The sequence below is a fragment of the Sciurus vulgaris genome (assembly GCF_902686455.1).
Source record: "Sciurus vulgaris genome assembly, chromosome: 17".
Classification (NCBI taxonomy): domain Eukaryota; kingdom Metazoa; phylum Chordata; class Mammalia; order Rodentia; family Sciuridae; genus Sciurus; species Sciurus vulgaris.
The window spans coordinates 34,041,455-34,556,737 of NC_136478.1; the positions used below are offsets into that span (position 1 = coordinate 34,041,455).

Sequence of the window (515,283 nt, forward strand, 5' to 3'; positions counted from 1 at the left end):
GTTTTGTTTTGGTGCTGGGGATTGACTCCTGGGCAGTTCACCACTGAACCACATTCCCTGCCCTTTTGTTTTTTGAGACAGGGTCTCACTGTGTTGCTGAGGCGGGCCTTGAACTTGTGATTCTCCTGCTTCAGCCTCCAGAGTCACTCCAGATTACAGGAGTACACCACCGCGCCCAGCTCCTGCGTAGTTTTAGATTAGTTATTTAATCTAAATCTGTTTTGGATAACAGTCCTTTATCACATACGTGTTTTGGGTATATTTTCTCCCACTCTGTGGCTGGTCTTCTCAGACTCTCGACAGTGTCTTTCACAGAGCAGAGAAATTTTTAATTGTAATGAAGTTTGGCTTACTAATGATTTCTCCCCTCCCCCCCTTTGGACAGATTTTTTAAAACTTTATAAATTTTTTTTTCAGGAATCATTCCTTCAGCCTTGCTTTCCCGTCAGCAGTGAACGAGAGCTCATGTTGCTGCCCATCCCTCCCAGCATTTGGTGCATCTTTTAAAAAGTGATCACATTTAAAATGTGACCACTGAACCCCAAGGTCATCTGGATTTTTCTCTTATGTTATCTTATAGTTTTGCATTTTCCATTTAGAGCTATGATCCATTTCAAAATGGATTCTTGTGAAGCCTGTAAGGTCTATGTCTAGATTTTTTTTTTTCCTTTTTCTTTCTTTTCTTTTTTTGCATGGGGTTGTCTAGTCGTTCCAGCACTATTTGTTAAAAAGACTATCTTTACTATACCGTATTGCCTTTGCTTCTTTGTCAAAGGCCGTTGACTGTGTGGGTCTATTTCTGGGCTATCTATTCACTTCCATGGATCTCATTTTCTCTTCTTTCACTAATCCCACACTGTCTTCGTTACTGTAGCTTTACAGTAAGTCTCGAAGCTGGGTAGTGTCAGTCCTCTGGCTTTGTTCTTCTCTTTCAGTATGAAGTTGGTTATTCTGGGTCTTTTACCTTTCCAAATAAACTTCAGAATCCAAAAAATACCCCCAAAAAATAACTTTCTAAAGTTTTGATTTGGATGATGTTGAATTTAAAAGTTGGAAGTGTATACCTATAATTGCAGCAACTTGGGAGGCTGAGGCAGGAGGATCGCAAGTTTAAGGCCAGCCTCAGCAACTTAGCAGAAACCTGTCTCAAAAAAAAAAAAAAAAAAAGGTCTGGGGACGTAGCTCAGTGGTAGAGCACACCTGGGCTCAATCCCCAGTACCATAAAAGTAAAATAAAATAAAAGTTGGGAAGAACTGACTGACATCTTGTCAACATTGAGACGTCCTATCCATAAATGTGGAATATCTCTCCATTTTTATAGGCCTTCTTTGATTTCATTCATTAGAGTTTTCTAGTTTTTCCTCAGATAAATTTTATACCTATTTCTTATATTTGTACCTAAATATCTCATTCTTTTGGATGCTAGTGTAAATGGTATTTTTTTTTTTTAGGATTTTTTTTTTCTTATTTTGGGGATTGAACTCAGGGGCATTATACTACTGAGCCTTTTTTAAAAAATTTTTTTTTCTTAAATTTTAAGACAGGATCTCACTAAGTTCCTGAGGACCTTGCTAAGTTGCTAAGGCTGGCCTTGAACTTATGATTCTCCTGCCTCAGCCTCCTGAGCCACTGGCATTTCAGGAGTGTACCACTATACCCAGCTAATGGTATTGTCTTTTAATTCAAATTCAACTTGCTCGTACATAGGAGAGCAACTGACTTTGGTATATTAACCTTGCATCCTGCAACCTTACTATAATCGCTTCTTTGTGTGCTTGTTTGTATAGTCAATTTCTTTGGATTTTCCACAGCCAGAGCAATGAATATATATATATATATATATATATATATATTTTTTTTTTTTTTAATTACACTTTCCTTTGTTCCTAAGATCTCATCTACCTAGTGAGATATTTTGTTGGAGTGTGAGGAGGGGCTGAGAGGAGAGAAAGAACAATCACCCCATGAAAAGGGGCACAATAATTGTAAAACATCTTAATTCGAGATACCTTAAAGTGGGGCTGGGGTTGTGGCTGAGTGGTAGAGCACTTGCCTGCCTAGCCTGTGTGAGGCCCTGGGTTCGATTCTCAGCCCCTCACATAAATAGATTAAATAAAGTTCCCTTGACAACTAATAAGTAAATGAATAAAAAGCGACCTTCAAGTGTCCTGGAAGGAGAATACTCATCGTAAGTCTTTCATTTTCCTACAGGATCAGTGCTCCTTGATCAGCTCCCTAATGCATGGCATGCAGCTGTGTTGGGGCGTCATGGCTCCAGGGTGCCCTGGAGGCAAGACCCAGGCTGTCCAGGGAGCTGCAGCATCCAGGCAGCCCCAGGTTTTTGTGAGACCAAGGCCCCGTGTTCTCGGGTGGGCCCTCGATGGCGTCAGCTCCTCTGGGCCTCTTCCGGGAATCCAGTGCCAGGGGCCTCGGGCTGCAGGCTGCCAGACTGAGGCCGGCACCTTTTTTTCTTTTTTTTTTTCTGAAGTTGGCATAAAATAGCAACTTCAGGCATGAAAGAACCCCAGGTCCCCAAACCCTGAGGACAACAGCGACGCCGCCTTTTGCTGCAGACACCTGCTGTTTTCCCCACAGAGATCTGCTCGCAGCCCTTGATACCCTTTGGAGCACCACCCTTTCCCAGCTCTCAGCCCAAGGGACTGACTTCTTCAGGCTACGGCTCTGGAGGTGATGGCGTGGCGTGGGCCTGGCCCACCAGAATGTTCTGTCAGCTTGCCTGCAGCGATTGGGTTGGCCATGACCCACCCCCACCACCCAGGGCCAATGAAAGTCTTCCTTGGAACTTGTTCTGGAGCCTCCTGGGAGGTGTGCCCCTTCCGGTGGAATTGCCAGATGCTTGGGATGCCATCCTAGAGCTGGACTGGGAGGGGTCCTGCTGAGTGAGGCCACCATGGGGTGGGTGCTGGCAAGAAGCAGCTCCTGATGTGCCTGTTCGAGGCCCTGGGTCCCGGGGTGCTAGAAGGCAGCCCCACTCTGGCATTGTCAGTTACCTGAGCCAGTAATCCCTGCTCATTCTTAATCCAGTTTGAATTAAAAGCAAAAGAGCCTGGACAGACAAACTAAGAACCGCGTAGTCTCCGCGCAGCTGACCTCCTTCCGGAAAGACTAACTCTCAGCCGCTCAGAAGAGAAGGTGTGCACATACCTGGGACCTGATGATATCCCTCCTAGTCCCCAATAAACGCCCCCGGGACTGAGCTGGAAACCCGTCTGTATTAGTCAAGGCTCTCCAGAGGTACAAACGCAATAGAATATATGAAATTCTAAGAGGAGGTTTATTACATTGGTTCATATGATCAGGCGGAATGGTCCCACCATGGCCGTCTGCAGGCTGGAGAGCCAGGGAAACCCGTAGCTGCTCTGTACAAGAAGCCAGAGCCTCAGACGACAGGGACCAGTGACACAGCCCCAGACGGAGACTGAAGGCCTAGAAGCCTCCTGGAGAGCTGCCCGTGCAAGACCTTGTTCAGAGCTTGCAGAATCTGGAGTCTGATGTCCACGAGTGACGGCAGCAGAAAAAGACGTTCGAGAAAGGTTGAGCAGGAACCCGAGTGTCACTCGTTCTCCCACCTCTGCTCCCAGCCAGTGGGACCGGCCTGCCCCCATGGGTCTCCAGGTGGGTCCCCTGGTTTGCTTATCCACCTGCTGGTCTTCTCACAGACACCCAGAAGTATGCTTCACCAATTTTCTAGGCACCCCTCAATCCTGCCAAGTCGAGAACTAAAGCGAGCCGTCCTGTCTGCTGAGCCACGCAGACCCCTGCAGCTCGGCCTTGTGGCGCACTGAACAGCACCTACCTGGGACACAGCCACGCAGGCCCCTGTCTTCAAGAGACTGTGAGTCCTGGGGAGCTGGAGCCCAATCTGGCCCTCCCCCCAACCCTGGCACCCTGCTTGGCACTGACCAGGTGCTCCGTGAACTGAAGGGAAAAAGACATCAGCCCAGTGGGGTACAGGAGCACCTGGAAAGCCAGACCGGGGCAGGCGTGGGATGCAGAGAGCCCTGCAGCTTCCCTGAGCCCCAGCTGCATCGTCCCATGAGCCAGCCCTGGGTGGCAGTAGTGAGCATGCTCTCCACGCTCCCTGGGGCCCTGCCTTAGGCTGCACACTTCCACATACAGCCTCATCTAATCTCTCATCTACTGAATCAGAAAGCCTGCATTATTAGCTCCATTTTACAGATGAGGAAACTGAGGCACAGTGAGGTTAAGTTGCTTGCCCATGCCACATAACTAGTCACTGGAGATGGTTACATCTGAACCCAGAGCCCTAGGTCTTAGCTTGTAGGCTTTGGTCTCTCCAAGGGTGCAGATGTGACTTAGACCAGCCAGAGCTCCAGATGTCCCCGAGACGAAGGCCCTCCTTTCCCAGCTTGTGGCTGGGGCTGGTCCCAGGCAGAGGGCAAGGCAAGGCCATTTCCAGTTTTGAGGCTTCTCATATGGTAATGAAGTAAAGAAGCATCAGATCAAATTTTTGTCACTGTGATGTATTTTGTATAAATGGCTTTAACAGATAAACGTTTTGAACACACAAACACACACAACTGTGTGACCTAACTGTGCCAGGGCAATTAGCATATTTATCTTTAAAAATCAATTTATAGGTCACTGAAGACAGCCTGGGCTGACGGTAGAACACAAGGTTCAAGGTGGGGAATCCCAGCCACGCCTTCAACCCTGCCTGTGACTTGCATGTGACAGCATTTTCAGGGAAGGTCAAAGGAGGACATTTGAGGCTCTTGTCGTTTGGAAGGAAGAACGTACTGCCACCATCAGGGCTGAGGATGGGACCTGGGAGGGGTTGGTTCAGTCCTGCTCCCAGTGCTAGAGTTCCCGCCAGTCAAAGGCTTCCTGAGAACCTCCAGCCACCAGAAGGGGGCAGACTGTGACTTCTGAAGCCCAGACACAATGGTTGGTGAGGAGAAAGGCGGGAGCTGGTGGAGGGGCCAGGCCGCCACCACTGCCAAGAGCACCTCAGGATGAGCTGGACCCCACGGGCTGGGCCTGGCTCTCTGAAAGTCGCCGGTGTGGTCTGGCTCAGAGGATCCCACCCCGACCTCTTATCTGGCGCCCAGCCACCCAGCGGGGCAGCCAGGAATGGCCAGTGGGTCACATGGGGGTCTGGCTGGAGTTCATCTAAAGCCAAAGGACAGGCACACGTCATTACCTGAACTGCGACTTTAACTGGGTGGCAGCAGGGGCTGGTGGAGATTTGGGGTGAGTTTATGGTCCCCTGAGCCACCCCTTGACTTGACCACTGCCCAGGGAATCCTTAAGACCTCAGGAAGCCCCCAGAGCCACCAGATTGCCCTGTGAGGAAGACACAGATGTGGACCTCTGAGGTGGCCATGGACATCCGGCTCCAGGTAGAGGAAAAGGGAGACAGGGTTCCTCCCGCTCAGAAATAGCCTCCCTTTCATGCCCTGAAGTGGGCCCCGCAGCCCACTGGCTGGGCCACGCTGCTCACGGCCACTGCCGTCAGTGCTGGTGCCCGGAGACCCGGAGGGCAGGGTGTGTAAGGAGCTTCCCTGAGTGGATCCTCCAGGGACCTGGTCTTTTGCGGATTCCCGAAGCCCTGACGCAGCCCAGTCCTGGGACAGCTCAGACAAAGAGAATGTTTAAATGACACAAGTTGGACAGGCAGCCAGGAGGAAGGCCAGCTCCCACATGGGCCCTTGAAGGACAAGGGCGAAGCCGGGTGGGAACGGGCCTCACCCTGCTCCCTGGGGCTGCGGGGAGGTCCTGGGCAGCTGGTTGGTCCACATTTCCGCTGCCCTGCTATTGTTCCAGCGCCAAAGTCCCTGACCAGTGCTTGCTCCTAGTGCCCTGGCACCACTCTGGCCTCCTCCACACGCGCCCCACCGTGTCTGCCTCCTGCTCGCTGTCTTTACATGGCTCCCAGGGCCACGTGACAAATCCAGGACTTATCAGAGGCCCTGTGAGGCCTGTCCACCTCTCCAGCCATATGGCCTCCTGCTTCCCACTCCCTCCTCCACGCCGCCAGACACCTGGACTTCGCTCCCACAGCCCTGGGCCGCCTCCGGCCTGTGGCACATGGCTCTGCTCATTCTGCATGGCTTCCCCGCCATACCACCAACTCCTCTCCACCCTCCAAGCTTCAGCCTCACGGTGACTTCTTCCTGACCACCTGGACCCCCCATCCTGGCCCTCTATGCGTTCATATATTCCATCCCTGTGTCACTACTAGTCACGGGCTACCCTCTTCCTGAGCTCCACAGCTCGGCTCAGTGCCAGACACAGAGTAGGTGCTCAACAAGCATGTGTTATCTGAACGCAGGAAGGAAGGAATGAGGGGCTTAGCTAAGTCCTGAGGACATCCTAACTCCAAGGTCACATGGGGCAGCCAGGACGGACCTGAGCCCCCACCGCCCAGGACTCCTCTCTTCCCTCTCTGAAATGCATGCCTTCCTTTACCCCGAGGTCCAGGGCCTCCTGGGCTTGCTTCTGAGCACCCCTCCCCCAGCCCGCCCCCCAAGCCCACCTTCTGTGAAAGTGAAACCCTGGCCCCTCCAGTCCCCTAAACTCACATCTCCTGCCTCTTGGTCAGAGGAAACGGTGTCCCTTATGCTGGACAAGGCCGGGGTCTCTCGGTGAGCCCCCTGGACCCAGCAGGCAACGTCAGGTCCACTAGTCTCCGTCAGACTGGTTCTTTGAGCCACACATGCTCGGACCTGGGGCACCCCCGGAGGAGGGAACAGAGCCCCTGCCTCCCCAGTCCCGGGGACGTTGGTTCCTCATCCTCACCACTTAGGGCAGACTGCTGGATGAAGGTCATGCTTCATGAGAAGGGATTAAAGAATGACGTGCCACTGGCAGAAGCGGGTGGCAGAACCCCCGCAGGCCCCTTTTTGGCTCAGGGGGTCCTCTAGTGACAGCACAGAGGGGAGTTTCCCCCCACAGGAGCCAAAGGGGGGCAGTCACAGGAGGCACCCTGGAGCTAGGATGCCCAGTTCTGGCCCCACCGGCTCCTCGGTGACTCTGGACAAACCATTAAATCAAGACGGCAAGTCCTGTGGCCACAGGGGCCAGTGAGCTCCACATGTCCAGTAGGAAAAACAGGACCTCCACCAGCAGGGCCAGCTCCTGCAGCCCATGGGGCTGGCACGGAAATCAGCAGTCGGTCGTGACAGTTTTCAAGATGATCTTTTTAAAAACTGGGGTGTTATACAAAATTTCCCATTTTATTTTAATTTTCCATTGCCTCACACGTAGTAGGCAAGAATTCTACCACTGAGCCCCAGCCCCTGCCCCAGCCCAAATTTCCCATTTTAAATATTGTCTCAGTTGTTATAACGAACCAACCACGCTGGCAAGGTAAACACGCTGCTTCTCTGTGCCACAGTTGACAGGGCAGCCTCTGAATTAGCTCGTGCAAGGTCCATCTGTAAAATGGGGAGGCTATTTCCTAACCAGAGAGCCACCCACAGCTCTCCTAACCAGTCAGCTCCACCTAGAGACCATGTGTCCCCTGGTTACCACCGACTGGACCAGGGATGGACACCTGGCCCACAGGCACCCAATCCCAGGCTAGTAATGATTTTTGCTGTGACTTGGGCTGAATAGATGTCTCAGGTCACTCCATCCGTACTCTTCAAAGTCCAGTTGAGACGGGGATGTAGCTCAGTGGTAGAGGAGTTGCCTAGCATGTACAAGGCCCCGGGTTCCATCCTCAGTTCCACACGCCGAAAAACAAACCTCCTGGTCTTCCCAAGTCTGAGTAGATCTAAGCTCAGCCAGGCCTGGCTGCATACTCCCATAGTCCCAGCACTTAAGAGGCTGAGGTAGGAGGAGTACTTGAACCTGGAGGTTGGAGGCCAGCCTGGGCAACACAACAAGACTGGTCTCAAAAAATTAATAAATAAGTAAAAGCTGGCACAGTGGCACACACTTGTGATCTCAGCTACTTGGGAGGCTGAGGCAGGAGGATTTCGAGTTTGAGACCAGCATGGGCAACTTAGGGAGACTCTGTCTCAATAAAAGATAAAAAGGGCTAGGGATGTAGCTCAGTTGTGGTGTGCCCCTGGGTTCAGTCCCCAGTACCAAAATAAATATATGAGCTCAGATGATACCTCCTGACCAAGGGCTTCTCTGATCACCCCTGTTTAAAGTGCCCTGGGGGACTGGGATGTTGCGCAGTGGTAGTGTGTGCTTCCATGCACAAGGCCCAGGGTTCAATTCCAAGCACCAAAAATTTTAAAATAAAACAAAGCACCCAGGAAAGATTTCTTTTCTTTTCCATTTTGTTTTCTGGAGTATCTGTAACTCCACAAAGGTGTCCAACACCACATAGACCCTCACCAAATATTTGTTGAAAGAATATTTGCAGGCAAATGGATGAAATTGGAGAATATCATGTTAAGTGAGATAAGCCAATCTCAAAAATCCAAAAGAGGAATGATCTCACTGATAAGCGGATGATGACACTTAATGGGAGGTGGGAGGGGGACGAGAATGGAGGAAGGAGGGACTGTATAGAGGGAAAAGAGAGGTGGGAGGGGTGGGGGGGAAGGAAAAAAATAATGGAATGAATCAAACATCATTACTCTATGTAAATTTATGAATATGCAAATGGTTTGCTGTTACTCCATGTACAAACAGAAACAACATGTATCCCATTTGTTTACAATAAAAATAAATTAAAAAAAAAAAAAGAATCAATGAAACCGGGCAGATGCCTGTAATTCCAGTGACTCAGGAGGCTGAGGCAGGAGGATCCTAAGTTCAAGGTCAGCCTCAGCAACTTAATGAGACCCTGTCTCAAAATAAAAGATAAAAGAGCTGGGGGTGCCACTCAGTGGTAGAGTACCCTTGGCTTTATTTCCCAGTACTGCAAGGAAGGAAGGAAGGAAGGAAGGGAGGGAGGGAGGGAGGGAGGGAGGGAGGACAAATCTGTGAATTCCCACCGGAGTCCGTCTCCCTTGTCACTCCGCGGCCCGTCCCCAAGGCTTGTGTTGGTTTCAGTAGATTAGAGCTCACACTTACCAGCTGTTAGGCAGAGAACATAGGAGGCCACCAGACAGTGTCAAAGGCAGACCTCAGCCCATACTAGCTGCTCGGGACATGTTTGGATGCTTCTGTTTAGGACTTTGCTCTCTTTCAGTGCTGCCTCTCTCCTGCAGATGTTCCCTGTGGGATATTTCAGTGACCCCCCCGGGGCAGAGAGGAGCCCCGTTAGTCATTTGGGAAGCCCTCTGTGCAGTCCTGGCCCCACGCGCTCACCAGGTACTCCACCTCTCTGGATCCCGCATCTGGGTCGGTTCTAGACCTGCTCAAAGAGAGTCAGAGACACGGGTGGTGAGTGTCAGGCTGGAGTCGTGGCTGATAAAGAGATCATGGAGCAGCTGGTTCATATTGTGTGTCATCCAAAGAGCAAATCAATTTTTGACATCAGATAAACTATGACAGGCGTTTTAAGAATGTATTTTACAAGCAACGCACTGTGATGGGAACAGGGCCGGCTGGTGGGTTGAGCCCTCAATGCTGAACCAGGTCAGCGAGGTTCGCCTGGACCCTCTTAGCGACTCCACTGTCTCCATCTCAGCACCACAGTCCTCTGGATGCCCAGACTGGAGGGCGCCTGCAGGCCCTGCTGCTGGCAGCTGGGAAGACTGGCTGGAGAGGGTAACCACCACACCCACGCCGGGCCCAGGCCTGGCTGGAATCCTCCTGGGGAGCTGGGGCCAGTCCCTCAGTCTCTCCTGGACTCTGTCTTTCTTCCTTTGAAATGGGGCTAAACAGACCCACCCACAGGGAGGGTTAAGTCAGGTTGGTGGTTAAAACCTCTTGAAATGAATCTATTATTTAAAACAGGGAAGACTCCACGCAACAAAACTTTACAGCCACGCAAAAGGCTCTGAGACAGCCCGTTTCCTGGCTGCCCTTGGATGCCCGTTCTTTGGGTAAGCTCCCCAGAGACCACTACTCTTAGCAGCTTCCTGAGTGTGTCCCTCCAGAGCAGGTCCCTCCAGAGATGTTCCTCGCACGCACATGCAGATGTGCGCACGCGGCTCTGGACTTGGCTTTTTTCACATGAGCCCCTTAGAGCTTTGCCTCATCAGGTCACAGAGAGGGGCCAGCTTACCGCTCCTCAGCATTTATCCAGAAGAATTCACGTCAGCCTATAGCAATACATGTACACCTGTGTGTAGAGCAGCACAAGCCACAGCAGCCAAACTACGGAACCAACCTCCGTGTCCATCGACGGACGAATGGATTTTATAAAAAATGCACTATATACATACTATGTGTTTTATTCAGCCATAATGAAGAATGAAAGGATGTCATTTGTTAAATGAAATAAGCCAAAATGAGAATGTCAAGGGTCATGTTTTCTCTCCTAAGTGGAAGAGAGGAAAAAGAAAGGTGCATGTGTGGTGTGTGTGTGCGTGTTGGGGTGTCTCCTGAAAATCAAAGGGAGATCAATAGAGGAAAGGGACCAGGGAAGAAGGGAAGGCGAGGGGAAACACTGGGGATGATATTGGCTGAGTTACATTGCATATTGTGTGCACGTACAAATACATAGCAATGATGTATAATTAAAATGCACCAATAAAAAATAGGGAAGGACAAAAAATGCAAATGACCTGGTCCTTTTTCGGTGGCTGCCTTGAATGGCTTCACAGCCGTCCCCTGCTCCATTAGCTAGTCGCCGACCGTCAGGCTTCTGAATGCCCCTAGCCAAGCGTAGCAAGCAGTCGGGTTCATGTGGCAAGCACACTGCAGCAGAGGGAGCACCCCACAAGTGAGTGTGCTGTGTTAGGGACCCGGCGGAAGGGTGGGGTGCCTGGGAGCCGGGTCAACAGTTCAGGACCTGGCTTGCTGACTTTATTCACGAATCTTCTCTGGCCCACACTTTATGCACTTGTCCATGAGTGAGCTGACCTACATACAAACATGAGTTCTACCAGGCTAGGGTCGTAGCTCCAGTACAAGTGCTTGCCTAGCACGTATGCAGTGCTGGGTTCCATTCCCCATTCCCAGCAAATAAAAAAAAACAAAACAGATTTTACAGGTACAGCTCTAAGAACTCTGGCATCACCTTGAATGAAGATACCGCTGGACTCCTAAGGGTGTAAGCTGCAGGGAAAATGGATGGAGGGAGGGATGGATGGGGGCTACTGGACCTAAAAGAACCTCCCCCTCCTCTGAGGTTCTCCTTCCTGTGGAAACTCTTGACAGTGCAGATACCTGGGCAGGGTGCCAGTCTGCAAGGGCTCCCCCAGGGGCTCTGCCCTACCCCCTCCTTTCTTCAGGAGTAGATGCTGCTTTCCCAAGCTGTGGGCCTGTCCCCATCAGCCCAAACTAGGCAATTCCTGGCTCCACCCTGGGCCCCACCCCTTCTGCAGATGATTGACAGTTCATCTGCTCAATGGAGAGCTGCTTGCAGGGGACAGCGTGGCCTTGCCCCATGGGCCCCGTTGGACGAACTACAACAGAACCTGACTCAATGAGACCATCACCACACAAGAGGCCTCGCCACTAAGGACTAGGAGAAAGCTGGACAACTATCGTGGAAAGGCTTTGTGTCCATTAAGAACCAGCAAAAGGCTGGGGTTGTAGCTCAGTGGCAGAGCGCTTGCCTAGCACACGTGAGGCACTGGGTTCGATCCTTAGCACCACATAAAAACAAATAAATAAAATAAAGATTAAATTCTAAAAAAAAAAAAGAAAGAACCAGCAGAGCCGGGCATGGTGGCGCTTGCCTATAATCCCCGCTACTCAGAGGCTGAGACAGGATTACAAATTCCAGGCCAGCCTTGACAATTTAGGGAGGCCCTCGGCAACTTAGCGAGACCCTGTCTCAAAGTTTAAAATGAAAGATTGGAGCCGGTGGCACATGCCTGTAATCCCAGTGGCTTGGGAGGCTGAAGTAGGAGGATCGTGAGTTCAAAGTCAGCCTCAGCTCCTTAGCGAGGCCCTAAGCAACTTAGCAAGACTCTGACTCTAAATAAAATGTTATAAAGGGCTAGAGAGGTGGCTCAGTGGTTAAGCACCCCAGGTTCAATCACTGGTACCAAAACAACAACAACAACAACAAAAAAACAGAAAGGGTTGGAGATGTAGCTCAGTAGTAAAATATTCCTGTGTTCAACCCCCAGTACCTGAAAGAAAGAATGAAAGAAAGAAAAAGGGGGGGGGGGGGAGGAAGAAAGGAAGAAAGAGAGGGAGGAAGGAAGGAAGGAAGGAAGGAAGGAAGGAAGGAAGGAAGGAAGGAAGGAAGGAAGGAAGAAAAGAAAAGGGAAAGAAGGAAGGGCAAATTAGCAGAGGCCTGAGGGTCTTGCTCCGTGATAAAGCACTTGCCTCAGGTGTACAAGGCCCTGGGTTTACCCCAGCACCACAGAAAAGCAACAGAGACCTTGGAGACCTCTTTCAGGGAGTAAAGCTCATGTTTGGGGAACTTGTATTATTTTCATACCTATTTTCTCATTTCATCCAGGGAAGTAGGTAGAGCAAGTATTCTTTCCATTTGACAGACAGGGAAACTGAGTCTCCAAGATTTCATGGAGACATGCTCTCTGTTGCTTGTCCCACGGCCATGCCCACATCTCACACACAGGTATACCCTTCCTGAACCCATTTTGCTTGTCTTTCTTCTTCCCAGGGATATGCTCTTCCTCCTGAGGGGCGATTTTTGACTGATAGGCCATGTGAATTTCTTGCCAAAACCTGATTAAGCGCAGGTCTGAGATGCCGTGTGGATTTGAGAAGTCTGTGGGGGTCTGGTGGTTTTCCTTGCTCTGATAAAGGGAACCGGGCTAGGAATACCCTATTTATTTCTTGCCTTTGATTACTGTTGGCTACATGTGATTTCTGGAACTGCAGTAGCCATCTTGGAGTCACCAGGAGAATCAGCCTAAGGCTCAAGTCCACAGGGTGAGGAAGTGTATCAGTTACCCACAGCCACAATAACACTGCATAAGAAGCAACCCCGTTGCTCCCAGGACTGGACTTGGGTGATGTAGCTTGGCTCAGGTCTGGCCCGCTGGTCTCCTCCTCCGGCAGATGCTGTCGTGATGGTATAGGCATCAAGGACAGTTGCCACGTGCGTGCCCGTTTCAAGCCCTTACCTGCATCCTCATGCTAGCACTGCATGGTCAAAGCACAGCACGTGGCTGAGCCCAGTGTCAGGGGCCAGTGGTGACTCTGCTGGGGATATGGTTAGTGCGATCGCAGAGCACAGGGCATGAATTGAGGGGTGGGGTAAAGACTGGGGCATTGTTCCAATCTACTGTAGAGAACAGGGCAGGAAGATGAAAGGCAGCTTCTTTTGGATGGTTGCTGAATTAACCCAGCCTGGGGGTGGCCTTGGCTTGCTTGTATTTGTTTTTTTTTTTTTTTTTTTTTTTTTTTTTTTTTTTTTGTTATTCAAGAAAAAAAGAGGGGGCTGGGGATATAGCTCAGTTGGTAGAGTGCTTGTCTCACAAGCACAAGGCCCTGGGTTCTAATCCCCAGCACCACAAAAAAAAAAAAAAAAAAAAAAAAAAGAGTTCCCATGTTCAAACCATTGAGAGCTTGGTCTTCTGTTACTTGTAGCCAAAATCACTTACAAGTCAAGATCACCCCCCTGGACAGTAGTGGGTGGAGACCCGGCAGGCCCCTCACACACTCTTGATGTCAGCCTTTTGTACCCAAGACCTTTGCCATTTATCAGAGGACGTGATTTAACCTCCTGCCCTGTCATGCACCGGGTGAGGGAGGAGAGGGGGCCCCTCCTGTTCTGTGGCCCTGGTGGCACATTTGAAGCAGTCCCGCCCTGGGTGTGCTCATAGGGGGAAGGTGTAGGTTCTGAGGAGCCAGTTTTCTCCAGGAGACTGATTACCCCATTGGGAAAAGGGGCCCATAGGATGGCTTTTACCTGGGCCTCAGGGGCTACCACTTACAAACACAGGTTTTCCCAACCATCCTTCCAGTTCTTGTTCATGGGGTTGGGCAGTCTTGGGGACCTAACCCAGAGGCTTTTTGCCATGGACCCACATTCCCAGGCCTTTTTATTTTTTATTTTGAGACAGGGTATTGCTAAATTGCTGAGGCTGGCCTAGAACTTATAATCCTCCTGCTTCAGTCTCCCACGTAGCTGAGATTACAGGCATGCGTCACCAGGCCCAGCCTGTCTTTCCACGCTACAGAGTCAGGACCATCCAGAGCCACTGGTCCATTCCCATGCCTCCACGGAAGCCAAGCTGAACTATGCCAGGCAGATCAACACGCAGTTAGGGTCGTGACTGTGTCCCCCTCCCTCCCAAAGAGCATCTTCCCTTGGACCTCTGCAAACGGAGAACCCAGAAGGATCCAAGGAGGTCCACAGACCGATCACCTTTAGTCACTTTGCTTTCAGTTTATTCATGGGGTTTGCTTGCAAAGTGTGAATCTAATGCTTTGGACTCTCCCCATCTCTCCCCACGTTTGGATGGTGGGAGTGGGTCGAGCGGTCATGTCCTGGAGGAGAGCGTGTGAGCCAGGACGACTACTGATGGCTTCAAGAGGGCAAAGGTCATTTCTCTCTTAGAAAACAAGCCCAGATGCAGGCAGCCCAGGGCGGTAAGACAGGCCACTATCAGTGACCCAGCCTCTTTCTCTTTTCTGCCCTATCAACCACAGTGTTGGCTTTCATCCTCAAGGTCACTACATGGTCTAAGACAGCTGCCAGAGGCCCTGCCATCATGACCAGGATCACAGGAAGGTAGAAAAGACAAAGAGCTAAACAAAAAAAAAAGGCTCCTCCCAGCTCTGTCAGTTCCCACCAGTCCCAGATGTCCCACTCAAGTTACACTTATTTCTCATTGGCTGGGACACAGTCTCTGACTGCAAGGGAAATTCAGAAATGTGCCTTTGATGCCTCAGGGAACAATATGCTCAGCTAAAAATCAAGGCTGGATAACTCCAAAAAGGAAAGAAAGAACAGAGGCTGGGAAGGTAAAGAGCAGCCTCTGCCCTGAGGACTTCAACTCACACCTTAGGTCAGCACATTTATTGGGCACTGTGTTCGTCAGCTTTCCATCGCTGTGACAAAATACCCGAGCAAACCAACTTATAAAGAAGAAAAAGGTTATTTTGTCTCACGGTTTTAGAAGTTTCAGTCCCGGGTTGCTTGGCTCTGTTGCTTTGAGCCTGTAGAGGAAGCGTACAGAGCGCACAATGGAGGAGGGCTGTTCACCTCTGGTGGCCAGGCAGCAAAGAGACAGAGGAAGGGGCCAGTGTCCCCATGTTTCCTTCGGAGGTTAAGACATTGATGATCTAACTTTCTACCAGACCCCAACTCCTAAACATTCAAAAATCAACATTCAAAATCAAACTGCAGCAGACTCCACGAGTACTCCAGGCTCAGGAGTGGACTGTGCCCACAGAGATGGCCAGAACACACTCCAACTCTCGGCACCCGTAGACAATGGAGGGATGGCCAACGTGGCTATTTTTTTTTTTTTTTTCCTGGTACTGGGTATTGAACCCAGTACCCACTGAGCTACATCCTCAACCCACTGCACCCAGCTTAAGATGGCTAGTTTTTAAAAATATTGCCTCCGGGGCTGGGGTTGTGGCTCAGTGGTAGAGCACTTGCCTAGCCTGTGTGAGGCCCTGGGTTCGATTCTCAGCACCACGTATAAACACACGAATAAAAGAAACGTCCATCAACATCTAAAAAAAAAAAAAATACTGCCTACCAAATAAACTCCTAAGTACAAGAGACATTTTGAGTTGCACCTGGTGGCACACACCGGTAAACCCAGCAACTCAGGATGCTGAAGCAGCAGAATGCAAAGTTTGAGGATAGCCTCAGCAACTTAGTGAAATCGTATCTTAAAAAAAAAAAAAAAAAAAAAAAATTTAAAACAGGGCTGGGCATGTAATTCAGTGGCAGAGTTTCCCTGGGCTACATCCTTAAATCCCCAGTGAAACACACACACACACACACACATTCATCTTAGAATTCTCCAATCTTTGAAGAATTCTAAGGTTGGAGGTTTAGCTTGGTGGGGTGGGGGGCACTGGGGATGGAACCCAAGGGCCCTCTACTCTACCACTGAGCTATGTCCCAGCCCTATTTTTATTTATTTATTTATTTATTTATTTATTTATTTATTTATTTATTTATTTATTTATTTATTTATTTTTTGAGGGTGGGTCTTGCTAAGAGGCTAGGACCTCACCTGTAAGAGTCTGGAACCTCCTCAAACGCTTGAAGCTCTGGCAACGCCGGGCCTGCGCCACTTCCCTCGTGCCAGCAGTTGCCTGGGGGAGTGGCCACCCTTTCTAGGGTAGGCCCTCTCCTGTCCACCGTGGTCCCCACCGAGCTCTGTTGCCTCCTTCCACCAGGATACCTGCATGGCCGTGGTGGGCTTTTGAGTCTACAACCTCAAGGACCCCAGTGGACAAATTTCAGCTCTCTCTGTGCGGAGGGCATGCTGAGGCTTCCCACACCAGCTTCGCAGATGTGAACCCGCTAGAAATCGTGCCTCCCAGAGAGCCTAAAGGTTCTGGAAAGCAAAAGCAGGTCACACCCACATTCCTCCTGGACAGCCCGTGCTTGTCGCCTAAAGACAGGAAGATGGCCTTTTTCGGTTTCTTTCTTTGAGCAGGCGTCTCCAGCGTGTGGAGACAGGGGCACGGAGGCAAGCCCCGTGTCGGGCCAAAGGTGGCCCTACCTGCCAGGGGCTGTCTGCGGCTCTCCGGATCCAGCCGGCCCCGGCCCCTGCTTGCCTGATGTTGGAGCAGAGGCCACTCATTAGCGCTCAGCGCCTTCCTTGCAGGCGGCCCCCGGAAACCTTTCTCCCCGAGTCCAGGGCCTGCGAGATCTTGCTGAACCACCCTCCCGTCTCGCCTCAGCGCCTCCGCCTGGCAGAGAAAACCCCAGAGCCCCGGCCAGCGCCAGGAGCGCCTGGCCCTTTCTGGGTGGCCTCCCCTCCTGCCCGGCCCAAGGGCGTCCTGCAGCTATAAATTGAGTAAATTGAAAATGTTACTGAGGGTTGGAGATAAAAGAGAGAGCTGGGTGTCTCCATGAATAAAACATGGGAGGGAGGCCATTTCTTGGAAAAATAGAGAGAATAAATTGCGGCGGATCAATTTTATCTAATTTCTTGGCCCAGCTTCTGACATGCAAATGAATGTGCTCATAATTTATGAGTGAGCTATGGAGATTACCAGAGGGAAGGGATGCTGGAGTTCTGGCGGAGGCGGGTGAGCAGGGCCAAGGATTTAGCAAAAGTCCACTAAGCTTTTTCTCCCTAATACCTTAAGACTGAGAGACCCTCCTGGGGAAGGCAGGAACCAGGCCAGAGTAAATTCTAGATTCCCGTGACTGTCCTTGGGTCCAGGTCTTCTGGTCACCCATTCTCTGGCCATACTGCTGGCCAGCCCTGGCCACAGCAGACATGGCCAGGTCACCAGGCCTTCCCATCCCCCAACCCCCAACCCCTGTTTGGCCAACCAGACTTCCCCTTGACCTTTGGTTTCCAGGCTGAGTCCCTGGCAGGTTCCATCTGAGCCCACCTTCCATGCTCTCAAACCACGTCCCTTTTCCTTAGAGGTGGCACATTGGCCCATTCCTGCCTGGTTCCCTTCGGGCCCAGCAATGACTGTAAAACATCTGAAGTGGTTGTCAACATTTTTAAAAAATGGCAGATTTCTCATGCACTTCATGATCTGCCATCCACTGAAAGAGCAGGACATCTGGTCACCCAGACTTGTGTTTTCATTGGCAACAACTGTCTGGAATCAAAGCAGCCATTGGTCCATTGAGCTCGAGCCCCAATTTGCTGCACACTCCACCTCTCCCTATTGCCTCTCTGACCTAAAGCCAGATGTCAGTTGCTGCTGATTGTTAGGTTGGCGGTGGGCTTAATGGAAACATGAAGTCTCTCTTCCTCTCAGCCCTAACAACATGGGAGAGTTATAGTCAGTGCCTCAAGAGACAGCACATACTTGCCTGGTTTTGGCGGGAATGGTGGGTGAGCACTGTGGTAGGCTGTGGCAGAGCAGTGGTAAGGAGGGGTGCCCCACCTTGTCCTCATGAGTCCCCACAAAGCCCTGCAGAGCTTGAATTTGCAGCTTTCTCCTGGTCCCTCCTCCTTTGTCTTCTTCCAGTTCTCTATTCTGAAACCACTGTGACTCGGAGCTCGGGAACTTGGAGGAGTATATGTACATCTCTGGTCGATGCTCCAATCCTCCCTGTGAGCCACACTTTGGTTGAGGACCTGTTAAGAGTCAGATTTTTGTATCCTTCCAAAATTCATATGTTGAGCCAAGGGTGGTGGTGCACACCTGTAATCCCAGTAACTCCGGGAGGCTGAGGCAGGAGGATCACAAGTTTGAGGCCAGCGTCAGCAACGTATCAAGATCCCCTCCCTTTTTTATTTTTTGGTGCTGATTGAACCCCGGGCCTCTCACACACTAGGCAGGTGCTCTGCCACTGAACTACATCCCCAGCCGCTGTTTCCTTTTTATCATCAAGGACTTAGTCACCTCTTCTTCGTGGCCCCCACCCCAGTCACTCATGACCGTGACTCTGTCTTCATGGAACTTAGTCCCTCTGGAGTCACTTTCTTTCTTCCTTTGATCTCGTGTCGTCTCCCATCCTTAGGAAGGAAGCTCCAGGAGGGCAGAGACTGAATCGCTTGCTGCTGTGACCCCCCAGTCTGCAGAGTGCGTGTTCAGTGATTATGGAGAAGACAAGTGGAAGTGGCAGGTCCAGGTGTCTGGCCCTGAGAGTCTTGGAGAGGAGGGGTCCTGGGAAGGAGCTTCTGTGACACGAGGCATGGCAGAAGGGAGGACCGTGGCACCGCTGCCTCCTTAATATGGGGTCGGGGGGAGGTTGATGACTCGTGCCCACCCCAGGGGGCCCCAGACCTAGGATGACTTGCAAAGGTCCCAGAGTGGCACAGAACCATAAGGACCCTGGTTTAGATCTGAAATGTCCCCAAAAGCTTATATGATGAAAGCACGGTCCCTGATGCAGGGAGACCCAGAGGTGGCACCTCCAGCAAATGACAGGACGTGAGGCCGTAACCTCACCAGTGGATCGATCCGTTTGATGGATTAATAATTTAGATGAACTACTGGGTGGTGAACTACTGGCCAGTGGGGAGTGGTTGGAGGAAGCAGGTCACTAGGGGTGTGGCCTTGGGGACTGTCCCTGGTCGAGTCCCGTCTCTCTGCTTCCCGGATGCCCTGAGCTGAGCAGCTGTCCTCTGCCAGGCCCTCCCGCCATGATGTTCTGCCTCAACTCAGGCCCAAAGGAATGGAGCTGGCCCATCAGGAACTCGGCCTTCTAAATCTGTGAGCCAAAACACACCTTTCCTTCTCTAAGTTGTTCCCGTCAGGCGTTTTGTCACAGTGACAGAAATCTGACTATCATGTCTGTGAGAAGAGGCTGCTGGCAAAGGAGTGGCATCAGCTGAGTGGACTCAGAGTGAGATCCCAGGTGTCCCCTTCATCACTCCCAGGAAATCCTCAGGCCTCTTGGAATGTTAGTGCTGGGAGCGAAACTGAGGCTCGGAGAAGGGAACACTCACCCTGAGTCCCAGGGAGTTCACGTGGACGCAGAGGAGGCTGCTTCAGGTCAGCGTGTACACAGGGCCTCTGGGAACTGAGAAATGCAGGCATTGTCGTTTTTTGAATCTCAAGAGAGTTGAAAACAAATAAAGAAATGCCAAGCTAGTGTTTCAAAAATTTTGAGCTGGGCCAGGTGGCTCACACCTGTAATCCCAGCAGCTCAGGAGGCTGAGGCAGGAGGCTCAAGAGTTCAAAACCAGCCTCAGCAACAGCAAAGGCCCTAAGCAACTCAGTGAGACCCTGCCTCTAAATAAAATACAAAATAAGGCTGGGGATGTGGCTTAGTGGCCAAGTGCCCCTAAATTCAATCTCCAGTACCAAAAAAAAAAAAAAAAAAAAAAAAAAAAAAAAAAAAACTCTATTTTTAACCTTTTGCATTGGAAAAAAATAATTTTTTTTCAGTACAGGGAATTGAAACCAGGGGCACTCTACCACCAAGTTACATCCCTAGCCCTCTTTCTATTTTTTTATTTTCTGAGACAGAGTCCTGCTAAGTTGCCCCGGCTGGTCTTGAACTTGTGATCCTCAACCTTTCCAGTCACTGGGATTATGGGCGTGTGCCACTGTGCCCAGCCAAACTAACACTTTAGTACATTCAAAAATTACCATGCAATGCAATTATTCTCTTCAGAAGATAATCACAGTATTTAACCAAAATGATCCATTCATATGTTCTTCAGGGGTGGTCGGGGTGAACGGCTGCTGTCTTCTTCACTCTCTGCGGCAGGTCTCTGCGGCTGACTGCCTTGGCCCACTGGGAGACGCTCAAAGCCTGATGTTGTGTCAAAGGCCACCCGGCCTCCCTGAGACACAGGGTCAGATAGTCCAGGTGTGTGTCCCACTTGGGGAGAGACTAATCAATCCCTCTGAGAAATAAGAACAGTCCTTTGTATCTCACCTGCCTGATCCGAGACTGGATGTGTGACGTGCTTCGTCCTGGCTGCTAGGTTCATCTGCAGAACTGGGGCCCAACCCAGAGCTCCTGCTGGCTGTGGACCACCCCTCTCCCACAAGCTTACCTTTCAGGAAGATTCAGAACTCTTGGCTAAGAGGACCTATTCCGGGATCCGAAGTATCGCTCAGTGGTAGAGCGCTCATCTATCTCGCGTGAGGCCCTGGGTTCAGTCCCTAGCATCATTAGAAAAAGAAAGAAAGCAAAGAAGGGGGGAAGAAAGAATCTATCCCTTGAAAGCCGAAATGGGATTTTTCTTCCTAAATCCGTTCCTTGGAGGGGAGCCTTCAAAGAGAATTCTTGTAATTTCCCATTACAAAATTTTATGTGCAATTATAAACAATGAACTGTGAGCATTAATTGGGCAGATGGGGAGATTTTCTGTCTTTAAATCACAGACTATTTTAAATCCTTCCAGACCACAAGAAACTGGCCTGAGCAAATGAGCTTCCAGAGGTGGCCCAAGCAGGCCTCGGCCCTGCAGCTCGCCCTGCTGCATCTTGGGATCTGCAGGGACGGAGGTCGCTGCATGCAGCAGAGCCACAGGTCTGCTCCTCGGATGGGCTTGTGTGCTTGAATGATGGCCTTCTCCGTGGGCGGCCTGCCTGGCATGTGGTAGGCCCGACTTCATTCATCCCTCCATCCCTCCACCCATCCCTCCCTCCCTCCATCCATCCATCTTTCCATCCCTCCTTCCATCCATCCCTTCAACCACCCATCCATCCCTTCAACCACCCATCCATCCCTCCCTCCCTCCACCCATCCATCCATCCATTCCTCCATCCATCCATCCCTCCCTCCCTCCACCCATCCATCCATCCATCCCTCCACCCATCCATCCATATTTCCATCCCTCCCTCCATCCATTCATCCATCACTCCCTTCTCCTTCCTTCCCTCACTCCATTCATCCATCCATCTCTCCACCCATCCTTCCACCCATCCCTCCCTCCCTCCACCCATCCATCCCTCCATCCCTGTACCATTCATCATTCATCCATCCCTCCCTCCATCCATCCATTCATCCATCCCTCCATCTCTCCACCCATCCATCCCTCCCTCCCTCCACCCATCCCTCCCTCCTTCTGACCAAGCAGTATTGCTGAGCGCCTGCTACATCTCTGGGCATGCAGATGTGAACAAATCAAACAAAAACCCCTCCTCTGCCACAGCCAGCATTTTAACAAGGGAGATGAAGGCAGTAAATGCAATATATAGAAACATTGTATCGCCTATTAGCAGCAATGAGTGCTGGGGAGAGAAATTAATTAGGAGCCGGTTATGGGACAAGGAGGGGGGAATTGAGGTGGGACTGAGGCTCAATAGGGTGGTGATCTAAGCAGGCCTCCCTGAAAGTGTGACATTTGAGCAAAGGCTTAAAGGAGGCCAGGAAGCAAGCCAGGGGGCTCCAGGGTGAGAGCGTCCCTGGCTGAAGGAAAGAGCAGGAGCACAGGCCCTGCAGGCGCTGAGGAGCCTGGGAGCAGTTGGGCAAGTCCTGTGCACCCTTGTAGGGATGAGGATCGGAGAAATGGGGAGCCATCCAGGGCTTCAAACAGAGCAGTGACATGCGCTGGTCTCGTTTTTTAAAGGGTGTTGAGAAACAGCTGCTCTGTCCACGGTCACACGGTCCTCTGGCTACCTGCAGCTGCTGAGTGCTTGAAATGGGGCTCCTCTCAACTGAGAAGTGCTGGTGTGTCTTTGGACTGGATGTCAAAGACCTATGAGGAAGGCCAGGCCTGGTGGTGCACGCCTGCAACCCCAGCCACCTAGGAGGCTGAGCAGGACGGCAAGTTCAAGGCCAGCCTGAGAATTTAGCAAGAGCCTGTCTCAAAAAGGGCTGGGGATGTGGCTCAGTGACAAAGGACCCTTGAATTCAAACCCAGCACAATAAGAAGAAGGAGGAGGTGGAGGAGGAAAAGGAGGAGGAGGAGGAGGAGGAGGAGAAGGAGGAAGAGGAGAAGGAGGAAGAGGAGGAGCAGAAGGAGGAGGAGCAGAAGGAGGAGGAGGAGAAGGAGGAGAAGGAGGAGGAGGACCAGGAGGAGGAGGACCAGGAGGAGGAGGAGGAAAACAGGATCGTGGTTACAAAAGGTTGGGAAAAGCAGAGGGAACGGGATGTGCGAGGTGCTCCATGGGTGTAAAGTTCCAGTGAGGAGGAGTCAATTCTAGTGTTCCGTGGTGCAGCAGAGTGACTATGGTCACAATCGCATATTATGCATTTCAACGCACAGCTAGAAGAGAGGAGTCTGAATGTTCTCACCACAAAGAAATGACAAGCGTTTGAGGTGACGGATATGCGAATCATCAAAAGTCATCATTTCGCCATGCATATATGATTCAAAACATCACACAGGCCAGGAGCAGCGGCACATGCCTGTGATGCCAGCTACTTGGGAGACCGAGGCAGGAGGAGTGTGAATTCTAGGTGGACCTGGGCAACAAGATCCTACCTCAAAATTTAAAAATAATAGTAATAAAATAAAAAAATAAAGGACAAGAGACGTAGCACAGGGGTAGATCTCTAGTATAATATATGTAATATCATATACAATATATGATATTATAAATATTTATGTTATGTTATATATTAATATGTTATCTATTCATGTCATATAATATATTGATATATTATACATTAATACATATTTATAATATGAATATATATTATTAATAATATATTATATTGGTATAATGTAGTATATATTAATATATGATATATAAAATATATGTTAATATATAATATATTAATATATAACATGTTTATATTATATATTAAAATATTGTATTAATACATAATATATATTTTAGAGAAAGAGAGAGAGAAGGAGAGAGATCAAATGGTATCCCATAAGATGTATACATGCTTGTTTTGCAGTGCTGGGGACAGAACCCAGGGAGGGCCTTGCCCAGGCTAGGTAAGCACCAACCACTGAGCTACATCCCCATACTCAGCTGTGCACGATTTTTACCTATCAGTTAAAAATGAATTTTAAGGGCTGGGGAGATAGCTCAGTTGGTAGAGTGCTTGCCTTGTAAGCCCAAGGCCCTGGGTTCAATCCCCAGCACCACCAAAAAAAAAAAAAAAAAAAGTTAAGGGTCTGGGTAGTAACTCAATGGTAGTGTTGGCTTCTAAGGCTGGAGACCACGGGCTTGATCCCCAGCACCACACACACACACACACACACACACACACACTTCAAATCCTTTATGTGGATCACATTACATGTCGGTGGGACAGCACTGCCACAGAAGCTGGGGACGGAGATGATGACACCTGAGCTGGAGACGAAAGTGTGGAGAATGGTGAGTTCTAGGTGCATCATGAAGCTGGGGTCACAGATGCACGTGGGGGTGCTTCACGGCTGTGTGGAACCAACACTCTGCATGGCCCCCCCTGTGGGGCTGGGTGGGGAGGTTTGTGGAAGGAAGGGGTACAGAAAGTTGGGGTCCTCTCACGGAGGGAGCCTCCTCCCCAGGAAGGCCAGAGAAACCTGTGTGTCCACACGGGGGCAGTGTAAGCCCAGGTCTCGTGTGACAAGTGATTTAATCCAGGGGCCTCTACTTGCTCATCTGTAAAATGGAGGCAGTAAGGCCCAAGCTCCTAGAAAGTTAAGTGAGCAGGTATATACCTACCATTGTCACAGACGCAGGGACTGTGAGTAGGGAGGGCAGGGGGGTGCACTGCCACCCCGACTGTTCTGTGCCACTACAGGAAGTTCCGCAAGAACCTCTGTACTCATCTCTTGCAAGTGTTCAGGCCAAAATGTTGGTCTACACTGCCAGAGAGGAAGGAGGCTCCCAGGACCTGCCAGGGCGCTGCCAGGCCCGGCAGCAGAGGCCTGGAGGCCCAGGCAGAAGAGCGTGGAAGCATCGCCGGTGAGCTGTGACGCCCTTGCAGGGCCGAAGGCAGAGGCAGCACATGGAGGGACGTCCAGAGGCAGGGCTTGGGGAGCCCGCGGCCTAACGGACGCTTGGCATGCTGAAGAAGGCGTGGGCGGAGGGGAGGCTCCGGCGGGGCGGCCCTGGGCGCGGCTCTGCTGCGTGGGTCTCTGCCGGGGGCTGTACCTGGAGAGCTTTCGCTCTCTTTCACCACCAGACCCCTTCCAGTGCAGCCTAGTGCTGAGTCCCGAGCCCAGTGGGTCCAGAATGAACACCAGTGACCTTGAAAACACATCGGATGCGCCAGGCTCAAGGTTATTCAATGCACAGCAGGGAGAACACGGATGCAAACAGGAAGCCGGCCCACTGTGGATTGAATTCTTCACGTCCACATCTGCCCGCTTGTGTCCACCAGCCGCCTCATGGCCCCAGGCCTCCACTGCCTCTCACCCGGACACCCACAGTGGCTTCCTTACTGCTTTCCTTCCCTCCACTCTTGCTGCCTCAGTCCCTTCTTCACAGAGCAGTCTGGGAGTTCTTCAAAATGTAAATCAGGTTTTGCCTTATCCCTGGTTAAAACTTTCTGCAGGCTTCCCTTGCAACCAGAATACAATTCCGCAATGCTCCGCGTGATTTAACCCTGTGTCCCTGGCCAACTTCATGTCTCAACACTCTTGTTCTTTATGCCTTTGTTTTTTTCTTAGAACTCTAGTCACCCAAAGCCTGCCTCAGGGCCTTTGCACTGGCTGCCTGTCCACCTAGAATTCTGCTTCCTTCCTTCTAGGTAGTAGCAATTCATCATTTCTGTCTCAGTGCAGGTGTCTCCACCTCAGAGAGGGCTTCCTGTGTCCCCTAGTTTAAGAGACCCTAAATTACTTCCTATTCTATCACCTGCCCATATTTCACCATTGACCACTTTCGTGTGTATAGGATCTCCCCTGCCAGAGTGTCTGTTCCCTGAAACATTATACGCCTTGTCCACCTTTCCAGGACCTGGAATATAGTAAATGCTCAATAAACGTCTGTCCAGTGAACAAATTGTGCTTATTGGTGCTCATTTTAAGCACTCTGTATGTATTATCTCATTTAATCCTTGTAAAAATTATCTATTGTCACTACTATGGGGATAATAAACTGTAACCATGAGAGCTGACCCTGTAGCTTGTGCTATTAACATTGTGCAGTGTTCTTGCTCAGATCTGGGGTCTGGCCCGGGCTCTGGCAGTAACCCATCCCTTCAAGTGGTCATCTGCCTGCACATCCTGCTCAGTCCTGCTCATATAGAAAGAGGAGAAGTAGAGAGACATCACTTTCCAGTTATCTGACACTTTTCTACCTCCAAAAGCTGGGTGAACACGTGTTGGACTTTAAACCACATTTCTTCATCATCCAAGATACAGATGCAGTCTGACCTTTGGAAGCCGCACATGTGCTTTTCCGTGACAGCAGAGATGGCAGTCAAACCTAAAGAAGTACTTCCTGACTTTAAGTGACAGAGTGCTGCTCTGGGCATGTGGATGTGGTCAAGTTGGAAAGCAGGGCCTGGACCCAGCAAGGTCTCCTGAGTCCAGACATGGATCCTCCATAAGCTCTTGGCTCTTGAGACCCACCTTGGAAAGAGTGAGGCCAGCCAGGGACTAGGTTTCCTGGGACCTGTGTCCTTGTCCTCAGAGCAGCAGGAGCCCAGAGGCCCAGGTCCCACCTGGGGAAAGAAAGAACATTAGCAAACTTTTCCAGACAACTTTCCAGTGGCCTGAGGCGTCCTCTGAGGACGTGGCCTGCCGAGCCTGTGGGCAGGGCCTCCCACGGATGCAGCACCCTGGGGAGGGGGCTGGGGGTGATTGGTGCTGGGCAGCTCCCCGGTGAACAGCTGCTCCCTCAGGGCCCATTCCCAGGAGGGCCCGACCCCGGAGTCTCACTTTCCAGTCCCTTCCCTCAGGGGCCGTTCCCTCCCGGGCTGGGGCCTAGGTTGCGGAGCAGAGGCCACCAAAGACTCAGGGGACCAGGAGAAACTTTGAAGAAAATACGGAGGATCTGGTGCGTCCAGGGCCTGGTTGCCAGGCCCCCCCACTTAGAAGTGGGAACTGCAGTCCCCAGGGGCCTGGGGGAGAGCCTCCTGGGACCACAGGAGGCCTGGGTGGAAAATGAACTATTGCAGAGGCTCGAGCTGCAGAGATCTGCAAGGAGCGGTTTACGGGTGTCTCCTGTTTAGTTGTTGTTAGGGTTTCCAAGGGGAAGAGGGGAGAAGGCCTACTCTCTGCAGATGCTGGCGCCCTGTTCTTGTCTTTTGCTGCATCCCCCTGCTCTTGGCAGCTGCACGAAATGGAATTTCAACAGCCAGCCAGCCAGCACAGATTTACTGAGCGCCACCTCTGTGCTGGGCCCTGGGGGACAGAACTGAACAAGAGGGACAAAGTCAGCCAGGCACCGCGGTGCACACCTGTAATCCCAGCGACTTGGAAGGCTGGGGTGTAGCTCAGTGACAGAGGTGCCTGCCGAGCAGATGTGAGACCCTGGGTTCAATCCCCTGTGCCACAAAAATAAATAAATAAATATAAATAAATTAAATCTCTCCTAAGTTTTTTTGGTGTGTGTGTTTGTTTGTTTTGTTGGTATTTTTGTCCCAGTAAGACAAAGCTGACTCACACATTGGGAATCAGGAGGAGGGAGCTGGGGTATTTGTATGCCATCTCTTGTCACCAATGATTGAGGACTGCTCATAGGGACATTAATTCTGCAGCACTCAGGCCCACCATGTGTGTGAGTAGAGTCAGCTCTGGTGGCTAGGAAGACCTCAGGGAAAGACACGGAGGGCTTGGCAGAGGCAAGTTAGTCCGATGGGATGGGAAGGGGGGTATGGGTGGGGCACCCACAGTGTTACTCAGCAAGTTACCTGGCCCGAGCCTCCACGGCTTCATCTGTAAAACTGGGATAATCAGAACAATCTTGCTCAAAAATAAGGAGACGGTCATTATGGCGTGTCCGCGTAGCCACAGCCACACAGGAGGCTGAGACAAAGAGAATCCCTTTAGCCCAGGAGTCGGAAGCCAGCCTGGTCGACATAAGCAAGACCTCGTCTCAAAAATAAGATGAGGACTGGGGATATGGCTCAGTTAGTAGAGTGCTTGCCTTGTAAGCACAAGGCCCTGAGTTCAATCCCCAGTACCGCAAAAGAAAAAAAAAAAGACGAAATTTAAAAATAAGGCAGAAGCTCTGTGTCGTAGGGTGATTGCAATTTGCCAAGAGAACAGTCATAAAGCTTGCGGCTCAGGGTCAGGCACCCAGCATGCACCACGTTGAACGCATATGGGTGTTTACCGCGTGCTTCAAGGCCCCAGGCCCCAGGGTGAACGTAAGTGACTTGGCTCCAGGGTGAACTTAAGTGACTTGGCCTTGTGCCTGCGGAGCTGAGACTCACGGGGAACCACTCAGTGTTGACAAACGAGACAGGGTCTCAGAAGGGCAGGAGAGGGCGTGAGGCATGGCCACCCCAAAGGAGGCATCTGTCACCCTCAGATGGGTGCCATGTTGGAGACCCCTTCCCTACCCACCCTTGGTCTCTCTCATCAAACCAACGTGGCCGGCATCTGCAAGTTAGGACTGGGCGATGTTTTTGTTTTGCGTGGAGGGATCAAGTGTGAGGAAGCATACACGTCTTGAAACACTACAAGGGTCCCCAGTGCAGGGACATGGTCTCATGTGGCCCAAGGCCAAAGAAGGTAGGCGGGCCAGTGCTTCCATCTCCACTTATCCCTGGAGACAATGGTGGGCAGAGCAACCTGTGTGGAAATGATGATTTTCCTCGCTTCCCCCACCAGCCGTCAGGAAGACCTGGTTGCGATGTCAAATGCGCGGGGATGGACCGCCACTATTTTTTTTTTTTTTTTTTTTTTGTAGCTGGGATTGAGCCCAGAGGCTCTGAACCACTGAGCCACATCCCCAACCCTTTTTATATTTTATTTAGAGACAGGGTCTCACTGAGTTGCTGAGGTTGACTTTAAACTCACTATCCTCCTGCCTCAGCCTCAGAACTGCTGGGATTACAGTGTGCGCCACCGTGCTGGCCTGGAACTCCACTATTGTCACTGATACGATTGGCACTTGTCATAGCCCCAGCACTTGCCATGGTGGGTGTGCCCATCTCAAGGCCTCAGGCGGCCAACCCTTGATTTCTGAGGGGTTTCCTCTGCCCCTTGACTTTGCGCACAAGTTGGACCAGAAGCGGTGAGAGTTTGTGCTCACCGGAAGCAGCCTCCAGTCAGCTGTTACCCCCGGAGTGGGACAACTGGCACCTGCTCTGACTCCCCGTCCCCCCAGCAGAGCAGAGCTACAGTTGCCACAGCTGTCCCCGGGCACTGGCTTACCTCCCCTCTGCCTGCCAAGCCCTTCCTCCCTTCCTCTCCTTGGCAAATTCTTGGATCTGCATCCTGAGCCTACCTGACACTTCCTCCAGCCACCTGTCACTTCTCTAAGTTCACCCAACAGTTTCTCAAACATCCTGTGTTACAGGGCTCAGCCAGGTATACATGACTTGGTATTTTTATTTAGATCAATGTCTTTATTTGCTCACACTTTTTTACCATAGTAAAGTAGACATGACATAAAGTGTGTGTGTGTGTGTGTGTGTGTGTGTGTGTGTGTGTGTGTGTGTGTGAGCGCACGTGTTGCTAGGGAATGAACCCAGGGCCTCATGCATGCTAGGCAAGCACTCTACCACGGAGCTGCAGCCTCAGCCCCTAACCATTATTAAGCACAGCTTCCAGTGATAATAAGTTATGCAAATGTCCCCGCTTCACATCTCCAGAACTTTCCCACCATTCCAAACAGAAGCTCTGTCCTCATTAAATAATAACTTCCCCTTGCCTTCTCCCCACAGCTTCTACTGATATCTGTTCTACTTGGTCCCCGTGAACCTTCCCACTCTAGGTGCCTAACACAAGTGGAATAATGCCATGCTTGTCTTTCTGTGCCTGGCTTATTCCACCTAGGATAAGGTTATCAAGGTGCATCTATGTTATAGCATGCGTCGAAATTTTATTTTTTATGGCTAATATGTACCCAGATTGGGTGTTAACCGATTCATCCATCAGTGACCTTTTGGGTTGGCTCACCTTTTAAATTCAGCCAGGTCCTAAACAATAATGTCTATGAAAACCAAGAACTGGGGATGTAGCTCAGTGGCAGATCACTTGCCTAGAATGCCTGACGCCCTGAGTTGGATCTTTTTTTTTTTTTTTTTTGGTTCTGGCGATTGAGCCCAAGAGTACTTTACCACTTAGCTACACCTCAGCCCTTTTAATGTCTTATCTTGAGACAGGGTCTCCCTAAGTTACTTAGGGCCTCGCTAAGTTGCTGAAGCTGGCCTTGAACTTGTGATTATCTTGCCTCAACCTCCTGAGTCTCTAGGATTATAGGCATGGGCCACCATGCCCAGCCCTGGGTTTGATCTTTAGCACTACAGAAAAGGAAAGCCAAACTAGAGTTGAATGGTAGACTTTGTTTTGGATACTCATTAAAACAAATGTATAACTAACAAAGTAAAAATTTAAAATGTGCCCATACCCCCCTAAAGTGACCCTGTCTGCCACTAGAGTTTCACGTGCCACCTCTGGGCAACAGTCTACAGACTGTGTGCATAGACAGGACAAAAATCAAGACTCATGACTGAGTCTCCAGACCTGACTCGCACCTCGTGCCTTATAAATGCTCAAAATCATTTGCTGGATGGCTCAGGTCTGAAGACTCAGCATCTCTCGTAGCCAGGAAAGTTCAGAGCTGCATTCAACAGTTGGCACAATCCAGGAACTAACCAGCTTATGCTGGGGCTGGAGGTGGTGCCAGGGGCACTTGGGTCTTCACTGTATCATCCCATAGGTGTCTGTGCCCACCCCTTGTCCCCCGCTCTGACCCCTTTGGCACACACCAGCCTGCCTTCTAGCTGCCCGCCCCCTGCCTGCCTTTGTGGCTTTATCTGGGACCTGGGGCCAATGTTGCCACCATGCAGCAGACTGCCAGGGAATTAATGGCGCCTGGAAATAGCTCTTAACCAATGACTGACAGACCCTCCCCTCTCGGGTGATAACTTTGAAGTGAGACGTGTCCTGCAACGGGTCCCAGAGTTCAGCAGCAGGATGGGGCCCCTGCTGCCTTCAGTGGCAGCAAGATCCATAATACGTCTTTTACAGGATCCATAGTACACTTTTATTGACAACTTCTCTCCCCTTGACTTTCCCTCTCCCCTCGGGTACCTCCTGGCACCGAGTAAACAACATACCCTGGGACCCTTATCTCATCCTCTGCTTCTGGAGCAACCCAAACCGAGTCACTGGAGAATGTGAGATTCCAGCTCATTTTTTATACCTAAGAAATCCATTTTTTTCTTTTTGATTGCTTTCAATATAGCAATTTGGGGATGGGGGAGGACCAGACACTGTCTCCTTACAGCAATCTCTTTTCCACAGAGGTTACCCCCAACTGGATGGAGTGTCTCGAAGAAGTAGAACATTGTAATTAACATATGAAATCCTTACTTCTGATATTATTAAATTTGTTACGCTTATACAGGGCAGAACACATTGAAAAGGCAAATTAAAATGTTATGTGTTAATAAGCCTGGATTAAATTGGGCTTTGAGAACCCAGGGAAGTCAAGTCAGTCCCACGTGGATGCTGTGGGGAGTTTTTAAGGAGCCTTCCCTCCCCTTGAAGTTGCCAACACTGAAATTACTCAAGAAGAGGCAGGATCTTAAGAGGACCCCCCCCCCCCCCCCGCCCCGCACCAGGCTCAAAGCATGGATTCGTAAGTGGGTTTCTGTGGAGTGTATGTTTAGAGGTGGGTTTCTCTACACTTCAGTCCCCCGACAGGAACGTGGAAAGAGGAAGAGGAAATTGAGAAAGCTCTTGAAGGTACAGGGAAAAAACAAACCCACTCTCAGCAGAGTAAGCACAATGAACTGGGGCCAGCTATGTGAGGATCCCCTCTCCCCACAAGCTGTAGGTGACTGGTTTCCCAGGATTGGAGAATTTTCCTGAACATTCCTGGTCCAGGCTGAGGGTGTGTTGTTCTTTGTCCATGGAAGGATGGACAATTGGCCCACCCTTCAGGTTCCACATCCACAGATCGGACTGTGGGTAGAAGAGATTTTTAAAAAGAGAAATGCAACCATAAAACATAATCTAAACAAAATTACAGTATAACAACTATTTCCATAGCACTTGTATCGTAATAGGCACTGAAAGTCCTCCAGAGATGGTTGAAAGGACATGGGAGGTGTGCAGAGGTTACGTGCAAACACTGCGCCACGTTGTTTACGGGACTTGAGCACCCAGGGGTTTTGGCAGCCATGCGGGGAGGGGCGGAGGGTGTCCTGGATACTGAAGGAAGACTTTAGCCAGGAGAACTCAGGACAGAAGACAGAGAACTTGGACCACTCCCTCAGCAAAGCCCCCATGACATCCCAGGGGGCTTCACAGTCCTCAAGGTTATTTTCTACTCCCTAAGTTTCTTTCCCCACCTCCCCCTCTCCTGATCTTTCTCCTTTAACCTTCAAACCTTTACACCTATTGTCCAAGGGCCACCTTTACCCAAGACCCCCAAGCCCAACATCCCCCAAGTGGAGACTGCTCTTCCCCTGTGACAGTTCCCTGTCTTAAATCTCATCTAACCTAATATCCAAGCTGGAATCCAAGGATCCATTCTTGACACTGTATTAGTTGACTTTTTGCTGTTACAAATGACCCTACAACTTAAGAGTGGATTAACACAATACTCGGAATCATCGTATACTCGCTGTGGGTCAGGAATCAGAGTGGCTCAGCTGGAGGCTTCTGGATCATGAGGACTGCAACCTCATGAGGTTGCAGTCAGGATGTCGGTCCTGGTCAGGACCGGGGTTGTCTGAAGGTTGGACTGGGGCTGGGGGATTTGCTACTAAGAGGCTCACTCTCATGGGTGTTGGCTGGAGGCCTCAGTTCCTTATTATGCTGATGTCTCCACAGGGCTGCTTGAGTGTCATCATGATATGGCCGCTAGCTTCCTCCAGAGCCAGTGATCTGACAGAGGAGGGGAAGGGAGAGCTAAGATGACGTTTTGTAGTTGTTTGTTTGGTTTTGGTGGTGCTGAGGATGGGACCCAGGGCCTTGCACATGCTAGGCAAGCACACTAACACTGAGCTACACCCCCAGCCCCAACTTGCTATTTTTGTAAAGTTATGAAAGTTATACAATTTTATCGGCAAAAATTTAGAAAATACTGAAGAATAGAAAGTATAGAAAAATGTCTCTAATCCTATCACCTAAATAAATGCTATTTTACAATTTGGGGTGTTTCCATCTAGACATTTGCGTGTGTGTGTGTGTGTGTGTGTGTGTGTGTGTGTGTGTGTGTGTACGGTTGTATTATTTGGAGGTGGGAGGAGTGGTGTTGCTAGAATGTAGTGAGTGCTGAGCTGTGGGCGGGGCCACCGGGAATTGCAGCCTTATCTAGAGGGACTCAGAATACTCAAAAGAGAGAAGGCAGTTGGGGTGGTCTGCAATATTAGGAGTGCCAGAGGGCAGAGGGGCAAAGAGCGAAGGGGGAGGGGCGAACAGAGAGCATCTACTCAGGGGGCTGGGGATACAGCTCAGTTGATAGAGTGCTTGCCTTGCAAGCACAAGGCCCTGGGTTCAATCTGAAGCACCGCAAAACAAACAAACAACAACAACAACAACAAAAAAGCAGAGCAACTGCTCAGGAGGTAAGGACATCTTAAATAAACTGAGGTGCAGGCGTGGTGGTGCAGACTTGTAATCCCCACAATGCCCCCAAAAGACGGCAAGTTCAAGGCCAGCCTCAGCAACTGAGCCAGACCCGGCATCAAAATAAAAAACCAAAAAGGACTGGGAGTATAGCTCAGTGGTAGAGCACCCCTGGGTTCAATTTTCAGTACCAAAATAAAATTTAAAAAAATAAAATGAATTGAGATTATAAGCCGGATGTGGTAGAGCACTTGGCCAGCATGCTTAAGGTTCTTCCCCTGCACCACCAAAGTAAAGAAATAGATAATAAACAAACAAATTGGAATTGTGTTTTTGTACAGTTTGAGTATTTTATTTTAAGCTGGGCTTAAAATATATGTTATAAGAATTCTTGCATTCTATATTTTATATACTATAATATATATGATGAAGCATAATAATATAAATCATAATTTAAGTTGTTATAATTTATATTAATATAAATTAGGGGCTGAAGGTGTAGTTCAGTGGAGGAGCACATGTTTAGCATGAACAAGGCCCTGGGTTCCCTCCCTAGCACCAAAAAATTATATATATATATATATATATATATATATATATACACATACATATATATAACTTATAATATAAATATATGCAAATACATATAAACATATATTATTTATATTATGTATTTATGTATTATTTATGCATTTATATTATGTTCTGTATTTATGTTATTTATATATTTACATTACATATTTATGTATTGTTACATAATATATAAACATTTTATTTATTATACTTTCTATATGTTTTAAAACATTAAATGTATTGTACTATTTAAAAAATTTAAATTGTATATATTTTGTAAGAATGTTCTTCAAGCTAGGCAGTGGCACATGCCTATAATCCCAGCAATGTAGGAGGCTGGAACAAATTCAAGGCCAGCCTCAGCATCTGAGTGAGATTCTCAGCAACTTAGATCCTGTCTTTTAAGAAAATTTTTTTAAAAAGTGGGTGCTGGGCATGTAGCTCAATGGTAGAGCATCCCTGGGTTCAATCTCCAGCAGCAAAATAAAGAAAGAATATTATTCAAATTGAAGAGATTTAACAACTGCAGACCATTCCAAGGACAACACTCACGACTCCCTCATCCCAGCCCATCCTGTCTTCCCCTCCTCATGGTCCTCCCCGGAGCCCCTGTAACAACTGCTGATTTGTCTGCCATCTTTGGCTTGGGCTCCTTCAGTCCACTCTCTGCCCACCTCTGAGGGCTCATTCTGAGACACAGATCTGGTCACGCTATTTTCCTGCAGAAGTCCCCTCGATGGCTCCCTACTGTTCTTGGCCTGAACTCCAGGCTCTTCCATGTGTCTGGCATGGGCCCTGGTCCCCTGCCCCGCTCCAGGGGCAGCTCCAGTCCTCCTCACAGGTACCACGTGGTCCAGCCACACTGGTCTCTGCTGATAGGAGGCAGTGTGATGTAATGGCTGGTGCCTGGATTCAAATCTTAGCTCTCTTGCTTGCCAACTGTCCGACTTTGCACCAGCTCCCCAGGCCTCGGGAGGATGAGTTACTGCCTAAAGAGCCCTTAGAACACGCCTGGCGTGTGCAAGTGCTCCAGGGATACCTCAGATGTCCCATCACTGACAGCTGGACACACGCAGCAGTTCTTCCCATCAGAGCCCTGGAATCTGGGTGGGCCTATGACTGCGTCAGCCAACAGGCAGGGGCAGTCATGCCTGTGACTGCTAAGGCTGGTACAAGGCAGGGCAGAGGCCTCTTCTCCAGGGGAATACATCTCTGAGCCGCCCTGACGGGAAGGAGCCCATGCCACAGTCAGCAGCTGTGGGGGAGGGGCTGGCAGTCCCGTCTCGGGGTCGGCCTGGTCCAGCGCCAGACACAGCAGACTTCAGATAATTTCAGCCTCCAGTTTTCCAAAAGAGACTCCAGTGACTACGGAGCAGAAACAAGCTGTCTCCACTCTGCCCTACCCCAATTCCTGACCTATAGGCTGTTTTTTTAAATTTCTTTTTAGTTGTAGATGGACACAATACCTTTATTTTATTTACTTATTCTTATGGGGTGCTGAGGATGGAAGCCAGTGCCTGACCTGTGCCAGGTAAGCGCTCTGCCACTGAGCCACAACCCCAGCCCCTGACCTGTAGACTCTTAAGAAGACAGTAAGGGCTGGGGATGTAGCTCAGTTGGTAGAGTGCTTGCCTTGCATGCACAAGGCCCTGGGTTCAATCCCCAGCAAGACAATAAGCAAAGACAGTAAAATGGTTCCTCTAAGTTGCTGAGTTGTGGAGTAATTCATCACACAACAACAGATAGCACAGGCACGCAATGCTCCAAACTCTTACACTTTCTTCAAGACCTAGAAGAATGTCACCGCCTCTTCTCTGAAACCTTCCCTGATCCCTGGCAGCTTCCTGTGGGTGGATCTCCAGGGGCCCATTCCTCACCATGTGGATCTGCTGCCTCATCCATTTCTCCCCCGAGACCAGGCAGGCAGAGGGCAGGAGCTGGGTCTCTCTTTATGTCCCAGCTCTGGGGCTGCTTAACATGGTGGGTTACATGTGATGAATCAATGAATGAGTGTGGTCAGTGCTGGCCTGCATGACAGAAAGATCTGGAAGAGATTGACACAGTTTCTACATTGTGTATAGTGAAGAGGAATTCACTTTTGAACAACTTTCCTGAGGAATAAACAATGCGCAATCGACAATACACATTTTGTGACCTACAGTCAACTACATAAGTCAAAGTGAACAATTTATTATATACCTCCACAGAACCATCTACACAATCAAGATGGCGAACCTCTCCATCACCCTGAAATTTTCTTTCTTTCTTTCTTTTTTCTGGTGCTGAGGATTGAACCCAGGGGCACATTACCATTGAGCTACATCCCCAATCCCTTTTTATTTTTTGAGATAGGGTCTTACAAAGTTGCTGAGGGTCTCACTAAATTGTCCAGGCTAGCCTTAAACTTGCCATCCTCCTGCCTCAGCCTCCCAAGTGTCTCGGATAAGAGGTGTGCACCATCATATCCTGCCCAAATGTTTATGTCCCTTATAATTTTACCCTCTGAGCACAAGTAATCACCAATCTGCTGACACTATAAATTAGTTTTCATTTTCTAGAATTGTATATAAACAAAATCCTTTAAAAAAATCTGGCTTCCATTCACTCATAAAAATCTTGAGGTTTGTCCACCCTGCTGCGGTATAGTCGTTATTGGCATCAGATCTGCTATTTTGCTGCCGCCATTATTCTCACTCCCCCACACAATTTTACAACCCAGATTGCTAGCCTGCAAACTTCCTAGTCAGTCATTGGTCCAGGTTGTTAGCCCATGAAATTCCACTACTTAAGTAAGAATGGCTCCCCTGCCATTCTCTCTCTCTCTCTCTCTCTCTCTCTCTCTCTCTCTCTCTCTCTCTCTCTCCCTGCTGGCAGACACTGCCTGTTCACTTAATAAAATCTCTTGCCCGAGTTCCCACATCTGGAGTGGTTTTCTAGGTGCTTTCAGTCAAAATCTATTCCTTTTCACTGCCAAGTAGTATTCCATTGTATAGACATATCACATTATCCTTCATTTTAAAAATAAGGAGACTGAGATTTGGAGAAGTGAAGTGACTTACCCAAGGTCACTTTGCTGAACTTGAACCAAAGCCAATTCTCCTAATTACCACCTGTGCCTTCTCTCTAACTGGGTCATGATGACTTTTTTTTCTCTTTTCTTTCATTCTTTTTCTTTTTTCTCTCTCTTTTTTTTTTTCTGTTTTTCCCGTGCTGGGAGGCAGGATGTCTTTTGCTGTGGTAGGCAGAATAATGGCCCCCCAGAGACATCTATGTCCTAATTCCTAGAGTCTGTAAATATGTTATATAAGGTGGCAAGGGGGAATTAAGGTTGCAGATAAAATTAAGGTTTCTCTAAGATGGCCTTAAGATAAAAAGACGCCCTTGGCATCTTACAGTGGGGAGGGGGCAGTATACCACAAGGGTCCTTTGAAGTAGCAGTGGCAGCAGAAGAGGAGATTGAAGTAAGAGAATTGAAGATGCTGGCTTTGAAAAGGGAGGGAGGGGCCACAAGGCAAGGACTGCAAGTGGCCTTTAGAACCCGGAAAGGGCCAGGAGATGCTCTGGAAAGAAGGAAGGACAGCCAACACAGAGGGTGGGCGAGGGGAGCCCTGTGGGCCGACTTCCCACTTCTGGCCTCCAGGACTGTAAGATAATAAGTCTGTGTTGCTTTAAATCATTAATTTGTGGAAATTCATTACAGCAGCCACAGGAAACTCATACAATGACTTCGACCATTTATTCCAGAAAATATGTCTGAGCCCTAAGAGGACAGCGAGGGGCTACTTGTTATTCAGGGACAGTTGGGGTAAACTGAGCCTATCAATAGGTGTGGCTCTCTGGGCAGAGTGGTCACAGCCCGATTCCCTGCCCTAGGCTCAGTCTCAGGTTCTGGTTAAAATATTCCCAAGGTTGGGGTCTGGTCTCTAGGAGGAGGGAGGCCTCGAAGCTCAGCCTGTGGAGGCTGACAAATCATTCCCTAGTTCTTGGAAGTCCTGGGGTGAACACAAGAGATAGGTTTTTCTCCACCAACTGAGCCCAACAGACCCCAGTCCCAACTGCAGAGGATGCTGGGAATGGGGACATGCTGGCCCAGGGTCAGGGATGCTGTGGATGCTCAGAAAGCAGAGCTGATCAAAGCCCTGAGAGAAGGAGGGCTCGTAGGAGTCCGTAGCGCCGACAGCAAGCGAGAGCGTGCTTAGGGCTTATATAATACAAAAAAGGAAACTGGTTTTCCTTCCTGCAGCCGCAACAGCCAATGCAGAACACCTCTGTGACCGGATGTGGGGGTGGCTTTCCTGCACCCAGCATTTCTCCAGAGACACCCACTGGGTGTCCTGCAGTTCGGTTCAGTTCTGACACCGTCTAGAGGTAAGTTAGATTTCGTAGGTGAAGGGTTCAGTTCCGCAAGGCTGCCCCCACCCCAGTTCAGATGCCACTTGTCAATCTCAGGTTGTCACCTGTACTTCACACCAACTGGCTACAAATTGGGGTTTCCACCACTCCCACTTCAGGTTTGATAACTAAATTAAGATGGCTCAAGGAACTCAGGGAAACTTGCCTCCTGGTTCATTATTTAATAAAGCATATGACAAAGGACATGATGAACAGCGGAGGAAGAAGTTCATCAGGTGGGATGAGGTCTGAACCGGTCCTCAGTGCAGGAGCTTCTGCTCCCGTGGCGCTGGCATGCGTCACCCTCCTGGCATGTGAATGTGTTCACCAACCTGCAAGTACCCCAAGTCCCCAGAGTTCAGGAATTTTTAGGAGGGTTTTATCATGTAGGCATGACTGACTGACTGATTTAGCAGAGTTGGGATTTGAACCCAGGGCCTCACAAATGCTAAGCAAGTGCTCCATGACTGAGCTACGCCCCAGTCCTAGGCTTGATTTATTTTCAACCCAATCTCCAGCCCCTCTTCCCTACTTAGAGGATGGGCGTTGACATGGAAGGTCTTAAGCTTCTAATTATGACTTGATCATTCTGGTGACCAGACCTCATCAAGAAAACTATCAAGAATGTCACCTCATTAGAACAAGACACCACTAACACCTAGGAAATTCCAAGCAATTAGGGACTCTGTGTGGGGAACTGGGAATGAAGACCAAGATGCGTGTGTGTGTGTGTGTGTGTGTGTGTGTGTGTGTGAGAGAGAGTGTGTGTGTGTGTGTGTGAGTGAGTGTGTGTGTGTGAGTGGTGTGTGTGTGTGAGTGAGTGTGTGTGTGTGTGTGTGTGTTTGTGTGTGTTAGACTGAATTCAGGGGGCTCCATCACTGAGCTATACCCATAGCACTTTTTTTTTTATCTTGAGATAGGGTCTTGCTAAGTTACTGAGGCTGGCCTTCAGCTTGGGATCCTTCTGTCTCAGCCTCCAGTCACTAGGATTACAGGGATGCACCACCATGCACAGCTCCAAAATATTTTCTTTAATTATAAATCACAATATCAGCTGGGAGAGGTGGCACCTGCCTGTATTCCCAGCAACTTGGGAGACTGAGGTACGAAGATCCCAAATTCGAGGTTGGCTGTGACAACTTAGTGAGACCCTGACTCATAAAAATAAATATAAAGAGCCACATATGTAACTCGGTGACAAAGTATCCCTGGGTTCACTCCCCAGTTCTATGCAAATAAATAAACACATAAACACATAAATACATAAATCACAATATCACAGTTGGTGGACTTCAAACACAAATCCCTTACGGCAAGATGATGTATAACTCAAAAGATACTGGTATTCCTAGAATTCCATTCAATCTTTAATAATTAGTCCAGTCCATCCTCCTAGCATATGTAAATGTTTCCCAGAACTAGGTCACCAGGTTTGCAGGCTTCCATTTGATCTTGTTAGGTTCCAAAAACAGAAGTGGTCTTGTGAAATGGCTTTGCCTTTCCAGGAACCTGGTGTGATTGACCTAAGAGGGCACATCGGCTCTTGCCCGAAGCCTCTCCAGGTATCCACGGACGTTGAATTTCCTCATCCGATTCCATTCTTTACTCTCAGTGACTCTTTCTCATTCTCTACATTTATGCCCAAACTTTTCCATCTTAGGAAGGACATGAGGTTTGGCCACCATCCCGGTCTAGACTTCAGGCAATAATACCAGCGTGGCCAGTGCCGGTCCCTCAGCTGGCTCCTGTTCTAGGGTCAGTTTACACAGGAGCACAGCTAGCCAGGGGCTATTCGTACCACAGGCAATACAGCTGCACTCGCTGTTTTTTTTTTTCTTTTAATTTTTAAAAAATGTCCTTTTAGATATACATGACAGTGGTGCACTCACTGATAATAATCCCAGCTTGGCCAAAGAAACATCCCGTCCCTCCAGGCCCTTAGGAATTCTGACAAAGTTCCCGGATGCAGGTTCATGCTCAGGGATCATCCAGGTTTGCACTTGGAGTCACAGTCCTGTGACCACTGAATTAGCAAGAAAAAAAGAGAAAAAGAAAAAGAAAAAAAGGTGAGGGAAGAAAGAACAAAAGTGTAGTCCTGAAATTGGGGATGTAGCTCAGTGTAGAGGGCTTGCTGACCCCACATGAGGCCCTGGGTTCCATCCCCAGGGCCAAAAAAGGCACACCAGCATCCTCCTCCCCTGGACTGCGTGTTCCTACCAGAGCAAAGTGGTCAGGTGTATGTGTGAGAAGGTCCCTCTGGGTGTTCCATGGCTGTTCCACAGAAGAGGAGCAAGACTGGAGACCATCTCGGAGGCAAACAGCAGTTTTCAGGAGAGAGTAATGGTGGCCAGCCCTGGGGTGGTGGCAGGTAGGTGGAAAAGAGGAGACGTCTTTGGGAGAAAAAAAGGGGCAGCTGACCCTAGGATGAACCCAGATCTGTCTGTGCTGGCTTCAGGACTTGCCTTCCAGAAGATTCAGGGCCAGCACTGTAGCTGGTGGGGCGCTGGGGCTGGGTATCAGCACCCATTCCTAGGCTGGCCAAACCCAGCTGGGTGTGAGGTGGGAAAAAAGCAAGGCCAAAGAGCCCTCCGCTCCTGAGTGTGTTGGAGAAATCCTTCTACTGTCTTTCTTTCCTTCCGTGCAGAGCTTTTCTTTTCTTTCTCTATTTTTGATGCTGGGGATGGAACTAAGGGCCTCACACCTGCCAGGCCAGAGCTCTACCACTGAGCCACCCTCTTCTCCAGGGAGGCTTAAGAAAGCCCTTCCTGGGCTGGGGAGATAGCTCAGTTGGTAGAGTGCTTGCCTTGCAAGTGTGAGGCCCTGGGTTCGATCCCCAGCACCGCAAACAAAAAAAAAAAAAAAAAAAAGAAAGAAAGCCCTTCCTGAGGCAGAATGGGAGCTGGAGGTAGCTCCACAACCCCATGAGAAATGCTCTTGGTCCATCTCGTGGGAGAAAGTATGATGGGTGGTGTGGAGCTCAGGTGCCCCCCTGGTCCTGGAGACAGGCTTTCTTTATGGAGGCGAGGACTGGGAAATCACCCTGGAAGTGCTGGGCATGAATGTCCATCACAGGGCACGGATGCATGAAGGCCTCTAACCCGTAGGCTTCTTCCTCCTGGAGGTGGCCCTGACAGGGTGCCCAGCCTTCCCTGGCCCTTCACCAACCAGGGCTCTGAGGTGTTGAGAGCCAGGCCTGCAGGGCCAGGGGGCCTCTGGGCAGCTACCCTCTCTCCTCCAGCCTGTTCCTTCTCTGTTCCTGCCACTGTAACAGGAAACCACACTTCCCACCGCTAGGGACCAAATGGTGCCCCTTCCAAATTTCATATTTTGAAGTCCTAACCCCCTATACCTCAGAATGTGACTATATTTGGTGACAGGTCTTTAAAGTTAAGTTAAAAAGAGGCCAACACAGCTTGGACGGTGGGCATTTTTGGCATGTACAAGAGGACAGCTGCCTCCTACTTCCTCCTTGGCCACAAGAGGACAGCTGCCTCCTACTTCCTCCTTGGCCTCCTCGCATCCTCTCCCTCTTCTGGACTAGCTGAGCCAGTCCAGTCCTCTGCCACCTGTACACTAAACCAGGGCCACTCCCCCACACTCCGTTGGGTTGATGCTGCTCAGACACTTCTGCCTCCACTACTGTGTCCGGGTGCCAGATGACCAGGTGACTTTTCATACATTCTGGGGACAGCCAACCCCACTCTCCTCGGCTCCCTCAGGTCTGAAGCGCTACAGTCATACTTTCCCTCCCTTTCCACTTATCCCTCCGCCCCACAGCACAGCCTTTACTAAGGGCAGAACTCGTCACTTCAAAGCCTATTTCCTCCTTCTTTCCATACGTGGCCTTGGGTGCCTCCTGCTCCCAAGCACAGTTTTAAACTCCCCACTATTAGATCAAAGGGAATCTGGGGTTCCAGTTGTTCTATTAGATTCAAGATTCAGAAATTATATACAAAGCAAGTTTATTTTGGGGTTGCGGGGGAAGGTCATGAGGATGGGCCCCACTCCAATAGGACTGGTTTCTTCATAAGAAGAGATCAGGATCTGGTGTGGTGGTGCACGCCTGTAATCCCAGCAGCTAGGGAGGCTGAGGCAGGAGGATTGCAAGTTCAAAGCCAGTATCAGCAAAATTGAGGCTCTAAGCAACTGAGTCAGATCCTGTCTCTAAATAAAATACATAAAAGGGCTGGGGATGTGGCTCAGTAGTTAAATGCCCCTGGGTTCAATTGACAGTACTGAAAAAAGAAGAAAAAGAAGGAGGAGGAGGAGGAGGAGGAGAAGCAGCAGCGAGATCAGGACACAGATACAAACAGAAAAAAGACCACGTGAAGACACAGAGAAAAGGCCAAGGAGAGAGGTCGCTGCAGAAACCAGAGGTCGCTGCAGAAACCAACTGCCAACACTTGATCTCAGACTTACAGCCTGTGGAATTGTGAGAAAGTAAATTTTGATTGTTTAAGTCATCCAATTCAAAAGAAAGAAAGAAAAAGGAAGAAGAAAATAAAAACCCAATCTGTGGTCCTTGTTACAGCAGCTCTAGCAAACTAATACAGCCACCATCACAGCAATAACAACAGCAAACACATGCTGTGAGTTCAGTGTGACAAGCCGATCCATGTGTTGTTGCTCATCATCCTCACTAACTCTGGAAGGTGGGGGCTAGGGACCTTGTTGGCATCAGCCTGGTTCTGCTACCCAGCAGCTGTGTGATCTGGTTAAATTACTTTGCCTCTCTGGGCTTTGGTTTCCTCTTCAATCCCGTGGGACTGGAATAGCACCTACACACCAGTGTGGTTTTATAGAATGATATAAAACATTTAAAGGGTTTAGAGCAACTCCTAGAACTTAATGTTGGTTTTATTATTGATTTATTTGAAGAGAGGTCTGGCCCCAAACTCTTAGGCTCAAGCGATCCTCTTTCAGCCTCCAAAGTAGCTGGGACTACAGATGCACCTGGCTTTAATTTTGGCTATAATTATTCTTCTCATTTTTATAGATGTGAAAATGGAGGATCTGAGAGCTAAATAACTTGCCCAAGGACACACTGATAGCAAGTCAGGATTTGAACCCACACAAGTCGGAGTCCAAATAAACTCAAAGATGCTGCCTCCCTGCGTGCTCCTCAGCTGCCCAGATGCAAAGACCTCTGTGACTCCTAACTATCTGTTTAGTGTCTGCCTCCCCTGTCACTGGAAGCCCTTCCTGGTCCAGCCCAGCTCTGAACACTAGGCTCTGGTCGTGTGCCTGGGACAAGGCTCTCACTGTGTGGCCTCAGGCTGTCCTCAACTCATTTCCTCTTCCAGCGCTCACTGCCGCCCCAGGCGTTGGGTAAGGCAGGGGATGTGACTTGCCCCAGGACACACAGCTGCTAAGGCAGAATAAGGAGGGGGCCCTGCCCTTCCTACAGCCCCGGGTCCTATCCTCCGGCTCGCCTGAACAGGAAGCCTCAGGAGGGAGAAGGATCTTGCCTGGGTCCTGGGCAGGGACCAGAGCCTCTTGCCGCCGGGTGGTCTGGTCTCCTGGGCAGAGGGCTATGCCCCAGCCCCAGATGCTCCTGCAGCGGCTTCTCTGATGGCAGCCAGGCCACACATATCTGAAAACCATTCCATGAGCTCAAGATGCCTGTGAACTGAGTCCCATACAAAAAGAAGGACACCAAGGGACATCTTGGGAGAACTGTGGCCTTTGCTGGATGGCCCTGTGTCCTCGAACCCACAAGGTGTCCTCAATGGCCTCGTCTCTGCCTGGAGAGTGGTGGCTCAGCCCACACATCCTGCATCTGTCTTCCGCAGCCCCTTGTCCCACAGCCAGCTGGTTTATGGTAGAGGTGAGAAAATCCAGACCCACTGTCAGACCCCCACCCACCAAGACCTGAGAGGGGCGTATGGTCCCTCAAGTCACAGACTAAAACAGCAATGGCACCGGGCTGCTCCTCCTGCGCCTGGAGCACCTGAGCTGCTGGTTTGCTGTTTTCAGGGAGCTGGAGGCCATGACAAGGTCCCCCGCTCACAGCCTGACTTGTGCAGACAGCAGACAAGGGCTGGGAGTGTGCCCGGTCACTTTGCCCTGGGTTGATCCCAGCTTGCCACTCGGACACAGGTCCCTGTAATCCGACCCGTGCTGTGTGTGCTTGGGATGGCTCTGACTCTCCACACCCATCTGGTCATCCTGTTCTGGCCCTTTGTCTTTTTTTTTAGTTCTAAAGGGGCACAACGTCTCTCTTTATTTTTATGTGGTGCTGAGGATGGAACTCAGTGCCTCATACGTGCTAGGCAAGCACTCTGCCACTGAGCCACTACCTGTCCCCAGCACTGTGTCTTATCTGGCAACTGTAATAGTTCTCTGGCTGGCTCTGCCCCTTCTCTGCAGCCTGCATGAGTCCTCTGGCCTCAGTTGGTCCTTAACCCCTAAAATCCTGTTCAGCAGTTTTCCATCACTCCTATGATGAATCAAAGCCGAATGGCCCCATGGCCTGTCCAATCTGGCCCCCTCCTCCTGCCCATGCCATGCTGACCCCCGCCCCTCCAATGTGCCACTATCGATCTTGACCCTGTTTCCTGTAGTAACCCCCGGGAGAGCCCTCTGCCCCATGCCAGATGGCCCGTGAGCTGAAACCCATCTGCCACCTCCTCCCCAGTTCAGTTCTCAAGGTCTCTCCCAGTTCTCAACTTCTGCTAAGTCTGTTCTAACCTCAGTTTGCCCTTCTGCAGTATGGGGATGAGAATGAGAATCAGGCTGCCTGTCTTCACTTGGAGATCTGTTTCCTCGAGCTCCACCTGGCTCCCACCTCAAAACAGCTCCTTTTCCTCACCTTGACCCTGATAGCTCCACAGCTACCCCAGTGCCCCACCTGTCAGCACTCAGCTGTGGAAAGCATCTATAGATGCCGACTTGTTCTCTGGGTTCCACTGTTCTCTGGTGAGACTGGCACAGGACTGTGGAAGTCAAGGAGTTGGCTTCAGATGAGTCTGTCCAGCTTGTCACTGGAGGGGGTCCAAAGAAGTCCTGGAGAGGAGGACCTCAACTCAGGACAATGGGATCCTTGATGTATGTGACAGTAAAGAATTCTATCATGTGTCAGACATTGAGGCACAGAGCTCTATCTAGGAAAGCAAGGAGTACATATTCAAGAGAAAATACAAGCCAGGTGCCATGGTGCATGGCCATAATCCCAGCAACTAGTGAGGCTGAGGCAGGAGGATCACAAGTTCGAGGCCAGCCTCAGCAACTTAGCAAGACCTTTCTCAAAACAAAAAATAATAATAGGGGTTGGGGATGTAGTGGTTCAGTGGCCCTGCGTTCAATCCCTGGTATCAAAACAAAAGGGTGTGGGGAGGGGAATAAAGGCTATCTGAAGAGTGAGAAGCACTTCTGAAGTTTGGGGTTCTTCTTTTAAAAGAAACTTGGCGAGAGCAGGCCTGTCAGGTGTGTGGGATGACATCAGTCTGGTGATCACGGATGGTTTATGGTGGTCTGGCAGCTGTAGGGATCCTTAGGTTGACATCTCCATTATCTGATCAATAGATAAGACTGGGAAAGTACCCTACATTATAGGTTTCCTCTGTCCCTTTGCGCAACCTATTCAAAAAATGCATGTGTTAGTGGGCTAATTAACGGTCCACAGGGCAGTTTTCCTAAGCGGGTGAGTTTCCAGTGACTTGAAGATTGTGAGTGAAGATTTGGGAGTGACAGGTCTGGGAGAAAAACTGGCTGGGGAGAGAAGGCATGAGGAACTTTAGGACAGTGCTTTCAGATTAAAGTTACAGTGTCCTCTTCCTTTCTTTTGTTACATTTTTACCTATCTTTTTTGTATTTCTTCTATCCTACCTCAAGCTGACATGTGGAGGCGCCACTCCTACTTCCCTGAGCAGCTCCATCCTAAAATGATTCAGCAGCAGTTGCCTGGGGTCAAAAATGAGCACAGGTCAGAGGGCTAGGAGTCCTGGTTTCTCCCAAGCACCGGTTCTGTGCCTTAACCTGAGCGGTAGGTGTCTAAACAACACTGTGCCCTTCTCTGCTGTGGGTCTCTTCATCTGCGCCAGGAAAGGGAACGAGTCAGGCATCAGTATTGTCTGATGCTCCATGTGTTGAAAATTTAGAAATGCAGATATTGGTATAACATTTAGATTTTCGGTTGCTAGTAACGAATTCAAAATTGTACACAGTACCTCCTGGAGATCAAAGGAAACATGACAGAGCAGACTGGGCCCAGCGGCCCCTGCTTGCTAACTTTGGACTGGAAAGTCTCTGCCTGACATTTAGTGCTGTGGTTTTCTTCAGGGTGACTCATTGGAAATCCCTGGGGATTAAAAACAAGGTTGACTCCCTAGTCCCCCCAAAGTTCCGATGTAATGGCTAAAGCCGGATGTGAACCGGAGGCACCAGACGCAGGCTGCACCCTGGTTGTGTCGTGGACTGGCGAGGAGATGGGCTAAGTTACCTCACACCACTGAGCCTTGTTTCGGCAACGTGACCAGTGGGCTTGGGGGCAGTGCAGGAAGGCCTTTCAGGTAAAGGCCTGGCACAGAAAAGGTGTTCAGTTAATGAAGGGGGAAAGCAATTGGTAGCTCCCTTGGACTTGGTAACTTGAATCTGGTCTTGGAAAACAAGCCCATTTGCTTTCAGGCCTGAAACAACCTCAAGACAGTCCTGAGACAACCCCCAGGATTGGGGGTTGGGAGATATGAATCTGGGTTCTACTTCTGCCTCTGGCCAGCTGTGGAGTCTGGGAGTTTGACAGTTCGATGTTCTCTGCTCTGGGCCTCAGCATCACATACTTTAACAATGCATTGGCCACAGCTCTCTTTTCAATATGAACGCCAAAATTTCACTCCAGACTTATTTGAGGGGGTAGGGAAGTGTGGAGGGGGGCGGGGGTGTTGACCAACTCAACTCAAAGCCTTTATCAGGAGGCTGAGGCAGGAGGGTCACAAGTTCAAAACCAGCCTCAGCAACTTAGAAATGAAAAAAAAAAAAAAAAAGGGGGTGGGGGTCTGGGGATGTGGTGAAGTGGTGAAGTGCTCTTGGATTCAAACCCCTGTACCAAAATCAAAAACAAAAATACAAGCCAAGGGGCTGGGGATGTGGCTCAGTAGTACAGGACTTGCCTAGCAAGCAAGAGGCTTGGGTTCAATCCTAGTACCATCTCCTGACCCCCACCCCAGCCCCTCAAAAAGCAAAAATTACACATTTTTTGGCGTGCAGTGGAGCAAGCTTGTAATCCCAGTGACTTAGGAGACTGAGGCAGGAGGATCACAAGTTCAAGGCCAGCCTCAGCAATTTAACAAGCCCTACCTCAAAATAAAAAGGACTGGGGTGCATTTCAGTGGTAGAGCATCTCTGGGTTCAATCCCAGCACCGCAAAAAGAAAGAAACAAACAAAAAGTGCACTGGCCAGGCTTGTGCCCCGGATAGCGAGCCCTTCAAGGACCTACTGAACTTGCCCAGTGTGTCCTCAGACCCCTGAGAGGAACTCAGGGGCCTGCGGAGTCACCGCCCTGCACTGCGGCAGGGGGCGCCCGACCCAGCGAACCGACCATTGTCTTCCTGGCCCTCAGAGGCGCCTCCTGGGACAGGTCTCCCGGCTCCTCGCCCTGGGAACTACCCTGGACAGCAGTTCCCACCTCTTGCGGGCCAGGTTGCACCCTGACCTTTCCCCGCCCCCCAGTCCCCTCCGGCGCCCAGCCCCTCTCCCGCCCCCTACGCGGTGCCCCAGTCCCTGGTGATCTGCTCCTCCCTCCCTCCCTCCCTCCAGTGACCCTCCCCCACTCCGCCCGCGGGGTGGCTCCTCGGTGGGGGACCGGGAACTCGCATCCCCCGCCCTCTGGCCCGCGCCCGCTCCTCCAACTCAGGGGCTCCGCTGCCCTCTTCCTCCCCACCCCCGCGGCGGCGGCTTCCTCCTCCTCCCACCCCCCGTGGCTCTGGAATTCCTGCTGGAACCTTCACCACCCCCTCCCGCTCGGGCCTGCACCGGGTGTGCAGAAACTACCGCTGGCGTGCAAGGCTGGGCGCGTGTGCACACCCTCCGCACGTGCTTCGCGGGCAGTCGCGGCTGGGTCTGCGCGCACCTCGGGTGGTGCGGCAACGCGCACTCGTGCGTGTTTCTGCATTCCACTGTGTTTATACACCGGTGTATCATTTTTTGTGCACACACACAAGGTGACGCTTGGGGAAACTTTTCTGAAAATCCTGGGCTGGCAGTTTAAATATAAAAAGGCTTTGTTTAATGCCAGAAGTATTTTCCCCTTGTTCCCGGAGTCGCGGAACAGTCACCTGCTTCCCCCGCTCCCTCAAAGACCTGGAGACCAAGGCTTGCATTGGGGGCGGAGTGGGTGGGAAGAGACCCCTGGTTAAGAGCAAGAGATTTTTTCCAAGGCTAGTCCCCATCCCCCAGTCTTCCTCATACCCTCCAGCAAATGGCTTTCCGAGCCCCCCAAACCTCCCTGGTCTCTGTCTCTCTCCAGGCGCTGTTTAACTTCGAATCTTTCCTCCTCGGATATCTGGGAGTGTTAAAATGATGCCAACATCATTCTGGCGGTGGAATCCAAGTTGAAACGTGGCCAGAACGTGGAAGGCTGAGGAGCTAGGGGATGCGGTAGGGGAGGGGGATTTGGACAAAGCAAAGAAATGGAGAGCTAGGGAACAGAGTAGGGTGACCCTTGGGGGCGTGTCCATCTACAATTGCCTGCTTACGCTAAGGGCGATGGCACTTAAGTTTGTTGATGACTGATAAGTTTGTTGGGAGTTTCCTTCCTTTACTGTAGATGTGGTGCCTAGGAGTGTCTGCTAAACAAAGGTGCTAACAAATTTATTACTTCATTTGGGTTTTATAAGCAGAGGGTTAGGATGAGGAATAAAGGCGTACACATTAGATTCTGGTCGGAATCCTGGTCCACTTTTCTAGTACTATCACTACATGTAAATTTCTGCGTTCCTCTTTCCTTCTCTGGAAAGTGGAGCCAATAACGGGTTACACTCCTCCCAGAGTTATTATGAGGATTAAATGAGTTAATTTACATAAGCACCAGAACAATACCTGGCACATCTAAGTGTTGTGTAAGTTTCCTTTTTTATTATTGGCATCATCTGTATTTACATCGCCCTCTCTCCAGCTAAGAATGTTTTATACATTTATGCATTTTTAAATGATTGGGTGGGGGGAGAACACTCTTATTTCAGGATGCATGAAAATTACATGGAATTCAAACTTCAGTGTCCATAAATAAAGTTTTATTGGAACACAGCCACACCCATTTGTGGATGCTTTCATACTAGGAAGGCAGTTAAATCATTTTGATGGAGACCTTATGGACTGAAAAGCCCAAAATATTGGGCTGATTGTTAGAGAAAAAGTTGGCCGAGTCCTGTTGGACAATATCACCTCCATGAGTGCAGGGGGCTTTGCCTGTGTGATTGCTGGTGTATCCCCAGCGCCTGGAGCTGTGCCTGGAACACTATGCATGGCCAGTAAGTATTTGGTGCATGAATGAGTTTGGCCCCAGGCAGAGTCCATAGTGATTCCTGCAGAAGCTCCTTTGGAGATCAGAAGAGGGAATCTGTCCCCTACAACCACCTTCTCAGGGGTGACCAAGAAATCAAATGGCTGCAGGTAAGGAGCAGCTGCTTACTTTAGGTTAGGCACTCACCTGGTTCAGGTGGGCTCCTTTCTGTCGGCCAAACTGCATAAGCAGACCCTAAAGAAGAGCCCACTGGTCACATTGCTCATTGCTATGTGTGTGTCCTCATCCCTTCCCTTCCACTGCGGCAGTCTCGGAGCAGGAGGAGTTTGGAAATGACTTCCCTGACCTTCCTTGGTGGGATGCTCCACGGGATAGATAGCAGGTTTGGGGGATGGACCTTCCGTTCCTGGAGCCCAGGGCTCTCCTTGCCTGATGAGACTCCTTATGGCCTTGTCGAGAAGTTTTACAAGAATCCTGTGAAAGGTTCTTATGAACATGGCTGGGGGGAAAAAAGTCACTCCCCAGATGAGAATAAGCGCAGATCCTGGTATGGGCTCCCTTGCATGCCAGCCTGCTGGGGAGCCAGACCTGGCTGTTGCATAACAAAGTCCAGGGCTTCCAGAAGCTTCTTTTGTCTATCGTTTCCGAAAATTGTGCCCTAGCTCTGGGCTTGATGCTGGTGATATCACCAGGAATACGACAGAGCCCCTCCCAGGTAAAGTCTGAAGTCGTCTAGAACATTCGTAACTATAAGGCACTGAGATAATACAGTCACAGGACTCATCTGTATGATCTCCTCCTTCCCCCCAAAAAGAGATAAGGATACTACCATGCATTTTGCAGAAGAGAAAATACAGACAGTCAAGAACGCATGAAAAGAAACTTGCTACGACTCCTGGTCCAGAAAAATGCAAACAAGAGCCGTGTAGGATGCCGTGATGATGCCCATCAGATCAGCAAAATAAAAATGGGTGATGTTACTTTGGTGACTGTGTAGAAGAGGACACTCTCATACGTGGTCTGTGCACATAGGAATTGCTACCGTTTTAGGAAGAAAAGAAATTTGACAATATATATTAAGGTAGATGAAACCATACTAAACAAAAATCATAGCCTGGTCAGGTGTGGTGGCACACGCCTGTCATCCCAGTGGCTTGGGAGGCTGAGGCAGGAGGGTTGAGAGTTGAAAGCCAGCCTCAGCAAAATCAAGGCACTAACCAACTCAGTGAGACCCTGACTCTAAATAAAATATAAAACAGGGCTGGGGATGTGACTCAGTGGTCAAGTGTCCCTAAATTCAGTACCCAGTACTACCCACCTCTCAAAAAAAATTAGCCTTTTCCAGCAACCACACTCCTGGGACTGATGGATAAATGTACAAGAATACTTATTAGGACTCAGTGGTAGGGCGATTGCCTGGCACGTGTGAAGCCCTGGGTTCGATCCTCAGCACTGCATATAAGTAAATAAATAAAATAAAAGATCCACTGACAACATTTTATTTTTCAGGGCTACAGATCAAACCCAGGGCCTCACACTATGCTAAGCAAGTGTTCCACCACTGAGCCACACTCCCAGCCCAAAAGGCCTTTTGAAGTGACAAAACATGGAAACATTTATACCCAAGAAGAAAGGTTAATTTGTGACACTTTTACACATGCTATTATGCGGCCCTGAAAAAGAGCCGAGTCCTACTATTCCAAGTGCCCTGGAGTGCTTCGCGGCCAGTGCCTCTAAAGCAATGCACCTTTTCACAGTAATACCAGCCCAGCCTCTTTCCTTATTTGTACTTCAGTTTGTATGTGACCTCTGAGCAGGGGATTCCTTCTGCTGTTGACCTTGGAAAGCAGAGTGGGGAAAGAAGGTGAAAAAAAGTAAGTGGCAGGGGAGAGCAAAAGGGTCTACTGCAGAAATGAAAAAGTCTACGCTGCATAATGTTGATGGGAAATTTGTAGCCTAGTGCCTTACATAGGATACTATCGTAAATCAGTAAAAGCAAATTTGCACATGGGCAATGAGAAGCTAGTGACATGGACAAAAGGAAACACTGTTTTAATCTTGGGTGGGTCTGTGAATAATTCTCCTTTTAGATTTCTACAATTTCAATATAGTGTTTCTTACACAGTGTTTAAAAATAAAGACAATTCTTCTCCCCTGTCATTTCCACCAATTAAAAAAAATACATATATATTATATAAAAGTCTTATGGTAACATTATCCCCAGCTGCAAACTGGGCAATTAACTCTATCTGGTGTATGGGAAGGTCAAGGGCTGGAACTGAGTCTTGGAAGACAGACAGGGTGAGATATCCTTCATTATTGGAAGAGCGACTAAAATTGAGCTGGCCAGGGTGTGAGAACGACTGTCTACTGCACCTTCATTTCCACACCCCCTGCTTCTGGGAGGATGAAATTGCATTCTTTTCAATAAGTAGTCATTTCAGTACCTATGCTGTTCTAGGCTTGCTCTAGATCCTGGGGACAGAAGGGTGAATAAGGAGCACAAGATTTCTGTCTTCACAGAGCTTAAGAGCTGGCGGAAAGATAGACATTAGACAAGAACACAAATAAGCCAGTTGTAGCGGCACACACGTCAGGAGAGAAGGGCCTGCAGCCTTCTCTCCTGGAGGTTCAGCACAGCCTGTGCCCTTCAATCTTGCCAAGAGCTTTTATCTCCCAGCTACTCTGGAGGCTGAGGCAGGAGGATCAGAAGTACGAGGACAGCTTGGGAAACTTAGTGAGTCCCTGTCTCAAAGTTTTAAAAAATAGGGCTGGGGCTGTAGCTCAGGGGCAGAGCATGTGTGAGGCACTGGGTTTGAAACTTAGCACCACATAAAAATAAACAAAGTAAAGGCATTCAGTCCATCTACAACTATAACATTTTTTAAAATTAAAAAAAAAAATTATAGGACTGGCAGTGTAGCTCAGTGGTAGAGTGACCCTGGGCTCAATCCCCAGTACTGCAAAAGCAAAACAAACAAAACCAAACCCTCTCCCCAAACCCAAATAAACATGAGATCAAGTAGGTAAGAGGTGATGATTTTGACCATGCCTGGCATTTATGAAGTGGCAGGTGCCCCCCCTTGGCTGTCCCACTCGCACTGGTCAATGTCAAGGTTTGGGGAAAGCAGCAGGCTCTTTCTCACTGACCTTAAAACTTCCAGGACAGTAAGATTTGCTGGCAGCCATATTGTCATTGTGTGGACTCAAAATGAAGTCACCATTAGGGAGTGAGTAGTGGCAGAGTGATGAAGAGCTTGCATCCCTGGTAATATTACTCCAATACCTGAATCCTCTGGAGTCTGAAGCTGGAACCACAATTCTTTTTATTTAAGCCAGATTTTGAAAAATCACTGACAATAGAAAAATTCCTATCTGTAGTTCCTGTCACCCCAGCATGTCTACTTCCAGGTTCCTGAGCCCAGGAGGCACAATGCACTGATCCAGGTGGTCATTCCACTGGGGCGGAAGGCCATTCAGAACGTTTAGAGATGGAAATCGGGGCTGGGGTGCAGCTCAGTGGTAGAGCACTTGCTTAGCAGGTCATGGAGGTGGGAAAGTGAGCTACAACCTGCCTGACATGTTGCCAGTCTGGGTTCCTGATGACACCTCTGAGCATCCCCCTCTCAACTTTCAGATGCCCTGGAGGGCGCCAACAGAACCCTGGAACCCCCGAGGAGCAGACAGAGCCGCTGATCAGCAGGGCCTGCAGCCTTCTCTCCCAGAGGTTCAGCGCAGCCTCCTGGTCCCATCATTCTTGCCAGGAGCTTTGACCTTCCAGTCTCCTTCCCACTGAAGATGCCCCTTCCTTTCAGCATCCAGTATTCTAAGGCAAGCAGTGTTGTAAAAGGGAGGCAGAGCCAGGAGCACATCTATAATCTCAGAGGTTGAAGAAGGAGGATCACAAGTTCAAGACCCTGTTTCGAAATAAAAAATAAAAAGGGCCAGGGATTTAGCTCAGTGGTTAAATGGCCCTCGTTTAATCCCCAGTACCCAAAGGCAAAACCCAAAACAAAATCCTCCTAGAACAAAAAAACAACGAACAAAAAACACACAAAACAAAAACACAGAAGCAGGACTGGGTAAGATAAACAAACAAACAAAAACAACAACAAAAACAGAGTCTTTGGCCTGGGGTAAGTGACTTTGTGAGCTTCATTTCACTCCTGAAAAATGGGGCCCTCCTGGCCTCCCTGCCTGTTCACGATGTGACATTTCAGTCAAGACCCCTGAACTTCCCTCCTGAAGTGCAGCACCTAAACACTGGGGGCTTTTCCAGCCCTGCTGGATACCAGGGCAGCCCCCTTAGCCCTGAAGGAACTTTCTTAATTAGGAGGGGCTTAGGTCTACTTGGAGCAGGTAAAAGGTCCCTAGGATATTTGACTTGAAGCTATGTCTGAGTAAGATTGAAATGATATCAATTCTGTAGCAAAGAAAGTCCCCCAAACAAATGTAAAATTTTATCTTCTATTGGAAGCATATGAATATCTGCTGTATTATTTTCTGCATGTTAAAAATCTTTGGACCAGGGGCTGTGGGTGCAGCTCAGTGGTAAAGCGCTTGCCTAGCACATGTGAGGCACTGGGGTTCGATCCACAGTACCACAAAAAAAAAAAAAAAAAAAAAAAGATAAAATATATAAAGGTATTGTGTCCGTCTACAACTAAAAAAATTAAAAAAAAAAAAAAAATCTTTCGACTTAAAAAACAACACCAAAAGATCAACCCCAAAGGGGTCGTTGGAGATTTGGGGAAGGGATAACCGCCCCCATCACATTGACACCTGATATAATTGTCTGTAGTTCCAGGATACCATCTTTATCTCCATATCTTTCTTTACCTCCACATCTATCTAGCTGTTTATATGTCTATCTAAACATCCATCCACTTAAATCGATACATCAATGCTATGCTTCAGGCAAAGTGTAGAAGCTGGAATTAACTAGCTGGAGAAGGGAAATTTTCCAGCTTTGGAGGGAGATTCACCTGGATTTCAATCCTGGCTCTATCCCTTAAGGGCTGTGTAACTTTGGATCAGGGACATATCAGCCTTTCTGAGCCTCAATTTTATTAGATGTAAAATGGAATGCATAATATCACTGTAGGCATCAACCTAGCCGCGCAGGGAGAGCTCTAGGTAGGACATCAGGTGGGGCACTGGGAGAAAAGTGTGGAAAGGAGGAGGTTGTCCTTCCCCCGCCAGCTCAGGGGATGCTGTCTGTCACCTTACCCACTTCAGAAACAAGGCGAGGTTTCTGTGAAGCGCGGGCCGCTGGAGTTCCGAAGACAGAGGACTAGAAGAGTCTGTTTTTTCCTTCTGTTGGCTTTTTGAGAGCGGTTTGGCGCCCCGCGAGAACAGTCAGCGTCCCCACGGGCCACCGCGGGGAGCCTGGGCCGGGCTGCGCACTGGGCGTGGCGCTGCGGAGCTCCAGGCTGCAGCTGCAGCCCCGCCCCGCGCTCGCAGCCCACGCCCCGGCCCGGCTCCTGCTCGCAGTGCTGGGAGGTCGCTGGTGGCGCCTTGGGCAAGGGGGAAGCCTGGGAGCGGAGATGTTGGGGGCATGGGACTTCGCGATGGGCGCCTTGGGCCAAAGGCTCCCACTTCCTCAGGACCACCCCTACATTTCAGGCACAGCGACGAGGACCCGAGCGCCGAGCTCTTCGGAGGCTGAACCAGACGAACCAGACTCGCTGGACTGGGGAGGTGGCAAACTGTAGGCCTCGGGCTCCTTCTCATTTAAAATCAATTAAAATGCTTAAACTGGTTTTCAACATTTCCCTGCCTCCCTTTGCAGGGGAAGGAGCACCCTTGCCTCCTCCCATCTGGTCAGTTTGGTCCTTGAGTCCAGACAGTTTGTGACCCTAACTTACTTCCTCCCAGGAGAAGAAAGATCTAGAATGTGCCATGAGTCAGGTCCTGGGCTGGGCTATCCAGTGTATCCAAGTGTGTCCCTTGGCTTACCCCCTCCCCCACTGGAAGTTCCACCAGGCAAGGGACCTTTTTGCTTTGCCCAGCTGCATCCCCAGCACCTGGCCCAGGGCCTGTCACAGCAGAGGACAATAAACATTCCTTGGGTGAAGAAAACAAACCTTACATTTACAGATAGTAAGAGGTAATTTTTTTTTTTGTTTGTTTGTTTGTTTGTTTGTTTGTTTGAGCACTGTTCTAAGTCCTTTACCTATTGGCTCATGTGCTTCTCACAGCTGCCCTACAAAGTGGGTACAAGCCTGCCCTCATTTCACAGATAAGGGAACTGAGTCACAGAAAATGAACTTAACTTGCCGGGAGGCAGAGAAGCTGAGAAAGGAATGACATCCCCTCTCATTCAGCAACCCCGGGATGCCAGCCAGGGCTCCTCCTGGACCCCTCTTCCAACATTTCTTTGGTACCTGGTGTTGGATTGAGAGTGTTGGCCTCAAAGATCAGCTCTGCCATTTGTTGGCATTGTGACCTTCAGCAACTCCGTTTCCCCGGACATCAGTTTCCCCACGGGCCTTGTGGGAGGGTGACTGATCTTTCATTCTATGCCCCTGACAAGTCCTTTAGGAATCCTTTCCTTGGCTGGATGGCAGCTCTGCTCCCAGGGGCAGGAGAAGGTTTGGGGTGCAAACAGAAACTTCCTGAATCCTCCCCTCACTCCCACTGTGGCTTTGGCTCTGGGCAGGGGATCCGGGGCCTCTCCCAGTGGGTGCCGGAGGCCAGAGCTGCCTTTGTCTGCCCCAGGAGGCCAGCCAGCCCCTGCCCAGGCCTGGGAGATGGTTTTTTTTTCCCTGTGTGTTGCAGCTGGGACCGTTTATAATAGGAAAAAAAGAGAATGACCAGGCCAGCCGGCTGGAAAATAAAGAGACTTAAAAAGAAAAGGGCTAGGCCTGTTCTTCTCCTGTGGAGGCTTTGGTTAAGCAGAAAGTTTTAGTTCCTTTCTGAAAGGCATTTGGGCTTTTGAAGTCCCCTGCGGGAGCTCCCTCTGGCCCCTGGGAAGCCAGGCCCTGGCATGTCCCAATGTGCATGACCAGGATGGGGCCAGGCCACTCCAAGAAGACAGCAGCAGGCCCTGGGAAATGCGGCACCGGGCTGGGTCCATTGGGGCCTTGAGCCCCACCCCCTCTGCTTCCATCCCAGTGGGGCCCAAGCCCCATAACCTCCCTTTGGTGGCCTTTTGCCTGAATTTCCTCTGCTCCCTCTGGCTTTAAACTCTGGCTGGGTGCCATTTGGGCCAGAGGGTGGTAATAGACTGCTTCTTCATTCAGAGAATCAGAGAGATTTTGCAAACAGGGAGACTGAGGCAGAGAGTGCTTGTTCCAGGCCATTCAAGAACCAAAACATATTGAGTAGTCATTGTCCTGTAAATGTGAACAATATCTACCATTTATGAAGCACTAACAGTGTGGAAGGATGCATTTAATGAATCCAGGGATTCACCTGGCAGATGAAACCAGGTGCTTTGTCTCTCAAGGACACTGCCTTGCTAGGTAGCTCTCTTCTAGTCTCTTTTGGTTCCAGTCCTTGCAAATGAGCCCTTTCCTTGTGCAGCCACCTCTCAGTAAGTTCTCAGCTACATCTGTGACTGATGAAGGAGCACTACCAAAATATATCTAACAGCTGGGCATGGTGGTACACGTCTGTCCAACTACTCAGGAGGCCGAGGCAGGAGGATTGCAAGTTCAAATCCAGTTTCAGCAACTTTCTGAGATCCCGTTTCAAAACCAAAAAATAAAAAGGACTGGAGATGTGGTCTGGTGATAAAGTGCCCTTGGGTTTAAACCCTGGTCCACAAAACAAACAAACAAACAAACAAACAAAGAGAAGGGCTGGGGATGTAGCTCAATGGTAAAGCACTATTTCTGGGTTCATTCAATCACCAGTATTGCAAAAAAAAAAAAAAAAAAGAAAAGAAAAAAATTAACAGCAAGCACCTACTAGGTGCACTGTTGTGTGCTAGACTAGACATGTTGCAGCATTAGCATTAGCCCCTTCTCTGTCCTCCACACAGCAGTGAGCCGGGTCACTGTGGTGCTACCCTCTAGGCACACCCCCATGACCTACTTCCTCCAACTAGGCAACTAGGCCCTACCTCCCAAGTAGTCCATTCAATTAGGTCCACTACCTCCCAGTAGTCCATTCAATTATGTAGATTAATTCACTGATGAAGACAGAACCCCCAAGATCCAATCACTTCCCCAAAGCCCAGCCACTGAACATTGCTGCTTCAGGGACGAAGCATTCAAGACAGGAGCCTTTGGGAAACATTCCAGATCCAAAGTGCAACAGCTGGTTAACCGTAAGGCTGGGATTTAAATTCAGACCTGTCTGTCTCTTTCTGCAATAGGAGCCTCTGTGCTATGTGGTGGCCCCTTTGTCCAGTGCCCACCTCTGACTTTTGGGCACTGCCCTGGCAGCTTCTCCAGTCACCCTCAATCACTGGGCAGGAAGTAGGCACCGTGATGTGATGGGGGTATGTATTAGAATCTAGGCCTCTGTACTGAAAGAGCTTTTGACTTACTTACTTTTGGGTGGCCAAAGCTTTCTACCCATGGACCTCTTGTCCACCAGAAAGCCTTCATGTGATAATGGTTGAATGCACCTATATGGACACCTCCTCATATGCCACCCAGAATGATGGTCTTTCTCTTGATGACAGCACTGCATTCTGAGCAGCTGTAGGGCACAGGGCATGTAAAAGGAGCAGTATGGATCCAGCCCCAATGACCCTATTTCCCTCCTTTCTGCCTGTGAGTTTTGGGTCCCCAAAAGCATTCCATGTATTCAGCTTACGCAGGGACCACACATGCTGGTATTCATCTGACACCTCCCTAGTATTTCTCCTGGGCCTGGAGACAGTGGGATTGGGGGTGCAGGAAAGGGTCATGTACACAGGAAAACAAAAACAGAATTTTTTTTTCTTCCCTAAATGACCTAAGCCAGTTTGGTCCCTTTTGATAGATCCAGATAACAGTGGTCACACCAGAGGTTGGAGATAGGTGCGGTTTTGCTGCTGCCCCACGGCCTCTCTAGCAGGTGATAGTGAAGGCAAATCTCAGACCAAATCTGACACATGGTTTGACCAACATCACACAGACATTCAGCAGCAAAGCGGGGTCATTTTAAGGATTATAACAGGCCCTACCAAGTCATTTCAACAGCACAATGAAGTCCTAGCTCCATTTTTCAGGCTCTCTGCCCCCTCACCCCAGGGTGAAGAGCCATCACATTCCTAGACAGGCTTTTGTGTCCTCAATGGCACCAGCACTCAGAATCCTACTCATGGCTGGCATCAGGACTGCTTGGGGGTCAGCTGTGGTGTGTAGGGGTGTGCAGTATAATCCCATCCTCACCCGTTCATGTAAGATAGGTAGCATCTCTAGACTATGGTTTGTTAAACCGTACCTCAAAGGAGGCCGGTGAAGGTCACCAATGAGGAGCCATTTCTAAATCTAACCACATTTTTTTGTTATCTATTATGATAATTAAATTCATTGGCGACTAGAATAATCTACTGATGACCAAAGGACTTGTGACCAGTCCTGGAATGTGCCACTGCCTGATACAAGTCCCAGAGGTTTTTTGGGCGGCATGCCAGGATGCCTAATCTGTAGCCCCTGCAGTCAAGTTTATAAAACCAGGCATATCTCATTCATTATATTGAATTTTAAAAATTTGTTTTAAAATTAAAGAAAACACTGCTGGGTGTAGTGATTCACACCTGTAATGCCAGCTACATGGGAGGCTGAGGCAGGAGGATTGCAAGTTTGGGGCCAGTCTGGGCAACATAGGGAGTTGCTGTTTCAGAATAAAAGATAAAAAGAATAGGGGATATAGCTCAGTGGTAGAGTGCCCCTAGGTTCAATCCTTAGTACTGGGGGAAAAAATTAAAGCTAATCAGCAACAATGTAACAGAACAAAGCAGTAAGTGAACCAGAGTCAAGCACCGCAGGCCTGAGTGCCTTTGCAAGCCACCAGCCACTGGAGGTGGTCGGGGTGGAGGCTCCTGGGGCCAGGGAAAGGAGTTTCAAGCTTTCTGAGGGTGTGCGTCCACTGGGACCCTCCAAACAAGCTGGTTTCCTTGCTGCCTTGTGGGTGTTCCCTGCAAAGACTGCTGATGCTTGAAGAACTAAATAATTATAATAATGATGATAAAATAGAAATGGCTTTCCCAGCTGAACAGAAACTGGAGAAGACAAGGAGGTTCCCACACCCGACTTATTGTTTTTGGCACCAGGCTCCTGTAGCCCCAGGGAGGCAGATGTCTGGGTCTGCTGCTGGCCTCTATGAATTGTGGTCATGGGGGGGGACAATGGGGTTCTCTGGGGAATTTCAGACGCATCTGCAGGGATTTTCCTCCCCACAATGGTAGGCTGAGAACTAGAAGCCTTACTCTCTTCTGAATCCTTTGGAAACTTCAAGACCAGCTGGGTGCAGTGGTACACATCTGTAATCCCAGTGACTGTGGAGGCTGAGACAGGAGGATTGACAGGAGGTTTGAGGCCAGACTGGGCAATTTAGTGAGATCCTGTCTTAAAATAAAATAAAAAGGGGGATGCAGCTCAGTGGTAGAGCACTTGCCTGACAGATGTAGAGGTCCCAGGTTCAATCCCTAGGACTACAAAAAATGAAAAGATGGAGAGGTAAAAAAATCTTAAGACTAGGAGGTTGAGGCAGGAGGATTGCAAATTTGAAGCCAGCCTCAGCAACTTAGTGAGGATCTGTTTCAAATAAAAAAACAAAAAGGGCTGGGAAGTAGGTCAGTGTTAAAATGCCACTGGCTCAAATGCCAGTCCAAGAAAACAGCAACAACAACAACGATAACAACAACAAAACGACCCTCGAGACCAAGTTCCTGGAAAGAAGCCCTCAATGCTGCGCAGGCATGGGCACACGGGTAAAGAGCAGGCACGCCCCATACCGGTGGGTGGCTGCTGGTCACAGTCATGTGTTGTGCCTGGCTATCAGATTCCACCAGATCGCATGGCCATCGTTCCTTACTGCCCCCAGGACAGGAGTGCCCAGGGAAACTTGGATTCCGCAGATTGATGGATCATTAAAAATGCAGACAAAAACGCACGACGTGGAGGCCCTGGGCTCACTCTCAAGCACCCATGCACAGAAAGCATACTGTCTTCTTGGTAGACCTGAAGCAACAAGCTTCTACAGAGCAAGGGTGGGTCTATCTCAAGGATACACACAATGCAGGAGTGTCTGAATGTAAGGAGGGGATTTACAGTTATGTGATTGGCTCTTTCTATAAATGCCATTGACTTTGGAGGTGGTGAAGGTGAGAGATGGGAAAGGAAGGGAGGGAAGTGAAGGTCTGGTAACAGCTGTCTCGGGACCTCATTCTATGCCAGACAGGCACTGTTTACTCACATGAAATCCTCAGGACAACCCCAGGGTGTCTATGCTATCTGTAATTCCATTTTGGCAGATGGGAAAATGTAACACAGAAAGCCTTGCTTGAGTTCTCCAGCGAGGCAATGAGGAGGATGGATTAGAAAATGGATGGGATTGGCTCCTAAGCTTGGCTATGACAGCCACCTTTGGTCCTCTGCCTGAGCTATGACAACTTCTCACCCAGCTTCCTCTCACCTCAGGCCCGTTGCACATACTGTACACACTATCCTCTTCCTTGACTCGCTCTCATTCTCCTCCTTCATATGTTTGCCAAGTCAACATGTGACCCTCATTTTTTGGCCTCATTTATAACCATTTTTTTTCTTCTTGGGATTTGTTCAAAACTGTGTATAAATCAGTAGTTGCATGATCCTTTATTAAGTTAGCCTCTTCTCCCCCTAGAAAAGAAGCCCCAGCAGGGAAGAGTTGTGATCCGTCTCATTGTTTGCAACCCTCAGTCTGGCACACAGTAGGCACACAATCATAAATAAATGTTGAATAACAAATGGACCGAGGGACTTGTAAATCTTCCTCCCTAAAAATGACTGATTCTCAGAGGCTGATGAGAGTTTTCCCCACAGAGAGTGAGACTTTCAAGTAATAAACCAGTAAGCAAAAGTTGCAAATTTCAGATTGCATATATACTTGCTGTCATTAAAATAAGTGTATATGTGTGTGTGCACATACAAGTGGGGATATGTAGGTGGGGAGAAGGTAGGTGGTCACTTGGTCACTTACTGCAAAGCATCATTTGTGTGTGTGTGTGTGTGTGTGTGTGTGTGTGTGTGTGTGTGTGTGTTTAAACCTGGTACTGGGACTCAAACCAGTTAGGTAGGATGCTCTACCACAGAGCTACATCCCTAGCCTTTTTGTTTTATTTTGAGACAGGGTCTCCCTAAGTTGCCCAGGTTTGCCTTGAACTTATGGTCTCTTGTCTCAGCTTCCCAGGTAACTGGGATTATAGGCATGTACCATTGTGCACAGCTTACAAAGCATCTCTTAAAAGACTCTGGGAACTCTTCAGGATACTAGTTTAGAGATCACAAAAGGAGCTCTACCATAGGATTTTATTTTCTTGTCCTGGTTTTTTTGTTGTTGTTGCTTACCAGACTCTCTTGCATTCTCCAGATTGCTCTGCCTCTTCTTGGAAATTCAGAGAAGCAGCCTCACTTGCTCCATGTTCAGGGACACATTCTCAAGGAGCATTCATTTGGGAGAACGGCAGCACCTTGGCTTTCCCTCCTTCAGGCACGTGAGGACTTTGAAGGAAGATAACTATTTATGTGAGCAAGGTCTTCTTTGTTTTCAAAGTCAATTTGTAATCTCTCTTGCATTTCTGATGTTGGCTTTTGACAGTTTACGTTGGGTTTCTCCAGCCACTTCTCTGAGCAGGGCAGGGGCAGCTAAAGCTTGATCCATCTAAAGCAGATGAAGGTGAGATCAGAAAGGGTCTTTAAAATGTTATTGTTGATGTTATTATTATTATTGGCACTGTGGATTGAACCCAGGGGCACTCTACCACTGAGCTATACACACAGTCCTTTTCATTTTTTTAAAATTTTTGAGATAGGGTCTTGATAAATTGCACAGGCTTGCTTCAAACTTGAGATCTTCCTGCCTCAGCCTCCTCAGTTGCTGGAATAACAGGCATGCACCACCACCTCCGGCCAAAGGAGGGGCCCCAAACCCTGGATTCTTCGCTAGGGGTAGGCTGATGGGTGTAAAATACCTCACCTGAAGATGACCTTTCCGGCACAAAGTCACCAGGTCGGTGAGAAGCAAGGTCCAGGCTTCAACAAATGTCCTTTGAGACCCTTCTGGTACTGATCCTGGCTCAGCAGGGGATAGGTAGTAAGGGGGACACTAACTGGTTTTTTGCAGCTCTGGGATTTTCCCGACAACATTTTTCTGGAAGGAGTTTTAAAATGAAACAGCTTTAAGAGGAAACCGGCGGAATGAGGCAGGAGGAGGTCGAGTTCCCTCCACACCCAGACTAGGGCTGAACAGGGACACAGCATCCAGGTCTGGGGTGGGGGTGGGGTGAGGGTCCAAACGCAAATGTGCCGTGACTGCGGTGCGCCAAGTAACTCGTCCAAAAAACAAAACAAAACAAACAAAAACAAAAAACCCCAAAACTTTGTGTGCTTCTCCAGGACCCTCGTCCTTGAGAAGTAGTTCCAAAAGGTCCTTGGTCGTCCCTGCTCCCCCACCCTCGCGCAATCGCCCCGCGCCCCGCCTCGTCCATTCTGTTACCTCCACCTCCGGCCTCTGAGACTCCCGCAGTTCCCTTAGGGCAGAGACATTGGCACCCCTTCCCGCCGGATGACCCCCCTTCTTTCGTCCAACACGTCCCATCCCTACCTCGCTCCTTTTGTCTGCCCCCTCTCTCCGGGCTGGGCACCATCCGCAGTTTCCATCCCCCCTCTGCCCCCAGTCCTGAGAGCTTGGGCGGGCGAGCTGGGGGTTGTTCTCCGCCCCCTCCCCCTAGGAGAGGGCCCACGACGGGGGCACCCCAGAGCCGAGGCCAATTGCCCCCTCCCCCAGCGTGTGCCATCTGCCGCCTGTCAGCCTCTCTCCGTGGGCCTCGATCCCAGGCGCCGGTGGGGGTGGGAGGGGCGGCTGATTCGGCCCCTCCTTCTGGCTCTTTCCCAGGCGCCTCGCGGACTCTGCCCTCGCCTTGGCCCTTGGCACCCCTTCCCAGCCTAACCCTGGCCATCCCTGGCTGCAGGACGTGGCTCCTCCGGGATGTTGGGACACTCTCGGACTCACGAACTGGGGAGGGCGATGGCCGAGGGTGGCAGTCCTAACTCGGAGAAGGGGAGGCCCTTGGGGCCTAGGTCCTAGTTAGGGGATGACTCTGTCTTCGCCAGTCCGGGGATCCTCACGCTCTGTCTCTGCTGTTAGCGTGTTTGCCTGGGCATTGCGTTTCTTCTGTCACCCGACTGTACCTCGGAGACGGCCTTGGGCGCGCACGCACGGGCCCCACTGCCTAAGGCCTTTCTCCGCATCCGTCGGCCTGCTCTCCCTAGCCGCAGGGGTGCGGGGGTGGCATCTACCTCGGCAATCAGCCCAGCACGGGGTTGGCGAGCAGGGCCCGGCGGGACTGCGAAGCGAGCTGAAGGGGGCGCGGGCCCGGCTGGCGGGCAGGCGGAGGAACTGCGGGGTGCGGGCACCCTGCTTGGGGCGGGCGCCGCTTCTGCGCTGGCCCCAGCGCTGCTCTCGGCGGGCAGCGGGTTTTTCCGTGAAAGGTTGCCCTGGGTAACTCGTCTCCGAGGGGACACAGCCCTCCCCTCTCCAAGTGGCAACTTATCGATCCGCGAGATTGATAACCCCCAGCGCCGCGCCGCGCACCCGCTCCGCTCTCCCGACTCTAGGCGCGCCGGCCCAAGGTGGCGCCACTTGCCTGGGAGGGGGGCGATGTGGGGGCCTCTCCTCAACCCGGGACCTGGCCGCCTGCAGCTGGTGGGGGAAGGGAGGCTTCAAAGTAATGGTTTTGGGGAACCCCCGCGGGAAGACTTTCCCTAAGTATGTGCCCTTCCTGGACCTGCTCCGCGACCCGAGCCTCAACTGGTTCAAGAGCTACAGGGACTTGAAGCGCCCCCTGGTGGCTGGGGCAAAACTTTGTGGAAAGTAGAAACTGGTTTATTTTTTGTAAACCGCGGAGGGAAGGGGTGCTACTTCATTGTGTTGGAGATAAGGTGTTATAGTCATTCCCCGGAAGTGCGCGTCAGGCGCAAGAACCCTACAAATGCGAGTAGGGGCTAGCCCAGTGGTGTAAGAGTTTGTTGGACGTGGGTTATGGGTGGTCTTGGAACACTAACCCATCGACAGAAGTCAACTGAGAGGGAAAAGCTATGTCTGAGGATAAGGCTAGTGCGTGGGGCACAGGAGGCAATGCTAGGGTAGCTAACCAGTTTGCTCCCCCGTTCTCTCAGTTTTTGCAGTTTGTAATGCTAATGCGTCTGAGTGAGCTTGACAGCCCGCGTGGGCCTTCTATTCCCTCCTCCCGCCCCCGGTGCAGCCAGAGCCCGGGCCCCACGAGCCGGTGCGGCGCCCGCGCCCGCGCGGTGCCTGCCACCGCCGCCGCCGTCGCCGCGGTCCGGGTTTTGCGGGCGGCCGGAGCTGTATTTCCAGCGCTGTCCATCGCTCGGTGCTGTTGGCCCTCTCTCCGTCTGATCCGAGCCGGAGCAGTGCGGGGCGCCCCACGGGATCAGAGCGCTCCCCCGCCGGGACTCCGCTCCTCACATCCTCCTGCTGGGACCCGGCTACATTTCCAGCCAAGCCTGGCTTTATTATGTGTCTCTGCAGTGCAGCCCCAGCAGCCGGATCGGGAGGAGGAGAGCCAGCGACCACAAAGAAGACAGGAGCGCGAGGGAGGCTGGCGGGCGGGCCGGCGCCGGCTGGAGCGCGGAGGAGCCGGGGCGCAGCCGCCGCCGCCGCTGCCCGGGAGGACGGGAGCCCGGCCGCCGCCGCCGCCTGCTCGTCCTCCTCCTCCGCCACCGCGGCCGCCGCCTCCCCCCTCTCGGAGCCCCTGGCCCATGGAGGCAGCTAGCGGGGCCGGCGACTTGGCACCGGCCTGGGGATCGGCTGCGCGCCGCGCGCTGAGCACCGCAGCCCGAGGGCAGGCAGCGGCGGCCCGGCGCACGGGCTGAGCGATGCCCGGGGCACGGGCGCGCCTGCCCGCCGCCGCCTGAGCGCCCCCGCTCGCCCCTTCCTCCTCCGGGGGGGCCGGCGCCGGACCGAGCCGAGAGCCAGAGAAGGGGGCGTGAGCCAGGGGCCCCGAGCCGCGGCTTCCGAGCCACTACGGCCGTTTCGAGCCCCCACCCCCAAGTAGGCTGAGTTGAGGTACCCCCTCCCCATCCATCATAATCTCCAAACCGGGCGTTTGGGCATTTTTTTTTTTTTTTGAGCCATTAATATTTATTTATTTTTGTGTGTGTGTGCGGCAGGGGATAATTTGAAGTCCTTTTTTTTTTTTCCTTTTCCGGGGGGTACTGAGCTCCCGCGCTCCCGACCGCCTCCCGGTCTCCTCCCCCCCCTGAGACCCTCTCGACTCCAGCCCTGTTCCCCCTCCTCAGATGGGTTCATTGTGAGCTCCGCAACGGGCTGCGTGGCCGGACGCCTGCAAACTTTGCACAAAAATCCGGCAAGGGGCGGAGGAGGAGGAGAAGGAGGAGGAGGGTGAGGGTGGCGGTGGGGTGGGGGAGGGAGGGAGGGGGCCGCAGGGGCCGGGGGCCGGCGGGGGGTGGGGAGGAGGAGGGGGGCGGCTTTTTTTTTTTTTTTTTTTTTTTTTTTTTTTTTTTGCATAACTCGGCTCGGCCGAGTGGCCTCCGGACTCCCCGCGCCGCTGGGACCGCCGCTGGGACCGGGAGCCCCCGGCTGCCGCATTGCAACAGGCAGGGCCCCGGCGTGCCCCCCGGGCCTCCCCCCGCCCCCGAGCGGCCTCGGCCGGCCCGGGCCGCCCCCCCCAGGGAGGCCGCCCCGGACCTGCGGTCCGCTCCCCGCAGCAGCCGACCCGGCTGCAAAAAAAAAAGTTTCCGAGAGGCAGGCGGAGGAGAAGGGGGAGAAGGGCTGCCCGGAGCGGCGGGGGGCGGCGGGGGGAGCCGGCCGCGGAGGGCGACGGAGCGCCCGGAGCCCCGGACATGTCCAGGCGGAAGCAGGCGAAGCCGCGCTCGGTGAAAGGTGAGCGAGCGAGGCCCGCCGGAGGCGCGAGCGAGCGAGGAGGGAGGGAGCGAGGGAGGAGGGACCGGCGAGCGGGCGGGCGGCCGGGGACCCGCGCGAGCGAGCGGAGAGGAGGTGGAGGAGGCGGCGGAGGAGGCGGAGGCGGAGGAGGAGGAAGAGGAGGGGGAGGAGGAAGCCAGGAGCGGGAGGCGGAGGCGGTGGAGGGGGCTCGCCGTGGACACCCTACCCGCCCGGACCCTCTCCGGGCCCGGCGCCACTGCCAGCCGGGGACCCGGGCCTGGGGTCGCCTACAAGGGTCCCTCGCCGCTCCCTCCTTGCGGGCCCCGGGCCCGCGTGGCCAATCAAGGGGTGCGGGCCCGACTTGGCGGGGATTGCGAATCTCGGTGGCGGCGGGAGGAAGGAAGAGGCGGCGAGGACGGGCGCCCGGGAGGCTGGCAGCTTCGAGGCCGCCCTCGCTGGCCCCCGGCCTCGCTGGCTTTCTCCAGCCCCCTCCTTGTCGCCCCGGGACGTGGAGAGCGGCGGCGCTGCCTTGCGCGCTCAGGCGCGGCGTCCGGGCCCTGGCCACCGGCGCCCCCTCCCCGCCCCCTGCCCAGGCCGCGCTCCCGGCCGGGGCCCCCGCACTTCCTGCCTGCTCCACCGAGTCCAACCGGGCAGGGAGCCTTCGCCAGGAGTTCATTGTCTGCGCCGCGCCGGCGGGACGCAGGTCCCCCTGGGAGCGCTGCGGCCGTCACGAGCGCCCCTCAGCGCAGCGTGCCGGGTACCCCACCCCCGGCACACGAACCCTCAGCACCCAGGCCAGTTACCTGTCCGGAGTCCCCAGGGTGCGCACGTTTGTGAGGAGATATAGATGTCTAGGTACACACACACACACACACACACACACACACACAAATACCCGTTCACCATGCTTTGATTTCTATTTACACCGAAGGCCCCCGGCTCCTGGAGGCTCCTGGAGGCTCCTGGAGGCCCCTGGAGAGCAGAGGCCCTGAGGAGAGGCAATGCGCGGGCCTGAGCTCCTCCCCTGCCCTTTTCCCCTAACAGGCCGCCCTCTCCTGGCCTGGCCTGCTGCTTTGTCCCAATTCCAGTGGGTGCTTAGCCGCCAGGACACACTGGGAGATCACTGAGGAACAGGATGAGAGTGGCTGTGTCTCTGGAGCCTTGAAGTCCTGAGGCCCTTGTCCTCTCCCAACTCCCCTGATGACCTCTGGCTGCAGCCCAGTTCTGCTCTGAAAAGTTCATTTCCTGGAGGCCTGCGCGGGAAGGAGCTGGGGCCCCGCTCTCTTCCTGCCAGTCTTGCTCTTGGCTGGAGTGGTTGGGATTGAATCTGGCAAAGCGGGTGATACACCAGCCACCTTCTTCCTACTGAAGTCCCAGGAAAGCCGGCTGCAGCCGGCCCAAAGAGACGCTCCCTGTCATCTTAGAAGAAAACCAGCTCAGTCCAAACTTTCAGAAGCGGGTCTCACCTCTATTACGCTTTGGGAGAAGTTGGTCTTTCTTCTGCTCCTTGACCTGTGTCTCAATCCGCAGTAGCCTGATCTGTCCTACAGAAATGGGGATTCCAAGGGTGTTCTGATCCAGAGACAAGGAAACCAGAAGAAAGACTTCCAGAAGAAGGAAGAAGGGTCGATGTTTATCTTTGGCTTAATAGAAGAGCACCCACAGCTTTAAGTAACATTTGATTTCTTTTCTTCCCCGGGGCTCATTACTCACTCCTAGAGCCACTTAAGAAGAGATTGGAATTGGAACTTTTAGTTGTAAAAAGAGTTTTCTTTGACTCTGGCAGTTGATTTCAAGTTAAAGTTACATATAGGAGCAGACCTTTTGGAAACATCCAGAGCTTGCTTACCTATAACCTTGTTCCACATCTGCAGATCTCCTTATTTTAGAAGGCAAGCCACAGAAAGGAAAGGTAGAGCAGTTTGCAGTGAGCAGATGGGTGGGTGTTTCAGAATTGCTTGAACCAAATTCTTAAATCATCCAGTGGATCTCAGAAAAAGACTCAAGATTTGGTCTTTAGCCTTTCATGAAATGAGCCTTGAAATGATTTTTAATGAATCTACATGTATATGTGTGTATGTGTAGCCAACAATTCAAGCGAATTGAGGGGGGAAGACAGCTAAGTGGGAAAAGACCAGTGAAGGCATTTTGAGAAGTGTTGTGCATATCAGCCACTCAGTCTTTCTGCAGAACCTTGGTGTCTGAGGCCCCCTGATTCTCCCTGGAGCTTTACATTTTCCAAAAGCAGCAACAACCTTTGTCTCTCACCATTTTGCCTTTTATTCAGTTTACTGGGGTGAATAGGGTGGAGATGTGGCCACTTATCAAGGGAGGAATTAAGAGAGTAGACAATTTGAATAGATAAGAGTTACAGCAGGTGAGGGATTTATTGCTCTTCAAGAACTGCCCCCCTTCTTGCAAGCAATATTCAAAAGTGTGTGCTTAAGTGTGGACAGCTCCACACCAAGTGTTTGAAATGGCAAGGTCCTCACCTTTAAAGATGCTTGAAGGTGCTTCTTAAGGAACAGTAGTGCCTTTTACATTTTATTTTATTTTATTTTGCCTCCACTGCTGTGTGTCAGGGCTAATGTAGAGACATTGTGGACTTTCCCAGCTCTGTGCATTCTGCAGTGGAAGTCGCTTGACGGTAATTCGTAATTGATCTTGGAAATGTGAAAGCCCATAGCAGGAAGGAAAGACAGAAATGTAACAATTTTGAATGGATGCTCAGAAAGTGTGATCTGAAAGCACAGACATTACTGCTTTGAAAATCAAACAGGCTCACCGGGGGCTCACTTCCCATTTGGGGACACAACCTTCCTCTGGAGTGGGGGTCATTTGTCTCCTCAGGATGTTTGTCCTTCTTTGGAAAACCCAGACCATAGGGAGGGAGGACACCTAGCAAATAGGGAAGGGGGCTGGAATAGTAGGGCAGGGGCTGAATAGCCTCATTGGTTTTCAAAAGCCTTGTGATTTTGTTAAAAAAAAGGGAAGAAAAGAAAAACCAACAAATCCATGAATGTTACAAAAGTCGCATTTTCTGACTGATTTTCCTATACTCTTTTCCCCTTTTTGAGTCCTGGTGGTGCCGTGTGGTAGTTGCAATGATTTGTTCCCTTTGATAATTTTGGCCTGATTCTCTAGGCTGTTCTCATCTCGCTCACTGATGTTATTTCGGCTGATGATATCAGGTGGTTTGGTAACGATTACCTCGCACTTCACTCTGTCACTCAATGTTAAGGAGACCTGTCTCCTTTTACCCTATGGCTGGCTTCCTCAGATCCACGCAACAGCGTCTTCATTTCTATGGAAAATGAATACGTCTTTTTCCCAGGCTCAGTTTAAAACTTTTGAATAATTTGTACTACTGTCAATTTTTTCCATCTAGCAACTGCCTGTTAATTACAGTTCTTAATATTAATTAGCACTCAGGCTGTGTCCACTACCCCCCACCCCAACATCCAAAACTACCCCAGTGACTTTTCTCCCCTTCCCTCCCTTTCTTTGTCTTCTCCTGCCAGCTCAGAGCTCCTCCAAAGTCCATCTTATGAATTTGGTAGTCTAGGGACTTGGGAACAGTGTAGTTCGCCATTGCTAGTGTTTCCATGGAAATAATTGAGATGTAATAAATAGAGGCGTTCTGAGGTTACAGGTTTCTTGATTCAGCTGAGACCACATACAAGTGTAAATTGTCGACATTTGTTTGGCTAAATGTACATGATCTTGCAGGAAGGGCAAAACAAATCCTTTGTACCTTCCTTAGCTTTCTATGTGTATTGGGGTAACTGACATTTAATCCTAATATTTAATTCCCCCCCCAATTAAGTTACCTATTCTTAGCTTTGGAAGGGCCTGTTTTATTCTAGAAAGCATCCTTTATGTCTAGTAATTGCTGTTTAGATTCTTACACCTGTTTCCTTGCAAAAACTTAATAAGCAATAAAATAAGATAACTATGTGCCTCTGGCAGGAGAATCCTGCTAAACGTTTAACCATAAGGTGCCGAGTGTGCATTAATAATGAAAGGTGCAAAATGCTGGTGACTTTACAGTCATAAAGTAATTCCATAGAACCCACCAGCCCTGGCAAATGTGGCATGCTACAGCGTGTTAACAGAGGAGGAGGAGGGGGAACCACTCCAGGAGTAAACCGGAGCTCGGCATCTTTGAGTACAGCGTTCCTGGCTGGAGACGGAAGGCTGGGGATCTGGTTCAATCTAATACAAAGTTGCAATAATTGCTATATCGGTAGCCAACTCTTAAGCTGGTGGCTGTGGAATTCTTCCCCTGATGTAGGATTTAATAGTCTGGCAATTAGATGCATTGATTTCTCTTAACTGTTCATTTGGATGTGTAAACGAAAGGAACTCACTACTGAGGCTGGCGGTGCAGATTTGCTGCCTGGCTCTGGAAAAGACTCATTTAGGTGGCAGTGGTGGGAGAGTGTGTTTTCAAGACAGCAATTGGGACCAGCTCCCTCTTCTTTTAACATTTCTTCCCATTTTGCAATGAAATGAAGGGAGCTTGTTGTTCAAACGCTGTTTAAAAAGGCACGACAGCGTTCACTTCTGTCTGAAAAGTAAAAGCAGCCATTGCTGCCTCCGGTGCTTCTAGAGTAACGTCTCTGTCGCAGAGTGACTAGACTCAGTTGCGTGCTTCTGGCATGAGGTCTCTTGGATATCAGAGGTACAGAACACTTTGGGCTCTTCCAGCAGAGTGTCTTTCTCTCTTCCCCTCCTCCTTCACAACACTCCAGGACTTGAAGCAACCTGTACCAGTAGCTCTGTCAAGCCCTGAGTGGGTGTGACCTCCTTTGGGTGTCAAAGCCATCATCTTGGATCCTTTGGAAGGCTGGTGGCTGCATACTTCAGTGGTTCGGAAAGTGTGTAGATTATAAGCTCTCTTGAACATTAGTTCCCCCTTATTTCCTGCTCTGGGACCTGTAGTTTTCCCTAAGTGTCAGGAACTTATGGCATGCAGGCATCTTAACTGTCTTGAAGTAATCTAGTGGTGGATGGCTAGATTTCCTGATGACCCCATCTGTTTTGCAAGGTGGGTGGGTGGGTTTAGGTGTTTGCTTTTCCTGGACCCTGACTGAAGTAAGTCCAGCCTTGTCCATGGTATACCGATGTTTGCAAAGAATATTATCTTGATGTTCTGAAAACATTTGCATAGATGTCAGGGTTTCTTCCTATCTGAGGGAGTACTTATGGTAGTTAACACAGAAGAGTACCTTGGATAACTTTTTTTTTTTTTTAATATATTTTTAGTTGTCAATGGACATTTATTTATTTATTTATATGTGGTGCTGAGAATCTAACCCAGTGCCTCACACATGCTAGGCAAGTGCTCCACCACTGAGCTCCAGCCCCAGCCCTTGGATAACTCTTAATGTCTGGTTATAATAGGTAACCAGGAAAACCTCAATATGCAGTTTCACTAGTTTGTCAATTCCTGTTGGCTTGCAAGGGCATTTTGTGCATAGATATATTAGTCTGTCATCAGAGTAGTTTTGCACCCAAAATGGACTAGCGAAGCTTGGATTGGTTACATATCCCACTTGAAGTTTTCAGCTGGCTGTCAGCTCCCTCAGCCTGCTGTGGGCGCCAGGCAGGGTGAAGAGAGTGGGGGAAATGCGGATGGAAACTTTTGATTCATAGCTTACCTGCCAGGATGGGGTGGCAGCCAGCGACTGGGGTTGTACACTCAGTAAATAAAAATACTTTACTGCTTTCAAGGAGCACCAATTAGCTGATTGCTCCGCGTGGCTGTCTTTAAGGAGAACGCTGTTTTACCTATCTTCTTGTACAAAGGTTTGATTTTTAATGTCTTGTGAAAAGGATTCTCTTTGTCTTGATTGATGTCAGGAATAAAAGCATGATGGTAATATCCCTTTGAAAGCTATTGTATTGTCAGCCCTGCCTGACAGCGGGAGGGCCTCCCAGCGTTATAGATTAGTGCTGTGAAAACACTGACATTTTCTTTGTTACGTTGCTGTTGTTCTACTTGCAAAGTCAATTACACAATGTCGGAGCTCAGTTACCCAGTTGACTTTGGAAGTAGCAATGTCTTTCATTCTCTTCTTAAAGATATAATTTTGTGTTGTTGTTGTTGTTTTGTTTTCTTCTTTTCTTTTTTAACCTGCCTCCCTCCCTCTGGTTACCTCCCCTTCCATGTGCCAGTACCCCCCACCCCCAAGAGTCTGAACGTGTTAGCCAGGCAAACACTCTGGTTTCAGTTGTGACCATCCAAATTCAAAGACTGCCACATCATTATCTCCGAATTCTTCTGCTCATTCACATTTCAGTGGCTTCTTATTGATATAGTGACTTCAGCAGCCAAGATACATAAAAAACCCATCCAACGAGATTATAGTGTTGATAATCTCTTATCAAGTGGGTTGTTCTTTGGATTTGGGGTCACTGAGGTTGGCAAATTCAGAGCTTGCTTTTTTTCCCCTCTCTCTTTCTAGAGCCTGTAACCTGAGCTGAACCAGGTTCCTGGGTAGATGGGACCCTGGCAAGCAGTTTTTTGTTGTAGAAGATGTAAGCCTAAGGCTGGGGCTGTAGAGGTTGGGATTTAGGATCCTGAATGGCCTTTTGTCACTGGTGGGCCGGTTGTCACAGGAGAAGCATGCAGTCTATTCTCCCACTGCAGACGGCAAATCGAGTTATAAGGTGCTCTTCTGAGGTGATTCCATCTGCCTTTTTGGGCCCACTTGGGCTGGGGAAGGCTTTCCATCCCTAAGTGTGAAATCTTGCTACTGAATGGGAGGAGAGCCTTGACTTGCTAAAGCTGAAAATTGTTCCAGCGGATGTTTTCATTTACCTGCCATCTGCCCCATCCCTCCCTTCCCCAGAAAGAAAAACTGAAAGTCCTTAGTTCCCTAACCCAAAGAGGTGGTCACCTGGAGTGGTGGCTTGTGGAAATGTCTCTCTTGCCTGACAGAACAGGGTGTAAGGAGATGCTCTGCCGCTGCCACCACCACCGCAGACTGCAGATGACAGGGATCCATCAGGAAACTCTGTCCGAGGACACTAATTGTGGGCCCCCGAAGTTATTATTATGAACCACCAGACAAGAGCCTGTGTTCGCCAGCAATTTGTCAGGACTAATTTTGTTTTTCTCCAATAATTGAAAATTAATGTCTTGAAGTGAAAGCAGATGTTCATGTCATCTTCTGAATTGGGATATAAAATGGGGCTCTGTGGATGTGCTCACTAATCTCACAGCAATTGCCCTCTCCTGGATAATGGGGGCGCTCGGCCTGTGTCACCTAAGGCCAGGGGTTGGGAGCTGAGAGTGGGGGGCCTGGGTGGCACTCCTTGTGCTCCTTGGGGGTTCCTTTTGGAGGGAGAATGCATCAATAAAAATCTTTTTGTTCGAGCTCTGAAACTTGGAGAGTTCATTGTTGCGGCTGTTCAGTCGCTGGCGACGTATTTGCTGAGATAATTCACAGCATTGTGCTGGGGTAGGTAAAGGGAGCCTTGACTGGGGCAGAGTGCTTCCTGTAGATGCGTCGGGTCCCAGCCCATCACTCCTGCGAGCCGTAAAGCTGCTGAAAATCACAGGTTCCTGGGCCTGGATCCTAGAGACCTCTGCTCACCTGGCTGGTTCTGAGCAGGGGCTTGGAACTCTGCATCCCTCCCAGCACCCTTTTTAAAAAATGGGAATAAAATTGCATAACATAAAATTTACCATCTTAACCATTTTTAAGTGGTATTTAAGTACCTAACAGTGATGTGTAGCCATTACCACCACCAAGTGGTGATGGGTTGGGGAAGGCCATTAGTTTGAGCTTCAGTTTTCCAGGTTAGATGTGAAAAAACTGGAACAGAAGATGAAGCAGGGTCTCAAAAGCTGGTGGTTCTTTTTCTTGTTCCAGTATGAGAGGTGAGTCAGGTCTGCCCACCGCTGAGACTGAGCAGGAGCGTATCCCTGTCAGGGCTGGTGGGGCTGGGGTGCCAGGGGCAAGGAGAGGAGTTTTCGAGTCATCTGGTGGCTGTTCCCAAGATTAGAACATTTTTTCCTCTCTTTGGGGACACCATTCTTCTGGAGACCAAGCCCGGCTGGGTGTGAGCTTCCCTAGTGGCCCTGGTAGGTGAGATCTCTTGTGGCCCCCACGCTTGCCTGCCAGGACCCAGGCAGCACCCCTGGCTCACCCTGCCCTGTGTGCTTAGGCTGGTTTGTCTGTGATGGGGAGAAGGGAGGAAGAGCTGTTATGGAATGGCCACCTAGCTGCCTCGATTTGTGGTCCTTGAGACCCCATCTTGAGCCTGTAGGTCTGGGCTTTGCCTCATGTGGCCTCCTCCTCCTCCTCTGCCTCCTTAAAAGTGCTGCGAGACTTTTTTTCTTCCCCCGATTTTCCTGTAATTGAAATCTGCCCTTTCGTTACCTGGGCATGAATTATTTTTTGCAGTGTTGCCATTCCCCGTCCTGCTGTGAGGTTTATCTCTTCTGTTGATCCTAATTAAATAAAACACACTGTTCACCTAACTCCTGTTGCATCAAATTTTACCTGCCTGAGGGCAGAGTGATGGCCATCTGGGCTTGGTCAGGGAGCAGGGCATTCCTGGGCATGGCAGTGGGGCAGTGGCAGGCAAGGATCTGTGCCCCGCTGGCCTGGGTGCTGGGGACCTTGGAGCCCCAGCAGCATACAGTATATTCCTGCTTCCCGAAGAGGAGATTTAGTTTTGTCCTTAGCTCTGTGGGGCTGTAGGTTTGAATCTGGGAAGGCAGGAGGCCATCACCAGCTCCATGGGCTTCCCAGGAGAGGACAAAGGAGGAGAGCAGGCTGGGAAGCTGGTGGCAGGGAGATGGGAAAAAGGGACAGTCTCCCATCACCTGAGGTGGAGGCTGCAGAGAGTGCTGGGTTCTCTGGGGATCAGTGAGCATTATACATGTTCTCGGTGCCCAGGACAGCCTCTGCAAATGCCCTGCGCCCCTAGGGGGACAGTGGTTAACCGGAGCCCTGGCACATATGTTGGAAGATTCAGGTTTTTACTACTTTTCCCTTTGAATCTCTCAGAATCCTGAAAACCATGGAAAAGGAATCTTGGAGTTCCTTCATTCAGATTGTGTGTGTGTGTGTGTGTGTGTGTGTGTGTGTGTGTGAGAGAGAGAGAGAGAGAGAGAGAGAGATCTCCTTGGTTTCATCCGCCTGGACTTGCACACTTCTGTTCTCAGGGAGCTCGCTCCCTCTATGACACACCTGTGCATTTTAGCTTTAATTTCACATGTCAATCTGCAATCTGTCTCCCACAATTTAGGTGCATTGGTACTGGTTCCACCTTCGGGGCCACAGAGAATAACTCAGATCCCCAGTTCCCAGCGAAACCCTGTTGAGAACTGGCAAATCCTGTCCTGCCTGGCTCACGGGAGAGCTCACTGCCTGGTGCAGGGCAGCCTGGGGGCCTCCAGGACCTCATGTTTGGTGTAGACAAGGATCCAGCCTGTGCTTCTGGATGGCTGTGTTTAAAGAAAGATTTCTTAACTGAATGAGTGAAGGTATAAATTGTTGAGGGAATAAATATGAGTGGGTGAGCACGAGAATGAGTGAGTGAATGGTCAGATCGTGACTAAACCAATTCGCAAGTGAACGTGTGAGCGCATGGGTGTCTTCAGGCCTGAGCAGGACTTGGGTTCACCGCCGACATTACTCTCCTTACTCTCCGTGGGTCTCTTCTGCCCTCCTCATTTCCTTCAGTTTTTTCCCTGCTCAGGAGGTGAGGCCTGCCCCATACCGAGGCTGCCAGCCCTCATGCCCCTTGGAGTTGGGAGTGGCCTGTTGACTCTTGCTTCTCAGCTGCTCTGCGCAGTGAGACTGTAGCTACTGTTTATTGAGGTTTGAAAAACATTTCTTTAAAAATGATAAAAGCGAGATAAGATTTTTATATTACTTTGAAGTAAAACAGAATGTTTGACTCAATAAATTCCCATCCTGCACCTTATGGCCATCCTGCCACAGAGATTTGGGGGTCAGATGGGGCATCCGTAGCTGGCTTGGTGCTGGCCAGTGTTGGGCAGTTCAACCACCACTGAGTGGCCATCAGGACCCTCCTCATCTTTTAGGGAGAGTTTGCCCCAGGACTAACACTGGCAGTGAGGGTTAGGGCTGGGAGAAGGAAGCAGGAGGGAGGAAATGGGCAGTGCTGGCAGGGGAACCTGTCACTCAGAGCTGGGCACAATGGTGCACACCTGTCATCCCAGCAACTCAGGAGTCTGAGGCAGGAGAATTGCAAATTTGAGGCCAGCCTTGGCATTTTAGCGAGACCCTTAGCCATTTAGGTAAATCCTGTATCAAAATAAAAAATAAAAAGGGTTGGGGATGTAGCTAGGTGGTAAAGCACCCCCCCCTGCATTCAATAATGCCCAGTACTGTAAAAACGAACAAACAACTCTGTCTCCAAGGCGTGGGTCAAGATGGCTCTATTTCTCTTGTGGGGGATGGGTGTGAGTTGAGGCAGAGCGTTCCATGATCTTGGGTAAGATAGTTTCCTCTCTGGGTCTCAGTTTCCCCATCAGTGGAATGGGATGGAACCAGTTGGATCAACTACATGTCTTAGGTGGTATGGGGTTTTAATTTCTGGAACACAAGAAGTGGCAAACACAAGCAATGTGGGTTTTAAAATAATGCAGGCTGGAAAGATATCTTTAGGTCTTTTCAAGTTACTTTATCCAGTGATGGGGCCACAATGGATAAATCTGAGTTGGCTGCTGTAGGGCATCCTGCTGTGGACAGCTGGATCCTCTCTTGCTTCCCTAGCCCTTTATAAGGTTTGGGGTGAGAAAGAGATGAGAAGAGGGCTTGACAGTGATGGCTAGCTTTCCAGGTGTCTGAGAGTCAGTCGGTGGTGATGGGCATCTTTGGTCCCAGTTGGTGGTATTCCTGGCTCTTTTGGCTCCAGGGGTTCTGCCAGGTATTGCTGAAGTAGGTTACTTGGGCGCTGCTCTAATCCAGGTGTGACCGGGCTGGACACATGCTCATCCAGAGCCACCAGCCCTGATCCCTGGGGAGGACACTTGGAGGGACAGTCGGGACCTGGCTCTTGGGGCACTAAGGGGCTCTGTCTTCATCCCTTCCCCTGTTCCTCCACAAGATTCTCCCAGCAGCTCTCTGATTTATTTATCACAGTTTCACAGGTGCACAGACTGAGGCACAGAAGTCCCTTGCTCAAGGTCACACCGCTGGAAGTAGTGGAGCTGGGATTTGAGGGCAGGCCGTATCTAGGTCCAGAGCCTGAGTCAGTAACCACCACCTTTATTTATAACTACCTCAGGGGCTGTGAAGGACAGCAGAGCGGCTGGAGCAGTCCCGCCCCTGGGCTGGGTGAGACAGCCATGAATAAAGGCACCTGGGGTGAGCCCTGCTTCCCACCCATCTGTCCATCTGTGGAGTTCTGCCTTTCGGCTGTCCACGTTCCAATCTTAAAAAAAAAAAAAAAAAAAAAAAAAATCCACATCTTAAAAAACCCAGTCCCACTGCTTTCCCAGCAACGAGCGCTATCCTCCTTGGTCGGCCCCTCCCGCCTTTTCAGTGAGGCGGTTACACTAGACCTATGTGTGTGCACCTGGACACCTCAGTTTCAACATAGATGGTGCATGCCACCTGACTACACTGTCTCTCATTTGATATTTTCACGTAGCAAAGAGTATCCAGTCTTGGCTGCACAATTAGTATCATTTTAGGCACTTAAAAAAATAACTTTACCAGACTGCGGCTGTAGCTCAGTGGCAGAGCGTTTGCTTAGCATGTGGCACTGGGCTCGATCCTCAGCACCACATAAAAATAAACCAATAAAATAAAGGCATGCTGTCCACCTACAACTACTGAAAAAAATAACAAACAAACAAGTAAGTAAATAAATAAATAACATGATCTGGGCCCAGCATCTGGAGTGTTTGAGGATGGGGTTCCAGGTCAGTTTTTCTTTGAAAACTTCCTGGGAAACTTGAATATGCAGCCAGGGTTAAGGATTATTAGTGGGGGAATTAGCACCACACATCCCCACGTTACAGCCAGAGGGGCTCTTTAGAGTGGGTGGACCAGAATTATCATTCTTTTCATGGTGTTGAGGGTCAAACCCAGGACCTTCCGAACTGGGGCAAGAACTCTACCACTGAGCTACATCCTCAGCCCTCCAGAGCTCTGGCGGTGACATGTGATTGCCTCCAGTGCTTTGCTGTTGGTGACAGCAGTGCAGTGAGCACCCTCAGGTAGACACTTCTGTGTTCTTTTTGAGTGTTTCTCAGGCTAGACTCCTAGAGGTGGAATTATTGAGTCTAAGGTTATCACTCCAAAAATTTGGTAGATCTTTCCAAGTTGCCTTATGCAAAGGTTGTACCCTTCAACCACAGGACACAGGTCAGGGCATGTTCCTGAGTCCTTGCCCACATAGGATGTTTCTTTTTTCTCTTTGTTTTTGTCATCCCCCCCCCATTCCACCCCACTTTTTTTCTTTTTGCCAATCAGGCAAGCAAGCAATTGCACACGGTTTTTATTTGCACTTCCTTTATTATTATTATTAGCAAAGCTGACCGTTTTTCTTGTTTATAGACCACTTTGAGTTCTCTGGGCAGGCTTGCTGCCCTGGGTAGGGATGTAGACATCTCTTGCCTTCAGCGAGTCTTTCATTCATGTCTCTTCCTCTCTCTCCCTTCCTCCCTTCCATACATCTATTCTTCCATTTAAATTCAGAGCTTCTTATCCAGCTGAGACTTAGCCTGGACTCCCAGGAAAATACTTGAGAATCAAGTGGAAGCCATGTGCTTAGGGAGCCTATGCACTGGGAAGGGTCCCAAGCCTTGACCACTGGACATGTAGCGCACAGGCTTAGGGCTGGGGAAGGGGCGGGGAGATTCTTTTTAACTGGGGGAATCAACTAAAGCATAGGGGATAGCATTTTATTTGGACCTGAAGGGTGGAATCAGACCACCAGGAGAACCTAACATCAAAAGAGCACCTCTTGTATACAGGTGCTGGGCTATGTATTTCACAGGCAGGGTCTCATTTAATCTTGGCACTAATTGACAGCTTAGGTGCTTCAGGCTTTCTTTTTTTAGTTGTGGATGGACCTTTATTTAATTAATTTATTTGTATGTCGGGCTGAGACTGGAACCCAGTGCCTCCCACGTGCTAGGCACGTGCTGCACTACTGAGCCACATCCCCGCCCTCAGACTTTCTTTTTCATGAGCAATAATGGACCTTGGAGAACCCTCTCAATTTGGAGGGTCAGACTTGCCCAGAGAGATGCAAGTCAGATATCCAAGGTCACACAGCGACCTTGTGGCAGAATTGTACCTGGGGAGAAGGGCAAGGATGTGCAAGAGGAGCTTGCTGCTGCCACTGACCCAGGCTAGGGCCTACTCTGGGGACAGCCTGGGACCTCCCTAAGCTGGAGTGTAGGGCAGTTCTGAGCACATCCTTGCTGTGTTACTGGCGAACTCAGTTTGTTTTCCTCCCTCCCAGGGGAAGTGTGAGGATGGCTCAGCGGAGCTCGAGGTTGGTGGCACATGACTCTCATCCCAGGGACTAGGGAGGCTGAAGCAGGAGGATCGCAAGTTCAAAGCCAGCCTCAGCAACTTATCGAGGAGGCCCTACGCAACTCAGCAAGAATAAAAAATAAAAATAAAAAATATAAAGGGTTGGGGATATGGCTCAGTGGTTAAGCACCCCTGAGCTCAATCCATGTTTCCAAATATAAACAGAAATCTTAGGAAAGAAAGAGCTTTGTAAGCTGAGGAAGCTGCATGGAGGAGGGCTGGTTATTTGTTTGGGGTGGGATCCCACTCCAGAGCATCCTGACTCTACCATTCTCTCTCATCTGTACCTTTATTCTCAAAATGCAGCACTGGAGATAATGGGTAGGGAAACAAACAAACAAAAACCCTAAGCTTTTAATCTGTCACCTGCTGGGTGACACCTAGCCTTCTTGGAGATGCCAGGTTGTGCATCCCTCCTCATGTCCATCCTCTCACCCACCAGAGGACTGCTGCCCTTCTCAAGAGCTTCACTGGTCAGGCACAGGGAAAGGGGCAGTGTGGGAGGGCAGGCCTACGCCCCAGAATGGGTTGCAGGAGTCTGTGTGCCTGTGGGTATGCAGACTTGCATGTGTTTGTGCTAGTGTGTTCATGTGCCCTCACGTGTGCATCTACACGTGTGCATGAGTCAGTGCACATGCACATGTGAATGATGCCTGGTTCAGAATCTCAGTACAAGGGCAGAGAGAGTGAACATGGTGAATTTACTTTATATCCATTCATTCAAATAATTGGAGCATCTTCAGTGTGCCAAGCACTGTGCTAGAAAGAAGCAAGTTCTTTCTTCTAAGAATCAGTTATCCATTTATAAAGTTGTGGTCATGAGAGTGGAGAAAAAGTGTTTTCTATGGCCAAATGCATTTGGAAAATGCTGGATTAAACAGTTAAAAAGTTTTTAAGACCTTTAGGGCTTCTCTGAGCCTGTAAAATCCTAATGTGGGATTCTTAGATTTTTCATAGTTTGTGATTTCCAAACTTATTAGATCACTTGTGGAATGCTCTTATCTTGGGCACAGTTTGGGTTTCAAGGCTTTTAGGATTGATATGGTTTATCGGCTGTTCATTTGTTCATTCGTTCAGCCCAAGTGTTTACTGAGCACCTGTTATGTGCCAGGTATGCTCAAGGTGCTGAGGCTCCAAAGGTGAGTGGACAGAACTGTATTCTAGTAGAAGCGAGGGTCCTTTAATCCTGGAAAGCAAATCCTGGAATAGGCAGGAAATGGTGGGGGAGGTTATCTGGTTAGGGCCATCCTGGAGGTGACACTTGAGGACAGGGGAGTTCGTGAGAGGAGCTGGGGACCTGAAAGTCTTTGCAGTTGATGCTTTGGAGAGGCTGGGAGGTTGTGGGGGGCCTGGGGGTTCTCTGAACCTTGCCGCTTGTAGTGGGAGCACCTGCTGCCAACTCAGTCCCCTCTTGTTTTTTCTGGTGCAGTCTAGGAACCAGAGAGAGGCTTCCCCAGGTTCTGAGTCAGTTAATTAGGACTATTGCAGCACCCAGGGTGCTTCTGGGTCCTGATCTTGTCCTAGGAACCTCAGTGGCTTGTCCCTTTTCCCTGCCCCTGGCCTATCTCTATATAACCCTCACGGTGAAAGGACTCGGGATGACCCCTCCCTGGGCCTGCGGGCTGTGCACACACCCGGCCAAGCGCCTTGCCATGCCATGTCCCCAGCGCTTGGCACTGAACTTGCATTCCCCCCCACCCCCATCTGACAGATGGGGAAATGAGGCCAAGAGGCTCCCTAGCCCGTTCCCGCAGAGGCCCGGCCCAGAATCCAACCTTTTTCCAAGCCAGGCTGTGACCCGAGGCTGGTGGTGTGGGGGGAAGCGCCTCCGTCTTGGGGACAACAGTGATTTCTACGGGAGGTGGGACCTGGGGCCACTTGCGACCTCCTGGAGCCTGTGTGCAGAGTTGCCCCGTAGGGTTTGGGTCCTGAGAGATGAGGGGGTAGAGCGGGGATGGGAGGAGGGGGATGGAGAAGCGGTGGGGGAGGGGGAGGGGCGAGGGTTGGAGGGGAAGAGATCCAGGGTGGGGTGGAGGAGGCAGTTGGGTAGGAGTGGCGGGGGCCTGGTGGGATGGGACTGGGGCGGGTAAAGCAGGGGAGGGGGCCTGGGGACTCTTCCCGCCCTACGACCCGGGCGAGCCGGGCCGGCGCTTGGGAACGCGGCCCCTCCTGGGCCCTTGTCTGCCCAGCCCGCGGGGGCGGCCCCGGGACCCCTTTGAGGCCGCCGTCCTGGGAACGCGTCGGGCCGCCCCCCTCGCGGGAGGGCTCCATGGCTGCGGCGCAATAACTCAGGGCCAGGTTTGGGCACAAAGCGGCCGCGGCAGGGGTCTGGCTGGGAAGGCGCAGGCTGCGCCGCTCGCTCGCGCTGGCCGGGTGGGGCCCGGCTTGTTCTGCGCCGCGGGCCGCCCGCCCCTCGGAGTCTGGCGCCCCCAGGACTGCTGAGTCCCGGGCCCCGCGCTGAGGGGCGCCGGCGGCCGCGGCGTCTCCCCCACAGCCGGGTGCCGGCCGGTGGGTGGGCTGACGCCCCCGCTGGCCAGATGTGCGCCTTGGGGGAGCCCTGGGGTCCCTGAGCACTGATTGGCCCTCAGCTCTGGGGCGGGGCTAAAGGAGGGCCGGCGCGGCAGCAAGGGCCTTCTGAGTACGTAATAATAAAAACAAATGCACTTCCCAGGTGCTGCGGACCGTTCTCAGCACTTCATTCACGCTGCACAGTAACAATGAGGAAGGCCATGTTTATCCCCCGTTTTACAGATGAGGAAACTGAGGCACAGGGAGTTTAAAATAAATCGCCCGGTGTACCACAGGTAGGACCAGATAGGATCTGAATGTAGGCCTCTGACTCCAGAACTGAGCTCTCTCTGCAGGGTGTCCAGCCACGTATGGATGGATGGGCTGGGCATCTGGGCTTGGGGGCCGTGTGGAGTGCATTTGCACATGTCCAAGAAATTACAGAAGGTTAGCAAGCACATCGCAGTCATCATTCCGGGTTTGCCATTTAAAATTCATGCACAGGTTCATTCTTGAGTATATCCTCTGGTGGATATTCTGAGTCTGGGTCAGGTCTTTTGCTGTTGTGGGGTCTCTACCTTGGGGGAGCAGACAGTCGATGGGGGTGGGGTATGTGGCAGTGAGACCCCAGTAAAGAGTAAACAGTTCCACCAATAGGTAATTTATTGCTGAGAGACTGCTCTGCTTATCTGACTTAGACAGGGTCCTCCGGGAGGACATTGCAGAGGAGGTGACATGACAGCTGGTGTGGGATGAAGAGAGGTTGCTGCTGAGGAAGGTGGATAGTCCCCTCTGGCTCTGAGCGCCTTCCCCAGGGTTGCCTGGTCCTGCCTGCAACCCATCCCGGAGCGAAGAAGGAAGGAGAAGAAAAGGCTGTGGCCCCTGCCTGTGAGGACCTGAAGGGACAAAATCTGGGGAATTTTGGGCACGGATGTCTGGAAGGGCAGGGACAAGTGCTGACTGGCTCTCCTGAGAGGATTGGAGCACAGATGAAGGAGAAGCAGGGCAGGACAGTGTAGAGTGCCTGGCATGGATGGCACTGAGGGGTGGCCTGTGGTGCGTGCACATAAGGTCTGTCTGGGGAGTCTTCAGGGCAGGCCATCTAGACCTTGAACTTCGATCCTTAAGGTTTGTATAACTTCTGTGAATTGTGTTTCTAGAGGTTCTTGTTGGTACCTCCAAGTACCAGGGAGTAGGTGGTGGGGTCCTTCCTTGTTTGTCAAATGAGGAGGGGAGGGCCACAGAAGCCAGCAGCCTTGTCCCGCTGCACCTGCAGCAGGGCTTGTGACCAGCTATCAGTTGGGATGTTCATTTCTCAGGTCTCTGGATCCCATGGGCAATTTACCAAGGCCTGCCATCCCACCCCCAGTGTTAGGGCTGGAGGTGGAAAGGAGTTGCTGATGTCCCATTACTGTCTCCCAAGTCCCTGGGCCTGGTTTTCTAGACTGAGCTGCCCCTGTCCCCACCCTGGATCTAGCTAGGTCAGTAAGAAAACAGCCTCCTACAGGTGTCCATTGTATCCCTAATTCCATCTGCAATGGTATCCAAATGGGCTTCATTCTGAATTCCCTGTGGGGCTCCAAATACCCATTGCTCTTCTGGACAATGTAGAGGCCTGTGGTGGATTCCCAGGGTCTGAGTTTGTTTTCCCATTTGGACATGCTGGGCGAGGCTGAGCCTGTCCTAGAACTTCTCTGTGCCTCTTGTCCTGCTTTATTTTTCTTAAGAGAGTCCCAAGTCTGCTTTCCTCTGGGGAGCGAGGCTCTACTTGGAACGAAGGGGACAGGACATTTATCTGTGGTGCTTACTGAGATGTACTCTGTGCCAGCTGCTTGCTGGGTGCTTTATGTGCCATTTCTCATGAGTCCTATCAACAGCTCTGTGAGGTTGGTACCATTACGTTCACCTGTCTGCAGCTGAGGCAGCTTTGAGGGTCAGCCTGGGATCCAAGGTCATGCGTACATCGTAGTGGCCTGATACCACCATGTCTGCCTGAATCACTCCCGGGACAGCTTCTACACACCTGGTGAACCACTGTCATCATAACCCCCTCCCCCAGGAACTTGCGGCAGTCTCCGGGACAGACTGGTAAACAGTTAGGAACTCTGAGGCTGGAGACACTGTGTTCCCCCTGAGGACCCAGCTGGTGCCCAGCTCCACCCTACCTGCTACTCTGGGCCTGGGCATGCTCCTGAGGTTCATGTAAGGGAGAAGCAGCATGGACAGGTTGGGGGTGGGAGGATGAGGCCAGGTCCTGGGGCATTTGAGGTGGGCACTGGACTGGGCTCTACCTGCTTCCTGATTTCTTGGCTGCTGGGCCAGCTGGGCCAGCTCCTCTGTTCTGCCAGGTGGAGGTGCTTACCGCTTTTAGGGACTTAGGGTGGAGAGTCCTCTTTTCTATTCTGTCTCCCCGTGCCCCCCCCATCCCCCCAGGAATTCCACTGGCTCATCCTGGACACTTGAATGTGGTTATTGGGGGTGTGTGGCCTTGCTGAGGGATTCAAATCAGGGTCCTGCCCTCTGGGCTTCTTTCTGCCTCCATCCAAACTGCCTTCCGCCCCAGGGCCTGACCCCGCAAGCCTGCATCATCTTCAGTGTCAACATTTCTGCAGAACGGTGGGTGTGTGCCCCTTCCTAAGCCCGCTTTCTCAGGTTGCCCTTCATCTGATTGAGAGGCTCCGCTCCAGTCCTTCTCCCTCCTGAAGTCTAGCTCCCTCCCGGGCACTGGACCCTCTGCATTCTCTGCCCTCCACCCCTCCCTTGCTGGCTTCCTGGAACCCAGGGACCCTGGAGGTTTCTGGACCATATCGAGTTGCCTGGATGGTTGTTTCCTTTTTTTTTTTTTTGGCCATGCTGGGTGGAGGAGCTGGAGCTGGGAGACACGCCCGATGACTGGGTCAGGGCCAGCCTTGGGTGGAGGCTGACCACCAGCCCGTGTCTCCCTGGATCAAACTCTGACCCTCCAGTCCTTTCCTCTGGGGGCCTGGGGCCTGGCTTCCCTTCCAGCTGGGGAGCAGCCCTGTTTGGCATTTCCTGTCTGCCTCCCTTTCATTTTGCAACAGGCTCCCCAGGGGTGCCTCTTGAGGGGGACGAGAGCTCCTCTAACCTTTCTCCCTGGTGATAGGACCTGACTTGGCCTGGCATGGCAACAGTCCCACCGAGCCTGGCCCAGGGTGGGGTTGGGTTAGACCTCTTCTTCCTACCCTTCTCAGAACCCACCTTCTGGCTGGGCAGCTGGGTCCCAGCCAGGCTCCCCTCCAGGTCTGAGCCAGACAGCCATAGTCTGAGATGCTCCTCAGAGACCCCTGGGCTGGGGGCCTGTGGGCCTGTGGGCTCCAGAAGAGGCTGAAGGGTTGGGGATGGGAAAAAGGAAGAACTGGCCTGCTGGGGCAGGAGCCAGGACCAAGGCCTCTCTAGAGTTACTTCTGAGGTGATTTTGAGGACCTCCAAATCCACAGCACCCCTCTGCTGCTCCACCCTGTGCCCCCGCCCACAGCCCCCTGCACACATGGCTTTTCCAGGCATCCTCCCCTGGTCCCCTTCCCTCCGGTGCCTTCTCCAGCTCCTTGGGCCCCTCCCCCAGCGCTCCTGGGCCCCCTCCTTCCTCCTTGACCCACTTTAGTCCCCTGTTGCTGGGGGAGGGGAGTGCACAGCCGGCGGCTCTGATCCTGGCTGCCTCCCCCAGCATCCCTTGGGGCTGGCTCTGGATGGAGCCAGCAGGCTGAGCCGGCCTTGCCCCAGGGACTGGCACACTGCGTGCTCCTAGTGGCAGCCTCCCTGCCCCCTCCATGGACAGACAGTTCTGGACAGCTGCCCCTGCCTGGGCCCTGGGGAGGCCGTGCCAGGACCAGGCTCTGGTTCCCCCAGCCCCAGGGAGCAGTGGCTTCAGAGGTTTCTCCTACCTTCTTGCCAAGCACAGTTCCCAGAGCAGACAGGGGGCAGGGCCAGGTCCCGGCCTCCACCCATCCTTCCCCTAAATATCTGCTGGAGAGCTGAAGCTGGAGTCAAATCCTGTGACTGCTGCTAATCTGTGTGGCTCGGGAAACTCCACCAACCCTTTCTGGGCCTCCTCTGTGTGTGCAGGGAGTGGACCAGATCACTGCCCTGTACCAGCATCACTGGGATCCAGGGATTCTGCTGCTTTGTGTTGAGGATCTCAGTGTCTTGTGGGAATGCACGCCTTCCCATCGGAAGGTGAGGCAACTGAGGCGCAGGAAGGGGAAGGAACGCGCTTTGAGGTCACACACGGGCCGGAGCCCAGGTGACCTGATGGGTGATTTGTCGTCACTCTGCTATTCTCTAATTGATCCTGACACTGGGACAGTAACTCTTCAGGTACTAGGACACGGCCCTCTGAGGACTTGAGGTGCTCCTCCTTGGGTGGGGGGGGCATTCGTTCTTTCCTGCTTGGGTGCCCCCTGCCCTGTGACAGACTGCTGGAAGCTGAGTCCTCAGCCATCCCAGCTGGGGACACCCCCTCCCTCATTCAGAGCCTTAGTCCTGAGGTTCAGGGACCAGACTCCAGCCTGACTGTGCCCCTGAGTGAACATCGCCCCCAGTGCAGGGTGGTTCCCTTCCCAGCGTGCCAACTGCAGGGCCAGGAGCAGACAGGAGTTGCTGCATGCCCTCCTGCCCACGGACCCCTTCGATACCCACTCCCATTCCCAAGCTAATGACAAATGCAGAAAATAGGGTGGGAGGGCCCTGAGCGGCTGTTTAAATTTGGGGCTGCGCTCCCCTGATCTCCACATTGGCTGGTTATTTCCTCCTTGAGCCTTGACATCTGTCCTGCCTCTGGGAACCTTTTCATGTCACCTCATTGTCTTGCTGAATAAAAAAGGGGGTGGGAGGTGGGAGGGGGGCTCTGGGAGCGAAGTCAGGACATCTTTTCTTATTTGCCTAATTTCCTCACTCAAATGTGTCTTTTGATTAAACATTTTCTTAGCGGCTTGGTCAGGGCCAGGCCGGGGTTTCTTTTCATAAACATTGGCAAGTGAGTTTAACAGCCCTGTTTGTATTAGCTGGAGGTTTCATTTGCATAGTGATTGTTCTTATGAAACAAAATAATCACTTGCAGTTTATGAAACTGTATAAATACCGGGGTCTGGAGCTGGGCGGGCGCATGCGCAGCCTTTTCTTCTCCCACATATTTCCATCCTGTTTGGGGAGGAAATTCAGGCTTCAGGAAGAGCCGAGTGCTGAGGGTTTTCTCTGCGGAGCGGTGTTTCCCTGGCTTGGCTCCTGGGCCCGGGGTATTGCCTGGTGGGTGGAGCTCTTGAAGGCAGATCAACCCGCCTCGCTGTACACCCCAGTGCCAATCAGAGCCCGAGGGCCTCCCGGAGGTGCGCGGGAGGGGCGGGGCCCGCCCACCTTTTAGAGGCAGGTTGTAAGCCTGAGGCTGAGCTACACCTGCAGATGTGTTTTGATTGACCTGCGCTATGTGTAAAAAAAAAGAAACCCCTTTGACACATCTGGAGATGTCACAACAAAATTCAGACTTCTGGCTTCTCTCTCTAGTAACCAGTGGGCGGGCCATGGTCCTGCCTGGCCACAATCCTGAGGGTATGGCTGCGCCTATAGGTGGGATGTCTGCTGCTCAAGGCCCTTATTTTCATCCCTGTTTTGCCACTGTGGGACTTGGGGTCCTGCTTGTAGTGGGTCCTTCCAGTTCACCCAGTGTCCTGCAGGCTCATTATTCATTGGGACCCCCTGGCTTCCCTGTTTGGGGCTGTGGTGGTGTCTGCCTCCACATATGGCAGTTGTAGCTTTCTCCTCGAAGTCAGCTCTGGCCCTGTCTCCTTGAGCAGCTTCCCCAGGCCTGCTAGCTCTGCCTCAGTGGCTGTGGGATCCAGGCCCTCCTGATGTCCACATTGGCAGGGGTGGAGATTGGACATGGAGTCACTTGGAGAGATCTCACACTTTCCCCCAGCAGCTTGCTTTTGCTTAGAACGTTCCTGGAGTTTTCCTTAAAGCAGCTCCGTTTAGAGCCTATTGCCCTGAGGACAGACTCCTTATGATGTCAGAGTCTGTGTTTTAGACTCAAGAGTCGTGTGGCCAAGCGCCGTCAGCTGGCTTAGCCTGAATGATGTTTTAGCTGATCCTACACAAGTTTGAAATCTGCTGTCTTGGGTGGTCCCAGAACAGTACCTGTCCATTAAGGGAATGCTTTGACAAAGAGTGAGGTTGGCTTTCTAGCTAAGCAATGGTGCCTGACCCACACCCACAGATGACCCAGCCTTCAGCTTCTGGCCCTCTGATACTTGGTTGCTATTTTGGAGCCTCCACTTTGTGGGAGGAGAAACCAGAAGCAACAAGTAAGCATGTGTGACTGTGGAGTGCTGGCAACTTGCCCACTGTGCAGAGCTCTGCCCCTTAGCTCAGCCTGGGTGCACCCAGGTGTCCCTGGCGTCCCTGCTGTCCCTGGTGTCTTGGGCATCCACTTGGAAAAGCAGCTTCTGTAGGTGCCAACGCGCCTTTAGGCCTTCATTGTGGACAGCCCTGGCTGGGAACCACACCTCTATGCAGAGGTTTCCTGTTACCTTCAGAACAGCTCTAAGAGGTAGTTATGTCATCTCCATTTTATAGAGGGGAAACTAAGACTCTGAAGTCCAAGGTCACATACCTGGGGAATGAATGGAGGGTGCTGGGATTTGAACCCAGGCTGCCTGCCCTGGAGCCTGCCCTCCTAACCCTGATTCATAGGCTTTCAGTTTCTCTAACTATAATTGAAGGGTGAACATCCAACCTTAGGACTGTTGAATATAAAGTGAGCAAAGACAGATTTCACTGTGACCGCTAACCTCTTCTTTTTGGAGAAGGAATGTGGCTTAAGCATTTTGAGGATTCTTTAATTCTTTATACTAGACAGTGTTATTAAGCATAATTTTTCTCTCCTCAACCCCCCATCTTTATGATCTGCACTTTGGCTGCTCAGGATAGGATTTCTAACCCAAGACCTGGAGATTGTGAAATTCCCCTGGGAAGAGGGTTGCATCTCTGACTCGTCTTGGCAGGGAGTGGTGTAGAGGGACCTAAAGGATCTTCTGGAAAGAGGAAGCACAGGCTTCTGGTGGAACTAGCTGACTGACAAGGGATGATGTCAGTTGGGATACTGTAGCCTGCACATCATGCAGTTCAAGTTCAGAACATCTTAAGCAGCAGGGGAAGTCATATATCAATATGTCATGGATGAGAAGTCTGAGGGAGGATGGCTACAGAGTATGGAATTGAGTGGTTCAATACTGTCAGCAGGTGCCTTGGATCTTTATGCTGTCCTGCTCAACATGTTAGCCCTTGACCTCGGATTTGTCTCCCTATGATGAAGAAATAGCTGCTGTGGTGCCAGACATCACATCCTCACACATCAATGTCCAAAGACCAGGAGAGAGAAGTTCCTTTACTCAGGCTTATCTTTAGACGCAGGATACCTTTTCTGAATTGCCTCCACTGTCTCTCCTTTGGGTTTCATCGGTGAGAATGGCATCCCCTGCACATCCTAGAGCAGTCACCGGCCAGGATGTGGAGCGTCACTCTGGCAGCTCTGGAGAGCCCCAGCTCGTATCTACTTTTGCTTGTCTTTCCCTCTGAGGGAAGAGCTCCTCCCCTTTCCCAGCCTCACTGGCTCCTCACCCTGCTGAACTCAGGGCTGCCTCCTCACCAAGGCCTTTTCCAGACCACAGTTCTCTCAAGGTGGACTCTACTCGCGTCTCTCTTTTTTGTCATGCTAGTTATTCTCAGTAGGGATTTATTTGTGTTTACTTGTTTGGAGCTCCTCCTTGCCATATCCTCAGCTCCATCTAGATGGGGACCCTGGGTTTTAGGAGAGAGGGTCAGAGGGGAGGAGAAGGGATTCACCAAGTGCCTGATGGGTCCCAGGCATGTAGGAAGTTCTGCTGCGTGAAGGACCTGCTTCTGTGCAGATCCTGTCCGAGTTCCTTCTCTGCCTCCTCTGCTTGTCTCCCTTTCCTGCGGAGCCCTAACCGCCTCCTGGTTCTTTGAGGAGGAGGAGAACAAACATCTCCATGAGCCCCTGGACCCCTTTTCTCTTTACAGTGACTGGATTGCTGGCAGGGCTTCTCCAAGGGCTGGTTCTGTGGAAAAATCCATCTCTGGAGATAGCATGCGTGGTGGCAAATGGCAGGAGGACTGGGATGGGGGCCTGAGGATGTTGGTTGGCTGGTCCAGTGGCCAATGCCAGTGGGCAGTGTGGACGCAAGGCTGGACGTCTGCATCTGGCCTTGTGCACACGGGTCAGCCACTTTGCCCTCAGGACAGTTCCTCTGCACTACGGGGTCCACCCGTGGTTTTGCACTGCTCTTTCCACCCACCCATCCTCTTAGGATACCAGTGGAGAGGAGGAAACCTGTGGCCGGGCTGGACAGGAAGCCAGCTGGTTGTTGCAGACAACAGGAAGGTGTTAGAGTGGACTGCGGGCCCTTCACGTTTCCAGACGAGTCATCTGAATAACTTTCAGGATTCCTTGACTGGAGTAGTCCCACTGACTGGCAGGGACTTGGGGATCTGGGGATGTACCCAGAGGTGCTACCACATTTGTTGGTGTGGAAATGGGGAGTGGGTAGGAAACAGCAAGCCAGGCCGGGGGTGGCCTTGGAGGGTGAATGGAAGCACAGGTGTCCCAGGGAACAGTCCAGAAGGTGAGTGGAGCCAGGCAGCAAGGGCCTTGAGGCCACAGGCAAGCCCTAGAGTCCTCCCTCATTTGAATCTCAGGCTGCCAGGACCCCGCTTGGTTTAGAGGGCCTAGGTCTTGCCCTGTAAGTAGAGAAAGCGCTCCTGGGTTTCCAGACCTCCCTCAGCTGCTCCTTACTGTGGCCTTCCTGTGTGTGTGCAGGCGGTCCGGAGCGTGCACCCCCGTCCAGGCCTTGCTGGGGGCCCTTTGGGGATCGTGCTGGCCACAGTGCGATCCTCCTGGGCAAAGTGCTGGGTGGTGCGGCTGTGGGTGCCCCAACAGGTCTCTGTCTCCCCAAGTCCCCCCAAATGGAGCCATTGGTGCCAGCGGAGGCGCTCGAGAACTCTGCTGTTGCTTTTAAGGAACTTGCTTATGTCGCCTTTTCTCTTTCAGTGGGAAGTGTCGGTGTGAGTAATTACATATATTTTCCCAAACTCGAACTATGCTTCATTTAAACTTCTATAAACATGTCTCTGTAATTCTAATTAACTGCTCGCATAAAGCCATCAGAAAGTTACACGGGGAAATGCTCACTTGCCAGACTGTTGCCCAAAAGCCAAGGAAAATATTATGTTCTTCCAACAAACAGACTCTTCGGAGTAGACAGTTACCAAGATAAACAGGAGATATCTGAGGACGGCTGAGCCTCCTGGAAGTGGGTCCTTCAGGGTGCTGGCAGGGTGGGTGGCTTGACTGAGTGATAAATGCTCTTCAAGAAAAGTGCCCAGACTTGGAACGTGGGGCCAGGACCCTGGAGACCAGCCGTCTCGCGGTCGGTGGGCAGAAGGCTACTTGGAGTTAGTGCAGTCCAGCCACGGGGCACGAGCCCGTCTTCCCATCGAGCGGTCACGGTCATGGGGTTGGAACGTGGGATCACACCAGGCAAGTGCTCTGCCACCGAGCTACGCCCCAGCCCTCCATCCAGTTCTCTTACAGCAGCTGGGACTGGGGCTACCCGGAAGGTGTGGGACAGAGGCTGGGCCAGGCGGGCGCGGGCCAAGCCTGCTCACTGTGCGCTCCACCGCTCCTGTGCCCTGTCGGACGTCAGAAAGCCCCGCCCTTTTGGACCTGAATTCTGGTGGTGGTCAGTGGTGCGGAGACAGTAAACAAGATAAGGGAGGGACCTGTATATGGTGTGTTAGTGACAGCAGCTGAGGAGGACAACACGGGGGAGAGAGATGAGTGGGGAAGAGGCTGTGGGCCTGGGGAGGCTGGAGGCTGGAGGCAGCAGGCCAGTGGGAGCAGGGGGGATGAGGCCACGCGGCTGACTGGAAGGCGGGGAAATTTAATCAACTCTTATATTACAGGCATCGAGATGCTTCTGATCTGCTTGGCTGTTGTCTTATCTTTTCACAGATTGAATAAGACTTGAAAATGTTGCAACAGAGCTGTGCCTAGTGGTGCATGCCTGTGGTCCCAGCTACTTTGAGGCTGAAGATTGCTTGAGGCCAGGGGTTTAGGGCCAACTTGGGCAACTTAGGGAGACTTTATCTCTAAAAAATGTTGCCATATTTGCTCCATGGTGGATGGGAATAAGACACAAAAATTAGACCAGAGCACACCTGTAATCCCAGTGCTAGGAAAGGAAGCTAGGGGGAAGATAATAAGAAAATCCCTGGCAAGAGGGCATCCAAGGACTACAGTGGTCTTCTTCAGTGGGGGCCAGGGCATTTTTATTTTCTGCTCTCTATTTTTTTTAGGGTACCAGGGATTGAACTCAGGGGCACTTGGTCACTGAGCCCCCAGCCCTATTTTGTATTTTATTTAGAGACAGGGTCTCACTGAGTTGCTTAGTGCCTCATTTTTGCTGAGGTTGGCTTTGAACTTGCGATCCTCCTGCCTCAGCCTCCTGAGCCACTGGGTTTACAGGCGTGCACCACTGCCACCTGGCCAGCCCCTTTCTTAATAAGCAGGAGTTTTTATCATTTGTGAGTTTCTGTGAAACCTTGTCAGCCCTTAGGAAGGGGACACCTGAAACCAGCCGGGTGCCCTAGGGCTGATGGGGTAGGTCTGGATGTGAGGTCACTGTCTACCTGCTTCATTCATTCACTCCCTCACTCATTCATATGGAGGTGAGTTTCCAGCAAGGAGAGTCCCCTGGTCTCCAGTTTCCGGAGGCACCCTGTACAATCTAGATTCCAATTAGCTTAATTGCTTCGTATTCGACTTCTTAGAAATGATTTTTTTCCTGCTGATGGCGGAGGTTCCAGGAATGCCTCCCCCACAGTCTTCCTTCCTGAGTTTTCCAAGCTCTTCTCTTTCAACTTTATTTCCCCAGCACCACCCTTCACTGGGTCCTGTTGGCACTGCCACTACTGCAGTGGTTTACACTGAGTGGCCAAAGTGGGTCAAAAATGATACAAAATATATATAAAGTTTATATGTTGTATGTATAAAATTGCATACATATCCTGGAATAGAGAATTCCTTTTCAAGGTGTGCGTGAGTGTGTATGTTTCAGCAGAGGAACTGGACATGAAATCAACCCTGAGCTCTGACCCTGTCCCTCTTCCTTTTACCATCAACACCAGGTTTTTTTAAAAAGTACTTTTCAACAACCCGAGGAAACAGTTACATCCTGATTGACACACAGGATGTCAGAGCAGCATTCTTGCTGTTAAGTGATCAGGATTTCAGCCAAGGGAATATAATGAAATCCACATAAAAATTTATTTACCTAATGAAAATCCTAGAGTAATGCATAAGTGGTTCTCTGATAATAAAATGCAAATCTAAAACTATAACCAGGAGGACAATAATCTTCATTAAATGTATTGTCTAGAGGAAGCCCATGACATCCACTTAACAGTGATTTGATTTGTTTAGTAATTTCCACGTAATATTTAAACTTTATTCCGAGCCTTAAAAACCCACCCATGAGTTTCTTTCCCATCAGAGAGGAGGGCATGGCGGTGGGTTCTCAGAGTGCTGCAGGGCACCCTCGAAATGTGACCCTGTCCAGAGGTGGGTTCCAGAAGAGAAAGCAAGGGGTCAGCTTTTCTTTCTGGGGTGGGGACACAGAGAAGCTCCTGTTCTGCAGGGAGACAGGGTCAGAGGCCAGGGAAGGCTCAGAGACCTAGGAAGGCCTGTTCATCCCTGAGCCTTGCTGGAGCCCAGGCCTCCCAGCTCCCAGCCCGGCGCTCCTGTCTTCTGGAAGTCCCGCCTGGGCTGCAGATTCGCGGGATGCGCTCCCATCCTTTGGGGCTGTGTAGCACCTCTGTAGCTGTTCCCAAGGCCCCTGACCACCTGGCCACAGGCCCTTCCTTAGGAGTTGGAGGCAGATTGGCAGTGTGTTGGAGGCCAGCAGGTCTGGGCTGGAAACCCGACCTGCCGCCTGTCAGCTGAGGGACAGTGGGTACCATGTTCCACCCTCTGGGAGGCTCAGGTCTTCACCCGCGAGAGGGGGCTCTGACCTCCCCTCCAGGACTCCAGGCGCCAGGAAAAGCTTTCTGTGCAGTGTCCGGCCAGGGGCAGCAGTGCCTGGCTGTGGCTCAGAAGTTTCTCAGGTAGCTTGGAAACATGGGAGGGAAGAATTTGGGCCTGAACATTTTTGCCCAGGTTTGAAATGAATGGTCTTAAGAGCTAGATGAACAAAATGAAAAAGCTTTTTGTGTTTTTAATTTTGACATTCACAAAACCTCAAACAAGGACTTAATCTTATCTCAGAAAATCCCAAATTAAGGATTTGATCTTAACCTGCCATTTATTTGGGATTGTGGGTATGTGTGCATGTGTGTACATACATGCTGTGTGTGTGTGTGTGTGAAATTTTCCTGTCAAACATCATGGTAACCTCACTGGTCAACCCTTTCTTCTCGTTGTCACCACCAACCCCCTGACTCCCGCCTGGATTTCTCCCTTTTGCCCCTGACAAGTTACATTTTTCCCATTTAGAATATTGCAGAGCATTTTGAAAATAGATTAAAATGAAAAGAAGACAACACATCACCTATAATATGAGCCCAGAGTCTCCATCCAAAGGCAGCCAGGGCTGTGGTCAGAACCCAGGCCTGCTCGGGTTCCGGCTTGCAGCACAGCTTGGCCCCGCGGGCTCCCTCCTTGTCCCCCACAAGCCTCAGTTTCCTTGCCTGTCATGCAGCATTAACAGTTTTTCTGCAATTGTGAAGATTAAACAAGATAACGTGTGTAAAGTGCTCAGCAGAGTGTCTGGCACTTAGTCGGCGCTTGATAAATGGGAACGGCTTTGTTGCTGCAGGAGAAAAGGTTGTGCAGAACAGAGGCCCCGTGAAATGGAGAAGAGGCGCTGTCATCCGGGTGGGGATGCCAGGCGGCCGGCAGGCCAGCCAGCCATAATGCCTGAGTTTCCATCCAAGGGCTGGCTCAGGTTACTCCTGGCCCATTAGCAACGCTGGTCAGAGCTTGCAGCCTCTTAAGTTCAAGGTCGATTCCAGGCCTCTTGTCCCCCACACAGGCCTCTCTGCTTTGCCCAGAGTCATTAGTCACTGGATGGCCTGATGAGAGAGTAGGATGACTCAGGGCTGCCTGTCCTGACCCCTGGGCCACACCCAGCACAAGGCCTTGCTGGTGGAGTGTCCATGGTGACAGCAATTCAGAGGGGTTGAGAGGCCCCCTGTACCTGGAAAAGCATTTCAATCCTGATGCTGCAGCTGACTAGCTGGGCCAGTCATTTAACCAGCCTAAGCCTCAGTTTTTCGGTCTATAAAATGGATATGGTAGTATTTCACCATGAGATCAAGTGTGCTTGCTAGACTGCCGTAAGCAATCCTATTATTGTTATCCAGGAAAATTTTCTGGAGAAGGACAGATCCTACCCTTTAAAAGAAGGAAGACATGGACACTTGAGAAGAGGGAGAACAGGGGAGGCACCGGGCTAAGGGGTGCAGACAGAGCAGTGGGAGATTAAAAATGCCAGAAGACCTCAGTTCTCAGCCACAAGGTGGATCTCCCCCTTCTGAGCCAGCTGGGGGCCTTGCAGAGGGCTGTGCATCTGCAGGAGGCAGGATAAAGGGACCGCATCCTCTGCAGCCCACCTAACTTGTCTTTAAGCATCCCTGTGACTGGCTGGAGACGTGGCCCAGCAGCAGAGTGTTTGCCCAGCATCGCACACACGCACAGTCCTGCGGGGGTGACTGAGGCAGCTGACCTTTTAGCCCTGACGTGCCGGCAGGCTCGGGTATCAGGACCGCCCCATCCCCCCATATCGCCCACGCTCTTGCTGGAACTGTCAGTGAGCCAACCACGGTTGTTGGAGCGCTCCTCTCGCAAGTCTTGCCTGCAGTGGGAGAGGAGATGTGGAGGTGATTGAGGCCGAGAAGCCCAACTCAGATGCGTCCTCCAGAGGCCCTTCTGTGGGTCTGTGCAGCAGACCTCATGGCCTTGGAGATGCAGCCTGGGAGGCTGCAGAGGACTGGGGCTGGGGGAGGGTGCAATGAATACCCTGAGGCCTGTGGAGCCCCAAGTGGCCTCCTTCCCTGGGCCTGAGTGACAGCCAGGCGAGACCTTCACACACCCGGGAGCCAGACGGAGGGAAAGAGAGAGCTGCAGAGACAGAGGAGGGGGTGCCAGCCAGGGACAAAGGCAGAGACAGAGAGACAAAGGAAGAGAAATCCCCTCTTGTTACAACCTGTGGTTTAAAGCAAAACGGTGGCCTGCTGCCCCGTGAGGCCTTCAAGTCCATCTGATGCAAGGCCAGGCCCTTTTCTTTGTACACTGCACCTCAAGCCCAGGTGCCACACCGTGTCCTGGGCTCTCTTTTAGGCCGGCAGCTTCCCTGACCCCTGTGCGGAATGAGTTGGAGTCAGAGGCAATCATCTGCTGCCAGATTTGGGAGCAAACATTTTTCTTTCTTGGATTTAAATAATTGCATTGCATCCCCAGTTCTGGTTCTCTTCTAAAGCCAGCCCCAAATGACATTTGGCAGGCTAACGATGGTCTGGCTTTCTCCCCCTCCGCCCTGTGGGGTTTTCTCAGAATATTTTCCTCAATGTCTGGGTAGCTGGCTTTTAAACGAGTTCATTTTTTTCTTTTTTAGTTCAGGTCTCAAATTTTATTAAATTTAAATTTTATTCCATTTCAGGCTATAAAATCTCCAAAAGTGGCTTTGAAAGTGAACAGGTTTTGGCATGCTGAAAAGAGGTTACCTCCAATGCAAATAAAAGAGTCTAGCTTCCGAGGAGAACAAGGCTCTAAGGGTTGGGAAACTGCATGGAGTGGTTAGAGACCATGGCATAGAAATGGTCAGAGACCAATTTAAAAGCACATATATTTTAAATGAAACGTTTTGTGGACATATGGAACCAATAGTTCTGCCAGGAGCTCAATTCTAGGGATCAAGTCTTAAGAACTACACTTCAATCTTACTACCCAAGGTGATTTTCAGCAGACAAATGAAAACTCCTTTTTGCTTCCTAGTCTAAGGGGAATCTTAATACATTTTTAAATTATTTGGCATTTTGAATTAATTTTCTTAGAATGAAACGAGATTCTTAAATTGGGATCTTGTAGGGAAAAGACAGCCAGGTAATTAGTGAGCTGATCTCCTTTTCTGACACATGGATACAAAGGGGGGAGATGAACTCCAACCAAGGTGCACGCAAAATCTATTTTAGAGCAAAAATTTCAAAGTAAGCAACACCATCTGTTCTTTAATTATTTCTCCTTATAAAAAAAAGTCGCTAAATTTATTTGGGTTACTTGATTGGAAAGAAATGTCTTTAATACACTCAGAGCTGAAGCTATTAAAGGCAGATTCTCAGCCCCTGTTTGCTAGGTATCCAGGAACTCAAAATAGTAAAGGCATTTTAGAATCGACTTTCTTTTCCAGCGTGGCTTCCTCTCAGTTAAGCAGGGCATGGCTATCCAGGGCCTGGGGGACAGTCCTCGACTGCTCATGTCTGGGGCAGGGTTCTGGTATTGAATCAGGGGGTCGTGGCAGGATAGTAAAGGAGTGTGGGTCTGATCCCAGAGAGGAGTCAGGCCACTAGATTTCTCTAACCCTCCTGGGGTTCTGTCCAACTGTCCATCAGTCTCTCCCTCCCTCCATCCATCCATCGTTCATCCATCCTCTTCTTCAACAAACATTTCTCAAGGACTTCGATGAGCTGAGCACGGGATTAGGCCCCATCCTTGGGAACTTGCTTTCTGATCACTGGAGACAACATTCCTGAGAAACTCACACGATAGACCGTGATTTCCAAGTTGACATGCTCCAGAGTCTAGTCCAGTGTTGGCCAGGAGAACCTTTACAGTGATGGGAATGTTCTCCATTTGGGCTGTCCAACATGGCAGCCACTTGCCATATGTGGCCATTGAGCATTTGAAATATAACTAGTGTGACTCCTTTTCCTTTTTGAGAGGAGGTCTTTCTGTTACCATCTGGACTTGAACTCCTGAAATCCTTAATCTTCCTACCTCAGCCTCCCAAGTAGCTGGGATTATAGGCGTGGGCCCTGCCTCACCTAGTTTGCTATTTTTAATTTGATTTAACTGTGTTTTTCATTTAAATAGCCACGGGAGGCTAATGGCTACTGTAATGGATAGCGTAGGCCCAACATCAGCATCACCTGGGAACCTGTTAGAAATGCAGTTCTCAGGTCCGCGGATCTGCTGAAGCAGGATCTCTGTGGGTGGAGCCCAGGAATCTGGGTTTCCACAGTCTCTGCAGGTGATTTTTTAGGCAGCTTTGCCTAAAAAGGGTTGGCAGTGGGTGGGATGCTACAGGGTGATTCGGGAGGGCTGGGTGCTGCCAGGAGCAGGTACTGGATTTCAAATGTACAGATGGCTTCTGAGAAGAAGGGACGGCAGAGCTGGGTCCGAGGAGTAAGGAGGTGAAGTGGGCGGGCCTGGTGACTGGGGCCTTAGGGGTGGTGGTCCACTGCTCCCCAGGCCCACTGGTGGGAAGGTCTTGCACATTTGATTTTTTTTTTTTTTTTTTTTTTTTTTTTTTTTGCGGTACTGAGGATCGAACTCAGGGCCTTGTGCTTGCAAGGCAAGCACTCTACCAACTGAGCTATCTCCCCAGCCCAGGTCTTGCACATTTGGTGAACTCAAGAGGCCAGCGTGTTGGAGGAAAGGGGAGTTTGTGAACTGAACGGGACTGGCGGGTAGCAGACCTGGTGCTGCCAGCTCTGTGATCCCAGACTGGGGTCTCGACCTTCCTGGGTCTCCTGTTCTTCACGGATAAGATGGAGATAACCACTCTTGGTATTTGCCCTGGGGTCAAAAGAGAGATGGACTAAAACCGCGTGGACAGAGCTCATGCCTGCAGGGCCCGAGCCAGCGCTGGGCTGGGCCAGAGGCCTGGTGCTCTTGTTCCCCACTGATTTCTCTTTGCTTTCTAGTGACCCCTTCCCCACTTCTCTTCCCGCTAGGGTCCCAGCTCTGCCTGATCACCGTTCTCCCCCACAATGCTCTACCCAGCTCTTGTTCAGGTGAAGGCTCATGGAGGGCTCTGGGGCTCTGTGACCTGAAGACTGGGCTGGGGACAGGGATGCGTGTTCCTCTTCCTGCCCTGCACCTGTTTCCTGGGAAATCCTCTCCAGACCTCTGCTTCTCTTTTATTGCGTTCCTAATCTTGCGTCCCTCTTCCAGAGCCTTGGAAACCAGGACAGGCCAAGAGGATGGACTCTGCTAGTGCAGTTTTAAAATCAGATGTAACCCGATGCCTTCTGGGGGAAGACTTCATAGTAATTTTAGCAGCATCTTTTCTGACGTCTAGACCTAAGATCAGCATTTTAGGGAAAAGTGTTGAGGCAAACTTTCCTCTGCCGGCCTCCCTCTTGTCCTCCCCTCTGCACAGCGAGGACTCTGGGCACCCCCTCCCCCAGAACGTCAGGTGGCCAGAGCCTCAGCGGATCCCAGCTATTTGGCAGCTGAAAGTTTTGTCCCTGGAAGACGCCAGACTTATTTTGAGATGGCAAATGTGGCGGATGCTTCCCGGCTGGCAAGACACCAACTGTCTGATCTCAGCCTTGGGGGCGGTGTTTTGGGGGAATATTGGCAGCTTCTTATCTAAAATAGACACGTGCTTTGCTTCACCCTCTCAGAAGCTTTCGCGGTCCGCTGTGTCCCTGGGTCTCGGGGTGGAGCCTTGAGCACAGTGACGGCTCAGGGTGGTCTAGTGGCTCTTGTTGTTATTATTATCTTTTGTTTTTTCAGGTCCAGAACACTGCCCAGGTCTCTCCTTTAGACAGAGACATTCATAATAAACACTTCGAAATCTTCTTTTGGAAAGAATGTCCAGGGAGAGCACCGTTTGGCTCAAAGGAACGAATAGCGAATGGCAGGATCCGAGCCACCAGGATCAGGCACTGATTTATAGAGAAAGATACTTTCCAAGAACCTCTCATATCATTCTGACTCAGTGCCAAAAAACCGTCCCCAGGACCTACCCTGAAATCCTGAAGGGAGGTTGCAGACTGGTAACCCAAGGAGGGCACCCAGCGCTAGGATCGTTGGTGTTTGATGGTTGCTCAGGATTAAAGTTTGCCTGGAATGAGAGCACAATTATTTACTCGTAAATCTTTTTTAGTTGTAGAAGGACACGATTTAAAAATTTATTTTTTAGTTGTAGAGGGACACGATACCTTTATTTTATTTATTTTTGTGTGAGGATCAAACCCAGTGCCTCACACGTTCGCGACCAGCACTCCACCACCCAGCCCCAGCCCCAGCCTCTGGAGCATGATTTTTAAGATTCAGGAAAGTTTGCACAAAAACTCAGGTTTCTAACTTTCCTGCAGAGTTAGCAGGAGATCCGGCAGCCCCAGACTGCCGCGCAGCAAGGATTGCTGGCTCTGTCCTGCCGGTTTCCATGACTGCCTATTGCAATGAGCCCTCTTTGCCCGTTTCCCTGTTTGGTGCTGGAGGCCTTGAGTGTCGCTGGTACACTAAGGGTTAGATGAGCTGGGGCAGTGCAGCCTGCGCAGGAGTCTGCGTGGAACTTCTGGTCCAGCTCTGCTTCTTGATTGCTGTGTGACTCTGTCCCAGTCACGCCACCTCTCTGTGCTTCAACTTTCTTATCTGTCTGGTGACCAGTAGACTAGATCAGTGGTTTCCCACTGTGCCTAGATGAGCCAGCCAGGGGAAGGCTGAGAGGTGGGCTGCTGAACGCCTTTCCTCCCTTCTCTCCCTTTTGAATTAGGCCTGTGCATCAAATTTCTCCTAGAAAAATAAGTTGACTCCCCTGCCTCTCAAGGGTTGGAGAGCTCTTGGTAACGACCTGTGCTAACTCCATAGCCTATGTGTGTTAGAACAGGAAAGGGACGATCCTTTTATTTATTTATTTATTTTTTTGTGGTAGTGGGGATTGAACCCAGGGGTGCTTTACGGCCGAATTATATCTCCAGCCTCCACCTCCTTTTATTTTTGAGATGAGGTCTTTTATTTGGGGGTGGTATTGGGGATTGAACTCAGGGGCATTCAGCCACAGACACATCCCCAGCCCTACTTTGTATTTTATTTAGAGACAGGGTCTCACTGAGTTGCTTAGTTCCTCGCGTTTGCTGAGGCTGGCTTTGAGCTTATGATCCTCCTGCCTCAGCCTCCCGAGCTGCTGTTATTACAGATATACACCACTGCGCCTGGTGAGACAGGGTCTTGCTAAGTTGCTGAGGCTGGCCTCAAACTTGTGATCCTCTTGCTTCTGTCTCCTGAGTTGCTAGGATTGCAGGTATATGCCGTAGCTTCTGGCACCATAATATTTTAATTGATAAGAATGGTCAGATTTTCTGAGCAGCAAAGGGAGGTTTTCCTCCATTTTACAGTTGAAGAAATCGAAGTTCTGAGAGGTTGAGTAACTTGCCAGAGGTCACACAGCTGACAAGTGGCCAAGAACCTGGGTTTATTTCATTGCAGGTAGTGAGGCCCTAACTACTACGTTCTTCTCCCTTGGGAGGAGGTAGGTGTAAGAGAGGTGCCCTGCTGTGGAGGGGAGGCCAGTGCCCTGGGGAGACTCAGCCACCTCCTGCCCTAGCCCTCCTCCCAGGCCATCGGCACTCCTGGGGAAGTCAGCCTCCCCTGGCTCTCTGCTCACGACCAGGCTTCCCTCCACCACAGCCGTTTTGGGCTGTGCTCCTGGGCTCCTGGTAATCAGAGATCTGGCAGCCAGGCAGAGTTCCTGCACAGCAAGGACCAGGGTGCTACCTGTTTGCACGGGGCGTGTACACTGTGCTCGGATGGGATAGAGAAAGGTGTGCGAGGCCCGTGCAGTGTAAACCCTTTGTGGTTTTTATTTTTTTGCAGGTGTAATAGTGGCTCACCAAACTCTCCAGACTAAATTGTGCAGCTGGACATGTAATTTGGAGGAATCTGGAGAATGGGGGTGTTTTGTAGTTCTCAGGAGCCCGCGTGTCCTGTCTGGGCCTTGGTTCTCCCCCTCGTCCTTGCACACCCCCAGCTCCTGCCCCTTTGCTGGAAAGGGCAAGTGGAACCCTCCCCTTGCCAGGCTCCCTGTGCTGGATGCTTCATCCACCCCCTTCGCCGCTCCTCTTGGAAAAGTGGATGAATCCTCCCATTTTTTATGTGATGTCTGAAAGGGTCAATCTTACACGCTCCGGCAAGGTCCCCCAGCCGCTGAGGCTGGGCTAGTGACTGTGGCCTCGTCTGTCCCAAGCCTGTGTTCCCGATGGCTGGGGGAGCCTGGATCCAGTGTCCGGCTCCTGGCAGTTTGTAGCCAGGCCCGGGGCCCAGCCTTCTGCTTCCTGCGCGCTGCTCTTCCTGAGCGCGTGGGCTCTGCGGGAGGAAGTGGGTGTTCAGTGGGCCCGGCTCCTGTCATCCAGGAAGGAACTGTTTTCTCCCTTCAGCTTCTTCTGGGGCAGCCCATGTGGGTTGGCCCGACTCTCCAAGGCCTTGATGTGAGTGGAGGGGTGTGGCTGTCCGGCCTGCTGAAACGGCCTTTCCCAGGTGACTCCTGGGTGAGACGCGGGTGGGGACGTGCTTGGTCTCAACTACTGTCTTAACAACAGTGCTGCTTTTCTGTCCATCAGGGTTCAGTGTTTGCACATGACTGATGTGAACTCTGAACAACTTAGGCCAGAGAGGGATTTCATGGTAGGAGGAGAGCTGATGGAATGACCTGAAGGAGGAACTAAGGGCTCAGGTGTCTCTGGAGACTGGAGGACCAAGGAATGGACGTCCCTCCAGGGAACTCCACTGTGTGTGAGAGGCGCACGTCCTGGCGTCTCCTGCGTTGCTGGGCTGCAGCACCAGTGCCTGGGGAGAAATGTGCTCTTATTCTGGGTCGGCAGGGAGGGGTCAACTGACAGCCTCGAGGTCCACACAGGGTGGGGGCGGCATTTCTTAGGGCAGCACAGTCAGGATGCTGGTTGTAGAGGTGGGGGCGGAGGCTACCTGGAGGCAGGTACGCCTGCCCAAGCATTATGACTGACCTGGTATATTGTCCTGCCATCTTGGAAAGCTTCAGCAGCCCAGGTTGGGGTTGTAGGATGGGCTGGGGTGAAGTGGATCGTTGCCTATTAGGCAGCTTTGGGCCCTGGGATTGGATTTACCAAGTCATAGCACATTGGACACTCGGTTGGGAGTGTCCTTGGAGGAACCCTAGTTCAGTCTCACCCTCGTACCACAGGGAAATGGGAGTCCAGAGAGGGGAAGAAAGTCTTCAGGGTCCCAGGGCCCAGCAAGGACAGATGTGAGTGAGTGGGCCAAGGTGGAATGCTGTGGCACCCTGGTGACGGGCAGCGGGTTGTAGGGAGAACACACACACACTTTTAAAAGCCTTCGTTGCTAATGAACACATAGGCACAGAATTAAAAACAGCCCTCGCCACCCACCTGCCTTTCCCGGAGGCCACTGTTGTTCCTAGTTTCTGCTGCCTGGTTCTGGACCATTGTATGTACGTCCACACGCGTGAGAGACGCAGACGTTCCCCTGCTGTCCCAGCACTGGGCAGTCTGTCGGGAGTGACCCCACGCCTGCTCCTGCAGCACCACGGCAGTACAGTCTCTCTTCCCTCCCTCCCTCCCTCCCTCCCTCCCTCCCCCCCTCCATCCCTTCCTTCCTTCCTTCCTTCTCTCTTTTCCCCTTTTTCTTTTTGGGTACTGGGTGTGAACCCAGGGCTCACACCTGCTAGGAAAGCACTCTGCCCCATAGCCATGCCCCCAGCCCCTTTTGTTTTTGAGACAGGGCCTCCCTGAGCTGTCCAGGCTGGCCTGGAACTCGCAATCCTCCTGTCTCAGCCTTCCGAGTCCCTGGGGTTACAGGTGTGGGCCACCACGTCCGGTACTTCAGGACTTTATAAGCCAGCTTGTTTTCACTGACACTCGGCACACATGCATGTTCTACTGAAGGCTCCAGGAAGACGGCGTCCACAGAGGAGCCACAGGGGCAGACTCTGCTCCACCCTCTGCCCAAGGACAGTGGCCACACTCCCTTGAATGTTTTAGGTTTGAATTGCTATGTGTTTGTTTTAGTTGCTTTGTGTTTGAAAAGTCAAATTAAACCAAACCGAAACCCAAGCCAAAACAACAACAAAAAACCCGACCGGCGCACCCACTTGAGATTTCCCAGGTAGGATTGCTTGGAATGGCAAGTGTCCTGCTGAGCCCAGGGCTCTGGTTTTGTGACATGCGATTGCCTAGGTTGCCCAAATCCAGTAATGACAGTGGGACAAGCCTGAGGTTCCTGTTGGGGTCATGGCGACCTTGTTTCCTCTTGCTGTCCCTAATCCCAGCCCCACCCTCTTTACTGTCCCTGCAGTCCACCATGCCTGCAGGACACAGACCCCATAGGACAGGTGGGGAAACTGAGGAAAATGCCTCGGCCTCTGCCAGCTGATGTGTCCCAGCCTGTACCAGTAACATGACTGAGCTCGCGCTCTCCCCTGCCACAGCCAGCCAGTGCCAGGTACCTGTAATCAGGTATAACCAGGTGGAGGGGACATGTGGATACCTGGGAGCCAGGACCCGCTGGCCCAGGAACTTGTGTCCGAGTTGGATTTGGGTAGACCTGGGTTTGACTCCTAGCTCTGCCACTTGCTGGCTGTGACCGTGGGCGAGTGTCTGCACCTCTCTGAGGATGTTTCCTGTCTTGTGAAGTGAGAATGGTTAAAGCCCTCACCCTCAGGGTTTCTAGGAGGCTCATGGGTCTGCTGTGTCCAACACCCAGCCCAGTCCTTGGTGGACATGTTCAGTGGCGTCACTCTTGTGGAATTGCCATGGTCGTGCCTCAGGGGCCTGCTCCAGTCCCTAGGCCTGGAGGTGCAGGAGACGGAGGAGAGGAGAGCCGGGACAGGGGTCTGTGCCCCCACCCCGTGGCATCTATCCCACATGAGCAACTGGCTCTCAGCGGGGCGTGGAAAACAGGATCTCTCCCTGGCGGGCTGTGACTGGCCCGCCCTCGGGGCAGCTGCCCCATTCCCAGATCCAGGGTTCCAGGCTGGGTGGCTGAGGCGGGCGGGTCAGGCGGGGCCTGGGCAGCTGACAGAGCCTCCCCAAGGGCTGGGAGGCCAGCTGCAGCCTCCAGCATGCAGAAAGCCAAGTTGTGCTTTAACCCTTCTGCTCCTGGTTGCTCTTTCGAGCCCCTTTGCTTTGGATGGCCTCAGTGGCCCTGTGAGTTTTCATTGGAGGAGGTCTCTAGCGTGCAGTACAGGACTGTACCTGGTCAGGGCGAAGGTTAGCTGATTTAGAATGGGTCCGTAGACATGGTCACGTCTCTGGCCTCCCCTGGAGAAGCCAGGACAGACCTGCTGTGCATCCTCTGGGCGGCAGCTGTGGCCGGGCTGGCCTGGAGTTATTCACGATCTGACTGTCCAGCCTGGCACCCCTGAAATCACCCCTGAAATCACTAACCTCCTCTCCTACCTGATCCTGGGGTCGCCCTAATGGTTCCCCCGTTTGCTTCGCCCTTCCTGGCTGGCAGCCTCACTTCCTCCGCAGGGATCTTCCCTCGTGGTCTCTTCTTGAAACACTCCCATTGTGACTTTCACTGTTTGGTCCCTGCTTGACCCCTCAGGGCTGCATAGCAAGTTCAATTGCTCTTCCATGACAGCCCTTCCTGATGCCGGGCCACAGCTCTGGGGGCCCGTGGGCCTGCTGCCCCCCAGCTGGCAGTGCCTCCTTAGCTTGCCTCCTGAGATGTGATTCAAGACCCTGCAGTCACCATGACCCCCTCCTTGCCACATCCCAGTGGGCCTGCAAGCCTCTCGCAGGGGCTTGTCCAGCACTGGTCAGCGCACCCTGGGAGCTGTGAGGCCCTTGGCCATACCTGGGGTCCCACTTTTGTTAGAAAAGAGGAAACGTAAGTGCCTGGGCAGCATTCAGTGAGACCGCCTCCTGGACTGCCAGGGCACTTCCGAGTGGGGCGTTTGGGTCCTCGTATTTCTCTCCACGTGTGCACCTGTACTTAACCCCCAACCCAGCAACTGGGGGGGCTACAAAAGACAACAAAGCAGAGGGCTTGGGATGAGCTCAAGTCACCCAGTGCATGGGAGGGGGGCGCCTGCTTGGAACCCCAGCCCTGGGGTCTGAGCAGAGAGAAGGAGAAACCGACTGGGTGTCTTCCTCAGAGGGTCTCAGGCCAGGCGTCTCAGCTGAGCAGGACGCTGAAGGATTTATGGAAACCGAGGAGGCAGTTTATTTGTTTATATTTTTGGTACTAGGGATTGAACCCGGAGGTGCTTAACCACTGAGCCACATCACCAGCCCCCTTTTTTTATTTTAAGCCAGGGTCTCTGGAATAAGACAGACATCGTTACCCTATGTACATGTATGATTACACGAATGGTGTGAATCTACATTGTGCACAACCATAGAAATGAAATGATGTACGCCATTTGTGTACAATGAATCAAAATGCAGTCTGTAAAAAATTAAAACAGAAACAACAACAACAAAAAGACAGGGTCTCACTAAGTTGTTTTAGGGCCTTCATAAATTGCTGAGGTTGTCCTTGAACTTGCAATCCTCATGCCTCAGCCGCCTGAGTCACCAGAGTATTAGCATGCACCCCCAGCCTGACCCTCATCCTTTTTTTTTAGTTTTCTTTTTAATATTTATTTATTTGTTCTAATTAGTTACATATGACAGGCAGAAGGCATTTGACACATTATACATAAATGGAGTATAACTTCTCATTCTTCTGGTTGTACATGATGAAGTTACACAGTCACGTAATCATATATGCACTAGGGTAATAATGTCTGATTCATTCTACTATCATTCCTACCCCCATGCCATCTCCCCTCTCTTCACTCGCCCTCTGTCTGTCAAACTACCTCTATTCTACCCCGTTGTGACTTAACATCCACATATCAGAGAAAACATTTGGCCTTTGGTTCTTCCATATAGGCTTATTTCACTTAGCATAATATTCTCTAGTTCCATCCATTAAATGGCAAATGCCATAATTTCATTCTTTGAGGCTGAGTAGTATTTCATTGTGTATATACCACAGTTTATCTATTCATCTGTTAAAGGGCACCTAGGTTGGTTGCATAGTTTAGCTTTTGTAAGTTGAGCTGCTATAAACATTGATGTGGCTGCGTCACTGTAGTATGCTGATTTTAGATCATTAATCCCCAGGATATATAAAGAACTCAAAAAACTTAAAAAACAAATAACCCAGTCAATAAATGGGCAAAGGAACTGGACAGACACTTCACAGAAGAAGAAATAAAATCGATCAACACATATATGAAAAAACGTTCAACATCTCTAGCAATTAGAGACACGCAAATCAAAAACTACACTGAGATTTCATCTCACCCCTGTTAGAATGGCAGTTGTCAAGAATACGAGCAACAATGAGTGTTGGCGAGGATGTGGGGAAAAGGCACACATACATTGCTGGTGGGGCTGCAAGTTAGCGTAACCACTCTGGAGAGCAGTGTGGAGATTCCTCAGAGACTTGGAATGGACCCCACCATTTGATCCTAACATCCCATTCCCAGGTTTGTACCCAAGAGAGCGTTAAAGTCGCTGAAGTACAAGTGGACCCAGCCTTTTTTTTTTTTTTAATATTCTAAAGAGGCCTTTATATATACATTTTTTAAAATTTATTTTATTGGAAAACAATGGATACATAGTTGGTTTCTGATAGGATACATGGAGTAACAGCGTACCATTTGCAGAATCAGACATGTAGCAAAGGATAATGATGTTTGAGTCATTCTGTTATTTTTCCTCCCCCCCACCCTCCCACCCCTCTTTTCCCTCTACACAGTCCCTCCTTCCTCCATTCTCTCGCCCCCCCTCCCACCCCCATTATGTGTCATCATTCGCTTATCAGTGAGATCATTGGTCTTTTGTTTTTTGAGATTGGCTTATCTCACTTAGCATGATATTCTCCAATTTCATCCATTTGCCTGCAAATGCCATAATTTTATTATGATTATTATTATTATTCTTTATAGCTGAGTAATATTCCATTGTATATATTAGCAATAGGGTCTCACTAAGTTGCTGGGACTGGCTTTGAACTTGTGCTCCTCCTGCTTCAATGTCACCGGGATCACAGGAGTGCGACAGCACGCCTGGCTGAGGAGGTCTACTTATGCAGGGTTCTGGGCAGGCATTGTGGATGGCACGGGTCAGACGGGGCCTCCAGCAGGAGGGTGGCATTGGAGGTGATGGGCAGGGCAGTGTTCTCCTGGAGGGCAGGGCTGGGGTGCAGGGGCTGAGCGTCAGGAGCAGGGGCAGAGGACTGGGCCTGGTGGCGGCAGGTCCTGAACACCACAAGGGGCTGATTCTTGTGTGACCTCTATTTGACCTTGCTGAGAAAACAGAGGCACAGAGAGGTCAACCACAAGCCCAGCTAATATGGTTGGCGTTGGAGCCAGGCCTCGCCCTCCAGCCCAGCGCTCTTAGCTGTCAGCGTTCTGGCTGGAGACCTCGCAGGCCAGATACACCTGGAAAGCATCGGTGCAGAAGCACAAGCAAGAATGGAAACCGAGGCGTGCCTGGCCAGAGAGCCGGGTGTCAGGGCAGGTCCCTGGGCTGAGCTCTGTCCTGGAGAGGCCCTCTGGTCTTCCTCCTTGGGTGGGGAGTATGTGAGCAATGGGGACATGCTCTCCCTTCCAGATATTCTCCCTCCTAGGTGAAGGAGCGGGAGGGGTGCTATCTGCCTGGTGACACGCGGGCATCCCTGTCGGAGGATGGCAGTGGGGGCTGGGGAGAGCATGGGTGGGCTTCAGGCTGGGGTCTGTGATGCTCGAGCAGGGCTGGGTCCTGTCAGCTGGATCTGCTACGGTACAGGAGGCTTCCCCTGAGACCCTGCCATGTGTTCTTGGGTGGACGCTCCAGCCCCAGCCCTGGTGTCTTTGTCCCCAGCCTCAGGAACGTGCTTCAGAGGCCACGGGGCTTGGAGCACCACACCAAGCCCATGAGAACAGGGAGCTCTTGTGGCTGTGCGAACCCACCCGCAGGTCCCGCCTCTCCCCGGGGAGCCTGGGCGGCGCCTCGGAGGGACGTGTGGAATGGAGGCTCTGGGCCTCCGGCCTTCTCCCGTAGCCCTCCTCCCTTCTTGAGGGTTCTGTGGTCGGGGGTCCCGAGAGTGGATTGTGGTCACCTAGAACCTGCCTGCAGCCCTGGGCCTCCTCGTTGGGAGGACCGAATGCCGTGCTGGCCGTGAGGAGTGTGGCCCGGCCGGGCGCACCAAGCAGCGCCCCCAGGGTCCCCAGGGCCAGCCCCTGCCAGCCGTGGACCAGATGTGTCCTTTTGGATGGTGGAGGGGGAGCTTCTCTGTGTGGGTGTCCTTGCATGATGTGTGGGCTGCTGTGTTTTGATCGAAGGGAGCCAAACTGATTTTCCTGGCCCATCTCTCCACCATCCAAAGCAGAAAGTTAAATAAACACGGCCAAGTATTATCACAGGACACGAGGAAAATGAACTCGGTCCCCGTGGGCGGCTCACATCTGGCAAGCGTTGGGCCTTTCAGGCCTGTGGGATGAGACAGATGTGGCGGGGTAGGAAGGGCTCCGTGTACCCCCTACCCAGGGACATGCCTCTTTTCAGGGCTCTGCGCCAACCCTGGGGCCTGCGGGGCTGCAGGCTTCAGTCCAGCTGCATCCCTCCCCGGCCCCGGCCCTTCCTGCGGCCTTGCCTCGTGGCCGGGCTTCCTCTGAGCCTTCCTGAGGCTCCCGGGCCCAGCCTGGTGCTGAAAGTACCGCTTAGGAAACTGGCCAGGCCGGCGAGGCGAGCACCTGGGCCTGGTGCGGGAAGCAGCCCCGCTAGCAGGATCGCTGTCCCTTCTGTGGTAGGTGGGCAAGCCATGTGGGGGCACCTGGCCTCCTGCCAGTTTGTCCCCTCCCCCCGCCATCCTCTGCCCAGAGCTGTCCTTGGCTTGTGACACTGGCTCTCACTGAACTTCAGTGGGCTGGACGACTTCCCAGACCCCCATACAGGACAACACCTAGGTGCTCAAGAGGGTGCAGCTTCCCTCCCATGGTTATTTATCAGAGGTGCCCGTGCTTCCTGTGCCCAGAGTTCCCCCAGAGGTGGTGTTTCCACTGGAGGCCCGCAGTGACTCCCGTGGTTGACGGGTGAATTGAAATTTTCTTCTTCCTACGTAGGTGTTTATTACCTATGAGGGACACGTTCCGTGCCATGCTCCTGAGAGCCATTAGGAAGGGCCGTGGCAGCGCAGCCAGCGTGCGATTTCACGAGTAGCACGACTCCGAGGGGAGCAGAAGACAAGGAATCGGAGAAGGGAGCGGGGGCAGAGAGCGCCCTGGAGCCCCCAGAGCAGGGGTGCAGATCCTGGTGACATCTGGGGAATGTTGTCCCCTGGGGTGTCCCTGCCTGCCCTGGGCCTGGGACGTGGGGAGGCCTGGCCACTGCTCAGAGTGTGTGCCAGGCAGGCCCTGCTGCACCCCCGTGGTGGTCATCTCGTGTGGTGACAGCCTGCAGGGTGTCTTGGGAATGCCATGCAAGTTCGGGTGAGGGGACCTGCCTCGGTGGGAGGCAGCTGCCAGGTGGGGAGGCTCTGCTTGGAGGCCCCCCAGGCACGTTCACCACGGTGGGTGGGCAATGGTGCTGAGCGGGGAGCCACACCTGTGCCCATGAAGCACCCCCTCCCGAATCAGACTTGTTGAAAGTACTAACTCCTTAAGCCACCAAGCCTTCCGACTGTCCTCTCCCAGGGACCTCCAAGTGGCATGTCTGTGGAAAGCCTGGGGCTTTGGTAGGAAGAAGGTGAGGAGGGAAGGACGCTGCACTGGGTGGCACAGGGTGCTGGATGCCTAAGGATGACAGGTGGGCATTTTATGTCCTGCATTTTAAACATACACACACACATGCACGCAGGGTTGGGAGAGGAGCAATAGGGGGAGGGGGAGAGAGAAGAAAGGATGAGAGGGAGAGGGAAAGAAAGAGAGGGAGAGAGGGAGAGAGAGGGGAGAGAGGGAGAAGGAAAGAAAGAGAGGGAGAGAGGGAGAAGGAAAGAAAGAGGGAGAGAGGGAGAGAGGAGAGAGAGGGAGAGAGGAGAGAGGAGAAAGAGGGAGAGAGGGACAGGGAAGGAGAGAGAATGTGTGTTCCAAACCAGGTGGAAATGTGTGCACACATGCACAGCGCCCCTGCGTGTGCTCTCTCTGTCTCTCTCTCTCTCTCACACTCTCTCTCACACACACACACACACACACACACACACACACGTGCACACACATCGGTTTCCAGTAAGAGACTCAGTTTCCTCCTGGCTGGTGCTGAGGCGAAGCACATGTGTACCGAGGCACTGGCGTTTATTTACAGTATGTTAGCACAGAGGACAAGTTGTTAGGGGGTCGTAAAAACATATTAGTTTCTACTTTATGGTGCTTTTCTTCCAATGAAAGTGGAAAAAGGAAAGAGTGGGGTTCTGGTCTTTCCCCCTTCTTTCTTCCTGCCACAAACAGCAAAGAGAGGCGGTGGACACCGGTCCTCCACCCTGAGCCCCACCTCCGGGGTCCTGCGTCCTGGCTCCCAACTTCAGGCTCCTCGTGCCCGACCGACTGCTTCTGTCCAGCCCTTCAGTGGGCCGTGGTGGTGGCCCCTCCAAGCACGGCTGTGGTCCCTGCACTGTCTCACCTTTCATCAGAGTCAGACAGCTGGTGGGCGAGAACTCAGTGTTGCCACCAAAACAGGATGCGGAGCCAGACCCCGTCATAAATCCACATTTATATGCACACGTTTCTGGTTAATGAGGCCGTGCAGGGATGACTGTATGAAATGAAATATATATATGAACGTGGAGATTAGCCTCAGGGAGAGCGGGGATTAAACAAGAGGGCAGCCAGGGAGGCCTGGGGCCCTCTGCGTAAAGGCCCAGGCAGGCATTTCCCCAGAAAGGGAATTTTCAGGAAATATTCCAACCCTGAATGGATTTGCTGGGATAGAGAGATAATAATCCTATTTAGTGTGGCCCACTCTATGCGAGACACTAAGCTGAGCTCTTTACCTGGGTCATTTCACTTTGTCTTCAAAATGAATGGGAATTTATTATCCTCACTTTAACTATGGCAATCAAGACTCAGAGAGGTGGGGGTTATTGCTCAGGGTCACACAGCAAGGAAGAGAAGAGTTTGTGGGATCGACGTAGGCTGGCACATCCAAGACTGACCTCTACAGAATGACCTCTGGAGGTTTTGGAAAAGAGTGGTCATTTCAACCCCTACTTTCCCAATCAATTTCTGCTTTTCTGAAAGGGCCGACCAGCCTGGGAAGCTCAGCCAGTCAATTACTGTTTGTTCCACACTGGCCGAGAGAGGCGGGTGCTGTGGTGTGATGCAGGTGATCTTGGAGCTGTGCAGACCCCACTTCCTGTTGCTCATCTAATTTGGACCACTTACACAATTCATTTAGCTTCAGGTTTTTCCAGTTGTAAATGGGTACCTGCTTTTGTAGGACCGTTGGTAGAATTAGGCATGAATTAGGTGAGTAGTGGCTGTTACCAGCGTCTCTGACGTGTGAACTTGTGCCAGTACTGAAGGCAGAAAAGGGGGACATGTAGAGATCTCTTTCTAAAGGGAGAAGGGTTAGGGCTATGGCATCATGGTTTCCTTTTGCCGTGCACCTAGGTTTTGGGCTCTGTTATGGTTTGGATGTGAGGTGACCCCCAAAAGCTCACGTATGAGACAACGCAAGACGGTTCAGAGGAGAAACGATTGGTTTTAACCTTAACCTAATCAGCGAGCTGATCTCTGATGGGATTAATTGTGCGGTGACTGGAGGCAGGCACTTGGGGTGTGGCTGGAGGAGGTGGGCATTGGGGCCGTGGCCAAGGGGTACACATTTTGTATCTGGCAAGGGAGTCTCTCTCTGCTTCCTGATCATCATGTGAGCTGCTTCCCTCCACCACACTCTTCCCACCATGATGTTCAGCCTCACCTTGAGCCCCGAGGAATGGAGCCAGCTGTCTATGGACTTGGGGATTGAACCACTGAGGCACATCCCCAGACCCCCATTTTTTTTTTTTTTTTAAATTTAATTTTGAGACTGGATCTTGCTAAATTGCTTAGGGCCTCACTGAGTTGCTGAGGCTGCCCTTGAATTTGAGATCCTCCTGCCTCAACCACCTAGTTGCTGGGATTACGGGCATGTGCCACCATGCCCAGCTTGCTCAATAATGATTAAAGCAGGAAAAGGTGAAATGTACATTGACGTATGTCCCCAAAGCCTAAATATGGGCAAATTCTCTGTTCTGGAAATCCTGCTTCTGGAAATGAATCCTAAGAAAAACCAGTGACCCGCCTCATGGCCATGTAGGTTTATGTGGCCTTGGGTGGCTCTGTGATGCTCTTACCATCAGGAATAGCTGCGGGTTACCCAGGTACCCAGCAGCAGGTTAAATTAGTCCCGCAGCCTCCTCTGGGGGGACCAGGAGCATCATTAATAATGATGCATCAATCTGTGATTTTGAGGGAAATAGGTTTACTGTTCGTTGCTGACTTGGGTTTCCCAGCAGGATGTGTTCCTTAGTGGTGAGTGTGGTTACAACCTCTGGAAAGTCGAAACTGCATTTACACAGGGAGAAAGTCCTACTTCTAGTTTCTTAATTTCTACTCACTCATGTTTCCCTACATCTACATCCTGGATGGATTACTTATATCAGAAACTTTTATAAAAAGGGAAAAAAAATAAAAGATGCTCATTTTAGGAAATAGTAAGAAAAGGGCAAGACCGAGTGAATTCTGCTTGTGACATCAGACAAAGCCTAGGCAGGGCTGGGGATGGGAGAGGGGGCAACTGGGAGGGGCAGTGAGAGATGGATGCCTGTGGGGTCCTGGGTGGGCTCCGGACCCCAGTTCCCACAGCCTGCTGTCCCTTCCCTTCCTGTTCCTCCCCAGCACAGTTCCTGTATCCCGTGGTGTGCAGATCTTCTCCCAGTGCCAGCTTCCACAGTGTGTGGTTTGCTAATTTGACATTGGCCGTAGCGCAATGTTTACACCATGGGTAGCGGCAGCCACTGCCAGCTGAAGCCCCTTCCCCTCCTCGGGAGCCATCTGTTTGTTACCAGCATGCCACTGTCTCTCATGGCTTTCCACGTCACCCCAAGGAGTTTGTGTGCTTGAGGAGACCCAAAAGATGAAACTCCAGCCCTGGAGCTACTGTACAGAGAACTTAAAGGAATCTTCTGTAAATTTGGATCACAAAGGAAGGGGATGGTGAGTGAGAGTGAGTTAGCCTCTAGTCTGGAGTAGACGGACTACTCAGTCTGTAACTGGACCTTCTGTTTGTTGGAGAGGTAAAACAAAGGGGTCAAGAATCCTGGCCCTGTGGGAATGGGAAAGACAGTGGAAAGAACTGGACAGAACTTTCCTACGTTCACATGTGAATACCCAACCAGTGTAACTCCACATCACGTACAACCACAAGAATGGGAAGTTATACTCCATGTGTGTATGGTATGTCTAATATACTCTATTGTCATCGCTAACTAAAAAGAATAAATACAAATTTTTTAAAAAAGAAAGAAGGAAAGAATGAATGAATTCTGGCCTGAGCCAGGCACTGGTGTGCCCCCATAATCCCAGCAGCTTGGGAGGCTGAGGCAGGAACATCAGAAGTTCAAAGCCAATCTCTAAGCAACTCAGTGAGACCCTTTCTCTAAGTAAAATCTGAAAAAGTGCAGGGGATGTGACTCAGAGGTTAAACACCTCTTGGTTTGATCGCCAGTACCAGAAAAAACCAAAAACCAAAAACCAAAAATGAATCCTGGTCCTGGCTCCAAGCTGTCCTTTCTCCAAGGCCTTTGGCAAATTGCTGAGTCTTGGTTTTTCTCATCTGTAAATTGGGGCTAATAAGTGCATGTAGGGAGGTTTTTTTTTTTTTTGCGGTGCTGGGGATCAAACCCAGGGCCTTGTGCTTGCAAGGCAGGCACTCTACCCACTGAGCCGTCTCCCCAGCCCCGGTAGAAGGTTCTTTAGGTCAGTGGTTCTCTAAGTCCTGCTTCAGAAATACCTAGAGGAAAAATACAGATTCCCGGTCCTGCCCCAGCCGGGTCTGGGATGTGCCCTGAGATTCACCAGCTCCCAGGTGACGCTGGCCTGCGGGCCCGGGGCCCACCTGCTGGGAAGCACTCTTGGGCAGGTGAATGCCCCTCAGGAGTGCACCCCAGTGCTTGGAGCACAGTGAGGGCTCCGTCACCGTGGCTGCTCGTGTGGCGGTGGATAGCCAGGCGCGGGCACCCAGGTTCTAGGCCTGCACTTCGGGGCCCCTGGTGAACCATTTCTCTTCTTTGGGACTGTGTTCCCCCTTCTGTGAAATGGGCCACTGAAGCCCTGACGTTGTGGCAGAGGCTGAGGACACATCTGCGAAAGGCTCAGGGGCTGTGAGCTTCTGGTGCAGGGTGTTGAGAAGGGACGTGAGGGTCCCAGCCATGCTGGCAGCTGTCTCCTTGCCCTGGGGATCAGCTCCAGGGGCCGGCTGTGCGATGACGCTCTCGCCTACGGGGTTCCCCAGCCTGGGCTCCTCTTCCAACAGAGCTGTGAGAAAAAAGACATAGTTTTAATTCTTAAAACTTAGACACCTTAAAGAAAAGAGAAGAAAGCAACAAAGACCCCTCGGCACCTGGCCTGTGCCACCTATGGTCCCCTCTTCCCGTTCCTGATGCCATTTTGCACTCGTGTGTGACCCTTGGTCTCCTTTGCATTTCCTGCTCCCTGGCTGGGCTGGGTGGGGCAGAGAGGGGAGAGTCAGGTGGTCACAGCCCCCTCCTTCCTTCCTTGACCTCCTTGGCCTGTGAGCTGGAGCCGTGCTCCAGACAGCTGTGCTGACTGGGGGCTTCTGGACAATTCTATGGCCCCCAGGGCTTCGTTCCTCACCAGGAATGTCTAAGGACTCCCTCACAGGTGGGCTGGGAGGTTGATGTGGGAGCAGGTGGTTGGGATGCCCACACAGTGCCAGGTACCACTCCAGACCCGGGGAAGGTCACCTCTTCCTGCCGTGTTGGTCACACTCCCGAGCTTGTGTGGAGGGGTGTGTGTGCCGTGCCCAGGTGCTTGAAGGGATGGGAAAGGAAGATCTATGGATCAAGACAGAGAAACTTCTGGCCACACTGGCACATGTCCATAATCCTAGCTACCCAGGAGGCTGAAGTGGGAGGATTCCAAGTTTGGGCCAGTTTGGCAACTTAGTGAAAACCTGTCTCTAAAAAATAAAAAGTAAAAAATTACACAGGGGATGTAGCTCAGGGGTAGAGCACCCCTGGTCTTATTCCCAGTACTGTGCAAAAAATAAAAAAAAAAGAGGAAATCCAGTAGATTTTAATTTTAACACAGTCTGGGGAGCTGCATCTCCAGCCGTGAGAAACAGTATCGGGGTTGATTGGCAATGCCTGCAGGGTGCAGGCTGGGGAGGCTGGGGCAGGTCCGCCATCTGCATCCTGTCCCTGCTCTGGTGAAAAGGAACGGCTTTTCTAGTACTTCCAGGAAATTCATGACCTTCCACATGCAGTCTTATTTCATACACCATCATATCATCTTTTTACTAGGGAGAGTCGAGGAGAGGAGTTGAATCTTGCGGAGTTGCTCTAGATGAGGTTTTACTGGGACTGTGGCTCCTGCTCCTTCTGCAGATATCTTCTCGTCCTTTTGCAGTGTGTTTAGAGGGTGCAGGTGGTGATGGCGGTGGGGGTGAGGGGGATATGAACTGCCTCAGAAGCTGATCCCCTGCCTGTGAACCCCCGAGGGACTCTGTCCCCGCCCTGTGCTGGGGACTGGAAGGCTGTGATGCCGAAGGATCCCTGGCTTTAGCCAGTTCTTGTGCTCAGGGTGGGGTGAATCTCAGTGGGAAACCTGATCTCACTGTTCAAAACTCAGCCCTTCTATCTTTCCAGGCAGAGTGAAACCTCAGCAGCCAGCCAGGACCCTGGGGGCAGCCGGGGAAGCTTGAGTTATCCCAGTAATGTGAGCTGCCATCGATTGCATGCTACCTTCAGCCGAGTGCTTCAGGAGTAGCATCTCATTTAGTCCCCTCCCCAGTCCTGTGAGGTTGGTGCCACGGTTATCCCCATTCTATAGAGAAAACTGAAGGTCAGAGTGGGTCAAGCACAGTGGTTCCCAAGGGGATTGGGTCCAGCCCCACCCATACAAAACACTGCAGATGCTCAAATCCTTTATAGGAAAGTCAAGTATTTGCACTTAACTTGCACACATCCTCCTGTATACTTTAAATCACCTCCAGATTACTTAAAATGCCTAATACAGTGTAAATGCTATGTAAACAGTTGTAATGTGTTGTTTAGGGAATAATGACAAGAAAAAAAAAAAAAAAACTACCCTGTACATGTTCAGCTTGGATGCATTTTTTTTTTCCTTAATATTTTCGGCTGAAGCTACGGATGTGGAATCCGTGGATATTGGAAGGTTGCGGCCTTCGTCCCACCTCTGTGCCTGCAGGGGCACAACTGGGGCTGATCCTGGCACCCCTGTTTCAGGGCCCACTCCCTGAACCCTGCACTGTTAACTTCTCTGCAAATCTCTGACCTAGCTCACCTGTGCAGCTAGATGAGTTCTGCTGGGTGACTTCTGGAAGAGCCGCTGGTCCTGGGTACGGACCAACTTCTGTTTTGGAATTCTTGGACTGTTGCTGGGTGTCTTCCTGTCCTCCCTGTTTTACCAAGAGTAGAGGAAGGAGAGGAAGGGAATCCAGTGGCCCAGTGAGATCTAGGCTTCCAGCCCCTCTGCCTGGGGTTGGCCAGGGAGGCAATTTGTGGAAAATTTCTATCAGTGTTGACTGTCGTAGGTGTTGGTTCTACAGTCAGCATTTAAGGGGAGAGTCAAGAATTATCCAAATTGCCTGCAAAAATCTGGTAGGAATGTGCAGACCTGGTGACCACTCACTGCTTCAGAGGATCTGTGAGTCAGTCCTGCCTCCAATGTTGCACTCTACTGCTTTTGAAAATTTAATTTAAAAAATTTGTTAACATTGTTATTATTTTGCGGAACTAGGATTGAACCCAGGGGCTCTCTACATCTCTAGCCCTTTTGCATTTTTCGTTTTGAGGCAGTCTTGCTAACTTGCCAAGGCTAGCCTTGGACTTGTGATCCTACTGCCTCAGTCTCCTGGGTTGCTGGACTTATAGGCATGGGCCATCGCACCCAACTTAAATTTATTTATTTATCTATTAATTTTTTGTGGTGCTGGGACTTGAAATCAGGGCCTCAAACATGCTAGGCAAGTGCTGTACCACTAAGCTGCATTCCCAGCCCTTAAATTTATTTTACTTTTAAAGCTTGTGATCAGGCAGAAGGATGGAGAGAAGTCATGTTACCTAAGAAATAGATTTCTATAAATAGTAGCCCTGCCTCCTCATTTCGCAGTGCCAAGGGTGGGGGTCATGGGACGAGAAAACGAGTGGGAGCCAGAGGGGCCTGGATTGCCACTGGGTCCACACCTGTGTCCCTGAAGGACAATGCAGGTGGGCTTACCTGTACTGTTTAATTATTCTCTTTTTAACAAACGGTCAGGGCGAATCACGAGCACTAGGTAGAGGTGTCATGATGGAACCCTGTCCTGATTTATGGCTTCTCTATGGGTTCAACTTGGTGCTGAGGGTGCGGGGCTGGGGTCTTGGGTGGTGTTAGCTCTAGAGAGACTTTACTCTGCCCTGTGATAACTCCTCCTACCCCCACCCCAGAACCTCTCCCCACCCAAGAGGAGCTTGGAGAATGTGCATGGGGTCATTGAGTTGGTTTGCACTTGTCCACGGTCATTTTGCCCAGAAGTGTAATGCCATAGAGGGTCTTGGGTTGGGCTGTGCTTTCCAGCATCTTTGTGGAAAGTTGGTGAAAATGTTGGCCATCCTCTTAACAGTGAAGAGGAATAGATTCCCCTTTCTCTGGGCATTCACAGCCCTGCACCAGGACACACTGCTTGGTGGAGCATGGGTTAAATTTCCACTTCCTCTCACCACCTTTGCTTGACTCTTTGAGCAGTGTGCAACCTGCATAGCCATACATGACAAGCCTCCCTGCTTTGTCTCTGTGTGTGTGCGTGTTTCCCCTTTTGGAGCTGGGGATGGAACCCAGGGCTTTGCACATGCTCAGCAAATGCTCTGCCAACGAACTACACCTCATCCCTGTCTGTCCTTTCCATTCTTTGAGTTTGCTTAGTTCTGAGTCAAGATGCTCTTGCTGGACAATGAGGTCTGGGCTCTCAGTGTCCCTTTTACTGGCCTTGGATTTGGCCTGGCCTAGTCAAGGGATTTCCCTAAGGATGAGCTGAGGAGACAGTCCCTTGCCATTGCCTGCCTCACCACCTCCTCCTGGGACCCTCTGCCGCAGGGGTGGTCCCTGAGGCCAGCAAAACGTGAGGTTCCTAAGCTTCAGAAACACCACCGGAGGTGAGCCAGCAGAGGAGACTTCCAGAATCAGACCGTGAGTCCAGTGGGTCTTAAACATGTTTTAGGGCAGAGGATGTTTCTTCCTTTTTCTTCTTCTTCTTTTTTTCTTTTTAAATATTTTTCATTGTAGATGAACACAATACCTTTATTTTGTTTATTTATTTTTATGTGGTGCTGAGGATCGAGCCCATGTGCTAGGCAAGCGTTCTACCACTGAGCCATAGCCCCAGCCCTGGAGGAGGATGTTTCTTGATCTTTGGATGAAAACTATGATCCTTACCCAGAAAAATGCCCATGTGCGCACACACCCAGAAGCTGAGAGCCTGCGCTCGGGCCAGGCAGCTTGTCCTGGTGCGGAGTCTGGAGGAACTTCTGGGCCCTAGCCCGGTCCTGCCGGGGACCTGCTCCAGCCCTTGGACTGGCACCTTCCTTTCTCTCCCGCTCACCTCCTCACCGTCTGCCTTAGGGCTTGTTCCCTGAGCTTTCCTACCTCTGACGACCCAGGTCCTGCCTGGCGTTGACACCCCCCAGCAGGGCCCCTGCCTTGTCCCTCTTTCCTTTTCCCCACCTCAGACCCTCACCCTCGCATTGCGTTCCCCTCTCTGGCTCCATCTTTTCTGCATCTGTGAGGCATTGAGAACCATCCCCCTCCCCTGGTAGAGGGCCCTGCTCTCCAGGCCAGGAGCAAGCGGCTCTAGGCAGGTGTCTTATAGAGACCCACCCAACGCCTTGCTCAGTACCACCGGTGCCTGAGTCTGGAGCCCAGCACATGAGGCCTTGGGGTCTGCCTGGATGTCTTGGGGGTGGTAGGACCTGTCCTGGTGCACAGGGGCGACAGCAGGGGAGACAGTGTTTGGTGGGGCTCACACATTCCCCTGGCTCAGTCAGCCCTCCACAACTTGTGATCCCAGAGCTGAGAGAGGATATGGAGTTCTGCTCTGTCTTGAAGCCCTGGCTGATCCTCAGAATCCTTCTTCGCCCTTCCTGGGACACATTGGTAATAGGCAGAGGTGGTCCTTGGATTGCTGCCACCAGTCGATGCCCTGGGCGGGCCCTCTGACTTCTGTCGGCCCCTTCGTTTCCACTCTTAACGGTTCTGGCCCACACGGTACTGGAAGCCCCTCAGGACACCAGAGATGACAGCATCATCCCCTCTCTCTCTCTTCCCACCCCCTTCTCTTAACAGGATACGTTTGGGTCCTGCCTCTCTTTAGCAGCCCTTGTTCAGCGGCCGCAACTCTGCGCATCGCTTTCCAGGCTTCATGGCTTGGGGAAGTTTTTCAGAGCAGAACTTGGGATGGAGCCCACCCCATCCCTGAACTTCCCTGGTTGCTGGGGCTGAGCCCCGCGGGTGGGAACATCCCCAGGTCCTGCCAGGTGGAGTCTGGGCAGGAACTCTGGCTTGACAGCCGTGCCGCCTTGATGTGGTGGGGAGCAGGGGGATTCTCGTGGTGTGGATACGAACCACTCCCTGCTCCACCGGAACTGATGGTGTGACCAGGATTTTCTGTTAGTATCCGCCCCACCCCAGACTGAGTGGTTATTCTCAAAGCCAGGGTGGGCATGGTCCTCACCTGGGGGCTGGATTGGGTGTACTGCCCTCTGTTCCAGGGGTCCACATGGCCACAGGGCCAGGGGGTGGGGCCATAGCGGTGTGCAGGAGACTGGTGCGTGTGGCTGCGTTACCTGAGACCTGGTACAGAACAGAGCTCAGCCCCTGGCGGGCTCTCTGTCACCAGGGTCCTGTTGCTTCTTTTTTAAGTTGCTTTATTAAATGTTGAGTGCCTGTTGAAGTGTTGGCATGGAGCTGGGTGCTGGGTGGGCAGTGGGAAGGCAGGCAGGTGCCTGCCCTGGTGAGAGCCAGGGAAATGCTTTTGGAGGCTGAGCCGTGTAAGGCTGTGGAGGACTAGGCATGGAGCTGAACTCAGGCCTGGAATTGGGGACAGGAGGCATCTGCTGCCTGGCTGTGTGACCAAGGGCAAATCCAAGCCATTCTGCATCCTCTGAGCTCCTGGTGCCCACCCAGTGCACATTCACACACATGCACTTGGACAGAAGGTACCTGAAGTCTGTACCTGGCCCCAGCAGGGATCTTCTTTGTGAGACCAGAAGCTGAGTTGGGTCCCTTTGAGACAAGGCTCAATGCCATGTCAACAAGGTGACCAGGAAGGTAGGAAGGAAGATATTTGCAAATGTCACAGAAATATGGGACTGAGTGCCACCAGGGGTCTTGAGCTCATGACAGGCTCCAGGGCTGGAGCGTCATTGTGGATCAGCCTCTGCTGTACCCCTATCCCCACGCACTCACACTGGTCCCGGGGACCCTCCCTGTGTGTATGGTTTTGCCTCTGTGTGCCAACACTTGCTTTGTGTACCCGCCTTGTCCCCAAACAGTCTGTGCAGCATCTGATGGGGACGCACTCACCCTGGGCACCAGCTTCTGCTCACATGGTGGCTGCCACACACTCACCTCTCTCTCCCTGTGCACCGGCCTGGTGCTCACCCTTCCCTCCTCACAAATGCCCGTCATGCACAGGGTGGGAGTGTGCATCTGACCTCGGTGCTGCCCAGTCTTATGAATTTATGAATTGAAGAGTTAGAGGTGGAATCTGGGGAAGTTTCCAGAAAGTGCCTGGCTGGTGGGCGTCCCCCTTGGTGTGCTGTGCCAGCAGACCCTGTGCCGGCTGGGTTGCCTCTCAGATGCTCAGCACCTTCATCATGCTGCTGAAGCAGAGTTCCATTTTAGGGATGTTGGGGGCTTGCAGCTTGGTCCCCCTAAGAGTGTCCACTGCCACAGGGGCTCAGGCCACTCTAGCAAGCTCCTGGGCTCCCGATGCAGGTGGGGCCTCCTTTTTTCTGTGCCTGCTGCCTTTGCTGGTCACATCTTGGTTGAAGATCCAGTCCGGACAGCAGAGTCCAGCTGGGGCAGGAAAAGCTCTTTTGTATGGCATGGGATAGCACAGGGCCTTGGGTGGGGGTTTGGCTCTTTCTCTTTCTCATCAACAATGTATAAAGGATGGTGTGTTTATATCCTTGAAAAGCAGAACATGGGCCCAGACTAGCGTCTGAGTGGGGTGGATGCCAGCACTTGTGGGAAAATTCACTCATGCCCAGGCTCGAGGTGGGTGGGCCCCAGGCAGGCCCACGGCTGTGCGGGGATGCCTGCGGGGCTGGGTTGTGCACTGCAGTTGCTTGCCAGGGAGGGCTCCAGGAAGCCTGTCATGGGGTGTCCACAGTCAGCAGGCTTCAGGTCGCTCTCCTCAGCTTCCTATCTCTGCAGACTCTCTGGGGTCCTGGACCCCAGAACAGAGCCTTTTTGCCCCCAAAGAGCTCCAAGTGGTGGGTGTTCTCATATTTTTTTTCTCATTATGACTGATGCCTGATCTCCTCATGGGAAGGGCTTGGCATCTTGGGGACCTCCTCAAGTTCAGTGACTTGGGAGGTCAGACTTCTTAACTGCTGTGGGGGCTGTTTGTCTTGAGGCAGGGTGCACAGAGGACAGAAGGGAAGCAGCTGTTATACATTAGGGCCACAATACCGTGACTGGTGATGCTTAGGATCCATGCGGACCTTGTTGAAGGTGTCCAACAAAATGACAGCATGGTGACCTTACGCGTCGGCAAGTCCCTAAGCAGAAGTGCTGTGTGTGCGCATGTGAAGGGCCCTTATCTTCAGGTGTGGTGTGGTGGTGAGTGTCCCTTCCGCAGCCTCTTTCCTGCAGGGCTTGCTTCTCATCATGTCCAGCCTTATCCGCCCTTGTCTCCGAGGCTTTCTGGTTAGAATCGTCTTAGTGAATAATATCAGTTTGGTCTGACTCGAGGTCCTGATTCTGATTTACAAAGCTGCATAGTCGAAAACCCACCCCAGCTGCAACAGCTAAGAAAAACAATAGCTTTGGTCCCTGCCCAGATCATCTCTGCATTTCATTGTCTTGATTTGGAGTTTCAACTCTCAGGATGCAAACTTGGAAAAGCGAGAACACTTCCTTAGCATTCCTTGGCCTGGTGCTCATTGACGTGGATGATCCCTGTTGCTCACAATTCTGAGGGGTAAAAGAAACACAGTCTGGTTCTGCGAGGCTCTGGGGAAGGGAGTGAGACCTTGGGTAGGTGCCCAAGGGGAGCCGGCTTCAGGACTGCTTGAGCCCCTGCCCCAGGCCCACCTGAGTGCCTAGGCCAGTGTTCCAGCAGATGACAGCCCTGATATTCATGGGGCAGTTGGCTCGTGTGTTCACCAAGCATATTTAACCCTCCCAACAGCCCTATGGCTTAGGTACCATATTATCTCCATTTTTGAGGTGGGAAGACAGAAGCTCATAGGGTGGCGGACTCAGGTTCGTTCAGCTGGAACTTGAACTGGTCTCTGCTTGGAGCCAGAACTCGGGTTCCACCCACAGCCAGCCCGCGTGTTCCCCTGGCTGGTTGGCTGTCCAGCTTGCTGTGTGCCTGCCTTCCCTGTGGAGGGCTGAGGTTGCAGGATTCTGGACGGCATCCTTCCTTTCCTCCTTTATGGTGGTTTCAGAAGCAGCTCTGAACAGGCAGTCTGAGGTTGGAGCCCCAACTGCACGCGCACTCACTCGCTGTGAGGCCCCTGGCGCGTCCCTTCACCTCTGAGAATCTGCTGAGGGCTATACCCGGGAGTGGCCGAGGAGGACGAAGCCCCCAGTCCTCACCCAGGTGGTGCCAGCCTTGGCATCACAGCGCAGAGGAGGAGGGTTTGTGGTCGCTTCAGCCTGCACATGTGTCGAGCTGCAGAGCCCGTTAAATCTGAAAAATACCGTGTGTGCACATTTTTGGCTTAAACAAAGTTCCATTTACAAAGTCTATAACCCAGCTTTAATATTATTACATACCCCAGCCTGGGACTCATTCCAGGACAAGAGTGTTATTATGCTGTTACAGTGTTTCTCCTGTGTTCTAGTGTGTGGCTCCACCAACCTGGTCTTTCTTGCATGCTGGGGTGTGGGGTGGGGGACTCCCCATTCCTGCTCAGCCTGGTTCTGCAGAGCTCAGGGTGGAGAGGGGAGGCCATTTGTTTTCTGATGTCGCCAACTCATGAGCACTGTAGTGCTCAAACCTGTTGGCCGCGGGAGAGCTGGCCTCAGCCTGTCCTGAGGTCTGTCTACAGGTCGTGTCTGTGCATGGGGACTAGTACCCTGCACTTGACTGACCTCTGAGAATGTCTTTATATCTTGGTGGTGGTCTATGTGGCACTTGGTAGGGGGCACTTGCAGGATCAGGGAGCATTCTGAGTCTTTGCTTGATTCCCATGAGTGGCAAGTGGCTTCCTTGGGAGCAGAAGCTGGTTGTAGAGACTGGTGGCCTGGAGCGCTGAGAAAAAGACGCTGATGCTACATCTGGAGATGGTGTTGTGATTGATTAGTGATGTCTGCCAGGGGTGCTGGGAGAGGGGGACCATAACTGACTCGCACTCATTTGCCATTCCTGTCTTATTCTGATCATGTTGTGTCTCTCTGAAATCAACAAAGTCCCCTTTGTAGGATTTGCCACCTCTCCCTTGGTGGTGGACACTCTCTGAGGACCCCCACAAGTGTCCATCTTCCATGCCCTGTGCCCCACCCCTGTGGCTTGTTCATGCAGCCTCCAGACTCACAGGCCCATCTCTGCTCTTTCTTGCAGTTGAAGAGGGGGAGGCCTCGGACTTCTCGCTGGCCTGGGATTCCTCCGTGACAGCAGCAGGTAGGTGCCCAGGGACTGGTGGGGGGTTGCTGGGGGTCTTGTTGGGGTGGGGAGGCTGACCCAGAAACTCAGAAAGCCACCCAGCTGGTGGTGGAAGTGATATTTTTCATGTCACATTCCTGTCTCTGGTCCAGACTACCCCGTGCAACATGATTTTATATTGGTTCCATATGGTCAATAAAATCCATTACATAGGGAGACTAATATGCCCTGCCTTTCCCAAGGGTCGCGTTTCCTTCTTGTGGGCACAGTTCAGATGGGTGGTGAGTCCCCACTGCACAGGCCTGGCAGCTCCCTGTTCTGGGTGCCACTACACATTCATTCCAGTCTTATTGCATAAAAGCCACTTTAATAGGACTTTGAAACTCCAATCTGAATGAGAATTCCTGTCTTTCCCTTCCTGGAGGAGACTGCTTTGCAGTCCTGAGCTTATGCCTCCAGTGGGAGGTACTAGGGGAAGCTCAGACTTGTGGGATGCATGATCATTGTGGGGTATTGGGATAATGTGACATTTGGTGGACTTGGGTTTTCCCCATCAGCTCTTTTCTCAGTTTCCCAGTTGTAAGAAGAGTAAATAATTGAGGATGTTCTAACTGCAAAGTTAACTTTACAGTTACATGGAGTTTGAGACTGGACCTGGCTGTGGGGTCCTTGGGAGCTCTGGATGGGGACCTTGGTGCCCAGCTAGTGCCTCTCATGGCATTGAGGCTCTGATGCCCTGTCTGGCAGGTGCCAGGTTCTCTTTCCTTGTCCTCTTCCCCTGCCTTGGGCCAGGCCTGTTCCAGGATCCTGACCAGCTGATTCTGGTTGCATGGGGGAGTTGAAGCTCGAATCTTAAGAAGCCATCAAGTCCCATCTTAATTATGGAAACTGAGACAAGAAGAGAGTTGCTCAGGGCTGATATTTCCAAAAATGTGGATTTGGGCATCAGGTATAGGAACATGTAGCATCTTAATGGTTACACTTCTGATTTGTGATTTTTATAGACTTCTGTGACTTACGATGATGCCAAGTTCATTTATGTGAAAAAACTAAATTGACAAGAGAGTTTTAAGTAATAGTAATATATAGTCAGCAAAAATGAGCATGATTCACTCATAACTGAAACTTGGGAGTTGATGGCATAGAGGGGGTGCAGAATCGGCCCTGAGTCCAGGTCCCTGGACTTCAGATCCAGTGCTCTTTCCAGCAGGATCTGAATGCTGTTTGGAGGGTCTTCAGGGTCCTGGCTGGTCTGGCTAACCCAGGGACGGGCATTGTTAAGTCTGCAGTTGGTCTGGCCCTTGGTGACGGGGGCCCCCCTCTGTGAGGAGGGGCTAGAATGGTGGGGGTGCCCAGGTTTTAGGGAGGGTTTGAATAGGTCTTGGTGTCAGCACTGGGCAGGTTAGCAGCCTGGGGGAAGGGGTGGTGTGGCCCTCTGTCCTGTCTCCCTGTGAAACTATAAAGCAACAGGTCTCAGATCCAGGCCTCCCCACAGCGGTGGGGTGCATGTGCGCAGGCTTGTGCTGACCTCTGGAGAGGATCCCCTCTGTGCTTTGAGCCCCTGATCTAGGAGGGCACTTGGGCTTGGCCCAGATAAGGGCCCCTCCTGACTGCTTTCCTGGTGGTGCTGGAGGCCATGCAGGTGGTGGGGCAGCAGCGCGGGGCAGGGTGGTGTGGCAGTGGTCGGCGGTGGGTGGCGAGCCCATGCAGGGGAGTCAGGCATCCAGGCCGTGCCCCTAAGCCTGTTAGGCACCTCCTGGTCTTGCAGGAGACAGGGTGATGTCCCCCTGGGGGTCCTGCCTGTCTGCAGGTTGGTGAGTCAGTGTGGGGTGACCAGCCTTGGGGCCTCGCCGGGTTGCCCGGGAGCAGCAGAAGTTGCAGCATTTGCCAGTTTCCAGTCAAGAGCTGAGTGTGCCCCACATGTGTGTGCAGGAGGATACATTTACTCCTTGCAAGTCCCCTCCAGCCTCTGGGGACCCCATAGGCACGGTTCTCTGTGGTGCCAGGCAGCTTTGGATGGTCTGCTCAGTGATGGCCAAAGGGAGGGCAGAGCGCCCCAGGCAGGGGGCAATCCGGAGCCAGGCCACGCTTTGTCCTGTTGCTGTTGGCCTGTTTCTGATGATTTTTTTTTATAGTGTATGCATGTGATAAATTTTGCTTCCCAGTTCTGTTGGACTTGGGCTGTAAAGTCAGCTTGTAGTCCCTGAGCGTGTGCCTGTGAGATGGCCCAAGTCCTGGGTGGCAGGATGAAGTCAGTGTGGGAGGCAGCTCCGGATGTGGGCGATGGCACATATATTGAGCACTTACTTAGCGTGTGCCAGACACGGAGCGAGCACTTTGCCTACGGTGTCCCATTGGATGGTCCTGATGGCTCTGTGAGTTGGGTGCTGTTTCCAGCAGCAGCTCTGTCATTTCTCCCTGGGCTGGTTTAGGGGCGGCCATCTGGTGGGGGACAGGGCCAAAGGCATGGTTGAGGCTGCTTTTGTCTAATACTTTTCATTAAGCTGAGAAAATGTCACTAGGCCACCTCAGAGAGTGGGGGCAAGTGCCAAGGAAGATTATGGGGGACAGAACCTCCCAGCCACCTTTGGCATGGCGACTGAGAGTTGCCATCCTCATTTGGCAGATGACGCGCCTTGAAGGCGTTTGGTATTGTGTCCAGAGTCCCCATCCAGACAGCCATGGAGCAGGGCCTCAAACCCAAGTTCTCCTGCAGCCAGAGCTGGTGGCTTAACATCTGTGCCAGCTGGCATCACGGGGTGGAGCGCTGAGCAGAGACCTGAAGGCGCGGCCTGTGGGAGGCTCTGTGTCAGTTCCCAGTGAAACAGGCTCTGTGGCCACAGCACATGGGTGAATTCTGTTCACCGGGACCTAAGGTGGCCACGACTGAGCACTTATTTGACAGGAGGAGTGGGGAGCGGTGGAGAGTTGGGCAGCCCCTCTCCTGTGGGCTTGTACTTCACCTTCTGCCCCCGTACTGGGGATTGAGACCAGGGGTGCTCTACCACTGAACTGTACCCCTGGTCTCTTCTTATTCGAGTCAGGGTCTTGCTAAATTGCTGAGGCTGGCCTTAAACTTTCAGTCCCCTGCCTCAGGGTCCTGAGTTGCTGGGAGTACCCGTGAGCACCACCTTGCCCAGCGGAGGGTGCACGCTTTCTATGGTGCCCTTGTCCTCGACTTCATCCTCTTTCCCCCGGCTCCGGGTTGGGATGGAGAACTCCAATAAAGAAGCGGAGCACGTGGCATGCCTCTGAGCTCAACCCTGGCCTCCCCCAGCCTCCCCTGCCAGCAGGGACCCCGTGGCCGCTGCCCCCAGGAACAACCTGGCCTGCTCCATCCGTGCCCATGAGCTGGGGCCTGACAGTGATGGAGAGCGAGGTTTTGCCTGGCAAGAAAAGAGCAAAATGATCAGCTCCTGGCAATCTCCTCCAACCTGGAGAGGGGGACCTGGGGCGGCTGGGGGCCTACTGGCTTCTGCCTCTCTGGCGGAGCCAGGGGGAGGAGCTGGAGCCAGGGGGAGGAGCTGGAGCCAGGGGGAGGAGCCGCGCATTCAGGGTCGAGGCCGCGGTGCTGGGAGGTGTGGTGGTAAAACACCACACCTTTACCACCACACCTCCCACTGGATTCTGACTTTTATTGTCCATAAAACACAGTACCTTATGTGGAGCAGTGGTGGCCACTTCTTGTCCTGTTTGAGGCACAGCTGCCTTTGAGCGCCAGGTGGAAGCGCATGGATTCTCTTTTGGGATGCGCGGAATTTTGTGTATGAATTTGCAGGCGTTCCTGAGTTGCCCCAGCTTCATCTGTGTTCCTTGCTGGTCTTAGGTCCCACTCCTTAGGAATGTAGATCCTTTGCAAATGGAAAAACCCCACTAGGGGGTTCCAAGCCCAGAGGCTTCCTGAGGCTGTGACTCAGGGGAGTGGTAGGTTGGGGAGGGATACAGCGCCCCCTTAAAGAGACACCTGCCCCTCAGCTCCCACAGGTTGTCCCACAGGGACTCCTGGGCCTGGAATTGCCCGCTCTTCTCAGTTTTGAAAAGAGAAGCCAGAGAGCTGCGTTTTCACAGGAAATCATCAAATTTCCAACAAAAGAGCAACTCATAGTTTTAGAAGTAGTTTATTGAAATATAACACAAATATCCTACAATTCACTCATTTCAAGGATACAATTCAGTGGCTCTTAGGATGTTCAGAGATGTGTGTGACCATCGCCACAGTCAAATAAGAACATTTTTTAACCCCCAAAGAATCCCTGTACCCCTTAGCTGCCCTCCCCGCGCTCTCTGTTCCCCATCCCCGCCCTTCAGCCTCAGACAACTATTGTCAATCTACTTTCTGCTTTTATTTCTTTGGGGCATATTCATAGGAGTGGAATTGCTGGGTCCTATGTTAAGTCCATATTTAACTTTTTGAGGAACCATCAAACCGTTTTCCACAGCAGCTGTACCATTTTACATTCCCACCAGCAGTGTACGAGGATTCCAGGGTCCCAATATTCTCCTCAGCCTTCCTAGTACGTGGGAAGATATCTCATTTTTGGAGACTGCACACACACACACACACACACACACTTTTGTTTTTTATTTTGAGGCAAGGTCTTGCTGAGTTGCCCAGGTTGGACTCAAACTTGCAATCCTCCTGCCTCAGCCCCTTGAGTTCCTGGGATCACAGGTGTGCGCCGCTGCTCCTGACTCAACTTACATTTTAAGAAAGACATTGCGATGGCAAATTTGTGCCCCACTAATTAGGAGGAGCTGGCCAGAGAGGCTTTACTAAGGGTTCCGCCCCAGCCTCGGAGGCTCCAGACCTCCAGTGCCCTCCACCTGCCCTCCTGCCAGCGTCTGCTCTCTCCCTTTCTCCTGCCCTTCCCAGTCTGTCGTGGTGGCCTGTCTTCCCTTCAGTGTTTCCTCTCTCTTTTCCGAAGCTCTTTGGTGGGTGCCGGGAGAGTATGTGTGATTCTGAGCTCTCGCTGTGGGGTTTGAGGAACCAGCCCAACCCCAAGGAGCTCCACCTCCCCTTCCCCCATCGCTGAAGGTGCTCGTTGTCCTTAACTGTCCAGTCCCTGTCTCTGTGGACTCTCCCATTCCCAGGCTGGGTTCTGGGCCTGGCCAGGTGGCATCTGCCCCATGGCTTCCTCCCAACGTGGCTGCTTGGCAGCTGGGGAGATGCGGAGGGAGGAGTGCTGATCCTCAGCGCCAGGGCTTGTCCCTGCACCGTGACAGACACGCCTGCGCTTTGCGACACTCTCATCAGTTGCTTGCTGATGGCTGGGGATGTGCTGTGGGTATTGCTTCAAACCCTCATGACCCGTCTCCTTGTCCTGTTGAAGGGAAACCAACTCTGCCTCTCCCAAGGGGCTTCTAGCAGCCAGGTCCTCAGCGCTGTCCATGTACAGATGAGAAACTGAGGCACAGAGACGGGACCGACTTGCCTCCAGCTCCCACAGCCAGGAAGAGCCAGCGCAGAGCTGTGAACCCGCAGCTCCTGCCTGAGGTCAGCGGCTGGTCTGTTGGTGGCATGCCTGCTTGTGAGAGTGCTGCCCAGGAGCTTCACTGTGGACCCAGAGACTCGCCGAGAGTCCCCTCTGTGCCCAGGCGCTCCCGTTGGGGGAAGAGCTGGGCTCCAGCTGGTCTTCCGATTTGGCTGCCGGGAAGGAGAGGAAGACCTTGCAGGCAGTTTGCCTGCACAGGCCAGGCCTTCTAACACGGTGGCCCAGGCTGTCTGCGGGGATCCCTGCCACCGTGTCCCCCTCCCTGGTGAGGGGCCTGACCAGGCGGGAGATCAGAGCGGCCTCTGGGTGTCTGTGTTCTGGGGGTCCTTGAGTAGGGAGTGTGGTTGGGTCCCCACTGATGATCCGAGGGAGAGCCTCCTCACCTCCAGGCTTGGCTAGTGAAATAGATGGAAGTGTCAGGCAGACTGGGTGTCTCCCTGTGGGGAGTGAAGGCCACTCCGCTGGCCCCTGCCTGCTGTGGTCCCTTGAGGGCGAGTGTTTGTTATTTCAACTGCTTCACATAAACCCCACCCTCGACCTTGGGCTTTGATGTTCTTGCTGTTCACATCTGTCCCCGCTCCTTTTCTAGCCCCAGACCCTCTACCTGGACGCAGGTCAGAGTAGATGCCATGGTGGGTTCTGGGGTCACCGTCATTAGACCTGAGTGGTGACCTGGTGCCACTGAGCTGTTAGCCTTCGTGGCTGTCCTGGAGGCCCTCGAGTGGCTGGACATTCATTTCTAGCTCTTCTCCCTGCTGGGCACGTGGGCGGTTTTAGGTTTGGCCTGTAGATGACACCCTGGGGGACATCCCTGTGGCTGTCTTCTCCCCTTCGCAGGTCTCTGTGGGGCCCCCAGCATCCTTTACCTTTTCCTTTCAATCTTCAAGTCAAGGCTGGAGAGAATGTCCCCCTTCCCTGCTCCCCACCTTCCCCACAGGGTCCCTCACCTGGAATTCTTGCCCCAGTGACCCTCCTGCACTGGGTTCATCGGGAAGGATGTCCCCCTGTCCCCATGAAACCAGCCTGGAGTCCCCTTGCTACTGATGGTGGCTCCAGGCTGGCTCGGCTGGTGCCATCCACCTTTTGTGCTTGAGCCCAGCCCCTCATCTTCTTGATGAGGACCGGGGGACATTTTAAAGGAGCAGGAAAGTCTCACTAAATAGATGCAGAATTTCCCAGCATTTTAAAGACTTATGAAATGCATTTTTATATGGGGCCAGCTGGGGAGTTTCCCATTAGCTCGGCTGGGGAGTCTGTGGGGAGTTGGGCTAAGTGGAGCCAGGCAGGCTGGGGAGGAAGCCGTGGTGGCCCCGAGCTCACCGGGGGAGCGTGGCGGGCGTGCGCCGGCTGGTCAGCTGTGCAGCCCCCTGGCCTGGGCTGTGCCTTTGTTAGACCTGCTTCCCCCAGCACGGGGGGCCTCAGAAACCTTCAGGTGGTGACTGGAGCTGAGAGGTGGCCACTCTGTTACCATGGTGAGCAGTCCTCGAGGTAGGGCATCTGAGTCAGGTGTGCACATGCATGCAGGCATGTGTGCATGCGCGTGTGTGTGGGTGTGCCCCAGGTGGCTGCAGCCCTGACTCAGACCTCTGGGAGCCCCTGGCTTCGGCGCCCCTCTCTCCTGGTGGTGCTGCATCCCAGGCCTCTAGGAATGACTTGGACCAGCTCTGCAAGGGGAGGTGGCGCTTCCTGCCCACCTTTTCCTCTTGCTCTGGGTGGGCTTTCTGCTCCTTTGGGCTGAGCTCTGGGCTTCCTCTTTGAGGTGCCTGCTATGCACACGTGTCAGAGCCTGTGCATGTGTGTGGCCGTGTGGACCAGCGCTCGCGCGTACTGGTGTCCAGGGTATGACAGGGAGCGCACGACAGTGTCTCTTCTGCCTCCTCCTTTCCTGCTCCTCCAGCCGTGGTCCGTGGCTTCCCTTCCACAGCAAGGGCTGGACTTGCTGGCTCCACTCTTCCCAGATGGCACTGGGGCCACCTCAGCAGCTGCTGTGCTGCTGGACGATTTGGCTCTGAATATGGGGCTGTCCATCCTGAGAAGCCCACTGTGTGCACCTCCTGCCCTGGTGCTGCCAGCGCTTTTGGGGGGACATCAGAAGATGCAATAGCAAGGAGAGGCTGGTCCTTCTTCCTCCAAAGCTCGGGTGTTCTCTGAGGACCAGAAGGAGTCACCCCTGTGCTGTGGGCCCCTCCTTAAGGCCCCCAGGACCCTGGTGGGGGACATCGAAATGTATAGTTCTTTGGTGACTTGAAGTCTGACCAGAAACCAGGGCCACACAGCACACCTGGTGTGGTGTGCTGTGTGGGTGTGGGGGTGGTGATGATGTTCCCCGTGCATTGTGGGTGGTCATTGTCTGTCCTACTCCTCCCGTTTTGCCCAGCCTCACACATCCCAGGGGAGTTGATGCCAGTGTTGCTTCAACTGGAACATGCACGTCAGCACACAGTCTGTGCTTTGGTAGGTCTGGATGCCCCAGACTGATTTCCAGCACTCCGGAGCAGTGCGATGCCGTACTGGCCCACGGTGCTGGCCGGCTCCCCTGGCCTTTGCTCTTGCTCTGTCCTCTGCCAGTGAGTTCCCACCCATCCTTGGACACAGCCTGAGCCACACCTCTTCCAGGAAGCTCCCCATGATTGCTCTGCTGTAGTTCTGGGTCTTCCTTTGTCCCTCAGGGACCAGCCACCCCATCCCCACCCTCATTGCCCTCCACCTGGGTTAGCGTTCCTTCTCTGCATGCCCAGTTCTCTTGCTGCTCTGCTTGCTTCTTAAGGACACTGACCATCCCTGATTCTCTGTCCCCAGAGTCCAGGCCTGGTGTGGCAGGAACCTGGCAAATGTTTGCCAAGATCCAGAACTTCACCCAACCTCTTCGTATTTGCCCTAGGCAGTTTGGGGCCAGATTTTTCTTCACTTTGTTAAGAGCAAACACTGAGTTTGAGCTCTGGGTACCTATTGGCTGTGTGACCTTGAGTAAATTACTTAACCTCTCTGTCCTTCCATTTTGTTGTCAGGAATGGGATGGTAGTCCAGCTTGGGTCACACGACAGAGTGCACTGGGAACACTTAGTCCCGAGGGTGCCACCTGCACTCTGCATTTCTCTTCTTGCTGTTGACAACACAACAAGGGAAGCGTGAGTCAGAGCTCAGCTCTGAGCTCGGATCTGTGTGGGTGACAGAGGGCTCAGTCAAACCCCACTCTGGTCACAGCACCCCATCTTGACTGGCAATCTCCTGGCATGGCCACAGTGGGCAGGACTTTCTCACCTTTGCCCTGACACAGGGTTTGGTTGGAACTGAGACCTCAGGGGACGGTGCTTGCCCATGTGGACCCTGCTTGGTGGGGTGTGGCGTGTTTCCTTTGTGGGAGTCAGAACTGGGCTCGGTGGGAGGTGGGCAGGGTCTACTCTGAAAGGCAGAAGCCCCAAGGCCATCATGTGGTCAGGCTCCTTCCCTGGGTGGGGCTGGACACATGGACCGTGCAGGCATAGGCCGAATGGCCAGGGTTGGCTGACTGCCTGCCTGGCCGATCCTGGCTTCCCAGGAGGCCTCTGCAGGGCCAGCCCTGGGGTGGGCATGGTCAGTGCTGTGTCAGCCAGTGTCCTGCTCTAGGCTATGTGCCTAGGGGGTAGGCTGCAGTCATCTCAACTGACATTACCTGAAATCCCTGCACACTGGGCAGGTGAGTGCGAGCAGGGTAGTGCATGAGTGTGGCCATATGCCATTAAGCTGAACCTGCTAATTCCTGTCTGGCTCAAAGAAATCATTATTTCCCCACGGTGGCAGTTCTTTTTTTTGTCTTTTTCCTTTGTGTGGTTGATTGCTTTAACTGATGGCTGCTGGCCATGCTTGGTAGTAGTAGCACATCAGACTGATACTGAATCTGGTAATACATTTTACTCGTGCCATTTTCCTTCTCAGGACTAAATGCCTTACAAATCCTGAAGCTTGTGGCAGCAGGAATGATGCCTGTTTTGCTTACTGCTCTATCCTCAGTAAATGGCATTGTAGTAACAATGACAATTAGAAAATAGCAACCATCTAGTGAGCATTCGCTCAGTGCTGGGCATGGGCTGTGCACTGACACGCCTACTTTAACCCTGGACGGCCGGGAGTGACCTTGTTCCCATGTCTCAGGGGAACAGTGGAGGTCACAGAGGTAAAGGCACTGGTGGGTGCTCACAGCTCCAGGCGGGTTGTTTGAGTCTAGAGCCCCTTTCTGAGGTTGCTCATTCCCAGTGCCTGGGACCCAGCGGAGGCTTCCAGGGTCTGTGTGGAACGAGGGGCGCTAGGATGCGCTAGGAGACCTAACGAGGTCACTGTAGTGACACACCGCCTGTGAGAAACCCCCAAGGTACAGGGATGAGAGAATACTGATGGGCACACACAACACACGGGCACACACACCCGCCCCACGCGAGCTGGCACACCCCATCATACACATACACACTTACACATACCCGGGGGCATGTGTGCACTCATTCACACACACGTACACATGCACACATACCCTGGGACATGTGTGCACCCACTCACACACACACACACACACACACACACACTCATATCCCAGGGCACATGTGTACCCATTCACATACACACGTACACACTCACACGTACCCCGGGACACGTGTGCATCCATTCACATACACACGTACACACTCACACATATCCTGGGGCACGTGTGTACCCATTCACACACACATACACACTCACACATACCCCAGGGCACATGTGAACCCATTCTCACACACACGTACACACAAATACCCCGGGGCACGTGTGCACCCACTCACACACACGTACACACTCACATGTACCCCAGGACATGTGTGCACTCATTTACATACACATACACACACACACACACCCCAGGGCACATGTGCACCCATTCACATACACATGTACCCCAGGGCATGTGTGCACCCATTCACACATGTACACGCGCACACTTGATTGTGCACAGTTCTCACTGTGGGACCCACACAGAAACCTGCCTCTGGGGCGTCTGCCTGGAAGGCAGGACGGTGCCCTGGGGTCCTCTGCCGGCTCTTTCCTTTCTTTGTTTTTTTTGTTGAATCCTCACGGCCCTAAACGTTCTCTCCATCCACAGGTCCTCAGCCCTGCTGCTGGGCCCGTGCTGGGTCACCCCGTGAGGACTGACCCCCGCACCCATCTGCCTGCCTGCCTGCCTGGTCCGCTCTGGCCCCAGCGCACCCCCACCCCCAACTTGGACATGACTGTGTTTTCCACCCTGCACCTGCTACTTTAAGAGCCCAGGGCCCGGTGGGCTGGTCCCCAGGGTCGAGACTGGGGGAGGCTGGACAGCTGCGGGTTCGGAGGCTTTGTTAGCTCCCATGGCCTCTTGGAGCGGGGGTAATGCTGGGGAAACTGAAACAAAGGCCGACAATGGCCTCCTTCCCTCCCCAGGCGGCCTCAGAGCTGGGCCTGCCTGGGCGGTCTCTGGGGGCCCCTGTTATTTCCTGTGTTGGCTGCAGGGCTCCTGGCCAGGCTGGAATGGGGCAGGAAGCAGGGCAGGGCATCTCCTCCCCACCCGCTGGGCTGGCCAGAGTAGCCGCCGCAGGGAGCTGGGGTTAGCATAGCATTCCCCCTCTGTGTCCCTGCGGCAGGCCTGCGTGGCCCAGCCTGCCCAGCCCAGGTCTGCCCAGGCGTCCTGGGGGAGGGGGCGACCTTCTGTCCCTGCTGACCTCCCTGCTGCAGACCACGTGCTCCCACCATCTGCGCTGAGTCCACGCTGTCACCTGCATCCTTTCCCCGGTTGGCCCCAGCCTTTGTAGCCAGACTGCGGAGCCTTTGTGGCCAGAGGGTCGGTCCCACAGAGTGGAGGACAAGACCAGGCAGGGGGTAGTTCACTGGTTAGTAGAGAATTTGGGGTTGGGCTGGGGGTGAGTTTAGTTTTAGAGTTAGGCTTTAGGTGATAGGCGGGGTGGAGGATCAGGGTGGGTTTAGACAGAGAAGACAGGGCTTGAGGATGCAGGATTTGGAGCAAATAGACCTTGGTTTTCATCCTGGACTTGCTGCCAGGGCGTTGAGCACGGTATTGGCAGGTGTCTGTGCTTCTCTGGTCAGCAGGACACGGTGGGGTCCTGCCCTCCAGGACCCTGTCTCCAGAGTGAGGAGCCAGTGAGCAGATGCACGCGCAGCACCTCCCCGCCCAAACTCGTTTTCTGTGAGAACAACTTGATGCAGCACTGTACCTTCCCAGGGCTCAGTTTGCCCATCTGTAGACTGGGGACGATGAAGCCCCCACCTGTGGCATTTCCAGAAGGACAGCTGGGAGAGTCAATGGCATGTCTTCAGCAGGTGCTTGACACACAGCAGCCCCCAGTAAACTCTCGCCATGGTGATCTTTTAACAGAAAGATAGCAGGTGGCCCGTGCGTCACTGGACTGCTACAATAATAGAAGAAAGGACTAACTTTGTCAGAAACTTGCAGTAAGGGTTGAGCTTCCTGGCAACCTAGGCCAAAAGAGAAAGAGCATAAAGGAAACGCGGCTGCCGCCGAGTTCAGTACTTGGGACAGCCAGCGTTTTCCCGCTCTGCACTGAATGTGGAGGAATTTATTGTGTGGATCCTCATTAGTCATTGAAAAAACAGCAGGCATGATCACAGTTACAGTTTGGCACACGGAACACAATCTTCTTTCCTGGAGATCTTTCTTAAATTGACCCTAGAAAAATGCTCAGGGGCCGGGTGTGGTGGCGCATGCCTGATATCCCAGCCACTCGGGAGGCTGAGGCAAGGGGATCGAAAGTTCAAAGCCAGCCTCAGCAACTTAGCAAGACCCCATTTCAAAATAAAAAAACAAAAAGGGCTGGGTATGCGGCCCAGTGGTAGAGCACCTTGGGTTTAATCCCCAGAACTGCACTCTCCCCACACCAAAAAAAATCTCAGGGCCTAAGTGTCCAGCCCGGCCCTGGGGTCACATGCAACTTGGCCATGAGGGAGCAGGACAGTGACAGGGCTGCCTCAGCCAGGCTGCATCTGGGATTCTGGGTTAGCTGCTCAGATAACGTTTCTAAGTTTTCTGATAAATATGATCAAGTGGCTTTCTTCCAGGCAGGGCCCAGGAGGGCGCTTGCCCTGCTGGCAGGGACTCGGAGTCTTAGGGAGGCCTCTTCAACCTCTTTGACCTCCAGCTGTCCCAGCCTCCTCTTTTGAGATCAGCCTACCTCCAACTCACGGAGTTCTGGAACATAGTTTGGGAAGCCCTGTGTTCATCCCTCACCGTGGAGCTGAAGGGCGGGAGACGCCTCATTCTCTCCTGCCCTGCGCGTAGGCCTGAGGGCCGCGGTGGTAACACGTGCCCTGGCTTACTTGTTACCAGGTTGCTGTGTTCCCTTGTCTTAGGCAAGTGGAATTCAGCCTCCCAGGGGGCCTCTGTCAGGGAGGCAGGCTCAGGGCTGGGACTCCCTGCACAGAGTCCCTCAATGCCCTGTCCTGAGGACCTGGGGGCTGGAAGGCACCCGCACCCACACGCCCTCACGCTCTCTCCCTCTGCCCTCGCCCTGTGTCCAGCTGGAACCCCGTTCTCCCTTTCCCGGCCCCCTCCCCACCCCTGGTGGGCAGCATTGTGGGCCTGGCAGGCCACTTACCCTGGCTGGCCAGCGGCACCCTGTGGCGTTTCCATGGTGAGCTTGCCTCCCCTCCAGGGGCCCTGGGTGGGACTTTCCATCTGGGTGGAAACCTGACCCGCAGGCCCAGCCGGCGGGGAGGGAGGAAATGCCTTCCCCAAATGTGGAGGGAGAAGGAAGCGAGGTGGCCAGCCTGGGATCCAACCCCAGCCCGATTCCTGCCACACCACAGAGCCTGGGGCTCCCCAGGGACTGGGGCTGAGCTGCCAGGGACCCCTTTAGGGAAGACCACGGCAGGCAGGCCACGCACGCACTGTGGGTTCTGCCTGGGAGTGCGCGGGTGTCCCTGCCGCGCGGGTGTCCATGCTGGCATTTTCAGCCCGCTCCCGCAGAGGCCTGGGATCCATCAACAGGGAAGTGACCGACTCAGGATTCAAACTCAACTCTCTGTCTCCAAGGTTTTTGTCACTCTGTCCCTTGCCTCACTCAAGCAGGGACTTCCATAGGCATTACCTCATGGCCTCCTTGCAGAGGCACTTTGACCATAGGTGGGATGATTATTCTTATTTTGCGTATGTGGAAATCAGAGAAGGTAGTGTTTTTGTCCGGTGTCGCACAGCAAGTTCATGGCAGAGCTGCATTAGAGCACCAGTCGCCAGCCACTGCTGACAACAGTATATGAATACTTACAAGTCACTATGACTCTGTCAACTTCTCCCAGTTTAGGTGCACACATTTGCCAACAGACACAGAACTGAAAGGCGGCGGCAGTGGCAGTCAGTGGGGCTGCCTGAGGCGGCCTGCAGGTGGGTAAGGATCTGCTGCTCCTCCACCGGTGTCCTCTGGGTGGGAAGCTGTGTATTCTCGGCCTGCGTTTCCAGCGTGGACGGCCCCATAGCCGCTGTCTGTGTGGCCCACGCCATGGCAGCATATCATAGGGTGGATGGAAGAATTTTCAGGAATAACTTTGTGAGGCCCTTTCCCCTCACGGGCTGACTTTAAAAGCTGGCACTGCATGCCTCCCAAGCTTGGACCCCCCGCAGGATACCAGGGGCGGGCCTGTGTACCTGGAGGGGTCTGTGGACTGGCATGTGGCAGGTGCAATGGTTAACTTTGAGTGTCAGCGTGACCGGCCAAGGGGGTGCCAGGTAGCTGGCCAAGCATCGTTTCGGGTGTGTCTGTCGGGGTATCGTGGAAGTGATTAGCATTAGGCTTGGGGAAGAGGAAAAGTGGAGGGCCCTCGTACACAAGGGTGGGCCTCGTCGTCTGTCGAGGGCCTGACAGAACAAAGGGCAGAGGTGGGATGAATTCGCTCCTGACCGAGCTGGGCCCTCCGGCCTCAGCATTCCTGTTTGGCTTGAGCCTGGACTCACACTGTTGGATCCTTCGGATTTTGGACCTTTGGACTTGAACTTCTCCACTAGCTTTCCTGGGCCTCCAGTTTACAGACAGCAGATGGTGGGCCTTCGGGCTGCCGTGATTGCGTGGATCAAGTCCTCACCACGAGTCTCTTTCATCTGGGTGCTTACCCTGCCGGGTCCCTTTCTTTGGAGAACCCTGGCTGTGGAGCAGGGGTGAGTGTAAGGCATGGCTTAGCCCCAGCACCATCCCCAGCCCTGTCCCCAGGGTCTGACTGGAGCACAGCAAGCAGGGCAAGGCTGGAGAGGCGAGGTGCGGGTGCTCTTCCCCTGGGATGCCTCCTGCTTCTGTCTCGGCCTCACCCTCTGTGGTGAGAGGGCCTCCAGGGCTCATGTCAAGGTCTGGCTGGGAGCTCAGGGAGCTGGGGGTGGCAACCAGCTGGGCGCTAGCCTGCACCTCCAGAGCCCTGTACTTGGGCCGACTCTGTGGCTGACCCGCGGCACCAGCAGCCTTGGGTGGTGTGCGGGGCAGGCTGGCACCAGTGGAGGGAGCCTCAAGCCTGGGATGTCATGAGGCCCAGGACTGGTCTCCTGGGAACCTCTGGCTCTGTTCTCCATCTTGATTCTGCCCCTGTGCCTTTGCTCAGGCTGTGTCCCCTCCTGCAATGCCCTCTGTCCTCCCGCCCAGACACTCTGAAACTTCATGTCCTTCAAGGCTTGGTGCCATCCCTGCCCCTTCTGAAGCCTTTGCGTGTCTCCTGGTGGGAGTGGAGGGTGGCCCTTTCCATGAATGCCCATCCTGCCCTTGGCAGCCTGGATGATCACGTGCTGGCTTAGCCTCTTCCTTAGCTCTTCATCCGCTTCATTTCCCTTCCCACTGTGGACCGTTTCCTTTCCCTCCTCCCTGGTATCTACCATGAGGCTCCAGCTTAGCCTTTATTCACGGAGGGACCATTTCTCAGGATGGTTATCACTAGGAAGTTCTACTTCATGTCTAACCACAACCTCGGTTGCTCCTGGGTGAGCCCCATGCTGTTGTTGCAGGTCCTCTCCTTAATGGGCTGTGAGGTTTGCAAATCTGGATCACCACTGGCATGATCGCCATAGGCCTGTTCACTCATTCTTTAGTTTAATAACACATGTTATTGAGCACCTAGTACATCTCAGGCGGGGCTGTGGAGACAGCTCAGTCGGTACAGTGCTTGCCTTGAATGCACAAGGCCCTGGGTTCGATCCCCAGCACCGCAAAAAAAAAAAAAAAAAAAAAAAAAAAAAAAAAAAATTCTAAGAAGTCATCTTAGGCACCGTTCCATTGGTGAACAGGATGGTCAAAGTACCCCTGTGCAGGGAGCGCCCAGTGTGGTGGGGAGCTGATGTGAGGAAAGGAACGAACAGATTTGCGACATGTTTTCTCTTGGAGGAGAATGGCAGGTGACCAGTGCTGGGTGGCAGGAGCAGGGGCCGTCCATGTGGGGTGGTCAGAGAGGTCTCTGTGTGAGGAGGGGGCGTTGAGCCATGCAGAGCAGCTTTGCAGACCCTCCCCACTGGAGATGGAAGGGCCTGCCCCTGGCTGGAGCAGAACCGGGAGGGCAGAGCTGGAGAGGCGAGTGGGTGAGAGCGGACATCAGGCAGGGGCAGCTCATGCGCACTGAGCTTAGTGGGCTCTGTCTTCTGAGTCTATGGGGAGGTGGGACGGGTTTGTTTGGGCCACAGCATGACGGGTTTTGTCTGGAGGGGGTCCCTCTAGCTGCATGTGGGGAAGAGGTGACCCTGAGATCCAGCAGCCCTCACGTGGGAGGTGCTGGGGGTGCTCTGGGGGTGGACTGAGGTTGGGAGTGGGTCCCATAGAACCTGCTGCACAGTTGTCTTCAAGGCTGGTGGCCCACAGCTGGAGGCTAGAGGGGCACCCACCGAGTTGAGGGTAATGGGCAGCTGGGCACCCAAGATGGACTTGGGGCTGTGGCTGGGCCAGCATGGTGGGAGATTGGGTGATCTGGCGAGGGGGTCAGCTGGGAGCAGGATGTGCTTGGGTGTTGTGGTGTGAGGCTGGCACTGGGCTGGGCTGGGTGCACCTGCCAGGGGTGGGTGAGCCTGGGCAGAGAGCAAGGAGCTGAGGTCCAGGGCCACCAGCCGCAAGGCTGAGGTGGAGCTGCAGACTGGGAAGGTTGGTCTGGGAGGTGGAGGAGGGGCAGGAAAGGATGGGTCCCCAAAATGCAGTGAAGGAGGGAATCAGGGGCAGGTGCGGTGCTTTGCAGACCGGGCCTGTGGCCTCGATGGCGCCAGCTCTGCCTGCAGATGCGGTCGGGGTGCTGGAGAGAGAGCGAACCGGAAGGAGCGCGGAGCCGGATCTGCTAGCGGGACCTTGCGGGGAGCCGTCGGAGCCGGGGCTCGGGGGTTAATGGAATGAACCTTCGTCTGCAGCCGGGCCCATGCGGGGGTGTCAGCGCCGACCCCGTTCCCGGCGCCCGCTCGGGACATGTCCCCACGGCTGGACCAGAGGTGGTGGCTGGGAGCGGCCGGCTGCCGGCGTTGGCGTCCCGCTGTGCGCGAGCCCCCGCGCCGAGATTGCCAGCCTCGCGCAGCCCCGAGCCAGCCCGTGGAAGTGGGCCAGCCGCGCCTCCGTACAGGATTAGAGGGATGTGTAATGGATTAAAGATCAAAAATGTTAATTAAGAAATGGTCTTTTCTAATAAGATGCCTTCAAGGGCACAGGCCTGAAAAGGAGGGGATTTCTCATTTTGGCAACACGGTTTCTGTTGTAATGAAATTGGTTCACAGACAGTGGGGAGGACCCAACGTAAGCCTCGTTTTAAAGACATCTCCATCCAAATTAATTAGCAGTAAAAAACGAAAGGCTGGGCATCAGGTTGGCAGGCAGGCAGTCTGTGGTGCCCTGGCAGGAAGGCTGGGTGGACTTCAGAGACTTTCATCTGTGTCCTGGTGCCCACTGGAATGTCATCCTTAATGGTGTCCCAGGGCATATGCTTTGGGGGCCTGGAGAGTCTGAGCTCTCTGGGATCAAAGGTTGCTAAGATTAACTCATTGGGAACTTGCTGTGTGACTTTTGGCTGTTTTCGCCCTCTCTGATTACTCTAGAAGTTTCTTTTCTCATTCCTGGAACACAGTGAAGTGTCTCCTATCTGACTGCCTGATTTTAAGATCCAAGTGCCCTGAAAACACAAGCAGTTCCTTTTGAGTTGGTGCAGTCATTGCTGAGGGATGGTCTGATATTTATATGCCTGATCCAGCCTCAAGTTTGGGTATGGAGATGCAAGTGAGCAGCCCACTCTTGATTTCTGCTTTCCCTGGTGTCCAGCCCTGGCGTCTCCAGGTGGCTCGTCTTAGGACAGGCTAGACTAATGGGTTGAGAGTCTGCCGGGTTTGTAAGGCTGAATCCCGGCTTGTTCCTACTTGGGACCTTACCTTCATTTCTTGATTTCTCAGTTCTCTGTAAAATGGAGCCAGTTGTCCCTGGTCACAGGTCTGCTCTGAGGGGTGGCCTCTGGAGGGGTGGGGCTCAGCCTGCAGTGCCAGGGACGCGTCTTCCTTGCTGAGATGCAGAGGAATCTGCCAGACGGGACCTCAGTTGGAGGCTGGCAGCCTCCCATGGCTCAGGCTCAGGCCTACCGCCATGTGAGTTCCCTGGGCCCTCCAGGGTGCGGAACCTTGTTTTACCAGAAGCCAAAGCAGAGGGAGTCATTCAGAGCCCGGGACTTCTGAAGGTCACGAGACTCCGCGTGTGGCTGAAGTGTTCATGGCAGGGCGTCTCCCTGCCTCGGGCTTCAGGCGGCTGCTCAGGGAAGCCCCCACTTCTCTCGCCCACCCCCGACTGGTACTGCCTTCTCCTGGGGCCAGAGAGGCCTTACTGGCTGTGCCTGGCTCCCGCTCTGGAGTAGTTTTCTTAAAACATGGAACCGCCCTCCTGGTCTTACTCCGTGACCTTGCCTGGCGCTGCCTCGTGCCTTCTGTGAGCGTCGCGACTTCTGCTTTAGTCTTTCTTGCGTGGCCTGCAATACCTTTCCTCAGCCTTTTACGCCCCACTACTTAAACATTTTGTAAAGAAATTGTGATCAAATAAAAGTAACAAAAATCCATCACCGTGACCCTTTTTTCAGTGGACCGTCCGTGGTGTGAAGTCTGTCTACACCGTCCCTGTACCTCCGCCACCTCCGGTTTCCTTCCGTCTTCCCCACTGAAACCGTTCCCGTTGGGTACTAGCCCCCTTGTCCCAGCTCCTGGAAGCCACTGTTCTTCCTCTCCATCTCTGTGCTTGTGACTGCTCCAGGCACCGTGCGTGTCCTCTGCGTCTGGCTCATTTCCCTCTGCCTGATGTCCTCAGGGCTCCTTTGGGTGGTGGCCTATGTCGGACTCTCCTTCCTCTTAAAGGCTGTCTACTATTCCTTTGCTCCGGCACCCCACATTCTGGTTCTCCGTTTACCTGTCCATGGACCCTGGGTTACTTAAGTTTTTGAGGAACAATCCTGCTTCTCAGTGGCTGCACATTTCCAGGACCTTGGTGTGTTTAGTGTGGTACGCTGGCAGAGGAGGGCCCATGGAGCCTGGCTTTCTCTCGTGGCCTGGAGAGGCCACCAGTGGCAAGAGGCCATGTTCTGGATGACTCTCTGTGTCCAGGCATCAGGATGAGGCTGTGGGCAGCCGTCCCTTGTGGGGCGGGAGGGACTCCATCTTTTCCACACACACGTTCTCTCTGTGGCCTGAGAGGAGGACACCCAGCCTCCTTCCTGTCACTGCTTGGCCACGGGAGTGGGCGACTCTCGGAGGGAGCCCGGCCCCTGCCTCTCCTGGCCCCTCAAGCTGCCGGGCTGCATCAACCACGTGACTTTCTGCACAAGTGGCCTCGTGGGGAGCTGAGTGCTCTGCCTTGTGGAGTCTGGTTGTCAGACGTGGTCCTGGAAGTGCTTCAAGCTCAGACCAGCGGCTGGAAGAGGGTTGGAGAGGAAACGACAGGATGATCTGGTCTGTGGTTTTCTGTCTTCTCTTGGTGGCCCTACCGGGGGAAGAGGCTTGGATGGGAACTGACCTTTAAGAAGCAAAGAGTAAAAGGAAACCTGGAACGCAGCCGTCAGGACGCTCAGCCCACTGCCATACCAGGGATCAAATGGAGCCTGTGGACCTAGGGTTGAGAGGAGCCAGATGCATAGAGAACGTGCCTCTGTGTCCATTTATGTGGTGTCCAGAAAGGGCAGGGTGGGCATCTGTGATGGGGTGGGCAAGGCACTGGCTTTGGAGGAACATCCAGGACCTCTCCGGGAGGCGGGGAATGGGAAAGTCCTGCCGCCCCGCCCACGAGCATACTCCTGTAAAGATTCCTTGTCACCAGCTGGTTTAAGATTTGTGAGTTAGCCAGGTGCGGTGGCACACTCTTCTGTAATCCCAGCGACTCGGGAGGCCGAGGCAGGAGGATAGCAAGTTTGAGGCTAATTAGCCTGGGCAACTCAGTGAGAACCTGACTTAAGATGGAAATAAGAAGCACTGGAGGATGCACCTCAGCGTCCTGGACTCAGACTCCAGCGCTGCAGACGAAGATTTGCGAGTGAGCAAGGGTCACGGAAGGGAACACGGGAAGCTAAACGTCCTCCTTTCCGAGGCGTGGAGATCGTGGACTTGTTGCTCTGTTCATCTCCCTCTCAATTATTAGAACGATATATTCCAAGTCCACATCTTGGGCTGGTGGCCGTGGCTCAGCCAGCCTCTGGCCGCTGTTGAAGTAGAGAAAGAAAGGGCCCTGGGGGGAGAGTCTTTGTGTCCTTTGGATATCCTGAGTGACAACGGTGTTGGGAGGGGGAGGCTGCCCGTCGTGAGTCCCTGACACTTGGAAAGTAACTTCGGAAGCTTTGAGGCCTTTTCAAGCTAGGGAAGTTGCTCTGAGCGAGACGCAGGACTCCCGTCTCTCCTCTTCCTCCTGGCTGGGCCTCCGTTGAATCCCTCCAGTCCCACCGAGTCTCAGCCCTCCTGTCTGAACACAGGGACGTTCGTTCAGCCTTGCAGAGTTGTTAGCGAGCAGGTTTCCCAATGCCCACAGGGCCTTTGTACACTGTGAAGTGCTGGCCACAGGCCTTCTGTGGGACCTCTGGACACTGGGGGTTCCTATAGCCAGGGGTGGGGAGATGGGTGTGCCAGGCTGTGCCCAAGGCAGGGGCCCACTTCCTTCTGTGCCATGCCTGATGTGACGCAGTGCCATGCCTGATGTGACGCAGGTGGGGGGGTTTGGATTTGTAACTTCTCCGACAGCTGTGATTATGAACCTGTGCACCTCCAGGTGTCTGGGCACCACGGGCTGCACCTGCTGGATCTTAACACCTTTGTCGAGTGGGGTTTAAGTAGGGATTTGTTCGTTTGCTCTCTCATTCAAACTCACCTGAACTCGGTGCGCGTGTGCACACACACACCACACACACAGATGGAATTAGGCAGTTGGGGGCTGTGGGGTTGTTACTGCTTTCTCTGTGCCTGACTGGGTGCTAGGGGTTCCCTAGCATGTCACTGCATTCGATCCTCACAGGGACCCCCTGGAGCGGTCATTACTGCTCCCCTTTTTGCTACTCAAGGTGTGGCCCACAGACCGGCATCTTCCTCCTCCCCTGGGAGCCTGGTCGAAATGCAGTCTTTTTAAAAAATTTTTAAAATTTTTTATTGTAAACAAATGGGATACATGTTGTTTTTGTTTGTACATGGAGTAACAGCATACCATTTGTGTAATCATACATTTACATAGGTTTGATTCATTGTTATTTTTTCCTCCCCCCACCCCTCCCACCCCTCCCACCCCTCTTTTCCCTCTATATAGTCCCTCCTTCCTCCATTCTTGTCCCCCTCCAACCCCCCATTATGTGTCATCATCTGCTTATCAGTGAGATCCTTCGTCTTTTGGATTTTTGAGATTGGCTTATCTCACTTGGCATGATATTCTCCAATTTCATCCATTTGCCTGCAAATGCCATAATTTTATCATTCTTTATAGCTGAGTAATATTCCATTGTATATATATACTACAGTTTCTTTATCCATTCATCAATTGAAGGGCATCTAGGTTGGTTCCACAATCTGGCTATTGTGAATTGAGCCGCTATGAACATTGATGTGGCTGTATCTCTGTAGTGTGCTGATTTTAAGTCCTTTGGGTATAGGCCGAGGAGTGGGATAGCTGGGTCAAATGGTGGGTCCATTCCAAGTTTTCTAAGGAATCTCCACACTGCTTTCCAGAGTGGCTGCACTAATTTGCAGCCCCATCAGCAATATATGAGTGTACCTTTTCCCCCACATCCTTTCTAACACCTATTGTTGCTTGTATTCTTGATAATCGCCATTCTAATAGGGGTGAGAATCTTAGTGTAGTTTTGATTTGCAAGAAATGCAGTCTTGAGCCTGACCCAGACCTGCCGTGAGGGACTCTGCCCTTGAATGAGATGCATGGGGGTCCGCGTGCATAGCAGTGCCCCGTGCGGTGGCCATAGGAGCTGTGCGAGCTCAGGTGGGCTTCTTCTGCAGCAGTCCCTCCTGACTGATGATAATGGCCATCTGCATGAAGCTGTTGGCAGTGACAGTCTTCAGTGCTGGCCTTGGCCATCACCTCTCAGGATACTGCACCTGGGAGGCAAAGATCTGTGTGTGTGCGTGTGTGATGAAGGGACGTAGTGGTAATGCAGGACTTGGGGAATTTGGGGACATGACTCTTGCAGGGCAAATGGTCTGTAAAGAGGTCAGTGGGGGTGGGGAGACTGGTCAACCTCAGAGGAGGTGCTGTCCCTAGTGGGACTCTTCACTTTCTTTGAAGAGTCAGCTCCATGTTTCCTCCTCCAAGAAGCCCTCCCTGACTGTCCCTCATGGTCCAAGCCCCTCCTGCTCCCTTCTCACCCTGCTCAGTTTCCGCTCTTGCCCCCACCCCACTCTCTGTGTTTCCGGGCTCCTCACTGAACGGCAAGGTCTTTGACAGCAGGACCCTGTAGGGGTGGTTTTTGGACCTTCATCCATGCATGGCACCATCGAATCTCTCTTCATTCATTTATTTCATACAGATGGATGGGGCCTACTGTGTGCTGGGCCACCTCAGGTGCTGATGGTTTCTAGGGTGTAAGGCAGATGCGGCTCCTGGTCCCTGGAGTGAGCTCTGGAGAGGAGGCTGAGCAGAGGGGCTTCTCCCTCATCTGTTCAGTGAGCATTAGGCACTGGGGTTCAGTGTCGGCAGCACAGAATGACCCCGGTCCTCATGGAGCTTGAACCAGCGGGGCGTCCATGGCCAGGAATCTCTCTATAGAGGACGGGGGTAAAGGGCAGGATGCCCGAAGGATGCCGGTCCCGTCTGGGCAGACGGGCCTCTTCCCATGCTGTTTGAAGGAGGGTGTGGAGTTCACAAAACAGGGCTTTTCCTTCAGCGTGTCGGGCACCCAGCTCCTTCTGGACTCAATATTTGGGTTTGAGGATCTTAACTGCTAAAAGGCGCAGCGGTTAGAGGCAGGAAGGTCTGCGAAAGGCACGCTCGCTTTCAAGCAACCGCACCTGCACAGCGTCCTCCTGACCAGCCCTGACCATCACCGTGTCAGGATCTGTAGCGCCTGGCTTGGACGCTGTCCTTAGGCAGCGTGGTGTCACCCTCCAGCCACTGGCTGCTGTTGGTTTGTGTCCCCTTCAAGCAACATTACAGAAAGCTTTCCTTTTTGTTATTTTTTGAAAACCATTTTATGATGAAATGAAACACACATAAGTTCACTCGTGGAACTTAGTGAATCTTGATACGGTAACACCATTGAAACCACCTCCCGGGTTAGAAATAGAACTTTGCCAGCCGTCCCCGAAGCCCTAGCACAGCCTCGGCCCCCTTCCTCCTCCTAGAAGTAACTGCTGGCCTGACTTCTCTGGGAGCCACTTCTTTGCATCAAGTCCTGTCACCCGCCCTGGCCACTATAATTTAATCTTGGAGTATCTTTCCTGAAGGAATATGAGGCACTGATATTTTGGGGGAAGATGATTATTGTAAAATTCTCTAGCACAAATCCCCAGTGTAGAGGCTTCTGGGGCTCGACTCCTAGCTAAGCTGCTTTCCACCACTGATGGGGGAAGGTGGGCAGCCAGTGCCTGCCACTCAGCAGGTGTCCATCCAGAGTTTAAGCCAGGGAGGTCTTACCGTCCTCCACCGGAGTAGTAAGCAGGGTGATAGCAGCTGGCGTGGAGCAATGGCATGAAGGGAGGAGCTGATGGCCTGCCCTGAGGGCAGGGTTAGCCTGTGGGGAGGGCAGTAGCTGTCCATCTTTCTTTCTCTGACTCTTCATTTGTAACATTTGCCCCTTTGGTGCACTGGGGGAAATTCATCTCCTCACACCTGCCATGCAGGTCGACCTGAGTTGGCTTTGGGGCTGTCCTGGGCGCAAGTGCACAGCATCTTCTAGGCCATTCTTAATCAGAATGGACGGCACGGGGTTGTTTTCTGCTGAGCGGCCCCGCATCACTCTGCCCAAGGGAGATTCAGAAACAGGTGGTCCTGTGTCTGGCTTGGGTCGACTTCCCAAGAGCCTCAATAACCTGCAGAGATGTGTTGAAGTTTAGGAGTTAGGGACCAGGGAGAGCTATGGAGGAGGGCCGGGGTGGTTTTAGGCTGCTGGGTAATTAGACGGTGTTGAACTTTGGCCCCGGCTGCACAGTCCTGGTCATGCAGGGGCTCCTCATCCTGCAGACCCACTTCAAGCAGGTGGGCGAGAGAGCCGAGCCGTCTACTTGACTGGTCTCTGCACAGGAACCTGGCAGTGGTTGTGTGAAATCGTTACAAAGAACTTTCTTCCAGAGGTTCAGAATATAGGGGGAGTGAATGCAGCCACTCGTGCAGTTCGGTGGGCAGAAGGCATCATGAACCCAGGGAATCCTCACTCCAAAACGGAAACTCAAGAAAGCTGAGAGTGAAAATTCTCAGCCTCATTGATTAATGGAGCGTTTATTGAAAGTTTTTTTTTTTTTTTTTTTTTTTTTTAATTTAAATCTTTGGCGTGGATGAGACGGAGGTGTCTGATTTGTTCCCACATTGCACAGTCTAATGGGAAAGGCGTGACTGTCACTGTCCATTGTGGCAAGTGATTTATAAGCAAAACAAAACGCCTAAACAGAAGGCAAGTTGTGTTGCTTTGGAGCCTGGGGCTGTGCAGTAGGTAGGTGGGGTTTCTGTCTTCAGTAGAACTTTGTCCCCTGCGTAGAGCTGGACACCTGTGATCCCAGCTACTCTGGAGGCTAAGGCGGGAGCATCACAAGTTTGAGGCCATCCTGGGCAACTAAGTGGGACTGCCCCCCCAACCCCCGGCCAAAAAAAGTGTCACATGCTATAGAAGAAAGCTCCGGTGTACAGCCACGTGGACGGTTTCAGGCCTGTTCACACCTACTCTCCTGCCTCGACCTCAAACTGCAAAGTCAACACGGGTGTTTCCCCTGCACCCCTGCCTAGCTTGCCGGGGTGGTGGTGATGATCATAACTACCCCCATTCCCTGCTGGCTCTGGGAACAGACTCCAGGAGGGGGTCCTTTTCCAGGTAAGAGCTGGACTGGGTAATGGCATCTATGAGGTCCCTTCCAAGTTGAAGTTTGTCTGGATCCAAACCTAAGGGAAGGGCAGGGACCTTTTGAACTCTGTGTCTTGGGGGCGGGGTGGGAGGTGCAGGGGAGATGACTCTAAAAGATGTCCCAGAGTCTCCATTTTGATAGTCCAGGTGCTCCTTGCCTTGGCCAGCCACAGAAATCGGGGAAAGAAGCCTGATTCCCTACCTCCCCAGTGAGGTCTGTCCTGCAAAGCTGGCCTTCGAGCCCTTGGTGGTCATGTTGCCTGAACTGGGGTGTATATGTTGTCATAGCTACACTTAATGTAATGACAATGCTCTCCAAGAAAAGGCTGCCATTAATGTGGTGGTGAGTTATGCATTCACAACCTTTTAGATCCAAGAGGCTGTGGTCCTGGAGTTGGACAGCCTGGGCTGATGCAGGCTCTCTGCAGGATTTGAACTGTGAGCCCCAGGTCTCCACCATCATAGATGGAGCCTCCTGGGGTCAGAGGAGGCTGTCAGTTCCTTCAGCCTGGACAGTGAAGCCTTGCAGCTGCCTCCGTGGACTCTCACCTGATCTTGCTTAAACACCACATCTGCTCTCCTCCCACCCTCATAAGCCTGCAGGGCTCCCTGTTTCCTCCATCTCAAATTTGGCTTCCACCCTGACCCTGCTGTCATTACTTCTGTCAACCAGGCACTCCCCCTCTTCTTTTCTCACTTCTCCCCTGAGACAGAGACATTCTTAACTGCACTTTGACCCACCCAGTGCCTAGGACAGGGCTGGGCTAGGGCCAGGCATTCCAGCAACACCTGTTGGCTGACGCGTGGGTGCGACGGAATGGAAGTCTGTCTGGGGCTCCTGATGGTCAGCATCCGGGCATTGTGACTCGAGAGTTAAGAGTTACTGGAGAAAACTCAGCTCTAAGATGGCTAATTTTCATTATGATTATCTTTAACCAACTACAATTTACAAAGGGTTCGTGGAAGGAACGAAGCACAAAAGAGCACACCCTCTAAATGGGGTTAATTGGGAGTCTTCCCGATCGCCGGTGCTTCATCAGCAACAGAACTGCACGTAAATAAATCTCATTTCCCTCCAACTCAACCCGTCACAAGCTTAATTACAGCATCCACGATGTGGGCATGTGTGTGTTTTTTTCATTAGCGAAAGAGGGTCATTATTAGCCATGTCTGGAAAGCATGATTATGAAGAGCGTGGTTCCACCCTCCATAGGTGTCCTCAGAGAGCAGAGAGGAACTTTGGTGTGAACTAAAGAGTTTCCAATTAAGGTGGCTTGGAGGAAGCAGGAAGCGGCCACGCAAATTAGAAAAAGATTAGAGAGGAAAGAGCCGGGAGCGGGTTCTGGGAGGCTCGGTTAATTACTGTGTGGAGGAAGAGTTCCTTCTGGGGGCTGGACCCTCTTTTCCCGGCATTGTTATTTGCTTGCCCAGAAGTCTGGGGGCTCTAAGACCCCTCCTGGCGTCCTCGCTTGCCTTCTGGCTCCAGAGAGCTGAAAATGAGACCCGAGCCTGGGGGACAGGGATTGACCGCTTCCAGCCACCTCTTTTAGATGGCTTTTCACACCTCCTCCTCCTCCTGCCAAGGGGGAGGCAGGGGAGAGCACGTTGTCACCTCGAAGATGGAGCACTGGAGGACGTTGCAGTGAGCGCATTGTTCTAGAAATAAATAGCTGAAAAGCCCCAGTCAGAAATTAGTTAACACAAAGGGAGTCGAACCCTACAGGCCGAGTTCCAATTGTCTGCAGGAAGTGCCCTGCCCAGGGGGGCCTTTGAGGGAGGATTGAAGTCCATTCCGCCTGGCACTCTGTGCACAGTGTTGGCAAAAGAAGTTTTTTCTTTCTTCCCGACCTTGCCCCCCAACCCTCCATAATGGCTACGTTCATTAGAGGGAAGAGGATGTGCTCTGTGGTACTAATAAATCTTCACGTGATCCAGAAATCAAGGCGGCTGCCTGCGCTCTGTGCACATGCATCCCAGTTGCTCAGATGCCGTCTGCCCTTGTCCGGCAGCTGTGACAGGAGCTGTCTGCCCCCCAGCTCTGGGTGCTGGGCAGAAAGCAGATGGGCAGCGTTCCAAGGTGGGGAGAAGCTGGAAGCCCCAGCTCCGAATCTCTTCCGGTGCTTAGGGTCCCCAGCATGTGGTCTTCCAGGCTCTGCTTGGATGCTTCCAGGAATGCGGGGCTCAGCTACTCACCAAGCAGCCTGGACCCCAGGGGCAGCCCGGGTGGTCCTGTTTACTGAGCACTTACTGAATGTCAGTAGGTTCGGAATAAATGGGCATCATTGAGACCCTCCTTTGGGCCAGCCACAGCAGTGAAGTCTTGGGGCTTCCTCCGTGACCCAAGCTGTCCTGTCCTGGCGCCTACCTTGGTTTGTGTGTCAGCAGACAATAAATGATAAATGAAATAAGGTTAATCAGATAGGGTCCGGGTCCAGGTCCGGGGCATCGCCCCCCTGCTTGGACAGGAGGTGTCACTAAGCACAGTCTTGGCCAGCCTCCTCTGACCTGGCTCCGTTCAGGCATGCTGACCTTCCCCTTCTTGAGCCCCAGCTTGCTGTGGCCTCAGGGCTCTGCCTTCCACCTGGAATACTCTTCCTCCTCCTTTTCATGCCTGGCTTCCTTTTTGTCATTCAAATGTTTGCTCAAATGTCCCCTCCCCAGAGGCCTCTTTTGGGCAACTGGTGCCCAACTCGCTGTCTTGGGTGCATCCACCATGGGTTCACCGTGGTGTCAGTCCTCAGCCTGACCGTGACCCCCCTGGAGGTTTTCTGAAGGTTGTGTTCCTTCCTGCCGAGTGGATTTTGTTGGTGCTGTTGACTGCCGTGTCCCCAGCCCGCGATACTGCCTGTACGCAATGATTGATTGTCATGAGTGTGGAGTGGGCAAGGACACGTGAGGCACGCCTCCAAGATACCTTGTATGCTCCCCACAACAGCCTCCCATCATAGAGAAGGAGAAACTGAGGTTCAGAGAGGAGGAATAACCCAGGGCCCTGCAGGAATCCACCTCCGGCTTGTCGAGGTCAAGCCAGGCTCAGCCCTCACGATGGGTCAGTGCAAGTTCTGTCCCTTCTTAGCCAACCCCCCAGATGGTTTTGTGCCCTCTGGGCTCCCATGTGCCATCCTCCAGTGCCCTGTAGACAGTTTCCCTGTCCTCCCGCCTTTTGAAGGATGGGATGCTTGGAGAACTATCCCAGGCCATAGTGCTGGGATGCCATCACCGTGGTCAAAGGGAGAACTGGTTCTGGCTCCCCCAGACCCCAACTGTCTGATAGTTGGTACTGGGGCTGGGCAGGCCTCCAGCACATTGTGCAGGTAGGAGATGGCATTTGCAGCTGAGGGGCTCCTCAGGAAGGGCTGCTGAAGGTCCACCAGGTCAGAGCTGGGTGGGCCGAACTTCAGAGCTGGTGGGAGCTGGGGTTCGTGGAAGGAAGCTGTGCATGTGTCAGCCGCCTGTTTCAGATGCCTTCCCGGCTACCTTGCTGCTGCAGCCAACCAAATTCTTGGATCCCTGGGTTAATGAATTAGGTTATGGGTGGGGCATGGTGTTGCCAGCTTTCTTCTCCAGGGACTGGGTTTGGACGTGAACACCTTGACGTCATTCAGGAGTGCCTCCGTGTGGGGAGACATGGGGTCGGGACATGAGCTGCTGTTCTTCTTTTCTCCCTTTTTTGCTGTGAGTCTCGGCCCTCACCCTCTCTGGGGTGTAGGGACTCCTCACCATCTAGCTTGGGTGGTACTTTTATTCTTTCTTCCAGGGCTTGGTCAGTGCTTAGAGGTTCAAAGATTGTGGCTTCATTGCCCCTCTGGGAGGGACAGCCCCAAACCGCACTCCTGTCTGGCACTTGTGGATTGCCACGGCTGGTAGCATTGTGTAAACAGACTGTATATTCTCGGAGCACCAGCATAGTTTTGAATATAGTTCAGTCTTTGAGAAATCAAAACTCTCTTCTGGCTGAGGTCATGGTGGGATTTGGAGCGAGGTCTGACCTCACGGCCTGGTGCCCAGGCTCTTCGTACAGAGCGAGGTACGTCTTGCTAATGTGGCACTCTGATGTTTGAAATGCTTGCCAACGTGAGTTGACCCAGTTGAATGAAAGTATGGAACCTCTCAAACAGTCTTTTATTCATACAATTACTTCCAATCTTGGATTTTCCACGTGTGCCTGGAATGGGGTACTTGGACTGATTTCCAGCTCCTTCTTGAGGGTCTCTCCCACCCTCTTTATTTGGCAGCACTGGGGATGCTCTCTCACTGAGTCATGCAAGCCCCCACCTCCATCCCAAGGTCTTGCTGAGTTGCCTGGGCTGAGAACTTCCTCAGCCTCCCGGGTCACTGGGATTGCAGGTGTGGGCCATTGTGTCTGGTGTCCAGCTGCTTTCCGATTTGGGATCTGCCAGTGTGTCCTGGGTCTCCCATTGTGACTGGCTGTGGACACGTGGGCATCTCTCCTTTCTTGAGATGAACCAATGCCCCATCCCCTCCAGCTTCTCTCTGCTCTTGATCCCCCAGCTCGGCTTCCCCTGCCTTCTTGGTGATGCCCACTTCACCCCCAAGTCACCGTCACATCACCTCTTTTAGTTCTTTCAAAGCTCTGGCGTTCACTTGCAGACGTGATTGTGTTTCTCTGTTGATGTGTCCACTGTCTTTATTCCCCACTAGAGGGTCTGTCTGCCTCCTTTGCTGTTGTCTTTAGACAGTCCTGGCTAGGTACTGGTAAATGCTTTGTGAGCATGTAGATGTGTCCTAAATGCTCCTGCGTCTTCCCTGGACAGGACCTCGAGGCTGGTCCCAAGGCCCTCCTGCCTGTGATTCAGCGCTGGCAGTGAGGAGGAAGTTACTTCCCAGAGGAGTCTGCTTCCCAGAAACATCCAGCCCACTTCCCCAACCTGGACTCCCCCAGGGACAGAAGAATGCAGGGACTTCTTGGAAATCCTCCTGACTTGGCCCCTGGAGGGTGGGGATGACTTGGGTCTCCATGTTTAACTGTTAGTGACGAAACCCAGGAAGCATCTGATTTCTTGCCTGGGAAGGGGAAACCCTCTTTGCTAGTAGAGACTTAACGAGAGAGGAAGCTGCCAATGGAGAATTCCCAGAGTGGGAATTTTCTAAACTTTCCCTGGGATCACTGGGTGTGAGGAAGAGGCCCCACCGTGACTCACCCCTAGCAGAAACATGATGGGTGTGTGCGCACACATGTGCATGAGTGTGCACACGTGTGAGTGACACCCAGAGAGGGGGTGGGGCCACCTGGCACAGTTCTTCCATTCAGGGTCAGCTGTCCAAACTCCCCACCACGTGGCCCTTTGTCCTCTGCATGGATGGAACAGGGAGGGGTGGGCAGAGAGGGCAGCTGAGCACTGCGGACTTTAACAGGCCCTCCCTCGAGGGGATGCTGACGCAGGTGGTCCGATGCACTGCACCTCCAGAGAATCTCATTAACCCCAAGACTCCTGGGGGGACCCTGTTTGCAGAACAAGGAAATCTTTTGGCGATAGCAGAATCCCCGCCCCTCCCCAATTCGTTACTGGCCCCGTTCATATTTAACTAGGAGTTATCGCAGACCCATGCGATTCCCCTCCAGATGAAGCTTTAAAGGCAGACTCTAAAAACCATCCCTGGAAGAGATGACCACAGCACAGGGTCGGGCGGAACAAAGTGTGCAGAGGTTACAAGCCAGCGTGCGGCTCGGGACCCCATTCTTACACAGTGATTGCTGCGTGTGTCCGTAAATGCAGGAGGGGACAGGCGAGATCTTGTTCATCAAAGTGGTCACAGCCCAAACCTCTGGGTGGCGAGATTTCAGGTGATTTGTACTATTTTCTTTCTACTTTTCTGTATGGCTTGTATCTTTGACATCAGTCGCAGTCATCTTTGTAATCAGAAATAACAGTAAAGCTTCATTTTTGTGGGAAAGAAAGACACTGAGACACAGTTCTGGGGAGAAAGCCAGGTGAGACAGGGGCTGGCCTGATGGACGCCTTCATCAGTGCCAAGGTCAGGACATGTGGATGCTTATTGAGAGTGGGGACAAAGCCACCAGTTTGGGTATTTCTGGGCTGACCAGGTCTATGCTGTGTCCCCCCTGGAGGTCCCTGCACCTGGCTCGGCTGAGATATCCCATGGGACCTCACTCCTGCGACCCTGTCTTTAATGGATCTTGGTGCTTGCTGGATGTGCCTCTCGGTGGCACCTTACTGGAGAAGGAAGTGACACTCGGAGGTCACTTCCATCTGCCATGGAGATGGACTGGCAGCAGCTGGACTCTGGAAAGCTGCAGGCTGTGATCATTAGTTTTTATTGTGGCCTGGACTTCTCTGTTTATCCTTTCTGCACGAGAGGGTGACCCAAGAGGGGCTCAGAGTGGTATACTGGGAACAACCCCCTGGTCTCTTGAGGTTAGAACCCCCGCCTGCCATTTTTTGGCTCTGGGCCTTAGTTTCCCCATCGGTAACCTCAGAGGGTGGGTCATTGCAGTGGGTGTCCATCAAGATGCCTCCCCTCCCCCTCCTCCCTGCACATAACAGGGGCTTCATTGGAAAGATTTGCAGAAACTGTTTTGAACTCTGACCCTGGCCACATCTTGCCTGTAGCAAGTGGTCACGTGACGTCACCCGGTGTGATTTCTTAGCAACGGCTGCTTTTGCCTGGCCGGCCGTCAGATGCTCTCCTATGGAGAGGGTTGGAGTGATTTTTCCGTTCGATGTGCACTCATGGAAGGGGTCCAGGAGGCATTTTAGGCAGTACCTGGCTCCTCCTTAAATTAGACTGTTTCCATTCTCATCTCCCCAAAGGTGCTTTCCAGACACAGCTGGGACTCCCAATCTCAGCCTGCCCACAGGAGGAGCAGGAAATCGGCGAGAAGTCAGAGTTGGAGCACTGAATTTTTTTTTAAAGACACAAAGGTAGAAAATCTGCATTTAAAATGCCTAACTTGGTGTTGTCCAGCAAGCGGTCCTGTCTGGGAGGGTCTGCTTTCAGGCATGACCTGGATGACTTTAATTCATCATAGTGCATATTCCTTCATTCAACTGACAAAGAGTTCCTGTACGCCTTCTCTGTGTGAGGTACTATTTTAGGTACTGGGGATTCCACAGTGACAGACAAGTTTCTGCCCTAGGAGACCCAAGTACTTTGGTACCATTTAATTTTTCAAGCCGGAAGCCCTGCCCCTGCTTGGCTCTGTGAGCTGCTCTGCTCCCTTTCCATGGAGCCTTCGCCATCTAAAATTCCATGCTTCCCCTCCGATTCTCTGATTTACACACCATTTGTTCTTTTAAAAATTCTTATCATTTGGAATTTTTCAGTAGCTCAGCCATAGTGTTGATTTAAATGAAATATTTCAGATATAAAAAGGAAATAAGGACCATCCTGGGTGGGCCCTTGGGCCTAAGGAACGTGACACCATGTGCTCACCCAGCAGCCCCCACTTCCTCCCCTCCAGGGCTTGGCATGAATCACTTCTGTGCATGTCCCTCTTCTTGAAATGTGTCTAACTAAATAGTATTGGTAAACATGTTTGTAAACAATATAAATGTCATGTCTTACTAGTACATAGAGCTTATAACTATATGGTTTTATACATACATGTATATGGTTTATCTTTCACAACTTGCTTTTTTTCCCCTCTCAACATTATCTTTGGAAGATTGCTCCATGTTGCTGCAGGTAGCTCTATTTCATTAATTTTAATTGCCTCATGGAGTCCATACATATACCACCATTTATCCTTCTCCTGCTCCTGGAAATGTAGAAGCGTTCTAATTTTTTATTATTATTTTTTTTGTTGGCTATTACAGTTAATTCTGCAGGGAATGTTTTCACTGTGAACTCTTCAGTTTTTTAGTATATAAGCTTCAGTGGAATGCCTGGGTCAAAGGTCATGGTGCTAGTGCCCTCCCCCCCCATTCATCCTTCAGTTCTGTTCTCCCCACTATAGGCTTCATTGTAGGTAACTTCTTTCACAGGGATCTAGAAAATGTCCCTGGGTTGTGTCTGAGTGCTCCCCATGTGAGCCTCACCCAGGGGAGTTGGGAGGGCTGGTTTCCTGAAAGATGGAGACAAGTTGTCCCTGGGAAGGACAGCTGCCAGCCCAGGCCCAGTGTGATGGCCCCCTGCCATTCGGAGGAAGGAGGCCCTTTGCTTCTCCTCCTGAGCTTTCCTAGAAGGAACCTGTCTCTTTGGAAACAGTGACTGAGCAGATTAAAGATGCCTGAGTTTGTGCTTCTCTCTGATCTATGAGGACAAGTCAGCATGTCCTTTTTAGAAATGAGGAAACTGGGGCTGGGGAGATAGCTCAGTTGGTAGAATGCTTGCCTTGCATGCACAAGGCCCTGGGTTCAATCCCCAGCACCACAAAAAAAAAAAAAAAAAAAAAAAAAGAAGAGGAAACTGAGGCTTGATGGGTCTAAGTCGATCCCCTGAGAGGTCTGTGGGACCCGCTGAGCCCAGGAAGGTGCCCCCTGCCTTCACCCCACACTTTCTCTCGCACCTGGAGGCAAGGAGCCTCCTCCGAGGGCGCGGAGAATCAGCCCTGCCATTTTTAAGGTTGGGAGAACAGACCTGGAACAAGAAGGGCAACCTGGCGTCCTGCTCACCTGACACCCTCAACACAACCTGAAGGTGGGTGTTGTTACAGATGGGGAAACTGAGGCTCGGGTGGGGAAGTAACTGGAGACCTGGGAGTTAGGGACAAAGCTCACATAACAATTTAGGCATCTTCTTAGACCCCCTCCACCCGTCCTCATTGTAGGGTCTTTCTCTACCTCTGACAGAGCAGCCATTGCTGCCCAGACCTTCTGTGAGCCGAGGAGCTGGCCACTGGTCCCCATCCCCTCAGCTCCATCCCCGTGGGCTCCCTGTGGAGTGTCCTCTCCTGCCTTTGATGCAAATTCTTGCACTTTGCCGATAATATTCTGGGCTCTTCTTAACTCAAGGGGGTCAGCCGCGAGACATCTCGGCAATTTATAATTCTTGAAAATTCTGTTTGGTGACATGAGTTAGCATTTAATAGACACCCTGCCACCTCCTCTCTCCCTATTGTGACAAGCTCCTGGCAGAATCCTTTTGAGACTCAGGGTAATTGCACCACGCTGCGAAAGGGAAGACCACGTTGCGCTCGAGTGCGTCTCAAAAACGTCTCCACAATAGACAGTCAGGTACGAGTTTGCCGGGCTTCAAGGTAATGACTTAAACTTAATTTGACCCTTGATGAAGGAGCCATGTTTCCGGTCGGACACAGCCTTTCGGTTTGGGCTTGCCTGCCATGTCTTCAATGGCAACACAAATAATTCCTTCATAACAAGTGCCTGTCAGAGGATGTCTGCTGCTGACAGCTAATATAGAATTATTGCCCCTGAATGCATTTCTGTAATTACTTCCCAGAGATCTGTCTTTGTGTTAGAAGACATTTCACACTTTAGTAACATAAGTGTTTTGGGAGAGCACGAGCAATAATTATGAACAGTCTTTCCTTGAAAATAAACCTAAAAAAATTATAAAAGCTAATGCTAAAATTGGTTAGAGTCAGGGAGGAATTTCATTTGAATTTGACTCATGTATATTTATTCCGAGTATAATAACCTTTCCTGTATGGAAACTTTTTTTTTTTTTTTAAACAAAAGCAATAATGATACAAAGAGCCCGCTTTCTAATTTTTGAACCCTACTGAAAGTGAAAACTGATTAAAAGTGACAAGTTGCTCGAGACTGAATAAAGAAGCGTCATCGCGGAGCCCTGATAGGAGACATTTGCGGTAATGGAAAATGAAATGATTCACAGTGTGATCAATAAAAAATTAGCAGCATTTAATAAAAGGTTTCTGCTTCATGTTGACTGAAGCACATCGCGAGCAGTTTGAAATCCGAGTTAAGTGACGGTTTGAGGATGAGCGTGGGGGTGCGGGTGGGGCGTGGGGTGTGCGTGTGCATATAGATCATGCCGATATTGGCCATCACGGGGAGACAGCCAGGCCCCTGGGGTGGGTCTGGAAGCTTCCTGTGTGCTGCCCACTTGACCTCTGACCTGTGGTTAATCCTCCCCAAGCCTCTGGTCCTCTGTGTGTGGGAATGTGTATCCATGCATCCTAGGCCAGCAAGCACAGTTCCCGTCAAAATCTACCCCCACCCCACCCAAGGGGGCCTCGGGCTGCAGACTGGGCTCACTTGTGCTGAAGTCCCTCAGGTATCTACAGCTGAGCGTGTTGTGAGGTCCATTGGCTGAGATTCAGGAAACGTCCCAGAGTGTCTTACAGCCTACTTGGGGGTCTTCAAACACCCTCTTGGGGATGGAGGGGAATCTGCAGAAAGCCAGCAGAACTTAGAAAGTGTTGAGGTTAAGCGCTGGGGACACTCTAGGGTCCCAGGGAGCACATGGACTGGGGTTGGGTGGGAACTGCCTTTTTAGAAACCGAGTGTTTCCCTCAGTAGCGACAGCAGGTGACTAGCTCTTCCTCAGACCAGCTCCCTTTGCTCCAGGCGGCATTTCGAAATTCCCAGGATGCAGCCACACACCAGGCTGTCTCCATGTCGGCAACTGGTTAATTTTTAAAGGCTGTACACGGTCCCTGCTCAGTGGTTGGAGGGGGGGGGGGCTCCTTGCCTCCTAGGGCCACCTGTACGCTAGACAGGAAGGAGGTCTTGGGTTGGGAGGGTCATTGGATGGGAAAAGCAGCTGGCCTCTGGATTACATGAGAGGTCTGGGAGCCGGGACTGGTGACTTCCCTATACCAGATGCTCCCTGAATCCTGGGCTGGTGGGACCAGGACCCTGTTCCTGGCTATATTGCCCTTGTCTCATTCCTCATCAGAGACAAGACCTGTGGCCGGGTCTTTAAAAGGCAGACTGCCTGGCTTGCTCATTCCTTTCACAGATTTTATTGAACACCTGCCTTGTTTCAGGCCCCATGCCGAGGAGCAAGGGAGGAGGATGTGGGGTGAACGAAACCCCTGAGATGTGTCCAGCAAGTCCCCGAGCTCACGTGGGGGGTCCCGACTCACCGCGGGTGAGGACCGTGTGAGTGGGCAAGGAGGAGCTGGCCTGGTGAACTTCTGTACGCTTTCCTGTTTGACGTCGGCGCCGCTTCCTGAAGCACTGCCCTGCGGAACCCGGGGTGGGGATCAGCAGGCGGGAGTGATGCTTCCTTAGTGAGGAGGGCGAGCTCGGAGCTCTGCCCCACCCCACGACAGATCGCTGAGGTCCACTGTTTAAACAGGGCTGCTCCGTGGCCTCTGCCTTCATGTACAGATGGGGCCAACTGAGTCCCGGAGACTGCACTTCCTGGCCCGGCCCAGGCAGCCGTGCTGTGGCCCAGGCACTCTGGGCTCTGTGTGTGCCCGGGCTGTGCTTGTCTTTGACCTTGAGCCAAGCTCCCTCAGCCTGCTACTGGTTCTGGTTTTGGGGAGACACATCCCTCCACTCCCCTCTTTCTCGTTTCCGTGTGAGGCTTTTCTTTCTGCAGCTACCACAAGGGGGTGATTTTCACCCCAGTATCCTTGCTTCAAGTTCTGTGCCAGGACCAGGAGCAATTAGGAGCGTCGGGCTCTGGCTCTGGCCACAAATTAGCTGGATTTATCGAGCTCCCCATGCGGCCCTGACCACCGTCCTCCCGGCCTGCCTCCGGCCCTGCTCTCCGTCTCCCCCTTCTCAGAGATGACACATGACAGCACGAAGAGGGCAGAATGGTCACCGCCTCAGGAGGTCACGAGGAAGTAACAGCATACAATTTTCATGGTTCCAGGGTGGCTTTGTCCAACCGTTCTTCATTACTTCTCGCGGAGAGATCAGTGTTATTAAGACTGTGAGGCTTGGAGGAGCGTCACCGTTAACCACTCACTGGATTTGTGTGTGGGGGGGGTGAGGGCGTTTGGATGGCATCCTTTTCCTCCTTTCCGTCCCCCCTCCTCACCCCCCTTCTCTCGTCTGCCCTCTTGCTCTCCACGCATCCCCGTCCCGTCATGGTTGGGAGCTGGAGGCAGGGGTGCTGTGGGCAGAGGAAGCTGCACCTCCCTTTGCCTTTGTGGGCTGATCTCTTGAACAACCCAGGGTGAGGGCAGAGCCATTTGTTCCTTTATTTCTGGAACGCCCACTGAGAGCTGGGTGCTCGTGACAGATCGTCAGTCTCATCGGGGTAAGGAGCTGAGGTTTGTTCATCCATGCAGAGGTCACCTGGAAAGTGGAGCTCATGTAACCCATGAGCCTGGTAAGACTGTCCTCATGTGCTGGCTGAGGAAACTGAGGCTCAGAAGGGGAAGTCGACAAGGTCATGCAGACGTGGACAGGAACCTAGGTCCTGAATCTTCGAAACAGGGACACTCTTGCCCGGCTAACCTCTCTAATGTAATGGGCCGATGACCCCATGCTTGAGGGGTCCCGCTGGGGAAGTCACCAGCAGACTCTCAACCGGTGGCTCCAGGCTGCTTCTAGCACTCCAGGGTGTACTGTTTGGTGTATGCTGTATTCCTTAAAACTTGAAGTTAACATTTTGAAATCTAGAGATTTTTACATAAAAATAGAGATTTCCTTCTTTAAGAACAAACAGCCGCTGTGGTCTCTCAGGGCATGGCATTTCTACAGGGTGTGGAGTGGTTAGCAGGGGCCACACTCTCTGGGCCTCTGCATCTCCCTCCTGCCCTTAGTCGGCCCCCAAGCCCTTTCCATGCATTTGGATAATTTGTATAATGGGGGGGGCATGGTGAGATTTGGTCTATTCATTATCTAAGTGGCAGCGGGTTCACTCATCCATCTGAGCCTGTTTCGCTCTCTGTGAAATAGGCCTGATGGTAACATCTTCCTTCCTGGGACACAGGTCATGAGACAGAGGGTACAGATGAATCTGTCAGTCTGGTCTGAGGAAGCTGTTGCCATTATGCTGCTAATCATTTTTGGCCTCAGGTTCTAGAATTCCCGATAACTAAAGTGATGTTCTCTGGAAGGTTCTAGTCATTTCCATGGTCAACCTTGGGCCTTGTGGAGAGGATTGTGCCATTCTCAGTTCCTTGTGGCCAGTCAGGAGAGACATCCTCTCGAGGCTTATGATGTGCCCAGGTCAAGTGCAACATCCTAATTGGAAATTCCATCCAGAGAGCCATCTGCATGGGTAGGGGCCAGCAGTACCCCACAGACAACCATCCGGAAGTTGCTTCCCTATTTAAAAAGCTAAATGTAGATGGCATTACGTGTTAAAATATTTGCCTCCAGCTCTTTTGCCAAGAGAACCCCTTAGTCCCAGGGTTAAATGCTACCCCCGTGCCTGCACTACAAATAGCTTAAACCTGAAGATGAACAGTGACTTACTCTCAGAATTTGGGGCCAGCAATGGATGCCCCAGCAGGGTGCCTAATTGGGGTTGAAGGTTCCTTGCCCAGTGTGACCCTGTCCCTCCCACCAGGGTAGGCAGGCTTCTGGAGGAAGTAACTGTGCGTGGAGAGGTTTTCCTCTGTAAACACGGTCCAGGTGGATGTGGGCTTATGGCTCAGCCAGTGCCCAGGTTCTGAGGGTTCTTCTTGCCCCCGGGGATATGTTGGTAGGAAATACACAGGCTGTTAGGATGGAGTATACATTTTCTCTTTTAAAAAAGTGTAAACTCTTTGGAACGGTGGCTCTTCCCGGGCTGTTTTTCCCACAGCTACCGATAGGGGGCGAGCACAGGAGAAGTGGGCTGGTGATTGTGGAGTAAATATTTCCATGCCATCTCCCCCAGCCCAGGCACAGGGCCTGTCTATGCAGACCCAGGTCCTGTTCTTTCAGACTTGTGACATCCTGAAGTCTGCACAGCCTGGAAGGGAACACCTTGGACTCTAACCTAGAGTTTTCTTCTGGCAAAGTGGAGTTTACTTCGGGAGGTGGGTCTGTGTGGATATTTTTGTGCCTTTCAAAGGGGCACGTGCCCTGACTTTCCTCGTCTTCATCCTCAGGAGCTCGCCAGGCCTCCTGGTAGACCTCTCTTGCAGTATGACTTGTCTGTGTCATGATGCTGCATGAATTTGGTTGGATAATAGCAGCAAGTTGCATTATGAGCCAGGTGTCAGGCTTTGTATTTATTACCTCATTAAAATAATTTGACGTGATTAAATGAGTCTCAGAGAGGGTGAGGGACTTGTCCAAGGTCTCCTGTTACTGAACGGTGGAATGTGGGTTTTTCGTGGACAAAAGTCTGTGATTCTTTTCTGTTCTTCGGCTGTCATCCCTACAGTCCCTGGAATGAAAGCCCAGCTGACCGGTGTTAGTGTGGGCTGTTATTTAGTGACCATCTTTATCCCGACGGCTTTGGTCCTGCTGGACCCTATGCCAGTTCTCTGGTGCTTCCTGTATGGTTCAGCTCTCTCATCAGCCTCTGGACATGTCTAGAATTCACCACCAGGTGGTTCCGCTTTCTGCACAGGTGGAAAGCGCGGTCTCCCTTCCGGGTCTGACTGGGAGAAGAAGGGTGAAGTGGGGCAGCCTTCCCAGGACCTGCTGGCTCTCCCAGGCCGCCTCCCCACTTGCCCCTGTCACCATTCCTGGTTCTGGCCCTTCTCCCTGCTGCAGGCACCACCCGCGCCCCTGAAGCCTTCTGCCCCCGCCTTCCCCTGATCTGGCCTGCTCTGGGCTCCTTGAAACCCCCCGAGGCTCTGGCACTTGTTTGTGTGGGGCTTAACTGTGCTTGTCCTGTGACTGGCCGTCCTTTCAGGCATCACTCACCCCCAGTTGGTGCAGTTGGTGGGGATGCTGTCCACCATGATCAGCTCCTGATGGACATGGCAGGCATCAGAGGCTCAGGCAGGAGACCCAGCGTGCTCTAGGTTCTTCGTGGCAGGGGCTGGAGGGAACCAGAGCTATCATTGGAACCCAGATCCCCGACCACCCTGGGACCACGGAGCTCTCCCTCATTGCTTGTACCTCCACTTCAACACCCTTTCCTGCACCTGGTCACTCCTTTGCCACCTTGTATTTAGTAAGTCTCCTTCTGTGCCAGGCTTTGTGTGGGCTTTGAGGGCACCAAGATTAATAGGACCAGGAAACACCCTGTTAGTTAGGGCAAATATGCATGGGTTGTTGCTGGCACACGAAGCGGTTAGTAAACATTTGCAGAGTGAAGGGAGGAAGGAAGGGAAGAGTGGGTGAGCGTATGGGATTATCCGCCCTGGTGTGTCTCACGCTTTTCAAGTTCTGCCCTTGTTTTCTCTATCCTGGGGAGAGGGAAGCTGCTCCTGGCCTCCTGCCTCCACTGTGTGGATAGTCAGCCCTGAGCCTCCAAAGACAGGACCCCCAAAGGTCCTTGGGAGGTTCTCAGGATTCCCAGGGCTCCATGCCTGCTAACTGATTCCCATGGTACCTCCAAGGAGGGGAAGAGGCACCCCCAAGTGAGACTCTCATATAAGAACTGACTGGATCAGGGCCAGAGGGGCACTCACTAATGTTTGTGGCTGAGTCTCTCAGCTGGCCCTCATGACCTGGAGGTAGGAAGTGTCCTGTTCCCAGACCTGGCAGCTTGTGGGCAGCCTGGCTGCCTGGGCCCTCTCCCCTTTCCCCATTTCCCTGGTACTGGACTTGGCCAGCGGTCCTCTATAGCCCTGTCTCCAGCAGGCCCCCTTTGCCTGTAGGCAGCATAGTGGTGAGGTGGGGATATGCAAGCAGAAGACCAGGTTCAGGCCCACCTGTGTCTTTCCTAGTGTGGGCCTTGCAGGTATTCCTGAGGCTTGATTTGTTTCCCCATCTGAAAGTGGAGGTATCCATTGGACCTACCCCATAGGGTTTCTGTGACGATGGAGATGGGGTGATATAGACATAAAATAGTACCTGGAAGCATCACCTTCACCTGCATGGGGAGGCTGGGCCACCTTCTGGCATCCCTGGCAAGGTTGATGCCGACCCTTGCCTCAGGAAGGCATGGGTCCCTTCTCTGGCTGCACAGCCCTTTCTGCAGAGTCCCACTGACTTTCCTCTTACTGTCATCTTGGGTAGAAGCTCTTTCTTCAGGATGGTGGCTTAGCGTGCTGGGAAAATGTGCTTTCTCATGAAAAGCAGTGCTGGCAGAAGGTTTTGGGTTGCCTCTTTGCTCACAGGAAGCCTTCCAAGCTAGCACGTTGGGTTCATGGACTTGGTGGTACAGGGAGTGGTGTTGGGGGTCCACTAATATGGGTGTGCTTTTTTCCTCCTGGTTTCAGGAAGAAGCTGGCAGGTCAGAATAGCCTCATCATCTATTAGGCTGAACCATGGGAGATTGCCAATATCTGACTTTTGTGACCTAAAAAGATGGTGTCTTCATATGGTTCACCTAAGTCTTCCATCTGACAATCAAGGGTGCTGTAAATCCACCTTTCTTCTTGCTCCGATATGTGTGGATATGGAGACCCACTTCTTTGAAACTAATCTATTCACTTAGCCCCAGGTTGGGGGATGGTACTGAGCAGAAGCAGATGCCCCCCACCCCCACAGAGCTTGCAGTCTGGCGGGGAGTGCTCTGGCCAGCTATTGCTGTGTGGCAAACCACCCCGAACTTAGTGGTCTAAAGTGACAGTCTCTTACTGTTTCTTACTGTTCCCTAGACTGACTGGTATTGTTGGCAGTCTCACTTGGTGTTCCTTGTACAGTGATTGGGGTTGCTGACAGCTGAAGACTCATCTGGGCTGGATGTCCAAGGTGGCACACTCCCATGACTGGCAGTTGGTGCTGGAGGCTGGGAGCCCAGCTGGGACTGCCAACTGGAACATCTGTATGTGCTCTCTCCATGTGACTTGCGCTCCTTTTAGTCTGGTAGCTAGGTTCCCAGGGGGAACATCCCAAGAGACCAGGAGACTTCTTCTGACCTAGTCTCAGACACCTTGAACGTCACTTACATTGTGTTTCATTGGTCTAGAGAGTCACCTTGCTGAACAGCCCAGAAGGAAATCGTGGAGGTGAATTAGATCCCTCTTCTTGATGGGAGGCAGGGGTTCACTGCAGAAGAGGTGGGATGGGAAATCTCGGGGTCATCTCTGGAAAATGCAGACTGCCACAGTGAGACAGAGTAAACAAATTAGCCCACAGAAGTATGAGGCCACATGGTGCCCCGTGCACCGACTGCAACGGTGATGGGGAGAGGAAACCCAAGTGCCAGTGGAGCTCAGGCCTGTGGGAATCTGAGTCGGGGGTGGGGGGAAAGTGGAGGAACCCTTTCTGGCAGGGAGCAGGAGTGGTCAGCCCTCGGCAGTTCAAGGAATTGAAAGAGGGTCTGAGTGGCTGTGTAGACAGGGGTAAGGCAGAGAGGGCAGCAGGAGCCTTGTGGGACTTTAGGGGCCACGACAGCCCTCTGCCTCCATGACTATTCCCTAACACTTGGCTCCCCACCATCCCCATTGAATGTCTGCTGTGGGAGATGGTGTGACAGTGTGGTTAAGAGTTAAATGTACCTGGGCTTGAAACCTGGCCCTGCCACCTCCCTTCTGACCTTACCTGTAAAATGGGGACAGTTCATAGGGCTGCCTGGTTGGTTGTGCTTGAGGCGCCCGGGATACAGGGAGCGCTCAGCTGAAGCTGGCTGCTTTGGTGGGGCCTGAGCAAAGGGCTGGACCTGTGCAGGTCGGCCACACGCTGTGAGTTGTCCAGGGTGGGGCTTGAGTCAGGCAGCTAGGGAGGTTTGTCTCCTGGATGGGGAGGCCAGTGATTTCCGCCCTGGTGTGGTTTCCTGTCCCCTGCATGTGGCCTTGAGCGAGAGGGCTCTGATCGGAAATCTGTTTAGCTCGGGCCTTCCCTGAGTGAGTCCTCTGCTGCAGACAGTTCCCTGGAGGACTGGGGGTGTGCTTTCAGGAAGACACTTGCAGCCTCAAGGCCACAACAGAACAGAGATGAGCTGGCCACCTTTTCCCAGCCTGAAGACTTTGCTTTGTTGGCCCCTGGATAACTGGAGGGGCCAGCAGGTCAACTGCAGTTGAGGATCAGGGGTCACTGTGTTGGAGACACCAGGCAGCACCTCGGATGGGGATTTAGACAGGGCCAGGTGCTCTGCCTTTGGGCTCACCTCCTCTGTGCTTGCTTAGGTCACATTTAGCCTCAGGACAGTGACCAGGGAGACCTCTGCAGCTGGACAGGGTGGATGTGGGACAGGCAAGGCCTGTCCTGATGGGGCTGGGTCAAAGGAGTAAGGAAGGTCCAGTCCTTTGGTCCTTAGGGTCTTCCTGCAACTACTGAGGTTGAGCCCAGGAAAGAGGAGACAACAGAGTGCTCCACCCAGGAAGGCTGCCTTCCTGATCTCAGAACTCCTGCGTGCCTGGCCTCAGAGAGCTGGCGTCCCCGGCAGGCGGAAGGTGGACTGCGTGATTAATAGCAGAGTGCATGGCTTCCGTGCCTTTCACAGCTTTGGGCGACCTTGCAGAGCCTCAGTGTTTCCATCTGCAAATGGAAAAATATCTTTCTCCTTTTGATGAAGTTCAAATACCGTTGGGCATAAAAGTGCCGGGCAGATCCTATTCTCCAGGTCCTGAGTTTTTGGTCAGCAGAGGGGCCTTGGGCACTGGGTTGTCAGGGAAGTCCCGTACCTCAGAACTTATGCCGGCCGCTGACTTCTCCCTCTCTGACTGCACCTTCCTGGGGGTTAGGCCGGCTGAGCTTGTGACCCTCTGCCAGCCCAGATGTTGAGGTCCAGGCCTTTGTCTGCCCCGCACAGGCTCTACCTCTGCCCCTTTGCCCTCCTCTCCTCTCCCGGCCCTGTCTGCACAGCCACCCTGCCTTCCCATTAGTAGCCAGCTGTAGGGGAGGTGACAGTTCCTTAAAACAGATTTATACTCTTGGACGACTTTATGGGTTTTTGCCTTATAAAAACCCGAGAGTTGACATTCTGATTTATCTACTCCCGAGTCAACAGGATGTACCAGATTTAAAGAGATCAAATACATTGTAGCGTTTGTGGTTCTAGTTGTGGATTAGATGAACTATTATAGAGAGTGCTGCCAAGTAAATATGGCAGGGGGGGCAGATAATTTAAATATGTCTATTAAATTGTGTGTTAAGTAAAATAGCACAAGCGTGGTGTGGAATATAACATTATCTGGAGAGTCAGTGTAGTAGATAAAGCTGGAATTATGATTCTTTTTAAATTCTCTACAGAATATATTTTTTTTATTATTAAGGGAAGAGACAGTAAACTAGGAATTTCAGGGACGGTGCTTGACTATGTAATCAAGGTTGGGTGATGACTTATAACATCAAAGAGTCCAAATGATGTTTCTCATTTCTTTGGCTTTCTCTTTCTTGCCATTGCCACCCCAGCAGATCAGATTCCCTGAGATAAATATGCTGCCTGGCTTTTAATGGGATTTCTGTATTGCTGGGAGTTGGCTTGTTCTGATAATAAAAGAACCTAAAAATTGTACATCCCTTAATTGGTAAGAAGAGAGATGTTTTGATGGGCCACAAATGGAAACATTGATTTTTACTGCCTCTGCGGCGTGGCTCACCCCGTTCCCCGCCACGGAAGGCAGCAGCTGGCTCTCCGATGAGCTGATTTGTGCTCCCGGGTTCTTGATGTCGGGTGCTTGGAAGCGCGTGTTCTGCGCAGACGGGAGAAATAGAGCCCTTATAACATTATCTGTTTCTAAATTGAAATATTTATAGGATTGTGGTTTCTGCCTTGAATTGAATGTGTTCTTAGTTTTGTCTTTTTTGCTTTGGTGACCTGCTCTTGGGCATTTAAAGGTTGTATGCTAAGCCTTTTTCTGTAACTGCAAGCGATGGGCATGCAGGCATACATGTATCGCCTGCACAGACATGCACACATGGGCATGCACTTCTGCATATGGATTTGCACAAACATATTTATGCACAGTAGAGATCTCTTTGTTTGACTTAACTCAGTGCTGCTAGTTCTGGGATCTGTTTTCCAGGATGAGTGTGTTTGGGAAGAGACAACACACACTTTGATTTTCAAATCTACAGGTGCTTGTATTTTAATGGGCAGTTTTACTCTGCTGGCATTTATTAGGATTATTGATATATTCTATATGTTATAGTTACCGTGGGTTTTTTTTTTTTTTTTTTTGTACTGGGAATTGAACCCAAGGCACTTAACCACTGAGCCATATCCCCAGCCCTTTCGTATATATTTAGAGACAGGGTCTTGCTAAGTTGCTTATTAGGGCCTCAGTAAGTGGCTCAGGCTGGCTTTGAACTCACGATCCTTCTGCCCAAGCTGCTGGGATTACAGATGTGCACTGCTGTACCGAGTGTTAATCACTTGTGTTTACAGATGAGCCACTCACATGCACAGTGCTAAGCACACAGTAGGTATTTTATTTCAAAGAAATCGATCCAATCGTTCTACGCCTGACTCTCACTCTCTAGGCAGCTCTCTGGTCACAGGTGAGAGGTTAGATGTGTCTAAGTTTGCAGTTTGACGCCAGGGTCCTTTAAGCACACGTGCACATCTTTATTCCATAGTCAGAACATCTTTGCCAGGAGCTGAACCAACATGGCCACACTGGGAGGCTTGTGTGGAGGGTGAACACGGCTAAGAGGTCTCCCAGCTCTAAACTGCAAGGTTTGGGGGGAAGCTACAAGTCGAGGTGTGCTAGGAGCAGCTGGTGGGAGCTCTGTAGAGGCTGGAACAGAATTGGTTTTTTAGGACACAAATGCTACAGTGTTTTCACCTCCCTGAGGGGTCATGACCCCCAGCAGCCATGCACGGAGGAAAGATGACAAGTAATCCCCCTAGAAGATTTGTGCCATGAATTAAAGAATCTAGTTGAGAATTATGGCACCACATGCTACAAAAAAACCCCATATATTAATATACTGAGAGGTGTCAAGAATAATGGACCCCGGGAGGTGGAGTAATTAAATGTATCTTAATAAATGCCGGGCAATTCTTTTAAAACCCTTTCCCAAGACCCCGTCAGCTGACATGGACTGTATTCTTCCTGTTGGCAGGAGGCCTAGAAGGAGAGCCGGAGAGTGATCGGAAAACCAGCCGGGCGCTGGAAGACAGGAACAGCGTGACAAGTCAAGAGGAGAGAAATGAGGACGATGAAGACATGGAGGATGAGTCAATTTACACCTGCGATCACTGTCAGCAGGACTTCGAGTCTCTGGCAGACCTGACGGACCACCGGGCCCACCGCTGTCCTGGAGGTAATGCTAAATAGCACCGGGATTCTGACAGGTGGTTACACGGATAATTGGGCATAGCAACAGCTTGAAGCCTCAAGTGAGATTAAAGAATTAATAATGTAATTTTACAGTTAATGTCATTTTATTGTGGTGTCTTGGGTACCCTGTATCCGCCTTTTAAATAAAATTAAAAATAAAAGCAACAGCTTTCCAGCAGACAGGAATTGGGTAGAGACGCCCTGTCCCCTGTCCCTGCTTAACGGTGCTCCGTGGTACTTGGGCCATAGTGGGTGGGTCTGCGCCCCAGATTTTTGGATTTCCTTTTGGAAACCCAGCAATTAAGAGGTTGTTAGTGTAAAGTTAAGCAGCTTAAGTGTGGAACGCTGCATGAAGGAGTGAGCTCGGCGGCAGGGCTTGTGATGGGACAAGGAGGATTTCTAAGCCAAGGAGAGCCTGTGCAGAAAGGGATGCAGTTCTACCTCTGTGCTTGACCTGCTCTACGTAGGAGAAGGGGAGGACCTGACTGTGACCTGTTCTCTGTGTATTTAGTGCTTTGGAGGAGGTGTGGGAGAGCATGTTTCACTAGGAGCCACTTAAGACTCGTGTGTGTATGTGTGTGTGTGTGTGTGTGTGTGTGTGTGTGTGTGTGTGTGTGTGTGTGTGTCTGGGGCAGGTGGGGAACTAAAGAACGTGTGTATTCCTTGCTGTGTGGCTGTCACAGCACAGGGATCACACATTTCTGGGTCCTGAGTTTGCAGAGAGGAATCTGTAGCATCTATGTCCCTTTCACCTATCCTGATGTGTCTTCTTCCATCATGGTTATTAATGAAACCCTTTGGATGCTGGCTTTTGGGTGAGGGCCGAAACCCTCAGGCCAGTATTGTAAAAGGGACCTGTCACCTAATTGGAGGGAAATTTCCTGATAAGGAGTAGCTTGAAACTCAGCCCTCCTGCTCACCCTACTTCTCATGCCATCTTGAAAATTTGGAAAAGCCAAGTGTTTGGGTGGCTACTATGACTTGCCCTCTAGTGACATTAGTATCTGCCCAGCCAGCCCTGGCTAGACCAAGTGAGATATAAAACCCAGCAGACTGAGAGGGCTCTTACCATTTTGAACTTTTTGTTTCTCAGTAATCCAAACTCCATTCATTTGGAATTTGTGATAGTTCAACCAGAGGCAGAGATGATGGTGAATTTATAATCTTAAAATTGGAACTGGAAGATGTTTTTCAGTTCTCCAAATACCAAGGCACCAAGAAAGAAAAGTTCTGCTCCACCAAGATCACAGAGCTACTTGGTGGTCAAGTTAGGACCTTTTCAGGACCCTGGGCTATTGACCCTCATCTTGCTTGAGAAAATAATAGACACTGGTGTGTTTCTTAATTTAACCCAGCATTGAGGTGGAATTTAACCGTAAAAGAATGGAATGTAGTTGCTGATTTTTTTAAAAAACAATCAACTCACTGATCTTCTAATTAAAGGTTATTCTCTTTATTCTCTAAGAGCCAGTGAGACCACTCTATGTGGTCCTGAGAGCCAGCCCGACTCTGCTCAGTAGGTCTCTCTCCGGTCTATGTGGCTCCTGGAGCGAACCTCACCTGCATCACCCCTGCGGCTGTTCTTTCCTCCGGCTCTTCAGAATTGAACTCTTTCTGTGTCTTCCAAGCACACTTTTGAACATGGTAGTGCTTCTAGGTGGAAAAGGGAAACCGGGAGATTTTGGGGCTGCATGTAGTAGGGTCTGTGCATAGGGAATGGTAGTTGATTGTGCTTCTTCCTGGGGTAGGCTTCTCTTCCCAGAGGCAGACTCTTTTCTCAGCAGCTTCCGACTTTGGCTGAAATCCATGGCAGTCCCGTTTGTGCCATCCTTATCGATGCGGTGGTTTCTGCTGATAGTCTTGCCTGCTTCCTAACAGGACCCCACTAACGACCTCCGTGGGGACAGAGGAGCCAGGAATATCCCCAAGCCCTGGAGCATTGGAAGGGAGTCAGAAATTCCTTGAAAGAGTATGAGAAACGACCTCACCTAATAACATCCCTGAGAAATTCATTACTGCCCGGTGAAGGTGTGACCTAGTCTGAAAGAGTCTCCCTGACATGGACCCCGTCATGTGAGGAGTGCTTCCCCCAGGACTTAAGTTCTTAGGATTACCTGAGCCAGGGCGGACTGCTGGGAATTGCGTGTGTGTGACTCCAAACAGTTCCCTTCCAAGGACGCCTCCATGCCCTTCCGGTGTCCCCTCGTGTTCCGTCTTCATCTCAGGGTGTCTCTGAGGCTGTTGTATGTGTTGGGGGTGTGAGTATTGGGGTCTGTCAGACTGAGATGCTCTGATGTCCCATCCAGTCTGAGATAACCGCCTGATAACTTCTGTTTTATACCTTGGGCTTGAGTATAAGATGTTTGAAAACTGGCTTCTGTTTTTATATTGGAACTAATATAAACATGCAGTAGTGAAATCCCAGCAATTCGGGCGGCTGAGGCAGGAGGATCGCAAGTTGGAGGCTAGCCTCAGCAGTGCAGTGTGGCTCTAGGCAACCTGCCAAGACACTGTCTCTAAATAAAATAAATAAATAAATAAAGAGGGCCGGGGATGTGGCTCTGTGGTGAAGCATCTATGGGGGGTGGGGGGAGCAACAGTGGTCCCTCTCACGACAGACCTGTGGTTCGCTGGATGCGACATTGGCCTTTCACAGAGGTTGTTAGCCCTGCTACCTGCTAGACACAGGTAGGGATAATGCAGGTGGACATTGTTGCCCTCCTGAAGCATCCCTTTCAAGGAAAGATGGACACTTGATAGTCCAAAAAGACATATCAGGGAGGGCCATGCTCAACTCAGTCTGGGCAGGCTGTGGGGACCAGCACAGGTTTCTGGGAACAAATGAATCTTATGCTTGGAGGAAGGGTCTGTCTGAAAATAAAATTTTAAAAAATCTGTGCTTTTTTCTTCCCTCACTCAGCAGTTCACCCGGAGCACTCTGTGACTAACCGTGCGGGGATTTCTCCCTGTCAGCACGTCACTTCTGCAGTGGACACCAGTGTGGTGTCTTCTGATTTCACTCAGTTGTGATCCTCTCTACCTGGAATAGCCTTAGCCCACAAGGTGAGGGCTTCTCCCCAAGTCTGCCCCTCTTCACGCTTTAGGTGTGACCTGGCTTCTGATGAATGGGGCTCCTCCCAGCCCCCACCCCCATTTGACTAATTTGCTGGAATGGCTCAGAGGACTCAGGGAAACACCTGCCTTCACTAGTCATTACAAAGGTAGGGCAGGCCCGTGGCGCAGGGTGCGAGCTTCCGGACCACCTGTGGGCAGGCTGCCCTCCAAGGACTGCCGTGCATTCTACTCTCCCGAGCTCTCTGAACCCTGTCCCTCTTTTGGGTTTCTATGGAGGCTTCCCTACACAGCCATGATTGATTGGATTTTTGGCCACTGTTGATCACTGTGATCTTCAGCCCTTCTCTGGCTCCCAGGAGGCTGGAGACCAAATATATATTTCACCATATCATGGTCTGCCAGCTGGGCGGGGTCTTCTGTGCTGTCAGGAATTTGGGGTCTGCCCTTTTAGCTGTGTGCCCTTCCTAGAATGGTGGTCTTGGGTGTGAATGACTCCTGTCCCCTGCAGAGACTGTCACTGCTGGAAGGTGCCCGGAGGTCATCCTTCCGTGCTGTTGGTGTGTAGGAGCAGGACTGTGTGGTGGGCTGGGGTGGTGTGTGTTTATGAGAGGCAATCTGGAATGTAGTGGGCTTTTTTTTTTTTTTTTTTGGGGTGCCTTAGGGTTGAACATCCTGATGGGATTCGTTGCGACGTATTCACACATGCACACAGTACACAATATAAGTTGGCCAGTATCACTCCAAGCACTTCCCCCCTCCCACCCCATCTCCCTACCTACAGTTTTTAAAAATCGCCTGGCTGCTGGATGCGCATGCCTGCAGTCCCAGTGACTCGGGAGGCTGAGGCAGGATCGAGGTACAAAATATTAAAAAGGGCTGGCAATGCGACTCGGTGGTTAAGCGCCTTTGGGTTCCATCCCTGGTACTGAACAAACCACTTGGATGGCAGAGTGACCTCTGGACTCTCTGTGGCCACCTGGGAGGCAGTAGTGGTGGGGGAAGTGCCTGCTTCCCTCAGAACCCAGGAGAGCAGCTGCAAGGTTTGGAGACTTTCTAGGAGGGGAGCTCACTATGGAAGGAGGAACCTCATTCCGGATTCCTAAGAGCTGGGCCTCGATGCGGAAGAGTCCTCATTTCCAGTGGGAGCTGGCAGCCCCCTCTGTCGCTCTGCAGAGGGAAGGGCAGCGCTGGGCCCATAGTTGTCACAGAGTGGACTCCAAGAACTCAGGTACCTCCATCAAGGCGGGCTCCCTCCTCTGTCTCTCTCCCATTTGTGTCTTAGGAAAAACCAACATTTGAAGGTACCAAGCATTGCTGAAATGAAACAAGCAAAAATCATGTCCCCAACCACTGTGTGATTCTTCTTGCTTCCCCCCACCCCCACCCACCGGATAACCAAGGTTGACATGCTTGGAGTTGTGAGCACATGCCATTCGATATTCTGCAGTTGGCACTTAACCTTTTCCAAATGGATTTCCACATTGCTCTTCGGTCTTCTCCATCTTCCTTCCTTCCTTCCTTCCTTCCTTTCCTCCCTCCCTCCCTTCCTCCCTCCCTCCCCCACTCCCTCCCTCTTTTCTCCCTCCCTTCCTTCCTTTCTTTCTTTTTTCCTTCCTTCCTCTTTGGTCTGGGGATTGAACCCAGGGTGTTTTACCACTGAGCTACCTCCCCAGTCTTTTAAATTTTTTTTTTATTTTGAGACAGGGTCTCACTAGGTTGCAGAGGCTGGCCTTGAACTTGTGATCCTCTTACCTCAGTCACATGTGCCATTGTGCCTGACTGTCTTTCAAACAGTAATACTCAGAGAGCAAGCTTGGGTGGCTGGTATGTGTCCCTGTCCTCTAAACATGCCAAATTTGGACTGAGAGCCCATAGGTGGGGGTTTTTGCACAGAGAGATAAGGCTGATGCACTGAGCATGCTGGGCTTGGCTGTGCCTAATGGAGACATTGTTTGTGGGCACCAGGTCAGGAAATGGATTCCGTGGCAGTCTGAATTGCCGAGGATAGAAAGTCCTCGTTAATTCAGGTTCCGCCATCTCAAATAATGTTGGAACAGGGAATAGGCTGACGTTGGTCTTGACACGATTTGTGGCGTTGGCCACACAAATTTGAGCTCAGTAAATGGTTGTAGGGGGTGTTTTTTACCGTCTTCTGGAAACCCGGAGGACTTCAACGACTTCAGAAAGTGTCTCTGGGAACTGCCCCAGGCACCATAGACACAGGTTTGATTTACCCATGGGCTGATTCCAATCTTTTATGTGCTCATTGAAGCTGGTCACCCATGGACCTTTAGTCTGGATTCAGATAGAATGTTTTATCACTTCCTGGTACAAATACCACCTTTTAAGGATAGTCTGTGATTCAGACTGACCGCCACTTTGGCCTAAATTAATGAGGCTGACTGCCCGAGGATGCTGGGTGCTCCACACACGCTGTCACAGTGTTTAGACCCGACTCTTCCAGTGACACTTCTAATTGTGTCCGCAGTGGGCTGTCAGCAGGGGTCTGCGCTGTGCCGGTCCTGGGGTGTGCCCAGTCCCCAGGGCTGAGCAACCTGATGGCTTTTGGAGGTCTGTAGTCTCTTTACTGAAGGATGACTGGCATCTTTGTTGTTGTTGTTGCTGTTACAGGGAGGGCGAGGCCGAGGAGACTCTGTAGAAAGACCGAGGGCTGTAATGCTGGGCTCCGAGCACTTGCCCTGAGGAACAGGAACCGCCTTCAGCTCCAAACTGGAGCTGAGCTTTGGTTTCTTCCCTTCAGCCATTATTCCCAGTTCTAGGACTCAAGCCAGGCTCCTGCTGGGCAGAGAGGGGCAACTGGGAAGCAGGCGAGGTTCCTGCTGCCCTCCAGAGACTGGTGGTCGGTGCTAGGGGCCGATGTGTAAGCAGGTTCTCCCTCCTCCTCACTGTCGTATGGGCTGTAGTTCTTCCATTCTTCATTTAGTTAGTGCTTACTGCATACTGGGCATGTGGTACTCTGCCTGGACCATGACTCTGTAGCCCTTCCTGATTGCTCTCTGCAGCCCCTGTGCCCACACCGCCCACGGCCCTCAGCAGGTTCTTTAATTATTCTGCAGTTTTTTTTTTTTTTTTTTTTTTTTTTAAACCAGGGATTGAACCCAGAGGGGCTTAACCACTGAGCCACATCCCAGGCCTTTTTATTTTTTATTTTGAGACAGGGTTTTGCTAAGTTGCTGAGTCTGCCCTTGAACTTGCAGTCCTCCTGCCTCAGCCTCTCAGGTCACTGGGATTACAGACCTGTGCCACTGTGCCCAGCTCTGCAGTGGTTTTTAATGTGTTTGTTACCATCTCCCTCATGACTGTGGAACTTCGTGAAGACCAGAGCCGTGTCTGCTTTGTTCCCTGTTATGTCCTAGTCCGGCACCGGGCACGCAGTGATGCTTAAGACGTGCTCGTTGAACGAATCTTCTCACGCGGTCTTCACATCGCAGCAGGGAGGCAGTGTTTTGTATGTTCACTCCCAATTTACGCAGTGGTCAACTGAGGCTCAGAGGGTGAGGGAATGTCTCTCAAAGTCACTGAGCTTGTAAGTAAAGGGGAGACTTGAGGTGTGAATGGCTCTCCAGGAGAACACAGGTTGGGGACTGTGAAGGTTCCAAACTAAACTCCAGATGTATCTTTTTTGAATGCTCAACTTAAAAAAAAAAAAAAAAAAAAAAAAAAAAAAGGATTTTGTTCAAATAGCAACAGCAGAAAGTGTGTTCCCCAGGGATTAATTTTGCTGTTCCTCCTTTGCTGCCCCTTAGTGAAACCTGGGACTGAGGCGTGCTCCCAGCCCCTCTCAAAGGCAGACCCTCCTTTTCTGGCAAAGGTGAGATGCTGCTGCGTAAAAAGCCGAGTGGAAAGTTAATTACACCCTGGTTTATTCAGCTGTGGCCAGAGTGACCTGTGGGTCCCAATTACAGGGCTGGGGCTGCGTGAAGGCTGGCACCCTTGCCAGCCTCACTCCTGTCTGTCGGCTGGCCAGCGCCCGCCTTTGTGAGCCAGCGCAGGCCCCCCTTTCTTGCTCCAGCGGTGTGGGAGGTCCTCCCTGCCTTCCTGGCTGGGGGTACCCCTTGTCCTGGCTCCATCCGGGTGATGCAGAGTGGGGCCGGGGCCAGCGCTGGGAGCTGTGCTGCCAAGCACACAGGTGCAGGACGCAGTCTTTCTGCCCGTGGGGCGTGTGCACAATTAATACCCCACACGAAGAGCTGTCCCACAGGCAGAGAGTGTCCAGTTAGAAAGCACGGAGTGAGAGGTGGCCCCATGAGTTAGCACCAAAATCTGCAGAAACCAGGGAGCCAACTCAGTGAGGGCCATTCACATGTATGGAGGGGACGAAGTCAGCCACTGGGGACAAGGAGAAGTCAAATAAAAAGGCAGGCCTTATGCTTAGGTACAAAGATTCAGAGTCATCAAAAGGTCACTTTCCCCTCCATTAACCTAATGTTACCCGGTGGAAATAACTGTAGGGTTTACTTTGAAATGGATAAGTTGTCTAAAGTTTGTAATAAAAAATTGGCATGCAAGGCCAGAAGGAACATTTTGGCAGGGAAGGTGGATGTGTATGGCAGCCAGATCAGTTTGTTCTAGGTGGACCAGGGAAATGGCAGAGGGTCCGGAAGTGGACCCAAGTCCATCTGCAAACTTGGTGTAGGGGAAAGATGTCTTTGCGAATCAGTGTGGGTCAGACAGATAGCTTAGGAATTGGGATCAGGAAGAAGGGGTAGTCTCTGAAAAAAGGAAATTGGATCCCTTCCTCATTCCTGATGCCAAATAAATCCCAAATGGGCCAGAAATCTAAACAGAAAAAGAAAACTTAAAAATACTAAAAGAAAACATAGGAGAGATTTTGAAAATTTCAATTTAATAGAATCAGAGTGAGGAAGGCCTCTCTAAATATAACCCCAAATCCAAGAAGCCATAAAACTGAAGACTAGAACATTCAACTATATATAAAACAAAATCTGCATTGCACCAACTGTAATAAATCAAAGCAATGACACACATCACAAGCAAAAATATGTTCCTTAAAAGTGTAAGGCGTTCCAACAAACACTAAGAAAATAGCCAATAAATCAGTAGGAAAACAGGACAAAGACTGGGTGGAGGCTCAGCCACACCCACTTGGGATGCCTGCCCTGCCCAAGGCCAGTACCCTCTCTGATTGGTTGGTGCCACACTTGTGGTTAGATATTTTGAATATATCCCATGTGCAAAGGACAGAAATGGAGCCAGAAAAAGAAATACTAGTGGGATCTTAAACATTTAAAAAGATTCAGAGCTCCGTTTATAATAAGAAAACTGTCAATTTAAACCACAGGGAAATACCATTTTTAACCTACCAGATTGGCAAAGATCAAAAAGTTTGCCAACCCCTCTTGCTGCTGAAAGTGTATTGCTCCATGTCAGGGTGTGGGGTCTTATTCTCCTGTCTGGCCTCGGGAGAGCCTTGACCTGTGGATAGAACACATAGTAGTTGCTCAATAAATGGTCGTTGATCTTGTCCCCAAGGAGGCTACACCCTCCTGCAAGGTAAAGAGGTGCCTGTGAGGAGGTGGACCATGGAAATGCTTTGGACGCTATGCTTCGGGCTCTGGGCTAGCAAAGTTGAAAGCTCTGGCTGCTGTGTCTGGACAGAGGGGGTCATTTAGAGTGGGCAGAGATGGCTTGTTCCTTCAACAAGTGTTTATTTAAGGAGTCCTGTAACAGGAACTCCTGGGCAGTGGTGATATAGAGACCGTGGTAGAGGTAACTCAGTGCAAAAGGTGTGCACTTCAGGGATTCTTTGGCTTGTGAGAGGAGTGCTCTCCGTGACCTTTAAGTAGCCTTTTTCTCTAGTGCCTTTTTCTTTTTCTTTTTTAAATTTTGTGGTATTGGGGATCAAACTCAGGGCCTTGTGCTTGGCGAGGTAAGCACTCTACCGGCTGAGCTATCTCCCCAGCCCTCTCTAGTGCCTTTAAGAGGTGTTTTAAGATACCGAGAAGTCACTCGCCACAAGTCTCCAGGAAGATGCCAACTGTGTGCACCGGCCAGCTAGGGGTGCTGCCACTTGGGAGGGGTGGGGACAGGCAGGGAGGGGGACTGTGGACACCTTCTCTGAGCTACTTGCCCTCTCACCTGGACTTCCCATCAGCAGGTGCTCCGGAGGACAGCGGCTGCCGTGGACTGCAGTTCTGAGCTGGGCTGGGCTGGGACAGCTGTGCCCTGGGTTCTTGGTGGGAGCGAGTGTGAGTGTGCTGGGGTGCTTGAGTTTCAGTGGCTGACATTTTATGCACCTCCGGTGAATTCTGCAGAACATCCTTCCATTGACTTGATGACATAGAACCAACGCTGCTGCCCCATTGCTGTCCCTGAATGGACATTTCTTCAGTCTCGGATAACAGATCTTGCCGTGTAGAAGGCCAGGGCTGTGGTGGGAAGCAGCCACATTCCTTGTTTTCCATGGGAACATACCACCTGTGTAGGTCTTCAGGTTTCCCGGGCTCCCAACCTCTTGGAGAGAGGTTCTCACTCAGTCCCAACTGGCCACCCTGACCACTTTCTGAATCGTGGAGCTTCCTGGGTCTTTTTCTGGCCCAGAGTGGACCGGGGTGGAGTCCAGGCGCAGTAATGGGTATCATGCGTGTTTCTGCAGCCTCGACCCCTGACCCCCTTAGAGCCTCAGTGAGTAGATTCTGGACATGGCTTAGGGCGGGGGCAGGGCAGCGAGGCAGTCTGGGCTGTCCCTTCTAGGCAGGAACCTGCTTTCCATTACCTTTCCTGGCAGCCACCAAAGCTGCCCTTGGCTTCCTGTTGTTGAGAGCAGGATATGCACCAGGCAGGAGCTCAAGGCCTGACCTAAGCTGACCTCTGGGCCTATTGCATGTGTGTTCCTTGTGTGGTCTGTGTCCAGCCTGCTGTCATCATTTCAGTTTAGAGGTTTCTAGAAGGCAAGTTGTGATACCATACCTACTGTGCCCAGGACTCTGGTGTGTGTGTGTGTGTGTGTTCATTCATTCCTGCCAATGGCGAATGCATACACTAGCTGAAAGATGAAGTCATGATGACCCATTTGGTTACCTGGCACCTAGTAGGTCCTCAGTTAATGTGCTATTTGCATAAAGACTTGACTCAAATTGATAAGCCGCAAAAAGGAGACTCACCAGCTCAACTGGACTCCTGACTTACAGGAGTAAGACTAGCTTTAAACCTAGCCCTCTGGGGCTCCCAAGGACACTGCCCCAAACCTGTCTCTACAGACTCTGTCACCACATAGGTACAGGGGCGTCCCCAGCACCCTAGTGTCCACCCTCCCAACTCAGCAGTGGTGGTAGAGTGAGCACTGTCTTTCTGATGGCCAAGGAGGGAGTCCTGAGGTTGACTCTTAGTGGAGCAGCCAGGATCAGGACCCACCCTGGGCCATCACCGTGGCCAGAGGGGAGCATGCATATTATCAAGGCTCAGGGCTGGGAGAGCCAGGGTAGCTCCATATAGACCCCAGGGTGTGAGCATTGGGGAGATGGGGACCAGGAAGCAGGGACATCTTCAGTAGGTAGAAATTCCATGCAACCAGATGTGCCAGATTTTAATCAACTGCTAGATTGTCCGGTATTGATGATCAAGTCCATTCCTTTGCTTTTGACAGCATCTAGGCAGCTAATCTCAGAACTCTCAGGTCCTTTCCAATTGTAATCTCGACCCTTTTGGACTGCAGAATTATTCCTTCAAGCATAGCCAGGGCCTGCCGGACCAAGCTCCTTAGTGAAGCAGGGCTTGTCCAGGATCACACGGGAGGTAGCGACGCAGCCCGGCAGGGCAGTCTGATAATTCTCAGGAGGCACTGGGCAGCTCCCGTCTGACCGAGAGCTGCTTGCTGGGTGCCTCGCATTGAGCTTGCCATCTTGGAGGTCTCCAGAGCCTCACGCTGTTTGGACTGGAGCGTTGCTTTGCTTCGATCCTTGAATTCTGATAAACTATGTGGGCGCTGTGCGGAAGCTGTGCTTCCACCTGGGCAGCCTACAGAGGCCATGGGCTGGCCTCCTTGACTCTCTGCCTCTTGTTTGGGGAAAAGATATCTGGGATGGGGGTGTGCACCAAGCCCTCCTGGCACCCACCAAAAGCCAGGACTTTAAGGCGTTGTGTCCAGGCCTTGGCCAGGCTGGACAGGACTTAGTCTGGTCCTTGACCTGAGTGACCCCAGCATGCAGTGGTGTGAGAGGCTGCTCTGAATCAGCCTTCTGTGCCACAGCTCCCAAGTACCTTCCTGAGAAACCTGGAGTCACCAAAAAGCCACACCATCCAGCATTAACTAGGGGGGAAGGAGGGATGGAGCTGTGTATTCCAAAACCACAACCATGAGGGTTTCTTTCTTTATATTAAGAATGGGTGGGGGGGGAGAATGACCCCCCCCCCCCGGCCCCACTCCAGTGGTCCAAAACCCAGCACCACCACGCCAGCTGGCCACCTGGTGGAGGTTCATGGGTCCCCTGGCCTGGCTCCCCCCCGGGGTCTCCTCTTTCCCTAGTCCAGCCCTCTCTGCCAGCCTCCTCTCCTGTGGCTTTTCTTCTTGGGATGTAGATGCTAATTTCATATTCTGGTTGGGTATAAAGATCTGAAAATCGTGTTCCCTGAGTTATCAGTCTCCGTTCCTACCAATTTGAGGTTTGAGAAAACTTTTGGAAATGCACGTAGGTGAGATCAGGAATAGCCTCCAACTGGGATTCCCCCACACCCTGTTTTGGGGTGAAAGAATCAAATAGAGTCATTCTGTGGGAGTCCCTTATTACAGCTGGCTGTGGTCTGAATGTTTGTATTCCCCTCAAATTCATATATTGGAATCTAATCCTCAATGTGATGAGATTAAGAAACAGAACCTTTAGGATTAGGTCATGAGTTCTCCAGAACAGTAGGATTAAAGCCCTTATAGAAGGGGCTCTTGTGCATTCCCTAGCCCCATCCCCTAGCCCGTTCCATACAGTGATAAGCACTGTCTATACAGAGTGGACCCTCACCAGACACCAGATCTGCTAATGTCTGGATCTTAGAGTTCCCAACCTCCAGGACTGCCAAATGTTAATGTGTGCTGCTTTTAAATCACTGAGTTTCTGGTATTTTTGTTATAGCTGCCTGAATGGACTAAGACATATGACTCCAGGCACCCAAAGGCACAAGCAAACTTATAAAGGAGAAACCCTTTCCTTAGAACCATACATCCCCAGTCATGTATTCATTCATTCAGCGAACATTTTAAAAGCACCTGCTGTGTGCTAAGAACTATTTTAGGCCCTGGGGGTATGGTAACGACACTAGTTCTTGCAACTTTTATTTTATAACACCTAACTCCTTACTGATGTTAGCCAGGAGATTCTCAAAATAAAATGCCTGTCATGAGCTGGTCAGTTCCTTCTCTCTGTGACGAGGGTGGGTGCTGGCCAAGGCCGCCCCAGCCTTGTGAGCGGAGAGCAAGGAGTCATCTGCAGATGTGTACCATGCTGCACGGGCAGGAGCGGAGAGGAGGTGGGCAGCCCTTTCCTTCCTTGTGCCGTTGGAGAGACTGCAGTTGGAAGGAGTGATTCAGGAGAAGACAGAGGTGGGAGGCCTCCCAGACATGCGTGCAAGTCGGAAGTTAGGGTCACACGGTGTCCATTGTTAGAAAACCAAACCCTGCCCCGCTTAAATTGGATGGGTTTTTAGTGTAGAATTAGCTTCAGATGTGACTGGATCTAGGGACTGGGGTGGAGGCTGCAGGACGCCATCTCTCTCCATCTCCTGGCTCTGATGAATGTTTTGTAGACTTTTGGCTCAGGCCAGGCCAGAGATATTTCCCAGAGGAAACCAGGGTACTATAGCGGAAGGGGAAATGGGTGTTGTTGGGCAGAAGCTGCCCAAAGAGGGAAGAACCAGCATCGTTTTGCTTAGAGCGGCAGGAGGACCCCAATGCAGGTCACATGATCTCAGGGACCCATAAGAGCAAGTTGGCTGGTCACCAGTTCAGAGGACCTGCTCCCTGATGGCCATGGAGAGTGTCAGTGGATGATCTTTACTGCCACCTCTGGGTTAGACACTGATGAAGGGACTGCCCAGAGAAAGCTGTGGTCAAAGCTATATGTCAGCACTGGGGGGACAGAGGTGACTCCCCCACTTTGAAACTCCAAGGGATAGAACCAGGGCCAGTTCTAGAAACCAACAGGAACTTTCGTTCTGGACCATGTGTAAGAAGCAGCTTCTGGGTTGACGGCCGAATGATGGCCAGTAGGGATCGGGGAGTGTGGTGGGGGTGCGGCCCAAGGGATGGATCATGGTTGATTTTTCAGATTCTTTCAGATTCCAAGACCCTGTGATTGGCATCCTTAAAATTACACCCTAACATAGAATAATAAAGAACTTCCAGAAACAAAATGAGAAAGCAACCAAATTTATCTCCCGCCTACTGGGGCTTGAGGTTCAAGGAGTGCAGCCAGCAGGGGGCCGCCCGCAGTGGGTTCCACCGGAGAAGGACCCGGTGTGCGGCAGCGGGACTGGGGGCGGGGCTCCGGGCAGGGAAAGCGCAAGGAAATCTGAGCTTCCACTCTGGCACAGCCCGGCCCGCGCAGCTCCGCTCTCGCTCTGCGTCTTGGCAGTGCGTTTCCGTGCGCCCTGTGCCAGCTCGGGGAGAAAACGTACAGGGGATTATAAAATGCTTCATTTTGTGTTAAACAGTTTTAGTTTGGAGTTGACGGGCTAGAATTTGGCTGCCTTTGGAAATGACATCAGGGCTCTGGGGGGCATTTGGGAAGGCTGAGGCTGGCGAGGCAGCTGTGTCGGGTGTGGGGGTGGCAACTGGCTTGAGGATACCCCCCAAAAGTTTCTCCTGCCATCTGGGATGGGGAAGTCTTGGCCTCGTTGAGTGTTGGGTGAGCATCTAGGTGCTGCCAAGTTATAGGGGTGACAAGGTCACATCTGACGGGCTGGTTTGACCCTCTGAGGGTGACTAGGGGCTGGGTGGTGAGGAGATAGGAGGTGGGAGGCAGGTAACTAGAGGTCAGATGAGGGAGGCTGGGGAGGAGAGATGGTTGGCTTCTGCCTGTGGCCTCCCAGCCTCTTCCCAGTCAGACCCTCAGCTGTTTTCAGGGCAGCTCAGACCTGAGACCCCTCTCCCTTGCACCAAGCCTAACCGCAGACCTGGCCCATTGGCTTTGATCAGCCATGTTTATTTCCATTGCAGGGCCTTTGCACCACCTTTCCCTGCCATCTGGAGTTTCTTTTAGGTTTTCAAATGGGTGGCTCCTTTGTTTCCCTTTGGTTCTCAGATTCATCTTCACCTACTCTTAGATGTTACCTCCCCACAGCTGCTAAAGTTGCTCTCCTTAATTTTCGGTCACATCATCCCATTTGATTTCCTTCACAGCAGTTGTTATTTGAAATTATCTTCATGTTTTGCTTTTGGGTGTTTGTTTCTGCAGTTAGAAGGTGAACCTTCTGAGAGCAGGGCCCTATTCTGTCCTTGTGACTGTATTTGTTTCTGGCCAGAGACATGTAGTAGGTGGACTGACACATAGTAGGTGCTTGGGAAATACGTATTGGATGATGGGTTGGAAGCATCCTGGGTGGTACAGAGTTGTTCCATTTGCCATTCCTTCGGGTAGCTCAAGGACCAGAGAGTCTTCTAGAGCCTGGGCAGTCTCCTCTGACCTGGAGAGGGCTTCCCCCTCAGATTCCAACAAGCCACCCCTCCTTTCCTGTCCCAGGAACTGTTCTTCCCACTTGATCCCTGGGGGCTAGAGGGCAGGGTCTGGGGACCAAACCAGAGTGGGCATTCTGTTCTCCAGTGGACGGGGGACACTTTGCATTCTGGACCTAGGTGTCAGGGACACAGCAGTGCCCTAGGTAGGAGAGACAGATGACGAAGAGATAAACAGGGTGATGCAGGATGACAGCGGGGAACCTGCAGCGAGGACACACATAGGTGGGTGCCTGCACTCCCCGCATCCAGGAGATGCTCTGTAGGTGGTGGGGAGACACTGAGGCTCCCAGGCAGGACTGAGGAGCCCCGGGTGGCATGGCAGGCGACAGGTGAGCTTCAGAAGTGACCACATCCTGCAGGGCCAGTCTCTTCCTCCCTTTACCAAGGCTGATTTGATTTCCCTAGGGAAGGAAGGTGTGGCAGAGGTGTAGGGAGGAGACAGAGCTGGGGTGGACCTGGCTGGGGGCGGTGGGGCACGGGCAAGTTATCAGAGAGACTTTCTTTTCCCAACGGACTGCGCATCTGGTAACGGGCTTTTCTGCTCTGGCTGTCCTCCATGCTGACTCCTCTAAAGCGTTTCATCAGGCGGAGCAAACACCTTGCCAATGTACTACTGAAAACTTGTTTAGCCAGGTGAGGTGACACTGCCTGTAATCCCAGCAGCTCGGGAGGCTGAGGCAGAAGGATCATGAGTTCAAAGCCAGCTTCAGCAACTCAGCAAGGCCTTGAGCAACTCATTGAGACCCTGTCACTAAATAAAATATAAAAAGGGCTGGGGATGTGGCTCAGTGGTTAGGCGCCCCTGGCTCAATCCCTGAGACCAAAAGAAATTGTTGGAAGGATGTCCCTTTAGCCAGGGTTCTCACAGAAACAAATGGCGCTCTCAAACAGGGGAGTGAGGAGCATTTAATAAGGGGCCCATTTATGGAGATGGGCAGGGGTGGGGGTCTGCAAGGGACAGGGGAGCATCTCGGGATCCTGATGGAGTCGGGGTGGGGGGGTTGACCTCCCCCTGGAGGGAGGAGCCATGGGACGGTCGCCCTGTGAGATGCACAAGCCGCAGGGAGAGGGCCTGTGTGGAGAAAGATCGAAACTCCGCCTCCTCCACCCCCCAGTCTCTGACGGACGTGGAGTGGGTGATGAAGCTGGAGGGTGACTCTGGAGGGGCCAGAGGCCAATGTGGTGTGCACCCTCTCTGCTCCTGCCGCTGGGATCCTGCCTAGGAGCGCAAGCTCAGAAGTCCAGTTTGGAGATGAGTTTGTAGGAGGACAAGTTTCCTGTGCAGGTTTGTCTTGGGGGTATTTTTCCTGGCGTTGGTGCTGCATTCAGTTGCCATGGGCTCTGGGCCTCTGCGGGCCTTTCCCCAGGGCTCGATCTGGGGCGACTTGTCGGCAGTTTGGTCTTGCTCTGTTAAGGCCCCAGGACAGCTTTGCACATTTGTCAGACACAATGCATGGCTCTTGGCAGGTGGAGTTGCTCAAATTGAGACCTGAGCTGCCAAAACTTTGTCATTTGCATAAATGGAGACACGCACAGGTTGTCATTCCAATTACGGCCACTGCCTGCTTAGCTACTGGAGAAACTGGCAATGAAAGGCACTCTGTGGCCATCACCCCTGTGGACAATGCGATTCCGTTGGTGGCTTCATGGGGACAATGGCAGCGGAGAAGTCAAGGAAAAGCTGGAAGGTCAAGGATGCTTCTACGGAGCCTTTGTTCATTATGTATTTCCATTGCACGTGATTTCCATGCGCTGACCGAGCTGCTCCGGGACCCCCAGAGGATAAGACAAGGGAACCTGTGCTCTGAGCACCAAAGCTGTTTTTATTTGTGCACAGGGCAAGGTGACGTGGCTGCTGCAGGCTGAGGTTCAGCTGTCCCTGACACACAGAATTGGATATTAAGGCGGAATTAGAAGCTTGAGTCCGAGGAGGTCCCTTGTGGGTGGTGTATTCAGGATGGCATTATGACTTTCCAAACTGCTTTTGCAGAGAGCAGTGGGGGTAGGTGAAGGAGCTGTTTTGGGGGACAACCCGAGGCCCATAAGTAGCCCTGATGGTTGTCTGTAAGTCGACTGTGAATTGTTTCCCCAAATCAAATTCCCTTCCTCTGGTTTCTTTTTTCCCATGCCGCCTTCCCCACTGGACATTCCCAACACTCCCTACTCCTCCTCCACATGAAGCCTAGCCACCTCCCACGGGGCCCATCCACCCGGGTCTTCCTGAGGGGGTGTGGCGCAAAGTCCCTGTGTCCTTCTGAGACTCACACACCAACCTTATATTGTCAGCATTGCTTCCTCTCCAAGCAAGTGACGGATGAACAGATGAGATGTTCGGATGTTATAGGAAAAAAACAAAACAAAACAAAACAAAAAAATAGGCATAATTAAATATCACAGTCATGCATATAGAATAGTTATTCTATATGCAAAAATGTCAAAGATTATAGAGAAGGTTTTTCCCTGTCCCTTGCCCCTCCTCAGGTTAGTTGCTGCCACTGCTTTGGCCTGTGTGCATCAGGACCTTTTCCTAGGAATTTACATCACAACTGAAGGTATTTCACAGGTTCCAGGACAATGTTAACATCTCTGAAAGCGAGGTGCATCTTAGAGCTAGTGGCTTGTCATTGGCTTTAGTTTACAGGGCTCTTTGTTTTTCTTTTTCAGTAGTACATAACATAATGGTATGTTTTACAGTCCATGGTGTCTTACATTCGATGAAAGATAGTGTATGTGTATCCATAGAAACAATGTTGTATTGATTTTTGATTAAAAAATAAATGATACCATATTGGATCTATCGTTCTGCAACTTGCTGTTTTTCACACAGTACTATGCCTCAGAGAGCTTTCCAGGTTGGTGTATAGATCTCCCTATTCTTTATTAACTGCAGCTTGGCCTTGCAGAGTGTGGATGTACCATGGTTTCTGCAGCAGGTCCCCCTGGTGGGAGGCATTTAGGTTGTTTCCCATTGTTTGCTGTAGTAAACGTTCATGTACATGTCTCCCTATAGGAGCGCATTTTTCCATGGTTGATGTAGGGGCATTGTCAGGCCCAACCTTTATTCCATTCTGTTTTCTTCTATTTCATCAGTCCTGCTCCATCCTATCCCTTTTCTTCCCACCTATACTACTCTTCCTTTCCTGTCCCATCCATCCCATCCATCCATCCATTGATCTCATCCCATCCATCCATCCATCCATCCATCCATCCATCCATCCATCCATCCATCCATCCATCCATCTCATCCCATCCATCCATCTCATCTTATCCATCCATCTCATCCATCCCATTCTTTCATCCCATCCATCTATCCATCCATCTCATTCCATCTCACCCCATCCCATTCATCCCATCCATCCCATTCCATTCCATCCATCCATCCAATCCCATCCATCCATCCCATCCATCCTATCCATCCCATCCATCCATCCCATCCATCCTATCCATCCCATCCATCCATCTCATCCCATCCTGTCCCATCTCATCCATCCCATTCCATTCCATCCATCCCATCCAATCCCATCCAATCCATCCCATCCATCCATCCACCCATCCACCCATCCATCCCATCCATCCTATCCATCCCATCCTTCCATCTCATCCCATCCTGTCCCATCCCATCCATCCATTGCATCCCATCCACAGTTGTCACTCAGTACTTACTTGGTATTAGATTCTGTTCCTCGATCAGTTTGGGGGCTCCAGGGGGCTTCAGAAGGGAGTCAGAACCAGCCTCCCAGCAGCTGAGAGAGACAGCCTAAAGTGAAACTCAGATCACATGGGGTGGGCCCTGGGTATTGGTGCAGTTCTAAGGAAAGCACTTCAACCTTCAGCCTGTACTCATTCTGGGTCCTCTCCAGCTTCATTCTCCTCAGGAATAACAAAATTGGGGTTTTTGCACTGCTACATGTCATCCCTTGACCTATGTGGGGATGGGCACCTGTTAGGGTGCCATGGAGGTTCCCCTCTTGTTTATGTACTGGTACTTGTTTATCTACTACTGAGAAAAGGGCTACCCATCAGTCCTGTGGCCCCTGTTGCTCTTGGTGGAGGTGCTGTGTTGTGTCTCACTGTGGTGCAGGAAATATGTGGCCAGGAGATGGAGAGAGCCTTCCTCGTGAATGCTGCAACATTGTGATCTTTGGATTGAAAATGCCCAGAGTGTGTCCTGGAATGGCATCCAGCAGTGCTTCTCAAACTTCTAAGGTGCTTGTGGCTCACTTGGAATCTTGTGAAATTGCAGGTTCTAATGTAGCAGACCTACAGTGATGAGATTCTGCATTTTTTATAAACTCCCAGGGGATGCAGGTACTGCTGGTCTGTGGACCACCCTTTGAGTAGCAAGGAGTTTAGGAGGCAGGGAGAAGCTGGGAAGTGGGCAGGAAGAGTTTTGGTGGGAGCTGGGGTTTTCTGGGGCCAAAGCTGGACTCATCTGGCTTCTTACTTTTCTAGATTATTTCCCTTGGCACTTTTGGCTCATTGCTCCCCAGCAGTCGTTTGCACGTCAAAGGAGAGTTTGTTGGTTATTTCCCACTGATAGATTTGTGCTAGAGTTTCCAACCTCAGGGTGGCATTTAGAGTAGGACAGTTCTTCATTCCTAGGGAGTACCTTGCTTTGTAGAACATTCAGCACCCCTGGCCCTGCCCACTAGATGCCAGTAGCAACCTCCTGGATTATTGCTGCTCTTTGTCCATTGTGACTACTCTAACGCCATGCCTCAGACTGGGTAATTTATAAGCAGCAGAAATTTATCGCTCACAGTTCTGGAGGCTGGGAAGTCCAAGTTCAAGGTGCTAGCAGATTCTGTGTCTGATGAGGGTTCATTCTCGTAGATGGTAACTTCTGCGCAATCTCACATGGTGGAAGGGCAGAAAGGGGCTAATGAGCTCCCTTGGGACTCTCTTATGAGGGCACTAATCCCACCCACCAGGGCTCTGCCACCATGACCTAATCACCTCTCCTAGGCCTCTCAGTATCACCACCTTGGGGGGTGGGTATCACCATATGAACTTTTAGCAGGGCACAAGCTTTCAGACTGTGCTGGTGGCAGTTGAAATAATGCCCCTGATGGGCAGTGCCGCACCAACTGGGCTGAGAGCGATGGGGTCAGACATGGCTCTGGTTAAGGGACCATGGCCTGGCCTCCACAGCTCCGCGGTGGGTAGGAGCTTGATGAAGGTGTGCCTCCTAGAGACAGTGGCACTGTGGCACCAAGGGGAGGCCCATCCTAACCCCGCTTCACCGAAAGCCTTATTTGTGTGTGTGTGCTGCACCCAGCAGGGTGACCAGCCTGACCTCCAGGGTAGCTTTGGGAAGACAGGACTTTAGAGTGACAGCATCTGAAGTTCATGCCTGTTTCCTCAGTTTCCCCAGCACACACAGGCTCCATTTTCTCTTAGAACGATTGCTAAACATTTGGGTTTTAGGCTTTTTTGCTTTTCTGGGCTGAGCTGTTGGAGGGTAAGGCCTGTCTCGCTCCTCCCTGGAGGGTCTGGCACACAGTAGGTGTCTTGCAAATGCTTGCTTAAAGTACGGTTTGAATCCACTAGGGGACTGGGCTGGTTCCAGGAGCTCTGTGATGGCTGCTTTTGTTTCGCTGAAGATCGTGTTTGTAGTGGGAACCGCTCCCCCATCCGTTCATGTAGTTATTAGTCTATTCACTCGTTCAACAAATATTTATTGAGCACCTGCTATGTTCCGGGCCCTGTGCTAAGGCAGGGACACGCTGGTGAATGAGGCAGGCATTGTCTCCACCGTGGAGCTGATGGTGTGCTGGGAACAAACATTAATCCAAGCATCATGCAAGCAGTGGGAAATCACAGCTGCCCTAAGTGCTTCCGGGGAAGGTGCATCCACGGCGCCGAGGGAATGCCGAGCGGGGCCCCTGCATCAGATTTTCGCGTTTGTGAGGGCAGCAGAGGATGGCAGGAGGGCTTCCCTGAGGTGGCGGAGTTGGGGCTGAGAACTTGAGGTGGTACTTAGGACTCCAGCAAGACAGGGCCACTTCCAGAAGGGAAAGAGTTTTTTTGCAAGCATTTTTTTTTTTTAAGCACTAGAGGATAAATTTTTGTTAAGATCTCTTTATACTTCTTTATAGTTTAGAATTCACTCTATTTTGAATTATGAGTAGAGAACATTATGCAGGGCCTTTTAAGAGTCTTGACTCTGGGTTTGATGTGAGTTGGAGAGGAGTAGGTAAAGGCTATAGAGTAGGGTGCTACAGATGGGGGTCATATGCAAAGGTCCTGGGGAAGCGCAAGCAATGCTGCATGTTGGAAGACCGGCTCAGAGGCCAGACTGGAAGGTCCCCAAGGAGTGGTGAGAGGAAGGTGGGGGGTCAGGCTGAGAGGTCATTTGGGGCCTTGAATGCACTGGGCAGGAGCAGGGATTTTATCTTAAGGCTCTTGGGAAGTCATTGGAAGGAGGGGATATGATTGGGTGTGTTTCTGAAACATCACTATAGCTGCTGAGTGGAGAATGGACAGGCCTGGGGACTATCCTGGGGTTTGTTTATGGGTTTTTTGTTTGGTACTGGCAGTCATCACCTGTGACATGAGGCCACAAGTGCCACTGTGTCATCGATGCCCTGGGCCATAGCCCCCCTCTTCCAATTTCTGGACTCCTTTTCTGTTTCTGGGTCAGGCGGAGCTGGCCTTCTTAAGTCAGATGTAGTTAGGAGACCTTTGGGGTGATGTTTAGATTTCCAAGTCACTGTAAATCTCACTAAAGTGACCTATTTTCTTCTAGCTTGCGCTTATATTTTTTATGAATGGATGATAAAAATGTGACAGGGTCATTTGTTGCAATTTCCTTCTGACACCTGGATTTCATGTTCGGTGGCAGCCATCCTGCCCGCAGCTGGAAGCCCTCTTCCAGGTGAGCGAGTGGCCCTGGGCCTGGTGCACACCTGGCTGTTCGTGAAGAGGGGGGCCCTGCGGCAGTGTGTTCTTTCCTGGGGGGCTGGAGGTTCAGAGCCGCACCTGGGGTGGGACTGATTCCGCCGTGTCCCTCTGCTCAGCCGCCACAGTCCCGCCTAGGATGCGAGATGGAAGCACCGTGTCAGATGGGAGCCAGTTGTCCAGAGGCCAGCAGTGGCCTTGCATGGGTTGGCAGGGGTGGCGGTCAGCGCTCTGAGGGAGGCCAGCCTCTGGTGCTCAGGAGATCGCAACTCGCCTCGATTGCTGGGTGGCCTCTTGTGGTCCAGTCTGCCTGTCCTGCTGCTCTCCACCTCACATTGCCCCGACACCTCTGGTGTCCTGGCCCGCGCCACCCTCTGCCTGGTGCACCACCCCAGTTTGCTTCTCAGGCAGAGGCAGACTTCCCGAACTTCCGAGCGGGTGGCCGGCTCCTCCTCTGGGGCTCCCAGGAGGACTTGGGTGTTCCCTTGTTTCTCGAAATGCACTTTGCTTGTTGTTTGCTTGTTTTTGCTCATTTTATAAATTTGCTGTGGAAGATCTGTTAAATAAAGACAAGCCAAAGGCGAAAATAAGATCCGGACCTCATCCAGGGATCCAGAGCAATCATTTTGGCATCCATCCATCCCGATCCGAGCTCTGTGGTCCTTTTGTAGATTGTGAACTGAGAGCCTGTTGTTGAATATCGTCTGCAAGCGTGCCTTTTAAACGTGGTACAGTGTTTGGGTGTAGGGTTTTGCTCAGGTGTGTGTCACAGCCCCCACAGGGAGACTGGACGCTCCCTGCCCAGCCCTGCCCCAGCGGTCCTCTTCATGCTGTGACTCTCGGTGGGCCATGAGAAGGACGGGGGCCTCGACTCTTCTTCTTTGGCATTGGACCACAGGGTTCATGGGATGTACTTGTGGCATGAATGAAGCCTCCTGCTTTCTCAAGGGCTGGGTGGGAGCTGGTGGGTAGGGAGGCCCCTTGGAGGTCATAGCATTGGCGTCTGCTCATTACTGGCTTCTAGGTGAGGAGGGAGCAGGATGGTTCTGGGTGGCCAGGGTTCCGCTGCTGGTGACTTGAGTGGTGGGTGGAACCCTGTGAATGAGAGGTTTCCCGCCTGGCCCACGCTCTGGCAGCCATGTCTGAAGGCGTCCACTGCTCTTGAGGCTTTGCTGCTTCTTTGGGGGTGGAGGGGCTGGTGCATGTGGTCTGCCTGAAATGCTTAGGTGGTAGTGGAGTTCTGTCCCTTGTGATGAGACACAAACCTTTGTACTCCCCCAGACCTGTTGGAACTCAGGAACAACATTTATCCAATGCGAGCATGCATGCGCTTGTTATGTATCAGGCTCCATGTGGGTCCCTGCCCTCACGGAGCTCACATGGCATGGGGCTAGGGAAGGCTGCAGAGGGACCAACCATCCCAGTTTGTCTAGGACTAGCTGAGGGGCTTCCTGGAATGTGGTATTTTCTGTTCTAAAACTGGAAAAGTCTTAGATAAATTGGGGCGAGTTGTTCACCCTTGTCAGACATAAACATAGATTCTTGTCTTTCAAGGAGAGGATGCTTAGTGGGATATTTACCTGGAGGTGTGACTAACCAGAAGGGTCAGTTCTTTTTCCCCCTGTGGTTTTATCTCTGGGCAGGGCATAGCCAAGGTGCTGGACAAAGAGGTCCTCTAGAAAGTAAATCCGTGCAGGGGCTGGGGAGATAGCTCAGTCAGTAGAGTGCTTGCCTGGTAAGAACAAGGCCCTGGGTTCAATCCCCAGCACCCAAAAAATAAATAAATAAATAAATAAATAAATAAATAAATAAATAAATCCGTGCGGCCTGGGTCTCGCTGCTGGTATCAGCCTCTGGGACCAAGAGGATCTCTGGGTCCAGGGCTCCCCAGACCCTCTGCCTGGGGACCTAGTGGATTGTACCTGCTGGGTGGGTTTGGACCGCTCATGCAGTCACTCCTCCGCCACGCATTCACCTTTTCACTCAGCACATGATCCAGTGTGTGCCAGGCACCGTGTTGTGCAGGCAGGTTATGTGCTGAGCACAGGGAGGGCCAGGCTCACAGGCGCTGAGACAGACCAACCTGGGCTGGCCCAGATTGTTGGGGCAGCCTGGGAACTAGCTAACTCCAGAAGGTTCTGAGGCTTCTCACCTAGGTAGCTGGCGGGAAGGAATTCGTTAATTCAGCAAGGCCTGAGCCATCCTGCCTGGCCTCCCCCAAGGGGTGACACCCTGGGGGGCTCCCCTGCAGGGCACTTCTCTAGAGCCTTTGTCCCAGAAGTCTGTGAGGGGCCTGCCTGAGAATGGAATCTTGCACCCTTCTCTTGCAAGAGCCATTTGTCCATTGAAATGCAATTTACTGTTGAAAGGAGGAAAAAGACAAGAAAGGCCCCTGGGGTGAGAGTGTTTCTGGTACCTACCAGCCAGCACCAGAGCAGATGCCCCACATGGCGGTAGAGCCCTGGAGAGCTGTGGGGCTGGGCTCCCGGTAGGCACCCTGCCCGACCCCTGCATCCCTGAGTCTAAATGCTGTTGTCTAACAACAAAAATCAGAAATGATTTTTATTTCTTCACGTGCTCTTAAAAAAAAAAAAAAATTCAACACAGGAAAACCCCAAGCTGACAACATAATAGTGCAGTTCAAAGAGAATAAATTTTTAAAAAGAAGAAAGAAATTTCTAGAGGAGATGTCTTTGTGTGTTCCAGCGGCCATGACGTGTTTAAGCAGGTTGCCTCTCATCCTGGTGTGGGGAAGTCCTAACGGTAAAAACAGAGCCTGGGCAGAAAGAAAAGGCCCAGCATTGGAATGTGGAGCGTGTGCGCGCGTGTGTGTCTGTGTGTTGTGCATGTGTTCCTATCAACACATGTACACATTTATCAAATTACATCTGCTTTTACCTTTAAAATTTTATGAACACGAACATATGGTGCATTATCCTGCCTTGGAGTGTGTGTGTGTGTGTGTGTGTGTATGTGTGCGCGTGCACACGCGCGCGCGTACACAGAGCAGGCCTGCTTGGCACACACTCAGCACGCACACAGGTCTGTGGCCGAGAAACTCTTCGGAGATGAGAGGCTGGGAATGTGTGGGGCTGTGGGTGAGGCGACCTCCCCGGGGTCCCTGGGCTGGCCCTTGGCCCATCAGGCCATAGAGGCGTTTCTATCCATCTTGGCCCCCATCACCTAGGCAGCTAATTCCTCTGAGCCCCTCTGCCTTATTAAAGTCACAGATCACTTTCCTGAGCTTCACGCTGTCAAGACCAGAGAGTCTGAGTTCAAACCCCCTCCCCGCCATCCAGCCTTTCCTTGAGGGCTGGGGGTGGAGGTGAGGGTCCCTCCAGCCACCCCCCCACCCTCAGTTTGATCTGCACGATGCCTTGCAGTGATCAGTGAGGTCGCCTCAAGATTCCTTCAGTAAAGCCCTTGGCAGGGATACAAGGGCCGTCACAGCTGTGCTGCACAAACCAGCTTCCAAAGGCGAGGACTGGGCCGGCCCACTCGAAGTGGCTCCTCGGCGGAGGGGTGCGAGGCTCGCTGCTGGTTTGGAGAATACTTCTCCCGTCCCTGGCTGCCTTGGCCTCCCCTGTTATGAAATATGGATGGTACCGGTTCCAGCGTTCGGAGACTCGCTGGCAGCGCCGAGCGTCTCCAAAGGCCCGCCTTGTGCATGCACCTAAACACTTCACTGAGCAATCTGTCAACATGTCAGCAACACATGTTTTGTAAAAAGCTTCCAGTGGGAGTAATGACTCCCACCAGGACTTCCAAAATGCTTTGAATTCAGCAGATTTCTATTGCGGGCATCCCCTGGGGTGCCTTTTACAATGCCTACATTTCAGAAATTTGAGCCACAGACCCCTGGGGGTTTCCTTTCATAATGCCTCAAAATGTAGGGTTATATTGTTGGAAGTCCCCATGGGGTCTTTATTAATACCTGAATTCTGAGGAACTGGAAATTACACAGGGCACTGCAGGGGCCCAGATCCACACCAGGAAGAAGAGAAAAACTCTGTGGGGAGATTTTTTTTCTTCATGCAAGAGTGAAAGAGAAGAATTTGCTAAAGGACAAAATTGAGTGTGTTTGAGCTTCCTTCATTTAATCTGCCTTCTAGAACGCTACAGTAAAATCTGCAACGGGGAAGGGGGGAAATGACTTTTCTATTTTTAAATCTCACTTTGATATTTTAGGGGCCAGAGTATGTTCTCTTTAAACACCCAGTGTCGAGGGGTATTGTTTAAAAATAAATTATTTTTCTTTTTGGTAATTGAAAACACCTTGGCCATGCCCCTCTCCCGGGTCTCTCCTCTTCCTTAGAGCTGTTAACTCCTGGAGCGCCCCGTCTCATTATCATTAACCGTTTGGGGTCGGCTTGAGATATCGGCCCCGCTGGCTCCCCTCCCCTCCCCTCCCCTCCGCTTCCTTCTCTCCTCTCCCCTCCCTTCTCTCCTCTCTTCTCTCCTCCCCTCTGTGCATTAAAGATGAGAAAATCAACCTTGGAGATGGTCCAATCGCCCGTGCGAACTGGTTTCAAACCCTCGCTGCCAGTTGGGGACATCAGAACAGGGCGCATCGATGCTGCCTGCTACTTTTTTGTCTTTGCAAGCGTTTTGCTGCTGAAGTCTTGAAAATGCAGGACGGCACCTTCCTGTCGCCCCAGCATTCACGCTGATACAGACACAGCCTTGTGCATACACGCACGCGCGTGTCTGATCCCAGCCTCCACCATCGATACTGTTTTGTAAAAGTTATAAGAGTTAAACACATTAAGCGTTGGGGTTAATTTAAGCTGCCTTTTCCCTTCTAAATCTGGCATTCACTTGCTGAAAAGAGGTCTCTTGCTCTATTTCTATTACGGTCTCATTGACTGGGACAGAACATAACATTGAGAGCCTGCTTTTAGCAGCCAAGGCCAAGAAATTCCAAGTTGCTGATAAGACCCTCCTCCCTTCTCCTCCCTCCTTGCCGTTCTCCCTCCCTCCCTCCTGCCTCCTTTCTGCCAGAGTGACTGGATCACACAGGGGACTCTGGAACTCACATTTTCCCCCCTCGGTGAGACTCCCAGACGGTGCTCAACCATCTGTGGTCCCGTGGGCCTGGCAGAGGGGGCTTGAGGAGGGGGGCTTGCCCATCAGGAGCTGGTTGGGTCAGACACTCACAGAGATCCTCTGCACCTACCCTGAGCAGGCTGATTAATTAAGCAATTGCATCATTGATTCAGGGTTTGTGATGTGGTGCCCGGGTGCTGGCTGCTGCGTTCCTGAGCTTTGCTTCCCTCCCCTGGGTTTCAGTCGCAGCTCCCCGCCACCCCCCAGCAGGGTTTTCCTCCTCAGTACCAACACTGGACACTCTGCCAGGAGAGGACTTGCCCCCACCCCTTACCCTTGTCCTCCACTTCCAGCCAAGATGTCTTGGTATCTCCTGGAGTGTCAGGATGGGGTGGGCTTTAGGCCCTGAACAGACCCCCAGGGGCCTTTTCTCTTCCTAGCAGGCCCACTGGCCTCTGCAGGGCCTGGAGGCTGAGAGGTCCAGGAGCCCGAAGGTGCTGATTTGACGTTTTTAGCCAAAGACATTTGTTAAGACCAATTTCCAAGTAGCTTTGGGTTGGAGTGCATTCTGCTTTTTTCTTTTCCTTTTACCCCTCTCCTTCTTTAAAAAAAAAAAAAAAAAAAAAAAAAAAAAAAAAATCCTGGGCCTATTTTTCCTTTTTCTTTCAAAGCAATGAAATAGAACCTGATCCTGGGCCTCCATTCTTGCCATCTTTTTTCCCAAGCCGCCCTCTCCCACCTGACCAAGAAGGCCTGGATTCCCCAGCAGCCTCTGGTTCTCTGAGCATCTCTGGGTCCTCTGAGGACTGCAGATGCCCCAAGGAGGCCAATGTCCCAGCCTGGGGCTTGGACCCCAGAGCTGCTGCTGGGTGAGGGCCACCATTTTCCTGTCCTCCTCTAAGAGACTCATTCCAGGTAAGTTGGGAAGCCTGTCCTGATCTGCCCAGGGCCTCTGATCTCGGGGTCAGCAGGTGGGTGAGCCATCCAGGAAGAAAATGTAACCCACTTTCTAAGAACATAGTCTTTTTTCAAGGGAGACCCAAACCCTGCAGCCAGGACCTCCTAAATGTTCATTGAAGTGTGTGGGGGTGGCATCCTGCAAGACACCCTCTCCCACCCCCCAAAAGAAATGAGCCAAACACAGAGAAAAACAACTAAACACCAAACAATAGACATTCCTTCTCCTGGTGGGTCTAAGAATAAACAATGAAGTCCCTACCTTTGGGAAAGAGGGGATTACAAACTTAGATTCTTCAGAAAACCAGTCCTGTTTGCCAAACTAGATGGCAAATCTCCTTCTCACATTGAAATCCATGTGGTTCCAGAGAAGAAGGGGAGGGGGAGTGGAGTCCTTGAGCCCCAAACAGATGTCCAGTGAGGAGGGCCAGAAAGCCTCCTCGGGGCAGTGATTTATTTTATTTTTTAGATCTATATGTTTTGACCACATTTATTTATTTATTTATTTATTTCCAAAAGGCTATTTTTGGCATCTGCCCGGGCTCCTTTTGTAGCAAAGCCCCCTTTCCTAGAATTTCCTTTCCTTTATTAGAGTTACAGCTCAGCTTTGTGCGGCCCCCCGGGGGAGCCGGCCAGCCGCTGGCAATTTCTCTCAGACACCCAATTACCCCCTGACGTCAGCGCGCCTCGCCCTGCTCCCCTGGGCGCTTGAATTTTTTTCCTTTGTAACACTAATAGCTGGCTAGCTAAGTGCCTGTCGGCTCCTTGGCAGAGGAGTTGATTGTGTTTTCGGCTGGATACTAAATCCAAAAACTATGTAAAAATGTCAATAGGTGAGTGCACATTGATTTTGGTTAGTCACAGTGATATTTGAGCCCCTTTGGGGACTCTGTCTGGGGAAGTATTTTACAAGAAAGATAATATAACAGAAAATTACTGGAGCTCCGTGAGTCTCTGGTGGGTTTCTTAGGGGCCTGCTAAATTGCTGTAGAATCAACAAATGCTTTATTAATCTAAATTTGTGGTTTTGTTCTTTCTTCTCTTCAGAAGGTTGGAGTTTTAATGATGCAGGCGGCTCCGGCAGCCCGGCTGGGCGGCATGGCCTGCACCTTGGCTGACGGGCTGGGGGACCCTGGCTGGTAATGAACTCTCAGAGGGCCTGGGAGCAGGGCGGCTGTGTTCCCAGCCCGCTTCCTGGGGAATGTGGAGCAGGCGCTGGGCCTGCCGCTTGCCAGGCCGAGGTCTGTGTGAGCAGATAAAGTGAGGTGCTGGGGGCCTGGAACAGCTGTGCCGGCCAGGCTGACTGGGGGAGGCTGATAAGAGCCCAGAAGGAGCCCAGGCGGGTAGCATGGCAGCGCCAGAAATCTGACGGGGTATCACGACTGGCAAAGAAAGTTAAACAGGGCCGGATCCGGGGGATGGTTGGCAGACCTGCGGAGAGAGATAATGGTAATTGATGGAATCAAAGTCGCAGTACAGCCTTGTGTTTTCTTGGCAATTAATTCCCCCCCCTCCCCAATTTCTAACCCCCTGGCATTCCTCGAGCCCAGGATGCCCCGTGAGGAGTCTGCACGCTCAGATAATCAGCGCATGCCCTCCTTGCTTTGGGGGGCAGGAGCGAGGGAGATGCATGTGGCCAAGAAAAGACACAATTAGAGACCTGGTTTTTTTTTGTAAATTATTACAAACAAACAAGTCTCAAAAGAAAACCCCACTGAAAAGTTAAGGCCCTGTCACTCCGGGAACTCATCTGATCTTGCTCTGGAAAGGAAGGAGGGAAATCGATGTCTTTGTAAGAGTGCGGGCTGTGCATCTCCTGGCTGGGCAGGACAGTGTGGAGTCAGGGGCCAGCCCCGGCATGCACTCGTGTGCACGGGAACACCACACACACACACACACACACACACACACACACACACACACACACACGATGATGGGGGGCGTGCAAGACAGCATAGTAGGGCGGAAGTTGCTGCCACATGCTATGTGACTGCCTTTGCCCAGTGTCCCATCTACCATTTGTCTCTTGAAAGGCATCCCTTCTGGACAGTGGGCTAACTGGGCTGATTCCCTGCACACAGGTGAGGCTGTCAACTAGTCTTTTGTTGTGTCGCTGACAACGTGCACACACTGGGACACACCTGCTTCAAAACCCGAGTGACCGCACCATTCCAGCCTGGACACTCACCACCCACGGCCTAGCCCTGGCTTGCTGCTTGCTGCTGTGCCCCGGGGAGGCCCCCTGTTGGCTCCAGGGCCTTAAGAAAATTACCCCCCACCCCGAATCCTTTGGAGTTCTCAAAATTAAAATTGGTAGACAGCTAATCTGTGTGTCACTCCAGTGTCACTCCACAAGCCCCCAGATCGCTGGAAATCCTGTAAAGGAAGCACTCAGGAGCAGCTTTCTGGACAATTCTACCTGGTGCTTGGCATTCACTCCAGGATCCTACCTGGTAGGTAATTAATATTTGGGAAGGGGCCCTCCTATTGCCTCCACAAACCAGAGGGACTTTTTAAAAAATCCACCTGCTTGTCCCCTTCTCTCCCGTTCTTGGCTTCCCTTCTTTCTTGAAGGTGCCTCCTTCCTTGCCATCTCTCTGGTGGTTGACATCAATTCTGTACCGGTGACAGAGGAAGCCAGTGGGGCAGGAACTGAGAAGCTTCTGATTTTATCCTGACCATGCATCTGTTCCATCCCACCCTGGCAAGGGGCTGAAATTAGCCTTGCTTGGAAGCTGGGTCCTAAGGGTGGGGAATTCTGGAAGGTCACAGAAAGGTATGGGCCAGCTTTCTGCCCCAAAATGGACTACATTCCTGCACCCGCCCTCCACCAGCTCCCCTGAGCTTTGTCTGCTCAACAGGGTGGGAGGAAAGAGGGTTTGGAAAGGACCCCACCTCCCCAGTGACTTCTGAGCCATCAAAGCCAGGCCGCCCGCCTCCAGGCCCCTCGGCTCCCCCTCCTGAAAGTGCTCTGCAGGCCAGCAGCTGTTTTGGGGCCTGGAGAGCAGAAAGGGGGCTGGTCCTTTGTCCCTTGGAGGAGGCCTCCCGGAGGCCCAGGCCTGCATGGCGGGCAGCCACATTAACCTTCTACCCTGGGTGGGTGGGAGTGGGGCTTGCCTGAGGTCAGGCACATAATGAGGCCAGGTCCCTGGCTGTCCCCTGCCAGGGCTCTGGCAACAAAGGCCCAGTCAGGCTGCACAATGAAGGGGAGGCTGCTGGGTGGGGGCGGGTAGGTGCAGCCACAGCCGGCCTCTGTGGCCCTGGGTTTCCTTCCAGCCCACCACATGCTGAGCACTTCAAAGGGGCAAGTGGAGAGGCCAGTCCAGTCAGGCAGGCCTGGGCCTCCTTCTCCCAAAGCCACCGGAGGTGGAAAAACACCTTGAGAACGTGTGGAATCAAGTTTTTGGCATCTGGCGCCACGGGGAGTCCCTGGTATGGGCTCTTTCCCTGGCAGTCTTGTTTCCCTCTTTGTTTGGAGCTTGAGCTTAAACTTCCCATTACTTAAACTTCCCAGCCTTTCAGATCAATAATGATGATGCCGATGATGCTGCTGATGACAAACATCCCATGTGCATGTTGTCACGTGCCTCTTAGTGATTCCCGCCTGCGTGGTGAGGCTGGGGAGCAGGGATGAGGACCTCTTTCAGGTGACAGGACAGGAGGGAAAGAGTCATTTCCAGATACAGCGCTTGGCTTCTTTCTTCTCATTGTCTCCCAGAGCTCTCACCGGAACACTGAGAGTTGGGCATTTGGTTCCCCTTTTATAGATGAACCCACTAGGATTCTAAGAAGATAGGCAAACTGCCCGCGATCACACGGCTGGCTCCACCATGTGCCAGCTCCGTGATGTTCCCTGTTAGTCAGCTCTCCGCTGCTCCAACCAAAGTATCCGACATCAACGACTTAGAGGAGGAGAGGGTTATTTTGGCTCAGGGTTTTAGTCCCTGGTCATCTGGAAGAGACAAGAGTTGGGGACAAGATACAGTCCCCAAGGGCACACTCGCAAGGACCACTCCATAGTGGGTCCTACTTCTTGTACCTTCCACCACCCCCTGATATTCCATTCAGGTTATGACTCCCTCAGTGGATTAATCCACTGATGAGGTCAGAGCTGCCATGATCTGGTTACTTCCCAAGGGCCCCGACCCTGAACATTGCTGCGCTGGGGACAGAGCCTTCAACACATGAGTCTTTGGGGGCACTTCATAGCCAAACCACAGCAGTGACTGGTTAACTTGCTGAAAGACCTCTGTGCTTCCCTTCCTCGTCTGTGTGATTCCTCCTCTCAGGGTTATGGGGAGGATGCGTGTAAGGGCCTGGAGTCTGGCCCGCAGTAAGTGCTCAGTCAACAGGAGCTGCTGTCTTTGTTCTGAAACGATTCAATCTGGATTCTGGTCCAGACCCTTTAGTCTCCAGAGCCAGTTTTAGTTTTGCTTCACGAACAGGTAAAATAATCCACAGGGCTACTGAGGGGTAATGCATCTGTAGACATGGGGAAAGGAGAAGGTCCAGGGAGGGAGGGACGGGCTCTGGTCACAGGGTGGGCAGGAGTTGGTGCAGGAACCGGAGACTGCTCCTGTCTTCACTAAGTGGAGGGGTGCAGAGGCGTTGGACAAATTTCTCCTCATTTTACTTAATTGTAGAGGCAATGTTCCTTCAGAAACAACTAGACCGTGTTCTGTGTCTTGGAAACGGTCACAGGTGTTTCTCAGGCTTTCCCACCCTTAACCCAAGAAGCTATTTGAGTAAGTTTGGCCATCTTGTCCACTTTCCTGTCACTGTGACCAGGAGAGGTCTGCCTCGGTGAGAACATGTGGGAGTCCTGGCTGGGTGGAGAAGGGAAGGGCTTCCCTTCCTCCTTCAGAGGCCAGCGTGGGTCTTATGTGAGCGGTGTCTGTTGCAGGAGTGGAAGACTCAGGGCACTGGGCACTTAGGAGCCTGCAGGATGTAGAGAGGGAAAGAGGAGCCACACCCTTAGGGCAGCTAGTGCCTGGGTGGTATTGGCAGCCCGGCCAGCAACCCTCCTGAGTCATGGCTGGCTTGGTTGTCCACCTGCTCGTATAAGAAATAAGCAAATGCTATAAAAAGGAGAAGTGGATTTAATGCAGATAGGGGAAACTGGGAGAAGCAGAAGTGATTTCCAGCCTCTGCTTGCACACGGGCAGAGATTGGATGTTTTTGCCACGTAGGCCATGACGTGTTCAGTGCTTGGAGAAGTGGCGGGGGGCACCAGGTGTGTGGAGTTAGGACTCTTTTGTATCCAGTCCTACTGAAAGTGCCCCTAGGATTGAGTGGAACCCTCCAAATCATTTCTAGAAGGAAGACTCGCTGTGTTTTGTTCATTCACTCTTGCACACACATGATTTTTTTTTTTTAAGGTGGGGAGTCACCGTATGCTAGTCATGGTGCTTGGTACTTGGTGTTTCATTCCCTTCCTCCTTTGCCTTCATGGAAGATCTGTGAAGCATGCTCGTTCCCTGTGCTAATATAAGGGTCCGTAGAAATCAGCAGGGCAGAGGGGGAACCTGGTTCAGCAAAGATTGAGGAAGGATGTCAGACACTGCCGTAGGAGGTTTCGTGAGACTTGCGGTGGCCCTGATACTACCGGACATTATGAACTTGACTCGGTCATTGACGTGCTGTGAGCTGTCGCAAGATATGCATGTCACCCCGAGTGATGGCTGTGCTCTGGCATCTTTTGGTTGCAAACGGCTCAGGCTGGCTGAAGAAGAAAGCTTCAGGCCTGGCCAGGTCCTTGGAGCACCTCTCTCTTGTGCTCTTGTCTCCTTTCTTTGTCAGCTTCATCCTCTGCTGGGTGTTTTAGGAGGGCGAGTTAGTCCCCCTGTGGCTCCAGGCGCTTATCCTTGTTGCCCAGGTAAAGCATCTCTTTCCCATAGGGTGAGGAGGTCTCAGGATTCATTTCGATTGGCTCAGATTCATTCTGTATTCATCCCCAAACCAATCACCGTGGCTGGGGGACGCAGTGCTGTCTGTCTAGGCCAGGATACCTGCAGCACACCAGGGAGGGAGACGGTGTTGCTCTGTGGAAGGCAGGGCTGGATGCTGGACAGGCTGAGAGGCCTGGAGCATGTCACCAGTCATGGATGAGCATCCTTCAAACTCTGTTCATGCTTGAGGCAGACTGGAGCCCAACTCCCTGGGTTCTGATCCCAGTTATGCTTCTTGCTGTGTGTGTTGGACAAGTTACTTAGCTTTCCCCACCTCGGTTTCCTCATCTGTAAAATGGAACTAACAATGGTGCCTGCCTCTTAGGATTATTGTGGGAATTAAATGCACTAGTTCAACCTAAAGGGCTTGAACAGCGCCTGGCACGTGATGAGCACTTAAATAAATATGAACTCTTATTATTTTCATTCTTTCACTCATTTATTCATGAACTCTCTGCACTCAGAGAAGCAAGTGAATAAATCATAGTCTCCATCTTTGCAGAACTCACGAGAGAGTCTATAATTAGTTTTCACTCATTTGTTTAAGAAATATTTCTTCAGTACCTACTGTGTGCCAGGAGATGGAGGTAGATAAAGTATCTGTGCTGAGTCTTCATTTCTCATTGAAGCAGGAGGGGTATTTTCTGCACAGAGACTGCCTAAAGAGAACAGGTGTGGAAACGTGTCACAGACCTGAAAGTGGCCTTTTATCTGGCGTGTTGCCAGTGGGTAGGCATCAGCAGTTCCTTCAGGGGTTGTCCACCCCAGGAGTTTATCCCAGCCGCCTCCCTGTGTCCCTTCCTTGAGCCTCCCTTCTGTGTGACTGGTCCCCTTGGCTTCTGAGCTGCCAGCAAGATGGATGAGGTGGCTGCAGGGCTTCCGTGGCATCTGCTGGGGGTAGGGGTCACACTTGGGTTCAGGTGTTGGTCCTTGGTGGGAGCCACGCACCCAGCAGATTGGAGCCCATCCCCCCACCTCACAGCCGCATGGGTCTGAGCCTTAAGTGGTGCTCCTGTGGGGTCTTGGGTTGGGCTCCCCCATGGTCTTTCCTGAGGCAGCCCTTTGGCTCTGCATACCAGGGTGTGCCCTGAGATTCTGCTGGAGAGGAGATGGGGAAGGAGAAAGCCTCTTTTTTTTTTTTCTTTTTCTTTTTCTTTTTTCTTCTTTTCCTTTGCAGTGCTAAGATTGAACCCAGGGGCAGTCTATCACTGAGCTACATCTTCAGACCTTTTAACGTTTTTATTTTGAGACAGGGACTCAGTAAGTTGCCCAGGGTGGCCTTGAACTTGCCATCCTCTCGCTTCGGCCTCCTGAGTCGCTGGATTTACAGGGGTACGCCCAGCTGAGTTCCCCTTTCTAGCTCACAAACAGAGGGTGCTCACCTGTGATGTGTCAGTGAGGGGGCTGCAGGTCAGTTCTGGGGGCACGGTAACCCCACGCCTGGCCTCGGGCCACTCTGGCGCAGTGCTACGTATCAGCACTTACCTGTTGTGGACCCCTTCTCATATACCCCTCCCCTTTTTAATAATATCACACATACATTTATTCATGTATTAAAGTAAACGGCACCTGTGCAGTTGTGCAGCCTCGTCCCCTGTCCCCGTCTAACAGCTCACCTGCATTTACAGGCAGGCTGACCTTTCGCCTTCTGTGCGCTCCAGGTAAAACTGGTGAGAGATGACTGGGGGCAGGTGCAGGACTCCACCCATTTGAAGCGTTCCTGTCTAATCAGCACTTTTGATTGAATAACGAATGAAGTTCATCCACCTGTTCCGACCCAGATCTCCTGGTAAACGTGGCTTCTTAAGGATACAAGTGTCCGTGAGAAGGCTTTGAGACCCATCGGGGCAGGACCAATAGCTGGAGCCACACTGAAGCCCCAGAGCCAGTGACTTGACCCTAGACCTCATCTTTTGATGCCCTCAACGTCTCTCTTAGATGTGTTTTGGAGGGTCCTTTATTTTAGCCTACAAAGAAATTGAGGCTCAGAGATGCTTAGTAACTTGCTCAAGGTCACTGAGGGATGTGACAGGGCCTAGTGGCAAACCTATGGCTGTCTGATCACAGAGCTCCCGAGCCGTTCTGCTCCACAGAGCGAATGTTGGCAGAGAATCAAGCGTCCTTCTGAGGGTGGCTGATTTTCTGTCCACAAATTTGAAACGTCACAGACCAGAAGTTGCCAGGAGGGCAAAGGTCTGATAGACCAAAGAAGATCTTTTTCCTTACTCTTTGTGTCTATTTATTCACGCCAAGTCTTTCTGTGTGGACTATGCCCACTCCACTCTGTAGGGCCCTCTGCCCTGGCCAAATCCTTCCCAGCCAGTGAACACGGCTCCTCTGGTGACCAGAGGCCCAGCTGGAACAGCCGTGAGCCCGTTTCTGAGAGGAGAGCCATCAGTGACCCCATCCGATGCCTGTGCGCCCTGCCGAGGAGGCCCCTTTCCTGTCTCGTGCCTCCTGGGCCTGCACCCCAGGAGACAAGGGTCTGTTTGTTTGTTTGTGGACCCCTGGCCCTTCTCTGGAGCCGTGGCCTCCCTCCTGCCTGCCGTGCTCCACCCGCCTGCCATCTCTGTTTTGGGGTCTCCATCTGCTGTGGTTCCTCTGACCCTGTGCTCACTGGGACGCCTAATTGTGCTGCTGTCATCTGCCCCCCCTGGGAAGTAGGAGGCTTCCCAGAGGCACAGCCTGTCCTGGCATAGATATCTCATTTGCCAATCCCGAGGCAGCAGTACCACACTGCCGCCTCTTCCGGAACCTGTCTGATCTGTACTTTCCCCTGAAAGTACTTGCAGATAGGGGTGGCAGCTCTGAAGAGTCACCGGGGAAATGACATCCTGCCATGAAAAGAAAAGCCTGTGTTGGATCTCAGCAGTCCTGTATTCAAATTCTTCTATGCCCAAAGCCTGCGATCTTTAGCAGTTCACTGTGTGTGGGCCTCAGTTTACCCCTCCATGAAATGGTGCCACCACAGCCTCCCTTGCAGGGCAATAGGTGCTTTAGAGGGATATTGTGTGCCAGTAAGTGGTGGTTCTGTTTCCCCTGACCCAGAAGAAGAGGCCAAATGAGGAGGAAAGGGAGGGGATGGCAGATGGGGCAGGGTGAGGCCGTCTGGGCCACCGTACCTGGGTGGACACGGAAGAGGCACCATAGGCCTTGGCTGTCACCTCTCTGTGGCAGGTTGGGCCTCTATATTGGCGAGTCTTTGAGACTCAGAGGCATGTGGGAGGAAGATCAGCCCTCGTAGCTGTTCCTTGCAGATCCTGGCCTACCTGGATAGCTCTAGTGACTCAGCCTGTCCCTGTCCTCGTCCTTGGTAGAACAATGTGGAGCTGTCAGCAGTGACACACCGTGCTTTTGGGGTCCCCATGCATGCCCCGTGGAGTTTGCTTGCAGCAGTGCTGAGGGACTCCTGACCTCTTCCTGGGCATTTTTGAGTAGTGGAAGGGGTGATAGGTGTTCCCTTCTCACGTACGCTGTAGGCACCCTTGACTCCCTGAAGGCGGGGGTGGGGTGGGCTTTGGATATTTTTGAAACTATTGTGGGAAAACAGCGTTTCCTTGCCCAAATTTGCCCAAATTCTTTATTATGTCTTAGGTCCTAAGCGATGATATTGATGAATAAACAAACATAAATAGAAACAAATCCCTCTGTCTTAGTCTGTTGCTATAATAGAATACCACAGGCTGGGTAATTTATAAACAATAGAGGTTTATTTGGCTCACAGTTCTGGATGCTGGGAAGGTCAAGATTGAGAGCATACATTCCAGTGAGGGCCTTGCTGGGTCATAACGTGGCAGAGGGCATCACATGGGCCAGAGTGTCTGTGAGCAAGAGAAGAAGAAAGGGGAAGATGGCCAAGCTCATTCTTTTATCAGGAACCTACTCCAATGATAACCACATTAATCCGTTCACATGAGTCCATTCACGAGGGTCAAGCCTGCATGACAGAGTCACCTCGTTAAGGTTCCATCTCTCAACACTGTTGGACTGGGGATTAAGTTTCCAACACAAACTTTGGGAGCACACTCTAACAGACCATAGCACCCCATCATCCCTACGCCCAAACCTCCAAACCCTCACTTTCACGCCTGTGTTCCCAAACCAAGAACGCTTGGGGAACCTGGCTTGCCATCCTGGAGAACCCACTGTTCAGCTTGGGCTCAGGCCTGTCTCTGGAGCCTCCTGGAGTCATTCCCAACCAGATGGGACACACAGCTGTAGCACCACCCTAAAAGTTATAGGAAGAATATCTTCCAGCTTCCGGTGTTTTCTGAGCCCCACACCTACCATAGCACCTGCTGGCACAGTGAATTTGTAAGCTTTCCTTAGTGAGTTATTCACTTACGTGAATTGTTGTACTCTCAGAGTTGTACTCTGTTGATTGTGTCTGTGTTTTAAGAGTGTTAGTGTTTAATTATTAAAATCACTCTACATTTAAAATGCGCTACTATTGTGGTCACCTGGCCAAGCATTGTTTTTATTTGTAAATGTACCTGGAATCTCATCTCAGGGCAGGTCACCCTCTAGCCTCCTTTGGCCTCCCTGGCCCGAGCCTCCGTGGACTCCCCTCTGCTGAGCAAGGGATGGGCTCCATGTGTCCTTTCTGTTGAAATGATCTCTTTGGCTCCTCCTCTTAATACAAAAGACCCAAGTCCAGGCCCAGAGTAAGTTATTTGTAATGCATTTTTAGAGTCCATATTGCAATATTAGCCATGACTGTCTGCTGTGTAGAAAAAGGAGGAGTTTGCGTTTGAAGTTTAATCCAGCTTCTACTTAAGCTCAGTCCCTGGGCAATCCTTTTTTCTGCCGCTGAGCTCAAACAGCCGGTTCTCAGGTTTGATCTGCTGCCCCACGGAGCCCTGCCCAATGTGAATTTGAAGAGTTTTTTTCCCCCTCTCAACCAGGGAGACTTGCAAAAAAAAAAAAAAAAGAGAGAGAGAGAGAAAGAAAAAAATGTCACTGTAGTCCTGCCGCATCAGCTCCCATGGTGGGTCCCCGGGTCCCTCCCAGAGCCCCCTCTGGCTGTTTTGGGGAGGCAACTGGACTGGGGGCCTACGGGGATGCAGGCTTTCCCAGGGGTGGCCTTGTCCCTTCCTCCAGGGCTCCGAGGAGCCCCTGTGAGCTCTCTCTGCTGGTGGACGGGAAGCACTGGGGAGTCTGGGAGTCCTGTCTGGCATGTGGGGGGCAGAGAAAAAGGAGGGAAGAAAGGGAGGGAAATGAAAGGCGAGAGTTTGTCGGGAACTGGTGCTGGCGGTGGAAACAGGAGCCGCAGCAGGACAGAGCCTGGTGGCCTTCAAAACTTTCCTTCTCCCCTCTCGCCACACGACTCGGAAGATGCAGGCAGTAATTAAAGGCCCCCCTGTCTCCTCATTTTCTGTGTCCGTGCCTTTGATCTGGCTCATGTCGGGCGACTATTTTCATTGTTCCTGCCTTTCTTTCATTCTTTTTTGATGGCAGAAATGATGATCTTTGATTCCGGAGTCGGAGGTGGGCAGGAGAGTGCTACAGGTCTTACATAATGCAGCTTTCACATCTTATTTTTAAACGCGGCATAATCAGGGCTGGGCAGAGGCCGGGCTCGATTTCCACCCGCGTGCGGGGAGAGGTGGTTGCCGGCCCGCGGCACTGGCCCGGGGTAGGTGGGGACAGGCAGTCCTGGGTGACTGAATGAAAATTACTAGAGGAAGCTCCCCCACCCTTTCTAAATATAACCTGGAGGGAGTTTTTCCTAATTGTTCCCTTATGGTGAGAAATGTGCTGAGCCAGAGCAGGCCAGGCAGGACTCCGCCCGCTCAGCCGGGCTCCTCCTGGCAGCACCCTGGGAGGCCGGCCCGCGGTTTATTAGTGGATGTTAATAAACTATAGGGGACCAGCCACGGGAGGTGGTCTATGAACTGGTGACTCAGGCGGCTGAGGTGCAATGGAAGTGCTCAGCCAGATAGGGGAGGTGGGGGGGGGTAGAGGTGGGTGTCACCGTCAGGTAAGTCCCCGCAGCAGTCACTGCTCGGGCAGAGATGGGAAGGCGAGGTTTTCTGGGTGGGAAGAAGCCTCTGTTCCAGGTCTGTGCTGGGAGATGTGTGGCCAGCGCAGGGACCGCAAACTGTGACGGTGATGGGGGTCATACAGATGAGGCTGGGAGGCCAGGGGCTGGCCAGGCAAGGTGGAGCCACGTCACCTGCCGCTCCCGAGGCCTGCCTTAAGAGGGCTGGGCCTGGTGCTGTCCATGATTCCCGACTTCCAAGGGAAGCTAGAGATTTGGGTCTTTATCAAAAATCCCTTGGAGAGGTGAGAAGGAAGAAACCTCTCTGTGGGAGATAGGAAACCCTGAGCGTAACCGCAGAGCCGGTGACGCGCGCCTCAGGACGGGTGACAAGGGCTGCTGGGCCCTTGGTCCGTGTGTTGCAGCCTCTCTGGGGCACATTTCCAAGGAGGCCACCTCTGACTGGCTGCAGGGACACCTCCAGCTGTGAGTTCCCCTGGACTGGACGGTTTCTGCACACCTTGTATCACCTCCACTGAGTGCCTGGTGTTCATGAGGTGTGACCCCATCCTGCCACCTGGAGGACAGGGCCCCTCTGTGACCTGCCTGCCTTTCCCAGGCTCGAGGGCCAGCATTTCAGGCACTGACTTCTTCCATAGGTATTTATCGAGCACCTACTGGGTGCCACGCTCTGTGCTAAGTGCTGAGCATACACTACTGAGCAAGGCAGGCGTGGATTCTCCTCCCCTGGTGGAGCGTCAGTAGAGAGCTCAGCACATCAACAACCACACGCAGGAATGTGTCACCTAGGCTCTGGGACACCTTCTGCTGTCTGTGGTTAGGCAGTTTTCTCTGGTACAAACCTCATAGAGTGCACTTCCACAAGCCTCCATGGCCTAGGACTCGCTTGATGTGGCCTCGTCGCAGTGAAGGGATGCTGTGAACCCAGATGCACCAGGCTGCTGCCGGGGGACTGTCTTGTGGTGACTTAAAAAAAAAATCAGTATAAGAAGGATACTAGAAAGTAATGACAAAATGGATGAGGAATACGTGAATCAGTGAGAAACAGAGTTATTTGCTGTCGTCATTGAGCATTGTGTCCTGTTCACAAGTGTATGGGCTACACTTCATATGTCTGTTTCCACCTGCATCACCACAAACACCTGGCATGGCGGCTGCCCTGCCGTGAGGTGAGCTTCCCGGCTGAGTTATGATCTTATGGGACCCTGCTGTATCTGTGGTGCACCACTGGTGACACTTCATTTTGCAGTGCAGCTGTTACGGTTTGGATGTGAGGTGTCCCCCAAAAGCTCACAGGTCAGACAATGCAGGAAGGTTCAGCGGAGAAATGATTGGGTGGTAAGAGTCTTAACCCAGTTAGTGAATTAATCTCTAATGGGATTAATTGAAGTGGTGGGGTGTGGCTTGAGGAGGTGGGAATTGGGGTGTGGTTATGGGGTATATATTTTGTATCAGGAGAGTGGGGACACTCTCCCTCTCTGCTTCCTGATGATGCGAGCTGCTTCCCTCTGCCACACTCTTCCACCATGATGTCCAGCCTCACCTCGAGCCCTGAGAAATGGAGCTGGCCTTCTATGGACCAGGACCTCTGAAACTATGAGCCCTCAAATAAACCCTTCCTTTTCTACAGTTGTGCTGGTCAGATCATTTAGCCACAGCAGTGAAATAGCTGACTAATACAGCAGGGCTGCCTGTGGTTAGGGGCGTGAGTGCACCTGAAGGGGACAGGGCCAGGGTGGAGCAGTGGGGCCCTGGGGGTCTTGGCATCAGTGTATTTGCTCACTGTAGGGCTCACTGCTCTGGGGCAGGTGGCCTGGGGCAGGTGGCCTGGGGCAGGTGGCGTGGGCTAGGTGGTGAAGACATGTGGTGCTGGTGTCCTTGCAGGAGATGGAGAACACAGGGCATATTCGAGAGCCTTTGTAGAGGGTAACCTTGGCGCGACTTGGAGATGGATTAAATGTTGGGGACAAGGGCGTGAGGAGTGCCTGGAGATTTTTGGCTTGAGTGTTGGGTGAACAGAGAGGTCTTACCCCTGCTTGTCCTCAGCTACCCTGTGCTTGGCCCCTTGTAGGTGCCCCAATTAGTCTGTGGGGGGACCGGCTTAGTGAGGCCCTGAGCAGTCAGAACACGTTGGAATGAGGGTGCCACTTGACTCTTGAAGAATTTACCCTGGGCCACCTCCTTCCCCAAGGCCAGGCACTGAGAACATCATAGCTGCTACCTTCTGGAGGGAGGCCCACCTGCTGGTCCTTGAACTTGTCTACCTGGCTGGGCTGCCTGTGCCCGCTGGCTGCAGCCCCAGATGGAAGTGGCCTGTCCAGTCTTCTTGCTGGCTTGTAAATCCTCTTGGCCTGCCTGGCTGGGTTGGCATTGATAGTTCACGGGTTCCTGCCTTTCCGGGCTGACGTGAGAAGGCCATATATCTCTGCCCGAAGCACACGGATCTGCTTTGCCTGGTGTGCAGAGCCTGGCGGCCAGCCCTGGGCACTCCCACACTGCCGCCTGTCAGGGCCCTTCATTTATGCCCCACCACCTTTGGCAGATCCCTCTTGCAGCTGGGTTGCAGGGAGTGGGGCGCTGCTTGGTGTGCCAGGAGGAGCCTAGAAATAGCGCAAAGTGTGGGGGAGACCTGGATGGAGGATGGAGGCTCCCAGATGGGTTTCCTATTCTTCATGAACCAGATCGCTGCAGTTGGCCAAGGCAAGTTTCCTAGATTTGCCATTTGCCTGTGTCATGGAGCCACTCACCATCTGACCAGCCCCTGTGGGGCCTCAGCTCCCCTTCCTTCATTTTCACCCCCAGAGCAGGCTTTTCAGGATAGACTGGGCAGGCAGTGGGGAAGCCAAGGTGCCACTCGCAGAGGTGGTTTTTGTCCTGCAGCCTGGGGTCTTTTCATTCCCGCCCTGTTTCTCTCACCACCCAACTTTTGCACGAGGTAATGGTATTGATAGCCTCATGATAGTTTATGAATGTCCCTTTAATTTTCCCCAGGGCCATTTGAGACTCTAAATATCCCTGACACCGGGATGTATTATGATAGTTTTATAACCTGAGGATTCAATAGATGAGTCAAAGACCACACAGTTGAATTTTGAGAAAAAAAACTTCTCCTTATTCAAACGCCCTATTTTCATGGTGTGTATTTCCTCGTGGTACTTGTCCGCATGCATGTAGGTTTATAGGATTATAACGGAGTATCTAATGTAATTTGCTTTTTTTGCCCAGTGACTTTGTAGTCTGAGCCGACTGCACGCTCCGTGGTCCTCATAGCTGCTCTTGATATTCCCTGAGGACCTAGTGTGAGACGCAGATGAAGCTCTGGGTCTCGTGCCTGGCATATTAGGAATACGTAGGAGACCTCTCTTCCTCCTATTTCCTTTTGGGTGCTAGGACCCTAAGGGACTGTTCTCAAAGTGCTTTGTTGCAGAGAGGAAGGAACTCTGAATTTGGGATCAAGAGATCTGAGTTCTAGCCCTAGAATACCACTAAGTAATGGGTAGTGAACTTGGCCCTTTGTCTCCTGGATGTCAGTTTCTCTGTCTAAATGGGAGGGCTGGTGTCACCCACCCTGGACATTCCAAAACTTGGGATTCTAGAAAGAATGTCTTTATAGCAAGTGTGCAAAAATACACTCAGAAGGGCTGGAGGTGTAGCTCAGTGGTAGAGCCCTTGCCTAGCATGCACGAGGCCCTAGGCTGAATTCCTAGCAAGAACGAATATACTTAGATTAAGTATAAGAAGATACTCTCTGTGTTAAGTGTGAGAATGGACTTTATTGAGTTCTGCTCTGTAGGTTTCTACCTTATAATCATTAACGTCTGTCTCCTGCAGCAGAGGTGAGCTGCTTGAAGGGCCACATTAGCCTTGGTTACCACTGAGTGCCCTGGTGGTGGCACGTAGGAGAGCTAAATAAGTATCTGTTGGGTGAAAGGTCAGAGGTCAAAGTTGGTGGCAGACTCCAGGCATCCCTCTGCCACCTGTCCACAAGACGAGGTTTGGTGAGGAATACAGACAGACGGCCAGGGTCAGTCCTTGCTTCTCTGGCCAGTGCAGCCTAGAGAGGGGCCCTGTCTTCAGGGTCAGGCACAGATGGCAAAGCCTCTGGTGCTCCCTTCACCCAAGGCTCCCTTGCCTGTCCTGGTTCCCAGTGGGTGCTGGTGGTGGGAGAGGGGTTGCCTAGCCCCTGCAGTGCAGGAGGCCCGGCACCTGCTCATAGGTGCCAGTAAGGGAACAGATATAATTAGCACCCCAGCAAAATAACTGCCATCAATAGCGAGTCTTCCACCACACACAATATCCCGTTTCATCATTGCAACTGCCCCGTGGTGACTGCGACCATCAATCCCACTGGATAAATGAGGAAACTGAGGTTCAGAGAGGTTTGGTAATTCACTCCAGATCACACAGTGAGGAAGTGGCAGGGCTGGTAGTTGAGCCTGCATGGCCTGCGGAACCGACCCCTACTGCTTCCGTGGGCTCAGCGTCCCCACAGGCCTCCTGTCCTCCTCTCCTCCCATCTCTCAGGCCTTCTCACTGTGCTGGGGGCGACATCCCATCTGTCAGAGGTTCTGTTCTGGCCAGATGCAATGCCCCTCCTGGGAGCCCAGAGCAGGACGGTCACTGCAGAGGGAGGTAAAGGGAATTGGCAGGCCCTGGCCCGCTCCAGACCCTGGCGCTGGAAGCGTGGCCTCCGAGGGTCTGGCAGCCCGTGGCTCGCCCCCGGGGCTGGGCCTTCTGTGCTCAGCCTCCTCCTGAGCAGGTGGAGTGGGGTTTGCCTGGCCAGCCCCAGCGAGCCCCCTCAAGCTCGTCGAATCGCTGGCTCCTTCCTCCTCATGGTCCAGGCAGGGCCTGGAAAATGGGCTGGAAAGGAGAAGCGGGGAGAGAAAGGGACCAGATGAGGGAGACAGAGGAGCCAGAGGTGGACAGAGGAGGGTGGAGGGACAGGAACTGGGACCTAGGACCAGGGAGGGAGAGAGAGGTAGCCGGTGAGAGGGCAGTGGGTGAGGCAGGGGCAGGTGGTGATGATAGGGAGTGGAGGAGGGGTGAGGGAGGCAGAGGGCGCAGGAGGAGGCAGGTGGGCAGAGATGGACGCGGGGCTTATGAGTGGGCATCGTGAGGTACAGAAAGAATTCCGTTGTGTGAAAATTATAACCTCCAGAGGGCATAGACCAACGTGGGCATGCTACAATCTGTGCAGCCTCCAGGAGCCTCAGGCCGTGGGCAGGCCCGGCATGGTGGCCGAGGCTGTGGGCTGGGCACGCTGTCTGGCTTCCCTCCTGGCAGAGGGGGCGCAGTGGCCGTGAGCTTGGCGCTTCACGTTGTGGTGAAGTGCTGGGGTCTGCGGTCTCATTAGCCTCTGCTTTGCTGCACACGCCCTGCCATTTAATCTCTCAGTCCAGGCTTCCCGGGCCAAAGTTTGTAAATCTGCCCTCTTGGCTTTATGGAGTCTGCGTGGACGTGAACTCGACAGGATCAACACACTGGTGTCTTTTCTCCCTTCTCCCCATCCCACGAAGCACTTGATGACCACAGCTCTTTCTCTGCCAGAGTAGCAGGCTGCCGAGAGAGGGTTGGTGTTACACATTTTCCGCTGAAACTCAGGATTGGCTCTGTCTGGGTGCTGGCACTGTTTATAATTAGAGCTGCCGCCGAGGCTCAGGATAAAGGGCACCTTTGGTGTTCAGCCATGTCCCCAAACCCATCCTTCATTTTTCACTTTCTTCCCTATTAGAACGATTCAAAGCCCCCCACGTGGCTCCTCTACTCTGCTTAGCTGAGGCCCAAACTCCTGACCCTCAAGTATGGGGTGAGCCTTTTGGTCTCTTTACTGGAGAATGCTGCTCTCCCAACTTGAGGGGTTCACAGAGCTAAGGGACACAAGATATCTTCCCCCACCTGGCCTTGATCAACACAGACTTGTTGGGCATAAGGCTGTGTTTTTACAAATCGCCGGCGGCTCCTGACCTGTGTCCTGCTGGCAGGTCTGAGGTCCAGAGAGACCCAGGGGGCTTGGGCAATTGGGCTGGCATTCCTTGTCCAGGTCTGCAGTGGCAGCTCTGAACATTTGTAGGTGCATATTGATTTTTTTTTGGTATCTAATGTCAGATCATCTTAATGCTACTTATTCAGTTTTTCTTTCAACAAATAATTGAGACTGGTTTCACCCAAGTGTGTGCTGAGGTACCCCAGGGTGCCCCAGCTCACTCCTCTGCTAAGTGTTTTGGAAATTTCAAGGGAAACCCAGCCACGCTGAGCATCCATTGACTCTCCTGCAAATGCCTCCTTGCTCCAGGCTGGCGACTGTTTCAGCATTAGAGCAGGTTCTGTTCCTTGGGATGACACCTTTCATTGCAAAGCTGGGCTTTTGGTGACTGGCCTGGGCATGTAGCAAAAACTATAGGAAAATCTATATGGAAAAAGAAATGAGGAGAGCAGTCCAATCTGCATGCAAGTTTTGAGAAGCTGTGTGTTATCCACGGGAAGGATGGCATGGTGCCTTGGGGACTGTGAGGAACAGGGACTTTACCTCCGGAGCGCTGGGGAGCCTTGGATGCACTGATGTGAGGCGCCCTGAGCTCGGCTGCTGTGTCTGGGCTAGACTGGACATGGAGGAACGTGCGCTGGTCCCAGGCAGCCAGCCATGGTGGCTTGGAGCGAAGGTGGGGAAAGGGAGCAGAGCAGTTAGGTGGACAGACAGCAGGGTGGATGGCATTCAGGGCTAGTAAGCCCTGTGCAAGGGCCAGGAGGGGGGACATGTGCCTACCAGGTACCTGGCCCCAGGAGCAGGGTGACTTGGAGAATACAGTGGAGGAGCACAGGACTTGGCAGGGGGCATGGCCAGTAAGGACCTTACTCTGCTGTTGTTTTCTCATTGACTTCTGGTCACCAAGATCTTATGGAGTCACTCGTTTACTTGGTCACTGTCACCTTCCTCACCCGCCATCAGCTCCACACGGGAACGGGCCTGGTCTGATTCCATGCTGTTTCCACACTCCCCAGAAGTCCCTGATATGGGGTTCAGAGGGTCCCCACTTTCTCAGTTCTTGGCACCCCTAAGTCAAAAGAGGTAGCCAATAGTTCCCAGAATTAAAGTGTTCAGGCCCACACAACGGGAGTATTTCTGTCCTAACAACTCAATCGCTGCTTGAAATATAAACACGTAAATTCAAAGAAAAATTAACACAATTTCTAGTGGAATGTGTAAAATGCAGAATCTCACCCAGCAGGGCCAGATGGGGCTTGAAACTGCATTTCTAACGACCCCAAGGTAGTGCCCCCGCTGCTGGGCCAAGCCCACCTTCTGAGTGGGTGACTCGCGACCCCTCCGCCTGTGTCTCCACTCCTTCCTAAATGCCCTTCCCTCCCCGTGCCTCTGCTTTCTGCAGAGAGCTTTGCCAGCCCCAGGCAGGAGTGAGAAGGTCATTTGTCCATGTGGTATGGTTTGAGGTCCTCAGCACAGCTGTCTCCATGTCCTTGAACAGAAATCTTGTCACACGCCATCCAGGGCTCTAAGTGGCTGACAGCCTTGTGTGAGTGTCAGGTTTTGGCCAGGAGCACTATAGTATGTTCCTACCCAGGTGGTCTCCGTGACCTGGAGTGGGCTGGGTGTGCTTGCCGGGACAGGATTGCTCCTTCGCTGGCTGGTTTCCACCTAGTTACCTGCCCATGTGAGGTGCTATTTTAGGTCCAGAGCATTGAGAGTCCAGCGGAGCCAGCACCTCTCTGCTTCCTTTCCTGGAACCGGAGCCCGTCAACGGTGATCACTTCCTGTCTCCTGGCTGGATGGCCGCCGCTTTCTTTGCCAGCTCCTGGTCTGGGAATGGGAATTTTCCAGTCACGTGCACAGGCGCACACACAGGTGTATCCACCCCCAGGTAGTGCCTGGCAGAGCTCGGCAGGGCAGGTGGAGGGTCAGGGGGTCATCCGCCCGACCACTTGTCCTCTCCGCCTTGGGGGATTTAGCCTGTGATGATACAGAATTGGGCCTCTGGGCAAGAGCTGGGCTGTTCGTGTTTGCTCAATGCTTCATTGATCGATCGATTCATTTATTTATTCATCCAATCCCGTGTGCAGCAAGTGTTTTTAAGTGTTTATTTACTGACCAGGGCTGATGTTCTGGGCCAGAGGGGCCACGGGAGCTGAAGAAGACTTCCTGGAGGAGGGGGCGCCGTGAGGTGTGTGCGTGTGCCTGTGCCTGTGGGCCTGTGTGTGCACACATGTACAGGTGCATGTGCGCCTTGCACAGGTCTGTGTGTGGAGCGAGTGTGGATGTGGGTGTGTATAGGATACACATGCACGTGTGGCTTGCAGGTGCACACAGATGCATGTCTATAAGTGCAGGGATGTTTGTGTACAGGTGTGTGTGTGCAGCAAGATTGTACAAGCAAAGCTTTGCTGCCAATAATGTCAACTTCGGAGCCCTCCTGGCCTGCAACCGTCCCAGACTGAAGAAGAGGAGCTGCTGTTTGGTAGAGCAGATTTTGTAGCTTGGCTTCGTGTGCGTGTGAGCACTTGGGTGTGTTTTAATTAACTAGAACATTTGCCTGGAAATGAGCAGCGGTGGCAGCCGGCGCAAAGGCAGCTGGAGGGGGCGGGGCTGTGGCAGCCTGCGTTTCAGTGTGCCAGTCGGTCCTGGCTGATGACACTGTGGAAGGGTGGGTGGCAGGCAGCCCTGGTGCTGGTCACTGCCCCAGCAGGAGGGGGATTCTGGGAGTGGTGGACCTCTCTGGAATTCCTAAGACTCCTCTCCACCTAGTCAAAGGTGCTCAGGTTAATGGTCCCAGCACAGAAGTGGGGCTGTGCAGCTCTGACACCATCCAGAGTGGGTTTTGGACCCATGAGCCATACAGAATTGACCGACTTCTCTCTATCCCCTGCTCAGCACCTGGCATGTAATGGGTCCTTGCTACATGTTGTTGCATGAATGAGCCAACGAATGGAGAAAACTGAGACTCAGAGAGGTTAAGTGATGCCTCCAGGGTTACACAGCATGCTAGTAGACTAGTGCCTAGCACAGGGAGACCATGGATCATCTTAGGGTGGACGAACACACACAGCCAGGTGTGTGTGCCTTACCCTCTGCCAAGAAGGCTCTGTCTGTCTGCTGACCATCCTGTCCATGTGGGTGGTGAGCAGGACGTCCCCCAGGATTGCTTGGCGTGGTGTTTTCCCCCATCAAGGGTGATGAAAGGAAGCGGGGGTCTTGACTGGAGGGGAAGGACTGGGATTCCTCCCCTTCCTAAGACAGAGTGGTCCCTGGGAGCTCACAGGCTGTCGAGTTATTAAAGAAAATCTCGCCGTCTAGGCTCCCCTCCTGCCTTCCAGTCTGTTCCAAGGCCTTGGAGCACCTGACACCACAGCCATTCCTTAGTGCCTTGAGGGAGGGGCTTCCTCACCTGGCCTTTGCTCGCTCTTGGTCCCCCACCACCTCGCTGGTGGTTTCCCCTGCCCTCCGGCTCTGTTCACCTCTCCCTCACTTCTCGTGGCCCAGAGGCTGGGCTCTCTGGTTCCACTAGCGACCTCACCTCACTTATGAAGTGGCGACACACTGTGGGCGTATCAGCCAGGAATCACTGCATCTCCTTGGCCAGAATTCCCGACTCCTGGAGCTGGGCTCTGGGCTGCTCTTCTCTCCAGGGCTGGCTGCGGGCTTTGCCCACACATTGCCAATCCTTAGGCACCTGGCCTGCATCAGCAGAGGCCACTGAGGTCTGTTCTCAGCTCCCTCATTCCTGGGCACCTGCTCACAGAGAGAAAGAGCAGGGGATCCCAGGCACCATTTAAACAGCCATATACAGAGTCCCAGTGCCCGTGATAGACCGCCCGTTGTGTCTGTGTCTCCCTGTTTTCTGTCTGTGTGTCACTGGAACAATTTCTGTTTTTAGGATTCCAGAGACCTTTACTTGCTTTGGACCTTGCTATTTTCTCTACGGGCTCCATGGCTTTTTATATTATTTCCATAATTGAGACCCAACACGAGGCCTACCTGTCCCTGGTGTCCCTAATCTCTGGACTGAGCTCTGGGACTGGCAGGGGCTCCTTCTGTGTTTCCCCATGGTCTTCCTTGCCCTCTGCACTTTTCTAGCCCTGATAGAGCATGTGTTGCTAAGGCCAGAGCCCTGGGCTTTTCCCTCTCTACGCACAGAGCCTAGCACGGGTGTGTCCTTGTCACTGTGCACCTGAGTGGATGACTAGCTCAGGATTGCCAGCCCAGGGGAAAAGAAGAGTGTGTGTGTGTGTGTGTGTGTGTGTGTGTGTGTGTGTGTGTGTGCATGCTGGTGTGCATCTGCACGTGTGTGCCTACGCCCAGGTGTGCTTTGGCCCCTCAGCCCAACACTTCCATTTAATTGGTTTTATGAAGAAAGGTGCCTGCTTTAATTTTTAATTAGAAATCAGAGCAGTACGGGAACTGGCCAGCTGTAGCTGGAGGTTGTGCTCATCGCTGGAGTTTTCCTAAACCAGCCCCAAGTCCAGGTGGCCTGGTAGGGCTGGACACCGGCAGTCTTTGTCCTGATGTGGGTGTTTTAGTGCCTGTGAAATTATCCAGTAATTGTTTGGTAATGGAGCGTTAGGATTTTTTGCCTGTGCAGGGCTCTTTCCTGGCAGTTGGAAAAAGTGCCAATGAAGAGAAACTGGAGACCGAGGGGCTGTGGGGTGTCAGCGTCCTTTGGAAGACATGGGGTCCTTGCCCCTCCCTTGTGCGAGTTCCACAGAAACCCTGCTTCTGTCTGATGGGATTTACCTGCAGGCCGTTTCCCCCAGGCTGGGGACGTGGTTAGCATATTTGTTGTGGGTAAAGTGATCTGCACAAACTGTGTCAGGTGGGGAGTAATTACCTGGGCACAGGGGTGGGGTGGCAGGCCTCACCTGCTGGGTGAAACCGTCCCTGGGCTCCACACCCCGCTGGGCTCCACCAAGGGCCCATGTAGGTGGAGGGATGGCATCAAGGTTCCAGTAGCTTCCAGGTGGGCGCCTCCTGGCGGAGGCTGGCTCAAATATCATCCTAGGGCGGGCCTTAGACACTCTTGGGCATCTCCAGATGCTTCAGTCTTTTTACTCAGGAGGCTATTATACCATGGCTCAGTACTTGGTAACCACTTTGGCTGTGGTTTCCATTCGGCTCCATCAGTGACCCTGGGGACATTACTTCTTAACTTCTCTGTACCTCCCTTTCCTCCTCTGGGAGGCAGAAATAGCAAATGGAACCTATCCCTGAGGGTCACCAGGAAGGTGAAAGACACAGTGTAGATCCATAATCCCCATTCACAATTCAGAATTCCAGGAACCCTGAAATCTGTGTGTGTGTGACTCATTTAGTAATAAAATTGGGCCTGAGCTGATGTGCAACTTTTTTTTTTTTCCTCATTCATGACATTGCTGCAGAATTGTCCATAAACTTGATTGCTTCTGGGGTGCCCACAGATACTCAAGAAATGTACTAGATCACCTTTGTCGTGTCTGAGAAAGTCTGATTGTTTCTGGAACACATCTGACTGCCCAGGTTTGGGGTGGGGGCCGTGGCCTGGCGTGTGTAAAGTGGCCCCACACAGGACAAATGTTCATCTCCAGATTCCTGCTCTTTCTTCTCTCTCTCTCTCTCTCTCTCTCTCTCTCTCTCTCTTTCTCTGTTGTGTTGGGGAGGCCCTTCATCTGCTAGTCAGTCGTCCTGGCTTGGCCTATGCACACGGGCGTGCGTGTACCCACCTTTCCTCTTGGCAGGAAGTGGGACACCCTGCACCAGACTGATTTGTTCTTGGGACCTGAGCAAAGGTTAGGGTTCAGCCTGCTCCTGGGGGTTGGCTTCAGAGGTGGCTGCTGCCAGGCTTGCAGTCTCCTGCAAGACCAGGACCAGAAGGGACCCCTGCACGCGGAGCCCCCGGTTCGGGCCAGCCATCCCTCGTTGGAGGACTCTGTAGGGTGCATTCTGACACTGTTTCTCTGTGCCTCCTGGGGACCTGGCACAGCTAATGAGGGCTGCTGGGCCTCCTCGTCACGGGAGTCCCGTTGGCTCTGAACCTCCCGGTGAAGGGGCTGCGGGGTGCGGAGCTGCATGTGCCTGTGACTGAAGGCAATTAGGAAAATTGGAGGTGAACCGCCCTTCATTTATATATTTATTTTGACTCCCCCAACAAGACGTCTCCTTTGAGAGGCTTGCCCCCGGCGACTCGGTCCGACTCCCCCAGGAGAGCTGAGCCGCACTCCGCCGGGCAGTGGCCTGCTCCTGTGCGCTGGGTACGAGTCCATCCACAGCAGCCAGCCTTCAGAAGAGTGCCTCCCGCCCCCTCCAAGGTGCTCTGAGCATCTCAAGCCGGCGTGGGCAGCCAGCTGCATTTCCTGCGCGCGTTTGGGTCGCAGAACACAGCTACCAGGAAAAGCCCTGCTTCCCGTTTCCTGCAGCCTGTGTTGGCACAGAATGAGGACCGCACTCCTCCCTTGGGTTTCCTAGCCTGGGGCTAAGGGGAGCTGGAGTCCCGGCAAACTGAGTCTCAGGGAAGCACCCTCAGTGGAGATGGTGCCGGGGACAAAGGTGAGGCTGGACCAGAGGCAGGACTTCCCGTGCCACCTGCCCCTCAGCACCCAGGCTGGCCTCTGAGCCCACCTGCTGGCAGAGTAAGGCAGGTAGGGGCAGCCCCCTCTGTTGCTCCCAGTCCTTCTAGGGTCGTGGTCCTCAGGACTCCCAGGTCTGGGGAGCCGCGTGTGGGACGTGTGGGACTTGTGCAGATGCAGACTGCTCTCCTTTTGAGGGAACCATTTCTTTTTCTGGCTGTGGCCTGAGGGAGCCTGCACCCATCTCTTCCAGAAGCATGATTTCTGAGGGCTGGGGGCTGGGCAAATATCAGCCAACTGACAGCACCCACCATGTGCTGGGTGCTGCGCTGAGTGACCACATCTCTTTCCCTTTTGAATGTTACCAAGCAGAAGTGTCTGGCTGCAGCAGCAGCTGCCCACACGCTGGGGCCCAGAGCAGAGGTCCAGCCCCAGTGCCTGCCTCCCCTGACTTGGTCTGGCTCCTCTCTCTTGTCCTGTTTGAGGGGGACAGGTGGGATGTGCTTTCCTTCCCTCCCTATCCCAGTCATCCCCAATAATCCCATGTCTTGCTGTGGTACTTTTTTTGCGGGGAAGGGTCCCAGGGACTGAACTCAGGGGCACTCAACCACTGAGGCACATCCCCAGCCCTATGTTGTATTTTATTTAGAGGCAGGGTCTCACTGAGTTGCTTAGAGCCTCTCTTCGGCTGAGGCTGGCTTTGAACTCGTGGTCCCCCTGCCTCAGCCTTCCGAGCCTCTGGGATTACAGGCATGTGCCACTTGCCCAGCTGGCCGTGGTACTTGACAGCTTGCAAAGTGTTCCCAGGGCCGTTTTCCTCCTCTGACCCTTACTGCAGCCCTGCGTAGTAAGTAGAGCCGGATACATGGAAAGGGAGACTCAAAGAAGGGGCAAGATTTGGGTAGGGCCACACAGCCTGTGCTCAGTTCACCCGCCCGGTCAGGCTGCTGTGTGGTAACTGGGTTGGGCTGGGGATACCATCAGCTGTGGTTTTCTTTTAGTTCTCTTCTGAATCCTCATGGTAAAAGAGTGGACTTGAGGCTTTCCCGGAGGTTTCCAGGTCCAGTTCCTTCCTGCCGGGCCCAGATCCCTTAGGGATGGGGTCTGCAATCCATCCTAGCCCCCTGGCTGCGCTCTTACTGCTCTGTCAGGGGCCTGCCAGACTTGGCTCGAGGGTGACCACAGGGAGTTTATGGTCCTGCTGAGTCTGAAAGAAAGGTGCCCCATGTCCCACTCACGGAGTGCGATGGCCTGGGCCTCTAGGGAAGCCTAGATTGAAGACCATGCTTTGCTCCCCAGCCCATCCTCTGTAATTACTAAGGCCTACCAGGGGGGCGAGCAGCCAGGCACTCAGCTAAAGACTTCCCTTCAGTCCTCAAGTTAGGGAGGGAGGCATCCCTTGTTACTCTCTTTATTACACAGTTAAGGTCTGTGGCTCAGAGAGGGAAGATCACATTCCTCAGGTCACACAGCACATATGTGGCAGAACCAAGATTCAAACCTCCACTACCCATCTTTCTTTCCTCATGGGTGGCCTGGTTCTCTTTGGGACTGGGGCTGGGGAGCCTACAGGATGTGGGATCTTCAGGCACTGTTGGGTTAGCAAAGGATCTTTCCCCCCAGACTCTGCTTCTCGTACATTGGCTTCTGCAGGTGGCTTTGGCTCTCCTGTCTGTACCTTGACTGGCCTCTAGGGGTGTCATGGATCAGTGTGGCCCTGCCAACCCAGTGGAGATCCATAAATAGGATGGATCTCAGCCGCCACCATTCCAGTGGGACCTGCTGGGTGGAACGCATGTCCTGGTACCTTTTGTGATGGTCACTCCCCAGTGTCCAGGCATTGATTGGCATTCATGTCAGATCCCAGGAGGGGCTGCCTGGATGAGGGTGGGGTGGGGTAGAGGTCCCCTGGGAGGACTGGAGCCTCACAGACTCACCTTCCACTGGGAGTGAGTTCTGGAACTCCGCAAGCTTGAGCTTCCCAGCCCCACTCCTTGTAGACTTAGTTTCCAAGTCTGTGAAATGGGAAAGGGTCCTTGCCCATCTGCTCCTTAGCACGGGAGTCTGGCATTCAGGACTTGGTGGGCAGCTGGGTAGGAGCAGCTGCCTTGGGAGGGAACACTGCTGGATAGGGCCTGAGCACGCGTGAGCCCAGTTGACCTGTGCACACAGAGTTCCTGCTGCTGGCCACACCACGATTCCTGCCCAGGCTTCTCACCCAGTTTCCTTTTCTTCAATGTGTGATAACAACCTCAGTGTGTTGTTGTAAGAAGTCAGATAGAAGAGTTGTTCAGAAAATGTCAGAATTTTTCTAGAAACTTCTTAACATCATGGTTGGTTACTCCTTCCACCCTGTTTAACTTCTTGTATTTACAGTGGTCCCCCCATTTGCTGTTTAGATTTCTGAGGTTTTAGATACCAGTCTGACATTTTTAAATGGAAAATCCCAGAAGTGAGCAATTCTTCAGTTTCAAATTGCATACTATGCCATTTTAAAGTAGTGTCATGGGCTGGGGAGATAGCTCAGTTGGTAGAGTGCTTGCCTGGCAACCACAAGGTCCTGGGTTCAATCCCCAGCACTGCAAAAGAAAAAAAAAAACACACATATAAAGTAGTGTCATGAAATCTCCTGCCATCTGCTCTGCCCTTCCTGGGAGGTGAATCATTGCTTTGTCCAGGGTATCCACTCTGTCTGTGCTACCCACCTGTTATTCTCTTTGTAGTCATCTTGGTTATCAGATTGATTGTCATGGTATTGCAATTCTTGTATTCAAGGAACCTTTATTTTTCTTTAATAACAACCACAAAGTCTAAGAGTAGTGAAGCTGGCCATTCAGATATGCCAAAGAGAAGCTATAAGGTGCTTCCCTTAAATGAAAAGTTTGAAGTACAATAAGATATTTTGAGAGAGAGCGAGTGAGCACATTTACATATACTTTCCTTATAGTGTCTTACTATAACTATTCTAGTCTTGGCTATTGTTGTGGTTTAGATGTGATGTCCCCCAAAAACTCACGTGTGAGACAATGCAGGAAGGTTCAGAGGAGAAATGGTTCGGTTATAGCTTTAACCTATTCAATGAAGTAATCCCTGATGGAATTAACGAGTGGTAACTGGAGGCAGATGGGGTGTGGCTGGAGGGAGTGGTTCATTGGGGGTGTGGCTGGAGGGAGTGGTTCATTGGGGGTGTGGCTGGAGGGAGTGGTTCATTGGGGGTGTGGCTGGAGGGAGTGGTTCATTGGGGGTGTGACTATGCGGTATATATTTATATCTGGTGAGTGGCGTCTCTCTTTGCTTCCTGATCACCCTGTGACCTGTTTCCCTCTGCCATGATGTTCTGCCTCTCCTTGAACCCCAAGGAATGGAGCCAGCCTTCAGTGGACTGAGGCCTCTGACACCGTGAGCCCTCAAATAAACTTTTCCTCCTGTACAATTGTTTGGGTCGCGTCAGGTTCTTTAGTCACAGCAGCGAAACAGCTGACTAAAACCCTTGTTATCTGTAGTAACTGTGATAACGTTTATCAGTCTACACTGATTTGGGTTTATACCATCCAAGGTTCCAGGCACCCCCTGGGGAGCCTTGGAAGGGACCCCGTGGGTAAGGGGGGTGGAACTAGTGCACTTCCTCTGGGGACCAGGGTTGGGTAAGAAATCGAGAGCTGTTAAACAACTAGCTCCTGTCTGCCGTGCCATGAGCCTGCTGTCTGAGGGTCCTGTCTTGGGCTCCACGCCCCCATGTGTGAGTGGGAAGAACGGCAAACACATTGCCTGAGCTGGGCGCTCTGCAGTGTCTGCACAGCCATCTTGGAGGAAGGGAGGCTCAGCCGGCAGTGGAGCTGGGTTGCAGCCTGGCCTGGCTGACTCCAGGCTGATAAGCCATGGTTGAGCACCATGGGCAGCCCTGGGGAGTGGGGCTTGGCACTGGCCCGTGCTTACCCGACCTCATCCTGCATCTTTCTCCCATGGCCTCCAGCCCCTCCCCTGGCCTTCTGTCCCCCCTCCTCAGTTGCCCTAATGACTTAGCCCAGGTGGCAAGTTGCGTAGAGAAACTACTCCAGGGAAATAAGCATCCTTGCTACCAGCCTGGGCCTCAGGTGTGCACACGGTGGCCCTCCCTGGGGTCTGGTGAGCTGGGCCTCCCTGACTCCAGCTGCTGGCAGGAGCAAGAGGAGCTGCGTGTACTGTGTGCACGTGCGCCTGTGTGCAGCTCCTATAACCGTGCGTGTGTGTGTGGTTGTGCACACATGCGGCTGTGTGTATCTACATGTATGACTGTACAGGCGACTGTGCGTGTCTGCAACTGTGTGTGCGTGTGTATGGGCCCACAGTGCAGGGAGGTGCCCGCGTGTCTGTGCGTGGGTTTCCGCGTGTGATAGAGGCTGGTGTTGAAGACGGGGGGCTTGACTGAGGGGCCCCAGGAAGGTATGGTTGGAGCTCAGGTTACCTCCTCTGCTGGTTAAAACACTCTTTGTAGAACAGAGTTACACACATGTTTAGATAATTAGAACAAAAGCCAAAAGAACAATTCCATTCAAAGGGACGGAGCTGGGAGGCGGGGGCCGCCCAGGATCTGGGGGGCCGCGTCCTGTCTCCCCAGCTCTCTGTGGCCTTCTCTGCGTTTTGATCGCACTATTTAGAAAATCCCTTTGTTGTAGGATAAACTGACATTGGCCTGCTCGTTTATGCTGTGAAGTTTGCTGTGTTCCGGGGCCCACTCGGGACAGCCAGGCCATTAGGAGCTGATTAAATGAGCTAATTTTAATTTGTTCAGTGGTTACAGATGCAGAGACCTTTCCATGCCCTTTTCTCGAGGCTCTATTTATTTATTAATTTTTTTTTCTTTGAAAAGAAAAAGACCTTCAGGTCTCCCTTCTCTCTTCCCATCCTCCCTTAAAAATAAACATATGAAAACATTTTTAACATGAACTTCGGCTGGGAAAAAGAGGGCTTGACTCTGGTTCATGGGATCGGCCTCCGGAGGTGCTGGGGGCCCCTGTGTCTGTGAGTTGGGGGCAGGGAGGCCAGGCATGGGCCACCCACTGTGGCTGAGTGTGCAGAGCCAGACTGAATGGACCGCAGACCCCGGTCTCCCCAGGCCTTTGCGTGTGCCCGCTCTGCGCCCTGGAACTCTGCTCGCGATCCTTGCCTCCGTGCATTGGTTGATCCTTATTCGTGCTGCTGGTTTCAGTGTGGAGGTTGCTTTTTCCAGGAAGCCCCCAGCACCCAGCTGCACCCCCGCGCTCCCACAGCCCTGCCGACTTCTCTGGTCACGGCAAATAGCACAACATATCCAAAGTCTGTCAACCTCTCTCAGCTGTGAGCTCAACCACAAACTGCCTGTGTGGTTTCCCCTGCCTGGTGGGCAAAAACTGACACAACTGTCCCAGTGCATGGATGGACCAACCAGTGGGTGTGGACACCTGCCTCGACCCCACCCTGCTGCATTCCAAGCTCTTGATGTCACAGCCCGCCCGGGTCCCATCAGTTGTGAACCCTCAGCTGGAGTCGTGCCTGCCGGGTCCCAGGCAGCCTCTTCTCCTGGGGAGGGGGCAGGTGGGTCCAGTCCTTCCTCCCTGACGTGGGCTGAGGAGGCAGCCTGGAGGTTTGAAGCCCCCAACACCAGCCTCGTGGGGGTGGGGAGCCCCTGCTTGCCCCGCCCCCTGACCCCAGTCCCGAGGCCCAACTCTGCCAGGGGCCTGACTGGCGTCTGCACAGAGAGAAGCGAAAGAAAGAAAATTGCGCCGTGAGTTGGCTTTTCACAGCCCTTCTGGACTAGCGGGCCTCGGGGGTGCGATGTACCAACCCCAAAGGGTGCTCGGGGCACTGACAGGCTGGCGAGGCAGCAGCCAGGGCCCCCTCCCTTCTCCATTTTGAACTCCACCTTCCGCTCCGGCTGGGGCACCTTTCAGCCAGCGGCGGGGTTTTCCCTGGAGCTGCACAGGGCTCGGCAGGCCAGCGTCCGAGGCCTGGTTTCCATTTGCAGAGAACTGCTTCCCGCAGACGGCACCCCACCCGCCCCACCCAGGGGCCTCGGAGGGGCTGCCCCCACCCTGTGCTGGCAGACAGGCGGTGACCATGAGCCCCTTTGCGTCTCTGTGGTCCTCCCCTTCGCCTCAACCTTGGGCCTGGTGTTGGCAGGGTGCCGGCCCCAGACCCTCCGTCTCTGCAGACTCCCCCGAGCAGGCAGGGGAGGCAGGACTTCCCCGGCGCCCCTGGGGCCTGGGGCCCTCAACTGGGTCAACATCTGGCTGCGTGGCCTGAGCCTTGGCCTCTGTCTTCTCCCTCCCCATCTGCTCCCCCTCCTTCCCCAAGGCCCTTCCTCTCCCCACTAGCTGGATTCCCCGCCAAGCGCCGCAGCGGGAGCAGCACGCCCTCGGCCCATCCTTCCCGGCCGCCGAGGCGGGGCGGGTGGAGATGCGTCCCGTGGCTGAGGTCACCCGTGGGCCAGCGGCAAGCGCCTCTCCAGCCCTCGCCTGCCCCGCTGCCGGTGCAGGGAACCCGGTCTCAGGTTCCAGCCCTCTTGGCAAACTCCGGCTTGCCCGGCCGCCCTGGTGCACAGGGGGGAGGTAAGCAGAGGGGCAGAGTGGTCTGGCCCAGGGGGAGGCTGGGTGAACGACTGGGGTCTGCGCAGGGAGTCCAAGAGGCCCATCAGCGGCTCCGGCCGCCTTGGGAGCAGAATGCTTGCTCCGAGTGGATCAAATCCAGAAGATAGGAGACTTCGTGAAGTGGGAGACAGGCTGCTAAGAGGCCCTGCGACCTGGTGTCAAACTTGTGTCAGGTCCTGTGGCTCGGAGGCAGGGCAGGGCTTCGGGAGCACCCGGTTTCTGGAGCTGGCCACTCTTGGCTTCTCTCCGCACCCACTCTGTGGGTGTGTGAGGAGGGTGAGCCGCCGGCTGCATCCTGGGGTCTGTGTGCCCTTCAAGCTCGGCGCCCCTGAGGGCTTGCTTTCGTCCAGGTCCCTTGGCTCCCAGCCCTCCTGCAACCTCACCGTCTGCCCCACTTCCTGCACCGTGGCTCCTGGCCAGCCGGGAGGCCGCCTGAGTGCTGGCTTCTGGGCCTGACCTTGTCACCCACAAAGCCATCACATCCCAGGCAGCAGTCCCCTCTCTGATCAGAGAAGTGACATGCCAAGAGGACAGCGAGACAGCCTCTGGTCTATTGATCGTTGGACTATGATTCTGGTGGATTCCATGGGGCCTTGCCCGAGGTGCAGTGGGGGGCGCTAAGCCAGTGCCTCTCGTGGCAGGCCACTTGTTCTCCTTGGGAAGGGACTGGTGAGTTTCTTTCTGTTTATGTCGTAACCAGGCTACCGAGATGGCAAACTTGGGTTCTGCAATTACACAGCGTTTCAGAAGCAAATTGATAGGATAACGTGTTATTATTGGCTACTGGGTTAATAGCTATTTTGGCAGAAGTACCAATCCTGCGTGGTGTTGCTGGCACGGTATGAGAATGCACTGTGGGGTGGGAGGAATGGTGGGTGCGTCTTGCACAGAGAAGCAGACCAGAGGACCCCAGAGTCCTCCCTCCCTTGCCAGCACCCGCTTGAGGGACGATCAGTCCTGGTGAGCAGTTGTCGAAATAAAGACCAGAGAGGTTGAGAGACCAGCATCCGGTCACACAGTGAGTCAATTTTAGGTTTGGATTGGGGGTCCCTGTGGGATTTTGGTGTCTCTGAAGGCAGGCAGGACCGAGCTTTTGCTCTGAGTACCTTGTTTGCATCATCTCAGAAAATGTACCATGTTAGCATGCTCTGGCTTCTGGGGCTGGCACCTACGAGTCCCTGCCTCAAACATTCTTCCCTGAGATCCTGCGTTGGCGTGCATCCTTGCTGGCATCAGGTGCCTGCTCCAGGGTGACCCTGTCGAATGTTCAGGGTATCCCCTCCTTCTCCACCCTTTCCTTGCTCCTCATATTTGTAGTGCCACCCAATAAATTGCCATGCATTGATTTATTGCCTCACCCAGAAAGGAAGATTTAGCCTCCCCTCATTACGCTGGAAGCTCTCTGAGGGCAAGGGCCTTGTTTTGTTCCTACCCTGTCTCCAGAGCCTGGAACAGGGCTAGCAGAGGAGGCATTTATTAATATTTGTTGAAGGACTAAATATAAATTGTAATGTCACTTTAACAAATGGCTGCCAGGTAACAGGTGACTCACTGTCTTTTTTTTTTCATTTTTTTCTGTTATTCCTGTCCCTAAGAGATGGTCAGCATTCACTCCCTTAAGGCTCATGACTAGATCATTCCTTTTTCTTTTCTTTCTTTTTTTTTTTTTCCTCCTTGGTACTGGGGATTGAACTCAGGGGTGCTTTACCACTGAGCTATATTCCCAACCCTTTTAATTTTTTATTTTGAGACAGGGTCTTGCTGAGGCTGACCTCGAACTTGTGATCCTCCTGCCTCAGCCTCCCAAGTCAGGGATTACAGGTGTGCATGATGGTACCCAGTGAGATTATTTCTTCTTGCTTGCTGAGAGTTCAGAAGGGAATAGATACCTGCCACTGGAAGAGATCAGACCTCATGGTAGAAGGGATTTAAGTACTGGTGCAGGGTGGACTGGATCCCTGTAGGGCCCTTCTAAGTTTAGGTTTCATGTGGGGGCTCAGTATTAAGGTAGTGAAGCTGACTTTCTTCTTTGCAGGACTTTAGTATGGGGTTGTAAGGGGGTGGTGATTTGAGGGGGTGCTCATGGGAAGGGAAGCTGGGAGCAGGGCACGTGGTTCACCAGAGGCAGGGTCCTGCAGTGACCCTGGGGTCTCCCCAGCAGTCTCCCCGTTTGCCGCCGCTGATCTAGCAACAGCACACAAGGATACGTTTACTGAACATCTCTACGCGCCGGGTGCTGGGCCAGAGTGCTTAACGTGGATTATCTGATTTTATTTAGTTCCAAACCCAACGAGACTAAAGACATTGTCTGCTCACTGTCTTGGTTGAGGCTTTGAGAGGGTCAGTGATATATCCTGGTGGATGCAGTTGTCCAGGGTGGAGTTGAGATTTGAACCGGGTTCTCTGTCTCGGGAGCCTTGATGCACACCTGGTGTCCCTGGAACGCAGCCCCCAAGGGTCAGGTTTTGCTGGGTATGTTCTTCCCTGACTCTGGGGCCAGAGCCTGACACTGAGTAGGTGCTTCCTAAATATTTGAGAATGCCACACGACTGATGGAAGGAGCAGCACCAGGCCTTCCGGAGAGGAGTGGGAGGCACTTGCTTTTGGTGTTGGTCCCTTGGACAGGGCAAGAGACACCCAGGCTGGGCAGTGGGTGACACCCACTTACACTGGACTGGTCTTTCTCCCAGAAGAACTTACCAGGGGCTGTGTGCCCGTGTGTTCTTGTAGAGGGGCGTGTTTATTTGTGGGTGCTGGTTGGTAAGTCTGGGGGTTTCTGGGTTTGGTTGGGATGTCCCAACCTGGTGTGTGGGGAAGACACAGACACCCTGCCCCTCCTGTGGGTGTACTCATGGAGGTAACCACTTGGGGTCTTACCAGAAAGAAAACGCAAGCCCCCACCCCAATCACATTGCTGATCTGTTGGTCTCTCTTTCTTTCTCTATTTTTCAAAAAATATTTTTAGTTGTAGATGGACACAATACCTTTATTTGATTAATTTATTTTTATGTGGTGCTGAGACTCAAACCCAGTGCCTCATGCATGCAAGGCGAGTGCTCTACCACTGAGCTACAGCCCCAGCCCCTGAGTCTGTCTCTTTAAGAGCAGGGAATCTTAGCTTATTATCTTATTAAATCTATCCGTTTGTTCTGCTCTGGTCTGAATAAATAGGAGCCCCCCTCCCCTCCTGGTGTCTCTTTTGTTTTAATGCCATTTCTCCAGGGATTCCGGCTGAGACAGGGTAGCTGGGTTGTTCTTCTGCTCCCACCCTGCATGGAGCCTTGCTCTTCCCCGGGCTCCAAGAGATTTTGTTCAAATAAAAGAATGACAAATGCAGGCCACACTGAAAACTGACTAATTGCCTTCTGCCATCATGCATGAGGGTACAGGACCTTGGCCATGCTGGATGGGCTCCACTGGGGGTGGCCACTCTGGACCAGGCAGTCAGGAGAGGAGTCAAGTTTATTAACAGCTCAGCCTCACCGCACCGCTCCTAGGCCTCTGCCTGCAGCGGCCCTTGGAGGGGCTCTGGTTGCTTCCTTGTGGTTCATTCATTCATTCATTTATTCATTCACTCGTTCACTCCATGCATTTTCTCATTCTTTCATTCAGATAGTCACTTATACCAGAGTAAATACCTTCTGTAGACCAAGCCTGGACTTCACTGTGCTATCCATCCCTCTCCCCATCTGTCCATCCCTCCATCTGTGCCCTAGTTCCTGGGTGTTTCCTGTAGGCCAGGATCCTTCATCCATTCCTCAAGCAGAGAGCTATTGCCAGACACCTGGGGGGGCTCCCAGGGGTCCAGGAATTCGGAATTTACCAAGTCGTCTTCAGGCAGTTCTAAGCCAAGGGTACCTGTGAGGAATCCTTAATAACTTTCTTGGAAGAGGACGAGAAAGTCCAGGTGAAGTGCCATTCAGCTGTGGCGCTGAATGGAGGCACCAGGGGCCTGCGGCTCGTTCACAGCCCCGCGCTCCTTGCTGACCAAAGTGACTGAATGCAGGTTCACGCTCTCACCAGCAGGTCCTGAGGGTCCCCCAGGCCAGCACCGTGATGAGCTGGTAACCCCCTAAGGATGGCGGAGCAGCCTGGGGCCCAGCACTTCCCTCAGGGAGCTGGGCTGGCGGCCTCCCAAGTCCACCTGTGAGGAGAGGGCCAGGACTGCCAGGGTAGGCCTGTGAACCCCCAGCGTCACATGCAGGATCCTGGTCACTTTCCGTCAGTGGTGGCCTTCCTCAGTTTACCCACCTGCCTTTCGTCATTCCACCCAGCCCCTCTTGTGTGTGTGTGTGTGTGTGTGCGCGTGCATGCATGGGGATCCCATAAGTCCAGTGATACGGAAATAACACATCTGTTATGCCGTGATGGGCCAGGGCACTGACTTCTCCTGGCTCCACCAGATTCTGTCATGGGGCGGGTCCTCCCCCCAGACCTTCAGGACCTCAGTTGCCTCATACATACAATGGATAGTGAGCCAGGTAGTCCCAAGGGTCTCTTTCAGCCCGCTTTGACTCAGTTTCCTCATCTGTAAAACGGGCCCTAGCAAAGGGATTATGTGTAGTTTTCACTGCATTGAAACAAGTGAGACATTTAAGACGGATAATATACATATTTAAACATATAACACAAACTTTAAAAAAGCCTGACGCTCAGTCAGTGAGTGCGGTTAGGATGGTGGCGATGTTCAGGCTCATTTGTGCGTGTAGGCCTACTGTGGGCAGAGATGAGGTCCTCAGGAAGCAGAGGGAGGAAGGCAGGGGTGGGATCGGCTCCTAGCAGGGGACAGCAATGCTGGGAGGGCGTCAGGGCCGCCGCCACAGCCTCAATACTGGGACTTCAGTTGCCGCAGCCACATTTGGAGATTGAGTGAGGGGAGAGCCCTGGGGCTCCTCTTTCTCACATGCTCCCAGGCCAGGCTGCTGCCCCCCAGGTCCTTCCTCTGGCCTGGCAAGTTGCTGCCCTCTCCTCCCCACTGTGAGCAGGGCTGGGTGCCTTCAATCTTGGAGGCTTGACGGCTCAGCAGCAAAGCCCACGATGGTAATTTTTCTGGAGGCTGAAACATGAAATCCAGGAAAAATGGAAATTTTCTCTGCTGAGTTGTAGATTTGACTGAGTACAAGGGGTGATGGGGACCACAGAGTGCCTGCGTGCTGGCACCAGCACATCCTTGAGAGCCCCAGGACTTCCCTCCCTCCTTCCCCTCCTCATGCTTCTCCCTGTGGGGCCCAGACCACCTCTTCTCTCCTGCTGGCCTCTGTCCAGGCGTGGTGTTGGGGATGTGGTGGGTACTAAAGGCATGCCCCCAGCCCTGTGACCCAGCATCGAGGGGAACGAACCAAGAGCTGGGCCAGAGCAGGGCTGCCTGTGGGCTTTGGGGGCCACTTTTAGGGATGCAGAGCCTGTTGAGAGGCAGCTTGTGCATTTTAAAAATAATAATGCTCTTAGGTCAGTGGGCATCACAGAGATGCCACGCTGTGATTTGATCAGTGTCATTATTCAGGACTATGCTTGGGGAGGTGGCATTGTTCGGTGATTCAGGGGACCAAACTGAGTGACAGTACTGGGTGCAAATCCTGGTGTGGGCAGAGAGTGGCTGTGGGGCCCCAAGGGAGCGGTTCCGGTGCTCGCCCCCCTGCACGGCACCACCTTGGGTCAGTGCTGCACACAGGCCACTGCACTCTGAGCCTAAGGCAAGCGCTTGGGTGCAAATGGCATGGTGGGGGTGCTTCGAAGCATCAGGAGCAAGGGGCAGGGAAGTGGGAGGGCGATTTGGGGTGCAGTGTTGTAGGCCACTGGGCATGGTTTTACTGGACCTCGCTGCCTGTGGGTCTCTGCAGGAGCCCACTGGCTCCCAACCGCCTTTTAGCAGATTCCCTAGGGGGAGTTAACTCCTTCTGGTCTGGGCCAAGCTTGAGAGACCGGGGAACCTGCAGGTAAGCCCTCGAATTGGGGCATCGAGCCCTGATGTTGACTCACTGCATTTGAGGGGACCCGGAGCTGTGATGTGCGCACCTTGGTCTCTCCATCCCTCAGGGCCTCCTCAGTAAAATGGGCCCACTCCTGTGAGTGTCTCGGGGCTGCTGAGGGCTCCAGGCTCCACGGTGCTGAGGGAGTGTTTTGGGGATAGGGTTTCTCACTCCTTCCAGCTGGTGGAGGGTGAGCTCTGAATTGGCCTCCGATGCCATTTGATTTGGAGCTGCTCTGTGATTCGAGGTCAGAGAGTGTGCACATTGTGTCCATGGAAGTCGGACCCCCCGGCCGAGAAGCATGTTCTCTGGGTCGGTGTCTGGGCTCAAAACATGAGCACAATCCAGGCTTCCCCGCCGGCGTCCCAGCTGGCTGTCCTGTCTGGGCTCTGTGGAAGTTGGCTCCTCGGGAGAATGCTCAGCCTCCCTCCCTCCTGGAGACCTAGTGTCTTGCATCCCACCATGGTGAAGAGCACGGGGCACCTGCATGCAAAGCCCAGTGCTGCCATCTCTGACTTGCAAGACCCTGGGCCTGCTAACACACCTTTGTAAGCCTCAGTTTTGTCATCTGTAAAACGGGACTGGTAATAATAATTGTCAGGTTAGCATGAATATAAAATAGAACATGGAGACCTATAGTAGATGCTCTTTATTATGCGTAGGTGCACTTATCTTTTATATATATGTATATATATGAAAATCTATGGTATATTTATTATTAATCATTCTTCAAAGCCCTCTCTAAGCAGAGTTTTAGGTTAGCAGCACCATGTACTTTTCTCCAACATCTGGTTTTGCAAAACTTACAGTGTGATTTCTTTCCTTTTTTTGTTTTGTGGTACTGGGATTGAATCCAGGCCTGGTGCGTGCTAGGCAAGTGCTCTACCCCGGGCCACATCTTCTGCCCTGCACTGGAACCAGCTGTCTGGTCATGTGCTTGCTTGCTCTTTGAGCCCTCCCTCTGTCCACATCTCTAGCAAGGAAGTCACACAGACCAGCTGGATTTTGTGGAAGAGGCGAGAGGACCAACGCTGTGTAGCTGCTGAGGCCCAGTCCAGTGCTGCCCCGGCCGGGCACGAGACGCTGGGCCATCCACTGGGCTGTGCTGCGCTCTGCCGGGGCCAGCCACACCTGGAGGGCCCCGAGGGAGGCAGCTCTGCTGTTGATGAGACTCATTCTCCCTGGGCCTCCCTTGGGAGCATGGGAGCACCAATCTGCAGAGACCTCCTGACCTGGCACAGACCCCGCCTAGATGCCCTGCCCGTGACCTCCCCCAGCACCTGCCGTGAGCTAAGAGAGCTGTTTGTGGTCTCTGGGGCCAGACCTGAGGGTGGAGGACTGCCAAGGTGGGACTGGGTATGGCGGCAGGTTCCTAGGACAGGCGTCCCCCCCGCTACCCTGCAGCTCCCAGGCCTATAACTGGCACTCTTTTGCATGTCTGCTCCCTGGAGGAGCTGGGACGAGGCTCACCATGACATCCTGACATCACTTCCTCTCCTTCCCCAGGACCCTGGGGACCAGGCTCCCTGGGGTGTAGGCATAGGACTGTCACGGAAGGGTGGGGGCCGGGGGCAGCCTGGACTGTTTGTCCTGCAGAGCTGTAGAAACCCCCTCAGGCATTGTCGTGGGGGTTGGGCCGGGAGCCTGATAACCTGAACCTCATCTGGTCAGTTATGCGGGTCCTGAGACCAGCAGGGTTTGCACTGTAGATGGGGTGCAGGGCTTGAAACAGGAAAGCCTTTGATTCAGGGCAGTGGAGTGAGGAAATGGGGAGGTGCAGCGCTGTGAGAGCTGGAGACTGAATCAGCGAGCAGAAGCCCCTGGCTTCCCTCGTACGCCCTCTTGCACTTGGGGAAAAGGCCGTGCTGGTTTGGGGAAATGGAATTTCAGAGTGTGGGTTCAGCCCCAGAGTGACCTTGAGGTGAATGTCCACCTGCTGTCCTGACCTTTCTAGCTCCACACTCCCTCCCATGGGAGCAGATCCTCCATCATCTTTCTGGGGTCCAAGGTGTATATCTGGGGTTACCATGACTCCTTCACCCAGGCAGGGAGCACGGTGATTCTCTCCCAAACTGGCTGGGGTGGACTCGTGAGGGATGGTGTCCCCTTCCCTCAGTGCCCCAGAGGGCTCTTCAGGGAGTGTGGATGCTCCTGCCAATCACAATGACTTGAGCACTTGTCCCCGGGAATGGGACTCCATGCACATTGTGTAGGGTCATCCCCTCCGTGGGCACTGCTTGCGCAGTTCAGATCTCTGGGTCTTTGGAGAATCTTTCACAGGTTTCCTTGAAATGGGTTCTGCTTACAGACCCAGAAGAAATCACTGGGCCAGCATGAGAGGTCTAGAAGTCGGATCCCGCTGGTGTCTCCTCATGAGCTACTTAATTGCTCAGGCTCCATTGATGGCTCCCTGGTCCTACAGGATGGAGTTTTGGGCTCCTTACTTGGCATCCATGGTCTCCCTGATGGGCTCACGTTGCACCCCATGGTTGCTTGCTCGTGGCTTCAGGAGCTTCTGCTCTTCCAACTTCGCTCCCACCTATCCTTCTCTGTAGGCCTCCGTGGGGAGTTTTGTGAAATTTGAATATGGCGGGTGCCATGATTCACCTAGCATTTCTAAGTTCCTTCTCTTTTCATTCTCAAATGAATTCATTTACTTCATTTTGCAAATAGAAAGCCCATATCACTTGGTGTATGTTGACAGTAAATGAAAAACAAAACCAAAGAAACCCCCACGCTGCAGCCAGAAGCGTTCTGGAAATGTTGAGTTTGGGCTCTTCTCTCCTCTGCGTTGAAAGGGTAGAGAGGAGTGACACCAGAGCCTTTGCTGTTGACCTGACCGAAGGGTTGCACGGGGAATTGAGGGCCACTGACCTTCTCAGCATCAGTGTTATTAAGACCATTTGGCTGTCCCTGAAATTGTCATGTGTTCGAACCATGGTAGGTGCTTCCATGGGTCCGTGGGGATCTTTGTCTTGTCTTCAAAGCCCAGTTTGGTCGCTTCCTGCCTTCCAAGTTGGTACCTTGTCTGTGCTCACCTGTTCCTATTCAGGATTGAGTTTGTTGGCATCCGTTGGCCTTCACCTAGGGGAAGCTCCTTACAAGCTCCTAGGTTAGCATGAGCCCACCTAGGCCCGCACCCTGCAGGGGACCAAGTGGAAGGGCATTCTTGGTAAGCACCACAGCCTGAACCAAGCTGATACTGGACCCCGTGAGGCTTGTTCAGCCACCTCTCTGATGACAGTAGGCCGTTTCAATGACTTTCTGGAGTTGTTCCAGCTAACAGCCATGGAACTCGGGACTCTTGCTGAGTCTCAGTTGTCTGATCTGTGAACCACAGGGATATAGTGCTGGTGGTCACTGTGTAGGATAGAGGCGAGGACTTGGTGAGGGAAAGAGCTTGGTGTTGTTCCTGGCCACAGAGAGGGCTCAGTGTGACTGTCCCAGACCCAATCAGAAGATACAGGGGCACCCCAAGCATTCACATATAAACAGACAGTGTCCTGAGGTCAGGGAGGGGTACCCTTGGTGGCAGAGGAAGCCAGAGAAAGCTTCCTGGAGGCAGTGCCTTAAAGGACGGATGTTTTAGTCAAGCAGAGCAGGGTTGGCGTGCCGAGTTGGTGGAACAGGCCTCCAGAGGTGTTGCCCACTTCCCTCCCTCCCTGCACCTCCAAAGCCTCAGAATGGGATGCAGCTCTGGACACCACATGCCCTTGTCCCTGGAGCTGGCAGAGGGCATGCCTGAACACTCAGAGCTTGCAAGGAATTCCACGCTGCAGCTCCAACTTCTGCAGCTAAGACGGACGCACGGGAGGAACGCTATCCAAACACACCTAATCCCAACCAGAGGATTATTTTCTCACAGAAAAGCTTCACCTATACTTAATAGTTTTAAATTGTTCCGGGTACCAATTAGACTTTTAATTTTGCTGTTCCCTCCGGCGGCTGGAGGATGTGTGTGGTTTGCGTTTAATCAGAGTTGAGGTTTTTTTTTTTTTTTTTTTGGTGGTTCCGGGGGAGGGAAGGAGAGGAGGCGACCGTTTCAGGGTTCCTTCTGGTCCTTCCAGAGCCCATGTAGGGGGAGAGGCACTGGGCGGCTCCAATTTGGGGTTCACTGTGGGACCGTGGGGGACTTCTGCTGAACGCCGAGTCCAAGTCCCTTCGCGGGTGCCTGAGCCAGGTTGGAGCTCCCCCCGCCGCAGCCCTGCCTGGAGAACCCAACGCCGCGTTAAATATACGGATTATCCAAAAATTTCTGCAGCAATAGGGTGAGTTATTATTGATTCACAGAGCACGACAAAACATCACTGCATGAATTAGCAAACAGCTGTTTCTAATTTGAGTTTAGAACGGTACACAGAGGAACTTGTTTCTCTGTTCACTCCTTTCATTTATAATGAATTTTAATCACCGCTACAGGTGAGAAAAATGTAGAAACAAGCTTGTATCTTGTGGAAGAAACAAAGGAGAGACAGATGCTAACAGATTTCCAGCCTGTGATAAAAGGGATGTTTTGGTACACTTTACATGTAATTAGAGCGCAGCTGCTTCCAGTCCCAGGTCCACAAATGCGGCCGCACGTGGGCTCTGCCGCTCTCCAAAGGGAGGGAAGAAAAACAGTGATTCAACCCCGAAAGCATTTTGCTTTCTCTCGAGTCGAGCAGAGCGCCCTTCAAGACAGCCCATGGTGGTGGTGTGACTTCACCAGGCTCAACGAGATGACTTCACAAGGCTCGCTCCCGTGCAGAGGCGAGCAGGGCCAGGGGAGCGTGGGGGAGACCCACGCCAGGAGGCAGACTCGGCTCTGAGCCCCTCCGCCTTCAGGGAGTCCTCCCAGGGCAGAGGGGGCCTGGCGGGCTGGCAGGAGTGGATTGCGGTGCCCCTCTTTAGTGAGTTTGGTCACAGCCAGTCTCCAGCGAGTTGGCGAGTGCTGGCTCCCCTCCGCCCCTTTCCTAGTCTGTTTAATTTCTGCAATAAAACTCGAGCTGGATTGCATTTGCAATATCAGTGCTAAGTAAATTTGTCTAAGGGATGGAGCTGCCTGGCAGGCTGTGTGTTCTGCGAGGTCAGAAGCTTCAAGGGGAAGGTGATGCTTCCTCCTTGTCCTGCATGTCTGGCAGCCCTCAGGGACAGCAGTCCCTGTGGTGCTGGGCAGCAGGGTCCTGGGAGTCTGAGCCTCATCCCCCACCCCCTCATGAGCCTGGGGACCCAAGTCCAAGCCATAGCATGGCTGCTGGTGCTCTGCTTTCTCCATCTGTCACGGGAGTGTAGGGCTGGGTCTCCTGGAAGGCTCCCTTAGGGTCTGATGTCCTGGGAGTGTGACAGCAGGGGCCCTCTGGTCTTTTACCTAGGTCCAATTTCCTTCGTCTTGAGACTCATATGCTGCAGAGGTGACTGGCTGTCCTTAGCTTAGACCCTCTTGAATATCCATCGAGTCTCAGGGAGTTGGGATCTCGCCCCGTCTATGTCCATGCAAACCATCACCCGCCGCCTGCCCCTCTCCTCTCTGCCCGGCGACGACCTTGTGGTTAGCTGGGAGCCAGGAGCAATGCTGATTTTATGCATCATAGGACATTTATCATATACAACACTTTCTAACTATTCACGTATTTCATCTGTCAGATGTCTTGGTAGCTGAGACCATGATTATCCCAATTTTACATGGGAAACTGTGGCAGGTTTCTTCATCTGTAGAACAGAGGGAGGGTACTCCACTCACCCTATGTCACATAGGTGGTGTGCGATGAAACTGGAGGCCTAAGTCTAAATGCTGGCCTCTCAGTCTGTGAACGCAGGTGCCTTTAGGGGCCAGGGCACACGGAATGGGAAGAAAGTCCCCTGGGTCTCGGCATGCAGGTGAATGGATGTCCCTGGTCCAGAAGGGGAGCCAAGGATCAGCTCCACACATCTGTCACCATGCCAGATGCAGAGCCTGTGCCACCTTTGCCTTCTTCTTTAGAAAAAGCAAGAAGTGAGTGTGGATTTAAAAAAAAAAAAAGTTGGAATTTCTGATTTGAAAATGTTGACATTTTTACCAAATTCCTGATAACCTGATGGCCCCCAGATTACCCAGAGGGAAGCCAGCCATGGTGATTCGTGACCTGCAGCTCCAGGTCATCATTTCTCCCAGTCCAGCTGGCTCTGGGCCCTGAGCTGGGAGTCCTTTTGTAGCTTATCCATTTACCATCCTCTTTGTGACCCAACCTCTCTGTTCTGTTTCTTCACCAGTGGGGTGTTCACACAACTTACTGTGCAAAAGTAGCTACTTTTTGAGTGTGGATGAGAGAAAATTTACTTGGATAGAAGGCTGGGTTCTGTTCCAGGATACCTGGGTGTGTGGCACCCAGCTTGCTTGTAATAGTTGGATAAAAACCATAACAAATCTTCCACCACCATGCAGAGTTGCTGCAATTGTCCAGTGTGAAGTGCTGTGTAAAATTTTAGATGCCATTTGGATGCTGGGATTTATGATTGATGATGGTAGTGTAAGTTATTCTAGGACCTCCTTCATTTTCTTTAGCCAATCTTTATCCAGCGCTTAGCAGCATGTGCATACCAACCACCTTGTAAGTTGTTTACTTTTATTATCCCCATCCTATGGATGCAAAATAGGGGGTCTCAGACAGGGGCAGCAACTTGCTCACAGTCACATAGCAGATGGGGGACAGCCCAGTTCAATCCTGAGCAAGCCTGTGCAGGCCCTTACCATGGCTCTGCTGTCCCTCAGTGGTTGAGGTCTTCCTGCACCTGGCTTTGTCTCTTCAAGTTTATGCTGGTTTTGGCTCCCTAGAAGGTTTAGTAAGGGTCTCGATGGCAGCTCGGTACTGTCACATGGCATTTCAGCAGCTCCCAGAGCTGGCCGAAAAAGAGCATGCCTGACCATGGCTTTCAATCTGTTGTGGGGTCTAAGGGCTCTCAGGAGCCGTGTGCCAAGGTACCTTTGAGATGGAACAGAAGTTGGGATCAGGGCCAGCAGGGGAAGTTGGCCCTGTGGACAAGCATGCATTCACCCTCCCCCCAGTGCATGCCAGGCTCTGTCCCTGAAGCTTCCCGCCCTAAGGATATTGTCCCCCTCAAATGGAAAGAACGGTTCCCGCTTTTCCTTGCTGCAGCCTTACGTGGACAGTGATGAGATCCCTGGAGGTGGGGTGGGTGAACCCCAGCTGCTGTTGCCTTTGCTCACAGCATAATTCTAATTCAGGATTTCAGGTGGGACCATGTGAGCGTCTGGCAACCTCCCTGGGCTGCTCAGCCTGCCTCTGAGAAGGCAAGACCCTCCTGCTACTTCGCCCCTGTCCTTTTCCAGGTTGGGTGGGCTTTTGATGTGCTAGAAGCCAAGTCTTTTTCCTTATACTACACCCCCTTTAAGAAAATCAAATGTCTAGATACTGCCATTAAAGTGATTTTCTTTTTCTTTCTCAATATATTTCAAATGAGCCAAAAGTAAACTTTAGATAGTAAGGAAGTGGCAAAGAGGTTAGGCAGATACCAGTACAGGAACCTAGGAATACTGGCTACCTTCTGCAGACCTCAGAGGATGAGGCATATAAAGCAGGTTCATCAAATAAGTCCTGAATGAAAAAAAAAAAAAAAAAACCTAAATGAGGAGAGAGTGGAGAGCTGGAATATCTACTGCCCGATACGTCTAATGCTGTACCCTGGGCAGGCATCACTAATCGAGCACAGACTGTTGGAGTTACAAAGGCGCTTTGAAACTTATTTACCTGATTCTTTCTTTTAAGAGTTGGAGAAGTGAAAGCACAAAGAGGGGATCTACTTGCCTGTGGTTATAACAGGGCCAGAATCTGAACCTAGGCCAGTAGTGATCTCACCCACTGTGGCTCACAGCTCCACCCTCTGGGTTTGAGCTTTTGCCCTGTGAATCATCCTTTTTATTCATTGAAGGTAGCACATGTTTGTAGTTGATAGTTGTGTTAGCCTGTTTTCTGCATGCAGAACTGTGAGTGTATGTTAGAGGTCTTTCATCTTGTACTCTCTCTGTCCTTTTTGGGCTAACCTGGCAGTGTTTCTGCTCATATAAAAATTTCAGGAAACTTGTGGGTCTCCCGTGTATGTCATGGGTATTTGTTCCATTAGACAAGATGCTCCTCTGGAGATACTTTCTAGATAACTCCCTCTCTACCTTTGACTTCTACTGAAGTAGCTCTAGGGAAACACCTGAGTTACCTGGATGCCCTCAGGTTTGGTCTAGGAGACTTTTGAGTCACACCAGTCATGTCTTCAAAGAGTCTTTTGTGTGACTCATTCCTCTGACCTTTTGATTTTCCTGAACTATTAGCAAAACGGATACTCACGCCCTCAGCTTTTTTTCTAGAGTAGGCTTTCCTGAAAATAGTCTTTTTGCAACTTAAGAATTTGCAAAATAATTTATTTTAACAGTTCTTTTTTCCATCAGTCTTTTTTCCTTTTTACTCAAAGTAGTAAGAATAAACCAGGTTGCACTTTCAACATTTTGCTTGAAAATCTCCTAGCTAAATATTCAAGTTTATGATGTTAAGTTTTGCTTTCCATGTTGCCATGGGATGCGATGCCACTGAGCTCTCTGCCACTAAATAACTAGCGTCCCCTTCCTTCAGTTTCTGGCACCAGGTTTCTAATTTCCTGATCACTCTTTACCATAAGAGCCTTTAATGTTCACATGTCTCTTAACAGTCTGTTCTTGCTGATTTAGGTATTTTCTAAGGTTATTTAGGTTTTCCCAAATGTGCTCCTTACTTCCTTCTGGATCTTCACTGACAGTCATTAGCATCCATATTTCTGTTAATCTAGTCAAAACTATTCAGGCTTTTTTTTTTTTTTTTTTTTTTTTTTTAATCATATTCCTTAAAATTCTTCCAGCCTCTGGTCACTGCCTGATTCTACACTATCAGGTCTTTGTTCTGGTAGCACACTACTCCTGGTACCAAGTGCCATATTAGTTTTTTGTTGTTGTTGTTTGTTTGTTTTTCCATTGCTGATGTAACAGAAAATTACCTTCCATTTTCATAGGTCTGAAGTCTGACCCAGACATTGGACCAAAGTCAATGTGTGGGCAGGGCCATATTCCTTTCTGGAGGCTCCGTGGAGGAATTGGGTTTTTTCATCGTTCCAGTTTTTAGAGGCTGCCCATACTCCTTGGCTTATGCTCCCCTCTGTCTTCAAAACTAGCAATTGCTGGTTAGGTTCTTCTCACTTTGCATCACTTTGCCCACCCCCCCCTCCCTTCTGCCACCCTTCTCCACATTTAAGGACCCTTGTCACTACAGTGGGCCCACTCAGATAATCCAGGATCTTCTCTTTAAGGCCAAGTCATTATCAAGTGCAATTCTGTTTTACCATGTAACGTAGTATAGTCACAGGTTCTAGGAGTCAAGATGTGGGCATTTTGGGGAGATCATTTTTCCACCAGCCTCTAAGATGTTTCTGTACAGGCTATTTAAGCAGCTTGCTCTAGCCACCATCCAGCAAGCAAAGGGGCCAGCTGCATTGGTTGGTGCCTCTCATCAGGCCCAGCCTGGCCTGATCATCCACCACTGAGTCACCCCACTTTGGGATAAGCCTTTGCCTCAGTGGCAAATTGTAAACTTGGGACCTTCATCTGGCTAATCCCAGAGGGCCCAGCATTGTATTGGATGGTGGATCTCAAGAAAGAGGGATGCAGTGGGCCTTAAACTGGCACTCGAGTTTGGGAAGGCAGTGTGGCCCAGTGGTTAGCCAGTGCTGTCTCTGTGCTCAGAAGTTGCTTTCTTGGCCGAGGGTGGACCTCAGTGGTAGAGCATGCACTTAGCATGCCAGAGGCCCTGGGTTTAATCCACAGCACCCTCTGCCCCTAAGTTGCTTTTCTTTTTGCAGCTTTAGTGTACATTTATCAAAAAGGAGATGTCAGTAGTATGTGTGTCACAAGAATATTGTGAGAATTGGTTGAGAAAAGGCCTGGCTAAGACCTGGCCTGGAGGACATGTGCTGTAACCAGTAAGTATTGTAATTATTTATTTCAGTCCCGTCTCTGCCCCCAACCTACTGCGTTGCTTCTCTTTCCCCATCAGTGAAATAAGACAGTCATGTTCTGAGCATCCCTTTCTTGCCTGCCCTGCATTGATGTTAGCTTTCCATGCAGGGATGTAATTGAGTAGAGGAGTATTCTGGGGTGGGCACCTGCTGGTGTCTGTGGGTCCCTTGGGCCTAGTTTGAGCCTAGGTTCTGCCTCTGGGGCCTGAGTCCCTGGTGGACATAGAGCCAGTGAAAATGCCCTGCCCAGCCTGGAGCTCTAGCTGGTCTCCTGTATCTTCAGCCGCAGTCTTCAGGCCGCACTGTGCTTTGGGCTTTCCTGGGAGGTGGCCTGGGCTCTGGGGGAGCTCGCATCACTGCTGCTGGGGCCGCTTCAGGAAGGTCCTCAGAGTTTGCCTCGTTCATGTCCCAGAGGCAGTGGCTCAGAGGAGGAAGGCACCTTTCCTATGGCCCTGGCAACACAGCCGTACTGAGGACCAGGGCTCCCAACTCCAGGCCCACGTATCCTGTTAGGTAGGTTGGTTTCCCAGGAGGAGGGCAGGAAGACGCCCCCCTGAGCTGCAACTGCAGGAGGGACACCTGTTGGGGTTCTGACTGCCTCCACAGGAAGCACAGTCTGTGTGTGCCCTGAAGGGGGCTCCAGTCCTGTTGCTGTTGTCACCAGACTCTGGTGAGCACAGATCTGCTCTCCAGGGACTCTCCAGGCTGCTTGGCCACCAGCTGGGTTTGGAGCTGACCTCTCCAGCTGGGGACCCCCTACCTAACCCCAGCACAACTCCACAGTATCTGTCAAGTTTTGCTATCTCTGGATTTGGGAGACTGTCCCTAAAGCCCCATTTCTCAGAGAGGATTACAGCTCCTTTCTTGGAGGAGGAATCTGATAGTTAAAGGCTCTAGTATTGGCAGTCAGAAAATTCAGTCTCCAGTTTTCTCAGAGCCCTGAGGCTAATCCATTCCCACATGCCTCCGCCCATGGCAGACATCACCAGCTGATTTCAGCACTCATTTCTTCCCAGCTCAGAGATGGTCTCAGAGCTCCTCTTAACGCTATACCAATGTCTGTCAGTTTACTTTACCTGTAATTCTCTTCCCTCTCTGGAACTTGGCTTCTCTGTATCAGGTGGGTCTGTATCATCTGTATCATTGGAGTTGATGTTTCCCAAGTCTAGGGTCCCATTTCTCTGATTTGGGGAAAGTCCATAGTGATTCCTGTTTCTGGAGCTCAGGATGAGGGATAGAGGGGAGGCCCTCCCTGGGGCATTATAGAACTTTGTTCTGTGGGAATTTTATTGGTGATTTTCTTTCTCCAAAGAAACAAAAGGTGATTGGCAAAAAAGTCTTTTGGAGCTTTGTGAAGAATTGCCAGGTCTTTCTGTGACTGCCCTGAAGACAATCTGGATGGTTAGAGTATTGCACAAGATGACCTTTTTATACATCTGGAAGGGACTTTGGAGAGCATGAATTCCAGCTTCCCATATGACAGCAGGCAGCTGGGGCCCGGGTCTGCAGATGGACTCTGTGCAATGCCCCTAGCACAGACCATCCTTTGGGGCAGAGCCAAGGCAGGATATACTTGAGTGACCCCCTCGCATAGCATCTGGTACATTTCTGGACACAGGAGTCACTCGAAGACTTGGATAGAAGCTTCCCTCCTGGGATCAGCTCAGCTGCTGTCCTTTCTGGGAGCTGATGGTCATTTAAACATTTAAAATTAATTAATTAATTTTGTGGTACTGGAGATTGAACCAAGGAACATTCTATCACTAAGCTACATCTCTGGCCCATTTTATTTTATTTTGAAACAGGGTCTCATTAAGTTGCCTGTGCTGGTCTTTGAACTTGTGCTTCTCCTGCCTCAGCCTCCTGAGTAGCTGGGATCACAGGGGTGCAGCTCCAGGTCTGACTGATGGTCATTTTTATTCACACGGATGGACTGCCCAACTCAGGAATGTCCTAGACCTGGAACGTCCTGGCTTTAGCTGTTTTTACCTTCCACTCAAGGCAGGGAGCCCTCCTGGTGTTCCTTTTAGGATTGCTTCTTCCTCTTGCATAGCTTTGATGACAGGCTCACTCCTTGCTGGTCTGTGCCCTTCCTTGCAGGAAGGGCCCCTTTGGGCTCACTCCCATGGGTCTGTGGCTAGCCACTGCCCCCTCCTTGGTCTGAGGCCCCCTCCTGCAGCCCCCCCTTGATTCTCTGGCCCAAGGAGCTCTGAGCTGTCTACCTTCCTGGGTGGCTGCTCCTGCTGCTGTGCAGACCAGGTGCATCTGAGGCTGCCGTGGCCGCTGCACCTGCTGCCTTCGCCTTCACGCCTGCCTCTGAGGCACAGTGGTCACCAAGCAGGATCACATGAGTCTGGGACCCACCCTCCCCTTTCTGCTGCTGATGTATTCTGAGGCCCAGCTAATGCTCTTTTTTGTATTTAATTGAATTTTTATCAAAAATCCGCCCCTCTTTTATGCTTGTTTTGGTTCTTTTCCTGCAGCAGACAGCAAAAGCTTCCTTGAACCCATTTCCTACCAGGCCTTTTGGCAGGATTAGTCATTTTTAAATGTCTTTAATCTCCATTTTGAAAGCAATTTTTCGACGTTGCTCGTTATATTTCTTTGATCGTACTCATTCTGGAAGGGAGGGCAAGCTGAGGTTCTGGCATTTGGAACTGTCTCTCCTACTTGATTTTCTTGTGTTGCAGCCCCCTCTCCTCAAAAGAGGGAGCCACCTTAGTGTTGTGGGTGAAAACACCAACCATAAGGACCAAGTGGGTCTACTTCCTGGTTCTGTTGCTAGCTGTGTGGCATTGGATAAATTACTTAGCCTCTCTGTGCTCTGGTTTTCCTCTTCTGTCAGTGAAAATGGTGATAATGGTACCTACCTGTTAAGAAGGTTGAGTTAATGCATGTAGACTCTTAGAATTGCCTGGTACATAGTAAATCTACTTTAGGTATTTACTTGAACGTGAGCAGGTAGCTGCCAAGTGGGACCTTCCTTGAAGGTACTTCTTCCTGAGTTCTGGAACGTTCATGTTGCAGGGAATCTTGGGGGGCCGTCACCTCGCATCCACAGTCCTCGCTCCCCTTTCTGCATGGCTGGAGGGTGAGTGCTGCCTCAGTTGCACATGTGTAGTGTGATGGGGCCGCTGTGGCTTTGAGAAACCGGAACCCTCTTCCCTGCCCACACCCCTGCAGATAAGTCGGGACTTTGGCTCCTGCTCCTCTGCCTGGCTGTCTTCTGGAGCACTTAGCTTCGCGTCCCCAAAACAAAATGCACTTGGAAGGGGTGGGACGGCAGCAGCCAGGGTGGAATGTTATTTGAATAAAAGGCTTTAAACAGGGCAATCTGCGTTTGGGACTTTATATGTCAACATGCCCATTTCCTCTGATTGGGCCTTTTCAACTTAAGGAGCCTTATTTTCATTTCAATTCAGATGATTATAATCTCAGCAGTTGCTCACTTTGTTGCTTCCAGAATAATATGCTTTGCTTTAGTTTTGAAACTTGTTTGCAGAAAAATAAAGCCAACCAGCCAGCCCCGTGGTGGCTCTTGGGTACTCTGGTGCCCGGCAGGTTAAGATTCGCCTTGTCAAGCCCAGTGCTTTAGTGACGGGTGTCAGGCTTTGGATTAAGTCTGGTACTTCTGGGAGATGCAGTCTGGCCAAACTGCTGAAGCATCTGGCTGTGTCTGGGGCCAAGTTATCCACCTCCCTCAGCCTCAGCTTCCCTGTCGCAGAAATGGGATGTTCAATCACATATGATTGTTCGAGTATTAAAAGAAATGTATTGCCTTATATAATAGACATAGTAAGCACAGTACAGGCGCATGGGGCATGCTCGATAAATGTAGCTGCTAAAATTAGCACTAGTGGTACTAATTAGTGCTAATTATTATTATTGGCAAAATAGTGCTTTTGTTTAACAGCTTTATTGAAGTGTAATTTGCACGCATAAAATTCACTTCTTCCAAGCACACCACGCAGTGGCTCTTCAGCGAGGCTGCAGAGCTGTGCGGCCCTCACGGCAGCCTCGGTCGAGAGCATTTCCGTTTTTTCACAAAGACCCCTCTCGCCTGTTTCTCCAGCCTCGGGCAGTTGTGAGTCCGCTTTCTGTCTGTGTGGAGGTGCCTTTTCAGGACTCCCACGTCCTTAGAATAATATTGGTTTTCATGCTGACTTTTCTCACCCACTCCTCAGTGATGCGTTCCTTTTTCCGAACGTGTAAACTGAGTCTGACGGGGTAAGAGGCGTGCCGGGGGTGTGGATGAGTTACCGGAGGAGCCGGAGGGCTTTGGGTACCCTGAGCACCAGGGGCTTGGGGCAGATGAAGCCCGGCAGAGACCCCTGTCCGGGCTTGTCCTGGGGCAAGGCGCCTTTCTGTCCTCACTTGTTGTTGAGGGGCTCCACTGAGCTCTGGTGCCTCTCTGGCCTTGGAATGCCAACCATGGACTGTCCTAGCCTTGCACGTGAGGGAGGACTCAGGGAGGAGAGGAAGACCTTGACCACCTGGAGCCTTCGACACGGGCTGCCTCGCTCTCTTACCTGCGCAGGTGTGGCCTTACTTGATCGTTACCTGGGGAAGCTGGTCCAGACCCGCACTGTGGTCAGGGGCTTGATAGTCCTCGTATTAATCTTGTTGCTGTCCCTCATCATTCCTGGGACTGGGTTATGAGTGCCTCGCTTTCCTCAGCTCTTCAGTGGGAGTGGCCCCGATTCCTGCCCTTGGGGTCTGTGAGAGTGTTCGGCAGGGGCTGGGCCCCCAGGAAGGGTGCAGCAGCAGCTCGAGTGAGCCAAGATGTCCAGAGAGTGAAACGCCAGTTGGGTCTGGCCGGCGGGTGGGGCAGCAGGTCCTTCAGCCATCCTAGCTTCAGCCACCTCCTCCCTTGGGTCCCTTTTGTCTGCACCCTGTGGGGCCCAGCTGGCGAGAGCCAGGGATTAGCAGGCAGGGGCTGGGGCACCTCCCGCCACATCTCATCTAGGAAGCTGGCAGCGCTGCGTCCTTCCCGTCCGAAGGGCCTGTAACATGAGGCCCCCAGGGGGGACGGTACCCTCGCTCAGCTCCGGGAGGGCGTTCCTAGAGGTGCTGGGCTGCAGAGGTGAGGAGGCTGCCGGGAGACTTGGAGCCGGGAGCTCTGGAGAGGAGCATCCTTCCAGGTGGAGCGTTGCCCGCGGTGCCAGCTGGGGTCAGGCGATCTTTGCACGGGTAGAGGGACTGGGTAGGTAGTGGGGTGGTGGGTGTGGCCTAGAGCCACGTGCAGCACCAGCCTGAGGGACCCCCCAGGATTCTCCAGCCAGGCCTTGCTGTCTCTTAAAGTCTTGGGGTTGCCCTGGGACAGCAGGGACCACTGCAGAGAGCCTTGTATGGGGACCCTGTGAGTGTGATAGTGCATGTGAGTACGTGCGTCTAAGGCGAGTGTGTGTATGAGTGTGTGCATGTGTGTTTAAGTTTGTGTGAGTGGTGGTATGAGTGTGTGGGAGTCACAATGTGAGTGGTGAGCACGTGTGACTGTATATTGTGATTGTATGTGTGCGTTGGTGTGTGTGTGTGCAGGGGTGAGGCTTAAGTTTGTGAGCAATGATGTGTGTAAGAGTGATGGTGTGTGTGGCTGTGTATACGTTCAAGTGCAGAGGTGTAGGAGTGGTGTGTAAGGGGTGTGGGTGATTGTGAGTGTGTGTGTGTGTGTGTGTGTGTGTATGCACACGTGTGCGCATGTGCTCGCCTGTGCTGGGCCTGGCCTGGTGGCCCCTTCCCTTCCTGCAGGTCTGGCTTGCCTCTGGGCTGAGACGTCTGAGCTACTTCACTGAGACTTTTTTGAGGACTAAGCTCGGCTGGCTGGCTGGGGCTAGAGAGGCGGGGGCAGTGATTTCTTTCCTCGGGGTTACAAGAGCAAGGTCAGCGCAGCCGAATCTGCGCTTTTGTTTGTCTCTCCCCTGCCCGCAGCAGCCTGCGGTCTGTTTCATTCATTATTAAGTTTTAAATCCACCCGATGAGAAACTTGAGCCTCGGAACTCGCTCCCTGCCCGGGCTGCTCCGCCGGCCCCCGCCGTGCCTTGGGAACTTCACTGGCTGTTTGCTGCATCTGTGTGCCTTTGTTTTCCCAGGAACGGCCAGCCCTTGGGTTTGTTTAGTTTCCCTTGGAGGCTGGATGGGCCAGTGAAGCCTGAGGGTGGCCCCTGTCCCTAGGGAGTCTTTGCTAGGAGAGCCACTTGGTGGAGCTAAGGGTCCGTCTGCTCCGGAACTCTGTGCCCCTCCTTGGCCCTCCAGGGTCTGTTCTGTAATCACGGGCACCATCAAGCCATCTCCCAGGACTGGGTCCGGGAGGACTTGGGGCAAATCCAGGGATGATGTGGAGACAAAGAAATCAGATGCTTTGTGCCGGGAAACCCTCAGGCCATTCCCTAGTGCCCTGGGCTCAAGTCCCCGTCTGAGTGCCGAGTCCAATTCAGGAGTCCTGTGATTTCACACCTCTTGTTTCTTGTCTGTTACCTGAAAAGCAGTTTCTAGCTCTCTGGGTCCCTTCAGCCACAAAGAATGTGGTACAGCTGATATAATAAAGGACATCTTTTTTTTTCCTTGCAAAATTTTACCTGTGTCCCTAAGGACCAGTGGGATTACCCTCCAGGATTGGGGGTTGGGGGGCGGTCGGCACCCAGGTGTTGATCAAGCGATGGGACTTGTCTTCCTTTTGGCCTGTGGGACTGATGGTCTGTGAGGTCATTTCCGGTGACTTTGTCCAGGTTGCCCCTCCTCCCCCCTTCAGGGAAGTGGCTGAGAGGTTCACCTCCGGTGGGGGGTACCACATCCAACCAGGCCCAGGCAGGTGTTGCTGAGGAAAAAGACATTTCCCCTCCATATCCTGCCGCTCCTCTGCAGATGGGAAGGCCCGTGTGTCCACTTGCTTCCGGCCCCCCGGCTCCCCCGGCTCCCCCTGCAGCAGTTGGCCAGCTGCACAGCCTCAGCCCGAGAGCTGTCGAGAAGCTGGCTCTGTCCTTGTTTCCCGGCGGCCTTGGGAATTGCCTCTAATCTCTTCTCTGCCTTCCCCCTGCAGATGGTGATGACGACCCACAACTCTCCTGGGTGGCCTCGTCTCCCTCCAGCAAGGATGTTGCGTCACCCACGCAGATGATCGGAGATGGTTGTGACCTCGGCCTCGGGGAGGAGGAAGGGGGCACGGGCCTGCCATACCCTTGCCAGTTCTGTGACAAGTCCTTCATCCGCCTGAGCTACTTGAAGAGGCACGAGCAGATCCACAGCGACAAGCTGCCGTTCAAGTGCACCTACTGCAGCCGCCTCTTCAAGCACAAGAGGAGCCGAGACCGGCACATCAAGCTGCACACGGGCGACAAGAAGTACCACTGTCACGAGTGCGAGGCGGCCTTCTCCCGCAGCGACCACCTCAAGATCCACCTGAAGACCCACAGCTCTAGCAAGCCCTTCAAGTGCACCGTCTGCAAGCGCGGCTTCTCCTCCACCAGCTCGCTGCAGAGCCACATGCAGGCCCACAAGAAGAACAAGGAGCACCTGACCAAGTCCGAGAAGGAGGCCAAGAAGGACGACTTCATGTGCGACTACTGCGAAGACACCTTCAGCCAGACGGAGGAGCTGGAGAAGCACGTGCTCACGCGCCACCCCCAGCTCTCGGAGAAGGCGGACCTGCAGTGCATCCACTGCCCCGAGGTCTTTGTCGATGAGAACACGCTGCTCGCCCACATCCACCAGTCCCATGCCAACCAGAAACACAAGTGCCCCATGTGCCCTGAGCAGTTCTCTTCCGTCGAGGGTGTCTACTGCCACCTGGACAGCCACCGGCAGCCTGACTCCAGTAACCACAGCGTCAGCCCGGATCCCGTGCTGGGCAGCGTGGCCTCCATGAGCAGCGCCACGCCCGACTCTAGCGCCTCCGTGGAGCGTGGCTCCACCCCGGACTCCACCTTGAAGCCGCTGCGGGGGCAGAAAAAGATGCGGGATGACGGGCAGGGCTGGTCCAAGGTGGTGTACAGCTGCCCCTATTGTTCGAAGCGGGACTTTACCAGCCTGGCTGTGCTAGAGATCCACCTGAAGACCATCCACGCAGATAAGCCCCAGCAGAGCCACACGTGTCAGATCTGCCTGGACTCCATGCCCACCCTCTACAACCTCAACGAGCATGTCCGAAAGCTGCACAAGAGCCACGCCTACCCCGTGATGCAGTTCGGCAACATCTCTGCCTTCCACTGCAACTACTGCCCTGAGATGTTCGCCGACATCAATAGCCTGCAGGAGCACATCCGCGTCTCCCATTGCGGTCCCAATGCCAACCCGCCCGATGGCAATAATGCTTTCTTCTGCAACCAGTGCTCCATGGGCTTCCTCACCGAGTCCTCCCTCACCGAGCACATCCAGCAGGCCCACTGCAGCGTCGGCAGTGCCAAGCTGGAGTCTCCGGTGGTGCAGCCCACACAGTCCTTTATGGAGGTCTACTCCTGCCCCTACTGTACCAACTCCCCCATCTTTGGCTCCATCCTGAAGCTCACCAAGCACATCAAGGAGAACCACAAGAACATTCCGCTGGCACACAGCAAGAAGTCCAAGGCGGAGCAGAGCCCGGTCTCCTCTGATGTCGAGGTGTCTTCCCCAAAGCGGCAGCGGCTTTCAGGGAGTGCCAACTCCATCTCCAATGGCGAGTATCCCTGTAATCAGTGCGACCTCAAGTTCTCCAACTTCGAGAGCTTCCAGACCCACCTGAAGCTGCACCTGGAGCTGCTGCTGAGGAAGCAGGCATGCCCACAGTGCAAAGAGGACTTTGATTCCCAGGAGTCCCTCCTGCAGCATCTGACGGTGCATTACATGACGACTTCGACCCACTACGTGTGTGAGAGCTGCGACAAGCAGTTCTCCTCCGTGGATGACCTGCAGAAGCACCTGCTGGACATGCACACCTTTGTGCTCTACCACTGCACTCTGTGTCAGGAGGTCTTCGACTCCAAGGTGTCCATCCAGGTGCACCTGGCGGTAAAGCACAGCAACGAGAAGAAGATGTACCGCTGCACGGCCTGCAACTGGGACTTCCGCAAGGAGGCCGACCTGCAGGTGCACGTCAAACATAGCCACCTGGGCAACCCGGCCAAGGCCCACAAGTGCATCTTCTGCGGGGAGACCTTTAGCACCGAGGTGGAGCTGCAGTGCCACATCACCACGCACAGCAAGAAGTACAACTGTAAGTTCTGCAGCAAGGCCTTCCACGCCATCATCCTCCTGGAGAAGCACCTGCGGGAAAAGCACTGTGTGTTTGATGCTGCCACTGAGAATGGTACTGCCAATGGGGTGCCCCCTGCGGCCACCAAGAAGGCCGAGCCTGCTGACCTGCAGGGCATGCTGCTTAAAAACCCCGAGGCACCCAACAGCCACGAGGCCAGTGAGGATGACGTGGATGCGTCAGAGCCCATGTACGGCTGCGACATCTGCGGGGCGGCCTATACCATGGAGGTGCTGCTGCAGAACCACCGGCTGCGGGACCACAACATCCGGCCGGGTGAGGATGATGGCTCGCGCAAGAAGGCCGAGTTCATCAAGGGCAGCCACAAGTGCAACGTTTGCTCGCGGACTTTCTTCTCAGAGAATGGGCTACGGGAACACCTGCAGACGCACCGGGGCCCTGCCAAGCACTACATGTGTCCCATCTGTGGCGAGCGCTTCCCCTCGCTGCTGACGCTCACCGAGCACAAGGTGACCCACAGCAAGAGCCTGGACACAGGCACCTGTCGCATCTGTAAGATGCCCCTGCAGAGCGAGGAGGAGTTCATCGAGCACTGCCAGATGCACCCTGACCTGCGCAACTCCCTCACGGGCTTCCGCTGTGTGGTCTGCATGCAGACGGTCACCTCCACCCTTGAGCTCAAGATCCATGGCACCTTCCACATGCAGAAGCTGGCCGGCAGCTCTGCTGCATCCTCCCCCAATGGCCAGGGGCTGCAGAAGCTCTACAAGTGTGCTCTGTGCCTCAAGGAGTTCCGCAGCAAGCAGGACCTGGTGAAGCTTGATGTCAACGGGCTTCCCTATGGCCTGTGTGCCGGCTGCATGGCCCGCAGTGCCAACGGACAGGTGGGTGGCCTGGCCCCACCCGAGCCTGCTGACCGGCCCTGTGCTGGCCTCCGCTGCCCCGAGTGCAGTGTCAAGTTTGAGAGTGCCGAGGACCTGGAGAGCCACATGCAGGTGGATCACCGTGACCTCACGCCAGAGACGAGTGGGCCTCGGAAAGGCACCCAGACATCACCAGTGCCCCGGGTAAGTGCAGCCTGCTGGGCCCCGCCCTCGGCTCCTTGAGGGTCCACTGATCCCTACAGAGACTCTATCCCAAGTGCCATATTTCCTGTATGTTCCCTTGGTCAGCCCAGAGAGGCGGTGCTGCCCGTGGTGGCTAAGCACATATGCTCTGCAGTGTCTGCCACCAGTCTGAATGTACGTTGCCTTTTTCCTTTCCAGCTGTGTGACATGCACACATTGATGATCTCTCTGGGCCTCATTTTTTAAGAGCTCGTCTGTGCAGCAGGAACAGTAATCATCTTGACTTCTAGAATCGTGGTGAGGGGCCAGTGAGTGCAGCGCCTCGTGGTGGCTGCACACATAAGCCCTTCCTAAAGCACGGCTCGAGTCTTTGTGGTTGGTCTGGGTGGACTGCTGGACTTATTTACTGGGTCGTCTTGGGCAAGTCACTTAACTCCTCTAGGCTTTTGATTCTTTTGACAAGTCTTGGAGGGGTCTCACAGGGGTTTAGAACCCAGTACTGGGTTGGGGCTCAGTCACATTTGCGGAAATCCAGCTGTCATGGTTATCAACAATAGCATTGTGACTGTTGGTGCAGTTATGGCGCAAGGAAAGCCCATCAGTAGTGAGGCACTGATTGATTCATCAGCTTTCTGAAGTATCCGTTATGTTTGGAGGTGCCCAGGAGCCAGTGAGAACCAGCAGCGGATCTCACCTTGGGGGCTGATGGACAGGAGGAGCCACAGGCACGTAATAAGTGGCTTTTAGCCAGATGCAGTGGTGTATACCTGTAATCCCAGGCTACTCAGGAGGCTGAGGCAGGAGGATCACAAGATTGAGGCTAACCTGTGCAACTGAGCAAGGCCCTGACTCAAAAAATAAAAGGGACTGGGGCTACAGCTCTGTGGTAGAGCACTTGCCTAACATGTGTGCGGCCCTGAGTTCAATCCTAAGTACCACAAGAAACCCCTGAAAAACAACAACAACAAAAAAAACCCACAAGAGACTTTTAGTGAGGCAGAGGCAAAAGTAGGCCACTGGTAGGTCCACTTGGGCCTGTGTTCAGGGGCAGAGGGCTGCCCAGTGGAGGACATGGAGCCTGCTTGACCCAAGGTTGGCAGAGCACAGGCCCAGGGATTCCTGGATTCCCTTTGAGTCTATGCTGTGTTTTTAGATGGAGGAGGTGCCAAGTAGCTCTCAGGAGTGCCCTTCCCTCAAGGGCTTCTGCTGGCGCCATTGGCAGGGAGGTAGGATTTGGGGAAGAGCCACCTGCCACAGGTGCCTGCTGGAGACAGGGATGTTTGCTGAGGGTGTTTGGCCTCGGGATCAGAACTGTGGCCTGGGGCTCTGGGGTTTGGAGAAGGACAGAGAGAAGGACAGAGAAGGAGGGCTGACGAGACTGAAGGGAGAGTCCTGCAGTGGGAGGGACCACAGAGGCCTCCTGGCCCAGCCCCCTCGTGATGCAGGCAGGCCCAATGAGACCCAGTGAGCCTAAGGGACCTGTCTAAACAAGGGTCCAACAGGACACCCTTCACCTTCCTGAGTGTGGGCGCTGGTGGCTGCTGCCCAGCTCTGTCCCCCTGGGCTCTGCTGGCAGGGCTATCGTGGGTAGTTTTGGGAGTGTTGGGGCCCTGGAGTCAGCTGGCCTGGCTTGTAGTCTCTCTTCCAGTGCCCCGCTGTGATCTGGCCTTTCTGGGCCTCAGTCCTCTCCTGTGAAGCCAGAGGGTAATAGTAATGGTAATTAATAGTGATAGCAATGGTAGTAAAATAGAAGTAGTAATCTTGTCTATTTCCAGAGCCGCTGTCCCCCGGGGGGCACTGGGGGCCATTCTGGCTTAACTGGCATCTGCTCTGATTGGTCAGATACCGTGACCGGCTCCCATGCTGACCTCCGCTTTTGCTGAGGCTGAGTGAGTAAGGACTGGCTGGGCACGTGGGAGGGGCCGCTTGTTATCTTCCTCATTTGTGGTAACAGTCTACACTTACTGGGGTGAAGATGTGCCAAGCACTTATTTATGCCTTACGACACTCATTTTTACAAGTGAGGACACTGAGCCAGAGAACGGTGAGGTCATTTGCCTTGAACTGCAGCTGTTGAGAGGCAGGGAGGAGACTCAGGCAGGCCATGTTGGGTGTACCCTTGTCCTGCAGTCTCCTGAGCAACTCTGGAACCATCCTGGCTGTAAGAGGGGTGCGGCCGACTGGGGCGGGGTCCAGGCTGGTCATGCCTGTGCTCAGGCTGTGGCGCAGTGTGGCTTGGACCCTGACCCCTTCTCCTGGGGACACCTGCATCATCCCTGCCTTTGCTGAGGTTCCCACTGGCCAGAGAGCTGCTTCTGGTGTGGCCAAAGCCTGGGTCTGTTGGAGCCTCCTCATCCCCAGTCTACTCTGGATCTAGGACCAGCACACCACTTTGTGAAAGCCCCTACTATGTGCGAGGGCTGCTTTCCTGGGCACCTACTCTTAGATTGTCTCCATAGCAAACAGTCCTGGAGCCTTGCTGTGGCCTCTGCTTTGGCAGAGGAAATGTAGACTCAGAAGAGTGAAGCCACATAGCTAAGGATGCACAGCTGCACGTGGCAGTGCAGGGACCGAAACCTCATTTCCTGGAGCTTGCAGACCTTCCTTTCCTGCCCTTTCGCCTCCTGAGAGAGGGGCTGAGCTGAAAATCCCATCTCTGCCAGCCCGGAGGCCCAGACAGATGGACCATTTGCAGAAAGGAGCTAGACACAGCGCAGGTACCTCCTCAGCCAAGGCGGCCTCTGGGGCCTGGCCCCCTGCCTGGGCACGCCTGGGGGCAGGGGCCCAGCTGTCTGTTCGCCCACCCCTTCCCTCCCTCAGGACTCTCTCATGTCAGAGCAGACTCTGGGGGCTGCGCAGGGGCTTGGGGGCTGGCAGGCTGGGACCCTCGGGAGTGTATCCATAGCAACTAGCTCTCGGAGGACTGGGTTCCCGTGGGGCCGAGGCTGCTGTCGGCTGGAGCGTGAAGCGTTGAGGTTTCCACCTCCCCCGTTTATGGACGATAACAACATCGCCCCACCTTGAGGCCAGGGTGGGCAGACCCTAGCCCTGCCTGGACTCAGCGGGTTTCAGGGTGCCTCTCTGTACTGGGTGAGGCGGCCTGGGTGCTCCCATACCCTGTTTGACAGCCAGGTTGAAGGACCTCCAGGTTTGGAGGGGGAGATTGGGTCCAGGTCACATCAGCTTTCTGTCACCTAGACCATGACTGTCTGGGGGAGGTCTGTGGCCCTGAGCCAAAAATGTCAGCTAGTGGGCTCCAGACGGAGCCTGGTGCCACGCAGGCCCAGTTTCCCTCCTCGCTGGCGGAGGAATCAGGACTCGTGACACACCTCTTGGAACTCCACTCTCTCCATCCCTAGTGTGCAGCGTGCAGAGGGGCAGGGAAAATTCAGTGTGAGCATTTCCTGCACATAGTAGGTACTTGGTGCATCTGGCACAATGTCCTGGTGACAGAAGCTCAGCAGCTCTAACTATCCCCTTCCTCCCCTTCTCTTTTTGGAGGCCCAGCCATCTGCCCCGCTTCTGTCTCTGCTAACCTTGGGGGTGTATTTCTTTCTGCTCTGAGGCTGCTCAGGGCCATGCAGGGGAGATAGCCCTGGCCACAGGACCAGGACCTCAGCTTTGGTGCTCCTGGGCTGGGCCCCAGGGAAGAGGAAGAGGAGGTGCTTTGAATATGAAGTTCTTCCTCTCTGTAATGATCATCTCCTAGCAGGAGCTGGAGAGGAGGAGGGGTGGACTGTGAGGCAGAGAGAAGGGGAGACAGACCCAGTAGATATTGAGGTAAGGACTAGGGGTCAACCAAGTTCTGAGAGGTCAGTGCTGGTGAGCCTGTGTGTGTGTGTGTGTAAGTGTGACAGTCTGTGTGCCTGGCTGCTAGTGCACTTATGTACTGTCATGACCCATGAGTCTTGGGTGGGTCTGTGCCACCCAGCCAGTAGAAGCTGCTCGTGTGCCTGTGGGTGAGTTTGGGAGTTTGGGTTTCAGGGTTCCAGTGAAAGAGCTGAAGACGTGTGTCTCTAGGAACGCATTTGGACATGTGGACCCCTGCAGCCTTGTGGGACCATGAGGATGCCTGCACTTGTCTAGGCAGGACACATCTTACGCGTGCACATCTGTGGTGCGGGGCGCGGGCTGCTGTCAGAGGTTGTGGGTGTGTCTGTAAAGGTTGAGGGTGTTCATTTGAGCAGAGCCGAGGGTGAGCTTGTGAAAGCATATGTATGTTTGCACATCTGTGTGTCCTTGTGTGGGGGGAGGTCAGGGCAGTGGTTTCTCTGGCCCCTCCCTTGGGAATCCTCTGGGGACAGTTTCCCTAGCAGGAAGGGCCCTGTTATCTGACAGTTCTCTTTTTTGCCATCAAAGAATGGCCACATGGTGCAGGGTCATTTAGGGGGGAGACTCTCTTCCTGCCCGAGCCCCTGGTGATTTATTTTCCAAGACCTGTGAGCCCATTCATTCACAGCTGGATGTCCCTGTTCATGGGCTGCTCCTCACACTGGTCTGGACCAGCCATGGCTGTAGCCTCCAGACACTTCTGCCCCAGCAGATCCATGGCAGGGAAGATGGTCTTCCTCCTGCTGCCAGGCTGTGGCCTCACCCGCCCCTTCCTCCTACCTGCCCAGCAGGGGCTGGGCAGTCCTCAGGCAGCCTCCCCTAGGCTTAGCTGCCTTTTCATTCATTCCCTCGTTCATTCATTCACGCAGCGCCAAGGGCTTGGATGAATGAATGTAAACTCGCCAGGCAGAGAGGGTGGGGCACATGCGAGTGGGCATCAATGGTCATTCATGATAGGTTTCATGGCGTTGGGCAGAGATATGGACTTGGGAGCCAAGTCCCCTCAACAGACCTCATTCCCCTCAGTCTTCCTGCCACCTTTCCATGCTGAGTGCCTGCCTTGGACCCAGTGCTGTGGTCTGTACTGGGGGCACACTGAGCCCCCTGTTCTCCTGAGACACTGGGAAAAGGTCCCTGTTGGCGAGGATCCTGGAGCCCAAGCAGGGACTGTGCCCCAGAGTCCAAAGCTCCCAGCACCATCCATTCATCCATTCATTTATTGGTTCATCAAGGGCTTTCTTAGCATCAGTAAAAATCCTAATAACATTTAAATGATGGCTAGGCACTCACCTGATGAGGTCCTGTGCTAAGGTGTGTGGGGATCCAGGATACTGAAGTCGCCTTTGCATAAATTGTTCTGCACCTCAACAAATTCTTCTTAAGCATCGGTCTGTGCTGGCCAAGGAATTCCAAACACATTCCTGGTCCTTTGGGAACTCAGGGTGCAGTGGGGGAGCAGACAAGTCCATTAGCCATGATACTCGGTGTACTGATACTTGGCTGCTTTTAGCAAAAGCTGGAGGTCTAGGGGGGCCCTGGACTCATTCTGGGTGGGAAGAGAAGGCTTCTTAAAAAAGGTGACTTGGACTGGTCCCAGTGATGGTGCGTTTCCAGTGGGAGAGGCAGCGGAGACACACACTGCAGGTGCCCCTGTGGGAGCCGAGACTGCAGAGCTCACTGGTGGCTCTTGTGAGTGCACAGTTTTGGGTTGGGCCTGGGTCCTTGGCCAAGAAATTGGAAGTCCTAGGGCTGGGGAGATAGCTCAGTTGGTAGAGTGCTTGCCTTGCAAGCACAAGGCCCTGGGTTCGATCCCCAGCACCGCAAAAAAAAAAAAAAAAAAAAAAGAAAAAGAAATCGGAAGTCCTTGTCCCTTTAACAGAGGTGAGAAAGGCACCATAATCCCAGGAGCCAAAGTGGTCTTAAAAAAACCTGGATATTTCGAGTCCTGACACAACTCCTCATTCCTCCAAAAACCTTGTAGCCAGTCTTTCCTCCAGACCGGAGATACCATCTCTGTGCCCAGGGGGCAGGTTTTACAACTAAAGAGGCTTGGTGTTGACAGTAAGATTCATTCACTCTTTATAAATTTTCAAAAAGCTTTGAGAAGCCGGAGTAGCTGGGTATGATGGCACATCCCTATCATCCCACGTGACTCGGGAGGCTGGGACAGGAGGATCTCAAGTTTAAGGCCAGCTTGGGCAACTTGACAAGACCCTATCTCAAAATAAATCAAAGTGGCTGGAGGTGTTGCTCAGTGAAAGAGTGCCCCTGGGTTCAGTCCCCTGGAGTGGGCAGGGTGGGTGCTTTGAAGTGTCTGATGATCTCTTTTTCTTTCCCCACTCCCAAAGGCAGCTGGTAATACCCCTCCCCCCATATAGATCACCTGGAACTAGGTGTGCTCAGGACAGGTGAGGAATTCCCCAGCCAGCCTAGAGCATCAGAGTCCTCAGGAGCAGTGTCCCCTGCTCAGCCACAGGGTTCTTAGGGTGGGTAAAGGCATTGGGAATTCACTGGATGTGTAGAAAGGTATGTGGATGGGTGGGTGTTGTGTATGCAGGTCGACAAACGTGTAGGCAGGAGGTAGGTGAGCGATGTGCAGAGGCTGATGGGCGGGTAGACGAATGGGTGGGTGGCTGGATCCTTGGGTGGGTGTGCTTGTAGACTAGCGGGCGGGTGGATGGATCTGCCTGCCCAAGCAGCCCAGCCTCTCTCAGTTCCTAGAAAGGTTGACGTTGGGTTGCGGCAGTTCCCTCTTTGGTAGAGGAAACGCCCTGAGAACATGGCCTGTGCTCCTTCCCCAGGCTGGTGGAGCTGGGTTCCAAGGGAGGTGGGAAGAGAATGGCTTGAGATCCCTGGACAACCCTCCTGGGAAGTCTTGGGTCAGTGTGTCTGGGAACTTTCGCTTCTGCTTTTGCCTGCCTCCTGACTCTGCTTCCTTTCTTTTGGGTTTCCAAACAGAAAAAGACATACCAGTGCATCAAGTGCCAGATGACCTTCGAGAATGAGAGAGAGATCCAAATCCATGTTGCCAACCACATGATTGGTAAGAGAGCTTTCCTCCCAGCTGCGACAGGGCCACCCATCGGGGTTTGAAATTTGTGGTTCCAATCATCATTTCTCCTGCTTTTAGGCCAAAGGACAGAGTCACTGCTGCTGTTTCCGAGACATTTCAAATGGGAGTAAAAATGTCAAAAGTGGGAGTGCTTTCTCCATCCGAGCCTTCTTATCGCAGCTCCACTCACATTACAATCAAACTTTTGACAATCTCTTCCATTTCCCAGCATAAATTTCCCTCCATTTCTGAAACGAAGTGCTTTCCAGTTGTCAAGCACTCAGGAGCAATTATGCTTCAATTTTGTATGTCATGACATTGAATAGATTTAACTGCTCACATTTCCCCACTCGACGTGGTGAATTCCTCAGGCACGCTGTCAAAACAGACTGCTTACAAAGTTATTCCGGTACTTTTCCTATTCCTCTTCAAGGGGATTTGGACTTTGGAAAATCCAGTCTTTCTAGAAGGGGAGGTTTCAAAGACCCACAGAGCTCCCCTGCTTGGCCCGAGGTACTTTGGGAAGCTGTGTAGTCTTACTGACTGTGGGTGGGTGGGTGTGGGTCCCTTGGGTGTTCTGGTGTGTGAAGAACGTGGGGGTTTGAAAAGCAGGGGCCAGCCCCCAGCTGAGGAGGGTGTGTGTGTTTGGCGTTAGGACCTTTGAGAGCTTCTAGAATTCTGGTATCCTGGGTCTGTCTTGGATGTCTGATCATGGGTATTATTAGTCAGCTTTTCTTGCTTGACCAAAACACCTGACAAGAACAACTTGAGGAAGAAAAGTTGGTTTTGAGCTCACGATTTCAGAGGTTCAGTTCATGGTTGACTGACTCCATCACTCCAGGCCTAAGGTGAGGTGGAACATCATGGCAGAAAGGCATGGTAGAGTAAAATGGCCCACCTCTTGGTGGCCAAGAAGTGGAGAGAGAGTGCTAGGAGCAGTGACAAAGTATAAAATGCCCAAGAAATGCTCCTTGTGACCCATTGCCTCTAGCCACACCCCAAGTGTCTATAGTTATCACTCAGTAATCCATTCAAATGATGAATCTATCAAATGAATTAATCCACTGGCTAGCTTATAGCTCTCAAAATTGAATCACTTCACCTCTGAACAGTCCTGCATAACACAGGAGCTTTTGGGCGATACCTCATTTCCAAATCCTAACGGTCACTGTCTCCAAGACTTCTATTGTGTGAGCAGTGAGCAGTCATAGTTTAAACGGTCACTTTTCCTCTTCTGCCATCTTATCCGTATGGCCTTAACAACAGTCTGTATGGCCTTAACAACATCAGAGGATTGTTTAACAAAACCCTTTACTATGTACCTTCTCAAACCTCCTATACAGTGAATTCTCACTGTCTGATCACACCTGTATAGCCGACACCCAGATCAAGAAAGGAAACTATTCCCAGTATCTCTTGGTCTCCTTAGCACTTTCCCTCACTAATGTCAGGCCATCATGGTCCTGGTGGCTGAAAATGTAGCTTGGTCTCCTTCTTCACCTGAGCAGAATCGCTGCTGCCCTTTGCTGGCTGGTGTCTGGCACCTCTTGCAGTTCATACGACTGCCTCTAGCTGGCGCTCCTGCCCCCTCAGTGCTGTGTCACACCATGGTGTGAACCGGCCCCTGAGGGGCTGCTCTACTCAGGGACCTAAGTAGTGTTCTGCTGTGAACATTGTCGTCTATGTCTGTTGATGAAAGTACTTTTATTGGGAAAGTAGGAATGCATACAAGGGGGGACAGAAGTACTGCAAGGGACTTCTTTAACGAAGGTGCTTGTGGAATGAGTGTGGGTCCCTGGTCCTCGCCAGCTGCACCCCACTCTGCCCTCAGGTTTGGGTGTCTGCATCCCAGCTCACCCCTCATCTGATCAGCCTCTACCTCCAGCGACGTGGAGCTGGTCTCCAGAAGTACTGATCCCCGGTGGCGAGTGTGGCGGGGCTCCCCAGTGGTGAGGGGAGAAGAGCCCAGGAAGGGCAGGTGGGGCCCTGGGAGCTTGGCCTGACAGGGAGATTGGTGGCTTTTTAATTTCTTCTGTCTGAAAGCTCCCTGCTGGAGTATAAGAAGGAAAGCTACCCTGCCAGTCACCGGCTGCTGAGAGCCCTTTCACGGGAGTGTCAGGGAGGTGAAGATGAAGATATCTAAAAATGTTTGCTTTTGTAGCAGGTGGTAATGCGCGCTCCTGTTTGTAAGCAGGAAGGCCGAGAGCCTGGCTAATTGGACCACAGTGATTTCAAAGGTGTTTCCCCCCCTCCCTTCTCTCTTCCACCTTCCTTTTGTGCAGAGTCTGGAAGCTGCGTGTCCTCAGGTGGAAGGCGAGGGGCTTGCTCTTAACTGGAGTTGCGGGAACCTGAAGGGAGGGTTTGATGGGCATTTGGGCCTTTGTGTGAGCTGAAGGCCGGGCTTCCACTGGAAGGAGTCCCATCTGGTGACTGGACAGGAGACCTCACCCATGCCTGTGCCATGTGTTGTGAGCTGGCCTGCTTCTGGGGACACAGGGCAGCTGGAGGACTGAGGAGCCGACAGTACAGAGTGGTTGGTCTTGGAGCCGGAGATTTTGGTCCACGGTGCAGGCCCTTGGTGCTTGGTGCTGATGCCCGTGAGCCAGACCTGGCAATTGTGCAGAACCCCTCCTCCTGCTTGCCCTCCCTCACCCCATCACCCTGACCTTATCAAAGGACACAGGGCCTACTGCATGCCACGGGCTGTGGTGGCCTCTGTGGGCGACATGGTCCCTGCCCTTAGATAAGGATGCTAACAGTTGCTTTATTTAGCACTTTGCCACAGTGCTGGTCTCCCATCTCATACACGGAAACTGGCTTATGGATCTTAAATGACTTACCCAAGTTCTTAGAGCCAGGGAGTAGCAGAGGCAGGGTCTGACATCCGCAAGGCTCTCTCTGTTGTATTTAGAGCCCCTACCAGAGCCTGTAGGAGGAGAGAACCTGGGAATTCCCTGGCAAAGAGGGGAGACAGATGGGCATCCAGGATGGCAGTGATGTTGATGCTCAGTGATCTCTGAATCCAAGGAGGTCTGTGCAAAGGGCCTGGGTGTGGAAGGATGTAAGGAGTTCTTTCTGTAGCAGGACTGTGGCAGAGGGGGCTTTAGCTCAGGAGGAGCCTGGAACCGCGTGCTATTTCCAGGCTGTGAAGGTGGTCTAAACCCTTCTTAGGAGGATTGGGGGGTGAGCAAAGCTCAGAGGCAGAAGCAGAGCAGGACAGGTCCAGAAGTTGTGGGGTCTGACTAGGTGATCCACATGGTAGCATCGTGAAAAGGGTGGGGAGGGTATCCGGGACGAGGTCACAGAGGCCTTGACTACCGAGTGAAGGGGTTCAGGCTTGGACTTCACCCTGTAGGCCAGGGTCCATCCTTGGAGGTCTCTTGGCTGATGTCTTGAAGACATCTTGAAAAATCGGAGGCGGCAGTCAGGGGTCAGCATTCCCAGGAGGCAGATCTGGAGCAGAGAGCTGCACTCCCTGTGGGCAAGGCTCACACCCAGCCCCACCAGCGGCCGCTGTGCTTCAGAGGACCACTGGGCTCATGTGTCCTTCGCCTGTCCCTGTGGTCTCCTGAGTGTGTCACCTTGAGCTGTAATACTAGGGAGCAGCATGGCCTGGACTAAGCTGGTTGCTTTAGGAAGGTTGGTCTGGCTGCAGAGTTGAGGGGACAGATGGGAAGGGCACCCAGGCCTGCCTGATCTAATCCAGGGTGGAGGGAAGGGGCAGGGGTGGGGGAATGGAATGACACCTGACTGCCGCGTGCCTGGGGTGGGAAGGGCGGGACGTGTGCGTGAAGAGAGGTGGACACTGAGGCCTGGTTTGTAGTCAACTCTGCGGTTCCAGTTCAGTCTGTTGGGGCCAGTGTCTCTGTGGACAGCTTCTCTTGTTAAATGACTGGAGCCCAGAGAGACTGCCCTGGAGCTGGACCGGGTAACAGTTCCCCTTAGCAGTACCAAGGGGACTTGCTGGGTGGAAGTGGCACTGTTCAGCTTGGTGGCCTTCTCATAAACTCGGGGCACTTGGGGGTCTGAGGCAGGCCTCCTCAGGGGCCTGGTCTGCTGGAGACCTCCCCTGGGGCCGGTAAACTGGCCTTTTTATAGCGGGGCCCCGGTGTGACTGCAGCCTGGAGACCCGGGAGCTGGGATGACTCAGGGCCGGTCTCCTTGGAAACACTTTCCCGGCACCCCTCTTGCTGCTGCTGGGAGGGAGCCATTTGGATCTGACAGAAAGGCAAGGGTCTGTGGAAATCTTTTCAGCTGTGGGGTCGCCTTTGAAATCCCCCCTCCTCACAGAGAATGAGGCCCCTTCCCGGGGCCTCCCCCAGCTTTTGAAATGGCTTTAGACACCCCTCCCCATTACAGGCACATCAAAAACTTGGACCAGCCCATAGCTCTGTTCTGTGGCCTCCTGCTGGGACAACGTGGCTCCGCCCAGCCATCCCTGCCTACCTTCTCCCACAGCCCCCCAGCCTTCCTGTCCCCCACCTAAGACTCGGGGAAGACGCTCCCCCCTCTGGGCTCTGCAGGAGGCCCCCACCTGAGGAGAGCCTAAGGAGGCTGTGGGGGGCTTGGCTCAGAGGTAGGATGCCCCGCAGGGCTGGGGAGGGAGGAGCCTGTGTCTTCCCACAGGTGGTGACATGTGTGTATAAGCCTGCATACTGGCCCCCTAGAGTACTTGGGACGCCACTCTGGCCTGCACCTGGAGACCCCAGGGTGTCCTGCCTTCCCCTGACTGGCAGAGAACCACTGTCTTTTCTGCGCTTTGGGCATTGGCTGGCGGGTTGGCTGGCTGGGGGTCTGAGAACTTGTCCTTGAGATAACAAATTTGCTAGGTTGGTCTCTAGGCTGACTCAGCATGGGGGCCAGGGAAGGCGAGACTGGGAAAGGATCGTCCTCAGGGAATCTCAATAGGATTTTTTGTCCTTGGACTCTGGTGGGCTGCCAGGCAAGAGCCAGGCCTCTCCCAGTGGGGCATTAGTCACAACCTTTCTTGGTCATGTTGGTCCCTGTCCCTGGGCGTCCCTCACAGGCTGGGCTTTTCTGTCAGGGGCAAAAAAAAAAAAAAAAAAAAAATGGGAGAAAAAAGGGGAATTTGGAGGATCAGCCTCTGGCCCCTTGCTTAGGCCTTTAAAATGCCCCAGCACTGGCCTGTTCCCCTTCCACCTCCCTACCCCATCCTTCCCCTCATGCACCTGGAAGGAGTTGGGGGTATGTATGTGAGAGACAGAGAGATGGAGACAGAGTGGAAGATGTAGGCAAAGATACAGAGAGACAGAGACAGAGAGAGAGACAGCGACACAGAGATACAGAGACAAAGAGAAACATATACAGGCTGAAGAAGAGACAGGGAGTGACCGAGAGAGAGAGCGGGGAAACCCTTTCCTGGAGACGGGGTCCAACTATTCCTTGCAGATCTGGAACCCCTTTCTCACTGCAGCTGGGACCCCGCAGAAGACCCCGCATGATAGAGGACGTGGTGGCTGGTCTAGGGGAAAGATATGGTGGAGATCAGTGTCTCCCCCTCACACCAGGGAGAGACGAAGGCTCTGAAATAGCGGAAGTGAAGAGCAGTAGGAAAGCGGGGCAGGGGGCTCCTGCCTCCTCTCTGCCTGAGCACATGCTGCTGAACGCGCCATGTCGGGCTTTTGATTTCGGTGACACCAGACCCAAACACCTGTCTATCCTTGGTATGTGATAAAAATGTCTCCTGCCCCTGGAGGTCTGTTTCAGGTGCTGGAGTTGGTCTGTCGGAATAACAGGACTGTACAGACAGCCTTTAATCCAACTGCTTTTCCTCCCCCTCCTCCCTCTTCCTTCCCCTCCCCTGTCCCTCACCAAACTTCCAAACTGGGACATAGTCACCCTGCTGAAATCTTGCCAGGTGAGAGAGCTCGCCAAAAGGTCTCAGTTTCCCTGGTTTTGGATCCCACTGGTGCCTTTGAGGAAGCTATTGATTGAGCACTTTGGGCCATGGAGAATCCATCGGTTCTGAATTTTAAAACCTCATTTTTCTGAGTTCTTTTTATATGTGTATGTTATTTTTAAGCAGGAGCAGGGGAGCCTCTGTAATTGGGTTTTTCCCTAACAGGAACCTCGTCACTTCATGTTCCATCAATGTGATTATAATCCTTCAGGGCTGTGAGCCACGGCACGCTAGCCCAGCTGGGGTGGGTGGATGCTAATTTACAAGTTCACTCTAATGTCACGAGCTAAGATATGGGCGCTCGGAGGACAGGCATGCCAGTCAATCTGGGCATGCAGGAAAGCTGCCTGGAGGAAGTGGCACCTAATCAGGGTCTTAGGGTGAGCTGGGAGGGATTCCAGGCAGAGAGAGCAGTATAGCCAGATCCTGCAGAAGAGAGGCCCGGCATGCGGGAGACTGTAGGCAGGTCAGTATTGCTATGAGGTGAGTGAGGTGGGAGTGGCCAGACCGTGAGGCAGAATAGTGAGGGAAATGGGATGCTGCTGAGGAGGGTGTTGGGAGGCTGGCCGGAGAGACATTGAGGAGGTGACATCAGCGGGGTTTGGGAGTTGAGTGGGTCTGGGAGTGGGAGAAGTTAGGAAAGAGGTCTCAGGTGGCTAAGCTTCGTATGATGGATGGGAGATGATACTATTCTGGAAGAGGAGCTGTAGGGGCAAAAAAGACGAAGGTGCTAATGACCATCAGTCTGTCTGGCCAGGCTCACCAAGTTCCAGGTCTTTCTTTCCCCGTCTACACGTGTGAATGCAGTTAACCCTTATGACACCCCGGGAGAGAGGTTCTGTTATCACCCTCCTTTGTATGTGGGGGATTAAAGTGTCGGGTCAGTCTCAGTAAGTTCCAGGGTGGAGATCTGAGCTCAGGCCATGGGACTCAGAACCTGTGCCCTTGAGAGCCCTGTACCCACAGGCTGATCACCGAGTGAGCTCGAGTCCATTTCTGAGCATTGGTGTCTGGCCCACAGTTGGATCCCAGGACAGGGAGCTCAGGAGAAAGGTCTGGGCTGGAGGAGTGGCTCCCGGCTCATCCGGGAGAAGTTGGGGGAGCTAGGAGCGTGTGTCACACGTGCCGAGGCAGCAGAATGTTCCCAGGAATAGCAGCGGGGCCACAGAGCCACAGAGAGCCCTGGGAGGGAGGCTGGGGAGGGTCTGCCTGACCAGGTCATTGTGTCCGGGGCACGAGCAGGTCAGAGCTGGCAAATGGAAGGAAGGGTTGAGGGATAGAGGAGGGCCCAGCAGCGTCCACTGGCCTCTCCAGGCCCCACATTGAAAAGGAGGGTGAGAAGTAGGAGCTGAGGGACCCGGGGGTTCCAGGAGGTCTTCGTACTTTTAAGAGGGAGAGACCCGAGTATGTTTGCAGGCTGAGGAGGGAGAGCCAGCAGGAAGGGGAAGAGGAAGGAGGGAAGTGAGGGCAGGAGAGCACGCAGCACATCCTGGCGGGGCGGGGTTGGACCATCCCGCTTGGACTGGCTCATAGGCATGTCCTCTTCTGGCTCCCACTTCCCCAGGGGCTTGGTGGCCAGTGGTGTTGAACTGACTTTGTTGGTGACCTTTGAGGTCAAGCAGCTGATACACAAGCAGCTTTTCCTGTATTTGTTTCTGGCCAAGATTTATTGGGGCAGTAGAAGACATCAAGGGTTCTGTGGCCAATAGTGGCCCCAGAGCTTGGTCTCCTCTGCCCTGAGCACCTAGGACACATCAGAGCCTCGCTCTAGGCTGTGGACAGCAGCCAGGTCTCCCTTCCTCGTGAGTTCCGGGGCCCAGTGGGGAGATGGTGGCAGGCCTGAAGGAGTCGGCGTGTCTCTCACTGGCTGGTGCGTCTTGAAGGCCTCCTGCCTGCTGCCGTTCTTGCTCATCTACCTGTGGAAATCGAAGCAGGGAGAAGAGGAGAAAGTCCCCAAAGGCACATGGCAGGATGGGAGCTGGGGCTCCAGTCAGAATCCCAGGTCAAGATGGGAGAATTTAAACACTGAATTCCTTTGGGAAGTCACCAGTCTGAGTTTCTCCTGTAGATTTTTATTAAGCACCAACAGTTTGCTCGGTCTTACATAGGTGTCAATGTTAAAGAGAAAGAAAGACACACAGTATTCGGAGCACAGGCTGCTGGCTCCTGGCTGTGCCACTTCATGGCTAAGTCACTCAACCTTTGAATACTTCAGCTCCTCAGCTTTAAAATACCATCATGTTAATAATACAAAGTAGTTCAGGTAGGACTCTTTAAGTAGCAAGTCAAACATCCAACTCTCACTGGCTGAAGCATACAAGAATTTACTATTGGTTGTTGTAACAGAAAAGTGTGGGGATACATTGGGTAGCAGGCATGGCTGGATCCAGTGGCCCCATCAAAGTCTCGTCATCTCTTTTTCTCATCGCTCAGCTCTGCTTTGCTCGTTGTTGCCTTTGTTCCCAGGTGGTCTCCTCTGGTCATAGGCATGTCCTCTTCTGACCTCCAGCAGTGCTAGCAGAGTGGGGCTTTCTTCATCAGCAGCAAAGGTCTAAGAATCAGATTCTCTGGCCTCAGGAGGGGCCTGAAAGCTGCTTATGAACCAATCCTGGTAGCCAATGAGGGGAGCAGCATCACCTGCCCACCCTGGAGCCGGTGCCCTCCAACCATGGCCATGAGGAGAATATGCTAGAGAAGAAGGCAGGCGTCTCTTTCCACAAGAAGGGGGTTGGCACTGACAGTGGATGCTCCGCACGCCCCTGTTGGGGGCTGTTTGGAGGATCAGTGAGCTCAAGTATATTTAAAAGGACTCAGCACACTGCCTGGCACAAAGAAGTTCTCGATGATGTAGATACCAATATTAGTGGCACCAGTTCCCGTGGGGGACTAATGAAAGATTACCATGATAATGGTAATGGGGTCCTTGCCCCAGATGCCATCTCTCAGCCGCTCTCGCGATGCCACAGGGGCCTCCCGAAGGAGGAAGACCGGCCCTCTGCCCCGTCAAGCCTCCAGGTGGACTGGGCCTGCTGGGGAGACCTAGCAGTAGCTCCAATCAAATGGGTTTTTATTTGCTTCCTGATTCATTCAGCATTCATTCTTTCTTGAGCGCCGGGCCCTCAGTGTGCAGGGCACTGACTGTGGATGTCACAGCCAGCAAGACTGTGATCCTGAGCTTAGGGCTGAGCAAAGAGCCGACAAGAGGCAACAAGAAGACAAATGAGAAATCCTGATTATGTCAGAGAGTGACAGGTAGGGGGAAGAAAACAAGGGGCGGGGGGGTCACATCCATGTGTGGGAGTGGAGTAAGATCCGATGGCCGGCAGCAGACTCTCTGGAAGGTGACTTTCAGGCTGAGAACAGAGTTTTATCTGACAGCGTTGTAGATTTCTGTCCAATGCAAGACCATCTAAGACCTGGATGCTATAGCTGCCCCTCGGCATTCCCTTCCCTTAAGGGAGAGTAAGACCAGATGGCAGTGCAAAGGCCGAGGGGCCGGCATGGGAATAATTGGGTGATGCTCCTTGTAAGTTCTGCCCAGCCTCTCTGCCTGCCCTCTGTAATGTGGCACTGCCAACCTGGGCCACCTTAGTCTCCCTGGGTGGTTCTTCGCCCGTCCCCCTGGCTTCTGTCTCCGGGTCTTTCTCTTGCTTCTCCCTGTCTCTGCTCTAGACTCTTCCTGTCCCATCCTTCCCTCTTAAGTTTCCAGATTAGCAACTGAAACTACAGGATGGCTAGTTAAATTTGAATTTCAAATGGGCGAGTGATTTTTTAGTATAAGTACAGCCAGCCTTCTGCATCTTTCCGTTCTGCATGGATGAAACCAACCACAGCTTGATAATATTCAGAGAAATATCTGCATCTGTAATGAACATGCACAGACTTTTTTCTTGTCATCATTCCCAAACACTCGGGTTTAGCAACTATTTACATAGCATTCATGTCGCCTTAGGTACGATAGGTAGAGATGTGTTAAAAGAGATAGGAGAGGTACGGAGATTCTACGCAAATACTGTGCCTTTTTTTTTTTTTTTTTTTTTTTAATAAGGGTTGCTAGCATCTGCGCACTTTGGTATCATGGGGGTCCTGGGTCCAACCCTCTGTGAAGGACAGCTGCATGTCTACAGTGTTACACGGGGCCTATTAAAAATTATTTCTGGTTATATGAAGTTTAAATTTAGTTGGCCATCCCGCATGTACCTGCTCCTCAGGCCAGTTACCTTGTGAAGAGCAATGGTGTCCCTTTCCCTTCTTTTGTAGTCTGTGTGGTCTTTTATTTGCTCCTTTAAGATTTTTAGCTTAAAGAAAATAAACTGTGTGTGTGTATGCATAGGAGTGCATGTGCATGCTCACATGTGTTTCTCTGAACTGACCCCAGGCCCTCGCACGTGCTAGGCAGGTACTCTATCGCCAAGCTACATCCCTGGCCCGAAAATAAGCTTTTTGTTAATTGTATATTCACAGGCAGATTCACAGCAGTCCTCTCTATACTTTACCCAGTTTCCCCAATGGTGACATTTCACAGAGCTAGAACACGGTGTCATAACCAGGATATCGACACTAAGGCCGTCAAGCTGCAGAAGGTTTTCGCCGCCACGGGAATCCCTCCCGTTGCCTTGTGATAGCCACGGCCACTTCCCACCTCACCCAGAGGAGACCACTGACTGCTCTCCCTTTCTACAGCTTTGTCCTTTCCAGAATGTTACATGCTTGGGATTGTATATAAGGTTCCATTACCTTTGGGAGAAATAAGTGCCCAGGAATGCGATTGCTGGGTCTGTCGGACTTCGGAGTTGGTTTGATTTTTTTTTTTTTTTTTTTTTTTAAGAAACCAACACAGTGTTTCCAGAGTCTGTTCTGTTTCCACCAGCCTTGGAGAGAGCTAGTTCTCCACAACCTCGCCAGCACTGGTTTTGTCCCTGTTTTTTATTTTAGCCAATCTGAGAGGTGTGCGGTGGTATCTCGTTGCAGTTTTAATTTGCATTTCCCTGATGACTAATGATGCTGAGACATCTTTCCATGGGCTTATCTGCCATCTGCTCATCCTCCTTGATGAAAGGTTTCTTCGTATATCTTTTGCCCTTTTTCTAATCGGATTGTTTGCTTTTCGACTGCTGAATTTTGAGAGTTCTTGATTTCTTTTAGATACTAGTCCGTTGTAAGTTTTGTGATCTGCAAATATTTTCCTCGTCTCCAGCTTGTCATTTCATCTTAACAGGAGCTTCTGCCGAGTGTCATTCATTTTAAGTTTTTAATTTTTGTGAAGTTCAGATTATCAGTTTTTCCTTTTAAGGGTTATACCTTTGGTGCCAAATTTAAGAACTCTTTGCTAACATCCCAAAGGATTTTCTCCTGTTTTTTTTTTTCCCTAAACATTTTATAGTTTTTACATTTCATGCTTTAGTCCATGATGCATTTTGAGTAAATTTTTAAAGACATTTTTTAAACGTGACAGTAGAATGCATTTATGCATTCTGATAAATCATACCTAAATGGAGTATAATTTCTCATTTTTCTGATTGTACATTCTGTAGGATCACATTGGTGTACATATATGGCTGCATGACTGATGTGATCCTACAGTATGTACAATCAGAAAAATTGAGTAAATTTATAAGGGGTAAGACGTAAGTTGCGGGGTTGAAGTTTTGGGGGTTTTTTTGTTTTTGTTTTCTTTTGCCTACAAATCTCTAGTTGCTCCTGTATCGTCTGTTGAAGAGGTTCTGGGTCCCCCTCTGGATTCTTTTCGCACCTCTGTCAAGTACCATTTTAGCATATTTTTTGTTGGGTCTGTTTTGGGGCCCTATTGATCAGTGTCCATGCCTCTGGCTCTATGACAGTCTCGATTACTGCAGTTATAGAATAAATTGTTGAATCGAGTATACTGGTAGTTCTTTTTTAAGATTGCTTTAGCTATCTCACTTCCTTTATTTTCCATATACATTTTAGAATAATCTTTGTCTATATCTACATAAGTTGTTGCTGTAATTTTGTTATGAATGGTGTTAAATGTGTATATCAGTTTAGGGAGAACTGACGTCTTGACTCTGTAGAGCCTTCCAATTCATTCACGTGGTATATCTCTCCATTTATTTAGATCTTTGATTTCATTGGTCATTATTTTTTGGTTTTTAACATATAGGCTATCTAAATATTTCTTTGCATTTTTGTAGCAATTTAATGGGATGATATGTTAATTCTGGTGCTCATATGTTTAGTGCTACCATAGAGAATCACAGTTGGTTTTTGAATGTGTGTTTTTGTATCCTTGGACTTTGTTCACCTCCCTTAGCTGTATGGGTGTGTGTGTGTGTGTGTGTGTGTGTGTGTGTGTGTGTGTGTGTGTATGTAGATTCTGTAGGATTTTCTGGGTGACAGTCACATGATCTATAAACAGGGAGAGTCTTAAATAGATTTCTTTCCTATCCGTACGCCCTTCATTTCCTTTTCTTGCCTTATTGCTCTAGCTAGTCCTTCTAGTGCCACGTTGAATAAGAGAAGTGACAGTGGAGATTCATGTCTTGTTTCTGATCTTAGGGAGAAAGCATTTAGTCTTTTATAATTAAGTTCAATATCCACTACAGATCTCTTGTGGATAATCTTTATCAAATTCAGGAACTTCCCCTCTATTCCTTTTTTTTTTTTAAATCATAAATAGGTGTTGGATTTTATCCATTTGTTTTTTCCTTACTGTATCTATTGTTGTGATCTTGTCATTTTTCTTCATTAGTCTATTAATGTGATGACTGATTTTCAAATGTTGAACCAGCCTTGTAGCCTTGGCACCCACTATACTTGGGCATGTTGCTAATGTTTTTATATGTTGCTAATTATTTTCACATTCTATTCACTAATATTTTGTGGAGGATTTTGTGTCCATATTTATGAGGAATAGTGGTCCAAAGTTTTCTTCTGTTTTTCTTCTGTCTTTGTCAGGATTGTCCTCCAGGTAGTACTGGTTTTTTAAAATGAATTGAGAAGTGCTCCTTGCCCTTCTATTGTCTGAAAGAAATTGTGTAGAATTGACATCAAGTCTTCTTTCAACCTTCATTAGAATTTACCCAGTGAAACAACCTGGGTCTGGAAATTTCCTTCAGGAAGTTTTAAATTATGAATAATTCAGTTTCCTTACTAGTTATAGGGCATTCAAATTATTTCATATTGTGTGAATTTAGGTAGTTTGTTTTCCATGGAATTAGTTTCTTCTAATCTGCCAAATTTATGTATGTAGCTCTCATAGTATGATCCCTTGTGATCCTTTTGATGTCTACAGGGTCTATCAAAATGGCCTCAATCTCATTCCTAATATTGGTGCTCTGTTTCTTCTCTTTCAGTCTCATTAGAGATTTGTCAATTTTATTGATTCAAATAACTGTTTAACTGATTTTCAGTTTTGTTTTCAATTTCACGATTTTCTATCTGATCTTATTTCTTTCCTTCTTCTTGCTTTACATGTACTTTGCTCATCTTTGTCTAAACCTTTGAGATGGAAGCTGTTGATTTGAGACTTTTCTCTTTTCTAAGCATCTAGTACTATAAATTTCCCTCTTAGCATTGATGTAGCTGTTTCCCATAAATTTAATGTCACAGTTGTGTTTTTATGCTAAAGTATTTAAATTTTTTTCTTGAGCTTGTTTTTTGGTCTCTTATTAGGTAGAAGTATGATATTTGGTTTTCAAGAATTTGGAGGTTTTCCCATAATCCTTCTATCATTAATTTCTAGTTCAATTCCATCATGATTAGAAAAATCACTGTATGATTTCAATACTTTTAAGTAATGTTGACATTTGTTTTATGACCCTTGCTATGGCCTGCCTTAGTATCCATTCCATATTTCACTCTTTTATCATTTTCTTTCTGTCTGGAGAATTTCCTTTGACCATTTAAGGTAGGTCTTCTGGTGACATATTTTTGTAGTTTTCCTTTGTCTAAGGATATCTTGATTTTTTTCTTCATTTTTTTTTTTTTTTGAAAGCATGCCTATAATTTTTACTTAAAAAAAATAAGTGGCAAAATGTGTGCATTCTAGAGTATGACCTTCCCATCACAGTGTATGAACGGTGGTCTGGCTGTGAAGCTCTAACATACTCCACGGCATGGGTGACCACCATCCTCAGTGCCTCAGGTAGAGCTGGGGTCCTTCCACCAATGTGTAAAAATAATAGCAATAAACCTCTGTGACCCCAGAGCAACCTCAGCCATGATGGTGAATGTGTTTTAGGCACTGGGCTTGCTCTGAGGTAGACTCAGTGCTGGTCTCTGAGGTTCTCCAGGTAGTTGTGGAGGATCAACAATTTTCTTCTTCTTCTCCCATCTTGGAAGAGTCTCAAGAGAAGCACTTATATGGATGTATGACTATGGCCAAATGATAGGAGATGAAAGAAGCCCAAGGTCAGCATCTCTCAGCTCCTCAAATTCTGTATCCATAATGGACCTGTAACATTAACACAGGCTATCAGCCCAGACAGCGACCTGACTCCCTTCTGCCCCTTGATCACCACAAAACCTTCGCCCAACTCTCCCAGCACTGCCACCATCTTTAACCCCTCTACAGAAGCTGTTCTCTTTTTCTTCCTCTTTGAAGGATATGTTTGCTAGATATAGCATTCTGTATTGACCATTCTTTACTTTCCACACTTGGAAATTTCGTTCCATTTCCTTCTTGCCTTCATAGTTTCCAATGAAAACATCTGCTGTCTTCCAAATTATTTTCTCACTGAAGATGAGGTGCCATTTTTTTTCTCTAGCTGCTTTCAAAATTTCTAGCTTTTTCCTCTGTTTCATTTTCAGAAATTTGATTATGATGTGTCTTGGTATGGATTCCTTTGGGTTTCTTTCTTTTGTGAGTCACTCAGTTTCTTGCATAGTTTTATATCTCTTGCCAATTTGGGATTTTTTTTTTTTTATCTGTTTTTTTTTTTTTTCCCCAGTACTTTTTTTTCAGCTGTGCTTTTCTTGTGTCCTTCTGGGTATCAGGATCATATGAATGTTATCGTCCTACCAATCTTTGAGACTCTGTTCACTTTTTTGCCCCAATCTATTTGCTCTTTTGGTTCAGTTTGAATCATCTTGATTGTTCTGTTTCTATTCCACTAACTCTTCCCTTCTGCTGTTAAACCTGTTCATTGAGTTTTTCTTTTTCATTAAAAATTACATTTAGGGTTCTATCTTCTATTTCTTTACCAAAGCTATTTCTTTGTTGAGATTTATATTGTTCCATCTGTTTAGAGGATGTTGTAATTGTTTGCTGAAGCTTTTTTTTTTTTTTTTTTGGCAGTACTGGGGATTAAACTCAGGGTCTTGTGCTTGTGAGGCAAGCACTCTACCAACTGAGCTGTATCCCCAGCCCTGTCAAAGCATTTTTATAATGGCTTTTAAAAATTCCTTGTCAGATAATTCTAACAATACTGTCATTTCAATTTTATCATATACTGATTGACTTTTTTCCATTCAATTTGCCATCTTCCTGGTTCTTCGTAGAGTGGGTGATTTATTTCTTTTTGGGTGGTCCTTGGATGGAACCCAGGGCCTCATGCATGCTTAATATGTGCTCTAACAAGGAGTTACACCCCCAGCCCCAGGGATGACCTTTCTTTTTTTTTTTTTTTTTTTTTTTTTGGCAGTGCTAGGGATTGAACACAGGGCCTTGCCAATCAAACTATAGTCCCAGCCCCAGGGATGACTTTTTATTGAAGTCTTTAAATTTTATGTATTATCTAGTGAAATTCTGGGTCTTCTTTAAACCTTCTGTTTCAGCCAATTTCCTCTGACACTGCTTCAGCACAGAGGAGTGCAGATGCCATCTTGCTGCTGCCGGGTACGGGTAGAGTTTCAGGGTGGTCTCCCTACTAGGACCCCACTGATTCCTCTCTGACTGGCAATGGTAGGTAGGAGTGTCTCTTTCCTGCCCCACTTTGACCTCCACTGACAGTAGGAGGGTGGGTAGGGCTCCTTTGCTACAGTGGGTGGGGTGGAAGGCTGGGCTCCCTTTATGGTGTCTGCTGCCACCGTGGGAGGGGCCTTGTTACCGCTCTGCAGGTCTGAACATCTTGGCTCCCTCCTAGGTTTCCCTGACAGTAATTTAATGGGAGTGGGCAGAGGGGTGTTGGGTGCCTCATTAAGCACTGCCAGCGGGGAGTCTGTGTTCCCCATTCAGCCTTAGCTGGAATGAATGGCGGTGGGGCCCACAGTTTTATCCTGGGGAGCTCAGCTAGAGCAGAGCTGTTATAGTCTTTAAGTTTAATGTTTTCCAGGAAAAGCCCTTTCCTGGTCTTTTGGTTAGAGAGGAGGCTTTAGTTGAGGCACTATTTTTTTTTTTTTTCTCTCTTTTTAAATCTTTTGTGGTGTTTTTGAATTGCCAGCTTTTTCAGCTCTAAGTCTGGGACATATGAGGACAAAAACAAGGCCAGGGTCCTCACTGCATGTCAGTTCTTGGATCCTGATGTCCCTGGCTGGTCTGCTTTCTTCTCTCTACTTTTCAGAATCTTCTTACGTTTCTTCCATATGTAATGTCCAGGGTTATTAGTTGTACTTAGCCAGAGGAAAATGGAAAAATATATCCATGAGAATAATCTAGAAGCTAAATTGTCAACAAAGAGCCTCAGGGATATCTGGACAAGTTCATTTTATTCCACAGCAACTTCTGTGTCACCTACTGGATCCTAGGACTTGTCCCATGTCTTGGCTCCACTTGCCCCAACCAGGACCATTTCCGGGCCCCTCCTCCCACTTTCCTCTTCTTTTTCTCCTCCTATGTTTTCTGTGCTGGGATCAAAACCCAGGGCCTCCTGCAATGTTGGCAGGCAGGCACTCTCCTTCTGAGCCCCAGCCCTCCCCACCATCCTCTCTCACATGGTGGAGAATGGCCTGCTGTGCAGGCCTCTGACTCGCCTGCCTGTGCAGTTGCAAACTCAGCCCTGCAGTTCTCAGTATAAAAGTGGACACTCGTGGGACCTCAACCTGCTGCTAGCATGATCTTTTATTTCCTTCCCTCCACTGATCCTTCTCACTCTGACTTTATTCTTCTAGGGGCTAATGAGGCAGATTAGCCAGGGAGGGGTCCTTGGTGACATGTCATGTCGGTGTGCTGTTGGCTTGTGCCAGGAGCTGGGCACATGTGAACCATTCTTGGTAGCAGAGGGCTGAGGGGAGGCCCACTGACCCAGTATGGAGAGCTGTGGTGGCAGAATGAGCTGCCGTGGAGCTGAGGACTGGAAGCCGTTGGGAGAACTGGAAGAGTCCATGGTTCATGGGTGATCGCCATTTTGCCCAACTGGGCATTCCGAGTCGCCGCCTCATTCCACAGGAGGGGTCTCCGGAAGCTGTAGTAGCATCGTATCACTTGGAAAGATTTTGGAAAGTTGTGTCGTTTCTGAGATTGAGAGGCAAATAAAAACATAACAGATTGTTTTTGAAGCATCGAGTGCATATTGTCAACATGAACATATTTCTGGACTTAACAGTTGAACGTGTGAATTAATTATGGACCTATTAAGCAGCAGAATTATTCTTAATTTCTGATGATGGAAACAACCCTGCTGCCCAACCCTTTTTCTTTGGGAAGACAGTTACTCAGGCTGCTCTTTTAAGGTTTTGGGGGCTGGTGGAAATATAAGAAACTAGCACGAATTTGGCTTCCAGAAACCATTTTGGTTTTCATAATCTGCCCCTAGCTTCTTGGTTAGGATTAGATTCCCCTCAAACATGAACATGCACACCCAGCTGCTGGGGAGGCTGAGGCAAGAGAATCGCAAGTTCAAGGCCAGCCTGGGCAACTTTGCAAAACTCTGTGTCAAGATAAAAAATAAAAAAGGGCTGGGGATGGAGCTCAGTGGTAAGCATCCCGGGGTTCAATCCCCACTACTGGGGGGGAAGTTCCCACTGATACTGTGAACCCTTAATGGAATCCAGAGTTGAGGTTCCCGGTCCAGCCTTGGCTCATTTTATCTCCCCACATCTCTGAATTCTGTGGCCTGTTGGCTATAGCGAGCCGCCCTTCACTGTACAGGAGCCCCCCAAGCCCTTCTGAGTGAGGTTTCAATGAAGTATTTCTAATAAGGAGTAGCTTCCTTAAAGAAGAAGGGGAAAAAAATCCTCAGTCACTGCCTGCATGAAGGACTTCGACTCGCCCAGCAGGTGCCTTTAAAATCCATTTTAGTAAGAAAAAAAGATGGAACATCTCACTGCAAAACATTCTGGGGCTTCTGTCTGCAGCATCAGGACCAGAATCTGGTTTCAGATGTCTGTCTGGGCCTCCTCCTCCAGGGCAGCCCCTCCTTCTGGCCAGCACCCCTCCTGGCCGGCACTGCTCCGGTTCAGATGGCCTTTGTGTGGCTCCTGCAACCTCTGCTTCTCTACTCGGAGACTTGGGAAACTTCTGGAATGGCAGGGGTACGGCTCAGCCAGAATCAACAGAGCAGAGAAAAGGCTGTCAGGCGATGTTCTTGTCCCGTTCCTGGTCCGTCCTGGTGGCCTGCGCTCAGTGGTACAGGGTAGATATTTAGTTGGCCTGTCCTAGCACCTCTATGCTGTTTGTTAAACCTGGTGGCCCAGGGTGTACCCTGAGCCCTGCCTGCAGGTCCTCCCGCAGGAGCCTGGGCCCTACATCCACCACCTACAGGTTAACTCGCAGTCCCTTGGGGCCACCACCTGATAGCTAGCGATGATCCAGGTGAGTTGGGACCCTGGCGCAGGGGTTGCTAAACATTTGCATATCAACCGTGCGCGTTACCGTACACTGTATGGTAATTCTCTTCCACACCCTCCTAGCAAGCTTTACCAAGTTCTAACCGCGGGCTTCGCATGCAGCCCCTGCCTCCTTTTAAAGCCAGTTTCTCTCTCTCTTTAAAATTGTTGACACATAAGAATTGTAGCAATTTGTAGGTTTCAAGGCGATGTTTGGATACGTGCATGCATACCTTATCTTGTAATGATCCCCTGGGGTGATGGGCAAATTCATCACTTTAAGTATTTACTATTTCTTTTCAGTGGAGTGATTTAAATTCCTGTGTGCGCTATGTATTGCTCACTGGCGTCAGGCGGGTTCTGGCCCAGTCTCCTTTCTTCTGGAAAGGCCGGCCGGCCGCGACGTTCCTGTGGGAAGTTTATTTCTCTTTTTCCCTGTGCGTTTCCCTCTGTGGATGAGTTCCTTGCACTGCCCTGTTTCCCCTCATTCCTGAGCTGCGCCACACAGCCCGACAGCAGCCCTCCCGCTCCATCCAGCTCCTGCTCATCCTCCTGGCGCCCTCGTGGCAGCAGCCTCGGATTTGCTGGGCTTTTCTTGTCCCCCCTGTTCCTGGGCAGAGGCTGAGAGCAGGCCTTTGTGAGGACTCCGCACCTCCTGTTTTCAGCATGAGGCAGTTTGGAAAGTTCCTGTTAGTTCTTTGTTCCCTGCCCGGTGGCTTCTGTTAAGCTGTGAGCTGAAAACTGACACCTGTCAGTCAACCCTGTCAGCCCTCATTGGCCTTGAAAATGACGATTTTCCAGAATGCCTGGTTTTTTAGCAAGTGAGGTGCAAGTGGAAAAGGTACGTTGGCCCAGTTCAGTCTTCCAGGGTTAATGCAGAACAGAAGGTTTCATTTATTTAAAAATAGTTTTTCCTTCTTCCAAAGGAGAGCAGTCCCTCTCTGGATCAGAGGTGGGTCCAGGGCCTTGGTGGACAAGGGTCTGTTTTGGGAAAGAGGTGGGATAGGCTCTGTTTCAGGGAGAGCTGGTATGCTCTGTGTTAAGAACAGTGTTTGGATGGTCTTGATACTCTGCTGAAGTCAAAGTCAGAGCTGGAAGCTTCTGACTAAATGACTCATTTTACTCATCAGAAGTTGAGGCTCAGAGAGGTACAGATACTTGCCTAAGGACACACAGCTGACCAGAGGCTGGGATGGCAATTCAACCCACCTCATACTCATGTTCTCTCTTTTATCTCCCTCATGAAACACTTGAGTGCACTTTACATGCATGGTCTCAGTCATTCATTTATCAAAGCTCCTAAATTGACCTCTTTTGAGTGAGAGCTTTCCAGGGGAGGGTCCCGGGATTCTGTGCAGTCAGTGTGCATCCTGTCCCCGTACCCCTAGGATTTGGATCCTGAGAGAAGTTTGGGGAATTCTAATCTATACTGTGCCTGCTGCCGATGGGGCCAGGAGCTCAGTGGGAACCTTGGAGCTGGGACGGTGGGAGCCTGGGGGCTCAGACCCAAGGGGAGGACCACTCTGAAACTCTCCCTACCCTCTACAGCAGGGAAGAGCAGTGGACTATTGTGGGCACTGGAGTCCTCGGATCAAGGGAGGCAGCATCCAAGGTCAAAGCGGACACGCCTAACATACCGTCCCCTTCCCTGGGGTCCCAGGCTTGGGTCCTCTTCCTCTTCTGCTGTTGTCCTGCACTGGTCCTGTTCTGCAGGAGCTGGGGAGGTGGGCAGGCAGGTCAGCAACGGGAAAGCCAGCTTTAGCACAGCTGTCAGTGTGGAGGGCGTGGGACCCAGGAACAGGGACACAGATGACTCCTGGTGTTTGGTGGTCGGACATGGCGGGTTGCAGCACAGAGCTCTGGGTCTTGGGGCTGGGAGATCCCGCAGACTGAGGAGCAGAGGGCTGGCTTTGAGCGTGGGAAGCAGGGGGAGGAGCAAGGTTTGAGTGACGTGTCTGCGCTGGAGCTGAGCTGGGGCAGGAGCTGCGCAGATGCCCCTTTTGTGGATCCAGAAGTAGAGGTTTCCATCCCTCCTGAGGTGACGGTGTCTTTAGTATTGACGGAAGCGAGGCCACTAGATCACTGCTCCTCACATGGCAGTGTGGTGATGCACATGTCCCATGCAGGTGCCCCTGGGCCACCTGGATGGGAATGGCCCAGAGTGGGGACACAGGCCAGGGAGCTGTGCTTGGTTCTGCTTCCTCAGTTGGTGCTTTCTGGAAGACTCACGGAGGAGGCCTGGAAGCTGCACGCTGGCCTCCCACCTCACGTCATGACCAGGGCTGGCAGTGGCTATGTCAGGCCTGTCCTGGTGGATGGCCTGGGCAGACAGCCCTCAGGAACGCTGAGCTCCCCACCCACGTGGTGTACCCTCTGTCCCCAATGGCCATGCACACGATTGAGCCGGCAGTGGCCACAGGTGCTTTGCAAGGTCTGCACTGAGGGCCGGTGGTGGGGGACCTGGGTGCCCAGCCCGCAGCTGCTGACGGTGGCCCTGTTTCCTGCCTGCCTGCATGTATCCTATGACCTGCTTTTCGGCGTTCACCCACTGCCGAATCCAGGCAATGTTCTCGCAGCTCACATTCCAGAAAACCCCAGGGCCCTTCGTCTCTGGTGGGCTCCTTACTATCAAAAGCTCCATCCTGCATTAGGACTCGGCTTTGGAGTTTCTGGCACCCCTGTCCCCTTACCCATCCCCAGGGCTTCCTTAGCTCTGCCTCTGTTCCTGGCTAGCCACAGTGGGACAACTTGCAGGATGAGGAAGAAAGGAGGCTGAGTACTTTCTGACATCTTTGTATATATTATTCAGCCACGAGTTCACTCTCCTGATGCAAAATGACAAAGTGAAGGCCTGTGTTAGAATTATCAAGAGTTTAAAGATAGTAACAGCACCATGGAATTCAACCACAGGCAAGGACCTTCTAAATTTGGGCACCTGTGTGGCTATACAGGTCACATGCCCATGGAGCCTGTGTTATATCAAGGCAAGATTCTTTGAGTGGCAGGAACCTCACAGGACTCAGGGCTGCAGAGTAAGGTTGTGCAGGTTGTACACTGCTCACCACTAGGGGACATCATTTCACATTATGCTCTAGATGCTGGCCCTGCTAGAGGTCCTTTCAGGCCGACCTCGGCGGTGGTAGTGATCTTGAACTTCCATGATGGACTCGGGTCCTCTGCCTTCCCCTTTCGTCCTCCCTTTCTCCTTGGCATTTCAGGGACCCGCCTCTCCGCGAAGCCGAATGCCCGGGCACCAGGCGGGCGCTGCTGGGGAAGCTTCCGCTCCGTGCTGCTCACCCGCCGGCGGCTCTGCTGTTAACCTTTGGGGTTTGCTCACAAAATAGAAACTCTCTTTGTAGGTCAGTTTGTCAGTAATTTTGGCAGCCGCGGGGCCACCGAGGGAATGAGGCTTGGTTCCCACTTGTCTCGCTGCTCGGTTTGGAGACTTTTGCGGAGCCCCTCCCCGGGAGGCGCGCTCACCCCTGCCGGAAACGAGAGCCGCTTTTCTCTGACCTGGTTTTGAATCGGCAGGAGCGATTCCTGTAGCTGGAACCGTGCAGCGCGGAGGAGGAATGTGGTCCGCACCCTGTCTGTGGGCCTGGACCTCGCGCAGGAGTCCTCTGCCTGGGCCCTGCTTCCTGGCACGACCCTTGGTGGGGCGGCTGGGTTTGCGCCTGCTCCTCACTGTCCAGCCCACTCTGTGCACCCCGCCTGCACCATGCGCTGCCCTGCGCAGCCCCTCCTGACCGCTCTCCACACGCAGCCTGGCCTGCCCGGCGTGGGCATCCTCTCCTGTGATGCCCGGCCTGTGCCGAGGCAGCACAGAGCCAGGAGAGGAGGAGGAGGGGGAGGAGAAGCGGGCCTCCCAAGACCCTGCCTTCCAGGAGCCGTTTGGGGATGTGCAGCCTGGGTAGGATTGGTTGTCCAAGAGAAGGGCACTCTGGGAGTGGCCTGGAGCAGTCAGGGAGGCCCTCCTGACAGAGGCAGTGATGAGCTGGACCTCACCCCCGCCCCTCCTGTGGTTGTTTTGGGACCTCTAGAGAGTGAGATTGAGAACAGGGCATCTCTGGTCCAGGGCAGGAAGCTGGAAGAACCAAGGCTGGGGTAGCATTATGACTTAGAAATGGAATCCCATCCAAACAATAATTGAGTACCAACTGTATGTAAGACTCAGTGCTAGGACCAGAGTTGATTCAGATCTGGACCAAGACCACAGCAAAATATGAGGTTTATATGAGGATTCTAGAGCCACCAGAGAGGAGAGTAGTGCCAGGGAGGGAGAGGAGGACTCGGGACTTGGTGGGGAGCCTTGGGGAGGCTGCCTTGGTTCCCTTTGCCCTGGGCTTCTGCCTCCCACAGACAGACCCGGAGGGTGCCGGTCTGCTGTCCCTCGGTTCCTGAGTCCTGCCCTTGGGTCCTTACCCCCGAGACTGGGCCCCTACCATCTGGGATCAAGGGAAGCCTGGAAGTCTCCCCTGCCTGCCCACAGCTGCCCTGGACAGAGCCCTGTGCGGTCAGTGACACCTGGGAGCAGACACAGCCCGGTGCCAGCCTGTCTTCCCTGAAGGGCATTGTGGCCTCGAGCAAGTCAACCCCTCCTGCAGCCCAGCTCCGACCATGGAGTGCTGACTTGGTGGAGGAGCATTTGACGGGGGTAACCGGGTTTCTCTCTGACCACTGTTGAGTTTTGATGGGACTGTGGCCGCAGCGATGGTGATCACAGATGTGCCAAGCCCTGTGCCGAGCGCCTGATTCTCACATCAGAGCCCAGAGGGAGGCCCTCATTGCCTCCATTTACCGATGGGGAAATGAATGACCATGGAGGCCAGGTGACCTGTGGAAGGTCTCACTGCCAGCTGGTGTCGGAGCTGGGCCGGCTTGTGCCCAAGCACCGTGCCATGTGTCCTGTGCAGCTTGGGGCCCCTTATGTGTGGAGCATCTATGGAGAGGCACAGAGTTCCCTGGACAGGCTTGTGGTCCTGTACCATCGCCTGGACTCTCGAGTGCCTGAGTGAGCCTCAGACAAGGCTTGTGCCCGTCTCCAAATCCCCGCTGTGTGGAGTCCTGTGGAGCTGCCCAGGGTCACGTCCCCAGTTTTCTTCTTCAGTCTGAAAAACACCATATCAGAGAAATTCACCGACCGTGCATCCTCCCTAGAACCCCCTGGCCCGGGCAACTGAGTATTGGGGGAAATTCGTGAAATGGAGTTCGGAAGCCGCCAGGCCGGCGGGCCCCTTCTGCGCGGGATGATTTATTTCGGCAATGTGGTAGTCATTAGTATCTCTGGTGTCGGAGCCCGAGCGCCTGGCCCGGGCCTGTGGCCGGGGAGCCTTCGGGGCCATTACCAGCTAATGGCTCAGTGTGGGCAAGGAGTCCGGCAGTCAATCTCGCTGCTGGCGGGTCATAAATGTCGGCCGGCTCCCTTCCTGCTGCCCACGAGAGGGGGGCTGTGCTGGCCGTCCCCTGCTGAGCCTGGACTGTGGGGGCCGCGCCTGTCGCTTCTTGACTTGGAAAACAGTTCAAGACCAGGATTTCGCCCGTCTGTCCCACATTTTGGAGATCTGAGGTCAGTTTAGGGGCTCTTGCTGGCTCGGCTTTTGGGGACAGTTCCTGAAGGGCTGCAGGGACTCACCATGTCCTGGTGGGACAGCTGCCCCAAGAGCAGGGTCTTGGCTCTTTCCTAGCTGGCAGTGCTTTCTGTTCATGGGGACTTCACTTACATGCAGTGAAAGGTGCAGCTCTTACTGCCTGGTGGGATCCCTTTTTACGGATGTGTACCCCGCATAGGCAAGCCATCCTTCCCCAGCCCCACCCCACAAAGGGCATCCGTGCTTCCGAATGTCCCCCCATGGCTGAGCTTTGCCTGCTTCTGAATGCTGTCTGTATGGGCTCAGTCTGGAGTCTTCTTTCCAGTTCCTTTAGCTCAACATCTAGTCCGTGAGATCCATGCATGTGGTTTGTATATATGTGGTTTGTTCTGCTTTATTGCACTATATGAATATGCTCAAATTTTTGCATTTTGCCTTTGCTGGAGATTTGGGTAGTTGCTGACTTGGAACTGTGGGGAATAGTGCAGCAAAAGCCATCTCAGTTTCATGTTGTTTATGAGCTGTGGCTCTTAGGTCTTAGGAGCTGCATTTAGATCAGGTTCTACCAGTCATTTGCTGTGTGACCTTATGCAGGTTCCTTAACCTCTCTGAGTCTCTGTTTATACATATGTGAAATGAAGGGGTTAAAGTGTCAAGTGCCCCACACAGTCCTGGGTTGCTCTCATTGATTAGAGCCTTTTTATCAGTGGTTTCACCTGGACACGCACTTCGTGGCTCTGAGAGGCTCCTGGGCAGGTGGAGTAAGGAGGTATGAGTTAGAGGGCTGAGTATGCCAAATATCCAAGCTCTTTTTGGTTGAGGAGTGGGCAAGTCCAGGCCCAGGGGTCCTGTTCTCTGGCTGATGGTGGAGCCTGTTAGACACCTGGAAACCTCAGTGAGAGGGACTCTGGTACCATCATGCTTCCTTAGAACAGTGGACTTGCGCATGCCGGGAATCCTGGGCTCCGAGAACCGCGGAGCCCCGGCTCCTGACGTCAGTGCCCGGGAGAGCCGTGCCGACTCACTGTGCGCCGGAGCATGCGCAGGAGGCTGTCCCAGGATGGTGGCACGCCAACCCACTTGGGAGCGTTCTGCTAGCCACGTTAAGAAAAATAAAAATAAAAAAAGACAAGGAATCAGGCGAAGTCATGCATTTCATCCAATGTATCTAAAATATTAGATTGTGCCATACAATCAACCTAAAAATTATTACTTTTTCTTTTTCTTATATTCTTTGTTTTTTTCCTATGAAACCGTCAACACCTGGGGTGTGTCTGGGTGTCCCAGCACCTCTCAGGGTGGACCTGCCCGGCTTCCAATGCTCAGGAGTCCTCTGTGGCCAGGGCTACCTTGGTGGACAGCAGAGCTCCCTCGCGCGCTGGGCTGCAGATGGAGGCGCACTGAGCCCCGGAGCAGCAGGGGTCCCCTCAGGGAGAGGGGCGGTCTCCTGGGGGCATTGGCAGCGGGCTCACTCTCTGTGCAGTTTGGAAACTGCCCTGGCCACCTCCACGCCTGTTTTGTGCTGCTGCTGGAGTGTCCGGGTCAGGTGAGGCAGTCGCGGGAATCAGGAGACCACCTGGGCCCCGAAACAGCGCAGAGAGGAGCCACAGGGCCACAGGTCTGGCCTTGGCCCCTGCTTCTGTCCCTCGGGGGCAAACAGCTGGGCAGTGCTTCTGGCACATGGTCCTGCCTGCCAGTCCCCCAGGGGTGGGGGTGGGGGCGGGGCAGCGCGCAGCCCTGTGCCCGCCGTCCCCCGCCACCCTCCGGGGCCGTCCTCCCGGCTGAGGCTGTGAAAGCGACTCTCCCTCTCTCCTCCTGCAGCCACAGGGAGATAAAAGCCAGGGCTGTAGGGATGGTAAAGAGGAGCCAAATTATATTTATAATATTAAAGTGAGTGCATTTGTGGCTTGCTGTTCTCCAGGGTTTTTCATAAGTAGAAAAACACAAATTAGCATTTTCCATTTCCATATATTGACTAGAAAAATCGCCTGCTCTCAATTAAGACCTATAGCTTTTGGGATGTATGCAACAATTTTATAAAATATTTACAGCGAGATTTGCATTTTACATGGTGTTACAGTTTTTCTTGTGTTTAGGAGAAAGGGCCTTCCAGAGGCCTTCCAGAGGAAACAGATTCTCTGGCGTGGCGCGGGAAGGAGGCTGCGGGCTGCTGTTTTTCTTGCCTTCTGCACGCTGGCCGTCCAGGGCTGACGTTGGCTCTGGTAATTACCTGAGGCTGATCCACCGTGAGCTATTCCTTAGTCTGTTTGCAATCCCATGCTCCTCTGACAAATCTATTACTTTCCCTTTAAAACTTGCCGGAATGGAGCTGTTTGTGGCTTTGTGTGAGATGGAGAAGGAGAACATTTTTTTTTTTTTTTTTTTTTTCAAAATGTAAAAGCATGCCGTAAAGAACATAGCTATTTCCTGGATAATTTGCAGTTGTATATTTTATGTTAATTTCACCGAAAATACTGCACCCCTGCCAGGGTTAGTAGCAGCTCACTGTGATATGAATAATTTCTAGTGAATCATTTTTTTTCTTCATTTAAGATTTGGCACCTTTTTAAGATTTTAATAATAGCAACAAGGAGGAAGATTTAGAACAAGTGAAACATTAGTGCCAAAGAAATTCACGTTGAGCGCTAATGTAAAATAGCAAGAATAATTACATGGAAAGCAGTTTCCACAGATGTTTTTCCTTGTAATGTAATAACTATTTACTAAACTGTTTATTTTAGGCCTTTGGTTTATAATAAAATATTTATACATTCTCCACTGTAATAAAAAAAATATTGACAAAATACTATAGAGGTTTAAAAAGACAATTGATATTTTTATTTTCTAGGAAGTGAGCACAGTCTAAAACTTCGGGGAATTGGTTCAACAGTGGAGAACTGGGGTTTGAGGTCATTTCCTAGCTTACGGGTTGAGAATTGACTGGACACGGGTGTGTTGCTAGCTTACGCGTGGACACGAATATCGGTGGGTGTTTTATTTCTTGAATAGAATCCTTACCTGTGAACCCTGCCAGCAGAGAGTTGCCGATCCTGATCCCCGAGCCAGGCTGAGCCCCGGGGTGGCTGGCAGGACCTGAGGATGTGAGGGAGAGCTTTTGGGAATTTGAATTTGGGCAGGATCAGGGGTTGGTTGGAGGTCACTCGAGCCCTGGGATTTCTATCAAGGTTCCACTTGGATTTTCAGGTTCCTTCTGCAGCCAGTGAAGTATATCCTGGGACATGGTCCTGGTGCGGGCGTGTCATGTGCGGATCCCCAACTAGAGCAGGGGGTGGCAGGGAAACCCTGACTTTTTGTACAGTCCTCTTTCAGGAGGGAAGAGTGGCAGCAGACTCAGGGGACCCCACCCCAACCCCTGCACCACTCCCAGACCACCCATCAGGGTCTCCTGGAGATTGTCAGCAACAGCCAGAGTTGCAGGGGGAGAGTTTAAGGACAAAAACAGGAAAAGAGGACACCGGGCACGTTCTGACAGCTGGTGGTGCCCTGGCTGCACACCGGCAGCCCCTGACCAAGGTCCCGTTACTGCAGCGACCAGCCTTACTCTACCTTCAGCTTCCCCAGCCCTCTGAGCCCACGTCTGTGCTGTTGCTGAGGGGGTGTCTCTATGCCTGGAAGTGGGTTTCTGGGGTTGCTTGGGCTGCTGCTGTGGCCAGTGTGTGTACTTTGGGGTCCTGGCTCTGCATAGCTGTGAGCCCCTGCCTGGCTCTGCTGTTGATGCGTCCAGGTGTCTCTGTGCCTGTGCGTGTTTGGCTCAGTGCCCTAGGTGTGGTTTCTGCCCCTTTTGTGTGGCCTTTTGTGTTTGGAGGTCCCGATTTGGATCTGTGGCCTGTCACTGTGTTTTGGTACACGTGTGTACGTGTGTCTGGGTATTTCTACCAGTGTGTGTGTTTCCAAGTGTGAATACCAGGCAGCCCCCTCTTTTGGGTGCCTGTGTTTTTGAGTCTGTGTTTGTATCAGTGTGTGTGTGTGATTAGCATCCTGTGTTGTGGACCCAGCCTCTTCCTTGGGAGGTGGGATTCTCTGGCTGAGCTAGCACAGGGGTGTGGCCATCTTTTCCACCAAACTTTCAGACAGAAGAGAGAGGAGGAGGAGAAGAGGTTCCAGAGGGACAGAGCAACGAAAGGAAGTGTGTGATTTTTTAATAAAGAGAGAGACAAGTGGACCTGGGTCTGAGAACACCCAGCACAAACCCTAAGGGGGGAATTTGCCGCTCTTGGTTCTTAATTCAGAAAATGCCTTTGTTCGTGCTGGGGGAGGAGGTTTTGAAGGACTTGTGTAGCTTGTTAGTGATTTTGTTTTTGAGCTCTCTCTGTTCTGGAGAGGCCCCTCCCAAGTAATCTAGGACAACATTTTCTTCTGATCTGCTGGGGGCAGGGAACTGCTTCTGGGGGTCCCCGGGAATTTGGGGGCGAAGAGGTTCATCTCACCGGTAGAGGTCCCTGTCCTCTGAACCCCAGGCAGCGGTCTTGGTTCTCCTCTGGCAGGAAGTATCTCCTGCTCCTCAGCGATCTCTACTCCTTTCCAGGGAGAGAGGGGTGGGTCCTCTTCCCCAGTGACCTCAGGGCGCCTGGAGATCTGAGGCCCTTTTCCCTCCCTGGGCTCAGGCTGAGGCTCAGATTTTCCATTTCATGGAGAGGTCAGGGCACAAAGGGACCAGCCACTTGGTTGAGGACCTAGCCAGGGTAGAGTTTGGGAGCCGGCCTGTGGGAGGTGCTACAACCTCACCAGAAATCTCTGAGGAGGGAAAACCCTCTCCGCCAGACTTTTTGAAGGGAAGGCGCCTGGGAGGCCCGACCTCCAAAGGGACAAGCTGCTTCCACAGCCTTCTGGGGAGGCGGGGTTTGTTAATGGCAAGGCTCTTTTTCTGCTGGTTGGGGATGAATTTAGGGTCAGAGCTGGATTGCTGGGGACAGCCACCGCCACCAGGGGTCCCCCCTTCTCCTCACTCCCCCATGCCACCTTCCCCAGCCTCTCCATCTTGATCAGGCACTTTAAGGAGTCGGTTTGGGGAGGGGGCAAATGACTGATCTGCCTGTTTGACCCTCCCCCCACCACACGAGCCGTGGATCTGCTCTGCTCATCTCTTAAATTCTCACACATCGGCTGGACGTTGGGCATCAGGGCTGGGGACTAGCAGAGTTAAGATGGATCTGCCAGACAGCCGCAGGGGGTAGGGAAGGGGTCTGTGAGCCCTGGGCTTGGGCCACCTCCTGCCTTGTTTTTTGTCTGACTATTCTCTGGTCATGGCCCTCAGCTCCTGGCTGGCATGGGTGAACCTGGTGCTCTTTACAGCAAAGCACAGGCACCTGGAGCTGCTCTGTTCAAATTTGGTTTGCAGGGCTCATGGGTCAGGCCTGGGAAAAGCAGTTCACGCAGTTTACTCCCCCAGGTGACTTCTGCTGGAGAGTTCTGTTTTTCCAGGGAAGCCTGACCAGGAAGGCTTGGTGGAACAGGTCTAAGCTGCAGTTTGGTACTTAATGTGTGGAGCAGAGGGTGATGGCGGGGTGGTTATGATTCTTAATTTTGCTAAATGGTTGTGTTCTTTATAATTTCAGGCAAATCACCCCTCTTTATTTTTTTTTTTTAACAAAAAAAGCTTTTTTTAAAATTTAAATCGAGTAATACATTTTTCTTACAAAAGAAAATATGCTGATAAAGAGAAAGGAGAGAGGAATCAACCTTAATCTCACCTCCCAGGGAAACTGCTGTTCACAATTTGGTGTTTCCCTTTCCCGACTCTGTGTGTTCATACACATGCAAACACCAGTTTTAAAAAAAATTTGGGGTTGGGACTGTAGCTCGGTGGTAGAGTGCTTGCCTCGCACGTGTGAGGCACTGGGTTCCATCCTCGGCACTACATAAAATTAAATAAAGATACTGTGTCCACATGCAACTAAAAATATTTTTTAAAAAATTCATCCATGCTTGATATTTTTATAGGAAGTACACATATCAAAAAATATGTGATAGGGGCTGGGGAGATAGCTCAGTCAGTAGAGTGCTTGCCTTGCAAGCACAAGGCCCTGGGTTCGATCCCCAGCACCCCCCCTCCCCCCCCCCCCCCCCCCCCCCCCGCAAAAAAAAAAAAAAATACGTGATAACTCTACTGATGGCTCCCGCTCGGGCCCTGTAAGCGTGCAGGTATTCCCTGGTCGTGTCCAGGTAGCCCTGGATCATGACACAGCACAGCTGACACCCTGGGAGACCCCCATGTGCCCCTCCAGTCCCACTCCCCAGAGTCACCACCAGCCTGGCTTCTAACAGCAAGGACAGTGGTGCCTGTTTTTGTTCGTGTATACAAGTGGAATCACCATCTCTCTTTGCACACACGTGTTTAGTTTAAATGGAGCCGTCACGCCTGTGCTGTTTCGACACCACGTCCCCTAACCATAGATGGTGGCGGTTTTCTGTGTCAGTCCGCTGCACGTCATGGTTGTCGGGTGCTCGGTGTTCCTTTATATGGAAGTGCCACAGTTGGAATTTCCCATTGGAGCATTTAGGGTTTCACTCCTACAAACCTCTCTGCGTTGAACGTCCGTGATGGGTGACTTTCTGCCTCTTTCTCTGGGGACAGGGTGGCTGGAACGATGGGGAGGCAGGAGGCCCTCACCGGGCCCTGCTGGAGAAGCCCAGGCTGCCGAGTGGAGGATGCTGGCATGGCTTCCGTCTGCCAGCTGGACCTCATCAAGTGCGGGTGTTAATTACTGGGAGGCCCCTGGTTCTGTGAGCAGGCGGGGGACGCTGGGGCTAGCTCGCGAAACAGGGTCACCTTGAAACAGACGCTTCCAGGGGAAGCGACATCCAGGAGAAGACCAGGGGGAAGCGCAGGGCCGGAGTACCGGCTTCCCACCAGCCTCCCTGAAGCCACCCGGTTGCCCTGGAGCCTGTGTCTGGGACGTGCACGGGGTCCGCCGGCCCCTTGTGAGAATGCGTGTGTGCCTTCGTCCCTGGTTTTAATTGGCCTGAGCTGGGAGCACGAATACCCACCTCCGTGGCTAACCCTTTGCAGAAAGCCCTGGACTCTGAGGCAGCTGGTGATGCTCCGCAGCGGGTCTTAAAATGTGGCCCGCGCGAGTGCTGTGGCTCGGGGGTGGAACCGGGGCCGGGACGCGGGCACTGCCTGGCAGTGCCAAATGGGCGGCTGCGCTCCTTGCCTGGGTCAGGAGGCGCTGCCCTGCGGCCCCAGCCAGGTGAGCTCAGGGCCGCAGTCGCTGCAGGGCCAGGTAGGAGGAGAATTAGGTTATTGCATTTCCTCTGTAATTCTTCATCAGGGCCGCCGCCTGGATCTGCTGCCGGAAAATCAATGTGTTCTGACTCCATAATTTCCCAGGTTGCCTTACTCCAAGTACTTTGTGAGAGGGAAGGTGACATCTCTGGTCCCATCTGATGGACCAGAGAGAAATGTGCCCGTGGTCCATACAGATACGTTCATGCATCTCTGTCCACACACCTGCTTTCCTCCCTTCCCCTTCACCCCTGCCCCGAGCCTGCCTCCTCGCCCAGGATTCATTGGAATTTCACAACCTTTGCATGCTTTTGTGAAAACACTCATTTGTGTTTGCGCCAGGCCGCTAATGGCGGACGCCAAGGTCTGCGGCGCCTACCTCTGTTCGGCTCTCGTTATGGCGAGGAATGTGCCGTTAATAATGCATCTATGGAACTCAGCTGTGTGGGAGCCAAGTAATTATCCCACTGTAGCGTTCCCCGCTTCAGTGTCATCACAACTGGGGCTTCATTAAAAGTCCTAACAGAGACGGTGTTGTGTGCTGCAGCCTGTATATATATTTTTTCATTTAAATTATCAGCCTTGCTATGGCTCAGAGGTAATTTGACTTTTTGAAACCGCTGAGCCCCTGTGAATTCCCCTCCCCTTCTCCCTCTCGCTGCTCCACCAGCTGATCAGCCCCAGAAGAACAAAAGGTTTATCTGAAGCTATGAAGCATATATTCACCAGCTTCTGGCGTCTAGATAAAAAAAAAAAAATCAAAGTACTCCATTGAACATGTTAATACTGAGCAAAATGCACACAGCTAGACACTAAACCTTTACAGGGATTTGGGCATTTGAAAAGTGATACCCTGATCAGGTCTTGAGCTGGGTTTCTTAGCCCAGAGTACAGCGATTGGCAAAGGAGGAAGAAATCATGTTTATAAACTAATATGAAAATGAAAGGCTTAAGAGTTCCCCACCTCTTGTCTTAGCTCTTTGTCTGGTTTTTTGGTTGGGCGGGCGGTTGGGAAGCCTGGACAGGGCACATCACAGGGAGGTGGGATTTCCCCTTTGCTGCGGCCTCTGGCTGCTGAGAATTGGAATGTTGAGTAGTAACAGAGGTTTTGATGTTTCTTGGGGACACACTGAGAATGGGGATGGTGTCTCTCGTTTTTGTTTCTCTTGATTCTCTGTGACTCCTTCAGCCTTTGACAGAGGGGAACCTTAGAATGAGGCTCCACACAAGCATATTGCTGGGGGCCTCCTTGAAATCATGCCTTTAGCAGCCTCTTCCTTTGCTGGGGAGAAGGCAACCACCAGAGGAAACTGGGAGTGGTGATCGAGTTCTGCAAATGAATCATTTATCCCGAGACAGCAGATAGGTACTCGTTTGGTGATGTCTGCCACTGGTGGCGTGGTGGTAGCATGGTGGCACTTTCCTTGGACTTGTCTACCAAATTTGCTTACTTGGCTCTAATCAAGAAAGACATTGAAAAGGTATAGAATTTGTTTCTGCTCCCTGGAAGCTTTCAACCTATCTGGGAGGTAGATATAGCTAGAGAAAATGTCTCAAGTTATAAGCAGTCTATGATTAAATACTAGAGTTTAGGTTTCATCAGGAAAGAGAATATGGAAGATGAAGTGGTAAGAGAAGGCTGCAGAAGACATAGCATGTTTGAGTGCTGGTAAGACCAGCTTGGGTGAGTTGGACCTACTTGTGAAACCTAGAAGGGCACAACACAATTTGCCTTTGCTTTGCCCAGATGGAGGGAAAGGGAGGAAAAAAATCCAGTTTGCATTTTATGTGACCTTCATGGGACCTGATGGGAGCTCGGAACTTTGGGGGTGGAGCTTAACCTCCCTGTGTGCAAAACTGGGAGCCAGCTGGGCAGAGGTCTCAGGTGTGCCCAGGGAGAAGGCTGTGCTAAGTGCAATGGTCCAGATACCCTTGGCCTTCTGGTAACTGGCTCCTTTGGTTTGCCAACCCTAGGTGAAAACTCTGAGAGCAGCCCCCTTGCCACAGGGAAGATCTATGGGGTCTCCAGCTCTCTACCCCAGTCCTGGGGAAGTATATTTCCTCTCATGCCTTCTGGTTCTTTCTACCAACCGTGCCAGGCTTTGTGCTGAGTGAGACACCCAAGGTAAATAGCCCCTACCCTAAAGGAATATCCAGTCTGATGGGTACGCAAATTGGCATGAACAAGTTAGGAAGTGATGACCTGCCCTGGTTATGTGTGGATAGGGCAGATGTGGGAAGATAGGGAATAGCCAACAAAGGCTTGAAAAAGGAGGATCATTTGAACTGGGCCCTCTGAAGGATGAATAGGAGTTCACCAGTGGGACTAGAGAAAGATACTTCTTAGGTGGTGAGCACTGCAAAAGTTAGAGGCTTTAAAGAGAGAAGATGTTCTTTGAAACTCTTCTTGTTCGAAGATCCGGATTGATGATTTTGTAATATTTCTGTTGACCACCTCATGAACACTCTTGTTCTTGGTGCATGTCTGATAATCCCGAGCTAGTGATCTGCAGCGCCGGCTGCCTTCTCTGTCCTGTTCGATACCCCTTCTGCCCGCTGGCCATCCAACTCGGTGTGCCCAAGTCTTCAGCTCTCTTTATCACAGTGCTGCTGCTGAGACAGATAAGCGTCCTCTAACCCCCTCTTCCAGCTAGCCAGGTCCTGCTCTGTGCTCCAGGCTCTTTCACCAAGGCACTGCATCCTGGGTCCTTTGCCACTTGCCAAGTGTGAGGTCACAGGCTCTCCTTTCTCTTTACTTTTGTTTTTAAACCACAGGGACTATTTCCAGGGCCTGTGTGTCCTGGTCAGGGTCTCAGGAGCCCGAGGAGGGTGAGGGACTTGGACCTAAAGGAACACACGGAAAAACTGAATATCGACCCCCAATGCGCTAGACACTCTGGGACTCAGCCTCCGGGGTCAGCAGCCTCCACCCATTTCCTGGAAAATAGGTCTTTCTGTCTTTTGAGGACAGTGAGTTTGTGCTTGCGTAAACCATGTTGGAATCCTTTTTGGCTTTTAAGCCTCTGCCAGCACCACTCGTTCCCCATCCAAACCCAGGACGTTGTGCCCTGTGAAGTTACACCCAACAGGAATGAGGTCACCCCTCCTCCAAGGCAGCTGGGGCTGGGGTTTCAGAAAACCAAGTACCTTGTGGCCGCCTCACCATTCAGGACTTGGAGGCAAGCGAGAAAAACCAGCTAAGCTTCTTTCAGCATCGGGGGACCGGCTCAGAGGTCCCAGGTCCTGGTTCTTCCTTGGTTCGGAGCTGGAAAGAAAGAGGCAGAAGAAGTGTTTGAATACTGTGCTGCGAAGGGAACAGTCCTGCAGCGCGGCAGTTTTGATATTAGAGCAGACCTCCTAAGAGATCCCCTGGCTCTGAGCTGTGATCCACACGCCACATTCGCAGACAGCTGGTCGCCCAGCGTGGGCTGCGCCTGCCGCTCGGAGCTGGCACACTGGCGGGGACCAGGTAATGCTCTAATTTCCCTCGTGCAGATGCGGCCAGGAATATCTTAATTTATTGGTGTGCTGGCATGCAAGAGGGAATGCTGCCGTGCAGCCTTGCATAACTATTAGCAAAAAATGGAGCTGATAGGGGCTTGACTTCTCCTAAAGTGGGTTTGAAATAATCATCGCCTTTTGTTGTGTTTGGAAGGGCTTGAACAATTCTTAATTATTTAATTATAGATATGCAAGTAATACACTGGGAATGGCCCTGCCATTCCAGGGATACTGAGCAGAGGAAAATGTTTAGTTACCGGAGGAAAAAAAAAAAAGGTGGTAATTAAATGGAAGTGTCGTTCGTATCACGGCACGCTACTCTGTCAGCGCCGGGCCGGGGAGGGGTCTGCTGGGCCTCACCTTGGGAATTTTTATGTAATAATAATAACATCAACAGTATCACCACCCGCCTCCAGGCGAGGCCTGGACCCTTAGTACAGCTCTTTCTTTGTCATTTGCTTGCATCGTGCCCGGCGAGGGTTCTGGGAGACAGATGTGATTACTCCCATTTGACAGATGAGGATGTTGAGCCTGGAGTCTTGCTTCACTCAGGGTTTGAAGACAAAACTTGAATTTTCCAGATGCCACAGCAGCCTGCACCTTTGCTACCCTGTCACTAGATAGGGGCCGAGCGCTGCTCTGCTTCACAGTGACTTCTCTCTCTCTTCGTAGCCTGGGCCAGCCTCAACAACTTTGGTTCCTGTTTGCCTGGATTGTGTGAGTCGACTCCATGGCACGCTTCTTGTGACGGACACCTTGTGATTATCCCATATAAGCACTCATTGTATTCATATCATTAATTTTGTTTGGGCTATTACATTTGATAGATACATTAAGCATTATATAGTTCTCTTTATACATGAAATTGAACTGCCTTTGAACAGTCAGCCGGCTAATTGCCGGTAATTTGTGTTGCTAACGAGAGGCAGAATTGCAGTATAGCATTAGACTCAACAGTCAGTTAACAAATTTGCCGATTCAGATTGCAAAGCATGCCCTCAGTGGCGGGGCAGAGGCAGGCTGCACCTAATACGGGGACAGGTTTTTTCAAATGCATACAGCTAAATGCCCCCCAATCCTCCCCACCCCCATGCCCCCTGCTCATGGTGACAGTGGCTGGCTGTGCAGGGGCCATGGAATGGCAGTGGGCGAGTCTGGCCTCCTCCTGCAGCTGTGGGGTTGGGGGAAGGTTCTGGCCACTCTTTAGAGAGGCTCTTTTTGCACATGTCCCGGTTGCTCTCTCACCCTCCCCCCATCTGTGTTCTGGGGTGTCCACGTGCTCCTGACCAGAATCGGATTCCTTCTTCATTCAGATGGGCCTTGCTACCCTGAGGGACTCTGGGAGGTGACCTCCACATCCTTTTTGACTGAGGCAGAAGGTAATTGGAAAAGGGGCAGTGGGGGAGAGCCAGTGTCATCTAATCCCTCTGCCTTGAGAAAACCACGCCATGGCTCAGAGAAGCCCTGGGAAGGTACATTCAGCTGATGAAATGAGTGACAGGGTGGGGACCCTGGAGCTGGTACAGATGAAGTGGCTGAAACACCTTTCTTCTGGAACAGCGGAGATCCAAAGAGGAGTCTGTTATGGGCTGAACTGTGTCTCCCCTAATGCCTCCGTCAGGGCCCTAACCCGCCCTGCTACCTCAAAAGGTGCCTAGCTGGAGACACAGGGTCTTCAGAGAGGGACTGAAGTCACACGGGGCCCACCAAGCGGGCCTGGGCCACCCCCACTGGCGTCCTCACAAAAAGTGGATATTTGGACACACAGAGATGGCAGGATGCGCGTGCTCAGAGGACAGATGTGAGGACACTGTGCCATCTGCAAACCAAGGAGAGAGGCCTCCGGAGAAACCAGCCCTGCCAGTGCCTCCACCTTGGACTTCCAGCCTCCGGAACTGTGAGAGGTTCCATGTGTGCTGTTTGGGCCACCCAGTCTTCCCGTGCCACTCTGTTACTGCAGCTCCCGCAGACTCATACTGATGAGGCCCAGTGCTTGGCAATAGCCCAACACTATGGGCCACCGGAAAAGTCCCTGAACACCAAAGCGTGGCAGCCCTCTTAAAGCTTGACAATTTGAGTTTTAGAATCAAGCAAAGGATGCTGCAGGCTCAGGTGGTAGATGCAGCCACTCTGAGTTCATTCCATGGGAGAGACAAGGGAACCTGAGGGTCATACCCACAATTAGCTATAAGGGACACAGGGCTCCTGGGAGAGGGCTCCTCTTTGTTATGGGAATGATCTCCCCTTGCTCCAGCAGACTGCAGCCCTGTTTCCGTGAGAGGGATAGGGGAGGTCTGCATTCCTTCACTGAGTAGAATGGTCTTGGCGCCTACGAACTCATGTTCAAAAAAGAAACAGCCTGAAAGATAGCGCCTGTGGTCACCAGAGGTCATCCTGGCATCTTTCTAGGCCTGACCTCTGCTCAGAGGACAAGCTGTGTCTGAGAGCTCCCAGGCTCAAAGACAAGCTCCCAGGGTCTACCGTCCCCTTGCCCATGACTCCTGTCTCTAATTTCAAAGAATTTCACTTTCTTCTTACTTAGAAAGCAAAGTAGCAGAAATCGTTTGGACAAATTGTGGATGGTTCCAGGGCTGCCGGGCTTGGTCATGGGACGAGCAGCCTAAAGGTGATCGGTATATGCTGTGACACTCACTGGTGCGGTGTCAGTTGACTGTAGTCACCCTGCTGTTACTGGGCATAAATTTGGTGCCATGTCCACCTTGGAGCACACCTTACTCTCTGGGCCGGGGCAGTTGAACTTGATGATAGGCTGATGATTTGTGCATAAACATATGTGAAATATGTATAGAGTGTGCAAGTACTTTTCTAGGTGGTTAATGTATTTACAAAGAAAATTGTGTCATTAGAATAAAATTGACAGGTTTAATGTTTCTGTGCCTAAGTATATATTTGTTTTCAAATAATTTTGACTCCATTGACATTTCAGATAGAGCAGGACTGATGCTGCCCTGTGACCTTTTTCCCCCACTGATGGTTTAATTAGCATAATGATGAGATGCTTTCCTAAAGTCAAATGGCAGCTTATCTGGACAAAGGTCAGTGTCCTGCGTGGCACCCCGATCATGTTTTTTCTTGGTTTTCTTTCCTCCGAGGATGGAAAGCATATGGGTAATAAGAAATCTCAGCAATTCAGGAGGCTGAGGCAGGAGGATCCCAAATTTGAGGCCAGCTTCAGCTAAAGAGTGAGACTCTGTCTCAAAAATTTTAAAAGAAATGGCTAGGGATGTGGCTTAGTGGTAGAGTGACTCAGGGTTCAATTCCCAGGACCATCAACAAAATGAAATTAAATTAAAAAACAAAAAATAAACTATGATGTGAAACTGGCCAGAATGCCTCAAAGACATGACCATTTGTTGCCACCAAGCTGTTTAAGACCAGGCCTTCATTGTGATTATTGTTGGCTAACCCTTTTCCTCCATTTACCAGGCAGGCAAGAACAGAGCGAAGAAAAGGCAGAGCCCAATTTTGAATAGGACACTAAGAGAAGTTCAGCTGTAGAGGGCTTCCGTAATTTCAAATAAATTGCTATGAATTAATAGCTGGCGTTGTTGGAATGGACATTCATACATAGCTAGGGAGAGCGGGTCATGCAGAAAATTGGTGAGACCATCTGTCATAGGGGTGGCACAAGTAAGTTAAGTACGGAAATTCAAAATGCCACTCGTGGGTCCTTTTCATCAACATAGGTGGCTTTATTTATTTATATTCACCAAAAATGTATGCACGTTCATGGAAAAGAAAGATCAAATAACACAGAGGAGTGTAGATCCTCCCTCATCAAGAGCGATGCCTCTCCCAATTTCCATTCCCCAGAAGTCATCTACCACTGTTATTGATGTTTAATTGCCTCCAAAATTTTTCTGTGGCCTATCCACATGTATTAGTCAAATGGGATCAAGTGCATTTGTTACTTTGCCTCCTGCTTGCCTCACTTTTAGCAATGCGTATCTTTCTGTATCAACCCATTGATTTTTGCTCCATTGAAGAATAAAGAGCACGCAGTGTTTTATCACATGACTGCCACCCTCATTTATTTACTTACAACCTTCCTGGCTGGAGTAAAAGCATTTGCAAAGTATAGCAGGAGGCTGGATGCCTTTAGATGCGGGCGAGGGCTTCAAAGAGGAGGTGCCATTTGATTACAGGTTAATTTTTGGGGAGGGTACCAGGGGTTTGAACTCAGGGGCACGCGACCACGGAGCCACATTCCCAGCCCGGTTTGTAGTTTATTAGAGACAGGGGTCCTCGCTGAGTTGATGAGACTGGCCTCCAACTGCAATCCTCCTGCCTCAGTCTCCTGAGCCACTTGGGGATTATACAGGTTTTAAGGAGCGAGTTGGAGTGTGTGAAGCAGCTTTCGCTGATGACAGTGACAGGGAAGGTGGGCAAGGCAGAATGGGCAAAGGAGTAAGATTCCACCAGTGGAAAGAATGGAATAGAGTGAAATCTCCCATGCTCTTTCTTCCTAGAGGGCAAGTAACCGTGTGCAGAAGGAGAAGGGGCCCATTTCCAGCATCCCTCACTCAGTGGGGGTGTTCCGGTGGGCTCCGGGGGCAATATGTGTGCGTTGCAGAGGCGTGGGGCGAAACCCGGGGGGAGCAAATAACCAGATATTTGAAACCAAAGCTCCCCATGTGTCACTTGCAAAACAAGAGACAGAAAGTGAGCGAGAAGGGAAGAACCCACCGGACTTGCTGCTAACCCTGGTTATTGCTGGGGAAATGTTGCCTGGAACCTTTGCCTAGTGACATGTCAGCTCCTGACAGAAAACCAGCTTGGCAGGCCCCGTTTTTTAAGCGGAGCGCCCGTCTGCCAGATCGCATTTGGATTGAGTGGCTGGCATTCCGCAAGCCTCGCTTAATAGGATTGAAAGAAAAGAAATGTTACCTTTTCATCACCCAAGACAACAAAGAGAAACGGGGAAACGAAAATATTATTTCGTTTGAACAAATTACAGGGAGACTCTCTGGGGCGCATTCAGGGAGTTAGATGAGGAAAGCTCTTAAATATCATTCCATCAAACTAAATTTTTAACTACAATTTTTTACAGATAAAATGTGTTGGGAGGATTCAAAGAAGATTAGAGCTCACCTAAGAAACAGTATTCAAATTTTACCAGCTAATGGAGACCCAGAAAAAAAGTGTTAATGCCTATAACTTTCCTCCAAGGGACGGAGATTTCGGTATTCTTATAAAAACACATTGAGCTGATTTCATTTCGGTGTCTCTGCAGACTTCATTCGAGTAATTTCAGTAAGTGTTATAAATGTTATTTTAAGTATTATAATGATAATCCCTACTGACAGTGGAGCGGTGCATCCCAGCTTCCATTACTAAGGTAATGTTTACCTCGGATAGCGCATAATTGTTTGCTTTCTTCACAGTAAACTCTCTGCTCCCAACTGCTTAATCAGCCATGGAAAAGAGAGGAGACTTTGGAATGTTTAATGTTCTTCTGATTACATTAGAAGTGACGGGGGAGCCCGTCGTGGGGGCTGGAGGAGCTGCTTCCACGCTTCCCTCGTTTTTATTGGGCGAGTGTGTGTTTGTGTTTTCGTCCACGTTGTCAGAGGAGGACTGCAGAGGGCGATGGCAATCTCGTGAATCATTTATGGTTATAATATCATGACTCGGGGCGTTCAATCTGCTCAGCTCGTGAACTCGCGGGGCCCCTTTTCCATGCGTGCGTTGGACCCAGCCAGGTCCTGGGCGGTCCTGGGGTGGGTCTGGTGGACTCTCGTATTCTGGTCACAGTCGTGTTTCCACGTGCTCTCGATCCTCAGAGCGCCTGGTAGGTCTCCAAGCCCGCTCTCCACTGCCTGTTCGGTGGAAGCAAGATTTATTAGGCTTTATGAAAGTGTAACTTTTCTACCTCGAATGCAGAGTCCTCAGGGGCCTTTCTGGGGCATTGAATAACATTCGGTTTTCTGGCTTCTTAAGTATCTGAATCCAAATGCGATCAGGAATTAAGAGGGAGCAGGGAAGGTTGATATTCACTGCAGGCTGGAAGAGGTTTGCTTATACTGGTCGTGAGTGCCTGGAGCCTTTCTTTCTCCCTCTGTAATGATAGGAACGTGGGAAAGTTCTGCTTTGAGCTAACTAGTCGCCACTGTTTTTTTTTTTTTTTTTTTTTTTGTGGTGCCAGGGATTGAACTCGGCGCCTCTTGCATGTGAGGCAGGGACTGTGCCACTGAGCTGCACCCCCCACCACCCACTGGCTCTTTAATTCATTCCACAAACGTTTGTTGAGAGACTGCTCTCGCTCCAGCACTTGGCTGAGCCAGGTGATGAGTAAGTGTGTCTTTCCACCTTCCCTTGTAGATGGGCAAGCCAAGACTAAAAGGAAAACAGCAAATATGTAATCACAAATGGACAGACAGGTTATCAGTGCAGGGAGGAGGAGTCAGTTGACATGAGGTTCAAGAAACCCGAAGGAGCCAGCTGGGCGTGAGGCTGGAGAGTGGGGAGTGACCCAGACAATGGCTCTGACGATGGCAGAGGCCAGTGAGGCTGGACAGTGTCGGGTCTCGCTTTAAGGATTTTAAGGCTTGAAGGCAAGAGCACCATCTCCTATTTTAAGTTTATCTGAAGACTGCTCTGGCCCCCGGAGGGGGTGGGGTCACAGGAGAACAAAATGCAAGCTCAGAGTGCTGCGGTGGCCACGGCAGCAGTCGCTGGAGGTAGTGGTCTGTGGCGGTGGCAGTGGGGTGGGAGGCCGCTCAGGATGCACCTGCATGGTGGTGGACGGACTCCTGGTCAAGCCGCATGCCAGGGAGGAGGACGTAGCTGTCGGAACTGCTTTGTGCCACTGCCTTCCCACAGCTGACCCTTATCAGCCCCTCCTTGTGTCCTGTTGCTGGAGGTCCTGCCCTTCCCAGGACTGGCCGGGGTGTCTGACTTCTTCCTCCGTAGACTGGAACGCTTCAGGGTGGTCCCTCAAGAAGGATGGCGGGGGGTCATGCTCTTTGGGAGCCTCGGTTTCCCCAGCTCCTCTTGGGAAGGGACTAGAGGCCCGCTCAGCGCGCAGGGACCCCTCCTTCCCCCTCCCCCACAACCACCAACAGCCCTTCCTCCAGCCACCGCTCCCCAGCTCCCTGAGGTCTGCACTATAATTTAGCTCAAGCCTTTAGTTAAAGACCAGGCCAGTAGGTAGCTGATTTTCCCAGTCCTCAGGGTGGACGCTTGACAGGTTTCGTGCTGGGGACGGGGGAGAAGAGAAAGGAGTGGAGTGACTGATAATTAGAGCATCCGGGGGCCCCAGTCTGGTCCAGTTGGCCCAAGAGGTTCCTCCTCCATGGAGGCCTGGTCACTGGGCTTGTGTACACCTGGCCCTCTGGGAGGTAGGTAGGTTTCCTGCTGATGCTGGGGGTGGGGGATTAATTGCTTGGACAGAATATTCCCAGTGCCCAGCTTCGAGTTGAATTAACGTCCAAGAAAATATCTAATATCCCTCCCCTTTCCCTTGGAGAGGCAACAAGGAGTTGAATCCATCCATCTGTGTCTCTCCCTCTCTGCATCCTGGGCAACCTTCGAGGAATCTAAACCAGAGTTGCCAAACTCAAGGTGGAACGTGAGCCACCCAGGTGGGCCAGGGAGCAGAGGAAGAGGGGGAGTGTGCTTTTGTTTCTCCTGAACACACACACACACCCTCAGTCCTGACCCAAACTAGATGAATATTTTAACACCAGAGCATTTTGCTCAAGCCAGGAGCACACTGCATTCCTGGCAAGGCCAGAGAATGACCTGGAAACCTGAATATTTCAGGGAACAAAAGGTCCTAGTTCTGCCTCCATCCAAGGTTATCTGAAGGCTGCATGGTGTGGGGCTGGGGGGCCGTGGGAGGAGGAAGGAAGGAAGGGTTTCAGTGGCTTCTCGCCTCCCTTCCAGGGCTGCCTGCTGAGGGAACCCTGCCCTGCGCCTTGGCACCAGGCAGCCGCGCGGAGCTACGAGGCCCCAGCCCCCAGCCGCGCACCAGGCGGAGAGGAGCCAGCGAGCAGGAAGAGGGGGAGAGGAGAGGGCGAGAGGCGAGGGGGCTGGGAAATAGAGAAACAAACTCTATTTTCTGCTCGGCTGTGGCGGGAGGGCTCCCGCGGCCCACAAGCTCGCGGAGTGAAGCAATTTCAGACAGGGATGAGTGTCTGTTTTTCCCTGGAGCGGAGGCTAAAAAAACCCCGAAAGCCCTCGGTTTCTCTTCCCTTAATATCCTGTTTTGGAAAGTGCATTTGTGAGAAGGCAAAGGAAATGAAGGCCATCTTTGGCGAACAGAAGAAGCCCTACCCCAGCCTGAGCCAGGGAGCCATGTGGCAGTGGCCACGGTCAAGGTGGAGAGAGGCCGTCTCCAGAACATGGAGACAGAGCGTGTTGCTCAGGGGGGTCCTGGGCAGGTGGCCACTTGTGGACAAAGATTCAGATTTCTCAGAGGATGTTTGCTGGGACCGCTGCCACTTGGGTGGCTTTAAAGGCCTTGGACAGTAGCATGCCCCGCTCCCTGCCCAGAGAGGTGAGGATTTGGGAATTCTGTGACTTAGTCTCTGCTGTTTCCGTCTTTCCTCCAAATGAGGGCGCTGGGCACTGTCCTCTCTACCCTCTCTACCTGCCCACGGTGCCTATGCCTGCCATGTGACCAGGTCATGCAGGTACCGATTGTCTCTGCAACCTGTCACCTGCCCTGGTTCAGAGTGGCTGGTAGCTGAGTGTCTTGTACAGGCTGAACATCCCTAATCCCCAAACCTCAAATCTGAAGTGCTCCAAAATCCAAAACTTTTTGACTGACATTAAGATGCTGAAAGTGAGACATCACATACCTGACCTCATGGTATGGATCAGAGTCAAAATACAGGTGTGCTAGCCAGGTGTGGAGGTACACACTTTTAATCCCAGCTACTCAGGAGGCTGAGGCATAAGGATTTTAAATTGGAGGCCATCCTGGGCAACTTAATGAGAACCTGTCTTAAAATAAAATTAAAAGGGGTGGGGCATAGCTCATTGATGGAGTGCTTACCCAGCATGTGTGAGGCCTTGGGTTCAATCCCCAGTGCTATACACAAACAGAACAAAACGAAAACAGGTTTGCTAAAACTGTCGTACAGAATTACCTTTGGACTATAGGTATATGAAATGTGTAGACTTGGGTCCTGTCCCAGGATATCTCATTAGGTATATGCAAGTATCCCAAAATCCAAAATCTGCAACACTTTAGATCCCTAGCATATTGGTTAAGGGTCGTACAACCTGCACTGGCAGACAGGGACCAGAGGCAGCAGGTCTGTAGAGGCCTCTTGTGCCTGTGTGGGGAGCAGGCTCTACAAAGGCAGCCGCTCTCTCCTGAAGTCAGTGGAGAGCGAGGAAGCCCTTCTCCCTGAGCCCCCAAGGACTGGGGCTGCCAGGGGCCACAGGCCTCAGTCACTTCCTGATGGGTTCTCTTTGTCTACAACCTTCCCAATCCTGGATGCTGGGCTCACATGGCCCTTCCTGCAGTGGGTCTTCCCAGCTGTACTGCTCCAGGTCCGTTGTTGTCTGCACTGGGCAGTTTGACACCAGTCACTTACTGCCTGATGACCTTACTGCCTCTGTCTTGAACATTGTCACATGCATTTGGAACATTTCCTCAGTTAAACCACAGATTTTTTGAGAACAGGGACTTGTCTGACTTCTGACCTGTGCCCCCCACCCCATGTTCTGGATTTAATAAATGCATAGTAAATATGTGCTTAACTACATGTTCTGGATTTAGTAAATGCATACTAAAAATGTGCGTAAGTTACATACAAGATCAGGTAAAGATCTTTCACTTTAATAAAGAATATATAGTCAGCCTTCCGTGGCTGCAGCTTCTGCAGCATACAGTGAAAATAAAATGATAGTGAGAAGAATTGCATCTATACTGAACATGTAGACTTTTCTCTTGTCATTATTCCCTAAACAGTAGTGTTTCTGTTATATTGTTTTATAAGCAACAGAGGATTTAAGCTGTCCAGGAGATGTTCACAGGTTATATGCAAATACTGTGCTATTTAAAGTAAGGAACTTGAGCAACCTTACATCCTCACACACGGGTCCTGGAACCACTCTCCTGAATATACTAATTGACAACTGTATAAAGAATGTATGTATATATACAGACATGCATGTGTGTAGACACACGTATATAATCTCTGCATGAGACCTTGTGAATGAAATGAAATATTGTTATGTTCATATTGCTAACAAAAAAAATTAGAGAAGGAGGCTGCCTTGCTTGAGGTCACATAGCTTGAAAGGGCAGAAGCAGGACTTGAATTCACAACTTTTAACCTTCCTAGAGCAAACTGTATGGCCCAAGTGTGGTCTCTGGAGTCTTCCAATGAGCCTGATTTTCTAACGAGCTGATGACTAGTTAGCTAAGGGTTGACTGTACACCAGGGACTGCCATCGCCTGAGGCCCCTGTCCCAAATCTTGAAGGGGCACTGAGTCTGCAAGCCTGTGAAGAGCATCTGCTTCCCTTTTTTGTCCAGGATTGCATGGTGGTCTCCTTTTTATTGTTCATATATTTAGTTACACTTGAGCAACAGTAGAGGACCCGACTGGCCCAGGGCTCAGGGTTGCAGGCACTGCCCACCCTCTGCTCTTGCTGGTATTCCTACTCCACCGTTTGCCCACCTGGACCCACAAGCTGCCTTAGATGGCAGTGTTCTTTCTTGTCCACTAGTCAGGTGCTGAGGACAGATACCACATCTGTCATTGCTGCATCATCTCACAGTGCCTGTCTTGATACCTCGTAGGTGCCCTATGGTGGCAGCAGGGAAAAATGTGACCACTGAAAGAATTTGCCAGGTTCTAGCACTTTCCTCCACAGAACAAAGGAAAGTTTTTATTCTAAATCTGGGTGTGGAGTTTGAGAAGCAGATGAACAGTTTAGATGAGAATACTGGCCTCTGAAATGGCCCCTTCTATCTTTCTCCTGGGGGATGGTGATGGGCCAGGAGAGAACCAGGGCCATCACCCAAGATCGAGCTTGGGGAAGCCCAGTGTTCCAAGCCTTCACTCAGTCTCTGACCTAACTTTGCTAGGGACCTTTGTCTCCTAGAACCTTCTCCTCAAGGTGTGGTCCAGTGACAAAAGGATGTGCTAGAAATAGAGAATCTCAGGTTGTACCTGCTACTGCTGAATCAAAATCTGTGGTTTTAAAAGGAGCTCCAGGTGATCTGAACGTTCTGAAGTTTTTAGAAGGACTGGCCTAGAAGTCCATTCACCCAGGGAGGTAGAGACAAGCCGCCCATCTCAGCTCCACTTGCTGCCAGCCTGCAATCAGGAGTGTATCTCCTGGGTTAAAGTGGGGATCATGGAAACAGTCGGGCCATCCTCCTTGGGCTGCTGAAAAGGTGTACTGATGTAATAACATACAACATCTGCTCTGAACATAGAGCGCAGCCCAGCCTCCTGAGCGCTGGATAAATGTAACTCACTGAGCTTCAGGAACCCAGAGAGAGCAGGGGCTGTGGGAGTGGGGGGGGGGGGGGGGGGACGACACTGATTTGAGAAGCTAGTTTTGCACTGGGCTTGTTTAGTGGAGCTGAACTCGGGAGCTAAATACCAGCTAGGACTCCCTGTAGAATTATTACACGGAATAGCAGGGAAAGGGGGAGCCAGAGTTAATGCTTGTGATAGCAATTTTTTTTTTTAACATATAAAAAAAAAGTGTTAAAAGCAAGCAAAACCCCTGGTGATCGCAAATGAATTGCCTAAGTTCTCTTAGCATATCCACTTTGCTGAGCGATGCCTGGGTTCACGTGAATGAGTCGCTTTCCTTTCCTAAGGAGGGAGGGCGAGGCTCCTGCGGTGACTCCTGGTTCCGGCTGGCGGCCTGGCGTGGGCCGCAGCCCTGGCTCCGTGTGGGGAAGCCACATCCACGTGGCTAGAAAGGGGGTCTCCGTGGGCAGGCAGGGCATCTGGGCCTCCTGGCAACTTAAATGCCTCCGATTAGCAAGTCGGGCGGGAAGAGGTGCTAAAAAGGATCCTTCCCGCCTCCTCCACTGGCATGTTTTGAAGGGAGTTCAGTTATGAGACTATTAAAATGTTATTTTGATAATTAAGCCCACAGCTGTTCTGAGGGCGGCAGGGGCAGGCGGCGCGCAGGCGGCAGAAGGCACAGTGCTCTCATTGGCTCCTGGAGGGAAGAAGAGCAGGCGCAGAGAGCCGGCCCAGGGAGATGGGTGCAGGACCTGGGCGGAGCTGGCGGCAGGTGGGACCGCCCCTTTCCCTGGCACTGGTTTGCCCGTGGTGCCTGCTGGGGAATGGTTCTAGTGGGTCGCTATCTGGGGCCAGGGAGCTGCTCCCCACGTGTGGATACCTACCAGATTTCCACCCAAACTCTTGTAGCAGCAGATGACAGGGATCCTCAGATGAACCAGTCAGCATCACTGGCAAACTTGTTAGAAAGTTGTCAACCCCAGCCCAAACCTACAGAAGCAGACCCCTGGTAGTGAGGACCGACCCGCCGACTGTGTTTAATAGATTCTCCAACTGATTCTGATGTGCATTCAAGTTTGGCCTTAAAGGCCCCTGGCAAATGGGGTTCAGCTTTCATTGCTCCCTTGGAGGTTCGTCGGGGTGGGCTTCCCACGTGCAGACGTCCCGGTCTAGTCCTATGCCTTCATTTTACTAGATGGCAAAGAGAAGCCCAGAGAGGGAAAGGGACTTGTCTGAGGTCACATGACATGACAGAACCCAAATGGAATCAACTAGATCTCCTGATTCCATATCTTTCTGTTAGGTTATTATTATGAATGTTGAGGAAATAAACCAAAAAGAGGTCCGACGTATATCAACTTGGTATGCATCTTCCAGAATTCTCCATTCACATTCTGCTGGGAGTTATTGCCAACGCTTAGATCCATCCACTCTTTTATAGACCCGTCCATCTGTGCCCGTTACTCGTACCCATCATGCATCTGCCGGCTCCACTGCTCACCTCCACTTTCTGGCTGCCCCTTCCTTTGTCACTGACATTGTCCCTGGGTTCACCTAGTCATCCAAACAGGTAAGCATCCTTCCACTCCCACATCGGCTTTTCCACTTCCAACACCCTCTTCCGCCCAACAAACCTACTACTAGTCACCAACCTTTCCTCTCCTCGCCCATCAGGAGCCCTCAGGTGCCAGGCACTTGATACCATTCTCACCAGGTGAACCTAAGCTCACCTGGCCTTGCCAGCGGCTGCCGTCTCTAAGGTGGGGCTGGAGTCATGACAGCCATCTGCTCAGCCCAACCCTCTGCTGGTAGCAGTCCCCTCCGTGCCTCCCATTGCCAGCCTGCCCTCCACTCGCATTACCAGGGGACCTTGTATCCCCTTCCTCTGTACCACTGTCACCACCTCTGCAAGCACCTTCCACGCTCTTCCTCTGAGCTATTGTATTGACAACTCAACTGGTGTCCCCTGGGCAGCCTCCCCCAACTCACGTGCGGTAATTCACATTCTGCCAGTGTAGCTCTGATCACGTCACTTCTCAAGACTCCAGTGGCTACTCATTGCCTACAGGTTTGTCCCATTGTCTGATTCTCTCCGTGCTTGTCCCAGGCTGCTTATCAAACTTGTGACCCTCAGGTTCCCAGCCAGTGCTCAGCCTCAGTGGGTAATTTGCTGCTTCCAGACTTTCTTTGCACATTCTTTTTTTTTTTTTTTTTTTTTTTTTTTAATTTTTTTAGTTGTTGATGGACCTTAATTTAATTCATGTGTTTATAGGAGGTGCTAAGAATGGAACCCAGTGCCTCACACTGCTAGGCAAGTGCTCTACCACTGAGCCACCCTCCCAGCCACTCTGCACATTCTTCAGCATCCATGAGCTTGCCTCTTGTCTAATACACCTTCACCCTTCTCTCCTCACTCCCTGTTAAAATCCTTCCCATGCCTCATGATCATACTGCACTGCCCTCTCCTTCATCATAAGATCTGTCCTGTCTTCCCTTGGCTCAAGATATGCCCCCTGCCGGATCCTAGTGTGCTCCCTCGCCCCGCCCCTGCTTTCTCTCTCTCTGCCATTTTTTGTTTTGTTTTGTTTTGTTTTTTTGAATACTGGGAATTGAACCCTAGTGGTACTCTCTACTGAGCCCTTGATTTTTATTTGAGATAGGGTCTTGCTAAGTTGCCCGGGCTAGCCTTGAACTTGGGATCCTCCTGCTTTATCTCCCAAGTGGCTGGGATGAGAGGGGGTACCACCATGCCCAGTTCCTGTGTGTCTCTTGTTCTGCCCATCTCATGTTTGGCTCCGGTTTGTGAGACTCCTGCTCACAGCAAATTTGAGTAGCACAAGTCTGTGTCATCTCTGCCATAGGTCCCTGCACAGTGCCTGCTGTAAGTGGGCAAGTTCAGGGGTCAGTGACACGTGTCTGAGAAGTATGCCATGCGTGAGAGACCAGCTAAGGCCTGCCAGGGCTGGCTGTGGGGTTAAAAGGCCTAACTCTTGCTTCATGTGGAACCTTGCACACAGTGGGTGCTCAATACATGCTCCTTGAATGATAAAATTCACCTTCCTCTTAATGTTGTTTCTAATTTAAAAATAAATCTGGGAGTTGGGGATTTAGCTCAGTGGCAGAGTGCTTGCCTAGCACGTGCAAGACCCTGAGTTCGGTCCTCGGCCCTGAAAAAAATAAAAACTAAAAATAAATAAATAAATCCGGGCCGAGTAGAGCAGGAATTGTTAAAAGTGACAAAGTCAGCTTGTCTCCCAGGGTACTAGTCACCTAGGATCACAGCCACCTGCTCCTGGGTGCTGCGTGGATTCTAGGACCTGGGTCCTACTTGTTTCTGAGTCCTCAGTGCCTGGCGTAGAAGCTGGTGTCCTCTCTGGAACCTATTTCACCCCCCAGACCCCTGCTAATGTGGTGGACTTGAAGTGGCCTTCTCAGTGTGTCTCCCCATCACCTTTAGGCAGAGGCTCGGTGCAGCTTGCAGGGCCCCACGTGGTGGTCAGCTCTCCCCAGCAGCCGCGCCTCACTCTGCATTCCAGCCAGGGTGTCTGCACATGCTGTCCCTCCGCCTTGAGCGCTTTCTCCACACTCCACACAAACTTCCTGCCTCAACTTGCCTGGTGTGCTCCTGTGTGTCCAAACCCTGGGGTGCAGTTAGTGGGTAGCGCGAGCATCTAGTTGGTGAGCATCTTTGTCCCCTGTGGAACTGCAGCTCCTGGTCGGCAGGCAGCATTGTGCTCTGCAGCTTTGCATACAGCAAACTTTGGATATTTGTTTTGTGAGTGAATGAGTAACTGGAAAAAAAAAAAAAAAAGATTCAGGGTAGGTTGTTGGTAAACGTGTATTGAACAAACCAACAAAAGGCACCCAGAAGGAGCCTGGCAAGGGCTTGTTGAATAAACATGGGCAAATAGTGGAGGCTCAGCCCCTTGTTGGGAAGCTCTGTCTCACGACTCCTCCGGTGAAGCCCCCTGCAGCCCAGGGAGCTGTCCATCCATCCCCACAGCCTCTTGCTTTTGCCCCATCAGCTCCAGGAGGCAATGCCTCTGCCCCCTGGCAGCCTCTCCCCCACATGCATGTGGGAGCTCCACGTGGGGGTGGGAAGTGGGGCCTGGAGGCCACTGTTGGCGCCGTCATGCTGGGGGTGGGAGGGTGAGGCCAGGGGGTGGCTCTGTGTGAGTAGTGGGCGAAGCCTGCCCTGGCCTCTGTCCCGGCTCTCTACAGCTGTCATTTCCACTCGCATAATCCTTTCAACTCCACAGCCATCGGTCCAGCTCTGATCTGGGAACATCTTCCAGAACATCTGTTTTTTCTCCTCAATCAATACGCTCCCCCAAAGAGGGCCAACTTGCAAAATATTATATATAACAATCAAACATGCTACCTGAATTCAATAAGTGATTTGGTTGGGGAAGAGTTTGTGGTAATTAAGCATCCTGTTTAGGAGCAATCATAGTGAGTTATTTCATTCCTCATTAACAGGCACCTCTCTTGACTCCCTATAAGCTAAAAAAAGAAGAGAGGAGAAAAAAGAATGAATAATAAACTGCACTCAGTGTAAATGAAAATAGCTGATTTACTGAACCATTAAGGGCCCTTGATTTCCAGCTCTTTACTGCTTTTGACCACAGTGAAGTCACTTTACCTCCCTGAGCCTTGACATTCTTATCTGTAAAATGGAATAATAACATGCACCTCACAGATTGCTGTGAGGAGTCAAGTGAGATCATGCATGGGAGAGCCTGATGCCGCTCCAGGCACAAATAGGCCTCTGCCAGAGGGTCACTATGGCATAGAGGAACAGGTAGGCAGCTGGTTAATTTTATATTCCTCTGTTACGGCTAGTAACCAGAAGTCCTGCTCCTACCAGTGAGTTGGAGTGCGTGCAATTGTCTTTGTTCCTGGCATAGTGTGTAAGTTACTGGGAGCAGGGGTGAGGGAGCTTCTCCTCTTTTACCTTTACTTGTTGGTATCCCACAGTCCCTAGCTCATAGCAGGCATGCTCAGATGGGACAGACTCTGACCTCAGGTGACCTGGTTGGCCAGGTCCTGCTTTGGCACTCACCAGCTCTTGACAAGTTGCTGAAGCCTTCGCTACATCAGCTTCCTCCCCTGTAAAGGGGGTGTCGCTGATAAAGACGGACCTCCCAGGGTTGTTGCCCACACACAGTGAGCTCCCAGGGCGTGTCGTCTCTGTGGTCCATTCATTTCAAGGATGGTCCATTTCAGCTGCGTGGACACCAGCTACTGGGGCCGGGGATACACATCCCCGTGTCTACAGTGACAATAGCCACCACTTATCAGGTGCCTGCCGTGGCTCAGTGGAAGGCCCAGAGGGGCACTTAACATTCGTTTCCTGTGACTCTTCCAGCAATCCTACTGTCACTTTCATCTTCCAGGTGAGGAAACCGAGGCTCTTAAAGTGACCCCGCAGAGTTAGAGGGGCAATGAGGAAGCCACAGGGCGAGGGTTTGTTAGGAGAATACCTCCGCGCCTGACCCTTATTGCGCATCTGCTCTGTGCAGACCACTTTCATATCTGAAATCCCGTGGGGTTGTCCACACGTCTGGGAAGGTCTCTGGGAGTGATTCCCATGGGGTAGTCTGACCCTTAGTAACTCTTTTCTCCAGAGTCCGTAAAAGGCTCAGCCAGGTTGAGTGAGATGACAGGGCCAGCTAATCCTGGGGGCCAGGAAACTGGTTTGCAGGCTGCTGTCATCAGGTGGCCTGAAGAAGGGTGACAGTGGCAGAGGTGGATAGTAGTGGGTGGATTCTGGAGAAAGCAAGTTACCCGCCCGTAGGTGTGGGCAGCAGGTACTGCAGGAGTTCCTCAGAGACACAGGTGACCTTGCAGGGACACTGCTCTGGGGAACCTCCTAGAAGATGCTGGTGGGGCCTCATCTAACTCCCAAGTGAGACAGGGGGTCATTTCTGAGAGTGGGACATAGAAAATATTGGTTTGGGGGTTGAAAGGCTCTGTGGACCAGAGGAGGGGGATGGGATGAAGCCCCTGCCCTCCAAGCGCTCCCTGTGTTGGGACAGGAGGCCTGTGGCAGAGTGACCTCCGGCAGCAGCTGTCTCACAAATATGAGTGGGTTGTGTATTTAGTAATCAGGAGGAGTTGGGGGAGAGTGGGCAGCCCCTGTTGGACCCGAAGGACCTGCCTAAGCAGGGAGCATTTATTATTCAGTGCATTTGTTCAGATCACGGCTATTCCAAAGGGAGGGAGAAAGAAACGATGGACAACGAGGAACGAAGTCCTTCAGAGGAAGGAACTCAAGGTTTGAGAGGAATACAGTGATAGACCTTTTTTTGAATTGCAAGGGCCCAAACCCTGCCTCGAATTGGCCTAAGGAACAAAGGGGATGGACTCACTGGTCCTGAAACTGGAGATTCTCAAGGCCCACCTGGATAGCCCTTCAGTGCCTATGATCAGGACCTGGCCTCCCTGTCCAGCCATTGGCCTGCTTTTCTGTATTCCTAGGAAATGTGGCCACCAGCCCCTCCAGGCTCACTTACTTTTAGTTTAGCAACCCCAGGGGCAAAAGAACCTTTTAACCCCAGTTATACTAGAAAACTCTTACGCATGGTTCTGATTGGCCAGGCCTAGCTAGTCACATGACCATCTCTGAACCAATCCCTTAATCCAGAGACAGGGAATACACTGATTGGCCAGGTCTGAGTCACATGCAACTTCAGGGGGTGGGGCCATTCTCTGGTGGAGCATCACTGGGTCATTCTTCTCAGAGAGGAGAATGGATTCTGGCAGGAATTAAAAAGTCCACTTCAGGAGGAGAACAGGGCGTCCCTCCCCTACAGGACATACATAATTTAAACTGGGACCTACAAGTCAAGTGAGATGTCAGGATCAGACCACCCCAAGAGACGTGGGTCCATGGGAAGAGGGGTCTTCTGGGCCAAGAAATGACAAATGCTGGTGGAGACCATGTAGGCAACAGGGGTCCCTCACCCTCTCTTTCCTCTCATCTCATGCACCTCACTTTCCTGCACCTGGACTGGACGTCCCTTCTTGCATCCCTCCCTGCTGGGGCTGGGCTCTTTCCCGTCCTTCCCTTTCCCTGGTGAGTACGTTGTGGGGTGGGAATGGGAGCTTTCGCTCCAGGATGCCTGTGGTCTGAGTCCTGGCTGGCCCACGGCCCGCTGATGAGGATAGCTGGGCTGGCTCTAGCTGGGAGACATTGGGTTTCTTTGAACCCTCCCAGGGGCCTGTCTAGCCTGGCTCTGTCTGGTCAGTGCGTGGTGTTCTCTGGACAGAAACCCGAAGCTCACCCCTGTTTCCGCTTTGAGGACCTATTTGTCAGTCTCATGGGAGCACTGCTGTAGCAGCTTTGGATCTCCCTTTTGTCCCAAGTGGGGGACAGGTTGGTTTGGGAAATGAAAGTTTCAGCTAATGCCCATCCTGGGGTCATCAAGCTAGCTAAAGCCAGGTGAGCCGGGTCAGCACAGCTTCCCAGGTGTGGCAGTCTGGTGGGCGTGGAGCCCCCGCTGCGACTGGCTTCGTGGGCCTTTGCTGAGTCTCCCTTCCTTTCTGGGCCTCCATTTCCTCGTTTGTTGGCACAGAAACATGAATGCTTTCCAAATGCTAAAACCCAAGCCGGAGTGTCGGCCCTATTCCTTCTGTCCCTGGAGTCTCCTACACAGCCCGGGAGATTTCTCTGCGATGACTGCCTTACCTCTCGTTGTCACAGACATGTCACAGCTGGCCTTCTCAGGGCCCCTCTGGCTTCTAGGAGAATCAGTAGTGAGTTTTGTAGACCCACCGCCCCTGCGGAGGTTGCCGCCAGCGCCCACCCTGCGAAGTTCTCCCCGTCGCCTTCCCTGCCTTCCGAGGTGCAGCCCGGCGCTGCTGCCGCCTCCCAGCGCCGGCCATGGAGCCATTAGCCTCACTTCTCACTGGCTGCGCATCAGCACAGTAATCATTTTCAGATTTACAAGCATTAAATATTTTTAATTTAATGCCTTGGTCTCTCTTGTAATTCATGCACTTAATTATATGATAATTACTCAAATGAAAGAGATACAGCTGCTGCCGTATCAATTCTGAGGGAAGACTGGATTTGGAGTTGGGCTGATTTGGGGAGGCGGGCCCACCCCCACCTTGTCCCGCCCCTGCTGATCCTTCTTTCCTCTGGGTGCTACAGTCTGTAACAGCCCCTCCTCCCCAGCCAGTGCCTGGCCTGGCTGGGGCTGGGGTCTAGGTGGTCTGTGCCCATCTGCTCCAGCGGCAGGACGTGGGGCCTACCCAACTAGATGACCAGGCTGCTGCTCTTGCAAACAGAAATGCAATGACAGAGAACAGGGAAGGGGGTTATGGGCCTTCCTCAGTGAGTAGAAGTCAGGAACCTCTCTGTACCTCCACTCCCAGCAGAGGGGGCTGAGAATGCTGTCTGGGGTCCTCTGTGGCAGGTGGAGAAGCCAGGAAGCCCATCTCCTCTATTAATGATGGAGACCTGCAGGGGGAGTCAACTTCTCTTTATCGACAGAAAATGGAGCCAGACCTGCGCCTCTCACCACTGACCCCCCACCGAGGGGTTTGCAAAGATGGACAAGGGAGGGATGGCGTATTGGGTGCTCCTGATGGGCGTGCCCTCCTTGTTCTCTCCAGCCCCCCTTCTGCGCCTCTCTCCATCCATCCACACGCTTTTCTTTTTATTTTCCTACTTTCCTCCTTTTTTTTTTTCTCCTCTTTCCCTATTGACATCTAAAATTGTGTTTAATGCCTGAAGGGTGCCGGCTATTTTGTCAGAACTGTAACTATTAATATTTGGCAAGTATTTCAGCTCCTGCCCTCCCCCGCCGTGTTCGCAGAGCCCCGTCGGGTTTGCTGCCACTGAGTGGACCGACCAGAGACCTTTGCAGCGGATGCACCAGCAGATCTGAGAAGGGGCGGTGCTGCCTCAGGCCAGGCCCTCCCTGGGGCTCCGGTTGGGCAGCCCTCGGGAGGTCTTCCGCAAACCCGAGGCAGCTTTCTGAGGGAGAAAAGCCCCCTCCTCTTACCAAGAATCAAAGAGTAGCCGGAGAGGGCTCCTGGGGTGAAGTCTCTCCGTGGTGCTCTGGCCCCAGCTTGCGAAGAAGCCTTTTAGCTCCCCTTGGGGCAAGAAGCGCATCAGGAGGGTGACATTTCTGTGTCAACCGGAGTGTTCAGGCTTCTGAGAGTTTCCTGACTTTTCTGGTGGGTGGGACCTCCTCCTGGTCCTTGGGAAGACCATGGCCACTCTGGGCCACACCTCCTAGGCACAGCGGAACGGGCAGGGTGTCTCTGCCGAGGTGCATGCTCGCACTGAAAAGGGTTACAGGCGGTTCACCCCGTATGCAGACAATTTCCAGCTAGCTTACAGCAGCTGCGGCGCCGTGCTGATAGATTAAAAGCAGCAACCAGCCCCAGAATGAAGTGTATTAGAACTCCTGCTGGGTGGAGCTGGGGAGAGGCCCACACAGCTGTCATCTAGGCCAAGTTTCCAGCCGAAACCTCAAGAACAGGATGGAACTCTGAGAAAAGTTAGCTTTCTAAACGAGGTGGCCGCTGTTAATCAGGAGGGGGCAGAGGGACCCGTGGAATGCTGGGGATTTAGAGGAGGAGAGGGAGGAGGAGACACATGGGGGTGTCCGCCCAGATCAGGAACTTCTTGTCTCCTGGGCCAGGGAACACAGAAGCTGCTGCAGGTGCACCCCTGGCCGGCACATTATCCTCTCGCCTCCTTTGCTCCAGACAGCTGGTCAGGAGTTGAGCAGATAAGAAGGAAATCCGACTGTTTCCACATTATTTCCAAAGGGAAAGAGTTCCGTACCCCTGCGCATGCCTAGGTCCCCATGCCGACGTGACAGGGTGGGTCTTGGGTTTGGAGGGCTACACAGGTCTACCTTTGTGCAGGAACATTTACCGTAAGAGCTACCTGCTGCCGCGAACCTCACCTTCCCCAGCTGAGCACAGAGGCCCAGCCTTTTTGATTTCAGTTTTGAGGCAAAGGGGTACCTTCTCGTTTTATTGAGAAAGACCATGGCAGGGACCCAACTCTGGCCCCTGAGTCTGACTGGAGATCAGAGACGGGCTACTTTCCATTGTCACAGATGCCACTTGAGAGCCCATCTCAAGCACCCTGGTTCTTAGGAAAAGCAGAATGCCAAGGGAGAAGTCTGGATCTGTTCTTTTTCTTTTTTTGGATATGTCCTGATTTTTGCATAAAGCAAACTGCTTCCCACTGGAAGGGCCAGGTGAGTCTTTGCTGGGGGAAAAAAAAAAAGAAATAAATCCAACTAAACTACCATTATGATTATAAATAGTACAGCATATGGCTGTAATTCACTTGCAGTGGTGTGTGTGGCTCATCTATAGTGAATCCATCCGTTTAACAATTTATTGCATCCCCACTCGGGTAGGCCAGTGGGCCGTCCATCAGCCACGTGTGGGAGCTTGTGGAAGTGACAGATGCACTTGGTTATCCAAGAAACACGAGCCCAGACAAAGAGCTGCTGGTGTGGCATATCACCGAGGACAGGGTCACGTTGGGAAGAGGCCTGCTTTCCAAGGCTGCCGTTCATTTCCTTTGCTTGTGAGGTGGTGGAGGACAAGTGTGGCCCATCCGTGGTGTGGTTTGAGGCTCCGGAGCAGATGTGGGGTGGTGGTTTCTTCCTGATGTGCATCCAGGTTTCAGTGTTTTCTTGGCTTCCTGAACTGGCCTAGCCAGTGGGATGGATGGATGCCCTTGGCAGCTGAGCCCGGGAGGAGGGGTGGTGAGGCAGCGATGCAGGCAGGTGCCATTGGCATGGTCCAGAAGTGTGGTTGGGAGCAGAGCAGACAAATCTCCAGGTTGAGGACCCCACTCTAGGAGGCAGATGACCTTGGGTTGAGTTCCAGCCCTGATGACCACATGACTTTGGGAAGACTTTAATCTCTCCGTGCCCCACTTTCCTTGTCTATAAAACGAGGCTATGATGACACCTGTCTCAGAGAGTCATTGTGAAGTGAGCTAATGTGCAGAATGCTTCCAGCCATGTTGGGCATTGTAAGTATCCAATGGACAAAAATTTTGTCAAATTCTTGTTTAAGAATCATTTGCAAAGAATCCTAGAACCTCCAGGCATAAAGTCTGACCTGAGAATCCATTCACTAATCTCTCCCATAATTCCCAGCTTTCCCTGAATGCCTCTCATTATGGGGAACTCACACCCATCATGCTGCCGTGGCAATCAGTCATCCAGTTTTCTTGGATCTGCTTACAAACTATAGTTCTTTGGTGATTCTCATCTAATAAAAATACTTTCCTGACATCCACTTCAGCGGGCAGAGTCCCAGGAACAGTGAACCACTGCCACCCATTGGGTGCTTATCAGGCCGGGCACTGTGCCAAGCACTTCACATAATACCTCCCATCATTCCATGACCTAAGGTATGGGCATTATTTTACCTCCATTTTACAGATGAAGAAACAGAGGGTCAGAGTGTTGGCTTGTCTGAGGGTCACACAGATCTATGTAGGTGAATCAGCTGGGATCTGACCAGATCAGGCCTGTCTGATGTCAGACTCACATTCTTAACTATTTTTCTTTTCAAACAAACTCAAAACCAACCATTATTTTTTGGTCTTTTCCTTGCAACTTCCCTCTCAACTCCAGCCAGTTCACTTTCCCATGATAGTTTCTTTCCATCCATGTTTTATGTGCACACTTTGGGGAAAATATGTAAGGGCATTACCTTTAGCAAGATGTATATCCAGTTTCTTACAGCCCCATTAAGCTGGTAGGATAAATTCTGTCTGCAGGAGACAGAAACTACTCGCCAATGTTGGATAGTCTCTTAAATTAATAAAAGTAATAATCTGATAAACTAGTTATTGTAATTTATCCTCATAAAGCAGAACTTGTGCCTGAATTGTCAATCGGGTCTCAAACCAGTAGAAAATAGCCAGCAATTACCAGAGGCTCAGCGAGCAGGGCGGCTGCAATCCTGTGGTCTTCAAATTAGGAGAAATAATGAATGCATCCAGAACACATCTATTTCCAGCAAGTATTGCATGGATTATAAAATTTATTATCAATAAAATTATTCATTTGTGCCCTATCCCGCACTTAATGCACCTGAAGTGAGAAATTAGAAGTGTGTTTAATTCTGGGGTTGGAAGAAAATACAAGTGCAGCAAATTTGCAGTAATAGGAGAAAGTTAATGCCTGGACCAAAAAAAAAAAAAAAAAAAAAAAAAAAAGGAATCAATTTAGCTATTGCTTTTATATTTTAGAAGAGCAGGTTGGTTTTTCTTTTTTATGATAAAAGCATACCTATTCACTTAGATCTCTGGGTTTAATATTGCTTTCAGAGAATATTTAAAGAGAAGTTAGGAATTTGGAGACACATGCAAGTGTGAATAGCATGTGCATATAACCTGAGCATGTGTCTCTCTCTCTCTCCATCTGCACACACACAGACGTGGACACAGTGACGTAGGAAGTGTACTAGTGATGGAGTTAGCAAATATTTAACGAGAAGTCATCTGAGAAAAGAAAAGAATTCCAATTTGTAGCGTTTGCCAATTTCAGTGGTGTAAATGCTCCCACTATGACCGATTCCCAGCTCTGGGTATGATTTCACTGAACCTGGTGTTGGAAAGAGAAATGCATGATCAGCTCTCGGGAGTCAGTACAAGCTGGTCCCAGGACTCTGCTACTTTATATCTGCACGCCCTGGTGTGCATAGATGTACACATACTGTATCTGTGGCCTAAGAAAGAAGATGTAAATGCCGTCCATCAGTGTGAGTCCTGAGTGTCACCTGTGTGTTTTTCCCAAGTGTCAACCTCCTTTGGTGAATTTGCACATGGATTTTATTCAAGTAAAGTGCAGCCTTCTCCCCTGGAAACATGGTGACTTGGTTGTCATTAAGTTCCAAGCACAGAAGGGGAAAAAGAAACGAGGGAAAGGTGACGGAAGCCGGGGAAGCCGGGCTTGGCTTCCCCTCGCATTAGCCACACTGGTTTGTCTTCAGTGTACTCTGCGGACCTGCCTCGGTTTTTATCCAGCCATTGTTCTTTTCCCCACCACGTTTGCACACTGTGGCGCGTCTGGGGAATTTCAGCAGTTGGAATATACATGAAAAGAGTTCCGCTCCACTTTCATAAGGTCCCTGGATGGCTCGGACGAGGCCTCCAGGCCCCATGGTAGAGCCGGAATCACATTCATATTCCTTCCCATCCCCGCACACACGATAGTGCGGAGCCCAGACCAATCGAAAACTTGACAGTAAGCCTTTTGATTTTGCGGGGAAACCTTCATCACGCTGCGAGAGGGAAGGGAATATAGCCCAAACTGGACTTCATACTGTGGCAAGCTTGAAATCCCAGCCCAACCGCAGAGCCGGCTGATTGGAATAGTTGGAAACTGTGTCCAGGAATTCGGCTGCAAGAACTTGGCTCACAGCAACTTCTGCCTTTTTGAAAGAAAAATTGTCAACTAGGGGAGCCACTTGGGGCTTGGGTTTAATCTGTCCAGGCAGTAAAGATTCACGGAAACGATTGGCCAAGTTTCCCTAAAATGTTCAGAGCTCCTGCCTATGTGTGGACACCTGGGTGCGGGGAGGGAGCAGGCTTGGGGACTCCGGACGACGGCATTGTCACGGTTGTGGCAGTTGTCACCACCATGGACTCTATTGCTATTTTGCTAATCACCAACCTGCTGCTTGTGAGACAGCAGAGTCAGAGGTGCAAACAAAGCCACCCAGAGCATATGTTCCGCTTGGTACCCCAACCCCAGGCTGCTGTGACAGGGGGGTATTTTTCTGGGTACACTTTTCCCCCTAGCAAAGTCACCATGACTTTTAAGCAGCTGGAGACCAAAGAGAGGCTAGCATTGAAATCATGGACGTTCTCTTGGTAAATCCGCGAGCCGTGGCACCATTTCCGCCTCTCTTGGGAGAATGTCCAATGGGCTCATAACTGGGACAGTGCATTCATTCGACTTCACTCATCTTTGTTTGAAAATGTTAGTGAATTAGTGAAAATGTTAGTGACCTGCTGTGAGATACCCATGAAAAATGCACGGATCTTGGTGCCATTGTCCAGCAACGGACTGATGATTTTAAAACATTTTTTAAAATAGTTATAGATAGCCACCATACCTTTATTTCATTTATTTTTTTTTTTTTTATGCAATGCTGAAGATCGGAACCCAGTGCCTCACTCGTGCTAGGCAAGTGCTCTGCCACTGAGCCACAAGCCCAGCCCCTGACTGATGATTCTGATGTGCACAGATCTCAAAGCATGGGGCTTGGCAGAGATCAACACAGCCAGGGACCTTCACGAACATCGTGGGAGGTATCACTGACAGCCGTTTTCCTTGACAGGGATGTTAAATCCTAATCTTTTAAGTGGGAGGAAATTCATGCTGTTGGGAGAGAGATAAGTCAGGAGATAAGTCCACGGTGTTGAGATAGCATTGGGTTCACCCACTCTATTGGGCCGGGAGAGGGCTGGAGTCATTTCTTTGGAATGGACAGTCTGATGAGGGAGCTCACTGGTCCTCCTAGAAGATAAGGGGAAATTCCTAGTCATCCGACCCCAGGCTGATACCTGCTGCACCTTACCACCCTACCCGCAAGCTCTCATCTGTGTTTCCTTTTGTTTCCCACGCTCTGCCCTGTCCCCCGACCCCTTCCCACTTGGGCTCCCTCCCATCAGGTTTTCTCAGGTAACCTCACACCGTGTGGCCGGCCACTTGAAGTAGGTAGGGAATAACAAATCAGGAAGTGGAAAGAGGCTGGGACTTGAGCTCGGGTGTTGCCCCTTTTCTAGAGCAAGGCCACAGGTGAGTCCGTGGGCCCTCCCTGGGCCTCGGTTTCCCTATTTGTGAGATGGAAAGCAGCCCTCACTGCGAACACACACCCACCTTTCAGGGTGGGGCTTAGCAGCCGAGGGGCCCAGGAGGTGAGGGGAGGTGGAAGGGGCCGTTAGACCTCCAGAATTATCCAGGAATTGCACAGAATCATCCATCCCCCGAACAGCCCGGGCCTGAGGTGGGATCCTGAACTGGGCCCCTCAGACTCCCCAGGGACTCAGGGCTTGCCCCCACTATGTCCCTGCTCCGAGACCCACTTTGTCAGTGGTCATGATGTCACTGTGGGACCTCTCGGAGCAGTACCCCCTTCCTCACTCCCAGATACACCTTGGCTTCCCGATGCTGAGACTCTTCAGGGAAGGGCAGGAACCTAGTAATTTCTCAGCTGGAGAGCGTTGTAAAAATAAGTGTCTTCTGGAGGTTGAAAGGTTGTCAAATACACACTGAGCCTAATTGGGTCCTCAAAATGCGCAGTTCCCGCTGATTTTTCATGGAAAACGTGGATGCGGGATAGGTTTACATGTGCCATTGTGTGAGCGCGTGCGTGTTTATGAATCCCTGGGCAAGACTGGGCAAATGCTAACTTTGGAGCTCTGCAGATCTGGGTATCTGCACATGTGCTGGCTCCTGGGTGGGCCTACTGTTGAGCACAGGCCACTCCTCATGGGGTGGGCCCCTTGGCCCATCTCTAGGCCCGTCGCTCTTTTTTTTGGGGGGGGGGGTCCCAGGGTCTGAACCTAGGGATGCTTAACCACTGAGCCATATCTCCAGCCCTTTTTATTTTTCATTTTGAGAAGAATTTCACTAAGTTGCTGAGGCTGGCCTCAAGCTTGGTGATCCTCCTGCCTCAGCCTCCGGAGTCTCAGGGATTTACAGGATGCACCACCATCACACCAGGTTGTTCTTGTCCTGGATCATCATCTTCACATTGAGAAGTGACCCAGGACTGAGGCAGGAGCCTCTGACTGTCCAGTCCAGAGCAGTCACCCTTTTCTGTGTCGTGGAACCTTCTCCCACACCTCCACAGTGAGCCTGGTGATACTAGTGATGCGCTAGGCATGCTTCTCAAGTGCTTCTTGCAAGTCTGTGAAGCTGGTCCTCTCCCACAGGGGTCCAGGGCACTGCCGGCTCCATCTAGGAGTCCCAGGTTAGGAACACCTGACTGTTGGGCTCAGAATGAACAGTCCTGGCCTCCAATTTACTGCATCAGGACCTCAACCCTGTGGCAGAGCACTGGGTTTGCTCCCTGTGACCAGAACACACCCCTATCCCTGGGGGAAGGCTGTTTCCCTGTCTGAGGACTGGCCCCCTGGAGCCGTCCCTCCTCTGCCTCCCGACCTCAGGTTCCCAGGCCTTGGATTTGACTTCTCAAGGAACTGCAGGGAAGGCCCCTGGCCCAGTCTGTGTGGTGGGGAAGGGCTGGAGCTGAGGGAGGCTGCAGGACAGAATCCTGGGATTGCTGCCTGCCTGGCCCTTTGGAAGGAGGTCTTCCCACTACCGTGGGCTTCCTGGGGGTGGGGTGAGTTTCTGCATCTTGGTGAATCTGTGCTGTGCTTACCGACTGGTCCCCACACGAACTGCCCTGTCACCTTGCTGCTGCAGCTGCCTCGGATTGCTGAATATCCCATTCTCTCCCTGGCCAGCCTCCTGGCTCCCTACCATGCCACTCTGCCACCCGTCGAGCCTGTCTGCCCACGCCAGACCGTGAGGTCAGAGGGTCAGGGCAGGCCCCAGGATCCCCTCACGCCTCCTTTCCCTCTCCCTCCGCCCAGCCCGCAGCCCTCTCCACCGTGGCTGGATTGTTTGTTCAGTCAAGACTGCCGACCCGGGAGGCGGGTGGGCGGGGGCTGCTCGTCTGGCCCCGTCCTCCTGCCAGGCGCTCATTTGTATGCAGAAGGGATTAGGCGGAATTTACCGTGGCCTCACCCTGGGGAGCTGCTCGCGCCCTAGGAATACTCTCCGACGGCGGCGTGCAGTTGGTAGATTAGAACAGCCCCTTCTGCCGCCGCGCACGCCCTGGTCACTCTCCAGGGCCGCCAGCATCGAAATCATTTTCATTATAACCTTTTTGATCATCCAGCCTCAAAGAGGGCCCGCCTTGTGTGACAGCGGGCACCAAAATGGCCCAATTATTTGGAAGAGGAGGGAGCAGCTGAAAACAGTCAGATGCAGGAGACAGGGCACTTGATCGGCCCGCGGCTTTCTTCCTGCCTTCTCCCACCAATATTTTTACAGCTGTTGACATATATTGAGTTACATGTGCCTGGGCTCCATCCCCGCGGTACCGTTTCAAAGATCTGTTCACTATAAAGTGTGCTGTTCTCAAGTAAATGACTGACTTCAAGAAAGCACAGTAGTTTAAATGTTACTATAAATACAGGCGCTAAGACATTTTAATTATAATTTTTGAGTTATACAGTGTTCTGTAAGTACACCAGGCATTTACAAAAGAATTTGTGTGGAGCTTCAAGACACTGTGCTCTCTTGTGGATAAAGCAGTAACTGCAGGTGGCGGGTTCTGCAGCCGTAGTGAGTGGGACTCTTGTTTACTTTTGGCCAGGGGACCCAGGGGGAGGAGGTGGCATCCATGGCAGTCTCAGCTTGGGAGGTTGGAATCACTTCCAGGTGCATTTATTGAGCACCTCTGTGTGTAAAGTACTGAGCGGGTGGGCTGGGGGCTCAGCGATGGTGGGGCAAGATCTCCCTTCATTGTCTTGCCGGGAGGGAGGACAGCCAGCCAATCAACGCAGGAGGAGCTGGAGTGGAACGGTGGGTGAGCGAGCACCCAGAAGGGGCTTCTAACTCTGTTGAGGGGAAAGGGAAGGGCTTCAGAGAGGAGGGGGCACTTCTGAAGGGTGAGGAGAGTTCTTGGGAAGTTTTGGAAATGAACAAAGCCCAGGCCAAAGCTTCAAACCTGAAGGGAATGATCGGAGCAGGCGGCATGGACGACCTGGCCCTCATGCTGTCTCCCCAACCTGCGAATCCTCCACCGCCCGTCTGTGGATTCCAAGGGCAGGAGGAGGGCACTGACCTGGCCGGGCTGGAAAACTCAGGCCTTCGGTGGGTGGGATGGGGATCGTGTCCAGGTAAGATGAGAGGGAAGCCAGTCTGGCTCTCTTGTTACCGTGGTTGTGGAGGGATCTGCCCTTTGGGCTCTTTTCCTGTGCGTGCCCCAGTGGTGAGGCGTCAGGTGAAGGAACAGGAGCCAACCTGGACTGATTTGTGACTGGTCTACCTGACTCCACCCACGTGGCATCCACAGCCACTCTGCAGCCATCCACCCACCTGCCATCCGTCTGTCTGCTCATGCCCGACTACCCAGCCCATCCCGTCCATTCATCCATTGTGTCTCCATCGAGTTTACCATTATCCATCCATTTGCCCATAACTTATTTCTTCTGCTGGCTTATTCATTCATTCATCTACCATTCAACCATACATCAGTCTGTCCATGCATCCATCTATCCATCATTCACCATCTGTTCACCCATATATTATCTACCCATTCATCCATCATCCACCCATGTATCCATCTCTTCTCCCACCTACCCATCCATCCCATCCACTTCATCCATCCATCCGTCCACTTAGTACTTATCCACCCATAAATTTGTTCATCCACCCACTTATTCATTCATTTACCATCTACCTATATATCTATCAGTCCATCTGTCAATCTTCTAAACATTCACCCACCAGATAGCCATCCTTTCACCTACCATCTATCTATTCTTAATCCATGAGATATTAAAGGGCAAGGATTAAAAGCTGAGTTTTTGCAATCATATTTCTGAATTCAATTCTAATGCTTATCACTTACTAGTATTACATCCTTGGGAAAGCTTCTTAGACCATATGTTAACTTTTTTTACGTATAAATGTAAGAAAATAGCAGAGGACAACAGAAGCAGGTTATGAAAATTAAACGAGATACTACATGCAAAGTGCTTAGCACAGTTGCTGACACATAGTAAGGGCTCAGTTAATTCTTGTATGTGTGCTGGGAGATACCATATGCCAGATTCTGCCCTACACAGCTTAAGCAGAATTACTCGGTGCTCCAGGGTTAGACCAAAATGGTTTCTCCTGGGAACAAGTATAGAAATAACTGGGATTGAGTAGCAGGGACCTACTTATAAAGGTATTAGGGACTATTAAGAAATAGCCCATGTGTTTAGTTTTTATTAGTGCTTAGGGGAGAATTTTCAGTCTTACATATCTGCCCATGCTCTGTTTTCAATGTAGGCATGTTTGCTATGCATCCATGAGGTCCATTAAATTTTTAAAAACATTTAATTATGAAATAAGCATATGAAATACTAAAGAAAGTGATACTTCTTGGTGAAGTAGCTCATTCGAGGTCCCAATTTCCATCTTGACAAAGCTCTTAATTTTAAAGTGCTGTTTTTATGGCCTGGACTTACTGCCACTTGCATTCTAATTCATTCATTCTTGGGCTGTTCACTCCCTGCTTTCTTGGCTTTGGTCCTGAACAGCTCATGGGGGATTGCCCTCTCTAGAGGGAAAGAGGCCAAAGTCTTGACACTGGGTTTCTGTGAGCGGGAGAGGTGAGGGTGATCTTTGTCTCTTTTTGTATTTCACAAATTCTTCTGTGATAATCATACAGTGCTCTGATATCATCAGAAAAGTCAACCAAAAGCACTCCAGCAAGATCAGAGCGCCTGGCGTCGTAGAGCTTACAGTCGGGCAGAAGAACCACCACTTAAAATGGCCAAAGTGGTGTCACAGTGTTCTGCTACCCTCTGAAAACTTGGGAACGTTGAGTGGGTGTTATCTGAATGGCTGATGCTGGAAACCCCCTGGGCACCCACCCCTTATGCCCATAGACGTCTCATTCAAAGTGTTAGGGCTGGACCAGGCAGGGAAAGGGTATTCAGCCAAGTGGTTTGGGAGGTAGCTGGGATTTGGACAGCCCTGTCCATAGTCACCCATTGGGGGGTGCCTGGAGCAAGCATTGTCATGGAGGCGGACCATGGAAGGGACACAGGTCTTATTCCTATGCTGTTGTGCTTAGTGTCACTGCCTGGGGTCTCAGGGTGGGGACAGAGGAAGCGCTGAGGCAAACTCCAGCTCCTGGTCCATTGATGGGGAACAGGAAGTCGGAAGCTGTGGCCTGGCCTTTGGGATCTGCAAGGTCAAGAGTCTGAGAGGATGCTCTTCGGGGTACTTCAGCATGGATGTCCTATTCTTGGGCCTTCCAAGTTGGTGTGAGGAAAAAATAAAAAAAACAGGTCTGTTTTCAGTGGGAGGGCACCAAGCCTCGCAAAGGGGTGGACGCTGGAGAGGACATGGGGGCCACTATCTCCATGGCGGGGCTGTTCTGGATGGAACCCTCCCTTGTCCCTTTTGCTGACTGGTATGTGTCTGGGGTGTAGTCACATTCCTTTTGGGGGATCTTCATTACCTGTCACATGGAGAATCATTCCGTCACTTTGTCTTGAAGAAAAAGTGAGGAAAGAGTTTTGCAAACTAGGGAGCTCAGGGAAAGACAGTATTTCAAGAAAATACCTAAAACTCTCAGCTACGAGTTGTTATTAAGAAACACATAAAAATTGTGACATCGTAGTACCAGGGACACTGCTGGGTTTGGAACCCAGCTCATCTGCCTTCAGAGCCTGTGATGTGAATGTGGGTCTTAATGCCTCCCACATCTTGTTGGATTTTTCTTCTAAACTATTTTGATCCTCACAACAATCCCAGGAGAAAATGGGTTCTTCTTAAATAGCCATTTTCTAGCTGAGAACAGACTGGATGCTTCTCCCGCCCACTCCTCTGCGTCCCCGCTTGGAAGCCGGGTTCCAGCACAGAGTGGTCCTGGAGAGGTGGTGGGGGCGTGCTCCTGCATCCCTTCACCTCCTGGGGTCCTGCAGCCCCTGGGGAGCCTGACTGTTTCTCCGCCTGCCTTGCCCCGCGGGGGCCCCAAGGGGAAAAACCCACAAGGCGACTCAGTCACGGGACCCTGCAGGCGGTTTTTGCTTTTTGCTTTCTGCCCTTGCTGAATGACACACTTGCACTTGTCCCTTTGGTTTAGCCGGAAACCGAAAGTGTGTCTTCTCAAATGCAGACTGACGTGCTTCTTTTATAAATTCTTGGGCATTACTATTGATTTTTGGCTGAGGATTTTGAAATCCTATCTCTAGGACTCATGAGATTTCCCTGCTGCAGTAATAATGCATTGTCATTCTTAATATCTCCAGTCTCTGACACAATATTCATATCAAGCTGCCAGGAGTGGGCGTCAGCACAGCCTCAGGGATGGCGCCTGGCAGGGCGGGGCGGCTGCCAGTGCTCAGCCGGCTCCTCCTCCCGCTCCAGCCCGTCTTCTCACCTGGAAACCCTCACCTGGTTCGCCTCCATTTCAAGGAGCCTGAGATGGCATTGCCGAGGCACTGAGTGTAAGAGCAGTTGATTTCTACCTACTTCATTATGCAGCTTTTTCTGGAGCCCAGAGAGGGATAGGAGCTTGTCCTAGGTCACGTAAGAAGTTGACACCCAAAAGCTGGCACCTTGATCTCCTTTGTCCTTCTCTTACCTGGTAGTTCAAGAGGCCAACTCCAGGCCTGCAAGGGCCAGGCATTCACTAACGCAAGTGTGAAACAGCTGCAGGTGGGGCCCCTGTGTCCCAGCAGAGGGCCTGTGCCCTTCCCTCGTGGTCCAGGGGAGACGACCTCGGACAGTCCTAATGTTCTGAGTTTTCAGCAGAAGTCAGAAGGCCACGTCTTAATATGGAATTTCTTGTCTTTTAAGATGTTGACAACTAATCTCCAAGTCTGAGGCTGAGAGTAGTACAGGCCATGCCCTGTGCCCCAGCCAGACCTGGAGGCCACTCAGTTGACCCTTGACTCCCTCCAGTTCAGATCTCCCCACAACGCCACTGTCTCAGCCACAGACCTGAGGGGCTACCACCCTCCCTCCAGGCACCTGGTCTTCAGCCTCCGCACCCCCTCGAACCAGCCATGCTCCAGAGGCCTCCGTGTCCTCCCCTGGAGCTCCTGCCAGGAGCCCTCTGTTCTGAAACACGCTCAGGGCCACCCCATCCTCAGTCCTGGCTTGTCTTTTGTCCTTGCTAAGGTTTGGCCCCAGGATCCACCGGGTTTGTCACTGTGTAGGTTTCTGGTGAGGACGTGTTTCTCTGGTTTGGAATTGATACTGTGTAGACCGTAAAGGGACCATAGAGTAAAGGGGTGTAAGTGTACCCCACAGGAACCTACGTGGTATACTTGTCGGGGACTGGGGGAGTTGTGTTGTGAGATGCTGTTAGTTGTGTTTTGAGATGCAAGCTGCGATGCCCCGCAGCTTGACACAGTAACCAGTGGAGGCTTTTGAAGTTCGTGGGTTGGAAAAAAGTTAGGCCTGGCATTTGAAAACGGTCAAGAAATGCTCTTTTCCTAGACGCAAGATCATTTTGTCAAAACGATAGGAAGTCATGAGCAGGCAGGAGGGTGCGTATCCCAGCAGGAGGTCCTTCGTTTGGGGACCTTCTTGGAAATGGCGTGGGGATCGCTCTTCTCTTTGGGACACAGGATGATAAAGGAGGGTTCCATTCTGGAGAAGCCTGTGCAGATTCTACCTGTGGCCCTGGGGGAATGGCCAACTCCCTCCTCTGTCACTGTCTAGTCTGTGTCTCGTGCCAGGCAGGCAGCTTCTCACAAATTCTGCCATGAAGTCTCCTTCTAGGAGCCAGAAGGAGAGCTCACCCTGGTGAGGGATGCTCATGGGCCAGGCAGGGCATCCCTCCCTCTCAGTATCACTAGGACGCCTGCCAGCAGACTTGGGTACTTGGGGAGTGACTCCAAGAGGAAAGCTGTTGGGTCAGCCCCACCGCCAACATCATTGCTGGAATGATCTGGGAAGTCCTTCTTGCCCTCCTGTCTGCCCCTTGCTCCCGCCTTACATGCCCCTATTCTCTCACAGTGTCATCCTGTGCCACATTATGGCCAGGGACCTGGTGGCCCTGGTATGGTTGGAGGTGGGCACTGAGAAGGCCCAGAGGCTGGGCAGGTGGAGGTTGACAGAAGGCCTGGTGGAAAGAGGCCTGGAGGCCCGGGCTCCGGTGCTGGCTGGGCCACCGGCCTGTGACAGACCCGGAGCCTCCTCTTTCCTTGTGGAAAATGAGGGAGTAGAAACAGCTAGTGTTTTTCCAGTTGTGGGCTGCCACCCATTAGCAAATCGTACAGCCAGCTTAGTCAGCCAGAGCCAGCAACTGAAAAAGGAGAGAGCAGGGCCCAGCGGCAAGGAGCAGGAGGCAGCGGAGGGAATAGAGTGGATGCAGAAAGCAGAGGGAGGACAGGCAGGTGACAAGACCACCCCGCTTAGCCCAGGTGCAGCGTCCTGTGTGCATCTTAGTGTGTGACTCGGTCATGACGATCGTGTTCCTTTTTGAGGTTGCAGTTTTGAACTGTGGGAAAACGGGGTAGGTGGCCTGCAGACATTCTCTGGAGCTCTCTGGTTCCCTGGCCGAGTACATCTGGGGAGAGTCATGCAGTCTCTCCGGGACACGGTTTTCCTGCTCCTACAGGGGGCTGGTGTGAGGCTGTCTCCTTGTGCTCTTCTGTATAGAGAAGGGACAACTGTCATTTTTCTGACCTTCCCAGCCATTCTTGAAAGAGGAGGAGAGAATATGGGGTCCACGGTACCTTAGTATTGAGTCCAGGGAGAGCCCAGCAGGCTGTTGCTGGTCTGAAGGCCTTACCCCTGAGCAGAATCATGTGCCTGCAGGTGAGAGCTCTCTGTGCCCTTTGGCGGGGTGGTCAGGCTGGAGTCGTGCTGCCTCTGGCCTGCAATCCCCACCCATTCCCTCGGTCTCTGTGGCTCCCAGCACCGTCTCTCCTGCCTGCCATACACTGGGCAGAGCGGAGAGCCACTGGGCTCCAGGAATCCACAGCCTGGGTGGAAGATCTGTGATCTTCCACTAACTGAGCGTTTCCTTCTGGTGTGACAGTTTGAGCCTTCGGGACCCGTGGCTCCCCGCACCCCATCGCTCCCGGGACTATTTTTTTTTTTTCTTTTTAAGAACAATGTAAGGTAAGTGCAAAGGTGCGTTAAAAAAGAAAATAGAAGTGAAGAAGAAAAGAAATGAACAAGTTTGTAAAAGAAGCTGCTTGGTCAGCCAGGCACTGCACGCAGTGAACGGGAACTCAGCGGGACACAAGGATCTCCTAGAAGGACGCAGAAGGAGGAGCATGTCCAAGCCTTCCTTTTGGCTGGGGTCAGACGTCGGGATGGCCATGGATGCCAGAGGAGTGGAGAAGGGATCCTACACACTCGGGGAACTTTTCCTGGCCCCTCATTTGCCTGGCTAGAAGCAAGGTCATTGGTTGATGTCTGGGAAAGGCTTTGTGCTTCCGGAAGGGAGGCGGGCTGCCTCTCCCTGCCCCGCCTTCCCGTCTCTCCCCTTCTCCTTCTCCCGAGGTGCAGATGGCCACATTTGCAGGTTAACTGGAACAGCTGGAGATGCATTATTAGTTTCCTGCTGCTCCTTCATATTTGCTTGGATTTTTTTTTTTTTTAACGGCAACATAATTTACAACTAGTACACTGGTGTCAGAACTGGCATGTTCTAAATCCGCATCAGATTTATGTAATGCCGTTGCTTATCAGTGAATGAAGTCATAATTATTGCTTTGTACCATTAAATAGCATAAATATATAAACTGTTATACAAATTGCAGCAAACGTTTCCTCTGGGGAGCTCTAGACCAAATTTTAATGTTATGCATTTGTCTGGGATGGCAGTTTCTATGGTATATAATAATGTTGATAAATTTTACTGTAGCAAGTGACATTTTAAAGCATTAATTTTGGTGCTAAAAAAAAAAGAAAATTCTGAAGAATGCTCAGCCGGAATGGGGAGGTGCTCTGAAGACCAGCTGTGTGAGTTTGGGTGGGGGGATGCCTGCGAGTGCAGCAGGTGACGTGTGGCACCTCCCAGCGCTCCTCTCCACGTGAGATCACCCCTCCTCTCTCCACTCCCCAAGGAAAGCAGCAGATACATTTTCCATGGCAATGATGATAATTAATTTCAAAAAATTCAAATCGATTCATTTCTGCCTTAAATTTGAAGTGTGCAAGGAAAAGTGGAAGGAGCACATAAAAAATGCACAATTGGTGGGGGTGGTCCTCGTTGTAACCTCCTTCCCAATTATGTAAATTCTGTGTGGGGTGAAAAAAATCCCCATCCTAATTAGAGATGCAACACCTGGCCTCAGACGACGTTTCAGATGCCAGGCGTGCGGTTGCATAGCCTCCTAAAGCCATTATCGTCAAGAGCGACTTTTGCAAGAAGCCCCAGGACAGCACATGGCATTTACCTGGTGTGCTCTTTGGAGAGCCAGTAGCCAGGGCGAAGGGCTGGGAGGAGGGCTTCACCTCTGCCTTTAGGAGAAGGCACGGGGCTGGAGATGCTCACCCAGGGTCCACTTGCTACTCTGGAGCTGACCATGAGAGCTGGAGAACCAGACTCGAGCTCTTTGCCCCTCAGAAGACCAGGCCTTAGCTGGTTGGAACATTCTTTGTCACTGGTGCAAGATGCAGGTTTCATTTTCTTCCTTGAGTTCTTGACTTTTTCCTCCAGAGTCCTGAGCATCATGGCTCTTGTTGGTATGGTAATAGTCTTCATTTATCTTTTGGTGTGTGGTGAAATTACACATCCTGGTACCTTTGTGATGGGTGATACCTTATGGGTAATTCTGGTCAGCGAACTGTGAATAGAAGTGGCCTTTGTTGCTTTCAACTGGCACATTTGACAGCCAGGGTGGGCCCTCCAGAGTCCTTGCTTTTCCCTGGGGCATGATGACTGCTAATGTCAAAAATGACATCAGTACCCAAGTATTCTCCCTGAGCAGAGCCCCTACAATGAACATGAGGGGCAAATGAAAGATAAACCTTTGTTGTCTGCAGCCCTTGAGATTTGGGGCTATTTGTTACCATGACATATCCTAACCTATTCTGATTAATAGAGGTTTTTCTTTATTTCCCTCAAATTTTATGATTTTCTGTGGGATGCTGAGAGTGCCAGCTGATTTTTTTTTTTCCTACAGAGGATATCAAGTAGATAAAAATTTTGCTCATTATTGACAGTAAGCATACAAGCTCAGAGAAGTTGAATGACTTCCCTAAGTTCACACAACACACAGATGTCAGGCACGCATGCCTCCCATTTATACATCATGCTCATTCTTCCCTCTTGCTTTGTTTTGAAGTGAATTCTCTGTAACAGGGGTCACAAACTCAACTGCCTTTTAGGGCAATAGAATTGTCAGGGAGTGCATAGAATGTTCTAGAAGCAGTGAAGTTCTGCTTTCTGTCCCCAGTCTATCAGCTTTGGAGCTGACCTCTGTGCCTCCTAATGACATGTCTAGCTTCCGGAGAAATACTTCTTCAGCTTGTACATGTGCTCAGTATGAGAGTCATTTTCCGATGTCTTGCCCTTGAGTTTAAACCTTGAACTTGGTAATGAAGTTCTCACATGCTGCTCATTCCTTTATATCCTCTGACTATCTGATAAAGTCCTTGACACCTAGCATGGGGACTGACTCTTAATGTCCTAGTACCTTATTCCTGAGTGACTTGTGAGTGATCAGATCCCATATCCTTTTACAGATGAGAAGTCTGAGCTCAGAGAGGGGAGCAGCGTACCCAGGCACCCTGTGGATAGTTTCTTAATGGAAGAGATGCTCTTTGGAAGTGGAGGAAGTAACGGTTTAAGTAGATGTAGGGGGTTAAAATGGAATAGAGAATAGCTGGGAGGGAAAGAAGGTTTTGTCCTCTTAAAATACTTGGGCTTTTTTGTTTGTTTAGTCCAAAGACCTTGATTGTGGGCTTCCTATATGCAAAGTACTGGGCGAAGTGCTTGCTCGTTAAAAAATCAGGGTGAAAACATCTTGTGTCCCTGGGTGTGATCATTTGAAACTCCAAGCAGACAGAGTTTAGTTCTCACTGATGTTATGTTTGTACCACCCAGCCCTATGTTTTGCATATAACAGGAATTAAGTATTGAATTGGATCGCCTTTATCCTTCTGCTACCCCTGGTAATTATTAATAACAGTAAGGGGGCTGGGGCTCAGTGGGGGAGCGCTTGCCTAGCATGTGTGAGGCACTGAGTTCGATTCTCACACCACAAAAAATAAATAAAATAAAGGTCCATTGACAACTAAAAAATAAATAAATTTTTATTTATTTAAAAAAAAAATAAATAACAGTAAGGAAGTTAGTGCAGCCCTGGGGTTAAGAGCACAGCTCTGCGGTTGGAAGGCTTGGACTCCTTCACTTACTATGAATTGAGGATAAGACTGTGACAGCCTTGTAGAGGTTTTGTGAGCTGATTCCAGATGTGACATGGTTAGCATAAGCCCTGGTTGTGGTCAGCACACAGTCAGCACTGAGATACACCAGGAGAGCCTGTCATAGCAGTGACTCAGGGGCAGTCCTGGCGGGCATCTGTGCAGCTTGGTTTGGGGTCCAGGACTTTGGCTGAGAATAGGCAAATCCATTGTGCCCACTTCCCACCCAGAACTGCAAAATCTCCACTTAAAGCAACTTTAGGGAGCTGTTTGAACTTGAGCTTTTGCTGCAGCCTGTGTTTGCTTTTCTTGCTCAGACGCGGCGCTGAGCCAGTGGACCTGGTGGTCACCCCGACTGGCACAGGCTCTCATGACGCCCACATGGCTGGGCAGGGTGGACAAGAGGTGGGTGAGGCACCTGTAGCACACACTGACACAGGCTGGGGTTGCCCTTGTCAACTGGCCCCTTTCCTCCCCACTTTCTGACAGGCTGGAGCAGGCTGAAAGGTATTGAAGAAGGAGTGAGTTCCTTCTGCTGTCTCTTGTCACCTTTTGTGTCTTGGTGCTTAGAAACTTAGTGTTCTCATCTGTGAAATGGACTAAGTGGCACCTCTGTCCATCTACCTCCCTGGACTGTGAAAGAGACATGGGGAACATAAAAGTGTTTCACAGGGGCCAGGGGGACAGGCATCTTGGGCTCCTTGATGGGCGCCTGAGACAGTGCACAGGTGAAGAGTCACATTCCCTTCTGGGTCAGCCGTGTTGGTAGAACGCCGTGATCATGGAGTGCGTGAGGTACTGCATGCCTTGTCAGTTTCTCCACCCGCACAATGGGAGTAATCGCTGTGCACAACCCAGTTGTCGTGTTGCTGTGACAACCCAGGGGCTCACGGTGGAAAGCCAGCGTAGTTAGCTTCAGGTCTGATTCGTCATTCACGTTGGATTTGGATTTAAGGAGCACTTATTTGCGTGGGGGAGTGAGTGCTGAGGCCAGGGGCGCCCTGCTCTTCTCCGTGCAAGTCAGCAGCACCCGCGCTGCCCTCTGCACCGGGGTCAGCATCTGCAGGGCGGAGGAAGGCCTGTGCGTCTGGCAAGGCCACTGCTGCATGTCTGCACTGTGGCACACCCTCTGAGACTTCGCCCCGAGAGCGCCCTGCCCGAGCCGCTCATCCTCTCTCTCACTCCCTTGGTGTCCCCTGAGCAACCGCGACACACCAGACAGGTGCTGAAGCAGCCCCGCCCCTCCTAGAGGAAAGTTCTCCCCTCTCCAAGTTGCCTTCGCCCCCATCCCAAATAGTTTATCCACCCCACCCAAGGACCTGATCCCCTCCTGCCTGGTGTTGTGCCAGTGCGTGTATGTGCTGATTTCCCTCCTTACTTAGAGCCGGGTATTTCTCTGGACGTCACTGAAGTAGAGCATACATGCAGGAGATGCTCACATCCCAAGAGTACAGCTTGTGAATTCTCGGAAGCTGATCACATCCGGATCAAGAAGCAGAACCTGATGGCCTCAGCGGCTCCTGTGCCCGCTTCTAGCCTCTCCTCCTCCTGGCTCAAAAGAGCACTGTCCTCACCTTTGTCTGGATTCTCATGGGTCTAAAGAGTCTTTTGGTCACTGGAGGCATTTTAAATCCGGGACATGTGTCTGATTCTTCCCTCTGTCCCCTGGACTGCCTAGCATAGCACCTGGCATTTGTTAAATGAATGAATGAATGAATGGATGGATGGACAGATGGGTGGATGGGTGAGTGGATAGATGGGGAGATGGATGGGTGGGTGACCTAATAATGTACAATTAAGACTAATCATGACATTAATATAACAGTGGCTGACAGTTGTCACTTTCTCTCAGCTCATGCTTAGTGCTTTATAGGCTGCCTTATCTGGTCCCCACAGCAGCCCTGTGGAGTAGGGCTGCATTTTAACAGATCAGGACACTGAGACTAAGAGAGGTCAGTGACTTTTTCAAGGTCAGCTAGCTGGAGATTGGCGGTCACTATGACCTGGGTCTTTGCAGCCAGAGTCTGGAGCTGGCACTTTGTACCTTACTTCCTGCTGGTTTACAGCCCTGGGCAGTCCTTCCTCAGCTGGGCCAGCTGGACATAGACTCAGCAGGCGACAGAGCTGAGCTGTCCTTGGCGGGTGAGCTGCGGGTTCCTGGCTGCCCCCGCCCACCTGCCAGGAGCCCCATTCCTCCCGGGCTGCACCGAGCCTTCTGTGTGCCTCTCCAAAGGACAGGGCATATTTCTTCCCAACCCTCTTAAGACCCAGCCTGCACTGGAGGGCTTCATCATTATGCAAATTAGCTGGATTGAATCTGCTCCCGCAGAGGACTCCGGGGGCTCCGGGGGCGGCAGAAGGACGGAGCTGCCTCCGGAGCGCCGGATTGAGTCTCAGATTAGGCCAGTCCACGGGTGGGGGCCGGGGTAGGGGGTGGGCACGGAGATAGGGCTGGTGCCAGTGATTTGCCACCCTGGGGAGGCCGCTGAGAATGGGGAACAGGGAGAGCCGGCTGGGGCTCAGCGAGCCAGGCTCCCAGCATTGTGGCTGAAGACGGGACGGGATGGAGAGAGACATTCTTTTTGGATTTACTCTTTGTGTATTGAGCCCGTTTATGATTCATCAGTAAGTAAATATCAGCTGAGGGGGTGATTTGTTTCTAACAAGCTTATAAAATACTGGCGTCATTTGTGGGCTTATTGGAGTGCTGATTATAAACGCTCCCCCATGCCCACTCCTCTGTCAAATTAGCATTCAAAATACAAATATTGGATCTTTGGATCACTTTCTGCCATCTCTTTGCAAGCTAGAGGGATGGGCAGGGGCAGCAAGAGGACCCAGCCTCAGATATTTAGAATACACTGAAAGGGGCTCGGGGAGGACCCTTGCTGGGCTCTCCAAATGAGGGGGACACAGGGTCCTCTAAACCCAGCTGGTCCTCTTGCCTGTCTGGTTGCCATGTCTCTTGTGACCCAGCTCTTCCCAGCCACAGAGCCTGTCATCTTCAATCTCGTGGAGGGCACAGATCTGGGCAGGCTGCATCTGGCCTGTGAGCCTTGGAGCTGCTGTCTCCCCTGGGGCCTGGGTCAGAGGCAGTAGCTGCTAAGAATGTCTGAACAGGTTATAGGAACTATCACCTGGCGGCTCCTCACCCACTCCCAACCTCACCTCCATCTCCCCACACCTCTGCTCTGTGGCCAGGAGTTGTATCAGGCACATTCCCCGGGCCTGCAGAGCAAAGCCTGCAACAGTTCCTCCCAGCCCAAGTACAGCACAGTGCCAGCCTGGGAGCGGATGGTGACTCACATCTTTTCAAGGCACCTGGAACTAGAGTTAGCTGAGAGCCCAGCAGGTGCACCCAGGCTCCACAAATCCCCACACCCTTCAACCTAAGCACCAGGCACAGTTATATACCCATTTCACAGATGGGGCCCCAGGAGGTGGCTCCACCCCATCACACAGTGCAGAGCCCACACTTGTGAAGTGGCCTACCCATCCCTCTTGGCAGGTGATGGAACTCAGTCAACATGGCAAGGAGTGGCTTTCCCATGTGCAGGAGGAGACCCAGTAGGGAAGAGAAGACAGGTCTCCGCCCTGGCCTGGCCCAGCAAGGGCTGTCTGAGTGGAGATCGTGCCCGCTGCCTGCGGTCTGTGATCCAAGGAGCTGCAGGCCAAGGGCTGAGCTGGGATGTGAGGGTCTCTGGTCCAACCACCACAAGTTACAGATGGGGAGCCCCTGGCCCAAAGAGGGGGGGAAGCTGTCATCATCACCATTGTCTCACCTGTTAATCAATGGATTTGATTTTTTTTCTAATGAAAAGTTTTTATTCTACTTTATCCCAGAAGCTATCTGTGCTCATTGGAGGAAAACTAGAAAATAGAACCAAGACAGGCTAAGAAAACACACCCTGCCATCCAGGGTGGTCCTTCGCGTGTGTGTCCTTTTAGCAGTATCGTCAGTGAGCAAACGCCAGCACACACAGGAACGCTGCCCCGTCTCTTAGCCAAAACAGTATTGCGTTGAGTACCCACCTGGTTTTATTTATTTCCACTTAATCATGCATGGGGTGAGGAACTTCTGGTTTAAAGTAATTCAGTGTCCTTCAGAGAGAAGATGCTTACCTCTGGTCCACAGGGGCTGGACAGACACTAAATATTGTTTGTCTCCAGAGGACCCCTTTGCATTGGAAACTCCTTACCAAAGCCAGACTGATAGAGTGCCACTGTCCCAGGCACTTGGCAGGCACTGGAAATGCCCAGGCTGTGGGGACCAGAGATGGTAGTCTGTCTTTCCTCTGAGTGTGCTGAGAGTGCTCAGTGCCGAGAGCAGCTTCCCATAAAGGTCCCACCCACCCAGCGGATGGGGAGTGTGCCTTTGGAGGGAACCCGTTGGGAAGATGTGTTGCTACTGGCAGGAAGGGCTCAGCCCCTGGAAAGTCAGGGAGGTGTTCCATGCTGTCAGCTGAGCAGAAGGCCACCCGGGCCCCATTTTCATGCTGGAGTCTGGCCCCACCAGCACATGCACAGTCTCTGTAGAGCTCTTCTTAGCTCTGGACAGGGAGAAGGGACCATCCACCTGGAGCCTGGGGTGGGCAGGGCCAGGTATCAGAGTCACAGATTGGAGACAAGCTCTTGATTTGGAGCTGGAATTCCATGTGCTTTGCCAGGGCCTGGCCTCTGGAGTCCTAGGTTGTCACCAAGGTCTGGTCTGTGTGTGATCAGGCAAGGCATAAGATAAAGGCAAGAAAAATGGGCTGCTTCTTTCTCCGCGAGTCTGAGGTCAGCATCATGGGTGGGATCTGGGGTCTGTGCTGTAACTGGAGGTTTTGCATTGGAACTCACAGAATGTGCTGGACCTGGGGGTGGAATCTGGAGTGGGGGGCTTTCAACAGGGCTCCCCAACTGAGGCCGCGTACAACTCACATGCTGTGCCCGCCGTGTCGGTTGGGAAGGGAGGCGTTATCCTTCCAGATCCAGCCCTTCAGTGATGTCCGGGCTCTGGTTCCTGACAGCAGACCTCTGTGCCTCTGCCTGCCCTCTTGCAGTGGCCCCTGTGTCCTGGGCCCTGGTTCGTGAGGCTGCACGTGGCCTGTAGGGAGGGCTGGGGTACTGGCCCAGCTGGGCTTCCAGGCCCCTGACTCCTGACAGCTCAAGCATTCAGTGTCCCCTACAACTCTGCCACTCCCTGCTCTGGGGTTCTAAATGGCTTGGTTTGGAGATTTTTCAGGTTTTTTTTTGGGTGACAGAGTATGTCCCTTGACTTGGCCTCCCAGTCTCTTTCCTTCTGAACAGATTGGGTATGATCAACAGTGTCTTGCTGGCCTCTGTCACCCCCACCCACACCTCCATGCCTACTGCAGGAGGCCTCGTGCGGTCAATAGTAACCCCGGGAGTGACCGTGATAATAACAGCAGGTGCCATTAAGCCTATGGATCCTCACCACAGTGCGATGAATCTGGGGCTATGAAAACCTCCCTATTTATGTGGATTGAGGCACTCACCCAAGACCCCCAGCTCGTGGGTGGCAGTGGGCAACTTGAACCTGAGCAGTCTGACTCTGTGGCTGTACCTCTGCTCCGCGTGCTGCCTGTGCCACCAGAAAGTAGCAGCTGAATGCAGCAGGTGAGCAGGCAGGGTCTGTGGGCAGCCTCTTGGTTGTGGGGTGGGATTCATCGGGGAGACTCCATCCTGCCCCGTCACCAGACAACCGGCACTCCTGGGGAACTCACAGCAAGCCTCGCCCCTGGGCATGTCGAGCAGCATCTGGAACGTACCTTGTGTCTGTCTGCCCCTATTAGAGACCAGAGAGGTAAAAGAACTGCAGTTTTGTCCTCAGAGAATTTATAGCTAGGATTGTTTGGGTTGCAAGTGACAGAAAGTCAAGCGAGTTTAAGCAAAGAGAATATGTTTCTGGACTTAACCTTTTTATTTCACATAGCTATGGTGAGTTTCAAATGCACCTGGGAGCATTCGTGGCTGGGAAGACAGAGGCAAGGCATGGCAGAGGACTTGACAGAGTGCCTAGCATCAGGAACGAGCAGTCTGAGTGAGGAAGTCCCTGGGGCAGGAGGGCTGGGTGGCTGAACGGAGGGGTATTGGGCAGGTGGGGCCTGGGCTATCTGGTAGAAAAGTGTAGCTCTACACTGGTGAAGGGAGCCACTGCAGGTTCTTGAGCAGGAGAGTGAAATGGTGCCAGAGAGCCTGGCCAGGCGGGGGCTCATCTGGTCAGCGTGCTGGATGGACTGAAGGGGAGAGCCATCAATCAGCAGACAGGGCGGGGGTGGGGGCAGGTTGGAGACAGCAGGTGGAGTACCGGGTGGGGTGTGCGTTCTTTTACAAGATGTCTTTGAAGATGCCTTTTCCAAGAAGGGGGGAGGCTAGATGCCATCCAGAGCTGTTGGAGGGGTGTGGACTCCTGCTGCTCATGTCTCGTCCTGGCTAATGGCAGCTGTCCTGTGTGTTGGGCTGGCTCGGAAACCTGAGGACTGCATGGGGGCTCCTCCACCTGAACCCGGCTCCTCAGTACTTAGCCTGCTTCCCTCTTCCCAGCACACGATGCCTGTCCCCTACCTCTCGGGGTGGGGTGGGTGCCATCAAAGCTGTCAGTGGGCACTACCTCCTTGGGTTGGGAGCATGGTGGGATGGGATCAGCCCAGATCTTAGTCCTGCAAAGCAGTGAAGACACAGCGGGAGCTGGGCTGCCCAGAGGTGGCCCATCCCACCTGTGGTCTCTGGGTGCTGGGCCTGGTGTTTATCCCATGTCCCTTGGAGGAAAGATGTGTTGATGGCAGAGAGGTGAGTGGATGTTAGAGGACAATTTGACCTGAGAAAATCCCCAAGAAGGCCATGTGCCTTGTGACTTTAGGCCTTGCTCTCATTGGCTTTTCAACTGCACTGGAGAAAGAACTCCCCAAGAAGGCTCCATCCTGGCATATCCTTGGAGTCATGTGACTTCTTGAAGGCAGTATCAATTTGAATGTATTCATTTATTCCACTTTGAATTTGAATTTCCATTTTAGCTTCCATTTTCATTTTATTCGGATCCCAAGGAAAAAAGCAAAACAAAAACAAAAAAAACCCGGTTCTTTTTTCTGCTTCTACAGACTGCAGAAGCAGAGCTAAGGGACCATGCAGACCCCTTAGTTGGGCACTGGAAAGGCAAGCCTTTATTTGGTAAACTGTGGGCCTCAGCCAACTCCACTAGATGATCATTCTCTTCCAGCTTTGACCCCCAGCAGGACACCTCTGCTTGCTGACAGTCCTTTGTTTCTCAGGGAGATGCAATAGCAGAGGACACTGGTTGCCTGGTGAGCAGTGGCTCAGGGTAGCCTGGTGCATAGGATACCCCCTTAAGGTTCAGGGAAGTGGCAGGCAGCCACAGCTCCCAGCCAGCCATGAGAGAAAACAGTGGACACTCTACAACATACCGTTTTGCTGAGCTCAAATGTTCAATTAAACCAGGTGGATTACATGCATTTTCGATTTGCAGTGGACTTATTGGATGTAACCTGTCACTGGCAGGGGAGTGTTTGTATTTTGAAGCACACCCGCCACAGTTCAATACTCTTTCAGCTCTGGCCGTGCTATCTTGGTTCCATGACCAGATGTTGAGCAGGTGAGAGCCCCGTGCTCACCCAGCCACGCTGTCCAGGACTTTCTGCCGTGACAGAAATGCCCTGTACCGTCCAACCACCAGCTGCCAGCCACACAGCTGCTGAGTCCTGGAAGAGTGGCTTCTGTGAGAGAGGAACTGAACTTTTAGCTAACTTTAATTAGTTTAAACTTAAATAACCACAGGTGGCAGTAACTACTGTCTTGGACAGTGCCAATCTAGCAGGTGCCTACTGAAAACAAAACAAAACAAAACAAAAAAACCCCACAACCTTTCAATGGAAATCAATCATCATTTTCTAGCCTTGCTTTTTTTTTTTTTTTTCTTTTTCTGTTGAGGAGGGGGGATGCCAGTGTCCAGTTAATGTGTCAAAGAGAACTTCTAGAAAGCAGTGAATTATAGTTTTCAACCCCAGCACCAGCTTTTCTTGCTTTAAGTAGTGGTAACTGCAGGGACAGGGCTGTGTCTTTCCGGGTGGGGAACTTCTGAAAAATGTTGCCTTTGTTACTTTTTGTGTGTTGGTGTGCACGCACATGGATAGCTGTCTGGCTTCTTGATTCAGCTGTTGCTCATTTTTAAAAATGATCTCGGTAGGGACAGAAAATGATGTCAGCAGTAGAGGAAAAACCCTCGGAGCAGGGGTAATTCATGTGTCCCTGGCAGGGTTGGTGACAGTAAGGGTTTTGTAGCCTGCCTATCATGTTAATTGTGCATTAGAGGCCATTAATCTGAGGGTTGTTAAGGTGATGGAATTTTAGGCAATCGCCTTGTTGTAGAAAAATTTAATCTGAGATCAGTGAGCTACTGTCAGTACGTATGTTAAGGAAGAATCCTAGGGGATTCTCAGGGGAGGCTGCAGAATCTTCATCTTCTGAGGCCACTGGTCCTCAGTCTTTGGTAGATGGGGGTTATGGGTGTAAGGATGACTGGGGGTCATTTTCACAGGACACTTAAATTCTGGGAGTCCCAAGTTCTAGAAGCTCAGAGGCAAAGAAGTTCTGTTTTTTTTGTTTTTTGTTTTTTTTTTTTTTTTTAATTAAATTAAACCTTTTTTTGTACAGTACTTGGTATTGAACCCAAATCTCAGAATGCCAGGCAAGCACTCTACCACTGAGATATACCCCCGACTCCAAAGAAGTTCTAAATTGTTTAGAAGTCCAAGAATTCTCTCTTTCGAGTTCTTGGTGGAGGCCACTTTGTTCTCTTGTCTGAGGATTATTTGATGACTTGCTCACTTATTCTCTTTCTGTTAAGTAGCTTGAGAGAGTTACCACTTGTCTCTTGGGGATGTGTTCGGGTCCTCATTTGTGACATTTCTTTTGCCAGTCACCTTGTCCTGAAGCTTAGCTTGCAACCCACTCAGACAGCGTGGGAGGAGGGTGTCTGTCAGATCGCAATAGTTAGCAAGTAGGACCTTCTGGAAAGATGGTTTGTTTTCATTAGCCATCCAGGGCCATCCTCACCACAGGGCGGGGTTCCCTGGCAGTGTGGAATCAGGTGACAGAGCTGGTGGGAGCCTCCACCATTGATCCCAGCCAGGTCGTGCGAGCCTCTGTCTGAGGATTTGGGGCAGTGGGGGCCTTTCTTCAGGCGCCTCCTGCATGGGCAAGTTATGGAGGAAGGGTGGCCAAGGCTGGGGTAGAGGAGGGGAACATGAACCTGAGCCATGACCTCTTCTCCAGTCCTGCTCTGAGCTCCACAAAAATCTACCGAGTCTTAAGAGAGAGGAGCAAGAAGAACCACCAAGAAATATGAAATTTGCTTGCAGGAGCCTCAGAAAGGAAGTAAACTCAAATTCCTACCAGAAGCAACAAGACCAGTGCTGAGCCACAATTGAAGAGAGGGGTTTGGAACCTGGACGTGGGTTTTGTCATTGCAAATATGGGGAAGGGTATAGGGATGGAGGATGGGGACAAGGTTGCCAGAGTCACTTCGGAGATGGAAATGAGACAGGTTGCCTGCTATGGGCCCGGGCTGCATGAGGGCTCTTTAACCTTCACAGCGTGGGGGTGGGAGCAGGAGGGCCCTTGCACCACCAGCCATGTGCCTGGGAAGAAGCAGGATTCCATGGCCCCAGGGACACCCCCAGGACCTGTGTTCCTGGTTGCCAGCATGACGTTGCAGGGTAGAATCATGTCAGAAGAAACAGCAGTCACCCCGCAGCTGCGGTAGCCTGTCATGGGTGTTCTTTGCTTTAGGCTCACTTACTCTTGACGGGTCCCCAGGGGATAAACGACCTCATCTCCATTCCACAGAGGGAGACTGAGGTGTGGACAGAAGGTGTGTGACCCAGAGTCACCCTCTGAATCTATGGTAGAGCCAGGACTGTCCTCCAAGCTGCCTGGGTTTTTCCGCCACTCCCAAAAGGACCCGATCTTGATGGGCCAGGGCACGAGGGGGCAGTCATTTGAGCCGCCCTGTCTGCTGTGATGGGCAGTCTCCAGGGGAGCTTACCCGGAATCATTCTCAGGCTCAACTGACCCTTAGCTAAGATCCGTCTGACGTGGCTCTTGGGAGCAGTCCGTCAATGGAACCATCTGGAGTCTTCAGATTTGAGTTTTGGAGGAGGAGGGAGCAGAGTACTGGTAACTTAGGACAGCAGCATCCTGGAGACGGGCTCCGGCCAGATGGCTGGTCTTACCATGGAAACCCTGGGGTGAGAGTGGGGGTGGCTGAGCCAGTCAGCCCTTCCCAGGGCAAGAGACCAGGAGGGAAGCCTGGCGGGTGGCCTCCCTCTCCCCCTTCCCGCCCCAAGCCCAGTCTCCACACCTTCCCAGGTGTGGAGAGCAGTGCACATCTGCCCACATCCCTGTGAGCCTCTACCCTGGGAACAGGCTTCTGGTGGAGGACAGACTCCCCTGATGCTGGCACCCAGCAGGGCCAACTCAGCTCACCTGAACAGCAGGTGAGAACGGAAAGCAGAGTACCACTGAGGAGGTGGACTTGAATCAGACTCTGGAAGGCGGGACGGTCCAGGGAGGTCCTTCAAGAAGGAAGTCGGGGGCTGCGGGAGGGAGTGACCTTTCCTCCCACTGACACTTACCAAGGTGGAAATAATGGCATTCTTCAGAGGTGAGGAATTGGGTCTGCCCTTTCTCCTGCCAGCTGGTAGGTTCCAGCCCACGTGCGACACCAGCTCGTTGTGGCATGGTTGCTGAAGGGAGGATGTGAGCGGGTACCTAGGTAAATAAGTATAAATAGTGTTCTTTCTGATATGTGACCGGATTATTTTCCAGTTGATTTCAAGCCTTTGCCCCAAGTGGCCCACAGATCAAAAAAAGATAAGGGTCAGTTACAAGGTTGAGCTCATTCTCCGTTGCCATGGCAACTGACCTCAGGCAACCCTCGGAGGACTGCACCCAGCTCCCCAGGTGATATTTTTACTGTCCACGCCATCAATCCCCAGCCTTTCAAAACTCAGACTGCCTAATTGTCAGGGCTCTGTTTTGAAGAGGCTCTGAGTCCCCCATGGGGCCCCAGTTCAGGCTGCCAGAGCTCATTTATAAACCCTCACGAAACACAGGGGACTGTGAGATGGGTCCCTCCTGGTCAGAAAGGCCTGGGAAGGTGCCCCCACAGGGAGGAGGAAGGGCACAGCCCATCCTCCAGGATTAATTAGGAAAACGTGAACTATTTTGGGTGGTGGGGTGTGCCTTCCAGCCGTGGCTGAGTGTTTTAGGGTAGGTGGCGCACCGTGGCGCACCGAGGGGCCCAGGGCCCCCAGCATTGGGGTGGGGGGGGGCCGCGGCGATCCAGGATGGCTTGTGGAAGCATTAGCTGCCTGCCCCAGCAGCCTCTCCTTCCAGAGACCCCCCCACATCATCTTCATCCCAGTTGTGATAACAGGAAATCATCTCCCCACTGTTATTGACGATTTCTTAGTCTCCTATAAAGTGTGGGGAAAAGGCAACTATAGAAAACTTTTGCCTTTTTGGGGCGTCATGACAGGCATTGAGATGCTAGGGGAGTGACTTCTTGGTGACAGGATACCAAGAAGGTCAACACCCCTTGGGCCCGCTTGTGGAGATCAACAGTTCTCTGACTTGCCTGTGAGCCCCAAACACTGGGACACTGGAAACACCGTTCTAATTCCATGGGTCGGAAGCAGTGCCTGAGATTCTGCTTTCCTCACATGCTGCCAGGGGGCTGCTGGGCAGGGGTCCATCTGTGTACACAGGGATGTGCACACTGCAGAGCCACTGGGCCTGGGGTGTTGGGGACCCCAAGGTCAGCCTCCCTGTCCCCACTTGCCTGCTCCCTGGCTTGCCTGCCCTCTGAGGAAGGCCTGTCCCTGTCCCTTTTGACCCAGGTCAACTCCCAGCCAAAATGTCATCCCTTCGCTCCCCCCAGGACAGGCGTGGCTCATTTCCTTGTGGTATTTAATGACAGGTCAATAGATAAGCAGCCTGCCCTGGCTGCCCTGGTATCATTACCAGCGCTCTTCTCTTCTGTCCGGGGGTCTTTGTTCCTTATAGGCAACAAAGGAATCCCCTGTCTGCCTATGTTTCTATTTCCTGTTCTGTGCCTCTCCATAGTTATTTACTGGAATGGTGTCAGGGAGGTCCTTTCCTGGGGTCTCCTCCACACACATCACCTCCTGTCTCATTTGCTTGGTCCACTCTTGGGCCCTCGACTTCTTTTCTTCTTCATCTTGCTCAGTGTGGAGTCCCTGGTTGCTGTGTGCATGTTGGGGCCTGGGGCCTGGGACCTTGGGGGTCTTTACTTGACTGGATGTTCAGGGTGGGCCGTGGGCTCAGCCCCTGGTGCTGGGGATATCAAGTCCGAAGTTTGTTACTGGGGCTGGTAGCAGGGGCTTCAGCCAGGCAGCCTGTACATTCCCAGGCATCACTTCTACTTGCAGAAGTGCTACCACAGGGATGTCGACCCTGAGAGGTCAGATGTGGGGGGAAGTCCCCAGCCCTCCTGCCAGCCCTGAGCTGCTGCTAGCAAGGGACCCGCCGGGCTCACTGTGAAAGCTCTGGGGGTGGCTCCGGCCTTCCCCTTCTCCAGCTCAACTTTTGAATGCTCAAGGAGCACAGGGTAGCTTGCTGGCTCCCAAGCCCCAAGTCCTGTGGCCTTTGACAGTTTCTAAAGCCAGAAAACACTGCTGGCAGGTAACCAGCGTGCCTTGCCCAGCTTTGCTTCATCCCTGGGAGGGGCCCTGCCTCTTGAGGTGTCTGTATCCTCTCTGGTCAGGTGAGCAAGAGTCTCTCTGTCTGCAATGTCAGCAGACCATGGTTCTGTGATGATCCAGAGAGTAAGTTTTGTAGACGAGAACAGGTGTTCTAAGCTATCAGTCCTTGAGAATAGGGGTGACGGTTGGTGTGTGATGGCATTTACCAGTGGAGCTCAGCCCATATTCTAAGCTGTACTAAGTGCTTGACGTTAATTGTTCAGTTTTAATTTACTGAACACCTACTAGTTGCCAGGTCCTGTCCTGCAAATTGGTGGTATAGTAGTGAGCAAAACAACCCTCACAGAGTCTACATTCCTGTGTGTGTGTGTGTGTGTGTATGAGAGAGAGAGAGTTAAATAATCAACTCTAACGTGCCTGGTATTTGTAAATGCCATCAAGAAAATGAAAGGCAGGTAAGGTGCTAGAAAGGATGTGGTAGTCCTGATTTAGCCAAGGGGTTTCCCGAGAAGGAGATCTCACCTCAGCAGACCCCTGAGTGGTGTGAGGGCAGGAGAATGGGGCTGACTGAGAAGAGCGTTCCACTTGTCTGCCTTGCAAAATACTTGTGATGATTCTTCTCGTTTCCTAGTAGAAGCTGAAGCTCAGAGAGGTTAAGTAACTTACCCAAGTTACACAGAGCAAGTAAGCGATGGAACTGGGGCTCAAACCCAAGCCTTTCTGGCTCTGACTTGTACTGAATGGAAGTGGCTAGTTATGCACCCTGTTGACACAAGGCAGCAGCCACCTGTCCCTAGAGGGACATGCCTTAATGATACCACTTCTGAGGCAGCTTCCCGAGTTGGGTCCTTGCTAAGAGAAGATCCAGGCCAGACACAGCAAAATGGCTGGAGCAGGTCACGTTCAGCTCAGTGGAGCCCAAGAACAATGCCCTGTCCACTCCCTCGGCAGCCTGCTGCTCCTCCCTCCCAGGCAGCAAATTATGGCCTCGGAATGTGTGCCCAGGCCTGCCTTTGACATCAGCGGGGCCCACCTGAGCTTCACCTTCAGGATTCTGATAATCAGCCCTCTCTCCTCCTGGCTTCCCCCAAGACCCGTATGGAAATAAGTATGTGTCTGCCAGGGATCAAATGCTTTTGGAGACAAAAGTCGGTGGCGAGGACATTACAGGGAGCTATCATCTCGGCACGATGCTCTTCCACAAAGCCCTCTGCTCCTCTTTCGGGCTGACACAGTTTCAGCCTGAAAGGTTCCAGCAGGCTGACTTGGTTTTAAGCAAAAGCACATCCTATTATTTTTTTGAGAAATGAAGTGTAAAATTAACACTTATTATTCCTGAGCAGAGGAGAAAAGAGAGAGAGAGAGAGAGAGAGAGAGAGAGAGAGATACGCTGGGATTTTCCTACTTGCTGGGTAGATTGTTGAGCAGTTTGGAATTTTTGTTTATTGTTGTTTTTTTAAAATTTATAATAAATCAATAGGTTTCCCCGTGCCAGCCTTGACTTATGGGGAGCAGGAGGCGAGGTCTGAATTTTCAGCAGGTGAAATCTGCGTTTCACTTTACAAATGAGCGGGGCTGCAGAATTCACTTGAGTTGCGTGGGTCTCTCTTATGGATGCCTGTCATGTGCTATTAAAAAGAAAGAAAGAAAAAGAAAGGAGGGAAGCAATCGTGGGTCTTAACTCACAAAATCCTGCAGCCCCCACGCCGGGGCGGAGGGCCTGTGAGCTCCAGACAGCTTTGTCACGCTGCTGCAAGGTGTCCGCCGATCGCCTGCGATCTTATATAATTCAGAGAAGCGATTCTCCGAGGGTGCCGCTGTCTGCGGACCCCGCGCCTTGGGATGCAAGGAGAGGTTGTCAGCGCAGGTGGAGAGAGCGGTGGAGGCGGTGGATCCTGTCAGTATCCGCGGGTTTGCTCGTACTGGGTCACGGGTGCGCAAAGGAGTGTTTGTGACACTAAGTAGGGCAGCCCCTCTCCGCCTCCCCGCCTTCCCCCCAATTTCCTGGATGGTTTTCTAGGCGGAGGTGCACAATAATGGACACCCGAGGGAGTCTCTCGGTCCCCTCCAGTGGGGAGAAGGCCTCCTCCGCTTCTGAAAGATTTGCAAATCAAAAGGTCTCGCTGGAGTAGGAGAGGTTCCCGGATCTGCGGGACCCCCTCAGGCTTTATTATGGTCCCCCGACTTTTACTTGCGGCATGTTTTATTTCTCCTCCTTCCTCCCCAGGTTTGACTCTGAAGCACTTGTGGGGGAAAGAAAAGGGTCCCGAGGCGCCCGGTTGTCTGCTGGGCTCTTGATCTCATTAGCCCGGAACCTCACTTTGACACCAGGTTGGGGCTGTGATTTGCCTAAACCGCAGCCGTTCAGGCCCCGAACCCGTGCGGCTGCAGGGCCGCCTGACCCGGCACATGTTTATGGACGTGGGCGCTGGGCGGAGCTGCCTTTATGAATCAGAGGGGATCAGCTGATGAATTGCTCGGCACTTGGAGAACGGAAAGTGACTGTCAGACATGATTTCTCTGATTTATAAGTTGCAGGAGCCTTCTTTGTCCTCTCGGTGTTTGTATATCAGACAGGCATGTCTCCATTCACAGCCAAGCGGTTAAAGGGCCCGGCTCAGCGGAGAGCAGTAAATCCTCCTCTGCCGTCGGGGCCCTGAAGCCAGCTCTGGCTGGGCAGAGAGGCCTGGCCTGGGCACCTCTCCACCCAGGCTGTTTCCTGAGCCCCTCCTGCAGGTGATGCTTTGGGAGCACCAGGAGCATAAGATCTCAACCTGGCCCTTAGCCAAGTGGTCAGGGTCAGGAAGTCCCACTGGATGTGGTGTCACTGGGTCCATGGAGGACAGTGGTGCAGTGCAGTGGGTGAAGGCAGCCTGGCGGTGGTGTGAGGGGCGGAGGTGGGGACACATGCACATGAGCACAGTTTTGTATCAGGTGACACTTGCTGTTACCTGAGCAAGTGCTCTCCTTCTCTGAACCCATTTTAAATTCCTAGAAATCCCATTATTTCCTAGCAATTGGGGCCATTTCTAAGGTTTCATTTTCAGATAACCCCTGCCTCACTAACATCCAAGAGTTGCCGACATTCTAAGAGGAAGACTACCACAGGGTGGCTTCTCACTCACTCACTCATCCCCCGAACTGCTGCTCTGTGCCCTGCGCTGAGGAGGTTGTTTTGTGCAGGGGCAGGGGGTGTGTCGGGGGTCTTTTGAGGCAGCTCCCCCCACTGGAGGCCATCTCTAATTACGATAGGCGTCTCCCCGTAGGCAGTGGAAGACGTGCGTCAGGCCTTTGTGGTGAGCGCGCCGAGCCCGTTCCCGTGTCCCAAAACTTGTCAATGAATTTCTTTTCTGCTGGTATAAATGGAAGGTCTGTTCGAGTCTCTGCCGGTGCATGTGGCCTAGTTGCAAGGCTCCAGGGGCATGGCAAACACCCGGTAGATTCCAGCCAGTGGGCTACGCGGAGCAGCCCACCTGCACGCGTGTGTCTGTGTGCCTCTGTGGGAGGGAGGATGGGCCGGGGGAGGCCGGCTGTCCCTGCCAGCCTCTGCCAGGGCCTGGGGACCCAGGGACTCACCAGGAGCCTCAGCCCATCTGTGTTTGTGTCTTGCCACTGGCAGAGCCCCTCTGCTCTCTAGTTCTTGCCTTGGAGGGCAAATCTGAGCACCTGGCACCTTTGGTGAGACTGGTTCCCTGGGGCAGTCAGAAGAGGGCTGTGTCCTTGGCTGTCCCAGATAACATTTTTGCCAATACCGTCACACCCAGCAATAAACGCGTATTGAGCACTTGCTGTGTGCTGGGGGCTGCTGTGTGTGTGTTAACTCATTCAATTCCCAAATCAACTAGAAGAGCAAGGCTGCTATTGAGTGTCTCTGCAAAAGGAAACCGAGGCACAGAGAGATTATGTAACTTGCCCAAGATCACCCAGTAAGTGGCCCATGTGATGCTCAAATAGGAACTTCCCCACACCTGCTGCCGACCATGGGGCCACGAGTGCTGGTCCCTCCATTCCTTCACAGCTGTGAGTTGGGGGACTCAGGTGTTCTCATTACATTGAGCATTAACTGATGCCCAGGGCATACCACAGGGAGGAAGAAAAGCCAGGATTTGAACTCATCTCTGCTCCGTTCTGGGCAGAGGTGCCAGACCTTGGCTCTGGGCCTCTGTAACGCTGGCATGACGCAGATGCTCGGCATGCTCTGTTCTCTGGACACCTTTGAGAGAAGGTTTGGGGTCACAGAAGCTCCCAGTTGGGGAGATGGAGCCGAGTTCTGGTCTGAAAGCAGGGTGAGGACTTTGCCCATCATCTGTGATCCACTGTGTAGGCCATCTGTTTCCAAAAGGAGAGAGCAAGAGCCAGCAAGAGAGTATTCTCTTTGTTGCGACATCTTCCAGTGACTGCCGATCACTCACCCTGAAGTCTCCAAGTTCTCTGAGGCTAGCAAAGACCTTCAGTGTGTGCACCTCGGGCCTCACCTGTCCGTGCCCCCCCCACTCCCCCTGCCCTTGAGCCTCAGGCCCACCAGCCCTCTTGCTCCCTCCCAACAGGCCCCACCCCTCCATTAGAGTGTACCCCACTTGCTCCCATCACCCTGGGATGCTCTGTTGTGGGCCAGCCACCCCCCACCAGAATGGGGGCAAAGACATTATCTGTTTAGTTCCTTGAACAACCCCAGCGAAGTTCCTGGCACATAGTTCACATTCAAGAAATATTCAATTGGGTTTCTAAAATCCTGGTTGGACTCCCTTCTCCCTCTGGTACCCCATTCTGGGCCCCTTTCCACCGAGGTGTGGCCTCAGAACCCACACTGTTGAACAGGGCCTGCAACCAGCTGGGGAAATCATGGCCAAGGGCACCTTCAAGAGCCCCCTGGGGTGTGCAGGCCTCTGGGGACCGGGCCGTCAGAGTCAGGATGGATCTGTGTCTGTGGCCTCCACAGCAGGCCTGGTTCTGGGGATGGAGAGGGGCTGGCCCTGGGGCACAGGGCCTCCTGAGCTCCACAGGGGCGTGTCCTGTGGTGGTGCTGACGCTGTGGCTTCTCCTTGCAGAGGAAGGCATCAACCATGAGTGTAAGCTGTGCAACCAGATGTTCGACTCCCCGGCCAAGCTCCTGTGTCACCTCATCGAGCACAGCTTCGAGGGCATGGGCGGCACCTTCAAATGCCCCGTGTGCTTCACAGGTAAGGCACCCATGTGTGCACAGCAGGGAAGCCTGTGAGGAGAGGGATCCCAGCCCGGGCTGCCCCCTCCCCTTTGCCGCAGGCACCCTGGGGGAGCCCCCCATAGTCCCCAGGCCCCCTGCCTTGCCTCCCTCCTGCAGAGCTGACCCACCACCCTACCACTCACACCCTCTGGTGTCCCCTCCAGGGGAGGTTGGGGGATACCTTGCCTCACCCTCTGCACACAGCTGCTTGGAGACCTTGGTCCACCCCACAGCGGCCCGGCTGTTGCCACCTGCCCTTCCTAGCCCCACACTTATCTCCCGGAGCCACTCACTCATCCAGCACCGTGGGGGCTCCCCCATGCACACGATGGCTCCCCCTCCTCCCCAGCTCCCTGTCCCAGCGCATGCTTCCTCCGTGCTCCAGGCTGGAGGGGTCAAGGGCAGCTCTGCTGGCCCAGTCCCCAGCCCCCATCCTGGCTGCCCGCCCGGGTGAGCGGCTGTCCCAGCCTGAGGCGAGTCTCAGGGGCTCTGCCGGCCCCCTGCTGTAGCCCAGATGGCAACCGGTGTGCGTGGGGAGCCTGGCCTTCCCCTGCCTCCCCCGACATCTGCCGTCTGCCACCGCAGGAAGCCCACCCTGGGGAGGGCGCCTGGCGGGAGGGTGTCTCTGAAGCACTCACCTCCCAGACGCACAGCTGCTCAGGGCCCGGGCCGCCTCGGGACGTATGCCACCAGGAAGCCAAGGCTGTGACCCACTCCATGACAGGCCTGGGGAGGGGACCGTGCTGCGCCCCTCTGTGGCTCTCAGGAGTCCTGAAACACCCTGGTGCCTTCTCTCCTCCTCTTGGGAGCCCCTGCTTGGGGGATGCCACAGCAACCAGGCGATAAGGACAGTAACTCATGTTGGGCAGGCAACTTCTCGTGCCAATGTGCTAAGCTTCTTTAATTCAAAGCTCAGCTCTGTCACCTGCAAGCAGTGAGAATTTGGACAAATGTTTAACATTCCTGGTGCCTCTGCTTTCTTGTCTATGAAATGGGGATAGGAGCACTGCCTGCTTTAAGGTCTGTGAGGTGTTCAAAGAGCTCACACATGGAAGATGTCTGGCTGATGAGCAGAGGGGACACATCCATTGGCCTAACTATGTGGTTGGTCATCTTTGAAGTGCTTTATGAGTATTTATTCATTTGATCCTCCCAGTCACCCAGGGAGGTATGTACAATATCATAGTGAACTCCACTTTTTGAATGAGGACATGAAACCCAGAGAGGTTAAGTGACTTGCCCTAGGTTACACAGTCTCTGAGAGGCAGAGCTCAGCTACCCTAGCTCAAATTCCTCTGGGAGGTGCCAGTAATGTTCCCTGGAGCACTGTTTGGCCACTGGCGCCCATGCCTGGGTGAGCCCTACTGGGAGTGGGGTGGGGCAGCTGCCAGGGGTGGCTGGGCTGGTGTCCTGAGTTTGGCCTCTGACGGCCACGTCTGGGCACAGTCTTCGTCCAGGCCAACAAGTTGCAGCAGCACATCTTTGCCGTGCATGGGCAGGAGGACAAGATCTACGACTGCTCGCAGTGCCCACAGAAGTTCTTCTTCCAAACTGAGCTGCAGGTGAGCGCCACCCCCGCTGCACACACCCCCCCCCCCCGGGTTCTTCGCTACCTGTGGGCACCCAGGGTCTTGGGTCCAGTCAAGGGGTGGTGGGCCACCCCTGACTGAGAGCAGCGGGCAGGCTGGCGTGGGTGTGTCCCCGCCTTTGCTGGACCCACATTCTCAGGACAGTCCGACAGCCGCAGGAGGCCAAGGCCCATAGTGACCGTGCTTCCTCCCTGGGGGCTTCTGTTTCCCCACCTTTATCGCATGATGATATTTGACTGGGCTTCAGTTCTGTGACTGGCAGCCAGTGTGGGTGGAGCCAGGAGCTGGGACTGGACTTGGGGACCTTCACCTCTGCCTGGATCAGGATGTCTGATCGACCCCAACTCAGAGGAAGAGGCATCTGCCATATCCTGAGGCTGCTGTGGCCCTCAGGTGGGCACGGGTGGCCATGACCAGTTCCTCAGACCCTCATGTAGAATCTGCAGTAGCTGAGGGGACTTTGGGAGGCTTCCTCCACTGGCACTGCAGCCACCATCCTTGGTGTCCCATGGGGTCCCCTCTTGCCTGTTACTGGTTTTCTGAGGACCGAGATCTGTTCCCAGGTGAAACCACTTTCTCTCCAGTGGTTTTTACAAGAAATTCTTGAGACAGTGGAAGAGGTCACATGCTCACCAGAAACACCACACACGCACACAGCCCGGTGGACAGATAGGCTACACTCACAGCGGGATGCTGCAGCCCCCTCAGACCACACTCCCGTCCACAGGGACCATGCGGGTGAAGGTGGAAGTACCACGCACGGGCACGGACTCATTGGGGCCAGGCGCAGGGTTGGGCAGGCTACAGAAGCATCCTCTGGGTCTCCGGGGCTACAATAATGGCTTATTTGTTGCTCATGTGATGTAAGGGGCAGGTGGCACTCATTCTGTGACCTGGACACACAGAGGGTCCCTGCCCATTCAGGTTGCCATGGTCACCGAGGCAAGGAGAGGAGCGAGGTGGTGACTAGCGGAGCCAGCTCTCCGGGTTTCCAAGGGAAGTGACGCACAGCACCACCTCCCTCGCTGTGGCCACTTGGGCCAGCCATGTGGCCGTGCCCGGCTTCCAAGGGGCCCCCTGCCTGGAAGGGGAGGGGCACCGGCACTCATCAATAGCCCCAGGGACTCCCACACACCATGGGCCCAAAGGGTGTCTCCTAGCAACCACCCTCGCCTACCCATGCCCGTGTGTCAAACCGGGTGACCCTCTGCCCACCCAGGTCACACACGAGGCTGGGCCATGCAGTGCCTGACAGTCACCCATCACTTGGGTGGCAACAGCGGTAGCCACTCCTGGGGTGGGAAGGGTGCAGCTGTGTCCTCTGCTCCACCAGAGCCCCCCCCGCACTGCCAGGCCCAGGCCCACCCCGCCCGCTCGGCTGGCGCAGCCTTCACCCTGGGGACTGAGAACAGGCCCACAAAGCATGCAGAGGGGTCACCACCTACGGTCGGCCATGTCTCCAGCAGGTGGGCCTGGTGCCAGGCCTGGGTTCAGCCTTGATCTCTGACCTGGAAGAGACCCCAGGCAGTTTGCTGGAAAGTCCACTTCTTTTCCTCCTTTGGGCAGCCCCTCTGAGTTCCCAGACATTCTTGTATTGTTTGTGTGACCTTCATTCCATTGTCATATTATGGGACAGAGTTAGGGACCCAATTACGCTAACCCAGGCCCAAAGAATGGGTTCCACTTCCAAAAAGCCATCAGTGAGAGACAGTGACTCCCCCAGCTCCAGGGTCCTCTGCTGTGTCCCCTTGGATCCACACACTGAGGCTGGGCCCCTGGGCTGAGGATACATGAGGGACAGCGGGGACTAGTGCCAGCACCTGGTCTGCATCCTGCTGTCCAGAAGCCTCCTGCCTCCTGTGCTAGCCACGGGCCCTTCCTCAAATGCAGTGCCCTACCCTGCCTGTCTCACCTGCGTGGCCCAGCTACGCATACAGGCCCAGCCCCTCTCCAGCCTGAGCCTTATTACAGCCAACAGGACGGGCCTCTTAAAGCCCGTTAGCACATCTCAATGATGAGTTACGACACTTTGGACTGGCTGGGTCTCTGGGCCTCCTCCGTTGTCCCAGGCACCAAGAGAGGGATGACTGATCTCCTCTTTGTTGGTTCTAAGATTTTTCCCGAGAAGTTTCCCACTCCTGGCTTTCCAGAGCCTCAGCTGCCCGGCGGGGGCATGAAGCTGCATCTCACCCGGGCTCCACCTACCTTGGGTGGGGACAGAGGAATGGTCCCTGTGAGGTGGTGGCTTCCTGGGTCACCCTGTTAACTTTTAAGTCAGATCCTCAAGTGCCGAGAACCTCACTAAATTATAGCCTTAACAAGTCACTATTTTCTGCAATTAATGATTTTAATTACAGACCATTTAAATGGGGAAGTGTTGTAGCAAAGCCAAATCTATGCAAATAATGGCTTTCGTTAAGTAACTTGAATAGCAATTTTCTGGGTTTTGAGAGGAGGGTTTTTGTCTGAGGTTTCATTGTCATTGTGCTGAAGCTCGGGCTGGAAGGTCCTGTTTGGGTGGAAAGGTAAGGGTGACATCTTCCTGGATGGCATGTGAGGGTTTGGGTGGGGCCACAGGAGACAAGGCCCAGCCGGAAGTTCTATTCTTACTGAAGCCTTAACTGACTCTTGTGGCCATATGTCACTTGAGGTCATGTAGGAAGATCCTGGGAAGCTAGTGTTGGTGAGCACAAGGGACTGTGGGCTCAGAGGTCTTGAGAAGATGCACAGCTTTGGATTGAATTCACAAAAGGACCAGAAAATGCTGTTGTGGAGATAAGGGCATTAAGCAGGTTGGACCCTGAGCTGGCTTGTTCTGTCAGACTCCAGTGAGAATGCTTTCCTAGGATGCATTAACAGGTGCACAGTTGCCAGGATGAGGGAGGTGAAAGTCCTGTTTGATTCTGAGTTCAGCTTGTTCTGCCTGGAAGACTGAGATTAATTCAAAGGACTTTGAACAAACCGGGCATTGTTATAACAGTTATTAGGAACATGAGAGGGAACTATGTTGTGCTGCTCATTCACATGAAGCATGTACGTGGCGAGCACACAGTGTGCCCAGCACTAGGTCTAAAACTGAGAAGACAGTGGCGAAAGAGACAAACACATCTGCAGGCCTGTGTTCCACAGGAGTTGCTAGACACTTTGCAATAATGATCAATGACATGAAGAAAATGGGCCAGAGCATGACAGGAGGGAGCTAGGCACCCCTTGATGAGTAGGGTCAGGGAGAGCCACTCTGAGGAGGTGACATTGGAGTTGAGACTCGATATGAGCCAGCAGGGAGTGTAGAGGAGAGCCATGAGTGCAAAGGCCCTGTGGCCAGCATGAGGCAGGGTGTTGCTGAAACACAGCAGTGGGGAGAGGAAGATGGAACCCAGGTCACAGGAAGAAGTTTAGGATATTGAAGGAATTTGGATTTTTTTCCCCATTGTGATGGGAAACCAAGCAGGGGGCAACCACAGGACAGCATTGCTTGTGAGTTTCTTATTAAGTTAAACATGCACTTACTGTGCAGGCCCGCAATCCATTCCTTAGGTGTTTGCCCAAGAGAAAGGAACTCGTGGGAACGCACACGCCTCTAGGCAAGTAACAACAGCAGCTTTATTTGTAGTGGCCCTGCACGGCAAGCCCCCGATTGTCCTCACCTGGTGAATGGGTAACAGGTGTGGTGATGTGGTACATCCCTACCTCAGGCTGCTGCCTGAGAAGCAACCATGGGTACCATAACAACATGGGCAGACTTTAAATGCCAAGGGAAGGAGCCAGATTCACAAGGCTCCATGCTGTACGTTCTCTTGGCTTGACAGTCTACAAGAAAAGAAAAATCGATCAGAGCAGAATAGTTGTCAGGGGCTGTAGGCGGGGGATAAAAGAGGGGAGACTGAACAAGGTTTGTGTGAGCGCCCCACCCCCACTCCTGTCCCCGCAGGTAGGCCGCATCTGAGAGCCCAGCCGCCGGTTGGCCTGTGGGGATTGCTGGGCCTCGGGGACCTCCCAGGAGACCACTCTGGGTGAATGTGGGAGAAGAGGCGGGTGCGTCATGGTGGACCTGCTGGGACAGATGTCTTCAAGCATTTGAGACCCTGCGGGGTCGAGGGACTTCTCAGCCCACCTCAGGAGGCCTAGAGACTCTTGGGAGGAGTCAGAAACAAGGACACAGATCACGGTCTCTGTTAATGGCGGCATAGGCATCGCTCTCTGGAGTCGGCTTGATCCACAAAGGGAATTAAACTGTAGGTGAACAGAGATGGCTTTTGGATGCCAAGAGCAAGAAGTGACATTGAGTTTTTGTCACTTTGAGTTCCCAGGAGCCAAGTGTCACTGAAACAAGACAGTGCCACCCAATCTTCTGGCCCTCTCTGCTCCCATCAACTCTGCTGAGACAGACCCCCTGGTGTTTCTGGGGAGGGTGTACACAGGTAGCCAGAGGACACCCAGGAAGCCCGGGGACGGGCCTCACAGGTGGCGGCCGGGCTTCCGGGCCCCTTCCTCCACTTCTGGCCAGGCCTCTTTCTGTGCACCGTTTGCTTCAGCTGTGCCCCAGGCTTGGGGGAAGGCAGTGCGGAGACTTGATTGGGGTGTAAGACAGCCCAGCAAATGTCAGGGCTGTTGGCCTGTGTTTCCAGCCGCAGGCCTCAGCAGATGAAGGCCTGGGGCCTTGTGGGCCCCTTGCCAGGGGTAAGCCAACCTGAGGGGAGGGGTGGCCTCGGCCCACACAGCCCAGCTGTCTCTGGATCCCAGAGACACTGAGGATGGGCGGCGCCTTCTCTCCCTCCTGAGAACCCCAAATTCTTCCCGTTCTTGGCCACCTGCTCCTCGCCACCCCTGAGGGGACACAGCAGGGAATACGTGGCTAGCCAGCCGTGCAGGGCTGGCTTTGATGGGGGTAAGTCCTTGCAACAGGACAACACCCCATTGTGACCCCATCACGACTTCCTCCACCCCGGGTCTCCACTGTGGGCTAGGTCTGGTCTCAGCACTTTGCAGGAATGGTCTTAGCACAACTGGGAAGCAGGTCCCCTTATCCCGAGGATGGAGACGGACGCTGAGCCTCTGAGAAGGTTAGGTGACTCACTTGAGGTCACAACCAAGTGGCAGAGCTGCGTGCAAAGCCAAATTTGTCTTTGCCACCAAGGCAAACAGAAACCCTCCAAAGTTTAAGTAAATTGCCATTTATATGAGCTAATAGATTTAAATGAGGCCTGCAGTGCTGAACTATAAAAAGCCTTCGTTGTCAGGGGACCCGGAAACTATTTTAGTAGTTGGGCCAAGCAGGTAGCACAGAGGCAGTAACAGGGGATGCAGAAAATGTGCTCCTGGGTGAGCCCAGGTGGAAACGCCACGGGGCCCTTCTGCCGGTTGTCAGGCGCCAGCCCTGCAGAGGAGCCCGAGGGTGGGCTGGGCTCAGGCTGGGCTCAGGGCCACTCACTTCCCAAGGCCCCGTGCTTCCTAGCGCTGCCTCCTTCCAGCCCTTTATGGAAGACCTCATTTGCTTGCTGTGGTGAGGAGGAAGCCTCGACCTAGAGAAAGGTCTCCTTAAAGGTGAAGCTTCTGACGGGCCCTGACTAGTGGGGGAGCCGCCGGGGCACCTCGAGTTCACGGCAGGTGTGCTCCTGCACTTACGTGCACACGCGCGTCCCTCGCCTTGACAGGCCGGGCAGGGGGAGTGGTGGGCCTGCTCCACACCCTGGAAGCTTGACCCCCTCACCGACAAAGCCGGGGGCTGCAGGAAGCGATTCCGCCAGCCGGCCCGCGGCGGCAAAGCGGCCAGCCCAGCATCTAGCGGGCGCGTTTAAAGGATTAGCTCACGCTGTTTGCTTGTATGTGCCTAATCATGCCGCTTCCAGCTAAATGATTACAATTGATTAAAAGCAGAGCTAGGTATTCTAACAAGCAACCCGGAGCCCTTCCGATGGGGCGAGCTGGGCCCTGCCGGGCTGGATCCTGGTACCCAGCCAGGGGCGGTCCCAGCGAGCCAGGGGCGGGGTCTGAGCGCCACTGGATCCCTCCCGGCCCCGCCCCTGAGAACTCTTGGCTCCACCCTTCCCCAGCTTTCATTATCCATCCAACATGCTGGGTACCTACTCTGGGGGACATTGCAGGGCTGGTGACATTGCAGGGCCCTGGGATAGACCTGGGAAATCAACAAGGCCAGCGTTCTTACAGAGCTGACATACTAGGAGAGCACTGCCATGTGTCGGTAAATACATGAACTGGGTAGTTTCAGATTGTGAAATTCTGAAGTAAAACACGGTGTTGTAACAGAGGGGAGGTGGGGTAGAGAGAGAGCATGTATGTGCTGGGGCAGGGGTGAGGGAATATTATGGGTGAAAAATTAGATTGGGCGGTCAGGGAAGCTTTTCAGTTGAGCCCTAAAGAGGAGAAAGAGCCAGTATGGGGAAGAACTGAGGGATCCTCTAGGAAAGGAGCGAGCCAGTGCAAAGGCCCTGAGGCACAGACAGACACGACATGTTCCAGAAACAGAATAAAGGGTAGTGGGACTGGAGTGGGGTTAGTGAGACAGATGGCAGCTGCCTTCCTGCTACATTCTTCTGGGCTAATCTTGCTTCACCTCTTCAGAGGTCATGCTGAAGGCTTCCTGGACATGTGCCCAACTGCTTATCCTGGTGCTGAACACCCTTCCCCTCTGCTTCAGCCCAGTCCAAGTGGCAACTTAATTTCCCATTCATGTGGATTTTGGGAGGTTGAAGGCTCCCTCTGTCATCAATCCATCTATCCACCTGTCTGTTCATCCACCCATTGATCCGTCCGTCCATCCATCCATCCATCCACCTGTCTTTTCATCCATCCCCCTGTGTGTTCTTATTTCTTGAGCTCTTGGAAAGAGAACACAAATAGGGAAAGAAGAAAAAGGAGGAGGGGTGCAATCTCTGGACTCTGGGAACCCGTCTTTCAAACCTCTGGTCCTTGTACAGGCAGTCAAGGAGCCGGCTTCCTGGCCTCTTTGCACTACCACTGTCAGATCCAACGGGATAATTATAACTAATGATAATTAAACAGCGAAAGTGCTGTAGGCACACACTTAGCATTTCACTCTGGCTGCACTTTCCATGAGTAGCCGTGTCTTCTTCCTTCTTGCTTTGGAATGGCCCAGTCCTTGTCACCTCAGAGAGCAGGGCCTCTCCCCAGGGACAGCAAGGACAGTTCCTGGGAGTTAGAACCTATAGCTTGCTCTGGAGCCGGCCGCTCTTGAGGCCAGGAGCCCAGGAGGCTGAGGGCTGGGCAGAGGGCCGTCCTCCCCTGGCAGATGGGTTCAGCTGCCTCTTCTGTTAATGGGATGAGAGCTGCTGCCTTGGGTGGTAGTTCACAGGTGCAAGATGTTTAGACCGTCAGGTTGCTGAGTGTGGTCATGGTGGACTTCCAGCACGATTACTTTGCACTTACTGTCCTCCCCACTGGGGCGGGATGCCAGAGCCCTGCCCTGGCCAGATCCTGCTTCCTGGGGCAGCATGACACGCCCACTCCATGGGGCCCACCGCCTTGGCTTCAAATCCCGGCCTCACTACCAAACAGCTCGGTGACACGAGCAAGTGGTTGACCTTCTCTGGACCTTAGGGCAATGACAGTCCCTTCCTTGTGGAATTTTGGGATTATGAAGGTGATGGTGCTAAAAAAGCCAGGTTTGGTGAGCATCAGCCCATGTTGTCATCGTCAGGGTCATCGTGACCATGGTCCGGGTGTCCGTGGGCTTGCAGTTCATCCAGTTAGCTGGATACACACATGCTCCGTCTCGCTCACAGGCGTGTTCTGAGCACCACCGTGTGCCAGATGTGCGCCGTGGTGGAGACGCAGAGACCTGCGCTCAGCCGCTCACCTCACACGGGGAGGGCCACAGCACACCCACAGGGACACCGTATCCATGATCGTTTCTGGAATCCAGCGTAACACTGTAGTGTTGCATCGCGTCGTATCAGTCACGTAGAGCTGATCCGAAAATCTGAGGAAATCTGAAACTTTGCAAAACTCCAAAAGTTTTTGAGTGCCGACATGACACCTCAGATGGAAAGTTCTGCACCTTGAAACTTTGTTTTATGTAGGAAATCATTTAAAATATCTTATAAAACTACCGTCCAGCCGTGTGCGCAGGGTGTGTATGAAACATCAGTTGGGTGTGTGCACTTGGGTCCCATCCCCAAGCCGTCTCATTATGTCCTTGCTGATATTCCCAGATCCGGAGCACTGCCAGCCCCGCACGTTCTGGGTAACTCAGGCAGTAATTAAACATCAGACCTGCTGCGCACAGCGCGGCCCCGCAGCTGGGCCCCCGGGGCCTGGGTTGGGCCCCCACTCCCTGCAGGTAGCTGTGTTGCTGGCTGAGGTCTGCCTCTCTGAGCACCGGTTTGTCTGCTCTCCAAGGGGGACAAGGCCTTCCCTGCTCTCAGTAAAGTATGACATCACTGTCACCAAATCATCATCATTCCTGCTGCCACCACCTGGACTGGCTGAGTGTCCTTGGCAGGCTGCATGTGTCTGTTTGGGGGCTACATTTGGAGGAAACGAAGGCAGTCACTGATAATGTGCCTTATCGTCAGAGAGCCCAGGACACAGGCCTGAGCTCCTCACCTGAAAGCAGTAAAACTGAGACCGCCCTTCCCAGGTGCTCATGGGATTGGGCCGCCAGGTCTCTCAGGGGGGGTCTCGGGGGCCTTCTGGGAGTGGAATCATTGGCCGGTAGACTGAGGCTCCCCCACCCTTACACAGCGCTGTGGGACAGAGCGTGCACCTGGACAGTCTGGCATGAGTGTGTCCTTAGCCCCAAATGAGGCAGAGGGGGAAGAGACCCCTCAAAGCCCTTGGCAGCCAAGGACAGGCTCTCTCTGGGTGCTGGGCCGGGTGGACAGACCTTGCCTCCCTGAGAGTCCAGTTCCAGAGGGCCACATCAGTACCACACACTGCTCCTGGGGCACAAGGCCGGGCTGCTCTGCACAGCCCTGGATGTGTCACTAGAGAGGAGGTGGGGACATGGGCATCTGGAAGGGTGCCCTTAAGGCAGAAGCCTGTGTCCAACTCTGCTCAGATGCCCTCCTCAGCCTCCGGGGTCAGCCTGCCTGAGCAATGAAGCGTGTTGAGGCCCAGGTGGGGACTGGGGGACCTCCCCCAAAGGCCCGGCTTGGAGCAGAGATGGCACTTGGAATCGGCCTCAGGCTGCCTGTCTGCCCATCAGAGCCTGTCATTCATGCCCTAGGGCAGGGGGCCAACCAACTTTAGAGGGGCACCATGCCATTGCGACAGATGGGCACGGGGGAGCTGCCAGGAGCCTCGAGCCTGCGGCCATTATGTGTGCCTCCAGCCCAGCCCTCGCCAGCGCGGTCCCAGCCGGGACCAAATGCCTTTAGTTTCTTAGTAACGATGACAATACTTGTAACGGTGGGTGCCACGGTGGTTCAGCAGCCACAGAAACGTGTCCTGTGTAAAGCCTCGCCTGCCATCGACAGGGACAAAGAGGACTTCTCGTGTACAGGAAGGACAGGCGCGGGGCCAGAGGGTGTGGATCTCAGTCTTGCTTCTCGCTCTCGGTGGGACCTTGGACGTCTGGCTTTCTTCCTGGGGACTTACCACCCTCACCTGAACGATGGGCCACCAGTACCTTTCTTGGCGGGTGATTGTGGGGAGACAATCGAGGCCGGTGTCCAGCCCCCCAGAGGGGCTGACGGTGGAGAGTAGGTTGGGGGCAGAACTGGGAGGGACAGGCTCAGACACATAGCTGGTAAGTGGCAGAGCTGAGCTGCTTCCCCGGGTGGGGGAGGAAGCCTTTTGCCTCCATTATCTTACCCTCAGGGCAACCCTGTCAAACCAATGCTGTTACTGTCCCCATCTTACAGACAGGGACAGAGGCCCAGCTGGGCCAAGGCTGAGGTGGGATTTGAACCTGGTCAGTCTGCTCTGCAGCCCGAGCATCAGCCGTTGCTGCAGTGTCACACTAGGGTGCAGCTCTCATGTGGTTGGGCCCCTTTCGTCTGGTTTCATCTTGATGATACCCGTTGCCTTCCCCCCTCATCCACAGAGGGGCCTCCTGCTAGGGTGCTGGGCTCTGGCCTGGCTGGGGGTTCTTGGCCCCCACCAGCCAAGAGAAGCGGCCAGGGTGCTCTCGGTGGAAACCTGGATTGCACTCTTTGGTCGAGCAGGAACAATTACTAATGACATTTAGAGAGAAATTAATGATGAGAAATGCAAGTTGGCATTTCAGGAGTGCCCGTCAGCAGCCGCCCGGCAACGCTCACAGGAGAGGCGAGGGCTGGGGGCTGGGCAGGCGGGGGAGACGGAGGCGATGGCAGAAAATTAATTTTGCTGTGTCAATAATGGATGTGGCTGCACTTGCTCTGCTTCTGAAGTTTAGACAGAATCCATCAGGGACTGGCCGGGGTGTGTCCAGTACTGCAGGAGAGTCACTGTGACTGAACCATGGGTGAGGGCAGGTGACAGTTTCAGCGTGGTGTCTTTTTTAGGTGGCACTGAGGGACAGTGGGATGGGGCTATAATAGGGGACAGCTGGGGGAAGGAGGTGGTAGTCTTAGGACTGGGTCAGTTGGGCTAAATCCAAGGGCCACCTCTGATTAGGTGGATGACTTGGCAAGCCCCCTTTCCAAAAAGGCTCAGAAAGAGCCTTAGTTTCTCCATCAGTAAAATGGGACACTTGCTGGTTAAAGAGGACAGCATCTGTGGCTGGTGGACAGGGTCTAGCACTGATCAGCTCTGGGGCCTCAGGGAGTCAGCCTCCTGGGCCTCAGTTTCCTTACCTTATTAATAAAGGCATTTTGAGGATTGAATAGTTCGTGTATAGAAGCACTAAGAACAATGTGTGGCACTTACTAAACTCTAGGTAATGGTTAGCCATTGTAATCACGGGAAAGCTCCCTTTTTTGAAATAGAAACAATCATTTAAAGGTCCACAGGTCAACACCGCCTACCTTGGTCTGCTAGTCTGTGTCAAGATACTTCACAGTTTGCAAGGATCATCTCATGGTACCTCAGTAACCTGGGGCCACTAGAAGTGCTTTTCAGTTGCAGCATTTTACAGACTTGAAATCAGAGGCTGGGGACTGAACATTAGGCAGGCGACCAGCAGTGGGGAGTGGGCTCAGGGTAGGGGTGGGGTGTGCATTCTGTCCATTTGGGCTTGAGTTGTGATCAGGAGAGCGAAGTGGGCCCTGCTCCCCTACTCAGTGACCAGGCCCTCTGCCCAAATCAGAGCTGGTGCACAGCCCCAGAGGGCTGCAGCCCTGGCCCGTGACACTGTCCTGGTCTCCCCGCTTTTGCTTCCAATGCTACTGCATCAGAAAGTGTGGCATGGCCGTGGTCTTGCATGGACAGTGAAGGCAGAGCCCGTGTTGGTGTTGGTTAAGACAGTGTTGTGTTGTGACGTGCTGTAAAACCCTTTTTGTGTGTGGTCTGATTTGAACCTCATATCAAGTCTGCTAGGTAGACATATTAGTCCTACCTTTCAGTTGAGTAAATGGATACTTGAGAGAAGTGACGGGACTAGCAGAGGGTCACAGGGACAGTGTCTGTCAACACCTGATTTGAACTCCAGCCTGTGTTCCCTCCTACCCACACATTTCCCCCACATTCCTTTCTCCCACCATCCCTCCATCCAACCATCCCCTCCCACCCCTCATCCGCCTGTCTGTCCATCCACCCATCTGCCAGCTATTCTCCATCCATCAGCAGCACATCTGTCTCCCCGTCCATCGGTACTGAGCGGGAGCGGGAGCCGAGAGCTGCGTAGCCTTTATGGCTGCTTCCCCGTGTGCTCTTAACCCCGCTGTTGCCCGCACCTCTCCCCACCTTAGCAGGGCGTGCACACACGTGGACGCACCCCTGTTAGTTGAGTGGCGTGGGGGAAGAGATGGTTCTTGGTCTGCCTCAGGGGCACCGGCGGAGTCTGCTGGTGGTGGAAGGGGAGCCATCAGGCAGACCACTTTGTCATGGCGGGCAGGCGTGTGGACAAGGCAGTGTACCCCCGGTGTGGTTGGAGGCTGAGGGGATTCAGAGGACAGGGACGGCATTTCAGGCTGATCCACAATGTTCTTGGGGACCAGCCTCCCACGGGTGGGCAGCCCACCGAGCCCTGCCTCCCTGGGGGGGTGGGCATCAGCCGCTGCCCGTCGCTTTGTGAGACTCCGTCTCTGGACCAGCAAGGGTGCACACCTACGTGTTTCCCGAGAACCGTGGCTATCATTAACTGTAATCGGTCTCAGCTGCAGTTTTGATCACTGGTGCATGCACACAATTCATCACAGCAAATTAGGTCCATCTTCAGAACTTCTGGCCCTGCAGCCTGGGGGCCTGTGAGCAAGGGGGGCTGAGCCGTGTGGGCTCAGGGAGCCATTTGGGGGGATGCTGGGTCGTGTTTTCTGAGGGTGACCACCATCTTCATCAGCGAGGGGAATTTCCAAGAATTTCGAAGACGCAGGAAAGTTTTCCTTTTAACAAAAATTTCTAAGAAAGTAGAATGGATCTGATCAAAAAGTTTTTAGATATCATTTGCAAAACCTAAAAGCACTGGGTTAGTTCAGGGACCTGAACATACGTGTTCTGTATAATTAGTGACCGTGTGACCTAGATTTTCCAGTGCAGCCCTGATTCTCCAGTATTCCATCCCTGCTATTGGCTATTTGTCCTGATTTTCGTTTGGTGAAATGCGCTGCTCTGTGTGGAGCTGGGTTTGCTCGTCACATTTTGATGAATAAGTAGCGAAAATTTTAAAGAACTGCAAAGAGTCAGAAAATTATCAAGGGGGAGAATTCCCTGCCATTTCAGTTACCTCCAAGATGGCAACGTTTTTCACAGGTCCAGGGGAGCCTCGTGCCCACCTTCCTGCCTCCCTCCCACAGAACCAGAGAATGCTCCCACTCTTCTCTCGAGTAGCCACCAGGCCCCTGTCCCCTTGGCTTGCCAGTGACCACAGGTGAGGCCTTTCGGCTGTGTGCTTCAGTGCTCAGGGGCAGGAGCCCCGGACCTCGTAAGGGCCCTCGCTTCCAGGGCCTGGCACCAGAAGCTGTGCCGTTGACCACGGTGGTCAGCTCGGGTGGCACAGAGGAAGCCCCTCCACTTCCTAGAAATGGAGATGGTCTTGGAGCCAGCACGCACTAGTGCTTAGCAGGTGGCACAGTGTCCCCTGGGTGCTGCAGCTGTCACCCAGCCAGGCCATCTTGTTCTGGGCAACTTCAGCTCTGGAGCCAGAGTCATGGGGGTAGTCACCCAGCCGTGGCCCTGAGCCTGGGTTACGGTGTAGAAGGCAACTTTCTCTCCCACCTGACCGCTGACCCTGGAAGATTCTTCCCATTCTGTTTTTATTTGCGTTTCAAAGATATATAACCTAAAATTTCCCATGTTACCCATTTTTTAGTGCACAGGTCAGTGGCACTGACTGCATCCCTGTCATGTGACCATCACCACGGCCCATTTCCAGAACCTCTTCATCTTCCCAGGCGGGAACTCTGTCCCCATCAACACCCCATTCCCATTCCCCTTCTCCCGACCCTGGCAGCCGACATTCTGCCTTCTCTGTGAGTTCAGTTTTTCTAGTTGCTCCGTATAAAAGGAGCCATGCATTATCTGTCCTCTGACTGGCTTATTTTGCCTAGTGTAATGTCCTCAGAGATCTCTCCTACTTGAAGAAAAAAAGAGTCAAACATGGCCTGGCTGGGTGGGGACAGGGGCATCGAGTGGGGGCCACTGTCGTTCTTCCTCTCCTGTCGCTGAGCCAGTCGCTGGAGGCCTTGCTTGACCGCCCAGCTGGCAGCCCGTTTAGAAATACCCCTGGAGTTTTCACAAGCATGCCTCGGAGCCAACACCAGGGTGCCATGGAGGGCTGAGGGGCGACACCTCTGCCTTGGGGTGTGGTGAGGGACAGCTGGCCACGGTGGGTAGATGACAAGGTCTTGGCAAGCTGAGGAAGGTGCTGGAAGAAATCCTCTGCAGGCACAGAGCTACACCATGCCATGTGTGGGCCTCAGACAAGAGGCTCTGGGAAACAGGGCTGCGGGTGGGCACTGGGGCAGCAGGACGGCTGTGGAGGGCAGGGCTGGTGAATTTGGGGAACTGAAGACTGTCACTGAGGCTGGGGGCAGCAAGCGTCCAGCCTCCTGGGGCCTCTGGATCCAGGTCAGGATGTATTCTGGGCGTGGTCAGGACCCAGGAGGGCCCAAGCAGAGACCCTTCTACAGCCCTGCTCCCTTAAGGAGACAACACAGCTGGGCTTCTCACAGGTACTTTGGTTGCTCAGGAATGGGGTCTTCAGAAGGGTCCCAACAGTGGAGAGTCCAACATCAAAATTGTGATAGTCAACCCTGTCACAGCCCTGACAGGACTCTGAGAGAGAGGGAGAGACTGTATGTGTGTGTGATTGTGGGCTGTTGGTGAATGGCTATGGGCATGGGGGTTTATTGGATTATCCAAAAATAAAGAAGAGGAGGGGTGTTCCTGAGTGTGTGGGGGTGCCCATCTGTGTGTGATCGTGAGGTATCAGCGAGGGTGTGAGGGGTGAGGTATTCAAGAGGGGTATCTGTGAGTTTGGGACATGGGATCTGTGAGTGTGTATGTGTTGGGGTCGTGAGCGTGAGCTCTCTGTGAGTGTGGAGTGCCCATGTGACACAGGCCTGCTGAGTTGTGTGGGGGACCTAAGAGGAGTTGCTGCTTCCATAAGGGTCCCAAGAGGCTGCCCTCCATACCCACTCCTTCCTTCTCCCCCTGGGGACACTTTGGAGATGAACCAGAGGACTCTGGAGCCCTTTGGAAGCCAGGAGAGTATAAGGTGGATGATTATCACCATCGAGGTGATAATCCAGAAGGAGAAGCACCAGCCCCTGAGATGCCCATGTGGGGGTCCCGTGTGGCCCCGGGGAAGGTGGGAGGTCTGGTCTCCCTGCATGTGCCTTGATGTCACCAGCTGTGCTCACCCCAGCACACCCCGGACACTCAAGCCAGCTGAGCAGGACACACTCCCCGGGCAGAGTGCCAAGACATGCGGGCAGTTCCGACGTCACCAGAATCTCTCTACGCGCTGTCCTTTTCTTCAGAACTTAACTGTGCCAAGTGCCACCTCCCCTTTCTTCTGATGAGAGCTCTAAATAATACTTTGGCCACCTGCCACCTGAGGACACGGCTCCACGACCTCCTGCCCTGGGATCCCCAGCCCCGGTAGTGTGCTGCCAGGTGTAGGGGCGTCCTGAGGCCCTCGCCCACACCAGAGGCTCAAGCTCTTCACCTGCAGACCCATTTTGATTGACGTGTGAGTGCTTTACACACAGAGGAAGTTTGGTCTTTGAAGAAAAATCTAGATTTCCAGTTTCTTGGCAAAAGCAGAAGCCCTGGCGACCCTGGGCTACCTGCCCACGGGTGACCATCCCCTGGCGCTGACGTGCTCCGCCCCCTTCTCCATGCAGTTTGCATTCTTGAGACTTTCGGTCCTGGCTGTGCCTTGTTGCTCTACACCTGGGCTGGGCTGCTCTTGTGGCAGTGGGACCCCAGCCTGACCGCGGCCTCCAGCCTGAGGCCTGGTTTGAACACACAGCTCCACATGGTTGGAGGAACCCCGCCTGTGCTCATGGATCACCAGGAATTCATCAGCCCTCTTTCCTGACACAAAAATTCCCTGAGAGTTTGGTGCCCAAGCCAATAAGCTGCTTTGGTCTTCCCTGTTTTGATCAAAAGGGCAGATTAGCCCTGAGGTGGGAAGAGAGGCCCTCGTGAGGTGTCAGGAGACCATCCACCAATGTCAGTGTCTCCCCTCTTCCACCCTGGACCCGCCTTGGCTATGTCAGGCTGGAATCGTACCTTCCAGGGGTCTTCCAGGTGGGCCTTCCAGGACTCATGCTCCTTGAGGGCAGGGGAGCAGGTTAATTCATATTTGAGATGAACTGTTGACCTGGGTCCAAGCAGGTGCCTGGCGGTGTGGTTAGTGCAGGCTTCGTAGTGGCCCGTGAGATTGACTGAGCCCGTGCAAGGTCCTCAGAACTGAACCTGGGACACCATTATTGGAACTGTCTATTCCCAGTGCTGAGCCCCGAATTTGTCCCCAGAGTCCTAGCCAGCCACCAGGGATCCCTCTCTGGAAAAACAGCAAGAGCTGCTGTGGCCAAATTAACTCGGGCCCTGGGATGGGTTATGTCCACCCTGTCACTTCAGAGCGGCACTTCTACAAGGAGCTCTGGAAATACTTCATCTCCTTTTCCTTGTGACAACAGACACAAAACTCTCACTTCCCTTGTGCGGCTGTGAAGGTCTCGCCTCCTGCCCCCGATTCTCTGCTCATAAGCAGACCGCCTGGGCCCATTTGCAGGTTGACGTGTGCTTCCCCTGAGTCTGCAGTCCCCTAGGCAAGTAATGTGACTTCCCTTATTTTGTTGGGTGACTCTAAATGGGAGCCTGTTTACAGGTTGGGTTCCTTAATAGAGGCTTCAGTTCCCTCCTAATAATCTATTCTCTGGTGGGTTTTATTTTCAAAATGCAGCAGGACGGAACCTGTCCCTGTGGGATTTTATTGGATTTTTTCCCCCACATTTTATCCCGTGTTTTCATGGGATGTTTGCATCCCACGGTCTGTCTTCTGTGTCCTGGGTGCAGGCGAGAGGGGAGTTCAGAGGGAAGGTGCTCTCCTCCCCGTGGACTTCTTAGGACAAAGAAGCCCAGCCAGCGTTGCTCGGCCCCCTTGGAGAACCTCCAACAGAAGGAGTCTGGGTCCTAGGCTGTTTGGATGTAGCTCCTCCTCATCTGTCCCCCAGGCCACTCTTGGGTCCCTGAATCTGTTCCTGCTCTTGGACCTCCTGGTACAACCAACCCTCCTGCCCCCTAGAAGCTGAATCTCCCTCCAGGCCAGGAGATGCTGGTGCACCCAGACTCTCAGAGACACGGCACTTCCCTGCCTGAGCCTTGTGGCGCTCACTTCCTGCTGCTCTGGAGTGGCAGACGACAGGCTGTCTCCCTGTCTGGAGGCAGAGACAGGAAAACCTCATGCACATCCCTGCACACGGATCAGCTGCTGTTCTTCCTCTGCCTTGTGGAATGCTTCAGGGTTTTGTCCCAGGCCAGTGGGTCAGGGGCCTTACTTTGATGCCAAGGGTGGGTGTCACCGCCGCATGGCCAAATCTTACCCTGCCCTTGGTGTCAATGGCACAATACCTGCTTGCCAGGTGGGGACCTCTGGGGGAAGTGGGGTGCATCCACATTGTAGCCCGGGCCCTGGGAGGGGAGTGGCCGCGTCACCGGGCAGGCATTTGGAGGGAGCCTTGGCCATTGCTCACTCCTAATTTTAATGACGTGCATTAGCTAAATTGTGTTCTGAGTATTCATTCAGGGCTGTTTATGGTGCGCTCTCGAGTGCGCTTACCGTTTGTCAGAAGTGCAAACTAGCGAACATACGAGCCTTTAAGACAGGCCATCTGTTCGTCTTAGACCCTTGGACGATTGTCAAATGCTTCTAAAAATAAGTGCTCACAAGCAGAGAGGGGCTGCCCAGGTGATACACAGCAGAGAGGGGAAGCAGCGCTGCCTGCGTGTGCACCCTCCCCAAAGGGAAAGAGTGCAGTGTGCGTGCCGGGGAGGAGGCTTAGCCAGGGACCAGAGGCCTGGAGCCCAGGGAGACGCAGACCCCGCTGAGTCACCTTTTTGGCTGGAGGCATGAGCTTCTCCCTGTGTCTTGCGTCTCGTGTAACTCCACAGCTCAAATACCTTCGATGGCTCCCCATGGCCCAGATTTAAGGGCAAGCTGCCTCGTCTGGCATCACGGAGCCCCATCAATAAGGCCCCCGCCTTCCTTTCCAGGCTCGTCTCCACAGCACATGCCCTGCGCTTCTGCCAAGCTGAATTATTCATCGCTCCCCCAACATATGCTGCACTTTTCACATTTCACAGGCAGAGCGGTGCCGCGGCGGAGGGGGCTCTGCCGACGGGCCACGGAGGTGCCCATCGGCACTGCCTTCCAGCCGCAGGCCAGAGCCTCTCCACGCCTCAGCCTTCTCATCTGTGCAATGGGGTAACCACGGAGTTCCGCTCCGGACGCTGTCGTGGGACCGGAATAGTGAATACGTGTGAAGCGCGGAGCCTGGCAGGAGGGGCGAGCCCACACTGCACGTTGTGGGTGTCAGTCCCATCTCCAAGCACTTTGTTCAGGTGGTACGTCCTGCCCGGAAAATCCATTCATCTCTTTGTGTGTTCACCAACGCACACGTGTGCGCACACACACACACACACAGTGCAAATCCTAACACAAGCTCTCCTTCAGCTTGCTTCCTTAAGCATCTTCCTATCAGAAGTTGCCTCTCTGTGGTCCTTTTTGTGGAATCCCACCCCCTCCTCCAGCCACAAGCTGGGAAAAGGCCAGGATGCGCCCCACTCTATCTCTGTCTCCCTCAGCCCCCTCTTCTGACTCTTGCACAAGGCCAAGCTCCTTGTTTGTGAAATAAGCAAATAACAGAGGTCAACCACCTCCCTGCTTCACTCCAGCAGGCCTGAGATTTTAGCCTGGTGCATCTGCCTTTGCCCCAGAAACTGGCTCTCTCCATGGCTAAGAGGACTTACTAAGTTTGTGCACTTGGCCCCTGCCCTTGGAGAAAGGCCATTGTAAAGCCATGGTGGCTGGAGCCATCCAGGGAGTGGCCTAGTGGTGGGGGTGGGGAGGAAGGGGGTCTTCCAGAGCCTGCTTCCCATGAGGGAGCGAGAGGAGGTGTGGGGTTCAGGTGAAGGCCTGCTGGGATACAGGGAGAATGGGTCAGTCGGAAGTTCTGGGGGTGAGGGGCTAAGTATTCTTGTGCCCTTAGTCTGCTCTAGGGACTCAAGGGCCAGAGCCAGGCCTCATTCTCCAGGGACAAGTCTTGCTTTCCTGAGCGTTAGACCCTTCAAGGCTACCTCTGCACCCGCTGTGGGAGCACGAGTTCCCCGAGGGGGGCTAGGGTTTCTCCTCCAGGATGCTCTGTGCCCAGCCTCGGACACGACAGACAGGCACTCTGGAGACATCTGTGGACTGGGTGAGTGGGTGAGCACACACCTCCTCCTCCCCTGTGGAGTCTCCCCAGTGGCCCCTCCTCACCAGGTGTCTCGCTTGGTACCAGGAGGCAGGGGAACACAATGACCTGTGGGTCTGATATTCTACCTGGGGGCAGGAGGGGAGGGGTCGTGAGAGTGGGGGCTTCATCGGGTGCCTGCTGCCCAGGAAGAGGACCACCCAAGATTGGGCCATTTCAGGAGCACTCCTCAGGCTTGCCAGCCCTCGGGACAGGCAGGAAGGGGCAAGCTGGTCAGTCCATTAAACGTGGGTACCTCCCAGGGGTCCCAGCGGGGAGCAAGCAGCCCCTCCATCCCAGCCACCTGTCTGGGACACCCTTAGGGAGACCTGTGCAGGACTTCCTTGTGGTCGGGCCTAGGATAAGTTATATGCACATTGTCTCCTGGGTCCAAGGGGCACCTTGGAAGAGGCAGCCCCAATCCCCAGAGGTCAAGGCATCTATTACAAGGCCACATGGCTGGTAAGTGGCAGAGGTAGGATTTGAATTCAGGACTCAACCCAGCCCAGCCCCACTAATGCTTTCTGCCTGCCTTGAAGCCACCCAGGGCAGGGGCTGGGACTTCATAGACATTTTGTCATCAGGGTGTCTGGTGCTCAGGAGGAGCCACTACCAAGGACATCTAAGAATGACCTGCAGCCCACACCTGCATATCCCAGGATGTGCAGAGATGTCTCACTGCTTCATGCTACCATAATGAAGCACCCCCAGTCTTCTCCACTGACACTGGGGTGGGCGGGCATCAAGGGGAGACCAGTTGGGGTCCCTGCCAAAGAGCAAGAAATGGAGCCAAGGCCTGGAGCAGCAGCCCTGTGCTGGGGGGTCCTGCTTCTGCGCTTCCTGGGTCGTGGGGTGTGGAGGTGGGCTGAGGCAGGGCTGTCTCCCTCCCAACAGAGTTGGACCCCAGCTGAACCTCCATGTGGCCCACTCCGCTTGTGTCGGTGCCCCGAATGCCTGGCCCAGTCCCTCTGTGCCCAACTTAGACTCTAGATTGGGTTCAGGATCAGAAACACCTTGCTGCTGAATTCCCAGCAAGGAGCTTGTGGCTGTCACCCGGCAGGGAGTCAATAAAGCTTTGCTGAGTGAATGAACGAAAGAGGGTAAGTGAATTCTGGGCTGGTTCCCTTGAGAGGCTGAGCGTGCGACAGGGAGCCAGCTCCTGAGTCATGATTTCCACAGAGGGCTCCTTTTGTGGGCCTCAGCAGGACCCCATCTAGGCCTGACCCCAACACTGGGAGTGTGCAGAGCTCTGTGCCCACCCGACTACCCCTTGCCTGTCTCTGACTCGTGGCCCTATGAGCCCGGCGGAGGCTCCCAAATCAGGCTCCACCAGAGTCCATAGGAGCACGTGGGCAATTCCCAGCCACAGCTGTGGCCACCACTCCTCCCATCCCCCATCCCCCTGTTTTATTTTCCTCACCTGCTTCTCTGCCCCACACCTGTCTCCCTGGCAGGTGTGGAGGCCAGGCCTCCATCCAGGCTCTTCCCCGTCCTTCCCCCACCCCCACCCCCATGGCGCCGGAAAGTGTTCATCTGCGGGGTCGGTAGCATCTTTAAAAAACGATTTTCTTCTCCAAGGGGCTAAATATAGCAGAGGCATAAACAGAGAAATAGACATTAAGCCAGAACGCCCTTGTGAGGACCATGCCGGGTGGAAGCGCTCTTACAAAGGCCTCCCCGCCACACCTCCAGCCATGGCGAGTTTGTTTAGGATTGTTGAACGGAGCCCATTGGAAGTGGCTCCCCTGGGGCTGCCCAGGGTGCGCATGAGGAGGGAGTGACAAGGGTCCCCACCACCCCCTCTGCCCTTGGAGAGATGGCCCTAGGAGAGCTGACGCCCTCCTCAGCTGAGCACCTGGTCCCCTCTGACACACACGCTGTCTTGGTCCTGCCCAGCCTCCCTAGCCGAGCAGCCATCTGCACCACAGTTGCACAGACGTCTGGGGCCTGTGCATCTCGCCCCTCACGTCAGGCCCCTCAAGGGGTGAACCCAGCTGGAGTCTTTCCCTACCCCTCACTGTGCCCAGCCCAGAGCAGAGCATCCAGCAGGTACTTAATAACACAACGCTCAATGAATTTTGGTGCCCAGTTCCCTTGGGGCATCAAGTTTTGACATTTCCATCTGCTGTGACATCCTGGGCTTTTGTTCTCATTTAAAAAAAAAAAAAAAAAAAAAAAAAAAAAAAAAAAAAACACAAACACACATGTAACTTCAGGGAAGAAATTTTTCCCTTCCATCTTGGAACCATCTTGGAGGAAGCTCTTGAGTCTAACCTGAAAACCACCTGCTGTGGCTCTTTAAGTGAGAAGGGACACTGTTGCTGTCACCTGGGAAGTGGTATTTATTTCCAGTTTCCTAGCCAGTGGTCCTGGGCGTGAGTTTCCACCTTTGGGATTTCTAAGCCAGCAGTTCCCAGCAGAGCCAGTGTGGATGATGTGTCACACTGGCCTTGTGCTTGCCTCATCAACCAGAGGTCCCCAGACACTGCCTTGCCCCCTTTTGGAGATGTGTTGTGCTTGAGGATCTTGTGAAGGTTAAATATGGTGTTTGGTGTTCTGCTGTCTGTGGAGGGAGTCCACACAAGTGGGCACTGTCTGTAGTCTACACTCCCGCCCGCCCTCCAGGTGACCTGTGTGCCAGCACCACCCTGGGCCTGCAGGGCCCCGGCTCATTCCAGTCTCCTGTCTTTGTGCCTGTCTTTGTGCCGTTCCTTCCCTTGCCCTGCACTCTCCACGTTCCGTTCCCCGTGTCTGTGTCCTACCCATAAGCTCCTTCGCTTGCTCACCCTTTCATGAATGCACTCAAAAATATGGACTGCCTTTGTGCCAGGCCCTAGTTAACTTGAGACCAGGAGAAGAGCTGCACCTGGCTCTCTTCCTAATGCCCCCTCTCTTCCTGCTCACAACCTCCCACATATGAAGAAGGACCTGGCTACACCTGATAGGCTCGGCCTCTTTTGGCTCTGTGGGCAGAGTGGGGAGGTGAGATCTCCAGTTTGTCCCTGAGCAGCTGTGTCTGCCATGCTGCCACTGGGCATTGGAGGCCCAGGGGTCCTGTCAGGATTGTGTGCCCAGCATTAGGCTGGGTGCTGTAGGGATGTGAAAGGAAGGGATCTTGGCAGAGGCCAGCCTTGCCCAGGAAAGGAGGGAGGGAGCATGAGGTACCTGGAGGGGACTGTGGGGTGCAGAAGGGATCTGTGTACCCAGAGGACTTGTGAGTGACTTGGTTGGGAGGATCAAGAGAGGAGGTGAAGGGACACAGAAGAAACTTGGAGCTAGAAGGATGGTCTGCACAGGATCAGTGGGCTCCCTGCAGGACTAGCAGGCTGTCCCTGTGTAAGTACAAGGAGAGGTGCCTTGGCTGGAGGGTGGGGGTTCCCATGGAAACCGCCTGCATCCCATCTGTGGCCCCAGACAACCTGCCTTGTGCTCTGGGTCCATTATAACCCCTACCGAGATGCCAGGCCATGCTGCCAGTCTGGGTTTGTGTCTGGTGCTGGTCTGGGGTACCCATCAGGGTGTGGTTGCCTGGTTCAGCTCCTCCTGCACCCCAGCTGGCCGACCTTGGGCTGATGATTTAGTCTCCCTGAGCCTCGATTTTTCTCATCTTATGATGTCGCACCTTGTTGGGCTATTGTGAGGATTGAAAGTGATTCACCTGCAACACAGGTACATAGCACCCATGCCTGCCAAACACCAGCCACGCAACCTGCCCTGATATCCTTGGCACCCAGTGCTGCGAATATCAGCGAGCGTTGCAGCAGGCGTCTGCTCTGTGTGGATGGAGTGCTGGGGGCTGCCTCTCGCCTGGCTGGAGAGGTCAGTGACAGCACCATGGAGGCCACTGCAGTGACTACAGTATGAGGTGGCTGCCACAGGGGACTTGTGCCTACAAGCAGGCACAGTCCCATCTCAGCCCTGGGCTCCCTGCCTCCAGGAGAAGCTGTGGGCATCCTCGTCCACTTCCCAGCCTGACCTGGAGCCCAGGAGAAAGAGGCAGCACCTCTTCTTCCCCCTAGTGGTCAGCGGCAGAGCTGCAGGCCACTGCTCCCAGCCTGTGAGGAGTCGCTGGGCTGGTAGCTGGGGCGCCCAGCCACAGGGGCAGGAGCATCCTTAAGAAGCTTTGCCCTGGATCAGTGGCACCGTGCTGCTCCACACAGGCCACTCCATCTTCTGTGGACTTTGCTCCCTTTCTGCATGGGTCATGAGTTGGAGCCTCACCTGAGGCTTGGATGAATTTGGTCTGGATTTGCAAGCCAGACCACCAAAAAGAAACAAAAAGACTGGGTTCTCAGAGGCCAAATCCCCTCCTCAGCCCCTGGCTGTTGGTTCCTATAAAAACAGATCAACACTGCTGGCCCACTCTGGCTGGCAGGAGGGAGGACGTGCCTTGGACTGTGACGAGTGGGAAGCATTTGGCTCCAGGGTCCCACCTGGCCCTGTGTTCCCAGGTGAATTCAGCCAAACTGCACAACACCCCCCTCTTCTGGCCTGAGAAGTGTCACGTGGCCACATGGGCAGGCTCCCAGAGCCCGGTGGCGAGAGGCTCCTTCCAGGTCCCTTCCTGCTGGGCGACCTGTCCCCTGCCTAGGCTGCAGGCTCCGCAGCCGCCCACTGCCTCTGCATGTCTGTGCCCACTCGGGTGTTTCTTGGCCGGAGAGCTGTGCAGCACATCTGCCGTCTCCCTCTGCTAGGCTCTGAGCAGCCACGGGGAGGATGGAGAAGGGGACGTGGGGGCAGCCTGCAGGCAGTCAGAGATAGCTCCCTCCTTGTCATGAGATGTTTTTAATTCCTGCCACCTCCCCGGCATGTCTCCTTTCCCTCCACATAGCCCATTCCCGTGGTAAGACCTGAATGGCCTTAAAAAAATACAGGGAGCCCAATGTTGGCAGCAACCAGAACCGATCCCCAAGCCCCCGAATCAACGTGCAGTCTTGGCAGCTGCGTCCCCGGAGCACTTTTTCCGTGTTGCATTTTGTTTGGTAATAATCGAGACGCTTTTCGGCGGCTCTCCGCGTCAGGGCCCCGGGTGGGAGGGGCCCGCACGCTCTCCGTTCTTCTGCCCTCACACGCGTCTCCTTTCTTCGCCTTTGCAGAACCACACGATGAGCCAGCACGCACAGTGAGGGACCGCTCGACAGGACACCTCTCCGCAGAAGGCTTGCCGGAGACGCCGTGGGGAGGGCCATTTGAACATTACATCCAATCAAAGTGTCATTTGCAACCCAGATGTAAAACTCTAATGATTTGGCCATGAGGCGCTGCTATTATAAGCAGCTGGAAATGAATATTAATGGCAGAGATTAAAAGTATTCCATGCTCAGTATTTTTTATTGTCCTGCTACAGCTAGTGTGCTTTTAGAGTTTCCGCCGCAGACTACATTTCTAGTGTTAGAGAAACCTGCTTTTTGAGGCTATTGTCCTTTGTTCCTTCATGTATTATATTGATAGTTTTTAAAAAAAAAATGGATTAGTGTGATTTTTTTTCTTTGCTTCTTTATTTTTCTTTCTTGTTTTTCTTTTCCCCCCTTTTGGTTAACTACTTTTTAATTGCAATTCTAGGTAATTGTGCATCGTGATGTGATTGCTTGGCTATTGTCTGAATATTTCCTCTTAATTTTTTAATTAAAGACTAATGCTTTGATTGGATTTGCCAGTTCACCGGACAGTGATTAAAACTATGTAATGAATATAATCGGTTTCAGTGCAACTAGATGGTCTGCTTTTAAATGTGACTTAATCTGACTGCAGTAACTAGTACAGTTCAATAAAGGGAATCCATGCGATTAGCATCCGGCTGCCTGCTTCTCTCCTCCCCAGCCCGGGATGTGCAGGGGCTGTCATCTCCAGTGAGGTGTGTTTCTAGGCGAGTTCCCATGGGCTCACACGTGCCCCTGGGGAGCAGCACACAATAGACCCTGCTTCTTTTGAGAAAGAAGAATGTAGTAACCTAACACAGAGATGGAATGAGCTGGCAGTTGTCACACCAAAGTCAGAAAGGAAACAACCCATAGAGATAAAACACTCTGATTTTCTCACTCCTAATGGGGAAACTGAGGCCCAGGAGCAATGGGCAGTTTTTCCAAGCCCATGCAGCAGGTAGCTCACTTGGCCATGATACTTTCTTGCTTCTCCTTCTCAGGGATGGTTCTCCAGTTGGTGGGCAAATGGTCAACCCTCACCTTGCCAGGGCTCCAGGTAGGACTTGGGTTCTAATTTTGGCCAGGGCCTAGGGAAATGGCAGGGGCATAGGGCAGCTCCCAGTCCTATAAAATCCAGGACTGGGGACTCCAGAGTGGAACTGGGTGAGAGTAGAAGGTTCCCAACTGAGACCTGTCACCAGGACTGGAACTAGAATGAAGCCAGCAAATGCCCCCATGTGAAATTTTGGGAGTTGTTGCCCCCAGGAGCCCATCTGCACCTGCAAGCCCAGAGGAGGAGCGTCTCTCCATTCTGCACCCTGGTGCTGGCCTGTCTCGCCTACTTGTTGCCCTACCGGTGCCCCGGGGGCCCACCCTGCCTCCTGGGCCGCCTGCACATCACCTCCCACATCTCCGTCATGCTGGCGCTTGGCTGACGCACCAATCAGAGGCCAGACCCGCACAGGGAAGCCCTTCCTTGCTAACTTTTCACAAGGGGCAAGGAAATTGGTTATTACCCTCTGCAGAGCGGAAATGAAACAGGCAGACAGATTGCACCTAATTATAATGTAATACTAAGTCACGGGCATGGAATTTGGAGCAATTATACCCATCATCTCGAAGGCTCTCAGATCAAGGGGTTTCTGGTGACCTATAGGAGCTTCCTGCTGCCTCAGGTAACATTCCCACACAGATGGAGCTTGCTATTTTTTCAAAAAGCATTTTCACCTGCAAAGCACAGAGCTGGTCCCTGCTAAGTGTCACCCTTAGAATTCAGGGCTCCTGCTTCCTGAAAGCTGAAGGCGGTGGACTCCAAGTCGCAGCCCCCGGGGGCTTGGCCTTTTGGGGAAGCCCTGGGGGTAGGCGTCAGTGTTCTCCCAAGCCTGCCCAGCTGCAGAGTTAGGCTGCCACACACCCACAGCCAAACCTGCCTGTGAGACAGTGCTGAGACTGTAGATGGGACCCTCCTGTCCTGGGGCTTTTGCCACATCACCAACTCCGGGTGCTCTCCAGCTCTGGATTTATCCTGAACTCCATGGAGCCCAGGTGAGCCCTCAGTAAGTACCAATAGAAGATTTGATTTGACGGTTGGTGGCGTAGGGCTAAATTAGTCACTGCCCCCATTAAAAATACAGCAGGGGGTTTAAGAGCTTTTCACGCCGTGTGGGAATCAGCAGCGAAGCCGGCTGATGCCTTGGGTAAGGAGAGAGGCGGCCTAGGGGACTGCGAGGTAATGAGGTTTATGGCGATGACAAGGCAGCCAGGGAACCCCACCGACTCCCCCTCGCCCTGGCCCCATTGTTCTCTGGCTGGCTCGGCCCCCGCCACTTTAGCTGAGAGCCCCTCATGACTTCAGGCAGGGAGTGGGTCGGCAGGGGGGACACCAGGGCCCTTACTGGGACTTGCATTCTTCAGCGTCAGGTCGTACTGGGGTGGGGGAGTAGTGCAAGGTTATAAATCAGTGCTTTAGGGAGTCCTGCTTCCTTCCAGGCAAATGATTTGAAGCCGGGATGAGCTGTTTCCCTGCTCGGCTCCAACGGGCCTCGGAGGGTCACTGGGAGGCCCGTATGAAATGATGCCTGTCGAAGGGCTGGCAATGAGAAGAACCATCAGTGGCATGGGGGTCGTTTGGAGGACGATGGAGCCAGGCCTCCCACGCAGGAGGGAACCCCTCAGCCTAGAAGGTGCAATGGAATCAGCCACTAATAATTTGGATTTGACTTTGGGGAGAGGGTGTGGTGACTGTGGTCCAATGCTGCTGCATTTGGATGTGCACATTGTCAGTTTCAAGTGACTCTGTGGGTGGAGGAGTTTTGCCCAGGCTGGGAAATGAACCAGGAGTCCTGGGCCATGGTCCCTTGTCATTGGGTACATGCCCAGAACTGCCAGAAGTAGTTGGGTAAGAGTTTTGGTCTCAGTGGAGAAGCTTCCCTGGGGAGAATCTTCTCCAGTTCCCCTTGCCAAAGTCCTTTTAAACTCATGGTAGGTTCAATAGCAAACTCGCCACCTGCTTTTCTGTCCTCCTAAAGTGTGAATTCTTTCAGGTGGGACCTGTACCTCTAAGTGTTCACTAATTAGAAGGAAAACTCCGGTCCCTTCCCTCACCCACTCATCCACCCACCAGCATGCTGCTTTGTGCAAGGCATCCTGGGAGGAAGGCCCTGGGATAGAGAAAAGGTGCCCCAGGACCCCTGCCCTCCTGGAGCTCAGTCACATGACAGCCACCTACCAAGCAAGCCTATAAACGCATAGTGACACCTGGTCACAGTGCTGATAGGGAAATCTGATGCTGTGAGTGGTTAACGGGGGGACCTGTGTGTTAGATGCAGGGGTGCATCTAAGAGGGAGGCCTTACTGAGGAAGTACCCTGAGTTGAGACCTGGAGACTGGATGAACTTGGCAGTTAAGCAGCAGTGGGAAGAGGGCACAGCAAACACAAAAGCCCTGAGCTGGAAGTGAGCTGGAAGTATCCTTAGAAGTCTTTAGTCATTCTGTGTTTCAATTTCAGATGGTTTTATCCAAGCACAGAGAAGTTCAGAGTCTTGTCCAAGGTCACACAGGTCAGGATACAATTGGGTCTCTAACTTGGGTGTCTTGCCCTTCAGTCTTGGGTATTTGGCTCCTTTATTGTTTTTATTATAACAATAAATGATGACGATAAATAAAATGGCATTGGACTGTATAGGAGAGATTTTCCTCCTTTTCCTTAACAAAGTAACTGACATTGAGCCAAACATGGGTTATCTTGAGAGGTGGGAGCAGATTATATATCCAGTCCTTCCTAAAAGCTAGGTGTGACCTTATTGGTTCTATCAATGAGATATGAATAGAGGCATCTATGCAAATTCTGAGGATTCTTTTTTTTAAGTTGTAGATGCACACATGCCTTTATTTTATTCATTTATTTTTATGTGGTGCTGAGGATCAAACCCAGTGCCTCACAGGTGGTAGGCAAGTGCTCTACCACTGAGCTACAGCTCCAGCCCCCTGAATATTATTTTCTTTTTTGCGGGGGGCGGGGGTGCTGGGGATTGAATTCAGGGACACTCAGCCACTGAGCCACATCCCCAGCCCTATTTTGTATTTTATTTAGAGACAGGGTCTCACTGAGTTGCTTAGCACCTTGCTGTTATTGAGGCTGGTTTTGAACTCGAGATCTTCCTGCCTCAGCCTCCCAAGCTGCTGGGATTATAGGTGTGTGCCACCACACCTGGCTCTTGAGGATTATTCTTAAGGAGAGAAATGAGCTCATCCTTCCCTCTTCCTCATGGATGGAAAGTGGAGGCAATATCTGGAGATCCAGAAGCCTGTTTTAAACCATGGGGTAACTTGATTATCCAATTAATCACCCACAGCTTCTGGTTCTTTCCCATCATGGCACCTGTGACCAGCCATTATGTATTTATTGTCATAGGTTGAAACTTGCCTTGAGCGAAGAGAAACACTCTAAAAGCATTGGTCTCCCAGAGGCTTGTTACCTCTCAAAGCAAGTTCACAGAGCTGCCCTTTTACAACTTGCCTTCGGTTTTGGTTCACTCAGGCATGCCAAGAATGACCCTGTGTGGCACTCAGTGTCAGAGAATGAGAGAGAACTCACAGCACTTAGCACACACTGGATGTTTACAATTCCCTCTCCCTCGGTCTCTCTCCAGAGCACCAGGCCACTAAAGTTCACCACAAACAACCCCTTGGCTCTCTCTTCCCTCATGCCTTTGCTAGCGCTCCCCCATCACTGGACGCTCTTCCTTTCTTGTTCACCTAGTTAACACCCACTTTTAGACCCAGCTCAGCTATCTCTCTCTCTCTCTCTCTCTCTCTTTTTTTTTTTTTTTTTTTTGTAGTTGTAGATGGACAGAATGCCTTTATTTTGGTTGTTTATTTTTACGTGGTGCTGAAGATGGAACCCAGTGCCTCACACGTGCTAGGCAAGCACTTTACCATTGAACCGCGACCCCAGCCCCCAGAGAACTAATTCTTGGCCAGAGTAAGATCAGGACAGTGAAGCACTCACCTCTGGAGCAAAATTTAAGGGGACACCAAAAAACACAGTAATTAAGAAAAATAATAAAAATGCATTATTTATAGACTACAACCTGTGGGCTGGCTGCCTTTTGTTGTTGTTGCCTTTGTTTTAAAATAAAATTTTAGTGGAACCAGAGTTGGATTGGTCTGAGGTAAAGTGAAGAAGGGTAGTACAAATGCAGAGCAGGACCTGTGTTTATTTAAACAATTACTATTTTCTTCACCATGAATTTTCTTCTCTTTTCTTCATCATGGATATTTTTGGTGTTAATTCTGATTTTCAAAAATATTGCATGGAAGTATTCTGGTTTTCTTTCTCCTCCTTTTTCTCCTCCTCTTCTTCCTCCGTGTATTCACTTAAATCTTATGCTCAAAGCAAGTGCCTTGCTCATCTCACCCTAGGTCTGTTCGTCCCCAGGCAACCTGCCCTGACCTCTGCAGTTGGGTGCAATGCTGTAGTGGTAAGAGCTCTGGTAATATGTGATACGTACTCTATCACTGAGCACACGCGCACTTTCATACCTGTCTCTCTCTGGGAAAGGCTAGATTACCGCACAGGACAAAAAAGTTTCAAATCCTCAGTGGGTTAACACAACAAAGATTTATTTCTCATATCATATGTCCATCCTGGATCTCCAGGGGCCTTTCTTCATCATAGTCATTTAGAAGTTAGGCTCAGGGCAAACTGTGACGAAGTGCACTACCACTGACTCTTCACATCCCTTCCACCTGTCCCTGACTATATTTAAGGGCAGATTCTGACTCTTAGTGAAGCCCAGTATATCCAGTGACCTGCACAGGAATTGGAGCAGGTAAGTACTTACCAAATCAAGGCAGAAAATGAGTCTGAACGTAAATAAGTGACAATCGAAAAAGCCTAGGGAAGGTTAGTACAGATCTGAAGACAACTGGGAGCTACAAAGGTGGAGTAAGACAAAGCTGGATGCAGTCCTCAGCTCTGCCACTTAGTAGCTGTGTGACCTCAGGCAAGGCGCTTAATTTCTCTGAGCCTCAGTGTTGGCAAAAAGAGTGCCTACCTCACAAAGCTGTGAAACTGAAATGAGGTAAGAACGACTGCCTTAAATAACATCTGGCACTCATTGTGTGCTCGGCGTTATTCTAAGCACTCATTTAATCCACGCACCAACATTATAACGTGTATGCCATGCAGATGAGGAAACCAAGGCGGGAGTGGACAGGCAAATGCCCGGCGCCCTTTCTAACCCCGTTGGCACTGTTCTCAATCCCAACAAGCACTTTAGTAGAATGCATAAGAGGATAACTCCTGAAACTCTCGTCATTGGCGCTGCTTCCAGGTGTTGTTCCACCGAGGCTGCCTTCTCCTGCGGAGACCCGCCAGGACCTGGACCAGGGCCGCAAGGGGCCAGCAGCAGCCGGCAGGAGCCGGGACACCAACAGAGCCGCGGTTCGGCCCGCCCCTCCCTTCCCTGTGCCCTGATTGGCCCACTCGGCGCCGGCCCCGCCCACCGGCGCCTGCAGCGGGCCGCGGGCTGAGCGCGAGCTGCGTGGTGTTCGCTTATTTGTGGAGTTATTAATTACTGAAGGGCGCAAACCGTGCTTCTGTGCATAAAAATATGTTTGAGCAGTTTCTACTTAAACTTTAAAGAGAACGTTAATCAATTTTATTTTAACAAAATGACCTTAAGCAGGGGAAAAAAAATTGGTGTTATTTGCCCAAACAGGCAAATTAATTTCTCTCTCTTGAGAAATCTGAGAAGCTTCCAGAAATAGCTATGCATAATTTACACCCGCCCTGGCCGCTCCTAGTTTTAACGCCAAGTCCAGTCACCGGCCCCACCCAGCCCCAGCAACTGAAAACACGGGTCCTTACAAAGTGCCTGCCTTTGCAGTAGCAAATTTGCACGATCCCCACTTATGACCTTGGAGAGAGGATGCTAAGGTGCAGGGACAGTGTTGTCTCTGTAATGCCGGCCCAGCCTACTTCAAGGTCACTGGGAGAAAGGTTGCTGCTGGGCAATCTGTGCCACCCTCCAAGTCCCTGTCCCCTGAATTTTCATATGCCAAAGGCTACACCCCGCCCCAAGACCCGAGACCAGGTTTCTTATCTGGTAAGGGGTGGGCTTCCAGCCACGTGATCCGTCTTGAGTGTGAGGCTTAGAGGTCAGGGCTGGGGGCTGCTAGGCTGTGGTCAGTTTCCAGTTTGGCCTTTCAATAGCAATGTGACTTGTAGCGGGCCATTGACCTCCCTGGGCCTAGGTATGTTTCTCCATCTGAATATAGAAATCGTGCTATTCCTGCCTCTGTATGGCTCCTGTGAGAACTGAATGAGATGAACAAGAGGTCAGCTTCCAGAGAGCCCAGTTTCCCCTTTTCACCTCTGCTATATCCCTAATACCTAGAACAGCACCACACCACGGTCAGTGCCCGATAAATATTGACTACATGAATAGATGAAAAGTGCTGAATGTAGTACCTGCTTCACCATTATTGCTAAGAGTGTTACCGCACTATTCTAAAATTTTAAAATTCCAAATATAAAAAAGAACATAATGTATAAAATTGTTTTTCAAACTGATTTGCCCATCAGTTACTCTCTTCACCTCCTGGAAAAAAATTTTCCCCTATAATAGGAATTGAATCTACTACCACTAACCAATATTCTTATCTCCTTTTATTTGAGACAGTGTCTTTCCAAGTTGTTCAGGCTGACTTTGAACTTGTGATCCTCCTGTTTCAGCCTTCCAAAAAAGTAACTGAGATTGTAGGTATGTGCCGCCTTGTCTGACCTCCCGGAAGTTCTGATGGGATCAGTGTTCCCTTTGAAATCGTATCTTGCATCTAGCAGGTGCCAAGACATATTTGTTTAATGACTGCAGGAGCCGACCTGGTGAATGAGTGAATGAGATTTCAAAAGAAGGGACTGGATGTGGCGATAGGATAATAGATGACCTGCAATCCAGTCCCAGTCCCTTGTTGCCCTGTGGGTATGTAGACCCAGATTGCCAGATCTTCCAGTTTTTCAAAAGGAAGAAACAGAACTGTATCCCAATTTTTGGTGCTAATAATTACTTTAGAATTTAATTGAAAACAAAACAAAAAACTCACCTGTGTTCCAGTAAACACTTCTGAGGTTAGGCTGAGAGAGGCAGACCCGTCCCCTGGCTGGTGGGTGGAAGTGGCAAATCCCTGTTTCCCTTCTCATCAGATGCCAGTGTCTCAGTCTTCCTCTCTAATCTCACAGCCGTGGAGGCAATTGGAGAGTGATTCTTGGATCTCGGGTGCCTTGGTTTCCTCATCTGCAATATAGGGATAAAAAGTCAAACTCTCTGGAATTATGAGAATTTAATTAGGTAGAGGCACTTAGCAGAGCACCTGGCTGGCACTTGTAAGGTGTGCACACAAACAGGGTGGTCATCCCTCTCCTGCAGATAGACTGAGGGCTCCAGAGGCACCAAGGAAGAGGCCCTTCAAAAAGAGAAGTTGAGTATAACATACCACCTGGAAACCAACTTCTGTCCCTGAACTTCTAAAGGATGGCTCAGCTACTAATTTAGAACTGACACCTTTTAAACAGGGAGGGGAGATTTCAGGGCTCTGTGATAGAAGTCCCTGCATCATAACCCAAACATGGGTTGGGACCTTGCTGTGTGCCTCTTGTGCAGAGCAACAGACACTGGACAGGGAGTTCATTTCTATCACCATTTGCTCATTTAACTTTCAGTATTAGTCAGTTTTCCACCACTGTGACAAAATACCTGAGATAATCAACTTCTAAAGAGGAAGGGTTTATTTTGGTTCATAGTTTCAGTCCATGTTCATTTGGTCTGTTGCTTTGGGACTATGGCATAGACACAGGATAGAGCAAGACTGTCACCTCATAGTGGCCAGGAAGCAAAAAGAGAGAGGAAAGGGGCAGGTCCCGGTATTTCCTTCAAGGGTACATCTCTGGTGACCTACCTTCTGTCCACTAGGCCCCACATCTAAAGGTTTTATCACCTCCCATTAATGCCACAGACTGGGGAGGAGTTTAAGATCCAAACTGTAACAAGCACATTTCTTCCCTACTTTGGACTCAGTTTCCTCATCTGTGAGAGTGTTGAATTAAAGCTGTCCAACCTGAACTTGGCTTTAGAATTTTCTATGCATGTGGGTCTTCCTTGGGGACCTGGGACCAGGCTTGAGGGTAGCTTCTCAATCTGTCAGTGGGGATGAGGATACACGCACCCCAGGCTGTGGAGAGACTATGAGGACATGCTGCACTTGGCAGCACTTTGTGGCAGGCCAAGCTCCCAGGGGATGGTTTTATGAGCTGCTGGTTTTTAAAGCCTCGTAGAAGCAGGGATGAAAATCGGCCCTGAGAATACAGTGAGTAAATCATCCCTGCCTTCTGTCTTTTTAACAAAACAGAGCTCCAGTTGGCCCCCTTGAAGGAGAACCACCTTCCCCAGCAGCCTGAGAACACCAGGCTGGCTCCTGGCTCTACCCTGCCCTCTGGCCACCTTGTTTCTGGGCACAGTGGGTTTGACCCATCTCCTGGCATCTCTGTCTATAATCACATTTCCCCTCTCCTGGGCCCAAACAGATCCTGTTCCTCCTTCGGAGCTCAGTTCGTGCACCACCACCTCCTGAGAGCCCTCCTGATCTCTCCTTGGGCAGTTGCCTGAGTTTTCCCCTCGTCCTGAAACCTCACGGTACCCAGCACAGGGCAAGGCACACTGGAGCTGCTTGGTAAATTCAGAGTTCTGACAGTCCTGGCTAGTTATTCCTCGTTATCTTCATTCTCATGTGCAGTGAGGAAAGCTGGGGCTCAGCTGTACCTTGAGAACACAAACTCATACATGCCTCCACATAATTCTTTTGTCAATATGCCATCCCTTTGTCTTCCTATTAGCATACACATGTTCTTCTAGTGGGGGTGTTTTTCCATCCTGAATCCAGCTTCCTTAATAGTTATAAGTTGTATATAAAGCTGTTTGAGGATGTTGTATATGCAGCTACTTGAAATGACCTACTTCCTAAATGGATAAGCCACGAGAGTCTGTGTTTTTCAAGGAATTGGTTTGTTTCATTCAAGTTGTCAAATTGATGCATGCGGAGTTGTTTATAGTAACCCTGCATTATCAGTTTGATGTCTGTAGGGTCTGTAGTGATATCCCCTGTTCATTCCTGATATTGGTACCTTGTGTCTTCTCTGTCAGTCTTGTTAGCGTCTCGGACTCTTGTCACTCTTTTACCAGTTCAGTGAAATGTAGAAATTGTACCTCACTTTATATCTCTTTGCCCTCACCTATTTATAATTTTCAAGTTGTCTTAAATATTCTACATACTTTTAGAACTATATCAATGTTAAAATTTTTGTTTCAACCATTGAGCATAATTTTGAAAACTCCAGGAGATCAGGAAAATCTGTTGTATTTACCGATATTTTTGCTTACTATGTTCTCATGTTCCAAGATTCCCAATTATATATATATATATATATATATATATATATATATATATATATAATATTTGTGTGTGTGTGTGTGTGTGTGTGTGTGTTTAGAGAACTTTCTTTCCCCATTTTTAAGGTAGCTTGGCTAGTTATAGATTTTCTTAGTTTTTCTGCATTGAGCCTATCTTGATTTCTTCTTTATTCCTGAAGGATATTTTTAATGGATATTTGGTTCTAGGTTGAACCAACTCTTAAAGTCTGCTGTGCCATTTCTTTCTGGTCTTTCTGATTTCTGATGAGAAATTCATTTTTGTTAGAATTATTTTGAATCTTCAAGTTAAGATGGTGTTTCTTTCTTGCTGCTTTTAAGATTTCTCCTTTTTCTTTAGTTTTTAGAACTTTTTCTACGTGTGTCTTGGGCATGGATTTATTTAGGTTTATCCTCTTGGAGATGTGCTTAGTTTCTTAGAACTATAGATTTATGCTAAATTTGGGATGTTTTCATTCAATATTCCTTCACGTACTTCCTTCCCCATTCTTTTCCTCCACTTTTCCAGGATTCTGATGACACCAATGTCAGATTTTTTATTATAGTCCCACAGATCCTTAAGGTTCTATTTATTTTTCCAATTTATTTGTTCTTTTTATTCATATTGGACAAGCCTATCATTCTATTTCCCAGATCACTGGATTCTTCTTGTCACCTGCATCCTGTTTTGAGCTCATTGATTGAGATCTCTATTTTAGTTGATGTATTTTTTCCAGTTCTAAAATGTATACTCGGTTCTTCCTGATACAATCTATTTCTTTGCTGAGATTTTCTTCTTTTTAATTTGTTTCAAGCAGGTTTGTCATTGATTATTAATACTGCTGGTTTAAAAATCTGAATCCTAACATCTATGTTATCTCAGTTTTGCCTTCTGATTGCCTTTTTTCATTCTACTTGATATCTTTCTATTTTATTATGACAAACAATTCTTCATTGAAACTGGTACATTTTGTGTGTCATGTGATGAAACTCTGGATCCTGTTTAAACCTTTGCTACTGGGCTTCCTGTGCTACTGCCTCAGCAGGGACAGTTAGTGGGGGCTCAGTGTGCCTCATCGAAGCCAGGTGGCAGTCAAGTCCATGTGCCTGACTCAGCCTCCGCGGGCACCTGAGGGGGTGTGGTCGGTCCTATTCCAGCTGGGTGGGACTGGGACCCCCAGCTCTGCATGAGGTCTCTACTGATACTTCTCTGACTGGGAAGGGTAGGGTTGCCCAGTTACTGGGTGGGTGGACTTGGTAGCACTGGGCAGGGGCGGAAGTCCTGCTTCTGTGCTAGGCCTTCTCTGACAGCACCCCTCTTGAAGGTGTGGGTACCTCAATACCACTGGAGGAGAGTGGAAGTTCGGGGTCCCTGTCTCCGTGGAGTGGTGCACCTCAGGAGTGAGAACGCCTGCTTCCTAGTGGCCTTCTCAGATCTTCCTGGTGGAGAGCACCGGGCGGCACCGTCATGAACCGATGAGGCTGGAGGCGTAGGGCCTCCTCCATTTCTGTGGTGTTTGGCTGTGGTAGAATAGTTATTCTTTAAGAGTTTTCTCCCTTGCCAGGCTGCTCCTTTATCATTTGGGGGGCAGGTAGCAGACTTTTAGGAACTTTTTTGCCCGTACCCTTTTCAGCTCCAAGTCTGGGACATCTGAAGGAAACAGAAAACCCAGAAGACTCACCATTGTGCTGTTCCTTGGGTCTTGAGGTTCCTGGGCAGTTTGTCCTCTTACGCTTTCAGAAGCCTCTTAGAGGCTGGGAATATAGCTCAGTTGGTAGAGTGCTTGCCTAGCATGCACAAGGCCCTGGGTTCAATTCCCAGTACCACCAAAAAAAAAAAAAAAAAGGAGCCTCTTCAGAATCTTCTCTTTCTTCTGCTCCTTCTCTTTCCCCTCTTCATTTTCTTCTTTATATAATGTCTGAGGTGTTAGATTGAACTTAGCAGGAGAAATAGGAAAAATCTGTCTAATCCATCTTGGTGGAAGTGAAGGTCCCCCCAGATCTTGTTCTTTATAATGGCCACAATGCACTCCTTGAACAAATGAATCATACTTGATTAAAAATGGCCCTGCCATGGACACTTACATTGTTCCAGTCTTTGTGTCATTTGCAACACTGCAATGAATGTCTTTCTACCTAGCTCTTTGGTTCCTCCTGTGAACATGTCATAATTCTGGAAGTTTTTGAGTAAGCGGGGTAGATTTCATTTGGTAAGTTGGTTCTCGGAGTGGAAGCTTTCGGTGGAGAGGAAAGGAGAAGAAAATGGGGCTTGGGAAGTTAGACCGGGCCTGGGAATGTGCTCAGCCCAGCCTCACGTAGACTACCTCTGGGGTCAGTCCATGTCAGAGGTCTCTGGAAAGTCCTCAGCTGGCCTTGATCTGAGCTGGTCCTGCTGTTTTGGAGGTATTGCTTTCTGACTCCTATCTTTCCAGTCTTATTCGTCAAGGTAAGAAGGAGACCAATTTGGGAGAATGTGTACCTTCTCCTCAGCAGCTGATCTTGCCCCTGCAGGGGTGGCCCTGGGAAGGGCTCAGTGATGTCAGGACAGGCCTCTGGTGGGACTTGTTCTTATTGCAGCATGTAACACACTTTATATAGATCATCTCCTTTAGAACTCTACCATGTGGGAGGGCAGGCTCAGAAAGGAGAGTGACTGGTCCAGGGTCACACTGGGAGTAGAAGATGAGAACTTCAGTGTTTCGGTTCCGGAGTCTGTATCCGAATAGGAGTTTGGAGTGCAAAGTAACATTCTGGAAAGGTCCATGTAGAAAATAATGACCGGAAAGAGGACTACGTAGGTCTAGATCTAATTGAGGGCAAAATCATGAAGGAAGAGAGGTATAAAGGAGAGGAAGGAAGAGGAAGAGGTGACCACAAATATCTAGGCACCTGCAAAAACCTCTGCAGAAAGATGGATCTGGCAGTAATTATCTGGAGGTCCGGCAGTTCTCAAGTGGGTCCCTGGGACTATATTGCTATATATTTTACAGCAATGCAATTCTAGAGGACAGTGTTTGTCGGGGCCACTGTTATTGGGAACCTGAAAAATATTATTCATCGGTTAGAGGCCAAACTGCTTTTAGCAGCCATGATAAAGACAGGCACACACGTGGAGAGACACGCCCAGGCCCACACAGTCACACACGCACGCAGCTACCTAGAGCTGTAGATGTGGCTACCCGACTCCTACACACACACACCACAAAAAACATGAGGTGCACACACACACACACACACCACAGACACCCAGGCAGGCCTCCCACCCACAGCAGAGAGATGCGCACATGCATGTGTGTGCACACAGCAGACACAGCCACACCCCGGGCACACACCAGGCAGAGGGTCGTTCATTGCCAACGAGGACACACGGGCACGCAGGGAGGCCGGCCCCACAGACGCGTGCGCACACACCCACGTAGCGGCATATGGAGCAACCCCGCCTCCCCCATGGCTTCCAGGAGGCTCAGCGGGGGTGCAAGCGCCACATCTGACTTTCCTTGTGTTCGTTAGACGCTCGGTGTAATTAAATGTTACATTGAATAATCCAGAGCGGGCTCAGTGGAGGCGGAGGTGGCTGTGGCGGGCTGGGGCAAGGGGCTGAAGGCCTGTGTCTGTGCCACCCTCCTGTGTCCCCCAGGCCCTCCAGCCACCACCTCACCTCAGACTCTGGAGAGGTGTGGGCATAGGGCCACAGGGCACAGGGTGCCCTTAGAACTGCCCCCTTCTACCCGGCTGGCAGAGAGGCGAGAGCCCCAGGTGCCTGGGACACCCAGTCAGGCCTGAGGGAAGACGGCACAGGATGGTGGTCCCCAGGCCACTGGACTGTCCTGGGTCCTACTGGTCACTTGTCTCTCTTCTTGGGGGGGGTTCCTTCTGGGCCTCAGGGACAGAGAAGGGGCATCTGGACATGGTGTAGCCCCTGTGTGCTGCGGAAGCTGCCTGGCTCACCTCCTCTGGGAGGGAGAGGCGAGAAGAGTCTCCATGCCCCCATCTCTGTTTTTCTGAACGGGTGTGGGGCCTGCCTTGGCCTCCATGGTAGGCACCCCGTGTGGCGGTGACAGCCTCCTCTCCAGATGCTTCTTATTAACCGAGTGACCGAGGACAAATCCCTTCACCTCTCTGAACCGCAGTGTCTTTGGGGGTAAAATGGGGGGTGATGCCGATGCTGGCACCACAGGGTCGTTGGAGGGGTAAGACAGACCCTTCAGGCATCCCCGCTCGTCCCCACTGGCCCCCTGCGGCCCAGCATGTAAGCCAGGCCTGGAACGCAGGCTCTTGCCCACAGAGCTGCCCTGATCTACATCTGCTCATCTGCCAAGGTGTGGAGCCAGGGCCCATGGCGCCCAGCGCAGCCTGGGTTCCCTCTCTGAGCCGCAACTGCCTCATCTGAGGAATGGGGTTGATGGTCCCTGTGGCCTGGCAGGGCAGCAAGGACGCCATGGGCCGGAGATCTGATGAAGTGCTGGTCAGACCCCTCTTCGCCGCCTTGTTCACCCCAGGGGACCCCCAGCAGTAAGGCCCCTCCCCTCTCTGTTGCTCCAGGGAGCCCAGAATCAGCACACACACACACACAGCTCGCAGCCCAGCCCAGCCCTTTGATGCCTGGCGGGTGTGCAGGCTGCCCGAGAGCCCAGGGTGACTTCACCATGCCCAGACGCTTTCTGATGTGAATTTTGAAATGAGTGCCAGTCCTCGACATATGCCAGCTGGACAGTGGGTGGGGTGGACTGAGGACAAGTCACCAGGGAGGTGACGTAGCCTCTGCCCACTACGGTTGGGCCACCCTTGGAGAGAATGAGTGGAAAAGAGCTCAGTCCAAATCCTCACCAGAGGTCGGCTCCCATCTGCCACTGTCAGCCTGGCTCCTGAGGTGGCCGAGCCCAGGGCGGGGGCCAACTCTCCTTGTGTGCACACACACCAGCGCACATTCGAAGCTCTGTGTGAGTACCCATGGGCACAGATAGGAGCAAGCACCAAGACACACCCTAGAGGGTCCTGGATTCTCGTGTGCAAACTCAGAGGGGTCAACTCAGGGACGAGGTCAAGGTCACGCATGCCCTTGGAGACACAGATCAGGTTCACTGGACACATAGGACTGTATGCAAGAGAAGCCTAGCACCGAGCTCCCACCGGCTGCTTCAGAGAGACTTGCCACTGTTTCTCTTGTCCCATTTCATCCTATGACTGTCCTGCCACTTCTCCCAGAGGCTAAGTGGCTGCTCAGAGCCTCAGGGTTCCCAGGTAGCCCAGCTAGTGGAGGTCCAGGCCAGAGCATCCTGCAGCATCGCACAAAAGGAGGCCTCCTGGACTCTCTTCCTGGCCTCTGCTGAGGCTGGCTGTGAGGGTGACTGGAGATGGGGTACCTGCAAGAGGAGACAGTGACTTCTGGGAGGATGTTTTAAACATGGCGTGAGCCCTCCCTGCCTCCTGCTCCCCCGGACTCTGAGCTACACAGAGCCAGCTCGTGAATATTCAGGACCCACAGACGCTCTGCTCGCTCCTGTTTCTTCCCCTACTCCTTGTTTTGTGCTGAGTCTTAAGTGAAATTGATCTTTTTTTTTTTTTTTTTTTTTTTTTTTGGGAAAAAGAAATCTGTCTTTTGTTCCCAAGCTCCCCAGGGCCCCTCAGAAGAGGAGGCCCCCTGCCCGGTTTGAGGGGCACGCCTCAGAACCAATCGCTGCTTGGCACAGTTCCCCGAGCGCTGGGCTTGGGCGTGATGCCATGCAAGCAGATGGCCGTGATTGCTGGCAACCCGGAGACCCTGCAGGAGAGTCGCGTATGGGTGTTTACAGCATCCTGGGCCCACCGAGAGCATCAAAATGGTAGACCAAGTGGTGCCCGGTCAGGGCACATTCCTGAAAAAGGAGAAGGAGCCCCTTCTTCTGCCAAGGGGAGCCCTGCCCAGCACCTGGGGCCCAGCTCCCAGCACCCAGCCCTGTGTCACATCCAGGGAGAAGTGGTCCCTTGATTCTGAGGTCGCTGCTCTCCCTGGCCTCTACCTCCTGCCTCTGTGCCTTTGAGCACTGTCCCTGCACCTCCCCAGAGACTCAACCCCTCTGACCTGCTCTTGAAGAGAGCCCTGTGAACCCCTACTGTGTGCTCAAAAATGAGAAGCAAGATAAAGGCCTTCAGAGCCTCTTGCCGTTCCCCCAAAGTCCCCATCAGCTTGTGTTTAGGGCGTGGCGGGATAAAAGCCCATCTCCATTCCCAGGCTGAGTGCCACAAGGGCACATAATAGGTGCTCAATAAATACTGTGGAATGGCTTTAGGGGGCTTTGCCCTAGGTTATCTCTAGATAACCTAGAGATTATAGTCCAGGGTGAATCACTCTCTCCTCCTCTCACCTCTTGCTGTGTGTGTCCTATTCTTTCCTGTGCTGAAGACCTCCTAGGACAGGCACCATGGCCTCTGTCTCCCCAGGGTGCTGACCATAGAGTGGCTGCTTGTTATACCGATCAAGAAGCTAACATGGAAACAAAGTTTTCTCAGGGACCACATAAACACACAGTTCCCAGAGAAGATCAGGAATGCACAACTGACCCTGTCACTCTGCCACCTATCTCTGTGGATGCTTCCCATCCAGGCTTCCTGTCCCTTCTCCTCAGACCACCATAGGTTCTTCATGGTCCACTGCCTCACTTCCTACCTGCTTTCCTTTTCATTCATCAAGGGTATTTATTGAACACCTACTATGTGCCAAGTCCTACCCAGGGACTGAGGATAAAACAGTGACTAAAATACTCCATTTTCATGGAGCTGACATTCTAGTGGCAGGGTGGAGTGGGGTGTAGACAGGGGACATGTGACCAGATGAGCATATTATATGTCAGGAGGAGAAGAGCAAGGAAGACGGACCAAGCAGGACAGGGCTGGGAAGAAATGATGAGGGAGGACAGGGACAGCATCTGCCTGGAGTGGAGATCTGCATGAGATTCGAGCATGGTCACCCAGGAGAAAAGCATTCAAAGTGGAGGGGTAGCTGGTGCCAAGGCTCTGAGTGACCTTTCTGGACCCCAGCTGCTGCAAGAAACTGGGGCCACCTATTCCAACACCCCTTGCTCCAGGCCACAGGAAGGGAAGAGGAGAACCAGGCACAGGTGTGAGAGTAAAAGAGCCTGCTGCTCAGCGCGCGTGGGGTGGTGACAGGGCAGGGTGGGGACTGTGGCAGACATGGAAGGGCTGCGACAGGAAACTGCCTGGAGACCTGGACATGCAGCTTGGAGTGGCCGGGGTGGCTAATATTTCAAGCCAGGCTCAAATCATTATTTTTCAAAATGTATCATCTTCCAATTTTATCTTTGGAAATATAAAAAAGCTGTCAATAATGTTGGAAGTTCTTTTTAAATTTTTTTAAACCCTGCTATGGCCACACCAAACTCAATTATAGATCAGATCTAGCCTGGGAGCAAGCAGTTGGCAGCTTTGGAAACGGCTGTTGTGAGGTCCCTGCTGGCCATGATTCAGACTGGGGGGTTCCATTCCTTGGGAACAGCCAGAAGGGGCCCCGAGGGCATCAGGGTGCGTAGAGGCAGAGCAGAGGGGTTCTTGGTTCTGACAGAGCTGCAGGGGTTTGAAGGCTGGTCCAGACACCCGTCTCCAAGGAGCCTCCTCTCCTAAGCCTGTCCCTGTCAGAGCCAAGGCTGACAGACAGGAGACAGGAGATGTCTCACTCCCAGAGCAGGACCACTGTCTCGCCCACGGGCCTTTATCTGGCCCCTGGCAGGGTCTAGCTGGCAGCTGGATGCAGCCCTGCCTGAGGGTTTGAGGATGGACAGCTTTCTACGGTAGCCCTACTGGGGACACTGGTGCTGAGTATGACCCCGCGGGCCCCAGGCCACCCCCACCACAGCCCCACCTGCTCTTGGCACACTCGGGCGGTGGAGGTTGGAACTTCCCTCGTAGCTCTGAGCAGCTTCATTAGGAATGATTTCCACATTGACACGCGCTCGGGCCTCCCAGTACCTCCGGCTCAAGCCCTCTGCCGAGAGCCCCCATTAATGCTAATGGAAGTCCCATGGCTTGGACAGGGCGCCCTGCTGGAAAGAGGCCTCGGGATGCCCACCCGCAAACATGACCTTTTCCTGTGTAAGAGACAAGATTTCAAAATCAATCAGCCTGCGGGGTCTGCCCATCCCCGCTGCATGGTGATGCTCAAGGAAGCGGCCACGTGCCCCACGACAGGAAGGGGTCAATACCAAGTCCTGGGGAGCTGGCTGGCCAGGCCGGCGTACTTGGGAGGTCACATTCTAGCCCCACCAATGGAGTATGTCTCTGAAAAAGCCACACGGACTGTTCACGATTGCACTTAATCCTTCTACCCCCACCCAGACCCAGGGTGGCCACAAGGGCACCCGTGCCACATGGGGCCAAGTTCCAGACACGCTGCCTGGACTCGTTGCTTCTCACCAGACTGGCACTGTTATTAAACCCATTTCACACGTGGGGAAACTGAGGTTGGAGAGCTTTGCTCAACCTCGCCAGTCAGGCAGCAGGTCGGACTGGGATCTGAACCCGGGAGGCCTCGGTCAGGACCCGTGATGCTGCGAACACTTCTCTCGGCTCTCAGCACACTCGCCAGGCAGTCCTACCTGTGTTGAGGGGTCAGGAGAGTCATATGTGGTTCCTCCTCACCAGAGTCACTGGCCCCGGTAAAAGGATGCCTCAACTGAGTGCAGGGGGACAGAAGCTTGGAGGAAGGAGGGGCAGACCCTGACAGCAGGGGGTGCTCAAGGAGGGCTTCCTGGGGGAGGAGCTCTCTGAACAGAAGGGAAGGTGCCCGGCAGTCCCTGAGTACACCCAGGGGACCGGCGCTTGGGTGCCCACGGGCACGTTGTGCAGAGGCAGGTCCTGGGTGCGTGTACGTGGTTCTGGGGTCTGGTCATGGGCATAATGTCCCTGCTGAGGCTCCGTGGGCAGCAACAGCTGTGGAGAGGGAGGATGCAGATGGAGCTGGAGCGGAGAGCACGGCCCTGCATGTCCCTGGGAACACTGCCCTGCCCGTGAAAGGCGGCATCCTGCAGGCCTCTCTCCGCTTCCAGAGGGGGGGCCGTATTCAGGAATCACTCTGGAGAGGCCTGTGTTGGACGTGGCCTCTCGTCGGCCTGAATGAGTGGTGGCCGTCTTTGCAGTTAAGGTGGATATGACAGGCCCTCTCTGTTTGCCAGCGTCCTCCTCTTCCTCTCCTCGACACCTGTCCCCACCCACATGTCCCACACCTGCCCGCCTTCTGACGGTATTGCTTTTGAGCTCTCTGCTTTAGCAACTTCAGATTCCTCGCAGAAGAGTGACAAGTAAGCCTTGTCAGTGGCCCCTCTTAGGAAAACTCCAGCGTGCAGTTTTGCTAACAACAAATCTGACTCTTTAGCTTAAGAAGAGGTCTCTTCCTGCCAAGGGTGAGTGTGGGGCCTTTATTCCTGTGATAAAAATAGATGGTGCACCTCCTCTTTGTCAGGCCCTGTTGCAGGTGTGGGGATCAACCAACGGGCCGAGCAGTTTAGCAGCTCTGCCCTCCTGGCGCTGGCATCCACCTGGTTCTGGACAGTGAGAGGAGGCACAGAGGGCACAGGGGCAGGGGCCTGCATGGGCAGTCCCCAGGTCCAGCTGTGCTGATGAGCCCACAAGCTCAGTCCTGGTCTAATGTCCTTGCCCCATCAGCTCAGACTCCAAAGTCCAACTGGGTTGGTTCAGTGGGGTTGGGGGAAAGGGCAAGCTAGCAGATCTCTCCTCCAGATGACTCTGGGTCCTCTGGGCACCCTGGGCCCAGGACTGTGTCCATTAGCCACTGAAAGGTTACTGCCAGCCCAGGGCGCTGGGCTGCAGGACTGGGAAGGGGGTGAGTAGAACCACCCAGGGCATAGCCACCAGGGGCCCTTAGAGATGGGGAGTGAGGTTCAGACAGGCAGGCCACACGTGGTAAGGAAAGGATGGATGTGAACCTGTGTCTGCCTGACCCCAAAACCATCCTGCTTTTGCTGGGAGTCCAGACACCTGAGGGTGTGGTTTCCTATATCCTCCACCTTCCTGAACCCCCGCCTGTTCTTCAAGTCCTCCTCTGTGAAGAAGATGGCTTTATTTTGGCCTCATCGAAGCTCCCGTTCCGTTTCTGTTGGCACCACAGACTGGGCACCACACTGGCATTATGCTAACTCGAGGTCCTGTGTGGGGTGAGCTGGCCTCGCAGCCCTAGGATGTCCCTCTAGCTGGGGGCTGTCCAGGGTTGCCCCAAAAGCGGGGGCCATGATGGCACTCAGTGAATGTGGGTAACTCTTGTGGATTAATCAGCTTGATGGGAAGTCAGTGCTGGAGAGGAGCCTGGTCAGGGAACCTATGGGGTCAGTCGCATGTGGCCTCACTGCTTAGCCAGCTCTGGAACCACATCTTTATCTGGGAAATGGAGAACCTCCTTTCTCCCCTGCGTGGTGGCTGCGAGGAGGGGTGAGGGATGAGATTCCCAGTATGGCTTCCTGCACTGTGAGAGGCGTCTTCTCCCAGAGACCTGGAATTAGCATGAGTGGCCAACAGGGCAGGAAGGGAAGAGAGACCTGGCATAGGAGGAAGATTCTTTTATGAAACCAGGCCCAGAGCGGGAGGCTGGGAAGCAGAGTCCCTTGTGGATGCCGGAAATAGAAGAGCCCATGAATTAGTCAGGGCCTTTTGGTTGCAGGTGACCGAAATGCCATCCCAGCTGGCTTCACCCTGGAGGGATTCGGCCCAGCTTACGGGCCAGGAGCATCCCAGACACCATCTGCTTCCCGAGCAGCTCCACACAGCTCAGGTGACCATGCAGGCTCTGCTTCTCTCCTTGTTTGACTCTTCCTTGTCTCTCTTCCTGGACTGGATCTATTTCTTGCAAATGTTTCCCTCAAACTCACAGAGTGGCCACCAGCAGCTCTGGGGCGACATCCTTGCAGGTTCCGAAACACAGAAAATAATAATGGCCTCGCCCAGAGTCCCCAGCAAGAGCTTTGGCTGGACCAGCTCTGCCACAGCCTGTCCTGAACCGCCATGTGTCCATGGGAATTCGACGGACTGACTGGCCGGGACATGTCCCATGGGCTGCCTGGACAGCCCAGACCCTGTGGTCGGAAGTGGGGTGGGGGACCGCGTTGATCATGGGGGTTGCTACCTCTAGACAAAGAGGTGCCCGCCCAGCCATCACCATGGCCAATAGGCCTTAGTTCTCTGGCTGGCTGTGAGTTACCGCCCTCTCCTGGCTGAACTCCTGTTCATCCTTGAAAACCCAGGCCAAGTGCGCGCTGCTGCTGGAAGCCTCCCCGTGACTGCAGCTTCACTTTTCTCCGCCTCTCAGGCGCTGGCAACCCGTGCGGCGCGGTATCGGCCTCTGGGTTATCAAGGCTCCGGCAGACTGAAATCTGCCTGAGGTTAGCCAGGCGTGGGCGCCTGAGCCCCGCACAGCTGAGAAAGGCGAGGGCCCCTGACGGCCAGGAGCTGACGGCTCGGGGCACAGTGTCCTGCTGGCCGTAAGTGGCTCCCGAGCACCCACATCCCCCCAGACCACCTGGTGACCACAATGGATCAGAATAAAAGGCCATGGTCATGCCCCAACACGACAAGCACACCAGCGCCACTCAGAAGGCGAAACCGCCCGGGTGTCCCCTCTCCGGGCTGGAATGTTCCTTGACTAATTGCAGCTGTGGCTCTGCCTCCTTTCCCCTGCCTGCTGGATAAGAAGCATCGAGGTACCTGACCGCCTTTGCTTCCTGACGGCAACCAACCCGGAGGCAAGGCCTGCAACCTCGCTTAACCAAAAGCGCCATCCCGCAAGTCCTGAGGCCTTCATGGGACACTCGCAGGTGTGCGTTCGACCCGCCGCAGTGAGTCAACAAACCCAGCGTGGTTTATCTGCAAGGCGTGGATTTGGAAGTTTCCTCAGAGACTCATGCATTGAAGCCTTTGTCCCCAGCGCAGCGATGTTCAGAGGTGGGGCCCTTGGGAAGCAATTGGATCAGGGGGGCTTCGACCTCATGGGTGGATTGATCCCTTAGTGGACTCATAGCCAATGGCGTTATTGGGAGTGGGGTGCAAACTGTAAGAGGTGAAGCCTCATTGGAGGGAGCAGGTCCCTGGGACGGTGCCGCAAGGGTATATCTTGTCCCAGTCCTTTCCCTTTCCCCTCTCCCTCTCTCCCCTCCTCCCTCTCCTCCTCCCCCCTCCCCCTCCCTCTCCTCCCCCCCCCCCCTTCTCTCTCTCTCTCTCTCTCTCTCTCTCTCTCTCTCTCTCTCTCTCTCTCTCTCTCGCTTTCTGGTGCCTCCCCTACACCCTTCCGCCATGATGTTCTGCCTCACCTCAGGCCCAGAGCAATAAGAGCTGTTCAACCATGGACTGAAACCTCCGAAACCATGAGCCGAAATAAATCTTTCCTCTTCTAAGTTGTTTTCCTCAGGTATTTTGCCACAGCATGCAGAGCTAACACAAGGGATTTGTACAATCCTGAAAAAAAGAAGTGATTGTTCTCATGTCACAGGTAAGGGAACTGAGGTTCAGAGGTTGTCTGAGGTCACACAGCAGGGAAGTGAGGAAGCTGGGATTCCCCAGGGCTTTTTCCATGATGCCTTTTCTTGTTTTACTCGCTCTCTCTGAGTGTGTGTGTGTGTGTGCCCTTGTGTGCAGTTTGTAGTGATCAGTACTACTTGGGGTGTGAGTGACAGAACTCAATTCAAACCAGCCCAAGCACAAACAGTTCGGCTCAAAGGCCCGGTGGTGACAGGTGGGAGCTGGAAGCAGGAACTATACTGCTGGGTCTCAAGCTCTGGCCCCGGGAATTCTGCTGGGCCTCTCCAGTTCCTGTCCTCCTTTTGCCTCCCTCCCCAACATCTGCTGCCAACAGCCCCAGTTCAGCTCCGTTCCACCCCAATTGCACTGTCCTGTGGAGACTCTGCCTGCCCTCGCCTGGGTGGGTGGCAGAGGAGCATCTAAACCAACGCGGAGGCTGGTGGCTGGGGCGCTGGCCAACGAGGGCGCTTGTGGTAACTTCACGAACAATGAGCCGAGGGCGGGGCTCCCTGAAGAGGGAGAGGGACTCCGGGCAGAGGGAATGTCTTGTTTTCCCAGCTGGTCTGGGCGGCCAGCAGGCCGGGACTCTTGTCCTGAGGTCGGAGCTGCTGTCCCTTGAAGGCGAATCCTACTCCTTGTAGGCGATCTCAACCTGGCAGCGCCAGGATCAGCGTGACCCACGGCCTCCAGGGCCTTCGCTCCCTGGGGCTTTTTCCTTCCAAAAAGGACCAGGAGCAAGATGCTCAGAGAAGTGAGCGACTGTCCTCATTAGCTGACCCGTCACTGCCCCAGGTCCCCCTCTACCTCCCCAGCATCCCAGCACTCCCTAGAGTCCAGCTCAGAGGGAGGCCTTCAGGACCCAGCCCGGGAGGGCCAGACAGGGCCCCACAGAGCCCAGCCCCAGTTACGGAGTCCCATGCTCAGGCTGTCCCCGAGGCCCTTCGACCCCCACTGTCCTACTCCCTGTCCTTCTCAAGCCGCCTCTTCTCAGCTTCTCTGCTGGGGACCGGGACCTCCTGGACCAGGTGTGGGCTGGGCTCTGCTGACAGGGCACCTCCCCACACACCTTCCTCTGTCGCTGGTTACAGCGCCACCTACTGGGCTTCCCGAGGCCTCTGAAATGTTTCCCATATCTTTTTCCCTTTGTAATGTTCTGACCCCCCTCCCTTTGGAACCACTTCACAGCCCTGCAGTGAGCTGGCAGGTGTGTCAGCCTGTCCTTGGGTGCGCCACTGTCACCTCATGGCTCTGGGTCCCAGCCTGGGTGTTTGTGCCCTGAGTTCTTTCTCTCCAACCCTGCCCCATGTGGGACATTTCTCAACCCTTCTTGCTCCACCCTGGGGTCTGTGCTGGTAGTGGGGTCCCAAGCATGCAAGGCGGGGGTCCACCTGGCTTGGGGACAGCCTTTGCTCTCTTCCAGCATGTGCCCTTGCCTTCCCTGGAAACTGCCCATGAACCAGGCAGGCTGAGGGAAACACCTTTGCTCGGCTCAGAGGGGAGGAGTGACTAGTTTCATGTCACCACCGTCAACACACACACCCTAAAATACTCCGGGCTCTAGGGAACTCAGGATCAGTTTACCTGACCCATCATTTCTTTGTACTAAATGGATTTATACTAGGGATTCATCCTATTATTATGGTCCCTGCAAATCTTATTATTATCACTGTTTTTTGTTTTTTTTTTTTTTTACTTTGAGCCATTTGAAATTGCCAACATTTGACTCTTTTTGATCCATAAGTGAATTTTGTATGGCTCAGTAATATGTCCATTTTTTTTTAATGTGTGCAGGGACTGAACCCAGAGCTTCGTGCACGTCAGGCAAATGTTTTACCACTGAGTCTCATTAAGTTGTCCAGGCTGGTTTTGAGCTTGCGATACCCCTGCCTCAGCCTCTGGAGCAGCTGGAATTGCAGGTGAGCCCCACGGAGCCCAGCAACACAAAACATAAAACATAATCATCTTTAATTATGTGACACCAGGGCAGTCCACCTGACCCCAGAACTAGAACATCCCCAGCGACTTCCATCTATTCTGCCACCCTCCACCTTCCACGGAGGGGGAATCAAAGGTACAGGGAGACAAGGGAACTTCCTCTGAACACCCAGGCTGTGACAGAGTGCTGAGACCCTGGCATCCAGTCCCCAAGGACTCAGGTTCCTTGCCTGGAACGCCCTGACTTCTAAATCCTTTTCCCTTTCCAGAAACCGGCTCCTGATCTGCACCATCCAGCTGCTCTGACGACAAATCAACTCACCTAACCTTTCACAAGTCTGCAGGCCCAGGACATCCAGGAGAACTTCCAACTGTGGACCCACGCACAGCCGGGTCGGGGCAGACGGAAAACAACGCACCCAACTAAATTATCACTATAAATGGTGAAGTCCAGAAAAGGAGGGAACCAGGGCACCCGTGGGGACAGTGGACAGGGACGGTCTCTGTGGATGTGACATTTAAGCCGCCGTCTCCCTGCAGGTCTCTCGCCCGCCCTACCTGGCCTTTTTGAATCTTGTACTTTTGAGCCGTGCTGACCTCTTGGCCCTTTGCTCAGCCTTGGGTCCAGGGAGGTTTGAGTCACGAGGCTAACAGCTCTCTCACAGCCAGAGCCTTGGAATCCCCGTGCAAAGGCGGCTCGTAGGTTTTGTGAGTCCCATGTGCTCGCGAGCCACCTCCTCAGTTAATCTAGGACTTTTTTAAAGGGGAAAAATCAGATTGGGGACAATTATTTTCCCTGCCTTTACAGAGGTTAGTGCTGTGAAGTGTATCAGGGGCTGGGTCAGTGTCTGCCCTGGGGACCAGGTCTCCTGAAGGCAGGGAAGGCCTGGATCCCAGGGAGGATGGGCCAAGGCAAGACCTCTGTGGAGGCTGTTACCACTGGCAGCAGGCAGGCGGCCATCAGAGTGCTGATCTGGGTGCGTCCAGTGCCTCCTGGGCACAGAGAGGTCCAGGCCTAGAGGGGACCCTGGTGAAGAGAAGACAAAGGGAGGCCGAAGGCCATCAAGGCAATGAGGCCAGTGCCCAGGGGTTGCTACCGTAGCCCCTGGAAGCCCCTGGAGGTGGGCTGAATCATGGTCCCCATTTCACAGGGACTCCGCTGATGGGTACCCCACAGTGGTTCACCCAGGTAGTTGGCCCCAGAGCCTGTGCTCTTAGCCGAGGCCCTTCCCTTCCAAATCCCCAGAGCCGGGGTTACGCGCATGCTCTGCATCCTGTAGCTAGTGAGTGCCTGCCTGGGCCCTGCGACCAGCGCCCAGCCCCTGTCTCTGTGAGGGTCGGGTGCAGTTTGTGCCTCCTAATTCTGAACTGGCTCCTGGCTTCTCCCCATCACTCCCACCTCTTCGTCTTAGCTGTTGTGGTCTTCGTCTCGTTCCTCTGTCCCTGCTTCTCCCTGGCATGTTGTCTCAGCCACTGTCTTTATTCTCCTCTACTCTGTCCCTCTTTGTCTTTACCCATGTCTCCCCCCTCTGTCTCAGTTTCTCTCTGTCTCGTTTACTGTGTGTCTGATTCCTTATTTCCTTCTCTCTCTGGCTCTCTTCCTCTCTCTCTCCTTTCATCTCTCTCTCCCTTTGCCCTCTGCCTTGGTTTCAGGGTCTTCTCTAGTGCACAGTATACCGGTTTCCATTTCCTTCTCTCTCTCTCTTTCTCTCTCTCTCTCTCACCCCAGTTCTCTCCCCGCTTCCTCTAGCCCAGCTTCCTCAGAATGAGCGGTGTTCATGGCAGAACTTTCCATCATAATCTTGCCCTGCGTGAGCTCATATGGCAGGCAGGGACAGGGCCTGGGTCCTTCCAGGATTGGGACGCCTGGGGCTGGTATCAGGGAAGTGCACTTATCACTGACTGCTGGAGGTCTCAGATGAGACCCGAGTCTGTGTGGCCCACGTGAGGGTGGGCTTCTCAGTCTGAAAGTTTATCCTGAAGTAGGGGAACCCGCCACACCTCTTCCCCTGTTCCATCACTGACCCCCAACTGTCCCATGTTCAGCCAGACACATGTGACCTCATACTCCTCCCTGCCTGTGTCCCCTGGGTTTTCCCTGGCCTGCTCCATGGTACCTGGCCAGAGTAGATGCTGTGGGCTCATGGTGGGTGGCATGGGCTGCTCTCTGCATTGAGACGGAACAAACACATCCGCTTTCAAAGCCAGAGGCTGTGCAAACCCTGCTGCCAGGCTGGCCCCTGGGAGGGCCAAGGCTGCTCTGAGGGACTTCCTAGGCCTGGGGCCTGCATTTGCCTTACCTCATGCCCTAGCCTCCCCCTTCTGACTATGTGGCATGACGAAATTATTTTTGAGGCATGTTATTGGGTAAATCCACATGAACGACCTGCTGCAAGCCAGGGGCTCATCTCGCCATCTGTACCTTGGGGGGTCTCAGAATAACAAAGACCCTTCTGAAGACCTTTCCTCGAGGGCAGATCATGTGACTCCGGCCACAGGCCTCTCATTAGGCCAGGTGGCAGTCACCTGGGTGGGTGAAGAATTAATTTTCTCCCCATTTAGGGACAGAAAAGCCCCTCTGTCTCCAGGGGCGAGCAGGTGGGAAGATGGGCACATCGAATTCCTGCCATTCTCTGTGCCTTGAAAGGCTTCCAAGTTTCCTGAGTTTAAAGGGAAAGAAATGAGTTTCAAGTTGGAAAACTTAATGGGTGTCCAGCGTCTCCATGCCGTGCTCCAGCCTCGCGGCCCCGGCAGGGGGGTAACATAAAAGGTGCCCACGGAGGACAGAGGCGCCATCTTGCCCAGGCCCCAGCTGGAGACGGCCCCGCCCTCGCCCACTTTAGAAGCCCCCTTGGAAGCCCCCAGGTAAAACCCCACTTCCTTTATCCCAAGCCTCTTTTTTGAGGATTGGCTGCATTTTTGATCTTAACAAGTTTTTTTTTTTTTTTTTTTTTGTCATCTTTGCCAGGGCTTTTACAATACGATTTCCTTTTATTTTAAAAACGGTAGCTTTCAAGCCTCGTCTCATCTACGATTGTTTCATGTTTGCAGGTTTCTGGAAGGTTTGAGCCGGTCCCTGGGTGGGCAACTTCCATCTGCTCCTTGCTCTGAGCGTCTGCTTGGAAGAGGTGGGGGCCTCAGAGCAGCCGTTCTTTCAACTCCCTCCGACTGGGCCAGCACTGATGGAGAAAGATGCAGGGTCCCCATCCACCAGACCCCTCGGTGTCCCCTCTTCCCACCAGGTAAGATGCCTTGTGGTGGGTGGAGGTACCTGTGACTCAGCCTCCAGCCATGTGACTCAAGTACTTGTATTTTTTAAGCCTCAGTTGCCCCATCTGTACAGTGGGTATGGTAATAGGACTGTAGGGTAAGAGCAATAAGTACTAAATGAGTGGTTATTAGTAGCATAAGTAATAGCACTAGATGACACCTGGCAAGTGCTGGGCACAGTACCTGGCACGGGTGGAGACGTCATAAATAACATCTATTATAGGAGGGTGGACCCTGGGTCTTCCAGGCCTCGAGGAGTGGCTCTTATCTTTCTATCTAACTTTGTCAGCAGCTTACACATACCCCCCAGAGCACCCAGAGCACCAGATTGACTCATTGGGCACCTTTGCACCTTTGCCATTCCTGGTCCCTCTTGTTCAGACCCCAAACTGCTGCCTCATGTTAAAAGACTCTTCCATCCTTCCAGGTTTAGCTCCATGCAACTGCTCCGGGGCATCTTCCTTCGCATCCTCATTGGACCAAACACGTCTGTCTGCTGATCTTCCTTTGGGGCCCAGTCTTCCCCACTTGCAGCTTGCTTGGGCTTAGGTGGGATGGACTCTCTTCCAGACCCCAGGGGCGGAACATGTTCTCCAAAGCTGACCAATCAGAGTAGTTAGTTCCTCTGACCGTGCTATTGGCTCCCAGATGCACACGTGGCCAAAAAGAGACCAGTCAAACCCAGTCACTATCAATCCTGGAACTTCTACTAGAAAAGAGACCCTCGTGGTCATTGACCGTGGGTGAGGAGGCTAGAAGCTGGTTGCTGACAGGAACTATTTGGAGACTCCTGCCCATGAGATGTGGATGAGAGATGAGGGAAAAGAGAAGGTTTTATTCAAATTGCTATATTTTACCTGCCCTGACAACCCCTGGACTTCTCAGTGACATGTACCATACATTCTGCATATGTGTGAACACACACACACATGCCTGTTTTGTCAATCTGCTCGGAGTTGTGTATTTATTCCCTTTTGATAGAAATCGCTCACCATTTGCTGGAGTCTCTGGTGGATCTGAGATTCAAGGCCCTGGAAGCAAGAAGATAGGTAAAATGACCTCCCAAGTCCCCTTCCCAGGTGGGGTTCCAAGTCCAGTTGTTTATAAGAATCACTCTTTGCCTTTTCTTTGGCCTTGCCTGTTAGAGAGGACATGTTGCCTCTTCCTCGTTGGAGCTGAGAAAGGGACATTGCAGGATGAGGAAGCAAAGCCACCTTCCCTTCTGCTCCAGGGGTGAGAGGTTACTCCCCTTGGGCTTTGATATTGTTTTACCTTTTGTTTTCTTGCAGATTTACCTTCCTAATTAGGTTTGGCTCAGGCAAATATATTAGGATTAGTTTGTAATCCTTGAGCTCACAGAGAGCGAGGGTGGTATGGCCTGACAGTGCTGGGATCCAGGAGGAGGTGTTTGCTGGGGAAAATCCAGAGGGCGGTGGATCGTGTGTCTGCACCTTAAAGGAGTTTCAGATGCTTCGTGTGTCTGTTGTTTAATCCACAGCTGCTAATTACTGGGCTGGGGTGTGGCTCCATGGTGGAATGCTGGCCTAGCATGCACAAGGCCCTGGGTTTCATCCCCAGTACATGAAAAAAAAAAAAAAAAAAAAGTTTTGCTTTAAGCTGGACACTGTGGTGCTCACCTGTGATCCCAGTTACTTGGAAGCCTGAAATGAGAAAATTGTGAGTCTGAAGCCCAAAGTGAGACCCTATCTCAAAAGAAAAAAAAATGAATTCTTCGCTCTTTGTGCTAGGTGTTGGAGAAATGGGAATGGAAAGGACAACTTCATAGGCTCCCAGTAGAAAGGAGAGACAGGTAAGTGGGACAAACGAATCTGGTGGTACCAGGTCAACCAGCCTCTGGTCCATTGCCTGGTGCCGGGGAGGTTATGCCTTCATCTGTCATCTTCTTCTCCAGTCTGGCAGGTGAATGAAGTGTACTGGTTTGAATCGCGAATGTCCCCAAAGTCCTGTGTGTTGAAGGCTTGGCTCCCAGACCATGGTGCTAGTGGGAGATTGTGAGACTGTTAGTGGGTGGGGCCCAGTGGAAGGAAGTTAGGTTATTGGGGGTGTGGCCTTGAAGAGGATATCAGGACTTCGGCTCTTTCTTCTCTCTCTTGCTTCTTAGTTGCCCTGAAGTGAACAGGCCCTACTGTACTGTCCCAAAGCAACAGGGCCAAGCAACCATGGACTGAAACCTCTGAAACTGTGAACCAGAGTAAGCCTTTCCTCCTTAATCAGTGGATTTTCCTGGGTATTTGTCACAGTCCAGGAAAGCTGACTAACACAGGCTGTTTGAGGAGAGGTGGTCCACTTGCCCTTTGCCTATGTTTGACTTTCCCCAGACCCAGCTCTTGAGCTGACCACCCACAACATGCCCAGCCTGGCCTCCTGTAGCCCACCTTCCGGGAACAGGGCCAAGGCTGTCAGAGCTAACATCCTCCACTCCCACCACCCACACAGCTGGCAGCCGAGTTCACGGTTCAGACATCCCCTCTCCTTGTAGTGAGGGTCCTTGGGGTCCCTTCCAGCCAGGAGCCACTTCACAAAGCTGTGCAAGAAGAGGACAAGGGTCATTTCCCTTCCCTGGAGACTCTTTGACTCCAGTGCAAATATGTCACCACCTGGGGAGTGTGGGGTGACCTTGGTCAGATCCCCATAGGTGTGACCACCTTCTTCTCCTAACTCTTGTCCACTCACCTGACGCTTGGTGACCAAATCAAGGGCCCTTCCTGAACAGAGAAGACCTGCTGCCCCATGGAGAGAAGCTCACCTTAGCAGGGAGGCACCTGCAGCTTGCAGAGGGCTCCTTCTGAGAGCTCTGCCTGAGTGGGCCCCGGAGCTATAGGCTGAGGCCATGAAGGACTGGCATCCTGGGGACAGCTGAGGGGTCCTACAGATAGAAGGCTGATTTTACTCCAGGGGTTGGTTTACTCACGGCCGTGGGACCAGAGCTTTCTGAGGCAGCCCGAGCTGCTACCACGTTGGGGTGGGGGAGGCACAGGGTGGTGAAGGGCGCCCGGACCTTCGCAAGGTGGAAGGGAGCCTTTGCTGGGGGAAGCTGCCATAAGGAGAGCCCTGGGGCTGCCTGCCCTCCATTTATCTGTAATCATCACCCACAAATGGCCACTGCAGGGCCCTCAGCTCTCCGGAAGGTCGTCTGCCCTGAAATGAAAGCCCAGTCTCCTCGGAGTGGGTCGGAGGCAGGGTGCTGATGGCCCATCTTCCTCCCATCGAGGGGAGTTTACATCTGCTACTCAATTTACATGATGAGTTAAATGGGGTTTAGATGGCACCGCGAGAAGGCATGTCCTCCACCTAACGACTGATAGGCCCATTAGTGGTTTCTGGGCTTGTGCACAGGTACACCACAGGGTGACTCCTTCCTCCTGGTGAGGGACGCCCCTCCTGGGTGCCGCGGAAGCCTCATTCTGGCCACAAGCGGGGCGTGGGTGGCGGCTGCCATGGGGCAGGGGAGGGGGCTATTGCTGCCCTCCCCCATTCTCCCCACCTGCTTCCCCATCCTCAGCTCGGTTAAGTCGCACTCTCTCCAATGCTTTATGTGATGGCAGAGGTGAATCGGCCCTGGAATGCGACTGAGCCCAAGTTCTCACGAGAGAGCCGCCAGGGAAGCTGAAGGTCCCTGGTTGGGAGGAGATTAGGTTCTGCCCTGCTTCCTGCCAAGGTGGGCAGAGTTGAGGATGGAGTGGGCCTCAACCCTGGCTGTGCGCTGCATCTCCTGGGTGACTTTAAACAGACAGAACCTGAGTCCTTCCCAGAGCTCACAGTTTTCTTGGTAAGTTGGGGCCCGGGCACGGGTATCTCTCTCAAGCCCTCAGGTGACCCCGATGTACACCAGGGGTTCATAAGGGTTGAGAACCACAGAAAGTGGCTTTGGATTGAATTGACGTTGCTGCTGATACAACCTCTATCTGCCAGGTCACAGCAGCCTGGGGCCACCAAGAGGCATCGACAGTGATGAAATGTATTTATGTGGTTCTTGCTTTCACTAGATATTTTAGTACTTCCTAGAACCCCCCCCCAAAATGTCACCTGATCAGTGGGAGGACTCTCTAGACATGTAACCTCACAAACACGTCTGCCAGCCACCAAGCACATGTGGAAAGCCTTTCTGTTCTGCTTTGGTACCCTTCAAATACGTCTGCTGCCTGAGGGGTCCCTGGAGGCACCTGGCTCCTGTCCCTGGAGGCCAGTCACAGGTCCTTGGAGCCTCCCCTCGATCCTGTACCTGCTTTTGGCACCATGATGGCTGCTGGACTCACCTTGGGCCCTCCAGATCTGGTGGCCTCAAGTGGGCCACCCTATATGCAGCCCTGCAGCTGCCTCTGAGCACTGGGTCTCTGATGTGGGAGGGTTGACCCTCCTGAGCTGCAGAAGGCTCTCTGCATCTGAGTCCTCCCTGCCTGAGCTACAGTGGGGGAAACGCCCATTCCCTATTTTGCTTCTCTCTGTTAGGAGGCCTCACAGCAATGCTGCTTAGACCTGATGTCTTAAGCGTCCTTTGGGTTTTTGTAGACAACTCTTCTCACTCCCAAGGACTTGGAACAGCCATCTAGGGATGTAGCCACTAGATGAATTGACCTGCTAGACACCACCATCCTGGCCCTCCCTGCCCCATGCTCAGACCTTTGTTATAAATTAAGCTGCTTTGCCTGGCTCTCCCTCTGGGAGACATTCTATTCCATGTGGCTTCTCAAACCCTCATGTTGGTAGACTCTTGGTGACCTGTCCCTTTCCTTCACTCCCTAAGTCTGGGTATGTCCTTTTTTTTTTTTTTTTTTGGTACCAGAGAGTGAAACCAGGGGCACTTAAACACTGACCCACATCCCCAGCCCTCTTGATGTTTTATTTTGAAACAGAGTCTTGCTAAATTGTTTAGGGCCTTGCTAAGTTGCCAAGACAGGCTTTGAACTTGCGATCCTCCTGCCTCCTGAGCTGCTGGAATTACAGATGTGCACCACGATGCCTGGCAAGGGATGTCCTGTTTCCATCAGGAGGTGAAATTTAGGCTCAAACTGTCCCTTCATGGTTCCCAGGGACCTACACACAGTTCTGCCTTTAGGAAGTACTTCCCTCAACTCTCTGCTGCCGGACAGTCTGCAGCTAAGATTAGGCTCTGGGAATCCAGCTTGCCTCACTGCTGTCCCTGCCCCTCCCTCTGCAGGCTCTGTCCATCTCTCCTTCCTCCCATCACCACTGGGCCAACGGCGTGGGCTCACAGGTAGAGATGATCACACCCTGGGAATGAAGAGGAGCCATTGCCTCCCAGCATGCCCTCCTCCTCCATCTCATTGGCTAGAATAGTTCATAGGCCCATCCTTAAGCCAATCACTGGTGAGAGTCATGAGACACCTGTGATTGGTTGACACCAGTGGGCACCATTGAGGCTGGGGAGGGGCCTGAACCGTCATCACCCCAGCATCAGGCAGGCCCTAGTGAGGAGGGCGAATGCCCGTCAATTTCCTCTCTCCGCTTCTGCACGCTTACATTAGTTTCCTGAAGCTAAATTACTGATCTGCTCAGAACAACAGAAATTTATTTACTCACCATTCTGCAGGACAGAAGTCCAAAATTAAGGTGTCTGTGGGGCTGTGCTCCCTCTGAAAACTCCAGGGGATGATCCTGTTCTTGTCTCTTTCAGTTTCTGATGGTTCCAAGTGTCCCTGGCCTGTGGCTACATTGCTCCCATCTTGTCTCTGTGGTCCCATCTCCTCCTCCCCTTCTCTTTGGGCCTTTCCTCTGTGTGGCTCTTAAAGGGACATGTTTCATTGGGCTAAGGACACTCTGGACAATCCAGATGATCTCTGCATCTCAAGATCCTTGATATCACATCTACAAAGACCTATTTTCCAAATAAGGTGACAGCCACAGATTTCAGGGGACAGGAAGTAGACAGATCTTTTTGAGAGCTGCCATTCAACCTACTTCAGTCTTGCTTACCTCTGTTTGCAGAGATTGTTCTTGGTAGTCAAGCAACAAAACACTTGAGCCTCTTACTAAGGGAGACCTCATGAGACTTTGACCAGCAAGACTGCACGCCCTGGTGGTGCAGGACCTGCTCGGAGGCTGAGGAAAGTTGTGCCTGCTTTCGAGTTCACTTCTAGCCCTGTCTCTGGTTCATTTTCCCGGCTGTCCCATTTGGTCTCGACTACCTGAATTTTTCTGTGATTGCAGAATTCTCTCATTGTGCCTTGCCCGACATCTGAGAGCAGCGAGTGGCCTGCCTGGCATTGAAAAGGAAAAAGTTTCTGGAAGACCCACCTGGGGCTAGAAGCCTTGAAGTTGCTGTGGGTCTGGGGCTTGTGAAGGGAAGCTGAGATGGGGGAGGGCTGGAGAGAGGCAGGGGACTGGCCCGGAAGGCCAGAGATGGTCTCCTGAGATCCGGGCTCCTGGGCCAAGGGGTGGGATGATGTGTGTGTGCGCGTGTGAGGACACGTGAGTTGCCCACTGGGAGCAGTTGGGGTCCTGTAGGTCCCCAGCTGGGAAGCCCCCAATGCTGCCTTTCCTATGCCCCCAGGCCTGAAAGCTAGAGGCCCAGGGAGAATAAAACAGTCTGGGCAAAAAGGCTCCAAGGCAGTTCAAAGACACAGAGAGACTGAGGATGAAGTTTTCAAGCCACATCCAAGGGGAGGGCTTTTCATCTGCCTGCCTTTGAATTGGGAATCAAGGCGGGCAAAGTTACTACCAGGTTAAAGTTTAAATGGCACAGAAAGGGGAGACGGGAAGATGAAAGCGCGGCCGTCTGGCCAGGGGAACAAAGCCGGAGCCCAGCCTGGGCACCTGGCCGCAGAGGCGCCGAGTTGTAGCAGTCCCAGCCAGGAGGGGCTGCGCCGCGGCCATTGTTCGGCGGAAGAACGAAAGTAATTGAAAGGAAAGGTTAGCCAAGGAGAGGCGGCCGGCGCGTGTGACTGCCTGCATCGTTAGAAAATAATTTAAAGGGAACAGGCCCATCAAGCAGTTCTCTTATGGAAATGCCGTCATTGAAGAGAAAGGAAGGGGAGGGTGGGGAAGCCTTTTCATTCTTTGAAAAAGAGTCCCCCCCCCCCTCACCAAATACAGACCAGGATATCATTTGAAATTCCATAATTTTGCAAACTTGCTTCATTCTCAAACTGCCTGGGCTGGGGGTCCTTTCTAGGGCTTTGGGGGTTGGGGAGTCCAGAATTTGGGGTCAATAGCATGGCTGCACGCGCACCGGCTTTGCAACCTGAGGTTTCCTGCTTCCCAGGGAAGCCCAGCCCTTGCTTCCTCCCTGGATCTGTCTGCAACTCTGAACTGCCCCAGTGCCTGGCTGCGTGTAGGGCTACCAACTGTGATTTCTGGGGCCTTGGAGACAGAAATTGGTGAGTTCGCCCCAGGGGTACAGGTGTACTTCATAACCATACTTTTCTAGATGAAACTTCTGTGTCCTCAACATCTAACTGTACATCAGAGGAAAACCCTGCTAACGTTAGAATCTTCTGGAGCTAAAACATGTTCAAAATAGTCAACGGTAATGAAGGACCTGTTGAGTGCCAGACAGAATCTAGTGAACAAGGCACAGACTCCCATAGTGTTATTGAGGAGGTGCTCAAGTGAGCAAGCAATAAAAATGCAGACTGATAAGAACTGTGACAGAAGGACAGTTCCTTAATCTGGTCCGTGGGCCATCAGGGAAGGCTGCCTGTAGGCAGTAGCGTTTGAGCTAACTGCAAAGACTGAGAGCTGTGTGTCGGGAAGCTTCCACTTCCAACCAAGTTGGAATAACATGAACGAGATTTACCTTTCTGCCTGAAACCACCAGTTGCTAGGCATTGAACATGAAGAAACAGAGGGCGAAAGCCTGGCGCAGAGTAATCCCAGCAATTCAGGAGCCTGAAGCAGGAGGATCTAAGTCTAAGGCCAGCCTGAGCAACTCAGCAAGACCTATCTCAAAGAAAATCAAAAAAGTCTGGGGATGTGGCTCAGTGGTAAAGTGCCCCTGGGTTCAACCCCCAGTAACCAACACACACACACACACACACACACACACACACACACACACACGCGCGCGCGCTAGCGCACACTGAAGAAATGAAGGGTGGACTTCCTTGAGAGTGGCAGTCAACTGAGGTGAGCCCCAGCCCACTGCGATTGCCCCAGCCCACTCCCTTGAGAGTTTCCAAGCCATGGCACGGGACAGGGGGACCCAGGAAGAAGAATGGTAGGCGACCTGAGTTGAGGAGACAGACCTGATAGTCAGGAGACCAACACTGCTGGAGTACGCAGGAAAGAGGATCTGAGACAGAGAAAGAGAAAAGTAGGCAAGAATACTGGAGAGTCTTCTGGAGGCTCAATCCCTAGCACAGCACCATTGGAAGGAGGTGGAAACTTTAAGAAGTGGAGCCTATTAAGTCTTCGGGTCACTGGGGGTTGAGGAGGGCACCCTCGAAGGGGATTCTGGGACCCCAGTCTCTTCCTGTCTCTTTATCTTTCTTGTCCTTGATATGAGGTGAGCAGATTGGTTCCACTGTGTGCTCCCTACCATGATGTACCACCTCTCCACAGGCCCAAATCAACCATAGACTGAAGCACCCGACCTGTGAGTCAAAATCCATTCTCTTTATAGGTTGGTTATCTCAGGCGTGTATTACAGTCATGGAAGATGACTAACACAAAGGTCTTGCTTCACTAGTGGGCAATAATTAACCTTGGACTGAGCACCACTCTGATCCCACCTAACAAATCTTGAAAATAAAACTCCAAAGGATCAAAATGTTTCCAAGTACTTTAACTGTAGCCAGAACAAAGCTCAAGACTATGTATAGAAACACAAAAAACATCCAGCACCCAAAAGATAAAATTCATTATGTCTGGCATCCATTTACAAATTGTTAGGTGTGCAAAGAAGCAGGGTAATATGACCCCTGAGGAACGGAAAAATCATTCAATCAAAACTGACCTAGAACGGACACAGATGTTAGAATTAGCAGACAAGAACATTAACACAGTTCTTATGACTATATTCCATATGTTTAAGATGTTAATTAGAGACATGGAAAACATGAAAAAGACCCAAATCAAAATATGAAAAATGAAGATTACAAGGTCTGAGGCTGAAAAATACAATGGATGGAATTCACAGGAGATTATGCATCACAGGAGAAAAGATCGGAAAACTTGAAGACATACGATAGAAACTATGCGCTGAAACAAAAGGAGCAAAAAGAATCAAAAGAAAAACAGTCACAAGACAGAATGAGAAGTGGGACTCTCTTCAGCACAGGTACCTGGAGTTTCTTAAAGGGGAGGAGGAAGGAAACACATTGAATAAACAGTGGCCCCAATTTTTCCAATTATGTGAACTATAAATCTCTAGGTCCAAGAAGCTCAATGAACTTCACACACAAGAAAAGAAAGAAAAACCGAAAAAGAAGAAAGAAAATATTAGAGCATTGTCTTTAAGGTAATGAAAAAAACTGAAAAATTGGTAACCCATAATTCTACAGCTAGTGTAAATATTTTTCAAACATGAAGCAAAATACAGATGTTTTAAAACATACAAATGCCTAAGGACTTCATTTTAAATGCAAAGATACAAGTGAGTTCAAAAGTAAAACGCATAAAGTAAGCCATGCAAACAGTAATAAAAAGAAAGTAGAGCTAGGCACAGTGGCACATGCCTGTAATTCCAGTGACTCCAGAGGCTGAGGCAGGAGGATCACAAGTTCAAAGCCAGCCCCAGCAACTTAGTGAGGCCTTGAGCGACTCAGCAAGACCCTGTCTCTAAATAAAATATTAAAAGAGGCTGGGGATGTGGCTCAGTGGTTAAGCGCCTCTGGGTTCAATACCCGGTACCAAAAAAAAAAAAAAAAAAAAAAAATCCCAAAAAACAAAAAACAAAAGTAGACAATGTAGATTTCAGACCAAGGAATATTACTGGAGTAAAAATTCATTTTATAATAATTAAGGGGTCAAGGTGTATTTTTATCCAACTGTTAGAGCTGTATTTTTCAAAATATATGAAAGAAAAACTTAAAAGACTGTAGGGAAAATAGAAAAATCCACATTTATGGTCAGATATTTCAATACCTCTCTCTCAATAATTAATAGACTGTGTAGATAGAAAACCAGTGGGTTAGCTTGTCATTGTTGTGACCAAAACACTTGACACAAACAACTTAAAGGAGGAAAGACTTATTTTGGTTCTCGATTTCAGAGGTTTCAGTTCATGGTTGGCTAGTTCCAAGGCAGAAACATCATGGCGGAAGGGCATGGTGGAGGAAAGCTGCCCAACTCAGGGTAGCCAGGAAGAGGAGGGTGGGGGGAGAAGGGAAGAGGGACCAAGAGACGATAAACCCTCCCAAGGCACACCCCACCCCTGTGACCTACTTCCTCCAAGTATGCCCCATCCTCCAGCAGTCTATTCAGTCATCAGTGGATTAATCCACTGATGAGGTCAGAATCATGATCTAATCACTTCTCTGTGTCCCTGCCTCTGCACACGAGGCTTTGAGATCCAACCAAACCAACCAACCTGACCTAGTTGACATTTATAGAACACTAGACCCAACAGCAGCAGAACAGTCATTCTTCGTAAGTGTGCATGGGACTTTGGCCAAGATACACCACATTCTGGGTCATAAAATGACTCTCAATAAATTTAAAAGAATTAAGTTGTGCAATATGTTCTCTGACCACAATGGAATTAAGTTAAATTAGGAAGGAAGAACAGAAAGTTCTTTGGAAATAGCCCCAAATATTTGGCCACCAAATGACACACTTCTATGTAACTCAGGGGTCAAAGAAGAAATCAAAAGAGTAAAAGAGGAAGTGTTTTTGACGGAGTGAAAATGACCACATATTATGCGGAAATGTGTGGGAGACCTGTAAAACCTGTGGGCACGGGGAAATTGAGAGCTCAAATGCCTGTATTAGAAAGGAGGAAGGGCTGAGGCCAATGGCCTCTTTTTTTTTTTTTAACCTTAAAAAAAAAAAGAAATACCAGAATGAATTAAAGTAAGCAGAATAAGGAAATAAAAAGATCAGGGTGAATCAAACCAAATTTATAGATGTGAAAAGGGTAATGAAGGGATATTACGAATAGCTCTATGTGAATAAATTCAATACCTTAGCTGAAATGGACAAGACCCTTGAAATTCATAAACTGCAAAATCTCATCCAAGAAGAACTGAATACCCCGAATAGACCCATGTTTATTAAAATAATTGAATTTGTAATTAAAACCTTCCCACAGAAACTTGTAAGCCATGTGTCTTCATTTGTGAATACTAGCAAATATTCAAAAATTAAACAATACCAATTCCAAACACACTCTTCCAGAAAACTGAAGAGGAACTATTTCCACCTCTTCCAATGAAGTTGTTACCCTGATAGCAAAATCAAACAAAGGTTTGAGAAGAAAAGAAATTTACACATCAATATTTTTCATAAGGATGGATGCAAAAATTCTAAAAGCAAAACAAACTTTAGGAAATTGACTCCAACAACATAAAGAGGATAATATATCATGACCCGAGGGGGTTTAGCCTTAATGAAAGTAATTCATCATATTCACAGACTTAGGAAAGAAAAAATATGGTCATCTTAACAGACACAGAAAAGGCATTTGATAAAATTCAGTATCTATTCCAGATTAAAAATTAACATTGTACTGAAAGTTCTAGGGAAAAAAATAGGAAATAATATAGGGGAAAGGAAAAAATAATAAATAGAAAAAAAGAAAAGAAAAAAGGTAACAAAATAAAGAAGTAAGAATATTTTTTATTTACAGATAACATGGTTGTCTACATAGGAAATCTGAAAGAATCTATAAAGCAGTCACTAGTACTAAAAAGAATATTTAGCACTGTTGACAGACACATGATTAACATATAGTTGCAAGTGTATGTACGAAGGAGGACCAATCAGAAGCTAAAATTAAAAATGCCATTTACAGTAGCATAAAATATGAAATGCTTAGAAATCAATCTGAGAAAAGATGTGCAAGATCTGTACACTGACAAGTACAAAACATTGCTGAGAGAAGTTAAAGAAGATCTAAATAAAAGGAGATAGGCCTTGCCAATGAGTCAGAGGACTCAATATTTTTAAGATGTCATTTCTTCCCTAATTTATTGATGGGTTCAAAGCAATCCCTATCAAAATTCCTGCAGGTTTTTGGTTGAAGATTCTCGAATTCATTTGGAAATATGAAGTGGATTAAAGTAGCCAAAACTACTTCGAAAAGGACAAAATGGAGGACAAACATTTTCTAAGTTCAAGACCTACAATATAGCCACAGGAATCACGAGGGTGCAGTATTGCTGTGCAGGGGAGGAGAGGGAGGGAACAGAGCAGAGACCACACATGCAAAGGTATGTAGATGCAAAGGTGCTTCAGTGAGAAGAGGTGGTCATGTCAGCAGGTTGCGTTAGAATAATTGGATATCCATGTGCGAGATTAACAAACTCTGATTCATCTGCACCAACAGCACTTAACACAAAAAGAATCATAAACCTCAATGCAAAACAAAAACATTCCTTCGTTTGTCTCTCTGAACTTTAGATTACGTACAGAAAAATGAGAGGAAGTGGGGGGTATGAAAAATGGTGGAATAAGACAGACATCATTGCCCTATGTACATGTATGATTACACGAATGGTGTGAATCTACATGGTGCACAACCATAGCAACGAAAAGTTGTACCCCGTTTGTGTACAATGAATCAAAATGCAGTCTGTAAAAATAAAAATAAATAAATAAATAAAAATAAATAAATACATGAATAAAATAAAGGTCCATCAACAACTAAACGATTTTTTTTGAATAAGAGTCTTAGGGTATGACTGATGTGATCCTACAATATGTATAATCAGAAAAATGAGAAATTATACTCCATTTATGTATGATTTATCAAAAGGCATAAATGCATTCTACTGTTATATACAACTAATTAGAACAAATTAAAAATTTAAAAATAAAAATATATATAAACATTCCTAAAGAAAACATGAGAAAAATCTTTGTGACCATAGATTAGGCAAAAATTTCTTAGAAACACTATTAAAACCAGGGTCTCAAAAAAAAAAAATCAGTTAATTGGACTTGATTAAAATGAAAAATTAATGCTTTTTGCAAGATATCATTAGAGGACTGAAAAGACAAATTACAGAATTTATGAAAATATTTTAATCATATAAAGGATTTGATTCTAGAATACATAAAAAAACTTTCGGAATTCAATAATAAGAAACAAATCAGTCAATAGAAAATGGCAAGTGATTTCAACAGACACTTCACTAAAGAAGATACATGGAAGACCAATAGGCAGAGGAAAGACGCTCAACATCACCTGACCTTTGGGAGTTGCAAATTCACCTTAATAATCATCCATTAGAATTGCTAAAATCCACAAAACAAACCAAGTGTTAAGAACTCTCTTACACTGATGATCTGAAAAAATAGTCCAGAGTTTTCTTAAAATCTAAATATGTATGCCGGGTATAATGGCGCATACCTGTAATCCTGGCAACTTAGGAGGATCCTGAGTTCAAAGCCAGCTTAAGCAATTTAGTGAGGCATCAAGTAACTCAGCCAGACCCCATTTCTAAATAAAATACAAAAAAAGGGTTGGGGATGTGGCTCAGTGGTTGAGTGCCCCTTAGTTCCATCCCTAGTCAAAAAAACCAAAAAACCAAAAAAATAAAACCTAAATATATGCCTGTCATATAATCCAGTCATTTCACTTCTAAGTATTTACCAGGAGAAATGAAAGTACATGTGCATCTAAAATCTTACACCCGAATGCCTATTGCAGCTTTGTTTTTAATAGTAACAGCCTGGCAACAACCCCAAACCCATTAACAGGTGAGTGGGTAGACTATGCACATCCCCACGATGGAATGGTATTTACAAAAGAAAGGAAGGAGCTACTGACCTTCACAACAACATGGATGAATCTCAAAGTAAACACCTATCATATGATTCAAAGAATAGAAAACTCCAGAAACTGCAAAGTAATCTATAGAGACAGAAGGCCCACTTAGTGTTAGTCAGCTTCCCGTAGCAGTGACAGATAACGGAGAAAAATCAACTTAAAAGGAGAGAAGATTTATTTTGCCTCTCACCATTCCAGAGGTTTCAGTTCATGTCCATGGTCACTTGGCTCTGCTGCCTTTGGGGTGGGATGGCACATCATGGCGGAATTGCATGGCAGAGGACACTGCTCACTCCATGGTGACTGGGAAGTAAAGAGGGAGAGGAAGGGGCCAGGATCCCTACGTCCCCTACAAGGGCATTTTCCCAATGACCTACTTCCTCCAACCTCCCAAAGTTTCCACCACTTCCCAGTAGTGCCATGCACTGCAGGCCATGCCTTCAATACATGAGCTTCTACAGGACATTTAAGACCCAAACTATAACAGCCCATCCGTGGTTGTTTGGGACTGGGGACAAGGAATGAGTGGGAGGGATTATAGCATCAGGAGGAAACTGGGAGTGATGAACACGTTCACTACCTTCACTGTGTGATGATTTCACAGATGTACACCAGGTCAAAACTTGTACCCCTTAAGTATGTGCAATTTATTGTGTGTCGATCATATTTCAATAGGCCTGCTTTTTGTTGGGGTGTGTGTGGGTTGCTGGGGATACGAACCCAGGGCCTTGTAGCTTGCAAGGCAAGCACTCTACCGACTGAGCTATCTCCCCAGCCCTCCAGGCCTGCTTTTTAAAAGAGGGAAAAGGTAGTGAGGGAAGAGTGCTCCAGTAGAGATGATGGCCTGGCAAAGGCATGGAGGTGAGAGCCAGCTCACCTCCAAGGTTCTAATGAGGGGTTCTAATGAGGAAGAGAGGTTGGGTGTGGCTGCAGAATGGGGCGTGGCAAGTGTTGGTGGGTGGGGCTAAAAGACAATTTTTGCAATCTGCTTATAATATGTTCTGCATCTTATTAGAGAGTCTCAGAAGTTTTGGAGGGTACCAGGCCTGAATTCTGTTTTTCCTGCTTCTTACAGGCTCCTATACAACTCAACCATCCCATTCAGGTGCTCAAATGAGCTCCATCCTGGAGGCTGGGGCTCAGGATAGTTAGGCAGGACCTGAGGGAAGGAGAAGATGCTGGAGAGGGGGCCTCAGCAATCAGCAAGATGGACCTCCGAGCCTCCCCCCATCCCAGAAGGGTGTCTGCACAGATTCCGGAAGCCAACACACAGAAAAGTCACTTAACAGAGTTGATTTTGCTGAATGAGCTGTCACACGCACATATCTTAGACTGTCCAGCAGGGTTCTCTGCAGCCATTTGAAGGCCAAAGGCTGGGGTGAAAGCAAAGAATTTTAGGACAATTCAGGTTTGGCATGAGAGACGGCAGAAATAGGGACAAAGTCTGTGGGGGAATGAACTCTGGGTCATGGGTTAGCCAGGCGTCTGGTGAACTGGCTTTCCACAGACTGACTTTTGGTCAAACTGATTTCTGCAAATCATTCTTTGAAACCACAAAGCAGTTTTCTGCGTCTCCTGGGAAAACTGGACAAGTGTCAATACCATTTCCCAAAGGAGAACACAGGTCAGTCGCAGCCCGTTGCTGAAACCAGGTGTTGGGTGTTGTCTGGAGCCCACCGAGGCCTGAGCTGTACCCAGGTTGGCTCTGAAGGCGGAGAGGGAACAGAAGGGTGACTCCGGGTCTTCTTTGAGGATATGAGGACAGGAAAAGCCAGCGTACAGCGTGGTCAGCCAAGAGTGTAAGAAGGAACCACAACCCAGGCAGGTAAAGGATGACGTGGGCTGAGGGGAGGAAGATCCAGGGTGTGTGTGTGTGTGTCAGGGGCAGGGGGCTGACAACAGGCCCTTGTGAATATTTCTCTGGGGAGATAGGATTGAACTGGGCTGAATTTAGATTTGGCTCAGGACAGGAAAAGAGGGTAGGGGAAGAGATGAACAGTGGGAAGCATATTCCAGAACATGTCAGTGGCCAACAGAACTTGCTCTGAAATGATCTTTCCTGATATTAAAACCACCCCCTGATACAATGGAATGCAGCCAGCCTGGAGATGTCAGCGTGGTTGAGAGCCAGGACAGTGGGTTTGCATGTCTGTTAGTTTATCTGCTTCCCCTCCATCTTTCTACCATGAGTGTATATTTCTTGTGCATTAAAAAAAAAAAAAATGTTCTAAATCTGCGAGCTAACAAATCTCACCTGTTTCCCTCCCTTGACGGGAAGACCAGCCCTTTCTCAGACAGTAGTCGAAGACAGATCGGTTCTCCCAGGGAATGGAAGCCCAGGGTGTTTGGGCCCCAGCTGTCCAAGGCCTTCCCAGGAGCCTGCATGTTCCTACCAGGCCATAGGTTTGACTGGACGTGAGCCAGGGGTAGGAGGACGCGCTCTGGCTGGCATTGCAAGGTGCCAGGCGCACCTGAGCAGCTGGGCAGGTGTGACAGCTGCCCGGGACCGCATGGAGCTGGCTGTGCCTGTGCACACACCCGTCCCCACCTCGCCTCCCTCCCACACCTCCCTCGTCTCCCGGCTAGCTCAGGTGTGGTGCATCTGCGGCCTGTTGGCAGCTCTCTCGCCCGCAGTGCTAGGGAGCTGTCAGGTTAAAAGCTGGCTTGCTCGATTTGATCCCACATGCGAGCTGTTTTATTTCCCCCTCTCTCCCTTACATGGCTTCGGTGTGCTTTTATAAATATTTCACTAGCCTTGCTAAAGTCTATTTCATCTCTCTCTTAAATTTATTAAATATAAATGTAGCAACAACTCTACCATAAGTCTCTCTTTGCTGTCAAAATCTCATGCTCCTGTGGAAGTAAATATAATTTGCTTTGTTTACCATGGGCAACTTGGCGCCCTGTCTGCTATGTCAATACCTCCCGAGCCCTCCAGTTCTCCCTGCTTTGTTAGTAGGGCCCTGCTCAATCTATGTGTAGGACACGCGGACACAGGGCCTGTTTCGAAGATGGCACAGCAAATAGCTAGTAGGGGCTGTTCTCAGAGACGTGGATGGCAGGGTGTTCCTTGGTCCATTGGTCCCCCAATGGCCCCTGCAATCAGAGAGCGCGGGCGCCTTTCTTGATCACCCAGCCCTGAGCAGCCCTGAGGCCCATCTGGGCAGAGCTTTGCCCCTTGTTTCTCTTTGGAATAGAGGGCCCATCTGTCGCAGCGGGTGACCTGGCCAAAAAAGACACAGACCCCTGTGAAATGATTGAAGGCATTGACACCCCTCCCATCCCGCAGACCCAGAGCCAATAGAACTGGGGGCAAGGCAGGAATTCTGGTCCCCAAAAGCAAGCCACAAGCACCACCCCTAAGCCCCCTGCCACTTCCTTTGTTCTTTGTTAATTGCAAAATAAACACAACCCTGCCCACCGACTGTGGAAAGAGATTTCTGCCAACTGGGGAACCAGCAGGCAGTGGGCAGGGGCTGCCTTCCGTTCTGGCGGGTCTGGCGCCATTTGCCCTCCATTGGCCACGTGTGATTTCCTGGAGGAGGCGGGGCAGCGGGGAATCAGAGTTGGGCATGGGAAGGCCCTAGCTCCGGGCTCACAGGCAGGGACTGGCAGGTCAAGATGGAGGAGACGAGCCGACTTCAACTCTGAAGTCAGCGAGGAGGGTTTCCTGGTCAACAAAGAGCTGGGTGTCTTTCACAAGGAAATGAATTCTCTCCATTTTTATCTCCTTATAAATCAGTCTATCCTGATTTTTTCTACTTTTGGGTCAGGACATTGGTGCAGAAAATATTGCATTTCCTTTGAAAGTAAGAGGCTTGGCCTAGAACCCCCGAGTCCCAAATTCCAGCCCAGAATCTTCTACCAAACTTTGCAGAGATGAGAGCAGGTGTTGATATGGACTCTGGGGACTTGAGATGGGGGATGGTTAAGTGCTTAGAATCAGCTCCTGATGCACCTAGGGATGCAGATGGGTGGTCAAATTTCTCCCGGGCTCCTGGCATTTACAAGGGTTGTGCCCTGTGGTCTCTGAGACCATCCTGCCGATCCAGAGTATTGTGTGGGCATGTGGATTTTCTGCCTCACTTTCCCACTTAGTCACATCAGAGAAGAGAAACTTTATCCTCAGGAGGTTTTGAAAGGAGTATGTTTTGGGGGTGCTGACTGAAACTCTGTGAGGCCCTTTTCCATATTACTTCAATATATTACTTCAATATATTAAATTCTACTCAGCTTATGTTGAATGCCATTGTTTGGTATAATTATTTCACCTAAAAATGTGACAAGGGTTTTAGAATATTGCTTTTGATATGATTAGTAATTTTGATTTGACAGTTTTCTTCTCATATTTTAGTGTCAGTAATCTTTTATGGCTGTCATGCACATGTCAAGTCTACCCCCACCAAAATATTCTGTGGACCCCAGTGCTTATGGGGTAAACCGAGTGAGCCCCTGGTCTGGGATGGAAGATCTTGAGTGAGGAGTTTCAGGGACCGGTGTGGAAAAGAAGCCACTTGCTCTGGAACCCACTTTCCCTGGGGATGTCCCCAGGGAACACACCCCTGAACCCCCCTCCGATCCTCCCCTTCCAGACTGTGTGGGAGGCTGCGAATTCCTGAAGGTAAATGACAGGGGCAGCGGTGGGTGCCCTGTGTCAATCGCATGACAGCTTCCAGGCGTGGGGCTGGAGCTTCCTGTCTCACCGTTGGGAGCGAGGCTATTTCAGGATCTTGCTGCTTCCCTTCTGTTCCAGGGAGGGCAGGAAGGAGGGCGGGCAGTAGGGGGGAAGCGGAGGCCTGAATCTCTGCTTCCACCAGGTGTTTCAGAGGCAAACTTTTTTTTTTTTTTCTTCCTGTTTCTGCTGCCCACTGCTGGTGGAATGGTTTTGTCAAGTTGGCATAACTTTCTTTGATTTGCTTTTCATCCACTTATTTTTGGAATGAAAAAATGAACCCAGTCACATGCTACGCAAGGTCAGGGATGTTGCCATATGAGACAAATCTGCTGGAGTAACATTTACCTTGACTATGTTTGTGACCTTGACCTGTATATCATCAGATTGGCTGGGTCCTGATAATTTAATGTGTTTTGTTTCTTGGGCATTTTAACTGTGGCTTCCCTCTTTCTAGGGCAGTGGGGACAAGGACAGAATGGCATGGTGAATGAAGGCCTCTGTTTGTCTGCCTGTCTTTCTTGCCCTCTCTTTGGCTGAGCACACATGGCTGGATTTGGGTGAGATGAATGTATGAATCAGCTCCATTGTACTTTTGCACAATATTTTTAAGCTATGTCCAATATTCTTGCATCCATCAAACCGTTGTTTTGGTAACTTCCCTGGGAGGTTGGTAGTGATGGAATGGATATCTCTTTTTCTTTCTTTCTTCTTCTTCTTTTTTTTTTTTTTTTTTTTTTTTTTTCTGTACTGGGATCTCAGGGTTGCTCTACCACTGAGCTACAATCCCAGCCCTTTTTATTTTGTATTTTGATGCAGAGACTCATTAAGTTGCAGAGGCTGGCCTCAAACTTGCGATCCTCCTGCCTCAGCTCCCAGGTTGCCTGCATTACAGACATGCACCATTGTGCCTGGCCTGATATCTCTATTTTTTCCACAGGAGGCCATGGAGGCTGAGAGAAGAAAACTCTAGGACTTTAAGTGCATCTCACCCCATTGCAGTGGCTCCCCTGACTACTGCACACTACTTCTTGGCCTGCCTTGGGAAGGGATCCCACGCAACTTTTGGACCCCAAACTGAGACTGCCTCCTAAATGTGGCTCAAGGTACTTGAGTGAGTCAGGACACCAGTTCTCTCTGGGAGGCAATTTTGTCCTTGGAGGCCTTTGGCAGTGTCTAGGAACACATTTCCTTGTCACAACTTGGGGGTTGCTACTGGCATCTAATGAGTAGAGGCTATTAAACACCCTCTAATCTGCAAGATGGGGATCCTCCCCCACAACAAAGAGGTACACGTCTCAGCAGCATGAGGTCCAGAAACTCTGGCTTAGGTTTAGGGAATGAACTCCATGTGGTGAGTACCTAAGTACACATCCACTACTTTATTCCATGCATTCAGACATCAAGGTACAGCAGGTAGCTATTAAGCACCCACTGTATGCATGGTATGCCTCCCCTGCACTAACTCATTGCATCCTCAGGAGACATGGTAAGACAGGTGATTCTCCCATGGGACAGGTGAGAAAGCCAGGGTTGGAGGCTTCTGGAAGGTAGTGTGCAGAACCAGCACAGAAGGGAGACAGGGAATGAGGCCTGGGCAGAGCAGCCAGCCTGTGACACAAGGGCCTTGGTTGATTCCACTCGCAGAGGATCTGAACGGGGGGGCGAGGAACCCGGGTCTTTCTGCCACGTCCCAACATCAGCCACTAGATATGGGCTCTCCCATGGAGGGGGCGCCTGTTTCCAGGGAGCACTTTGGCCCTAGAGTGGGGACGGGCCTTGCCTGGTGTCCACCTTCACCGGGCTCTGATGATGGTAGGGCCTGAGGTCTCCTAACCCAGGGCTTGTAAGTCTCTGGCAGAGTATTAATTAGCATTTTTTATAACTCCCAAAGTCACACACTGGCAGCACCGTATTATACAAAACGTGTATTTTTAGGGTACTTTGAGCATGTTGCTCACATTCTAAAACAAGGAGATTTTACAGAAAATTCTGTTCCTAGTTTCCACTGAAACACGGGGAGAGCCTGCTGCCGAGCCCCATTCCTGCTGCGTGGGGCAGTGATGGTGGCTCACCACCTAGTGCTGGATGGCCGACTGGTGACAGTCATTCACTTGCTCTCTGTGGGCTGCCCCGGGAGCCTGGTTCCTCGGCACTAAATCTTGGGGTCTCCTGCACCAGCGCTGGGTTATGTGCGTCCTGTGACCTCAGGGACCTTCTCTCTCTCTCTCATTTCCCACAGTGGCCTTGGGAGGAAATCTCACGCACCTCGGAGCAAACTTCTCCACGAAAACCAAGAGGAACGAATCCACCCTTTGTTCGGGGGACATCCCGTCCTTCCGGCTGGTGCCGATGCTGCAGGCAGGAGGGCCCCTTCCACCCCAGTCACACTTCTCCCCCCCGGAGTGGGCTTTGGTTTTCCTGGTCTTTGGTTTTCCGTGGGCGACTTCATTGTTAAGAGCCAGCCCGACAATGGGGCGAGGGCGGTGGACAAGTTTCTGAGCGAGCGCGTTTCCGATAGCGCGAGGTAACAGCTTCATTACTCGGTGATGAGTGACCCATATTTCCTAACATGATTTCCCTGCTGTAACTCAAATTGAGTTCATGTTATTCTAATGATATCAGTTGACCTTGAGAATTAGACCAAGAAGCCTGGGGTTATTCTTCCAACTTCCAGTGCAGATTCTTGTGATGTGTTTGGAAACACAATCTGCTCCTCATTGCCCCAAAGTGAGTAGGGGGAAAATAGAAAACAAAGATCCTGACCTGCTCTGATTTTTAGAAAATGCATCTGGGCAATTTCAGACCATGGGAGGCTCCTTCCCTCCTGGTCCTGCTCCCATCTTGGTGCATAGCTGGAATTTTCTCTGCATCCACACACTGTAAGGGAAAGACCTTGGCTTCCTCTGTCCTTGTCTTTTCCCCAGGTTCCTAGAGCCTTTCTGGCCGGAAGGGTCCTCCTGCCCTATCCACCCTGCCAGGACAATCTCCTGAACCAGAGCAGGTACCACCCCACTTCTGGGACCCCCTTACCAGTTCCCATTGCCTGCTGCTGGTAAAGCTAGACTTCTTAGCCTGGCACTCAAGACCCTTGATTCTAACTCACCCGTGTCCCGAGTCCTTCCTGCCAACAGGACCCTGCAATGCTCGGCACAGGACAGCTGGGGGCCTTCCCTACCACCATGCCCCAGCCTCCTCCCCTCCTGACACACCCTGACAGCTCTCTTCTACTTCCTGCCCACACCTCACTGTCCCGTGCTCCCTTCTTCACTTGTCTTTCTGGAGCCCTGACTCTTCTGGACAGGGAGGTCTAGCTCTGAACAAGACGGATCAGGTCTCTGTTCTCAGCAAGCTTCCATTCCAGGGGAGGAAAGAGACACCAACCCAGAAGACAGATTAAACAAAAATAGCAACAAATCTCCACTGGGATAAGCTTTGAAGGACACACAGAGTGTGATGGGTGTGGTGTCCTAGGGGACTTGGAGATGACTCCTTTATTGAGGAGGCCCAGAGAAGTCCCCCTGAAAAAGAGCTGAGACCAGAAGGGCTTGAGTTCCCACCCTATGGAAGAGCTGGGGAGAGGGAGCTCAGCCCCAGCGCTCCAGGGAGGGGAAGGCGTGGGTGTTTAGGACTGGGGCTGAGGACTTGGCAGAGAGCCCTGTGCTGCTGAACAGGGCAGGAGTCCCTGCCCGAACCCAGGGAGGATGGCTGAGTTCAAATTCACCTTGGGTTGCTCGTGACCTAAGCAAGTAGTCTAACTTTTCTGGGCCTCAGTTTTCCTATCTGTAAAATGGAGGGAAGGGATAAGGAGTTGGTGAATTCATATGGGTGAAGTGTTTGAGACTGTGTATATATATATTTGGCCTGTATGACCTGTTTCTTCGAGGTTTTCTTTTTGCTTCTTTTCTCTCTCTCTCTCTCTCTCTCTCTCTCTCTCTTTCTCAGAATAGAATCAAACAAAATAAAGAGCCCCAAGTGGATGGCAGGGAATGTAACTGTTCCTCTTATGTGGAGTCCCAGGCTCGCTCTGGGTGCAGAGCAGGTGGGGGCCCTGCCTGGGGTGTCTCTCCTTTGCACCTTACAGGGGGCACAAAACTGTTAAAAGAAGCCCTGCAATGTGCCCCCTTTTCAGGGGAAACAGCAGAGCCCCGTGGGGAGGAGAGCAGAGCATTTTCTCCAGGCGGGTGGGGAGTGAGTGATAAGCCACCGTACAATGTGGCGTGAGTCTCTGCCCTTGCTGAGCAGGAATGGGAAATTAAGCATTCAGACCTGGAAACCCCACGTCTCCTGAGGATTCTGCTCTTTTGGAAGCCGGCACCTCTTCTAGCACAAAGGAAGAGCAAGCAGCCCAGGGAGAGAGAGAGAGGGAGAGACCACCAGGGACAGAGAGTGAGAAACAGGGAGAGATGACACACAGAGAGAAACCGAGAATAAAAGACCTTGAGACACAGAAGAGACGGGGAAGGGGCAGGGGGTGGAGAACAGTAGAGACAGACGAGACAGACAGACCAAAGGAGCAGGCCAGGGTGAAGAGTCCCTTTGGAGTCCCGTCGCCTCTTACCATTTGCCTGAAACCAAGCGCACGCCACCTTCCAAGGATGTTTGGGGGAAGTTCCTCTTCTGCTGCAGGGCAGCCTCTCCGGTGCCCCGTCCTTGGGAGCCTCACTCCCTCACCGAGCCCCCAGGAGGCACACTTACACTTCTGTCCTCCCGAAACCCAGGACCGTCACCCCCTGCGTCTCCCGCCCTCTCTCTCATCTCTATTTGGAAATGTTTTGTTCCGGTCGGATCCACATGGAGTGGGTGTGGTCTCCTTTGCATTTTTTTTACTTTGGTTATAACAAACAACAGCCTCTGGGTCAGGATTCTTTGCGTTCGCCTCTGCTGCCCGCTTCCCTCCAGTTTGCGACCTGGGTCCTGATGTCTTGGGGCTGAGACTGTCCTCCTAGGTCCGGGTCCACCGGGGCCGGCTCAGCTGCTGCTGATAACATTGCTCTCCCGTTTCAGGCTGCTGGAATGATTGCAGCAGACTTAGCCTGAGGCTGCTTCCATGGGGAGCCCAGACCTGGGCTACCAGGTGAGACTAGGCCAGATGGGAAGAAGCCCATGCTTTATAAGCTGGAATCTTGGAGTCCGCGCTTTCCTCCAGCGTTCTTGAGGTGAGGCGGCCTGGGCCCCTCTGACCCCTAGCCCCCAGGCTGATTCCTGATGCTGGTTGTTATACTGAGGTACAGGGCTTGGATCTCCATCTGTTTCAGAAACGTCAGAGCAGGAGGACATCAGATCACAGCAGCGATGCCCAAGTTGATAAGTCCTCAGGGTATTCTGTGTGCATTTTATTCAACACTTGCCCTAGCCCCTTGCAATTCCCATTTTACAGATGCTGTAACTGACGTTCAGAAGATCACTCGCCAAGTCACTTGCTCTCAGTCTCAAACCTCTGCTCCTAAACAATCCGTATTGTAATGGTTTGTGTTTTCAATGAGGATTTCGTTCCTCAGAGAATATTGGCAGGAAGATTTGGGAACCCCATTTATCCAAGGCTGCACAGTCTCCTGCCAGGCTCATTCTAAATGCCAGACTGGAAATATACATGTATATATAACTCAATATATACACACATACATATTAACTCAGTGCACTGGGCTGGGGGTGTAGCTCGGTGGCAGAGTGCTTGCCTAGCATGCACAAGGCCCTGGGATCAGTCAGATCCTCCGAGTAGGTCAAGCTGCCCAGCCCACTTGGAAAATCAGGACTATGAAGCCCATAAAGTGTCACCCCTCGAGCCTGTGTCTATCCTCTGGGAAGACCCTGGCCTATGTGACAGTCCCTTTTGTGCTCTGAATATCTGTCTACTTTGTCCAAAAGCTTTTTTTTTTTTTTTTTTTCCCAAGAAGATTCTTCTAAGAATCTCTTGACCCTCAAGCCAGCAGTGGGCCTCTGAGGTGGTGGAGGCAACTGGTTTGTGTTTGGAGAGAACTTGAATTCATTTCCTCCTTATTATGCTTTGCGTAGGGTTCAGTGTCCCCCAGCAGGTCCACTGTGATTGGAGGCTTGGTTCCCCGGGTGGTGGTCTCTCAGGTGGTAGAATCTTTAGGAGGTGGGGCCTAGTGGGAGGCCCTTAGGTCTTTGGGGACTTGCTCTTGGAAGGAAGTTCTTCACAGAGGGTTGTTTTAAAAAGAGCAAGCCTGCCCCACCTGCTCTGCTCCTGGCCCAGGAGGTAGTCTACTCCCACACACACCTCCACCATCGCCATGATGTGATGCAGCCAAGTGAGGCCCTCCTCAGAATTGAGCCAATGTGGGTGCTGTGCCCTTGAACCTGCCAAGCCTGCTAAATAAACCTCCTTTTTTACATAAGTAGTCTGTCTCACATATTTCATTACAGTGACAAATAGCTGACTAATGCACTCTTCTTGGAAGACTGTAGGCTCCATGGGGTTGGGGACATGTTTATCTTGTTCAGTAAATTTTCTTCTTGGGGCTTTGCACATAGGTTCCTGTTAGATTAGAAGGCCACCTTCCCCAAGTCCTGGTCTGCGCAGGGCTCCTGTCTTAAGCTCCCCTCGCACCCTGATCTTTTCCTGTGCGCCCTTCTGAGCTGAAAGGAGATGTGAGCATGGTCGCTTGCTTCGTATTATCTGGCTCTCCTGTGGAAGTATGGAGGTCAGGGGCCATAGCTCTGCACAGGGCCTGGCTGTTCTGGGTGCTCAATAAGGACTTATTAGCCAAATGGACTCGTCTCTCCAGCCAGAATGTGCCACCCACGAGTGGGGGTGGGTGGCCTGACGGTGGGGGAGGGATCCTAAATGGAGAACCAGGTCAGTGAGCACAAGTGTGTCTGTGGCTCTGCAAAGACTGGCCCAGATTTCTAGCTATGGCGCCATTTAAAAAGGAGAAAACAAAGTTAGTTGGTGAACGAACTGTGGTAATTCAGTCATCTTCCACTTCCATCTAGATCCTTTCCTGGGGCCACAGGCAATCCTGGCCCAGAACCAGGACTTTGTGAAACTTCTAGTGAAAAAACCCTCCAATCCTGGGCCAGGTCTTCTGGAATAGAAACCCAGTTCCCCATCATGTCTGAAAGGTCTTCGTTGCTCTGCCCCTGCTCACGATTACCCATCTTATACTCCCCCCACACTTGACTCTAGAAAGAAGCCTTTTTTCTTTTCTTCAAATATGAAAACTCTTATTCCCGCCTCAGGGCCTTTGTACCTACTGCCCCCTATGCCCCCAGCTCTTTGCTTGGCTTCTCCTCATTATTTAAATCTAAACTCACATTTTACTTCCTTGTAGGGGCCACCCAAAGAGGAGGAGCCTCCCTTTCCCAACCTCTCATAACTCTATCCTGTCTTTCCGCTTTTCTCTATGCTATTCTCTGAAACTTCACTTTTTTCTTTTTATTTTTTCCCTTTATTTTATTTTATTGGTACCAGGGATTGAACTCAGGGGCACTTGACCACTGAGCCACATCCCCAACCATATTTGGTATTTTTTTTAGAGGCAGGATCTCACTGAGTGGCTTAGCACCTTGTTTTTGCTGAGGCTGGCTTTGAACCTGCGATCCTCCTGCCTCAGCCTCCTGAGACTCTGGGATTACAGGCATGTGCCAAAGCACTCAGCCACTTATTTATTTTCTTGTTTGTGTTTCCAGGAGAACGTAAGCACCATGCAGGCAGCGTTCTCCCAGTGCTGTTTTCTACTCAGCCTCAGATCCTAGAAAAAAGACCAGGCACGTCACAGGTGCTCCAAGAACATTTGTAGGGTGAGAATAGGATGACGATCTGATTCTCCAGGGGCCATGTGAGATTTCTAGGTGGGAGTAGGTTCTGGCCTCAGGCAGGCGGCAGCTGCAGGCGAGTCTCCTACTTCCTCTGGGCATCCCTCTGAGCTTCCCTTTTCTCTGTCACCTGTGAGAGAGGAGTTCCTCAGGAGAAGGTGACTGGGGCTGCCCATCATGGAGCATAACCTCCCCAGTTCCCACAGGGGTTCAGGCACAGAGCAAATGTCTGGGCTGTGGATCCAACTGACAGGCTGAGATTTCCCCAGTGGAGGCTTTTGGGGCCCTGGTGCTCAGCAGCCTGCTGCAGGCCCTTCACTGGGGCGACCAGTGCCACCTGCTCAGAACAAGCTCTTTCTCAAGGACCTGGAGACCTGATTGGCAGCCTGCGCGTGAGAAGTCCTGAACCGAAGGCAGCCACCCAGAGGCTGGGAGCATCCCCTGAAGGGGGGGTCCTCTGGGGGGACCAAGGTGGACAGCATGATCCCTGAAAAGCAGGTAAAAACCACGCACCGCATTCCCAGCACCCAAACACAACCGAACAAAGCAAAGCAAAACAAAAACCTGATACAGCGTGAATAAAATCTCCACCTTGGCCAGTGTGTGCGTAGAACAAAGGATGAAAATTACAGACATCGAGGTGCTCATAATCATAAGCCAGGTGACTTTTTTCTTTCCTACATATTGTGAGGTACGCGTGCATTGCTTGTCATCCAAGAAAGGCTTTGTTTGAACACAGTACAGCCTGTTGTTCATGGCAGCAAGGGTCCCCTCCAAAAAAGACTGCAAATCAAGTGTGCCTTGAGCCAAAGCTCAGGGGCCGGGGAAGGCCTCCGAGCAGGAGGCTGGAAGGGGAGAGTGGAGGAGGAAGCCCGCAGAAAGGGAGCAGCAGGGCCCAGGAGTGGGGTCGGCGTCAGGCTGCACCGTCCACGCCAGCTGGGTCAGCAGCGGAGGCTGACCTGGGCAAGGGCTGCATCTTCTCCGTTGCTGCCTGCGCGCTGGCCAAGCGTTTATTGTTTGAGTTCCCACTGAATGGCGAGCTTGTGGGGAAAGAACCTGGTTTTATTTGACAGGGAATTCTTTGTGGGAGGCGCAGAGTAAGGCTGATAAAATATGGCACAGGGATGAAGGAGAACTAGCAACACAAAGTCACCGAGGCCAGAGGAACAGCTGGTTAGCACCTGGTCACCCCCTCAGATCAACTGGTTCAACGGCGTCCTGACCCAGCGGTAAGGAAAGGCACCAGGATGCCGGTGCCTGGCACCGGGCAGCCTCACACCTGGCTTGACAGAACTGATGAGATACTTTGGCATCCAGTCCAGGCTGTCCCCACGATGTCACGACAATCAATCACTTCAGCCAGGAAAGAAGGAAATGGCCGAGTCCATTTGCAGGGCTGAGAAGGCTGAACTGATGGTGACTGTCTCTGCTCTTGCCCGGGTCTGTTGGTGTCCCCTAGGAAGCACAAGCTTGGCCAGGACACTGCCCATGCTTTTACTTTTTCCCCAGTGGAAGTGGAAAGTGCAGGTTCCCGGAGGAAAACCCCGGGTGGGCGGCTTGGTGCCCCTGACACCTCCAGGGAACTCTCAGGCCAGCCTCTGCGATGGCAGGTGCAGCTCCCCACAGGTGAGGAGCCCAGGTTCAGAGAGGCGAGTCACATGGAGGGTGCTGTCTTATTGGGACTTGGAGCTGGTTCCTTCCCACAACCCAGGCTTGAGCCAAAGTTTTAGAAGAACCATCCTGCCGGGTATTGGACTAAGGGGATGGGGCAGAATAACGAACGCATCTACCTGGACCCCAGTCCTCAGACGCTTTTTGTGCGCACAAGTGTTTGAGAGCAGACCCTTAAGAGGCCGTCCACCTGCCCGGGGGGAATCTCAGTTCACCATTTTTGAACTTGCGTGCCCTCAAGAAATTTACTAACCTCTGTTCTGCGGTTGCCTAAGGTATGACTAAGGCATAGTCATAGCCTACGGAGGTACTGTTGCTGGATTGAATGAGATAAGCCACACAATGCTACCCACAGCTAGCACCTGAGACCTGTCACTCTGAATTGCAGTCCCGTGTGGCAGGGAATGTGGCTCCAGGGGTCAAAGAACCCATGGTCGAAAGGGAGGGAGAAGAGCCGTGCCCAGCCCTTTGTGGGGTCACAGGTATCTGTGTGCTCACGAAGTCAGGGTTCTCAGAAGTATTCTGCCACAGAGATTGCATGGAGATTTAGAGTGCTATGGGTAGCTCACCACCTGCCAGAATGACGGATGGCCTGAGGTATGGAAAAAGTGGGATGAAGAGATGGAATCCTGGACTCACCGACTGGCTGAATACCAGATGTGGTATAAAGTGATGATTTTATGCACTTACACTCACACTTGCTCAGACCTACCTTTAGCAATCTCTGCATGTGAGTTGCTATATGGCAGACAGGTTGTCAATGCCAGGTGGCAGGGGACGCACATGGTCTGAAAGGAGAGAGGGACATTAAGCAGCTTTGCTCATTTCAGTGGGGCGAATGTAGTGGTGGAGATTTTTCTGGGGAACATGGAGTATGGGTGGGTGGTAAGGGAGGGCTTCCTGGAGGAGGTGGCATCTGGGCTGAGTGTTCAAGAGCAAGTAGGACTTACCCAGGGCACAGGGGTGTAGGTGCTCACAAAAAAGTCTAGCTAGAGAAGTCAACATCTGCAGACACCAGGACATAACGGGGCATAGGTCTTGGTGTGTGCATGTGTACAGGGGGAGGGGGCTGAGGGTTGTCAGGGCTCCCCCGGAAGATCTTGTGGGTCTCAGTGAGGGGTTTGGACCATGCACGGGTAATGGAAGCCTTGGCAGGCATGAGCAGCTCCACCCGGTCAGCTCTAGTTTAGATAGTTCTTAAACTAATGCCAAAATGAGCTTTGGGCTGGGCTGGACTGGTGGCAGAGTGGGAGACAAGACTAGAGGGCTGGGTGTGGTGGTGCACACCTGTAATCCCAGCAGCTTGGGAGGCTGAGGCAGGAGGATCTTGAGTTCAAAGCCAGTCTCGCAAACAGCCCTATGCAACTCAGTGGGACCCTGTTGCTAAATAAGATACAAAATTGGGTTAGGTATGTGACTCAGTAGTTTAGTGTCCCCAAGTTCAATTCCCAGAACCAAAAAAAAAAAAAAAAAAAAAAAAAAGAAGACTGGAGGGAGCAGTAAAGGGTACCAGAACCATGGTCAACATCTAGGGAAGGATGGCCGGAGAGAAGAAGTGGCAGCAGAATGAACAGGGAGGAGTGGCTTCAGGGCATTATGCTTACTGACTGTCCATTGTTGGTGTGTGGCCAAGAAAGAGTGAGAAGTCAAGGACACCTTGCTGATCAAATGGACAAAGGGGCCACCTGGTGCTACCTGGAGTGCAGGCAGCAGGTAGGTGTAAGGCTATCCACAAAATGCCATGGATACACTCAGAGACAGTTGTACTTAGAAGACAGAAGTTGGCGGTGGATCTGAGCCAAAGATCTGGACCCAGAAGTCACAGGGAGATAGTAAAACAGAAGCAAAGAGAGTGAGCAATAGGTTAAACATGACCCTGGGCACCAATGGTTTTAGAATGGGCTGGGGACAGGGCAGGAGAGCCTGGGAAGGGGGAGCAGCAACAGTGGTAGGTCAGAAGCTGAAGGGGCATGGTGTTGGAAAAGCCATGGGCATTCTGTATTAGTCAGGGTTTGCTTATTGTGCTGCAGTAACAAACAACCCCCAAATGTCAGTCTAAATCTCTACAGAAATAGAGATCGGGTTCTGGTGAGGTCCTCAGGTACCCAATTGTGTTGGGGTGACCTCTGCCCTCCACCAGGGCCTGGACTGACAGTGTAGCCTCTCATTGTAACATCACTCATTTCACAGCAGAGGTAAAGGGGACATCCCAACCCACATACTGCCTCTAGAAACTTTCTCTCCAAAGTGACATATGTCCCTCCTGCTCACATTCATTGACCAATGCCAGCTCCAAGGTTCACATGACAGGGATATCTATTCCCTCCAAGAATGGGGCCCAAATATCCCGAACAATTGTACAATTGACCACCAAATACAAATATTTCAGAAGAAAGGAGCACAATGCCCTTGGGACAACAGGTATGATAGAGACTAAGGAGCCTCGTCTGGTTTGGCAATTGGTGGATCTCCAAGTCCTCACCAAGGCAGCCTGGGTAGAGTGGTGTCCCCACTGCAGAGCTGACAGGACCAAGTGTCAATTATTCTTGAGAAATTCTCAGTGTGAAGGAAGGGTCAGGAGGGGAGTAGCTGGGAAGAAATACTGAGCACCTGAGAGGGATTTGAGTGATTGTCCTGCTTCTATGTTGTTTTCTTAAGCCAAACATGCATTTGGCAGGGTATTTTAGCCAGTTTTATGTTACTATAATAAAATACCTGGGGCAAACTACTTGATAAGAAAGAGGTTTATTTTGACTTATGGTGTCGGAGGCTGGAAGTTCAAACAGCATGGCTCGGGTTCTGGTGAGGATCCTCCGTGGCTGCATCACTTCATGGCCGGATCACATATGTCAACACGGGTGGTCTCTTTCCCTCACCTTATAAAGCCACCAGGGTTCAGTCATGGAGGAACTCATCCAAGCACTTTCCAAAGACCCCCACCTCTGATGGTCATAGTGAGATTAATTTTCCACCCTCTTAATCATTAACATAAGCCTTTGGGATTGGACTTCTGCAGGAGTTGGGGTGGGAAGGACAAATCATACTCAAACCATAGCAGGCAGATGGTAAAAGTGGCCATGGATTCCTCCATGCTGTATGTCTGTGGCCATCCAAAGAGCCCTTGGCTCTCCTCCCATTACAGCAGCTAGAATAGCCTTCAGTGGTGCAGGGTGTGCACAGAGGGGAGGGTTGTGAGTGTGGGCACAGGGAGTACCAGGGAACTCTCTGTAGGACTGTCTGCTCCATTTTGCTGTGGAAACTAAAAGTACTCTAAAAGATAAAGCTTACTAATTAAAAAAAAAGTCGCACACAGTAAAGCTACCAGCGGTGCTGTCAGCCATTGGGGGAGATGGTTGGGAGAAGTGATTGCTTATGGGAAAGATAGGACCAGACCCCATCTTCTGGCCCAGGGCAGGGCCCTGCTCACCCTCCAAGACGTCCATCCCATATTCAACTTCTGTCCAGTCCTCCCTGCAAGGGCACCCAGGTGGCACACAGTCACGTTGAAGAGATGATGGATATGAATATTTTATCTTCTCTCCCTTCTTGTCAAAACCCATAATATTGCTTTCCATAAATCAATTTCTTTTGAGCACTCTGTTCGGGGCGCGGCATGCCTTTATGAATTTAGTCTTTGATTTGGTCTCTGGCCTGCCTTTATGAACAGCCCGACTCTCAGAGACACTTCAGGGCAGGGGCATTCTGACGGTGAGCGGGTGGCTTCCTAACTTGGGTGACTTCTCATCAACTTCATTGCTTTTACATTAAAATAATCATTTCAGCTGGGGCAGCCGAGGGCTGAGCGTTCTCTGCTTAATTGCGCCCACCTTTAGCCCTCTTCTCGGAGATTGATTCCCGGGCTTTCTTAGCATAATACATGCCAGGGTCTGTAACAGCAGAAACCGCAGCCCTCTTAACCAGAGCAGCAAAGCCAATTGACGCATTTCTCCTGTTAAATTTACTGGCTTTATTGAAAGGTCTTTGGGGAGTTGCTTGCTCATTAAATACACCAAATACAAAATCTCGCTTAATGCAGTATTATCTTGGTAATATAGAAGACTTCCCCGATGTGAGCTCAGAGAGATGGAATTGTCAACGCTTTCAGGAGACAGCATTCGCCAGGGTTCACTCCCCTTCCTAAGCAGCGGCCCTGCCTGCCTGCGATTTGGGGTGCCTTATTCTGCTGAACCTAGTTTCAGGCATCACCCTGACCTTGCCTCTCTTTATCCCCATCAGGGTCCAGGTCAAAAATGACACCAGGTAGGACAGCTCCCAGGAAATTCTGATGTCAGATCACTTCCCTAACTTTTCAAATTGGGGAGTGGAAAGTAATTTAGAAACAAGGGGCCTTCTGATCCCTGTGAACTGTGGCTTCCTGTGGTGGCAGGAGTGGGGTGGGAGGCGGTGACTGTTTCTTCCCACCCCTCCATGCCTGGGGACCCCTATCTTAGTGAGAACTTAAGACACGCCTGATCCCGAGCTAGTTGGTGGCGGCACCCAGTGGACTCTGCTTGCAGCCAGACCTGCAGGGTGGGGCTGGGGCGAGGATGCATGCACCTGGGCACTGGCGGGCCCTCCCTGGATGTGACAAGTTGACCAAGTCACTCCCTAAGTTCTGACTGTCTGCTTCTTTCCGAGTACAATCAGGTTAGAAAATGCCTTTCCCTCTGGCACAAGTTAGACTAAAAAAGAAAAAGATTCCATCACTTTCCTAAAAGGATATGGGTCAGCGAACAGCTCAGGAAGGCGTGGGTAATTTTCACAGAACAGAAATAGAAGGGAAAGCCCAGAGTGAGGGGAAGAAAGGAGCCTGCGCAGGTAGTCGGAGGAGGAATAACGAGCGCGGAGGGACCTCGTGAGCACAAAGATGGAGGAGGGTTGGCGGGTGGGCCCACTGCCCCTTGTCACCAAAGTCTACACCTTTGCCCGCCCATGCCCAACATTCCCTCTTCTTCCTGTTCCTCTCAGAACCCCAGTTTTGTTCTGGCTTATAGGGCAACTCCACAGGAGCCGCCGATCCCTGTCGCCTCTGTGTATGGTTGCCTCCCTCGCCCATGACCATCTGGACCGGGTAAGTGTCCTGAGTGGACGGCAGAGCTGGGATTCAGCCTCTATGCTTCCTTCCTCTGCCACCCCACCCCCTGTCTCCCAGCTACCTGTGTGTCCTATGGGACGCAGGGGTGAGGAACCCAAACCTGCCCTGCCCTGGGTGGGATGCACTCCGTCGTCTCACTGTTCTTGAGTACTGGCTGCCACCACCCATCGGGCAACCTCGGTGCATTAGGACTTTGCTTGGAATTTGCAGGGCCTCATTCTCCCCGGTCCAGGACGCAACTGTAACTGCCAGGAGCAGAAATCGGAGCCGTCTGGTGGACATACCACTGCTGCTCTCCGCTCTGCTGTGGGGATGGCATATTCCAAAGGGCGATGGTCCTTCAGGCTGGATCCCAAGAGGAAGATGACACGCAGGGTGAAGTCATGGATGAAGGGTGATCCAAGCACGAAGCAAGTTCTTGTAAGTCAGTGAGATTTGGGGGTGTTTGTTATTTCAGCATGACCTAGCAAACCCTGACTGCTACACCTCGACACTGGGGTTATGTATTAGAACTCTGTTTAAATGAAAGTTGGAAAATGTGACTGTGGCAAGTGGTCCAAGTGGAAGGTCCCTGATGCTGTGACAGCTCATGTCCGAGGGAGAGGGCCTAGTGGAGCATGGACAAGAGTTAGGGAGGTGGAGTAGAGGGAAGGAGTTCCAGGCAGGGGGAACAGCACCTGTGGAAGTCCCTGGTTGGGATGGATCAGTACACTTGAGGAAAGAAAAGAGGACATCTGTGAGGGGGAATGTCGCTGGCTCTTTGCGGTTCCAAAATCCGTGGATATTTGTCACCGCCTGCAGCAACAACTTGCACGGGTCTTATGGGTGGTGGAGTGGAAACTGAGGCACTTCTATCTTTCTCTTTAGTGCACTGCTTTCTTGCTTGTTCATAGAGGATAGAGGAAATGAGGTTTACTTGCTTTGAGAGGAGAGAGAGACCCCGCTTATCAGAGAGAAAGAGACTTTGCTTAAGAGAGAAACTTTGAAAGAAAGACAGGCTTTTCTTAGAGTTTAGAAGGAGAGAGGCCTGCCACGCCTTAAAGTCCTGCATAAGGTGCCCTAGTGATGCGTCTCAGTTCCCTACTAGCTACTGCCGCGTGTTTTTCCCTCTGGTTGCTTCTAATGACTGCTGTGTCTGTCTCGCTCCGCCTACGCTTATATCACCTCCAGGACGCGGAGAGCAGGGCCACGCCTCTTACGCAAAGATTAGGCGAGGCGGTCCCAGCGGGCAATTAGTGCTCGACAACACATGCGCATACATTCTGTGCGTGGATGAGAAAATCACCTGAGTGTGCTTATGTCAATTAACCTCCTCGCTGCCGATGTGATCAGGCGCCATCCCGGCGCAGCCAACATGGCACGGCCCCCAACAGGGAAGAGGTGGTGGGAGGCAGCAGGAAGGTGGGGGCTTAGGGACCACGCGGAAGATTTGGGTCTTCTTTAAAAATATTTTTAGATGTTGATAGATCTTTATTTTATTCACTTATTTATATGTGGTGCTGAGAATCGAACCCAGTGCCTCACACATGCTAGGCAAGCGCTCTACCACTGAGCTACAATCCCAGCTCCCAAGAGCTGGGTCTTTATCCTAAGTTTAAGGACAGTAAGGGAACTTCAGAAGTAGAGTGGGTACATCAGGAGATGTGACGTTTTAAAACGTCCACTGTACTATGGTTCCCTGGGAAGGGTTGGTGGGGGTGGCACTGGGGCGTGGATGGAGGCAGAGAGCAGTGGGAGGATGCAGGGGTCCAGGGGTCAAGCCCCGAGTGATGGTCCACCTTGTGTCATGAGGTGGGTCTGCAATGTGACCAGATCCCAGGGAGTTCTGAGTCGCATGGGAGGGAACAGAGGCCCAAGTGACCTGCAAGCCCCCCTGAGCCTCCTCCAGGGCTTTCCAGAGGTCTCCAGAAGACAGGACCGGCAGGTCATGCTTGCACTAAGGCTCCTTCCGTCTGCCACGGGAGGAAGGATTTAGGGTGAACTGTCTCCGGGTCCCCACTCTGCCCCAGGAGCCCTATGTACCGTGGCAAGGGGGTGGACACCTTAACCATTTTTGTACCACAGACCTTCCGCCAGGTAGAATGAGCATTGCGGAGGAAGCCAACTGTAGTGAAACACAGCTATTAAGATATTTTTGACATCGCGATTTGGTGATGTGCTTCCTCGTTAGCACGTTACAGGATTCCCCGTGGCAGGTCTGACAACTACCGTCCTCTTGAAGCAGTGACAAGTGTAGGTGCCACTTAGCGGAGTCTGCGAGAGTGAGTAGGACGAGGAAAACATCTGTACTTTCTCGGGGTGACAGTCACGAGCACGCCATGGAAATTTGTTGCCTGCGCTTGTGGTTGGTGGGAGGGAGATGTGACTTAGAGGTTAGCACACAGGAAGGGCCGGGTTTTTTTCTATCCAACTTCACAGACTCCACGAAACTGAGCCTCGGTTTCCTCATTTTGAAACGCGGGTCATCCTGGTGAGTTCAAAGGCTGTTAGGAGGTTGAGAACCAAGCTGAGGTCTCATGTCAAGGGTCTGAAGTACCCCGTCCCGGGTCCAGGTGGGGATCCAGGTTACGAGCTCCGACGTGGAGTGATGGGATGAGTTTAGCTCCTCTCCTCACAGCCGCCCTCGCCGCCCTCCTGGATCTGGCCTTCCCCCTTGACTGCTCCTTAGGCCTCCCGAGTGCCCTTACCATCCTCCCTGCTTGACCTGGGCTCTGCAGTCCCTGCTCCTGAGAGGATGCTGCCCAAGTTTGGGATGCAGTCCCTGGGCCTTGGGTCAATCCCTCCGAGCTGAGGGGCAGCTGCTGGGAACTGGAGGAGGCTAGGAACAAACCCCGGTGCCAAGGTGATCCCAGACCGGCGTGGCTTCCCAGAAAACGCCGTGTTGCCCTGACCTGTGACCCGGAGACTCCACTCTCCAGATACAAAATATACACCCACAGCCACGCCCCCAATGCCCACCTCCTCCAGCCACACCCCCAACCACACCCCCATGCCCACCTCCTCCAGCCACACCCCCAGCCACACCCCCATGCCCACCTCCTCCAGCCACACCCCCAGCCACACCCCCATGCCCTCCTCCTCCAGCCACAGCCCACCTGCCTCCAGTCATCACTCAGTTCACCCCACCAGGGATCAGTTCGCTGATTGGGTTCAAGCTCTGACAACCCACTCATTTCTCCTCTGAACCTTCTTGCACGGTCTCACATGCGAGCTTTTGGGGGGAACCTCACGTCCAAACCATAACAATGCTCAAGTATTGATCACAGTTGAAATTAGGAAATGAGCACATCGGGGTTAATGATATTCTTTTTTCCTTCGGTGGATACGAGCCATTCCCTAATAAAGAGTCAACACATATATTTGTGGAAGCTGCTGATGAGTGAATGAACAGTGTCTAAAACATACAGTCTGACACACAATTGCTAATATGAGCTCTTAAAACTCTCAATACTCAGAGACGAGAGAGCAGAGAAGAAGTGCCCTGGAGACGGGCCGCGGAAGCTCGGAGGAGGTTATTGTCACTAGTGCTCTTGAGAGGCACCCTTGATGGCCACCATCTGTACCAGCGCCTGGGCAGGCAGGGGCAGCTGCCTTGGGTGCTCTGCCAGCCAAGCTGCAGGGATCCATGTCGGACTGACCCCACGATGCGCTGAGCAGGCATTGAGAATGGAAGACTCAGGGAGGCAGGCCTGTCCAGCAGCCCTTGTCACGCCTACTCTCAAGTGGCACTGTGGCTCTGAGTGGCCCAAGGTGCTGGGCTTCCCATGCCCCAGCACCAAATGAGGCAGGGATGGCCATGGGATGGCCCTTGTGCTGTCCAGTGGGGAGGGTCTGGGGCCTGCTGCAATCCCCGGCTCCCTGCCCACTTGGGAGTTGGGTGCTCTTGGGAGGACAGAGTATGCCTCTAGAGGGGTCAGGGGTGGGACGGCTACCGCAACTCCACCCCAGCTCAAGGCCAGCTCCTGTTTGTGGGTTTCATGTTGACCCCAAAACAGTGATGGTTACTAGTTTGGAGACCAAGAGCGCTGGGTGGAGAGATGCATCTCTGCCACCTGTCAGCTCCATGAGCTTGAGTGAGCCAGCAAATTTCTCTAGGCCTCAGTTTCCTAGTCTGGAAAATAGGGCTAACAAGAGTCCCCTGTTGAGGATTGAGATCATGTGTGTGCAATGCTGAGTTTGGCACCTGGCCCATTTACAGGAGCTCAGGAGACCATAGTTATTCATTATTGTTGGCTTGGGGTGAGCCCTTTACTAATTGCCAGAGGACTGGATTCCTTTGGCCTATAGCCCACTGTTCCCAAGAGTTACAGAGGGCTGGTTTATGGGTAAAACTGGGGTGATATTACCAAAAGAAGGGTAGAATACCAGGGCACAACTCCCCAGCTGGATCCTCTCCCCACTTCCAGTCCTGTCTGGCCCTCTCCTGGCCTGACTGGCACCTGCCCTCCTTGTGATTGACAGTTGAGAGGCAGAGAAAGGATAGGTTTTTTTTTTTTTTTTTTTTTTTTTTTTTTTTTTTTTGAGGTACTAATCCATTCTGGCATGGGATGAAATGCTTTGCATGTGTGACTTTAATTCTCCTGGTGATGCTATAAATTAGCTATTTGCATTTTACCTAATTCAGAAGTGGGGAAACTGAGGTTGCTAGAGGTGGAGTAACTTTTCCTGGCAGAACCAAGCCTTGGCTGTAGCGTTGGACCTGACTGTGGTTTTCCATCATCAGCGCTCAGTTACAGGGGAGGATTGGGCTTGGGGGCGGGGTCAGTCCTTGGGACACAGGGCGTGGGAAGCAGGAGAGCAGAGGATTCCAGGCCTTGGACTCTGAGCCCTGAACTTGGAAGTCGGCAGGAGGATCTTGTGGGACAAATAAGAGTGCCTGTCCCCGGGGAAAAGAGCATTGTCCTAAGATGTGGGGGCTGCGACTGAAAGCACAGGTTGGTCCATGGGGGGCATCATCTGGGGAGTCTCCCTGGTGCCCTGGTAGGAGCAGTGAGACGTGGTCAGTGCTGGCTGTCCCTGCAAGAGCTCTGGACCAGCTCCAAGCTCAGCTCCCATCCTGATTCTTGGACACTTTCCATCACCCTGGCCAAAGTGATTGATTTGAAGGGGGCCTCGACCTCCCAGCCCAGCCAATCAGAGCCAGTCAGGAGACCTTTGCTTGAGTGACAAGGAAGCAGAATTCAGGTTCCTTCCTGCTAGGAGTGAAACCAGAAGGGGATAGATTTGGAGCAGCACAGACAAGGAGAACCTGTCAGAAGAAAGCCTGCAAAGGAAGAGGAGCTTAGAAAAAGGAAGAAATCAACTGGTTCCCAATGACACGATGAAGCTCCTGGATCAAACTGTATCTGATGACGGACTGGTCAGGGACTTAGCCATTAATAAGAGTTAACGCATTACCCTTTTCCTCATTCTCTTTGACTTGTGGTTTTTGTCAATCGCAAGTAAAGAAGTTCTGTTTGCTACAACTTATCGGCCACTTGGAAGCTTGAAAACCCATTTGTGGGGACCATGGGGAGCTACTGTCTGTTGCTGAGCGAGGGGTGGTAAAAGCTGAGCGCCACTTTAAAGTCTAGCAGTGCCTTGGAGGAGGAGAGAGGAGGCTGGCCCACATTCCCTCTGGCCAGCTCTGCTGCCACTCTGCTGTGGAGGGCGAGGTTCTGAGCACATACCCGCTCAGAACTGGCTTCATTCACATCTTCTCTGAGAGAAAATGAACTTCTTAAAACAAAACAGCCCTCCCCGTCCCCACTGCCTCGAAAAGGCAAGAACCCTCATTTAACCACCTGCAAGTTTCCTTTCACGGTCCCATGTCATTATGGGAACGCTTTGATGAGGGGCGGGCACAGGATTGGGGAGATGCATTCCACCATTACAATTAACTGGTTAGAGATAATGACGCCCACCCACGTCCCTGCCAGTTCGGGGGTTGGGTGGGGATCTGCAGCGTGGCCAGGCCTTGGGCTTCTCGGGTGGAGACCATCTGAATGCAGCCCCAGCTCCTCAGTGGTTCTATGAACATGCCAGGTGGTGGTCTCAGGACCAAGCACAGCACACTGCCTCCCCCCATACCACCAACTACCACACTGTAGCTCCACAAGGAGGTGAAGGGTTCACTGTTGGGCATGAGACCACTCTCCTGCTCTGGGACTCTTGTCCACTCTTATTGATTTCCTGGGGTGGAGGTTGCTGGGAACAAAGCCAGGGCCTCGTGCTTGCTAGGCACCGACTCTATCCCAGCAGCTGGAGCCCGTTCTTTATCTGCAAAATGGGGTTGAGGATGCCTGTAAGAGGGCAGTAATGTACCTGGCCTCTTCGTGTCAAGTATTGCCAGGACCATGATAAAAGTCACCTAAGACAAAGCTCAGCCACTGCGAGGGTCCTGGGGCCTGTGGGAGCCTGGGCTCCTTCCCTTTTCAAGGTTGTGTCCAGCGTTGGGGAGGGAGGGCGATTGTGGAGCTGCTTCCCCAGGCATCAGAGTGGCTGTCCCAAGGTCATGCCTCAAAATCCTTTGACTCATGGACTCAGGGGACTCCTGAGGCCGCAGGCCTGGGAGGTTTTCTTCAGGGTCACCTCCTCATTCCCATCCAGCCCTGACTCCAGTGACAGCTTACCCTTGCCTGGGAACACACGGGTCTGATCCCCAGGAAGTCCAGTCCTGTGAGTCCTGGAAATTGGGAGCTGGGTGGTGTCTTTGGGAAGGTCTTCCTCTCCTTCTCAGGGACACCTCCTTCAGGCAGGCCCCTGTGAGGATAAGCTAAGCTCTCCACACCCCACCAGTTCTGCGCTCTCACTGTCGGGCAGGCACGCTTCCCTCTGCTGGTCCTAAGATCCATTCAAGCTGGGCTTGGGTGGCCTGGTGCTGTCTCTGCTCTGCCTGGTGCTCTCTGGTCAGTTAGGGGTGACTGGCTGGCAAGGGTGTGGTGTGGGGATCCTTCCATCTCTGGCTTTAGTCCACCGACAGCGCTCACCACCCTTCTTTCCATTTCCTCTGCCCCCTGGGTCCTCCTGCCGGCTCTCCCTGTTCCCTGCTGGGTTCTGTCCACGGGGTGACTCAGGCAATCCATGGCGCCTTTGTTTTTAAACCGCAAAATGCCTGCCACGCCCTCAGGGTCCCCCTGCTCCAGTTCCTGCTGGGGTCTGCCTCTGTGCCCTGCGTGGCTGCCCCTCCAAACCCCTCTCCAGGCTTCTGGCCAGGCCCCTCCCACATGCCGTTCCCTGTCACTCCGCTCCTCTGGACCTAAATGCCTCTTCTTCCTGCGGGTCGGTGGCGGGGCCTCACTGGCCTCCCTCAGCACATCCGTGCTTTTCTCCCAGGCGTCATCTCCTGTTCATCTGGGAGGTGAGATGACCCCTGTGTCCCCCCACGCTCGCTCGGCTGAACGCCCTGCTGGTTTGGGGAGGCCCTCCCCTGGCCTCTACCTGTCCTGCCCTGCCAGGTAACCCCGGAGACCCAGAGCCAAGGCGCCGCTGGTATCTGGGTGAACCATCCTGGCTTTCCGCGGCGCACAATGGCAGCCTAATAATTAGCTCTCCAATTATAGGCCCATAATAGAGGCTTAATCTGGGGCTCGTTGGTAATGAGGCTGTTCACAGAAGGCCTTTCATGCCGGTTCCAGCCCTGCCCTGCTCGGAGAGCTCCCGCCTTGGCTGACTGTCAGAACCTCCCTCTGGTTCCCTTGGGCCTCAGTTCCCTTGTCCCCACCCTGGCTGGGGGCCTCCTCCGGCCTCGGTGGTGTCCTGGGCGAGTATGCTGTCTAGGTAACCCCTGGTGGGCTCCAGCCTCCCTGCCCAGGGAGGAGCGGTGGGCAGCTGAGGTCAGAGGCCGCCGCGGACGCCCCTGCGAGTACAGGCCGAGGTGGGAAGCAACTGGGAAGCCGGGCGCACGGAGCGCAAGGCCCCCTCATTATGGAGACGCACCAACTGGCGCGGCCCATGAAAGCCTCAGGTTTGCGAACTGAAGACTTAATTGCCTTATGGACATTGGAAGAATGGAGGGCTTCTCCAGGGAGCGGCTCCTCGCCTCACTCTTTCTCTCTCCCCCACTGGATAATGACAGGGCTTGTGGCTGATTAAAGAGGGGAAGACAAACTCCTCTCTTGGGGGCCGGTGACAGGTTCCACCTACATTTAAGCCTGTCCCCTCCCCGACTCCACTCCTCCTCCCACCGACTTTTCAGAGGTGATTTTTAATTGCGTTTTCCCAGGTGGAGAGAGGGAGCCGAGATGAGAGAGGGGCGGGCCAGGGAATTTCTCTGGCAGCGGCCAGCCTCAGCCACGTCTCTCTCCCAGCCTCCGCCTCCTTCCAGCTGCTGGCTTGTCCTGGGGACTTGGAATCTCAGTGAGTTTGTGGACCCGGTCAGCATGAGAGTGAACAGTAACCCAAGAATCCCCTCCTTGGCCGGGCTTGCTCATGACAACCTCTGACCTCGTTTCCCCCAACTTCACTCTCTGCTCCAACCACACTGCCCCTTCTTCAGGGGACTTTGTCCTTGGAGGCTTCCTCTCCCCAGAAAACACAAGTCCTAGATCTCTGCATGTCTTGCTCCTTATTGTCATTTCGGTGTTGCTCCTCGTGTCCGTGACTGCTCACCCTACAGAATGTCAAGTAGTCATCTTTTGGTATCTGGGGATGAGTTCCAGGATCTGAGCAGATACTAAAATCTGGGGACATTCAAGCACTTGCTACAAAACAACATCATATTTTCATATATTCTACATACATGTTCCTGTATACTTTCAATCATCTCTAGATTACTTATAATACCTAATACAACCTAAAGGCTAAGTAACTCCTTGTTATTTTGTATCATCAGGGAATCATAACAAGAAAAAAATCTGTACATGTTTAGTGTAGACACGTTTTTTAAAAACAGTTTTGATCCATGGTTGGTGGAATCTGTGAATGCAGAACCTGGGGATTCGGAGGGCCAGCTGGGCACCCTACAGAGGTTACTCTCCTCCAGCCCGCACGGATTTCCTTGTATTTTAATAAGCCTCGGTCTGCCTTTATTGGAAGGCAAGGTCTGCTCAGTGTAGTTTACCCAGTGCCTAGTGCAGTGCCTGGTCCAGAAATATTTGTGGAAAATAGGCTTGTCCTCTCATTGACACACAGGCAGTCTTGGGGCCCTGAGGTCCGGTGGGAAACCTGGTCTCGCCTCTCCAGGTTGGGGACAGGCCCCTCCGAAGACTTCGTGGATGATAATGGTGTCTTCTGGAAGTCACCTCCATTTCCAAGCAGGCCCAGTGGGGCCAGGATAACGAAGCTGCTTTAACATAAATAATTTGCTTCTGAGGTGTAAGAAATGGGGAATATTTTTAGAAGGCCTGCCCTCCTAGGGGAAGTAAATGACTTATGAAAATGGGATTTTTCAAAGTGGCCTTCAAGAGAAAAGGGAGCCGTGTGTGATGGCCAAAATGGAATTCTATGAATTAGTGCGACTCATTATTCTGGCCGTCGGAGCACAGACACACACGCGCGCACGCACACACACACACACACTCCCTCGCTCACTCACTTTTCCTCCTGCCTTCCATTTCATGGTCTTAGCTCAAATCTGAAATAAAACCACCGCAGCCCTCCTCCCCTAGCCCTCAGCGGCGGCCTGTCTGATTGGATGCCTCCCACAGCCCTGAGGACCAGAGCTTCAAGGAGGAAGCAGCCGGGGACACGCTGAGTCCTCGCTTCTTAAAGTGCGCGCCGTAAGTTACCTTGAAATGTTATTTTTTTTTTTTTTAAAGTATTTTAGGTTCAACAGACACTTGGGTTCCTGTTAACAACTCATTTAAGGAGAAAGTGGGGGGAAGGCATTCAGATCAAGGTTTCTTTGACAACATGAACCTCCTTACTTTGAACCCTTACAATGTCGGTGGGATGAAAGATTTCGTGGAGACGCAGATGGGTAAATGCGCAGGTGAGAAAGGACAGATGTTAGCTACACGGAGACGCGGGGATCTTGGGATGGGCTTTGTCTGGCCAATAATGGAGAATAGATATTGGAGGGAGGGGGGGTGGGAGACCCAGAAAACCAAGACACAAAAACCACTTTTGTGGCCATTGTGTTTCTACCAGAGTCTTGATCTAGGGAAGATGTGCTGTTTGGAGAACTAATAAGGCGACTGGTTTCTTTGATGAGACACGTTCTGAAAACCAAGGTCTATAGGAGTCATCCATAGCTGGCTCCCTGGGGCCTTTCTCCCCTTATCTGCAAAATCTGGCCTCCCAGGGGGCTTGGATGTGTCTTCCGCCCATCACCCCTCAAGCCCCAGAGGCTCCTCTCTTGAAGGTCCAAGGTAGCTTCCTGTTGCCCACATGCTCGACTTCAAATTCCTAGTCTAGCAACCAAGGTCACCATGAACTGGCTCCACTTGACCTTTTTCTTCCTAGTCCCCTCATTATTCCAAGACCTCTACTCTTATCAGACGGATCTTCTCTGAGAGCCCACTTTATTTTTCCTCTTCCACTCAAGATGCCTTTCTCCGAGAAGCTCTTCTGCTCTTGTCCAAAGTCTACTTAGGCTGGCAGACCAGAGTCCCAGGAGCCTGTGCCCATCTTACACACTGATCTCGTATGCATTTGACATCTCATTGACTGTCCCTCTAGTCTGTTCTCCAAAAAGGACTGCCAGCTAGGGGCACGGACGCCAGCCTTACAGGGGCCAGAAATGGCAGAGGACCACCAGAGTGGACACAATAAGAAGTATCAGCCTTCTTAAACAGCAAGAAGAAGCCTCCGGCAGACTGGAGGGTGCAGGGGACATCACCACCCTCCCCCCAAATCTTTTCTCTCTGAGGCCTGGGAGTAGGATGCAAGAGAAACTGCTGCCATATTGCTGTCACCCTCTGCCGACCACACTGAAATCCGAAAGTTCAGTTTTTAAAAATTGGAGTGATCCCTAGGGCAAGGCCCAAACTTTTGGCCTCTCAACATTGTCCCAACTCCTTCTTTTCTGTAATACGTCATTCATTCAATGAAGAGTTGAGTGGCCAGTGTGTGCCAGGCCCTGGGGATTTGGTGGTGTATAGGCTGGATGGTCCTCCTTGTTGAGGGCTTGTGGACGATGAATCAAGAGCCACAGGAAGGACTGGATTGCAATGGTGACAAGTGAAGTGAAGGGTAAGTACAGGTGGCTCTTCGAGGGTTTAGTCAGACCTAACGGTCACTTCTCAAGGACACTGTTTTACACCGGGTGGGCTCTTTGTGGGCTGCCTTGCCATGGGGAGCCCTGAGCTGCCTTGGTGCACCCTGTAATGGATGCTGCGTGGAACCCGCTGAGGGAAGAAGGTCAGTTATCACCAGGGGTCTGAGTCAGGCTGGGGCCCTGAGAGCAGGTGGAGAAGGAACTCCAGGCAGAGACTGTGCCTGAACTTGTTAGGAACACAGAGACGATCAGAGCAGGAACCAGCTGGCCTGTGCACCAAGGCCAGGGCCCGAGATGTTCCGGCATCCTTCCAGGCCCTTGCCTTCTCCTGCTTCAAATGAGGACCTTCTTTTCAACAGGCCCCAAGCCCCATGCTAGGAGTTCTTCAGGACTGACTGACATCACCCTGTGGGAACCAGTCACCCCCTCACTGTTTCTATTTCACTTCCTCGATTGTTCTACCTATGAAGCTAGTGAATTGCCTTGAATCATGGTTTCTACTGCCAATGTTCATCTACTCTACCTCACAGGGAATTCTAGGAGTAGAAGTGTGTCTAGTTCTTTGCAGAGCAAGGATTCTAGTGAAGGGGTAAACCAGACAAACAAGTATTTAGCATGCCTGCCTCCACTTCCAAATCCAGTGGCAATGGCAGACATTATTAATCAATCACCGCACTCATTTTCTGTTATGCCTGCACATAGTTTTAAAGCACCTATTCAGAATGCTTTTCCCTGGTTACCCTCAAAAGGAGTCACCCTTTTTCAATTGTTTATTTAGACTAATATCGTTCTTTTCTCTGTAGGCTCTTCGCACTTCGTAATTATGTATTAAAAAAAAAAAAAGACCTATTTAAGGCCCACATCCTCAACTCACCTGAGCCTTCATGAGGGTGAACCATGCCTGTTTTTGTTCATCATAGAATCCTGGGGCTGAGCACAGTCCATGTCACCTAGAAAGAGCTCAATAAGTAGTTGCTTCAAGTTGACCAAGAGCTTGATAAAATGAAGGATTTGAAGAGAGGATCCGCGCCTCCTGTTGTAATTCCTGGCGTGATCCCCGCTCTGCAATTTCCTAACTGCCCTTGGGCAGGTCCCTCTTCTTCTCTGGGCCGCAGTCCCCGTCTCAGTAACCTGAGGCTGCAGCCACTCCCCCTGCAGTCAAGGTGGAGCCACAGGCAGTGTAAAGCAAGAGAAAACATTTTGCAAAGCCAGACAGCAATGCTGGCTGCTGTGATCATTGATCTGGTTTCTCCCATTTTCTCTGCACCAGGGCCAGGAGCTGTTTGAGCAGAAGTTTCACCCTTCCTGAGGATTCAGAAGATCTGGGATAAAGCCTGTCCCTCCTGAGTGTGGTGGCTGGGGGTGAATTTTATTTTGGATTGGAGGTTGGTTTGCTGTGAAGTTAGTGGGCTGGTGTTCAGGCTGGACCCAGAAGATGGGAGTCAGGGGTGGGCAGAGTTGCCTTCCTCTCCTACCTGGGCCCAGGGTGGCACCCTCCCAGCTCCTGGACCCTGTGGGCAGGGGGCTTTGCTCCTGATGCTGGACTCTGCTGGTGGGAGGACTCTGACCCTCCAGTGCTTAGGATGCAGCGGAGAAGCATCTCCTCCCCCTCCTCCCCTTTCTCCCCTTCCTCCCCTTTCTCCCCCTCCTTCTCCCTCCCCCATCCTCCTCCTCCCTCTCCTCCTCCTCCCCTTTCTCCTGCTCCTCTCCCTCTTCCCCCTCCTCCTCCACCTCTCCTTTCACACAGGGAAGGAGGGAGAGGCTCTGTGGGCGCCCCTTGGTTGTTTCTACAGCTGGGGCTCTACGGCCCCTCCCCTCTGGGACTTGAGCCCCCAGAGCCTGTTTCTCTGCAGGCTGGCCTGCTCTGACCAGCCGAGCTTGCCTAATGTGTCCTGGGGGAGGCTGACGCCTCAGGCAGAGGAGCTTGAGCTGCCCCTGCTGGAGCTGATGTGGGCTGCCCAGAGCCCATGGGGATTTCTGTGTGTGTGTAGTGCCAAGTGGGATGGTAGCCTGGATGACTGTCACCAATCCCAGAAAGGGGTGTGGTGTGATGGGGCTGCCAAGGCCCTGTGACTGAGAAACATGGACCCCCTGCCCTGCCCCTGATTCTCAGCTGGGGTGAACGACGGGCCTCATGACTTGTCCTCCCAGGGGGTCGGTTAGCTAGGGCAAGCGGGCGCTCCCAGCACAGAAGCCATCCTCCCCTGGCAACCAGAGACCAGTAGTTCTCTGGTTGCACTTGAAGTCCCTGGGGCACTTAAAAGACTCTCTGCCCACTCTCCCGGTCACGCCCCATCAAACTACTCAGAAGAGCCAAGCCCCAACCCTTCCCGCTCCTCCCCATGCCTGGAGTGCCCTTCATCCCGTCTCCTCTTTGTTTACAAAGTCCAACCCAAATGTCACCACCTCCGGGATGCCTCCCGTGGCTTCTCCAGATGAGGTTAGTGGCTGCCTCTTCTGGGTTCCTAGCCTCTTTGTTCCTCTTCCCATTACTGTGAGTGCTCTCAGCCGAGTAATTACTAATTAACTATGACATTCTTATCTTCTGCCTTCCTCTAGACTGTGAGCTCAAGGGCATCTTCACTGTGCTGAACATCTGTTGTGCCTCCTGCCTTGCCTCCATAGCCCTTCTTCCTATGTTGGCATCTACAGTTGGCCATCCCTCTGATGGCCCCCAGAGATGCCCAACTCCTGGTCTGCCCCGTGCTGTGTGTTTCCCTTTCCTGTTGAGTAGGACTGAGCTGTGTGACCAACAGGACATGGCAGAAGGGAGTTTGTGTGACTCTGAGGCGAGAGCATCAAGAGCCCTGAGGCTCCACCTTGTTCCTTGGGGGCCGCTTACTCCGAGGAAGCCAGCCGCCATGTTGATGGCATGCTCAAGCAGCCTTGTAAAGAGGCCTGGGTAGAAAGGGCCCAGCAGCCAGCATCAACGAGCCTTCTCTGAGAGAGAGAAGGTCAGAAGTGGCTCCTCTAGCCCCACTGAGCCTTCAGATGACCGGAGCTCTGGCCAACAGCCGGACTGCACCTACATGAGAGGTCCAGAGCTGGACCTTCCCGGCTATGCTACTCCCGAGTTCCTGACCCACAGAAGCTCTGTGAGGTGATAACTGCTTCCTACTCTTTGGAGAAAAATCACTACTTGGAAATAGATAACTAGTAAGTACTTCAGTGTTCCATAGGCAACTGTCCTTTCTATTGTGAATTGTCACTCAAAGTAGTCTACCCTTCCAGGGCCACAACAGATGGAGGTCCTGACCCTAGAGAGCTCACAGACCCTCGCTCTAGAATTTATACCTTGAGCAGAGATACTAGACCAGGAAGTGGTTGGGTTGATTCTGGAAACACTTAACATTACACACACACACATACACACACACACACACACACACACACACACACACACACACACACACTTTCTTTTACGCCAGTTAGGTATGGCCACTGCCACTGCCATTATCATCGTCATACTGCCATTAACATCACTCATCTAAGGCCCTCTGTGCGCCTGGAGCACACAGCACTCAGGAAGTGCCCAGCCATTGTATGTTGGATGAATGAACCACTTACAAATGTGGACGACATCAGGGCTATTTATTATGATTTTAATTTGTGTTTTGTCTGCACTGTTGGAATATTTAAAAGCCTGAGATTCGTGAAACTTATTATCTGAATCTTTCCCTGTCATTTACCTTCTAGAGAAAAGCAGCTCTGTGCTCATGCACCTGCCACAGGAAGTTCCTGTCCCAGGCCAGAAGCAAGTGTCTGCAGACACCTGCCTGCCTTGGTCTGGAAGCTGCACTCTTTGAGGTACATCCTAGGGTGAGAAGAAGGTATCAGTCCCAGGAGAAAGAGACGGGCAGCAGGGCGGGGTGAAGATGCAATCTTTGCCATTGGCAGTGCCCTGGAGGTGACAAGCCCCATTCTGGAGAGGGGGCTCTGTGGCTCTTAACAGGAGGCACAGAAATCCTTGAACCAGCTCAGTGAGGACCCAATGGAGCTGCCCGTCTTCAGGGGACATTTTGGGTTTTTAAGGGCTGTGACCTGCAGTATTTAACAGTGGTACCAGATGTTGGGAACACCACAAGCCCCCATGTGTCACTCTGTGTAATGTCCTGGGACCTTGGGCTCCTCGCCAACGACAGAATTTGAATTTCTCTCCAGTCCGGTATGACATCATACTTACAGTAATTGATTTAGGAATGCGTGCCATTTCTTTTACACCTAAGCATATGGAATAAGGCTGAAATGTCAGCTTCATGGTGACAGGAACCTTTTTTATTGTTGTTGTTGTTTTGACCATTATCGTGTTACAGAGCCTTGCATATTTCTTGACACACAGTAGGTACACTATAAATATTAGTGCCTAAAGCCACAGAAGAAAATAATAATTTACCGAGTACTTACTAAAATACTAGAGAAATTTCCGGTAGATTCTTTCCACAGCAATCCTCAAAACTTGATATTCTCATGGTAGTCATCAAGAATACAAAAATAAATAAATAAATAAATAAATAGATGCTGGAGAGGATGTGGAGAAAAAGGAACACTTTTACACTTTGGTGGGAATGTGAATTAGTAAAACCACTAGTTTGGAGGTTCTTCAAAAGAGGAGGCATGGAACCACCATGTGACTGAGCTAAACCACTCCTCAGTATTTATCCTAAAGAATGAAAGGCATGTTAATGCGGTGATACATGAATACCGTTGTTTATAGCAGCATAATTTCACAATAACCAAGCTATGGAACCAGCCTAGGTGCCCATTGATGGATGAATGGATAGAGAAAATGTGGCATATATACTCAACGAAGTTTTATTCAGCCATGAAGAAAAATGCAATTATGGCTTTTGCAGGAAAGTGGATGGAACTATAGACCATTATGTTAAGCAAAATAAGCCAAACTCAGAAGGCCAAGGGTCATATGTTTTCTCTCATATGTGGAAGCTAGAGAGGGAAAAGGAAGACAAAGGTGGGGGGGGGAATCTCATGAAAATCCAAGGGAGATCAGTAGAGGAAAGGGACCAAGGGGAGGGGGGGCGGGGAGGGAGGGGGAAGTGCTGGGGAGTAATATTGGCCAAATTATATGTTATATGGTATACTGTGTGCATGAACAGATATGTAACAACAGAGCTCATCAACATGCACACCGACTGTGCACCAGTTAAGAAATGTGGGAAAGCCCAGCTGGGTACCCTCCTCTCTTCCTCACCCACTCCCTAGAGCACTCACACGTGTCTTGGTGAGCAGTGTGCTGCCGTGTGTGCACTTTTAGGTGCTCGAAGGTCACCGGTTTCCCATCTTGGTCACCGTTCACACCTTGCCATCCGCATCTGGCAGACATTGATTTGCTCCAGGACCTGGCTGCTGCTTGTTCCTGCTGATGTTGCTAGTCTAAGACTCAGTATTGGTTTAAATTGCATTTCTTAGCCTTATTCTAGGGGGATGAAGACGCCTCAGAGAAGTGACACGCCCAGGGTCCTCAAGGAGTTTGTAGGTAGCCGGGCTTGTGGCCGGACCCTCTGTGCTCAGGCTGGAGGCCGTGAATGGGCAGAGCTGGGCTCCTGTGGGCTCCGCCAGGAGAGCCGTCTTCCGCTGTGATCGAGCCCCACCTGGTGGCGCCGAGAGGGAACTAACGCGGGGGAAAAGAGAAAAGAAGAGAGGGAAAGGGAAGTGCAGAAACCTTCCCCAGCAGCTCAGGCTCAAGAGGTCTGTGCAAGTTCAAGGCCACGCCCCGCTGCAGACTCTGGACACCTGGAGGGCCTGGGCCAGGTCGCAGGAAGTGTATGAACCTTGAGCATCCTCGTTTTTGAGGCTTCTGTTGTTTTTGACAAATGAAACCAGAACTTCGTTACCAAAACATTTAGTACACTTCTTTTTAAAAATGTAGTTTTAACCAAAGTACAATCTACCTACCTAAAAGGCATAAATCCCAGGCGAACAGTTCGATGGATTTTCCTGAGCAAACATTGCTCCAGCCACACACCCCCACCCTCCACGGGTGGCCCCTGCCCTAACTTCTAATAGCATAGACAGTCCTGCCTGGTTGAAGGCTGTAGGAACGGAGCTGTTCAGGTGTCCTTTATAGTTTGCTGCTCTAGGAAGCAATGCAGGAATGTTCAGAGGTGAAATGAGCAGGTTGGGAGAACTGCACCTGCCGCATCTATTTCCTACCACTCCGACACTTGACACGGTTCTGTTGAAAGATCATCCTCCCTCTTGGGGGCCATAGGCGTTGCATGTCTCCATTGCAGTTGCTTTTAATACTAATAATCAATATATCCTTAGATTCAGATTATAGAGAATACTGTGGAGATTTCAGGGTGCTGGGACACAAAATAACATTCAATAAAGTTTAATATTAATACTTAGATGAAATCATAAATAAGCAATTATGATTTGCTCAAATTTGTAAGGAGCCTGTGATTTCTTTTAGTATACAAATTCTCTAAAAGTTACGTATAGGTATAGGAGTTTATTCCTCTGAACTTTGATGTGGTGTTTGGTCTTCATTGCTTTCTTAGTGTTTATGATTAGTTTAAGGATATTTTCCCCACTTAATAAATAAATAGGTCAATCATAAGTACAATTTGTATTCTTCCTATGTCTAGTTAGAGTTTTAGTCCATCACTGAGTACATGAAATAGAATAAATATTAACTATAACCTGATTCCTCTATTCTCTGTTAGTAATAACAAAAACATTCCACTGTTAATAACTAATATTAGAGTTTATGGAAGGGGTAACTTCTATAGAAACTTAATGATGTATTCTTTCAGGGAAATCAACACTAAATGGAGCATGTTGCCCTCTACCTTGCTGGGAACTGGTTTTCTTTTTATTTAAGCTATCATACAGTAAAAACATGTTTCTTGAATAAGATCATTAATTATACTCTTGAAGATTTTTTACTTAACATTTCCTTGTATTAACCATGAAATGATGTAATCAATACTAAAAAAAAAAAAAACATAAAAGGACTCTGTGAACATTAAAGATTCAGACTCAACCTCAGAACACTTGGTGTCTCTGTGCTGTTTGTCCACCCCGCTGACGCCTCCCATCCACCTCAGATCCCTGACTGCTGCTAGGGCTGGACCCCAGCATGCACCCTCTCCCTGGATTAATCCACTTGATAGATTAGTAATTTGGATGGATTGCTGGGTGGTCACTGTAGGCTAGTGAGGCATGGTCACTGGGGGCGAGCCCTTGGGGGTTATTTATATTGTCCTGGGTTCCTCGCTTGTGCACACACATAGGCTCTTTCTCTGCTTCTTGGCTGCCAGGAACTGAGCAGCTTTCCTCCACTGTTCCCTTCCACCATGATGATCTGCCTCACCTTGGGCATGGAGCAAGGCAGTCGGCCATCCATAGACTCAGAACTCGGAATCCATGATCCCCAAACAACCTTCCATCCACTAAGTACTTCCTGTCAGGTATCCCAGTCACAGCGACAGAAAGCTTGCTAACACGCTACTCTGGCACATTGTTTGTTCATTTTTGCTTTTACATGATAGTCTAAGTTATCTGTTCTGCTGCTGATGGATACCTGGATTGATTCCAGCATTTGTCTCTATGGAATCAAGGTGCTGGGAATGCCTAGCATGTCTGTGTAGTGATGCACACGTACACACAATTCTGTTGTGTATGCATCTATGTGCACCGGCAGGAGATACTGGACCACAGGGTAGGTGTGGACTCAACTTTAGTGGATGCTCCCTGCTTCCCTGAGCTTCTGACTGACTGAATGGTCCCAACAGCAGTGGAGGAGAATTCCAGTTGCTCCACATACTCATCAACGATTGCTGTTGTCACTCCGTGTATGTATGCTGTGTTTTAGAATTTGCATATTCTGGTAACTAATGACATTTCTTGCGTTTCTTGGTCACTTGGGTAACTTTTTTTGTGAAGTCCCTCTATAATGTATAAGACTTTAGCCTGTTTTCCTGTTGAGTGATCTGCCTTTTTCTTATCTTATAGGAGTTTAAAATAGATCACCTGGACAGCAGTCCATGTCAGATACATCATCAGAAGACATCTTCTCCCTTTGGTAGCCCTTGGTTTATCACCCTTTTGATGAATAGAAGTTATTCATCTTAACATAATGTTTAAAGATTATTTTTGTGCTTTTTCGGTTCTGCTGAAAATTTTTTTTTTTTTGCCTACCCAAGGTCGTGAAGATCATCTTGACTCTTTCTTTTACAAGCGTCCACACTTGGCATCTATCTGGAATGGCATTTTGCATATGATGGGAGGCAGAGGGTCAGTCTATTTTTCCCTATGGATATTTAATCGGCTGGCCTGATTTATTGGGAAGATCAGCTTTTCCTCACTGTCCCGAAGTGTAACTTTTGTGTTGTAAACACGTGTGTCTGTGTCTGGTATGTGTTTCTGTCTGTTTCTAATTCTGATGAGAACTCTAAGGACATGCCATATAACTAACTGTACAAATCACAAGGTCCTTTTAGAATTTCGAAAATACTTCCAGGGTTTGGCGTGCACTGCAGGTGGTGCTGCCTGGTGACAGACCCACCTCCGTGTGGGCTGGGGACCATTCCCTTCTTAAGGCTCTCTGAATCATGAGGCTCACTGTGGGCACATTTGGCTGGATTGTCAGGAAGCTGAGGTTCCTGGTGCCTTGGGGTTGGTGCATAAAAACCCTGAGGACCCCCAGAGAGAGTCCATGTAGCCCCAACAGTTGTAAGTGGAACAAAGGCTCTTTTCCATTTTCTAGTCCACACAGAACCCAGGAAAGCCAGCAGCCAATCTCAATGGAGGCATCGGGGGCCCAAGAGGTGGCCATTCACAGCAGTTCCCTCTTGAGGGTCTGGAGGTACCATGCAGTCCCTTGAGGCTGTGGCACTCAGCTCAGCAGGGGCTGGGGCAGCAACTTATGCTAAGGTAACTGTGGAAAAGGCTTGCACGTCAATGAGCTAGTCCAGGAATTGGGCCTTGGGGGTTCAGGGGAGAATTCCCCCGTAACTCTGGCTCTGAATGTGCCAGAGTGGAAATGGGCAGTGGGATGGATCTGCTGCATAGAGCCCATCAGCCTGGGAATAAGCTCTGGGCAGCAGGGTATGGCTGTGAGGGCCAGGTTGGCAGGGCGGTAGGCATGTGGTTCCAGTGCCACCTCTGCCATGAGCTCAGGAGCATCTGGGGGGATTTGCTACCCCTCACTGGGCCACTGACTCCTCACCTTGGATGGCCTGGTATTATGGGTTGGATTGCATCTCCTGAGAAGATGTATTGTAATCTAACTCCCTAATGCCTGGGAGCATGACTTTATTTGCAAATAGGACCTTTATGAAATATAATCAGGTTAGGAGGTGCTCACTGGGGTGAGCCAGTGAACCAATATGACCAGTATTCTCATAAGAAAAGGAGACAGGGCTGGGGATGTGGATCAGTGGCAGAGCACTTGCCTAGCATGCCAAGGTCCTGGGTTCAATCCAAGCATTGCAAAAGGAGGAGGAGGAGGAGGAGGAGGAAAAGGAGGAGAAGGGACAGAAACACGTGGAGAAGTGAAGACAGAGGCAGAACTTGTGTCATGCTGCCACATGACAGGGAACCCCCGGGGCACAAGAAGCTAGAAGAAACAACCACCATTCTTCCCTAGAGCTTTTGGAGCCAGCAGAGTCCTGCTGACCCCTTGATTTCAGATTGCAGGCTCCAGACTCCAAGGTGATGTGTTTAGCCACCCACCTTGTGGTTCTTGTCACAGCGGCTCTAGACATGAATGCTCGCTGTCCCTGAATTTGCTCCTCCGATCCTTCCCCATCACTCCCCTGCTTCCCTCCTGTCCCTGGTTCCTGGCTCTTCCTGGAACAGCATCCTGGGTGCCCAAGGCATCTCCCATTCTGCCAGCTCCAACCGGCTCCTGCCTTCCTCTCTTTTCTCTTCCCCGCCTCCTTGACTGAGCACTCAACAGTGACTCAAACTACAGGATGACTGAGGGTCATACCTGAGTCCTTTCTGTCATGCCCACATTCCATCTGATGACAGAATCCTTCAGCTCTATCTTAAAAATGTGTCCTTGATCATTTGCTCCCTACATGATTACCCACAGGGATCTCTTCTGTATTTGTTATTCTCCACAGTGGTTTCCTTTTGCAAGCAGAATGGAATGCACGCCCTAGACCACAGCCTAAAGACCTGGGTACGTTGCTGGCTCTCCTCTCTCTTCCTGCTTCAGCCATGCTCACCTTCTGTAAAGCCAACTTCTCTTTCACTTGCTAATTGCAAAAACAGCCACTGTCCTTGACTGCCACCCCACCCCCTGCATCCAGGTCCTTTGCAATGTGAAATTACAGCTCTTTCCTTCAGCAGGTGGGGTCTGTTTCTCTACCTTGAATCTGAACTGACCTTGGGACTTGCTTTGGTCACTCTAGTCCAGAATGAGAGGAGCGTGGCTGTGTGCAGGTTCTGACCTGGGCCTCAACCCAGTTTTGCCTGCTTCCTGGAATCCTGCTGCACCCTGAGCACAAGCCCAGGATCGCCCATTAGAAAATGATGTGCCTGATGCAGAGACTGGCCATCCCAGTAGGACTGTCCTTGACCAGCCAGCCCCCAGCTAACCCACTTACTGACCACAGACACACGTGCCCAGCCTAGGGCTGCTGAGTCTGGCCAGGATTGGCAGAAATGCCCGATTGACCTGTGGACTCCTGAGAAATTGTGTTCAGTTGGAAGCTGTGTTTGGGGGAAATCTGTTACCCAGCTGTAGCTGACTGATATAACTTCTGAACTAATCTCTAGGCTTTCCCCTTCTCCCTCAGGATATTCTCTCTTCTGAGAAGCCACAGGGATCTCTTCTGTATTTATTATTCTCCAGAGTGGTTTCCTTTTGCAAGCAGAATGAAATGCACGCCCTAGACCACAGCCTACAAGACCTGGGTACGTTGCTGGCTCTCCTCTCTCTTGCTGCTTCAGCCATGCTGACCTTCTGTAAAGTTCCTCCAACAGCCCTCATCTCTTCTTCCCTCTGTGGGAGCACTCCCCGGATCTGCACGTGGAGGCCGCCTCCTTCTCGAGTCGTACCCTAAAGCTGCCATCCTCTCCCCTCTGCCCAGTCATTTCCTGGCATTCCACTTGGCTTTTATTTTCTCACTTCTTGCTGAAATTTTAGTTGAGGTGCATGTGTCTCCCAACTAGAATGTTCCCCCAATGTTCTATTGTGCGATCCATTTTATCTCCTCAGCATCACGGTTCCATGGAAGCAAGAATGAGACGGTTGTGACTCACTGCTGAATCCTTAGCCATTGAAACAGTCTGTGGCACATAGTAGGAGCTCACTATTTGTGAAATGAATGAATGACAACTCCAGAGGAGAAACGCCTTGTTGTGCAGCTTACGAGCCCTCTGTGCACAGCATCTCTTGCCACTGCTCCCTTGTCAACTGTCCCCTCCATCCAGACTGAGCTAATGCAGGTTCTCCAACATGCCACACTGTCCCTGGCTGCTGAGCTTTTGCACGCTCTGTTCCCTCTGTCTTCCCTTCCATATCGCTCAAAGAGCCCCGTAACTCCTGTTTATCCATAAAAGTTCTACCTTAGCCTTTCTGTTCCCAAAAAGCCTTTCCTACCCTTCCCCCTCTTCCAGTCTATGGCGATGGTCCGCCATCCCTGGCTCTCCCGTGGTGCTTGACTTCCTTCACCGTGCTTTGATGAACTGGTTGCCCTTGGAGTACTGGGATCCCAAGTATCCGCCTGCTGTCCACCACCCCAAACACTCCCCTGAGTCGGGAGGAGTAGGGATGGGATGCGGGGCCCTGGATCCTTCGTGTCTTCAGAGGAGCTGAGCTTCCTGCATTCAGACCTCTTGGTGCAAAGCAACCTGGAAGAATAGAACTAGAAAACAACCCGGGCTCTGCAGGAAAGGACCTATGGGTCCACAAGGGGACCACAAGGGGAATACAGAAAACCAGCCATATAATACAATTGGTGGCGGGCAAGACAAAGGATGAATAAATCAAATCTGATACCCTGCAGTCAGCCCTTATTCCTGGAAAACCATTCAGTCACTGACTTCAAGCCTTATTCAAGGCCTGGGCTGAGACCATTGGTTATTCATTTTAAAGATGTGGTAATCATCCTGGAGAGATAATCAAACTGAATCGTATGCTAAAAAAGTGTGGGGGGAAATCAAGTCTGAAGATGAAAAGTGTAAATGGCCACTGTCGTATTACACTGCTGTGGTTCATATATCTGACACTTAACTTTTCAGGGCCATTTAATCTATTATTTAATTTGTTCCCCATCACTTGTCCTTCCCGAATATAAATATTTACTAGACAATGAAGACTGACTTCTCCCCTTCCACACTGATTTAGGTGAGAGAAAATAGGTTCAGACTGCAGCAAGAGAGAGGCAGGTTGGACAGGCTGAAGGACTTCCTAGAGGTGAAGACCCTTAACACAGGAAAGAGGTTGGCAGAACCTCATCCTGACTTCTGGTCTGCAGTAGTGAGGTTTGAAGATGGTTCTGGGTTTTGCTTCTGCTGAGGTAATCCTGATGAAGCTTCTGACACTGGCATCGCTGTGGTTTGGATCTAGTTTGAGTGTGTCTCCCAAGGGTTCCTGTGCTGGAAGCTTGATCCCCAATGTGGCTGTGAGAGGCGATGGGACCTTTAAGAGGTGGAACCTGGTGGGAGGGCACTGGGGGCTCTTCTTTCTGAAGGAATTAACGAAGTACCTGTGGACCTGGTTCGTTCTCCCCAGAAGGTTGTCATGAAAGAGCAAGCTGGTCCTTTCCCACTCTCTGGCTTCCTGTGTAATTGTTGCCTCTTGTGTGTGCTCCTGCCATGAGGCCATCTGCCATGATGTGATACTGTCAATGGGGCCCTTGCAAGAGTCCCTGCCATGTAGTTTGGACCTTCAGTCTTCAAAGCTATCAACTAAATGAACCTATTTGCTGTCAAAGTTACCCAACCTCAAGTATTTTGTTATAGCAACAGGAAATGGACTAATAAAGTGATTATTATGGTTTGGGTAGGAAGTGTCCCCCAAAAGCTCATGTGTGAGAGACAATGCAAGAAGGTTCAGAGGAGAAATGATTGGGTTGTGAGAGTCTTAACCCAGTCAGTGACTTAATCCCCTGATAGGGATTAACTGAGTGGTAAGTAAAGTAGTAGGGTATGGGTGGAGGAGATGGGAATTGGGGTGTGGCTTTGGATATATATTTGTATCTGGCAAGTGGAGTTCTCTCTCTCTGCTTTCTAATCATGATGTGAGCTGCTTGCTTCCCTGTGCCATACTCTTCTGCCATGATGTTCAGCCTCACCTCAAGCCCTGAGGAATGGAGCCAGGCTTCTATGGACTAAGACCTTTGAAACCATGAGCCCTCAATAAACTTTTTCTCCTCTATAATTGTGCTGGTTGGGTCTTTTAGTCACAGCATTGAAAAAGCTGACTAAAACAGAAATTGGTACCAGGAATGGGGTCATTGCTGTGACTAACCTCATCATGTGGTTTTTGGAATTGGTGGAAGGAATTTTGAGCTGCTTAGCAGCGCAAACTGGAAATGCTTTAAGTTTTTATAAGCTGAGCTTAATGGTTGATTCTGGTGGGTGCTCAGAAGACCAGAATGCCAATAGGACCATGGACAGTAAAGACAGAGCTCAAGAGGGTTTAGAGAAAATGGAGGAGTCTACTGGAATTTGGAGTAGAGGCCATTCATGTTATATTCTGGCTGAGTTGTTGTCTGCATTTTGCCCATGTTCTGAGACTTTCTGTGAAGCTGATTTTAAAAGCCATGGACTTCTTATTCTGGTGGAAGAAATGTCTAAGCAGCATAGCATTTAGACAGAGGCATGGGCTTTGCTGGAGGCTTTTAACCAAGTTTATTGTGATATTCAGGAGCAGAAAGCAAAAGCCAGCAAAAAGGCTACTTGGATTACAACAAACAAGGCCACAGGGGAGAGATGAACAAAGCTCTTTGGAGAGAGCATCATGAAGCCATGTGCCCAGGTACCAGAAATGGAGCTGCAGGCCTTGTTTGCCCAGCTGGATTTCAGTCTTGCTTTGGTCCCATCCCTTCTTTCTATGCCCCTAATTTTGTGAATGGAGATGTTTACTCTGTACCATTATATATTGGATACTTGTAAATTGTTTTTAGTTTTATAGGAGGTCACAATGCCAGGTTGCCTTGAGCCTCAGAGAAGACTTTGGACTTGAACTTTGAGCAATCTCTGAACTTTTAAGACTATGGGGACTCTTAGAAATGGACTAAATGTATTTTGCCTTGTTCGATGAGTGTGAGCTTTTGGGGCCCAGGGCAGAATGTTATGTTTGAATATGGGGTGTCCCCCAAAAGCTCATGTGAGACAATGCAAGAAGGTTCAGAGGAGAAATTATTGGGTTGTGAGAGTCTTAACCCAATCAGCGATTTAACCCTCTCCTAGGATTAACTGAGTGGTAACTGAAGTGGTGGGTGTGGCGGGAGGAGGTGGGAATCGGGGCATGGCTTTAGGTAGATATTTGTATCTGGCAAGTGGAGTCTTTCTCTGCTTTCTGATCATGATGTGAGGAGCTTCCCTCCTCCACACTCTTCTGCCATGATGTTCAACCTCACCTCCAGCCCCAAGGAATGAGGCCGGCTTTCTCTGGACTGAGTCCTCTGAAACCGTGAGCCCTCAAATAAACTTTTCTTCCTCTATAATTGTGCTGGTTGGGCCTTTCAGTCACAGCAACAACAACAACAACAACAAAACTGACTGAAATAGTGATTCTCAGAAAATACTTTTCCTTTTCTGCTTTTGAGCTGCTGCTTCTCCCAAAGGCACAGGAGTTTGCTGGAGAGGAGTGTCACCTAATCACATGCACCTGGTTTCTTTAGAGTCTGGTGAGTTTGGCTGAGGTTTTGTCCCAACATGGCAGGGCTCACCATGCTCTTGCTCAGTTACCGTGGCCTCCCGACTCCTCCAAGGGGCCCCACCTCTCAGTTGTGACTGTACTTCTGGTGTGGGCTGGGGTAGCATGGGGTCTGGTGGTCTCCAGGGCCTCTCTGTGACCCCAGAGCAATGACGCTCACAGGAAGGCCACTCACCTCTGAGGGATCACTTTAGATCCTCAGTGTGGGGCATGGAAGTTTAAAAGGCACAGAATCCCTGGAGAATCCGCGCCATTTCACTGTGTGGAGTCCGACAGTAAGCAGCTCCCAGGGCCTGGCTGGAGCGCAGGTGTGCAATGGTATTTTTGAGAGTCTTGCTCCCCCAGGGCTGTGTACTAGCTCTCAGTGACCTAGGGGCCATTACATTTTGAGGTTTACCTGGGAGGACATAGATTTGGCACCAGTAGCTTTTTAACAGGGCTTGATTCGAACATGCACGTGCCTGATTTTGAGGATCATTTCTCGGAATGCAGCCGCTGGGAAGTCAATTCCTTACCCAGCCCAGGGGACCATGGGTACAGCTCCTGGGTGTCAATAACTGTGCTTCCTGCTTCACCTGAATGCTCTCCTTTACTCTTCATGGTGTCCCTGCTCAGCAGCTGCCGTCATTAGGACCATTTTGTAGATGCTAAGCAAAGGCAGAGAGTGGCTGGCTTAGCATCACACAGCTCGTAAGTGAGGCAGTTGGGCTTCAGACTTACTTAAAATGCTTATGGGGACCAGAAGGGCTTAGGCCTATCGCTTTGACTGGCAGAGGTGCCGGGCTGGGAAGACGAGGTCTCTGAACAGTCCTGCAGGATCTGCCAGTGACCTCTGTCATGCAAGAGGGTGGAGCAGGAGGCTGAGGTGAGGACACTGGACCTCAGTCCTGCCACTTCTCATCTGTGTGACTCTGGCCAAGTTCCTTATCCTCTCTGGCCTTTTACTTCAAGGGAATAATGAGGTCCTAGACTTATGGACATCAAGGTCCCTACCAGCTCTGGAAGCTCCCATCTCCCTGGTGGACAGCCCATGGGTACCCAAGGGCCCCTTGTTGACTGAGGCTTGTTTATTCCAGGTCAGTCCCCTGTCCTTCACACAAGAGGACCAGCACCCCAGAGAGCCAAGTCCTGCACAGGGGTCCCCAACCAGCCCTATGACCTTTGGCAGAGGTTCCTGCCCTATGACCTTCCTGAGGTTGCTCTGGGGACTCTGGGCTCCCCCTTGCATAAGCCTTCCTTCTTAAGAAGCCCTTTCCAAGAACTCCTCCTTGAGTGGGAGAAGAACCATGGTTTCTTTTAGGTTGGTTTGGACTTGAATGTCGAGGACAAAGCCCACACCGGCACAAGGATGCAAGCAGTCTGATTGTCACGGTCTAAAAGAGACACACTACATCTGAAGGGCTAGTCGTCGTGTGCCAGAGGATGGCCAGCATCTGTGGCCAAGGGCCCGATGGCAGAAGGACCCCTAGGCAGCAATGGCGAGGAGCCACTTAGGGGGTTGCATTGGAGCCTTGGGTGAAAACTTTCTTAGAATCTATCTCTGCTTCAACCATGTGAGGATGGATGTCCATGTTCAGCCCCGCATCTTTGCACAGCTTGAGCAGGGTCCGGATGTTGTTCTTGGACAGTCGCAGGTATCTGTGCAAAAGGAGGGTGTCAGTGGCAAGTGGCATCACGGGAGCGTCCATCGTTATTGATAAGAGCTTAACTTTAAGCAGCATGAAGTGTGGGACCTCTCCAGGGGACTGGCTCTCTAGAACTGACAGACACACTGTAAGACACAGGAACACCCTGCAGAGGTGGCCAGCCGGCCTCGGTGGGACTCTCTAAATCAATTTGCCAAGCACCACTCCTACCTTGCCCCAGGGCAAAAGGTTCATTGTCTCTGACGGAGCGACTCCATTTAGGTTCTCCACGGTTGTGGTTTGGATGTGAGGTGTCCCCCAGAAGTTCAAGTGTGAGACAATGCAAGGTTTAGAGGAGAAATGATTGGGTTATGAGCCTGAACCCAATCAGTGAATCAATCCCTCCCCCAAAGGGATTAACTGAGTGGTCACTGAAGGTGGGTGGGGTGTGGCTGGAGGAGGTGGGCCATTGGGGCGTGGCCTTGGGGTACATATCTGGTGAGTCTCTCTGCTCTCTGAGCATGATGTGAGCGGCTCTCCTCCTTTACACTCTTCCTCCATGATGTTCAGCCTCACCTCCAGCCCCGAGGAATGAAGTCACCTGTCTATGGGCTGAGTCCCCTGAAACCGTGAGCCCTCACATAAACATTTCCTCTTCTACAATTGTTTTGGTTAAGACTTTTAGTCACAGCAGTGAAACAGCTAACTAAAGCATCCACTTATCTCAAGTAAAGAAGTCAGTGGAAGGAAAAGTTACATAATAGAAAGTGTTCATGTGGGGTTTATCAACAACAGGGATATGAGAAATTCCATCAACAGAGGAATTCTTAAGCCAAGAATCAACTATCCCATTCTGAGGGTTCTTAATTAAAATGCCATAATTAAAATGGCATTAGGAGGAACAAAGTGTAATGTGGCTGTCACCTGAAGCCAAGTGGGGAGAAAAACTAGTGTAAATTATTGTGTGCTTCGTCACCCTCATAGGCACGTACTCTGAGAGATGCCAAGGGTTGAAATACAGAATGGTGGAAATAATGGCTGAACAGCCGTAGGGACGAAGTGCATATTTTATTCTAATAATAGTCAGCAAATTAAAAAATAATTTAGGATGTTGATTTACATTATTTTCTAAAGCCCCACAATCTATATTGAAGGATGGAATAGATTCCATTTTCATTGTATGTTCTAGAAAGTATCTCTGCTGCTTGAGCCAGAGAACTTACTGCACCATCAAGCCTGGCCTTCCTCCCAGCTTTAGCATGAGGGGAGGAAGCCCCCTACTCAGGCCTCCTGCTGGTTGGGTACTTTGCTACAGACATGGAGGTGGAGCTACTTCAAGAGCTCCCCGGAGCTCACCTGTTCTCGTGGCCAGCTCCACCGCTCACCTATCCCCACGCCTGGACGACCCTTTCCTTGATGACTCCAGCCACAGCCCACCTCCTCCTCCTTGACCAGTCCAGCCTCTGAGGTCTCACACACTGGTGCATGTGGGCGTCCATTAAGATCCCACTCTGAACTATTTCATCCTTTTCTTGCATCTTTTTCTAATGGCTTCATATATGCCATCTTTTCAAATTTTCTTCCTCCCTCCTTGGAGGGCCAGAGTCCTAGCCAAATCTCTTTTCTTCCCACCATGGACCCCACGGAGCCAGAGTCAATTAGAAACACGTGCTCAATCTAAAAGGCCCAGCCAAAGTCGTCCAGTCATTGATTACCCACAAGGGCAGTCAACTGGGGACTCTACCTGTTCATCATTCAGCCAATTAACCATCCCACCTAACTGCCTCTTAGCCTGGCAGTAGGTAGAGCTGGCCTTGCGGACTTCCCACCATTGTGGCCATCTTATACCTATGGATGAGTTTATTGCTATCAATTTCACAAGGATGTCTACATTACTCTGTTGTCTCCTTTGCTCTCAGCTAAGGTTTTTGGGCTTTGTCTTTTATATCTTTATAGTGAGGATAACACTGGGCTATGGAGAGGGGGATCCCTGGTTTTTTTTGGCGGTGGAGGTGGGGAGGAGTGGGTGGGTTGGGGTGGAGTCCAAGCTGCTTGGTGTTGCTGAAAAGCAGAGAGCCCTGATAAATAAGAGCAAGCAGAAGGGAGCCCTTTGGTAAGAGCAGTACCTATTAAATGGCCTAACTTGATTCATGGTCCCCTTGGGAGTCTAAAAGTCCAAAAGCATAGCAGAGCGCCACTGGGGACTATGGCTACTATTCCACCCCATAGTGTAAGGATCTTAGCAGAATTTCCTGTTAAAATAAGACCACAGGCAACTCATTCTTTTTTTCTTTTGCACTTGGGATTGAACCCAGAGGCAATTTACTATGGAGCTAATCTCCAGTTCTTTTTATTTTATTTTTTTTAAATTTTGAGACAGAGTCTTGCTAAGTTGCTGAGACTGGCCGGAACTTGTGATCCCACTGCCTCAGCCTCCAGCCCCCCAGGGATTACAGGGGTAGGCCACTTTTCCTTCTTCCCTTTTTGAATACTGTTCATGGCTTCTGTTGTGCAACCAATGGAAATATTGGAAGGGTTGCCTAAGTGTCCAAATGTGTAGCGCCCAAACTAGCACACCTAAATGGCTGCTACCCCTGCAACCCACTGGCTCCGGCTGGAACGGTTCTTTGGGACTCAGGGACGGAGCTGACTCCTGTGAGTCCACCCACCTAGGTTTCCAGGTGTCCGAACCGGAGACAGCAGTGACCACGGCCTCCCTCTCCCAGGACACCCTCGGCCCACGCCCTGGCCCCGGGGCGGCTCACCGGCAGTTGAGCACCTCCTCCGGCTTGAGCATTTTCAGGGTTTCAATCTTGGGCTCGGTGCTCTTGTCCATGAGGGTCTTCAGCTTGCGCTCGTAAGCGATGTCTGGCGTCTTGCCTGCCCAGTCTCTCAACGTGAGGGTGGCCCTGCGGCCGCTGAAGATGGCCTCCTGCAGCGTGGGATCTATGATGCTGCTCTGTCGGCGGTACGTGCTCGCCCGCTGAGTGGACTCTAGGGCGATGGCATCCTTGATGTCTAATTCTGAAAGAGGACAGGTGCCCCCTTGAGTTAGCGCCTGGGAGAGGAGGGAGGCGGGGTTGGCAGGAGGGAGAGCAGGGGCTTCAGGGACCACCCGGTCCAGGTGGCGGCTTTGCAATCCAATCCTTCCTCTCCTCCCGCGGGCTCTCTGCCTCTCTCACTTCCTTCCCTTCCTTCCCATTACCGCTTCCCTCCATCTTTCCTCTCCTCCTTCCCCAGAGGGAGTTTACCTACAGGAAATTCGCCTAGAGGAGGTTGAGGAAGAAATCAGAGGGGATGAGCTTTGGGGGTGGGGGTGGCGTTAAAGGACAAACCGTTTATTAGACAGAAAAGGGGAGAAAATGATGGTTTGCACGGAGCCACAAATGCATGAAACTCTGAACGTCTGATGTGACCCAAATATGGCATTCGTACTGAAGAAAATCCTACTGGGGTTAGAGCTTGGAGATCTTAATTTTTTCTTCTTGTTAAATTCCTCTAATTATTTTATAAACTTTTACTTATGAGGATGGAATATTTTCTACCCATTCCATTTTTAATGGGCATGACGTGTATAGAGAAAATCTGTTGTTTCTTTAAAATGTGTTTGTCTAGTACACAACCAACAGTGCATTTTATCAATTAGCAAATTTTATTGATTTACAAGACTTTCTTGACTTTGGCAGGAATGCAATATTTGAGTAAAACGAAAAAATCCTTTATTTATAAAAATTTTATTTTCTTCTTGACATTTAATTTGACAGACCCTGTAAAAACAATGACAAGAATGATATGCATCATTTTATCCCTGATTACTCTTAAAATGACTTTAGCATTTCATCATTTTGCAATGATATTTGCCGCTCTTTGGGGTATATGTTTTATCACGTTTTAGCAGCTTAATTTTAACTTTGGAGTTTTTATTAGTAATAATAGCTTAATGCAATGTTTTGTTTTTGTATCATCTTTTGATATGATTATATAGCTTTCCTTTGATTTGTTGATGTAATAAAATACGTTGCTAGATATCCATGTAGTAAACCATTTCTTACTTATTGTTATAAATTCAATTGAGTTTGAGGAATCATTATTTTAGACATTGGCATGTTTGGTGTATTTTGCAACATTTTCAGATATTTTTTGCATTTACTTTATTGTGAAATTGGTCTGTGGTTTTGGTTAAAATGTTAATATTAAGTTATGATGTCCGGTTAAATTAATGCAGAAATGTCTATATTCTATTTGTCTGTAATAGTTGAAGTGACATTGAAATTATTTGCTCTTTAAAGATTAGATAGGATATGTATTATATAGGTTCTGTATAATATGAATTACATACTTCTATGCAATAATAAAGATACCAAAAAATCTAAAAAACATATTCCAGCAAATACACAGAATAGAGCTTGGCATGTGGTTCACACCTATAATCCCAAAAGCTCTGGAGGCCGAGGCAGGAGGATCTCAAGTTCAAAGTCAGCCTCTGCATTTTAGAGAGGTCCTAAGCAACTCAGTAAGATCCTGTCTCTAAATAAAATATAAAGAAGGGCTTGGGATGTGACTCAGTAGTTAAGCACTCCTGGGTTTAATTCCCAGTACTTAAAAAAAATACACTTAATATATGAATATAGGAACTTATTTTTTTGCTCTGTATCCTTTCTCAGACTTTTAATTTTATTTTTATTTTTATATTTTGTGCTGGGGATTGGACCCAGAGGTGCTTAACCACTGAGCCATGTTCCAAGTCCTTTTTTATATTTTATTTAGAGACAGTGTCTAAGTTGCTCAGGGGCTCGCTAAGTTCCTGAGGCTGGCTTAGAACTTGTCAGCCCCCTGTCGTGATCCCTAAAATGCAGGGATGACAGCCAGGTGTCTCTGTGCCTAGCTTTTATACCAAATCTTGAGATTTTTTTAACTCTTCTTTTTAATAAGGCTTGTGTTATCTTCATTTATTTGTCCCTTGATTTTCCAAAGTGTTGCCATTGGATTTTGCTTTTAATTACTTTTATCTTGATTTTCATTAATCTCTGCCAGTGTTCAATATTTAATATTAATTCTTGTTTTCATAGTAATTCTGTCTTCTACTTATAAACTAGTAAAAATATTAGTTATTTCTTTTTTCTTTTATAAAGACAAGAACCACTACTTTTACTTTAGTTTTTGTTATACATTTTTCTCTAAGCATACCTTCTGCCTCTGCCCCACAGGTTTTGGTATAAAAGTCTTATTTTCACTGATACATAGATAATTTGGGTGCATGTTTTGTAATTCCAATTTTTTAAGTTGAAGAGCAGTTTAAAATTTTATTTCTAATAGATTTAGGATACAATAAGTGGCCCTTAAATCTTTCCTTTTTTGAACGTTAATATTCTCTTTGTGGTGAAGTATACAGGTGATTTTTGTAAATATTCTTCAACCATTAAAAAGTTTATGTTCTTTATTTTTTTTCATTCTTTTAAAAATTCTTTTTTTTAATCTTATTTTTACAGACTGCATTTTGACTCATTGTCCACAGATGGGGTACATCTTTTCGTTTCTATGGTTGTGCACCATGTAGATTCACACCTTTCATGTAATCATACATGTACATAAGGCAATGATGTCTGTCTCATTCCACTATATGTTCTTTACTTAGGTATAAAGTTATGGCTTGTTAATTCTGTTATCACCTTCTAGTGTGTACTTCCTGTTATTTTCTATTTAATTAATATGGTTCTGAAGGAGGTATATTAAAATTTCCCCAAATAACTGTATGTTTAAAAGCTCCCCCATGGATTTCTATATATCTTTATCTGTTAGTTACTACGTTTTTGGTGCATGTAGGTTTATGGTTATTACTTATACTTTTTAACATTTAAGTAGGTCCCTCCTTCTCTCTGTGTGTTTCTTTCAGCCACAATTCCATCTTATCTGTTTGCATTTCTGTGTTATCCTTTTGTTTTCTTTCTTTTCTTCTTTGTGTTTGAGGGGATGGGTACTGGGGATTGAACCCAGCGGCTCTCAACCACTGAACCACATCCCCAGCCCTTCTTGATTTTTTATTTAGAGACAGGGTCTCACTAAGTTGCTTAGGGCCTCACCAAGTTGCTGAGGCTGGCTTTGAACTTGTGATTCTCCTGCCTCAGCCTCCTGAGCGGCTGTGCAACCACGCACAGGATGTTTTCAAACTTTCTGTTTCATCTGCTTGAAGGGCATATATCTAGATTTTGCTTCTAAATCCATTATTTCCTAATTTGGTGTGTCTGCCTTCTTTTAGGCCATTTTTGCAGATGAAGAGATACATGGCTAAGGCCCTAAATATTTCTAAATCTTCACCTTCATGTGGGCAATACCAGTCTGCTTCCATTTTAAGTCAATTTTTCTTTCTCTCTGTGGGTTGCAAGGTTTCATCAACAAAGTTTAAGACTTTTACCAGGAGATGCTGAGCAGAAGGAGTCGAGATCTACAATTATACAAGTGGAGGAACAGTACCCTGGAGAGAGTATGACTTGCCAGGTCCCACGTTGAGTCAGTGGTTGAATTAGGACTCTTTATATCCAGTATGGTGCTCTGGTCTGGCAGCCCCTGACCAGGTGAGAGGATCAGGTGGGCTTTGCAATCTTTTTTTGTTTTTGTTTTTGTTTTTCAGAATAGAAATTGGTGTTGTGTTCCAGGAGGATCATGATTTGAATATCCTTTTTGATGCAAATGGGAAATCCCTTGGGAAAAGAACCATAGACCTTTCTGAGACATCTGATCTGGGTCAAAGGGGGCCTGTATTGTAAGAAATAGTAGGAATATGAAAGGGTAATAGCAATCAGAGTCTTTCTAGGGCAGTAGGGGCACTATAGTCTCATTCCTGAGTCCTATCCATTCCCAAATTAGAAATTTGAAGATCAGAAAGCTTAGGCACTGGACCCAAGATGCTGTATCTGCTTAGTGATGAACTTATGAGTGAACCCAGGTTGACAGCCCCTTTTCCTGGGAGCCTGTCTGGCCACTCTTTTGGACAATATTGATCCACATTTCTGGGTCTGTGGTTGAACAGGTAAGTTGTACTTCTTAAGGGCCATGTTTGGGACGCCAGGGCCCTGCACGGTATTCATGAGTCAAAGGGGTGTTTTTGTTCTCTACCCCTCTGCATTAGAAATGCACTCTTGCCTTAGCGTCTGCAGAATACTCTGGCCATAGGTGTCCAGGCAGGGAAGGCCAAGTGAATTCCCTTTTCCAGCTACTCAGATTTTTGCCAAGGTTGACTTTGGAAATGATAATTTCCCAGGGTCTTTTATTGCCCATATCAGGCAGAGGGGAAATAACACCAGACAGAAGTCTGTGTCTGTGTGAAAGAATGAAGAGCATCAGAAATGTTAAAAATGTGGGCAAATGTTAAAGCCCCTTTAAAATGTAGGGTTTTTTTCTTATTTTTTCTTTTGATTCATTGTACACAAATGGGGTACAACAACTTTTGTTTCTCTGGTTGTTCACAAAGTAGTCACACCGTTAGTGTAATCATACATGTACATAGGGTAATGATGTTTGTCTCATTCTATTATCTTTCCTTCCCCTGCCTCCTCCTCACCCCTCATTTCCCTCTACACAATCCATCCTTCTGCCATTCTTCCCTTAGCTCCTCCCCCTTCACCCGTTATGTATTGTCACCACTTATCAGAGAAATCATTTGGCCTTTAGTTTTTTGAGATTGGCTTATCTCACTTAGCATGATATTCTCCAATTTCATCCATTTGCCTGAAAATGCCATAATTTTTTTCTTCTTTATGGTTGAATAATATTCCATTGTGTGCATATACCACAGTTTCTTTATCCATTCATCAACTGAAGGGCATCTAGGTTGGTTCCACAATCTGGCTATTATGAATTGAGCTGCTATAAACATTGATGTGGCTGCATCACTGTAGTATTCTGATTTTAAGTCCTTTTGTATAGGCCAAGGAGTGGGATAGCTGGGTCAAATGGTGGTTCCATTCCAAGCTTTCTGAGGATCTCCACACTGCTTTCCAGAGTGGCTGTACTAATTTGCAACCCTGCCAGCAATGTATGAGTGTACCTTTTTCCCTACATCCTTGCCAACACCTATTGTTGCTTGTATTCTTGATAATCACCATTCTAATTGGGGTGAGATGGAATCTTAGGGTAGTTTTGCATTTCTCTTATTACTGGAGATGTTGAACATTTTTTTCATTTATCTGTTGATTGGTTGTAGATCTTCTTCTGTGAGGTGTCTGCTCATTTCCTTAGCCCATTTATTGATTGGGTTATTTGTATTCTTGATGTAGTTTTTGGAGTTCTTTATAGATTCTGGAGATTAGTGCTCTATCTGAAGTGTGTATGGGAAAGATTTTCTGCCACTCTGTAGGCTCTCTCTTCACATTGTTGATAGTTTCCTTTGCTGAGAAAAAGCTTTTTAGTTTGAATCTATTCCAATTGCTGATTTCTGCTTTTATTTCTTGTGCTTTGAGAGTCATGTTAAGGAAGTTCGGTCCTAAGCTGACATGATGAAGATTTGGACCTATTTTTTCTTCTATAAGGTGCAGGATCTCTGGTTTAATTCCAAGGTCTCTGATCCATTTTGAGTTGAGTTTTGTGCAGGATGAGAGATAGGGGTTTAGTTTCATTTTGCTGCATGTGGATTTCCAGTTTTCCCAGCACCATTTGTTGAACAGGCTATATAGGGGTTTAGTTTCATTTTGCTGCATGTGGATTTCCAGTTTTCCCAGCACCATTTGTTGAACAGGCTATCTTTTCTTCATTGTATGTTTTTGTCACCTTTGTCTAGTATGAGATAACTGTGTTTTTGGCGTTTGACTCTGTGTCCTCTGTTTTGTACCATTGATCTACCTGTCTATTTTGGTGCCAATACCATGCTGTTTTTGTTACTGTTGCTCTGTAGTACAGTTGAAGGTCTGGTATTGTGATACCACCTGCTTCACTCTTCTTGCTAAGATTGCTTTGGCTATTCTGGGTCTCTTATTCTTCCAAATGAATTTCATGATTGCTTTCTCTATTACTATGAGGAATGTCACTGGGATTTTAATTGGAATTGCATTGAATTTGTATAGCACTTTGGTAGTATGGCCATTCTGACAAAAAACTGGGACACACAGGGATGCCCTCTTTCACCACTTCTATTCAACATCGTCCTTGAAACTCTAGCCAGAGAAATTAGACAGACAAAAGAAATTAAAGGGATATGAATAGGAAAAGAAGAACTCAAACTATCCCTATTTGCCAATGACATGATTCTATATTTAGATGAGCTAAAAAATTCCACCAGAAAACTTCTAGAATTCATAAATGAATTCAGTAAAGTAGCAGGATATCAAATCAAAACTCATAAATCTAATGCATTTTTATTCATAAGTGATGAATCCTCTGAAAGAGAAATTAGGAAAACTACCCCATTCACAATAGCTTCAAAAAAAAAAAAAAAAAAAAAACCTTGGGAAATAATCTAACAAAAGAGGTGAAAGACCTTTACAATGAGAACCACAAAACACTAAAGAAAGAAATTAAAGAAAACCTTAGAAGATGGAAAGATCTCCCACGTTCTTGGATAAAATATAGTTTTTAAAAGAAAATATAATATTGCTGTATTGTGTAGTTTATAACATATGGAGAAACATAATTTTGATGGCCACAGCATGAAGTCTGGAAGAGGAAAAACCACCAGTAATTTCTTGTACATTTCCTATGCTTTGTATGGAGTGAAAGTTGATGGTTGGAAGTGAAAGATGTACACTGTAAATTCTGTGGTACAGCCTGTGTTTTTCTTATTTTTTTTTTTTTAGCCTGTATTCTTGATGACCGCCATTCTAAGATGAAATCTCAGTGTAGTTTTGATTTGTATTTTCATAATTGCTAACAATGTTAAACATTTTTTCATATATTGGTTGGCCATTTGTATCTCTTATTTTTAGAAATGTCTGTTTAGTTCATTTACCCATTTAGTAATTCGGTTATTGATTTTTCTGGTGTTAAGTGTTTTGAGTTCTTTATATATTCTGGATATTAATCCTCTATCAGAAGAGTAACTAGCAGAGATTTTCTCCCATTTCAAAGGTTTTCTCTTCAAATTCTTAATTGTTTCCTTTACTGTGCAGTAACCTTTTAATTTGATGCCATCCCATTTATTAGTGCTTGATATTATTTCCTGAACTTTAGGAGTCCTCTTGAGAAAGTAGTTGCCTGCTTTCAACAAATTGGGTATAGAAGGAGTGTACCTCCACATCATAAAGGTCATACATGACCAGCCCACCACTAGCATCAGACTCAGTGGTGAAAAGCCAAAAGCTTTCTTTCTAAGATCAGGAACAAGACAAGGATGACTACTCTTAGCACTATTAGTGAACATAATTCTGTCCTAGCCAGAGCAATTAGGCAAGAAAAAGAAACAAAGAGGATCCAAATCAGAGGAAAGAAGTAAAATTGTCTGTATTCAGATGTCATGATCTGATTCATACAAAATCATAAAGATTATGGTCATTACCAAGAGTGTGTGGATACGAAGAGAGTCTACCCACCCCTCCCCTTTGTCTCTTCTGCACACACTGGCTGTCCCTTTCGCCCTCACTACATTATGACACAGCTCAAATATCTCCCCAGATGCTGTCAACATGCCCTTGGACTTCCCAGCCTCCCAGAATTGTGAGCCAAGGAATCTTTTCCTTATAAATTACTCAGTCTATAATATTCTGTGATTGCAACAGAAAGTTTAATCCCTTTACATTTAAGATCATTATTGATAGGAAAGGACTTGAGATTTTTTTTTTTTTTTGGCCTGTTTTGGAGTTGCTGTCTTCTTTTCTTCTTGCCTTCCTTTTTGAGTTAAGACCTCAGGCTTTTCCTCTGTGGTTATTATGAGGCTTACATGAAGCATCTTTATAAAAAAATTTTTTTAGTTGTAGATGGACACAATATCATTATTGATTTATTTATTTTTATGTATTGCTGAGGATCAAACCCAGTGCCTCCCATGTGCTAGGCAGACACTGTACTACTGAGCTATAGCTCTGGCCCATGTGAAGCATCTTAACTGTTTAAACATTCTGTTTCAAGCTCATAACAACTTAACTTTGCATACAAAACTATATTTTCACTTCTCCCCCATTTTATGTTATTGATGTAACAGTTTACATATTTTTGCCTTCTGTATCAACAAATTATTATTATGTTTTTCTATTTTTATTGAAATTTATTAACCTTATTTGAAAACAATATCAACTGTTACCCACACTACAAGAACTTGATTCTGAATGCATTTCTGTTTTAAAATTTAAAGATAGACAATAGAATTTTGAGAAGAAATCAAAAGAATGTCTCTATGGGAAAGGGGAAGGGAGAAGAGATGGAGATCAATTGAATAGCAGATACCCAAACACATTTAGATAGGAGGAATTAGTTCTGGTCTTCTATAGCACAGTGGAGTAACTGGGGGCTACAACAATTTGATATATTTCAAAATAAGTGGAAGAGTCTGGAGATTTTCCAACAGGTAGAAATGATATTTGGGGAGATGGAAATGCCAATTACCCTGAGTTGACAATTATACATTCTATACAAGTGTCAAATTATCATAGTGTGCCCCATAAATATGTACTAACATTATGTGTCAATAAAAAGATAAAAATATTAAAAAGTTTGATACTACTAGGTATAATTAGGTTTTTATAGTTATAATTTTAAAATGTATTTGTTTTTAACTTTCATTTCATTTCATTTCACCATTACAATAGTAAAAAAATTAAATTTGACTATGTACCTCTGCCAGTGAGTTTTATACATTCATATGTTTTTATGTTGTTATTAGTGTCCTTTTATTTTGGTGGAGGGACTCCCTTTGGCATTTCTTGTAAAGCAATGCTAGCAGTAATGAACTCTCTCAACTTCTGCTTATTTGGGAAGATCATTATCTCTCCGTTTCTGTAAGACAGCTTCAGTGGGTATAGTATTCTTGGCAGGATTTTTTTTCCTTTTAATATTTTGAATACATTATCCCACTCTTTCCTGGCCTGCAAGGTTTCCACTGAGAAATCCATTGATAGTTTCATGAAGGTTGCCTTGTATGTGAAAAGCTTGCTTTTCTGTTATTTTCAAATTTTTCTCTTTGTGTTTGACTTTTGACAACTTAATTATAATGTGTCGATGTTTTTGTATTTAACCATTTGGAGAACTTTGGGCCGCATGAAACAGTATGTCCAGATTTGGGAGGTTTTCAGTCAATATTTCTTTAATCTTCTGGGTGTTTTCTTTCCATCCTCCTCTTGGTCACCCAAGAGGAATATATTGTTTTACTTGATGGTGTCTCATAAATCTTGTAAGTTTTCTTCATTATGTTTTGGTTTTGATTCTTCTTATGGTTTGGAACGAGGTGTTCCCCCAAAGCTCCCGGGTTAATGCAATAATATTCTGAGATGAAATGATGGATTGTGAGAGCTATAACTTAATCAGTCCATCTGAGTTTGAATGGGCTGGGTAGTAACTGGGCAGGTGGGGTGTGACTGGAGGAGTTAGGTTACTTAGTTCCTGCCCTGGAAGGGTTCACCGCAGCTCCTTGCTCTCTCTACTTGCCAGCTGCCATGAGGTAAACAGCAATCCCGCACCACACCTTTCTTTCTTTCTTATTTTTTTAAATTTAGTTTTATTATAAACAAATGGGATACATCTTGTTTCTCTGTTTGTACATGAAGTAGAGGCATTCCATTTGTGTAATCATACATTTACCTAGGGTAATAGTTTTTGATTCATTCTGTTATTTTTTCATCCCCCCACCCCTCCCACCCCTCTTTCCCCTCTATACAGTCCCTCCTTCCTCCATTCTTGCCCCCCCATCACCCCCCCATTATGTGTCATCATCCGCTTATCAGTGAGATCATTCGTCCTTTGATTTTGAGATTGGTTTATCTCACTTAGCATGATATTCTCCAATTTCATCCATTTGCCTGCAAATGCCATAATTTTGTTGTTTTTTTTATGGCTGAGTAATATTCCATCGTACCCACCACCACACCTTTCTATCATGATATTTTGTCTCACCTTGGGCCCCAAACAATGGAGTTGACTGATTCTGGACTAAACCTCTGGAATGGTGAGCCAAAATAAACTTTTCCTCATCTAAATGGTTCTTCTTGTATACTTTAGTCACAGCAACAAAAAGCTGACTAACAAAGAAACTGGGACCTAAAAGTGGGGTCACTGCTGAGACTAACCTATGTGGTTCAGAAGCATTTGGGACTGATTTGCAGGAGGAACTTGGAAAAGTTTAGACATACAGGCTGGAGAAGGCTTAGCATGTTGTAAGCAGAGTTTAATGGGAATTACTGGTGGGAGTTTGGAAGACCAGAATGCTCGTTGGGATGTAGACTGTGCTGGTAAAGTTTCAGAGGAGAATGAGCACTCCATTGGAAATTGAACATTCGTGTTATATTCTGGCAAAAGAACTTGTCTACACTTTGATGATGTCCTAAGACTTTGTGTGGGCCTGAATTTAAAGATGATAGACTAATCTGACAGAGGAAATTTCAAGGCTGCACAGGTATTCAGACAGCGGCATGGATATTACTAGCAGTTTTTGGCCAATTTATGTGTGTGTGTGTGTGTGTGTGTGTGTGTGTGTGTGTGTATGTGTGTGTGTGAGAATCAAGAGCATAAAAGAGAGAAGGAGGAGTTTAAAAGCTCCCAGTTTGACCAGAAAAGTGTATGTAAAACTGGGGCCAAGAAAGTTGTGCTTGTTGAAGAGATTATGGCCCCCAAAGAGATGCTAAGTACTTTGCATACAGACAATAGGAAAGAAGCCTTCAGGGCATCTTGGGAATTTGCAAGACCAAACCCATTACAAGGCTCAAGAACTAAAAGGAAAAATTCCTTGAGAAGAGATCATGGGGGGCACCCTGCTCATACAGGGGGGGCAAGGAAGTTGTTAACCATGTTCAGTCACCCAGTCATTCAGAGGCCACAGCAACCAAGATCCTAGGGCATCCAACATTTGTGTGAGCTGGCAGTAGACCTTGGCATCATCCACATGCTGCTGGTTCTGCTGGAATGCAGGATGCTGGAATTAAGTGGTCATGGAGACTTCCACTGAGATTTCAAAGGAAGACCTGGGAGATCAGGCAAAGTGTAGGAGGGTTGAAATCTCTGTGGGATGCTCCTGTGAGACCCCAGGAATTAAGAAATGTCAGTAATGTGTGCTGTCTTCTGAGAAAAGCTACTGACTATGGACAGAGTCCTTCCAAAGGAGAGCCCATGTGTGTTGCAATCAGTGAGGCCAGAGGGGTGGGACTGCCTAAGTCCTTTGGAGAAAATATCTTGCTACCATATGTTCTAGATCTGTCTGAGGAGTTACAGGACCCATTTGCCCAGCTGGTTTTGTCTTTTTTCTATGCCCCTTTTGAAATAAGAATTTTTACTCTGTGCTACTGTATATTGAACATATGTAACTTGTTTCTGATTTTTACAGAGACTCATAGACAAAAACTTGCCTTGAGTCTCAGAAGAGACTTTGGAGTTGGACTTTTGGAACTGTTAAGATTGTGGGATTCTTGGAGATGGAGTAAATGCATTTTGTATTGTGAGATGAACATGAGCTTTTAGGGGTCAGGGGCATCGAAACCATGGTTTAGATATGCAGTGTCCTTCAACAGCTCCTGTGTTAATGCAGGAGGTGAAACGGTTGGACTGTGAGAGCTGTAACCTAATCAGTCCATGCTAATTTGAAGGGGCTAACTGGGTGGTAACTATAGGCAAGTGGTTTGAGGAGGTAGGTCACTGGAGGTGGTCTCTGAAAGAGTGCTTTTCCCAGTGGCCCCTTCCTCTCTCTCTTTTTCCTGGCTGCCATGAGTTGAGCAGCGCTCCTCCACCATGCCCTTGGACCCAGACAATGAACTTGACTGACTATGGACTAAGCCTCTGGAACTATGAGACAAAGTACACTCCCTTCTCCAAATTGTTCTTGTGGAGCATTTTGGTCACAGCAGTGCAAAGCTAACTCACATATTACTCCAACTGGATGATTCAAATGAAGTGTCTTAGAATTCATTTATTCTGCTGGTCAAGTCTGCTGTGAAAGGGCTCTATTAACCTTCTCTGATAAGACATTGTATTCTTCATTTCTTGGATATCTGTTTTTTTTTTTTAAATTTCTTTCTTACACTTTTCATTTTGTTCAAGTCTTATTTTCCTAATTTTGTTTGTTTGTCTGTTTTCTTGTGATTCACTGAACTTCTTTAAGAGGATTATTCTGAAATGTTTCAATCAGTTTATAGATCTTCATTTCCTCCCTGCCTCTTTTGCACAGGGGATTGAGCCTAGAGATGCCTAATCACTGAGCAATATCCCCAGCCCTTTTTATTTTGAGATGGGACCTAAATTGCTTAGAGCCTCACTAAATTGTTGAGGCTGAACTCTAGCTTACAATCCTCTTGCCTCAGCCTCCCAAGTTGCTGGGATTACAGGCATGTACCACTGTGCCCAGCAGATCTTCATTTCTTTGGGGTCAATTTTTGTAGCTCTATTAATTTTTTGGGGTAGAATCATGATGAAACTCACTTTAAATATAGAGACACAAATAAATTAGAAAGAGCGATATGATAGTCATAGAAGCTGAAAACTTTTGGAAGCTATTTTATTGGAAGAGGATCAATGTTAAACTAAGATAATGGTAGTGAATATGAAAAGGAAGAGAAATAGATTAATAATTTTCAGGAGATAGGAACTGCATGACCTGGAACCTGGTCATGAAGGTTGAGAGGTGGGGCAAGTGATAGAATAGAATCTCTGACTTCTGGCTTTTGTCTCTGTGTTGGGATAATGACCTTCTCTGAGATGGTGCATACAGTGGGCAGCCATGCTGATTTCGCTGAATCTGTAGCAATATGAGCTAATATGAGAATTGAGCATGTAGTTGGCTCCATGCTCTTCCTAGGCTTTGCTTTGTCCTGAACTTATCTTCCAATGCAAATCCTGCCCACTCAGTAGGTCTTTTACCAGCCTGCACAGGAAGTGCCTCTTGCTGTGCCCAGTCCCAGCCCTGCCTCAGTCCTGGGTGCCACATCTGAATACCCAATATTTCCTAGATGCTTCTGAATACCTGATGAATACCTGATGCTGTACTTGGGCTGGCTCTTTCTACTGCCCTCTTGTGGCTGCTCATTGAATTACATTGGGAAAGACAAGTCTTCATTTTCAGAAGGGGAGAGTAGAGGCTTCAGTAGCTGGCAAGTCAGCCTGCCCTGCTGCATCCTTGTTAATTGAGATGTAAATAATAATTACTTTTTATTAGAGCATTATAATTACATGGTATTTGGGTTCATTTTGACAAAATCATACATGCAAAGAATTTGATTTCAATTCCCATTTCCCTCTCCCCTTTGCTACTGACCTTTCTTTCACTCCTTTATTTTTGATTGGTACTTTCTACATATAAAGATGAAATTCCCTTCGGTACACTTATATATGTGTATAACTTGATTTTGTTAAATTTACTCCACATTTCCTCCCCTTTCCCTCCTTTCCTCCCTTCCTCTTGCTCTCCTCCTCCTCTTGCATTGAATTTCCTCTAGCATATCTGATCCCTTCCCCCACTGCCTTCTTTCCCTTATTTTGCTCTTGTTTCCACACATGAGAGAAAACAATCCACTCTTGATTTTCTCAGTCTGCCTTATTTCACTTAGCAAGATTTTCTCCATTTTTTTTTTTTTTTTTTCATTTACCGGCAAATGTCATTCCCTTTTCTTTTGGCTGAGTAAAACTCCATTGTGTATATGCACCACATTTCCTTTATTCATTCATCTATTGATGGACGCCTAGGCTGGTCCCATAGTTTGGCTATTGTGAATTATGCTGCTATAAAAATGGGTCTGCATGTATCACTGTAGTATGATGCCTTTAATTCTTCAGGGTAAATACTGAGGAGTGCTATCACTGGATCTTTGGTGGTTCCAATCCTGGTTTTTTGAGGACTCTCTACACTGCTTTCCACAGTGATTTTACTAATTTGCAGTCACACCAGCAATATATGAGTGTACCTTTCCCCGCACATCCTTGCCAGCATTGATTATTATTTGTATTCTTTATCATTGTCATTTTGACTGGAATGAGCTGAAATCTTAGTGTAGTTTTGATTTCCATTTAATTCCCTGATTGCTAGAGATGTTGAACATTTTTCATATATGTTGGCCATTTGTGTTTCTTCTTTTGAGAAGAGTGGTTTTGATCAAGTTATTTTTGGCATTGAGTTCTTTATGTTATATATTATTATGATATTATATATTATATATATTATAATATATTATTATGATATTAATCTGTGTCAGATGAGTAGCTGGTAAAGATTTTTTTTACCATTCTGTAGACTCTCTTTTCACTCTCAATCATTGTTGGGCAGAAGTTTTCTAATTTGATAATATCCTACTTATTGATTCTTGGTTATTTCTTGAGCTTTAAGGGTCTTGTTGAGGAAGTCAATGCCTGCAATACACGACGGAGTGATGATTCTATGTTTTCTTCTAGCATTTGCAAGGTTTCTGGTCTAATCCTAAGTCTTTGATCCATTCTGGTTTGACTTTTATGCAGGGTGCAAGGGATCTAATTCCATTCTTCTGCATATGGATATCCATTTTTCCCCAGCACCATTTGTTAAAAAGCCTGTCTTTTCTCCAACATATATTTTTGACACCTTTGTCAAATACAGATGACTTTATCTGTGTGGGTTTATCTCTGTGTTTTGTATTCTGTTCCATTGGTCTTCATGTCTACTTTGATACTAATACCATGCTGTTTTTGTTATGATAACTCTGTAGTATAATTTGTGATCAATTATTTTGATACATCCTGCTTTGCTTTTCTTGCTCAGCATTTCTTTAGGCTATTCTGGGTCTCTTATTCTTCCAAATGGATTTAAAAATAGTACTTTCTTGTTCTGTGAACAATGTCTTTGATATTTTTATGGGAATTTCATTGAATCTATATATTGCTTTTGGTAGTCTGGCCATTTTGACAATATTAATTCAGCCTATCCAAGAACATGGGAGATCTTTCCATCTTCTGAAGTCTTCTAAATTTCTTTCTTTAGTTTTTGATAATTTTCATTGTAGAGACCTTTTCGTCCCCTTGGTTAGATTAACTTCCAAGTTTCTGTTTTCATTTTTTGATGTTATTTTAAATGGGATGGTTTTCCTGATTTCTTTCTCATCAGAATCACAGCTGAAATATAGAAAAGCTATTGACTTGTAAATGTTGATCTTGCATCTGGCTATGTTGCTGAATTTATTTATCAGCTCTACAAGTCTTATGGTGGAATTTTTTGGGTCTTCTAGATATAGGCAAACAGTGGTAGTTTGATTTTTTCTTTCCTATTTGTATCCCTTTAAATTCCTTCTCTGGAAATTAAGTCAGGAAATGTCTTCCCTGATTGCTCTGGCAAGTGTTTTGAGAACTATATTGAAGAGGAGTGGCAAGAGCGGACATACTTGTCTTTTTCCTGATTTTAGAGGAAAAGCTTTCAGTTTTTCTTCATTCAGTATGATGTTGGCTTTGAGTTTATCATATATCATCTCTAGGTTGGGGTAAGTTTCTTCTAATTCCTCCTTTCTCCAGTGCTTTAACATGAATCATTGCTGTATTTTACCAAAGGCCTTTTCTGCATCTATTGAGATGGTCATGTCATTTGATTCTTGTTTTTTTTTTTATTTTTTATAATTTATTTATTTTGGTTCATTGTAAACAAATGGGGTACAACTTGTTTCTCTGGTTGTACATGAAGTAGAGTCATACCATTTGTGTAATTATACATGTATATAGGGTAGTGATGTTTGTCTCATTCTGTTATTTTTCCTTCCCTTCATCCCTCCCCCACTCTTTTTCCTCTACACAATCTATCCTTCCTCCATTCTTGCCTCCCTCCCACCCCCCATTATGTATCATCATCCACTTATCAGAGGAGATCATTCGTCCTTTGGTTTTTTGGGATTGACTTATCTCACTTATCAGGATATTCTCCAACTTCATCCATTTGCCTGCAAATGCCATAATTTTATTCTTCTTTATGACTGAGTAATATTCCATTGTGTATATATACCACAGTTTCTTTATCTATTCATCTATTGAAGGGCATCTAGGTTGGTTCCACAAGCTAGCTATTGTGAATTGAGCAGCTATGAACATTGATGTGGCTGCATCTCTGTAGTATGCTGATTTTAAGTCCTTTGGGTATAGGCCAAGGAGTGGGATGGCTAGGTCAAATGGTTGTTCCATTCCAAGTTTTCTAAGGAATCTCCACACTGCTTTCCAGAGTGGCTGCACTAATTTGCAACCCTACCAGCAATGTATGTGTACCTTTTTTCCCCACATCCTTGCCAACACCTATTGTTGCCTGTATTCTTGATAATCACCATTCTAATTGGGGTGAGATGGAATCTTAGGGTAGTTTTGATTTGTATTTCTCTTATTACTAGAGATGTTGAACATTTTTTCATTTATCTGTTGATTGCTTGTAGATCTTCTTCTGTGAAGTGTCTGTTCATTTCCTTAGCCCATTTGTTGATTGGGTTATTTGTATTCTTGGTGTAAAGTTTTTTGAGTTCTTTATAGATTCTGGAGATTAGTGCTCTATCTGAAGTGTGTGTGGGAAAGATTTTCTGCCACTCTGTAGGCTCTCTCTTCACATTGTTGATAGTTTCCTTTGCTGAGAAAAAGCTTTTTAGTTTGAATCTATCCCAGTTATTGATTCCTGCTTTTATTTCTTGTGCCTCGGGAGTCATGTTAAGGAAGTCTGATCCTAAGCTGACATGATGAAGATTTGGACCTATTTTTTCTTCTATAAGGTGCAGGATCTCTGGTTTAATTCCAAGGTCTCTGATCCATTTTGAGTTGAGTTTTGTGCAGGATGAGAGATAGGGGTTTAGTTTCATTTTGCTGCATGTGGATTTCCAGTTTTCCCAGCACCACTTGTTGAACAGGCTACCTTTTCTCCATTGTATGTTTTTGTCACCTTTGTCCAGTATGAGAAAACTGTATTTATTTGGGTTTGTCTCTGTGTCTTCTATTCTATACCATTGATCTACCTGTCTATTTTGGTGCCAATACCATGCTGTTTTTGTTACTATTGCTCTGTAGTATAGTTGAAGTTCTAGTATTGTGATACCACCTGCCTCACTCTTCCTGCTAACGATGGCTTTATCTATTCTGGGTCTCTTATTTTTCCAAACGAATTTCATGATTGCTTGCTGTATTTCTGTAAGGTACGTCATTGTTTTAATTTTGTTTAACTGATAAAGTACATTTGTGAATGTTGAAGCAACCTCACATTCCTGGAATGAAGCCCACTTGGTCATGGTGTATTATCTTTTTAGTGTACCATACTTTTAAAAAAAATATTTTTTAGTTGTAGATGGACACAATACCTTTATTTCATTTACTTCTCCCCCCCGCCCCTTTCTCTCTCTCTCTCTGGATTGAACCTAGTGCCTCACATGTGCTAGGCTGAGCCCAGCCCCATACCATATGTTTTGAAAGCTTTGCTAATATTTTATTAAGGATGTTTTTGTAGCTATATTCATCAGGGAGGTTGGTCTGTATTTTTCTTTGGTTTTGATATCAGGGTGATTCTGACTTCATAGAATGTATTTGGGAGTGTCCCGTCTCTTTCAATTTCATGGAATAATTTGAGAAAGACCTATAAAGGTCTGGTAGAATTCAGCTGAGAATCCATCAGATCCTGGGCTCTTTGTTGGAAGGCTTTTAATTGCTGTTTCAATTTCATTACTTTAGGTTTTCTATCTCTTCCTGGTTCAATTTGGGCAGGTCACATGTGTCTAGAAATTTGTCAATGTTCTCTAGATTTTGCAGTTTATTGAAGGATAAATTTTAAAATATTTTCTAATGATCCTCTGGATTTCAGGAGCATCTGTGGTGATATCTCCTTTTTCATCTCTAATTTCATCGACTTGGTGTCTCTTTTTCTTTTGGTTAATTTGGGGAAGGGTTTATCAGTATTATTTATCTCTTCAAAGAACCAGCTTTTGTTGCAGTGGTCCTGTATATTTTTTTATTCTCCATTTCATTAATTTTGGTTCTGATTTTAATTATTTCCTGTCTTCTACTGATTTTGGAATTAGATTGTTCTTCTTTTTCTAAGGCTTCGTGGTGGAGCATAAGCTTATTCATTTGAGATCTTTCTATTTTTTTAATGTAGGCACTCAATGAAATAAGTTTTCCTCCCAGTACTGCTTTCTTACTGTCCCAGAGGTTTTGATATGTTGTATTTCTAGTCTCATTAGCTTCTAAGCATTTCTTCTTTAATTTATTCTACAATTAAAATAATATTATTTAATCTTCATGTGTGTATGTGGTTTCTGTTATTTTCCTTTCTGTTTATTTTTAGCTTCATTCCATTATGGTCTGATATAATGCATGGGGTTATGTATTTTTTTTTTGTTTTATTTTTTCTTTTTTGTATTTGCTAAAGCTTATATTGTGACATAGAATATGGTCTATTTTGGCAAATATTCCATGAACTGCTGAGATTAAGGAAAATTCAGCTGTTTGGGGGTAAAAGATCCTCTAATATCTATTAGGTCCATTTGTTTCATACTAGTTTTTTTTTAGGTTGGAGATATCTTTATTGATTTTATGCTTTGATGATTTGTTTATTGATGATAAGGGTGTGTTGAACTTACCCAATTTTATTGTATTGAGGCCTAGCTGGGGTTTAATATCAAGGAGTATTTTACATTAGTGTAATTGGGTATGCTGATATTTGGGGCATAAATGTTTAGTATCACTATATCTTCTTGTTGGATTATTCACGTTACAGGATGTAGTGGCCTTCTTCATCTCTTCTTATTAATTTTTGCTTGAAATCAACTTTGTGAAATATGATTAAAGCTTCTCAGCTTATTTTTGGACTTACTTATAGAATATTTTTCTATCCTTTTACCTTCAGTCTGTGAGTGTCTCTGCCTTTGAGATGAGTCTCTTGCAAACTGCATGTAGTTAGGTCTTGTCTTTTGATCCATCCCTGTTATTCTATGTTTTTTCACTGGGGAGTTGAGACCATTGACATTCAGTGTTGTTACGGATATGTATGTGTTTGCTGTTTACTGCCATTTTGATAATTTTGTTACATTTAAGTGCGTCTTGATTCTCTTATAGATGATTAGTCTTCTATCGATCTTCATCTATTTGGAAGTTTGGGGATTTGTTTTTGGGTTCCTCTTTGTGCAGTTTATCTTTGAAAATTATTTAATCAACTGGTACGAGTTTCTTTTCGGGAAGGAATTGATTTTGTCTAGGAAAATATCTTGAAAGGCTACTTTGGGAATGACATAAATGAAACAAAGATCTCTCCAAACCCAAAGCCAATGGAAATGTGTAGAGGAATGCAAAGGACCTGGGAGAAGGGAAGGAAAGGGAGGAAGGACAGCCGGGTGGGACTGGAACTAGGTTGGGGCATGCGAGGTGTCTGGGGGCAAAATTGAAGAGGGTTCCCAATATCAGGTTTATGCCAGTGCAGTGTCAGTAGTTAAGCATCGGGGCGCCTTCGATTTGTGCCCTGGATGCCTGTCTTAACCTAATCCCAGTCATGGAGTTGAGAAAAACCTCAGAAAGCTACTACCTGCAAGGAAATGTAGCTAGGAAAAACTCCTGCGGGCAGGGGTCAAAGGACTTTGAACAGGGGTGTCTCTTAACCAGCCTCTGATTTCTTTGCTGTATAATCTGTGATATAATTCCTTCCTTCAGTTGCCCCCAAACCTTAAATTTGCCTGTATATACACACAAAGGCCTCACATGAGAGGTTTGAGGGGAAATTAAGGAAATGGGGCTGTTCTGCATCTGGGTTGACAGGGAGAAGGGAAAATCTACTAGAAGCATGAGCTACAGGAGATTGAGGACCCAGAAGGACCAGAACACTGGAGCCAGACATAACACTTGGAGTCACAGAAAACTTGGGAAGTCCTCCCCATAGGACACAAGCCAGTCTTATTTTTTTTAATGTATTTATTTTTAAATTTTGGAATAATTATGGATGTAAAGAAAAATTGCAAAGAAAATTAAGAGTGTTCCTGTACACTCTTCACATGCTAACTCTGAATGCTAATATCTTATATGCCCATGGACCATTCATCAAGACTAAGAAATAAACATTGGTAGAGAACAGAGCTTCTTTTGATTTTATCAGTTTTTCCACTGGAGTGCTATTCTGGGATTTAGTCCAGAATTCTTTAGTGTACTGAGAAAAATCATATTTAAATCTGACAGGCAATTGACTACAGTTTGATTGCAATGTCTTTGGTGTATTAAGTGAAGAGGGGGAAAAAGAACTTTTGGGGGTAAAGTGGAGGCAACTTTATGTAGTAGAATTGGCAGCTCCCACTCAAAGGCTCTTGTCTACTTTTCCCTTGGGCTAGTTGGAATTCCTTCCAGATTTCTCTTTTGCCATTTCCTTCTGTTTCAAAAGGCCATGCACAATTAATGCATCTGTTTTTCCAACCTCACCATATACCTATCCTAAATTTTAGCAAAATTTTTTTATTTTTTACTTAGCAATAGTTACTAATATTTACCGAGCATCTCCTCTATGTCAGGGTGGGCCCTGTACATGCAACATCTTGCTGAAGCCCCAAAACCACGTTACGATGAAGGTATGTTATTGTCCCATTTATACCTGAGAAAACTGGACCTTGGGATCACAGGACTCCGAGTTCATTGCAGAGTGGTGGAGCTGGGTTCAGAACCCGGAACCGGGGATTTGGTGTAACCTACACCTAGTCCTCCCTAGGAGTGAGCAGCACCTTGTCAGGCTTCAGGCCACAGGTCCTTTTGTAATTGACATTGTCATGGTATCTAAATAATTAAATAATTGGGAATTCATGGGGTCAATGTAACCAAAATGGTCCAGAAACTTGGAACCCATGATGTTAATTTCCTGAGAAGAGAAATCACAGGGGTGGGTGGGGCCTTGACAGCCACTGGCCTCCTGTCCAGGTCACATCCAGCTTGCCAAATGTGGCCCTTGGTGGGATCCCTAGAGACTCCATGTGGGTTTCTGACTTGTGTGTGCACAGTGGTTGGATTGATATGGATGCTTCTGTCTCAGTGATGGTATGAGTTTTTTGTTCTTTTGATAAGAGGGACCTTGGAAAGACAATCCTGGGCCCCAGGAGCTGAGGCACTCCCCTTACCAGATTTCCTGGGGCCTTCCTTGGTGTAGCTGCTGGATGCTATGCTGACGCGCCGTCCTGTCGGCTCTGGTCCGTAGATCCTCCGGTAGAGGGCTTCCTCAGTCTTACTAGGGCTTTGCCTGATGGCCTTGGAAGGAGCGGAGAGAAGGTACATCCTTGTTACAGGGTCTGCTTTGGCTCCTCCCCAGCGTGGTCCCTGATCCCTCATCCTGACTGAGCAATTTAAAAGGTTTGCTGAAAACCCATAAAGGTGGCAGAGGAGAGACCTGCCCCAGGCTCTGTTGGTGCCGCTCCTACAGTTGTCCCCCCATTTCTCCCTATCTCAGAGGAAGGCCTTAGGGCCGGGCTGCCCCTTTAACTACCCCATCAGGGAGCTCTTCTCGCTGGGCCACAGCGTCCTCATCTTTCAGATGGCAGTCCTGGCAGGTGTGTTGGGGGATCCACTGGTGGAGGAGGGTGTAACCCCTGCCATGAAACTCTACCACGGGTTTGCCGGGTTGGTTGGGCGAAGCTGCACGGGGTGGGAGGTGGGTGCAGGTGATTCACGCGGGTGTGGTGTGGGGCAGGATAGCATTTCAGAGCCCTAACTTTAAACATGTAGCCAGACACTGCCGGAGAGGGGTGGCTGCCCCTATCCAGGCGCAGAGCCTGGATGGGGGAGGAGGGGCTGTGCCTCCTGGGGGGATGGTGTCTTCTGGCTCCTTACCTGCTGTTTCACCGTGACTTTGCCTTTCTTCCTTTCCTTCTCGTTTGCTTTGGGGGGCAACTCTATCTTGGCTTTCAGCTTCTGCAAAGGCAGAAGTGGAGAGACCTTCAGTGTCCTCGGGAGGACCCCCGACTTCCGTCCCCATGGAGGAGGAGGCTCCCTGGTGAGTGGGCCGCTGCCTCCCTCGGACACACGCGCTAGTCCTCCTGCTCCCCCTCTATCCCTTGGTCTCCAGGTACACGCTGGTGCCCAGGCCACTACCTCAGGAATAACCTTCTAGACCTCAGGTCTAGCCTTGTCGCTTTCCACCTCAATCCATCAGTAGCCCCCTGTTGATCTCCACGTGAAGCCACTCCCCTGTGCTCCCCCGAGTGACCTGCCTGAGACTTCCTGCCCAGCCCCAGGCGGCTGCCTTGTCTTTGAGCAGAGCCTGTTATTCAGGAACTCAGGTGGCCCCGCCTGCAGCCCTCCTCTCCTCTGAGGCCACTCCACCTATTCTGTCTTCCCAAAGTGATCATCGCAGTAAATCTCGCCCTTTTCTTTCCCTGAAGACTCCCGTGACCTGTCAAGGAGCGAGCATGCCCTGCTCTGAGTCTGAGCTCCTTGTTTGTGGTCTGTGCCTGGCCTTGCAGCGCCACAGTGGAAGCAGGGAGGGTCATTAGCCATCTCTAGGGTCCTGTGGGCGAAGAGCCCAGCAGGGATCCATTAAGGGCCGGCCATCCAAGAAGCACCTCAAACAATCTGTAAGAGCTGGGGGCTGGGGGCTGGGGATGCCAAGCACCACGGGACCAATGGAATTGAGGTTCTCCTCTGGAGATGAGCCATTGGTAATTATGGGGAGACGGTGGTCCAGGCTGTAGGCTCTGGGTCAGGCTGCCGGGGTTGGAATCCTGATTTATCTATTGTTCAGTGAATGCATAACCTTGGGCAAATTACTACTCTCTCAGTGGCTTATTTTCCTTATCTGAGGACTGGGTGTCATAAGGTTCTTGTGAGAAATCCATGATTTACTACAGGTAGGTACGGGGCAGACATCAGGCAGTGGTTGGAATGTTTCCAGGACAGCGGGGTCGTGGAGGAGGCTGTCCGAGGGCATGCTTCAGGGATGGGAGTTGCCCAATTAACTTCTAAGGAGGGCGGAGCCAGGTCCCTTCGAGGTTCTGTTTGGCTTAGTGGGGAAGGACGCAAGCTGGGGCCAGGGCTGAGTTTCCTGGTCAAGAGGAAAGAGGATGAGGCTATCTCCCCCAGGGTGGTCCTATTTCACCGTCCCTGCCATCGATCCTCAGTATCCCCATAGGGGTTCCTGGAGTAGCTCCTGAGCATCCCCAAGGCTGGGAGGAAGTGATATGCTGAAGGCTTAGACCTGAGGAAAGTACACCAGTCACTGATTCACAGCCCTCTGCGGCTGGGACTCTGGACTTTGGGGTCCTCTCTGATGCCAAATGGATCACATGAGGCAGCAGCACAGCAGTCTGAGGTGGGGGCCCCGTCTGAACTGCCATGAGTGAACCCAGAAGGAAGGGGAGGAGGCTGAAGGGGCTGCAGTGTACAGACAAGCCCTTCCCCACCAAGTCCACTAGCGGGTTCCCTGTTACCTCTGCTCTCCAGGACCTGCCACTTAAGATCCGTCGCCCTCTTTCTTAGGAGCATCTTTAAAATTCCAGAACAAATGTTCCCTCACTGGGTCCTAAATTATTTACAATGAAAGCCATGTATACAGTAAAGCCATTAAAACATTATTATAATCCTGGTGACAGGAGATAGGGACATTCTAACCATGAAAGTGAATATGATTTCTGTGATCAATATTAAATTGAGTTCTGAGAGAGTCAGGCTACCAGTAAATCATTAGCACCTTAGTGGAAAATATGTTCATCGGATGCCTTTTAAACTGTCGCATGGAATTAGCACTCAAGACCCTTCTGGCTGTACAAGAAGCAAGCAGGTCAGCAGAAGTGGGAGCTTTCCGGAAGGGTAGGGGTACCAAACTGGGGAAAGCGAGTGGAGGTGGTGAGGGGCATTGGCCTAATGAAGCCCAGGAGCTTGAGATTTGGGCACATTGGGGCTCGAGAACTGGTTCTGCCCTTCATTAGCTGTGACCTCAGGAAAATGACTTCTCCACCCGAGTCTCCTTATCCTTCAACTGGGAGTGGTTATGGCTCCTACCTTGGAACCAGACTAGGAGCAGTTGAGGAATTAACCCCTCAACAATGTCAAGCCACTAAGGGATAAGGCAGGTTGTAGGGTGAGCATGGTCATGAGTAGTGCTGCTGGCACCCATTTTGCTCTGGGGTCAGAGGAGGCAAGATCAGGTGGCATCTTCTGCAGAGAATACCACTTTCCAAGGACGCAGCTTGCTTCTCCATAGCTGATGGCTGGGGCGGGGAACCTGGGGGAGCGCTAAGGGTATAAACTGGTGGCTGTACTTCTGGAGAAAGTGGAAGGGGTGGGTGGGAACCACCTCTCCTGCAGCGGGGGTAATGGCGGCAGGAAGAGATGCCCCTGGTCCCGGAGCCATTGGGGGAGGTGTGATTGGGATCACTGGGAAGGATTCCACCCGCCAACGCTGAGACCCCCGGAGTGCTGCCCCTCGGCCCTTCTCGGACACTGGCTGGGGATAACATTTACCCCGTTTGACTAAGCGGGAGCCAGTTCTTGCCCCTGACCACCACTGTAAACTGCTTTTCTCTGCCCTTTGTGACATAGCCCTCTCAGCCTCTTGCCAGTTCTCAATACAGGACTGTCTCTCTCCGGGACCTGGAGCCATCCCTTGAAATACAGCCAAGAGAGGTTGTACCCCTGTGGGTCTTTGTGGAGGGGAAGGAGGCTGACTGAGGAGCACCATCCACAAAACACGATGGCCCACCTGTCCCCAGCCTCCCCCAGCGTCCTCCAGACCACTGCCACTAGCTCACTCTGCTTATCGAAATGCTCCTCCTGTTTTGGCGAAGTTCGGCTCAGCTCTCCTGCCTACTAGAGAGGCTTGAATGAGCCTCCCGCCACTCTTTGGAAGTCCCCACCTGGGCGTCCTGCTTCTTCTTCCCTCGCCTCCGCTCCAGCCACTCCAACACCCGTGTGAGGTCAGACATCCGCCTCTCCTCCGCGGTCCTCCACAGGGACTTCCTCTCGGTGGGCATGGCTCTCTTCGGGTCCTCTTGGTTCTCCGGCATGCTGGAGTCTTGGCTGCTCGTTGGTGGGAGGCCAGCCATCGTCTATTATCTCGATTTGCTGGAGTGGGTGATTCAGAAGGTCGCCTATGGCCTCTCCATGCGATCACAAACAGCAGAGTCAGGCACGCAGCTTGGAGACTGGCCTTAAAAGAAGGACTGAAGGGTGATTGTGAGGTCACGCTGGGCTTGGCAGCTGGCCCCTGGGGTGACAGTGGAGGTGGCACCTTAGCTATGTCCCAATTGTTCCCACATGACCATGGCCCTCTTCAGGCCTCATCTCTCATCTGGACCCTCCTACAGCTCCCATTCGCCCTCCCTGCCTCCATCTCCGTAGAGATCTTGCTAAACACAGGTCAGCTTAGGTGTCTTCCTTTCTCAAAAGTTTTCAATGGGTCCCTGTTTCTTATTTAAAAAAACCTAAATCCCCTAGTTTATCATCCCAGCTTTCCACAGTGTGTTCTAGTGAGAACGAAGCTTTTGATAAGCGCTGTTCCTCTGCGTTCATTCATTCATTCAGCAGATGGTATCAGATACCTGCTCTGTGTCAGGCGTAGTGCTGGGGATACAACGCAGGAGAAAAATGTAGTCGGACCTCCTAAAACATGGGCTGCGGGGAAGACAAGAAGCATGCACTTCCTGGAAGAGTTCACAGTGCCAAATGAGGACGGTGCTCTGAGGGCAAGGAATTTGATTCTAGGAGGGAGCCCACACCATGGAACTAGACTTGGATGGGGTTCTGGGGAAATCACATCTGAGCACTGTAAGTTGGTTTCAACAGGACTGCTGTGGTCGGAACCTTTGGGCCCCTGCAAATTTATTTATTGAAATCTTAACCCCCAAGGTGATGGTATCAGGAAGTGGGGACCCTGGAGGTGGTTAGTTCCATGAGGCTGAGCCTTCATGGAATTATCACCCTTACATAAAAAGATCACAGAGGCTTAGCCAGCCCTTTCCATCACGTGAGGACACAACTAGAAAGTGCCATCTGTGAGCTTGGAAATGGGCCCTCACTAGATACAGAATCATTGGCATCTGGATCTTAGATTTCCTAGACTCCAGAACTATGAAAAATAAATATTTGCTGTTTTAAGCCACCCAGCCTATAGTAGTTTGTTATGGCAGCTCTAAGAGACTGTAACATCTAATACATGAGGGCTGTGGACCAGAGGGATGAGCATGTGCAAAGGCCCTGAGGCAGGATGGAGATCATGGCATACTTAAGGAACAAACAGAAGGCCGGAGGGGTGGAGAACCACATGTTGAGAAACAATGCTGGTGAGGTGGGCAGAGTCCACATCATACAGAATCCTGGAGGGCACAGGCTCTGCTCCAACTGGAAAGGTAATAGAAGCAAGGAGAGAACAATAAAGGGGTTCAGACAGGGGGAAGTGACATGATCAGGCTTCCTCCCTCCCTCCCTCCCTCCCTCCCTCCCTCCCTTCCTTCCTTCCTTCCTTCCTTCCTTCCTTCCTTCCTTCCTTCCTTCCTTCCTTCCTTCCTTCCTTCCTTCTTTCACTTTAACTGAAGACAACTATGTATTGTGCCAGAATCACAGATGAAGACATCTGTATAATTAGGACACCAGAATCTCCCTTCATGGCCCCTAATCCCTACCTCCCTCCAAAGGTCAACATCATCTTAACTTCTAATTTCCTCCTGCCTTTAACTTTTATATTTCTAATTTCCTCCTGTTTTTAACCTTTTGCTCAATTTGTCCATTTTACAATACACTTGCAAGATTTTGGCAACAAATTCTTTTGTCTTGATTTATGTGGCAGCATCTTCACATTACCTTCATTTTTGCAGAAAGATTTGCCAGGTAACAGAATTCCTGGTTAGCGGGTTAGCGGGTCATTCCACCGCCTCCTGCCTGCCCCTGCTCCATAGGAGAGGTTGGCTGTCATCATGTTGTTGCTCCCTTACTCAGGGGTCTTTCTTCTCTTGTCGATTTCTGTCTTTGTTTTATCTTTTGACTTGTTGCTGAAACTGAAAGTTTGGTCCTCATCCCTAATGCCAATCCAATGATGGGCCCACAGTTTTGAGAAAAAGGAAAAAGTAAAGAAGTGATTCAGAAGAAATGAGATTAGGGAGAGGAGATCAGGAAGGAGAAGACAGGGAAAAGAAGATCAGGGAGAAGGTCAGGGAGAAGGTTGGGAAAAAAGAAAAAAACATGTAAGTTTCAAAGCAACAGGGATATAGATAGTCAAAGCATCCAGTGAACCCCTGTTACATTGCTCTGATGTGTCCAGGTTAGGATCTCGCTGCAGTTTTCCTACTTGAGGTTTATTAAACTTCTTGGATGTGTGTTGAAGGTTTTCCATAAGATAATAGAAGGTATTGTTTTCTTTGCTCCTTATTTTTAATTTTCTGCTTCTGGGATTCCCATTATACATGTGTTGGTGTGTTTGATGTTGTCCCACTGGCCCCTAAAATTTCATTTATTTTTCTTCATCTTTTTTACCCTCTGTGCTTCAGATATGGGTAATTTCTATCACTCTATCTTCAAGTTTATTTTTTTCCTCTGCTATACGTAATCTGCTCTTTCTAGGAAATCTTTCATTTCCATCGTACTTTTTTAAAAATATTTTTTTAGTTGTCAACGAACCCTTATTTTATTTATTTTTATGTGGTGCTGAGTATCAAACCCAGTGCCTCACACATGTTAGGCAAGTGCTCTACCACTGAGCCATATCCTCAGCCCCATTCATTGTACTTTTCAACTCCAGAATTTCCATTTGTCTTTCATAATTTCTATATCCCGATTTGAATTTTTATCTGCTGATTCATTACTGTCAGAATTTCATTTAAATTTTAAACATGGTTTGCTTTAGTTATCTGAATGCATTTATAATAGCTATGTGAAGTCACAGCCTGTCTCTAGTTATTTCTGTTTTCCAGATTATGTGTCACATTTTTCTGTTTCTTTGCATTTTAATAGATTTTTTGTTGAAAATTGGAGATTAAAAAATATTGTCATGATCTGCTGATTGCTATATCGTGGATAAGTTAATTAACTTGAGTTAACCATACCACAATGGCTACATACATCAAAACATTTTGTTGTACACCATGGATATATGCAACTTTGCCAATTTAAAAAATATGGTAGCAGCATTGGATACTGATCCCCATCCCTATGGTCCATCGTTACTGCTTTTTCATTTGTTTCTTTGTTTGATAACTTACCTGGGCTCTGTGAACCCTGTAATCCTTGCCTGGGAAGCTGTAGACTCTGTTTTCCTTATAATGTGAAGTTGCACAAGTTTCTGAAGAGTCTCTCACAGCTTCACTTTGAAAGTGACATCCATCATTTTTTGTCACATTCTGTTTACGAGAAGCAAATCATCATGTCTGCTGCAGCCCCAACAGAGGGAATTACCCAGGGCACTAAAACCAGGAGGTGAACCAAGTTCAGGTCGTTTTCTCATGTTGTCTTTTACTTTCTACTGGGCTCTTTCTCATCTCTGGGTGTATGTGTAGGCTCAGGGCTGGGTGGGAGAGTGTGGCTGGACGGGACTCTTTCTGGCTTCTGCTCTGCATGAAGCAGTTTCAGCAGGACTCTATCTGCCCCTAGCATATAACTGCAGCCTCAATCTAGTAGAACGGTTGGCATTCCTGCTATTCTGCCTTGGGGACTTGCTTAATAAGGCTACTAAGAGTGGGGACCACCAACTGCTCCCAGTCAAGACAACCCCCTTTAACCACAGGAGAGAAAATGCCTGTCCTCACAGCCTGTCCCACTCTGGAGGAACCTCCCTACTGGCTAAGCTTGGAGGAGAACAGGAGCAGCCTCTGCTTACAATGCCCACGCCTCTCCAGTTCTTGAGCGTGAGCGTTGCTCCGGGATCATGCCCTGTTTGGTCTACGAACTCTTGCACAGCTGTTTGGGTCCATTTATCCAGTTTCATGGTTGCTTACTTTTTCCTCACTCCATTGTGGGCACTGTCCTTTGCCAACGTCCTCTTCAAGCAACATTTTGTAATATCCCCTTCGCTATTATGAAATATGTGTAAAACTTAAACTATTTGCCTACACATATTTTTAAAAAAATTACTATGATCCTTTAAAGTGAAGAATAGTTTTAAAAACTCTCCCTTTGGATGTATTTCAATATTTTAATGTTTGACCACAACTCCAATAGGAGGCAAACCCCTACATTTTTCACATGCCCCTTAGGGAATAGTACAATCTCACTGAAAACCAATAATGTTCTTAAAACTCTCTAGACTATTCCCGCAGTTCTGATGGGACTAGGTCCTGTTTTGAAAGTTCTCCTTTGCTGAAAGTTGATTTCCCTGTACTGTACTGTTTGGTGAAAGTTTCCAAAGCTCCCATCCCTAAAACCAAAGGTCATTTTCTGAATGTCTTTTTTTTTTTTTTCTCCTCTCCTTTATCAACACTCAGTTAATATAAAAATGTTTTTATTTGCTACCAGAAAAGATTTTGACATCAGACTTTTTCTGCACAGCTTCCTTGTGATCATGAAGGGGCAGGTCTGGTTTCTCTCTGAACCCTTGTGCAAACAAATCAGAGATGCACGAATTTCCTCAAAGGATACCAGTCTCAAGGTGAAATGCTTTCTTACATCTTTTCCACCTGGAATAACTCAGAGACACCTGGGGTGGAAGGGATATAGAAGCCCAGGTAAATTTCCCAGGGGGAAGGAAAGACAGAGAGGGTCCAGGATGACCTGGCCCAGGGGCAGGAAGGGGTCTTTGGTGGGTCTCCTGGGTGCGGATGTATATAGAAGATATCAAAGTAAAACCATGACATCAGCTCTTTCTCCAGGGGTAGAAACCCTTCAACCCTCTGCCCCTTAATCTCTCAGAGACCCTCCCATCTCACAGACAGCTGTTTTTACCAAACCTAGCAACATCATCCTAGCTTTTCCTAATTTTTCTTTCTTTCTAATTTCCAAAATTCAAACTCTATTAATTCTTATATGTCACATTCTCTCCAAGAAACCTTTTCTAATTTTTATTCTCAAGTCCTCTTTCTACTTTCTACACAATATATGCTGGTGTTTCTTAATGTCTGCCTTGCACTTAAATCTGTCACATCCCCGTTAGAGTCAAGAGCCTTCTGAGGATAAAGACCCTTCTTGGCTCATCCCCACATCTCTCGTGACCTCAGGCACAGGGCCTGCTTGGCACAGAACAGATGTGTGACAAGTGATTTTTGGACTAGTAAACATGCAGCAAATAAACATGCACATGAGTGATCCGAAGGAACCATGGAGTAGATAAAACCAGCAAGGAGCCAATGAGTGAATCAAGCCCGGAAGGCGTCTCTGCCTTGCTGTCTCTGCCTTACTCATCAGAGCACAGAAAGCCACTCACACTAGCCCGTGTGAAAACTACCACCACCCCAACAAACTAACCACTCAGAGAGGGCAGGCTTTCCCGAAGAGCCTGGAAAGAGGGAATGCCCCCATAGGAGACTGGGACGCTGCTGCAAGTGGACTGGGCTGGGAGCTCCCAGCAAAGATGTCCCTGGAGAGCTGCAGCCAGTGTCCTGGAACCCTGGGCCTCTGGGAATGAGGATCAGAAACCAAACATATGGGAGCCAGCGCTGGGCTCCATGTCCCTCCCACTTCTGTCCCTCGACCTGTCCAGCTGTCACGCCCATTCTCTTTTTATTTTGGCCATCTGTTTGTCTCTGTCACAACCCGGATCTTTTCCGGTATTACTTTCCTCATGTCCTTGTTTCTGTGTGACATTTCAGCTTAAACACTACACACTGGCATTTTTCTTGACTTGAGTTTCCAAAAAAATAAAAGAAATCTGATACCAGAGTCCGTGCCCTCTGGGTGAGATTTGGTCTTCCCTGGGACAGCTGTCACCCTGCTCTTGTCAACGATGGCAGGGCTAGGTGGAGGCAGGCAGGGTGCAGTCACCGGCTCTGTCGCCATTCAGCAGGAGCTGCAGGTGGGCCGGCACATCACAAGCAGCAGAGGTGGATAGACCATGCCCCGGCCTGTTCTCGGGCATCTCCACCCAAGTGTTCTCTTCCTCTAATCTGCAGAGAGACCAGCAGCCACACGTTTCTGGAAGGGGTGGCCACGGGAGGCTCTGTTAGGGGCTGGCGTGGGAACTGGGTTCCCAGAACTCTACTCTTGCAAGCACAAGTTATTAGCTGTCTCTTTCAGCTAACGGCCATTCCTGTCATTTTGGAAGAAATCTAGAGCCAGGCCACCCGGGCCCTGGAGAGCCCTCTGGTGGAATAGCGAGGAATTGAATTTAAGGACCATCTGTGTTTGTGCCCGTGTCTGCCCTCAGGGAGCTTATCATTTCTTTGTGAAAATATCTCCAGTCAAGTGGGCCCTGTGGTGTGTCCCCACGCCCCTTCTCTGCTCTGGATGAGTCGACAACACTTCAGCTGAGGGGCAGGACTGAATTGCTCTAAGTCATTCAGCAGTTGGCTCAGGACCGAGCCTCTCAACCCCAGAGTGATTGAGACAGAAGCCCAATCAACATGGAAGTGAGCGCTTTCACTGAGAAAGTGAAGACAGACTCTCCCCTGCGAATGGTGCAACGTTTAGATGTAAGCCTGCTGGTCATCTTCCTTGACAAGGGAGGCCAGCTCCCCTGCAGACGAGCCCCATTCAGATGGGGGCAGGGCCAAGAGACTCGCTGAAGAGCGGAGCCAGCGTCTGGGCTCCTCAGACTTGTGAAGGTCACTCAACTTGAACTGCATGTTCTGTTACTTGCAAAGTCTACATGGCACAAGTTAACGCATACAGTGAGATGGTAAGAGTGCAATAGTGACCCCAGAGAAAGAGCAGTGGAGTGTGGAGCAGGCCCTGGGTAAGTCTGCTTATGGGAATCAGAAGACCCTATATTTGAGCTAGATCTTAAAGAAGGCCGAGGGCTGTGACAGTGGGCACTTAACACTCCAGTGGGCATGGATGGAGGCATACAAGGAGGAGGAAATAACCTGGTGCATCTAAAGAGCGGAGGCCCCTGGAGCCCAGAGTGGAGAGTTGGTCTGGAGCCAGAGACTGAAGATGTAGGAATACCTTGCAGCTCTGGAAAGCTGCCTTGGTCCACTTTCTTTGTTCAGCTGAATACCAGACTGGGTAACTTATAAGCAGTAGAAGTTTAGTTAGGCTGTGGTTCTGGAGGCTGGGTTGTCTAAGATGGAGGTGAGAGTCTGGCGAGGGCCTCCTTGCTGTGACACACCTGGTGGAAGGCATGTGAGCATGCATGAACCACAGAGAAGGGACAAGCTAAGGCACCGCCGCAGTAACAGCATCGATGTGTACATGAGAACAGAGCTCTCGTGACCTTGTTACCTCTTAAAAGTCCTTCTTAAAACTACTCCAATGGGATTTGAATTTCAGCATGAGTTCTGGAGGGGACATTTGAACCATAGCAAAAGCTCATTCATTCATTCCACCAGCCACTCTTGAACCCCTCCTGTGGGGCAGGCACCTTGAAGCGATCTGAGCAGAAATGGGGTGGAAGGGGAGTGGGCAGACTGAGCCAGGGACCCAGGAGGATGCTGTGTATCAAACAAAGCAACCCTGCTGGAAAGGCCTCGATTCCGAGTCCAGACCACCACCTGGGATTGTCTTAGGGGTTGGGAGGAACGAGGCTTTGGGCGACACCTTGTATCTAAACCATAACAGTGGGCATCCCTAGGTCTGAGCAGGGCTACACATGGGCACCGGAAAAGGTGAGAGCTGCGTTTCCCCACCCCCACCGACTGGGGATACGAATTGAAACAAAATTGGAAGGCAATTTACCTGTATGATGTTTATTGAACCTTTGATTAAAAAGACATTGGGAGCAGCGTTGTCAAGAAAGCAAGTGTGGCCAGGGAATACCATTATTTTATGTGGTCTCTATTATCAGCACCAATACGCAGGCCTGCGCCTGGCTGGCCCATCCCTGACGCTCCTCCTGGCTCATGGTTGGGGAGAGAGGGGTGGGTCAAGACAGAAGTCTCCAGGAACCTGAAGGGCATGGGGACCCTGGGCATTTGTCTTCCTCCCTCTTGGCCTCCTCTAAACACGTCTCATGGCAGAACCTAAGTAGTCCAGGGGCTCTCTGACTGTACCCAAAAAGCCAAGAACACAGGACAGAACTCTGAGGCATTCAGCATTAGAGGAGGAAATGCCCTTGAAGGGCTCAGCACTTGCTCATTTCCCAAATGGGGATGATTCAAGCCCAGAGAGCCCAAGGTCTCTGCAAAATAGTGGGGAACCCAGAAACCCCATCATAATGAATAAGGCCTGGGCTCTGTGTACCCCCTCCCCAAAGCTTTCATATCTATCACACTGGTTCAGGGGTCTCCAATTTAAGTGCCAGTCAGGGAACCTAAAGGAGGGATGCTGACTGAGCCTCAGACAGCAGGGGTGTGGAGCGGATCTAACCAGTAAGCCCTTCCTGAAAGGGCAGGTGCCACCTGGTGTCAGGTGAACGTGGCCTTGTGGGAAGGGGAGCCCAGCGTGCCCAGATAGTCTGATTTTTTTTTTCAAGATAAACTAGAAATCCTGACTTTTATGTGAAACTAGTTGGAAACAAATTTAAAAAGAAATGCGAAATGGACAAACTTAAGTAGCCCTGCTCAGACCCAGGGATGCCCACTGTTATGGCTTAGATATGAGGCTCCCCCCAAAAGTTCACGTGTGAGACCATGCAAGCAGGCTCGGAGGAGAAACGAGTGGACTGTGAGAGCCTGAACCCAATCAGTGAGTTAATCCCCGGATGGGGATGAGTGGTGACTGAAGCGGTGGGTGTGGCTTTGGGCGTCTGTGTGTATCTGGTGAGTGGAGTCTCTCTCTCTCTCTCTCTCTCTCTCTGCTTCCTGATGATGTGAGCTGCTTCCCTCTGCCACACTCTTCTGCCCTGATGTCCAGCCTCGCCTCGAGCCCTGAGGAATGGAGCCGGCCTTCTATGGACTTGGACCTCTGAAACTGTGAGTCCTCAAATAAACTCTATAATTGTGCTGGTGAAATTCTTACAGTCACAACAGCACAAAAGCTGACTAAAACACCCACTTTGGGCCTCTACCCACTTCTACCTCCCCACAGCTGGGAGGCACAACACACCAAATGACGGGAGAAGAAACTGAGGCAGAGAGAGTGCAGGGGACTTGTTCAAGTCAACTGCAACCCAGTTCTCCCAACCCCCAAGCCCTGGGGGAGTCCAAGAGAGAAGAGTCTGAGAAGCAAGGGTTACCCAGCCGTCAGGCTATCAAGGGTCCAGGAGGTCTTAATGCAGGCAAATGTTTGATGCGTCTCCCACCCTGGCTCAGAATGGGGGACTGCCCAAGGGCATGAAATCCACAGGAGGTTTCCACCTGGGTGCTACATAGCCTGTTGGAGACGGGGCGCCTGGCTGTTTCTGTTTTGTTCTACTTTCTGGCATTACTAGCCAGTATCACTGCATTAAGCAAGGACAATTTAAAACACGTGTTTTCTTATTAGTAAGAACTGGCTTCTCCAGGGCTGCTCCAAGATCCAGAGAAAAGAGTGAAAAGGCATTGGCCCAGTCTCCACAGGCACCCTAGGCAGGAGCAGGGGGCTCTGGCGTGGAGCACCATATCTGCCTATTTTCCAGGCCATTCCAATCAAATGTTTCAATTAGGCTGCAGGATGGCTATGCCGTAGTGGGCTGCAGCCCTGCGTCTGCTTCACCCTGAAAATGTCCTTCCTCTGCTCTGCAGGACCCCAAGGAGGCTTCTGGCTTCCCAGGGGCACCAGCCTTGGGGCTGGATGGCCTCGAGTGTGATGTGAGTTGCAGGAGAGGCACTGTGGGGCAGGGCTGCTGGGAGCCGAGGAGCCCACAGGAGGCCCACCTGGCTGTGTTTCCTTGGCTGGTGACCTTAGGCTTGCTGCTTGGCCTCTTTCATCTTGCTTTTCAACTAGAACTCAATGAGGTGTCTGCAAACTGTTGCAGGTGAGGTTTGGCTGACGGAGGCATGGCATGCCACCTGCAGAATGTTTTTGAGAACAAGGCATTTCACGCACCTACGATTTCAGATTTATCTAAGTAAATGAATGATCTGGTATGACTGGGCCTGAGAGCACCCTGAGGTGGGGTGGGTGTCACCTGCTGCCTCAGTTTCTACCTAGCCAGCTGCACCCATCCACACAACCTGCTGACCCCTTGAGGACATCTGAGTTTTTGACCTCCTGAGTGACATAATAACCCCTAATAATTACAAAGTGACTTCACCCTATCTCTGATCTACAGGAACAGACATTCTTAACCCTTATTACAGGTGTGGAGCCCAGGGCTCAAAGACAAGTGGTCACCTAGGCCCTAGGTTGTCCAGTCACTGTGTGGCGAAGCTGGAGTCTCACCTGTCTGATCCTTCCAGGCTCACATGGGCTAGCAAATTAATCCCTAGGGCACCCCTGGACTGACTGGGGTTAAGGGCCCTTCCAGCTCTCCTTTTGGAGACTTTATTGATCTGTCACTGAGAGGAGAGTGGGGGAGGCCCAGAGGTTTGGGACAGGTGGAAGTTTCTCTGACACACCTGCTAGGCGGGAAAGGGCAATCTAGAACGAAGGATGTACAGAGAGGCTGGGTGGGGTAGTGGACAGAGTTCAGGGTGAGGCATAAGAAGATTAACTAGGTCTATGACATCTCCCTCCACGTTTGGCTTCCCAGAAGGTAGACAGAGGGTGGCTGAGCCCAGAAGCAGGGCAACTTGATCCTGTGAAGGTGGCTTAGGTCTGGCTACAGGCAGCCAGGCCTGCTCCAGAATGGCAGCAAGTTGGTTGGCAAGTCCCAGACCACTTATTTTCACTGTAATTTAAATAGGAAAACCCTCCTCACTCTCAGGAGTGTGGGGGAGCACGTGGGTCTGCAGGAAGGCAGGATAGGAGGCCACTGCTGCTTCCTTCTGTTGTGCAGGAAGCCATGTCGTCAGGAGCCAGCCTCGGTTTCCTCCCTGTAAAGAGCCCTGGGTGTGGAGTTTTCATGCCTAGGGACCAAAAGGGGAGGTGGGGCTGATGCATGCTCACAGGTGTCACAGCTTTCTGCCATCGGACCCTATGATATCAGCTGTGGGGTAAGAGTGAGGGGCAGGAGTAGGATTCAGCCCCAGAGGGGCTGAATACCTTTGAGGGGGTTTAAGGGCTGGCGCTGGTTCCTGAGGGCTGCCATCTTCCACGCCAGACACTGCATTTCCTGTGTTTCCTCATTTAATTCTCCATGTGAACCAGCAAAGGAGGTCTTATGACCCTACGCTACAGCTGGAGGAATTCAGGTCCAAAGAGATCCAGCTGCTCACTGAGGTCAGGGGATCCCATGTTCCTCCCCCTCCCCCTCCCCCTCCCCCTCCTCCTCCTCCCCCTCCCCCTCCCCCTCCTCCTCCTCCCCCTCCCCCTCCTCCGCCTCCTCCTCCTCGAGAAAGTGGTTATTTTTCTTCTCATTGTATAAATAGAGACTGAGGCCCAGGAAGGGAAGCAATGGTCCCAAAGCCCCTGGTAGTGAGTCAGAAAGACAAGTGTCACGTGATGTCACTCGTATGCAGATTGTGAAGAAGCTGGGCTCACAGAAGTGGGGGGCAGAGTGCTGCTTCCCAGAGGCAGGGTTGGGGGAGGGGTGGTCCATGAGTGCCCAGTGACAGGTACATAGGAAGAATAAGTTCTGGTGTGATGTCTCATAGCAGGCGACCAGGGCTAGCAGTGCTGTGCTGAGTGTTCCCAAATAGCTGGAAGAGAGGATTTTGAATGTTGTCACCACAAAGAAATAATAAACACACGAGTGGATGGATATGCTAAACCCCCCGGGTTCTTAGTAAACGATGCATACACGTATGGAAACACCACAGTGCAGAGTATGTACAATTGCATGTCAATCAAAGACAAAATTTAAAAATCAAAACAAAGTTTAAGTTAGCCCCAGGTTTGGAATCCATTGCCCTTTCTAGTTTGCTGAGCCTGAAAAGGTGCTTATGGTGAAACCAGAGAAGCCTCCTGCATGAGCGCATCCGTAGGTGCCTATAGGCTCCGCTGTCTACAAACACCTGGGGAGAGTGCCCCGAGGCTGCGGGAGGGAGCGGAAGCAGAAAGGCGAGTGTTACTCAAACGCTGCAGAGACAGGAAGAATAAGCTCTCGTGATGGAAGGCACGGCGTGATGACTAGAATAAATAGCAATGCCTTGTATGTTTCAAAATTGGTTTTTTTTAAAGAAAGGAAAGAAAAGCTTCACATAGGAGTTTGGCTACTTCTTGTTCCGAGGGGCATCTCCATACAGCCCTGCAAAGGCTGAGGACAGCCCTGTGGCTGCTGTGTCCTCTGGCAGGGGCCAGTGGGACATAAAGGGCAAGCATGTGGACTCGGAGATTTGAAGCCCTACAAGCTCTGCCACTTGGCATCTGTGACAAGTCAACAAATAGTGACACCAAACCCCTCTTGCCTCCCTTTCCTTATCTGTAAAAAAGGACAAAATGATGCTATGTTTCTCATCAGTTGCTGTGAAGAGTTACTTAATCAGGCCATAGCCGGGAAGGGCTTGCAACAGGCAGGCAATGACCCAACGTGGAGGTGGTTCCTCGGTGCAGGGATGCACACAGACTCAAGTCTCCTCCGCAGTGCATGGAGACCCCAAGCTTGGCCCCTCCCTGCATTCTTACATCCAGGCTTAGTTCCCCTCTTCCTGCTTTTGTTCTCCCAGCATCAGCGAAGGGCAGATGCTTCTTGTGTCTCACCTCTGACGCAGGGTCCCACACCCAGCACATGTTCAGCAATGTCTGGAGAGGTTTTGGGTTGTGTTTGGTGAGTGCTACTGGCCTCCAGTGGGTAGATGCCAGGGAGACTGCTGAACATCCTGTTCTGCCAAGGAATGATCAAGCCTAACACGTCCAGAAGCTGAAATTTCCTGGTCTGTTGGGTGACACAGACGTGTGTCTAAACAGCTACCATTAAATGTTATGAAGTTATATAATAGAAGTAGGCCCAGAGATGCATCAGAGGGGAACAAAGAAAGTCCCCATGGAGGAAGTGACTTCATTATGTCACCTGTTTCTATTCAGTTGACTTGTTGGGAATGTCAATGAAACTTTTCTAATAGTTCAAACCCCATCTGCTCTGGTAATTCCATTTGTACCCTGGATCCATCTGGGCCTGAAGTCTTGTACTGTCTGGGTAGGTGGTGCCTCTGGGTTTCTCTACTCCTTATACTAGTCTGAGTTGAGTTAGTTCTAATGGGTAGAAAAACATCACACCCGTTCCACACTTGGACTTGTGCAGGTCTCTCACCAGCCTCTCACCTTACACACCCAGTGGCCCCCAACTGATAGGGTGCCTCCTTTCCTCCTCCCAGTAGCTGGTGGCTTCCACGAGAGCTGCAGCCCCAGCATCAAAATATCCAAGCCTCAGTTGAGTGATTGAAGGGCTCCATCAGCCCAACGCATGTGGAACAGCTGCCCGCGCAGGGTTGGCAGTTAATTAAAAGCCCCGTGCATTTAGTGATTAACTAATCGCAGCATGATGGCTGTCGGTGACTATACGGTGACTTCTCTGCCGGAGTCTGCTGAGAAACTCCAAATGTCTGCCTCCGGGCCACCAACGGCAGCAGGAGGCTGGGGAGGCCCCAGTGTTGACGTCCCTACCATTTTGCCAAGTGGCTTCCCAGCTGTTTCTCCTGCTTACAGCTTGTGAGAGGGACTGGGCTGTTCCTGCAGGGGACAGGAGTGGCTGAGTGGCTGGGAGGAGGTGCCCTTGGCATCTGAGAACTGCACAAACCTGATAGTGTTCAGTGGGGCGGGAGGGAGGTGGCCTGGGCACTGGGCAGTCCTGGGATGGGCTCAGAAGTGTGTGACCTCTTGATTCCAGGGCAGTGTGGGACAACAGTTAAGGACAGTGGGCCTGCAGCTTGCTCAGACAGAAGCAAGACCGCCCAGGGGAGCAGGTCATTCCTGGAGTCGCTTGAGCGCCTGGCGGGAAGAGGAGGCGCTGGTGAGACTGCTGGTTGTCCCTCGCAGACCCGCCTCATGGCCTGGGTGGCTGTGGACGTGATTTTGAACCTCCCAGACTCAGTTTCCTTACCTGGAAAATCTAAGGGTGATGCCAGTATCCACACCCCAGGGTCATGCAAAGGCTTGTGAGCAGTTAACGTGTGGAAAATATTAACTGACACCATTGCCTGGTGAAGCAGAGGGCTACTTCCTGGGGGGTGGGGGGGGGGCGGGAAGGAAGGGCCATAACCGAGAAAAGCGGGGTTCCCATTTCCCAGTACTCCCCAGTCCCATCTCCCCCTGGACAGAGAGATGGGGCCTGACCAGGGGCCTGGAGGCAGGGGACCCAGGTGGTATGATGGGCTGCAGCTGCATCTGCCCCCTCCGTCAGTGGAATTCCATGGGGCAACTCCAGGGGCTGTTTCCAAGGCAGCCTGGGCTGGCACCCCCAGATGGGGAGCTGGCTGCCCCTTTGCCACCTCTGCACCTCTGTTCTGCTTTTGGCTCCAGTTCTGTGGCTCCTGATTCAGACCCTGCTTGGCAGGGTGACCCTACGCCCTGGGAGTAGCTGTGACTTCCAGGACATTAGTGCTGCAGGAGAGGTTCATACAGCTTCTCCCGGCGCTCTGTGACCCCCACATCTCGGTTCTATCTCTCACTGCCGCTGGGCTGCCCTGCTTCTCCAAAGCCATGACGCTGTGGCTGACTCTTCTGTCTCTGCGATTGCGTGCACTCCCTCCTCCGGCTTCACCTCTGCAAGGCCACCTCCTCCTCCTCCTTCCAGGCTCTGGAGCGTGCCTCCCCTGGGCGTCTTGCTTCTGCCCGAGGAGTCTGCACCTCAATCATTGCCTTGCTTGTGAGAGCAATGGCTTCTCAGATCCTGGGGGGCCTCTTGGAGCCGAGACCTAAGGATGGACAGAACAAGCCAGAATAGGATGCAGCAACAGAGATGAGGGTGGGCCAGGGGAAGCGGTGGGACAGTGTTCCAGGAGAGACCGAGAGGGGATGGGAAGGGATTACAGAGAGGGAGGCCGGGCAGCATCTGCATGGGGCTGCTGGCCTCTGTCCTGCTGAGCCTCAACCCCTTGGCATCTCCCCTGCTGGGCCTGGCTGGGCTCCCAACCCCAGCAAGAGTGCAGAGGGGAGAAGGTGGGAACGCAGGTCTCAGGAAACCTGAGGTGGGGCAGAGCTGAGTTCAGTCCCTTCCTTGGGCTTCGCCATCTGTGTGTTCCTCTGCTTGACATTCCAGGGGACAAGAGCACTGATGGGCTGAGCTGCTATCCACAGGATTCCACCTCTGCCAGAGCATGTCCTTTGGGGAGGGATGGTGCCCATACTGGGGTGCTTGGGTCAGAAGGGAGGCGTGGATAACATGGGAGCCCTCTGCTAAGACAGGTCCCGGTGCCCAGAAGGGGCATGTGATATCCATGTTTGTGGGGGGTGGGCGAGAAGATGACCTCTCCACTCCCTGATGTCTTTCTAGGCCCTTCCCGAGGAGGCTAGGTCACAGCAGGGAAAGAGCAGGTGAATGTCCCTTCCCATTCCTCCCAAGTCCACCTCCCAAGTGTCTGGGACAGATTCCAAGTTCTGAGGAATGTTGAAGTAGGTTGACACAGGTTCTTGGGTTCAGAAGAGGATCAACATTGTGGCAATGCTGCTCATTGCTGTGTGACTTTGAGCCAGCCCCCTGATGTCTCTGAGCCTTTGTCTCTTCCCTGGAAATAAGAAAACACTGCAGTCAGAAAGTGCTTTAAATACCGTCACGTGCTGGCCTTGGTCACACTTGGGAAGGAGTGCTTCAGGGTCTGTCCCTCTGCAGTGGGGCCATGCTCCCTGTGTGCCTCCCCCTCCTTCCACTACCCAGCCTCTCCTCCCTCTCCAGCCCTTGCTCTTGGGGCTGGGAACGGTCCCTGCTTTGCTGCTGAAGAGACTACTTTGGGAAATTTCCCCAGAACCTTGTCACTTCTCCTTAGCTTTAGAGGAGATGCGGCAGAGCAGTCAGCAGAAAGGGCTGGGAGGGAGGCTGAGGTCCAAGGTGGCCATTGGGTGGGGGTGCGGGGAGTCTGGGGAGCAGCTGTGCTGTGCCCGAGGAGGGTAAGGACAGGTCCTCAGCCGTCTTGGACAAGCTCGGTGCATCCTTGGCACCTAATAGAGGACGCTTGGGTCACATTCCCTCCAGAAGAGTCTCCAGAGCTGACTTCTCGGCCAGAACGTCGGGAGATACTCAGCAGGCAGTGTTCAGGGATCTTCATGGACTTGGGGGAAGTTCTTGGTTTTAACAGGGTCTGTCGCTCGTCAGATGATACAAGGAAGTACCTTGTCTTAATTCAGGTAAAATAAAAATACCGTCCACCAATGGGCTGGAACAATGAGCCTTTAGTTTCCACTGTCCTGGAGGCTGGGATTCTGATGTCGGGGGCCAGCATGGTCAGGCTCTGGTGAGGCCTCTCTTCCTGGAATGCAGATGGCCGTCTCCTTGCTGTGTCCTTTCCTGGCAGGGAGAGAGGGCACTAGTCCCGTCCTAGGGGCTCCACCCTTGTGACTTGATCACCTCCCTCAGTCCCCACCTCCCCACCACGTTAGAGGGTCAGGATTTCAACGTATGAGTTTGGAGGGACACAAACACAGCCTGTGACGTGCCTGGTACACCTGACACGATGCCTTCCTGTTCGTGACTCAGTGGCTTTATTTGTAGTTCACAGAGGAGAACTTAAGGCTAGTGATGCCAAAAGACCTGCTCTGGTTCATCCGGGGGTTACTTAGCTTGAGAGAAGCCTGTCTCTCATTCACTGAGGTGGCAGGGGGTTGGTAGAGAGCACTCTACTCAGGCCTGCCTTGCTGGACACCTTATGGCCAGTGCAAGTCCAAGTGGGTCAGCCAGGGGAGTCTTGGGCTCCCAGAAAGAGAGCCATGGGGGGCCTTGGGTGGGAGTGGATTGTTAGGAAGTGCTCCAGTGTTCCAGGAAAGACCAGGCGGGGCTAGGGAGAATGGGAGTCAGAGAGGGAGGCTGGCACAGCTGTTGGTTCTAGGGATGTGTCCTGCTGGGACCCAAATCTCTTCCACAGGGTATAGGTGAGTGGTCCAGGACTGGTCTGACCTGCCTGTGTTGGGGCTCAGCTCTGTGTACATCCATCCTCAGCGCACTGCTTTTCCTGTTTGGCAGCACCTGCTCCAGCCATCACATCTTCCTTCCCAACCAGTGGAAAGGAGGAGGGAGAAGAAAGGGGCACCCCTCTTTATAAGAGTCTCACATGACTCTTTGGCTTCTAGGTGTTTTTGGCCAGAGAGATTTAAGGTCTGTGGACACTTCAACTAAGAAGAGAAGCCAAGAAAA

General features: G+C 51.3%; 2 protein-coding genes and 3 long non-coding RNA genes across 8 annotated transcripts; 3 read left to right on the forward strand and 2 right to left on the reverse strand.

Moving 5' to 3' along the window:
- Positions 1–62,094: 62,094 nt before the first annotated feature.
- On the reverse strand, positions 62,095–63,260 carry LOC306647573. The gene is made up of 3 exons (XR_013760126.1): positions 63,207–63,260; positions 62,688–62,861; positions 62,095–62,372 (listed from the first exon to the last, which is right to left on the reverse strand). It is a non-coding gene; the product is annotated as an uncharacterized lncRNA (long non-coding RNA).
- A 3,008-nt stretch (positions 63,261–66,268) lies between these two features.
- Positions 66,269–381,552, forward strand: ZNF423 (zinc finger protein 423). 4 transcript variants are annotated; one of them, XM_079117258.1, is made up of 8 exons: positions 66,269–66,635; positions 125,762–125,821; positions 171,681–171,881; positions 253,694–256,908; positions 263,698–263,782; positions 355,135–355,266; positions 356,736–356,851; positions 381,000–381,552. In XM_079117258.1, the coding sequence occupies exons 1-8, from the start codon at positions 66,596–66,598 to the stop codon at positions 381,027–381,029; spliced, it is 3,879 nt and encodes a 1,292-aa protein (XP_078973384.1). In that variant the 5' UTR covers positions 66,269–66,595; the 3' UTR covers positions 381,030–381,552. The 4 variants fall into 4 exon arrangements, with proteins under 4 accessions (XP_078973384.1, XP_078973385.1, XP_078973386.1 ...); XM_079117259.1 differs by lacking the exons at positions 66,269–66,635; positions 125,762–125,821; positions 171,681–171,881 and adding an exon at positions 230,514–230,641; XM_079117260.1 differs by lacking the exons at positions 66,269–66,635; positions 125,762–125,821; positions 171,681–171,881 and adding an exon at positions 230,706–231,698.
- A 43,133-nt stretch (positions 381,553–424,685) lies between these two features.
- LOC306648465 lies at positions 424,686–430,313 on the forward strand. The gene is made up of 4 exons (XR_013760386.1): positions 424,686–424,965; positions 428,270–428,383; positions 428,753–428,918; positions 430,055–430,313. It is a non-coding gene; the product is annotated as an uncharacterized lncRNA (long non-coding RNA).
- A 24,400-nt stretch (positions 430,314–454,713) lies between these two features.
- Positions 454,714–458,442, forward strand: LOC306647587. The gene is made up of 3 exons (XR_013760130.1): positions 454,714–454,879; positions 456,054–456,650; positions 457,191–458,442. It is a non-coding gene; the product is annotated as an uncharacterized lncRNA (long non-coding RNA).
- Positions 458,443–469,847: 11,405 nt separating this feature from the next.
- LOC306648473 (uncharacterized protein C16orf78) lies at positions 469,848–498,031 on the reverse strand (the record flags this gene model as incomplete). The annotated part of the gene is made up of 5 exons (XM_079118675.1): positions 469,848–469,995; positions 472,748–473,006; positions 494,156–494,282; positions 494,862–494,942; positions 497,882–498,031. The coding sequence occupies 5 exons, from the start codon at positions 498,029–498,031 to the stop codon at positions 469,848–469,850; spliced, it is 765 nt and encodes a 254-aa protein (XP_078974801.1).
- Positions 498,032–515,283: the final 17,252 nt, after the last annotated feature.

Coding starts and splice junctions, on each gene's coding strand:
- ZNF423 (XM_079117258.1), top strand. CDS start 66,596: ATGTCCAGGCGGAAGCAGGCGAAGCCGCGCTCGGTGAAAG. Junction 66,636..125,761: donor GAAGCCGCGCTCGGTGAAAG/GTGAGCGAGCGA, acceptor TCTTTCTTGCAG/TTGAAGAGGGGGAGGCCTCG. Junction 355,267..356,735: donor ATGCCCCGTGTGCTTCACAG/GTAAGGCACCCA, acceptor GTCTGGGCACAG/TCTTCGTCCAGGCCAACAAG.